The sequence below is a fragment of the Vanellus vanellus genome, assembly GCF_965231255.1.
Source record: "Vanellus vanellus genome assembly, chromosome: 3".
Taxonomy (NCBI): domain Eukaryota; kingdom Metazoa; phylum Chordata; class Aves; order Charadriiformes; family Charadriidae; genus Vanellus; species Vanellus vanellus.
The window spans coordinates 106,182,248-106,758,963 of record NC_138907.1 but is presented as its reverse complement, the minus strand read 5'-3'; the positions used below and the strand labels follow the sequence as shown (position 1 = coordinate 106,758,963).

General features: G+C 39.9%; 2 protein-coding genes across 4 annotated transcripts; one reads left to right on the top strand and one right to left on the bottom strand.

Annotated features, from left to right (window-relative positions):
- Positions 1–15,344: 15,344 nt before the first annotated feature.
- Positions 15,345–93,438, bottom strand: ERICH1 (glutamate rich 1). 3 transcript variants are annotated; one of them, XM_082481456.1, is made up of 7 exons: positions 93,378–93,424; positions 81,878–81,950; positions 75,035–75,229; positions 56,850–56,984; positions 22,612–22,989; positions 19,945–20,139; positions 15,345–15,484 (listed from the first exon to the last, which is right to left on the bottom strand). In XM_082481456.1, the coding sequence occupies exons 2-7, from the start codon at positions 81,882–81,884 to the stop codon at positions 15,411–15,413; spliced, it is 984 nt and encodes a 327-aa protein (XP_082337582.1). In that variant the 5' UTR covers positions 81,885–81,950; positions 93,378–93,424; the 3' UTR covers positions 15,345–15,410. The 3 variants fall into 3 exon arrangements, with proteins under 3 accessions (XP_082337582.1, XP_082337581.1, XP_082337583.1); XM_082481455.1 differs by lacking the exon at positions 81,878–81,950 and having other exon boundaries at positions 93,378–93,438; XM_082481457.1 differs by lacking the exon at positions 81,878–81,950 and having other exon boundaries at positions 19,945–20,049; positions 93,378–93,438.
- An 81,638-nt stretch (positions 93,439–175,076) lies between these two features.
- Positions 175,077–564,453, top strand: DLGAP2 (DLG associated protein 2; the record flags this gene model as incomplete). The annotated part of the gene is made up of 13 exons (XM_082481806.1): positions 175,077–175,125; positions 319,751–319,783; positions 460,812–460,877; positions 475,856–476,925; positions 492,661–492,872; positions 508,789–508,936; positions 512,551–512,770; positions 532,789–533,138; positions 546,762–546,847; positions 548,099–548,514; positions 557,226–557,317; positions 561,749–561,901; positions 564,235–564,453. The coding sequence occupies exons 4-13, from the start codon at positions 475,924–475,926 to the stop codon at positions 564,451–564,453; spliced, it is 2,898 nt and encodes a 965-aa protein (XP_082337932.1). The 5' UTR covers positions 175,077–175,125; positions 319,751–319,783; positions 460,812–460,877; positions 475,856–475,923.
- Between the last annotated feature and the right edge of the window lie 12,263 nt (positions 564,454–576,716).

Below are 576,716 nucleotides of genomic sequence, written 5' to 3'. Positions count from 1 at the left end.
TTTCCAATGCAACAGGCTAATGAATTAGTCCACCCCAAACACAAAAGGTCTGTAAATTCACTTGTAAGACTTTAAACTGCAGTATAAAAAGATACAAATTACTGGAGGCTTCCAAGTATGATAGAAAATGCTCCAAAGCTGTAAGTTAAATTACACAGCTTCGGCGGGAACCTTGATAGTTGAATTTCTGTTCTCACACACCTTCTGACATGTCCCCTTGTTTTGTTTCCTTGTATTTGCCTTCACATTGCCAATTGCATATGGTTCCCGTTCCTTACTATCCGTATTCCTACTTAAATGTTCTAACCCCTTAAAGAAACATCTATTATTTCCAGCACGGCATTGTGCCAGCACAGCTGTGGCTATTTAACATGATTGGTAATCTATTTTTAGGCATAATCCTGCATAAAGGTACATGTCTTCTGTTGCGAACTCTGTAGCTGAACACTGGAAGATTCTTCCATCAACCTAAGAAGAGGCAATAACAATCTATGCAGGAAATAAAGCATGAAAAATACATTAATCGAAAGAGCAGCGTTGATACAACATTTAGTTTATCGTTAGGTAGTCTTTATTCTGATTAAGTGTTGTGGCTGTCTGACTGTGAGGCCAAGCAGAAATGATTGAAAGGGAATTCAAATTACCTAGGAGCGGAAAACAAAACAAGAGGGGAACAGTAGAGAACATTTGCACTGAAGCTTGATGCACTGGACTTAGCACGGAGTTCTCTCTTCAGAGATCATATTTCCCATGGCACAAACCAACAGCTCACTAGGACCAGATGGTATCCACCTAAGAGCTCTAAACCAACCGAAGGATGAAATAACACAACTGCGAGCCGTGGTGTGTAACCTCTCACTGGGAATTGCCTCGGTATCAGGGGCCCGGAAGGTGGCTCAGTTTTACAGAGGATTCCAAGAGTGATCTGAGGAACTACAGACCACCGGACATGATGTCCCTGTTCAGCAAATCAGTAGAGACCATTGCAAGGAACAGAATGAGCAGAAATATGGAAAAATATATTGGGAACCACTCCATTAAGTTTTTGTAACGGGAAGACATAGTTTACAAGCCTATTGGCATTTTTTTTTGAGGAACAGACAAATAAGCGGACAAGGTGTACTAAAGTGCATTTTTAAAATTCATTGGGGGAAAAAAAAAGAGCTCTTAAAAAGCAAGTCTCATGGGCTAAGAAGATCCCCATTTGAATGAATAAGCAATTAAAAGATACGAAAGAAAAAGTAGGAATGCAGAGTTTTCCCACTGGAAGGAAATCACCAACACAATCCTGCAGGACTTTGTGCCAGGATCTGTGCTGCTCAGCAAAGTCCTAAATGACCTGGAAAAGGTGATGAATAATGGGGGAACAGAGACTGCTGATTCCACTATGTTTATCACAGGGACTAAAATTGAAAGCTGACTGTGCAGAGCTGCAGAAGAGCACTACGATCATGAACTACTTGTGATAAAATGGCAGATGAAATTCTGTGTAGGGTATTGCAAAGCGGTGCACGTACATAAACCGATAAGGACTGTTTAGGAACAAAATAAGAGTTCTATGATGATGTCAGCCCAACATCCAGTAAGGGGTCAAAAAAGGAAGTGAATTATTTGGAAAGGACTAAGAATAAATCAAAGCACACTTCAAAAAAATGCATGCTAAACCTGTATTTTTAAGAACATGGGCAGTTTTGGTCCTCCCATCTCTAAAAGGACGAAGCAGACTCAAAAAAGATATAGAAAAGGGCATGAAGGTTATAAAAAAAAAAAAGTAGGAAAAGTTTCTTTATGAAGAATGAGCAAACAGGACTCTTCAAGTTGGATGTCTCCTTTTATTCTTCTTCCCTGCTTCCTTACCTCCCCTACATGTCTTCCTCTCCCTCTCACACTAATGTATTCTTACCAACGCTTTCATAGTCTTCCCAGACCTGCAGACAAATGGAGGTCTGAAATACAAGCTGTTGGGATTTTCTTTCCTCGCTCAGAGTTAGAGGGAGGGCTTCCTCCTATCTTCCCATACTCCTTCTCCAAGACAGGAAATGCACAAGGATTCACTGCCCCCCACCACCCCAAAATACAAAGGAAAAAAATACTTGAGTTTTTTACCTCCTTTCTGCATCATAGACTTGTCAACAAGAATTTTTACTGATTATTACACACCGACTTCTCAATTTTGGAGGCGGACGGACTGCTTTCAGTGCATGGCTTCCCTGTGAATGAGAAGCTGCTGTGACAGATTGTCCCACTTTTTGGAACTATTTCCACTATTTTCCACTATTTGGAAACTGGAGCACAGGTACTACAAAGCCAGTGGGTGCAAACGCCCCGGATGCTTCATCTTAAAATTTAGCTCTAATCAGCTTTTGACTCTAATGGAAAACTAACGCCGACTTGAGAGATGTGTTTACGGATTCCTGCTCATTTGAGCCAAAGAGAGACGTTCAGTTACTGAGAAATGCACTGTTTCAATCCTTGGCTCGTACCACTTCAAAGAGCAGCGCACAGTGCAGCTCAGGGGGAACCAGACTGACGGGCTGCAGGCTGGAAGCTGCCCTGCTTATAGGTTCTACAAAGACTTTCCATGAGGTGCCTATCAATTCATTCCTATCAACTTCTATACAAAAGCCTTTTCCTGACAGAAACAATTTGGTTTTTACACTGGTCTATAGGAAGCGCCCAATTATACAGAATCCTCCTTTGCTTGGTTGCCTACAGTCTGAAGCACTGATCTTCGATAATTTAGTATTTTTGTGAGCATTAAAAACTTGGTGGAAGGCTGAGCGTAGCATTGTGGAAAAAAGATTGCCAGTCACTAAAAAATGCAAAGCACAACCAAGGGAGGGTGCTTTAATTTCTGATAGACAGCTGTAAAATTGCTTAGTAAAGATAGTTGGAAATTTGTTTGTATTTCTTCCCAATTGCAATGCAGAGGTGAATGGCTGTGTACTGATAAACCCATCTGTCTTGTGGGTGCCTGGAGGAGGACTCTGCACCAAAGCAATATTGCCAGTTTTACAGTTAATATCCTGGTGCACAATACCCTTGAGCTGAGAGTTGGACCACAGTCATTTCTGCCACCTTAGGGCATACCATAGAACAGCATGCTCACTTGTAATGACTCTTGCTCACAAGCACAGGCTGCCAGATTGGGAAAGGGAATGAATATCCCCGCAGAGCACAACGGCAATGCAAGCACATCATTCCATGCACTGAGATAATACTGAGGTCCATGGACTTAGATTTGAACCCAGAGAAGAGAAGGAACAGCAACTGTGAGTAGAATGCTTTTACTGGGTAGTTTTTTCAGATGACTTGTTTATCCTGGATAAAGAATAACAACAATTTAGGAATGCAGTTAAAAAAAAAAAAAGGGCGACAAAGACTGGCCTAGTTTGGATTTCTAACAGATAGTTTTGTGGGCTTTGTAGTATTATAGGATTCTTTTCAGACTTCTTTAGTTGGCTTCAAATAAAATACTATGCAAGAGTCTGCTATGCAAAGAATCTATGATTTCTGGATACCAGTAATTCCTATGATTTGGATCAGCCTTAGACAACTGGAGCTGCATTAAGGTTGATAGAGAGGACCCTTAGTTACTATTGAAAAGACTAATTATCCTCTTAGAGATACTTGCTCAATGCCATCTCGTCCTTGTGACTTTTACCTCCCAAGTTTCCCACCACTCTCATTTGAAAGCATAAGTCTCAGGTTATCCTCAAGAATGTTGCCGAGCACAGAGCAGAACGGGTCTGTGAAACACCATCACAACCTACAAGGGAAAAGCTACGGTCACATAGTCCCGTCTCTCCTTCCCTCCTGTTCACATCACCTCCGTAAGTCACTGTCACCATCTGCTTCCTAGGATCTGCCCATGTTTGGATCCTCATCCTATGGTTCTTGCAAGGTAGTTTGAGACTGCTTTTCGCTCTGGGAAACAGGGCAAGGCCTTGCAAATTATGGAGCAAGTAGATGGGCATAGAACTTCTGGAAACAAAATAGTCAGCTAAGTCTTTGTGTCTCGGGCACCCTGACAAGGACACCTGAAATGTTTTTTGGCTTGATATTGAACACTGATGTTTTTTGCTTATGCATAAGGGAATCAGACTGAAAGAGAGGATGCTGTCAGGGGATTTTGGCAGAAACACTTTTTTTTCCCCTACAGCTTTCAGTGTAGGGGAGAGTTAAGGAACCTTTTGGAATCCTACAAAGCATGTTCTGTGTTAGCACACAGCCAGGACCTGGGAGCTGGAGGCTCTACGCTGTTTGTATGCAAGGGGTTTATACAGCCACAGGTCAGATTCTGGCTAGGGTAATTAGACGTTCCTCAAATAGAGCAGCAGAACAGCATTCACCAGCTTTACTCCCATTGAGAAAACAAATCAATGTATCGCTCTGATTATCTCTTATCTTCGGCTCTTTTTCTTTTGCAATTTCTGGTACAAAACACTTGTTTTCTCTCCTGCCTTTGAACTGCGGGCTCCTGCAGTTGGTGCAGGAGTGGTACTTCCAGTTGCAAGCTGTTTTAAAATCATTTTCCTTTCATGTTTAGCCCCTGTACTAACTGGCCCTACTGTGGCTTTGCTGGTTACTGCGCTGCTACGCTGTTATTACTCCTTTGTTTTTCCATTGTGTACTTTTGGGGCCAGCCTGTTAAACAGCCTTGACTAAAGGGAACCATGAGGGTGATGAACCACTGCAATGAAGTGGGAATCCCAGCAGTGGGTCTGTCTCATACAAGGATCCTCCTGAGAATCTGTTCCTGCTTCTCTCTGGACTGTGACAGATCTGGGCAGAGAGTAACAGAAAACATCAACGCTGCCTGCATTTTGATTCATGATACCAACTGCAACTTGGCACTCCATGAGCAGCAGAAGTTGGCAGACTAAGCTGAAGCTCAGTGAATATCTCTGATGAACCCTTACAGTGGTCTCCAACAATAGCTTAGGCTTTAGAAAATGTTTTGATAGCTAACACTGATAGTGAAGTTAACATGTCTGCTGTGGCCCGGAAATCTGCTCAGAGAACTGCTTCTGTAAAAAATTGAAAATTTGCATATCCCACTATAAAGCTGTGAATGAACTTCCTAAGCAAACTTCTAAGTCTCCAACCTGTTTCTTTTCATCAGTAGTTATGAACTTATTGCAAGGATTTTTCTTCAATTACTAGCTGGAAGCAACGCAACACAACAGATAATGCACATACTAGACACCTTTATAACTAAAGTTATGGATCACATCTGCAGGAAAAGAAAGAAATATGACTTTTCCTTTGATGTTTAAAAATAAGGAATCTTTCACAACAATCATTCTTAAGTAATACAAATCATTCGCTGCAGAGAAACAAATTGAAAACACATAAGACAAAACTGAGATGCTATTTACTTTGAATACTTTTCAATTATTCAGTTTCTTCTTAAACATACTATAAAACACAATTCTGTTGTTTTTTGTACTGTGTCTTTAGTTTGGACTCTAATCCTTAACTAAAGAAATTAAAGTTTGTTCTTGTAGAAAACTGAAGAAATACTTGTCAACAGCAGCAGACAACCATTGCACCTTGTGCTATTTAGACTCCTGTGAAGTTACCTAGTGCCACAGGACTTTCTGATCAAAACAAAAAAAGCATACAAGGCAATAAAGTACACATTAAATACCTCAGAAATCCACTAGATTATCTCAGTTTTCTGTTTTCAAAAAGAAGGTATAAATAGGGAATTGTGACTGAATGACTCTTTGGATCTTATAAAGATTAGTACTGGTACTTGACACTCTTCAGCATTTTTATTAATGTTCTGTAAGTAAACATATAATCATTGCTGGTAAAATTTGTAGATGACACCAAGATTAGCAGATAGTTGATACTAATGAAAGCAGTAAAGGCACACAAAATAATCCATTTATATCCTTTATAATCTAGCCACAGTCAAAGAAAATTGAAGTTAATATGGTGAAACAAAAAGTCAGACATCTAAGAACAAAAAGTATGGAACCAGGAACTAGATCCTGGAAAGCAATAAATTTCAAGACTACTTGTCTATAATGACAAACAATTCAACATGGACTCCTTATACAACCCTATGGCAAAAAGTGGACCCACAAACAATGGAGTAGAGAGTATGAAAGTCTGCACTGTTGAGATTTTAAATAAAGTTCTATGTGCAGTTCCAGCACACTTGTTCTCTAAATGTTGGAAAAAAATTGAGAGAATGTACAACACAGCCTCAAAAACAATTTGAAGGCTGTAGAAAATACCTTAAAGCAAATAATTTAAAGAGATAATGTTCAGGGTAGCAAAAAGGAGTTTGCATTGTAGCTTGATTACAGCATTCAAAAACGCTGTCAGACAGAAAATAGTGGCTAGTGAGGGACTACTTAATCTAGTGAAGAAAAGCATACCAAGAACTAATGGCTGAAAATTAAATCTAGACAAATTCAAATTTAAAATATGGCACATGTTTCTAACCATGAGAGTGACTGAGTACTGGACTAAATGACCAGAGAAGAGGCTAAGTCTTCATTTCTTGATGTCTTTAAATCAAGTTTGCCTGTCTCTGCACAAGACTTGCTTTAGCAAAAACCACAAATTGTGCTTTTGCCAGACTCAAGTTACTGGTCTTCACCCTGAAGTAAAAGGAAAATTTATGACCAGGGATCCAAGACGGAGTCAGAGAAGATAATCTCATGTCCTTTTTAGTCCTACTCTCCATCAATCTATCAATTTACTGAGTGAGTACAGACAAAAAACTTTCTGAGTGACTTTTACCATCTGGATAACAATGTGATCTGTAGCAGATTATAAATCATCCAGTAATAAATATATGTCAGAAACTATCAAGATGAATATATTCTTGCAACACCTTCTAATTCAGAAATTTAGAGTTATTTAATATTTTACACATTAATTTTATACTGGGTAATTGAATTAATGTGAAAGGGTTAAGCAGACAGGCTAATGAAACACTGTGCCGTGTACTTAGCTTAATGTGGTTGGAAAAATCGATGCACTTTGGTCTGTCACTTAGCAATCACAGATTTAATTGAATAACATGTCAAGTATTTTAAACTGTTTACCAATGTAAATAGAATCCAGCACTATAGTAATGGTAATAAGCTAAGACGCTGTCCCTGAATTCCAATCAGATTTGAACATGACCTTCATTTTAAGCTCCAACATGCCAGACAGAGAGCAAACAGCTATCATTATGTCTACAGAGTTTCGTGATTACTCCTGTGATTCTGAAAATAATATATTTGCTATTGATTTACTCTCTAGAACACAGGTAACGGGTAATCAGTTTGATATTCCTAGCAATGGTTACTCCTTCTCTGTGCATTTATACTTGTTTCCACTTCATTATTGTTACTGGGAGGAGGAATCAATCACACAGCAATGTTTTACTGAGCCTGTCTGAGAAGTGGTGGAGGGCACTTTATGCATGATCACATGAAGGGAACAAGAGGAAGAGCAGGAGAAGCACCTCCTCAGCTTGTGTTGGGTGAGTTCCAAGCACAGCCATCCATCACCTCCTTATTCTTCTTCTCCTTCCTCCTTCTACCACTCCCATGCAATGGGAACAACAGAAGATAAAAAAGCGGCAAGGAGGAGGGGTCTCAGCCCTGTCCAAGTTGAAGGAGCTTGCCACTGCCAGACCAGCACCTGGAGTAGGCAATATTTTGGTCATGCAACGTATATATCCCTGTCCCCTTCTTGGATGCAGTAAATTAATTTTTTTTACAAGATCTAGATGCTTGCAATGCAGATGTTTCCACCCGACCTACCTGTTTATGCTGACATAACAGTCAACGTAAAGACGTAAGTTCTCCTATTTGCACCATTGTTCTTATCCTAAAATAGATGTCTAGAAGCAATCAGTTATATTGGGCTGTACAAGAATCTATTTCATCTCAGCGATTATAAACTGATAAGGAGAGGCAGCTCAGATGGAAACATCTACACTGTAGACATCTGAAGTTAGGAGAAATGATTCCCACCCTGCATGCCTCCAAGCTCTCCTTAGCCAGCTGCAGGTGAACACTGCCTCCAAAGCACCTACTAGAGAGAACCAGGTCCCTGTTTTACTAGACTCATCATGTGTGCAATGTAAAACTATCATGCCATTTTTAACTATCAGCAGCCTTGCTTGCATGTTCTAGCATATTTGTGATTGTAGTTAAGTCAATTACGTTCCTCTAGCACATTGGCACCTCAGATGTTATACAGATTCACTGTGCTGGGTGCTGGCCAATCCCTGCATCAAATTGCTACTGGTTTAAGAAAGGAAAAAACAGATGAGAAAACAGGCAGATTGATGTGGGAGTACACAGATACAATAAGGCAACATTAGTCAGCACAGTAGGCAGTTGTCTTAGCACACTACTGACCTAGCCGTTGCCAAGCTTTTGGGCAGCATCATAGCAAAGGAGAGTTTTAAAGAAGGGAAGGAAAACGATAGAAAGCCTGCTCTGTAGAGAGCTGTAGAAGGCATTGTGGGGAAAAAGCACAGATGTGTTAATCTGAAAATGTAGCAAGTGGGTGATGTAAGCTAGTACCAGTGGCTGAGAGGATGGAGGAATCATCTGTGCACTAACTGAGGGACTGAGAGGACTGGCAAAGATCTTGAAAATGAAGAAACCAGACTCTAGCAGATGCAACAGAAAAGAAGGTTTTGAACCACGGATTCATTCCTTCTCTATTTTTGTGTAGTCCTCTTCAATCTTAGATAACACTTTTTTTTTGCATTAGGTATCCTAAACCAGGATGTAGCATTGCAGTAATAATGTAAAAGAGAACTACAGCATGCTTATACACTTTACAAACGTATACAGTTCATTAAAATGACTACAGACTATTAATTCTACAAAGTTAAGTACTCAACTTCGAGAATGTCCTTATTAAAGCTATATATTTGACTTTGACTGACTGTGGTGCATATACACTGTTTTCAAATAATCATAGAATACATTTTTTTCCTGGATCATTAGAGATAGGAAACATATACAGCATTTGTAAATTTCTGCTTTTTCTTTATACTTGTGTAGTGTTTTCCCCCCATGGCTTAGTTCAGCATATATCTAGCAGTTTAAAAACACACATTTTTTTCATCTAAACAGCACATATATTAAAAATCGTGAAGTACTCAGACACTATAATTAGCCTATTCAACAAAATTTACTGAGATGCAATGCAGAGGATAAAGTAGTTAACAGTGAAGCTAAATTAGCTGCATAAACATGTGCAATGCAGCCCTCCTTAGGTGCAATCTAGGACTGAAGCAATTAATCACAAAATCTACATAGCTATAACCTGAGGTTGGCCTAAATATTAAATATAATGCCTTTTTCCAATCTTACAGTTTGCTGTTTTTTTCACTACCACTCTTTGTTGTTATTATTCTTAATGTGTAGCATACTGTACAAGTGTAACACACACCACTTTCCACTCTGCATCTGTGGACTGGTTTTATGATATACCAGCTATCACAGTATCACACAGTATCACAGTATGCTAGGGATTGGAAGGGACCTCAAAAGATCATCTAGTCCAATCCCCCTGTCGGAGCAGGAACACCTAGACGAGGTTGCACAGGAAGGCGTCCAGGCGAGTTTTGAATGTCTCCAGAGAAGGAGACTCCACAACCTCCCTGGGCAGCCTGTTCCAGTGCTCTGTCACCCTCACTGAGAAGAAGTTTCTTCTCAAATTTAAGTGGAACCTCTTGTGTTCCAGCTTGAATCCATTACCCCTTGTCCTATCACTGGTCGCCACTGAGAAGAGCCTGGCTCCATCCTCATGACATTCCCCCTTTATATATTTATAAACACTAATAAGATCACCCCTCAGTCTTCTCTTCTCCAAACTAAAGAGACCCAGCTCCCTCAGTCTTTCCTCATAAGGGAGATGCTCCACTCCCTTAATCATCTTAGTTGCCCTACGCTGGACTCTCTCCAGCAGCTCTCTGTCCTTCTTGAACTGAGGGGCCCAGAACTGGACACAATATTCCAGATGCGGTCTCACCAGGGCAGAGTAGAGGGGAAGGAGGACCTCTCTCGATCTGCTAACCACCCCCCTTCTAATACAGCCCAGGATGCCATTGGCCTTCTTGGCCACAAGGGCACAGTGCTGGCTCATGGTCATCCTGCTGTCCACCAGGACCCCCAGGTCCCTTTCCTCTACACTGCTCTCTAACAGGTAGCTCCCCATCCTATACTGGAACCTGGGGTTGTTTCTGCCCAGATGTAGGACCCTACACTTTCCCTTGTTGTATTTCATTAAGTTATTCCCTGCCCAAATCTCCAGCCTGTCCAAGTCTCTCTGGATGGCAGCACAGCCCTCTGGCGTGTCAGCCACTCCTCCTAGCTTAGTGTCATCAGCAAACTTGCTGATAGTACACTCAATTCCCTCATCTAAATCATTAATGAATATATTGAATAATATGGGCCCCAGTACCGACCCTTGAGGCACTCCGCTGGTTACCGGCCTCCAACTGGACTCTGCCCCATTGACTACGACTCTCTGGCTTCTCTCCTTCAGCCAGTTCGCAGTCCACCTAATTATCCGGTCATCCAGTCCACACTTCCTCAGTTTAGCCATGAGGATGCTGTGGGAGACCGTGTCAAATGCTTTACTGAAGTCAAGGTAGACCACATCCACCGCTCTGCCATCATCCATCCACCTCGTTATTTCCTCATAAAAGGCTATGAGGTTGGTCAAGCATGACTTCCCCTTGGAAAAGCCATGCTGACTGCCCCTAATAACCCTCTTATCCTTGATATGCCTTGAGAGGGCACCAAGGATAAGCTGCTCCATCAGTTTCCCAGGGATGGAGGTGAGGCTGACCGGTCTATAGTTACCCGGGTCCTCCTTCTTGCCCTTTTTGAAGACTGGAGTGACATTTGCTTTCCTCCAGTCCTCAGGCACCTCGCCCGTTTCCCAAGACTTGGTAAAGATGGTGGAGAGTGGTCCAGCAATGACTTCAGACAGCTCCTTCAGCACCCGCGGGTGCATCCCATCTGGACCCATGGATTTATGGATGTCCAGGTTGCTTAACTGGTCTCTGACCCAGTCCTCATCAACTAAGGCAAACCCATCCATTGTCTTGACTTCATCTTCACCTGGGGTCTCAGCAGAACAGGACTCCTCAGGACAGCCCCCGACAGAGTAGACAGAGACAAAGAAGGCATTCAATAGTTCTGCCTTCTCTGTATCTTCTGTCACCAGGGCACCCACCCCATTCAGTAGTGGGCCTACATTGCCTCTGGTGTTAGTTTTATCTGCCATGTATTTGAAAAAGCTCTTCCTGTTGTCTTTGACCCCTCTTGCCAGGTTTAACTCTAAGGAGGCCTTAGCTTTCCTAGCTATTACTGGGTGAAATATGTTTTCTTCGGTCAAAGACAGCTTAACAATTGTCTGCCTTCATGCTGCCACTCACCACTTTTTTTTTTTTTCTTTTCCCCAGACGTCATTTCAGAGATTCAGCCTACTGAGTAGTACCCCGCTGCAGTGGTGCAGTAGAGAAAGGCCAGCTGTCATAGAAAACAAATTAAGGAACTTATAATGCTACGTGATTGTAAAGTACTGTATAAAATATTGCACCACATATGAAGCAGTAAAAAATCTGTAATATTAGAGACTGATTCCCACATTACATATCCACAAAAGAGAAGAATTTAGGTCTTACAGGCAATTTTGAGAATAAAGTATGTACCTATATATGGAGATAATGACTTGAACTCTAACCCTTGCGTACAAGCGTAGTGCTCAGCTATTCACCACTACAGATGTCCCAAACTACTTCAGCCGCTGTGGTTTCCCTTGTACACAGAGCCTAGGGAAGGGACCACCACCTACTCAGAGCCCAATTACTCTCCCACTGTGCTGCTGTTCCTTCCTTACTGTGGAATGCTTAATTATGCAAACTACAAAGTTAACTCTTGAAGCCACATGCAGGCTACTTTCCAGTTGATCCTTAAGTTCTTCTTACTGTTGGAGTCCATTTAGGTTTTAAAAACAAAATTTTTAAGTTCTGTCTTCCCAGAAGTTTGAAATATGCTGATAATAGTGTGCGTACAGTTCAGTCTGAAGTTCTCTGATGGAAAGTCCACTAAAAAAACTCTTCCATGCTTCAGAAATTCCACGATACTGCACATTCATTAGACTGAATGATGCGGAAAAAGCAAAAATTCAAGGCCATCTCCTTTGCCATTTATGAGTTTAGCACGAAAATCCACAGGGATAAATGTTTCATTGCTATGTTGAAGGAGCCATGTATAGTGAAATGTAAAACACGCTATGTTCATTGGTGGATACTAATTTCAATTTCTCAGTTTTCACATCCCAGCCTTGTTGGTTATACTGCTCCTCAAATAAACCATAAAAGGTGTAGGGAGATTCAGCACCATTTCTTTTAGAGAAGAAACACAGAAAAGTGATTAGGTATTAAAACTCTGGTGTATCTGTGAGTGCAAATAGGATGTTAAACATGAAATCAAACAATCCTTCTCCCCTGCCATTTTTAGTACATTGCCTAATTGATATTATTATAGGATGAGAAATGTCCATTTCTTTTGCTTTTAAACTAGATTTTTCTGCTGTGTTCTTATTGCTCTTTAGTGTCCTTACACATGTTGCAGCTCAGCACACCACTGTTTGGCACATTTGTTTCAGAAACAAATACACTCTTACGTGATTGCATTTATCTGCAATGACAATCTACAATTTATCTGCTTGTATTTGGTCCAATTTTCTATCCTCTCCAACATCTCAGATTTTACTTTATCCTCAACTCTGTATAATCCCTGTTAGCGTAATAGTGGCAGGTCTGATAAGTGTAAGATTTAGCCCGTATCGCAGGTCATTTACAAAGACATCAGATATCACTGACTCTAACTAGCTAGGTTCTGAAACTATTCCCAGGCTTGCTTTGTTAGGACCAGCTGACTTCTGCACAGAATATAAGGCTCTCACGGTGGTTAAAAAGAAAAAAAAAATGAGACCGAAAGCAATCTTTTTCTCATCATTACCCAGTTCAAGCAAAGTACATTTCTGACCTGAGAAACGTTACTCACATTCTGGGATTAGACTATTGATAACAGAAAATATTTGTGTTTGGCAAAGATACCCAAATCCTCTCCTCTGTATGCAGCTATTTAGAATTCAGCGTAATTTTAAAAATTATGAGAAATGGCCAAGCACTGTAACAGAAATAATAAAGAGGAGAAATTAAAGCAATAAACAAAGCTGTGAGATGAGTGCGTGAGTGTTTGTGAGATGAGTGTGTGCATGCGTGGTTGCGGGTGTCAGGCTGGACTAGCTAGTGAGGAGGAGAACCGCAGAGCAGGTAAGAAGGTCCAGGATCCAGGCAGGGATATGAGGGAGGCTGGGAGCCTGTGCTGGTGTTCGAAGGATCTGCGAATGGGGGTAGGCTTGTGAGTCTAGAAAGTGAAGGGCACGTGTGTTTTCACTCATGAACTTCAATTCCAATCAGCCACAGAAGATGACTGCGCTAATGTTTTATATGAGTCCTGGCAGGGTTACCCATGGGTGTTGTTAAAGGCAGTGCAGCCTGTGTAGTCGGCCATGTGAGTGTCGTGTGTGTGTGTGCGTCTGTCCCCGAGATATGTGTGAAGCATCACTACCGGCTGAACCTGGAAACATGACAGCTGCAGTCGCCTCTGCTGGCGTGGGACAGAGAGATATCCAGGTCTCCGGGTGCACCAGCCTGGGATCCAGAGGACAAGGAGGAGGAATCCCCAGGTCCTGGGGTCCGCCCAAGGGAGAAGCCTTATAACACCCCTCAGCACAGTCCCTCAAGTATCAGGAAATGTAGGCACTAGAGTTGTTTGTACAGTCCTAATTTGATCTGGTTTGTACTTGTGTTTCAAAATACTATCTTTAATTACGTGATCTCATTTATTTTTTCATATTCAGTGTATAGGGCAGATGATGCTTACCTAATGAGTTGCTGCATATCCTTTTTGTGCAGTTCCTAGGCCTCATTTACTGCATGGCATTCAAACCTCAATCTGAGGATGAAGTGATTAATTTCCGGTGGGATCTGTCAATAGAGTATCTAGGTGCTTCACATTCAAGTGATATTTTCTTCACTCTCCAGATGCGGGACTGAGGCACACAGCATCTCAGTGAAAGGTCACAGCTATAGTTCAGTGCCTATGTGTTAGCAAGTCAGGAGCATTAAAACAGGGAACACACTAATAGATTCCACTCTGCAAAGTCTGGTTTAAATATTTCTCCTAGTAGATACAGGCCTAACTCAAGTTCTCCAGAGCTGCACACGGCTGTTTTAGCCATAAGACCATTTCTTCTGCACCTGCAATCCTCTGGCATGTCACTGAACCCCTTTTAACTTCTTCAATTAACGAGAAAGAGGTATGATTGTTTTTTTATTACACATTTTTGAGCATCACTAAAAACAATGCCTTGCAATAGGATATATCAGGCAATATAATAAAAAAACAAAGCCAAAACCCCACATAACATTTATACAGTCCCGTCAGTAACACATTTCCAAGCACATGTTGGAGGAGACAAATATGTTGCCCTTATCCTACTCATGAGGAAGTTAACGCACTAAGAGGAGAAACTGTTTGCTCTGTATCACCTATCAGGTGAATGACTCAGCTGAGAAAAAAGCCTCTCATGAAGCATTTTCTTCTTCAGGATTCCAAAACATTTTTCAACCTTGGATATTATTTACTGTATCATCTACACATGGAAAAATTCAGTTGCAGAAAGACCACACAGTAATCATTGAGAGAACCCAGTCCCATATTTCTGCAGTCGGTGAAGCCCGTTGGATTGTAACAGGTTGGGCCGTGCAATAGTTCTGAAAATGCTATCAAGTTCCTGCACAACTCCCAACAGTACCTACATGACCTACATGTAGAAATTTATCTATTTCCATAATTTAGCCGATTATTCAGCAAAAATACATTCCTCAGACATACTGTTGCTTAGATTTAAATATAAAAACATATTTCTGTTTTTCAGGTAAACAGACACATCAGATAAACAAGAAAAGTCACGAAATAAAACTTCCAGAAAGGAATGATTAATATATAAACAAAAAAAACCCCAAACCTATACTTCTTAAACAAAATACTTGATACAGACTTTATCATTTCTGGTAAGTTCCTTATCCTTAAGTGAAATGTACATACTAATCCAGCTGAAGACTCAGGCCACACAGCATATGCACATTCTTGACCAACCAAACACAAAAATCACATGTAGTTATACCCTGTTTGATGTCTTCTCGAGTTTGTAACACAGAAAAATAATTCATTTACCTGAAGGTGTAGAATGTGTATTGACACTGCTCTTCCTGAATAATTGCTACTTGGTTAAGAGTTTGTATATTAAATTTTAACCCAGCGCATATGGACACAGGTAAGGCTTTATTTCCTATTCTTCACAGGAAGGATATCTGTAATCCAGTAGTGAAACAGCGACGTGACTATCTTGGTATAATCTGAAACAAAGAAAACACATTCCTCCTGAAATACCTCTTTGACATTTCTGAACCTTAATGAAAAATACTTGTGTGAGCATCTGTTTCCATTCGATATTAGCATTTCAATAAAACCAATGCAGATATCGGAGCTTGAAAACTAATACATATGAATTTCTAGATAAACAGGTGCACCTAGAAACCCCAGTTGAGAATGAGTTGTCTTGCACAGACAGCTATATTAAAGCCTCAAAATGCCATGGCTTCTGTCTTAATTCAGAGATTACCTACGTGACTTTATGTATTTTTAACAACAGGACTTTCTACAGTACTTATCACATAATATCACATTTAAGATGATGCTAATATAGCTTCCATGTTTCATTTCCTTTTTTTTTAAATGTTCATTAAAAAAAAAAAAGGTTAAATTTAATCATTTTAGGGCCTCTGTGTATCTAGTGTGTGTACTATTGGAGCACAGCAGTAACTGCATACTTCTGGTCTGCAAAGTGTACCTTCCCCATCCCCCACAACAGAGACATAAATAAAAGACAAATCTCCAAAAAAAGGCAGTTAAAAGAAGTTTCTAGCTTTTCTGCAAGTGATAATTTCCTAGGCAACAAGGGAAGAGTATATTTGAGACTTGATACTAACCAACAAAGGGAAAATGTTAATAGATAATGGAATGAAGTTGATGAGTAGAAGCTGAATGAGTTCATAAATTAGGAGATAATGACTTTTTTTTTTTTTAATTAGGCGATCACCTATGCTTTAATAATTGATGCGAAATGGGAATTGAGTAGCCCTCATTTCAAAAGCTACAGTTTCCAGTCAGCAAATGGAGCTGGAGCTTCCAGTCACAGCTCTTCTCCTTTGCCCACTGCACTGTACAGCATCACGAAGGTGTCTGGCTTCCTTTTGCAAATGGCCACTGACTTTCTGACAGAGATCAGCCAAGCCCCCATCATGAGAAAAGTATGTCTATTTGACTTCCAAACATTCTCTTTCCTGAATTTATAGAAGGCTTTAGGTAGAGGTGAGTACTTTTTGTTAAAGACTACCAAATAAATGGAAATAGTAATTGGATATTGTGTTATTTTTTACAGTCTGAGAACCATGACAGTTTAAATAGTCAGGCTCAAACAAAAACTTGACCAACCTCAACTTCGCATCATTGCTGAAGTACAAAGTCAAAGGTAACTTGAGGGAGTAACTTGAAGCACAAAGTACAAGGTAAGTTGATGGAGGACGACAACCAGATAGAACAACCAGTATCTCTTGACCACAGAGATTTTCTTGTTCAAATATGTTTTCTCATTTAAATGAAGAGTTAAATATAATACCTTAATGTTGATGATTTTTCTGGTTCAATCCTTTAGCAATCCTCTTCCTGCAAAATTTTTCAGACTCTAACACCAACCTTGTTAGACCTTTCTTTGATATGACTGCGAATATTGGGATCTAAGAGCTTAAGATAAAACAGAAGCATTTTTCTTCATTGTTTTTTTTTTCTTTTAGTTGAACCATGATTCCCAATCTGAATAACACGCTAAGAGGTGAGAAGGAAATACCAAAACATGGTCTTGAACCAGTGTTTGTCAATTTGTGGTCTGCAGAACTTGGGCAGTCCATGGCTTTACTCTAAAAGGTTTGTAAAAAGTTACTACAAAAAGCAAATTTATCATCTACTGATGATAAATAAACTTGCCAAATGGGACCTGGTAGCCCCTGGGGAAAATTAGCTTAAACCATAACATATATATCTATGAGGAAATAAAAGATATAATGGTATTTTTACTTTATAAAATTTATTAATGGAAAATGTGCACTTATACGAAAGAGATGGATTGCTTCTCTTTTTTTTTCCTAGTCTTTCCTTCCTTAAGTTAAAGAGAAAACTGAACAAAACATAGCACCCATTATTACTCCTTTGATGCTGGCATCTTAAGTAAAATCATAACCACGGGAAAAAGGGTTAACATATTGCTTCTTGAACTACAGGGAATAAAACAGGTTCATTTTGTAAAAATAATACACTTTGCTAAAATTAAGAAAAATTGTTTTCTTTTCATCATGTTGATAAGAAATGACCTTTTCTTCTAGTACACCACGCCCCAGTAAAAACAAACAAAACAAAAAAGGCAAGATAATCAGACAAACTTGTAATAAAAATGAGATTATTATGATGTACTGTATATTTTTATCTTCATAAACAGCCCTAACCTGTATTTCTATAACAAGAACTTGAATTTGCTGAGACAACAAGTTTTTGTAATAACTCTTAACTTTTATCACCTGTTCATTGGGAATAAAATCTAAAATTAAAAAAAAAACCTGGGCAAGATGACATATTTTTGAGCCAAAAGTAGGAAAAAAGTATAATTAAAAGCCTAATTCAAGGTAAAATTTCAGACCACTGTCTTCTCATTCACTGAAATTCCTGAATTACAAATAGAATGTAATGTTAAACTCTGCTGAGGCAAATTATTATCTAAAAGGTGCTTAATTATCCTTTAATAATTTATAATAATGTATTTTCCTCTTTCTTTTGCTGTTGTACCTCATGAATATTAAATCAACTACTATGGCTGCACCACCGTGAACTTGGAATGAGATTAGAATTGAGCCTAGAGTGACAACAGTTACTAGGAAAAAAAATCAACTGGAAGAGTAAACAATTTCAGGCTGTATCAGCAGAAACATAAATGAATTTTAAAAAACACTCAAAAAACTGTATTCTGCTTTTTCAAGTGACAAAAAAAAAAAAACATCAGAAAATTAGGGTGGTTGCATGGTTTTGTTTCTAATTTATTACTGTTTTCTTTTCTCTCTTCAGTTTGACATTTCTGCTATACAAAAGTAAACAGAGCAGCTTGCCTCAAGCTGAAAAAAACAACAGAATTCCTACTGTATTGAGCAGAATTTGGATAACACCTGTAAGGAATATCTTGAATGTGGTCACTTCAACAGTTCCATTTTGATTTAATTGACAGAAGCTGAATTAGGTCATTTAATAAAGGGCCAATACCATTACCTCTACTCCTTCTGAGTCCTACTTAGTTTGCAAATGTGTATTACATCCAATGAGACTACCTGATTATAATTAAGAACACAGAATCTAGGCTTGAAATTAATTATTGCGTACACACAAGGATTTTGTTCCATGTATATGTGGATACTTCAGAACTATCAGAACCTTAAGGGTTGTCATACTCCATATCTACACTTTAAAGAATACATATCTACTTCTTTAAGAGTGTCCTCTTCAAAATCTATCCACTATGAACTCTACAGGCAGGAATTCTCTCTTTTCTGTGTTTTTACAATGCACTGCATGCAGTAGTCAAGACTGGAACCTTTAGCCACTATCCTGCTGTAAATTATTTAATGATGTTACAAGCAGTAGTCTCTTCTTGGAATGTTATTGTTAAGCCTCTGATGGCTATGATCTTATTTACTATGGTACCACACTACTACCAGCTCAGTTGTTATTCTTCAAAAGACTTTGAACACTATCTAAAATGGTTGAGATTAATCTTGTGCCATAGCGAGTGCTCTCAACTGATTAAATTCTTTGGGAAGCAAGAAAATTCAGCACATCTTGTAGATTTGGCTGATGCTGCAACAAAAGTACTAATGACAAGAAACAATGACTGTTTAAATGAAGACTACTTGGAAAATGAATTATTATACCATCTACTGACTACATGCTGATCCCACATTCACTTGAGGAACCATTAACTGTCCAAGAAGAAATTCTACTAAAATTATAGGGGTCATAATAGAGAACAAAAGGAGCAGGAATTAAATCAGTCTTGTGCCTCAAGGATGATAAGATTTAGTAACATAATAATTTTTCTTGTTATGAATGACTTTATAATATCATTTATTATAAAGACTGACTTTACTTTTTTACATAATTAACAGCAATATTTAGAAAATGAAACCAGACATTTATATTTAAACAAAAACAAAGCTGTAAATCAAACTTTGGCATGCAGAATCTATGTGTTAAAAAAGCCACATAGGTGACCAAGAAGAAATGAAATAATGGGCTTTGTTAATTCTTATGAATGTAAATTTAATCCTTAACTGGATGAGTGAAATCTCCAAGACAAACAAGTTAATTCCCATGATTTAGAAAGTCTACAAAGAGAATGTATTAAAAATATGCTTTAAACATGATTAAATCTTAAAACAGTTAAGATTTAAAAAATATTGTTTTAAGAACCTGAATCATCTTGTACTTGGTAGTTTCTGCAAAGTATGAGAAGTTTCTGTATTGATTGCAACCAAACAATAAACAGGGAAAATCACTGTATTTTTGGTGGGAATTACGCTTTCAAATTTTCTATAAGCTTATCTTTACCACTATATAATTATTTAGAGCTTCCTAATGAAAAAAAAAAAACCACCTGTGACAAACCTGAGTTTTAATCCACACAAAAATCAGTGAATGAACATGAGTGAATGGTACCTACCAGGAGGCATCATGGATTGTTCTTGGAACTGTTTCAAAGCATCCTTCAATCTCTCAATATCCTGTAGCAATACAAGGGATTTCAGCTGATGTAGAAGAGTAACATCTGAGGAAGAGATGGTGCGAGATTCAAGATAATGCAAAAGCTCTTGGGTAGTTGCTGAATTTACAGCAGAATCCGTGCATTCTGATTTCTCTGGAAAAACAATTGGAATACCTCATTAAAAATACTCAGAGAGCATAGAGAATTTTCCTAATTATACTTTTTTTTTTTAAAGACAGCATCTTCCTTTTTAGTACAACTTACAACCAAGTATCAGGTACTAAAAAGCAGCTTGCTCCTCCTATTTTTTTTTGTAAATATTAAAACAATGGTAAGAGGAGAAAGTATCAAATTAAAAAAATAAAAAAGAAAATAAGATTTATAGTGACAGGAATGCAAGAAGTATCTCAATTTTCAAGATTAGCACAAGGAGAAGGTGTGATGAAGGAACTGTACTCTGGCCAAAGCACTGCGTTTTTGCTTCCTACACACTATGTATTACAAAAATACAACACAAGTGGAGATGGGGGAACAACTGTATGGAACTACTGCTGGAACTACTGCAAAGCACTTCTGGAGGCATCCAGTTATCTTGTTATTGTACTTTTACATTTTTATATAAATGGCAGATATTACAGCATGCAAGACAGCAGAGAAGGACATACATCATTTCTACAGTACTAAAGCATAAATTCATTCTTCCATTCCAGTAACAATGTATGGTCCGTCCCTTTAATCAGACTCCCTTTAATTCTTCTGTTTTTTACCAGCAACCCAACTGAGAAGAACAGATTTTTTCCGATTCAGCTTTCTGACATAAGTATAATCCAATGCGACCATTTGAAAATGCTGCTAAAAGCAATGGCTTCCAATTTTATCTGAAAAAATTAGGGAGTGTTAAAGTCACTCAACTAGAAAAGGCAAACAGCATAATGTCAGATCTATATATAAATTGGCATTTGCCTAACAAGAATGTTAGTCACACTCTGATTTATGGATGTGACATCTTATCTGCAGATGAACTTCCTTTTACCTGAGAATTTCTCTCTGTGGATTCTAAGGTGGCTGGGAATCAACTGGCTCAACCCTCTGATCTGCAGGTCAGACACCAGAGCCAATCAGTCTGTCAACCAGTGCTAAAACTTGAACTTGACTTCGGGGAAAGCTGGAAGCTCAGCGCTTTTTCTTAAAATTCAACATGCAACACAGCTGCGGACAGTTGACCAGGTTTCTGTTCTGGGTCATGTACTAACAGCAGCACCGTTAACTGAGTTTGCGATCTTGCTCAGTTACTCTGAAGTTTCACTACAGCAACTGAATGTAGTTTAGCTGGCATTTACTTAGCCATACACTGAAGTAGTAAAATTCTTATTTTTGGTGATGGAAATACTTGAGCCAGAAAGGAGGATGGATTTCGAACGCTAGGTTTAGTGTGAAGACCTGACACAGCAGAAAAATTGTAACAGTAAGCAAAGAAAATTCTATGTATAAATCTTGAAAAAAAAATTAACATGAAATCCCTGATGTCATCTTAACAGGGTTTTTAAAGTAATTCTGTAGTCTAAAGATGAATTTTATGGGACTAGGAGCTGACAGCTCTGACTTAAGATGGACTCACACAGGTAGGTAAGCTGATTAATATTCTTCATTCAGCTCCACAAAGACATTCAAGACTGTGCACTTTGAAAAAATTTCAGTGCTTTTTTCCAGTTTTACAAGACAGTTATCATTTTAAAGCTATGTTCTAAGCTGAGCAACTAATGAACACACCAGCTTGCCTTTAAGAAAACATATTTAATTCTAGATGATACCAACATAACCTGGTGTATGTACACATAAGTACTATAGTACTTACCACTGAAGCTTCATTATTTTTGAAAGACATTTATGACGTAAGCACCATACGAGCAGCTTTTTAGGAAGGCAACAGAGGAAACATACAGTAGGAATTTCACAGATTTTAGTGGCCAGATGAACATTCAATAGGCATTAGGGATAATATCCATGCAATCCTTTTTAAAGTGCTATGGAATGTGCATTGAGCAACAGTTCACATTCACGTTTTTTACAAGTTCTTTATGCCAATTCACTTGCCCAGTGCCAACAATATCTTCCCCTTTCCTCTTGGATGCTGTCTGTCTAGATTTCCTTAAGAGATTACAAATAAATCTCTTCCTGAGAAGGATAACTTTCTGAAACGTAGGTTGGTTCAGAGATAGTAAGCATAAAAGTCATTTAGGATAGCAATTATTGCCGTCATTTGAAGCTCTCTGAAAGCAAGTAATCCTTCTGGATGTTTGCTTGTAGAATAATGAAGAATTTGGTCCATTTTAACCACTACATTTACACCAAGTTCATTGGAATGTTTAAAAAAGGAGCAAGGAATATTATGTATATTTTCAAAGTCACAGAAACAAAGAGATTAAGACCACAATTTTTTATATTGATCTGGATTCATGTACACACCAGAAAATGGGACAAATACTAAGTACCCACATGTCTGACTGAGTTTAAGAGACACACTTCTCTAGTAGTTTTGACCCATTCTACAGCAATAATAAGTGCACATCTATTTTCCCTTATGTGGTAATACTCATGAAATAAAGGAAAAAGCATAGTACATACTGTCAGCGAAATAAATTTGTTGTGTTGCCTGCAGGAAGTCCACAATGCTATCTGCCTTTTCATCTATGTCTTTTAAGCCTGCTGCTTCTTCTCTGTTGTTTTTGTCAGGCTGATATGTAAAATCCACACCGGTATTTTTTGTTACCAAGCCAGCTGCTCTCATTTTTTCTTTCTGTCGCTTCTTTTTCATTTTCCTCTTTTTGTTTTTGCTTATTTTGGGACTGTCTATCTGCTGCAGCTGTAAATTATCTTGAACAAGAGTCTCTTGCATTCCAGATTCTGTTTGTTCTCCATGTAAATTATTAGAGTTTTGCAAACTGCTCTTTTGTTTCTTCCTCCGAATGCGCTTTCTCTTCGTTTGTCCTTGATATTCCTCCTCTGCAGATTCAAAAGAGACATGATAGTTGTAAATACAAAGATCGGTAATAAGCATTTGAGAACTGCATACAATGAAATATTACTCCCTTCAAATTATTGGATGTCTGAGTGGCTCTAACCTTACTTTAATGTTTAGAATGCCTTTCAGTACTACAATGTCAAAGCCAACTTTTCTGAACGCACTGAGTTAGAAGACAAGTTCTTTTCCCTTCTGCTTTCAATAAAAAACTGTACCCTCCTTCGTGCTACATACTTTACATGACGTTTACTTTCTTAATATGGTTCTGCACAGAGAGTGAGGTCAAAAGAATCACCAGGACAAAAAACAGTAAGGGCAGGCTGGGGGACAGGAGATGAGAGAGCTCCCCCAAGAGCCCCACACGACCAGTTGGTAGACTTGACCAAGGACGAAAGAAGAATGCATGTAATTCACAATAAAAGATTATGGTGTTTATATCGATGATATCCATCCACGATAGTGCTGTGCCTTAAAAACACCAGGCATCTGTTTCTGATTCTTCTACCTTCTCCTCCTTAAACATCCTCCTCCTTTGGGATATCTTACTGCTAGCTCAGCTTTGGACATCAACTTTATAGGGAAAGCATGCAAGGCATCAGTGACCTTGGCAAGTAATCTCTGATCTCTTTAACAGCCTGTCTTGGTTCTGTCATTCCCTTGCTGCATTATTATTTCCTTACTAGCTAATTCTTCAAAAGGCTCAAATGTCAAGGGAAAGAAGTCCCTCTTGCTCTCCGAGACAGCTTTCATGCTTCTTTACTCAGATCTTATCCCTGTACATGAATTCAGAGTTCTGAAGTCATCTTTGACCCTGAACTGACTACCTCTCCCACACGCTCACTTCTGAGTGTAATCCCTCCTGGCACTGGCAAGGGAAGACTGCCAGAATCCATCTTCCCTTTGACTGTGCTGCTGCTTAAGTCCATATTCATGCCTGTAACAATTCCTGTCTAATTAACTGAAATTCCCTCTTTCATGGTCTAATAAAATCCTCACATGTTTAAACATCACGCAGTGCAGAACGCCAGTGTTCTTCAAATGTCTTGCTCTAGAAAGTTAAGCCATTTATCCTTCCCTCAACCTCTGCCCGCATTTTTCTAAATTCCTCACAGTGCACGGACAGCAGTGCTCTTATTTACCTGGTTTTACACCATTCCAAGAATCTTTGCTGGTGTAATGCAGGAGAGACACCTGAAGCCCAACACTTGTTTCCAAATTATCTGCACAGTCTCCTGAACTGCCTCTGACTTTCTCAGCTTGTTTGGCTTTCTCATCACTCCTCCCCCTACCAGTCTGCCTCTATTTTCTCCATGGTTGGAGGCCCTCTCTTTCATTTCTGTTTCTTTTTCTGTCGTGAACTCTGTCAGCTCTGAGCCACTTTCTCTCTTTAAATATCACTACAAGACTTTTAGTTCTTTAGCTGACAGATGACTCACTGTGAAGCAATTTTCCATACTTTCTATGAAGAAGGCTGCATAAAAATAAATTTGCTGTATTGTAATTGAACACCACAGCATGTTAAAGACACACCAAACGTCACCTTGTACCCACAGTGTGGAATGTTCTGCACGCATGATATTTGAGCTAAATATCTTTATACATGATTTGGACATATGGGATGTGGGAAAAATAACGTCTGCGTTGTCCTGTAGGAATAAAATACCAGAACTGAAGGCAAATATGAATGGTGAAAGATGCTATAAACAAAACATCAATGTTTCATCTTAAGATCTAATTTGGGTTTTCATGGGAGTATTTGTGTTACCATAGGTGAATTTCACTGTAAACATAGATACATTGTTCCATAAAATTTCTCAGCCCTCTGTTAACCTGAACCACACTGTTTGCTAATAAAGCTACTCTGATCTGTGCTCTCAGCAAAGTGGCCCAACATGCTCTTTAACCACCCAAGAATCACTAAATCTCAGCAAAACTACAGTACGTTATGCAGCCAAGCACCCTCAATTGGTTTGACGCCACTTGAAAAAAATGGTGCAGAAGGCAGAACAGGGCTTCAGATAATTGATGTTTTGAGTCAAATCTAAAAGTTTGCTTATCCTTGGTAGCTCAGGACAGCAGAAAGTCTGAAGAGACCAGGGCGAAGCTGTCAAAATGCAGAATGAATACAGTCTTCCCATGTGTATGTTATTAAGATAAATACCCAACTGAAAGGAAATCAGAACTATGCTGATTTTCCTCCAACACAGAAAAATCAAACACAAGACTTTACCTAATTCTCTTAAACTGGCAGTCCTCTAGCAGTTTTTGTCATTCTTTGCCCTGTATTTTAATATCTCTTTAGTATCTACTGCTCCATGTGTGGGAGCTACTAGTGATTCAACATCAGGAAGAGATGTAATTAGATGTTGAAAAATGCAAAGCAATGCACACAAAAGGGATTAATTTGAACAACTCACTGGTAGGGTTAGAGTGAACTGTTACCAGCTCAGGAAAAACAAAGCAAAAGCCAGACCTGTGCATCAGTATGGAAAGCTCAATGAAAACATTTGCTCAGTGGGTACCAGTGATCAAAACAGCATACACCTTGTTTGCATACATAAGAGAGAGGATGGAAAATAACAGGAAAAATATTCCAAAGCTATTATACAAATCTGTTGTTCTCTTCAAGCTTGTAACGCTATGTTTCCTAGCGTAATCCCAGCACAGTAAGATTTTGGCAAACAAGAGGAGGATGCTCACAGAAGTTACCAGAGAAAGAAACTCCAAAAAGATTTGTATGACTTGACTTGAGAGAAAGAATAATGAAATGGCCTCTGTTTCTGCCTCCTCATGCAAGAAGAAGGTGACATCTAATTAATCTGAGCAGTTTCACAAGCAAATAGCAGAATGTAAATACTTGTTTTACAAATGGTACAGCTTATTGAATTCACATGTGCGTGGTATGCACAGGAGCCAAGAGCTCAATGGGATTCAAGAACTGGTTGTTTATATAGCCGGCAAGGCTACCTGATTATAACAGCTATGCTAAAATATAAATAAGGGTTGTACAAGAAATACAAACCATAATGTTTAGGTCACAGCCCACACAATGATATTAAATAAAATGTTCAGTGGGATTCACCTCCCACAACTTTAGCTGTCTGAAGAGAAAATACTTAGTGCATACTTAGACTTACGCTCCCTCTGATAAACCAAGAGATGGCAGCATCTTCAGAAAGCAATTTACCTTATCCTAAACCAGCTGTGATGGAAATGCACCCTGAAAGTCCTTCTCTCTCTCTCTCCCCATCCATTAATTACAAAGGAAATGTGGACAATGAATTTGGATGGACTAGATGCTTGCAACAACTGAGAAGAATTAGTCTCTTTTACAAAAATTAAAGGTGCCGAGGAAGGAGCTTCTTAATATGAGCCTGTTCATCAGACTGATTTTTACTAATTAACAAACTCCAGTGTTTTATAAAAAAGACCCCTTTTGACTGATACTTCTTTCAGTATATCAATAGAAAAAGGAAGACTAGGGAAAATGTAGGCCCACTGGTGAATGAGACAGGTGCCCTAGTGGTGGAGGACGCAGAGAAGGCAGAGTTACTGAATGCCTTCTTTTCTTCGGTCTTCACTGCTAAAGCTGTCCCTCATGAATCCCATAGTTTGAAGGCAAGGAGGAAGGTCTGGAGAGAGGACGATTTTCCCTCAGTTGAGGAGGACCGACCGTGTCAGAGACCACTTGGCCAAGCTGGACATTCATAAGTCCATGGGCCCTGACGGGATGCACCTGTGAGTGCTGAGAGAGCTGGCGGATGTTATTGCTAGACCACTCTCCATCGTCTTTGAACGGCCATGGAGAACAGGAGAGGTGCCTGAGGACTGGAGGAAGGCTGACATCACTCTGATCTTCAAAAAAGGCAAGAAGGAGGACCCAGGGAACTACAGACCAGTTAGTCTCACCTCTGTCCCTGGGAAGGTAATGGAGCGACTCATTCTGGATGTCATCTCCAAACACGTTGAGGAACAAGAGGTTATTGAAAGTGGTCAACATGGCTTTACCAAGGGTAAATCATGCTTGACCAATCTGATAGCTTTCTATGATATTATAACTGTTTGGTTGGATGAGGGGAGAGCCGTAGATGTCATCTACCTTGACTTTAGCAAGGCTTTTGACACTGTCTTCCATAACATCCTCATTAGGAAGCTGAGGAAGTGTGGGCTAGATGAGGTGACAGTGAGGTGAATTGAGAGTTAGCTGCGGAACAGAACAAAGAGGGTTGTGATCAGCTGCACAGAGTCTAGTTGGAGGCCTGTAACCAGTAGTGTCCCCCAGGGGTCAATACTTGGTCCAATCTTGTTTAATATATTCATTAATGACCTGGATGAGGGGGCAGAGTGTATCCTCAGCAAGTTTGCTGATGATACCAAACTGGGTGGGGTGGCTGACACCCCAGAGGGCCATGCGGCCATCCAGCGTGACCTGGACAGGCTGGAGAGCTGGGCAGAGAACCTAATGAGGTTCAACAAAAGCAAGTGCAAGGTCCTGCACCTGGGGAGGAAGAATGCAAAGCACCAGTATAGGTTGGGGGCGGACCTGCTGGGAAGTAGCTCTGAGGAGAAGGATCTGGGGGTCCTAGTAGACAGTAAATTATCCATGAGCCAGCAATGTGCCCTTGTTGCCAAAAAGGCCAATGGAATCCTGGGCTGCATAGGGAAGAGTGTGGCCAGTAGGTCGAGGGAGGTCATTCTCCCCCTCTACTCTGCACTGGTGAGGCCACAACTGGAATACTGTGTCCAGTTTTGGGCTCCCCAGTTCAAGAGGGACAGGGAACTGCTGGAGCGAGTCCAGCGAAGGGCAACTAAGATGATTAAGGGCTTGGAGCATCTCCCTTATGAGGAAAGGCTGAGAGAGCTGGGACTCTTTAGCCTGGAGAAGAGAAGGCTGAGGGGAGACCTTATTATGGCGTACAAGTATCTCAAGGGTGGGTTGAAGGAGGATGGAGCCAGGCTCTTTCCAATGGTTCCCAGTGACAGGACGAGGGGTAATGGGCACAAGTTAGAACATAGGAAGTTCCGTTCAAATACATGGAAAAACTTCTTTACGGTGAGGGTGACAGAGCACTGGCACAGGCTGCCCAGGGAGGTTGTGGAGTCCCCTTCTCTGGAGATTTTCAAGACCCGCCTGGATGCAGTCCTGAGTAATGTGCTCTGGCAATCCTGCTTTGGCAGGGGAGTTGGACTAGATGATCTTTAGAGGTCCCTTCCAACTCTGAAAATTTGGTGATTCCGTGACTGTCTATATTTCAAACCAGTAGGGAGGCTGATAAAATTTCAATAGATATGAACTTGGTTCCAATAATTTTTCCCACTGACTGAACAGGCTTATGTTAAAGCAGCACAGTTATAACAAATGCAGGGAATATATACTACACAAGCAATCTTAGTAAGGTGTTGAATACATACTTAAGGAACATTGACATGAATATCAATGCAGCTACAGCTTGTCCTAAATTCCACAACAGCTGATGATTCTTCTCTCTCTATTCCATAATGGCCAGCCACCTCTCTCCCTCCTAAAACCCATCTCTGCTCCACAAGTGGCTTAATTTATCACATAATCCAATTATCCAGAAGCAATTGTCTTTAACCTGTTTAGTTTGGACTTGGTGCCCTCTTAGATTGAGAAAGTGACTTCCAGACAGAATACCCATATACATTTTCCAGCCATGGTTGTAATTTCATAAGCATTTCTTTCAGCCTTAATAAGAACACCCTCCTCAGGAACTGTTCAGAGTTAAAAATAACTTTTCTTTGGTGTTTTTAATTTTTTTTTCTGGATTATTTTTAGTCTAGATTACTTTCCTGATGCAGTTTACCATGCAGATGCACAGTCACACTAGCCTGACTGACAGAATAATATGGAAGTGGGAATGAGTAGCCTGAAAAGGAAAGTCAGCACCAAAAGAAAGTCATCTTCTAACAGTCTATCTCACCCAGACTAAAACATTACAAAGTTTTCTCTGTGCAAACTGCTTGTCTACTTAACAGAACAGAGGCAGAAATATGTCAAAAAACAGACTTCAAATGAAATAGAGGACTCATTTTATACATACTGCTTATTGAATTTTGATAATGAAAAGTCAGCACTTCCAGTTTATATCTTCAAGGAAAACCAGGAAATAATAAGAATAATGATTTACATCAAGACTACAAATAAGCTATTTTTTATTTATTAACTTCTGTTATACTAGCAAGTTATTTTGTATTCATCATTAGGGCAGCTGGAGATATAAAGACATTAAATACAAAGCTTAAGACAGGCTAACAGCAACAGCTGACTGTTCCTCCCATCCAGACTAACCATCAGTATGAACACATTGCTGGCAACTCTGTGACTGAAAAGATGAGCTTCCTCAAGTTTATCTGTACTATTTCAGCTCTTTCAGACAATGGCAGATGGAAACATTCAGGGAAAGCATCATATAAGACAATGAAAAATGGGAGGGTATTTATTTAGATGTCTGCAAGTCTAAGGTATACAAAATTCCACAGCATACCACACTGAAGTTTAGCTTTGAGTGTTTGAGAATAAGCTGACAATGCTAGGGATTTTTAAAAATCGTGTCCCTAAATATTACTAGAACAAACCTTTAGAACAGCACATTAAAAAAAAAAAAAAACAAACAACAAAACAGAGATAAAGCAGACTAAGGAAAAGATAGTCAAAGAATATCCTCTGAGCTTTAGAAATCTCCTCTATAACGTGTTCATCGTGACTCAAGTATGGCACCTGGCTCTCCTGCTCAAGGACCAAGTCCCACAGTAGGCTTTCCGGGTGTTGTTCATGGTAATTTTGTTCTTTTGCTCAGATGAAACATACCATGTACCTCTCCTGATATTTCATCCAGTTTAAATTCTTTTCTTCTCCCTGATATACTGGATGGATTTTCCATGGTGTACCAAGCAGTTAATGCAGAGGAATTTAATTTTGGTTTAGGATCTTGCAAGGGAAAAAAACAACATTATTTTTAGTGCCAATTAAGATAGCAGCAGCTACAATTTGGCCAAGAGAGAAAAGCTGTGGCTAACGAATGCAATAAAATGTAATGGTTTATTAGAATAAAAGCAAAACTGAAAAAATCTCAGGAGCACAAGATGATACTAATTTTTTTACACTTTTTTTTTTTAATTGTTTCAAATCTACTTCAAAGGTTTTAGTAAGCTACAACACTTTCAATGTTGGAGAAAATTGCAAAAGATGGTGTTTTGGGTACGGAACATCTTTCGTTTGTTCATTCATACTGTATTTGTATATTCACAAATGAAAAATTCATATAAAACCGGCAAATGTTGCATATACGCTGCCTACCGGAGTGCTACCTCCTGGATTTAAAGCAAATGCTATTAACAGTAATTACAATAATAAGTAAAGGCAGATATCACAGTCTGTAACAGTCTTCAATCCTAAATGTTTGCCTGATTGTATCGATGAATTTTTAAGCTATATTAAACTCCTGACATAAGAAGAACCGTACTTGGTCACAACAACCATCTACTTAGTACTATAACCTGCATTAAACAGTAGCCATACACCACGTTTAAGGTAAGGTGAACTTTGGATTTATACAGTGGTATAATGATGTTTCTTCTTTTGTACCTTTTACCCTAATAATTGCCATTATTTTATTTGCTTTTTGACTGCTGCTGAAAGCTGAAATGTTGCTCTCACAGAGTTATTTACCATACTATAAAATCTTACTCCTGCTTGGTAACAGCCAGCTCCGAGCCCACCATTTTGCAGGTGAACTTTGACTGTTTTTTTTTTTTTCCTAAGTGCATCACTTGACAACTACCTAAAATGTGTTTTATCTGCCATTTTTGACAGTCCGAGATTATGCTGCACCCAGCTCTTGCCTTTAGTGCAATATCTGTGTAGCCATCAGGAAACCTTCTGACTTTACTGTTCACTCCTTCTACTTGACCATCTATCGAACACAGGCCTCCAGTTGTAGCCTCCCCTTTTTTGAGAACTGTTGCATTCTCTTCATCTACTTACCTATTCTGGGACTTTCTGTTCCACGCTATGTCTATGTTCCCCCTTTGGTGAGGGGCTTTATCAAAAACGTTGTGGAAATTCAAGGAAACTACATCAGCTGTAGCACCCGTATCCATATATTTCCTGGCTTTTCAAAGAATTCCAAGATATGTGTAGATTTCCTCTTTGCAAACCTCATGTTGATCTTTCCCATGCAGATCACAGGTTTTCAGACATCCACAAATCTTATTTTGCATTATAATTTCTGCTGAACTGCCTAAGGCAAGCACCAGGATTACAGGCTTGCAGTTCCCTGGATGATTTAAGAACTGTTTTAAAAAACTGTCATCACACTATCCAGCCTCAAAATCTCTGATAACAAGGCAATCTGAAAAGCAACTGGTTATGCATCACTGTCAATAACATAGGCAATGCTTTTCCTTGATTTTTTTCAAAAATTTTAGGTGAATAAAACCTGGTACTGGTGATTTTATTTTATCATTTATTTTGTTGCATGACCATTAAGTTAAATCACCCCAATTTCACATACCCTTTGAAAAAGCCCAAGAAGGACTCTTCCAGCATGGGATTCTCCATAGTTTTTTCTACAGATAACACCAATGCAAAAAATTTATTTAACTTCTCTGAAACAGGCCTCTCTACATATTCGTTCTCACCACAATCATTGGCTCAAAAGACAGACAGGTTCATTGCTCCTGATGCATAATAAGTAAGACCTGTTACAGGTTTTAAATCTTTGTACCATTTGCTCAAATACTCCTTAGCCTGTCTTATCATGTTTTTACATTTAAATATGCTTAAAACATGATTTGGGTATGAATTCAGCTTTTTAAAGGACACCTACTTCTTTCTAACAACTTCCCTTACTCTGTTGTCTAGCTCTGCTGCCTTCCTTTCGCTTATTCTCAAGCCTTTCACGGCAGGTGGTAGGCGCTGGCCTCAAATATCACATACGGTGTCCTTAAGTAGCTTCTATACCACCTGGTGCAACTTCCTTCTCTTAGCTTCTTAGCTGACCTCTTTTAGTTTGTTTTTCTTTTTTTTTAGTAAGTATCTTTATTTTTGTGCAGTGTCCCTTCTTGAAATGGATCACAACTGTTGTGGATTTTTTTGTTTTGTTTTGTTGTTGTTGCTCTTTCAGTAGGATGCTGAACCTAATGGCTTCTGTTGCAATGTGCCTCTTCCGAACCAAACTCCACCCAGGACAAAGTGACATTGCCTCTCACAGCCCCACCAACCAATTCCCTTGGTTGTTGACTGTGTCTAAAAACTGTGACTTTTCACAACATCCTGATGAGACAGTCGCATCATCTGAAGAGGGAGAAACTGAAGATCCCATTACTACTCTCACTGCTGCTTCTCTGATCTTTCAGCATACAGCAAACCCAGCTGGACATATGAAACAGACTCTAAGCTTGCTTTGCTTTTTGATATGCATACTCAGTCCACACACACTTTGATCTAAGGCATCCAGGAGATATACGAAACTATTCCAATGAATAAATTAATTTTGACAATAATGTTTCAGGCTTCCTGTCACTTTATGCAAAAAGCTTGCTTGATGAAGCCCTCAACTTTTCTTAAATAACAATTTTTCTGATACAAGTTTTGTACTGTTCAATGACTTGATTTTTAAATGAAAGCAAATATTTTGACCTTTTATTGATCTTTCTTGTTATTATTTTTTAACTTTCAGGCTCACTGTCTTCAGTTTTCATTCATTTTGGCTTTTTTGGGGTGATGTGCAAATAATCCGAGTCAGTCACCGCTGTACAGATGCACCACACAGCACTTCCTAAATGGGCTCAGTGGTGCTCCCCCAAAACACTGAGAATTATTATGTTGGCTCGGTGAGGAAAATAAAACAAAATCACGGAGCTGAGCACATTGACAGACATGAAAGAAGATATTCAATGAAAATCAGTAGCTGTTTTGAAGGCTATTAAAGCAGAAATGCTTAAGGATTCTAAAGCTGCCTATGGAGTTTCTACAGTTTAGCAGCTGCAAAGACTAATTGCTAGTAAACACAGAAATCTTCTTAGTCTTTGGCTAATAAGATTACGCCTTTGTATTTGAACAGAAAGCATCACCATGAATTGGAGGTGGAGATTTATAACATTTATATTAAAAAAATAGGAACATTACACTGAAGAAATTTGTTCTTTCTTTTAACTTTGCAGGACACAAACACACATTCAGAGTTTTCTTTAAAGTCTTTTTTTTTTTTCCCCAGAGCTGGTTTTCAACCAATGCTTACGGTAAAGAATCCAAAGCTCTCCCTTTGCTCAGAGTAACAACAGAAATGACAAGAAAAGCTGAAATCTGAAAATCCTGTTCAGCCCTTAAAATGTTATTTCCAAATATACCAGCTAAAATAGTTTAAAGCATAAGAAGCTACTTAGACTAAAGGACCACAGACTAATAAATGATAAACAACCAAACAGAAAACTGATACCTAGTTTTGCCTAGTAATAAAACACTACCAAAGAGCAGATCTAAACTGAAAGTGCAATCTTCTGCACAAAAGAGCTATCTAAAAATACAGACACTGACATCGCAAAATGAAGACACTCAGCAACAAAACCCAGCCCCAACTTACCAATTTCAGTTATCAAATATTTAAATATGATACATCAATTCAATTTTTACAATATTTCACAACATTTCTTAACTTTTTACACAGCATCCAATAATCAATCACATTTAACACCACATATGAAAGATCTGCCACAGCTACAACGTTATTACATGGTTCTTTCAGTAAATCCTATTTCAAAACACTTTGGAAAAGAAAAGTCTGAAAGAATGCAAACCTTCCAAGTGTTTTATTTTAAACTATTTCCTTTATCTACTTATCTTTGGATCTCAACTCTGATTTGAATAAAATTTAATTATCGTTTCTAAGCAGCTTTGTAAAAATAGGGATGTTTTAAGTTCTAGGTTCATCCTAAATTAATTACGTTTTGAAGAATAGTTGAAAACGTTAACGTAAGTAATTTCATACATATAAAGATGCAGACAGGTATGCTGTAAAAATGAGAAACACCGTAGGGAAGATCCTGAACAGTTGTGTAGGCTGGTAATCTGCCAATTTGCAATAGATGGGAATCTGGAGCCACAGTCTTCCCAGTGATGCAGGTTTGTTCTCTAGTGCATGCTGAGCTGCAGTGGGGTTCTGCTCTGGCCAGAGCGGTGAGGTCAGACTGCTCAAATTTGTTTTTCCACAGTGGACACTCCAAAACCTTTCACCTCTGTGCTTGGGAAGATCATGGAACACATCCTCCTTGAAGCTACGCTAAGGCACATGGAGGACAGGAAGGTTATTCGAGACAGCCAGCATGGCTTCACCAATGCCAAGTCCTCCCTGACCAACCTGTGACCTTCTATGATGGAATGATTACATCAGTGGACAAGGGAAGAGCTACAGATGTCACCTATCTGGAGTTCTGTAAGACTTTTGACATGGTCCCCCACAACATCCTGCTCTCTAAATTGGAGAGGTATGGATTTGATGGGTAAGCTTTTTGATGGATGAGAAATCGGTTGGATGGTTGCATCCACAGGGTAGTGGTCAATGGCTCATTGTCCAGATGGAGACTGGTGACAAGTGGTGTCCCTCAGGGGTCCATATTGGGACCAGTACTGATCAATCAATGACACAGATAGGGGCATTGGGGGCATTGAGTGCACCCTCAGCAACTTTCTGGAAGACATCAAGCTGAGTGTTGTGCTTGACATGCCTGAGGGAAGGGATGCCATCCAGGGGGACCTGGACAAGCTCAAGAAACAGACTCATGTGAACCTCCTGAGGTTCAACAAGGCCAAGTGCAGGGTCCTGCACATGGGTTGGGGGAACCCCTGCTATCCATACATGCTGGGGGGTGAAGGGATTGAGAGCAGCCCTGCCAAGAAAGACTTGGGTGTGTTGGTGGATGAAAAGCTGGACGTGAGCCAACAATCACAGAATGGTAGGGGGTGGAAGGGACCTTCAGAGATCATCTAGTCCAACCCCCCTGACAAAGCAGGGTCACTTAGAGCAGGTTGCATAGGAATGCATCCAGGCAGATTTTGAGTATCTCCAGAGAAGGAGACTCTACCACCTCTCTGGGCTTCCTGTTCCAGTTCTCTGTCACCCTCAAAGTAGAGAAGTTTTTCCTCATGTTCAGATGGAATTCCCTGTGTTCCAGTGTGTGCCCATTGCCTCTCGTCCTGTCGCTGGGCACCACTGAAAAGAGCCTGGCCCCATCCTTTTGACACCCGCCCTTTAGGTATTTATAAGTATTGATGAGATCCCCTCTCAGTCTTCTCTTCTCCAGGTTAAACAGGCCCAGATCTCTCAGCCCTTCCTCATAAGAGAGGTGCTCCAGTTCCCTGATCATCTTTGTAGCACTCTGCTGGACTCTGTCCAGTAGTTCCTCGTCTTTCTTGAATTGGGGAGCCCAGAACTCCAGCTGTGGTCTCACCAGGGTAGAGTAGAGGGGCACAGCTTTTTCCATCACATGCTGCACCCCCAATCCAGATTAGTGGTGATGCTATTGCTTTTTTTCTTTATTTGGTGCACTGCCTGACTTCTCTACAAACTAAAAGTTTAATTTTTCTTTTCCACTTCATAGAACTTTAGGTATCAATAGCTATAAGTCACAAACTACACACAACACCCTATGGATATGCATAATTTTTCTTTCCCTTTGATATATCTACACATGTACTTAGATGCTCATTACTAACTAAATCTCTTACATGCTTCCGTGAACTAGCTGATGTGTGCTACTACTAATCCCATTGGGAGGAAGGTAATCCCCTCGTTGGCATAAAACGCCATTGCTTTAGGGAAGGAATAAAAAGGTTCTCCCAAAGAGAAGTTATCCTGCCACAAGCATCTAACTATAACTTATACGCTGACTTTTAGGCAGGATGTTCTTGGTAAATGAAGTACCCAGCAGCAGATAAGAAATCTGTAAGAGGAGAGGAAGAATAAATGCAGGTCTAATAAGTCCCTCTCTAGGGCTTAATGATGTTTCCTTTGCCCTTTCCACAATCTAGACAACAGATTTGGGCAAAGAAATCGCAACATAGGTCATTTGGCAGCTCTGAGTTAAGAGGCTATTGTACCACTATGTCACTAAGTATACCTTGGGGTCAGACTACTATTTGTCGTAAGCATCTCAAGCTGTTAGTGGATAATGTAAGTATACAAGACATTGACTAAGCAATTAGTTTTGAAGACTTTTTGGACTCAGAGGACAAAGCTTCAAAGAAAAACACCTTTCCTCTGTCTTAATTTTAAACTCACCACCTCCAATCTGAAAAAAGGAAGCAGAGGTATAACTGAGTGATGGTTTAACCCTGATGGAGCCGGACAGCACGGCACAGTGTATTTCACCTTTCCTTCAATCCCTTCGGGCTTTGTTTTGCTCTTCCTGACCTTTTAGTAGTAATTAACAACACATAATTAATACTCAGAACTTTGTCAAACCTTTAGCACAACTTCAGTAAGATACTCAGCTTGAAGTCAGTCACACTGCTCTTTCAGAGGACTGACAAGGTTACAAAGTCACATTAATTGATATAGTATATCCTCTGCTTCGGATTTTCTGCTGTGCTTTAATATGAAGCTTTTCAAAAGCTAGAAACTAATTAAATGATCTAACTTTTTTTCCTCTCACAAAGACTTTGCTTCTGGTCTCGCTCATCTGACTTATGCTTGTTGTCAAAGGGGTGTTTGGGCTTCCTCAGCTTAAGCTACAGAAATTGCTTCTGCCAATACTCAGGACAGCCAAGTCAGATCTCATTTTTCCCCAAGATAGCTACTACACCATAGAAAGTTTTCTGACACTAAAAGAATATTATATTTTTATATTCAGAGGCCACTAACACGTCCCATACAGAATTTTGTTTAAACAAGAAAATGTAAAAACTGTTTCTTCATTTAACTTGTATAGAACAACAGGAAGCCTGCTTGTAGGCTCCAGTTACAACACTGACCTCTATATTATTAAGCCAATTGCATAAAGTGAAGATGCTGGATTTAGATGCAAGGAACACAGATCTGAGAACAATTTTTCAATTTGTTTAAACAGTAATAGTTTCCTTAACTTTAATTAATTAACAAATGCAAGTCAGGTGAAAAAAGTCTCATTGCAAATGCAAACGTTTTGCTGGAGTCAAAGACTATAGCTTCATTGGCTTTTTCTTCTTCACCTTGAGAAGACACATTTTTACAGCTGATTAGACAATGCAGGCTGTCTAAGTAGGTATCATAAATTTTAAGAGATCTGTGTGCTTCTGTAATGATTATATATCTTAGATGAGTGCTGCTGTTCCTATCTGTACAAACTATCCAAGGGCTTTTACACTATACTACCATTATTCTCATGGCTGTATCACACACTGCTCATGAAGCACATGAAAAATTATTGCATATGTATCAACTTGAATATTTTCTGTGGGTATACAGGAGATCAAAATTGCTTTTTTAGAAAGTACGGTTTTAACTTTTCATATAAAGACTCCTGGATGGCTGTTTACTTTATGGAAAAGTGCTTTTAAAAAAACAGCAAACCAAAATACAACCAACCAACCAAACAAAAAACCACCACCAAAACCAATGTACTGTTTTATACCGGTCCTAAAGATACAGGAGTTTATGCACAGCTCAGCTCCGTTTCAATTCTTTCCAAAGGACAACTAAAAGAGATGCAAAATGAACTGTGAGAAAGTGGGTCATTTTCTTATACACTGATGAACAGCAAAGAGAAAGCAGGACAGAAATCAACAAAATTAACTTATTTAAACCAAAAATAAAGTCCAAGAAAACTGCAGTAAGGTTACAAACTACCTACACATCTTGTTATCAAAACCAAGTTTCTTAACGTTTCACTGGAATGCTGAGTTTGAAATCACCAGAAAGCAATGGTTGTTAAGTCCCCCTCCTCTCCTCTTCATAAAAACTATCTTTAGTCAAGCTGGACAAGAGGCCACACAGTACAGGTTTCTGTCTTCTCAAAGAATTGTTGGGAGTCAGTTCCTGTGTTCACAGGACTTTTTTAATTCCAGAATACTAAATAGTTTGCAAAAATTTTGCAGCAAGTGACACAACCAACATATTGCAGCAATGGCTTTAGGTTCTCTGGAGATGAGGGCCAGAGCACTGACCTCTGTGAGTGCAGGACTGGGAATGGCAGCCATCTGGACGGAGATAGCAGGTGCCTGGCCCTGTGGTGTTGGCTGCTTCTCTGGCTGACCAACATCAAGGGAGACTGCAGCCTAAATTTTACTACTCACTCGTCCTCTGAAGGAGATACACGCTAACCAGAACTTCAGAGATTTGCTCCTGCTGTTTTCTTACACTGTAGCAGGTAGAGAGAACTTCCACTGTGCTAACAAGTACAGTGACACAAAAAGCTGGCAGAAGTTCACCAGAAAATACACTATAAACAGCTCCAAATAGTTTAGGGCTTTCCATTTACTTGGCTTTTAAAATAAGCATTTCACTGCAAGGAAATTTAAGTGTACAGAATTACTGCCATTAAAAGAGAAGGTATAAAAAAAGGGAAGTATAAAAACCTTGTAAATACATTTGAAGTAACGGATTCATAATAAACAATCAAAGTTTAAACAGCCTGTAATATAACTCCCAGAGGCATTTCACTTTAATACACATATTTAACCAAGAATGTATTTAATAAAACAAAAATGCCAGAGTTAGAGTGAAAAGGAGAAGCACTGTAGATGATCACTACAGAACACATTCAAGTAATTTAGGCATTGTATTTTGACTTAGTTATTTTTCTGAATATGTGCAAAAGTTGTTACACCAGCTATATTTTGCTGAAGTTCTCTATGCATATATATATATAGTTTTGCACTAAACAAAGTGTGATGTTTATTTTCAAATGCAAACATTTCTGATTATTACTGGATGCTATATACCGTTACAATTTCTAAATATATGTCAAAGAAAATACCGTAACGGAATTTTTTTTCTTGGGAAAATGTAATTTCTGAGATTACTTAAACATACATCTGAATTCCTTGCAATCGCTAAAATATCTTACAATCTGCTTGAAATTAGAAATACAGATACATACATGTGTGTAATACATATGAATTAAGGAAACAATGCATCTTGTATTTGATAATCTTTCATTCTTCCTTGATATATTCTTCTTCCCTTCCAGAGAAAAAAAATCTCCATCCAAAGCTGTATAATACTTAGAATTAAACAGTCCACCCATTGACAGTATATTCAAGATTATGGTACCAAAGTCCAGCCGAGCAGCATTTCAGAACTAGCTACAAGTACTTACTTCACCGGGCACCTGTATGCCTTAAAACAATCATAGGCAAAGGTAGTTAAAGAATCCCTGAAGAGCAGAAAAACCAAAAGGGGCATAAAAAAATGTGTGTGGGGAAAAAAAAAAAAAAAAAGACCAAAATAAACACAAAAAGCCCAGGACACCGTGAGTTAGTAACGGAGGTAAATGTGAGATTTCCATTGGCAAGTGCTACATAGGAGATGCCAAGAAAATCTGGCATTTTTTGCAGGAGGAGAAAAGCTGGCAAAAAAGGACAAGATTAAGCCTGGATCCTGAGATGAAAGCTGAAGGGCAGTATCAGTTTTATTACTTTGTGTCTTACAGTTTATCCTACGTCTATGTGTTTCCATTTCTTAAGGAGCTGTAAAAAGCACAAATTAACATTTCTCTCCTCTACAGTGTTCACGTATATACTAAATGAAGAACTACTGAACAAAAAATCAATCAATTCTTTTCTCTGACAGAATAACAGAAAGGATGGACACTATGTTCTTTTAAGTAAAAACACTACAGTTCAGTTAAGGTATTTAACTGAGAAGTATAAGCTACCATAACATCCACTCCCCTTTCTGTGGTCACATAAAAAGAGACAGGCTCTTCCACTGTGAGTCTGATCCGAGCTAGACTTTATTATCATCACTTGTTATACTGTCACTAGACGCCTTACTCTTCTAATTATACAAGCAGTTCAGTAGGGTATTCTAATATGCTTCAGCGAAGAGGTGGAATAAAATCAGGTCCTTGCACAAATCTGTTCTATTGCAGCAGTTCAGGGTATGACATATCATAGACCTGCAGACCAGCAGCACTTGCTGCCTCTCTGTACTGGTCTATAAACACTGTCTCAATTTCAACCACATTCTTATACGCATATTTTTACGCACGTCTTTATACATTTGGGCTTCCACAGCAGTCTTTACTATTTTACATAGCTTGTGAAATGAAAAGTACATTGATCTGAGTATTGAGTAAAGTCAAGCTCTCTGGGGAATGACTCTCAATAACGATGCATACTTAATTGTTTATTAAAACAGCACCCAAAGATGTTTGGGCTTACTGTGTCAGCATCAGTACAGATGATGGACAGAAGCATAAAGAGGCAAGGGAATAGCTAAGATTGAAAACGGACAAATAAAGGACTTCAAAGTTAATGGGAAACTAACCTAAATTAGCTAAGTATAAAAGAACTAAGGCTTTTCAGTATACTGAATGAAGGCTGGAAAAGAATAGGTGCTATACTTGAGCACTAAGAACTACTTGAGATGTTTTCACTTTATTTGTGGCTTTCTCAAGAATACTAGCTGAGTAACTACAGATATAATCTCTACATTTAATGACAGTCACTTTTTGTAAAGTTTCACAGCAAGTCATTTTCCTATCAACTAAAGAGCCACATGCCTTTGTCATTTTTGGAAATTCTATCTTACACAACATTTTATAATCAGAAGAACAAAGCATTCTATTAAAAAAAAGACGCATGTAATAAAGAGTATTAGCTTCTAACTCCTAATCTATAGAGACAATGACCAAAAAAATTAGAGCTATTCATTTGTCCAAATTAAGAAAATTTGTAAATACTCAAGAAATGCTGATATACAAATGGACTTGAGTGCATACTAAAAACGTAAACAGAATGGAGAGTTCTGTGAATGCACTGCAAACCCAAGCCATCCAGATGAGAAAGTGTCTAAGTTGCATCTAAGACAGAAGCATGAATGGAGTTAAGCTCACCATGTGTTAAGGATGCTTCCTTTTTATTAAATGTTCTCTTTGAAGTGTTGCAACCATTACACTTCCATTATTAAGATTTTTGCATCTAGTTTGTCTATTATTCAAGCTACCAAAAAAAAAATATTATCTAGTATTATCTCTGGCATTGTGACAATGCAATTGCTATTTGCCAGTGAAATGGAAAGCAACAGAATAAATTTCTTTTTGTGGCTAGCTGTGCAAGGATGCTGATATCCAGTTCAGTCTTCCATGTACATTGTAGTCCTGTTTCAAAAGATCCCACCACCCCATCACCCAAGACTAATGTACTAAACAGATTTGAATTGGCAGAATCTGTTTCTAGCAGTTGGGACTTTAGGTCACATGGCATTTTCATCCTGTTCTGCGCACCCTAAAGTTGGATTTATGAGTAGATTAGGCTTATGTTGCATTCCCTCAATGTTCCTAACATATATGAATGTTTAAATAATCCCTTGTAAAAAAGCAGCTTAAGAAACTTTTCATTCATGCTCATTAAATTAGATTGGTGAAAAGCTGTTATTGCCAGCCTAATGAAGCAAAAATAGTTCCGTAAAACTGGTTCCGAGTTCTCTCCTACTGCCTTGGCAGCAAGGTGCAGAGACATAGTTTGTAGCGTGAACTGTATGGAAGTTCTCGCCAAATATCATCAACCCACCCAGAAATAAATAGCTCTGAGAAAGTAAGGTAACTTGATTCTATGGAAAAGTACAAAAGTGGGCAGAACAGGTATGAATTCACACAAAATTTCACCTGTCATTAGACCAGCTAGGCCAAGACTGAAGGCTCAAGATGATTGTTTAAAACATCTGCATCAAGAAAAGGAGGAAAGTATCAGATGTTGGCAGTGGTCCAGAGGTCAGTGAAGGTCATGTTCCCCACTACAACCCTATAGAGCTAGGTGCTCCGGTACTTTAAACTAGCAGATTCATTCCCATCAGTACAGCTGTGTCAGTTATACCATCTGAGAGTCTGAGAACACTCAAATTTCATGCAGAGGAGTTTGTGAAGTGGAGCATCATCAGCTGGATACAAATAATCTAGTACAGTGAACCAGAGATGCAGCTGTTGAAGTGATTTGCTCTTTATCAGGAGAGACTGCATATTTGCTCTAGTGCCTACTCGTGCAGTTGCATACTGCCAAAGCAGCCAGGAAATGAAGATAACGGCACATTGATGCAGCAAAGAAATACACAACTTTAACAGCAATAAGAAAAACTGCAGTATCCTTGGTCAGCCAGAACATGCTGTTCAAAGCAACTGGGAATCCTTGGAATGCACTTAGATTGCCTGTAGTGCATTTTGGCTAGATTACAGCAATAAATTTGTGTGTGCTGGTATTTCTGTCTTTTGCTATATCAATGTAACTTCCATTTTTTTCAGCCCTCCACAGATTGCTGGAAAGAGAAGGTGAGTGAGGCTCATACGTGGCATGCGCAACACAAATTCTGTAATACTGAGCAATCATGATTCTAGAGTGAAGTAGGTCCATTAGTCTACTATACAGAAGGCTCTGATAGAGTTCAAATTACTAACAGGGCATACTCCAATTATGAACCAATTTCCACTTGCAGGGATAAAATGGAAGGAAGATAGGATGAAACTAGCAAACAAAATTATTTAACAAAAGTATTGGGAAAGGGAGATGGATGAAGGATGATTTTCAAAGCTTCCTGGGCACAGGTTACAGTTGTACAGAGGATTGTTCAGCACTTTAAAAGACTGCTGCCTGTAAATTTCGCAGAGGGCAGTAACCAAAGGCAAAGGATATGAAATCAAGAAATTTCCCAAGTGGAGACTGGAGACAGTCTACTGGAAGCTGTATCAACATGTGGCTGTAAGCCTACAAACTGCCATAAATTAAGACAGCTGCTATAACAGAATAACAATAAAATGAAATCATTGGGTAGGCCTGATTGTGACTTCCAACATGAGACAACAGCGTTTTCCGTATGTTATACAAAACACTTACATAAAACTGTTTAAGGAAAAAAAAAAAAAAGGACATGGTTAATACTACTCACGCTTTGTTTTTCCTGCTGTCTTCATTTCCCTTGTTCACTCAGCCATACTGATTGTAAGCCCTTTCATGTTATAAACGATCTTTCTACTCTTGTTACAGTGTCCAGAGCATTTAAACAGCAGGGTACTGCATAGCAATAGAAATTCTTCATTGAAACAAGTCTTGTTAGAGAGAAAGAGCAACATGAGCCGTAACAGTGAAAGGGTGATTCTGTGATGAGCCAGAGTCATGTTCTCATGCTTAGTATTCACAGGCGTGTAGTCTGTCAGTGGATATTTGGGTCTTGACACGTAGGACAGCAACATGTTGCTTTGGTTCAATACTAACGGGTCCATAGGCAATAGAGCAGTTGGAGGTTATAATTTCACATGCGACCAACTATACAACTGATAGCCAAAACAAAAATATCATGTGTATTAATTGTGATCAGAAACCTCTCCAAGATCTACAAAACAATAGAATCTCCTGCCTTTACAGGTGAGGAACTGAGATACAGAACGATGAAGTGCTTCAGCAACCACAGACCCAGCTGTAAGTTTACTGACATGCCTTTCCCCTTAATCCAGCACCCTACTGACTTTACCCTGCTGCTCCATGATGAATGAAGTACAAAAGCTTAGGTCTTGATTATGTTTTCGTTATGAAATAAGAAGACAAAAGCAGTCAAGCAGTGTCAGGTTTCCAAAGTGCTGGGTGTCTGCTCAAGTGAGGCAGCAATTATAACAGCACTGGCTGCTGCTGGGATCTAAGGTGGTGTTTGGTGCTGTGCTCTATTTCTCTTCCTTTCTGATCAGTGGCATACTATTACTATGACGACGGGAAGCCTGCAACACAGCTGCAAGGAGGGAGAAAGGTGGAGCATCCTCCAGCTGAGAGGGGTGAAGTGACTCAGCGGGTGGGGGGCAAGAATAGAAAAACGATATGGGAAGCTAAGGGAATGCAGTCAGGAAAGAAGAGAAGAGACACAGCCACAGTGCCTCTTCATTCTGGGGGGCTCCTCTAACAGAGGAGAGGATGCTCAACCAAAGTGTTTGTCATCACTGTAATTTAAAATAAAACAAATAAAATAAAATAAAATAAAATAAAACTCTTCAAAAAGGATAGGCAAGGAAGAAGAGGTGGTGGGGTGGCCCTCTATGTTAGGGGCAGTTTTGAATGCCAGGAACTTAACAGTGTGGATGACAACACTGAGTGTGTATGGATAAAAATTAAGGGGAAGGCCAATAAGGCAGACATCGTGATGGGAGTTTGTTATAGACCTCCTAATCAGGATGTAGAAGCCGATGAAGTATTCTACAAGCAGCTGGCAGAGGTCTCACAATCATCTGCCCTTGTTCTTGTGGGGGACTTCAACTTCCCAGACGTCTGCTGGAAATACAATGCAGCAGAGAGGGAACAGTCATGGAGGTTCCTGGAGTGTGTGGAAGACAACTTCCTAACACAGATGGTGAAGGAACCAACTAGGGCAAATGCCCTACTGGACCTACTGTTTGTTAACAGAGAAGGTCTTGTGGAGGATGTAAAGGTTGGAGGTCGCCTTGGGCACAGTGATCACGAAATGATAGAATTTTCAATTCTTGATCACGTAAGGCGGGGAGCCAGCAGAACTGCCACCTTGGATTTCCGAAGGGCAGACTTTAGCCTGTTTAGGAGCATGGTCGAGAGTGTCCCTTGGGAGGCAGTTTTGAAGAGCAAAGGTGCCCAGGAAGGCTGGGCATACTTCAAGCAGGTGCTCTTAAAAGCTCAGGAGAAGGCCATCCCCTTGTCTCGAAAAACGAGCAGACGGGGAAGACGACCAGCCTGGCTAAATAGAGAACTTTGGCTGGACCTCAGGAAAAAAAGAAAAGTTTACATTCTCTGGAAAAGGGGGTTGGCAACTTATGAGGATTATCAAGATATAACAAAGCTATGTAGGGGGAAAATGAGAAGGGCCAAAGCTCAATCAGAACTCAGCTTGGCCACTGCAGTCAAAGACAATAAGAAAAGGTTCTTTGAATATATCAATAGAAAAAGGAAGACTAGGGAAAATGTAGGCCCACTGATGAATGAAACAGGTGCCCTAGTGGTGGAGGACGCAGAGAAGGCAGAGTTACTGAATGCCTTCTTTTCTTCGGTCTTCACTGCTAAAGCTGTCCCTCATGAATCCCACCCTCTGAAGGCAAAAGGGGAGGTCTGGAGAGTGGAAGATTTTCCCTCAGTTGAGGAGGACCGGGTCAGAGACCACTTGGCCAAGCTGGACATTCATAAGTCCATGGGCCCTGATGGCATGCATCCGCGAGTGCTGAGAGAGCTGGCGGATGTTATTGCTAGACCACTCTCCATCATCTTTGAACGGTCATGGAGAACAGGAGAGGTGCCTGAGGACTGGAGGAAGGCCGACATCACTCCAATCTTCAAAAAAGGCAAGAAGGAGGACCCAGGGAACTACAGACCGGTTAGTCTCACCTCTGTCCCTGGGAAGGTATTGGAGCGACTCATTCTGGATGTCATCTCCAATCACGTTGAGGAACAGGAAGTTATTGGAAGTGGTCAACATGGATTTACCAAGGGTAAATCGTGCTTGACCAATCTGATAGCTTTCTATGATGTTATAACTGGTTGGCTGGATGAGGGGAAAGTCGTGGATGTCATCTACCTTGACTTTAGCAAGGCTTTTGACACTGTCTCCCATGACATCCTCATTAGGAAGCTGAGGAAGTATGGGCTAGATGAGGTGACAGTGAGGTGGATTGAGAGTTGGCTGCGGGACAGGACTCAGAGGGTTGTGATCAGCAGCACAGAGTCTAGTTGGAGGCCTGTAACCAGTGGTGTCCCCCAGGGGTCAATACTTGGTCCTATTTTGTTTAATATATTCATTAATGACCTGGATGAGGGGGCAGAGTGTATCCTCAGCAAGTTTGCTGATGATACCAAACTGGGTGGGGTGGCTGACACCCCAGAGGGCTGTGCTGCCATCCAGCGTGACCTGGACAGGCTGGAGAGCTGGGCAGAGAAGAACCTAATGAGGTTCAACAAAACCAAGTGCAAGGTCCTGCACCTGGGGAGGAAGAATGCTAGGCACCAGTACAGGTTAGGGGCTTACCTGCTGGGAGATAGCTTGGAGGAGAAGGATCTGGGGGTTGTGGTGGACAGTAAATTATCCATGGCCCAGCAATGTGCCCTTGTCGCCAAAAAGGCCAATGGAATCCTGGGCTGCATAGGGAAGAGTGTGGCCAGTAGGTCGAGGGAGGTCATTCTCCCCCTCTACTCGGCACTGGTGAGGCCACAACTGGAATACTGTGTCCAGTTTTGGGCTCCCCAGTTCAAGAGGGACAGGGAACTGCTGGAGCGAGTCCAGCGAAGGGCAACTAAGATGATTAAGGGCTTGGAGCACCTCCCTTATGAGGAAAGGCTGAGAGAGCTGGGACTCTTTAGCCTGGAGAAGAGAAGGCTGAGGGGAGACCTGATTATGGCATACAAGTATCTAAAGGGTGGGTTGAAGAAGGATGGAGCCAGGCTCTTTTCATTGGTTCCAAGTGACAGGACGAGGGGCAATGGGCACAAGTTAGAACACAGGAAGTTCCGTTCAAATACACGGAAACAGTTCTTTACGGTTCGGGTGACAGAGCACTGGCACAGGCTGCCCAGGGAGGTTGTGGAGTCCCCTTCCCTGGAGATTTTCAAGACCCGCCTGGATGCAGTCCTGAGTAATGTGCTCTAGGCAATCCTGCTTTAGCAGGAGAGTTGGACTAGATGATCTCTAGAGGTCCCTTCCAACTCTGATAATTCTGTGATTCTGTAAAATGCAAGAAAAAAAATGCCACAGAGATAAAGGCCCTAATTCCCTCTCCTCCTGCTTCACATGCTGCCACCTGACTAGTGGAACCTATTTTAATCGAATTACTTTCAGACTTACAGACCTGTAAACGAGAGGACATTCAGTTTGAGACACTGATTGTATCACCGAGGAATAAGAAACAAAGAAAAGATGAAGGACAAGTACCTCAACATAAAGTGAAGGCAATGGCCAGAGTAAACACGTCTCATTAAAAATGCACTTGTTGGAGAGTTCTTACTCTGCTCTTTTACATTTGCCCTGTAGGTTCCAACCAAGTGCTCCCTCTACTTTGTTAATATGTAAAGACATAAACCATGATTAGGGGTACATTGCTTTCCGCACTACAGAAACACATAAGAATGAGATCTGACTTCAAAGATATATTTGTTATTCAAGTATTCAAAGCTTTCTCAAAAGCATGCAGAAAGTTAACTAATACTTATAGCATCTATAAGTGTATTTCTTTACAGTTATAGAAAAACATCTTTCATAGACCATTAACAAGCAGCCAAGGCTAAAGTAAACCATTACCAGTGTATCACATTACTATAATCTTTACTTTTTCCTCAATACATTTTCAGTATTTACAGCCTTTCCTAACACCACACACAAATTTGGACTAAACATCTGGGGCAGAATTCTTTGCCATTCCACTTCCAAAGACCTTTTCCAGAGTTTTTGTGTGTGTGTGTGCTTTGCTTTTTCTTTTTTTCAAATGGGGTGTCTACCAATGTCTTAATGTTAGAAACCGTCACACAAGAACTACTGAAGACTTCAGTGACATTAAACAACTCCTAATCCATACTGTGATGCGCAAGTTCTGTAATAGTCCCATATGCTTGTGGATATATTGGCATTTAGAAGATGTAAATAGTTACAGACAGTGGTAGTTAGAAATTACTGGTTTCTACATTGTATACAAACCTAAACTAGTGATTCATACTTACAGTTTAAATTGATAGCCCAATCTTGGGTTCAAAAACCTTCAATGGGCAGCAGTGAATTTCTTGGTGAATTTTGCACTTACCTTCAGGATGTTCAGACTTGCTTGTGAAATCAACACATTGTGCGATTCCTCCACTCCAGCTGGCTGCTTGACAGATCACTGAGATTGCTTATAATACTGCTACAGGATGCCATGGTGCAGACCATGTGGTGGCCTTCAGCACAGCCTGGTCCTGCTCCTTGCTGCTCGGAGGGGAGCTTCTGTGCCTCTTACAGAGGATACCGGTAGCCTGGAGATGTTTTCTACAAGTGACTGCCCAAGCTACACCAACCTCAGGTGTTAATAATGTGTATCACAAGTAGTACACTAAAAGATCTCCAAAAACAAGTGATCACACTAGTCAGCTAGCTTTTGCTGCATGGTACATCAGCATCTCATCTCCTTTTAAGCATACATTTAATTCCTTGGAAGTCAATACAATAAAAGTTAAACACACGACTAGAATTCTGGATGACTCAAATCAGGTGTCACTTTAAAAAGGAAACCTTCTCCTGGTTAGATAGAACGGGATTTAAAAGTTTTTCAAAACAATATTAAATTAGAGAAGTTGATTTAGGTCTTTCTTAGCCTTGCAGTTTAATTCCAGTGATGTAACTCAACTGACAACAGTGACAGGGTAAATACAAGCACTACTGGATCTAGATTATTTTTCTTTTAAATTAAGCCTGAGATAACAAGTGATTAAATACTTTATCTGAACTCTGAAAATAAAAATGCTTATTTAATCTTACTCAGTTTCAGGAAGAAACCTGTGGTGATTTTATCTGTTGGAAATGTCATTGCATCAATCAACAAATACAAGGTCTGCAGAAACGACAGTCAAGGAGAAAACATCTGAAGTACAGAATTCTTCAGCTATAGCTGTCCAACATCTCTACTTGTTTGTGGCATCTTTTGCTGTAACTGGTTCCAAAATGTCTAGTACACTTAAGCTGAAGAAGAAACAGGCTGCAGAGGAGAAAGTCGCTTAACCTCACAGACATCTTCCCTTCCAAGTTATTGATTAATCTATAAACACCAGCAACATTATGGAAAGGCTTATATTAACAGCCTTAACAGAGGCGACATTGGTGGTACAGCCTGCTTTCTGAGGATGCCACACATGAGGATGCCTGAGTTGGGAGCGCAGGAAAATCTGCCATTCACAAAGTGGGAGTCATACATTAATTTCTGCAAGGACAGAGCTAAATTACAGAATGCTATCACTTGCAATTTTATCATGCAGAAAGATACTGTTTTAACAATAAACAGTGACATCCAAACTGGCAGAGAATTAAAACCAGAACATCCAAAATTAACTAAGGGAATTCATGAATAGAAATTAGAAAAGACACCCTGACCACTAGAAATACAAAAGAGCCAGAACCATCATATAGTCACTGCCTCTTCCTTGATGAATTATTGAAAACCACTTTTTAAAATAACAACTCTTTTACAAATAAGTTTTCAACCTGCAAGTCCATACTATCCTTTCCAGAAGAGCAAAGACTCATGCTAACAAGTCTGAGGAAAGGAGAAGAGAGAAACAAACCCTACAGCAATAGTCCTAGAATCAGCTGAATGCAGGACAGGAAACATCTCTCCTTTTTTCAGCAAGTTGTTAGAAAAATCCAGACATCTGCACATCAATCATATTCACATACTACCATTTGAAATATGATTTGGTGCATCTGTGTTGCAAAACACTGAGTGTAAGACTAAGTTAAGAGCTGTACTTTAGCATCTCATTCTTTGGAGATGCTTACTTTGCATCTTTCATTATCCGGGTGTACTTAATCAAGTCCTAATTTAGATCAGATTTCTATCTGTAAGCATCCTTTTATAGGTTTGTTGTTTGATTTTTTTTTTAATGGAATAAAACTGGGTGGAAAGAATTTTATTACTTTTTGTTTGCCCATAAATAATCCTCATCCCCAAATTGTCCCAGTTCCCTCAATTTGTCCTGTTAAAAGCTTTAACATTCAGAACACAAGAAGTTGCCAGAAGACTTAAGACAGTCAAGCCAGGAGCAGCTGACAGAACATAGTACAAGACAACATGATTCACAGGTCTTTCTCTCAGACACCAGATTCAGGAAAGCAATGGGATGTGTGCAATATTAATACGTAGGGAAAAATAAAAACACTTACAGCTTTGAATACCCTTTTCTTGCAATACATACAAGCCCACAAACTCATAGCACTGAGATTTTGAGGCACGGTTTGAGAAAACTTAAACCCGACTGTCAATTAAAAAAAGCCCAGTTCTGCAGGGACTGGCAGAAAGCTTGTAGCTACTTGGCTTTTTCATCAGTGATTAACATTAAAATTACTGTTGATATAAAATGAGAACAGGGAAGTTACACATTAGCACTACTTGGTAACCTAGTCGTAAAAAGAAACCAAAAACAACCAAACAAAGACACCCAACCAAAAAAACCATCCAACCAAAAACCAGACCACAAACCACACAAATTTTAAACATGGTCAAATGCAGTTGTTTATCAGAAAACATTTTATAGGACACTGACTTTTGGCAATGGCCAACGTATCAATGTATCAAATCAAAGGAGTTCTTGGTGGAATGCTGTGGCAGAAAAATGTTGATGTAATTTTTTGACACATAAAAACCCCCAGCGTAGTAGGTAGAAATACAAAGCCTATTTTATTTCAGCTCCTGGCCTTGCTGAAACCACAAATACTACATGCAGTACTGGAGTTCATATTCTTAAAAGGATGCTGTGAAAAGGGAGGTGCATAAAAGTGCTACAAAAATGACTTGAGAATTAAAGTAAATACACAAGTGAATCTGTTCATCTAATCAAAAAGAATGATGGTGACTTGATTACTGTGTTTCTTCATGGGAAGAAAATACTGCTTAATAAAGGCTCTTTACTCAAATGGAGGAAGGCAGAAAAAAGCAATTTTCAAACTGTCTTTTTTTTTTTTTTGTAAATAGAGTGAGGCCAATTAATTATTAGAACAAATTACCAGAGAGTAGTGGAACCTCTGTGACATCTCTGAAATGTGTGTGGTGTTTTTTTTTTTTTTTTTTTTAATAAGGACAAACTGCTGGGCTCAATATGGGGTAAGACCTCTCTAGCAGGTACAGAAGATTAAATTACACACTAATGATCCCTCTAGTTTGAAGGCCACAAAAAGGTTCATAACACCCGAGTTTAACAACTGGTGCCACCTACCAGTGAAAAAGATTTGCTGCTGGCCTTAGCTGCTTAAAACATATTGTTCCCTTGGTGTGCTGAGTATACCAGTTCTGGAATGTATCACATTCCCGACCACCCGCCAAGAACGTAAGTAGTCAACACATGATTCATACTAGCATCTCCTTAATAACAAACACAGGCTTAAGCATTATTAACTCTTCCTAAAATGGCTGCCCTATACTTTAAGTGAATCAAGACACTACAGACAGATAAGAGTCTACCTAATTATGCCTTTAGCAAGTTTATCTTTTGCTGATCAGCAAGTCCAAACATTTTTGCCAGCAGAACCAAACTCAAGAAATGCATTAGTTTTAGGAGGTCTGCTAAGCACTCCTCCCCAGTGTCACTATCCTTCACTTACATAGCTAATAATTTCCCGGGATGCATCTCATTTGAATAACTTGATTTACTTGTGCGTAAACGAGAGAGATCTCAAAATTCATTCCCTCAGCTTGAACCTCTTGCTGCAGTACTAGCAATTCTTTTCAGTATTGCCCTTTCTGACAGGAATAAATAAAAAAAAAAAAAAAAAAAAAAGCAAAAGTCCAAAGGCCAGCTACGTTAACAACTAACGTGTCCACATCTATCATGTGCAACAGCATCGCCTCAGGACAAAAAGCAAATTTAACTAGGTGAGGAAGTGTCCCACAGAAGTATCACCTTCCACATTATTTCAGATTTGCCAGCTGCCAAAAGGTAGAAAAAAAAATGGGTTGCTTGCTTCTGTTTCTCTAACTTGACTTCCTCTCAGCACGGGAATGAAGCATCCAGACTGGACTCTTGGTCCTAGCTAAAACTCTGTCTCATAACATACCCATTTGGAGGTAGGATAAAGCCCAGTTAGGTCTTGCTCCTTTTGTCTATATAAAGAGTTTCACCACAACTGGTTAGTTTATAATCAAGATAGTAACAACAGGATATTATCTGATGAATACTGCGGTTCAAAAATACAAAGGAAAAATGAGTGAGACTTGAGAAGAAAAAAAGCAATCGGTTATGAAAGTAAAAATAAAAAAAATGCCCTAAGAACACTTTTCTTTGAATTCTCTTTATCTATTCTTCCAGGTGGCCTCAATTACTGCATACTCCTGAACTCCTATGTGCAGTCTTTTTATTTTCCACAGTCTCTGGGTCAGGAATTTGCTCTGCCATGAGTTTAAGAAACACCAAATACCACTTGGGACTCTACACAGAAATATGGATTTAATATTAAAGCACTTCAGAGAGAAATTATAATCCAGCATACTGTTTTGTGCACAAATAAAAAAAATGTTATATTCTATTACCATAGCTTAAATTAGCATATCCAAGAAGAAACATTGCTGTAGAAATAAAATCAAGCCATTTATCTTTTAGAAGAAATAAGGTTACATTTTTAGCATTCATATTTTAATGCAAGATACAGTATTTTCCGTTTTTTCACCTATCTTATATAAGAAGCAAAAACTCCACAATTTAACTTCATCTTATGAAACTAAAACCCAAAAGAAATCAAAACTAAGCTACCACTTCCTAGTAATAAGGAACACATAACTAAAGTTTCCCGGATTCTCCTTTCATATAGAACACTCTTTTCAACACAATAGTGTATCTCTCAAGTCACTAGTCCTGAAGAAACACTTCTCAATAAATAGATAATAAAAATAAATCGGAGATCAAAATTAAATTAAGAGTTTTATATCCTTTTGAGGATATTGAGTTTACAACCAGATATTGATGGATAACTGTAACTTAAACATTACATATTTTAATACCCTTGCAAAGTCTTTTGCTAAAGCAAAGTTAACGATGCATTAAAATGGACCAAAGTCAATATGAAAATCATGTGACAACCCAAAGAAATCCTCTGCGTTATTTCCTCCCCCGACTGTCAAATTCCTGTTACTCAACTCAGTCAACAGAAGGCTGACATGATCACATCATCATAGTGACTCAATTCCTCCAAAACACTCCATGGAGTTTTTAAAAATTAGACAACTAAGTCTAATTTATTATTCTAAGAATGTTGGATGAATTGAATTTTCATTATTTTCTTCAAAGACAAGGCAGTCGGATTTTATTTTTTTCTCATTACAACAGGTTCATGAATCACCTGCTTATATGAAGAAAAAAAAGCTGAAAGAGCAGTTTATTCCCCCCTCCTCTGGGAAATGTATAAGAGAATTACACAAGGAAGCCAAGCCACTTCACAAAACTTTAAATCCCAATGTCATTAATCATTTATGCATGCATCACAAGGTGACTGTGTAATGTTAAGGGCGTAACTGGTTGCATTTATTTGACACAACAGAGAAAAGTATTTGAAAAACTATTTGAAGTGCTAAAAACAAGATGCAGAGACAGATGGAGAAAGACATACTGAAATATTCACACAGACTTGGTTTGCTTTTTTTTTTTCTCCTGTTCAGAAGCTAGTCTGGACAAGACATGTCACTCTGACATTATCAGCCATAATGTAACTACTAGTTTAAAGAAGAATAATAATGGACAAACCCAAAGATATTTTACAGCTGACAAGAAATTATTTTAATTTATAATTGTAATTAATTTCCACTTAAAAATAACTTCTCAAAAACAGCCGATGTCTTAAATTCATATTTTAGTGACTGAATATTTAATTCTTCCACAGATGAATTTAACACAATGAAATATCAGCCATGGCATATCTATTCCCCTTAATAATCTTGTTATATTAATGCAGATAGATGTGGATTTGGTTTTCTTAATTAATTGAAAAGACATAGCAAATTACATTGATATACAACTAAGTTAAAACTGAAAAATTTTAATCCCCAGGTATGGTTAGATTATTTTCATGAGACAGGTTTGATAAACAACAAAATTATGTTCCGAGTCAGGCTTCTGTTTGTCTGCATTTCCACAAAACTTATTTCCTTTACTTCTAGGTCCAAAGGCTAGAAAAGGCTAGCAAGGCAGCATATATACAACATGCCACATTTTTTCGGAAATGCAGCAGAAGACAGTCTGTTGCCCTTCAGAATTTATCATCTAGACAGTATTAGCAGTAAAACAATGCAAACACTTGATCTGCATTTCCACCTTATGGAGCTGGTTCTTTGGGACTACCTGAGGTATTTCTAACCAGAACAGATTTATATATAAAATCTTGATACATACAGACATGCATGCTCCCTCTTTTTTCTTCAGTGTCAAAGGCTCTCATTGGAGCTTTCCTTTATCCTTTCAAAGAAAGATCTAAACAAGAGATATACAACTAAATCTAAGCTAGCAAACTAAGTAATCCATGATGTGATTGTCTAAACTGTTCCTTTTATGTTTTATGAGCACTGCCTAAAATCAGTCTTCATCCTGCAATAGATTTTATGTATATGCTTAAATTAAATACTGTAAAAGACAGACACACGAGTACAGTTAATCACGTCCCTCAACCTTGCAGGATTAGCACAGATCTATAATTCTGCTATCCATATTTAGACAGAACAAATAATAAGGGCCTTAAGCTGCAGCAAGAAAGATCTAGCATTAAAGGGTAGTGAAACACTAGGGCAAATAGAAAAGGGCTACGGGGAGGTTTTTAAGAACAAATTAGGCAAATACCTGACAAGAATGACATTTATAGTCAAACCTACCTTGCAAAGAGGACATAGATTAAAAACCTCCAAAGATCAATTCAAACTTAATTTTTCTTGATTCCATGCTAAGCTGTAAAGTCAAATAACAATCCAATCCAAAAAAAAGTCTCCCAAAATTCCAGATGCATTTGTTAAGTGTTAAAAAAAGTGTCTGAAGTCTAAAACCTACTCCTCCTGAACACTGAGACTAGGATCAACTAAAAGAGATCACCATCCAAGTCAATACTGTCACTAAGCAACACCAGAACATTACTTACTGGTACTCAACCATGATACATTTGTTTTGAAATACTAGAGGAAAAGATTAAATCTAAAAAATGAGCAAGTAAAGCCATTGTTCAATAATCTATCCATTGTAAAACCAGACAAATATTTCTATGATCCTAAAAAGGGACAATCTAACACAACCCTAAATTCTATTCTACTTTACTGCTATGCAGTATATCAACATCTAATATGCACCATGTATTGATTTATTCATAGATTTTAAACAGAAGCTGAGTAAATTTGCCAAAAAAGTGCTGGACTGATACCTTAATAAGGATATATCTCATTTGCAGTAGTGTTCAGAGGTCTGCATTGTAATGTTTCATTTAGAAGTCACTTCAGTCCCTCTATAAAAGTGAATGTTTAGGTCTATTTACCTACAAAGTATTGTAAGAATTCATTTAGTCTTATTAGAAAAATAAAGAAGGGGAGCATCCCTCCAATATCTGAAAGGGGATAACATCAAAGAATGAACAGAGCTTATATGGTATGGCGGGAGAGTAAGGGTGCTTCAATATCAGAACAAGCAGCTTAAAACTGGCATGTTGTGAAACAGAAACACAACGAACTGTCCAAAGACAGCTATGTAACTGAAATTTAAACACAGTCTAGGAACAGGGTCTGGATTCTGAACATGAGTGCCATCTAACATAAAGAGAAAAGCAACACCTGGAAGCTGTACATTAGAACAGCTGTAATCTGTATACAGCTGTATCTGTAATCCCAACAGTATCAAGATCTACTGCTATGTTAACTCTGATAAAGTTACTTCTTCCCTCATCTGAAAAGTGTCTTTAAACCATTTCACACCAAGAAAGAACATTCTTGATGCACCACCAGTTATGCTGTACTTCGCTTCAGTCACTTGAGGTACTTTGATAGTTTTACTTGTATTCGGATTCTGAATTGAGCTCAAAATAGAGAGCAGACCTAATTTCCAAGCTGAAAATTCACTCTTGTGGGTACTGTTTTCAAAGGCAAGGGGCATTTGCCTTTCTGTATCTGCAGGTTGTTTCTCTCTGTGTTCCTGTGGATGTACGTTTGTCTAGCAGCAAATGACAATGATATAGAGTTTTGGACAAACATACATCCACAGGAACATAGCACTTGAAAAAGCTAAATGAATTTGTCTTATCTAAGCTTAGGACTTCTTTCTAAGACAGAGTCGATTTAATTCTGGCAACTTTATTCAGAAAAACATGTTTTTAACTGAGATTAACTTAGAGCCCACATCTTTACAGATCCTGTGCTGCTTCTCTTGTATCCTTTGACAACACTGAATACTGGTTCTATAGTCACCTGGTCACAGTTTCTCATCAGAAAGCCTCTCAACACTGAAGGATTGGTATCTCCCCCCATTCAACTCCAATCAGGTGAGCATCTGTTCTAAGTGGGAGAGGTAACTTTGAAAGGTCTTTTTTTTTTTTTTTCCAATTCTTCAGAACATCAGGAGTAAGACTTATTAAAACAGCTTTATCTAACATTCTAACATTTAGTCTTAAAAATAATATGACTGTAAGCAAGTATAATATAAATATATATGTGGCACTTGGGTGGGAGGAGCCAAAGTCTTTATCTTCAGTTATACTTTATGTAACTTCAAGATTAGTGACACTGTATGGCTGTAACCAAATGTTGAATATGGTCTTCAAGCTCTAAAAATGGAAATGAACCCATAGGGATGTACATCTTTATTTTGCTTATGTTGCAAAACAGTGACACCCACTGGCAGCAACAGTTTAAATACTTAACTGAGGCATTTTGGATCTACTTGATAAGAGTTGCTAAGATGTTTCTTTTGAGAAAAAATCATCATAGTAACAACCACACACACACTTACCTGTGGAGTCAGCACTACTGTCTGAGTTTTCAGAAACTGAAATACTAATAGCATCTGGAGTAACTGCAATGTAACCCTCTGGAGGAAGATTCACTGTGTACATTCTCCTTGTAGACAGAATTGTATTGTCACTACCTACAAAACAGAAGAAACAGTGTCTGGCTATTGATCTCAGTATAGATTTTCTCAAACATTCCCAACTACAGCAATGACAGAAAGTGGTCTCGAAAATCCTTACAGAGGGAAAAGAAGTGAAAGAAAGTCATTTCTGGAACACTGAAATTATCCCATGACCAACAAAATTGCACCAAATTCTGTAGCAGCTACAAATAAACAAATACTCCAAAGGTTAGTTCTTTCCACCAGAAGCACTTTTTTTCCTTCTGTCAGACAACTCTTCTACCCTAACTTCAGAAGAAGCTTCCACTTACAGTGATACTTTAAGAGGCACTCTATACATTTTTCCCCATTCAGCATGAGCAGATGCTATTTCTTTAAGAACTGTTTCATATAAGTTGGATGGATGAAGAGATACAAGCTGATTATAAAGTGATAGAAGCAATAGAAAAAGAATCACCGAACTGTGGTTTGTCCATTTGCAGACCTTTTAAACACAGCCTATGCTGTTCTGAAGAGCACAAAGATGAAGGGAGTTTGAAAGCCATACTTGACTAACTCTCAGCAGTACCTGCCCAAGAAGGCTCACCTCTTCTTCCTTTCTCTGCTTCTTTCTGGGGGGGGGGTGGGGGGGGGGGGGGGTGGGGAGGGTGGGGGGGTGGTGCCAAGAGCCAGTTTTCCAACTATTTCACTGTATAGGAAACGATTTGTGATGACTGGTTTTGTAGGATTTCTTTCCCCTTTAAAAGGTATTTAAAAATACGTGCAAAAGTAGCAGTGTAAATTTTTCATTTGTTCACAAGACAAGAAGCAACTCTGTAGGAATGACAGAGATGCATCTCTGCTCCAGTTACACAAAACCAGTCCAGATAGCAGACTGTATTTTTTGTTGCTCAGTAGTAACAACAGTAGAGCTCAACCACAGGGAGACAAAAGCCTTTCCAGAAGGCCAGAATGTTCAAGATGTCTCCAGAGGCTGCAACATAATTTTAAATGGTTCAGTGTGTTCTTTTTACACTCAGCCAGGTCCATAAGCCATCAGAGACACAGCATTAGCCTTCCCTTCCTTGGGGGCAATTTGCACCTTTAAAACACATAGGCAGAACTGTTAAAATAATATACAGTAAAAACATCTTTGGCAGCTGGACGCAATTAACCTCCTTACACCACAAACTTGGTACAAGATCCCAGATGATCCCAGTCTATTACCAAGCTGCAGCTATGCTTGGACTTATACCTAAACATTTAAAATGCAGTTGTACCTGACAGAAATAATTCTTGTTAAGGATCTTTGTTTGTAATATGTAATTTAACCATATACATTGTATGCAAATATATAATCTAATATACACTGACATTTTTCAGATAACACACTTTAAAGAGTTCAGCATGACTGATCATCTTACATCTATGATAAAGTAGATTTTGGAACATTCAAGACACTTTTGAAAAGCTGCATCGCGTTTGTTTTCATCATCAGGATCTAATTATTTTGAGAACACATTAGAAAGTTATTGGCTTTTCTTGAACAAGCCACAAAATTTCAAACTGATATTGATGATGCTTATTTTAAAGGATAATAAAGGAAAATAAATAAATAATACAACAAGACGAAGAGCAATTATGTGATTTGGAAAAAGGTCCCCTAAAAAGTAATGTAGAATAATTCTTCAACAGATCCTTTCTATGAAGATGATGCCAAATCACTGAACTGGCAGTACTTGCATTGATCCCCCCCCCAGGTTGATTAATGATGAAGTGCTAATTGGAGATAGTTTTAAATGTATAAATGTTTCTTGAGTTACTCCCTTCTGAACAATTTCAAGTTTTCCCTTTTTTCCCTTTATATTTAGGTTTTGTAAAACAAAGATGACCATGAAAGCATTACACTCAGTTTGCAGCAGTCCTGACTAACTCAAACCCTTTAATCATAAAAGGAGTAGATATATTGGGATATTGACTTCCTAGGAAACAAACAGCTACACATGATAGAATTTGGGGGACTATCTGCAACACCTATCTTACAAAGAAGAACAGTAACAATTTTTACTATGTAAATGAGTCGTGACTCAAAACAATTTTTGAGTCAAACTGTTTAAATGGAGTCCTCAAATTACATAATTATTCACCCCATATGCATCTTCAAGTAGTTTATAAATCACAAATCAAGCTAATTCTGTGCAAGTATGTCAAATCAAGCTGTTACCATATCATAAAAAAACCCAACACAGTATACACAACTGTATAATCTCAGTGTATCAACATATCTCCCATTCTCAAGTTATTAAATCTGGATTTTTCCAACCTGGGGCCATGGTCTCCTTGGGCTAAAAAGAGATGGGTTGGTTATAAAGTCATAAACATTGCTGCAAAACAAATGGTTAAGCTTATAAGAATGTGACATTAAAAGTTTGGGTTTTTTTTGACTAATGAAAGTAATCAGACATTGGAGATATTCAAGAATGCTCTTCTTTCTACTTGCTAGAAGACATAAATCGGATTTCTGAAGTTTTGTTTTATGGAAGAAAACCAACCAACGCATCTAAAGGATGTTTACAAAACCAAAAGAAGAACAAACATTACTCTTAAAGGCAAACTAAGAATCCAGAATAAATATTTTGAATTCAGTTGTCTCCTATTCATGTTCTTCTCCACAACATTCCCCACATGAAGAGCTCCTTTGCATGTAAATCAGCCTTGTGCACAGAGTAGGGAAGTGCATCTAAACTATGCTGTTGCCAAGGTTACATCTGGAAGTATGTCAGTCTCTTGGCTAGCTATGTTATCCCTTGCTGTCCTACTACAAACAAGTATCAGACCTTTTAAAAAGGAGCTGAGGGTAGAGCTTCCATCTCACCTTAGTCATATAAAATTGCCAACTGACCAGTCTGTCATCATCTCAGGTAGACACAGTACATTTTGTTTTAAAGCGATTTTTCAGTATCCTTAAACTTTCCCCTACCTTCAGCTCAGAATGGTGTTACATAATGCTAGCATCAACTGAACACAACGCACACTTGGGCACACCTCAAATACAGACACGGCCAGAACACACGTTCATATAATCTTAGTCCTCTACTTGCTCGCAAGACTGATTAAACTGTGGGCAGAGATTGAATTGCTTCCAGCTTCTGTGCTTGGGTTGACTCTGGCCAGCAGCCAAACTCCCCCCAGATACTCACTGACTGCCCCCTCAGCAGGACAAGGGTGAGGTGGGGAAAATGGGAAAAATGGGAATGAGAGAGCTCATGGGTCAAAGACAATGAGATCATTAACTACTGCTGTGGGCAAAACAGACTCAATTTGGGAAAATCAACTTAGTTTACTGCCCATTACCTAAAATATTTATTTACCGTATTGGGAAACAGAAACAAAATAAAAAGAAGGAAACATTAAAATACTTAGGGAAAACACCTTTCATTCTGAGCTCATATTAGAATCATAGAATGGTTTAGGTTGGAAGGGACCTTAAAGATCATTTAGTTCAAACCCCCCTGCCACAGGCAGGGACACCTCCCACTAGACCAGATTGCTCAAAGCCCCATCCAGCCTGGCCTTGAACGCTTCCAGGGATGGAGCATCCACAACTTCCCTGGGCAATTTGTTCCAGTGCCTCACCACCCTCAGAGTGAAAAATTTCTTTCTGATATCTAATCTAAATTTACCCTCTTCCAGTTTGAAGCCATGGCCCCTTGTCCTGTCACTACATGCCCTTGCAAAAAAGTCCCTCTCCAGCTTTCTTGCAGGCACCTTTCAGATACTGGAAAGCTGCTATATTCACTCCAAACTTCTCTCCTCCCCGCTCACTATTGCCACAAGCTACACTCGGTCCCTTCAGTGAGGCAATGAACAACACAAAGTGGTGGTGGTGGCTGTTCGCAGTCAGTCTGTAATGGTTTCCCTCTGCCACTTCTTCCTTCTCACTCTTCCCCTGCGGCAGTGGGGGTTCTCTATAGCTGCAGTCCCTCAGGAACATCTGCTCAACCACAGAGCACCTCTCCTCCAACCCTGGTGTTCCCCCTGTTGTTTGTCACTCCTCTCTCACAGGAGTGTTCTCTCCTTTCTTAAACACGTTATCACAGAGGTGCCCCATGGTGGCTGCAGGGCTCAGTGCTGCCCTGTGGGGGGTCAGTCGGAGCCAGCTGGAACCAGCTGTGTCTGTTTGGGGCAGCCCCGGCCTCTTCTCACAGAGGCCTGGGCACCAGCAGCCTGTACAGTTTCATAATCTTACACAGCAATTTTGTCTTTCCCATGAAGGGCTTCCCTGCAACTCAGAAAGCCTTAGTCACCTACGTCTGCGTTCCCACAGAGCAGAACTCAGAGCAAATACAATCATAGAACCATAGAATTGTCTAGGTTGGGAGGGACCTTCAAGATCATCGAGTCCAACCATCAACCTAACACTGCCAAGTCCACCACTAAACCATGTCCCTTAGCACCATGTCTACCCATCTTTTAAATACCTCCAGGGATGGTAATCCAACCACTTCCCTGGGCAGCCTGTTCCAATGTTTGATAACCCTTTCGGTGAAGAAATTTTTCCTAATACCCAATCTAGACCTCCCCTGGCACAACTTGAGGCCATTTCCTCTTGTCCTATTGCTCCCCCAAACAACCATCAAGTTAGCCCAATCTGACCAAGACTGTGATCTTTTCCACAAAATTATCGCTTGGAAACACCCAGCTAACACTTCTGCAAATAGAAGAAAAGAGTTCATCCCCCCAAAAATCAATATTCTTAGTAAGCACTTACTGCACAGTGTTACAGTAGATATGATCTGGACAAAAATAGGGCTTGAAAAACGTCTGTTATCTCCTTTAAGAAGTTTGTTATTTGTTTGCTTATTATGTAAGCTAGAATATGACCATGTTCTAGCTATTCATATTTATTACATATGAGACTGAGACTACAACCTGAAGACTATAACAATCCCCAATGCACATATAGAAGTCCTCTTTACCTCTACACAATATAGATACATTATCACTTTCCCTTTCATTGACTAGCAAGACAAGCGTCTTTAAAGACAGCGCATATGCAAATCCTAGGCAAGACAGTTTTGTTTCCTCCAAAAATCCTTCGTGAATTGAAGTATAGCAAAGGTGGTATGAGTGACTAACTGTAGAACATACACACCTTGAGGGTCCTCCTGAGCTGTGGTACTGAAACATAGCTTTTTTTTCCAGTTGATCAATGTGAAGACATCAAATTGCCCTTCATCAGCATGAACATCATAAAACAAATCTGGTGATCTTAAATATGCCCCCATCCCCCAATGTATACACATTTTTGTTCAGATGATATCCAAATTTCTGAACATCAAGCTATAGTTGCTTCAGTCTGTCATGGTAAGGTATGAGAGAGTAACTGTAAAATCATTTTACTCAAAAGAGTAAAATCATCCTTCATTCACAGGTTGACTTTCACAGGATTGTTTTCTAGTCTCAAGTCAACACACACACTAGAATGCTTTCCAGAAAGGGAGAACCTTTTAGCTAAAGTAATCTCCTGTGCAAATGGAAAGTACAATCCTTTTCCTTGGAGTGCTGCAAAATTTCTGCTGCTTGACCTCAGTCTTCAGTAGGATTCTCTCCCTCAATACTAGATAAGTCACATTGGGTAGAGAGAAAAAATGATGATGATAATAAGGAACCTAGCAAAGAATGGACAGTCACTTACTGCTGCTGGTCATTTGTTTTACTCAAATGATAACCATCACACAGTAATGGAAATGTTGTGCTACTCTGCTGGGTGATTGGAGTAGCTGATGAATTACTTCTGTACAAATTCACTACTGCAGGTAGGAACTTGATTCTCACAAAATTATGGAACTCCCTTATGGAAAGCTAATAAATACAGTTCAGTATTACAGTCTAATTCCTTTAGCTTGTTTTAACACCTCCAGTGCCAAAAATCTTACTAAAATCTTACTGCACAGGCAGCAGATGCAGGAACAGGTATCCTGAGAAGAGCATAGGGACGCTGCCTGGTTGTATAAAGATGGGTCAAGAAGGCCAAGTCACAGCTGGAGTTGAACTTGACAAGGGACACAAAGAATAAGAAGGACCTCTACTGGTATGTCAGCCAGACAAAGAAGGTCAAAGAAAGGGTATCCCCCCCGATAAGCAAGACTGGTAAACTGGTAACAATGGATGAGGGAAAGGCTGAGGTACTCAACAACTTTTTCGCCTCAGTGGCAACCTTTCTTCCTACTCCTCTTGATTGCATGGACCGCAAAATGAGGACTGGGGGAGCAAAGTCCCTCCCACTGTAAGAGAAGATCAGGTTTGTGACCATGTGAGGAACCTGAACATACAAACGTCTATGGGACCTGACAAGATGCATCCCAGAGTCCTGAGGGAATTGGCTGATGAAGTTGTCAAGCCACTCTCCATGATATTTGAAAAGTCACGGCAGTCAGGTGAAGTCCCCAGTGACCAGAAAAAAGGAAACATCGAACCCATTTTTAAAAAGGGTAGAAAGTAGGATCCTGGGAACTACAGACCTGTCTTCCTGGGAAGATCATGAAACACATCCTCCTAGAAGATACGCTAAGGCACACGGAGGAGATTCAAGACAGCCAGCATGGCTTCACCAAGGGCAAGTCCTGCCTGACCAACCTATGGCCTCCTGGAGTGGACAAGGGAAGAGCTACGGATGTCATGTATCTGGACTTCTGTAAGGCCTTTGACGTAGCCCCCCCACAATATCCTTCTAAGTTGGAGAGATATGGTTTTCATGGGTGGACTGCACAGTAGATGAGAAATTGGTTAGACAGTTGCATCCAGAGGGTAGACATCAACGACTCAATGTCCAGACAGAGACTGGTGACAAGTGGTGTCCCTCAGGGGTCAGTACTGGGACCAGTACTGTTCAATATCTTCATCAATGACTTGGACAGTGGGACTGAGTGCACCCTCAGCTAGTTTCAGGATGACATCAAGCTGAGTGTTGTGCTTGACATACCTGAGGGATGGGATGCCATCCAGAGGGACTTGGACAGGCTTGAGAGGTGGGCCCACGTGAACCTCCTGAGGTTCAACAAAGCCAAGTGCAGGGTCTTGCACCTGGGTCTGGGCAACCTCTGGTATCAATACAGGCTGAGGGTGAAGGGATTGAGATCAGCCCTGCCAAGAAGGACTTGGTACTGGTGGATGAAAAGCTCAACATGAGCCAACAAAATGCACTCGCAGACCAGAAAATCAACCGTATCCTGGGCTGCATCAAAAGAAGTGTGGCCAGCAGGTCAAGAAAGGCGATTCTGCCCCTCTACTCTGCTCTTGTGAGATCCCACCTGGAGTACTGCATCCAGCTCTGGAGCCCCCAAGGTAGGAAAGACATGGACCTATTAGAGCGGGTCCAGGGGAGGGCCACAAAAACGATCAGATGGAACACCTCTCCTATGAGGACAGGCTGAGAGAGTTGGAGTGGTTTAGCCTGGAGAAGGCTCCTGGGGGATCTTATAGCAGCCTTTCAGTACTTAAAGGGAGCTTATAAGAAACATGAGGACAGACTTTTTATTAAGGCCTGTTGCAATAGGATAAAGGGTTCTCATGACTACCAGGCTTCTTAGGAGCTCAGACAAGTACAAGGTTTCACTAGACAGACCCTTAGGGAGCTAACACTTGCCTATGGCTTAGCACAGATGAAGGTCTGGAACCAACTCCTACAGCAGCTCCCCTCCCAGCTCTCTCCCACGTGGACAGCATGCAAACTGAAGAGAATGGAAAAGGAAAAGGGTAGCTGCTTGCCAGCCTTACAGTTTGTCCTTTCCAACGCACTAAGATAACAACTAGATGGTCAGTGAAACCAGATACGATCATCCAGTGGTACCCACGAGTTTGGTGGGATGGATTCCAAATCAGCTAAGCACATTGTAGCGTTTTTTGAAAGAAGGGTCTACTTAGTAGTTGACAAGCTACATTTCAGCCTTCCTATTCAAGCATAAGTATGGTTAGAAGGGAGGGAGAATGGAAAGACGAATAGTGACAGCATCCAAATGAATGATGATCCACGCATTCACATTGTATTAAATGCCTCAAATACTTTGACAAATATTGCCAACTTAGTTACCTTTTTGTTAAGCACTCTGCACTTTGGAAAAGCCGTCTACTTTGGATTTTATTTATTCTATTTTTAAATTCTGGTTGTGATTTAAATTAACTTCCAATTTTATTAAAGTTTACTGTATGAAGGTTCAAACACCTGTTGCAGGTTATCTTTAACAGTTCCTTACTCAGATTCATCATTCAATTGAGAAGCATGTAACTATAGTGTTGCTACCCAGCAGTGCCAAGATCTTCAACTCCTAAAACTGCTGTTAGGGTTTATTTGCAATGAAAGGCAAAGCCCCCTTCCTGAGGGCTTTAGAATATGGTGGGTTTATTTCTGTGGGAATTATTTGCCCAGAATTATTTCTCAAAGCGGTCTCATTATCTAGTCTGCAAGCTTAGTGAAGTCTCTCTCATACAACAGCATTTTGCCACACTGTATTATGATTTCTCTCATTCCAAAGGCGAGTAGTTTATTTCCACAAAGACATTTGCACTTACAATTTTTGTGGCTATGTATTTATTTCGATGTAGATTGCAGCTTCTTCAGTATAAAATTAACCTTCTCTTCTACTGAATACTAGGCCTTACCATATTCTCGTTATACTACATTTGTACTAACAGCAGGAATCAGATTTCTTTAAGAGATGAAACAGGTATAAGATGGCCTAAAAACAAATAAAAAGGGTTTTTTTTCCTATTTTAAACTATGCCATAGGTCATTATCTATCTATATAAAGGAAAAAAAAAAAAAACCACAAACAAGGCACTGTTTTCTCTTGCTTTTCATTCCTTACAAGCACTTTTTGTGGCTAATAAAGATGACATCACCATCTAAGGTTGGTTTAAAACACATTTTTAAACTATTCTGTTTTCTGTTCATATTTCCAGTGGAATAATTGCAAAAGTTATCTACAAAAATTACATGGTCAAACTTGGAATTTACCGATCTCATTTCATCAAAGTTTTCAGGGAAGAGGTTTGATGCTCAAAGGATGAGAGCAGTAAAAGAAGAAAAACAACTTGAGAAAATCTTCAGAAGTACTTCCCCATTATTGTGTTTTCCTTCAGCTTGATCTAACCCAAAAACTTCAGAAGAAAATTGATGTCAATAAAGATATACCCATTTTCCAAGGCCCAAAGTTGGGATGGGAAATTAGTAAGAAACAAGAGAACTCAAATTTATTTCCTTCACCACCTGCACACGTATACTACTTGTTAGATTTTTTTTTTTTTTTTAAGACACCTGGACAAGCTGTATTATAGCCCATTTTATTGGAGACAGGACTTAACATTATAACTTAGCCACAGTTTCATTACATTTTAAGTGGCAGACATTCGTTGTCACAGAGAAAAAACAGATTAAAAACATAGAAATCCTTCTTCCTCTGGTTCTCACTCATCATCCAAGGAAGAATTTTTACCTATGAACGGTTAAAACATCTAAATTCCCTTGGAAAAACTAGTGAAAACAAAGCACAATACAAAGTGAGAGTGAAATAGGAAAAAAAAAAATCTTGATCAAGGAAACCAAGAAACCGAACACTTTCCAGAGCAGAAGCTGTCTACAGGCAGACAGCAGTTTTAAAATTACGAGACAGCTAATTTACAAAGTGGTATAAGCTATTTTTTGTTTTCTGAAAGTTTAATATGATGAATGATGGTAATGATGAAAAACTCTACAGCTAAGTGTTATTTAACTTAAAAGCTTCAGTCTCATATGCGTCCTGGTATATGATTATAGGCAATATTTTGATTAAACATCTAAGAATTCTAGCTGTATAAAAAGAAGAATAAAGCTATTTACAAAGGTTAAGTTAGTACTCAGCTCAATTATTTCTCCTAGTGCTGCAGATGTTATTTGTTCAACACACTTTTCAAAAGCCAAATAAATCCCTGTCAATCAATATATTTTTTTAAAAAATAAGTGCAACAACACTGAATCTAAAAGGCCATGTCTAAGTTGCAATTAGTTAATTACCCTCACTGATTAAGTGATTATGTCATTACTGGGACTCACCTGAAACTAGACCAGGAAATAAACAGATGTGCCTATCAGAATAAAAGTAAACAAAGTTTAAAGTTCTAATTTTTTTTTTCCTCAACACATTTTTTTATTCCACAATTGAAAGACAGTAGTAAGAGTAAGAGTAAGTTCTTGTTTGTGTACAAAAATAATGCAAACCACAGAAATTCACCAATACATTAAAAATAATTTCAAACAGGGAAACAAGGTGGACAGTGAGAACACAAACACACACAATTACTACACTAGAGCTAGATTCACCTCAGAATTGTCTATCAGCCCTTCTCTAGCTGAAACAAGTCCATTTTACCAAGCTCTTACACAGCCATTTTTCTGTTTACTTCAAAAAAATATATTTTTCCTACAGCCAGCTGCATTTAGGTTTAGAGCTTGTTTACACTTACGGCTAAAGCTGGCATTTTCTACTCCAATTAAGCAACTGCTACATACTACTAGATGAGCTACTTGTTAAAGTGCTTTCAGTCATTTCAGAGGCCAGCAGATTTCTCTATGACAGCTAAGCTGTTTGAGATGAAGAGAATGTATATACATAGGAAAAATGGGAAAGGAAAGAATCTGCCAACCAGTAGCAAAAAAAATAATTAAAAAATCATTGCTAGGGGAACTGGAGACTGAACTACAAAGCTGTTTCTGTCATAACAGAAGTTACAGATATTATACATGCAGCCCACTCAGCGTGAACAGAGACAGTTGGTTTTTTTTTGTTTCTTTGTGTGGTTTCTTCCCACCCCCTCCTCTTCCCCCAAACCCCAGATCTCTACATTACCCCAAAGCATATAGCTACCAGCTTGTAAATCTGGTTGGGCACCATTTCTACCATACCACCGGAGGCTGGTGTCTTCAGTCAAATACTCTACTCACTTCTGGATGTATCTGTCTCATTTTCACAGTTTAATGCCACTGTAATATAGCATGTAATGAGACAATTTTTAAACCCTTGAGAGAACATAACAGTGTATGACAACACTTTGTTGTTTAATAATGATAATCTCCATAGCTCTTCAGCTTATTCACAATAGACACCTATTCAGAGCAATTAACTAAAATGAAGCAGAATTGTTTAACAAGTCTCTAAAGATGTTTACTGCATTGGGTACTGCTAGAGCTTAATTTCTCAAGCATATGCACTTTGTCAATTTGATCAACTAAAAGCCAAGGCTGTCCATGCATATTTTTTAGACAAGTTTTGTCTTCTAGGCACTTCTGTCACAAACTTACGTTTTCTATAATAGAATGGCTGCAGTAAAACAGGATTAGGATGAGAAAGGACGCAGTCCTAGTGCCCCAGTGATGATTTGTTAAGTGGAATATACTGTCAGCATTAATAAATTCAATAAAAAAAGTAAGAAGAACACAAAAATATAATCACACAGCTGTACTGAATTTTGATGGGAATTCCGTATACAGGATAACAATGCTAAAATATTTCACAGGATAGACACATTTTTATTTAATGAATATGGAGTAAATTGTATTTTGTCTATTTACATAGCATAATATGGATTCCCTTTTTTAAAAAGATACTAAAACTTAGGAGTAATAATAACTTAGTATTTTTCTTCATTACCTCTTCCTTAAGTAAATGAAGGAGACAAAAAAGATCAAGTACTTTGTCCCCACAAGATCTGAGACTCTGCCTAAGCTCTCTACATTTCAATTTTCTTTTTCAGAATTATGGAAAGAAAAAAAAACAAAAGTAGACCAGCATGCTTTATACAGAAAAATTAAATACTATACATTTCACTTGTATACAATTATCCTTCTTCAGCAACTCTTAAACTTTATTTTTTATAAGGAAGATGCTCAATATCAGACAGTAAATCCCAAGTTCCTTAAAAAGTGGATATAATCCTGACCAAGAAAAAGGCCTGATACTAACGAGACCATTAAAAAAGCCAGTCTACAATTAGCAAGTCTCTAGTCAGAAGCATGCATGTCTACTTTGAATATATGCTATAAGGTATTAAAAATAACTAGTGAGGTTTTAAAGCATTGACAAAAGTAAAGAATTCACAGAAATGCAGACCTCAAGAGAAGCATTCTCCATGAAATAAGTGCTTGTTGCAAGCAGATCCTGCCCTAAGAAGGGTCAGAAACAAACAAAACCAATCCTCAGAACAAAATTTAGTCAAGAGGCATATCCAAGTGAGTAACTCATACTTCGAAAGGCTTTTCCAGTCTTCTGCCAGGCAGTTTTTTTTTTTTTTTTTTTTTTTTTTTTTTTTTTTGCGGTACAGCAATTTATAATACTGCACTTAGAAGCATATTTGCAAGCTTAGGGAAAAAGAAATGAAGTCCTCTTATTTGTAGGAGCTTTCAGTTTTCCATTTGCTTTCTTTAATACTCTGCCTGCCAAGAAGACTCTGGTTTATTATAGTTATGCATAACTTTTAAATGGTTTAAGGTAATAAAGCTGGTTATCTAGAGCCTCTTTTTTCTTGCTTCAACATAAAATTAAACTCTTTTCTTACATCTTCTGAAATTAAGAACTATAGCTCTTATAATGGAAGAATCAGGTTCCCCAAGGAAGAAGTGTTTAGAACATCTTATCTAATTGTCCTGTGGAGGAGGGAAACCCTATTTCGGTTACATTCATTTTCTCACTAAGTATTGTGGTAGAATAGGGAAAAAAAAAAAAATAATCTGATTTAGGACAACTAGAATCCAAAGGAAAGGTTCATCTTAGAATGCCCTTGAATTAAAATTTTGGCCACAGGCAAGTGGTTGGATTTGTTGGGATTTTTTAAAGTCGATAAAAAAATAATTTGTCTTTTCAAAACATAAGATATAAGCATCTATCCTCCTTCTTTGGGGTTCAGAAGTGTGGCACCTCCATGTATTTTCTCCATCCCTAACAGAATTACCACCTTCCTAAAAAAAATGCAAATACTATTCAGAAGGTCACTCTGTAGTCAAAGGACAGCGTTCCTCAGAATTTTCCTTCAATCTCCAGTTATTCTGGGTCTTTGTAAGCCTTAGTTCTGCAAATATCTGGGAAGTTTTAAGGGACAACCCTTTCTGATACTAAATTATGAATCTTCCAAAATTAAATGAGAATCAGTCATTAACATGGGTCCTGATCTTCTATATATTTAACCATCTCAACTTCAACTTGATCCCAAAAGATGCATATAAATGTAAATATTTACAGGATATAAAAGTATGGCCTTTAAATTTCATGGGCAGAAGTCCCTGTTATGCTTCAAGATGGCAATGCTGCAAATTGCATTCCAATAAATTTAAGAATCTAGGAGGTGTTAGCTTGTGCATATCAGTAATAGTATTTTCACAACTTGAAAATAACTGTTGAAGGCAAGTAGAACATTGTGATGAGTTTTACAGTATAAGATGTTATTTATCCCTAAAAATACTTAGATTTTAAGTCAGCTTCTTTTTAAAGAAGTACTCAATTTATTTTTGACAATAAATTAATTTTTTTCAGTAGATTTTGTAGGACTGAGATAATCACTTTCAAACTGTGATGAAGTTTGTATCTACACACACACACAAAATCCCTCTCATTTTCCATTGTCCGTCTTAGACTACTGCTACTTAAATGATCAGCTGTTTCACAGTTATGCCCATAACTTTTGGTCTACAAGAAGCACATTACTTAAAACAGTACAAGATAAAAAAATTCAATCAATGCCTTTATGTTTATCCTTTTCCAAGGCCACACACTTTATAGCTCCAAATCTTATAGCTTATCACTAAACATGTACTTTCAGTGTTCAATGCCATAAAATCACAACATATAAATGATTATTCATGCAAGAGCTACTTAAATTTAAATGAAATCACAACCAGATAAGAATGCTTAAGCTATCTATTGGTTTCAGAAACAGGTAGCCGACTTCTCTTTTTCCCCATGAGTTTATCATTGCAACCCTCTTTGAGGCTTTTTTATATGTATTTTTTTTAAGTACACATTTCTAGAATATCAATCAAGGCAGAACCCTTTCTGTACTACCATAGCATTTGCTTGCCTCCAACAGAAAATAAGCTAAGTTAGTTTGCTGTTAATTTTAACAACAGCCTTGTTGCTTTGCTGTGAAAATCCTAAATACGGGACTGTTCTTTTTGCTCCATCCTTCGTTTCCCATGAGCTATGTTTCACTTGTATTAGGATTCTGGATCAAAAGCTTTTGTTTCATTACCTTGAAGAACATTCTATTAGGAACTAGGTATAAACAATCAGAGGAGTTATACAAGGTCAACTAAATTCTCCCCCTAACCTCACACTTTAGTGGGAGTTTGGGCAGGCCCTAATTTCACAGAATCATAGAATGGTTTAGAGTTGGAAAGGACCTTGAAGATCATTGAGTTCCAACCCCCCTGCCATAGGCAGGGACACCTCCCACTAGACCAGGTTGCCCAAGGCCACATCCAGCCTGGCCTTGAACACCTCCAGGGATGGAGCCTCCACAACCTCTCTGGGCAACCTGTTCCAGTGCCTCACCACCCTCAAAGTGAAAAACTTCTTCCTAATGTTCAATCTGAACCTGTCCTCTTCCAGTGTAAAACCATTTCCCCTCGTCCTATCACTACATGCCCTAGTAAAATGTCCTTCCCCATCTCTCCTGTAATTTATAGGGAATGGTATAGATTCACTACAAATGAAGGCATTTTATCTTAAGAAATTACTCCATAGTCATACTTATTTAGCACACCTTCACCATAGAGCCAATAGACTGTTGCGTATTTCAAGAGGACAATTAGTTCCCAATGCTATCAGAAATAATTCTATAGAATAAGCTTAATGCTTTATCTGCCTTTTGAAAATGTGTCTCTCATTACTGGCTGCACAAAATAAGTACCAGAAGTAATGCTCTAGAAAAACAAAATGGCAAAATGGGTATCGAACCAATGGAACCGCAACAAGTTGACATTTCCAGACAATCTTCTGTCACAGTAATGGGATGAAATACTGGACAACAGCCACACAATCCTTGAAAAGCAAATTCTGCCACAGACACGTAAGAAAGTCCTATAGCCAACTTGTTACTAGCAATCCTTGTCAAAGATTAGGTGGGGGCCTTTTTTTCACTTAATTGGAAGAAACAAACCAAAAACCAAAGCCAAACAAGAAGCACTAGCAGCACAGATTTCTAGAGTAACATACGTTGGAAAGGATTTTTTGGAGGTCATTAGCCCAAACATCATTAAAATTTGGCCCAATTAGATCAAGTTCTCCAGTATGCTGTTCAGTTTTCAGCTCCTTCAAGTATGGAGATACCAAAATTCTTTCTGGGCAGCTCATTCCCAATTTTGATCATCCCCAAGGTGGAATTCTGCCCCCCCCCCCCCCCCCCCCCCCCCCCCAGATGGAAGTACTCTTGCCACAACTTCTTTGTTGTCCCTTCTCCTCTTGCTGAGCACCTCCAAAAAGTGCTCAGTCTTTTCCATACTCCTCCTTCTGATTTGGAGGTTGAAGTAATGACATTTCCTCTTAACCTTCTTTTCTTATGACTGAACAAACTCAGTTCTCTCACTCTCCTCACACATAACGTCATCTGGCTCTCTGGCAATTACAGTGCCCTCCATTGGACTCACTCTACTTTGTCACTACCTTTATTTTACTAAGGAGTTCATTGGTCACAGTACTTCCACTATGGACTCACAAATGCTGCTCCAGTGTGGTCTCACAAAATGATTGCTTCCTTCAAACTGTTGGCTACATTGCTAATACAGCACACTATGTTGTCAGCCACCTTTGTGGTGCTTTTCTGTAGAGCTGCTTCCAGCCAGGTTACCCTCAGCCTCTATTGTTGGTTGTTCCATGTCACATACTCCAGTATAAATCCCCCCCCCAAGATACACCACTAGCACATGGCCATCTATCAAACTTTGTACTGCTCATCATCATCCTTTGGCCTTGGCAGTCTATCTGACTGACCATTCACTTACGCAGTTGATATCTCACCTTCTCAGCTATAAGAATACTACATGAGACCATGTTGAAGGCCTGGCTAAAAAAAACTGAAGAACATGCACTGCGCTCTCCTTATCTACAAGCCAGTCATGTCATTATAGAAGGCAACTAGGTTGCACAACCTGCCATTAGCAAATCAAAACTTACTGTTCCCAATTCCCTTTTTGTCCTTTACATGGTTGGAAAAAGCTTCCAGAAGGATTTACTCTGGAACATGCTCACAGTTTTCCAGACCCTCCTTCTTGAAAATGGGTACGATGTTTGCTTTTTCCAGTCACTGAGGAACATCCCAATTGCAATGACTTCTCAAAGATGATAGAAACCATCCTCACAATGACCTCAGCCAGCAACCCTGGATCCACACCATCTTGTCCCACTGACATGCAATTACGCAACTGGCTTAACTACGCCCCAGCCCACTACCTACTGTGGGTAATGCTTCACTCCACTGGGACCTGGGAGGCCCAAGAACAAATCTTATAAGTGAAAACAGGCACAAAAAAGGCACTAAGTACCTCAGCTTTTTCCTTGTCCTCTGTCACTAGTCCCTTGCCTGTTAAGCAGTGGGCCCACGTTTTCTTTAGCTTTCCAGTTGTTGTCCCCACCCTTCTTGTTTCTTTCCACATCCCTCATGAGTTTTAACTCCAGCTGAGCTTAGGTCTTTCTAACTCCATACTAGCATACTCAGGCAATATCTCTGTATTTCTTTTCAGTAGCTAATAGCTGCTTTCTCCTTCTCTGTATTTCTTTTTTGTGTTGGAAGGGCCCAGAACTTCCCCTTAGGAGCTTAGCTGCCTGAACTTATGGGTAGTTCTCCGATATCACACAGCTGTTGATCCAGATTGTTGTGAAGAAAGAGCTGCTTATGAAAGACCTGTAAGATGCCACCTCAGCAGGGGCTCCCCTCACATCCCTCAGAGGCTGTTATTAAGCTGAGACTTTTAAGCAGCTCCCAGCCTGAGCTAGACTGCAGCCGTGCCTGTGCCTGAGCACATACCAATTGATGCACCCCCTGCCTCACAGACTACATACTGGCTTGACCTCAGACCTGCCTTGTCTCTATTGACTTGCCTGGTGTCACTGGATTGTTGGCTGAACTTGGTTACTGTTACCAGACATGGCCTGCTCTCCTTTTTCAGGTAACAAGGGACTGCTTCCACAGTGGTGACACAGCTCCTGTGCCTGCCTTGTCCCAGCTAGCCTTCCCTCACCTTCCCCTTGCTGCTCCCAGACACACCTGAGCCCAGTCAGGCATCCTGCCACACTTTCTCAGTTTTCTGCATGTCAAAATGAACATTCTTGTGCTTTGAGAAGGTTATTCTTGAAGATCAACCAGCTCTCCAGAGCTCCTTTGCAATTCAGACCAGTCTTCCATTCAATCCTACCAAGCAGTTCCCTGAACAAGACAAACATCTATTCTTCTGTACTTCTTCTGTAGTACAAGGCTCTAATCCTACTACTCATTTTCTCACTTCTTTCAGGAATTCAGTCTCCTGCCCTGAACCACATCCACAATCACTTCTTCCTTGTTTGTGAGTAGCAGGTCTAGCTAAGCACCTCCCCTAGGGAAAGCTTTTTATAGTTTTGGGAAACATGTCTTCTAATTTCAAGTCAGTTTTATTTCAACCTCTTTCAGTTATGACACAATTTGGTTTTAGACAAGCTACAACACAAAGAAATTCACACTTCTTTTATAATTAGGTACAGAGCCTTTCACCCACAATACCAATCTTTGGGTGTATCTCTAATAGCTGAGCTGTACCAGTGTAAGTAATTTTCTCACTATTCAACAGACATTACACCAAAGACAGTTTAGCTACTGCTAAATGCTGCATTCATACATATACACCAAGGGTATTTCTTGGCTTTCACAGGACTTATGCACTGACCTCAAGTGTTCTACGTATTAAGGACCACTAAAGCTTATATTAAAATTTGTCTGTTGGTATCAACAGATGAAAAAAGTTGATACTATACTGTTCTCAAAGTAACTATATTTAAAAGCATATTATCAGAAAAAGGACTATGCAGTCTCACCTTGAAATGATTCACAGGGTGTATCAGTTGATGTGCTAGCATCTGATGATGATGTCTGAACATTATCCAAATTCTTTTCTTTAGATTTTGAGCCCAGATTTCTGAGAACCTCCTCCTCTTCTCTACTCGAAGTATGTGCAAGAAAAGATGATGAAGTTTCAGCATAGAGTCGTTTCAGTACTTTCCCTATGAACACTGTGGGGTAAGAAAACTTTTTGTAAACAGAAAGAAATGCAATGTTTTCAAGGTATTTCAAGACTTAAAAAAACCCAAACAAACAACTAATTGATACAAGACAGTTTCCCTCATATCCCATGCAAGCCTGTCTTCAGTAGTCCCTACTTTTCACAGGTAAAGCTGAAAACAATATATTAAAGTCCTAAACTTGAGTTAGACAAGCAGCTTTAAAACCCCGAGTTCACTAGCAACGCCACATTTAAAGTCTTCTATTTGACTACATTTTGGCAATAAACTAATACAGTACATTTACAGACTAAATACACATTCATTTTTAAGATTGCTTTTAAAACACGTATCTTCCTACACAAGTTATAATGTTTCTCAAAATGCAGCTCTCTTCTGGCACAGAAGCATTGCAACTGAATCACTCATTAAAATCAGTAAACTACAACTATTTAATCACACAGAAAAACTAGAAGTAGACAGCAGCAGAAACACATGGTAACCCAATTATTTCTACAGAATTAGCAGTATTCTTATACGCCTCTTCCTCTTATGGGCCCCTTTCTGACGACACTGGCAATCTGCTACTAGTTACTCAAATGCAAGCATCATTTGATTAAAGAAAAGAAATATATGCAAATCTACTCATCAACAAAAATATCATCTTTATATGGATGCATGCATATTTCAATCACTTGAAATTACATATTATATAAAAATATAAAGTAATACCAAGAATTTTTTTATCTATTGCAAAACAATATCCCCAGTTTAATAAATTCTACACAGTCAAGCAGATAGTGCAGGATGGGGGGAAGAGGGAAAAAGAGAGATTTGAAGAAAAACACATTATCTAAACTCCAATTTTAAATTTAAAATACAGCTTATGGACACTATATCAGCAACCAACTCTATAAGCAAGATTCTTAAAATAATTCTGCCAAGAGAAAAGGACTTATGCTGTTACAAGAACAGCAGCTCATACTGCAGCTTAACAGAAGAACATACTGTCATCACATAGCTTTCTTCAATAAATTACTTTCCTTCATAACTGAAAAAAATCACCTTCATCAAGCTGGGAAATCCTTGAACCACCAGTCCTTGACAGACAAACTTTATCTCCACATGTACCTTGGCGATATGCTTCAACTGTCATGTAAATGACTAACTACAGGGGACAATGTCTTATTAGACTTTTTTTGAGCTCTTAGTAGTTTGTACATGATCACTATATTCTTCGCTTGTACCCAATCTCTTGAATAACTGGTGACCTTAAAGGTCTATGACAAGATGTAAGCCTGAAATACTTGTGCAGAAAGCTTTGCACATGAAGCCCAAATTTCAGTTTTTCTACACTTATCCATCATTCAGTGACATGAAAAAAAAAACTGATGAGCTGCCAGCGATGTCCCCATCAAGTAAGCACAATCCATTTTGCAAGTTATGGGTTAAGACTACCATCCCCAGAAAGAAAGACATCAACAAGCGACTGTGCATTTTCATAAAGTTCCCTTGCCAAGATATTCTACAGCTAGAAAGACAAAATCCAGAATTACTCTCAGAGGACAACTAGAGAAAGTAGACAAAAATAAGCAGTGTAATACGACAAAGTTAACAGCCCTTTGCAGATCTCTGGCTCTAAAGCAAGTTATCCAAGAGGTTTATCCTGGAACCTTTCCCTGAGTACTGCTACTAACACTGCAGCATTTTAACAAACTCTGATACAGCCATTACTAAATGTCATGGTTTAACCCCAGCTGGCAGCTAAGCCCCACACAGCTGCTTGTTCGCTCCCTCTCAGGTGGGATGGGAAAAGAATCAGTAGGGCAAAAGCTAGAAAACTTGTGGGTTGAGATAAAAGCAGTTTAAGGGGTAAAGCAAAAGCTGCACATGCAAAGCAAAATAAGGGATTCATTCACCACTTCCCATCAGCAGGCAGGTGTTCAGCCATCTCCAGGACAGCAGGGCTCCATCGTGTGTAACCGTGACTTGGGAAGACAAATGCCATGGCTCTGAAGGTCCTCCACTTCCTCCTCCTTTCCCCAGCTTTATATACTGAGCACTACATCACATGGTATGGAACATCCCTTTGGTCAGTTGGGGTCAGCTGTCCCAGCGGTGCCCACTCCCAATTCATTGTGCACCCCCAGCCGACTCGCTGGTGGGGTGGTGTGAGAAACAGAGAAAGCCTTGGTGCTGTGCAAGCACTGCTCAGCAATAATGAAGACATCCCTGTGTTATCAACACTGTTCTCAACACAAATCCAAAAGACATAGCACCACAGGAGCTGTTATAAAGAAAATTAACTGTAGCACAGTCAAAACTAGTACATAAAACTAACATTCAAGCACTTGCATTGAGAAAGGTATTCTTCCAAAGCAAATGATCATCAAGATACTGATGAATTTATATATGCAAACACATTTTATCAAAGTCTGCTGATGAGAGCCCACCTCCTCACAGCTACAGTAGATTTTATGCTCACCATCTTGAAATCCGATTTCTCTAGTCATCTGTTCAGATACCCCCCCAAAAAAAACAACCCACAAAACTTCACTCTTTTTCTTTCCTTTTTAAAATATAGGGACTATACTCATATACACACTAGCTTTGCTTCAGAAAGCAATACGAGACCAGTTTTGCTACATTCATTCCTTCTCATTCACATGGGGCTCTCCCTGTCTTTAATCCGTGTGCTTAAGAAAGCAAGCTAAAACAACGCTTGCCTTAGGAGGGTGGGAATACTGAGGAAAGTATTCTTTCACAAAAATCTCTCTGGCTTAGAAAGAAGTATCTAGATCAGTAGCAGCGCTAGATTTACTTCAGCAAAGATCTTGTTCAGCTGCCAACACCAAAGCAGCATCCAATCCTACAGGCTGGTTTTTCCAACAGACACAGGAAGAAGCAGCCGGGTGCAGAATGGTGGGAGTTCTTTATTGCCTGCAAAGCTTTCACATCTTTATCAGTGCATCTCTGCACTGCAAAGTCATCTCTTCAGATGATTAGTAAGTCCCAATAATCACAACAGAATGGAAACGAGCAGTGGTGACACCTAGGTATGACTAAGCTCCCTGTTTGGAACTAGATGTATTTCAAGCCTTCTGAAGACAGCAGGAAGCAATGTATCCCAGCAGTACACCTTCCTCAAGAGAACGAAGAAGGTGGTATCACTAGAGAGCAGCTGAAAAAAAAAGACTGAAACTGGATTTAGCCTAAACTATTTGGCTATTCTAGCCTGAATAAAATAACCCAAACCACTAAACCAAAGAAACCCCGCTTGTGGCCCCAAACTTTTTGAACAAATTTGTTCTGCATATCAATGCACAAGGAAAGTAGGCTCTGAGGAATATCTATCCTGCCATACTCAGCAGCTTTACATGCTCCAAAGAAGCACTCTGCTTTGCAGAGTCTCAGAGCTGAGCTACCCAAACATTTTTCAGATGACAGAGGATGCTCTTTCCTCAGGGTTTTATTGCTACAATTACTTAAAAAAAGATATCCTGTGATATGCATGAGCACTGGCTTAACCATGGGAGGTTGGTCATGCCTGATGCTACAGAGCAGCTTTTCTCCCCTATTCAAAACTCTCCCTAACCTGTCTTTGGCAGTATGCAGCAGAGAAGTCCATCTGGTAATAACTGCTCAAACACTTAAAAATAACTACCTTTTAACAGGAGATTAGCAATAAAGAAAAATCAAGGAAAAATATCTACTACCAGAGACATACCTAACCTGTCTGAGATCCAAAATGGAATAAGACTTGCTCTCACCATACCCGTAGCATAGCCAAATACCTATGGTTATTTGTTGCCGTTGTTTTCCAGTCAATGTAACTAATGGAGGATCTGTACAGATTCCTGTGGTCTTTCAATAGACCAGTCTAGGAACACTTTTCAACTTTTTGTAGCAGACAGATGTCTCAAAACAAGCAGATACAATTTTGAGATGTGTTTTTAAAAAGACCTCATGAAAAGATGAGGGAGACCACAGAAAGATGAGGGGTACACTATTTGGAATCAGAACCAACAAAAATTGTCACATTTACATACACCGTTAATGCACAAGGTACAAGGGAAGGAATTTAATATATTCTACTGGGTATGTTTTTGAGGACATTCTTGAAAATTGTATTCACATAATACAAAGCCTGGTGTTTGAGTCTGGAAGAGAAAGAATAGTTTGAGGGGAATTATCTCTGGAACTGAGCCTGCAATCGAACAGGAAAGAAATGTGAACAGCAATAAGAAGCCAATTACAAGGAAAAAAAGGGAAGCCTTCTTGCACAGACTACTGCAATATATCTTTCCTCTTAGAACAAAGCAGTCTCTGGAACTAACAGATGAGAAACTGGAAGAGAGAAAGGAAAGCAGATAACCTAAGAGGTTCAGGGGCCAAGAATGGCAGTGATGTGGATGCAGCTGAAAGCAACATAGAATGTTAGCGTTAGCTCTGCGTTGCTTTCAACTGTCCTTACCTCCCTACCAAATCTGGGACAGCAGATAGTAATCCAACAAGTTTTATATGGCATAGACCAGGCAAGATTTAATGAAAGGAAGACTTGAGTTCACCCAATCCATGGTAAGTCTTTAAAAACTACCACAGTAGCTTATCATGGCTCTATTTCTCTGAGGTATAATTGATAGCTCATTACTCCCAAAATACTGAAGACTGAAGATGCTTTCTGAGTTCTATAGGGAATGTATTCTGCAATGTGAAGAAAAAAATTCCCCATAGCTATATGTTACTGAAGAAAAACATGGCTCTGAACACCTGGTCACACACTGACAACTGGAGGAAGCCCTAAGCCTCTAGGTTAGATGAGCATGGCCCAGGGACCACCATATTTTAGAGTTCTGTGTTATCACAGCAGACTTAGTCACCATTTTAGTTCTGAGTAGCATGTGGAAAGACTTTTCCATTGCTGATGTCTCCAGAACCCAAACAGAAGCACAAACAGAACTGTGAAGAAGTGCTTGCCTTATTTTGTGTGTTCTTTCACCTCCAGGAATCTGACAAGACTTTAATACTACAACAGATAGATTCTTTATGCTGCGAGATGTATAGTATTGAAGACAAGATGCTGAAAGTAAATGAAGACAAGAGAAACCTTAGACTTTTTATGATCATCAACTAAAGATGACTTTGTGTTCTGAATCTACCTGGATTTGCTAGACATCATGTGCACACATGTGGTGGTGGGGGCAAGAGTTGTGCATGTCACACCAGTTTTGTAGAACAGATTGAACAGTTCAAGATTATACAAAGGAAACTTCACAATGCTAGAGCTAGGCATATGGCCCAAAGTGGGTACTGCACAGTAATAATAACAGAAATACTTGGCCCAAATCCTAAAGGTTTAAAGACAGTCTTCACTCTTTCGTTGTAGGGGAAGACCAGGCTACATTGACACTGCCTCTGTTAACAGGGTTATAAAGAGAGAAATTAAACCTCACAGACTTTTTCCCCCCACCCCAAGGGGTGCGGGGGGTTACTAAACAGGAGATGACTATGTCAATCATGAGAGAGACTGAGCATTACTGTGGTGGAGGTCATGTACAACGACAATGTGATCCAAGACCTTATCAAGTATTTTTTAACCTAAGACAGGAAAATGAACTATATTTATATATGAATCTAGGGAGACCTCACCAGAAACCTTGTACAACCTTAAGTCTGCTGTGTACAAATCAGCTGAACTCAAACCTGAGCAGACACAGAGAAGAGATTTTACAATAACCAACAAGACATAGAAGAATAAGGAGAGCTTGGGCTGTTTAGCATAAGTAAACAAACACTGGAAGAATTTTAAGCAAGTAGTGAGAAGTGTTATGTTGCTCAAGGATAAGATTGCATAAGATCATGCCACAAAAACATTGGCAATTCTCATTCGTCATTAGCCTCTAATCTCAATGCACTGATGAACATCTAGAAGTATTGCAACATTCTTCTAACAAACTAACAGGAGAAAATAAAGCAATGTAGTTAGAGAAGTCCCTTACATTGAGCTCTAACTCCTATAAACACTACAGGACTGACTGCAAACATAAAGGACTAGAACCAACTGCACTGAGAATTGCTTTTAGTACTATATTCTTCATTGATCACTCCAGGGTTCCTTATGTTTGGTTACTGACATGTACACAAACTAAGCCAGAGATCAGATGCATGTGATCACACTGGGTCCTTTTATTTGTTAAAAGGAATAGACAAAAATTATCTTAGCTAGTACAAAGGTCACCAGGGAAAGAAAAGTTTTCCTAACATTATGGTGGAAAACTTTTCCTAACATAATGGTGGATCTATTACACAAAACAGATTTTTGGGTTCATTATATGTATGAAAGATTTAGACCACTGTTAGATCAACAAGAGGTCAAAACGAGATCTTTCAAGTTAAAGCTAGAAAAAAGGAGTCATCAGATGTCAAACAATACCAGATAAGTTGTACACCATTAGTGTAGCTAATGAAAGTCAAGACAGATATTCATAAAGAAAGAATAAATTACTAGTTATACCCACTGCATGGCTGTTGTTTTTTTAAAGCAGTAAAACCCACAAAACATCTTAGTGCAGTAACCAAGATCCTGAACTTTGCTTACTACTTCAGCAGTACCTAAGATACAGTCACATTTAAAGGCAGTACATAAAAATGGATACTCACAACTCATTTAGAGCGTTAGGATGAGACTTTGCTCAGCTTCCTCACAGCAATCCCACTGGCATGAAGTTTTCCACTTAAAAGAAGTATAATTTGGCTTGTATTAGTGGCAAATAACATGGTTTAAAAAGCCAACACTGGAAGATTTTAATTTGTAGAGCCACTGTACTTTCACTCAAAATATAGCTATATTTAAAATACAGCATTATTAAGAGCCTACACCATTATACTGAAAACACGCAACACTCAAAAGTTTTGCAACACTCAAAATACCCAGCCTGTAATTGAAAGCATTGAATGTTCCTGCTATGCAACAAGCTGAAGCAACACCAGAAGACGTATCTTTCCAGGAATTCCTCAGTGACAAAAAGGAGCCAGTATTTTCAGAAATGAGAGTAAGCTGCAATATGTACCAAACTAGTTCCATGGCTAATTCTTGACAATTCATGGGCAGAAATATTAAAGTACAAATCCATTAGAAAGCTGAAAAAGCACCAGGTCTCCACAGTTCAACATAACATAAACAAAGCAAAGCATAACTCCAGAGTGCAGGACACATGCTGACTAGTGATACAAATTGTGAACATCCAGGATTTTTCTACCACAATTTTGTGATAAGAGTAAAAAGCTTCCTTCAAGTAAATGCAATTTAGCATCTATATATTAAATCAACACCACTTTAAGTTTCTTATGTACAAAAGCAGACTACCCACAAACACACATGTGCCAACACTGGAATAGCACTGCAGATTTATAAAGGTTCTCCCGGGGCTGACAGCATGACTTAAAACTCAGTTAAGGCTACAGATTGTAATAAAAGCATGCTGAATAACTAAACAAAGTTCTGAACAGCATCAGAAGTGTTCCTGTCCAGCCAAGTGTAGGAGGCAACAGTTTCCTCAAAAACATTTCTGTGGAGAATGTTTGCCACGTACTTTTGGCTACTTGCCATACATACTGTAAGCACCCCCACCATGTTTCTCAGTCAGCTGCCTTCTGCCTACTCAAAAGCAACTCGGGCAGCAAGAATAAAACAAGTGGCATCAAGAGCACTGAACACATTAGAATTCTGTGAAGCTTGCAAGTTGCCCTACTTGGTCTCTCTCTCTCTTACAAACAGAAGAGTTTTCCAAAAAGGGAAGAGTCAGGAATTTCTTCTGAAACCATCTCATGTGTAAGATGTGTTAACAAGCTATTTCTGCTAAAGCAGAAGAAAGGATAGCACAGCAGAACAGAAGAGGATGGTAAGAGCAGACAAAAAGATAATCCACATGCAGAACATATGGACAAGGCTTCATTAAAACATTCAGTTCATCTCTGTTAGTGCAGAATTACTCTCTGATACTCAAAAGGATTTAAATCCTTGAAGTCTCTTTTATTATGCAAGTATCACATCTCCTACGAAGGCCATGACAGGACAGTTACTTTACAGAATGGTCATAAAAATCACAGAACTGTTACGGTTCAAAGGGACCTCCGGACATTATCTAGTCTAATCCTAATGCTCACAGTAGGACCAACTAAAGCAGATTATTTCAGGGCCTTACCTAGTTGGGTATAACAACCCTATTAACTGGAGAGTCTCCTCTTCTCTAATTATGACTGGACAGAACTCTTGACTGGAGATGCTCAAGAGGACCACTCTCTTCCAAGTGGCTCTTGAAAAAGATACCTGGATTTCAGTAGGACCCAAAGCAATAGGGTATAAAAGAATTCTAATTTTAAGAAACTGCTACAAACAGAAAATGTTAGCAGACTGCCATTCTTACCAGCTAGCAGATGGAAGAGTGATGATAACTTTTGGCTAGGAGCTATTATCCATTCCCTTTAACCATTCGCCACAAAGCTTACTTGTCCTTTAACCATACAGGACGGAGTTTCATGTTTTAGGTCTTCTGGACTCTTTCTGAAGGAGTAGCTCAACGCCAACTTGTTGAACAAAGGTCTTCACTCTGTATTTGTTTGGCCTGACACACAGTGATTCTTGGGTCATGCCTCAAAAAGACAAAGGCACCTAGTTTGTACTTTGGACACTAGGGCCAAAATTCAGTTTGCAGTTTGTATTGGGTTTGCATGGCAAGGTTTTGGTAGCAGGGGGAGCTACAGAGGTGGCTTCTGTGAGCAGCTGCTAGAAGCTTCACCTATGTCCACCAGAGCCAATGACAATTGGCTCCAAGACGGGACCCGCCCCTGGCCAAGGCCAAACCCAAACCAATCACTGACAGTGGTAGCACCTCTATGGTAACATATTTAGGAAGGGAAAAAAAAAAAAAAAAAAAAAACAGCATTAACACCAGCAGCACTCAGAAGAGAGGAGTTAGAATATCTGAAACAATTCTGCAGACACCAAGGCCAGTGAAGGAGCGAGAGGAGGTGTTCCAGGCACCAGAGATTCCTCTGCACCCCATGGTGAGGCATGGTGCCCCACTGCAGCCCATGGAGGTCAACAGTGGAGCAGATATCCACCTGCAGCCTGTGGACACCACATTAGAGCAGGTGGCTGCCTGAAGGAGGTTGTGACCCCATGGAGAGCCCATGATGGAGCAGACTCCTGGCAGGACCTGTGGAGAGAGGAGCCCGTGCTGGAGCAGGTTTGCTGGCAAGACTTGTGACACCATGAGGGACCTACATTGGAGAAGTCTGTAGGAAGGACTCATGATGGAGCGGTTCATGGAGGTATGGCTCCCATGGGAGGGACACTGCGCTGGAGCAGGGGAAGAGTGTGAGTAGTCCTTCCCCTGAGGAGGAAGGAGCCACAGAAACAATGTGTGATGAACTGACCACAATGCCCATTCCCCATCTCCCTGCACCACTCAGGGGGCAGAGGTAGAGAAAATGGGGAGCGAAGTTGAGCCCAGGAAGAAGGGAGCGGTGGGAAGAAGGTCTTTCAGATTTAGTTTTTATTTCTCTTTACCCTACTCTGATTTGATTGGTAACAAATTAATTTTCCCCAAGTTGAGTCTGTTTTGCCTGTGAGCTTAATTGGCAAGTGATCTCCTGTCCTTAACCCACAAGCCCTTTGTTATATTTTCTCTCCCCTGTCCAGCCAAGGAGGGGGAGTGATACAGCAGATTTGGTGGGCACCCGGTGTTCAGCCAGGGACAATCCACCACACGGTTATGATGTCTAGTAGTAGATACATGCAAGGCATCATACTCAGTTTACACATTAGACATCCCTCCAGAGACTGAGCGTACACAAGACACCAATTCTGCTGACCAGCCACTGGGTGTCCAAGATGTCCTCAGTACAGATGATACTGCACTGAGTACAAGCCCCCATTATAGTCAACGGAAATCAATACACAGGACCCCTAAAGATAATTAAATTTATTAATCTTGACCTGAATTTCACAATACAAGAAGAGCCACACACACATTGCTCCCAGACAACAACAAAACCTCCAATCATCAACCCCAGCAGCCAAAACCCCTCATGCAAAATCATAATGGACACAGCTGAAAGATCAAAGATCCCAGAACCATTGCTCAGATCATCATAAAGGTGTATGTTATATTTAAGAACGGATGCTCTTGTTCAAGTCAGGAAGAGGAAAAGGAAAACGCATTTTCCTGCCACCAACAAGGTCAGCTTCTCCAAGAGTGACATACTTCTATTTCACCAGCGACAGAGTGTGTGCAAACCAAAGCAAAGCACTGTCATGGGAATAACAAAATTGATCTTTCCAAAGGGGAAAAAAGAAAAAAAAAAGTGTGAAATACACAGTAGTCGAAGTTGTAGTCAAAGTACAGTTTCATGCATATAGGAATGGGAAGCCTCCGATTTTGTAGTATTTTGTTTTGTGTTCACGGTCTGCAAGCAGTCCTCATTCTGCAGGTGAAGCTATGGTAACTGGCTCTTACAAGAGTAGCTAAAGGATGAAACAGGATAAAAGTACGGACTGAAAGATCTGCTGCCGAAAATTCAGGCTGAATCTTACTGTCTCTTGAAAAAGGCATTTGTAGACATACATAGAAGCTAACATTTTACAAGATCTTATTTTTGGCCAAAGAGGATGCCATTCTGCAGATCATCTACAACATCTTCAGTTTTCATACTTCTGACTTTACTGCATCTCTCCATAAATTTATAGTTCTTGTTTCTGAACAGCACTGTTATTCTCAGAAATTCTTTCTTGAGGAAGATACCAAGTAATTTTTCAGCTCCAGATTTCAGGGTGGAATTCACTTGCACCTTACAACCAGAAAAAGCACTAGGCTATTTTGTTTGAATGACTGGAAGAAGTAATTTTACACAACTATCCACATTGAGACTGACAACTTGTGTCTGAATACTTTTAATATATTTCAAAATACTCTGGAGGCCCTTCAAGAAGTGGAAGAACTAAATAATTCACATTAGTTTTTTCCAGTGCTTAATCACCTTTGGCATAAAAACCACACACGCCATGTTTGTTACTCACATTTGAAAAGCTCGAGTTGTTTGGCCTTGGTCTTTTTTCTCCCCCTCCTTACTATATTAAGGAATTCTGTATTATGTAGTTGTTTCCTATGAAGATCTCTCAACAGGTTAGAAACCTTGATTCTGAAGAAGAGTCTTTTGGTCTGTAAGGCACTGTCTCTCAGCCTCATATACCTTACTTTTAACTATCTGCCTTGGCAAAGAAAGCACTTTTTTGAACAAAGGCTGTTCACCCCATTGCCCCCCTGAGCAATTATCATCTGGGTCAGCAGATGTCAAGGATGGTGGGTTGCTTGGTTTTGGTTTTTTTTTTTTTTCAACTACAAAACTCTGGAACTAAAACTAAGTAGGAACACCATGATGAAATGCTGGTATCACAAACCAATTATTTTTAACTTGACTAGCTTCTTACACAATCTTTTAGTTCTACTAGTCTCATAAAATGATAGCTTAAAGGGGAAAAAATTGTACTGTTTTTGACAGAATGTAAACTTCCCAGTTCTACAATTGATCTAATTGACATTTCATATAACATAGATCGTTTTACTCTTAACTGCTAAAGCTACTACTACATATTTAGAAGGAAAAAGGAGAACCCACTATTTGGGAATCAAATAACAGAAAGATTTACTTGTATTCAAGGTCACATGAATTCTGTGCTTGAACTACTGGATAGCAGCTGTCTGCATCTCAGTACAGTTGTTAACCGAAAAGTCATGGGGAGCTGCACAAGCAGCCCAGATGCTGCTGTTTTAAATCTAGTGTCTAATACTAACTTCACGATGTCAAGGTTTGTCTCAAGACCTCTGACATTCTCACTGAAACAGTATCTATTAGTGTTCTACATCCTGTCAGACATTAAAACCAGATGCTAGTTGCCTAGATTTTACTCCTGTCTTATTCTTTATTACAGTCCAAGAACTGCATAGTGTAAAAAACCTTCAGCTTTGTGCTCTCATACAGTAGTCCATAAAATGTGGCTCCATTTGTCTTTTCACCTAGCACTAATTTTTTTTACAATATATGGAAAACCATTTTCTTATCTGAAACTCGGTAATATACCATTCTCCTATCTTTGAGGCAATTTTTGAACAAAAGCAACTTATTGAAGTATATAGCACAGGTCAGTAGGGTAGAAAGGACGGAAAGGAAAAGAATATATTGACTACGTACCCCACATTTATGTATTCACCTAAATTAAGGAGTGAGTCACAATAGGAGAGTGATTCAGCACTCGAGATTGGCCTGGATGCGCACAGGTCAACACAGTTCATAGAAATCGCAGATATAAGACAGTAAGTTATTCACTAGGAAAAGCAGACATTTGTTTTCTCTTCTTAACGTAGACAAAACTGATTCAGCTTCATCAAGCACGATCTCTGTGTCACATTGCAGTTTCAAATCAGTAAGACTGGTCTTACATCTGTCAGCAAATTCTGCATGAATGTGTAGTTCAGTAAGAATCCAACTAATAGATCGTGCCCTCCTGTCTCAACAAAGGCTTTAGAGATCTCTCCGTAGGCCACCTTAATTGCAGCCACAAGCTCTTAGACATCTAATAAACTTGACATGACACAGAGAAGAAGCTACATAACCAACACAATGAGAACATCGGGATTTTGTTCCAGTTGTTCACGAGAACGCTGTCTGCCTCGTAGTGAAACCTTGTAAGATGTATACTCCTACTACGGTCCTGGGAAAACAGAGAATCTTCACCATTATTTCAATTTGTGCATGCTATCCCTTTTTCTAAGCATCTTTCACAATACTTAAAAATACATTTCTCATACTGCACCATTATATCTTGTTCTTACCTGGCACAGTCAAACAGATCTCACTCAGAACGTCTAAAGATATCTCAATCACCCTTACTAAAGGAGCTCAACTTTGCTGAATAATAATAATCATTCTGGCTACTCAAAGTTGGGCCAACTGTAAACCATAGCTGTTAAGAGACTTCTCCCACCTCCTTCTGAGACAGATTTTGGGGGAAAGTTAAAAAAAAAAAAAAAAAAAAGGCCTCACTGGTCACCAAGACCAGTCCCCTGCCAGCACAGGTATAAATTTTCTAGATTTCAGGAAGTTTAAACCTTACTTCAACCTAAAGAACTCTTATTCAGATGCAAATAGCATATTGCTTGAAGTGAACATTAAACTATACCACACATGTGGGCTGAATTTAAATATTATAATAGATGCTGGGAGTAACATGGAAAAACAGGAAAAATAGTACTGTAATGGCCTTCAGCACTGCTATAAGAATAATTGAAAACAGTAAAAAATTCATACAGTTCAGATTACTGAAGATAAAAAAAATCTGGAAATTTTAAAGAGACAGCTTGCTCCCTCTTCTCATATGAAACTAAAATGAAGCTAAATATACTAGTATTTACAAAACAAACCATGAAACTGGCAGGGGTAATATCACTGAGCACAGCCAAAAGTTCAACAAGACTGTGGATCATTTAAGTTTTATTTAAAAGAAATTTTCATAAGTTCATATAAAATATAAATACAACAGAATGTCTATATAGCCTTCTTCAGGGACTAAATATATCACACTTTGCTGTGACTTGAATATTTAATTGTAACATAATATCAAGCAATTTCTGAAAGCATCCCCACATATACATATAACAGAAACCAACATTATACAAAATATCCTATCATTACAAAATACTGGAAGTTTCAACGAGACAGAATTATTCTTTTCTTTCTTGTCATATAGAGAGTTTTAATTTAAGCCATTAGACAACTCTTAATAGAAATGCAAATTTCTAGGGAATAGTTTTCAACTTTTGGAACTAAAGACAACTGAAAACACAAGAAACCACATACTGCCTACTGGAAATAACAATCTAAGCTGGTTTCAGTTAATTTTTTTCATAGTAGCTAGTAGAGGGCTATGTTTTGGATTTGTGCTGGAAACACTGTTGATAAGACAGGAGTGCTTTAGTTATTGCTGAGCAGTACTTATACAGCATCAAGGCCTTTTCTCCTTCTCACCCCATCCCACCAGTGAGTAGGCTGGGGGTGCACAGGGAGTTGGGAGGGGACACAGCCGGGACAGCTGACCCCAACTGACCAAAGGGATATTCCTTAACACATGATGTCGTGCTCAGCAATAAAAGCTGGGGGAAGAAGGAGGAAGCAAGGGGGGACATTCAGAGCGATGACATTTGTCTTCCCAAGTCACTGTTATGCGTGACAAAGCCCTGCTGTCCTGGAGATGGCTGAACACCTGCCTGCCGATGGGAAGGAGCAAATGAATCCCTTGTTTTGCTTTGCTTGCATGTGTGGCTTTTGCTTTCCCTATAAGACTGTCTTTATCTCAACCCATGAGTTTTCTCACTTTTACCGCTCCAGTTCTCTCCCCCATCCAACTGTGGGGGAGTGAGCGAGTGGCTGGGTGGTGCTTGGTTGCTGGCTGGGGTTAAACCACAACACAACCTTAGCTTTTTATGGATTGCTCTGAAACAGCCCACATATTCCAGAAATCTACTAATAAGAAGCACAAAACTAGTGTCGAGTGAAAGGCATCACACATTGATGATTTTAAAAGTAAAATAATCCCAAATCAACACACCAAAATGGCACATATCACCTCCTCCCCCACTTACCTCTTTTACTAAATAACACAAATACATACACCTGTCCCTAAAAATATCCTAGTATGTTTAAACAGAGTCCTATCTACCTCTTGTGGACCATCCTATCTCACTGCCAAGTAGACTACAATTGCTCCACAGTGTAATTTCTGAAGAGAAACCAACCCAAAACCAATCCCCCCCCCCAAAAAAAACCCCACCACCTTACCCACACAAAACGCAGAACCCCAAAGATGACATTATGTCAGGCTCTACATATTCAGCTATCTGTGAGCATGAGTTACTCTCATGCATTTTCTAAATATAAAGCCATCAGACCTATCACTTCAGCCTCTTCTTCATTACCGTGTTGGCCATTCTCCTTGGCTAGATTTCTCATCCAGACACAAGGTTGAAGTCAGCAACAAAAAATGACCTAAGGTGTCCCCCCACCCAGGTTTTAATGGCAGAGTCAATTACACCTGTTCTTGTGGAACCTCTACATTTACCAAAAACCTCAGATCTTCATTATTTATTCAACTACAATCCAAATAAAATTTAGATCTTGGTAAGTTGTAATAAATCTTTGCTCACTGAAAGCAACATGCACTGTTAATTGCTTGGGGAGTGGGAGGGCAAGGCAAGATACCTCTCCCAAAGCAAAAGAAAATAGTGTCAGGCAAACTCCATTTCTAATTAATATTTCTCTTATTGATAAACATATATTGATGAAAGAAAAGACCCCCATCCTAAGAAAGTGGGTTTTATCCTTTTTTTTTTCTTCAGAATAAGCCTCAAAGTGTTTTCCAAAAGTTATGTTGAGTTTAAAAAAGCAAAAAAAATAATAATTAGAAAAAAAAAAAAAAGCAAGATCCGTAAGACGGAAGATTGTTCTTAAACAATTAGAAACGGGAAAAAAATGGTGTGTTTCTACACAAGAATTAGGCTATTTAATACTTGGTGTGGCCTTTTAAAAAGAAAAAAAAAAAACCACACAAAAAAGCAACAAAACCGTAAAACTAAGGAACTGCACTCTCATTTCAATCCCTACTACAAGTATGAGCTTCCTCTCCCAAGCCCAAGTCATTTGAGTCATCAGAAAGAGGTGAAAATAGCACTCCTTGATGCAATACTTTCACTGTTTAAAACCTTTTGTTGCTGATGACTATCAAGTGGCCGTATTTGATTTTCAGTTTAATGTATCAAATACATAGTCTCCTGTAGTACCACAAGATCATCCTTTGTATGTCATACTAACTTTTGTATCACTCCTTATTAGCAATTAAGGTTGGTAATATATACTACACCTACACCAATATCTTAACTCTACCCTTCAGTAGCTGGAACTCCACTCTATAAACCTTTATGATAGTTTTCCTTTAGGGCTGCACAAACTTTCAAGAATGTTGACTACAGCTTTAAAGATGCAAATGATGATGTTTCACAGCTATGAATTATGAATCCAGCTGTCCTAGAGAGGATAATCATCCTGTCAGTAATACATATAATGACAACTGCTACTACCTCTAGCGCTGTTACAAATCACTGGTACATGAGCAACTCAAAAAGACCCACAAAAATCAAAAAACTTTGCATTTTCTCCGTTACACCTGCCCAACCCTTTCCTGGTAAAGTGCATTTCACTTAAATGCACTGCTGGATTACTGTTTTTCTGCTGTTTAGAGTCTCTTCATGAACGACTGGACCCATGACCTACAAGCTGTTGACCCTCCCATTTATTCTGCATCATGGTCCAGTTCAATACAAAATAAAACGCTTAATGTTCACTTGTAATGCAGACAAAAGTCTATCTTCAGCATCTTTAACCTACTCCTATACACAGGAAGAAAAAAAACCCTTAAAGAGCAGCATCTAAATCTTTTTCATCTCTTTTTGGAGACACTTGCCTTTCAAAAAATGTATATAGTTTTACACAATAGAAACTCACCAGTTTCCATATATGCTATCAGTGGCAGAAGCTGATCAGATGAGGTTGTAAACTCTTGCAATTTTGTTATTTCATCCCAAGTAACCACATGGCATCCCATCATCCTTTTATTCCTTGATGTATTTTCTTCCCAATCTTAAATCATCGCGCTAAGGAACAGCTGAAGAAAACTTAAGTGATTTCTAAATTTTCACAGTAAAGACAGTCACTCAGCACAATCATTTTAGCTCTCTCTTCCACGCTACAGAATCAAATGCTTCTTTATACGGCCTTTGGTTTTAAACAATTTGAGTGCTTTGGAATTTGTTTCCCCCGCTCTCAGCTCTAGAGGTACGTGTTTATTTACAAGTGAATGAACTCAATCTTCCCAACTCTCTAACTTTCTCCCAGAAGACATCAATTTGTAATTCTCTACCTTTCCTCAAAGGAAGTCACACTAGAAGCAAAACGGTTATTGCATCAGCCTTCTCAACTTCTCACAATGAAGTTGCACCTAAACCACAGAGAATACTACTCCGGTTTTATTCTTCCTTCAAAACTATCACTAGTTGCAGTCAGCCAGTAAATAGCTTAAACACTAACACTTGCTGTTCAGTCTCACTCTCGCATTGTTATCCTCACAGGAAGGATTTGAGTTTCAGGATGCCAGAACTGTTTGAAAATTCGAGAACCAGCCACAAAGTCGCTAGAGTAGGCAAGCACTCAGTGCTCTTACAGCTCAGCCCTACTCAACCTCCCTTAAGAACAAGATACCATATAAAGAACACCTGTGTATTTGTTAATGCGTTCTTTCTGCACAGGGCCATGTCTTGTAAAACATAAAGGCAAGCCAAATGGGCTGAAGTTATGCTTGGAGAGAAGAAAGTATTTTTTGTTGTTGTTCTTTGCAAGCCGAGTACCATAGTTATGTCAGAGCTGTGCTAATCCACTTTAAATTAGCTAAGCTGTGCGGCCACTAACAACGAGTACACACACATACGCACACCGAGTGTTCATCTTAAAACACTCTGTAGTTAAAGAAGCGGTTCTATTCGCTGCCCCCTCCCAGCCCCCAGACAGGAGTACGCAGGAGCTCTCCCCGGCGCCTCCCAGCTGAGGGGACGCGGCACAGGAGCTCCGAGGAGGGCTCGGACCGTGAAGCCGCGCTGCTGCAGCCCGGAGGGCCGCGCCGCGCCCCGGCCCACCCGGCACCCGCCCCCCCCTTCCCTGAGGGCGTCTCCCGCGGGCAGCCAGCCCCCGAGGCCGCCCGCCTCCCCCGCCGCCGGGCTCCGCACCTCCGGCTTCCCACCGCCCTCACCCGCGGGGGAGGGACACGCGAGCCCCGCGGTGCGGCCGCGAGGAACCGCGGCAGCACGGTACGCCCGGACGGAAACGCGCCTCAGCTGAGGGCGGCCGCGCCCGGGGCCGTTAACGGCCGCACCCCCCCGACTCCTTCTGTCCCCAGCTCCAGGGAGCGGGCACAGCGGCAGAGACACCCCTGCTCGATGCCCCCTCACCCGGCCCGGCCCGGCCCGGCCCGGCCCTACCCTACCCTACCTTGCCTTACCTTCCCTCCTGCTCAGGGCCATGGTCCCGGGCGGCCCGACCTGCCCCGCACAACCGGTAGCTCCGCGCTCGCCCTCCTTCCTGCTCGCCGCCGCGCCTGTCCGTCACGGGACCGGAGGCGCGCCATTGGCGAAGGCGGTGGCGGGGGCGTGCCCTCACCTCGCTCACCGCCCCTCGCCCCGCCCCGCCTGCTCGCCCGCTGTGGTCGGCGCTGTTGCACGCGGGCTCCGGTAGGGGGAGCGCGGCTGCGCAAAGCCGGCGGGCGCCGCCGCCGCCGCGCGCGCGGGAGCGAGGGCGGGGGTGCGCGCGGGGCGGGGGGGGGGGGGGGAGCGGGCGGCGGCGGCGCCCCGGCGGGGTGAGCGGCGGCGGGGTGATGCTGGGCGGGCGCCGCGGCTCCCGCTCCCGCTCCCGCTGCCGCTGCCGCTCCCGGCCGGGCGTCTCCTGCACCTGACCGGCAGCCTCGCGCGCAGCCCGCGCCCGCCGCGTTAATAATGCACTAGAATGTCAGCGCTGAAAAAGGTAACGAACGGAGGGGACGGGAGGGAGGGAGCCGCCGTCGGGGCGGCGGGAGCGCCGCTCGCGGGATGCTCCTGCCTCAGGCAGCGGAGGGAACGGGGGTGCCGGTTGCCGCGGGTGCGGGGTGCCGCTGCCTGCGGGGACCGCCGCCGTCGGGGACGGGCGCGCCGGCCACCGCCGCCGTCGGTGGTGGCTGTTGTGTCCTCCCCCGACATCCGCGTGTCCCGGCACCGCGCGGGCCGTGGTGGGGGTCTCCCCACGGCACAGCCCGGGCAGGACGGGTGCGCGTCGGGGGTGCCCTGTGCTGGTGCCGGGCGGCTGCGGGATGGCACCGGCCGCGGAGCGCGGGGAGAGGCGGGGGGGAGGGGGAAAGGGGAGGAACGGTGTGGGGGTCCGGACGGACCCTCCGTGCGGCCGGTTTGGCCGGAGGGAGCGGCGGGGCGGGGGGTGCTGTGCGCGGAGCTGCAGTACCGGCGGCGGTTTAAATTTTGGGAGCGCGTGATTCTCGGGGCTTGGAGGGGGGTGAGCCGGGGCTGCACCCGCGGCCGTGCCGCCGCCTGCACGCTTCTCCCCCCCTTCTCCCCCCTCGTCCTTCCCGGTCGCCGTGCCGTGCCGCGCCACGGGTACGTCGGGGGGGGTGGACCCGCAGCCCCCGGCATCAGCGGAGGGGGCGGGCGCGTCCCGCGCACGGCTCCGCGCATCTGCCCCGCCGCGGGCGCGCAGGGCTCGGCGCAGTCGGAAAAGTCCGCGGGCGCGCAGGCGGAGCGCGGAGGCGGGCGGCGGGGAACCGGCCTCATCTGTCGCGCTGCGCCCGGTCGCCGGGGCGATGGCGGGTGGCTCTCCCCGCGGGGAGGGTGGCGTTTTGCCGCCGGCTCGGCCGAGCGCCTCCGCGGTCCTTTGAAACACCGTCGGCCGGAGAAATAAAATAATTAACCAGCATCATATTAAAACCGTGGCGCGCCCCGGCCCGTCTCGCCTCCCGGAGCGGAGCCGGCGAACCGCCCGGCGGCCGCCACCACCTCGGGGCGGGTTCGAGGGGGCGGCCCCGGTCCGGCGCGGTGCGGTGCAGTGGGGCCGGTGCGGGGGAGGGGAAAGTGCCGGGGGGCCTTTTTTCTCCATCCCCACTTTCTGTCGCCTTCATAACCTAATTGTTACACTGCCGGTGCCCCGGTTGTGCCGCCGGTGCCGGTGCTCGGCGTTCAGCCATAAACGCGCGTATAAGTGCTTCGGCCTCAACTTCCCCGAAACTTCCGAGGGCTCCTCCTCTGCAGCGACGAACCTTTTGCTGTTTGTTTCCGACGGTGCTTCGTGACGGCACAGGCTTACACCGGCTTAACGGGTCTCGGAGAGCCGGTGATGTTTGAATCTCTTCCAAATTAAAGCACTTAGAACGGGATGGGCGGCTCCAGTCACTCGGGGCGGGGGGGTGACCCCGAGTGCAAAGCTGTGAAAGTGAAGTGCCCTTTTCGGTGCTGGAGTGTTCTGTGTTATATTTCTGTGTGCTTCGGAGCAGCATCGCAAGTGTGTGTGGGGGGAGACACTACCGAAATTTGAAATGCCGAATACCCCGAGTCGTTTAGGTAGTAGGTGGCTGTAAGGGGACATCCTGCCGGGAGGAAGGGTCACCTGAGCGTGACCGAGCGCAAAGCCAAGGGCAGATGGCTCAGAAATCTCGAGTGGGGTCTTCAGTAGCTGAACGCTTTGTACCGCAGCTTGGGATGTGTCGCGGGAGCCTGTTAGATGTGCTGGACTTGTTTTAAAAAGCGACTCTGGTCCAGAGCAGGGGGTAATACTATTTGATAATGCAAATGTATTTGAGGTGTCAGCCTTTCGCAGCTGCCATTAGTTTCATTCCCGGCTTTGTGTTTTATCTGGAAAACAGGTAAAAGAGGAAGAGTAGAAGTTTTATGTTGCTGTGCTTTCTGCACCATAGCAATTATACTTTCAAGTCATTTCCAGATGGTTTGCACAAAGCACTTTCTTTCAGGATTGCAAGTTTTAATTTTACTGTGTGTAGCTATTTTTACAGTGCTAACTAGATTTTGTCATTTATATTTGAAAGGTTGTTCCCCCCCCATCATTTTCCATGCTTTTCAAAATGTCTGGTATGTGGTTAAAACAGACTCAGACGATGTTTAATAGTTTTATGAATTACAATGTTGTACATCGGAGATTGAATTCTGAGTGCTGTAGTCAGACCCTGTGTGATCTGACATAATTTTCCTAAGTTAATGCATTTATTATGCCATTGTTCAGTTACACACGGAGTAAAAACTAGGACTGTCAAATAAATTTGTTGATTCTATTTCAGATTATTTTTGGCTTTTCATTTTAGTACTATAAAGTGCTATTTGCATTTAGTTAAACATATATCTAGTTTGCGCTTAGAACGGTGTAGGGCATACCTCTTCCTTAACTTTTTAGAGTTTCTAGTCCCCCTGAAATGAGTTTAAATTTCTGATACAAGTCGAAGTTACACTGAGAGTGAAGTCAGAAATGCTTTAAGCAAGTATTTAACAACCAGCAAACACAGAGGGCTTTTGACAGAGGTGTTGAGGAGAATGTTTTGTCTACGTGGCGCGTAAAGCCGCACAGTCAAATCCAAGTTTCTCTGAATTGGTGGTGATATTCGTAATGACTTAATGGGGTTGGGATTTCACATTTGTGTGGGACAAAGTCACACCTGTATTAATGGTGATATCGTTGGCTATGCCAACCTGTTAAACCAAATCAAGACAAAAACATCAAGGTCCATTATGGCTAACTAAAAGTTATATTCTAATAAACTCCGATATATGAAGCAAGTTACTTTTGGTAGGTGCGATAGGAGAAATGTATCCCTGAATAGGGCATTCATAGCTGATCCTGAGAAAAGCTTGGATATTCCGTTTCCGCTGTGTCTGGACACCAGATAGCACCCTCTGCGTGATTTCCTGAACATGGCCCGTCCTGGGCAAGTTACCGCTTCACACTTACAACAGAGTTTTTCTGACAGCGGATGTTCTAATAGGAAATATTCATAGACGGGATCTGGATGACTACATTTCAGCTTGATTGGGAGCTTTGTCTGGCTAAATTATGGACATCGGAGTAATTCTTGGGATAGTTTTTGTGTGCCTTACCAAAGGTGTTAAATATTATTTTACACCTGCCTTTGGTAGGAATAATTTTTCCTGTTGGCAATTACATGTAGTCAAAGCAATTTCTTTCTATAGCTATGATAATCCTATGAGTAGTTTTGATAATAAAAAGAACATTGAAATAAACCTTTGTTTTTTCTGAGATATACCATCACTGGGCCCTTTCAAACTGCATCAGTCAAACAAAAACAGCTGCTTCAGTTCTACTCCATGAACAAGACAAGTCTTATTTGCTGCTTCAGTTCATCACTTTGGTGATTTTTTTCATCTAACCATGCATGGTGAACGAGAGGATCGCTAATGCAGAAAGTTAGTGCTAGCTCATCAATTGTGATTGCAATTAAGAGGGACGTTCAGTTCTTAGAAATGTATTACATGGGCTAAAACAGCCCCCCTGAATCTGAAATACTCTGTTTGCTAAATGGGTAGTTTTGTTTGAACAACTACAGAAAAAAAATGGTATGTAGTTCAGTTTGCCTTGCGAAAATTCATAGTCATCCACAAACCATATGGCTCTCTTACCTCTAGTAGAGAAATATCTCTCTGCATGGCAGATACAGTATGTCAACAGCTATGATCAAATATAAGTAGAAGTGGGCATGGATGAATCAGAATCTCTTTTAAAGTCGACCTGTTGGAGACCACAACTTCTCATATTTCAGTCCCTATATATCTCCATTATAGAATTATATTTCCCGAAACAGATTATAGTTCACCGCAGCTACTTTCTGTTGTAGCGGCCAAAATGATTCATTAAAGTAAAATAAGTACTCTTCCCATGATATTTATTTAGGAAATGTCAAGTAGCAGTTTATTCATCTAGTACATGCTCGGTTGTGATGAGAGGATGGGAATCACTTCAGTTAGATTTCTCAATCAGTGTTTCTACGCATGCATATATATTTGGTCTCACTTTGCTTTTATCTGTTTCTTACAGTACTTTCTTAAATACTTCTTTTGTGCATAAAATTTCCTTATCTTCCATACATTTTCATTCCGCATTTGTCACATTTCTCGGTCCTTGACAGTTTTGAAAACGAACAACAAATAGCTTCCACTATGGCACTGGCCTTTAGCCCTCTAATTTTTTATTTTTTTTTTCATAGTTTTATAACCATATATTCTTACGACCTAAAAAGACTTTCTTTCCACTTTTGGTAGTAAATGTAGTATACATCTGTAGTTAGTAGGGATGCGTGAGGTATGCCATAGATGAAGGCTTTTATCTCCCAAGGGGAATTATCTTCAGTATATCTGTTATCTTCAGGAGATGCTGCTACCACTGTGTGTAGATAAAGTAGATAAATTGACAGTAATGAAACATGTCAAAAATATGGTCAAATACATACATAAATCCAGTAAGGCAAAAGTCAGTAATTTAGCGATTCAGACTGTACATATGCACAAATAACACAAAGAGAAGTATACACCAGAGCTTTCTATCCATCTATAGCTCCCCATCTTGGGTACTTCATAGCTTCTCCTCCACCCAAAATCCTTCCAGCACTCTCTATCTTCCATCTTAAATACTCTCTTTAAAAAGTAAATTTGTTACGTCAAAGGAGAGAAAAGCATCTTGGGGTTCTCAGATTGAGCTGAGCTCAGTTTGAACACAAATGTTTTTGCAAGCCAAAGTTTATTCTATCAAGTGTAAAGGTTAAGCCGTGATAATGAAGTTGAAAACAGTTAGGAAAGCATAAAACTAAGAAACACAAATTTAGGGAGAAATTGGACACCAGTTTCTTGTGTAATGGTCATCTAAGGTGTCTCTGATACGACGTATTTCATCTTGGAAGCTGAGAGGCTGCTCGAGCGGTGTTCAGCCTCCGGAGCGCTGCCCTTCAGAGGGAACGACTCTCCTGCGTTGTCCTGGAGAGGTAGCAGGTCAGTACTGAGAATAACAATGAAAAACATTTTTTTATACCATGTCCTTATTATCTTTCTTCTTTAATTTAGGTGATACTGTATTTTCAACAATCCCTAAGGTGTAGGGGAGAACGTGAATTAAATGTTTAAGCTTGCCTGGAACCTAATTGCCCTTCGCATGCCAGGGTTTTTTAGTATGTTAGTTTCCTACATGAGATTTATTTTTGTGCATTGGAGGTCAACTGAATTAGTTTCCTGCGATTCTTTACTTCCTGACAGTATGACTCGCATTGTAAAACTTTTTAATGCCTTAATAATGTTATGCAAATTGCATAGCATAAAATAACAGCAAAGTCTCCAGCAATTCTCCTGGTTTCGCAACTGGATAGGCTGGTGACTCCTCATAGAAACCAGATACGGTATTATTAACGATGCCGATAATCAACTTGGCATTTGAGGAAACATCGTCCAAACCATTTCACTCTTGCATGGTCGTTTTTAGAGCTCGAGCAGCTGCAGGGGTACAGAAGTATGTTATTGTATTCTTGTGTGTTTTACTGGCAGTGAGGAGTAGAAAGAACTTCCCAGCTTTCACGCCTGCCTTCTACTTTCACAAGTAGCCTATAAAAATAACGCTGAACAAATAGCTTCAGTCGCCACAAGTGGGAGGTTATTTTTGACCCTCTTTTTTTTTTTTTTCCCCTGAATGGCAGACAGTAGAGAGAGAATCTCAAGTAGTTACTACTCCTTTTATTTCTTATAGAGTAATGTAAAAAACTGGGGGGAAGGAAGAAACGCCAGAGGATCTTCCACATTCGTATTGATTTATGGCTTAATAAGTCATTGGCATATAAAGCTACAAAGCATAAACACTCTTACTTTATTGAATTTGACTAAACAGAGTACGAGTAAGATAAAAGACGATGCTTTTGCTTCATTCATGCAGAGTGAAACTCTTTGCAAAGAGCATCAGTATAAGGCCACCTCTATCCTCTGCGCAACAGCAGATTTCACTTAAATGAACAAATATATTCTTTAGTTTTAGAGATTGATAACAATTATCTTCCCTGATGAGCAGAAAGGAGGGCAAAGCTTGCTTTTCTTCCTTTGATTTAACTTCCCTTGATCTTGCAGCCTTTCAAATCCTGAGTAGTTGAAGCTACAGGAAGAATTTGGGCCTTTTTTTAATGCTAGGAAAGGAAATGAAAAAGCACAATCAAGTTTCTTGAAAAGACTATGGATCTGTCTGAATTCTTTATCATAGCCTTAACCAGGCTTCCTCATGATAACACGATGTAGAGGAAATAATATGTAGACTTAATAATGCCTTTTTTTTTTTTTTTTTTTATAAATTGGGACATGAAGACATCACATAGCAAGATGATGTTGCACATGAGTAGGAAGTATTAATATCCTCTAGCTGGGAAGACTTTGGGCTCCCGTTGGTAAGAGTGACACGAGGTTCACCTTCCCCCTGAAGGAGAATTCAGTCCCCTCTGATGTTCCCAGCCCTTTCTGGCTGCAGGGCACAAAACTGAGCTTTTCTTTGATGGCGACTTGTGGCTTTGTCATCCAGCATCTGGCCTGTTTTTTTTAGCTATTTTGGGGTTATCTTTGCCATAATGTTTTACTTAAAAGTAAGACATTTTTTAAAATGTGATTGTTAAGGGTTCCTGTTATACATTGTATACACTGCAATTTGATTTTTATTTCAGTCTGAGATTTTGATCTCACTCATTTGAGGGTCCGTTTACATATGGTATCATTTAGGAATAGCTACTATGATTTCTGTCCGTACTGCAAATGTCCAAAATTAGTTTTCAGAGCTAGATAAATTATTGGATTTAAGACAGTAACTCCAATTTTAGAGATTAATTTTAAAATAACTAATGTAAGTGATCTTTCCTTAGTAGCTTAACAGAAGTTTAAATTTACTCTTTTCCTTTCTGGAATTTAAATGGATAAGCAGGACTGCTGCTTTTTTCCCCATAAATTTTAGTAGGCTGAGAAATCAAAATGTTACACATAGACTAGGCATGGCTCCTTCACAACACACAGTTTATTTAAACCACAGTATCCTAGGATTTGTAGATCGGAGTGGTTTTTGTCACGAATATCTGCAGTTTATAGCCTTATGTGCAGAAAAGGCAGCAGTACATCTGAAAATGCAGCATTACTTTTGCTGCCAGTCCTGAAATGCATTGGATTCTGTAGCGTCTCCCATCTCCATGCACATCAGCTGTTATTCATTATGCAAGCGGTGAGTGTATCAAGTGAGGTGTTTCAAAAGAAATTATTTTGATGACGTTGAAGAGGGATGCAATTCGTTATGATATCCTGTAATTTTATAATAACACGGATGGTACGTAATTTAATAACCGTTTTCTTAAATGGTAATTTAGAATTTACTACTTCAAAATCTTAACGTATATGACACTTGTAAAAGAGAAAGCTTGGCTCTGTGTTACTTTTCAGCCTCATTCCTCCTTTTGTGAAGTGATGCTTTGTTATATTGCACTGACCTTTCTTAGGAAAACTTGAACTATCTACACTTCAAGATTTCATCTGCAATGAGATTTAGAAAGTTATATATTACTTTATGAATTCAAAGGCACATACAACAGCCTTTGAAAATAATGAAACAGATGACCGAAGCATTATAATAGATCCAAATAGTTAAATTCAATAGTTTGAAGGCCTGTTATCTTTCTTTTCAAATTAAGAAGTGATAATTTTGGATGCTTCCCAAAGTTTTTCTCTCTTTGTCTCCCTAAAAATGTTTCTCTGCAGCTAAAATAAATTGCTAAAGGTTACGCACATCAGTGGAAATATTCTTACATCCACCAATAAAAGATCTCCCATAGTAATGTGTGTTCATTCTTGAGGTCATTTATAGCGTAGCTGATGCTTTTTTATATTGTTTGGGTTTGAGTTTTATTTTTGACATACATTTCACGCTTTTTCTTAATTATTGTGTTTCAAAATAGCATTTTCATTTTACGGTGCTTTTGGAGATTGTATGTTCCTTAGTAAATGTCTCATCTGATACGTTAATATTTGTAACATGTACTGTGCTTATGATTTAGAGCAGGATGGAAGTCACTCTCAAATACTCCTGGGGTAAATTGGATCCATCCTTGTATAGATAAATTATGAAACATACTTCCTTTGCTAACCAGTGTCAGGTCTCTGATCAATTCCCTGTGATTTTCTATTTCTTTTTACTTTCCAAAACTGTCATGAATTGCTGTCCTAAAAATGATCCAGAAAGAGCAAAATACAAAGCTGAGAAGCGCAGTGTATGCCAGGCTGTAGAATACTCCTTTGATCAATAACATAGAAAATTTTCTCCTGTATAACTGTATCACATTCAGACTGCAGTCTTTTTCGGGAGCTTTCCTGACATCTGCTTGTAGGTAACCTTCTATTCAGTTGCATACCCAAGTAATGTAATAGATTTTAATTCTCTTTTCATTTTTTTTAGAAAGAAAACAAAAGCCTTTTTCAAACTTCCTTTAGTAGAATATTTTCTGTGTTTACTAATTTCTTTAAATTATACTATTTTAAAAATTTTTTAAATTTTTAAAATTATACTATTTTAAAAACTTTGTGGTATGCTTCCCAGTTTGATGGAATTTAATTTAACATGTTCTGACAAATGTCCATCTGTTACTCTGCTGCATGTATGTGGACACTGAAACTTAGCAAGCTAAACGGGGTGCCCGGCAACCAAGAGAACATGTGAAGTGTTACATTCTGATTACCGTGTCGAAGTGAAAGATAACTTTTTGCTTCACTGCTTGAAAGATTAATGCTCTAAGTACAGCTTGTCGTGTTAACGTTTGTGTTTTCCTGCACTTCTTAACGTTGCAGTGTATCAGCTGAAGGCTGGACAGATGCAAGAGCAAGCCCAGGTTAATGTTAGAAAAAAGGGAGAGTATTACGGAGGGGTTTAGGGAAGCATCGTGATGCTGCTTGGCACCAGAAGAAAAGGAGACAAATGATCAAGGGTATAGATGAATGTGTCTGAATATAACAGTGAAAAGATCCTAACAGGGCAGTACAGGGGACGACTGTTTTGGTTGTCTTGTTCTGGTTTACTTGTAAAGGGGCAGGAACAAGCTGCCTAACATATCTTTTCTGAGTTGTCATACGTGTTTCACAAACTGTGTCGTGAAAGACTGACAGACTTAAGTATCTTCATGTGTACAAGGTAAACCTGCACAGACTATAGAAGCAGTCATCAGCATCATATAATGCATCCTGATATGTAGAAATGTATAGAAGGGTCTCAGCTGATGTGAGGTAGTTGCCAGGCTGCGTTATAGTGGTCTTTACTTGGAAAACAGATTACCCATAAAATAGGGTAAAATAAAAAAAAAAAATCCCAGGAAGTCTTTTACTGCAAGAAAACATTATACCGCTCTTAATTTCAGTTGCATAATTCCACATAATGATGAATAAAATTCATCTCTCTCTTTCAGCATCTTGCATAGGGCTGGTCCAAGTTACCCTGAAGAAATACCATACTTGTTATTATCACGACTTGCCATGTAAGCTACGTTCCTCTTGACCAATGTAACAATTTTTTCCCATGTTTCTGATTTTGGAGCACAAGGAACAAAGTATTCTTGGCAGCCAGGCTGTTCCCGTGTGAATTCTCTTCTGAAAGACATCAGTGTGATCATTAGTCTTCATTTTTTTTCAGAACAAAACATAAAAATGTCTTCGCCAGACTTATCCTCCCTCTGTAAATATGTCCAGCTCTTGTAATCACTACCACTGGCAAAATCTCATCTGATAGATTTGCAAGAAGTGACAAAATAAACAGCAATGTATGTGTATGCAAGATGTCCCAGTTATGAAAGAATGATGGATACACTGAATTATTACTCAGTAAAAACTTCTTGATGTATCAATGAAAATCTACTTTACACCCAGTACTACTATTTTTTGGCTATAGTTACTAATACTGTGTGGTTCGATCCAGAGGATTTTGTGTTATTCTTCTTAATTGATTGATTTTTTCATATAATGTTTTAACACAAATCTGTGCCAAACCATATACCATACACCCATTAGAAAAATCAACTGTATACATAAGCAATAAATTGTCATTATACCCAAGCATTTATATACCTTCCACAAAGGAGAGTGGAGAAAGACTTAAGATTGCAGACCCAACAGTAACTTAGTAACTTTTCAACATCTTTAGTATCCTTAGATTTCACAGAAATTTTAAGAGTAATTTAAATATTCCCAGAGGAAAAAAAAAAAGATAGAAGAAGTGACTGAAGTATTATAAAATAAAAAAAAGTTGGAAAGTCAGAAGATAATATAGAATTAACAGTGTGAACAATAGCAAATTAGTATTCATATAGTCATGATGAAGATGAAACTAGTAATAATTTCACTTTTTTCTGTATGGAGGCAGTTAATTGTTCCTAGGTATGTGGAAAAGCTCACGAACTGAAAGACTAAAACGGAACAGAGCTGATACCTGTAAAAATTGAAGTATGATATAATGTCATTTAGCAGTTATGTATAGAATTGTTTTCTTCCTCACGTGTAACTTAAAATTTTTATTCAGACATCAATGAAAAGAATTTCCTGGAATGTTGCCTCTTGTCACCAGGAAACAACGGCATTTTTCTGAGTTTCCTTGATAATAACATTTTCATTGTTTTTTCCCCACAGCAGACTACTTGGAAATTTCAGCTGGTGCTGAAGTGATATATTTGTGAACTCACTGAAAAATACCCTCCATTTGTATTTGTGCCTGAACCTGGGCTTTTGCTTAGTTTCTTGATGCAGTAAAAGGGGCTGACTGAAATCTCTGTTTCCATTTGTGGTTTGGCCCCTATGAAAGTTGCGGGCTTTCTCTTGCACACTGGCAGTCTGTCCGCAGTCTGTGCTTGATTCTGTGTCGTTTGAGTGAGTCAGGGGGCTGAAGGAGAAAGCAGCACCCTCATTTTTGACAGGAGGAAACGTTTTGATAGCACTGGCTTGCGCTAGCGACTAAATGCAACTGGGCTCCTATTAGGGCCCAGCATCACTTGAGGTGCCTTAGCATCTCGAAGACACCCATGCGGACCTGGCTGGTACAACAAAGTCCAGCTGGAGTCCAGGTCAGGGGCACCTGACACCTCTTGGGGAGCTCCAGCTGCCCAGGAGAGCCTTCCCCTGCCACTGCTGAAGAGCTCAGGGCCACGTTAGGGACTGGGTAGTCACCCTTCAGCCATTCATTCAGAAGGGTCCCATGTAACCCATGTGCCATACCTGCTGACTTGATACGTATCTGCCAACCTCAGGTATCTCCAGGTTTCCCAAATAACACCAGGCACCCATTTGCAAGCAACCAAATCCTGCCCGAGGCGCGTGTTGCCATCACACCAAGGGGAGCTGTTGAAGAGGCTGTACCTAACTGTAAGCATTCACTTTGACGGAAACAACTTCACAGGGAAAACAAATTTAAAATGAACAGATCCTAGAGATTTAAATGCGTTTGCGTTTGTTATTTGTTATAATAAATGAGCACACATAAAAATGCTTTCCAGATATGCTTGGAGAACTTTGTGCTGCCTGTGTGCAAATTTGAGCTGTCAGGTGTTCAGGCTTCAGCTTATTTGTTTTTAGTTTTCACAAATTAGCCTACTTCCCGCTGAAATCCAGCCATCTCAAATATTTGAAATGTTTGAATTCAGCCGTTTGAGTTATGGGTGAAGAAGGAAGGTTTTGCCACTGAACTCAGACCTGGTTTTTAGGTGTAGGCTGCAGAAGGCATTCTTAAGCACACACCTTGCTGTGAGCAGGGCTTTTGGTTTGAGCATTGTATTTGGGCTGTGTCATACTTTAGTTCTTTTCATTGTGGCCTTACCTGGAAGGAGAGACTTGAATCATAGAATCAAAGAATGGTTTAGGTTGGAAAGGACCTTAAAGATCATCGAGTTCCAACCCCCCTGCCATAGGCAGGGACACCTCCCACTAGATCAGGTTGCCCAAGGCCATGTCCAGCCTGGCCTTGAACACCTCCAGGGATGGGGCCTCAACAACCTCTCTGGGCAACTTGTTCCAGTGCCTTACCACCCTCAGAGTGAAAAACTTCTTCCTAATGTTCAATCTGAACCTGCCCTCTTCCAGTTTAAAGCCATTCCACTTCGTCCTATCGCTACATGCTCTAATAAAAAGTCCTTCCCCAGCTCTCCTGTAGGCCCCCTTTAGCTACTGGAAGGCCGCAATAAGATCTCCCTGGAGCCTTCTCTTCTCCAGGCTGAACAGCCCCAACTCTTTCAGCCTCTCCTCATAGGAGAGGTGCTCCAGCCCTCGGATCATCCTTATGGCTCTCCTGGAAAATATTAACTTGTTGAGCGAAATGTGCTTAAAAACAAACAAATCACCTAATTTGGACAAAGCAAGTATGGGCACTTTCAAGTCATAAAGAGCAAAGACTGCCTACAGGAGAAGCTGTATTTTTGGCTTCCCTATGTTGTATATTAGCAAAAAAATCTATGTTCCTATTTTTATTTTAATGGAAAACTGGGAAACAGCATTTTATTTCTGTTCTTGCTCTTATCAGAAAAGTAGCCAAATACCCCAAAACCACTGGGCTGGGGTATTGGTTTACTGGTGCCTAAAAAGAGAGTGTCACCAAGTTATTCTCCCCAAACTTTGCAGTCCCCTTTGTTTGATAGCTTCCTCTTACATTGATGACCGCTGAAGGTGTGCCAGGTGCCTGAGACTAAGACTTCACCGCACGGCGGTGCCGTAGCAGCGCTTCCGCTGCCTCTGCACTGTTAACGCGTCACCTTTGGGGCTTGTGGCCGACTAGAAATTGCCTGCAAGTGGGCAATTCCATTTTTCTGTGGTGTCAGTGAGTTGCCCATCTCTCCGAACTCGCTGCGAGGTGCCCCAGTCACCGGCACAATGGGAATTACTGGAGTATTTTGGGCCATTCCTGTGCTGGTATCAGAGAGACCTGAAGGCGGTGCCGCCAGGGGGAGAAACCTGAACGTTGGGGCCTTCTCCGTCCAAGATGACATCTTCAGGCCATGATAACTCTGAGCAGTGTATCACGTTTCACTACCAAACCACAACTGCAAGCTCTAAAACTCACCCTGCGGCTCGGACACTGACCTCCCTTCAGGTAGCAGTGTTTGGGAAAACTGCTGTCAGCACTCTTCTCTGCTGATCTCCAATAAGGACCAAGAAAGGTGACAGATTTAGTGTTTATCCTGATGAAGAGGGCTGCGTGTGCTTTTCCATCATTTTTAGAAATTTCCTTTGAAAGAGCTGACGATGCACGATCTATTTTAAATACTGCTTCAGAAGATGAAATTATTTTTGGTCTAAATGAAATCAATAAGCAGTATTAAATATAAGATAAGGTTTAAGTGAGGAAAAAAAAAATATCCAGTGTCCCTCAGTATTTAATATACGTGTCAGGGCTGGTGTGACAACCTTTATTAGCGAATTAATATCCCCCTTCTGAAAGCAGACAGCTTACTAAAACTGACAAAACCTCTCTCTGAAGTCCTTCAAAGGCAGGTTCAGGTGTGGTGTCTCCTCCTTTATTCCAGGTTCCCCTTTCTCCTCTGGGGTCCCTGTTCCTCAGGGTCCTGGACCACCTTCTCCCTGGCTTCCTCGAGTGCGTCAGGAAATCTTCCCAAGCCTGGTCTGTGTAGCCTACCATGAAGTCAGGTGGTGCTAAAATCCTGATTTGCGCGTCCCTCACCTGGGCTGTTATGATCCTACTGGTACTGTGCGGTTGAGCTCAGTGGGCACTGGGGTGTGTAAAGCAATGCTCCCGCCTTGCCTTACGGAGATCACCTTTCCTCTGCCCCTGCTCTCACAGTCAAAGGTCTCGGAGCAGATTGGATTTTCCCAACAGAAGAATTTTTAAAAGTTCTTTATGAAAATTAATGCAGCTCTCCCTTGCTAGCTTCCCCCCCCCTAATTCTCTCTCTTTGCTGTCTTCTTGCCTCACCATTATAATTCTGATGCTGTTTGTTCTTTCATTTGCTGTATTGAATATTTTCTGAAATAAATAAGAACGTTGCTTACATCTGTGGGTAATGCTGGTCCCATATGTACGGTACTAGGAAGTGTTGCCTAGCAAATTCTGTGAATCTTGATGAAATATGTTTGTTCCTTTTCATAACTTACATCTGTTATTTCTCACAGTATTTGATATATTATACATACCTTTGTGATCCTGATTTTAAAAGAAAGAGAAATTGTGGTTAAGTGGACTCATGGACTCAGGTCTTTCTTTGAGACTTTCTTTGCTGGACATAAGATTTCTCTGATTAAATGTGTGTGCTGTAGGTGCCTCCATCTAGGCAGAAACTAGTGGTTGCTGGTACTTCTTGATTGCTTGATTGTCACTGGCGGTGAGTGGGGTGAGATGGGCAGCCCTAAGGGCTTAAGGGAACTAAAGCCGGTCAACACCGGAGCTTGGGATGACTGGCTCAGAGACAGATGTCTATTCTAAAGGATGTTTATATTGGTATGGTGAATTCCATCTGGGAAATTTAGAGGTAGTTTCTTTTTTTTGATACACTCCAGTAGAATTTTGGCCATACAGTTAAACAAATCTTGAAGGAATAAATCTTTTAGTTGTAGTTTCTCACTGTTGCTTGGGGTGCTTTTAAAATCAGCAACTATGCGTAAAGACAACAGACATAAGCGATTTTTCATTAGTGTAAGGCTGCATTTGAGCCCACTGTTCTCAGGCATTGAATTCTACAGAAAGTTGGAAATGGTGTCAGAACACTGCATTAACTCTGAGTTGCCTGTCCTGCCTCATGCACATTTTATTTTCATAGCAGAAGAAGTCTGATTTAGAGTAGTTCCACACAGGAACAGGGTTGGGGTTCATGGCTTGTTTTTTTCCTTCTTTGTTTCTTTTTTTTTTTTTTAAATCAGTAAATACATTTTTGCCTGATATCCTGAGATGCTTAGTGATTCTATTCCTTGCTGAGCAACAGGAGGTTAAGACATAGAAAAAGGCTGGTTTGGATTGGAGCTTATTTGGAACATGCCAATAATAGCAGTTGTTGGTAACGATTCTGTTCCTTATGAGTACATGACATGCTTCTGTTCTCTTGTGCTAGAAGCTTTAAATGTTAGTAGCCAGGAAGTACCAGCGTTCTGATTGCTCCCTGTAGTTAAGTACATAAAAATATCAGAGGCATAAAATATTTTGGCATTAAAAAAAGTAGATGGGTAAAGAAACAGGGTAAAGAAAGAGAGCACAGTTAAGAACTGAGGAATACAAGAGGGAGGCAAAAGTGTCTACTTGGAACGCCTGATACTGCCTTTGCTTCGAGGTTCAAGTGTCGATGAGGGAAGTTTCGCAGTCACGTAAGAAACGTATTTGTGTTCCCTCATCAGCTATGTTTGAACTGGGGATCTTTGATCTTGAAGTCGTTCCTTTTAACATGAAGATTTTTCATTTCTAGGTAGTTGTGGTGCTGCTTTCAAAATGCTAAAAAGTGGACAGGCCTATAGTGACCTGGAACCACCAGCTCCACCCATAGTGCTCTTGGAACGTACATGTCCTGCATTTACTTGGCTGATCTGATTTCAGAAGTGGCAACACAGTACTGTCCCGCCTTTAACTTATCCCAGGGTTAAACCAACAAAATTAATTAACAGAAGAATCTAATTCTTTTAGAATAAGAACAATTCTTGCACATTTTAGTTTCAGCTGAACTTAGTTTCACATTTTTGTGAATTAAATCTGCTGCTGACCATTAGAATGTTAAAGAGAAAATTGCTGTTAAAACTGCATGTGTAGTCAAAAAGTTATACTTCCATAATCCTGCTAATGTAAAAGTGATAAATTGCCAGTACACATTATGCATATCATTATACGCATACCCATTATCTTTGTAAGTAGCAGATATATATGACAATTTTCAAGGTTTTTAAAAATTACTTTAATTAAATTAAGCTCTTATTGTTGGGATTTTAAAGCATGTAAAGTTCTGTTTTACCAGTCTGCATACTGAAAGAAGCAATACAAAGTTACTTTCAAACTGAGTCAATGTTAGAAGGTTTCAACTGGAACGCTTGGAATGGTTCAGAGTAAGACTTGAATTATTTTAGATGTAAAAGTAAAAAATATACAACACATTCCATGTTTAGATACTTGTAATACCTAGGAAAGCCCTAACAGATACCACTGTTGCTCCATATGAAACTTCTGTAAGTCATCCTAGTCCTACTGAGTTCAGCATCCTCAATAAGAACATGTTCATGCATAAATATAAAGCCTCTGTTGTCCTGTAAGCGTGAAATCAAATCACTTTTTGTGGTTCGGTATTCAAAAGGCTTTAGAATAGATCCCTAAACATTTCTATTATTAGCAAGTCCCCCCAGAGAGCCTGTATGCATTGTGTTTAAGCTGCATGGGCAGGTTACATTTTTTTTGTGTCCAACTTGTTTCTAAATGGTTTTCTGTTGCTTTTGATTATTGGCTATTTAGTTGATCAAAGTTCTGCAGGGGACTGAGGAAAAAAGTAATTGTGTAATACAGATAGGTCTATTCTCCCTTCAGTCCTCATCAACACTGTCATGAGCAGTGGTATTCTAATATTGTAGAACTGTAGAATGGGTTGGGTGGGAAGGGACTTTTAAAGATAATGTACTCCAACCCCTCTGCCATGGGCAGGGACGTCTTTCAGTAGATTAGGTTGCTCAAAGCCCCGTCCAACCTGACTTTGAGCACTTCAACAGATGGGGCATCCACAACTTGTAAACTTTTTTCTTCTGCACAAGTGTAGCCTGTATGCATTGTCACCATTCAGGCAGTAAATTCTTCAGTTAAAGATGTTTCACTGCACTTTTGTATAAAGTTAGTGTGCAAGGCACGTTGTTGTTTTCTACTAAGTTATTAAATGTCACGGTTGTGTGCACTGTCTTTGCTTCCATCAGACTCTTTTTCACTTCTCTGTGAGCATAAGTGGTTACTTTTCAAAATTACATTCTTTATGACCTTTGCTCTAATCAGCTGTACAATCTAGCTACAAATTCTTGGGGTACCATTTATGTCAGAATCTAAAGGTAGTTGTCTGCCTGTATATGAGGGGATTCAGCTGCATCAACTCAGACATCCAGTGGCTTTTCTGAAGCCCTGAGAATTCTACGTGGCTCTCAGGTATGAGGCTAAAGGACTCCGGTCTTTCTTAGGCCCTGTGTAATGTCTCTCAGCCTCAGCAGAGCTCTTGAGTAAATAGGCAGCCCCAGAAGTCATTAGACACCTGTGTTTATGCACTGATTCAATCCCTACGTGCCTAAAATCCCACTATAGTGCATGGAGATCTGGTCAATGCAGTGAAGGCAAGAGAGAAGTTCAGCTCGTCAGCTACTGTGTGTGCAGTAAACTTCAGCATCTTGTGGTATTTCAGATGCTTTAGGTTATCTGAGACACCTGCATGAACATGTGTTGTAGGACCTACAGAGGGTGCATGTTCTTTAGAAATGGTAGTGGGAGGTTAGGCATGATATGTAAGAGCACCTGCAGTGACACGAGGCACTGGTATGTGAGCACCTGAGTTGAGGCCTCAATCATAGGCCCCGTTGGCTGTACTAGAGGCATAGGCACTTTGGTAACTGATAACACCTGAATTTGGGCATTGTAGATCTATGAGCTGAATTTGGCCTCACTGAGGACTTGGATATTAATTTAACATAATTTTCTTGTTTGGCTGTTTGCCTGTGGTAACTCAAGGCTTCATTGTCACGCATATGTGAGAAACTACTAGTCCATCAACTGAAGGGTCCCATTCCCATAAACTAACCCTCTATGCTGTTTGCCCTATAAATCTTATTCAAGATTTTCCCTTGAAATCCAAATACTCTGTTTTGTATGTCTTCTGTGCCTGATTAAATCTTTGAAGAAGCATCACTAATTTTAATGAACCAACATCCAAGTACCTAGGACCATGGTTGGCAAGTCATGTCTACAAGCTCTTTATTGAATCCTTTATTGACCGTCTGCTACTGAAACATCACTTCAATTTTATGAAATTCAAATGTTTGGAGTGTGGGAATCTGACGTTTATGGCAACCTTCCCATCAGAGTACGGCCAGGCAGTATGAACAGAAGTCAGGGCCAAAGTCAAACTACGTAATAACCACAATAACAGTATTTCACAATTCTGTTTTGGAAATATTAATTAATGTTGCAACAGAGTGAAGTGTGTATTGTTAGCTTATGCCCATGTCTGTGAGAATGAGTACTGAATAAAAAAGAAGCTATAGACTCTTCCTGACACCTTGGGAAAATCATTCATACTGTTCACTTATACTTTAGCTGGATAGTAGTGTTTCTTCCGTATTCAGTGGGGAGCTGGGAGGCTGTGCTGATGGGAGGGTATTGCTATCTAAAATGGCATGTGCAGGGGTGTTTTTGCAGCCAAAAATAATGCAAATAGGGACTCAGTGTGCACTTCTTATTTGCATTTATCACAGTGCGTGGAATTTATACGATGCAGATGTCTCTATCTGAGCTTGTTGCCTTTGCATTTCCTTACAGTCAATGGAGGTCTAGCCAGTATAAAGTGCAATTAATCTCATTCTAAAGTAGGTGTCTGCATAGATCAGACTGACTGCAAAGGACGCATGGGGGTGACTAGTTCAGATGTAGGAGAACTCAATCTCATCCTACCTGTTCCGTGGGCAAAACTGCTATGATTTTGTCTTTAAAAATATACTTTTAACTTTACTGAGCCACAGTTAGCACACCAGATGTAGAAGTGTCTCAGAATAAGTCTGTTCTAAGCATTTACCACAGATTGTCATATCAGAATTTTCATTTAATTAAAAACATCAAATAATTGTTTCATCATTTTACAGAAACACGAGGTCAATACCCATTATGTCTGTGTGCGTCATCTGGAGCAGCAAGCAAGACAATGAACAATGTTTTGTGGTGGAGGACTGAGGAAAGTTTCTAGGACTTCTTAATTTCTAGTACTTCTACACTTTGCCTTAATCTTTTGGGACTTTTTTCAGGTTCCCCACACATCTAATGCAATACTAGATGCCCTCGTGTATCCGTGCTTATCTCCAGCTGGCACGTAAGGAAGGTGTGGTCTTCAATAGGTTCTGTACCATACCTGCCACTGTGCAGGCGACTTGAGTACTGGTACCTGAGTGTCTTGGAATGGCACTGGACATCATATATGGACAATTCATAAGATGTGCATCAACATTAAGGTCCGTGAATTTACTTGTCTACATGTAAGAGGGTGCCCGTATGCTAAGTGTTTATGTTTTCATGGTCAATTGGTTGATTCAGCTCATCATTTAACGTAGTAAAACATGTATACTGGGGAGATGGAGGAGGGGGTCACCTGCCTTGCACCTGGCTTACTGCTGAGGCATCTGACCTTGGCATCCACAGAGCAAAAAGTTAGTATTCAAAAGTACCTCAGACAGCATTGGACAGATGCGTTTAAGCAACTTTATTAACTCCTAGGTCTCACCTGTGAAGAAAGGCTTTATACCTAGTATGTCTGTAGGGACATATGTGTACACACATATATGTAAAAAAACTATGTTTAGATGTCTTAAACTCAAAGTTATCCTCATCTACAAGAAAATTGTGTTCTAGACAGCAGTTTCCCACACTGAGAATTTCAGAGCAAGCACAGATCATCCACTCTGGAACTGTGCACATTTCCTGACCTGAGCTCTCATTCTCATCCTAATTATCTGTAGTTTCTTTCTGCCCTGTTTCTTTTATAGTCATGCCTGATTTTCCTACTGTGAAAATACATTAGTCTTTTAAAGTAACTGAGTAGGATCTAGGGTATATTTTTTGTTATTCTCCATAGTCAAATGTTTCTTCTACAGCAATGGCTGGATATTGACATTGTACCTCACAAATTAATCCAAGAATTATTTTACTGGATTTTGACAACTTTCAAAAGACTTGGAGATTGTTTCATGTTGGAAGAAAGCAGATCTCTATGGGATCCTGTGAGCGATGGTAGTTTTCGTAGAGTCATAGAATGGTTTAGGTTGGAAGTGCCCTTGAAGATCATCTAGTTCCAACCCCCCTGCCATGGGCAGGGACACCTCCCACTAGACCAGGTTGCTCAAAGCCCCATCCATCCTGGCCTTGAACACCTCCAGGAATGGGGCTTCCACAACTTCTCTGGGCAACCCGTTCCAGTGCCTCACCACCCTCAGAGTGAAAAAATTCTTCCTAATATCTATTCTAAATCTCCCCCTTCCAGTTTGAAGCCATTCCCCCCTCATCCTATCACTACATGCCCTTGTAAAAAGTCCCTCTCCATCTTTCCTGTAGGCCACCTTTAGGCACTGGAAGGCCGCAATAAGGTATCCCCGGAGGCTTCTCTTCCTCAGGCTGAACAACCCCAAGTCTCTCAGCCTGTCTTCATAGGAGAGGTGCTCCAGCCCTCTGATCATCTTCGTGGCCCTCCTCTGGACTCGCTCCAACAGGTCCATCTCCTTCTTATGTTGGGGGCTCCAGAGCTAGGCACAGTACTCCAGATGGGGTTTCATGAGAGTGGAGTACAGAGGCAGAACCTCTTCCCTCGACCTGCTGGCCACACTTCTTTTGATGCAGCCCAGGATGTGGTTGGCTTTCTGGGCTGTGAGTGCACTTTGCCAGCTCATGTTAAGCTTCTCATCAATCCCCAGGTCCTGCTCCTCAGGGCTGCTCTCAATCCATTCTCCAGCTTGTATTTGTGCTTGGGATTGCCCTGACCAGCTTTTACTTGTAGTAGATGTCTCAGTAATCAGCAATACAGCAAAAATCCCTCACTTCCAAACAAACAAATAAAAATGCCTCCCCACCCAAAAAAAAAAAGCGTGAAGCAACTGAAAGCACTAAGAAAATCTCTATGTAAGATTTTAGTAAATTTGTATGTATGGGACCTGCATCACTGTTAATGAAATCAATAGATAATTTGATGCTGAATTTCTTACAGATTTTTTTTTTAAATAATGTTATTCACATGCTGATCACATGACTTACTAGGAAATTCTTTGAAATTCCATTCTGTATTCAAACGCTAGATGATTTAAATATGAAGAAGACACAACATGTTGCTAATTCACATTAAAGTGGATGAATATTTAAGCCCTACGTTTGCTATGAAACCACAAGTGGTGCATTGTTGGGTATCCGTAGCAGTTGCAAAAGAGTATTGAGTGATTCATGTGGTGTTTTTCCTAAGGAATAAATATTCAACGTCAGTGTGGCCAATCAAGCCACAGAACTCAGATATCCTGAAACCTGCTCAAGTACTGCAGCTACAAGGCATGTATTTAATAGCTTATATTTTAAAATCAGTCATAAAATTTTAAGGCTTAAACTTAGGAAAATTCAATTGTGGGCTACCTTAATGGGGAAGGGCAAGTCCATTAGTACCAATGTGGGTCTAGTACCAGCTCCAGAGCCCTTACTCTTGCTAGCGAAAATGCCAGACAAGGAAAAAGGCCAGAAGTGTTAGCAGTCTGCCAGTCAGGGACTCCACAGGAAAGGCAAATTATAAACAGTGGGAGTTGCAGAAAGAATAATGTGAGTCATGTTAAGAAGCTGTGTGTATCTAAGCGAAGCAGTGGACAAGTTTGTATTTGCTTTACCTGTACCTACTGCACAGCAGCCTTATATTCACCATCTCCGTCAGAAGCGGTGTAAATGGCATAACTAAATGGAGGGGTGGGAAAGCAAACTGTAAGGGAGTATCTCCTCTCATCCAAAAGCTGTGAAGCTGCGTGAGGGTGATGCTCTGCACAGTCTAATAAGCCCTGCTGTGTCTGTGAACAAATGCGCTAAACTGCAGTTTGTCATGATTTTTTCTGGCCACTTTTGCTGATGAGCATAAGGGCTTGGCCATGGTGTGTCTTGGGGAAATGGCAACTAATTGTGCGTATTCAGAAATGACATGACTGGCATTAAAGTTAAGAAATTAACAAATATTTCAAATTGAATCTGTAGAAGGGAAGCTTTCTGTTACATTTAACACCACTCTGAAATTTATTCTAAAGCTGTGCCTGTAAACTCATCAAGGCTTATAAAAACTTCATATACAAATATCTTTTTGGATTAACCTATCTTCTCAATTCAGGCACTTTGTTTTACGTACCAGAGGATCATTTTTTTTGGCTTGTATTTGTGAAGAAATTTTTGCTTGGTGAAGAGGGTAAACAGATTGGGATGATGGTATATTATAGTCACCTTGCCCTCGCTTAGAAAAGATGTAAGTAAATAACTAAACACAGGATAAACTGAGTTGTCTGTTGTGTGCAATCTGTAGCGGTTCAGTAGTTTCTCATGCCATCAGTGTGATAACACAATGCTGTGATGGTATTACTCATAAATACAAAGGGGAGTTATGTTCAAAGCCACAATCCTGATATTAATTTCAGTGGGAGTCTTATTAGTCCATATATGAATGTGGTTTGTTATTTCATCTCTTAAAATCTGTCAAGCACTGTTGTCTCTCTTCAATAAACATTTTTAGATCAGTCCAATTAAATGTTTTAGTGTGCCTTTATGTGATTGCTTTTGAATCAAGGCATTCCTGTCCTAAATGGAGAATGAAAAGCAGCCCAGCAGTGCAACCTCTTCACTTGCTATTCAGATTTTCTCTCTAAATTTACATCAGTATAATAAGAATATAAAATGCAGATTTTGAAATCCAGAATGGATATGACTGTGGCAAAAAAAAACAAACTCTAGAAGGGTGAATAGCGATTGTAAAAATCAAGAGCTGACAAAAGAAACCTACATTATATGAGAGATAGAGAAGCAGTTAAAAATATGATCAGATTATTAAAAGAGCTGAATGCAACAATAAGCTTCAACAAATGAGAGCTTATAACGTCTACAAAACCTTTCATTGCATGGCTTGTGGCTCTGTTCCTCTTTCTGCTGTTTTGCATTTTTGCTTGTTTCACTTTATCATACTCCAGTCGCACTCTTAATCATCCATTTGTATTCCCCTGCTCTTATCGCCACTCCCTCGCTTCTCATCATGCCTGAGCCATGCCTTCGCTTCTGGGAATTTCTCTGCAAGCAGTGCTTTTCAAAGAGCCTGTGTGTCCTCCCAGAGTCCCTGCCATTGGAAACACAGCTTTCCCAACCGCTACGGACTTGTATTTCAGTTGTTTATGACCGGCTGTCATCAGCTCAAACTCAAAAGACGGCATGTGAGAAGTTGACTTGAGAAGGGAGTGAGGAGCCAGAAGAGCTGTGGACATGGCTGCATTCAGAACAACGGCTCACTGTACTGGCCTAGATTTTTAAACATGCAAGTAATTTCATTTGTATAATTGTTCTATTGATTTCTATGTGTTTGCTGATCAAAAAGGAGTTACTTTCCTGAACATAAGATAGAAAAAGGAGCTCTTAGCAGCTATTTCACAGAGTGATCAGATGCAACTTCTAGTCAGGAGGATCTCAAACCACTGACTGTTGAAAGCCAGGAGTACGTATCCAGAGAAGGGTCATTCTGTTTCTTCACTTTCCTGAAGTGTTTCCTACTAACCATGAGTGGAAGCAGGGTACTGGTGTTACGTGGGCTGCAGGTCTGAGCTGGTGTAGCCATTCTTGGGTTAATCTCTTAAGGATGTGGACGTTTGGCCAGATCCTGAATTAGTGAAGTTCTTTATATTTGCATTAAAGAAATTAAAGCACTTTACATAAATCAAGTCTCTGTCCTAGCGTCTCAGATTTCTTTGAAAGTGTCAACCATGTGTAGGGACTTACAGAATTGAATTGTAGTCTTCGGGAATGACTTACATAAAAGAGTATCATCTTCCCAGTCAATAGCTTTGAGGACTGCTCATCAGCAAGGAAAGTAAATTATCAAAACGACTTTAATTAACGTATCCCATGTAAGCCTTTGGCTATCAGACTTTGGCTTTCTAAATCTGTAATTACATATTGTTATCCCTTTACAGATTAGAAGGTTATCCTGGCTTTGAGCTTTTCAGGTTGTATTGTTGGAGTGTAGATTTGATTTCCCTGTTAAATTTTAGAGACTGAAGTAATGTCTTTTTTTCTCTCCTTCTGAGAAACATTGAAATATTTCTCGCTTGCAGTTTCAACCCCCTCTTGCACTTTGCACTAAGGACTAGGTGAATCTCTTCTGAACAATTCTCTATGGGACCTAGATGTTGGATGTGCTCCTGTTGTTTCATTTATCTCATTCTCTGAAGTAATTTAATGTCCTCTTGCGTGTGTACTTAGTGAAGTATGGCTGCTATTACCCTTAGCAACACCGGAGTTTCCCTAATCATTAACATGACTTTATGTACAAGGTGACAATTATTTTTTGCACTGAATGGATGAAATGGGAGTCATTCTGGTCATCAGTCAGTCACCGTGTAATTTAAGTTCGTATCCTAATGCATATTCAGAAGTGCCCAAATAAAGGCATTTCACGTTCCCTGACTTTCAAGTTCCTGACTTCATAACCTAAAATTTTTCATTTACTTTTATATATCTTTTTGGATTAAAAAAAAGATTTATTTTTAATAAGCTTTGCATCAGTATCACATTTATTAGCTACCACACGCGTCTGTCACTCATGCTTAAGAGGGACATTTATCCAACAGGAGGAGAAAGCATTTATTCCTGTTAGACCAGCCACAGGGAGAAGATGGGTAACAATCAGGAATGATGGGAAGGGCATTCAGCAGTAGCTGCAGACAGATACTTGGGTGACTTTGAGAGACAGCGTACCTACATGGCATAGTTTTGCTGTATTTCTCTTATCCTTATTTCCGTTGCAGTAGTGCATACATCAAAAGGTCCTGACTGCATTTGTTTTGCACAATCTGCGTAACACTCTCTAAAAGAAAAGCGCTCACAGGGAAGTGTAGTGTCTTGTCTGAGGTTATAAAACAAGTGTCTTCTCCACAAGACGATGCCACAACGATAAGGTTGTGCTGCTCTGCTCCATCGTATGGCCCCAGAAGCGCAAAGGATTCAGAGGTCCCACAGTTCTGAAGTTGGAAGGGATGGTGCTCTGCTTCCAGAGCTATGCAGCTTCCTTGTGGCCAGAGAAATAGCAAATCAACACATAAATAGATAAACAGATAAAGAAATAAAAGATGCAGCAGAAGCATTTGATGATTTTTAATTATTTTCTTCCCTTTTTTTCCCCCCTTGATGTGGCTGTTCGACTGCTATAGTGACATGCTGGAACAGGACTGTTCAACAAACAAGAATATCATTAAAAAATGACTCTTAGCAATACAACATTTAGAACTGAAAAGAATCATTTGGATCAGTGAGATATCATCATATATCAATAAGACTGATTTAAGTTCCATTTTTATTTATTGATGGTTATTTTTGGTTTTGTCCTTATTTCATATTTTAGAAAGCTGTTCTAGATCTTTGCAACTCCAAGTGTTAAAAGCAAACTAAATTTATTTTTGGCTATGTCAGACAGCATTCCCCTTCCCTTCCTCATCCACCTCAATACTGTTAGGATGCTTAAGGTGTTTGTCTAGGAAGTGGAAGACCAATATTCAGTTCTTCCTGTGCATAGATTTAGTGGCTTAACTTAATTTGTCTTTTCCACATCACTGGTCAGCACTCAAGATAAAAGACTATTAGCTGTTTTCCCCACTTTCACTAAAATATCACTCTTAATTTGAGAAGTGTTTTCAGGAACTGAGCATTGTTCCAAGTAAAATATTTATGTTATCAAATTGTTCCTAACCAATATTAATTCCAAAGCAATGTATGCAGAGTAGAAATAAAATCTTGAAGAGTGTTACCACACTGACAACGGTGCCCTGTGCTGTCTTATACATGGACAAGAAATGCCAGCATTCCGTGATCTCCAGATAAAAATGGATTTTTTCCAGGGCAAAGCAAAAAGTACCTCTGTGATTTATGTGCCTGCTAAAGTTTGGAGTCTGCAGAAAATTGTGAAGAGAACATTTCAAAGGAAATGGCAAACATTTTATAGTTGAAATTAATACATGATAGAATTATAAGGATTACTGCTTCTTCCCTGTTCAGTGTGTCTCAGAGTCTACAGAAAGACAGCACCCAGTGTAGACAATACGTCTATTTGTGGAATTACCCACTTAAATGAATTGAGTTAAATCTCATGATTAAAGTTAGTTGCATGTTTGCAGGTTTGGAACCAAATACTCTCAGTGGTGCTTCAGCTTCCTCAACTTCACAGTGCACCTTTTTTCTTAGCTCCCTCCAGGCTTTTCTTGCATCGGAATTCCTCTCCTGGACATCAGGACTGATACCTCAGAGTCCTCTGTCCCTTTTTATATTTTCAAGCGGTTTTGCTCGTAATTTGACAGGTCTAATTCACACTCTCATCTCTCTTGGGCAGGATGCATCACTATCAAGAAATCCCCGTTCCTCACATATTCATCATAGTGTCATGGGAACCTATGACATTTCCATCATCATTTGGCTTTTCCCTTTTGTAGAAATATCCTGTCCTATCTATAAATACTCCATGTCAGATGGCGTTTCTGCTGCCTATCACATTGCATCCACCACCTGTAAAACTGTGGGGATGCCCTAGACACCCTCTTGAGGCACCGCAGTGGGGCAGGTTTAGTCACCTCTTATGCTTATGTTATAGGACATGGTCTAGAAAGAAGATGACACTGTGGGGTATAGAGCTTCACTGATTCACAGGATTTAAGGCTAAAAGTGCTACTGTGGATATCTGAACTTGCCTCCTGAATGTTGGTGGTGAGGGACCAGTGATGCTCCTCTCAAGGCTGCCTGTTGTTGCTCCTGAAAGCTTGAAATTAAGGTCTACAATCGCAGCTGTTTTCCAGAACTAGTTACGAGTGATTGCTGCCCATCAGTCAGCAAAGAGGGGGAGCTTCCTTCCCTAAAATTTTATCCGAGAATTTCTGCCTCATGTCATCAACTTCTTGAAAGAAAAAAGAAGTTATTGTTCTACAGGGAGAATGGGAACGGAAGTGGAGATGAAATGGGGGGAAGTAGGGAAGGGAAATAGAACAGATTATTTGCTTTTTCAAACAAAAGAAATTAAACAAGACAATAGCAGTGAAGTAGTCCTGTGGAGAAGACAATAGTGTTACGAGCAGAATAGTCAGATGGATTTCCATTTCTAAGCTTACTGTGTGGCCGGTGCTGATTAGTCACGTTTAATAACTCAGCAATTGGCACTTTCTCGTCACCTGTTCTACATGCCCCCCTTCTTTCAATACATAAACTATCATTACAGGCGGTGCAACAAGTACAGCTGTGTTCTGCTTACCTTTTCTATACATTAACACACATTAAATAGTACCAGAGAACAGGTCATGAATGTAACATTTTCCATGGCTTTAGCTTGTCCTTGTCCTGCAGCCTAAGAAAAGAGAGAAGAGAGGAGTTTTACAGCACACTGTGAAGGTTAACAAACCTGAGCTTTCCGAAACCCTGGGGGTAAGTGAATCCCAAACTGAGCCCCCATCACAAAAAAAGCCTTCTCATTTATACCATAAAACCACAATTGAGCATCCCTGCGGATCTTGGCTGCAGTAAGATTTCACAGGGACAGAAGCAATTTCTCAGGTAATATGGTCCCAAATCACACAAGGCATTGTAGGTCGCAGCCGGCATTTGGCTCCCACCTAGAAACCTATTGTATTTTCATTATGGTATAGAAGAGATTCAGCTGCTTCCTTTCTCTTTAATAGAAATTTTGAATTTAGGGCACAGGACTCTTGCTGTAAACTCCAAAAGGTGCCTATTTGCTTGTGACATGAGGTGCTTGTGTAAGAGTTTCTTCTGCTGGGGAAGCAGTAAAGCAGGGTATTGGGATGGCATAAAACATTGCCAGGTATTCATCAGCCTTTTCATTCTGGGCTGCCATTTCAAGCGGTGATTTATAGTCCCACTTCTACCTTCCCTCCTCTGCCTTTCCTATTTTATCCTGCTGCTTTGGCTGTGGATCTTGGAGCGGGACAGATGTTGAGCCTCTTCTGCTATAGGGGTGTTTGATCAGACCAGAGGTCTCAGTTTAAGGCGATAGCTTCAGCTTGGTGAACAAGATACTGAATAATGCGTTTTCTGCTGAATTTGAAGTCTCGAGTGTAGTGTATTTTGGACCCAGCCTAAGGCTCTCTGAGGTCAGTGGATGGTCTTCCACTGGTTAGGGTGGCCTTTGGATGGGGCCCAGACCCATCAGCTAGAATGGATGTAGCTATGTTTTAACAAGCAGCTAATTACAGGTTAAGTATTCACAATTAATCGAAAACTAAATAGGCTAAATTATTCTTTGGGATCATTCTGTTGTTTTCAATGGAGTCATACCAATAACTGATTTAACCCAATATTTTGTTTATAGGAGGGCTTATGAAATGCTAATTATATTGGTCAAATTAATGAAAACCAAACAGACTTCATCTTTGTTTGTATGGTTAAGCAATGTAATTATGAATGCTGGAACCGACAGCTAGGCTTAATGTGGAATACTGAGCTCTAACTAAAAATGTATAAGTGAAACACTTTGTTGGGAGTACATACTGTACGGAAACTGGAACATATTTTTGGACAGCATCCCTGGCTTTGCAAATCAGATGCTAAGATTCAGCAAAGATGAGTCTTGAAGGTAAGGAACACATTAGCAGAAGAAAATTGTAATACGGGTGTTAGTCATGGCTTGCATTGCCTTATGAATGAAGGTTCAGCTGGAATAATTCAAAATTAACAAATATGTTTAAACCATCTCTAATTCAGTATATTAAAGCAATCTACCGGTAACTTAATTTACTATATGAATCACACTAATCTGAATAAAATTGCCCATGTTAAATGTGGAGCTGTAACTGTGATTGATTTTCTTTCTATTGCCCAGTTTGGCCAAAGCCAAATCTGGACACCGTGTCCTAATACAAACCTATAGAAGAGGAAATCCCACACAGAAACAGAATTTAACAACATCTTACATAACCAAAGCACATTATCTAAGTTCCTATCTCTTTTAAAGCTGTTTTTTTGAGACTCAGTGGAGAGCATGGTATATAATGCACAATATATGCTAACATTACATGGTAATTTAACAAAATATTTTAAAATAAATTACTATATGCATTTCAAAGAAATTCTCTCAATAGGGCAAAACATATTTTTCAAACTGTCATTGCTTGATTGCAGGTTTGCATTTAGATGCTTTGGAAGTTGTTAGAAAATACTGAGAAGACAGTAATAGTTAGCTACATGAAGATCTAGATAAGAAATATGAAGTGGAATGCCAAAAAATGAAAATGTCTACTCTCTTTTGTGTCTTCTGTGCTTATGAAAATGTGAACAATAGCATTTGCCAGCAGCAGAGGTGCTGCACTAGCTTTTGCCACCCAATAAGTAATTGTGTTTTATGCTGATGTATGACTCTGCTCTAAAAATCCCTACCACATTCACCCAAACTGCTCGCAAACATGATTTGTGTGACTGCTCTTCTGGCTAATGTCCATTAAACGGGGCAACCACACGTTTCTCTTTATAGATTCTAATACACACCTCATAGGTAAGCAGTGATTATATTCACCCACAGAACCTCCTACTCTCTCATAATACACCTTTAGCTCACTGTCAAAAATATCTCTGGAGTTCAAGTGATTTATTTTTGCTCAGAAGGTATTCAGAAACAATCGGGAATCCTTTGTTTTTATTACACAATTTTTCTTAGTAACCAGTCGTGGGGGGGAAGATTAAAATATTAAGCCTTTGTCTCTTGTGTGAACAATTTACAGTTTTAGAGCATCTTTTTCTATAGAGGCTTCTTGGCATTATTATTATTATTATTTATTATTATTATTATTATTTTTATGGAGAGTATTTCAAGGACTGTATTACCAAACTAGAAAATGGTTGGCCGTTTTTCTCAAGATATAGGCGATTATATATATATAAAAAAATATGTTATATAGACAGAGGAGTAGCAATAAGAGACAGGTTGTATAGTTCTATGAAGTTTCTGGCCATGAGTCCTTGCTTAAGATTGGTGACACAGTTATGGAATTAATAGTATCTCTGTCCCATTTCTGGTCCCCCTGGAACGCGTCCTCCAGGTGTCAGGCCTGATGCCTGGTCCTGTGTCTGGATGTAAGCTCAGCCTTTAACCTACATTGCGACCAGAATCTAGGTGCCGTTCCAGCTCTTACTGGAGTTGTTCAGCTTTTATTCAAGTTGTCTGTTTGAAGGCTCCTGCTTCTTCATTTTGCTGTGCTCAAGCTACGATGTGGGCAGTATTTAGCCAGTGAGACAAGGCATTAGAGGAAAGTATTTTAAAGCCACAGCCAATGTACGTGTTGATCTGGTTGTATGCTATCTTACGCTGCACTGTGCAGGCAAGGCAGCAACTTCTTTTTTCAAGGGATAAAGCCAATCCATTTTAAGAAGGTTAAATATTTTTAGTGTAGCCGTTCCAAACGTTTTTAGGCAATTCTCAGTGATTTTGCTTTCCCCTCTCCCCTCACTACCTTGTCTGCTTCTTCCCTCCGGCCACAGGTCCCTTTGGAAACAGCCCAGGAGCTGGCGTTTGGGTCAGCCCCTCTTGGCCCTGCTCCTTCCCCGGCACCTTCTTCCTTCCCAGACCTCGCTGCTGCCTCCCCACCGCCTGTTCCTCCTGGGAAACTCCACGTCCCACTTTTATTCCTGGCACAGTTGGGCCTGAATTCAGTTCAGACAACATTTCTTCAGGCAAAAGCCCTTATTTTGTACCAAACGTCTCTGTGCCTTAGCTGACCAGTTAGCCCAAGAGTGCACTGCTAAGGTGATGGCCCAGCAGTTTGCCTGTTATACCTGTTTAACATCAAAGGCTTTTGATTGCTACTTGATGTCTCTGGGACAATTAACTGGAAGTGTTTATTGCTCTCTGATGGTCCAACTCATCAACCTAGAGCTACGGCTTGGGCAGGGGTCAGCATCCACCTTGGACAGTACCTGCACTGACCACCGATGAGTCCACTGTCATAGCACAGACTGGGACTGTTTGGTTGGGAAGTTTCAATGTTACTTCATTATTGAAACTGGCTGATCCAAAGAAAAGCGATAACTAGCTGTTGCACTTCCGAAAGAGTCCATTTCCAATTGTTTTGACTCATAAATGGATTGATTTTAATATTTCGCTATGGACTGCAGTTTCTTTCCTTCAGCCCAGGAAGGGCTGGAAGGGTTGATGCAGGCTTCGGGTTTTTTTGTTTGTTTGTTTGTTTTGTTTTTTGTTTTGTTTTGTTTTGTTTACCCCCCCCCCCCAGTTTTTATAATTTTGTTAGGCTGTTTCTTAAATTCAACAAGAAAACAATGTGAGTGGCATCTTTCAGTTCTCACTTAAGCCACAGGCTAAGGTGCAGGAGGACCAGCTTCAACTGGTCTAGCAAATAGAGGTTATAATGCGATTTCCAAGCAGTCTGGCACTGCAGTGCAGTGCTTAAAATCCCTTTCAGCAATGATATTAAAGTCTCAGGGGTGCCATCGCATTGCAAAAGTGCTGGTAAATGGATAAAGTTACTTGGTGTTTTGTTCTCTCCTCTTTGTTGCTTGCGGCTCCTGGTAGCTTGTGGAAATTAATAGGCTGGAATTGAGAGTATTGCTCTTTATTCTCTCGGTTCGGAGAGATTCATGTCCTTTCTTTCCCAAATCTCTTTGAAGAAAGAGGAAAGGCAGAAAAAACCCACACTTTAGTGGGCTGGCTAGATTCAAATACCATCCACTGTTGGCCTTTCATTGCTATTCAGCAGTCTTTGCGAGATTGTTTTGGGAGCCCCTCCAACACATGAATTTGCAATCTGCTGATACATATGCCACGGAGTTGAAAGCGTTTTTCGTTTATGAGGAACCTCTCAGAGCATCGTTAGGTTTCCTGCACTGATTCAAGCCTCTGCCAATGTTACCCCTTACATTTCATCAGTCTTCAATAGCGGAGATGAGGCATCGCTGCTGCTAGATACCAAACTCATTCTACAGATGAACTTGCTGTATGCATAGGTGGAACATTTTACTACTTTCGTAACTACAGTCTCAAAAAAATACTGTATAAAAGCTTGCCATTTCATCGAAAATAAGATTCAAATGAAAATACAACGTTACACTATTACTTCTATACTCACACTCCAGTGTTATGAAAACATTGTCTTAAATGAAGCATTTCCAAACCACACCTGGGGCAAGGTCTCCTTAGGGTCCAGAAAATAAAGACTCTAAAGTGCTCACTAAAAACCTAGTTGCTGTAAAAGTTCTAAAACTCTTAAAAGTTGGTTTCCTTTTATTTCTCTGAAGAGAAAAATAAGATGGTGTAAAGAAGTTTATATTTCAAAACCACCTTCCTCAGCTTCACTTCTTGTTCATTGCAAATATGGAGCATCTTTGTATTCTTTTATAGAGTGTGTTAAAATGTGATGGTTTTGGGGTGGAGACCATACCCGTTGCAGCCTGAAATCTACACAAGAAAAGGCCTCTCTTTTCCCCTTTCTCTACTAGTTCAGAAGACTTAAAATCATTTGCTTTTCTGAATAAATGGTGCCAGATATGACTTAGCAATCGGACTGTATCACAGAATCATAGAATCAAAGAATGGTTTAAGTTGGAAGGGACCTTAAAGATCGTCTAGTTCCAACCCCCCTGCCATGGGCAGGGACACCTCCCACCAGACCAGGTTGCTCAAAGCCCCATCCAGCCTGGCCTTCAACACCTCCAGGGATGGGGCCTCCACAACTTCTCTGGGCAACCTGTTCCAGTGTCTCACCACCCTCATAGTGAAAAATTTCTTCCTAATATCTATTCTAAATCTCCCCTCTTCTAGTTTGAAGCCATTCCCCCTCGTCCTATAACTACATGCCCTTGTAAAAAGTCCCTCTCCAGCTTTCCTGTAGTCCCCCTTCAGATACTGGAAGGCTACTAAAAGGTCTCCCCGGAGCCTTCTCTTCCTCGGGCTGAACAACCCCAATTCTCTCAGCTTGTCTTCATAGGAGAGGTGCTCCAGCCCTCTGATCATCTTCTACATATTACTGATGTAATATGTAATTAAAAGTTTCCATAAAATGTTCTACATATGCCTAAACCAGCACTAATTAGTCCTTACAAACTGTTAGCAAATAAGTTAATACTGAACCCTAAACAAAACAGGCATTCTAAAGTTTTGTTCCAGACCTGAGGCACACGTGCTGAGACAATAGATACAGATTTATAGCTTCAAGATGAGCATCTTCACTGATGCGTAGTGATCTTTCACAGTGAAAGAAAATAGTTGCCATAATTATCTTGAACCTTTGTGAAATTCAAATAAGCACGGAAAGCCTAAGCATGTAAATCATTTTATTCTCCAAGCATCTTGTCTGTGGAAAAGATTGTGTATGAAAAGCCTAGTTCTATTAATGGAAAGGCAAGATTGCAATGACCTGACATTGCAGAAATACATTATATTTCTTTTATTATTCATTTTTGCATGTTTATGTAAATCTGTTTTACAGGAAATACGTTTGTTGTAGAGAAACAGTTTTGGACAAAAAATGGTGGCCATCCAGCTTACTCATCTGCAGCAGCGTTGCAAGCTCAAGGGATCTCATTGTGAGCAATAAAAATGTGCCTTAAAGATTCCAAGATGCTTACTAGCTCTTTTTCTAAGTTCTTCATCAATAAATCAATTGAAGTGTAAGATGGTTACTTGAGCAAATGAGAAGGTAATGACTCAGTTTCACTGTATTCCTAAGAAAAAGATTATTTTTTCAACAATTAGCAGTTTATAGCCAATTTGTTTCTCACTCCAGTGTGCTCCTTCTCTCGAGTTTGGATAACCTTTGCTACCCGATACTTCTTTAGCCTTTGGTAGATACACATGGATAAATAGACAAACTGCTCTGTAAAAAGAATTGAGAAATATCTTCTGCCTTCCCTACAAGCAGTAAGGGCATATATTTCCAACCCTTATGTTACCGCAAGTAATCAAATGGAAGGACAAAACTTTAATTCACAAAGGTAAATATGGCTGTTGCCTATTTATACTTGTCCTTTCTGACACATATTACCAAAACCCCCCAGAAATCACCCTTGACTTGTAGTTACACTTCTGCTTGGGCCAAAGTCTAAAATAATGCCCAAATGCACTATGTAGTTTGAAAACAAGGCCCCAGACTGCCGTGTAAAAAATGAGCTTATAAATGTCAATAATCTTTACATTACATGTGATAGTTGTAAAACCCCATCTGAGGATGAGATGCTTTGCTTTCCCTTTTATCTCCTGTATTTCCTACTTCAAATTTTCCCAAGTTTTGTGTTAGTTGAAAGAATAGTAAACAATTAAGTAATGCATTACCTTAAAGTAACATGAAAACATCAAGTTGGTGCGTGTTTTAGTCTTTTCGTTCTTAGATGCATTGGTTGTACTTGTCTAAGTTACTACATATCCTTTGTCTTCAAAGGAAACTTAAACCAAATGACCCTCTGAAATTACATCTATGTTTTTCTGAATCAGAAGGGGGTCTAGCAGCAAGAGAATAATATACACAGGACTGAATGCATTCTTTGATTCATAGGTTCATGCAAAAGCTTTGATATAACAACCGTTTGGAGGAATTCAGTTAGACTTGGCAGTTTGGAGGAACAAGAAAGTTCAGGATTAAGAATTGTAGAATCATAGAATGGTTTAGGTTGGAAAGGACCTTAAAGATCATCGAGTTCCAACCCCCCTGCCATGGGCAGGGACACCTCCCACTAGACCAGGTTGCCCAAGGCCACATCCAGCCTGGCCTTGAACACCTCCAGGGATGGGGCCTCCACAACCTCTCTGGGCAACCTGTTCCAGTGCCTTACCACCCTCAAAGTGAAAAACTTCTTCCTAATGTTCAATCTGAACCTGCCCTCTTCTAGTTTGAAGCCATTAGCCCTCATCCCATCACTAGATGCCTTTTTACAAAGTCCTTCCCCATCTTTCCTGTAGACCCGTTTTAGGTACTGGAAAGCTGCTATAAGGTTTCCCTTGAGCCTTCTCTTTTCCAGGCTGAACAACCCTAACTCTCTCAGCTTCTCCTCAAAGGAGAGGTGCTCCAGCTCTCTCATCATCTTTGTGACCCTCCTCTGGACCTGCTCCAACAGGTCCATGTCCTTCTTATGTTGGGGACTCCAGAGCTGGATGCAGTACTCCAGGTGGGGTCTCTTGAGAGCAGAGCAGAGGGGAAGAATCACATCCCTTGACCTGCTGGCCACACTTCTGATGCAGCCCAGGGTACGGTTGGCTTTCTGGTCTGCGATCGCACATTGCTGGCTTATGTTGAGCTTCTCATCAATCAGCACATCTAGGTCCTTCTCCTCAGGGCTGCTCTCAATCTATTCTCCACCCAGCCTGTATTTGTGCTTGGGATTGCCCCAACCCAGGTGTAGGACCTTGCACTTGGCTTTGTTGAAGTTCATGAGGTTGGCATGGGCCCACCTCTCCAGCCTGTCCAGGTCCCTCTGGATGGCATCCCTTCCCTCCAGTGTGTCTACTTCACCACACAGCTCGGTATCATCAGCAGACTTGCTGAGGGTGCACTCGATCCCACTGTCCATGTCACCAACAAAGATGTTGAACAGCACTGGTCCCAGTACCGACTCTGGCCATGCATATGCCTATGTGAAATCATTCCTTATAATACTGTTGAATTTGCCTCATTTTTGACCCAATTATTAGTAAATTAATAGTCAAGGTACAATTGGCCAGATTCTTTGTTACACAAAGGAACTGTGTGCTAGTCAGATGACTTAAATTAGCACGCTCACTTTAAGGCACTTTTACCAATGAAGCACTTTGAGAGAGATCTCAGGGAAGCACCTGTGAAAGACGTGTGCGTTCCCGTCCTCAGCACTGCAGTGCCTGTTTTGTGGTCCTGTCTGCCGAAAGCAGAGTCCTCTCAGTTCTGAGATGAAGCCCAAAGAAACTTTATACATCACCTGGGGTGAGAGAAGAGTGTTTCAGAATTGGATGTTAAGTGGCTATCATGTTGAACCAGGCAGCTCCTCAAGTAGCTCGATGTGAAGCCATGTAGAACTAGCCAAAAGGGATGCTCGGTGTCCTAAATAGACGTGACCTACATTTTAGGCCTTTGCAAGATTTAGATACATATGGCAGGGACCTCCCTCTGCTCCGGATTTCAAAATATTAACTTCTCATAAACACGTCTGATTGCACCCTTTCTTACCTTATTCTATTCTGAGTTTTTATTTTGAAGCAAAACCATCATCCTGGTGTGTTTTGGGGGCCTGTTGTGCATCCTGGAGCATTCACAAAAGGCGTCACCTTGTCTTTAGTTTCCCCCTTCTGCCTGAAAGCGGTGATTGGTCTCAGCTGCGTTCTGTGCTGAGGGTCAGGTGAGGAGTTGGGGAGCAGTACTGAATAAATCCAGTTTAAATAAGCTAACCCAGTTAATGCAATCCTATGCAAATAAATGCAATTTATTATTTAAAACAATAAGTAAGAATATAAACAATAATAAATATAAATAGTAAAATTTTTAAATATTAACGAGAAATTACTGGTTTTGCTAACTTTGCTCCAAGCATGTCTCCAGAGGTGTGGGGGAGACAGAGGTGAAAGAAAAGAATTTCACAGGGTGGGAGAACTTCCCGCTGGGACATTGGGAGGAGGAAAGGATGTTCTCGTCCTGCACCCCATTTTCTGTATGAGGCTGCCCGGGGAAGCGGCGTGGCCGCGGCGGTGTCGAACTGCAGCAGCCTGGGGATGGGTTTCCTCCCTGCTTTGGGCAGAAGCAGCTTGGAGGGGGCGGGAAATGCTGGCTCTGGGGCGGGAGGAGGAATGAGATGCTGCAGCCCTGGGGCAACCGGGTGCTAGAAGAGCTGTCATGCCTCTGACCTCCTCTCCACCACCCTTTCTGCCTGTCAGCCCCTCTTTCTCTGCACTTCCTGCAGTAATTTGACCTAAACCCCAGCATTTGGGCCCAGAAGAGTGGACACGCAGGGCCTAGAAGGGGAAGCCAGGTGAGGGGCTGGTGGCTGCCACCCTGCCAGAGGAATCGAGCCCACCCTGTCCTCAAGTCTGTGGGTCGTTCCGTTCAGTGTTGCGAGTGTAGGGACAGGCAGTGCTCACCCTACTCCTGGCTCGTCCTCCAATTTCGAGGCTCTTGTTTCTGAGTTTGCCTGGTGAGCTTCCTCCCTCACTGCTGGTAGACGTGGCTCTGTTGACAGCACAGTTGGTTAATGCTGGTTTTTTTATTATCTGCCTAGGTCTATCTAGGTCATTCTCCTCCTCTGCTCTGCACTGGTGAGGCCACAACTGGAATACTGTGTCCAGTTCTGGGTGCCTCAGTTCAAGAGAGACAGGGAACTACGAGAGAGAGTCCAGCGTAGGGCAGCAAAGGGATTGAAGCATCTGCCTTATGAGGAAAGGCTGAGAGAGCTGGGACTCTTTAGCCTGGAGAAGAGAAGGCTGAGGGGAGACCTTATTATGGCGTACAAGTATCTAAAGGGTGGGTTGATGGAGGATGGAGCCAGGCTCTTTTCAATGGTTCCCAGTGACAGGACGAGGGGTAATGGGCACAAGTTAGAACATAGGAAGTTCCATTCAAATACACGGAAAAACTTCTTTACTTTGAGGGTGACAGAGCACTGGCACAGGCTGCCCAGGGAGGTTGTGGAATCCCCTTCTCTGGGGATTTTCAAGACCCACCTGGATGCAGTCCTGAGTAATGTGCTCTGGCAATCCTGCTTTAGCAGGGGAGTTGGACTAGATGATCTCTAGAGGTCCCTTCCAACTCTGAAAATTCTGTGATTTGGTGATGCCGTGATTTAGGAGGATGCACTCTGCTGTGAGGCATCAGCACCTATGGTATGTGTTAGCATGTTTTTTGGCACTTTGACTGAGTTTGAGGTAAAATTCTGAGAAAGCCAAATTGTCACTTTATCCTGTAATGCTGAACACTGTTTCCCATGTAAGACCATCCTGGTAGCTCAGGTAAGCCAGTGCCTTTTCTCAGTGAACCAACATAGAGCGAAGCAGCAGGGAAATAAATGTCAAGAAAGAATGTAGACCATACGGGATAGAGTAAAGCTGGTGGGAAGCAAGGATGAATTCTCCAATACCATACAAGCTGACTTGGGATCTACAAACAGTGTTTATTAGGCTGAGAGAAGATGAGCTGTAATTCGGTGTTCAGTGCTGACAGGCAAGTCAGACTAACATTTCATTTCTAAAGGGTATGGAAAAAAATATTTTACTGGTTTCTGAATAGGAATTAACTTGCTTTGATTTGATCTGATTTTGCTAAAGTAAAAATGCCCTATTTCTACTGTACATCAAACCAAAGATCTTAGTCCAGATTTAAATGCCAATACATCTAACACAGATGTTTTTGGCTTTGTCTACGCTGCTGTGTGCAGCTCCCAGGAGTAGATCAAGACTATCTCTGCTGCACATCCACAGTGCTTCCCTGTAGCAGCATCCTCTGGAACCTGCTCTGATGCAGCCCTGTATTTTTTTGAGGGACGGACACTTTAGATGCCCCTTTTATTAAGAGGTGACCCTGTCCTTTGGGGTGTTCTTACCTCAGGAGTGAATGGCTCCAGGTCTTCAGCTGCTGTATTTGCCTTTGGGGTGGTGTGGTCGAGAAGATGACTCGGTTTACTTTCTTGCAGGGGTTTCTGGGCTTTTCTGTACTTTCTTGAGGGGTTTTCAGGTGATATCTGAACATCATCCAGCCCTCACAGTACCAATCATCACACCAGCACAGCGAACTGGGGGAATGTTATTGTGGGGAAATCGAGGCATGGAAGACTGGGAAGGGTTTTGGGCTTGCTAAGATGCTAATAGCAATTAAATACCAGTGCACTTGCAGTTTAGCACTGCAGTGTGTTTGGAGTGTTTTGAGGTGCTCCCAGTAAATGGAATTACACATTTGTAAGGCAACTCTTTCTTTAGTGTAGCCCTGTCTACAAAGAGCTAAATCTTCAAACAACTGTAGGCAGGAGATAGGTGTACAATCCGAAAAAGTCCTAAAAGATAAAGAGTTTCTGTTGGTAAGGCTCCACCTGCTCCTAAGTGTTGAAGTGGCCGTATTTAGCGGGAGAATTCATGGGAGTATTTTCTGGAATCCATATCTTGCCACTACCAAGTGGGATTTCTCTGGGCATCTTCTGAAAGAAGAAGTAGAAAACTGCTTCTGCAGTTTTTGAAAGAAAAGAAATATTTCCTAATGCAGCTCCAGGGCTCGCAGATTAGAGCTTCAGTCCCTAAAGAGAAAGACGTTCCTTCCCACTGTTTGCTGGAAATCTTGTGAATTCCACTTAAAAATAAGTAGTAAAATTCAACCATCTCCATAATCTCCAGTAGGTTGCTTTAATGTGCTGGCTTATGTGGGACCCATCCTTAGGTACCTCAGATGTCTTTGGATATGGTGTAGGAAGCCTAAATGCCGAATCTTGGATGTTGTTGATTTGTCTGGACCATCACTTGGAGAGAGGTGCTGCACGGCTTGGCATTGTGGAATAAAGCCAAAACCTGAATTCCTTGAATGCTGTACAAATAATGGCAGCTTATTTCCCAGCCAGCTTTCTGTGCTATGTAAGGCCTTGTCTGCGTCCAGGTTATTAGCTTTTTCTTCCTGTCTCCTTATTTTTTTATTTCCTTTCACAGACAGTTGGACAAATAGCTGCCAATACGTCAACCTCCTATTCCTTGTGTCTGCCCAGGGAAACCCTCAGGGCCACCTTGGTAAAGCTTCTGCTGGGGATAATCAAATTTTGCCATGAAATTCAGCTTCTGTTGTTTCATCTATTAGTACAGCAAGGACAGGCTGTGAGTACATAATGCAATGAGCCTGAATTATGGCAGATTAACAAGTTCCTGCTTGTCAGCTGAGTTGCCATGTTGTTCAAAGTGTCCCTTGGATACCTCTAAAGCTTTGACACACATTAATTTAGCAACAGCACTGTTCTCCAGATGTGATCCCTGCTCACGCACAGGTCAGCTCTGTGGGGTGCACACGTACCAGGTCTAATGCATTTCAGATATCTCAGATTCACTGTTAATGTACTATATAGTTTTACCATGTGGGTTTCTGTTTCCAAATTTCCAAACAATAGTTAAACAACCTTCCCAAAAGATGCACCTTTATGCTTTATTTATGTTTTACGCAAATACAGAACTTCTCTGACTGCACTGCTGATTTATTTTTTTTTTTTATTTGAGCCAGGAGGTACTAGATATTAATTAGGTTCATCATTTTAACTCAGTTTTCTTAGCTATGTGACATTTCCTTTTTTCCGTTGTGGTATCACATTTCTTAGGCTGTGTAAAGGAGGGTTCAGCATAGTAGTACATGGCATTTTCCACTCAGTGGACTTCTGATTACCTATATTGCTACACTGATTATCCTCAACATGCTCAGTTCTTTCTTTAATGGAATCGCTTTTATGTGTTTCCAATAGATAATGCCCATCTTACTTGGTGACTGAATGACTAGGTGATTCAATTACAGATTGCCTCTCTTTTCCTGTATCTCGCCTGTAAGGAGCAACAGGATTGTTACAAACATTTGCAGTGTATGATGGCGAGGTTGAACACATCAAAAAGGTTTTCCACAGTATGGTTGTCAACATGCAGCGTGTATCCCTGTACGTGCTTGTTTCATGCTACGTTGCTATGCTTAATTAACTTAAAAGCTTCTTGGGACCATGGTTTTATTTTTGCTTTATGTGCACACCATAAGAACTTAAAACTTGTTCCCTTTTTCCTCTCTTTCTTTCTTTTACGGTGGGGGTCTTCTGCATTTTTGTCACATTTTCCCCATTGCTATTCATTCCTCACCTGAGGGTTTCTCAGCTTCTGAAGCGCAAGGATGAGAACCACAAGTTCACCCACCGCTGCCCCATGAGCGCTGCGTGAGGCTCAGACGTGATGGGGCCAGCTCGGGGACTGCTCTCGGCTCCTAGGACAACAGCCTGTATTTCTGGAGAAGGCAGTGGGCTGATGATGCAGGTTGATATTTAGGCATCAGCACGATGGTGTGGTCCATGCGCGATACCGCCTCTGGGGTGGGGAGACCAACAAGAGGTTCTTCCTCCCGGGCGATGCTTGTCGCTCCCCTCGACAGCGGCACTCCCGAAACCTCCCCAGACTCCCCTTCCTCGCCCATCTGCCGCGCAGCGACAGCCGCAAGGGCCCCACGCTTGTGTCCCCGTGGCCACGGCCGCCGTGGGTCGCTGCTGCGGGGCGGCTGAGGCGGGGGGGACTCTCTCCGGCTGAGCCCAAACTGCGGGTCGCGACCCAAAGGGGACTTATTTGTGCCTGAACCGGACAGCTGGCAGAAAACCCTGCGCGTTAACGTGTTTTCCAGAAAGCTCTTTTGGCTGCTGGAATGCAGTGAATATCTTTTTTTTCTTTTTTTTTTTTTTTTTTTTTTTTTTTTATGGCTGACACTTGGCTTTCACAACGCGCTCCGGCAGCAGCGCAGCGCAGCGCCGGTGGAGCGGGAGGCGGCGGAGCTCCGCGGGCGGAGCGGCGCTGCAGCGGTGCCCTCTAGTGTCCCCGGCCCGCCAGCGCCGCCGCCGCCGCCCGCCTCCCTTCCTGCAGGAGGAGGCTTCCCCCCCACTCCAGGCTCCGCTGGCATGAGGGAGCCCTTCACACAGACCGTGTCAGGGACAGACCAGGTTTCGCCTGTTTGACTTTTTCCTCGTAGGAAATTATTTGCCTTAAAAAAAAGAAAAAAAAAGTAAGAGTCTGTGAGAGTATGCTTAATTATTTATATTTCTTTTCTTTTCAATGGACTGACTAATTTTCCAAAATGATAATAATTCTCTACTGTAATACACCCCCCCACCCCCCCACCCCCCCCCCCCCGAACTTACAACTCAATAAAGAGAAAAACCTCTAAGCCTTCAGTCCGTTTTGGGTGTTCATGCATTGTTGGGATTTGATTTGGTTTTATCACATTGAAAGAATCAATATGTTACTGTAATTCAGAAAATGCTTGCACTGAATGAAGTGTAGTTTTTTTTTTTTTTATTTGTTAATAGTTAATGAAGTTACAGTGCTGTAAGTAGGAGAGCAGGACCTGAAGTACAATTTTGGGTTTTGGTATCTGATGATAAAGTGGATTATAAACTATATTAGCTGTAAATAAAATTAAGTATTATACAATATACATACAGTAGATCTTGTGAAGTTGTATAGGTTCTGTTTTCTCCATGTGGTCATTCTTGGTTAATATTTCTGTAGTCTTGTATTATTATTAAAGATATATCTAAAAATGTGGATGAAAAGTTCATCCGCAAACTCTCAGCATAGCATCATTTACAAACCCTGTTAAAGCTGTCTGCTTTCTAGGTGTTGAGTTTCTTTTCTAATTACACACAGTAATCATATGATGGTGAAAAATGAACAGTGAAAGTGAAGAGGTGATGGATGCAGTACAAAATGCAATTTAAGTTATTTATCATCTCATATGTTTTAAGAGTATATTTCAACATCAAAAGTGTTTCTGGAGGAATTAAGGCCACAATACAGGAATTTTGTGGAGTATACAAGCTTGAATATACCAAAGGAAATTAATCCAAGCCCGTCTTTTCCAGGTACATGCTTCAGATTGGGTGAAGCTTATTCTTTTCTTTATATTATAGATTCACTAACTTTGAAATACTGAGGGGTGTTAGTTTTAATGGCTCTCAGGTCCTTATCTGCTTTGCAAGTAAACTCTTGGCCTCTAGTATGAGCGGGCTACTTCTCTTTGCTGTGATATAAGCAATGCTGTTACCAGAGTGCCTTCCATTTACAGGCTGTGCCTGAGATGTAAATACGTGTCCTTAGAAGGAGGAAGATACATGTCATCATATATAAAGTAACCCAGTAAGAAATGCATTATGAATGATTCATAAAGACCTTGACCTTTTCCAAGCCTAGCAATTTAAATATATTTGGTTGAATATGAGGTAGCTATAATCTTGAAAGCTATATCTTCTTTATTCCATTGTTTTCTTTTCTAATATTTCTTTTGTAGCCACTCTTGCTGACTTAGATGAAAATCTCAATATTTTCAATGTTCTCTTTTTAGATGCTTACCTACATAACTGCCAAATGCTGTGGTTTCTCTGGAGTAGACCAGCTGCAAACATATAATAACCTCTAAAACCATGCTTTCAATTCACTGTCGGTGTTATACATGGCACCAGTGTACAGCAGCCTTTGAACTGCATCAGCGTGTAATTATTCTCAGCATCAGATACTTTCTAACCACAACTCTAGCAACTTACTTGACAAAATATTTAGCATCTTCTACATCTGCATGCAGTTATCCCGCACCCGCTATGCCCAGAACCCACCGCTAACCCAGCAAAGTAAGAAACCTGTGTCTTCGTAGACTTGGGATCCAACCTGTGCTTTCTGAGGGCTTGAGCAGAACTTAAGCAACTCACGGGTCTTCTGTTGTCCCCTTGCCCCAAAAGCAATTTGCACCAAAGCCAGTGATTCTGAACCTTCCCTGTATGGGACTGCACATAACGGCAGAGCAAGGCTGGGGAAATCTCCCCAAAAATGTTAGTGCCTTTGCTAAGATACTGCTAAAGACAAGGAAGGGCAATTGATGTGGGGGAAGAGAGGTATAAATTGCTGTAGGAATAACTCCAGCTTCAGATATAATTAAAAAGAAAAGCAATGAAAACCAGGAAAACATTGTAACATAGTGCTTCTTTAGAAAGAAAGGTACCTACTAAAACTCGAGCCAGGGAAAGTGTATTATATTTGCTTTTGGTGAGGGTGGTGCTGAACCTTCATATTGTTACCAAATGAATTTGTTTCGCAAGAGTAATTTTTTGTTGCAGGGGAAGGGTAGGCACATAACAGATTTAGTGGAATCTGTGTTTTCTATTTAAATATATAAATTGAAGCGGAGTGCAAAGTGCTGTTTGCCCATCAATAATTGCCTTGTGTCCAATTGCCAGCCAGGCTCAACCGCTCAGCAAACACCGAAGAGGGGGGTGATTGCTATCTTCATCTCCGCTCTTTGACCTTGACTACAGCATGTTGTTTTGGCTTGAAAAACGTGTTTTTGCTGCAGCGTAACTAATTGGCACCAACCATCCTGAGATAAAGTCGCTGTAGGAAAACATTATGGGTTTTTCTCAAAAGGGGAAACATCTTGGGGATCGAGTGACATCGCTGGTGTGGTTGACCTCACCTAGTTTACCTCATGATGCAGCTAAAGTGTTTTTTTTTCCAACGTAGCTTCATGCAGATACAGCTTACGTGTTAGTTACCTTCCAAGGTCAAATTACACCTTTTCTGACCAGGGGAGTAAAAGTTTACAGAAACTGTTCCACAAGAGCTGATAACTCCGCTGTCATTTGAAGTGGAGCATGGATGCATGTCTCATTTTGGTAAGGCTGCTAAACTGTGATAGTCTAAATTTCAGGCAGAAGCAACCGGTTTCCAAGACTATGGACATGGATGTTATTTATCCTCATGGCCGATACAAAGAACCTTTTCCCTCTGGTGTGCGTGCCGTAAACTTTGACTACAGATCTGTTTATTTACTCCTCCTGATGTATTCAAATCCAGTCAGACAGAAAGTCACCACAGATCCAAATTATAGACAAAACTAAGCCCATTAGTCACCCGTTCCTTTTAAAAATAAAAATAAATAGTAATCAAGCTTAGAATTACTCAAACAAAGGCTGCAGATAATGTATCACTGGTAAAAAACAAGCAGACATTTGGATTTTCCTAAAGCTGGTCATCTGAAAAAGCTTCATCAGAAGTAGAAAAAACACAGCAAAGAGGAACAAGGATAGAGAAGGATCTGGAATAGGTTCTGAATGGGCCAGGCTGGGAAAGAAACAGCTGGGAGAGGTCTAAAGGTCATGAGTGATAGGAAGAATGGGAGCAAGGAAAACCTCTTTGTTCCCATGTGGGAACAAGGGAGGTAAAACTTGCAGGTGGGAAGCTCGAGAGATGGGAAAGATGAGAGCTCTGCCTACAGTGCGCGGATAAATTGTGATACTCCTTCAGGTGTCAGGAGTTTCAGAGCTTTCAAACGGGTGGATTCGGGGCAGGGTTGTGTGTGAAGGGCTCAGTCCAACTGCTGGCATCTTCTGGCTCCTCTTGAGATGCTCGAGGGTGCCCAGGACATCTCTCCAGGGCTAGTGTGGGGTCTGCGGTGGAGCCGTGTGTATCTGGGGAGGGAGCTGGAGGTCCAGTGGGGTGTCACTGGGCACCCAGCATCAGGACCCCCGGGGGCACGGACACGGGCAAGGGGTGAGCTGAGTGCCGGGGTTTGGGTGGCTCTGATGAGACGTGACAGGTCAGCTTAGCTGGTGCCTTGCTCACCAGAAAGGTGGAACGCTCATTGCCCAGGATCACGTGTAGCGTGTAGAGGAGGAGAATTTAAATGGCCTTAAATTGAAGCCAGAGCTGCCTTGTGACACGAACCAAAGAAAAGCTATTGAGTTTTCTATCTGAGCCGTGAAACGAGGAGAAACACTGAAGCCACAGGTTTTGATTTCCAAAATATCTGTTGGGTTGCCAGGATGTGTCAAATCTCTGAAACGTTTTACTTAGGATTAGCTAGCTTTGGGGACTTGGGGCAGATTTTTTTCTGATTTTTCATGGCAATTTCAGGACTATTACGGGCCTTTTCTAGCGGGTGGCACCCGTGGTGGCTTGTGGCTGGCTCTGCCGCTGTGCAGCTCACCCTGCGCCAAACTCCGCGGCTTCGCTTGTGCTGAGGAGCTGCTTCAGGGCACCCCAGGGGAACGGGAAACCCATTTTTTTTTTGGCAGCGAGCGCAGGGCAAACCAGCGCGGGCATCCGGCCTCTCTGCCAGCACAGCAGGACGCGCGGCGAGGGAGTAGGAAGGACCCCGGGCAAGGCGAGGGAGAGCAGGTCTGGTTGTCTGTAGCTCACTTCAGATGCAGGGAACCAGGCCCTGATTTGCTTCCTGGCTCTTAATATACAGCACTTTGGCTTCCACAAATATTCCCGGAGCTGTATGAGTGCTCTGCTGTACTCTTTGCTATTTATTCTCTCTTTCAGCGTGGAGGAGAGTGTGGATGGCTTCCACGTCATCCCCCTACCTCAGCTGTAGCCCTGTGCCCTGGAAGAAGAGAAGTTATGGATGGATGGCATGTAAAAGCAGACAAGCAATGCCACTTCAGGCTTGCCTTGCTGTTACTTATCTGTTGCAGTTAGCATGTTTTCTGTCCAGGTGGCCAAATCAGAACTTTTCCATCACAAAAGCAGAAGTGCATCTATCTTTAATGGCTGGCTACAGCCTGTCTTACTCCTTCTGAGTCCTAAATCCTCTCTTATTGCTATTACTTTCTGTTTACTGGGGATTTCATGAAGTGCAGTCTGAGGGCTGCACAGGCTGTGAACTCCCTCGGAGAGCCACGTGCTTTGACTGTCGCAACACTTTTTGAAATAAAGCTCTGCACAGGCTGTAACTAGTGCACGCTGATACGAGCATTATTTTAATGGAGTTGAAATAGATTGAAATTAATAACTCCAGCAATACGGGAGTTTGACTGACTCTCGTTTGAGTCTGCCTGATGCTTTATAAAGCAGTGCATAATTTGGATCGTATGTACAATGACCCTGCTTTGCAATCTGTGTCATGCTCCAAAGTTTTGCTAAACTGTCTTGCTATGATCTTACATTTTCTGCTGCAAGTAACCAGTCCCGTATACTATGCAAAGCTACTGTGATACACTTTTGTTTGTTCTAAATAAACATGAAAGACACGTTTCTAAACAAATGCTGAAGACAGAAAATCCCTGAAAGACTGGAGTTTTCAAACGAAAGTTTATTTTTAAACACTTAAAAGAAGCATAGTCTTTTTTTTTTGGTAAATGTCCAGCAAGTTGTAAAGTTGTAATAGAAAAGTGAGCTGCTGAATTTGTTGTAAATGGTCAGGCTGCACCATGTGCTCAAATGATGTAATCTAACTCAAATATTGTGGTTCCTGGTTGCTTACCTGACAGAATCTGACGGTGTGTTTACAGAGCTAGAATCATAGAATCGTTTAGGTCGGAAAAGACCTTTAAGATCATCGAGTCCAACCGTTAATCAAGCACTGCCAAGTCCACCACTCAACCATGTCCCTAGAGGCCAGCTTTGCCTCATTAAACTCCAGCTAGATAGCCTGGAGCTTTTGCAGGGTAATTTAGTTAGTCCAGTTAGCTACAGCTGCTAGACTGTAAGTGCGTATATACATATAAATGTATATATATGCACGCTAAGGTACCTGTCGCTGAATTCACCACTACTTCTCATCTGTTTCTGTGTGAGCTGTCTTCCCCCCAGCTATTATCCAGTCAATGAATGTACGATATAATGTGGATCGTGTGCTATTTTCTTAAGCTTCAAATAGGGAAATTAGTTCTGAGTGGGATTTACCACTGTAGATTTAACCTAGAGTATGCGTAAATATACTTCTCAGCCCGTTTTTTCTGACCTATGTTTGCTATATATGCTGGAAGATTTGTAAAGTACAGTTTGATTGCCATTGGTGCCACTTACTCTTCCTTTAGAGAGTACTGCATTGTACCACACTAGAAATGCTGTCTCGTTTGTGTGTAGACAAAGGCTCAGCAGACGATGAGACTAGGCTGTTTCATCACAGTCTAGATGAAGTTAAGCAAGGAGTGCGCTTACCCTAACCACTGACTAAGCAAAAACTCTCATGGGGATTTAAAAAAAAACAAACCCTTCCAACAATAACAGAAAACCCCCAACCCGCTGAGCAAGTTCAATGGGAATCAGAAGGTCCTGGCTCCTTTCGTTCGTTTGCTGAAGGGACCCTCAGCCTTGTGCTGATGGAGGCGGTCTCTCAGGGGAAGGGAGAACAACTGCTACGTCGTTTTGATTCCTGGGGTTGCGGGGTTTGATTTCTGCACTACCCTCTTCCTTCCCCTGTTTGTATTGCGAGCAGTAATCTCCACAAAACTACGCTCCAGCTGTGCTCTTCAAAGACAGTGCCTTTCTATCAAAGCCCAAATTGCTCCGTACCTCAAGGAAATGTGATAGAAATAGGAAGTTATTTAGCAGCAGCTGAGGTCTCCCACTTAAATCCTAGAAATTAAAAATAAAATACACACTCGCTTACCTGTAGGGCTCATTCCGCGAAACTGCTTTCCCACTGGTACTCTGCACAAAGAAAGCATCCCAGGGTGCGGACTCCTTTTCTAGCAATGAAACAGCTGCAGCATTCCCAGCTAGATGGAACCGTGTTTAGTTCCCTCTCCTCTCTGAAGGGGCTCAGCCTCCCGTCTTCCAGTTTACCGGCAATTGGTCTGAGTGTCTTAGTTCGTCCTCTCAGAGGAAGACCTTTGGAGTTTCTCCTTTTGCAAAAAATAATTAAATCTTAATAGGGCAAGAGAAAGAAAAAATAGATGCTAAAGCTTGTTGTTGGGGGTACTTGTCTGTGCAAGGGAATGGCTGTGGTGTGTCTGTGACTGGGAACGCTTAGTGCTCCGTACTCACTGAAATAACCCCATACGCACTACAATTTTCAGCTATCCTATTCTGTGTATGTGTCCTTTTCTGGACCAAAAAAAGGTATTTTAAGCAAAAGAATAATTGGCCATGCAAGATGGAAGAGCTGTATTAAGACGGATCAAGCAGTTAACAGTAAGAGCACTCGCCTCAGTGACAGAAGATGCTGGTTGTTTGAATCTAGTCAGCTATGGCAACAACTTAAATACCATTTTCTCACCTCCTGTCAGAGTCGGAAGCATTCCAGCTTTATTTTGTGGGAAAAAAACTGCCATAGGCACCCATGTATGGAAGAAAATTCCAGCTGGGAAAGTCCAGCAGCCTGAAATTGAGTGCCTAAGAGACCCAGGCTTCAGGTCCCGCTGCTGTCTCAATTATTTCCACAGGCTGGCCAAGGCAATGCCCCCGCACGCTGCAGCGGTCTCGTGATTCCCATTTTATGGGCCTGTTTTCGTAAGTTTTATAGAGAAGATGTGCTATTAAGTCCCTAACGGAGTTTTCCTGGTTGCAGTAGGCACCAAGCGGAGCGTTGAGTCATGCAGCATCTGAGCCCCTAAGTCTCCCATTTTGCCTCCTTCTCTGTCAGTAAAACACATAGCACTCAGTGGGCAGTATACAATATCACAGTTATGCAAAATACAGAGTTGCTTATTAGGGAAGTTATTCTAAACATCTGCTTGATCCATGTCCGCTGAGGGGAGACAGGGCAGAGAGGCAGCAGATGGCTGCCTGGCACCGCTCCCTGGAGGCGCAGGCATGGTGGTGGCTCGGACCAGGAATCTGGAAGCCACACCAGGGAAGAGAGGAGAAGGAGCATCTTTTGTTATCCAAAGGGCTGGCAGCAAGCGGCTGAGCTTGAGCGTATTGACCTTACGGTAGTGCCTTTCTAATGGCGGTGATCAAAGCTGTACACAATAATAGTCCTGCTCTTCAACTTGCGCTTCCGAGCAGACTGCCTGAGAAGTCATGTGGTTGTTACGAATATCAGTCTCTGCCAGATTCTTTTGCATAAATAATCTGTTTTGCATCTTGCAGGGGTTGCTGGGTACGTGTCGCTCCTTCTCATCAGATACTCCCACATCAAGTAGGCTTGAGAGTGTCTTCATTATTCTGTAGAGTTCGTTACAATTAATGCTCTTTGATTATTGCTTACGTGCTACACTTTATTTTGGACATATTTCCCCCCATAAAATACTATCCACTGAGGACCTTCTGGAAAATATTTCATTAGTTAGAAGTTGAGGTTTATTATTAAGAAAGCACAGTTCACATAGGTGGTTTGACACATCTCTCATTGCTGACTAAGATTTGACATTTCTTCTGTATGCACACCATTCAGCTGTTCTGTCAATAGACTGAATGATTATGGTTGGGGTTTTTTTTGGTGATAGTTCCTTTTAAAAATAAAACCCTGGACACACTGAATGAATGTACCTCATATTTTCCATGCTCTCAAAGCAAAATTTTGTCCAGGTTAGGAACTTACCTATTGGTGCTTCACACTTTCAAAATATCTTTTGCCCTCCCGCATGGAGGCTCGCTTTCCCAGTAGCTTGCAGCTGTCCTTCCATTCCGGACTTGTCTAAGAGCTGTCACGAGCATGATTTAATGGGAATAGATCTGTTCAGAGTGCATGAGTGAAATGTTGAATAGACTGGTCACGGTCTTGCCAGCGAGAGCGCTCTTGGAATACAACATGATCACAGCTCGGATAGTCAAGAAAAAGCTCAAATTCAACTGCTTGAAATGCCTCATGCTAAAAAAAAAAAAAAGTGAAAGCGTGCTGTTTCTGAAAGAATCTTCTTGGAAATGGAAATGAACTGATTAGGGATCATCTTTTCCTTTGAAAATGGGCTAAGCATTGTCAACCCTGCAAATTTTCCAGCAAATTCTGCTGTACCTTTGTGAGTTCTGCCAAAACTTGGCAAATGAAGATAATCTGAAGTGTGATATATTATTTTTAGCTTTTACAAAAATAGGTTGCTTAAAACTTGGAATACCATGATAACAAAATAGTCTTTAACACGTACAGAAACATTTTAATGGAATACAGAAACAAGAGTTATTTCCCTATTTTTTTTCATAATGGAGATAAATTAAGAAACTAATTAAACTGTGGCTAACTTGGCCACAGTTTGGGAGTTTTGAGGAACAAAGCCTTTTTTCACTCATTTAAAAAACGGACATAAAATATAGGAGGGTATTTTAAGCAAAAGTGCTCTGAGGTAATGAATTGAATCGAACGAGTCTCTTAATTTGCTCCTTTATTTTCATTATATTTCAAAATTCATATTCTGGTTCAAGCAGAGATGGCCTTTGCAATTTTATACTCTCTGAGAATACTGAAAAAACTGACCATAAATTGGAATTTGTACAATGAACTGTCAGTGAAATTTAGCTTTGTTCAAAGATCTGGAATAAGAATTATGCTACGTGTAAGTCATATTAAGGCCTCTGTGGAGAATGAGATTTTACAACTCTAAGATAATGCATAATTGATTTTATCTTGGAAATATATACTATTACTCTTCTTTGTATAAGATGAATGAATCTGACAGACAAAATACTGCATTTAAAAGACAAAAGACAAATCATCGCCCTTTGATTTCCTCCCTGTCGTTATGATAAAATCTGTGTTCTTCTTATTTTTTCCTACTGGACCTCTAGTTAGCTTTCCACATTTTCTCCCATTGAATTTACGGTTATTTTGTAGGTGTAGTAGCAGTTGTATTAGCAGCAGCACTTCACCTTGAGAAACCCATCTGGAAGCGTGGACGTTCTGCTCGACCTGGGCAGGCGGGTAACGATGAAGCAGTGGCAAATTCTTGGCTCTCTTTCAATAATAAGTACACTAATTTTTACACGGTTTTATTGAGAAGGAAATGCAAAAAATGGTAATAAAGGTGGGCACTGCCTGTTGAGGAGAGATGCACAGGAACAGCAGCGATGGGAACAACCTTGACTCTTCAGGGCATTCCCTGTTTTTCCAGCCCCAGCTCTCCCTTTCTGTGGCAGAAGTGGCCGAGCTCTCCTTGCTATCTCAGCAAAAGGCAGACAGCTCTCCAGGAAAGCTGCGAACCTGCCTTGGATGATGGAAATCTTCCAAGCTTTTCCAGGTTGTCAGTTCTGGGTAATTTCTTCCCCCTCCCCCCCCCGCCCCAAGAGTTATGGAGAAAATAGCTGAGGCGACTTCTGAACCACTTAGTGTGAATCCTGGAGAGCTAAGAAAATTTCGCAGGCTGGGAAAAGTGCTAATGCAGTTCAAATGTCAAAAAAGGGTAGAAAATGGGACCTAGAACCCCCCCCTCTCCCCTCCCCCCCCCCCCCCCCCTGCCTTGCATGAATCCAGATTCCAGTATAATACTGGAATAGTTGGCTTGGAAGAGCCAATAGAAAGGATAGTTTAACAAATATAAATAATGCCGGTCAGTATGGTTTGATGGCAAGGAAGACTTTTCAAATGACTCTGTTATCTCTCTTTGGCAGATTGGTTGATGGAAACAACTGTGGAATTTCATTTCTGCAAAGAATTTGGCTTGGTATCACAGGGTATTTTGATTAAAACCTACAGCTGTGTTAGAAGGAATAAACAACTGTCTCATTTACAGGTTTGACCGTGTCTTTTCCTAGGGAGGATCTGCAGAGACTGGTTATTGACTGCTCAGTACTTTTGGCAGTGGTCTATATGAAAACATGGCCAGTAAAGTGTGAGGAAGGCCCATAGATGCTATGCAGTGATGTGACTTCTTCTCTAAAGAGTTTCTGTTCAAACTGTTGGTTTAATTAAAGTGCAATATAAAAAACTGAGAACAAAGAATGAAGGCGTATGAGGGAGGAGTATCGGGCAGAAGCTGGAGTGAAACGCTGTCCCAAGCGGGTAGGGCTGCGGTCACTGCTGCGGTCTGCTGGTGGCATTTCCCAGCAGACGTGGAGGTGCTGGAGGGACATCTCAGGGGGTCCCTCTGCAGCAGCAGAGGCGCAGAGCTCTGTGAAGGACATGCCAGGAGCAACGTCTGTTCCTGTGGAAGGGGAGGTGGAGAGGTCCCCAGGTCGCTGAACGCAAGTCCTTGAGCAGAGTGAAGGGGTCTGACAGGAGCGCGCTTTCCTGCCTTGCAGGCAAAGGCACAGCAAGGAGTTATGGCTGGAAATTCAGTTAAATTAACATGAGCTTTGGTGTGGGACTTGGGGATTTAGCCACCACGCTCCACGTAGAACTTGCAATGTGAACATCAGCCTGGGTAAAAATGGATGATACAGCGGGATGAAGCCGATAATAAGGCTGAGGTTAGCCACCACATTCGCTACTCTTCGCTTCCAACCTCACAGTACCTGTGACAGCTTTCTTTCCAAATGTGCATGTTACTCACTAAACACGTCCGTCCATGAGGTGTGTTTTGCCTCTGAGGTGAGGTGCATGGCATATCTCAGCGTGACAGTGTTACTGCTCTAGCTCCCAACCTAGGGAGAATTTTAAAAAAGAAGTAAACCTGGCTACCTCTCTTAACAGGATAATACAAAGTCCGATCCAAAGCCCCTTGAAATCACTGCAAATTGATTGCTGTTTCAAAGGCTGCAGAAGAGCCTAGCAAAATCTAAAATGGATTATGCTGAAGTCTATTGAAAAAAACAATAATGAGATGTATACGATTATATGCATTTGAGATACAGCATGTTAAAAGCATACTGTAAATCTCTAGTAGCACATTTTCAAATGTAAATGTTCATATGAATGCTTTTTTAAAAAAACAATTATACTTGACAGTGAAGACTGGCAATGGAATTTTAAAATATTTCACATTCGTGTGTGCATGTGTAGGCTAAATGAATGTGTGTAAATATATTTATAAATATAAATATTATAATAAAAAGTCTTCCATGCCCTCCATCATGTAATATAAAAGAAGCAGAATACAAAACTGACTGGCAGGTGACTGTGGTATTTAAACCAGCAGAAATACACAATTTGTTTTCAAAATTCAGGAGGCATAGAAGTCCGACATTAAGTGTATATTTAAAAAATAGACTTCATCTAACTTTGGTGGAACCATTTTCATTTATTTTGAGACACAGAGTACACTGCTGTGGATCCTGCGTAGTCAGCCTTTGCAGTCAATGGAGAGAACAGGCTTTCAGAGATGGCTCATCTGTCTGCCATAGAAACCCATCTGGATCGCTCTCTTAGGGTGCCTGCTTCTTTCTGTTGCCTACGGAAAGCATGAATATGAATCATATGAATCCCATCCGCTATATCTACAGCACCTATACGGTTGTGGTGGTTTGGCTTTTTGCTACTCCCAGCCTCTTTGGCAGCTTTCTGTGGCTGCTGGTGGTCCCTGCTGTCTGCCCGGTGGGCTCCCGCCTACAGCCCGGTCTCATCCCCAGGTCCACCGCTGCTGTGAGACGAGCTCACCTATTGCAGACCTTGGCCCAGAGCTGTTGTGTTGTGGCAGTGCTGGTTGTCTGCTTTTAGGTTTTCCTTGGGGGCACGGTCACTTGTTTCTAAACAATCTGTTGGTTGTGCGTCAGGGGATCTAACAGCATCGTCATCAGTGGAGGAGTTCAGGGTTATATCCTGGCAGTTTGCAGTGATCAAATGTACCCTACCGGTACTGTGCGATGGCTGCCTGTGATTTCTTTCTGTAGCAAAAATCACAGATCTGTAGAAGGCTAACAGGTCTTCAGCAAAGGGCTGTACTTATGGAGGCTTCTGTGGTCGTTTGAGAGGCTGCATAGCGTGCGGAGAAGTGAGCATGGGGAGTGAAACGAGGAGGAGGTGTGGGTGGACATCGGGCAGCTTTTTGTTGGGTGTCACAGAGACTGAAATACAAGAATTCATGTTCGTGCATAAAGCACCGCCAGTTTTTGGATTTTATTGTCATTCTGCATCCACGTTTTACGGTTTTTGAGGGAAGAAAGAAATCGATCAGGTAGAGAGATGCAGAGCTACAGCGAGCTAATCATCGTAAGGGCAGAGCATCTAGCTGGGATAAAGGAGGCTCTGGTAAGGTTTCAGAGCATTAGTGAGAGCCTCTCCTCTGCGGGATGACTCCAGAGCTTGCTGCATCGGGCAGTGCTGTGGGACTACTGTTACGGTAGTGGTGGCATCCACTGCCGTCCTGATCTCCCTTCATAATCATCCTCCTAGTATTGAGAAGATCTTGGTCTTCCGGGACTCCTTGACTTCTGTCCAAACCCGTGGATGCCCTGGGCTGACCCTTAGTATCAACCAGGGAAGTGGATGAGTCACCATCCATGGAGGTGTTTAAAAGATGCGTGGATGTGGTGTGGAGGGACATGGTTTAGTGGTGGACTTGGCAGTGTTAGGTTAATGGTTCGACTCGATGATCTGAAGGGTCTTTTCCAACCTAAATGATTCTATGATTCCATGATCACTGAAAGACTCCTGAGGGTGCAAGTGCCAAGGCTGAGGCTGAGCTCCATGGTGCAGTGCCTCTTGCCCTCCAGAGCCGTGTTGAGACACTCTTCTCCCAACAGCTTGCACGCAATTCCTTCATATATCCCCCATGCTGCCTAGTCTGGACTGCCTTTTCATTCTTCAGGGACTGTGACTCTTAGGGACAGGCAGGCTCCTGGCAAAGGCATTATTACTTTCATCAGACTTTTTTCTTAAGCAAAGTACAAGAGAGAAGCACGTGCAAAGCACCCCTCATATATCAATATCTCCTTTCCTTGAAACAAAACAAACGATGCCAGGGTGCAGTAAAAAAACGTAAACAAGGGCACAAGCTTGCAAAATGTTCATGAAATAAAATAGAAATGTATGAGTTCCCCTAGACAGATCCCCAAACTGTCATATTTAATGTCTACCATTAGATCAGTGTGTTAGTTTACAGGCAGCTAGGGAGACGCGAGCTAGGTGGAACAATGTTATACAGCATCACATAAACACGTATTAAACGGTGCGAATAGTAAGAGCAGGTAGAATATGCAGGATGTGCTGTTCAAAGTCTATATGCCAAGGCAGAATAAGGAAGATTGATTTCACTTTAATTTTTATATGTTTTGCATCAATGTTACGAATGGTTTGTTTCAGCGAAATAAAGGCATTGAAATGTTCTGGATGTTAAAAGCACCCCTTGAAAACACATCGGCTGTTTTGTCGGTACTTTGGCAGTGTATTGCACGGTGAGTTGCTCTTTGTGAATGTTTACAGCAACTTCTGTCCACCTAATGTACATATGACAGAGCTCTCTGGTTTTTTTTGCATGACACATTGTTAGGGCTTTTAGTCATTGACTCCTCTGTTGTCCCCCCCGACATACTTATTGAAATATTTTTTTCATTTGTGTGCTTGCATGCCTTCCTATAAAAATATTTATATTTTTTGAGTAAACACCACATTTGCAGTTAATTAAGAAATAACGTCAACAGAGGTAGAAGGTTGTCACCAGACAATGGTCTCCTGCAGCTGAAGTGCCATAGTTAATATTGAGGGCAGGCAGGTATCCTGCAACAGCGTTCGGTTTCAGTGACCCCTATGTCTGCTACACTAAGGGATTAATTATGCTGATCCCCCACCGCACACACCTTTTTCTGTATGTTACTACAGCATTTATCAAAAAACTGCGCTGTACATGCAGCTCATGAATGAATCTGTGCATTTCAGTCACCCCCTCACTCACTGCATCAAAATGTGAGCCGCTCTCCATCTGGAGGAAGGAGTGGAATATCTTTCCTATCTGGCTGACAGCTGTGAAATACATCCCTCCGTCTTTCCCGTTTAGTCTGCAATCTCCCCTCAAATTTTGGTATCCACTCCAATTACGCAGCACTTTACACACTACAGTGATGGCTGTCGGTGACAGCTGCTATAGAAAGCCCTAATACAGATGGATCATTCTGCCCAATTCGCTCCAATTTCTTGGTTTTGCTTGCTTTGATTTGACCTTCATTTTCAAACAGCGTGTGGCTTCTTTTTTCTCTTCCCAGGGATACAGGAGCTTCCGTACAGGATCAGACTAAAGATCCTACTAATGTAATATCCTGTCTATATCAGGTTCTTCAAAAGAAAATGAAACTCCCATTTGGCAGACTTGTAATTAAATATGCCTTTGCAGGAGAATTTTCTGAAACTACTAACAGCTCTATTTAATTTTAGATAAAGAGAATATAAATTTTATATAAAGAAGATAGAAAATTTATATAAAGAGGATACAAACTTGTAGGCCAATGCCGCTTATTCTTTATATTTTGCAATGAAGTAGCTACAAAAATACTTATTCAGATAAATGCGTAGTTTCTTTTCAAAATAGTTTAGTTTTCTGCCTTTGCACGTCAATAAATGAAGTCCCACTCTATTCACTATAATTCTTCAATTCCTCTTTAACTACTGAAAATGAGAAATCATCCTTCCTTGCCATTTTTATTTTGATGCTTGAGCAGCATCAATACATGTAGATGGTTTGTCTTCTATCAACGTCATTCTGCTATAAGCAGAGTTTCAGAAAAGAATCCATCTTCTTGTTAGGAACCATAGTTGGTGCCAAGCACGTGCTACATACACCTCCTTCTGCCGTCTGCTTAATATCAGATAAGATAAAAGATTGGAAAGAGCCCAGCTGAGAACTACTGTGCATAAACAAACGATCTAATCAGAAAACCCACTGAGAAACCAGAATTCGCCCCTGTTGCCTCCACCTGTCTTCGAAAGACGTTTCCTCTGCGGCTTTGATTCTCCTTGTTCCTTCCCATAATCATCCTCCGTGGCCTGCACATTGCACCTAGATTTAACTCTTTGTAGCCAGCCCACCACTTCTCTCCTGGCTTTCTTTTGTGCTTGCTTGCCTCCTTCCCCCAGGTATTTTCCTGCCTGGCGTGCGGAGTAGCTGCAGCCTTCCTTCAGTCAATTTTTACTCCTGCATTTTGCTCTCTCTGAACTCCGTCCGCGCTGCCCTGTTCCCTGTGAACGCATCGCTGAATTCTCTACCCTGTTATTCTCTCTATTCCATGCTCTTCCCTCTTCACGCTCACTACTGCAGCTGGTAGCATTATGTGATACAAATAAAATAACTGATTAACTGATTAGCTCTTTTCTCTCTTTGTGAAGCAGTTATATAAACTGATTCTATTTGTTGTCAATTTATGCATAAGCCTTTGCTGAGTAGTTGAGATACATATTTTCTAGTCTGTGGGTACTTCACAAACTGCTTACTTTGATTATTAGCTTTTCAGCGTGTGATTAGTCATCTAAATCACAGGGTATCAGTACTGCCAACTTTAAACATTACAAAATCATGAGTCAGCCTCAAAAAATCATGAGATTGTTTAAAAATTATGTGGGTTTTTTCCTATTAAAAATACTTTTGCTGTTTGGTTTTTACTTGGCTTCTGAGCCTCTAGGTTTCATTTGCTTCACATTTCCAAGCTTTTCTTTGTAAATGTGGATCAGAACACTTTTTAGTAAGGGAACTTATGTTTATTTGGCAGTCTCCCGATTTAATGATCTGGATCCTCAAGAAGAAATTGGGGAAAGTAAAATAAAAACACAATAGCTGACAGTGCTGTATTGTACTTTCTATTATCTTACTGAATGACTGAAAATTTTGACACAGAAAATAAGGAATACCAAAAAAAGATGAATAGAGATAGCAATTGTCTGTATTTATTTAAATTCAAACAATTTAAAGCCTTCGCACTAACAAGTGTTAAGCTCCAGTTTTGTAATGAAGTCCCTGCAGCCTTTGTGGGGGAAAAAAAAAGTGCATACAGGAGCCTAACTAACACATATGGGAAATAAATCAAGCCACAGAAAAATCTGTGCTGCTCGTAAAAAAACGGCCATTAGTTTTTCATATGAATGCAGCTGTTTATGTACAAATATAATCTTTGCAGTGATGGGCTGCCATCCTTGAACGGTTAAATCACTCAAGAATCTTTGTGCTTTAATGTACCCAAAGAATCATCCTAGATCATTTGTCACCCACCCGTGATCCATGCGTTACCTGCCAGGACAGCTCGCACCACCCTCTCCCCGTGGCCTCCTTTCGGTGGTGATGTGGGATTCAGCTGTGTACCAGACGTCCAGCTTTCTCCCAACCACGTCTCTCACACCTGTGGTCCTCAAGGCAGAAATGACCTTTTCTGCCACCAGGACTAGCTGTCCGGCTCATGGCCCACCTTGGTGTGAAGGCACCAGACAGAGAGTTTCTGGGTTTCTAGGTCTGAGGGCAGATGGTGTTTAGGTTTCAGGTGTTGAAGGCACCAGACAGAGGGCTTATGGATATGTAGCCACTTTTTTTTTTTTTTTTTCTCGTGCTCTCCACCACTTCTCCAAGCTGCTGGTGCTGCTTCCATCACGAGCACCCCACCTGGGTAATAGTGGAGGAGCACAAAAGGGCAAAGTCTGCTCTGAACAAACCTGCTAAATATGACTGCGAGGCAGCTGTCAGTTCTGAACTCCGTTAACCTTTTGGTGTTGCTCATTACAAACCATAAGGGTCTCTTGTCTAGGAGAAGGTATGTCGGTACGAAGTCACCATTACAGCAAGTAATCTTAGTAGAAGTAATAGAAATTTGCATGAAAGCAAAGTAAATGTCATGTTTAACTTACGTTACATTCCTTATAAGCAATGACAGGTGCAGCTTAGTTAAAGGCACAAAACCTGAGATGAACACCTTAAATCCCATGGAAGACTTCATCTCCTTATTGCTGGTTACTCCGCACCAAATCCTTTGGTTTATGCAGACATCTTCCTTATCAAATTCCCCTAATCCTAAGCCAGTGTTTGCTGTCAAATGTAGTTTTCCATTCACGTTATCTGTGCAGCTTTCTTCAGAAGATGGACCACTGAAGAATTTTAAAGAACGATTAATAGTCAACTTTGAAGTACCTTCCTTGAGTCTACCTGGGAAATGATCTGAACCTAGATTTTGAGTCAGGCTTCTTGCTTCATCCCTCTAAGGTTTGGATTTTTTCACCTTTTGTTTAGAAACAGGAATTATAAGCAGGTCCTCAGATAATTGTGAAGATATTGCAGCACAGGATACTCAGCCAGCTACCAAACCCAAAGTGGTCTATCCTAATAATGGACAAGACTTCATGATACTTATATCTAAAGGTGTTCCAATAAAATCAGGCCGATTTAAGTCATATTATGATAGATATAAGGAAACATGATGGTAGTATCTTTTGAACCATTTAGCATATCGGTGTCACAGATCGTTAAAATCTCAACCTTTTTTTTTTGGTCAAAACTGAAAATTCTGAAGATTTGTTCTTAGCCTGAGTGATAGCCAGTGGAGTCTTCAGCAGCTTCTGAATAGTCCCTCTCCTCTATTCTCCACCAGGTCTTTTCTCTCCACCCCATTGACTTTTCCTTAGCAGAGACGTCAGTAGTCCCTGTAGGTAATTCTAGCTAGAACTCACCTCCCGAGACCTTGCTTTTAACGCCTGCTACTGCAAGTCTCGTCTATACTTGGCAATAGCAACCTTTTGAAAGACTTGTATGTCCCTCCATTTCTGGCATTTGTGTTAGAACAAACTGTGGTCTCATCCCAGTGCCGGTGCCCATCACCATCAAGACATGCAGCTCAACATTTCCACAAGTTAAGCACTCATTAAAGTGGCTGCAGTCATAAACAAGCTTTTTTGAACTTTGGACAACTTTGAAGCTACTTTTCCTTTGGGCAAAAGCTGATGATTGAAGTATTACAGGCAGGGAGATACTTCCAGGTGTATCAGGTCTTGGTAGTGGTGTTTAGAGGGTGGCAGACGATACGTACACCCCTTTTGCACCTTTCCTTTCTTGTAAGTCATCTGGCTTTAAGGAAAGACAAAAGCTAGTATCAGAACTTGGGGCTGTGCTTATGTGGCAAAGACAGCCCTGTTTTGGGACTGTGGTCCCCTGACAGGCTCCAGAATTTGGCTTCCCAGCCTTGTCCATGCTCTGTGTCTGTCCTCAGACCTTGCTTTGTTGCTTGATCTGCTCATCCTCCAGCAACCACTGCCTGTGTTACAGTACTCTGGGCAAACCCGTGCTGCATTTTCAACCCCCTCTGAGGTGCTCCTGGTGGCTTTGATGGAGAGCAGTCCCTCCCAGCACACCTTGCCCAGTTCTTGCTTGGCGTGAAAGTCAGGGATTCCCCATGCTGCAACAGATCTTCTCACCACGTCATGGGGAGAAGGGGGAGGCTGTGCCCCTCCAAAGCTACCCTCAGGGTAGTGGCTAGAGCCAAAGCACCGCTGGAGCCCTGTATTCCACCTACCTCTAGCAAGGCGGCACTGTACCTGAGCTAGCTCTGAATGAGCTACAGCAACTGCTCTACGGGCACCTCCAAAGTGGTTTCTCTCCCTCTCACGTCAGCTTTGGATTTTACTTTGCATCACAATTTATTCCCCTGTTACTCTGCGTAGACCAGATACCTCCTCCAGGCTCCTTGATCGCAGTTGCAAATGCTGTTGTACAGTAGTGTCCTACCCACTTCTCCGTGTTTTATCTCAGCAGCCTTGCCATATGACTTGCATGAGTAACTTATTGAGTTGAGTTCAAGCAGCAGCCACTATCAAAAAAAAAAAAAGTCGCCAAAGTACCCGTTTCTAGCCAATATGCTGGAGTGGAAGGGCTAAAGATGCTACATTTTTAAAAGCGTAAGGTCAGTGTGTTGGAAGTGTCAGTGCTGGAAGTGTCAGTATGGATTCATATAATTTCCCTTTGAAATCAGTGTGAAGTGTGTGTCAGTAGGGACTGCAAAGGATGCTAAAAGTAAATACAGGCATAAGAGCTTGTTCGGGCACATCTGAACTGGGGGCTTTTGGAGCATTTCCCAGTCCCTTCAACTGAGTACTCAGGCCAGACCGTCACTGTTTGTTGGACAGAAACCCAAACACATAAGTAGAGAGTGAGCCATCATGTGTTCCTCTTTGCTCTCCCATCTGGAGCATGGGATCAGGACTTCTGTAATAGCTTCAGAGCATTTTAGAGAGGAAAGAAAAAAGAAAAAAGGAGTAGCGAAGGAGAGGTCCACTCTGTTCTTCTCTCTGGATAATGCACATTAATAGTGCGGCTGCCAGCAGTGCTTTGGATCAGACTAGATCTGAACTACAAAGAACTGTTAAAGATGCTTTAAAGAACTGTTGCTCATTTCCTCTTCCAGACAACTATCTGACTAATATAAGAAAAAAAAAAAAAAAAGATTTTTAAAAGTGAGTCTGTGTATTTCTGGTTTTAATGATGTGTTTTTGCTGTCCTCTGCCATCTTACATGGGATGTTGCAGAGAAATAGGCACCAGGTACATTAGGTTTTTGTAAGTACAGCCCCAGGTTTCTGGAAAACAAAGAAACCTCGGGAAAGAACAGAGATGCAGCAATACATGATTAGACTGAGAATGGAGAGCTATAGTGCTTTTGTTGTATATGTAACGGTTTGTTTCAAGGCATGAGGGAGTCTTGTAAATCACGGGACATGTGGAAAATAGCACATTAGCGTAAGGTCATAATGATAATCTCTAATGACAGAATGAGAGAATGAGTATATTCATTTTAACATTATAATACTTACACTGAGTGAACAAGAAGATTTCTTGAGGCCAAAGTACAGGCAGCAGAATGTTATTCCATTGCCAGAATTTCATAAGACATTGTGAATTTATCTGCAAATGAGTCCATATGCTACAACATCTAACATTAAATTCAAGAGCGAACTGCCTAAAGAAAAATGATCTTTGTGTGCGGTACAAGAACAAGACCGGCTTTGGAGCAGCTGACTTAGGAGAAATCTTAGATAAGCGCAGCCAGGGAAATGCAGTTAAGACTCTTGGGTCCAGACCCAAAAGGATCTTAAGTCAGGTGCCTGTCTCTGGGAGCTGAACTCACAGGCTGTGTCTAAGCCCTGGCTTATTACGGAGTAGCTTCCGTCCCTGGCAGCGGAGGAAGTCTAATTTTCAGCCCTTGGAGGTATAAACGTGAGTCATAATAAGCCTTGTAAGTGCTGTGGGTCATTTTAGAAAAGAAAAACTCTGCACTGCGTTTCTTTTGAAATTCAGCTACTCTCCAGGAGGAGATAAGGAAGATTTTGCTGCCTGTTCAGGGCTCTCTGCCGGGAGCCAAGGCATGTGTTTCTGATCCCTGCTTCCAGGACTGCCTCGTGTGTTTTTATTTAGATAGTCACCGAACAAAGTCTGGAAGCCATCCAGGGAAATTTGACTGCCTCAAATATTCTCTCTGAAGAAAAAGGTAGGGAACCGCTTTTCCAAGTCATGCCTGGTCCTTGGGCTGCCTCGTGCTTCAGGACTGTCTCACTTACGTGGATGACTTCTACATGTAATAATCATTAACTGTCTCTGGCCTGGGAGATACATGACAGAAATGCTACCAGGAATAGCAGATTTCACATATATGAAGGCTTTCAGTGGTACGGCAGTTTTATAACATCACCCACATTTCATAAACTGCACATATATTCTTTTGGTAGTCTCGTAAGAGATACCCGCTTTCCCAGACATAATTTCTGGGCTCCTTTTATGCTTACAGAGCATAAGAGAGTTTCTCACATGAAAGAATCATTCACACAGAGTAGTTGCACTGTCCTGGCGGGTTGAAAAAATTCAGGTATGTTTTAAGGAAAAATGACAGCCTTAGTACTGGGCAAAGATAATTCACTGGAAATTTGATCTTTAGTTTGAATTTTTAAAAATACATTGTTATTGGCTATATCAGTACTCTGAGAAATGACCTTTCTACCCATCAAAGTGTAGCTGACTGCATGAGGACTCTGACGTGGGTTCCTCCCAGGAGTGTTTGATGCCGTCGGATCCAGTTCCTGCTTTTCGTGGCACTAAGCTGAAAACTCTCCTGACTCCGCTCGTCTCCAATTCTTGCAAAGTAACTATTTTCCTTTCCTGTTAGGTTTTGATGTTTTAAGTTTAAAGCTTATGATTGTGAATGCCTTAGCTCAGCTGGGCAAGGGAGTCCCTGCCCTGGCCTGCCTCTGCCTGCGCATTGCCCTCACCCTTCCACCGAGGCTGTTGTCCCCTCAGCTCTAGGGCTGTCCTGTCTAAAGGACTCGGTTTAAGTTTAAACACCTAACAAAAGGATTTACTGTTAAAATCGGTGCTCGTTTAACTTGGGGTAAAGTGACAGGAGAACACCAACCTCATCTCTCTCAAGCCACTGGTCCTGCTGACGTAAACCGAGGTGGTTCTGCTCTGTCTCACCTCCCCCTCATCCCTGGCCGTGTGGTCCTGCTCTCTCTCTAAGGGCAGGATCTACCTCAGTGAGCCACCAGAAATGAGCTTGCTTATTTTTTCATTTATTTCTGGATTTGTTTTCTGCCAGCTCAGTGAACTGAATGGGCTGAGCATCGGGCTGGATAAGAGAGAAGGTGTCTGGGCAGAGGGTGGAAGGAGCAGGACAGCCTCTTCTGCTAGCAGCAGTGTTGGCTCGTCTCATCTCCTTTAGTCACCTCCCAGTGCTCTGTGCTGCAGGCAGGGGCAGCTCAGCATCTACTGGTTGATGGTCCGATAGCTGAGCTACCTCCCATGGAGATGTAACTTCTGGGACAAGGACAACGTGGGTAGCGAGGGGCAGGGACCACAACGGCCTTCCCAAAGCAGACCGACCCCAGAGCTGCACGTGAACCCCTCTTTGTTTTCATTCATCCCGTACAGCCAATTCACAGGGATGGCCAGGTTTTTTATGGACTTTCAAAAAACAGCATTCCCAATAAGCCCCGAATTATAATCATGCATCTCACATGCTATTTTGGATGAAACCAGCTATAGAAGGGTAATTTTGGAGAAGGAGAATGAGCAGGTGAAAACAGGGAAGTTGTAATGAAATTGATAGACTTAATTATAGTATTTGCTGCTGTGAAAGCTATAATGTACTCTAATCATTGAAAAAATGTGGGAAGACTAAGGAGTCACTGTCTTACCTATTTACACTACTATTTTTAGGGTTTATTGAATAACATATTCAGGATACCACGTAGAATGTCAAGGTGTATATGGAAATATATAAGCTAATTACGTGTTTGGAAAAAACACAAACTGATAATGCTTTTCTGAAGTACCAGAAAGCATGAAAAATTCTGGCATTTTAGGCTGCGCATTCACATTTTCTGTGATCTTCTTGTTTACTTGATCACCCCTCCTTGAAACAAACACCACGAGTCTGTTGTAGTATCCTTCACCATAGCAAATTAGAAATTTTCGGTGTAAACTAGAAGAACAACAGGTTATTATTCCTAGCTGTTACTATAACAAATGTCATCAGTAATGTACTGATACTGTGAAAGACTATGGGGTTAATTTGAACCATAGCCATATTAATTGTTATGGTCTAGCTGTTTGCTAATGATTGTTTTGCATCACTCGGTAGAGCCAAGTTGGACCACTGAGTTATTTGAGCATCGTCGTTTTTTGCTTCTTTGCACTTGTGGTGCTGGGCAAAGCAGCAGGGAGCAAAAAGTTATATCCCCCAGATCCCAGGAACGGTGCTGCATGTTTTGTTTTTCATTCTGCGTTCCCTACATTGTTGTCGCTCTTTACAGAGTAGGGACAAATTCTCATCTAATTTTCATTAGCGGGTGTCGTGGACCACCACCAGGACAGTGGGCATCAAAAAATATAATAAATATAGCCAGCATTAGTTTAGAAATGGTTTATTATGGTTAATAATGGTTAGAAATATTTAGAAATAAATAAGCCAATTACAACCTCTCTGCCCTCCCCAAACTCATTCAGAGAAAATGCATACACCTAGATTTTACTCACATAGTATAGGCCAAAAACTATAAACGTATGTATGGGAACATACATTAAATATTTCTGTTTTCCTTTATACCTTGGGCAAAGCCTATCCTCTTACTCCAAACCCACCTGCTCCAGCGTAACTGAGTCAGCAGAAGTGGTGTTGCTGTTGGTACGGTTCTGGGGTTGCAAGGTGTCCTCGAGGGACTGCTTCTGTGAGTGTTAATCCTCAGCCTTTTCTCAAAGCAGTGTCTGAAGGGTGAATTTTACCCTTAGACACTAAAACATAAAAATATTGACCAAATATTTCGGAACTTTAATTTACTTGTACAAGCAAAGCACCGATAAATAAAGGGTGGTCATAATTTATAATACTGCTGTGTGTATATAGATATATATAGGGCGCCAATAATTAGAGATCAGCAGTATAGTCTCCGAATTTGCTTCTGCAAAGGCATGTTGAAATTTGTTGAGTATTCAAAGTAGCAGTACTCAAAGCCCTGTTTATGGATTCCGTAAGCCAATCAGTAGACAATTAGTTGTAATCTTCTGTTGTCCAGTCTGGTATCTCTCTTTCTCAGCAAAAGTCTCCAAAAGTCTCAAAGATGTAATAAACCGTGCTTAGGGCCACCACACAGTAGGCTGCACCTCCAGTGTGATGCAGGGAATGCCAGACGTAGAAACTGCATGGGTACTGATGACAGCATCACAGCTATATATCCCTATGAAACGGCAGCAAATGGGGACAATTGTTTACTTTTTTCATTACGTACTCGTGTGTGAAATTTCTCAGGTGAAATATTTATACGCATTGGCTTTGAAGTTGTACGTCGTGAATGTTAGTAGATCCACCAATTTAAATATTTAGTAATGTAATAATAGATTTATTGGTGAAAACGTCTATGTTGTAACCCAACAAAACGCTAAAGTATATATTTTAAAGTTAAGCATGTGATTAAATGTGGACAGACGGCTGAATCGGGGCTCGAGTCAGTGACTTGTGTATCGGTATTAAGCACAACAAAATACTAAACTGTAATGAGCATCTGTGCTCCAGCAGGACTTCGTTGTGCTGAGCCAAAGAGCAAACGCACGCGGCCCCTGGCATATTTCTTGTATTATTCTGAGGCTAATTAATGCTATTCTGTTACATGCTTCCTCCAGTTATATGTCACTTTTTGTGAATCTTACTCTGTGCTGACTTTATTGTGCAAACACCTTAAACAAAGGCTTATTACATTGTTTCACCCCCGATGCCAGTTGTTAAATCTGTAACCACGTTCAGACTTTCAGTTTTCCATGTTTTTGAATGTCTGATTTCCAGCAAAGAATGCCAAGTGTCTGCTTCCCATTTCCAGTTGTTCGAATTCGTTGTTAGGCGGGATGACAAGCGCACAATACGTGTCGGTGAGGAATCCAGCACTGCGGAGTGGACCAGCGTTTGTGCTATTTTCTTTACGATCAAGAACAGACCATGCCAGATCCATGAATCTGAATAGGCTACAGCATGAATTAATTCTTGGGTTTATGTAAGTGAATAGGAGGAAGGTCTTCAAACATACTTTCATCAGTAACGCAATGTAGAAAAAATTAAATATTGCCTTGTGTGATCATATAAATAATTCTGATATTCCTCCTGGTCTCATTATTTTAGATATGAAAAAATACGGACGGCAAATAGCAGGTCACCTTTGAAAGACAGGAAACATTTACATACATGCCACAAAAATCAGTATGGCATTAAAGGAACATCCTTTCCTGAAGATGGGTCAAAGGGAAATACCCATAGGTATTGAAACAGTAGTGAAATAGTAGTTTATTTTATTTAACACTTTTTTTTTTCACATTTGCATTAATAAATTTCCACTTTACGTCACATAACAATAACGTTTCTGTTCTAGCTCATAGATCACAGCATCTCCTGTTGGTGTTGTAATAAGATCGATCAACAAAATGAATTGCTCTTTCTGCCGTGAGATAGTATAAAATAATCACAGGAAAATGAAAAAGGATTTAAAAATGGCAAGACTCTATGGTGATATTTTGAAACATCCGAAGACTCCTAGCATTTGATGGCATACTACTTTTCCTGCTATCTGTATTGATTGCAACAAACACTCAACTTTTCATAACATCTACCCCAAGCAATCCGAACAGCAAGTTAGCTGCAGTTACCTCGTGGCTTTTTATGTGTTTGAATAATAAAAGCTGATCTAAGGCAGCCTGAAATGCAGTGGGGTGTTGCAGTAGTGCCACAGAGTATTTGTGTAAATAAACAGGGCCCTTCCTTACTTACACTTTGGAATCTTGGCTGGTATCGAAACAATATTTTTGGTAGCTTTCTGAATAGCTTTTTTGGCTAAAGTAAGCAATCTGAACGGTGAGTGGCGGAGCCCCTTAGTCGCTTCTCAGGACAGTGCAGTTGGGACAGGCTCAAGCGACTCCACTGCTAATTCCAGATTCTGGTTTGAAGCGGCAGAGCTCAGTCCTCGGAAAAAAAAATAAAAATTGCTGGTATTTACCAGGGATGAGGTAACATCAGTGCTGACGTGTCTGAAGATGGGATGAGCCATGAGAATAATTACAATGCTGAAACAGGAACTTATGTCAATGGAGATGGCTTGTCTACTAGTCAGGTGCTCATTCTTTAATATTTTGAGCAGACTGGGCTTGTCAAGCGGACTGATTATATAGTTCAGCATTGCGTGACTTAACCTTTTGTTCTTGGGAGGTGACATTTCCTTGAAAGCAACATGAAAGGAAGAATTAAAAATAAACAGGCTGAAAACAACCTATTTTCAACTGGATAGCCAAGACAGCAAGGAAAAAAAATCCCTCTAAAACTACATTTATTTTAGCTTGTAGTTAAAAAAACGCATACATAAAAGCTCTGTCATCCCACATATACATTTACCAACAAAAAATGTTCTGCTGCCCTTCCACCAGTTCTTGTACGTATTTCTCAGATGGCACATGAAGGCTCTAGAAGCATCACAAAAGAACAGTAACATATTTGTCCAGGTCAGAAAACTAATTAACTCTGTGCAGCCCCATTGCCCCTTGCAAGCCTTATAAAACCCTCAAAACATACAGAGCTGAAGAAAAGGGTAATTGTTTCTTTTTAGGGGGGTACACAGCCTGCTGTTCTGGGATGTAGCTGGCACGGGTCCATAAACTCCTCTGATTAATTCCAAGTGAGGTGTCTGCCTTTGGTCTTCCTCGTTCTCAGGAGAGTGCTGTAGCCCTCTCTGGTGCTCTGACATTGGGGACATTTTGCTGGGCTCAGTGAAAGTAATTCTGTATTGCACAAAATACTTGAACGAGTGAACGAGTGTTAGCATAGAGGCAGGAACTTGCCTTTTTTTTTTTTTCCTTTTTTTTTTTTTTGGCAAGTCCTCTGACGGCTAAATTATAGCGCTCTTTGTGATCTGAGTAACATTCTGCTAATTGTGCAAAATTGAGAAAATCTTCATCGGAGAAGATGAATGTTATCTCACAATAACTGATCGTGGCAGCCCGTTGAAAGATAAGAGTCCAGCATCTCTATTTGGCAGATGATTGACTTGCAGCTCGATCTCCCACACTGTAGGTAAGTCATGCGTCTCTTGCCAGTTTCTCAAGAGGTGAAGCAGTGCTGTTGTCTCCAGTGCTCAGTTGAAGACTTTTCCCGAGAGCATACCAGGTCTCTGACTGCCGCTTTGTAACGCTCTTGAGGATTCCTCAGGCTCCCCCTGGTGCCTTCCACAGCACCGGAGGAACATCAGCTGCAGAGGAATAGGCACCTTTGTGCATGTTTTACATCTATCTTTTCACCTCTATAGGCATCAAAAATACCCTTTCTGTGTATGCACCTTTGGGTCATCTAGCGGTGTGTAGACCCTAAGCTAATTAAAGATTAGAGCAACCTATGGAAGCTGCAGTTTTAAGAGTGTGGTATCATCAGCTCACAGATTCAAACTGCCCTGCTGCTCTTCCCATTTTGTATTCTCAAGAACTGACTGCACAAATTATGCAGTCTCCTTCCTCAGAAATCCTTTCCAGAAGCTTAACTGTTCAACTGGAATTGAAAAAATGATAACCTGCTTACTGAGACCCGTCCTTGTTTTATTACACCTTCAGCGAAATCTCCCCAAATGACTGGAGCCCGCAATAAGCTATCCTATTGTTCAATATTGAATGAAACATGGGTAATAAAGACAAATTTCTGTCTTAAAGAGAAAGCTATTATTTCCATAAGAATGCCTGCCCGTTGGGGAAGGAGATGTGGGTAGTTGCTTTGTGTTCTGAAATCTGTATCCCCCTGTGCTATCAAACATTGCCAAGGGCACAGGCAAGGCAGAGGCATCCCTCTCTGTTTGTTCTCTTTGCATGAAAGATTTGTGTAACCTAAATCTATGAAATAAGTATTCCTAAAAATAACCCTTCCCTCTCTGTTTTTCCGCCGTCGCTTGCAGTTGTCCATCAGGAGTGAAATGTCCCAGTTCTGTGTAGGCATCGATTCTGTAGCACGCTGCTACTTCAGTTTGCCTGTTGGGTCAAAAGATGACAAAGTGGACTTGACTCACATGGAACAGCAAAGCAGTCTTTGGAAAAACTATGCCCGGTTCCCCGTTTTCAAGGCACCTTTCACCTGGCCAGGGGAAACGGCTAGATGAAATTGCAGACATCAGATTCATCCCTGCAGTTGTCCCGTCGAGGATGGAGAGCGCTACTTATGTCTAGAGTCTCAACTTCGGCAAAGTGACAAACGCATAAAAGCTACCTTAGAAGTGTAATGCCAGATAGTTTTAACAGATGGACTCTGTTCCTAATGCAGCGGGGACTTTAGTTCCCCCGCTTACATAGATGACTTCTATTTCTTAGCTCTTAATAAACTTGAAATTGGATATAGCAAATAGCTTTTATAAGCAACCATATGTCATAGTTAAACTACTAATAAATCATAAAGTAGTAAGTAACCTCCTTGCTAGTTCATGTCACCACTTCCGATACACGAGTTATTCTTTGATTGACAGGGAGAAAGGTCTGTGATACCAGGACCATAAATGTAGGTAAACGGTTAGGATATTCCTTTTTTTTTATTATTTTTATTTTTTGTTTGGTGGTAACTTTTATACTTAAAACTTCCTCTATCACCTTACTCATAATTTTTGAACTGAATTTCATTGTATATCTGTGACTCCTACACAGCAGAATAAAGCAGGCCATTGGGAGAGTTTTTGTTGCCAAGTCCTAGTACAAAACCATAAACTTTAATTTTTAATGAAGATTAGTTTCTTTCTAACAAAGATGCAGGGAAGGACTATTATTCTGTTTTACGTGTTTAATGGATCTGTTTCTGCAGTGCAAATACAGGTATAAAAATCTTTAAGATCCCTGTGCTTCACACATAAATCTTAAATGGAACTCCAGAGCAGCAAGGAGAAATAACACTCGGGATTCCCTGGCATTTACCTTGTGTATATTATTATTATCTGAATAATCTGTGCTTTTGAATCACATAGTTTATTGACATTGTGCATTAAAGAGACTTGTGACAAGCCACAATAAAAACATATTCCACAAGACTCTCCCAGAGTAACACGGAGGGACCAAGCCGCGGCTGGCTTTGTTCAGCGGTGTGTGGGTGAGATGGAAGCAAGGAGACATCTCACCTCTCCTCCAACAAAACCTTTCAGGGGTCACGTACTGCCCAGTGAGGCACCAGGGGCACGGTGCAGGTTGATGCCACCAGGTCCAGCCCTCTCCCCCATGGCCAGGCACCTCCACTTCTCCAGCACTGGGGTTGGTGGGGTCGCTGGAGGCTGTTCCTGAGTCAGGAGGATATTTTTCCTCTGTGTAGGTCTGCTGAATCCCCATCTGCCTGGCAGGGATTCAGCCCCGAGCCCTGTGGAAATAGCAGCTTGGCATGTAGGATCCAAGCTGACCCTTGAGGAGGACTATGACTTCTACTCGGGACAAATAACTGAGGAGGCAAGAAACCTCTGCAGCAGGCATGGCAGGAGCAGTATCTGCAGTGCATACGCATGCGGGCGTGTTGACAGTCTCTCAGCCGACTCCGGCAAGTGACGAGTGCAGGGAGGTAGCCAGGACCTATCTACTAGAGGGCTTAAAATTCCCTAGCCTGAAAACGTTCCTTGGGATTTGCTGTAGCCTTGCTCTGTACTCACTGTTATTCGCACAAACTGTGCTCCTGTTGCTATGTGGACCCTCATGATACCGCAGTGACAAGAATAATACCAGGGCATCCTTCTTCCCAGGAGGACTGCTTTCTCCTCTTCGTCTGTACCACTGTAGTACCATGATCTCCAACTAGGAGACCTCACAGTCTAGGCATTGCAAGGTACATACATACTTAGTATCTAAATAGATTAACGCAGGGCGAAAAAGGAACTATTATTATCATGTTTCGTGTTTTAGAGAAGGAAAACGAAGATATTTGTTCTGCTCCAATATATATAGCAAGCTCTAGAATTTTTATTTGCTCATGACACAATCAGATGCTTAAAGATAAATAAATCATAACAACTAACAACTCAGTCAATTTTTTTTTAATAAGCAACTTCTTGTGCCAAATCACTCTCCATGGTTTACTCCTAAATTAATTAAACAGTCGCAGCCCTAGGGTGACTTCTTTGTAACTTCTGAGGGAATAGCTGTCTTTTGCTGACTCCTAAAGCTGCTATGCTTCTATACGGCTTTTGGGTTTTGCAGATGGATGTAAATGTGCTCATTATTCAAAGTTAAGATTCATTAATAGAAATAGAAATTACATATGTCTGTTACAAATACATTTGAGGGAGGATGGAGGGACGGCTGCATTTTCGTGTTATATCTCGGTGTGATATTTGACTGTATTAGTACATTAAATCTAATATATTAAAACTGTGTATGACAGAGCGAGGACTCACAGTCATCACTCTTGGATCCCTTGGATGCGCCCCACCCAGCCCTATGGACTTGCTATATCCATATAGCTTAAGTGATCCCTTCCTTGATCCTCATGGATGCTCAGCTCAGGGGTGTAGCCCAGGAGCTGGCTGAACCTCTGCAATTGCTGTGGGATGTTCAGGAGCTGGGCTACGGACAAGCAGCAAACTCCTGAGACAGCTGGTCGGGTCAGCAGATAGGTGTCTCTGGCCCCGCAGAAGGGAATATCCAACCACTATTACCCATTACTTCATTTTGGTGACCTGTGGACCAGGCTCAGTCACCGTGCAGCCCCTAGAAATCACTAGCTACCACGCTTTGCCACTATGGGGCTCTTTGTCAGCCCCCCCCTTCAAGGGTTGTCTCTGGCCATTCCTCCTTCAGCCCAAGATACAGCTTGGGCTCTTGCCCTTGCAGAGTCTCTGCGGAGAATTGTGACCAACCTTTGAAGTAGTAGTGGTCTGCTACAGTTATTTCTGACCCCTGATCCCCATGATCCACACCGGCGATAGGATATCTCACATCTAGGTATTGCCATCAGGTAGGAGATGCTACTGCTGCTCATGGTGGTAACGAGCAGAAGAAATGTTTGTGATTTCTCGTTTACACCAAAACATGTTTCTCAGGTCCAATTGCAAGAGCAAGTGAATTTTTTTCATGTTGGTTGCTATATGTGTAGCGCAATGACTGAACATCTGTTGAGTTGGTTAGGAATACTTCATCTGAAGGAAAGTTGAAAATACAGTTGTTTTTTTCCTGAAGTTTATCCTTCTATTCATTTGCTTTTGGAAAAAGAAATTACAGCATCAATTGAAAAGTCATGGCCTCTTCCTCCCAGCAGTGTTGCCCTGGGAGGGGCAACAGCATCATCTCCCAGATTCAGAGCACTTTGAGGGCATCATCATCTCTCAGATTCAAAGAACTTTGACACTGCCTGTTCCAGATTTTTGAAGGCCTAGTTTTGGACGGTGGTGCAATGCCGCAATTGTTTGAACAACAAACAGATGCGTTCCCAGTAGACACGTATTTATCATGCTGTGTTTAGTCTGAGGCATCTTAAATAATTTGTGGATTCTCTTGTAAGTGCAGCCAATTACGGTAATTGGACCTGGAGGTCACAAATATGTGGATCACTATAGCAAAGTCTTGTTCTGTCAGTAAGGAGTGTACTCTTCTGAAAAGTGAAAGACATAAAGGAGTTTTTGTTGTTGCTGATGTATAGTTCTCAAAGGGCCTAAATACTAACGAGGAAGTCAGAAAGAAATAGGTTTTGTGGCTGTTGCTAGTACCCCCACTTATTTTCATATGCTATTAAATAGGGAAAAGACTGTCTTTAGGTATTATTTTGGATCACTTCAGAGCTCGATGCGCTGCTAACTTTTGCAGTACATCTTTTTTTTCCCCCACAGGCTTGCCTAGTTACTCTATTTAGTCTGCATTTTATATTCTTAGGAAAGCTATGTGGAGGGATTATACTTTAGGTGACATCTTTTAAAGGATTCAAGTATATAAGTACTTGTTTTCTTTCCTGGGCCATCAAAAAAAAATAAAAATGCTCAAACCTGTGTTTCAGTTTAACTTGGCATGGAGACTTGTATTAAAGGAGTAATGAAGCCAGACGGCGCGTGGAGCTGAGCTATGCTATCCGGGTCCGTGTAACACTATACCTTTTCTTCTAGGGTTGCTGCCCCTTATTTAGTTTTGATTCAGATATACAAAATAGATTATGCAGTCAGTGAGTTCCTCATTACTTAAATGTCTGTCACTTTTAGTTGAAAACTCTGCTAAAGAAACGTTGCTTCTCTTGTTGGTGTCAATACTTCCTTTAATCATGGAAAGGGTTTTAGAAAATTTCTATTTTTTGAGATGTAATACAATCTGAAGGAACACATATTGGTATTGGTGTTGTAATGTTTTCAGAATATTCCTGAGATTTATCTTCCTTAACCCAGCATTTCCTTTTATTCAAAAAGAAAGAAGACAATATACATATTTAAATGTGATTTGATATGCTATGATAAATACATTGCTACAATATCAAAGTATTTGATATATGGTAAATACGATTTATCTTTTTTCAGTGTTACTTGTCCTTTCAACAAAATCTTCATGTTTTATTTATGTTCTCCATATCTAATTGGGAATGGTGGACTAAAGTAGAGGATGATAAAAGAAGAAAATACTTTTACTAAAAACCCCCACAAAGCAGATGAATCATTAGCAAGTTCTGTTTTGACATTAAATTAGCATGAAGGTTCACCGGTGTATATGTGAAATTGGATATTGGACAACAGCAATCTAGTAGAATCTTGAAGAGACATAATTGGACAAGCCTGGGCCATCTCATCAGAATACAATGAAATAAACTGACAAGACGGGCTTCTTACTCGACTCGCCGTGGGTGGGAGACATTTTGGCACAGGCTGCCTTTGCAGCGGGGTGCAGCTCATCAGGAGCGCCGGTGAAAGGTTGTTTCCTTGGGAGGGCAGAGGAACTGACAGCTAGCAGGGAATGATTGAAAGGTCTTGCAAGATCTCTACTATGCACAAAAAAGCCCAGTCTTAATATTTTCTGCTTGCGCTAGGGTTGCCGTTACAAGCAGGGTCCGCGTTGCTCTGGCAGCGAACGCACGCGGGTTTGGGTAGGCCCTGGGAGGGCAGGTCCCTCTGGTCCTGCTGCTCTCTTCCTCCGGCGCCAGATATTTCAAGGGCTGATTTTACGAGTCACTTGGAACTGTTGCTGATGCCGGTGTGGGCTCTATCAATAAGAGCTTCAAGTGAGACACGGAAGAGACCCACTGGTAATCTTAGGTGGCTTTTGAGTTCTTACAGGAACTGAAATGATAGCAGATATTTGTTGCTACACTCCCTAGATACCCCTTAAAAAGCATAACCAAATATAATATGCTTGTGAGAGTGGATTGAAGTTCAGATTTAGCTTCTTGTAGGTTGAACCAACTGCGTATTGTTAGGAAGCTGAAGGCAATAGCTTCATGTAGCAGTTCAGCACCTGTAGCATGAGCCTGTCTGCTCTGAAAGAAGAAATATGGTAATGCCATAACGATAAACCTTTGATTTATGATGGTTTGTATCACCCAACAGCTTGTGAACGGGAAACCTTGCCTACGTTTCACGCCCTGTCTGAAGGCAGATACCTTTACGGACTTGTTAGATAGTTGGCTGTTGCGAACAGCCAAATCCCGAGTGTCCTTCCTTTCTGCTTAAGGAGAAGCAGGGAATTCACCTGCTGTAGGTGCCCCTGCTCTGGCAGGGGGGTTGGACTAGATGATGTGCAGAGGTCCCTTCCAACCCTGACCATTCTGTGAGTCTGTAATTGATTCCAGAGCAGTAGGACGTTCTCCTTTTAACAGTGTTGCCGGGACAGAGAGATCTAAAATCCTCATATATGAAGTCCAAAGTGGAACGAAACTATTAAAAGGGAAACCCAAAATATAATATGCCCCTGTAATGACAAGAGGCAACAAGAGACATTCAAGAGACATTCAGAGAAGCGCGAGTGCAGGATTCCCAGTGTTTTTAAGGTCTCGTTGTTACAAACATTGTCTCAAAACATCTCTGTAGTAGCTGACAAAGAAATCTTGCCTAAAACAAAAGCCCTGAGACAAATATAAGGAAAAGCAAATACTGTGATAGAATGAGTATGACCCTTAGAGTGAAAACAATTAAAATTCCTTCCACGAGATTTGCGTGGACGGTAGGAAAGCAGCAGTGCTCAGCATGGAGCAGCGGAGGTAGCAAGGTCTAGGAGGTGCCCCTACCTTTTTCCAAGAGAAGCGACACAACATTTGAAAGACAAAAAGGTAGGAACTCACTCACTGAATCCCACCAAAATATCTAACCTCACTTCTCTCCATACAATACTGCTTCCACAGAACATGCAGGGCACACTTGATGGGATCACTCTGCCCAAGGACCATTTCTTTGTAACCGTTGGTGCACAAGTAAAGCTCAAATTCCGGAATATGTTTCCTCTGAAATTTTATAAAGCAATGTACATTGGCTCACTATGTGTTTGACACATTTTCTTCTGAATATCACCATATTCTTGCAATCACAATGTTTCGCATGCTAGTTGTAATCATTTCCTGGGGGAGGGAGGTTAGGAGGATAGGGGGCTATCGCAGAGGCAGTCCTTGGAGGTGGCTGAACATGAGCACAAGGGCCACGAACACGGCCTGTGTGGTTGGCATGGCCAAAAGGGTATATTCCGAGTCTGCAGTCTTTGGGATCACTGGATTTCTAGGATGTGAAAGGCAGAGATGAGTATCATCTGTCAGCTTGGGACCTGAAATTCAAGTTGAGGTTCCTTCCTTCTGGCAAGTTGTAAACCGCGGTACAAATCCTTGTTAACTTCTGCCTTGAGTTTCACCTGTGGAGCACTCAGACTCCTGAGTTGGGTGTTCTGTAATTTTGGACCTGTGAAACATTCATTTTCAGTTGACTTACTTTTCCGCAGAAAAAAAAAATGTAAATGGACAAGGGAAAATAGTATCCAGCTCATTTTTCTATGGCCATCTTAGCAGTCCAATTATAAGTGGAGTAGAAAGCAGAAAATCTTTATCATTCAGTACCATAGAGACCTGAACATCTTCATGCAGCAGATCCTTTTAAGTGAGTAGATATCCATTTCACAGAGGCATTTTCCATACTGAAATTATTTTGCTTCACGTGTTTCTGCTTCTCTGTAAGATTTTTTTTTTTTAAATTGTGTTAGAGGTTAGTACTTCCCAAACAAAATTATTTTCTAGGAATTAATTCTAGTTCTTGTTAAACCACTCTAAAAAAGTATTGCATGCTGAAAACTCAGAGGACTCAGATGTTTTATTTTTTATAAAATGAAGGAAAGTTTCCAAGCAGACGTATAAAAATATGAGCTTTACGAAATTGTAAACAACTATGTAACTACCCTGTGCTGCTCTGAGCAGCTTTCTGCATACCTATCTTACATAGAGCTACAACTAAAAATTTAAATACTAATTATGGCAGCTGTATATTTATACATCTCTAAACACAACAACCTGTAGTGAAAACAAATGTAAGTAGGTCCTTATCAATGTCCACCACCATGAATTAGAATTTTTGACTGAATTTGAGGAAGCTTTCGGCTCAGCACTGTGGGCAAAGACTATGTTCCTGCTATATGTGACTGCCTAAGTGTATACTGCGGGCCAGAGCTAATTTGCTACTGCTAGGGAAGCACCTTGATATTAAGGACGTACCACCTGCTGTATTATTTATTCTGTTTCTGCATCTATGCGTCCAGTTTTAATTTAGTATTGCAATGCCTTAGCTCCCAGCTGAGAGCTTATAAAACAACTGAAGGTTAAATCATCAGTTTAATATAATTGAAACCTGTTTCTCTTTTGCTGAGGAAAAAGAAGTATGTTCTAAAACAATATTCTATTCTGTCTGTGGTTTTGGGTTTTGGTTTTGGGTTTTGGTTTTGGGTTTTGTTTGTTTTTTTTTCTTTTTTTTTTTTCCCTGCATGTGAATCCCTCCAGTTGCTCCCACGTTTTGATTTCTACAACAGAAATCACTCTGGGTCTGGTCTGGGTGAAGATTCTCACTCAAATTGCCTCTGTAGGTAAAGTTTCAAACCACAAATAGTAAAAAAAATAATCTAGGGTTTATCTGTGAACTTAAAGAAAAAGCTCTGAGACATAAAGCATTTTAAGGAATAAACTGGGAATTACAACATGCAAATGAATGAAAGGAAAGCAGCAGGGGAAAGGAAAGAGGGAAAGGTGACAGTTTTGCTGAGGAATTCTCCTGTCATTCTCCCTAAGGAGGAGAGAAACTGAGTGGGGAGAAAGTGGGAGGAGAGCAGTGTGAAGAGGCTCTTGGATACCATGGAGATGGGTACAGTGTAAAAATCTGTGTGCTGTAGATAAGTAAGTAGGAGGTTGATATCAAACTCCTACCAGCCAGAAAGCGGCTTTGCGCAGGGTAAACATGGTAAAGGGCTGGGGAGAAGGAAGCATTGTTTCAGCCTCTGCCATGCTGTTTGCCTACTTAGCACTTAAGAGAGCAAAGGGAAGGGACAAATAAATGTTTTTCCAGCTTGTGCTTTTCAGTATCACTATGCTCTTATCTATATCCAGTCTACCAGGAAGGAAAAAATTATGTTCTAGAGCTTTTTTTTATTTTTTTCCCCCATTGAAATTGTCTTGCTACTCCAGACTTGCTTTTTTCTGTCTCTTCTTTTAATTTCAGTCTTAATTTGATTAACTGGGTGCTCATAATAAATTCATAATGCTTCTCCATGGTTCGTGAATCTGGGGAAGGAAATGTGACAGATTCACTAGGAACTAACTGTTACTTTATGTCTGAGTAAGACAGTGTTTTTTAAAAAAATCAGTCTTTGTATTACACTGCTTTGAAAGGCTGTCTCCGTTCATTTTAGGATTTCTTTGTTCTCTGCTTCTGATTTTTATGCTTTTGATGCCTATAACTGTACTGTTATTTATATCCGTGGCCATAAAGAAAATGCTATAGTTTGTACGTATGACGTTGTACTCCTAAGAATTACTGGATTTTTTTTTTATTTTAAAATTTAAGAAACTCTGTGGAGCGACAAGTGTGGTTTTCAGAAGGTTATTATTCATGCTATTGATTCTTCTTAAAATACAAGCTGCCTGCTGTCTGTGAATCGGGGTAAGGCAAGCTTAGACTTTGGTTCAAGTCCTACTTTTTTGCCCTCAGATAGTCCTCCCTGAAGCAAATCATCTAGTTTTGAGACTACTCCAAGGGAGAAGGATTTCTCCTTAAGGAAGCCATTTACTCATTGAAAAGTTTCCTGTAGACCAAAAGAGATAAGAAATGATGGTACTTAGCTGGTATAGCTGAGCATGCAGAGATTTGGAAGTATGAGATGTCCACGTACGTACCCAGCGTGGTGTGCCTCCTGGTGAGGGTGCTTCTGTAGGCTGGGAGCCCTAAGGTCAAGTACCTCAACTTCGGGGTGGTGGGAGCTGCTTGAATGGGGTTGCAACAGAGTGAAGTAAAAGACCGGCGCACATCTTGGAAGCAGGTTGTTGTGAATCTAATGCGGGTTTTCCTTCTTCCCTCTAATTTTGTGGTCTTTCAAGGGTGGCCGTGGGTGACCTGTGAGGTCTTGTGCCATGTCTAGGGACAGAAGTGCTGGCCTTCAGAGGCACCAGCAGTTACAGACCTACATCAGGACAAAAGTCCCCGTGCATGTGTGTGTGAAAGCGTGAGCTAGAAGGAATTTGAGAAGAAATAAGCTACTTAGCAAGTCAAACACATTTACAAGATGTATGTACAGTAATGCGATAAAGCCCCAAATGTGACCATAAATTGTATTTCCAACAAAGCAGTTCCTTGATAAGCTCTTGGGGGGATCTGCTGAGACACATCTCTGGGGATCTGACTCGGTTACCCTGTGCCTAACATCTGCCGCTTAAACCCAATTTGTTTTCCCTTTTATCCACGAGCTTAACTTTAGGATTATGCCAGAATAAGTGATTTTTTTTTTTTTAAATTATTTTTTGTAAGAGCTTATATTTAAATGCTTTGCCTACAGTAGAGTTTAGAGGAGTTGAGGGAGAAACTGTTCTTAGCCCTGACGGTTCCGGCTACTGCTTTTTGTCCAGGGCAGCTTTCTGACCACAAACTGACTTCGCAACTTATAATGGCAATAAAAGCAGAGTTTTGCAATGGCTCTGTCTCTGCATGGGTGAATTCAAGAAGAAGCATGGTGCAGCAAGTTTCTTAAGATGTTAATTTGTTGTGCTGGAGGACACACAAGCCGAGGTGCTCATCCCCCTGGGGTTACTGGAGCACGTATTGGAAAAGTCCCGCAGGGAGGGATGGGGACGTACGGTGCAGCTGCAGGAGCAGTACGTGTCTGACTTAGCGCTCTCATCCCTAGCTATTAACCTTGGCCAAACAGCAAGAGCAGTCTTTGTGGGGAAAATAAATAAATAAATAAATAAATATGTCTCTAGTCCCTAAAGTATTTTCTTTACGGAATTTCCAAAACTTAAAGCAAACTGTGGCAGTGCTTGGGGTCTTCTTAGGAACCAGAAGCCCAGCATTTCCTGACAGTGGTTATGCTGGTCTTCTGTCTGTAGAAACTAACTGTTTGGGGGTTTTTTTGTTGTTGTTTTGTTGTTGTTGTTGTTGTTTTTCTTAATTTTCAGGCTTTAAATGTGCATGTTGACCTCCAAAAGAAAATTTAAAGAAGCCAGCTCAGAGCATGATTCTTAATTGGCTTTTTCTCAGAAATAGCAATGGGTAAAGTCATTAAACTTTAAGCTAGTTTTACTGATGCTGATAGCATTGTAGAGGCTATAAATTATAGATTTATAAATCAGCTTAAACCAACATCTTGGGTGCTTCAACTACAGGTTGCTGCTGGTAGGAGCACCAAAGCTGCTGCCTGTTTTGTCTGCACCAAAACAGGTGATGTCAATGCGTAAATCTGTGAAGAAGGGGGAGGTGCTGCCTGTAGGAAAGGGCCGGTGGTGGTGGGAGGTTTCTGCAGCATTTCTTCTTGGCTGCCAGTGGCATCTCAGCATAGTGGACGTGGTGAACCACAAACTTGAGATCTCTGTCTGCGTTCCCTTGAGTTTCCTACTCAAGCTTGGGGGGTTTTGTGTCATCTGCTGGAACTGGGTGCGCGAGGAGGGAAATGCTGTGCTTTGGAATTCGGTTGTGAGCGGTTTATGAAAAGCTAGATCCCATCGCCCCAGGACTGCACGTGCACAATCAGGAACAGCAGCGTCATTGACTGGTAGCATAGCGTCTTCCTAAGTTGAGCGCGTTTAATTATGGTTTTCCATTCTTTTACTCAGCGTCTTAATATTGTAGTCTATGGGAGAGGGTGAAACTAACTTTACAGGCGGGTAGTAAGCAGCTAATTTTGTAAGATTCTTCTGCGTATGCCATTCCTAATGAGCGGGCTTCACATTTGCCTTGCATGATAGCTAATTTGTATGCAGTATGAGAGCACAAAGCTTGATCAGATGTGCACTCCAGCAATCATTGGCTCTTCTTCGTGTATCTACATTAATGTCTCTTTCTTTGTTGCAACAGGTTCTGCCTGGCATACTGCAGAAGCATTGCTGTATTTTACCTGACAGGAACACAGGTAAACTTTTTTCTAATGAGTTAATATTGTAATACGGTTTGGAGAAATGTAAACATACATGGGATTGTATAGAGAAGTCTTGTTTGCTACTTACCATCATTGAAGTTCTCTTCTAGCGACTGGCAACTTCAATACTTCGTTTAAATGATCTGCTTTCGTGTGAAGATTTTGTATGTTCTGTTAGCTTTCTGGAGCTAATGCTATCGCAGAGACAAGTCTTTATAGTATTGTATCGGGTCTTGCTTATAAAGATATTTGTATGAACTTCTGAAGCATCTGTTGTAACTTTATAATTATCAATTTTGGTAAGAAAAAGGGTTCAGTACTGGAGTCGGCAGCCTGGTTGTCTTGATTCACAAAGGTGCTAAGCAGTCAGTCTGGTACGTGGCTCTGACTGCAGATAAATGCTTGGGGTTTGCTTATTTGTCAGAGACTAGAGGAGTAGACTGAAGCAGCAGACAGAAGGAGTATCGCTAATGATGCCTCGCTATTGTGCAGGAGGACACTTAAAGTAATGTGTTTGTGACCAGAACAAATCAATTGATGAGAACGATAACATGGATGAGAAGAAAGTGATGATTTAATTTTACATTCTTTAATTACAGGGAAAAACAATTTCTTTTAAAATATATTTTAAAATCCTTTTTATAATTTTACAAATGAGGTGCAAGTGACTGCATGTGCAATTGTGAGTTTGACTTTGACTAATTTCCGAGAAGCAGAAGGAAAAATATAGCTTATTTTTGATGTCTGATTAATAGAACATCTGTGAATGCTTGCAGCTCTTAAGGCTCCATTGCCCCTTCCCCCATTACCTGCCATTAAAATAAACCAGTTTGTTCTTTGGCTTGCTATTGTTTTTCAGGCAGAGTTTGCACTAAGGGTAATTGCATGGAGAACTTGACAACTGTGTTGAACTAAAGTGTGACTTGTGGTTACCTGCAGCTGCTCAAATGGAAGTTAAAATCTCATTTCCATTTTCATCTGTGAACACGGGAGCAGTACATTATCGTAAGATAGTTAATAACACACCTCTTCTAGCAAGAATTTGAAAGTTTATAATTAGTGAACAGATTGCAGACAGACGTTGGCCTTTACAGTTATTTCAAGTATTCCTGAAAACTGGACTAAGGAAACAGTGTATGATGACCAGAGCCCAGTCTGTGTGCTCCTGCGCTAAGATTCTCTGCCTATTATCTTTTTAAAAATTTTATTTCCAATGTAAGAATTTGATCCAGATTCCTTTGATGACCAAACTCTTCTTGACTTGTACAGAAGTGTATCAAGCAGATATCAAAGCCAGTGTTACCTGAAGTGGAGGCTTGGCGTTGGGCAGTAAGACTCTGACCATTTGTCTACAGAGGGTGAAATATGACTTTATAAATAATATCAACAAAGCCATTTATCTAAAATACCAGTCGCTTTCAAAACTGCTTTCATTTGGACATAAGAGAAAGGAGGAGCCTGCTAGCGTAAAATTTGGTTTTGAAAATTTTGAACTAAGCTCTTTAAAGAGGAATCCTATCAGGTTTTGGTACGTAACAACTGCTGTACAACTCCAACACACTTAGGTATGACTGCTACAGCAGGTATTTTTATGCCTACCTGTTGTATAGTTGGGAGTTGCCAGCAGGTGCAAAGTAAATGGCATCTTAATTCAATTTTCCCTGTTTCTCCCGTTTATGGTGTTTAAATACTGGGCAGAGAGGAGGAGAAGAGTTCAGACAGGGGAGAGAGCATCTCTCTTATGAGCATCTCTCCAGGACTGGAGCATCTCTCTTATGAGGAAAGGCTGAGAGACCTGGGCCTGTTTAGCCTGGAGAAGGGAAGGCTGAGAGGGGATCTCATCAATGCTTATAAATATCTAAAGGGCGGGTGTCAAGAGGATGGGGCCAGATGCTTTTCAGTGGTGCCCAGTGACAGAACAAGGGGCAACGGGCACACACTGGAACACAGGGAATTCCATCTGAACATGAGGAAAAACTTCTTTATGGTGAGGGTGACAGAGCACTGGAAGAGGCTGCCCAGAGAGGTTGTGGAATCTCCCTCTCTGGAGATATTCAAAGCCAGGATGTGTTCCTGGGCAACCTGTTGTAGGTGAACCTGCTCTGGTGGGGGGGTTTGCACTAGATGATCTCCAAAGGTCCCTTCCGACCCTGACCATTCTGTGATTCTGTGTTCCAAATAAAAAGGAGAGAGGGATAAAGAGCGGTGAACTTGAGGGGAGGGATGGGAGAAGAAAGAGGGAAAAAAGCAAAAATGAGACCTGCTAAACCATTAGGGAAGAACACAGATGCTGTAGGGAGTAGGGATGGGTGAAAGGGAGGGACACAGTAGTAGTTTTCCCGCTTGTTTATATCCATTCAGCAGTTCAAGAGTGGCCAGCCTGGGGGTCCTGGGCTCCTTCTTCAAGAGTGCCCCCGTGACCAGTCATCCCCTTTTGTGCTGTTAGCACAGGAGGTGAACCCCAGGGAAAGAAACGAGCCCTTGGGAACGATGGAGCCAGTGCTGCCAGGCCATCCTTTCATCTGGCTGCCCTTCCAACCTAGCTTAACCTCGATTCTTGCAGAATATATGCAATTAACCTTAAAAGTAGTGTGGCCCTGGATTGCCCCTACCCTAGAAAATTGCACGTCCCACTGTCCCTTCATACACTGTCTAAGAATTTGATGGGGCATCACTTAGCTCTGTATTTGTAAACTGGAGCAGAGAGCTATGCATGGAAAGAAGGGTAGAAGGGAGCGCTGATCACCTTCCCCTAGTGATGCTGCTTTAGTATTTCTACCATGAACTTTTATTTTCGGCGCTTATAACTTGGCTATAAAAACATCTCCTGCAGAGCCTTTCAAAAGGGAGGATAAAAAAAGTAATTCAGCCCTTCCACAGCAATGCAGTTTGGAAGACGACATGTATTTAACAAGATTAGGCTTTTCAAAGGTTAAAGAGTGATTCATTTTTCAAACGTGTAAAACACAAAATCTCAGTCTCTAAATAAAACACTGAATGCTGCAAGTTGGTTGCTTGCATTAAGCTTTTCTAATAGATGGTGATGTTTCCTTTCTTAAGTCTTAATTTATTTGTGGCTTTCCGTTAATCATAAATATATTTTGATTACTAAATTAAAAGTTTGTATGTCGTGCACTGGCATAATGTATGTTCGTTATCATGTCAGCTGGTATCCAGAACCTGTGTTTGTCACATACCCTGAGCTTCAGGAAGGAGAAGATCCCAGACAGGTGCCTTTATTCTGCACTTCCTTCTTATACGCCATGAGCACGCTGTAAGAGCTGTATTGATGTCCCTTCTCAGTTTCCTTCCATCTCCTGTAACTTAACCAGCCGGCAACAACTGGGATGCATTAGCAGTTATAAAGTTAATTGGAAGAAAAGCGGTTACACGCTCTGTACAGGTGTTACTAACAAGATCATAAGGGGAAACTGTGAAGGTGCTAATGACCTGGTGGGGAGCAGCTCGCTTATTGTCTTGAATTATGACCTTCCCTCTCTCCGGCTCCAGCTGGGAGAAATAGCCCACCCCTTTCGATGGACATCCACCACCTTCTGTGTGCACGTGCAGCCAGCTCTAATTCTCTCTATAAATATTTCCCAGCCATGATCCATGCCCTGCCGAGGGGAACTCTTCAGCCACGTCAGAAGTGCCCCTCTCGTTACTGCGCGATCACTTCTGTAAACCTTAGGCAGATGCTGAGACTGTCCTTCCCCCCCTCCCTTCCTCCCACCCTTAGCAAGGGTCTTAGTTGCGATAGTGGTTTAGAGAGCTCTTCGCACAGCGTGAGCAGTACACTCGGTTTCTGCCCTCGAAATGAAGATAGCCATTAAATACCTGTTTTGACATTCCTAAAAAATAAATAAATTTAAGGGGTAGGAATGCAGCTTTGAAACGGAGAAGTCAGTGTTCCCTGATGTGGGTTGCTTTTTATTTAAATTGATGTATTTTTAAAATTTATTATTTAAAATTTTATTTCCAGTCTTGCTTGAAATAGAGCTCTTCGGTCATTAGATGTGGGTAGTTTAGCTATAGATAATTGCACGCAAATAAAAAAGAGGAAATATATCAGAAGCCTTATGCTTTTGTGTATGTTGTGTTTAAGCGGTCTTAGACCAGATAAGTGAATTATTTGGAGTTTGATTTTTGTTTATCTCAGAGCTCCCTGTATCATGATCTAGCACAGTAAATGACCCTCAAGGTGAACACAAATATACTCGGCGCAGTAAAACGTGCGTTATCAATGGGACTCATTAACAGAAGACGCGCTATGTGATTTTTACCATTGCTGCAGCTGTTAAATGGACATTCTTGCACTGCAGAGATGCTGATAGCTGTGTGCTTTGTGTGCCGCTGTTGTGCTCTTGATACACAATTATTAGTTTCCTGTCATGCAAGGAAATTGCACAAACAGCTTCTGTGCTGTTCTTTTCCGTCATAGCCGTGAGTTTAATAGGTTGTGGACTGCAAATTTGGGCTCATTTTTTTCCACTGAAGATCCCAAAAGAAGGAACAAATCAATAGTCGCTCACAGCTTCTTGGGTTGATTCGTTCTCTGGTGCTTTAAGCTTGCATTTCCTCTCTGATAGTGAAGAACATAGGTACAGTAAAGAGCATCCGCACCTATCTGGCTGACTTGATTCTGATAAATAGCTCTTTTAAACTTTAAACAACACTCTTAAAAAAAAAAAAGTAAAAAATTTATGCTGTCTCAAGTTTCTTCATCATCCATTTTCAGGTCAGCTTTTGTGTGCTGATATTGAACTTGCACAAGACGTTAAATCCTTCGTTATAATCGTTCTCTTTTGTCCAGTGCATTGGCTAAAAATTACACTGAAAAAAAGTGTGACCAATGTTCTGCTCTCTGCAAAGAATGAATAATATCTGCTTGAGAGAGTGGTAATTGCTTTCGATACAAATGCAGGAGCTTAATAATAACCAATCTCTTCATTGGATAAAGTATAGCCCAAGACAGTCATGTTTCATCCCTTGCTTGTTTGCTTTTCTTCCTGTTGCGTGAAGAGCAAATATTGAACAGGAGAAAAATCTAAGATGCTATTAAAAAGAACTCCTGCGTTAAACTTTACTAAATTGGATAAAGAAGTTAACATTGCTTTTTCTTTTTTTTCTTAAGTATATCTACAACTGTGCTGCTTTAGTAACTTTTAAAATAAAAGCAGTGGGGATTGGTGCTCAAAACCAATGAGTTTTATAACTAGCAAATATGTTACTAACTGCTAGTTAATTTTTTTCCTATATATATATATATATATGTTTATTCAAGTGCAATGGATGTTTGTTAGAAAAGCCATCCAAATGGCTGGGCTCACAGTGGGTATGTGTGAACTGTAGAGCAGCCAGTTTGATTTACAGAAGGAATTACAGGACAATGTTCAGAAGCCAAAGTCTTGTTACAAAAATAACTTATCGTATTCACTCGCTTATCATCTTCCATCTGAACATTTTGAAGTACTTAATTAATTAATATGAATTTTTGTCTTGTTCTGTTGAGACAAAGAAATTTTATTCCTATGTTTTATAGAAGAGAAAGTGTCCTGGTTTGAGGTAAAACAGAACCAATCTTCTGAGTCCAGTCTGGGACTTGCCCAGTGACAGCCGGTGACGTGATTGTCATCCTGGGAGCTGGATACAGTTTTGTATCTATTTCATTATTTCCTTTTTATTAATTTTTTATTAATATTTTGGTACAGTAGTTTAGTTCCTTCTAAACTCATAAGTCTCTTTCTCTCTCTCTCCCTGGAGAGGGAGGTGGGGGAGAGCATCTGTCATTCACCTCAGTGGCCAGTCCGGACCAGACCACGACAGAAAGTCAGATTTTCAGCTGATGCAACGCAAGAATATTCACCGGGGTTATGTGTCATCCTCTTTAGAAGTTCTTTGCTTGAACTGAGATTGTTCTTTTACTTTCAAGACGTAGCTATAGATTTTTAGACAGTTCCTGCAGACCTCACCTGCTGTCTGCTTGCTGAGTTCAACACGAGCGTTCTCATTCAGATGTTCAGCTGCAGGCTGCCTGCTGGTACTTTCCAGCCTGGTTTCCATGGAAATGGGTATTAGAAGGGGGAAAATAAAGCAAGTATTTTCTTAATCTTCTAGTTAATCCGGAAGTTCTAATACCTTGGTATCAAGGTTGTTTGGCTTTTAGTTGGCTAGGCGTATGATGCCAACTTTTGCAAAATAAAAGAGCTGTTATACCTCTTACTGTAACTCTGTAAAGGTGTCGGGGATCGCCGGTAAAGGATGAAGAATTGTCCTGGTTTGAGGTAAAACAGAACCCGTTTTCTGTTTTACCATTTTACTTTGCAGCTAAGCCTCTTCTAACTAACTGAACTCTCTGCAATTAACAGCATATTGTGCAGAAACTCTTCGTTCTGAGTGATAAGACTTGATTAGTTGTAATTTATGCCAAGGAATGGTACGCCCAGAGGTTCCTGCATATACTCATTGCTATAACACCCGAGGGCAGCTCACTTTGGTATTTGCCCCGTTGAAGGGTCGGAAGCGGAAAAGCATAGTGGGGTCCCACCTGCAGGGAGGAGCGGACAGGACAGGTGACCCAAAACTGACCAACAGGGTATTCCATCCCATCTGCCTCATGCTCAGTATAAAAGCTGAGGGATCAAAGTGGTTGGCCGCTTTCTTCAGTGACCGGTGTCCGAGGAGGACTCTGTTTGTCTGCCTTTGATCCTGATCCGTGCGTTCCTGAATCTAAATCTGGAATCCAGCTCCTGTCCATCGCTGAGTCCAGTCTGGGACTTTCCCTGTGCCTGTCAGTGATGTGATCGTCATCCAGGGAGGTTGATGCTGGTTTTGTGTATATTGTATATTGTTCTTTTTTTTTTAAGAATTATTAATATTTTCATTAAAGTACTTTAGTTTTTTCTAAACTCATAAGTCTCTTTCTCTCTGTCCCACCTCTCCTTGGAGACGTGGGGGAGAGGATCTGTCATTTGTTTTTGTTGGCCAGTACGGCCCAAAGGGAGACAAGAAGGAAGAACTGAACTGGACTACGCAAGGATAGACTGATGAGAGGGTGTGAAGCAATACCCAGTGTCAGAGGTGATAAGCTGTGACAGAACTTCTGGTCAGACATAGAGCTTGCATTGTGAAAAACATTGACATTTTTGAAAATGTTGAAAAATGTTCGCTAAACATGGCATGTTCCCTAAAGATGGCATCATCTTTGGTTAGCTGATGTCTAATGTCTCATTTTTACACTACGGAAACTCTTATATGCTTTAGCTTGCGACCTTTCTTCTTCCAGAAGACACGGTTGACCTGGATGGGTATGTTAACACTGGCTATAGACTTGAAAAAGAAGGCCTTTTTTTATTTACTTGTTTTCTTTAGTACTAGTTCAGTTCTGGAAAGGTGATCTGATAGTAGGAATGAACGTAATTTAAATAGTCAAAAGCCAGGAGGTTTGAGTAAAGATACCAAAACCTTTCATTTTAATATTCCCGAGCGGGTGGGGTTTCACTGCATGATTTCCTGATTCTCTTCCCTTTGCCGCAGCCTACAGGGTGAATATAAGCCTGGTACCTAAACTTGAGTTTTCATCAGTATTTTTCTCTAACTTTTCTCATATCTAGAGAAGATAGCAACACAGGGAGCATAGCCATAAGGGACTGGGGCATTGGTTCCACTTCTCCCAGGGATTCGGAATCTGGATAAGGCACAACTGGCACTGAAAAGCAGGTAGTTTGCAGTGATGTTAACTTCTGCCACAGCTTGCAGGTTTCCTCTTATCTTCTAAAGTTAGTTCGCATCCTTTGGGTCATTTTAGACGACTTAGCGGTGCTAGATGTCTAGCTAGAATAAGGAACTGTAACTTTCAGTCTCAAACTAGCCAGAAGACTGCCTTGTCTTACTGGGTTTTTATCTACCTAGGACTGTCCAGCTTAATTCACTAAAATCTCGTCTCTATGTGGGGCAAAAATACAGTCATTTTGCAGTAGACTCAGACTTCAAAGCGGTCAGGTCTATTATCTCAAGATCAGTAGGTTCTCAGACTTCAGTATCAAGACTTCCAGGTATAGAGCTAATTAACACATATCAGTCCACTTAAAATAATTGGACAGGCCAGGAGACTATGGATATGTGTGAACATAAAACTGTTTTTTAGACTCAAGCTGGTGCAGGTCTCGGTGCCATTCTGCTGATGGAGTAAAAAGCATGGTCACAGCACAGTGCTTCAGTCTTTCCACAGTGTCCAGGCCGGCTGCTAGCGTAGTACAAAGTCCTTTTTGGAGTTTAAGGACCTCCACTACAACTAGTGCTTCCCAAGAGATGTTTTTTCCCCTCTTATTACTGTTACGAGAAGTCACGGTTGTGCTTCGCCCAAAACTATGTAGTCTTAAAACCAAAAACACTGAACAAGAGATTTCACAGATGTTCGGCTGTCACGTTAAATGTTCCAAGAGCGATAAAGCGTGCTCCCCCGAAAGGCAAATGCCGACTAGCCCCTCTGCTCTTGGGACTGCGTGTAAACCTTTAGCTGTAAAATAGCATTTTCACAACAGTCTCGCCCTCGTGTGTGTGTGTGTGTGTGTGTGTGTGTGAGGGGGAGCAGGGGTTGAAGAAGGACTCCGACTCCGCGAAGCTTAATTCCAGAGGCAGAAAGGTGAGTATGTGTGTTTGCAGCCTCTTTGTCTAACGTCGTAAGAGCCCCGGTGGCTGAAGGTGTGTAGGAAGGAAATTCTTTCCAGAAAAAAAGCAACTCTTGCAAGAAAGCGTACTTGACCTTTATTTCTGAAATGTTTTGTAAAGCATTCCCAATGAGTACAGCTCAGCTACTGAAGGAAGAGAGGAGCGTACACCAGCAGAAACTGCAGGCAGCTCTGGTAGCCGGTCATGTTAGTAATGTGACTAAGTATCGCTAAATGAAAGCAGTATGTAAAGTGATTGAATTCTATATGCCAGAGTTTGGGATTTTTATTTTTTAGTGCTTTCATCTATTTGTGAAACAGTTGCCCAGGCAGTATATAAATCACGTGGACTGAGGGGGCGTGTATGTGTGTGTGAGTGTACTATACACAGGCACTCTCTTGCGGAGGAACATCGTTTTGAAGTCCACTGCCAAAATGTACAACTTGGCCAACAGAGTGCAGTGTGTGGGTAGAGTTAAAGAGCGTGTAATTGAGCAGAGAAATCGAAAGATAAGACACTTCTACTTATACAGTGAGTAAGGTAAAATGTTAGTACTGTTTTCTAGAACAACTACCGGTCAATAGTGAGGAGCACGGGGAATTCACATAGGTCTCGGAGGAACGTAGCTGTAATGCTGGAGGAGTCTTTTGTTCGCTGGTTTCGCATGGGTACAGTAGAACACACTGGTATTTCATTACCACCGGAGGAATTTGATTGTCGGCCAAAAGAAGCTATTCCCTCACCTTTTAAAGGCCCTAAAAATACATCCTTTCCTGATCTGGGAAGACTCCCAGTCCTGAGAGGAGGAAGCAGTGGCAACAGCATCAGAAATGACCGTCAGTCTTTTCTCCCAGATTCATTTGAGTTTTATCATAATCCCCAATTTTGTGGAAGCTCTTCAAGGTTTTGAAGAGCAAAACATTTTTTTTGGGGGTGCGTGGGAATAATGGATTTTGTTAAAAAAGTTTTCTTGCAAAAATAATGTAAGTTAGAAAAAATAAGGGCTAGAATTCACATTCACTATTTCAAGAAACTCGTTTGCTTTATTTTGTCCTTCGCCACCCCTCCGTTCCTCCACCGCTCCTTTTTAGTAGAAGAGTGGGAGAGTATGGGGAATGGTCTTCGGTATCTGAGATGCTCACAGTGTTAGCTGACTTCTGTATTCATAAGATGCCCAAATAATGTTTGTCTGCTCTAAGGTTTGCTGCTTCATTTGGAGTCCACATGTTTTGGACTTGTATTTAACTCCCTAGGATTGAATAACCGATTTAAAAAGATGTGGCATACAAGCCTCTCCACAATTAAAACCATGAGAGCTCTCTCTTCTTCCAGCTGTGCATTTTCCAGACAAGAACATCCCACTTCCACTGATTGCTGGTGGAGACTTCTTCCAGACGTACCTTTTTTCCTTCAGCTGACTTTATTAATGTACAATTTTTCCCGTCCTTCCTATTTCTTCTTGTATTAGCTGGTGGGGTGGGAGTAATAAAACGTACGTTTGGCTATCAAAACATCTGAGCTGTTCATGCTTTCCGTTTAAAGATAAACTACAGCGATATCCTCTATGTTTAAAATGATTTTTCTGTGCTAGAATGATTTTATTTGTAGTAATGCTGTATGACGTGGTTCTCCTGTCTTTTGGGATACTATAGCATAATAGGCACTATAAATAACAGCTGCTAATGTCTACAATCATGCACAACAGGCAGTAATTTAACCACTTGTCTCCTTTCTGTCACGATGGGAAATATCAAATGCTTCTGCACCGATAATGCATATGATCCCCAAAGCCGTTAGTGGTGCTTATTGTAGAAGTATATTACCAGAGGCAGAGCTGCACCCTCTGCACTTAAGATTAAACCGTAGGAAATGCTTCCACACGTGTGGTTTAGTCGTCTCAGTATGACTCTGCGTTGGGTAAGACATCAGCTGCATCCCCAGAGAGCCTCTCCCAAACTGGCAGCCGAGAGGAGTGATGTTGCTAAGCAGGGAAAAGGAGAGGAAGGGCTGAGGAGCAGCAAAACCTGTCCTGTCCTGTTAGCTTATCCTTCTTGGGGCAAAGATCGTTGGGGCAGAGAAGGTGAAGATGTTTCACCATAAAGGGAGGTGGTCTTTCAGTATACCGCTGTAAAAGTAGTTCTACAAGATTAGATGAATGTTGTCGCTTGTAGATTGTATTAATTTTAATAAAATATGTCGGTTTGTTAGACTTAGGTAGTTAAATGCTTAAGTGAGGAAGTATGAATTTGTAGTTGATGAAGGCTGCTGTCCCAGGCCCCCCTGGTCTTACCTGGACACAGCTTAAAACCAGGGAAGAAGCGAGGGATAAGAGTACAGTACCAGAGAAACTACGAGAAGCATAACTCACAACTGTGCTCCTCTGACAGCAAACCCTGGGGATGAATCATCTGAAGATTTTTCCAGTGGTATATATAGGAAAGCTAAACTTACCAAAGAGTAATGATGGCAAGTCAAAAAGCCATGGGGGCATTTGCAGTCTTTCTTACCTTATATAATGGCTTCTTGAATGTCCTTTATAAACTGAGCGCTGATCCTCTGTACTGTACCATTAAAACTTCTTGTGAGCCCGGAGCCTCCATACCGAACATGGGCAGAACAATGCTGGAGGCTTCAGCTGACAGAAGTTTAATTCATGAACCACCTTCACAAATATATTTGGAAATTGTGAGTCACAGAAATCAGCCCACAAGGCATAAGAAATTACATCATGGTTAAGCTGGAGGTGATTGTAAATGTAAGGGACAAGATAAGCACATAAGCTTCAGGGAAGGGGAAGTATATTTTCAAAATGCTTCGGTACTTTTTGCTCCCGTGCTTGTTTGGAGGAAGCGATACGAAACGGAAAAGCCTGGAGAGGAAGGTCCAGCATGGTGTGGACTGTTATTGATGTGTGTTAAAGGAAGCGTCCTTTCTCTTGATGCCATAAAGCCATAGAACCCAGGGTGCAGTCGTGAGCACCTCTGCATGAGGACTAGTGATCCAGGTTTCATATACCTGAGTATAGTCTTGCTGATGTATTTTATTTGCACTAAATATATAACGATTCTTTAAAAAAGATCATTAGAATTTGTTGCCCAGCGCTGAAATTCTCTAACTCTCTCCTGTTTCTATGGAAACTGTAATAGTAAGAAGACACAGTAAACAAATGCACTGTATTATAAGGCTCCTCTTTAGCAGGACATTCGTTTTATTAGTATCTGTCCAAATTAGTCTGGTGACAGGTATTGTGCATTTGACCATCTGAACAGTAAAGTATCTATTTCAATTTCACTGAAGACTTATCTTCTAGCTTGAAGGGCTTTTACTTTGGTCTTTAATCATTTTCCTAACCCAGTGGTGGGGTGGTGTGTGCCAGTGGTTAGTACGTTACTGCTGGTAATACTTGCTTAGCTCGGAGGAGAGTAGCGAGTGATTAATAATGTTTATAAAGTGCTTCAGAAATCGGAAAATCTTAAACTGCAGAAGCACACTTGTTGCTAGCTAACGCAGAAAATAAAAACTTCTTTTGAACGTGCTTACACGATGCGGTCTTCCAAGGGCATAGCTGGAAAGGCATAGCCTGCTGTCTAAGAATAAAGAACATGTCTTTCATGGAACAAATTATATCTCGCAAGGTGGAGTGTCATCTTCTGGAGCAGCGCACAATTGCGGTCCTTAGAGTATTTTGCGGAGCAATGAGAGCTCTGAATGTTCCGGACTGCCAAGTGCTGCGAAGGCGGCGAGGAGACTGACCTCCATCCGGCCCTGCTGTGCCTGGCAGGACTGGCAGGTTGCAGGCAGGAGCACGCTGCGCATCCCCTGCAGCGCTGAGGACCCTGTGTCTTGCAGGCACGTGCGCCGAACCGGGGAGCTTGAGTCGAGGAGGCAAACTTCGCACTCACCGGTGATACAATGAAATTCCCGCGCGGTTACTGATCTCGCCTTCTGTTTTAGACATGAACCTTCCTTCTGTGAAACCCGTTTTGAGATGACTTACTGCTGCTGAAAGGGGTAGTCAGATTTTCAAAGATGAAAACTGTGGATAAATTGTTCACGTGGCTCAGAGAATAATATGCCTATGCTGCACTGCTGGAGTGGTTTATGGGGAGTGAAAAAGTCAAAGCTGAGTCAAGTTAGGATGGGGGGAAGCCTGTTTGGTTTGGGTGTGGTGAAGAGATTGCTGGCACTCAGGTTACTGGGAATCTCCTCCGAACTCTTCCTCTGGGCTGCAGGATGGCAATGAGGCAGTCACCTCTACTTCAGTTTGTAACATTACACTTCAGCAACTTAGAAAGAATGGCAATACAATAATCAAGAAATTTTTTACAATGAGAATAGTGAGACACTGGAAGAAGAGAAGTTGGGATGCCCCATCGTTGGAAGTGTTCGAATTCAGGTTGGATGGGGCTCTGAGCAACGTGATCTAATGAAAGGTGTCCCTGCCCTTGGCAGGGGGGTTGGACCAGATGATCGTTGAAGGTCCCTTCCAACCCAAACCATTCTATGGTTCTATGATTTTTTTGGTTTTGGTTGGAATTCATGTTAATGGAATTAAAATTCAAGGCAGGGTAAACTCTGAGATAGGTTTGATTGCTTGTCCTTTTAATTGGCCTGAGATTCATCTTCATGGTGAAATGCAGGTTTTGGCCTTAAGGTGGATATCTTCAAAATCTCAACCTTTTAGCTGTGAAGGTACTATTCTGTTGGAAACCATTACAAGTCGCTGGGCTGCATTCATTGTTTTCTGCTAGAGCTGGTCTCTGACTTGTTTACTCAAGTAATTTATGTGTGGGGAGGCTGTAGTCATCTTTCTTCTTTTGAAACTCTACCGTTTAAGTCCTTGTGGAAGACATCCTATGCCATTTCATTATTTTTATTTTGTTGAGTCGTAACTCAAGAGCATCACAGATATATTCTCTGATGTTCTGTGTTTTCCTTTTCCTTGGGGCCTTTCATAACTCAGCGTAGTCAATAACTCCAATCTTCTCCCTTGTTGGTAGTTCTTTTCATCCTTTTTTTTTTTTTTTTTTTTTATTTGGCAGCTTTATCACTTTATTAGATATTTTGCTGATTTTCATGCCTAATGTTTTGCAGTTCCCTATAGGATTTTATGTGCTTATTATTGTCTCTCTAGTTTTGCTGCCTTTCTTTTTGATCTTCTAATTTTGTTCTTTATGACTTACCTGAATTTTTCTTTCTCTCTTTTTTAAAATAATGTAAGAAACACTTCCTAGGTTGATATTAACTAAACTTACACTTGAATAATGTAGGGGCTTGGGGGTAGCAGATTCTTAGCTATTTGACATTGTGTAATGCTTGGTTGATTCCTCTGAAAAAATCTTTTAGCGTATCATCATGCAAGTTATTGACAAGTTACTCTCAATGGTAAACTGCAGAGCATCCTTCACTGTCACTGACATCTTTGCTTGGCATTTTAGAAGACATATGGCTTCCTACAAAACTGTGTAGTTATTTAACTTGAATTTTGTTGCCTTCCTGTTGGATCTTTTGACTAAGGTATAAATACTGTACCATAAATATTTCTTTTCCCGTTCAAGAAATCTGGTGTTAGCCAAGGCTTAATCTTGAGCATTCTAGGAGAACCTGGGAGGTTCAGCTTGCAGTACAAATATTTTGGTGTTTCGTTTCTCTCTGCTTCCTCCTGGCATTGGGCACATGTGCACAGCACATTAATTCTTGAATTTTGTCTCTCAAGGCAGATGAGTAGGATGGGATGCGAGTTCAGAGTCAGCTCATTTTGCAACAGAAACAAAAATATGGGGTTTTTTGTTGTTGGGTTTGTTTTTTTTGGGGGGGTATGTGTTGTTTTTTTTGCGGGTGGGCAATAAAGTTAAGGATGGAATTTACATCCATTCTTTTAACTTCGCTGTCTTTTCTATTTGCACCCCGGGCAGCCAGGGTGAAGGCAGGGCAGTTGGACCGTACTGCTGTTGCTCTTTAGACTGCTTCCAGACTCCCACAAGCAGCACATCTTCTCTAACACAATTGATTCCTATTGCCAGGGATTTGTTTTTTTTTTCAGAAATATTCCTCCTTTCCAAGTATCCTTGATTGGCATTTCCTAAGTTCTTAGATGATGATGAGGCTGTCTAATACGGTTGAGTAGTATCTCCCGTGGTGTCTTCACGAGCATGTTCTGTACTGTAACGTTTAATGTCTTTGTTGTGGACAGTAACTGTTAACTTATAACACAATCTGCCTATATGCACAATTTCTCATGGAATTGCAAACTCATTCTGTATATAGTTTAACGAAATAATTTTGAAAATAATTTCAACTTTTTGGAGAATGTGATATGCAAGAGTTCTGCCTAAATGCGTGTTTTTTAGTCCAGTACAAAACTGCCTTTTTCATTGTAATTTTGTCTACCCGATTTGATGGCCACAAGTTTTTCGAGTACTTTTCCATTTTACCTCATTCAAATAGTCAAAGAAGACCTCTGGGTCTGGAGAAGGATTTGAACGGATCATATAGTCTCTTCTCACTGTCTAATGCAAGCTCTGTTCGTGCCTGCCTGGAGGTCATTCCTGATGGTTGTACAGCCTGTGACAGGTTCCACAACCTTCTGAAGCAATGTAGGTCTGTGTTTGATTAGTCTTACTGCTAGATATTGTGCAAAATATTTCAAACTGAATGTACCCCGTTGCAACATTAAATATAATGTTATTGTTCAGTCCACAATGGACGTGGAGAATAGGTGATTGTTATCTCTTTTTGCGATGGCATTTTATGTATCTGGAAACTAATGCCCTTGATTTGAGATTTCTCTTTACAAGAAAAAAATCTTGAAATAGTATCTTGGCCCTTGACCATTTTTTCTAAACCTCTTGGGAAAAGGTAAATCTTGCCTTGTACGCTTTCTTTCAAAGTCCTTTCCTCAAGTGTGAAGTATTCTCTTCACATTGAAGTGCAAAGTATTCATTTTGCATTGAAATTTCCTCTTTCAGAGGTAAGAAGATGTTACCAGAGTTCACAGATCACAAGAATGTTTGTCCTGTAGTTATGTTTTAACCCAAAATTAATTTTTTTTTTTAATTATTTTCATGAGTTGAAAAGCAAATGACATAGGCCAACACAGCAGCCCCAAGGAATTAATCCTTCTTAAGCTATGTGGATTAGAAGCACAAGAAGGACGTCTTAGTTTAAAAACTCAGTTTTAGGAAGTCGGTTACATATTCAGTTATGGATTGTGTTCTTCATTATCAAATATATTTTTTCTTTACTCTTTCCTTCTCAATCTGTGGTAAAACGAGCACTTTAAAAAAGGTATTCTTGTTTCTATATATCTCCTCATCCACAATATCTAGTTTATTCCATTGAATTAATTTAGAAGCGATCTTTGCAGAAAGGCACGGAAAACATTTAGCCTGTTCTCATTAATTTCAACCTTGGAATTTTTAACATGAAAGCTTCATTTATGTTATAGTGATTGACTTTGGGGTACTGGAAGTTCAGCAGTCAATGAGTAAATCATAGTAAAAAATCAGTTAACTTACCATAGTGACCCTTGACTATTTCTGCGTTTCATATTGGCATATTTTTATAAAACAACTACCATCCCAGTGATAATCCTTGTTTTCATTATTTAGATGTTTTTAATTGAATATGTTCGCATTCAAATCACACACTGAGAAGTAAATCTGTAGGAGTTTAATGACTCTGTTTTCTTATGTTATACAAAATATACAAATCCAGTTAGGCATGTTGCTGCAATGATGATTTTGAACATTAAGTATTTTATGCAAATGAATTAAAGGGCATATATGCATATAGTAAAGGCTGCATAATCCCCTTCCATCTAGCTTTTTTTTTCTCCTGCAGATTTCTTCATATTAAATCCTAATCAACTTTTTTTCAGCCTGTGTGTGCTAATTAGGTTTTTGAAATGAAAGGGCCTGAAGAAACTATAGCCGAATTCTAAATTCTTGAGGTTAGCAGCATTTGGAAGCATTTACTTCAAGTTGTGTTTTTTGTTTGTGTGGGTTTTGAGTTTTTTCTTTTTTTTTTTTTTAATTCTCTATTGAGTTAAAGGTCTGACTATTGGTTTGCAATCCAAAAGTAGCTTTATCTTCTGTCTGGGATGTTCATTAATGCTTCTGGGGAATCTATTAATGTAATATTTTAGAGTTCAATGAGTTTGCCTTTGCTCAGGATGACCTCGGGTTGTTTAACAAATGCAAAGATTATTTCCAAATATGACCATGTAGATTAAAATGATATGGAACTGGCTCCTGGGGTTTCTGTCATCACAGACAGGAAAGTTTCTGTAGGTCTGACTCCCTTCTTGATGAGCACCTGATACAGCAAAGCACTTAAAAGTGTGTTTCCTCAAGGGCATTAGTGAAAAAAATAGTTGACAGAACAAAGTATAATGGAGCATTTTAAAGAAATGAAGAATGAAAACATTTTAGCAGAGGAGTAAACCCATTGTAGCTGAAGAAAGTTACAGTGTTGATGACAAAAGAAATTAGAGGGTTTCAATAAATATTTCTATTCTGTATTTGCCTTTTCAGGTTGAAGTCCTTGTCTTATGCACGTCAGTAGACTTTCTGTGACAGTGGTATCTGGGAATAGTGTTAGTATCGGTAGAGTCGGGTCACTTACATCCAAGAGTCTGAAACAGTTGTTTGAGAAAGTTTTCTGGTTCATTGTTAATAATAGAATAATTCAAGGATAGCTGAGAAAACTCTGTAAGTGTAAGTGTCAGTATTATACAAGTATTCGAAGTAACAGTCAGGATGACTCCAGAAACAAATTTCATTTGACATAAAAACTGGGTCCTGTCTCATCTTTCTTGTTAGTAAGCAGTCACGGGTTTAGACTGTAATGGGTTCACATCGCTTTTATGAGAGTGGGTCTTGCCAACAGACATTTTCTTCAAGGTTTCAGTTAATTTCAGCCAAATGTGTATAGAGTGCTGTAAGCTGTTTGACCTGATGCAGATGATTTTAAAACCATCGCTCCACTATAGCAGAACACAGACTTAATGGGCTGGACACTGGTCGAAAGACAGGTCTCAAAAGGTGGTTGTGATGGCAGTGAAACGGGGCTGTTTCTGGAATGGCTGTGCAGCAAGTGGAACCAGGTTAAACCCTATTCAGCACTAAACTGGAAGTACTTATGAAAAAAAACCCCACAATATTCTAAAACTTGTACCTGAAACGAACAATTGGAGCACCATGAATACAGTGGACTGTTGTATAAATCAATCTCATTTGTGTCTAGTAAGCTGGACAACTTCCAATAAAATTATTTTGGTTTAAGGGAAGATGAAATGGCCCATTGGGACCAAGAAAAAAAGGTCACTAGAATAGCAAAGGATATGTTCTTGGAGGTTTCAGCTTTTTCTGTTCTGTGGTGCTGCACAAGGGACGCAGCACAGTGGTTTAAGGTCATGCTGGGAGTCGAAGGGATAACTTACTAATAGGACATTTAAATAGAGGACTAGTGAACAGGAAGAGGGTTTCTGCATTATAATCTGTGTTCTTGAAATTGATATTACTACATTATGGTTTTCTTGCTTGCCTTATTTAAGTCATCATGGAAGAACGAATGGATGGGCAGACAGAAAAGAGAAAAAAAAAAAACGTAAGATCTGGGTAAAATGCCTCACAGTCAGACTTAGAGCTTGAGCTTTGTTTCTGAAAAGCCAAAGGTGTATTTTGGTTGAACCAGATGAGCATCACTCCAGAGTGAAAGCATCATCTAATACAAGCCTCTTCAATTTATCTGAGAAAAGTAGAACAAGACAGACAGCTTATAAAGCAATATTTTTTCCATGGTGATGGAGGATGGTGATGGAAACAGCCAGCGGAACGCCCATTTCCCATGGCAAATTCTTCATCTCTGAACAGCTCCCGCTCAGATCTGTTTTGTCTCATACCTCTCATACATGAGGAATTTGGGGTTGACCCTTTCAGCTCAGAAAAGCCCGGCCTGTCAAATGAGAGGTGTATTTCTAGAATGTGCGTGGACGTACACTATGGTACCTAGCCAAATGATAACCCTTTTGAACACCAGGCTCCTTAGCCTTTCTGATTTTGGTTTATGGGAATTTGCAGGGTGCTTGTCATTCAAATACCTTGCTAATGCACTCCAGCTAAATCTAAAAGTCTTCATCTGTGCCGCTTTACTTATTTACTTGCGTAGCTGGGTGCATGCACTGATTGCCTTTAAGACTGTAATTGCTGTTTGCCAATTTTGCTAAATATAAAACTAGATATTAGCTGTAGTGAGGTAAGCACTAAATTTTAAAAATACTGAATTCCCTATCCCCTCTCTTTGTATTCCACCTACACCTTTTTTTTTTTTCATTTTTATTGTGTGTAATTTTTCTGCGAATGCTTTGGGCATTGGTGTTTCAATGGCCAAGATGCAGATGCTGCTGCCAATAAGACTACTACAATAGACATGATTTGTCCCTCTTTAAAAGGTTATGATTTAGACAACCAAGTTGACTGGATTTTTTTATGTAAAATGTAGATGTCTGGGGAGAAACAGAGAGAAAACTCAATGATTTAATGAGCCTTTCCAGCTCTTTGTGAAACAGTGAACTGTATGTGAGTTGCTTTTCTGGTAATTAAGGGCTTCAGGAGAGGCCAAAATGCTTTTCTTCATCACACCCTGTTACCTGTACAATGCAGCCTGCATATTCTCACGAAAATTACACTTCAATTGCTATCTTCTTCTCAGCTGTCTGTAACTTCAGAGCTTTTAACTTTTATCTTGATGTTATCATGGATGGATCTTTCGGTCTCTAAAGTGATCATTAGTTATGCAGATGAACAAGCCGAAGAACAATTTCATAGCAGTACCTCTGAATGAATTTGGATGTTAAGTGCAATACGGAATAAGAGGATGTCAAGCTGTGCCTTGCTGAGAAGCGCACCCATCCACTAGAGCCGTCTTCCCCCCTCCTCCTGTGATCCGGTATCAAAAAATACTCAAAAACTCTTCCCATCTAGTTTTGCACACAAGTGCATGTGCTGTGTCCTAAAGCATCTAATTGCTGAATTCAAAGTCAAATTTTAAAAGTATGCAAAAATTACGCGCTTATGATGTGCGTGATGAATGCGACTTGCATGGGATTAAGTGCCAAGGTAAAATGAAAATTCTGTCATCGTTACAGTGGGACTTGTGCAGATCTTTAAATAATGTTCCTAGGTAAAGAAGGGCTCAGGTTGTTGCCAAATTGTTGATGAATTCAGGTCCAAAGCTATTTTAAAAAAGGAACCACTGATTTTTTAAAAGTGTTTTTATTACATAAGTGCCTTGCCTGCACAAGACAGTAATTAAGTCGGTTTGGGGGTTTTTTTTTTGAAACACAATCTTTATTACAATATCAATGCACTTTAGTTGTATTTAGTTCTATTGCTAGGAAAACATCAATCCTGGTAAATCAGAAACATGAAAATTAATTTAATCAGATGCGATACCTAAATTATCGCTGTTAACTAAATAACTGCATCATTAGAATTTGAAGCAATGCTTCTGCAAATATTTCTCAGGGGTAATCCATGCAACTGAGTAAAGCTGTACTGCTTTTAAGTGGGTTACTGTCAGGTTACAGGATTCCTGTAGGGAAACATTTCAGGATTGATTTTTAGATCTTATTTACTTAATTTTTCTTTGGAGTGTGTGATTGGTGGATATACACTTAATCTCATATTTGAGAGAAATAATTGGGAAATTCGGAGAATGTCTTCTTATTTTCTGTCAGAGGGGAGTTACTTTATTACACTTTATTGATGGGATTATGTTCTGTAAGCTTAATGGTCACTCAGTCACAAAAGTTGAGAGTCTTGTCATAGAATTGTAGTTTTACCAAGCACACCCAGAGTAGAAAACCAGTAACTCCCACAGTTGGATGGACTGGAAAATAAGTTCATAATGCTCCTAGGATTTAAGGATTTTATAAAATATTTCTCTTCCATACAGATATGAAGACCTGTTCTCCTATGAGTTCTGATTATGCTAATGAGCCTGTTGTTTAAAAGTGAATCCACCTTTGTAGGCTGGAGGCATTGGCAAGGCGGGCTCCATGTATCATGCACTGCAAAAAGATCAATCCAAGACTAGCGCAAACCAAGATTGTTGACAACCTCTTAACTGAATTTTATAATGGGAATGATAATGCGTGCTTCAGAGAGTGGAAACTTTAAACATTATTAAAAACTAAAAGCAATTACAGTGACTCAGAAAAAAATAAATACAATAATGGAAACTAGGAAAGACTATAATGAGATTATAATGGTACAATAATAATAAAAACAAATAATAAGCAAAAGAAGATTACGCTATCAAATATGTAAAGCTCCTGACAGTAGCTGGTGAAAAGAATGGGTAAGATGGATGGGGAATATTTTGGAAACCTGATGAGGCACTAATTATCTGTAAGCTGTGCTGCAGAGGCACTACAGGTAGTGAGAAACTGCCCTCTTGGAGAATAGGGCCAAACCTTGCCAAACCTGAGCCGTCTGTGTACATATGCCGGGATTGTGGCAAGGGGAGGGAAATCCACTTTTTGGGGGGAAGCTGAAAGCACGAAACATCTTGAATTACTCATGTTCAGTCATAAATTAATTTCCCAATGTCCTGGTTTGAGGTAAAACAGAACCAATTTTGTTCAGTAACTTCGCTTCTTAGCTGGGCCTCTTCTAACAACTGACATTAACTGCGTATTGTGCAGACAGTGTTCACTCTCTCAGAGTGATAAGACCAATTGTTTATAGCTGATGCCCAGGCGTGGTGTGCAGAGAGGCTCCTGCTTACACTTATTGTCATAACAGCCAAGGCCAACCAACTTTGTTATTTGCCACGTTGGAGGGTCGGAAGCGGAAAAGCATAGTGGGGTCCCACCTGGAGGGAGGAGCAGACAGGACAGGTGACCCAAAACTGACCAACAGGGTATTCCATCCCATCTGCCTCATGCTCAGTATAAAAGCTGAGGGACCAAAGGGTCACGGGCTCTTCCTTCAATGGCCGACGTCTGAGGAGGACTCTCTCTGCCTGTGATCCCAATCCTGACTCCAGATCCGGAATCCAGTTCCCGTCCGTTACTGAGTCCAGCCTGGGACTGCCCCAGTGCCAGCCGGTGACGTGATTGTCATCTCGGGAGCTTGATACGGTATTGTATATATTTTTCATTATTTCTTTTTATTTTATTATTAATATTTCATTAAAGTAGTTTAGTTTCTTCTAAACTCGTAAGTCTCTTTTTCCTCCTCTGCCTCTCTCTTTGTAGAGGGGTAGAGGGGAGCATCTGTCGGTCCCGTCTGGGGTCCCTCGGGTCCCCAGTGGTGGATTTGGCCTAAACCACGACACCCATAGTACCAATTCTGGCCTGTGATACTATCGTATTTCAGCAGTGATATTAGAATCCCAAAGTGAGAAATTAAGTAAGAGAAAGATCAATTTTTTTTTTTTTCTTTGTGCTGTGGTAGCTCCCAAAGGTCTTCTGGAACTTCTGGTTACTCTTATTAATGTTTCTACAAATTTACCGGTGATGGCACCACGAACTTGGGCTCGTGTTACTGGAGTTATAAGTGCAGCTGTGTCCGCACGGGCACTGATGAGAGGGGTTTGGCTGCCTGTCCTTGCCCTGGGGTCCCAAAAGTGGTTCATGTTGATGGCGACATGAAAAAAGCCAGTCCTGACCTGGGCTGACAGATCCTATGCTCCCCCACCACTAAGCTCATGGAAACCTCTGCGCGAGCACGTGGTGAAGGGGAGCAAAGAACCAAGCGAGACTGAAACTCACTCTTGTAACCTCTATTAATTCGCAGTTGCGCAGCTGCAAGTGCTGTTGTGAAGGCACAAGAACCAAGTGGCCAGATGTTGGGGCGGCAGAGCTGCCTCTCGGCAGTACTGCGTCAGGTTCCAGCTTCCAGCGCTCCGAGATCTGCAGTGTTAGGTATCGACAGAGATTTATTGCAAAGTAAATCATAGAATCGTAGAATGGTTTAGGTTGGAAAGGACCTTGAAGATCATCGAGCTCCAACCCCCCTGCCATAGAGTAAATATCTTTTCAATAGCTATTCATGAGACTCTCCTCGTGTCACGTCTCCCAGATTTAAGTCCAAATAAAAGTGTCATTAACACTGAAATAAGAAGTATTTTGTTTCTATCCAGGATTGCAAAACTTCAGGATTTCTGTTTTTACAGGGCCGGTAGCTAGATATTTGTGTCCCTCACAGCAGTTTGAGATGAGCTCTTCTTCACCTGTGAGTACACACAGGTTCCACTGCCTTTGTATGTTTTTAACACAGGTTTTGCATTGATTTGGTTTTCAGATTGCTTCTTTGAGGTCTTTTTTGTGCTGCCTTGTTCTTCTCTTTTCTCCCTTTGCCGTTCTCTTTTCCTTTTTTCTTTTCAATTAGAAATGACAGATATGTTTTCAACTAGACTGTAAATAAGAACCTAGGCTACATCTATACTAGTAAATGAAATCATGCGGTGCACAGATCTTAATGTTGTCCGCAGATCCAGAGGTATTTTTATTTTCCAATCCACACATTTTATTATTTTCCGTATTGTGAAATTGTTAGCGTAGGAGTTTTTGTTACTGCTTTTTTTGCTTGAGGCCAAAATTATCTCTGTCTCGGGCAGTTCTGAGGCACAGACAGGTGGTGGCTGAGACTGTGGACAAAACCGATCGGCAGCTTCTTGGATGTAGCCAACGTATTTTGGAGGAGACAGTTGTCCAGGGAGTTGTCGGGACAGGCTGTGCGCGTTGGCCTCACAGTAAGAGAATCTTCTATGGTGAATTTTATTTCCTGGTGTTGATGTGGCACACACCTTTGTGAACAGAACAGGCGATACTGGGGTTGGTTGGTTATAGGCTGTGGCCCAGGACTGAATAGGAACGGGTCTGTCTGTGAGCCGGATTCACAGGTTCTTGCTGTGATGCTGGAAGAGTAATGCCGAGTATCTGGAATTCCTGGTGATGATCAGGATTATCCTTTCTGTCTCGTTTCCAACCTGTCCCACCTTTGGTTCTTCATCTCGGTGCTGTTTACTTCCTCAGTTAGTCTCTGTCCTTCCCCCTCAGGTTGCCCACTCCTGGTTTGCTCCTTGCTGAGCAAGTCTGAGTCTCCACCTCTGAAAATCCCGTTGGAGTCAATACTGGTGTTCCCTGGAAACCAGAAGTAATTTGAACCCAGTTCCTTAATTTGGCTGTTCTTAGTAAGCATATACTTTTTTTTTTTTTTTTTTGAGAAAGATTTCTAACTAGTGATCCAAGCCAACCAAAGAACGTATGGCTTCAAAGGTTTGGATCAAGACAGTAAGTGATATATAGTCTTCTTGCGCTAGAAAAGCTGTTTGACAAGTTGTATATCTGTGTAGAAAACTTAGTGCCTGGAAGAAAAGGTCACAACCCCTTAGTAATTATATACACACATAATAATAATAACGGGCATCGCTCATAGGTGGGCACTCCGGTTTCTCAAGAAAGCTCTTAAAACATAAACAAGATGCGCATATGCATTCTTTTTTTCACAGTGGTCACACACACCTCTGAGGTCCTCACGTTTACCCCAGTAAAAAGGCAAATGAAGCTGACAGTGACTTACTCTCTTTAAGAATAAAGGCTATATTAGTCTAACGGCTCTTTTCAATTAGTAACTTTGTTAATGCCATATTTTCTGTACTGATCTTTGGCCATTTTCTTGGCTCAACCACTTTTTGGGTGTTCTTAGCAGAAGTAGTTCAAGTGCTTTCATCCTTCTTCCTAATACTTGATCTCTTACAGCAAACACTCTGCAGTGCCATTTTGGCACCGCGGTAGTGCCTCTGCTGGAACTGGTGGGAACTTGGGATTTGCAAAGGGCACGGATGCTGAATCACCCACATCTTGTATTCTGATGAAAAATAGTTACAGTGGCTTACATCTTGCTCTCATTTAGAAGAATTTTGCTTAAATGTTAGAATGACAGTAGTAATGCGCTGGCAGCATCCGTGAGAATAGCTGAGGATGGGCTAGCAGGACTGGGAAAGGGCAAGGTTAGATCCTGCTACTGCTCTGCCAAGGCAGGGGTCTCCCGTGCCTCAGTGGTCACTGCTGGGTGTCCTCCAGAGGTTCCCAATTCTGCCAGCTAGATACTCAGCTTCTGTCAAGTGAGCTTGGTTAAAGCAGGGATACACATTTTATAGTGGGGTGATATGTAGCTCCCTCTGTGCTCTAAGGAAAATGGCAAAATCGCATGTAGACAGAATCTGGAGAAACTGAGGAGGCAGTAATTTGTCAACTAGTAGATTTGTTGCTGCGAGGGGGAAGATGTTAACCATGTCACCTAGGCCAGTGCCATCTGGGTAAGTTGAACTGTTTCTGTATGATCACTGAGCAGCTTAGTGTCGATCTTTTTGACATGGAGGATACTGTAGCACACCTCCAAGATCGCCTATGACCAATATTTTTGACCTGAAATACAAAACTATAGAGTTAGGGCAAGAGACCTCTGTGCGCGGGAGGGATTTGTCTACAGCCTTTTAACTTTTTAGTGTATGAACTTTTTTCTCTTGATTGCAATTTACAGAAACGTAGACTAGCGTTTACAGAAATTTAATTAGGTTATTATTTTGGATTAAGAAACAAACAGGAAATAAGTTTTTCAAATTTCTATTGAATGTACAAAATCTTTCAATGAAATGTTAAGATAAGTGTTTTTCTTATCTCTAGTGTTATTTCTCTGCTACCTGGGAATAGAAGGAAAAGGGCTTATTATTGTTATTCCAGTCAAGGTCCCATACACATTCTTCGTGACAGCGCCTTATATTTTGAATATCACAAGGTGAATGGAAATAATTAACTTTTAATCTGTCCTGTTGGATCTATGCCCAAAAGCCCAATCCATGTACAGAAAATACCAAATGCAAATTTCTTTCAGTAAAACCTTGAGGTCTGAGGAAGAAGGCATTTTCCTATTCTTACTTTAGTTTTGTCAATTAATAAAAGTATTTCTCATCACCTGAATTTTGTGGAGACTTCTGGAGAAGTCTCAGTGTTATTACTGCATGATTCTAGAAAAAAGAAGAGGCAGCAAACATTATTAATTCCAGCGTTCACAATGCTTTGAAAGTTGAAGTAAAAAAAAAGGAGGCAGCCTGTGAGCAAGAGAGGCTGAAGTTTTATTTTCAATCACATTAGAGCTGCAGCTGCTTTACCCCTTTGCACCCATTTGTTATGTATGTGCACAGTTGGACCAGAGGAAACCTCTTCAAGGAGGTCTGGATGGGTATCAGTGGCACAGAAGAAAACATTCTCTTTAATTAAAATGTGGCCCTATGCAAAGTAGGAGCCCCGTGGAGAGTGAGAGTACAGTGAGGTTATAATTAGCATAGCTATACTCAGTTAAAGTGAACATCAAGTATAGGAAAATTATGTATAACTGACTGAACTCAGCATCTTGAAAATCAGGTTGTTAAATCAACTTTAGTGTCTGGGAATCTGATGTTTAGCTGTAGTTCAGTTTCTCCCCCTACCCCCACCAGAGGTCAATAATCTCTATTTTTTACCTAAAACATCTATTCTGACTGCTGTTTCTGAAAGCAAAAAAACTGCCCTTTTATGATATTTGGTGAGCATGTTTGCAAACTTTAATCCCGAAACATGACAAAATTCCCTTCCAGGTGGACTAGTTCAAGCAGTGCTTCCCCTACAGTATGTGGAAAGCCTGTGTGGAGAAACCCACAGCTTCATTTCAGGATTTGTTCTCCTCTCGGGTTTTCCACTCGCCCATGCAAATGTCACAGGAACAAGTATCTCCAACAGGCTCTCCTTTCTTTCTCCATCTGGCGTTCTGCACGACCCTGTGTGTGTTTGCTGGCCAGCAGCAGAGCAGCTCTGGCACGTTTGCGTCCAGTCCGTAGGGAGCATGCTGTCTCTTTTCCTTAAAAATAATTGACGGATTCTCTCTACCCCTCTCCTTTTCTTCTCTCTGCCTCTTGCTGTCGCCGTATGTTAGTGTCAGGCTCAAGCTCCGACTTGACCTACCTCCTGTGCCATCTTGAGCCGTGCTTGGTAGGAGATCCTAACTGCTGTCTGCGTGGAATGGAGAAGTTTGGGTCCTCAGGAATCACACTGCTGAAGTATGGCGATTTCAGCCTGGTGGTCCAAACAGAAGTTACTTAACTCTGTCATTGCCCAATGAAAGAAGAGCTTTAGCGGCCAATATGCTGCTTTCAGCCACTCTTCAAGTAAAGCTTTGGGAACAAATACTTTTTCAAATTAGTAATAGAAGCATCCTTTTGTTTTCTTTAGTTTTGTACAGACAAATAATGATTGTCTTGGATTTAAAGCCTCAGCGCAACGCCGTTATATTCAGGGGTGTTAGCCACAGCTCCGTTGTCCTTCTGTTAGGAGATGGCTTCTTCAGCTCTCTGCTGGAAACATAAATCAGTGCTAAATGCGTTAGCGGTATGATCATTATCAGGGCGCTTCATAACAAACAGGCAAATTAGTCAAGATAAGGCCCAGTGCACAATCTAAAGGAAGCTGTTGATCAGCAAGAATATTTTATTACGAAAAAAGATCAAACTTGTGAGAATGCCACTGGTCACCGCGCATGTCACTTCCTACAGTATAAAAGAAAACAGGTGTTGGTTCTACGTACCTGGTCACTGCATGTCCTTCCAGGCTGGAAGCTCTTCAGTGCATCACCGAGCAGTTGCAGTTTGCACTGGATAAAAAAAAAGGGTCCTGAAATAAATCAACCCAGAACCACCCTTTGTGACATTCAAACTACCCTGAATTCGCTACTGTTATTTTGCACAAACTGCAATGAATCAAGACATTAGCATGAGCTTGTAGATTTAACACATCCACACAAGAGGTGTCACCATCATGTAAATTTTCTCAATAACAGAACTATCAAAAGCCTTCCATTTCAGACCGTGCCCTTGCGCATAACGAGGTATAACACACTTTATTTGGTGCACCAATTAGCCACAAGATAAATACCGTAAGCTCTTGTTCTTGGCTCATATATCTATTTTGAGATTTCCTGTACCTGTTTTGGACCCGAAGTGGACTTCTCAACGTGGCTCTGCTCCCATCACACATGAATAGTTGGCTAATAGCAGGTTTTCATGTCTACCCGTAATGCTTATTTTCCTAGTGAGACCTCTTTTGTTGCCTCTTTCTAGTTCACCAATAGATGGTGTAGAAAGTGCCGATAAGTCTTTAAAGATTCATTCAGATCTTGGCTTTATTGTAGATTAATTCTGGCCTGGAATAAGTTACGTAATACGATAGCAGCTTTATAATTGGTAAATAAAATAAAAATACATTCAAGTGCCTTCACTGAACAAGGCTTTTGACAAAAAGACTTCCTTTTACCTCAGCCATTCCTCGGTGCTCTAGCATTAAAGAAATGTTTTTGGAATATACTATTGTACACAGCTGTTTGGTAGGAGGAAGTGGGGGTGTCTTCAGTGAAACACATAAGTTTTGCATGCAAAGACTACTATTTTTGTTGTGCATTAATATTCAGTTCTGTTAAAGTTAAAGTGAATCAAGAAGAAACAAGTGTTGTGATGAACAGATTCTTGACAGTTACCAATTCACTGACAGTGATTTCATGACTAAAATGTCCTTGTCTTCCTATATAGCCTGCAGAATTAATGGCAATGTGTACCTCTCAGAAAGTAAAATGAAACCCAGTATGATGCAGGGATTTATTTTTTCCCTTTCTGCTATTATATTGTTATGCTTTATTATTGCTGAATCTCTCTATCATGAAATGTGAAATTAGATTTGTTTGGATTTATCTACTTGGCATTCTTAAGCTTTGTGACATAGGAAGTACAAGTTGAATGTAAATGTTATTTGTGTTCATTTAGTACTTCAGTAATGTAGTCTACAGTGTATAAAAGAACGAGGCTTACAGAATAGAGTTCCGATGGAGTGAATAATAAAGTATGCTTTCTCTTTAGAGGTGAAATGAATAACCACTGTGTAGTTTCGTAATTGGAACTGTCTTGCCTTTACCTGCTTCTCTCCTCTCTGTATGCTGTCAAGGATTGTCTTTCTCTAAGGCGGCGATTGGCACAGTTCATCACTGAATGGCGATCTCATAATGCCACTGGAATCTGGGCATTATGGAAACAGTCCTAGAAATATGATAGTTCGAGCATTTAAGCTAGCTTTTAGTGTCTCTCTTCTTTCTGTCTCTTTTTTGAGTTTTTCCCCCCCCTTTCCTCCCAGAATTACAAACCATTTGCTAAACATAGGCTTGAAAGCTCAATCAGAGCAGAAAGTTTGTTAGGTTCTTATTTTTCCTCCACGACTAAAAAGCGAGGGAGACTCAAAGAGGAAAAGCGGGCTCTGCCATGGGTGCTCCTCGCTGTCCTGTGCTTAAGGGGGAGGGAGGAGGAACCTCTGCAAACTTCCTCTACATCCGAACGGAGTTCAGTCATAACCCCGTTCAACCAGGTCCAGAAAAACCCCACCTGGTAAGGGCATACCGTGAGGTGGAGGGATGTTTAATGTAGCATGCTTCCTTTTTGTTGGAGCGAGGTTATGACATGTTCCAAGCATCAGTATAAGCCCGGAGCTGGTGCCACCCGTCTTCCTGACCTCAAGTCGTGGGCGCATGAGGTTGAAAAGGGAATAAGTGTTACGTGACCCTTCCTGAAGTTCGAAGAGCTGAATGGTTGACTTGAGATATTGATGGATAAGGTTCCCATACAGCTTATGCCAACTCCATGAACCCCTCACCTACGCAGACACCTTGTTCTGCTGTGTCCCTGTGTCCCCGGGGGTAGGGGGGGTAAAGAGCTGGTGCAAGGGGAGCTTTCCTGTGAGCAGAGGGGTCTCCAGAGATTTCTTGCTTGTTCTTTCACAATCAAAGGTCTTAACAAATTGCTCAGTCTGAGGGCAGAGAAGACCTCTTTCCAGGGAGTGGGATATTTGCTCCAAGCCTGCAGAGGTAGACCAATACCATTTGGGTTGAAGAAGGTAATTCTGATTCATGGTATAGGCAAAAGGATTTCAGTCTCTTCAGGGAAAGATAAGGCAGAAGATTTTCAAATCAAAGATGTACGTTCTAACTTGAACCCCTTCCATAGACAATCTGAAAGTGCTACTGTGCCTGGACATTTTTTAAATTTTGTTTGTTCTTTGATTATTTATGATAATTTATAATGTAATAGCACTAATAAGCCATAATTAGCAATGCAGTCCCTTTTCATTTGCACACAAGAATGACTGTGCTGTGAAGACTTAAGTCTCTCCAACTGAAAGTTGTTCTACCTCTCCCCCTCCCCCAGTTCTCCTTGAGCAGGACACCAAGAGTGATGTTTGCCTCCATTGTAAATAATAATAGACCTGGCGGGAATTGCCTGAACCTGCCTTTGCTTTCTCTTCAGAAAGGAAATAACATTTTACTGAAGTCCATTTCTCCTGGCTGCTTGGAAGAGAGGCCAGGCTGCTCGTGCTTCAATCTCTTCTGCTGCTTACAGCTTGAGCTTGCTGTTTGTTTGGCACATTTTGCCACTCTCCCAGTGCCTTGTTGAACATTTTATACCAGACGAATGAATAAGCAGTTGGTGTCTGTCCTTTTCACCCAGCCAGATATGACTCTAAATAAAATACCTGCTCTGAAATAAAAGAAAATTGGGAACTAGAAAACAAGCCAGTCTTTCAACTGAGCAACAAACCGTGGTCGTATGCTTGAGGACAGATTTAACCCCAGTCTTGAACCACAATTCATCTGTATTTTGACATGCTCCTGGCACGGAAAGGACAAGGAATATCAAATACAGCTTCTGAAAGAGCGCTTTTCTGCTGGGGCACCTGTACAGCGCTCCCGGCTGTGACCTGAGGACCCGTCACAGCTCCTGATTGCTGGACTACTCCTTTCACGGAACTAGAGCAGACTTAAAGATTTTCCTTACGCTACTTTTTCCTTTGATACAGAACCACCAAATTACCATTTTTCAGTGATATTTTTAAAATAGGGTCTTGAGCTTTTTTTTCTTTTTAATAAACTAAAATTTTGCTTTTATGACATATTTTAACTTCAAATAAGTCAGTCTTGATATGCATTTTGCAGTCAGAGTAAAATATGGATATCAAGATGGAGTTGCAGGCTTAAAGACATAAAAATATCAGTAATTCTGTTGATTATGAACCAAGAAGGTCTGTTGCAATTTCCTCACTTGATCCTTTATATAATGCAGTTCATGGGATTTTCTTTAAATAATACTTATTTGAAATAGACTCTGTCTTTTAGGGGGGAATAAAATCTCATTAGGATTTAAAAAATGCCATCATTTTAATAAAAACTGTCCCTTTATCATTGTGTTCCTAGTTCACATCTGAGCCACACACTTAGTAGTTTCCTGCAGTGCCATTTCAATCCCCAGTAAAACTTTTGATAATCTTATTGCAAGAGCATAAATAATACCTAGTGTCTTTATGGGACGTTATATTAATTAAACTGAAATTATTTCTTATTTCCTAATGTAGTGGTCCATTAGTGTGCAATCAAATAGTCATTACTGTCTTTGTATCTTTCTGTGTATTTGAATTTCCTGAGAATGACTTTGTTTGGAGTAACAAACTTTTTACTTTTAAGAAAAACAGAGCAAAACACAAATCGCTTAGAGAGTTCCTGACAATACTTGCAGATCTCTTATGCAGACAAATGTGAAATCATTAAATTTACCGTACAGTGTGCAATTGTAGGCAGGAGAGAGAGGGCTAGCTTATTGGTTGCTGCATTTTTTTTTTCTTTTTTTTCCCCACCCTTTATGGAATTGATACTGTATTCAGGACTCCAGTGAAGTAGCACAAATAAAAATTCAATGTTTTCCAAATAAAATAGTCTTTAATTGTTTCCCTCAGTGAGGACTTCTTCCACCTCCACACTAATAAGCATTCTTCTGTGCTTCAACCAGCTACCCACTCACTTTCTCTCTTTAAAGACATCGACTGTCCCAATTACCATTGAGAATTTTCAGTCTCTCATTAAATTTGGAGCAGTAGGCAATTTAATCACGCAGTGATCAGTGTAACATTACAGAAAATGACCTTTAGAAAGTGTATCTTACAAATTTGGATACTCTGTTTTATCAAACATACTCTTAGTGTTGAGTTAGTTCACAGTTCTCTGAAAAAAAAAAAAAAGTGACTTGTAGACAGCAGTGGAATATGCTAAAAAGTAAAAAAATATATTTCTCTTTAGATTATTTCTCTTTAATCTGATGTGTCATGTCTTGCATATCAAGCAGATATGAAATTTTGTTCCTGCCCGCAAAAGCCCTGCTTGTACGGGTCTAAATCAAACGGGGAGCTGACTGAGGGTGCGGGACATTGGCTACAGCGTCAGAGTGTCATCTCCCATTGCTTGCAAAGAAGGAACCCTTTTGCAGATGGAGGTTTGACATTACGAGTTGTGACTCAGAGCGTCCCCGTGGGCTGTGGGAGCGGAGCTGGGGCGCTCGTGGGAGCTGCCGAGAGCAGAAGGTGGTGCTGCAGCTGTGGGGCTCTGCCCCACGGCCGGGGACACGGTGGCTTGAGCAGCTTCTAGAGAGCCCTTTCCCAGAAATCCCTGGAGACCGAAGGCATCACTCTGTCAAAAAGCGTGCTTAAACTAGTGCCAATATATGGAGTAGGAAAGCTGCCAGTCCAAAATGAGTTTTATGCTGGCGTAGTGCGGTTTGGCATGGCATAATTGTAATGATGCACGCCAAGCCATGATCGCTGCCTGTGTTCACCTGGAGTTGGTAAATTACAACTACCCTGATGGAAATGAGCCATTGCAAATTTAGTTGCATAGTGCAACCGAGATCCAAAGCAACTGTCTTTCCCTTGTTGTGTTCAGATCACAAATCTGATTTTTTTTCTCCCCGTTCATGAGCGTACGAGCGTACGAGCATTCAGCATTTGCAGGCTGAATCCTAGACTCAAAACCCCAAACCAGCTGAGACATGAGGTTTTTGATGTGTAGTCCAGACCAGTTGCAGCTGTGCACTGATACGCTCTCTTGAGGCTCTGCGTCTATTGTGTGCATCACACAAAGTCAATAGCAAGTTGGATAGGTAGGATTTGGCTTCTGAGAGAGCGCCTACGTTGCCTCTTCTCTACCACTGATGTGTATTGTGTGTATGCCATGGGTTGTAAGATCCAGTGTATTTTGTATTTCTTAGGCACGAGCATTCACTGAGGAACGAAATATCTTTTTCGTATTGCATTACACTGACTTACGTCATACAGCGTTATTTAGCACTGCCAGCCAGAGAGGAGGAGATGACATCCTCTTCTGTGAATGCTGAGCTCTGAATTCCTTTAAACATCATCATCATCATCATCATCTGTTTCGTCAGATAGGCCCCTCTCACATATGTGTATCAGAAATACGAATGTATTTATGTCAAGGAGGCAGGACTATGAGTACATCATAAGAGAGGTAACTTCAAGATGTTATTGTTATAGCAGTTCCGCTTCAATTTTGATGATGAAATCTGAATCAATTCCTTGCAGGAAAAAAATACCAGTTTCATGAGATCAGAATTGACGAAGATGCACCAATTTCTTCCCTCTGTGGATTAAGGAAATTAATAAAACCCATCATGCCAAAATTTAGCCTCCTAGTTCTACCTTTATGAATTTCCCAAATACGCATCCAGGAAGAAAATTTGACAGTGAACCAGTATTTAATACTCTTTCTTTCACAGTTATTGAATAACAAAAAAATTCAGCAAATGAACCTCAGGAGAGAGGCCAAACTTGAGAGCAACTATGTGGAAATTAAAAACCAAAAGAGAGACCTTTCAATGGCTATTTACCTAAAGAGAAGTGGGTTCCCCGTGCTGTCTTCTGGATTGAAAATAACTTTTACAAAACATGAAAGCAGAACACTAAAATACTAGCCACTGATGCTCACACAATACTGTAATTTCTTGAATATTTTAGGACTCTGCTTTGAGCTGTTGTCTCTAAGCAACACACCAGTCAGCGTTGCACTGTTTCATATGACTATAAAATATATACATTTTTTTCACCTAAATAGCGAAGTTGCTAAAACCTCGGAAGACACCGATGTTAAACAGTGGATTAGTTGGTAAAAGCCAGAAGATCGATATCCGATTGTTTTGGCTCCTCACTATGAGACTCAGCTGGGAACGCTGCTCATCAAAAACTCACACTGAAATGGGACAAAAGGTAAGACTAAGAAACAGTGTGCTTCTAATATCTTACAGCACCTAAAATTACCAATAAGCTTTTTACCAAAGATACTGTGTTGAGTAGAGCATGGTGTTAAGGGCGTATGTTTGTCCTTATTCAGAGATGTGAATTACTGAGTGCATAACGAGAGATGAATTGAAGAAAGATCTGGAGGGAATTTTACAGATGTCCTAGTCATGAGAAACTTTGCAAAAACCTTGTGAAGCTGCCCACAGATTTGAAGCCGTGAGAAATCTGAAATGCCATGGATGACTATGACGCTACTTAAAATTGCTGAGGTTAATGGACTGCATGGTAGGTATTATGAATGTCACTTAACTGCACTGCTTTTACAGAACAGACTTTTCCTCTTCTAATAATGTTAATTATGAAGCATATGTATTCTGAGACAACATAATGGATGCTATTGTTCCGTTTGTGAAAACACTTGATGTTTATCAGTGCTGGTGAGGGACAGCATACTGCATAATGCTGCTGTACTTAATTTTATATTGTACATAATACGGTGCTACTTCAGATACACTTTTTTGCATGCCAGTAGAACATCACAGTTTTCTTCTTCACATTAGAACATACGGTAAAAAACTGTTCCAACCTTTACTATAGTCAAGAATGCAAAGTACACCTCATCCAATACCTTCATTATTTTAAAAAAACAAGTGAAGGCTTTCTTCAGCCTAGTGAGTATTCTTTCTCAAGAAAATCAGTCTGATCTTCAATATCTGGAAGTTTCTAATTGCTTTTTTTTCCCCAGCAGGTCTTCTGTCTTCCATCTACTGCAGAACTAATTCGGACTGAATCAAGACGTAAGCAAACTTACCAAATGTCATGAAACGAGTGGCACGGGCATAAGAGCTGGTAGATGGCAACATCGATGGAGAGTAGAGTTCTACATTCAAAACACTCTTAATTCCTGCCTCTTCCCTTCTTTTTCCTCTGGGAAATGCAGATGAGAGCGTTTCAGTTTTGTCCTGGATACACAAATATGTATGTCTTAATAAAGACCACTGAAAATTTATTCTTGTGATGCTTTGTTCTTCTTGTCACGAGCAAATGGAGACAGCAAAGACATCTTTCACTTACGTATATCAAAAAGTGCTTTCTACAGAAAATTGTTTTCACCAAATTGTTGTTGCCTCTACACAGAGAGATATTACTCTAAGATTTGAGTTATCCTTAGAATTTTTCCCCCTTACCCCCGTACAATTGATGCTGATTGCGTGGGATGTCCCTCAACCTCCCCATCCCCCATGACCCACTTGTAACTGACTGAAATGTTTGGGTTTGGGAAGGATTTTTCTTTTACTGTTATGACAGCAAAATTTAGAATATAATAGAGATTGACTACATCTCACTATTTAAGGAGCTGAAGATCCATTTTTCTGCAATGTGTAAATCCTACCAGATTCTAGCAGATTCAAACCTTAAGTAATGTACGAATTATAAAAGTTTTGTTATTGGAGCTACATTTAGCCATTTCTGAAATATTGCTGATAAAACATTCTCTGCTTCTACCTTACAAGCAAGAAGCATTGATTTGGAGACAAGTGCTTGAAGATAAGTTCTACTGTTGATTGCTCTGAGGTACTAAATTACAGAAATTCCTATAACGTTCTGCTCCCTCATGCCCATCCCTAACAAACTCTTTTATAGAAGGCTTAAATTAATAATATTACAACAGTAAAATTCACATCTACTCTTCAGCTCTTTATTCAATTGTTGTCTGGTCTGTGAGTACTTTCAGCCTGGATAAAGGATAAAATTCTCTCCCCACACTGGCGTGACAAAAAGGGCACACTAATTACATATGTTAACAAATTGGTTTAAAGATATACCTCACCAAAATGGTGGATATAGAAAAAATGAAAATAATGGTTCAGGAAAAAAAGGTGGAAGCTGTTGATGTTAAGTACGCCTAAAGCACTGCAACTGGGGAAGAACCCTAATGGGTGCTCCATGTGCTTGTTCTCGGTGGACGTGTGGTTTTGGCTTCCTCTGAATGATCTGTCTGCAAAGGAAAAAAGCAACCAAAATGCAAGTTTTGTTTCCTGAGCTGAGAAATATCTTTGAGCCTTTTACAGACCCACCTTTTGAAAATGTCTTTTTAATCCACAGTTCTAATTTAGCTTGGACTCAGTCTTCTGTGACACATCTTTGAAGTTGTTTTGAGTTAGAAATATATATATATATCTTTAGCAAAGTACTGGCTGCAAATTATCTTATTGCTGATGGTCTATGTAAGGTGAATCCAGTCCCTGAAAAATGCCATTGTAATAGAGAGAAATCTATTCAATTTTATTCTTTTCAGAAAACGATCATTTTCTGAGCCCAGTAAGGCTTGTCTTGCCACCTCATTTGGAAGGGTGGCCCCATTAACCTTCATGATGTGGGAAGTATGAGTGAAGGCTACTGCTGCTGTGAGTGCTCTTTTGGATAAAAGAGGGGTAAGAGTCTGGAAAGCGGAGGCTTAGTTTCCCTTTCATTATTATTGTAAGTGGGCATGCTCTGTAATGGGGCTCTATAGGGAAAAAAGAGTTTCCTTCCCAAATCCCCTTAGCCCAGAGCTCTTGCATTGCTGCTGCAGATCCCCAGTCCTCCAGCTGGACCGGGGCACCACTCTGCCTGCCCTGGGGTCTGCGGCTGATGTGACCAACACTTTAGAATAGAATTCAATTAGATTAGGTTAGGTTAGGTTAGGTTAGGTTAGGTTAGGTTAGGTTAGGTTAGAATAGAATAGAATAGAATAGAATAGAATAGAATAGAATAGAATAGAATAGAATAGAATAGAATAGAGCAGAGCAGAGCGGAGCAGAGCGGAGCAGAGTAGAACATTTCAGTTGGAAGGGACCTATAATGATTGTCTAATCCAACTGTCTGACCAATTCAGGGCTGACCAAAAGCAAAAGCATGTTATTAAGGGCCTGTATACTTACATACACTTAAACTGTATGCTTTCCTCTTGAACTCCTTGAAGCCAACCAGATTATGACTACAAGTCTTCATTGGATGAAAGGGCAATTATAAAAATGTGGGAAAAACAAAGCATTTATCAGAACCCTGTGCTGTAAAGTGTGTGATTGAAATGGTCATACGTACCCTTTCTTTTCCCTCCCTGTTGGCTGTATTGCACGCGTTGTCACTGCAACTCCGATTCGGAGACTATGTTGCACGCCGAATGCTTCACAGTCACGCTGGAGTCATCGCTAAGAGTTGAACCCTGAAAGTTTTACGAGATTGCCTGTATCGCCTAATTCAAGAAGGCTACGCTGGGCCCAGATGTGTTTGGTGTTTAGACTGATGCTTAGGGAAAATCCCATCAAACAAGGTAATCCTGCTGTCTTGAGCTAAGTAGGAGAAACCGTTAATGCTCAATGTGAGAATTCGGAAATGAGCTATGTGTTATCAAGTGTAGAAGCACACCTATTCATTCAGTAGTTTTTGAATGCTAGGAAGTTAAATGGTAGGAAAAAGATTAAGTTCTTACTGTTATCAGGACACAAAGTATAATGTAATACGCCATTAATTTACCTCATTCGGTGGGTTTTAAAGTTTTCTATCTTAAAAGCCAGTGACGCGAGACTTGTTTTCTGTGCTACCTTTTGCAGAACCCTTAGTCCAAGGAGCCGTAGGACTCTGGATCATAAGAAAATCAGTGAGCTCCTTCTAGTAGCTGGAAAGCCTGTCATTTTCTTCTGTATTTATCTCACAAATCTCTGTCTCAGTTCTGTACTGAATTCTTCTACAGTCACCCAGGAGGAAGGAATGGGTCTCCCAATTGGCAGCTGGTTTCCTGGCATCTGTTTTGGATCAGGAGGCTATGGGATTTGACTCCATAGTTCTTGGAAATATGTGGCCTCTCCAAGCATCTATCTCCCCTCTTATGAAATATAAATAAAAAGAATATATTCAAAAAGATATTTTAGGGGTTAAGTAATTAATGTTTTGAGTAGCTTAATGCAGAAACACTTTGTATGATTAAGTACTGCTTTAAGTAATTAGTTTAGGAATGTGATTTGTGGGCTCCTGCTGTGGTTCATTTAGAAGAACGCTCTTTGGTCTTCCCATGGGAGTATGAAGGACGGTGTGCCCAGAACACAGCCACAACCCTCGTCTCAGTCCCTCCCAATGAGACAGGACTCATTAGCTCTAAGAGAAGTTCAGTTTCTTTGTATGTAAAAATGTTGGAATCCAGAGGAAATATTGGTGCTTTTCGGCAGTACTGTGTACATGACTGTCCGTGGTTTAATAGCAACTACCTGTTTCCTAGCACTCCTCTTGATCCTTGGGACTAATAGACCAGATACCTGTCTTAAATATCAGATACCTGGCTGTGGACGTTGTCTATCTAGACTTTAGTAAAGCGCTTGACACCATTTCCCACAGCATTCTCCTGGAAAAACCGGCCGCTCGTGGCCTGGATGGGTATACTCTTCGCTAGGTAAAAACCTGGCTGGATGGCTGGGACCACAGAGTTGTGGTGAACAAAGTTAAATCCAGTTGGTGGCTGGTTGCAAATGGTATCCCCCAGGGCTCAATACTGGTCCCAGTTCTGTTTAGTACCTTTATCAATGATCTAGACGAGGTGATTGAGTGCACCCTCAGTAAGTTTGCAGACGACGCCAATTTAGGCAGCAGCATCGACCTGCTTGAGGGTAGGAAGGCTCTACAGAGGGATCTGGACAGGCTGGATCCATGGGCCGAGGCCAATGGTATGAGGTTCAACAAGGCCAAGTGCTGGGTCACAACAACTCCATGCAGCGCTACAGGCTTGGGGAAGAGTGGTTGGAAAGCTGCCCGGCAGAAAAGGATCTGGGGGTGTTGGTTGACAGCCGGCTGAATATGAGCCAGTAGTGTGCCCAGGTGCCAAGAAGGCCAAGAGCATCCTGGCTTGTATTAGAAGGAGTTCGGCCAGCAGGACTAGGGAAGTGATTGTACTTCTGTACTCAGCACTGGTGAGGCCCCACCTCAAACACTGTGTTCAGTTTTGGGTCCCTCACTACAGCAAAGGTATTGAGATTCTGGAGTGTGTCCAGAGAAGGGCAACGAAGCTGGTGAAGGGTCTGGAGCACATCTTATGAGGAGCAGCTGAGGGAACTGGGGTTGTTTAGCCTGGAGAAAAGGAGGCTGAGGAGAGACCTTATCGCTCTCTACAACTGTCTGAAAGGAGGTTGTAGAGAGGTGGGGGTCGGTCTCTTCTCCCAAGTAACAGGCAATAGGACAAGACGAAATGGCCTCAAGTTGCGCCAGGGGATGTTTAGATTGGATATGAGGAAAAATTTCTTCACTGAGAGGGTTGTCAACATTGGAAGAGGCTGCCCAGGGAAGTGGTTGAGTCACCATCCCTGGAGGTGTTTGAAAGGCGGATAGGCATGGTGCTTAGGGACCTGGTTTAGTGGTGGTTTTGGCAGTGTTAGGTTAACAGTTGAACTTTATGATCTTAAAGGTCGTTTCCAACCTAAACAATTCTATGATTCTATGATAAATGTATATCTGCTATAATTCTTGGTATATAGCATGCTGAAATAAAGTTTGGGGGGATTCTACCAGGTCTTCCCAACTTATTCATTGTAGCCAGCTTGCATCCCATTGGGATGCTGCTTGGGAGATGTCAAAAGGACACAGCAAGAATCAGGCCCAATACCTAAATCCCCATCTAACTGCAGAAATAAAAATAGTTGTACGTGGTTGTGCAAGTTTGTACACCTACACAATAATGTTTTCGTTTTCCAAGCATCTCTTCCTGATGAATATTGCAGATAAGACACTACTTAGAAATGCAGTGCTGACTGTGATGGGTGTAACGGCAAGTAATCATGAGAAGAGCAAGTATGGATGACCGTCATTTTACATTTCAGGAGTAAAGAGAACTCTTCGATAAACATATCTGTTTTTCAATAAATGAAAGATAGAATTGCAGTCCCTTTCATGATAAATTCAAATAATATGTGTTCATGCCAAGCTCAGATTTCGGAGGCAGCGCCCTCCAATTACAGGGACAAATTTACATTTGGATAGGAAAGGTAGACAATGAAGTGTGTTTTTTTGTGAGAAAATACTGCCTGCCCTTTTTTTGTCTATACCTTAAATAGAAGAGGGAAGAGCAATTATTTCTTGATACAGTGCAGATGTATCTCTTCTTCCAAACTGAAGAAGAGATGCACATTTTGCAATGTGTTACTGCTTTGCGCCTTGAGGCCACCATGGTTACAAATGCCTCAAGTATTTGAGGATTTTTAGCCACAGGGATAGTTCCTTCATGTCTGAAAATCACTACTGTCTAGCTGTAGGTGGGTAGTCACCTCTGAGCCTTGAATTTAGCCTATTGGTCTGTGCAAATGCTGAAACTCAACTCTACTTTTAACTTTTCTCCACTTCGCACCGGTTCACCCGCGCTCATCTTCATTTCTTAGCTCTCTGCCTGGTGGCTAGCATGATGGAGCCCGATTCCAGATTGTGGCTTCTAGATGCTATGGAAACAGAAATAAATATTTTTACCATTTTTTGTATTTCATATTATGTAAGTGCACTAGTAACAATGCATGGCACCGGGAATGCAGTGCTTGAATGTGCTGTGCAGAGCTTACTCTTTGTTGCTTAGCAATTAAATGTATGCACGTAGCAGCAGCACTGACAAAAATGCTAATAAAAGGTGACAAGTTATATCTCCAGAAAAAAATTACACAATTAAGAAAAAAAATCTCTGACAAGATACAGGAGCAGCAGCAAATGGTACATACGGATAGATCTTGTCCCTCCTGAAGGCAAGATCTTCAGGTACTGGCCACTAGAGGGGCTGAGATGATGGGAATAGAAGGTATCCACATTTATAGCATGGGCTACAGACACACAGTTGTGCAAACATCATGGTAAGGCTTTTTGTTGTTGTTGTTGTTGTTGTTCCTTTATTATTTGTACATATTTTTCTCTGTAAAACGTCTAGAAACCTGTTCTGTTTTCTTTGTTTCATTTTTCTCCTTGGTGTTCAGGTTTGCAGATTTTTCACAGCATCTCTTTCAATCAAATTTCTGACTTTCCTAGCAGATCCTTGTTTCACAGTATAAGGTTTTATTTATATAACATAATGCAACCTATTGTGTTAACGTAAATAGATTTCTCTATAAAATTGCTTCTTTAGGAATACCAAACTGCTTCTTTTTGGGGGGGGTTGTTTTTTTTTTATGTGGTTGGTTTTAATTCAGAGCAAACATGAAGCAGAGGAACTGCATTGTAGGCTGCAATTCTCAAAAAAGCCCAGCATTTAAAGACTCCTTTCTTTCTGGGATTTGTATGTTTAACCTTTCTCTCCTTCTCTCTCATCTTTAGTCTTCTAAAATCTCTGTCACTTGCGTTGTGCTGAGGAAGCGCACCTCTTCTTGGACTAGTTAATACCTATTAAAACACTCGCCTTGCTGTGGGTAAACATAGATCGTCAGGCTTATTTTAGAGCTTTTTCTGAACCAGCTTGGCACATTGTTGCATGAAATTCTTTTCTCTACATTCAGAGAATCATTTACAGGCTGGAAGTAATTACTCTTAAGTCGTCTATTAACGTCTGCGGTATTTAGCAAATATTTCTAGTTACGTGCAGGGTTTCAATACTTTTTCTTCTAGCAATTCTTTTCATTTTTTTAGAGCTTTCCCTCATTAGATTTCTGCTCACCAAAGTGCTGATTCTGCACTTGACAGTCTGCCTGCATAGTGAATTGCAGGATCCGGGCCCAATTTTGATCTATTTATATTACAGTCCATTTCATTTTAACTGAATGCAAGTACTAATTTGGCCGTACTTGCTTTCAGCATTATCTCAGGTTGTGCCAAATCATCAGACAGTCCATTTGGAGTTTGGCGGGCTTTGCTGAAACTCCTGCATTTTTGGTCAAGCGCTATTGAAAAATGCTGCTATTTATCAAACAAAAGTAGCCTAACTCTTGGCTTAGTTCGACAATCCCAATTCCCTATCCCGTGCCTCAGTGAATAAGACGGACCCTGAATCGGTGCAGATCAGATTGTATTCTGTGTAAAGGAAATTAATCAAACTTCTTTTAATTCATGTACTATACCTCTTAAGAAATAAAAATGAAAACATACAGTAAAAATAATGATGACAAATTGGAATATTACTTGTCTTCTCTTCCCTGGATTCTTTATGAGTGTATTGATAGAACAAGAATTGAGATAACTCTGCACGCAGAGCAATGCTGTCATATGATGCAAGCAGCAAAAGGCAATCCAGAGAGATTTTCCGAGCTAGTCCACTTTATGTTCACTTCACTTGTTACGTTTTTTTCCAAAAAGGAGTTTTTAGCATGAGGTAAGCAGGCAGAAATTGTACCGTGCAGATGAAACTGTATCTCAAAGCCAAGGCAGCGAGGGTAAGGAAAGGATAGTGCAAGATAGAAAGGGAGTAGGAGAGCAAAAGATCGTCGTGTTAAAATATCTTGTGTGCATTTGGTTATAATCTTTTTAATGAGATTGTTTACAACTTATTCAGGACATTGAAGCAAACATCTGCAAAACGAAAGATCTGAATCCATTGAGATGATACAAACCCAAATTTCCCTGATTTCTCTTTTCCCTCTTCCTCCTACTCCAGTAAATGTTATCATGGCAAAATAAGCTTTGGGAGAATCAGTTTGGTTTGTGAAATACTTTTCTCCAAGGGCTGCATTTTCAAAGCTATTTCCAAATAAGCCTGTGCTATCCAGAAGTAACAGAAATTTTTCGTGCCCTAGAAAGATTTTTTTAGACATATTTATGTATTTCTTCCTTCCCACGTTACCTGCAGTGACATGCAAACATGATGTGTGCATGTCTGTATATACGTACGTGTGTGCGTGTATATGATGGAATGTGAAAAAGCAAATTCTTCATAGAAATGTCTACTTAAATGTCTGCCTGGAAATGCATGCGGTATGTTCTTTTTTAAGTAGCCTCCTCCTGGTAGTACCTTCACTCAGATTCTCACCATTCCCATGTAGTGTTCTGTAAATACCCTGTGAGAATGACTAGCAGGGAGGATGATCTTGCATAACAGGCAGCTGACTAATTTAGACCAGGAACATTGATCTACAATGACTGAAATAGTCTCAGTCTTTTTCCGATTTCGACATTTGAAGTTTTGGGATTACGCTCGTGGATACTTCTGTAGTCCAGTCTCCGGAAGTCACTGTTCATATATTGTACCATTTTCAGCTCGAGCAGGAAAAGGATAAACCATTCCAAATAGCAGAGAAAGGGTAGGATTTTGTGTGTCATGTGTGTTCCTGACACATAGAGGGCTGTGTTAAATTTTTGTAAATGATCTCTATCCTATACCGCTTCCTTAGCTATACAGAATCATAGAATCATTATGGCTGGAAAAGACCTTTAAGATCATCAACCATAATAGACCGTCTTCTACATCTTTCTGAGCATGCTACCTTGTCCTCCATGCTTTATTCACCTTTCTGAGCACTGTACCTTGACCTAAGCTGCTGTTCTTTTTTATCCAATTAGATTAATTCAGGTTTTCATAAAAAGACTGCCTCCAAAAAACTTACTGAAACCCTGAAGGTCTGTTGTCCGTCTCTCACCTTTATCTTCTTCAGTTGTGGACCACCCAAATAAAGACTGGGACTGCGGGGTATGTTTCAGGGGTACATTAATGGTGCCACTTCTGTGGCCACCTAAGCTCACTGGGCTTTGAGACATTGATTTAAAACAGGACCGGACACTGCAAAGAGGCAGGACTTGCTCGAGGACTGGTCTGTTCTGGGTCTGAAGCCAAGGGATGAAGCTGAGCTTGCAAGGTGGGAATGTCTTTGAGCATAAGTGATTGCAAATCAGTAGAGCCGCTTGGAGGTCGCCTCTGGCATTTTCATCTGATTGATACCCAACTCTTACCACAGGTGTTTATACAGATTCAGTGCTGTTGAGTAATATGTGTCTGTATTTGCAAACACAGGTGAGAGTCCACTGGGCTCTTTCTTTGCCACCCTTGAGCTTGCTCTTCATCCTTGCTCTTGCACTTCTGTTAGAAGAGACATCAAAAAATTTCAAATGCATTATTATACATGTGCTGCATAAACAGACACACATCTTACATTCTTTGCTACCATAAAAATATGACTCATCACTGCAACTAATTTTGTTTTGAATAACAGCAAATTGGATATGAAATCCTAAAGTAGAAAGAAGTTGGGGAAGAAATGACCATGTAGTTTGCTAGTTTTGTTTTAAGCAATGAATCCCGTAAAAAAACCCCAATGCTTTATGAAATATATGTCCATTAAAAAAAAAAAAAAACACACCAAACTTAGAACTGTAAAATTTGTTGCCTCTGCTTCTGTTTATTTGGGTTTGTATTCTTACTGCAAAAATACATACCAAATGAGAAAAACACAGAAAAAGAATAGGTTAAGAAATGAGTAGCCAGTTGTGCAATGAAATTTTATAGGAAAAGAACCATTATTTTTTTTTTCTTTTTTTTCCCCCAAATATGTCTTGCTTACAGTAAACAGCTTAGCAGGTTTAGTCTCAAATTGGTTCACATTAACTGCTTATACCTAACTTGCAGAATGCATCATTATGAAAAAGGTACACTTGTTTGAGTCAAAATTTTCTTCCTTACTGACACCAGAAGAAAGTGATGGGTAAAATTTAGAACACTATTGTATAATAAATGAGTAATCTGAGAAAATTTAAGGCATAGACAACAGTCTCTCCTTGCTGTGCTGTTGCTCAGAAACACAGCTTGTCTGAATCTAAATAGATTGATTTATAAAAAGTGCATATTTGGTGATACATACCCCGCAAGCCTGAGAAACAGTGAACAGGAAGAATAATATTGATATAACCGGTTGCCTATTTGAATAAGCCCTTGCAGGAGTACAGTAAGCTACAGTGGGGTTAAGTTTTTAAAATTACATTGTGATACATGTTTTGGTCTGTGACTGGGAGAAAAGGGAGTTCAGAGACATCTACTCAAAGGCTTTTTTTCATTCCTGTTCAGTGCAGAAGAGGAGCTCTTCTGTGAGAATAGTTTGGCACAGAGCCCACATCCCAGCAACAGAGAGGATGAAGTTAGACTTGCATATCATTTTTAAAGTGCGTGATTCGGTGCTCTCAGCATTGTTAAGCTCTTTAACAGTGTTAGTATGTTGCTGGAGAGATTTGTTAATCAATTGATAGAAAAGAATAGCTTGTTCTTTGTCCAGTAGAGTAAGCCTTTGCAACAGAAAGGATTATAAACGTCCCCTTTGATAATCTCAGCGTTTTAAACCATTTCTTAAACTTCATATTAACTACCGCTGCTCTGTTTGCTGCTGAATATAGATGTGTTTATCAAGATATTAGTGGGAAATACTTTGGCTGTCTGTTTCTTACGAGATGCTAGTGGTAAGGAGTTCACGAACCCTTTGCCTTTGGGACCCATTCTCTTCACCAGAATGAGAGTAGCCTTCAATCTGTGGCATTTTATGGATGCCGCAAAATCGGTCTGGCAGGCTCGCTGTTGGAGACCGTTCAAACGAAGAAGCAGGTTTCGGGGAAAGCTTGGTTTTATTTTCAGCTGCTCAGGCTTTGCAGGAGGTGAGGTGGCTGAGCCTTGAAGTTGGCCTCCCTGCTCCCGCTGGAAATCCCTGCTAAGGGGACAGCGGCTTGGAGCGCTATTTTGAGTAGGTGCTGACCTGTGGATAAATAAAAGAAATTCGAGTCGCAATTAGGCCATTTTAACAGCTGAGGGAATATTTGCCCTCTAGATGGAGCTGTCCACTTGTGTTACAACAGAGTTGACGACAAGCATAAAGACCAAAGATGAAATCTTTCTCCTGGAAGGCTGTTCGGCACAGCCCCGCGGCTCAAGCATGGCAGTGGGTAACAGTCGCAGACTCTCCTCTGCCCGCCTTACACGTGTGGGGATGGTAGAATAGGCTGCAGAGCAGATTTCCCTCTTTATAGCAAAGGTTTTTATGCCTGCTTCCATCCCCGGCTATTTTCTCGCAGGCTTTCTCCTCCACTCCCTCTTCTTGTACGCCACTTGCAGCTCACTTTGTCTCTCAGCATCTTCCAGGCCCACAAAAGTTGCCATTTTCTTAGTAGCTTCATTTTCTCCTCAAATCTCTCTGCCAGCTGTGTTCTATATGATAATGGCTTTTTTATAGCTGTGTTTTCTTTATACTGTGTAGTCGATTGCAATGATTGTGAATCTGCGCTATATTTGTCTGTACTTTAGGTAAAGTGGGGGCATGTCTTCTATGCGCTTGTAGCTTTACTTGGAATGATTTCTAAGGCATAATTCATAGCTTTACAGGTCATTTGATCCCTAACTTGGATTGATTTAATCTAAACGAGGTCTGTATTTGTCTTAAATATTGCCCCATTATAAATTACCTTGTTCGTGGGTTAGGATACTCTGCCATATCTTGTAATGCTGCAGCTGAACCCCTATATACAGCCATATTTAGGGCTGACCGCTCGGTTCCCAAGAAGCTGGGGCTGTGAATTTTCATTGTACTGAGTATATGTGTTCCCAAACAGAAGCAAATGTGTTTCTGTGCCAACCAGCTTGTAACATATTTTAAGTAGCATGATGTGACATACTTAATAGTTGGGATACAGAGGTCACTTTATTTTTTTGGCATTTCTCCCAGGAAGGAAGACGGGAGCACAAGTAAGTAGGCAAGAGTAACAGAAAACAGCTTAAAAGTCAGAGTAGCGCTCTACCAATAAATGTCAGCCTTTTGGTGTACTCTCCTTGCACAGTTACCCGGCTTTCATAAGCTCCCACTGAACTGCTATTCTATTTTTGCTGAACCCTGGACACACATGCATTTAGTAAGACTTCATCGGAAGGAAGACCTTTTTCACAGTCTCATCTATATTGAAAAAATTGAGCAGTGAATTGTTCAATACTATTCGTACCACTTTCTATGACTTACATAGATATTGAATGACTTACATAGATATTGATGACTTCGGTTGAAGGCATAAAGTAGTTGCCTTGTGACATGTTTGTCCTTGAAGACTGGAGATTTCAGGCAGTGGATTAAACTATTTTAAACCAACAGCTGAGTCCTTTGAACTGCTAGGAAGTACTTTCCTCCCTCTTTAATGTACCTAGCTGCCGTAAAGGGAAATTGTGCATGAAAAAGTGACCACTGCTGATGCGTTGTTTCCTGTGACACGTAATGCATTGGCCCAAGTCTGTTATCGTGAAAATGTGGGATTACAGGCAAAGCTCTGTTTTGCAGTTGCGTTAAGAAAGTAATGGTATGACAGAGAGTATTCTTAGTTCTTACAGGTTGAAAATCTGATGGGAATATAACCTACCAACTCAAAACTCGATATCAAATGAAATTTGCTTATCTGTCTTTTAAGAAAGTGTTTATTATTTTGGGAAAGCTCCATTTGTGACTTTTGGGGGTTGTTTGAGTACTTGCAGCTGGCAATGCGAGAAGAGATTATGTTCAATTGGGTGTCGAGGGGATTATATATCCTGCCTCAGAGGCAGGAATAAGCCTCCGATGGCATTGCTTCTTTACAAACTATAGCTATAGTTAAGTGTAATTCCTGCTAGAGGGTTTCAAGTATTCGCTCTGTGTGTCCTGTTCCCAGTGAGCGCTCTGCCCTTCCTTAAAAAGGAGGAAAAGGTTCTCAGTGAAACCTCCTCAAAGGACCTCATTGAGGGTACGGGGAGTAATATTAAGAACTTTCCCCTAAAGGGATCATCAGCAAAACCGGGTACAGGGAAAATGGAGGGAAATAGCTGAACTGATAAAGACTGCATTGATCTCCCTCTGTCGGATCTGTCACCTGGTGACTAAAGGCTGTAAGGAGGTATTGAGGTGAAGAGTGGAAGAATAGGTCACTCTTACGTAGGAGGAGTGGCGGTGGTGGGTCAGGCAGGTTTTCAAAATAACGGACAACAGCAGGGAACAAACACCTCCTCGCGTGCTGGGGGAGGAACTTAAGTAGAAACCTACCTGCAGTAAAAGAATAAAAGTAAGAAATGGTTTTTAGTGACTGTCGAGGACACAGCCACTGGACACGGTTTTAAAGAACAGTTTTATGGTATACTAAATGACAGTGAATTCAGGAAATAATGTAAGGTCTAGCCAGTTTGACATTTATGTAGGAATACTGAAAGGAAGAATCATGCTGATTACAGTAAGATAAAGCAAACAAAAAAAATTAGTTCTACTTATAGCTAATTCTTATTACAACAGACAGGGAATCTAATCAGGGAAGACCAACTTTTAATTTCCTTAGAAGTGGGAAGATTTACAATAATACTAAGTGTATTTCATCTGAATTGGGCTTGCTAAATCCCCAGCTAGTGCTTCTCGTCTGGCATCCGGCACAGCGTTTTCTGGGTTTCAGCTTTGCACTGGCCCACAGCAGAGAGCTGTTTCACACCCGCTGCTGAAGCTGGGGTCTAACAAAGCATTCCCACCGCAAGGTTTCTACTGCAATAATTGTCCGTATACACAGATGTGTAATAATATGCCTCAGCTAAGAGTCTAAACTTAAAGATAAAAGCAACACAGCTAAAAGGCTCATAAACCAAAGAGATTTTTTTTTTTTTGTCTGAATAATTTTGGTGCATTTGGTGAATTTTAATGCTTATGGAGATGAAAGATTTTATTGGAGGCAAAGCAAGTGTAGGCAGTAACCATAGTGACTTCTACACATATCAGCTTTGCCAGTGTGCTTCAGTTCTAGTCCGCAAAATCCTAGTTGTCAAACATTTGTAGGCTCTTATTGGGTGATCACGATGAAGGGTTGATGCAGGGGGGTTATTGTCCTTTCATAAGAGACGAGACTCACAGGAACACGACAGTCTTTTGCCAAGTTTCTCGCTGAATTCAAGTCTAAATTATGAAAGCATCAAAGGTTGCCATTGTGACTACTAATGTTATTGCTGATGCTTTTCCTTTGCGCGCTGGCAGGGTTAAATAATCTATCAGTGATACCTGCATTTTTGTCGCATCATTCTCTGGCCCTTAGCCACACTTAAAGAAGAGCCGGTTGACAGATGTACTGTAATAGGCTTTTCTGAGCTATTGCTAGAGGATTTTACTTCTTCTTCCTTACCACTGTTAATAACTAGTCTTGCGCACGTTGTCTTTCTGCAAGAAACATGGAATTTAATAGAAATGATCAACTGAAAGAATATTTCTACTATTTTGTTTGCTATGTCAGGAATAACTTCACTATTTTTAGTAGTCATGCTAAACAGTCCTTTCACTGCACTTTTTAACTGCCACAGCTTATGCTAGAAGCCTCTGGATTTCATAGAATCATAGAATGGTTTAGGTTGGAAAGGACCTTGAAGACCATCGAGTTCCAACCCCCCTGCCATAAGCAGGGACACCTCCTACCAGACCAGGTTGCCGAAGGCCACGTCCAGCCTGGCCTCGAACACCTCCAGGGATGGGGCCTCCACAACCTCTCTGGGCAACCTGTTCCAGTGCCTCACCACCCTCAGAGTGAAAAACTTCTTCCTAATGTTCAATCTGAACCTGCCCTCTTCCAGTTTAAAGCCATTCCCCCTCGTCCTATCGCTACATGCCCTTGTAAAAAGTCCTTCCCCAGCTCTCCTGTAGGCCCCCTTTAGGTACTGGAAGGCTGCGATAAGATCTCCCCGGAGCCTTCTCTTCTCCAGGCTGAACAGCCCCAACTCTTTCAGCCTCTCCTCATAGGAGAGGTGCTCCAGCCCTCGGATCATCCTTGTGGCTCTCCTCTGGACACGCTCCAGCAGGTCCATTTATTCAAGCTAAAAAAATGAATTAAAAGTTGTAGTACATGTCGGCTTGGGAACTTTCTTTTGGGATTGGAGCAAGGTTCTCTGAAATTAAAATGTAGGCGGATAGAGGAGGCAGAAGATCTAATTGCTATTATATGGAATTATTGTATATTTGAGTATTGAATATTGCCATTTGAGTATTGTATATAATTTCATGAAAGTATTCTGGGGTTTCTTTCATTACAAAAATGTGGTTTCCCTACTCTGTGTTGTGAATATTTTTTTCTCTGAAAAAGGAAACATTAAATATAATTCAATTAGTTTCTAAAATAAAAGGCAGAGTTGCTGATAAAACAGACCTCATAAAGATTGTGATAAGTCAACATACATTATTGATTATTTTGATGTGTGTAAATACATGCAGCTGTTTACCTTTATTATTTATTAAGTTAACATGTAAGATTGAAGAGAATTTGCATCAAAATGTATTTTTAATGCATAGTGTGGCATCCAGTCTACCACATTTCCTCCCATTACCACTATACCATGTTTTTATATTTAGCTCAGATTTGGCACTAGGGAAAAGTCAATTTAGTACTATAGGTTTTTCCACCTTTGAAAAACTCACCAGTGATACACTGATACTTTAGAGTTTGACTTTTCAAATTTATAGGGGACGAAACAAGTATATTGTCAAGCTGTTGCACGTATTCTGTATGAAGTAGGGTCTCAGAAGAAAAGCCCTTCAAGAGGGCTTCGTAAAAAAGATAGTACGAAGCAGTTCTTGCTTTGAAGGCCTCTCAATTTATTTAAACAAAACAGAGAGTCTTTGTTTTTCTGATTGTCTTTAAAATGAATGTGCCAAAGCATGGGTGTCTGTATGAGCTTAGTTTTCTTGAGATTTGTTATTCTGAGATGCTCAAAAACAGCAACAAAAAATACTGAGCCCTATATTTTTTTTCCATAAGAGCTAAATCATTCCATCTCACTTAACTAATGTATTGATTGACTTTATCGAGTCCATAATAGTTCTGAGTTTATGAGCTGTGATGCCTGGAAATGGATTAGTGCCAGTGCCTATGATGAGATATGGCCAGAAGACAACTGTTTAGTCTCACGGCAACATTTGAGGTTACAGAACCTGACTTTGTTTCACCTTCAGAACAAAGTTTGTCATCTCAGATCACCGTGTATCAGCCAGAACAAGGACCTGAACATGATATCAAACCCCACAGCATGTTTCAGCTTGAAAAGGTCTAAACTCTGATACTCCAGCTGATGCAGCACAACACATGTTTTATATTGGGCTTACACAGTAGTCATATTTGCATACTGGAGGTGCAAACCATAGATTATGTGAAGCAGAATTTTCTTTACACACTAAACAATCAAGATGACATTGTTATTATTAGCAAATATCCAAGAAATGTTAATGAGAACTTGTAAGCTGTCTACTTCTCCTGGCTGTGTCTTGCTTCCACTTGGAGCCTCACATGTGTGAGGTTCCTCCTTTGGGCTCACGAGCCCCTGAGGAAGCCTTCAAGCCGTCTGCAGCTGCTGACGCACATCTATTTTCCCCCTTCCCCAAAATCCTGTTTATCTGCTTTTGCTTTTCCCTGATGCGTTCTCCTTGATTTCTTACACAAAGCCAAATCTCAAAATCATAGTTGTCTTATTCCCTGGGCTAAAACCTCAGATCCTTCATTCCTCTACCTAATATTTTCCCATGGTTTCTAGAATGATTTCTTTGAGCAGCATCTTCATTTCTGTCATAAACTCTACTGGCCATCTTTCAAAGACACCAGGAACATGTAAAATCACAGAATCACAGAATGGTCAGGGTTGGAAGGGACCTCTGGAGACCATCTAGTCCAACCCCCCTGCCAGAGCAGTGTCACCTACTGCAGGTTGCACAGGACGGCGTCCAGGCGGGTTTTGAATGTCTCCAGAGTGGGAGACTCCACAGCCTCTCTGGGCAGCCTGTGCCAGTGTTCTGCCACCCTCAAAGTAAAGAAGTTCCTCCTCATGTTAAGATGGAACTTCCTATACTCAAGTTTGTGCCCGTTACCTCTTGTCCTATCACTGGGCACCACTGAAAAAAGCCTGTTCCCACCCCCCTGGCACCCTCCCTTTAAGTACTTATAAGCATTAATAAGATCCCCCCTCAGTCTTCTTTTCTCTAGACTAAAATAGAAAACAGATAGGTAAAGATTGTCTCACATCACTTCTACATCTATTTGAACTTAGAAAATTGGGAAGGAGAAGGGGAAGGGAAAGGGGAAATCAAAGCAAGGAACACAGGATTGCAAGTGAAAGACCTGTGTTTGTTATGGGATATAGATCAGAAAACAGAAAGAAAGGTAAAAGCCTGTCGTTTATCGCAAGTCACTGGTAACTATTTTTACTCAAAACAAGAAAGGCTCAGAAATTCTACACTGACATTCTCAGACCAGTGGTTTATGAGGCAGTGTTACCTGAGAAAAATATTTGCAGATTTGGTAAAATCATGCCCCTGTTACAAAGTTTGCTGAAATTTAACAGTGCAAAGTTGAGACACTTCTTAGCTGCTGTAAGCTTACACACCTCCACAGGGACAGCAGGTGTTTACTGTTTATTTTTCTGTTCTGGTAATCATTTTGAGATACCAAGTTCTTGGGTACACGCTGAAAATGCTACCGCAAAGAAAAGGCGAGAAGCTCTGAAAAGAAAGAAAGGGTGGGCTCTTAAGAGCCTCTTAAGTTAAGCCCTCTGGAGTTGTTGGCAAGAAGAAAAAAGTGCACTTTTTGAAGCAATCTCATTGTCTTTAAAAGAAGGCATCGATGGTGCATTTTTTTTGTGTTATTATTGGTACGTGGTCTTTCAGGATTGTCTTTCTCTTTGTTGTTATTATTGCCATTCTTCGACATTTGCATTGAAGGGCAACCAGAAGTTTTTGCAGTCTTGTCTCCACATGACCAAGGGATTGTTGCTCACAAAGCTGTCCTGCTCACACATACATCTTCCACCTTGGTAATATCAGAATATGAAGAATTTCTGACATCCTAACCTGTAAGAACCCTCTTTTTTGTGCCACAGGTTTATGACTATACCATAGCTTTGCTGGTCAATGTTGGGACCGTTTTGTAGCTTTGATCTTCAACGAAGAAAACTATCTCTATAAATCGCCTGTCTGCCAATGGGAATGTTGTGTCACAATATCTATAATTTATAGAGAACCTGATCTGAAATGCTCTGAGAATTAGATTTAGAGGCTACGAGGATGAAGCCTGTCAACCATCTGACCTTTCGCTCATTCTACCACGCATCCTACAGTATCGAGGTCTATGGTAGAAGACAGTATTTAGTTACTGCTTATATTAAACAGTATTTTGCACAAACTTTTGGGCCATGAATGTTTCAACGCAGCTCCCTTTCAAAGCAGTGCGCAGTTCCACTGAAAAGGGAATGACTTAGTAAAATGCACTGTTCCAAAGGCAGAATGACAACAGACAGAACTTTTTATCCATTTCTTCCAATTTTCCAAACAGTGGTGATGTATTCAGGAGGGTCACTAGATGCAAACCATGGTCATCCCTTATCAATCAACAAATGGGCTAACCAGGCTTTGAAAAACAAGGCAAAGCCTCCCTTAAGAATTTTAAACATTTCTGCTCTCAATTATTTTAATATTGATATGAAAATGGAAATTATGTGTTTTTCCATCAGAACATGTCACTTTTTATTTGGTAGAGTCTTTTTTACACCTGTATTCCTAATGGAGTGTGAAATCAAAATGAACATTCGTGTTTTCTTTGGAATACCAGGATTGCAGCTGGTGGTATAGAAATGAGTTTATGAACAGAGCTTGTTCCTGATTGTTTTAGCGATTAAGTAATAATTTATTGTGATTATTATTCTTAAGAATGTATTTAGGCATGATATTGGCAACAGATACTTCTAACTTTTTGTTGGGTAATAGGATTTTGGCAAGTAATTAAAAATGGCAGATTATTCTTCATCATCATTATGATATTATGACAAATTACATTTGGCCTTATGAGGCTGAAATCCCCCTTCGGAGTTTTCCGTGGTCTTGTTGAAGAGCAGTAGTGATGAATCTCAGAGGGATTTAAGGAAGAATCTTCGCCTCAGTACAGCAATGTGATGCATCTTGTAGTGATGTCTGTGCAATGATGTCTGTGCAATGTGTCCTATCAGGTTCAGCTCCTCAAGAGATTTTAGACACAACTAGGCCTGGCTAACAGAAGAGGGATGCACTTTTTAGCCCTTAGCATTTCTGATCCTGGATGCAATCATTAGAAAGGATAGCGGACTGAAATTTCCTTGTCCAAGACCCTTGCTTGATTTTCCTGTTTGCTGTAGAAATGAGTGGAGGTGCATGTTCTTATAAGGCTTTTCGTTGTCTTAGTGTGCATGTTGCTTGTTAATCGACACACACGAGGGGTGACCTGAGTAACACGGTTAAAGGAAGCATCACGCAATGTGCAGTAACTGTTTTCCTACTCTGTTTCTGGAAAAGGATGACATGTAAGAATTCACTTTCTATTTGTACTGATTGATGGTTGTTTGCAGTTTGAAAGGAAAGCATTGGATTTTTTTTAGTATATTTTTTTGTTGGTTTTGTGTTTCCCCACTGATTACTATAAGTTTCAGTGACACTTACTGGGGATGGCAGGGTTTCCTGCTACTCGAATCAGCAGACAAGCTCATTTAACTGAAGCAGTTCCTTCCATCTCTAAAGAGACTACCACTGGTGTTTTATGAGTTAGGTTTCAATTCTAATTAGTGGAAAGTCTAGACATTTTAAAGAAGATCCAGTCTGCTTATTCTCTGCCCAGGAAAGTGCAGGTTTATAGACTGGCCTTAATGCCTGGAGAGATTTTGTTTCCAAGTAAGCTAGAAAGAATAAGCGCCCAATAAAAGGAAGACTAGTAGGAATTTCAAAGGTGGTCTAAGGACGTTTAGACTTATTGTTAGGATATTAGGGTTTGGGTTTTTTTATGATCCCAATGTAAAGCAAAGACATTAAGAGGGGTAGAATATTCTGTTGTGTGGTCTGCAGTTTTGTCAGAGGTCCACTGTTGGCTTAACATTAGATGTGGTGGCTTATGGCAGTCTCCCCTGGGCCAAATACAACAGATTTCCTCATTTCCTTTCACTGGAGTGACTTGTCCTTTTGGTATAATCCTTCAGGCCGTTCCTGAGACAGTAACATGTTTGGGGTATTTTCTCACAGTATAGCCCTACGCAAATGGGAACCGTTTGGGAATGAGGGGCCATTCTCTTGAGCACTATCTCTTATAAAGCCTAGAGGCCTTTAAGCAAAGATCAGAACCATCAAGGCATCTTCCACTGGACCATGTTTAACATTCACCTCTGCATGGGAAAGCTGTGCTCTAAGCTCATCGCTGTGTGCTTGGTAAGCTGAAAACTAGGTTAAAGAAGAGTGGTGACATTCTTTGGCTCAGATGCTGAAAAAGGTGTTGTGGTAAGAAAATGCACTCTTTCCTACTATGTCCTGGAACAGCCTTAAAAGTCTTTGTACATTACCAAGAAAATCTGACATTTGGCGTTCCCCAAGGCAAGACTGAATTTGATGGAGCAGTGATGAATATTCTTTTTAGCTATTTTCTGCCTCCCCTCCCCCCCATTCCCATTTCATCATCTTTTATCTAGCCAAGAGAGAAACTTCTGGACCATCAATCTCAGTTACACTCACACATGCTTCCACTTTCTAACTGTTTCTTGTGTTATCTTTATCTTTTGTCATGGAAACACATGGAAAATATTTATGCCATCTGGACAGACAGAGTATATGCTTTTCTACTTCCACCTAGTACTGAAATGAAGGGGTTATGATCCCCGGAGTCAAAGCTGTGCTTATGTCTTTGCCTAGGGAGCATATCTAGGGTGATCAGCTAGTGTTGAAGATGAGCACAGGAGGGAGGGAGGAAGAAGGAAAGCACCTGCTCATGTCTAAATGGCTATTCAGTGCTCTGAAATGGTTTTCTCCATCGTTTTCAATCTCCGAGGAAGAAGTTGTTCTCTTTTAGAAAACCCCTTGGCTCTTCTGCTTTGACAGCATATCTGTGTCTTGGAACCATGGATGCTGTGCTCAAATTTTGCTTGCACCCCATCTAGACGTCATGTGAATTGTTGTGGTAGCAGTCAACTCTAAAAGAGCTGCTTTTATTATTAACGTTTGCACTGCTTGTCTTTGGGACCCTCCCTGTGTGGGAGAGATTTAGTAAAGGGTGGTCCCTGCCCCAAAGATACTGTGAAGTAAATGCAAGAAACAACAAGGGCAGTCTACAATGGAGGGGCTGGATTTTGAGCAGGCGGCTCTGTTGTGATGGAACTACATCAGTGCAAATGGATATGAAGTCCTCTCGGGCTTTGTGCTTTTAAAATTTAAAGTTTTCTACCTCAAAACCCCAGGCTGACTGGCATTCTGGTGAGCATTGTCCAAACACTCATGGGTTACGCCTTTCTGTGTATTAAGAAGTTGTTTAGAGGCAGCTCAGTCTGTTCAAAGCAAGACTATGTAAACCAAGTTTTGTGGAGATCCTGTTGAAAAATGTCCTCAGGTCATTTTTTGAAACTGGGGACTTTCTTTTGAAGTCTTTACCAACTTCTGCCAGGAAAAATATTAAATACAAAGTTCTTAAGCAATTTGCTTTAGCCGCTAGGCACAACCGAGTCCCTTGGGGAAAGGGTGGGGAAGCAAGTGAACCCTGTATCACCTTTAACTCTCCTCAAATCTGTGTTAAAGCAGGCAGATGGAAACTAATTTCAGCTAACTGCGAGCATCATAACATTTCCCAAATATGTATATTTAATGGAATGATTTTCGTAAGAAAACACTGATCTGAGAAATGAAATCCATGCAGCTACAGCGTGAAGCAAACCAGTCTAGCAGACTGGATTTCAAACAGTCTAAGGAGATTTTGTTACAGAGTTCATATTCCAAGCTACTGTGACAAGCAGTTGCTAATTCTAAAAATATTCAGTAAGAGTGGGCTAATTTGTGCATCATTGAAGCACTGGTCCTTTTTGCTGTCAATGTATATTTTGCATTTGCAGGGAAAGAGGATATACAGTCTTTATTATTTGTTAAAAGGAAACTGGCAGCTACACTTCTTAACTGAGACTGATTTTGTTCATACCTTCCAGTATCCTTGTGAGTGCAGAAAGCATTTGAAAAGGTGCCACTGCTATGTAGATATGTTTTATTTGCCTGTACTACCTATCAAGGGTTTTTTTTTTTTTCCTTTTCAGTTCTAGGTGTGATTTCTTTTCTTTTTTTTTTTTTTTTTTTTTGAGCTCCACCAGACAGGTTTAATGCTTCTCTTAATTTTCAGCCTTTTAGATGATTATGCAGGATTCAGGATATCACATCAGCAGAAGCTGCTGTAGATTGATGGGACCCCATCAACCACCCTGCCCACTCAATATTATAAAGATTTGTGTCGTCAGTGGTCATGACGTTTGGTAGGAAGTTGCCCATTTATGGATACTAGAGCAAATGATATCATCACAATAGGTGGCTCCTGTCTAAATAGGATCATTTGTGAAATGAGATTACAGGCATTTATCTGGGAAACAGGAGACAGAGGCACCTGCTTTATGTAATTGATATCCTGGGGAATTATTGTGTACAATAATCAAGAAAAATCTTCATTCCTAATTCTATTATGTGGGAAAAAAAACCCCTCTTTTTTCTGCCTGCATAAAACAAACCCCACTTCCACATGGAATAAGCTCCAGACCATGTTTTCTATTATGCTTGAATATATGGGACATGCATTGCAATCCTATGCTTGCCACACTGCTGCAGTATACTTGTTTTGCAGAGCTCTGTAGCAGGCTAGTCAAAGCTGTGACTAACCAGACCCTTGGATACATACTCTAATCTCTGGCCTTTATTTTTACAATGAATTTGATTTGTTCATTGATGGTATATTTTTTCTGATCTCTGAGAAGCTTCATGCTCTGTGTTTGGATGCTGACTGCAATACAGCAATAGTCTTTGATACGGTAAGTCAAAGATGACTCATTTCTTACTCTCGTGCCTTCAATTTATACTTTCTACAACACCATCTCATCAGGTAGAAAATTATGTGTTAATTAAGGTTGAAGTAGTTAATTTTCAACAGATGCTCTTCCCTTCCCTCCCCCCAGTACTTTGCACCATGGTTTTTTTCCTCCTCATGAAAGCAATAGGTTTGAACTGTCTTTAAGTAAAATGCTTTTGCTTTGCTATTTTTAATAATAATGCCAATATTTTGTCCTATTCCTTAATTTCAACAATAAAAAAGAAAATAGATCACACACACAGATTTGGAACTTAACATGTGATGCTAGAATACGATAAGTTCAGTTCAATATTAACCTTTATTGCAACGCACATAATTGGAAAGGCAAGAATCTTTCGGGGATTTATACTTCAGATAAAGTAGAAGGTTTCAGTTTTCATTTGAGTATTAATACAGGCAGATACATCCAGTTACAAGAGCCTTTATTTTGTGTGAAAGCAGCGGAGAGAAAATGCCTTACAAAAAGACAGTTTTCTTTGTAATGCAGCGTGCAGAAGAAGATTCAGTAGTACCCCTTATCAAGTGCACGACACGAGATAAGAGCGAAAAACCCCCACATATTTGCAGCACAGTGATAGGAGCCTTTACATTATAGAAATGTTGCTAACAAAAATGCTATTGAACAGAAATATTATTTAAAGGGCTTTAAGCAAGTGCTGTGATCACACACATAGTATCCAGTCTTTCAGATAGCTAACAGTAATTGTACAGTAAGGGTTAAGATTTGATATAAGAATTTTTTAGAGAAACCTACCTTTAAGCAGAGGTCTGGAGGATCACTGGGTTACTGGGTCTCCTTTAGTAAGATTCATTCAATCCTGGTTGTACAATTGCCAACTTTGCAGCAAGTGAACAGTGTTCAGATTGCTTGAAACGTTTGGATATGATAAGTATTCTCTGTATGTATTTTTTTTCCCTCCCATGTCTTTAACTTTTCAACAGTAGAGTTTTGAGGTTTTTTTTTTCCCCGTGAGTATTTGACCTTCTAGTTTGGGATATGCCTATGCAAAAAATCAGTAAATTTGTATTTGCCAGTATAGGTTTCTGATGTTCAAGTGAAATAGCTCACTCTTTAAAAGTTAATGCAGGAACAAAGCCAAAAAAAGGGAAAAAAAGTGAGGTCTGTATGAAATAAGAACAAAGGTACAGGCTGGCTGTCATCAATTCACAAGTTGTAATTACTGTTGCGTTTTCCCTTCTGCGGAGAAGTTTGAAGGTTTGATTTCTGTAGTACCAATGTGATTATTTTACAGGCGTGCATTAATATCAGCTCTTGCATTTGCTCATAATTAGTTCATGGATCCATATCTGTCATGTTTCCTTGTCATTTGAGACAGCCTACATCCTTTTTATTTAGCAACAAGTGATCAACATGACATGTAGTGCCCAGTGCAGTGCGTTTTAAAAGGTATCTTCTGAAATGTGAAAACAGTTAAACAATATTTACTAGGTGTTCAAAATCTGTGCGTTTAGCAAAGTTGGTGATGACTGGCATCCTTTGTCGAATGAAACACGCTATTTTGAAATGCTAGAAGGCAGGTGAAGGTACTTCAGCACATGAGCATATTAAACAGCAGCACTCTGCTTGACATCCTCTGCTTTTGAAAAAAAAACACGGAATAAAGGCTATTTTGTTCTAATAATTGCATAATTAGGTCTGCGTAATATGTTTCATGGAAGTTATTTCACTGTAAATGTCTCTTAAAGGGATCTAGAAAAATGAAGACATTTCCACAGATTTCATTTATGCATGTTAAGCAAAAGCTGAAGGAAAGTGGCGTATACTGGGTGTAGAGGCCAAATTACATGCTCTATAATTCAGGGATACAACTGTTATGTAGCTTAGCTGATCAAATTTCAAATATTGAGTGGTTTGCAGGGTTCATCTTTTAGAGAATAAGCAGAAACAAATGACTGTGTAGCCACTGCTTTTTTCACCTACTATTCCGAAATTTTATTTTTAAAAAAATTGCATTAGTGATTTTCTACTAGTTTTGCATCTTTCATAATTTCCCACTAAAGGAAAGCAGATTTGGCAGCAGCTTTTCAAAAATAATAAAATAATTTGAAATTAATAGGAAATATAATCAACATAATTGGAGTAATAAGCATGCTGAAGGGCATATAAATAAAAGCCTTCCAGTCATTATGTTTAAAACAGTATATACAGTTCTTGAATTCAAAAAACATAGAGAAGGAGGAATGCCCATAGCACAGTGCATACAATGTTCCACTTTTGCTTTATCTAATAAGTTTTAAACTATATATCGGGGAGTCATACAACTCTGTAACATAGATTACGTCATATTAGTTATGCTCCATAATTTTTCCTTATTATTTGCTGCATTCTATTATTGCCAATACGTTAGAAATCTCAGCCATATTTTTCTGAAAACTTTTTGATCTATATGCTTGGAATTTTTGTTCTTAAGTACTTAATTTTATGCTCTTAGCTTTGTCACTGCAATAAGTTTATATAGTTATTAATTTGGTTCTGTTTTTGCGGAGAAAGGCTTGAATTTGAGCTGGATTACATCAGGGAAAATCACGAATAACTGGACTTCTGTACATTCAAGTTTCACGAGTGTAGTATACATGAGACCGGATAGTCTCTGATGTGAATATAAAGGGAGTTAAGTGTGCACACGGAGGAAAGAATATGGGATACACATTTCCATGTTTCCTAGCTGCTATCAAATATAAAATCCTAATAAATTATTCTAGAGGAGTAAGGAAAATTAGCTGGCTTTTTACACTCATTTTAAAAGAAAGCTCTGTACGCTGATAAGAGTTTAGTATAGCACAGGGTCTGTGAGTGTCAGCTTCATTTTCTTTGAATACCACAGGCAATACATTTTATCTTTTTATATATACTTCAAAAATTCTGCCCAAGGTCAGTGCAAAGGGCTGGAGTATGTACGAACGCACACATCCTTGACTGGAGACCCCACGGCTGAATCAAATTGAATTGCTTTTAGTTTCTCATTGTGTAATATAAAATATTCATACCTGCAACAATGCAAGATTTGCATGGATTGGTCCAATACAAATTATATCTATCGTATAATTTAATTGTCTTTGCCACATGCACTTACAATGTTGATATTAAAGCCTGAAAATCATACAGGACGGTGTGAATGCCAGCAAAGCATACAGAAAGCAGCAAAGTAGTTCTGCTTAGCAAGCTATTAATTCCTCTTAGCAGTACCTTACCAAGTTACAAATAGGCTAACAAGTCTGTTACTGTCAGATGACCCGCACAGTACAGCATTTAGTGATGTATAGAGAAAAGCACATAGTAGTTCAGACATTTCTTTTATTGAAGGAAAGTGAAACTGCCATCATAGTCACCATTAACATCTGACGAGAAGCAGTGTGCAATTAATAAACGTTACTGCAGCGTTTGTGGTGGCAATAATTACTTGCGGTATCAAAGTCAAAGATTTAAAGGTGACCACTGCCCATCAAAAGAAAGTGAGAAAGAGTTCCAAAGAAGAAAATCACTTTGGGATCGTGTACGTCCATGCAATTTCTGAGAAAGACATTCTTTGTTATGAGGTTCAAGTTTTAGCTGATCTGTATGGTAATGTGCTGTGAAAACAGTCATGTGTTGTCTGTCCTCCCAGGTCTTACCACTCTATCTGTCTTTTGATGCGAGAGCAACAACATCCTTTATAAATTTCAGTTCATTTTCTAGGTGACCTGCCATCATCAAATCCTTGGTACCGAGGGCTTGAACACGCTTCTGCTGAAGCTGATGGCAAAACACTTACTGGCTTAACTGGGATCATGATAAGGGCAACCCACCATTTAATAATGAAGGCCGGAAAATATCAGGCTGCTTTTTCACTTGTCAGACCCAGGTACTGTTCCTGCAGGCAAGAAATCTCACAGCGGTTCGCGAAGAGGAAGAGCTCTTCCAGACCTCGTGCGCTTTGCCCGCCGAGAGAGGAGGGGCAAAGGGCAGGCCGGGCATGGCATGTCCAGATAAATATTCCGGTACCGCAGAGCAGACGATGGTGAGCGTGTGGCTCAGGGGAGCCGGCGTGCGGCGCTCCCCGGGCTGTGCCGCCGTGGAGCAGCGTGCCGGTCTGTAGCACCATGCCCCCGCTGCCGGGACCCCACTGCCGGGACCCCGCTGGAGTCCTGCGCTTTGAATGCAGAGGATCAAAAAGGAAACAGGTGTCGGTGATCCGACGTTAACTCAGCACACAGCCCCCGTGGCTCCCTCGCTGTGGCTTCTCCTTCTGCCTGATGACAAGGAAACCCGAACGGAGGCAGTTCATCTCCTATAGAAATGTTGCTGCAGGGTTGGAGGGGACAGCGAGCTCAACGTTGCTGTGAGGAGCAGGCCCAGTTCAGGTGTTCTCGTTTTTGAGGGAATCAGGCTTTTCGTGGGAGGTGCTTGTTCTTAGAAAGCCCTTCTTTGTGCTGGCTCTCTCCTTTTAGAGATGAGGCCTGGGTTAAACACCCCCAAGCCTCACATCCCTCACCGTCCACGTCAGCTGCACGGCTAGGAGAGGGCACAGAATTTGGGGGCTATTCTAGACATTTCTCCGGAGGTGATTTTTTGATCCCAGTTTCCTTCATGAATTTTCAGTGCTATAAATTTTATCAATATCTCTTTAAGTGGGGTATTGTCGTTGCGGCAATGATTCTCGCATCTGATTTATTTTCCTTCCCCCTGCCCAACTGCTGGTAGAAGTAACAGGAAAGAACTAAAAGAAATTAAAGGCATATTTTTTCTGTTCACTCGGTGTGTTTGACAGCATTTTGTATCTATTGAGCCTCGCTGTTTCCTCAGTGCAATCATTTGGCTTCTTCCCATTTGTGCAGCTGAAAGGAGAAAACATCTTAAACCAAGAGGAATAATATTGTAATGTTATAAAGATTGGCAGGCTAAGTAGCTGAATCTCATAGGGACTCTCAATTTTATTGATTATGTGCAGTCAATGTTATTTTTCGTATAAATATGTGGTCTGTATACATCTTGATAGACTTAGTAAAAGCTTAAATTATACCTTACAATTAGACAATTAATGTGTGCTATTGCTCTGAACTGCCTTCTAAGCATTTATCTCCCCCATATTTTAACAGAAATTGTGGCACCGTTTCATTATTTCTTTAGTAGATCCATCTGAAGAGGTTCACATCCTGCCCACAGACACTTGTTCTTCCCCACTCCCTGCCCGATGTGCGCCCAGTTTTGCTGACTCGGCTCTTTCTGTGGCCACACTCCAAACCACAGCTTTGACGAGACTGACTTTTTCAAAACCATGCAGAGACAAGCTAAACAGGCCCTTTTTTTTTTTTTTTTTTTTTTTTTTTTTATGTTCATGCGTAGTTCAATTTTCTCTGAATGTACTATTTCACAGTTCCATTTTAAAGCACACCAGCTAACTTGTTCGTTAGCACGACTTGGGGCTTTTGAGATTGATACGGGAAAGATCTGGAACTAGGAGCAAGACTAACTTCCGGTAAGAGCCTCTTAAATCACATCTACATCCAAAGAAATATTAACAAGCGTGATAAGTTTACCTGACCTAAATGTTGGATTCCTGAAATAGATCTAATTATTAACAAATTAATAACCTCTTGTGAGGGGACAAGTATCTGCAAGATTTTTGCAACCAGTTTTGAACAGTGTTTCTCTCCAATATTAGTGCAGAACAGGATGGCTCAGTTATCAGTACAATTTCTATTCTGGCAGCGCCTATAAAGCAAGTGAAGGGTGAGGACTTCATGGAATTAAGCACTGTCTGAGTAAGACCTTGTTTTTATAGCAGGAAGCAAAGGTGAACCCCTGTCCTTAACATCCACAGTGCAGCTGTCAAAATTGGTTCAGCATGATGATGAAACAGATAAAATCCAAATTTGGGATGGTGAGCGAACAATACCAGCAAACCTACTTAAATACAATTTATTTTTTTTTGATGTAATGAGTGGTAGAGAAGTCGTATGGCATAGGACACTTTTCAGCGATAGGATGTAGTAGCATTTTGCAGTCTTCTGGGTCTTCTCCAGGTTCCATGGGACGGCAATTCCATGGCCATGCTCTAAAATCCTATAGATTTGGGGGCAGTTCAGACCTTCATGGAGCTTCACGGAAGGCAGTTTGCATGGTTCTTACTATACACATGTCAATATTAGCATTGTGTCTTATAATGCAACATTGCCTTATAAAGAAAGCAGTAGTAGTGACAGTTTGGGCGCACTCTAGATGAAAATGAGTATGAGCTTCCCCTTGGTTTTAGCGGCCTTTGGGTTAAGGCTCTGTGGGAAAAGGGAAATGCTTTGTAACATGGGAAACTCTGTTTCCCGGGACGGAGCATGTCATCTCAGCCTTTTGTGTTTGGTCTCCCTTAAAGCTGGTTGTAGCACTACTTCCATGGATCCCTCATGTGCCTGTTGTGCGGTGAGTGCCTGCTTCTTGTCATTCTCATGATATTCCCAGATAGGTCAAAGCTGTCTAGACACTTAACTGCTTTGTATTAAACCCCTCAGTGTCTGATCTGAGCATGCGGGTTTATGGATATGTCTGTGCTTCAGTAAGCGAGAACACATATATATTTATTATCATGTAATCTTCAGGTTCACTTCCGATTTCTCTTGTTCTCCTAGGATCTCATGTCTCCTCTACCTGGTCTCATACAGCAATGCTGTTATGTGTGAGCAGAGGCAAGCACTTGTTCATACACACGCACTCACACACTTTCAGTTAGAGAGGCAGAAAGAGCAGCGTATGCCTCCTCCGAGACGCTGCCAGATAGCATGGGCCACTAAAGCCAGGGAGGGTGCTAAAAACCACCCGGTGCCTTCCCTCACTCAGCTCATTGCCCCGCTCTGCGGCTGCACACACAGTGCAATCACCAAAGTGTCTCCAAGCCTGACACTGGAGCTCTAGCGATGGACTCGAATTCTGGTCCTAACTCTTTTAAATGCAGGTACACAGTTCTCAGATAAGCCCCCTCAGTAACCGTATACATTTTAAATAACCAAATCAGTAAAAGGTGGATTTTTGGACACATAATTGTTGTACAGTGATGGCATTCTGAAGTTAATAAGATAAGTTGATAAGTAAATTTAAAATTTCGACTCTTAATTTATATGTGAATAATTAACAGTCTCCCCCAAACTCTCACACAGATCTGCAATTTAACCAGTTCATAAATACGTCGGTCTTCCCTGTTTCATGCAATGATACTGTTTATTCTGATCTTTGCAAGCCAAGCCCTTGTGGGACCAATATGTGATTTTTCAGGAAAGTAACAAAACAGTCAGACTGGCTTTTTACCAGATTAATCCCTCTGATTCAGTTATTTTTATTTCACTTATATGTTCATGCCATGAACAGCAGATAATAGAATGATAAATCGCTACTTGGATATTTGGGAAAAAATTCTGGGATTTATACATTATTCCTGATAAAAAAAAGAGCAGGATGAGTTTGTCAGGCACCGTGGTGGAGGGTGGAGATGTGACTGTGCTGAAAACATTTTTGGTTGTTAACAAGTCACGCAGTTTCTTTGCAAGTCATTCCTCTGTAAAGTAGGGATGATAATACTTTACCAGGTAGCAGAAGGCTGTCTTATTTGAGATAAAAGTGCAGGAGTTGCCCACTTGATATATTTGGGAAGCACTACTGACATAAATGGATAGAAATTACAGCTGATGGTGTCCATAAATGTTTCTGTCTGTGCTGGGGAAGGGGAAATTATCCTCACAGAAGGGCAGACATTTCCATTGATTCTCTTCTGTCAATTTGCTGGGACTCTGAAGTCCACTGAAAGAGACTCTGCATGCAAAAATCAGTGAAGGCACCTAGGGAACCTGGCCACTAATGTGCTCGCTTTCAAATCTCTTCTTCAACCATCTTTTCCATTTCTTTAGATGTAAAACCTAAAATTATAGCAGTAGTCAAGCAAAGGCAAACTTAAAGACCTAATAAAGAATGCAGATTTGCATTAGCTTCCAAAAATTAAGGTTTTTGAAATGGAAAATATATGGAAGACACTGCCGGTGGTGAGATTTGGTTTAAGACCATCATAAAGAAGTACTTGGAAGTGCAACTCTTTAACAATTCTACGCTTACTTGTATTTTAGTTCTGAAGCGCTGAGAAAACCAGTTAGCCTGAAAAGCACCATGTGTGCCCTACTGCATTGCGCATGAGAATGGAAGAGGAGAAACCGTAACCACAAGTAGCACAGAGACCTGGAAATCAACTCAGATATTTAAAATTGTATTTCAAAAGAGTATTCCTATAATGTTAATTTAACGACACAATTTCTATTTTATTGATTTCAGTTCAAAATTCTATTAGCAGTTAGATATCGAGAGATTAACCATTATCATTTTTTTCTTTAGCACTGCCAGTTTTCTGAATACAATATGAACATTTTTACCCTGTTGCCCAAGGGTGAAATAATATATTTTTTGCTTTCTAGAATTTTCACTCATGTTAAGTGGTCATAACAAGTAAGTTTAAGTGTCTGTCTTCAAATGGGTTACTTTGAAAATAAAAGAGGCTGCACTTGAATTTCCAGGTAGCGTGCCATTAAGAATCCAATTTCAGGTAGTCAGTTGGTTATGAAAAGACAAGATTTCCATGGAATTGCAGGCTGGGGGACTGCATCGCTCCTGGTCACATGGATATGGCACCTGCGCCCCTGCTCCAAGGGAATTCAGACAAAGCTGATGTGCTTGAAATTTTTTCAGAGACATTGAAATCTTTGAACAGATCAAAACAATATTGGATATTGAATAATAGAGATTCCTCCAAACAAAACGTTTTAAATTAATGTTTTCATGCTTAAATTTAAGTGGTCTTATTCATGCAGATGTGATGTGTCATGAACAGAAAAATAACAATTGAGAACAGGATTCCTAGCTACTGTTTCCGACACAGAAGGGGACACTGCGATTACCGTGCTAGCAGCTGTTCTCTTCAAATGAAGAACACTCTTACGGAGAAGTTGTATAGAATATAAGAGGAATAAAATAAAGATGTGCCCAAGTAAAGGGAAGAAGGGATCTACCAAACTTTCCCTAAACCTACAAAATCAATAGATACAGACACCTGACTGAGTATTCAATGGGTTGGTTTCAAAATGATCTTTGTGTGATTTTCATTTGCTTTTTAGCAGAAGTGTATAGATCCTCTCAGTAAAATCATTGGGGTATTTACTAGTAAGAGTAATGTAAGAGTACAATGATGTCCAACTAGAAGACATAAACGTGGTTCTTTCTGTGCAACACATTGCTGACTAAAGCTACGGCCTTGGCCCTTACTGACTTGTGAAAAGCATTTCTTAAAAATCATACTCGTAGGGTTAGGGGATAAACTAAGAAGCCAGGAGAATGTGTTAGCTGTTCTTCATACATTCAAAACCAGGTTAGATATAATATTAATGAAAATGCTTGTGGAATGTTTTAAAATACACACTTTAAAACTCAGCTGGTTTTCCTCACATATTTTATGCATCAAAAAGGACCTGGACAAATCAGAATTATAACAATCTTGCAACAGCTGGAGACTTTCTCTGGACACTTTTTTATAGCTTTCTTTTCTCTCTATTAAAACAAGAATAAAACAAAAAGCGGTGTTGCACTCATAATGGCAACATTAAACGAAGAAAAGAGCTTCATATATTGCAAGAATAAGAGATATTGGACAGATGTATTGTGGTAATAAGATATGAGTAGCATATGCTGTTGAGGGAGGAAAAAAAAGTAAGCTCTTTGCCCAAGAAGTAAGCATAAATCTGAACTGGGAGCTGAAAGATCCTTATTTTCAGGAAGACGACATTGATTCATGTAGATTAATAAGAACATGTTTATATATCATCTTCTTGTAAAACCTGAGATCTGGTTTGGTGGAAGGGTTAGTGATTTAGCATTTATATAAAGCAGATTATCTTTTGAATCGCTAAGGCATTAGTTTAAATTATTCCAAGTTTACATCGCTGTAACTAAGGCTTAGCCTGGAGAGTTGATTTGATTTCCCTATGCGTTAGCTTGGACTAGATTGCTTATTCACACAAAATGGCCTATTCCCCACATACTCTGTTCATGGTGTTCTTCTTTCACTTGCCACTGATGTACTACAGGGGTTAAACGTGACTCTTCCAATACCAAAATTCATTGTCTTGTCAGAATGTTGGAATCCGTTTCCCTATGCTGCTATCAAATCTTGCTAGATAACCTCGAGCCGGCGAAGGCTTTCACTGTTTTCAGTCTGCAGAAATAACAAGCAGCAATGTATTTTCCAGCGAGCTATTTAACAATTTTATGAAATGTTGTTGTTATAAAAGACAGATAAACATTCAGCTGTTAACCTCTCCTGTAGTTCTTAGCTGTTATTACAAATCTCTACAATTGTGATATATTTTTGTATTGATGATTTAAAGCAGTGCTTTTTATTCAATTAACAAAATATCCGATGTGATGCTGTACTTAATTTCTAGAAGAATGTATATTGCTAATTTCAGTGCTTGTGGTGGGTTGACCTTGGCCAGCTACCAGATGCCCACCCAGCCGCTCTCTCACTCCCCCTCCTCAGCAGGATGGGGTAGAGAATAAGGTGAAGGTGAAGAAGCTCATGGGATGAGATAAAGACAGGGACGTCACTTACCAGTCGCCATCACAGGCAAGACGGACTCACCTTGGGGAAAATTCATTTAAATTATTGCCAATTAAAAATAGGTTTGGGTAGTGAGAAACAAAGATAAATGAAAACAACACCTTCCCCCTGGCCTCCTCCTTCTTTGCAGGCTCAGCTTCACTCCTTCATACCCAACTCCTCTGCCTCCCCCACCCCAGGTGGTGCAGAGGGATGGGGAAGATGGGGGTTGTGATCAGTCTCCTCTCTGCCACTCCTTCCTCTTCACATGTCTCCCCTGCCTGTCTGGGACCTTCCATGGGCTGCAGTCCTTCAGGATAAACTTGCTTTTGTGTGGGACCTTCACAGGCTGCTCCATGGATGGATATCTGCTCCACGTTGGTCCTCTCCATGGGCTGCAGGGGAATCTCTGTTCCTGTGCCTGGAGCACCTCCTCCCCCTCCTTCTGCTCTCACTTTGGTGCTCTCAGGGCAGTTTCTCTCACCTTTTTTTTTCCCTCACACCTTACTTTTGTGCAACGGATTTTGCCCTTTCTTAAATACACTTTCCCCGAGGTGCCCCCACAGTGGCTGCGGGGCCCAGTCCTGCCCTGCGGTGGGTCAGTCAGAACCGTCTGGAACCGGCTGTGTCCGGCGCGGGGCAGCCCCGGCCTCTCCTCACAGAGGCCGCCATGCAGCCCTCTCCTCCAGCTCCTGGGCACCGGCAGCAGGTACAGAGCTCTTTTGATTAATAATGTTTAAAATAATGATTATCACAGTATGGAGCAGCAATTTAAAGAGCCTTAGGTAATATGGATGCTGTGTAGGTAATGATGTGCAGGCAAAAACCAAATAGAAAATTCGTAATGTAAGCTTTTTCTGTAGTTGCATCCTGCCTTTTTCTCATGAGAGGCAAAGAGTGTAGGGCCGACCTGGATGAAAAATGAAACCCTGATCTGAAGTTTCAAAGTTGTCCTGAATTTCTTTTGTTTAAAGCCTAATCTATTTTATTTTGATGTCTTTGGAGATTTGGTTGCACAGATCTTTAAATGTGTCATAGAAAAGTTCCAGGTGGGGAAACCCAGTTTGTAGTGAAGTATTCCAAAATAGCTATGTTTTGATAAATTTCATAGTGTTTCAGTTCATAAAAATGTTCTTTTAAGTATTATTCTCCTGTAGTTTTCTTAGAGAAAAATCCTCAAGTTTGACAGTGTGGATCAACTATTTCCAAAACATTTCAATATGAAGAAAAATGTATTTGTAGGAGCAATAAGATTCATGCCTTTTTTTGGTCCATCTTTGATATGGTCCAGACCACGAGAGGTTGTGTGGCATCCAACACAGTAAAAATCAGAGCAAATGGGCATCAGAGCAGCCTGTGTGGCTCTGTGTCCTCACCTCAGCCCACAAGGAGGGCATGAGAATCCTTCCTTATTGCTAGAGAGAGGACCAGTCCCGGTTGCTCACAGGGAACGTCTTCCAGTTTGAGGAGAAATCACCAGCAGGCAGCTAGTCCAATTGCTTTCAGGACACTGCATGGCATCTTGTCCTCCAAGAGCTTCCCTTGAAGAGAGCACCAGGCAGTACATCTCCTTCACAAGGGGAGGTTTGACCATGTCGTCGGATGTGAGTTTCTCTGCAATGTATTGGTGAAGATTATCTTCCAGATCACTTTGATTGCAACTTGATAGCAGTGCTGAGTTCCTTCCTGTACTGCAGAAGTGCACATGAAGAGAACAAAATGGTTCACGTCTTCAAAGAGGTCTCACAGCAACGGCAGAACTATGCAGTTGCACGTTTTTCAGATTTCTGCTGGCAGTGACACCTGTCTAAGTCCACAGAAGCCTACACGTACCCTCATGCAGCCTACAGATACATGAGAATGAACATTGTGCCTATTTAAACTATGATTTCTATGAGACCAAGCCCAAAGCAAATGTCCTAGGAAACAGTATAATTCCAAAAGAAGGTTAGACATCAAGAAAAAAGTGTGATTGTGGTATCTTGGGACTATCCCCATGGCAATAATGTAGACAACAAATGCAAGTGATATGTATAGACTATAGTCTGTTCAGTTTGTTATGCAACTAAACTATCTGAATAGACTTACACAGGACATAATACAGTGTGCTCATCCGTTTTAGCAGAGATAGACATGCCTTCTAAGGAAGCCGTCACTATGCTATTCACAGTGATTCATTGTGCTGTGGCACTGAAATGCAAGGTGGAGAAGTGAAATGTACTGTGCCTTTTTTTTGTGGGTGTCTTGATTTATCTATATAGCATTCTTTTGATTAATGCTACTAACTAGGTAATCAGCATACAACTTCTTTTAAGAAATCTCTGATTTTGCTGTCATGCAGTTTCAGTGGGATTGCCCACTGTTTCTTAGTGCAACTTTTTATTATATGGGGTTTTTTATATCTCTTTTCATAAACCATAGATCCGTTATTTACTACATTGAGGAGGTAATAATGAGGAATACAAGAGATGGAGGTCTGCACTATGGTGCAATGATGGCAGGAGATCAACACGTTAGCTTTGGAGAGCTTTGGTCCACACTAAAGGAACCTCTGCTTTGAGTAATTCAGCCTGTGGAATAGCAGTACTGATTTAGAGCCAAACACTTATTTATTTATTTATTTAGCTATCTTATTCATCAGCTCTGGCTTCAGGCTTGGTCAAAAGTCTCAAATTACCATGGATTGCCTTTCATTTATTTGTCTTAATCATATTATATTAGTCCGAATGCTGCAAAAGAAAGAGGAAAATGTTAAGAACAGTAACTCCTGAAGGTAGACTAATAGCTTGTGTACAGACAATTAAGCTTACAAGGAGATGCACATGGTGCAGACTTACTCTTGCCAAAGTTTCACAAGCAGACATTTCCAGATTCTGGACAAAAATGTTGCACCACGCTGTGTCAATCTGTCTGCGTCTCAGGCTGGCTGTCTCTTGAATGCATGGTTATTCTTTAATATCAGGAGCTTTACTCAGGCAGAATTGCTATGCAACATATTGTGCATCGCTCTGCCTTGCTCAAAGTGCTCAGGGCTAAATGCAACTCTGGCATGAAAATTAATGTGTCCCTTTTCTGCTTTATTTTATTTTAATTAAGGAAAGTAGTAAAGTTGTTCAAAGCGGCTTGGATTAAATATACAAATTACACAAAAACCCAAACAAACTCACTTAAATATGCTGACAATCAAGATGTTATATGCCGAAGTGGTAAAATAACTAAATGAAGAATATTGCACTATGTTGTCCTGGATGTGTTTAAGAAATATATTACAAAGATGTTAGTATTTACAAAAGCGTCTGTCCTTCTAAGTAAGATGTGCTGCCTGCAAATTTTAGGAAAGCACACGAACTTGGGATGTTTATCAAAACTCACTGTGTGAAGTCCTTGACGTTGGTCCATTGCTGAGAATCTATGTACACAGGTATTTATGTGTATGTATATGTATACATACATGTCTATATAGGAACAAACTAATGCGAACGTGTTGCACACTGGAGCAACCTGCCTCAGTCTTCAGCCGAGCACACCTCTGAAGTGAGGAAAGATCATTATCCTTATTTTAAGAATTAAACAGCGGCTCTGTAACTTCCCTCATGTCTCTTGGGAAGACTTTGGCAAAGCGTGAAATTAAACCCATTATTCACCAGTCTCACACTACAGCCATAACCACTGACCTGAATGATGGACACACTGCAGTAGTAGGACAGACACTGAAGAGAGGTAGGAGGGAGCATCTGTCGGTCACCCGGTGGCCGGTTCCACCCATACCATGACAAGTCTTTCATAAAAGTTATACATGATTCTTTCCCCACATCTGATAACTGTGTGTCACAAAATTTTATGACAGCTAGCACAGCCAATGTGTTTTTGCCAGTAATTGTGCTAAAACTTCATGTATCCTATGCTGACTCAGCCAGCCTTGGCTAGCCAGATAATTTGAATCTCTGGAAAATTGAGTCTGTGTGCATCTGCAGGGATAGAAGATCTGGCAGAGATCTTTGATCTCACTGTTCCCAGAACTGAGATTAGGAAAATTCAGCTGTGATCCCTCTGCAATATGTCTAACATAGCTCTGGGACCAAACAACTTCTTAGGATCACTGATGTTTGCTACATACACCTGAACCATTTAGGTCTGGGGATAGATTTGCCTCTTAGCTGAACTAGTGAGAGTGTATGGAAGGGTCTTTTCTGGTTTGTCCAGTGTGCAAGTCATCTTCATACCTGCATGTAAGCATCACACTTTAATTCATTACTGGGAACTCAATGTGTATTACTAATGTCAAAATCACACTGAAGTTCCATCACTGCACAGTGCAGATATGTGCTTTAGATGCAATAGGTCTAATATCAAAGAACGCACCTATAAACTGTGATAGAATAAAGCATTTAGTCAGAGTGTTGGATAGCCTCCTATAAAGTATCATACTTTGTAAAAATAAGTGTCAAGCATGCTTCACAGATAATAAAGACTTTATTGGGTAAGCTATAGCTAATTTTCTCCTGTGATATGTCAACACCATTCCATTAAGAATTGCAGTAATATATGATCATGGTGTACACATCAGCAACTGTGTATCAGGTGTTGTGGTGCACTCTTCCTTTCTGAGTGTTACTTCTTACTGTCCCTTCAATCTGACTTTTATTTATAAGTAGCACGACCAGTGAAAAATGTTAATCATTTCCCATTCTCATTGCCTCATTTGGGAAATGGGTAAGGGGTACAGGAATGGGGAAAAGAAACTTCAAATGACTGTAGCCTTTCCTCATTTTACATCAGTGTCTATAAGTAATCAGGAGATGTAAAGTTGTGATCACAGTGAAGGATGTGAAGCTAGAATATTTGAGATCACACAGCTCTTTTGTCTTTTCCTTTTGATCTAACAAAGAGTTTAAGAGATTCCCTAAAGGAGCAGCCTAGCATTATGTCCTCCAGAAAAGCATGCTTTTGTTGGTATCTCTTATTCCTTGAGTGAATTTTACATGCGTGAGAAATGGCCTTATACATCAGTAAGACTGATTATGTGGGCAAAGAATGGCACATATAAGCAATGGTATAGGATGATATCAGTGATTATCCGAAGCCCAAAAGTCAATTACAGGGCCATTGCATTAGTCCTCATAAAGCAAAAATAAATCCCAGGAGTTTTTATTTCTTATCCTTCTTAGAAAAAAATTAGCCATGTTAACTATTTCTCATCATCTTCTGCATCTCTTTTAGAATATTTTTCTTTTGCATGTGTACCCATCAATTTTAGCTTTTTCTGGAGACCCTGTGCAGGCAGCAACGTATTTGTCATCCTGTCTGTGAAAGACAAGTGACTGCAAGCAAGTTCCCTGCTTTCAGCTCTGGTGCACAGATTGGAGAACCTGTAGTGTAAATGAGCGTCTATCCATTCACTTCTCTGAATTCCCGTCTTTTCATAAATGCTAAAAAGCACAGCTGGACACAAATGAGCCATAATCACTCGTACTCTCATTTTTGTCTTTTGTATCAATTTTGGCAACTGACTGGAAGAAGCTATGCTTTATTAATTCAAGGATTGTCTCTGCTCTTAGATGTACACTGATGCAAGCCTGTAGAGAGCTAGAGAATCAGTCTGCACCCTCTGGCAGAGATCTAATACTTGTGCATTTGTTATGATGATCAGAACTGATAAAAATATGCATAGTACTTAGTCTCCAGTATGTCCTCTGAATATTTTTACTAACATGGGTATTCTGTACAGAACTTGGTTCTAAGTGACATGCACGCCAAAATTCCCAAAATAACTCTTTTTGCTTTAACTTAAACCTTTTTTTCCTTCTCACGCACTGATACGTCTTTTTAGAGCCCTTAATTGTTGTTTGCAGCTGGGAATTCTCATAGTCTTCATCCATTTCCTTAATGCTCATCTTTCTGACTAAGCAGCCTTAAAGTGGCTAGTTGCTGTGGAGGGGTTAGACATCGCCACGGCATCGTGGCACACAATGCCACCAGGAAAAGGCCTGATTATTCTGAAGGACCTTTTTCTCTTTTGGTGTCTGACATGCACTCTTTTAATGCAGCCCTCAGAGAGGCTCCTAAAACTGCGGTGACCTCCAGCCAAAAGTTAACGGCTGTTGTCAACTTCAGTTTGCTTTCCATAGCACAGGCAGGACTGTATATACCTCATCTGTACCCCAAGCGATGGAGGCAGTGTGACAGTCTTTCTGCTCTTTTGTGGAAATGGAGCAGAAATGACTTGATGGGGAAACGGCTAACTGATAATTTCCCCAGCATTTTTGTTTCGGTAGAAAAGGAGACAGAGTTATGCACAGCACTGGGGAGCTCCAAGGATAAGGAGTATCTTTAGGAGAGAAGCTGAGGGTGATGAGGTTGGTTCAGCTGTCAGACTGTCCTTGAGGCTGCAGTAGCCAGGTCTGGGCAGAAAATCAGGGAACAGCAACCCAGCTTGTGAAGCTACCAGCTGGCACAGTTCTCTTGGTCACATATGAAAAAAACTCTGCCTATAGCTTCGGGTCTGGCATAAGGAGATGAGCCTTTTTTAATCCTTCCTGTGTGTGTGGGTTCAACTTCTTAAAAATAGTCTCTGCAGCTGCACGCGGTGAGTCTCTGTTCATTTGAAATAGGAGGGATGCTGAGCCGGTTTAAAGCGTAGTGTCTTATTGAAGCAACCTCTCCCCACTGCCTTTAATTTTCCTGGGAACACCTTTTGCACAGGCCAAGACAGGGTTCTGCATATGGGGCAATATTCATATGAATGCATAAGCATTGTGTCTAAAGCAAGTGTGAAAATGCTACCAAGAATTACCAGCACGTTGAATAGAGCTTTCAATTATTCATTGAGAGCCTACTTATATTCCTCTTTGGTGTTATACTTAGAAGTGTAACCATGCATTTTCTACAGATTTTATGGATTAGAAAATCATAGGATTAGCCAGTCCATAAGGTAATCCTGATGTATGTTAAGTAACTCATCTAAAAAACGGATGCTTCCTATATGGGAAATGAATAATTAATTTTGTTTTCCTGGTTAAAAAAATCCCTCAGGTGCTTTTCTGTTTTCTGCTGAAGCTGAAATTTTTTAGTCCTCTGACAATGTCTTACACCCTCCAATATGTCTTGTTTCTATGGAGACACCAATGAACTGCAGCTTGCATTCTTCTGCATATCACAATACAAGGTTGCTTCAGAATTTTCCCAGTGCTTCACTCTCTTCTCTTTTAATTAGAAATTAATCAATAGGTTCAGTAGTCTTGTCTCATATATGCAGACACGCATGATCCCTGTGACTGTGAGGCAGCCTATAAACACAGTGTATGCTTTAAAAGTTTTATTTTAGGGAACAGCACGTTTTATCTTGAGGCTTATAAGACCATAATTCTCAGCTGTATTGGATGGCAGGGTGGGAAGATGGATATCTTGTACGCAGTAGATGAGATGGGAGGATTTTATGATACTTCATGCTTTTTAATAATAGGAAGGACATGTGGAGTTCTGTCATGGCCTTAAAGCAGATTGTTGGGATCTTTGAATTCTATTCTCTTTCTCCGAGTTATTGATTGGTGCCATTGTCTGGCCCCCCTCGTAACTGTTACATGAAATTTCCCCCTTTATCCCTCCCACCCCGAGTGGTGAAGTATTGCATGACAGTTCTGTAGATTTGCTTCTCCAAGCCGTATTCTTCCTTCCCTGAGTGCGCAAGGCTTCCTCTTTGGGACAGTGGGAAGTAAACACTTGTGTGTCAGAACACAATGTGTTTGCAAGGAGCATAAGAAAGAAACCGTGGAAATTATTTTTTTTTTCAATTAAAAATGTACTATGAAGCAAACTGTGTTTTTAATTATCAAGAAACAGTGAGACTGAAATGAGGCCAGACTGGAAGTTGTATGCTACTGTTAGGGAGCCCTTTGAAGTCAATAACAAGCCTTTTCTTCCTGCAAGGTAGTCTGAATTATTTTTCCCCAGTTAAATTCAACAGGTAAAATAGCACCAGGCTATGCTGGTGCCCTGAGCCTTTTTTGTTATTAGCTCATATAATATTGGAATAAATTTCCAGTAACAATTCAAAATAGCATTTGCAGAGGCCTCATAACTGATAAACGTTTACGTAAACCACCTGGTGATGGCAACAGATTACATCTAATGTAATGCTCAGTTTATGTACTCATGTGCTGAGATGTATGCTGAGCAACTTTTTCCTCATTTTTTCTTTGTGCTACACAGCTTTCTGTCTCCTCCTGCTGTCTCATACATTGATTTTGGTCTCCTCTAGACACAGTATATTTTTGTCTTCCATTTTTTTTCAACTTCTTATGGACTTCTGAAGTTGAATTGTAGTTCTTTAATGCTAGAGCAACTAGTAATCCAATGAAAAACAGAGTTTTGATGATACACTGCTGACTAGTATTTCTAGCCAATATGTTTGCTACAGATATATGTGTATATTTGCCTTTTGTTACCCTTTTTGTTGTCAAACTGAAAAGCAAAAAATACAATTAAGCCTTTTTTAGATGAGATTTCAGAAAGACTGCTTTGTTTGAACTCAATGAACATTTATTGCACTCTCAATTTATTTTAACTATTCGGTATTTTTGTTAACAGACAGAAAGCAAGGTTTAACCTCCAAATGGACCGGAGCATTACTGCTTTCTCAAGGATAATTGTAGCTATACAAGCTAGAACATAATGGTTAAATATATCCTTGCTTTTGACGGAAGCTAGTGGAGTTGGAACAGAGATGAACATAGCTTATTAAATATAGCTCTTATGAAGACTGCTCTGTAATTACTGTGATTTTTCTTTGTATCATTATGAACATAGGCTGATGAAAACAATGAATCGTGTGCTTTCAAGAGGCCAAGAACTATTCAGCCATAGAAAGAGATCATACCTAGAGTAACAGCTTTCTTTGACTAGTCTATGTAAATAACACACTATAAAGGTTAAATAGGTCCTTTCACCAAAGCTCCTTCTTCCACCAATGAGTTAAAAACTTAGAGAATGCTCCAAGGAGGACCAAGAACACTTCATTCCACAAAATCTCATACATATCCATGAGCAAATCTTTTGATACTCTTTTTAACTGAGACTAGTTTTTAATTTATAAAAAGTGATCTGCTGAATTTTTGCATGTCTGGAAGTGTTTTCTGAGATTAAAACCTCAGAGTGAAATGACCTATATACCCAAAATGTTGTGGTTACAAAAATGCCCAGTTGTCCTTTGCTGTCAGCTCTGACACTCCACAGATCCAAAATAGATCTGGGGACCTGGATTCAAATATTTTCCATCTTTTCTAACCCATGAGAGATTTCCATGCTTTTTGGCACCGAAAGGAGAACAAATGGCAAGGGGGTGTTCTTGTGGTCTAGATTATTTCCTTTCTCCCCAGGTCTATGCTGATATGACTGGGAAGGCAGCAGAACCCGACATAGCTGCTCTATGTCAGGAGTAGTGAACTTGAGCTTTGCAGAAAAGACCTTGGCCAGTGCTTAAGTCCATTGTTTTCAGGAGTGCCCTTGGTTGTGAAGCTTTCCCCCTTGTGTATTTACTGATAATTAATTTTAGAGGCCAGAATTTTGGTAGTTAAAATTTTAGCTGCTAGTGTCTACTTAGTAATGCGGAATAATAATTTCATTTTCCTATTTTTAGATTTCATGAGGCAATTTAGGTGCATCAAAACCAAGCGGTATTAATTTTAGACTTTCAGGATGAAGAAAAATGTAGTTGAGAACAATCAGTAATTTCAAAGACAAAGTTAGGGTTTAAGATTTGTTGATATTTACTGTTGTGCTTGTAGAGCTGGAAGGAAGATAGGGATGGGCATGTCTGAGATCAGGGCTGGGTACACTGCCTTTTCAAGCAGCCACTTGACAACTCCTTCAGTGAACCAAGCCAGCTTTGTATTAAAGACATTAGTTTCGTTGCCTTGGCTACGTGTACTGGAAGACTTATCTGAAGCCTCACGTTCCTGATGGTTGTTATATACCTTCTGATTTCTAGCCTAATTTATTCTCAGTTAGTCTGTTTGCAGGTCAGCAGTAACTATTAGGTAAAATAGGTCTTTTCCTTCTCTGTGTTTATCTGTTTTTGATGTTTTACAGAGAGACACCTCTCGTGCTTCCCTTAGATATGCTGGAAATGTATTTGGAACTGTTTGTGTCTGTTGTACATTCATATATATTCACACTATGTGTGTCTATTTAAACAAATACTATTTTCTTCTATTTAATATTATTTAATTGTTATCATGTACCCTTCTGCACAGCTTTTAAGCAACTTAATTGTTTTATCAATTGCATGGAGTTAATTCAGCTATCTCAAATCTGTAAGGGTAAACTATGGTATGAAACAGTGAGCATGAAGAGGTAAATAGAAAGGAAAACTAAAGTAAATAGTTTAAAACCCATTCTGAAGCAAATCCAAGCTTTCCTATAGGTTTGGTTCAAACAAGAACACATACATGAGCAGTCAGCTTTACTATACCAAGATTTCCCAGACAGCTTTCTGGTAATGCCACAATAAAACATCAGTCAATTCAACAAACAAAAACTTATTGAAACCAATTAAAAGGAATGATTTTGACAGACAGGCTTTTAGGTGCTGCAGAAGACCTGGCTGATGACACATTCTGCATATCCTATGTACGACTGTAGTGATGGGCCTCTCTTTCAGCCTTATTTAACAGTTTCATTAATAGTATTAAAGAAAGCAAGTGAACAGCATGTTAATGAAGTCAGCAGATGATGTAAACAGCAGGAAACAGAAAATAGAAGACACTTAGAGATTAGAAAGATGAGCAAGAGGAGTTATTAATGTATTATATTAAGGTTGAGACAAAAAGAAAAACTAATGCATCTGGGATACATTTGTTCAAAACTCATTTTATATGGCCAATACATATTAAGTATACAGAAATATACACACTAAAGTACAGTAAAACATTTTTTTTTTCTGTTTGAGAAAGGTCCAGTTTGTGATCAGTGTAGTACCTAAAAGGGCAATACTGTCTTTGGAAGAATGTGCAGATAGATTGGGTAAAAGAGCAGGTGGACTGTAGGAGCAATTTGCTGTTGTTCAAGCAAATAGCAAATAAAAATGAGAGGTTAAGTAGACTGATTTAAGAGGAAGGACTGAAAGGTAACGACTGAGCAAACAAGGAATGGAGAGGAAGACTACTATAATCTGCATGCCTGAAATATCTTTAAGCATTTAGAGAAAATGTGACTTATTTAGCATTGCCACAAACTTGGTATCATATCAGGAAAATGGTTTTTATTAGGTGAAAGCAACTTTTTTCCATATTATGTCAAGAATTAAAAAGTAAATGCATAGAGGCTGTAAAGCACAGCCTAGTGTCAATTAATAGAAACCTAAACCAGGCTGTAGGCTGCCGCTCACTAGCATATGGACATGCCGAGTCTCTTCAACACCCCTCAGTGTGAATGCACGTTGCAGAGTCTTTAAATTGTTAGATCTAACCTATTCTTTTTTTTATTTCCCCTCCCCAACAATATCCAAATTATAGGAGAGGAGACTTCCCAAGTGCTCCATTCAGCAAGCCCAATCCCACACAAGCTCTAAAATATTTCCCCTTCCCCAGTGTGGTGACACGCACGCTGCAGGCAGACTGACAACTACCTCCTCCAGTTAGAACATATAATCATCAATACCCTTCTGAGCTCATTGAAAATGTGACTAACTCGAGCCTCAGCTCATACATTGTCAAATCCCACTTGGTGAGTCTTGTTCCTGTTCCAGCTGGAGATGGGCCCACGCTGGAATTTGGGAATCTAATTTTCACGTTCCAAAAACTGAACAAAGAGACTCGGACTCATTTCTAGCCTTAGTCTCCTAAACTGCAGTCATGTCTGTAAGTAAAATGCTGAAACACTAGTTGACTGGGAAAAATAAATGAGTGATGATTTTAAGAGAGATGCTGTGGCTACTCAGTGCAGTAGCTTCCAGCTTTTTGGTGCTGTTCCCAGAAATGCTTCAACCATGGTGAGGAGCTCAATTCTCTAATTAAAAAAAAAAATTGTATCAAATATTTTTCAGCTTTACACTCTCAAATTAAAGCTTAAAAACCTCCAAGGAAGGAAAGGAGGCCAGATTGGAGGGGGAGGAGGTGAGAGGAAGGAAGCGGGTGGAGAAAACCACTATATTCCCAAGATGCAAGGAAAGTTGAAAATTAGAAGAAAAAATATATTAAATCAGTGTAAACTAAGAGGTAAGTTTAAGGCATTTTTTTACATTGATTGTATGTTTTCTTGGGGTATTTTTAGCAGTAAAATTCTGTATACTTTAAAAACATTTAAAATACATTAAAGTGAGGTAATTGCTTTTTTTTTCAATTTCTTCTGCTATAAACTTGATTTTTATTAAGACCTGTCAAAGGATGTGTTGTGCTGGGATTTTGCTACTTTTCTGCTGTTGCTGGTTAAAACTGTCTATTACCTCACCAATGACCTACATGGAGTGAAGCAACATCCCATGGCAGCAGACAGGGTGTTTTGTTGTAGAGCTCAGCTGCGAAAGTTAATTGTTTATGGAGATTTAATGGGCATCGTGCTCCTACTTACCTACCTCACTGTAATTCAGTAGTGTATTGGTGTAGCTTAGGAAAACAGCCTGTGAAGTAATAGATTTTGGTATAGTTAGGAAGATAGTTGACCTGTGTTCTTAACTTGAGGTCAGAGCAGTGTCTTACATTGTTTATTAGTGGTGTTGCTGTTATTGCTACTTGGTGTGCTGCCTATATAGGGGTTGTATAAGTTAAGTTTTGATCAGAGACCACATGCCAGCAGCTGAATAGTAAAGTCTGGTGCACTTAAAAGCTCATTTATTACTGGGATGTTTGTTGCTATACTGCCAGGAGGCTGCCAGAGATGCAATAGAGTAAAAATTGCTGATTAATATGACTGTGCTTGTGTTGTAACACCATGTGATACTAAAGACTTTGCCACAGATGAGTTTAGAAAGGAAGGGAACGGAAATCTGGAAAAAGTAGAGGCAGGTATAAGAAGGTTCTGCATAGCTGTATCAGCTGAGCAGGGTGGGGAGGCAGAGATGTTCTGCAGCCCTCAGTACTTACTGCATATATAGACCAGGTTATTTGCAGCATTTTTATCTCTGAAGGTTGGGAACAGGGTAGGGCAAATGTGCGACAGCTGCCGTAGTGGGAGAGACCAGAGCTCTCAGTAGTCGATGGCGAAGAACAACAGTAAAGGAGAGGGGGTTTGTAGAGAGTGATGCCACCTTCCTCTCTGATCCTTATCCAGCTTCCGCTGTGTCTGCTCGTCTCAGGCTGGAGGTCATACTGTGTTTAAAAGCTTTTGATGTCTCAATTGTTCATGAATTTATCGAATCTTGGTTTTTAACCTGTTTACATTATTGATTTGAAAAACATGTTATGGAAATGGGTTCTATAAATTAATCACATTGTCTTTGTTTTAAGCCTCCTGTTTGAGGATTTTACGGATTGCCTCAAGTGTTTTTACTGTGAAAAGTGAATAGTATATCTCACAGAGGTGCTTATCATTGCCACCTTAAGCTGTCTAATTATAAGGCTGAAAAGTTGTGGTCTACTTAGATTCCCCTCTATTGCATATGTCTGGTTATCCTTGTCCCTCTCTGTACATTTTCTAGCTATGCTATATTTCTTCAGTGATTCAGATGAAAATGTTAGTGATTTGCTGCCTTCTGAAGACATGTATGTCTAATGACTATCTCCCCTTGCTTACTTCCACTATTTAGCCTTCCTTAACTTTTCTAAATATTTTTTTCAGAATGGAACTGAATGCTTAAATATTTCTACAGATAGCAGTTACATAAATATATGCATGGCAGCTGTGCACTTCAAGATGAATATATTATGGATGAAGAGCTTGAATTCCACAGTATTTTTACTATTTTTATTCAGGCACATCCTGAGAATTTAGTATCAAATGGCCTAATTCTGCTCTAACTGATGCTAAAGCCAGTGAATTAAACCAGAAACTCCTACCAGACTCCATAGGATCAGAATTGGTCCTACCTGCTAGAGAACATAGCTGGACAACACTTTCAGTAATTTTCTGAAGTGTGCATGAAGCTAGATATGAAGCAGCGCAATCTTTTATCTTTTGTAGGAGGGGCAGCTTGTGAGAGAGGGGTAACCACAATTGTTTAGCGGGTGCAATTGTAGGACTGAGGAGAGCTAGAAGATGGTGATGGCTGAGCAACAAGAGCTGTGAGGAGTAGGCAGGGAGAGTTGACTGGCAGCTGAAGAGCGAGGGGGGTGAGAAGAGAGCCTGGCAGGCTGGCAGGAGCTGCAGTTGTGGACCCCCAAGGGCAGCAGAGGTGGATACTCTGATACCAGAATTTCTTCAGACATCCAAAAGGCCTTGGACACCTATGAAGGTGAATGGGAATTGGGCTTCCCAAGGCACCTGTGCAATTTTCAGGCTTGAGGTGACTCAACAGAAATAAAGGGCAAAGGTAGAAATTATGCTTGAGGACAGACTAGACAGCTGATGTCTCTAGCGGTCTTTATTTTGTTCTGTACAGATTAATGGAAAGCATTTTCCTCAGACTTTTGGAAACATGACCTATATTTTAAACAGTCTTAAATAAAAAATTAATATGGCTATTTAATCACAACTCCATCACCAGACAAAATAATCCAACCAAGGAATTAATCATAATTATATTCTTCCTGGTACCAGTTCTTGTTCTTTCCCTTCTGTGGAGGTTTTGAACAGTAAGGGATCCCTTTTAAGTTGATACAATTTAGTGTGGGACCAAAAAAAAAAAATGTTTAAAAGAGGTTCTGTATAGAAATATAGACAATTACATGGTTTGGGCATTTTCTTAAAGTCAGGTGCCTTTGCTCATTGCTAATGCAACAGAATAGAAGTAGGAGCACAATCCAGGTTGCTGAAGACTCCATAGGTAAAAAATGAACCGTTGACTTGGAAACTCGCAGCAGCCCATACAAGTGAATGTGTTAGTATTAATCTATCATTTACCAGGTGTGTTGCATCAGCTTCACTTCACAACAGATATAAGACGTAGACTGCCATGAAGAAATTCAGGCTGGCATTAATAAAGCTATGCATGGCAGCACTTCAGAAAGAAAAGATGCCTCGTATACTGCTTATTTGAGGTTTATCCAAATGTGCAAACAGAGTGAATCTAGCCAGCTAATAGCAAACTGGAATAACAAACAACAAATGCACTCTTCTATCATGTGTCATGATGAGCCTTGCTATATCTCCTGACTGCCCTCTCTCAACAGGCAATACCTCTCTGATTTACATGGGGCAAGTCTTAGTAATGCTTCAACACTTTGTTCCCTACAGTATACACCCAGCCCCAGCTGGATCAGGTTGAATGGAAACAAAATGTTGTCAGCAATTTAAGGACTCTGACGTGAGTTTTGCCAACAGTTCTGCTGGTAACTGGAAATACTAAAGGCTTTCTCACTGCACAGTATCTATCTTTGCCAAATTCTGTCCCTTTCCCTTCTCCCAGGTCATGCCAGCAGTGCACCTTCTCCCTCTTACTATGTGCGACATATCCCTTGCATTAAGCATCCCCAGATGCCTAATTTTTTTCACTTTCCACACAGTCTGTAATCCCCCATGGTCACTAAGGTTAGAAGATAGATAAATGTGCATGATGGTAGAGGAAAGGACAGAAGGCAAATCTATTTCCTTTTAGAAAGTGATCCAGACTGGCAAAGGATGGCTCCAGTATTTGCTCCCTGTCTCTGCCCTGCAGAAGTTGTAATAGATAACACTTCACCCAAGGTAGAAAGGTTCAAATGCTGACTAGACTGGAGAAAGCAAAACATCATTTCTTGCTATCTTCTTCCTTCTGAGGTGGTTCAGCTAAATACAAGGAAAGATGCTTTATCCTCCACAATCATTTATATCCCTGCGGGGAATGCATCCCTCTCCTGAGGCTGCCCTTCCCCTTTCCCCAGTAGTGCCTTTCAGATCAAGGATACTACGTGAGTGCAGATCTGCAGTCACAGCAGCTGTCAGAAGCCCACAAAGTTCCCAATATGAACTTTATCCACCATGCTTTTCATCACTTCGATGAACACAGACAGAAGTAAACCCAGGTCCCTTTAATGTGTTCATTTTCATTTCTGAAGACATTATTTTAATATGACTGTATAAAGAAGTGTATTAGAAGTGTCCAGTCTTCGCTAGATTTTTATTTTCTTGCCCTTGCATATTCAGAGGCATTGTTCAATGCAAATATCACATGGGTCCCTGTTCTGGCAGTGCTCAGGCACAACACGTTCCACTGTTGGGTCTGCTTTGCTTCCTGGCTGTAGAACTTTTTCTTTTTACTTGAAAGAGTGTAAAGTTAGAGAGTAGAAGGGGAAGCAAGAAGTACTCAAAACTGCTTAATACCTCTTACAAGGCTACTAGTAATTTTTATTTTTACAGAATAAATGTTTCTGACATCAAAGAAGACGACTTAGGACAAAATTTGAGATCAGCTTTACTGAATTTCTCAGCAGATGAAATCACATGTGTTTTAAATAATGGCTTTCATGTATCCAAGAGGGGTTAAACATTTAGGTATACACTGACTTCCAGCTTTTGGGGAAATGTACTGTTATTTTATGTATTTTGGACACTCTTACTCACCGATCGGTATTAAATGAGTAATGACAAACATTTATCATGACTTTTATGGCAATTCAAGATGTAAGGAAAGAGAATCTTCCTCACACCCAGTGCTCCCGTGAGCTCTCATGAGCTCTACGTGGGCAGGAAAGTGATTGGCACTGTAAGCTGAACTAGTGGGCAAGGAAGGGATGGATCTGGAAGAAGTTCTGCTGCTTAATTCTCTTACGACATCTCTGCTCAGATATGGAGAGAAGAAGGAATGTACTCTTGGTTTGAATCAGTGAAGCAGTTTTGGTTGCCTGGAATAAGGAAGGAGCTGGTTTGGGGGATAGTTTTCTTCCCCTTCAGCTAAACATGCTGAAGCTAAGCTAATGCTATGCTATGCTAATTTCTTCCCCTGAGCTAAGCATGCTCAGGTAGGCCAAAAGAAACCACAAAACTGACCTGCCCTAAACTGTGTAGTGAAACAGGAGAAAAATATTTTGATGGAAAAACAGCTTATGCACTGTTGTTTTAGGCTTCTATAAGTGGAATAATAACGCAGTCCTGAAATACCTTTCTGACCATGCAGTGACCTCTAATCTCTATGTACAAAACTGGGTTATTTCAAACACTGGCCAATTACCTCACTCCAGAGTGGCCTTCAGTAAGAGAAGGATTAGCCAAAAATAGAAGGTAGACTGAGTCTTCGGTTAATAACCTTCTTTAAAAGAGAGCCCCAGAAAGCTGCCATGCGAATGCAGTGGTGGCACCAACTTCAGCACAGAGTAAAGTCTGAGGTTATTGGGCAAGAAATACTGTACTGACTTCCAGTGTCAAAGGTGACTTTTTACTCCTAGCTGTTCAGTTCTCTTCTGGGAACACAGTCATGATTTGAGCTTTTGTGCTGGGAGTGCATGTTCAGCAGATGCTTTAAAGTGGAATTATTTCATAAAATCACGGAAATAATTGAGTTTGAATGGCATGCCTGGAGATTTTCCAGTCAAAGCCCACTTGCTGGAAGCAGGGGGGTGAGTGGGTTGCCCATGACACTTTCCATGTCAGTTGGGTTTTGTGTATCTCCAAGGATGGGTACTCCAGAACCTCTTTGGGCAACATACCTCAGTGTTTGACCAGCCTCACAGTGAAGAATTTTTTTCTAATTTTTAAGTAGAATTTCCTGTATTTATATTTCTGCCTATTGCCTCTTATTCTGTTACTTGGTACCACTGAAAAGAGTATGACAGGGGGACAGTTACTAATTTTTAATCTGTAGAAAACTGTATTACTTATGAAACAAGTAGAGGAACATATATAAGAAATTAAATTATCATTATTGTCATTACTCTATTCTTTAAATCTGGATCAACAGTCTCCAAAAAAAAAAAAAAGGCGAAAAAAAAAAAGCAGACTGGAATTAGTAGAAAGTAGATGTGAGAAAAAATCTGAACTTGATAATTTGCTTACCTCTCTGTGCCTTTGCAAAGAGAGGTCAAATAAATCGTTCACTTTCAAAGTGCTCTCTGAACAACGTCAATGGGTCCAGGTCCCTCAATTGAATTCAGTGCCATTCTGAACCAACTAACAAGACTGAAAATCAGGTACAGTGTCATTTTGGACTGCAGCAGTATTTGTCCTTTGTTTCAGAATAATTTAGGAGCTGGATTGTCCTGGTAGCTTTGTTACAGTAGTAGCAATTGCCTATATCACCATGCTTTGGTCAGTAATGTATCTTGCAGCAAGAGGGTTAAGTGCTCATTCTGCCTTGGAAGCAAGTGTGGAAGACGAAGACTAGGGCAAAAGCCTTCAGCTGTGGCTGAGGACTCGGGAAGTTATCCCCAATATGATCCAGGCTGATATTTAGAGCAACGGATGAAGGCAACCACAGTGCATTATTTACACAATATTAATGCCTATAAATGAGTGAAGATTTTGACTGTCCTCTGGTGCCCATTCGTAATGTGTGTTTTACTGGGGACATCTATTCAGAATCACATTTATTATTCTCAACAATAACCTCTTTCTCCAGCATCTATTATGAAAAACAGCCAGCAGTTTTTATTACTGTAACTTACAAGCTTAGGTCATTCTACAGGGCTATATATAGTCCAAAGGATAAATATCCAGCATGTTTTCTTTCATTGCTGTGAGCATTTTAGCAGCTGCCAGTGTTTTCATCAGAGCAGTGCTGAATAATACTTCACATATGTGGATGGCTTGCAGCCATTATATCATAATCCAGTGATCTGTGAGTATAAAAGTGCATATATCAGTGGGTTTGATTGCTGTCTATAAGAAACTCCTTTATTTAACAGATTAATAATTTCTTATTATTTGAAGAAGAGTTTAAGATAATCCCATGCTCACACAATGGGGTGAAGATAGAGAACAGCTAATATTTATTCCATGTAACTATCAAAGCTTTGCTTAAGGTGCAGAGGTAATAGCTAGTTTCTGTTGTCTCCCTTTACTGTCTGGGAGAAGTTTGCCTCTTTCTCTTCCCAATGACTGAAGAGGGAGGGAATATTTCCAGCTTCCATCTTATGGAAATGCTCAAGGTTAGGTGGAAATAATTGAAATTCTGCATGAAACCAAGATTCTTGATAACAGAAATACTCATGTCACTCTACAAAACTTTCTGAATGGAGAGGTAAAGGATGAGTTGTGCAATTTTAACTACAAAAAAATCTGTTCATGTGGCTGTAATTCCATGGAATGTTAACGCTGTCCTGATCTCGGGTGTAAGGAAAGTTAGTGTTCTGCTCTGCTTGACAGCAATTTACAGTGGCAAAGATATGTAAGGCTATTTCCAGAAATCTCTGGAAACTAAAATGGTTTAAGGTTTTAAGATTTATCTGTTGCTGCAATACCACCACTACCACAAAAATTGATAAAATTTATTTTTCTATTGTAACTACTAATACTTTATAAAACAAGTAAGGGATGATGAGGCACTCTTCCTCTACAAGTATTGTTTTAGCTTGATTTTTGGGGACATGATTCTTTTTTGATCTTGAATTTCTCTTTCACTAAACTGCACAAGTTATTCTTCATAATTGCGTTCATCCTGTTTTCCTGAACATATTTTTTTCTGTCACTGTGCTACTGCCAGTGAGTATAATAGAAGTCCTTTTCATGTATGTCTTTGTTTGACTGATAAATTATTTGGATAATATAAATGAGATCACAAGGAATTTTTTTTATATTTTTGTGTATTTATCTTTGCAGGTGTACACGTATTCATGTCAGATGTATTCTGACTCATTCACATCCATTCTGAAAAGCTTGTTTCCTGATTCAAATCCATATTGATATATATCAATCCTGCAAAATGGCAGCAAAATGTATTTTGAGCAGTTTGAGCACAAATCCAAGGATCTAAAATGATTGAATTAGATCAAATTATGAGAAATTAATTATATGAATACATCTACTGAAATGTAACATTGACTTGCATGTTTCTGTATGAGAATAGGTTTTTGTGAGTCTGTCTGTCATATGGAATCGCTGAGCAACAATTTATGATGGCTACATCCTATAAGCTATTGCATACTCATATGGAAGCCCTGACTCCAAATATGAATGAAGGGCATGATGGCAAGGACTGACATATCATACGAAGGCTTCTTTCTGCAGACTATATATTCTCTTGTTCATTCTGGGGTAACTTGCATCTTACTGAAACTTTTGAACTTTGGTAAAGTAGGTGGGTTAAGAGGACAAACTAAAAATAAGACCATCTTACTTTCCTGATTTTCTGAGGAGTATCTTTACGTGACTTTTTAGTTATGGTTGTCACTACTAGACAGACCTTTTTAATTTGTTATACAATGTGTTTCAAGTATGTAATAGTAAACAACATTTTGTTTCCCCCACCTCCCATTAATATCTTTCCTTTTTTTTTCCTAAACAGCAATGCTAATTTTCTCTCTGTTGAACATTTCCCACTGGTTCCTTTATAGGTGGACTTTTGCTAGATAAAAATGTCTGTGGAAACAAAAGATGAGCTTATTTTAGCTGTAAAAGAATAGGAATTATCTGTGAGAGAGGGAAGCTTGGACATGTTTGGGTTTTTTTGCAATGCAAAATATGCTAAAAAGCAAATGCCTCAGATGTGAGAGTGCAAAACCAGTCATGTAGCAGAAACCTGAAAGAACAGTAAAAGCTGTGAAACCTACCAAAACTGTATGAAGTATAATTTTAAGCATAAGATGAAGAGTTAATTCTTTTCATCCTTTCTCAACAGTTTAGGCATGTTCTTGCTGGTTTACTCTTTAGAATTTTTACTCCGTATTGGTGCAAAAATGGCAGTAGAAGACCACTGGAACATAATGGTTAGTCAACACTTTTAATCCTGACATTAGTCATCTTTTCTTCCAATCTTATCAGCATTTGACTGGAGCAATTGGCCTAACCAGGGTATAACTTTAAAATAACATCATTGTAAAATATTATTTAAATCAACTCCAAATAAAGATGTCTGTGGCAGACATAAACCAAGTATATTCAAGAGAGATTGCAAGCACATAGCAGAGGGCTGATTAATAGGATTGGTAGGTAAAATAAGCACTTAGGTTCAATGCTTCCAGATTTCTTGTAAAGATACAGACATATGGAAAGTAGGCAAAAGAATTCAGAATAAAGTTTTAAATAAAATCAAACCAAAGATGTATTACTGCATGTGCTGTATAAGCATAGATGCTACTGGGAAAACAATTGCTTCAGCGTCATGAGTTCAGTCAGTCAATGGATATTCTAGACAGTAAATCAGTGGAGTCTGTCATTATTGAGAGCTCATTATGAAACAATTTCAGAGGTTAGATGTAAAAGCTTGTCATATGAGTTTAAGTGAAGAATAACTATTAACTTTTCAACACTTATGAAAAGCACAAAGGCTGTTTTGGTTTTCTAATGTTTATGAATAAATGGCTTTGTTATTAGTTATCATTCCTAAACAGCAGTATAACAATTCAAGCAATAATTACAAAATGTCGATGACACTTTCTGAATACTGAACTGACCCTGCAGGATTGCATGTATTTGCTCTGAAAGATAGATTCATCAGTCTCGAAGGAAAGTGTATGCTGAGAATATGAAGATATGAGCTGACCAGTGGTGGAGCTTCAGAGGTTAGGGAGAGTTGATTTCAAAGAAGATAGACTAGCTGTGAATCTCGTCATTCACAGCTCAGAAAACACTTAAAGCATCTAATCGCTTGCACTGCACTGCAGGAATTGTCATCCTGGTGTTTTCATAATGCTTTATACAGTTTATGCAGATGCATTTAAAGACTTCTATAATTTTATATAGAGATTATTCTAAAGTTCAATAAATTTCACTGCTAGCTATGGCTTCCTAATAATTTTAAATTAATCTTAGCTCAGCTTCTCCAAAAGGGGGCAAACAAACAAACAAACAAGAGCAAATAAAAAGTATCAGTAGCCATGTGACCTCTTACCTCCCGTTAAAAAAAAAATGGAGGAAAAAATTTGTTGTTACACCTCCATATACATTATTTTTCTTAGAAGCACTGGCATAAAGATGAAAAGATTGATTCATTTTTATTCACAATAATGATCCAGAAAAGGATGCCTTTCTTGACTAAAATTTTGGAAAATATAGAATCATGGAATCATAGAATAGACTAGGTTGGAAGAGACCCTTAAGATCATTGAGTCCAACCGTCGACGTAACACTGCCAAAACCACCACTAAATCATGTCCCTCAGTGCCACATCTACCCGCCTTTTAAATACCTCCAGGGATGGCGATTGCACCACTTCCCTGGGCAGCTTCTTCCAATACTTGACAACCCTTTTGGTGAAGAAATTTTTCCTAATGTCCAATCTAAACCTCCCCTGGTGCAACTTGAGTCCATTTCCTCTTGTCCTATAGCTTGTTACTTGGGAGAAGAGACCAAGCCCTGCCTTGCTACAACCTCCTTTCAGGCAGCTGTAGAGAACGGTAAGGTCTCTTCCCCTCAGCCTCCTTTTCTCCAGGCTAAACAACCTGAGTTCCCTCAGCAGCTCCTCGTAAGACATGTGTTCCAGACCCCTCACCAGCTTCATTGCCCTTCTCTGGACACACTCCAGCACCTCAATGTCTTTCTTGTAGTGCAGGGCCCAAAACTGAACACAGTATTCGAGTTGGGGCCTCTCCAGTGCCGAGTACAGGGGGACAATCACTTCCCTAGTCTTTCTGGCCACACTATTCCTGATACAAGCCAAGATGCTCTTGGCCTTCTTGGCCACCTGGGCACACTGCTGTTGACAACACCCTCGGGTCCTTTTCTGCCGGGCAGCTTTTCAGCCACTCTTCCCCAAGCCTGTAGTGCCGCATGGGGTTGTTGTAACCCAAGTGCAGGAGCTGGCACTTGGCCTTGTTAAACCTCATACCATGGGCCTCAGCTCATGGATCCAGCCTGTGCAGATCTCTCTGTAGAGCCATCCTACCCTCAAGCAGGTCAATGCTGCCACCTAAATTGGTGTCGTCTGCAAACTTACTGAGGGTGAGCTCAATCCCCTCATCTGGGTCGTTGATAAAGATATCAAAGAGAACCAGCCCCATTACCAAGCCCCAGGGAACGCCACTTGTGACAAGCTGCCAAGTGGATTTAACTTCATTCACCACAACTCTTTGGGCCTGGCCATCCACCCAGCAAAGATTAAACCCATCCAAGCCATAAGCAGCCAGTTTCTCCAGAAGAATGCTGTGGGAAACAGTGTTGAAGGCTTACTGAAGTCCAGTCCAACATCTACAGCCTTTCCCTCATCCCTCCTCTCCTTGTTATAAAAGGAGATCAGGTTTGTCATGGAGGACCTGCCTTTCATGAACCCGTGCTGACTGGGCCTGATTATCTAGTTCTCCTGCATGTGCCACGTAATGGCACTCAGGATGTACCTGTATCTTTCGGTGTAGCAGAATGTCACTGTACTCATTTCCATGAGTTGGTGCTCTTGTGTTCTCATGTGTCCAGTGTGGTGTCTGTACTACTAATGGGCTTATGTTTGTCTTATGGTTTACAGTTACCAAGATCAAAATTTTTGTGTATTCATGCAATATGCACTTTCCAGTGCTCTAAAATTTGTTATATGCTGTGTCAGGTTTCCTTACAATAACCAATTATCTTTGACGTGTAGCCTTATCAAATGCTTCTTGCATACTGTCCATGTCACTCTCTTATCTATCACAGCAGCATTATCTTCAAAGAGTTCTATCAACTTAGTTATGCAAGTCATTCCTATTATACATTCATATTGGCTGACTCTAATGGAATTAAGCTTTACTTAGTGCTCCCTTGCCAGTTGCAACAAAAATGTTTTCAATATGTATTAAAAATGTTAAGCTAGCTAGTGGTTATGTATTTTACCCCATCTCATGACTTATTTGAATAGTGGGCTCTGGTCTCAACTTTTTAGTTCTTCTGGAGCTGGTTCTGCCATCACAGAATATTGACTGTGAAAGCTCAGTAAATGCTTTGCTAATTGGAAAGCATTAGTAAGCAAATCACACTCATATACTTAAATGAGAGAAACACAGAAGGAAAATAGCACATTTCAGAGAGTGCAAGAGAAGAGTCTAAAATTCAGAAGAAAATTGCCAGTGTTAATAATCAGAAAACTACAAGAATGTTAAAGAAAATTGACTTTATGATGCTGTAAATATCACACCTTCAGAAACAAGGTCCTGGAGTCTTGGAGGACTTAAAAAAAAATACTGCTTCTTTTTTTTTTTTTTTTTTTCAAGTGGGAGGGTTATGTTTGTTTTGTTCATCATTTTGGTGCCATAGGCATAATTGCATTTTAATACTTGAATTGCATTTGTTAGTAGATTATCAACTTAAGTACTTGTTTTGGAATGAAATGCAATATATAGATATAAAGTCAGATATATTAACTGTTTATTAATGGTGTATCATCACGGCTATTTCCAGACTAACAAATATGTAATAGTAAATTATAGAGTATAAGAAAAAATAATACTAAATGGGAAGTGAAAAGAGGCTTAAAGACACAGTAAAGATAGGAATAGTCTTTCATATCTGTATGAAGGCAGTTTACAGCCAATACAGGTATTATATGGCAGAGTAAAAAGGTGTAAATGGCAGAGATATCCTGTACAGCCTGGAAATGGGACCATACTTTTGCATTTATGTTCATCTTGGAGGGAAGAAAACGGTCAGAAAAAAATGCATATTTTGTTAGGAGATAAAATAGAACGTTATGCTAAAGACCTTCTCCCAAACAATCTAAACATTCTGAAAAAAAGCATGTTTGTAGAGATGGAATTGTATTTTATTCTTTTTAAATATTGAAGAAATGTTTTAGTTCCCAATGGCAACTGGATCTATCATGATATGTGTGAATTTAATCTCAAAGAAAAGTAAGCAAGACTTTAGGAAGCAATAAATCACCCACATTATGAAGTACTGGGAAATAATCCATTGATTATGTTGTGGGAGTACAGTTAGATGCTAGAAACTTAATTAATAATTTGGTGAAAAGTGGATATTGTTGTCTTGCAGAACTTTCTCAGTAGACAAATAACCAGTTTGTCTCCTGAACTGAGAACAAAATCATTATCAGTAAGTTGAGTGCTGTAACTTTAGCAAATTATAGATCTTTTTTCCTTCCCACTTAAATCAATGGGAATTCTGATGTGCCGAAGTACAGTTAGTGTAGTGCACAGAAACAAGTTATACTTAGATTACGTAGGAAGTGCAATTAACACAAACCTAAATTAGCCACATATACCATTTACTTGTTACTTTATAATTGAAGACTTATTCTGACAACAGTATTTCCAACTGAAGGGCTCACTAAAATAATGCAACGTGATGCTTTGTTAGCTTTTTTCTTAGTGAAAGAGGGTATGTGTTGGTCTCTTTTCCCAGGTAACAAGTAATAGGACAAGAGATAATAGCCTCAAGTTGCACCAGGGGAGGTTTCGATTGGATATTAGGAAAAATATCTTCTTCGAAAGGGTTGTCAAGCAATGGAACAGGCTGCCCAGGGAAGTGGTGGAGTCACCATCCCTGGAGGTATTTAAAAGACACATAGACGTGGTGCTGAGGGACACAGTTTAGTGGTGGTTTTGGCAGTGTTAGACTGATGGTTGGACTCGATGATCTTAAGGGTCCCTTCCAACCTAGTCGATTCTGATTCTATATACCAGTAAGTTCAGGAGATAAATAATTTCAGTAGAAATGTCATCAGTTGCGTAGAAGTGACATGTCACCTGAGTTTTTTTCTCAGACAATTATTTTTCTTGCATTACGTTGACCTCTTATTGTTTTTGAGAGAGGCTGGGAAAAAAAGGCAAAAGGAAAGATAAAAAAATATTTTCCTTTACTAAATATTTGACAAATTTGAGCATATAGAAACATGAATTCTGATTGAGTCAACCGTATGCTTTCAGGTCCATGTCATGTATTACCCAGACAGTGTCATGTATTACCCAGACAGTGGAAAACTGTTAGAACTGGATGGATCCACTTTTTCTAAAAGGTATTGAGAAACAGCTTCAGAGAATTGCCAGTCTTTAGAGATGTCTTTTTTTTTTTTTTTCCTGTTAAGGATGCATGCTATGTAGGCACCCAAACCATTATGTTGGTGATGACATAAAAGCAATTCATTAAGTCCAGATAATGTGAGGAAAATTGAAGCCGATTTCTTCCTTTTATTTCTTACAAGTTTGGCTTACATAAAAATATATATATTCATGCATTGTCAAAATACTTTCCAGTGAAATATTTCATTTACTGTAAAAATCAACCTTTTCATTGTGTCTACCACCTGTAAAAGGAATGGAGAAGATCAGCTGATAATAATACCATCAGATCTTACACTGGCAGGGAAAAAATGATTCTTGTTAGCACATTATGCAGTCTCAGGAGTCATCTTCTGTGTAAATGAATGTAGTGCCCCTGAAGGAAGACAGACTGACAGGGCTCTTTACTCAAGTCTTCCATTCAGGCTATATTCAGCACAGAGAGCACCTTCACAACTACCCTTCCTTCGTCCTGCAGTGAAGCAGTGAAAGGCAAATCCTTGTGTCCATGTTGTCTTTCTCCTGCTCCATGGATTTTTTTTTCCAGGGGTATCATTAGAGTCCATTTGTCAAATTACAGCTCTTTGTAACAGGAGGGAATCTTACCCATTCTTTTTCTTGTGAAAGCAGTTTTTCTAGTGGTTTGTTTTATTAAATTTAAGGTGTCACGTAGCAGGAAATTTCATCATTCTAAATAAAGACTCCAAACACCAGCGGGTTAGACGAGCTTCTAAGGAAATTCATACTTTACAGATTTTCTTTGTTTAGGGAATGGATCTTCCAATGACTGATAATTTTCAAAAAGGGAGATTCTGGTTTGGATCTATGTGCATACCATACATTCAGGAAGCCCAGACTCTGGCTTCACAATAAATTTATGGGGGAAACTTTGGTAACTTGTTTTTAAATGTTCTTTTCCTAATAACTTTATAGAGTTCCCTTCTGCATTGTTATTATTATTACATGCATACTTATGCAGACAGAATGATTTTGCCTACCAACTGAGTTAATTTTGGAAACAGAATGGGCCTCCAGCACCTAGCTGGATAGGAACAATAATTATGCTGCTTTAATGCCATGAAAAGCATACATTTCTAAGGCCTAATAAAACATCAGGATAAAGTATCTAAAAATTGGAGTGGTGATATAGCCTTCTGCAATATTTTAATTCAGAAAATTTGTTTGGTTCTTGTGGAAGCCTTTGTTTACATTGTCACAGTTTATTTGGATATTAAGTTGCAAAACATTGTTCTGCTTAGTAAGTAAAAAGCAAAAAAATGCTGTCATGGTTTATATTATTAGAGTTTATTTATTTATTTACCACAGTTTCATTACTTATTTTTTGAGAGGAAGGCAGAAGTTCCCCAAATTCGTCAAGAACATAGTAAAAGGAAAGGGTACAAGACAGTGAAAACATTTGCATCAATGCTTTCATTTATTGCTCACTCTTTTTCTGGTAGCCAGCCATTCCTGTAGCTGTTGACAAATGGTAGAGTCCATTTAGTTCTTCCAATAACTATTCTTTAGACTTAGTGTTAGGAAAAAAATCTTTAATATTTAAATAGCTCCATAGCTATTAACATAGGGGAGGCCTTTCAGTTAAAACCTTATCTTGACAGTGATTCAGATTGTTTCGGGTTTCTTCATGAGAGACACATATAATCAGGTTAAAGAGCAGCCTGCACACTCCTTGCTTAGTCAGAATACTCCCTTTTCTCCCTTATTTGACTTTTATAGCAAGTCTACAATAAAACAAGCTATTCACACAGGTTGCACTATTTAGCTATAAACTTTGTTCAGTTATATCAGCTCTTCTTACCTGGCTGTTTGGTCTCTTTCTACCTCTTTTTTCCCAGGAATGACAATTACTTTTTTTTTTTTTTTTTTTTTTTTTATCCTGTTCTAGCTGTGGCTTCCACCAGGTTCATCAAGAACATTGTAAAAGTTTATGTCTTTAACATAAATAGTGAGAAAAGTTCAAAAGTTTCATTGATTAGGTAATAAATGCATGGGAAAAAACAGAAAGTAAAAACTAATAAATTGAAGATCTAATCAATTACTTTGAGTTTTTCCTGTGTGGAAACTAAAGAGTCTCCACATGTATTTAATATAACTTTTTTGATGACTGGCAATGCCATTGTATGGATGGCATCATAACGAACAGGAAAGGATACTCCAGCTTTGGAAATGAGAAACTGTGGTCTTGCTTGCAGTAGTGATGAGGAACATATAATCTCATTAGAAACTAAGAAGTTTTTATTTTTAACATTACGTTGATAATTTTAGAAGTAAGAAAAAGGTAAAATTAGCTAGAAATACTGTTTGATCAGTTTTCACACCTTTCCATTAATTTTAATGGAATTGAATTTACTTGCTATCACCTTCAGTGCCAGTGTGAATGTTCAAAAACAGACACCATTAGAAATAATTTTTTGGCATAATGTATTAAATTATGAAAACATAATGGCAGCAAAAGGCAGGATAAGTGTGATTTATAATATGAGCTGCACAGAATATTTTTTCCTAGGAAGACTTCAGTAAATACGTTGACATGGACTGCATAGCATTTTAAGTTACGGTATGAAAACCACAGCATATTTTGAGAATGCAGCTTCAAAAATAATGCAGATACAGTTTAGGAGAAATGGAATTTACACATGCTTTTGAAGCAAAAGCACTTCAATATGAAACTGTTCATGTATTATCCTCACTTCCCTTCAAATTTTTCTCAGGATTTCTGTTGTTCACACCTGTCTCTCTTACTCTTTTAAATTGTCCTTATAAGAACAAGCCACACACTTCAGGCAATTAACATAATCAGTAGCACTTACCACACCGCACTGTCCATTTTATCTAGAAGACTCAGCCACTTGTAAACAGAATTTTGAATAGCTGTGCATTTGCACTCTAAACATGATTCTCCAGAAGACTTCATCTGGTCTCTAAGGCTCTGTGCAGAAGCACTGGCTTGCCATCAGACAGTCATTTGCAGGATTTAGACCAGAAAATGAAGCTGATTCTAACTAAATGCAATGACCCTTGTGAGCATCAGCACCTTTGATGATCAATAGAATAGCCCTTAGAAAATGAGGCCCTGAGTTTGACCCTGAGTGCCATGGTGTGTGTGACGCTGGACTTAGTCTCTCTATACTTTTCTCCCACCTGTAAATGAGACTGAGAAGAACCCAGATAATATAGTTGCAGGTGCTGGGTAAGTATATAAAATAGAAAGTAAGTACCATCTGTAATTTCTAAAGACACTTGCTGACATCAAGGACTGTATTATTTTTGAACCTGCTATTCTGCATCACAGATTTTCACTGAAGAGTTGAAGAATTCAATACCCAGCTGAAAATAATCTCCCTTCAGTACAGCATTATTTAATTTTTTTTTGCTTGGTATGCTTGAAGCATTTGTAATTGTTTTAAAATACGTTATACATTACTTTGACATATTCACCTATTAAAGGAGCTTTGTAAAAACTGTATGGTATTACAACATAGTTTTCTTATGATAGCAATCAATAACCACACAACTGCTTGAGGACATTGCATTTCTCAAAAAGACATTCCTGAAATATTCTGAAATACCTCAAGTTTTCCATTCAGAATTTTGCTAAGCTGTATTTTCTGAAGAACCATATATCCACAATTCTTTATATGTGGTGTACATCATTGGTAGTGATGTTTAGAGAGTTTATAATGAACAAGCAGAATATTTTCTCTATTTGTAAAGTTTTGGACAAACAGGCAAAATTTTAAAGCCTTATGCTGTCTCTTATATTGAAAGCTTATAAATTTGAGAACTGGGTATTTCAACTTATGGTTTCCCTGTCTAATAAAATGTTACATATTTCATGATTTGGAAATTGAAAGATGTGGTATAGGGACAAAACCTTCGTTGTTGTTAATATAGTGTGGGTAGACTGGTATGAGGAAATCTAGACAGATTATTAAAGAAAAATGGGAAGAAATAGCCACATATCTTCCATTAATTTAACTTTATATTTTGGTTGATCAATTGCTTTATACAACCACTGTCAACTCAGGGAAACAGCTTGTCATCCATTTTGCAAATTTACCAATTCAGATCACATTCACAGCCAACAGAACCACAAACAATAAATGAAAACTTTGCCATCTTTGCTGTCATCTGTTGAAGCAATATTTATTCTTTAAGGAAAAAAAGTATTACAGGAGTAGAAAACTTAATCACAGAAGGCCTTCTACCTCTTTATGGTCCTTTAACAGTATAGAATACTGGGCTTTCATGGAAATGTGGAAGTGCACTTGTTTTTGTCATATGGTTGGGGATCTCAACAGCTACTACCACTGCTGTTGCTGTTGTTGTGAAACAATACTAATAGCACCAGAAGGTGTGAACAAATCTGTCTTCTTGCAGGTGAATGAAATCGAATACCACTTTGTACCTTACTCTAAATGACTCTGTACATTTGGAGGCAGAGTAAATTCACATTTATTCCACAATGTATCACCTTTCAATACCTTTTCAGTTTTCCTGAGAGAATTCCAGAAATCTGTAAAAGGCTTTGAGTCAGTTTTCATCAATTTCATTCCCAAACTGCACAGCCACTGGTGAAGAATAAACCCTGAATATTTTTGCAAACTCTCCAAAGCTTTGAACTCAAATGGGAAGTTTCTTATCAGTAAAGTCAGAATACTGATTAATCCAGACTGATATTTTATTTGCTCTACTAATATGTCAGTTACCAATTCATAGTATCATACAATTTGAATGCTTTTTAATATTCATTAACCCAAATACCCTATTTAGTTTTCACAGAGAATCTTTCCTTAGTCAAATGATTTGATTTTTCTTTGAGCAGGGGGACTTATCTGCATATCTTGCTTTACAAAAGAAGTATAACTATATCTGCTTTGAAAATCTCAAACCCCAATACTACGAAATGGCTTTATTTCCCTTTTTTAAAATAAGTTATCTTTAAAAAATTGGACCAATTTTTCTGTTTTCTACAGCATTAATCTGACAGGGAATGTTCATGACTGAGATCCAGAGAATTTGTCTCTGAAAAAATATTTTCCCTCTCTATTTGCTGTTATCTCTGGTAGCATGTTAGTGTTAAACTGACAGCTTCCAACATTATGGAATTGCACATGTGCAGCATTCTTCTCAGATAGTGCTTTATATTTGCAGGACATTTTACACTGGCAGATAGTAAGAAGAGATGTCAAGTCAGAGTCACAGTAATTCGATTCTCTAAGACTTGTTGCGATAATCCATAACATCTAGAGCTGATGAGGAACCTGAACTCTTTGATCATAGTAATATTCTTTAGAAAATTGATTTTTTTTTTTAAAGTATATGTTTGGAAATTAATGCTAGCTATGACAGCCTTTATTGGGTACACTTCAAATGGTTTCAGGCTGACTTGCCTCCAAATGAAAAGTGCGTATGTAAAGGCCAAATACTGTAAATGACAATTTATACCAGAAAGCCACATCTAAGGCACTAAAGTACAGTTCTTGCTGTGCAACTGCACAGAGTGCTGGCACAGTTACAGGTGTCTGTATTTTAAGGTAGTGTGTTATTAGTTATCCCAGCTTGGACTCCAGCTTCTGTGCTTCACAGTCGGTTTACTGCTGACATTTGCTATGCTTTCTTTTGCCTGGACTTTTTGTATCACAGATACTACTGCATCTCTTCCCTGTTTGAGAGTAGCAACATGAATGGAGAATCACATGGCTGAGAAAATCAAATCTGTAGGAGATATAGGACATACTCAAGCAAGCCCTTTATGTTGTACTTGTCAATGGTTCTATTCTATAGTTTGTAAAAGACATTATGTTCCTCATGGTAAAGTGTACTTTCTATTAAGCTTTCATTGAGAACTGAGAGCTGTGAGGGAGCCCAAAACTGCCAGAGCTTTGAGGTAGAGCTGCCTGAACCTTTCCTTATAAAGAGCTTTCCAAAGAGGATCCTAATGGCTTTGAAGTTCAAAAAGCCAGGTTCTCTTAGGCTATGAACTAGAATAATTAATAAAAGCTATAGAAAACTCCAAGTGGCCAGATGAAGCAGAATAGAAATACAACAAGGTTTATAAATCAGTGACCTCCTTCTCCCTGTGACCTTGCAGGATCATCTTTCCTTTCAGTCATTTCCTGGCTGCTGTGTTCCTACAAACTCTGACAGTGCTTATTGGTCCTTGGCAGTATCTCCTCTTGGTCTGCTCGTAGCCCTTTGTTGCTCTTAGCAATCATTCAGGCTCTCTTTGAGCTGCAGGATCCGTGTGTGCTCACTCTCTTTGCCTTTTCCTGGCTCTGACCCGCAGTATCTGAGGCTGCTGCGTTTCCTAAAGAAACGTGCAGCTTCTGCCGCCTCCTAGGATATGCCACCAGACTGTCACTCCTTTTAAAGACATGAGAACAGACAAATTTAATAGGTTGATCAAAGGGAAAGAAGCAGGTTTGCACATCAAACGCTACACATGTACATTGTCAGAGTGATGATGAAGATTCCCCTCGTGTGATCACACAGTATAGCAGGTGTGCTGTATATGTGCATAAATAGTGTATGAAGTTTGCTGTGTATGACTGTATGTATCCCAGAGTGATGCTAATCCATTAATGTGTATATTTTTTTACAGATGTTACATAATATATTCTGTTAGGAGATAACTCTGAATCACTTAAAATGTATAAAAACATTTTAAAGGACAGGAGAGGTTCAGAAGACACACAATATTCTAACAGTTAAAACATTAGTCCTTTAAAATGGTGATGCGTCCTGGAAAAGCATTCTTGACTCAAGGAGTTTAACTTAATTTCTTGCCAACTAACATAATTACTGACTTGGGCATTGAGAAATGAAGAAGACAATTAAACCAGCACTTGGGGAAGACACCATTCCTCCCCGTTTCTCAGGCCCGGCTCCAGCCTGGACACCTCTCCTGGTGCCCTGGCCTCCACTCCCCTTGCCACCGCCGCAGGGCACGCTCAGGCCTTGCGGGCGCACAGGACGGGGGGCTCAGGGCCTCGTCATTTCTTTCTGCCGCTCTGTTATGGTTTGAGAAACCCACAACAATTTATTGACATTTAGACAATAATTCTATCACCCGATGAACCCTCCCCACCCAGGATGGGGAATTGGGAAGAAACAAGGAAACCCAAGGGTTGAAATATAAACAGATTTAATAGAATAAGATTAGATAATTATCTTTAATAACACTAAAGAAACAATACTGATCCCAATACCAATATAAAATATACAGGGATTATACTCAGCCGACTATATCAGCTGTGCACTCCCAGCAGTGGACAGCAAATGTTGGACACTGCGAGCGCTACGGCTTCGGGCAGAAGGGGAGGCCTCAGGGCTCCGGCACTGGGATAAGAAGTTCTCACGATGGCAGCCATCAAGGGAGAGACAGAACTTCTCAGCAAACTTTCTAATTCATAATGAATGTGATGCTGATGGTATGAAATAATCCTGTTGGCCAGCTTGGGTCAAGTGTCTGGGTTTCGCTCTTCCTCATCCCTGCACCTGGCTAACTCAATAACACTGAGACCTTGAAACCCGCACACCATAGCTGGCTATAAAGTAAGTATTTTCACAAATTCAGGCACTAGAGTCTTCTAAAAGTGCAATTTCTCCAAGCATGAGAAGATAATTTAGTCCTGCGTTGCTCAAACCAGGACATACACGTTCCTTCTTACTCGTCTCCTCTGCTCTGGTAGGAACCCTCCATTGGGACCTTTCCTCACAACATCTGAGCAGAGACACCATCGTCCCCTCTGACTGGTTGACTCTTTGGGCAGGATGTGGCAGATTGTAGAGCTTGCTGGGACTGGTTAGGACTGACTGAAACTGGCTGGGACCGGCTAGGACTGGTTAGGACTGGCTGGGACCAGTGCAGGGCAGTGCACGGCCTCCTCTCACACAAGGTGCCCAGCAGCCCTTCCTGCCAAACCCTGCTGCTTGCACCCAGTGCGTGCTGCAAAGTCATTGTTTCTTGTATATTAATTGCTGTAGGGACCGTTTAGTGGTAGCCTGTCAGCTCGTTAAGACGTCATCTCTCAAAGGAGCCTGTGTGGAAGTGGAGGTGGAGTGGATGGAATTGAAACTGAAACCCAAGTTGTAGGAAACTTGCTTAGACTGACTTCTTTTAAAGTTATGTTCCTTTTTTATACTGAAAATTTGCCTTGCTCACCGAAGGACTTCTCTGTTATTCAAAAAATACTGAAGGCAGCATGACCTGTGAAATGTTCTCAGAGTTCTGAGTCCTGGAAAAGCCAGCAGGTGGTGAGCCACCACTTACTGCACACGAAATTCACGTTTCCTTGATTTTCACTGGAACTAAAATATGAAATTACTGTTATGGTAAGGGCTCATTCAGGTAGGATAGAGATACATGAGGATACAAGAATAGAGATACATGAGGATACAATGTCTGGAATCAATTACTATTCATTTAGATTTTGTTGTTCTTTGAGGCTGCCCTTGGGGCATATATCCCTTTTAAAAATGAGCATATCTAATAAAATTAGAGTAGGTATAAAATAAGTAGAAATGTTCTTTCAAGGGTCCAGGTGTCGTTAGTGCCCTCTTCCATAGGCATAGTTTGAGGGATGTCTCTGCCGTTGGTCTTCCAGGCCAGCTGCCTACTGCTCCTTGCCCCTGTGTGCTGTCCCGAGTAATACTGCTGTCTTTGTTTCTCCTGTCTGAATATTTGAATTGCACAATCCATGTATCAAATCAATAAGCTAAGCTATGTTGCAGAAACATAACAGGATGTTTTGTCTCAGTATAGTAATCGAGTCATATATCCACCCAGCTGGCCAGGTTTTCCATTTGTGTGACTCAGCAGAACTCTACTGAAATTTATGAACTAAATGAATAATAATAGCTTAGAATTGCCACAATTGTTTAATCAATATAAGTGATTTTTAAATCCTCACTACTATATTTTACTTTGTCAGTTAAAAAAAAAAAAAAAAAAGGAGTAGGCATTGCTTTATTTGAGGCATAGCCTTACATTCCTATTTCAGTGTAAGGACCAGTTGCCCTAGTGCTTTGTAGCCAACTGCTGTTTTTTTGTAGGTCTTGTATATTGGCTTATGTAAACCTCTTCTGCGGCAGGTTTCTCACTTCTAGCATGCTAATTTCTCTTAGGAATCCTTATTGACTGAATCAGAGCTGAATTCTCAGGTGCATATGAGTTGTCCCATTAAATTCAATTGAACCAGGTAAGGCAGGTCCTAATGCTTATCTTTCATTGATATGCATGAGCTCTTTCATGGCGATGGCAGGGCAGTTCCTCCGGGTGCTGAGAGCCTCCTATTCACAGGGAAGTCAACAGAAGTATGAAAGGACTCACCACATTTGGTGAGTGAGTCTGCAGACTTTATGCACATGCACATACACAATTATGAGGTTTCCATTTTTTTGCCCAGCATTACACGTGGTAAGTACTTTAAGCTGTTTCCTGGCTGTACTTTCTACAGTAATTCAGACATGAAGAGTTCTCTCCAATGTTCTTTGCCATTTGGTAATACTTACCATGGCAACATTTCTGCCTATTGCAAATTTTGTCACTTTGTGGCATTATATTTATACTGTGCAAAACGCTGTAAACTTGTTAGCATTATAAGATGCTAAAAAATTATTTTTGTGTTGCCTGTAATTGTCAGTAGTAGTAGGCTGGCTGTTCACACTTTAAATCTTGTGTTCAGTAATAGCGCAGCTTTTGGTAGTTTCTTCAATATTTTATGCTAGCCCTATGCTTAACCCTTTTGTACAGCAAGCGCATTTAGCTTCTGCAAGGAACCAGTCTCAAGATCAGATCTAGAAGTCTTTCATCCTTAACTGTGTTTATTAATATCCGTACAAAGACTTCATAAATGTATACATGAATTTAAATTAGAAATAATAAGCAAACAAAAGAAAAACAACAAATCTTTCCAATGTGTGCTCCTAACTGGAGTGGTTACTTCTGCAGTGCTCATTTCTGTGCTCTCCAACCACTTTATGCGTTGGCAGCCACCATCTGTTGTGTGGCAGCAGAAATTGTGCTGGGAATCGCTCTGCATGGGGCTTGACTTTTCCCAGTCTTTTGTGGAACAGCAAATCTACATTTCTAAGTACTGTAAAATACGTATGATGCTCATTTATTTCAAAAAAGCAGCAAAATAGTATTCTTAGACTGTGAAGATAGGATTCAAGTTGATTAATTCCAAAAATTTGAGTATTGTCTGCAAAGAGAAAGCTATAACAAGTTTATGTTACATTACGTTAAATGATTTAATAATTGGATAATAGGAAGCAGTGATGAGGGACCATTTAGGAGAGGTGAAGTTGAATAAAAAAGTGGTTAGTATGACACCAGCAGAGGGGGAGAACACAAACAAAATCCAGTTTGAGAAATAAAATATTTACCAAATAATTGGTTGTGGCTGACAGTGCTTGCTTTGGGCATGTTGCACTCTTACCAGATGTTACTCTTGGGAAAGGTTTAACATGTTTCAAAATATTCAGATGAGCAACTTGTCACACTCTCCATATGTGAAAATATAGGAGCTGTGGCTGGAGGTCAAGGTTCAGCTTCTTAGTTCCAATCTTAAACAATGTAAATTAATCTGGTTTAAGTTATATTCACCCTTATTTTAAAGCTTTTGTGCTGCCAGGATTGTACAGCGGACCCCAGTGGATCTGAGAATTCCGGAATGAGCTTATCCCGTATGGGCTAAGGCATTCTGAGCTTGAAACTGAACCTGGAAGTGCACAAACTAAAAGAAAAGTCTTGTTATCTCACTGTCAACAAAAGCAAATATTTTATTCATTTTTCAGGCTGCTGTATGTTACTCATCCATTGTATAGAGATGCACTAGGAGTCTGCAAAGTATCTGTTTTCATCAAAAGTACAAATCAGGTTTTAGAGTAAAGTTTTTTCCAGGAAAGATAGCATGCCTGTTACCACTTTTTTTTTTGTTCTTTGAAGAATGAATTTATGTGACTTAAAAGGAGAAAGATTTAGTGTAAACTCAATATTTTGAAGCAGAGAAAACAGACATTAAGAGAGGACGCATTTGAGAGAAGTGTCCTCAGGAGAAAACATACTAATAGATGTTCCAATAAGATAGTGAAGTTGGGCAGCAATGAGAGAGATCATAAATAACATAATATTTCTTTTTTGTCTTCCACACAACCTTCTGCTATATTACTTCAATATCTGTTGTGCAAATCCAAAACATAATTTCTCTGTTGTTCATAATCAACTAAGAGAAGTTTCTGTTACGAGAGAACATATAACAAGATCATCAAGGCTAAAGGTGAAGACAAGTGTACTGTGATTTCATCTAACCCCATCAGGGTGAGATTGCGTTCTTGCAAATAGGCAATACAATGGAGACTAATAATTGTACTCTTTGTTTAACTATCCTTTCTCTGCGGTCTTTAAAGCTTGTGCTTCATTTTACAAGCATGAAAAAGGCAACGAATTAATAGTGCAAAATGTTTTAAACTATAGATTGTGAAGTGCCTGCCAGGAACATGTGGGCATCTGTTAAAACCTTATTTCTAATTAACGAGAGGAAAAGATTTGTTTCCAGATGCTTAAGGCGCAGTGTCTCTTTCATAATGGTTGCTTCAATGGAAGAACAGTGGGAGCATATTCTGAATATATTCAGTTGCATTCTCACCTGGTAAAGTATTTAGCTACTTATATGGTACTTAAAATTTTACCCCTGATGTTTTGAGATGGAAAGCTAGTACTTATTTCTGAAGCAAACATCTTACAATGCTTAAGCTATAGTTGCTCTTTCAATGACAAGTGTCCTGTAAGTAATTACAAAGAAGTCAGAAAGAAAAGCTGTTTTAAAGTTAGTTTTAAATGTCTCTTATAAAATAATACGCATTTACCAGTAGGAGTATCTTCAAGCATGTGGGAATTTTCATTTCTGTTGTGAACTGATATCCCAGGATACCACAAAAATCAAAGTCAGACCATTCTGACAGGTCTCCTTAATATGACCTTGTGGCATAGGGGCACACTGATCTCAGAGGGGACTCAAGATCTAACCTTCACTTTTTAGCTAAATGCTATTTTCAAAAGTGACGTAAAGTTACCCAAATTTGTATTTCTAAAGTCCTAAAAGAAGGCTGTATAATCTGCCGCAGCACTATTCTGAAAGGATGGTATTCCAGATCCTAAATGTCTGTGCTATGCTTTGTTGAAGGAAACTAGTCTTAGCTAGAATTAAGAACTTTGTAGTATAATTCCTTGATTTAAACTTGAGTTCTATGTAGGAAGAAGTGATCAAGTCTGAGGACATAAAGTTTGTTCTTTGTTTATCAAAGTGTTCTTATTATTCTGATCACTAACTCCATAATATAGCTGTATGAACAAATGACTAGCTTGAACTCAGACCACCCTTTATATTTTTAAGCAGCATGCACAGGTATAAGTGTGTAGAACTTAACTGAACAGCCTTAAGAGTGCATCTGAAGAATAATAAACCAGTTTCTGTTTGCACACTCCAAATACATATGTGTAAGTAAAAAGACACTATTTTTACACTGGTCCTTTTCAGAATATGCAAAATGGTCCTCATATATTTTGTACTTCAAGTATAAAACAGTTCAGATGTTTGTGATGAGTAAGAAGAAAATCAGCTTGTGCAGCATCCATTATTGACTGGTTGTAACAATGAACAGAGTAGTTTTTTCTGTCTCTGTTATCTGCTGTATGAAGTAAATTCTGGTAAAGAAAGCATAAAATATCTATATAGTAGAAACCGAAATGGTAATTTTCAATTCAAAACATAATGGTTTTAGACATTTTGGAATTTCTGAGACTAAAGGCACCCCCCAGAGGAAAGTGTTTGTTTCTCCAAGTCTTTAAGTTGGCCTTATTTAGTGTTTTACATGTAATTTTAAGCTAGGTATACATAGATCAGAGCGGAAAGTATCACGTTTACTCTGCCCACATCATGAGCCAGCAATGTGTGAGGTAGTTCTGGTCCCATTTTAGTGAGTGTGTCCAGCCTGATAGTCTGCACTGCATGGAAGGATGTATTTACTGTGTTGTAGCATCATTCCTTACTCTTTCAGACATGTCTACCTGTCTCTGTTAATCCAGGACAATGCGATGGTCTGTACTGGATTGCAGAGGTTTATATAGACTCACGCTGGAAAAAAAGAGATGCCAATACCACACACTTCAGAAATATTAGCGAAGTTCACAGGCAGAAAAGAGCCAACGGAAAACATATCCAGTATTGATGGAGGGCCTCATACTCTGTCTGAATCTCTCTGTCCAAGGTTTCCTCCTTGTAGCTCCGGGTATCAATATAGGCAGAGACTAGCTAATATAAAACCAGAGAGCAATGCCAATTGCAATTCTAGAGTGAAGTATGGGAAAATTTGTGCCAGTGCTATATAATGTTTTTGATATGAACGTGTTAACAGAGCAGAGATGATACAGAGATGATAAATAAAGTTGTAAATAGGGATCAAACCCTTTACGCTGAATGGCATACTTCCTATGTTGTGTGAGGGAAGTGAGTTCAAAGCTGACATTTCAACTTGAGATGTAGCATAGGTGGGGTAATGGAAACAGAAACACCTGTGTCTTCGCAAAATTTGAGATACGAAGGTGGGTAAGCAAATGAGCTGATCTAGTCCAATCAGCAACATCTCATAATATACTCGAATCCATCATAAGATAACTGTGCAAAGCACCAGCGTAACAGGAACATGCGTGAGAGAAAGCCTGTGTCTCCTTGGATTAGCAGGCTAAATGAGTCACAAGCATAGCCGAGTTAGATCGGGTGGGAGGCATCACAACGAACTGCCAAATGCTTTTGAAACAGCCTGCTCATGGGACTGCATGGGCTCCTGACTCACAGCGTGTGTTGAGGCACTTGTAGCATAAGGACAGTGCAAATCCTGCTGTTGCTCAGAGAGAAGTGTGAGACCAATCTCATCCACCGGAGGTACCAGACGGTCAGCCAGCCTCCCGTTCCCATTCACACATTCCAAGTCATCTCTGTCCTGACTGGTTACCTGGTAAATATTTTTTTATGCAGTGAATAGTTCCAGCTCTTACATTCCTGCTCCTGGGTGATACGAGTTGCGGTTCTGATGAGTTGTGCTCTACCTGTCCTTGGCAGGCACTGTTAATGAGGATGGCTTAATGACATCTCCCTTTGATACGGTCACACTGTGCTCTGTGTAACAGTAGCTAGTTGTGAATCTGTCTTCAGAGTAAATTTATATTGATGATGCAGTTGCCTTGAATTATGTTCTTCAGCTTCACGTGTTCTGTTTGTCCTCCCCTTTTTTGTTTTGCAGCCTTGGTTTTCTTGCCTTATTTCCTAAGCAGGCTGGCTTTATGTGATCACTCTGTATAACAATCCCTTCCCTCATCATTATGGATCCACAGCTAAAGTTGACAGAGGAATACCTCACTCACGATGGCTAAAGGTGGAGAGAGTGCAAGACGGGAGGCAAGGAATAGAATCATTTCTATATGGTAGCACTTAATAACCAGCACGTGTGTAATGATAAATACAGTGCATGGAGTATCTTGACCTGATGTCAAGGTTAAAAGTGCTGATGGAAAATCTTGGAAGTATTGCAAAAGATCCATTGGGGAGGAACAGGCAGACCACAGGAATGAAATAGAGGGACTGCAGTGTGACATGTGGAATGTGAACAGTGTACAAGGTGCTGCAGAGGGTGCTGTGAGATGGAGGTGTAACTAAGAAGGCATGGAAGCATGGTGTGCATCTTAGATGACACATGTAAGGGATCATGGTGACAGGAGGCAAGCTGTGGGGAAGGTAGCATGTTGAACCTTAGAATGAGGGCCAAATTGCATAGGTAGATAATTGATTAGGCTTCAGATTTTTAAACAAACAAACAACATGGATCTAATTTCTGATTTTGAAATTAGAAGATCTTTCTTCAGGTAGCTACAACTGAAAGACATTAAAAAATTCAAGGAGTGAGTAAATAAATTAAACAAAATGTTTGAGTTTAGTGGTCAAATGAATAGAATGATAAAATCAATAGAAATCTCGTTTTGTGTCCCTCAGTCTTCTCAGTATTAAACACAAAACTATTACTGATAAACATATATAGAATTTTAGTAAGGCTAGTATTGTGATCTAAGTGAACCGTTAAATAAACGGGATGAGGATTACTACTTCTTCCAGGAAATTTTATTTTTAGTTTGGAATCGGACATATATTATTGCTTTTGTCATGTACATGTACATTTTGAATACACAGACACACATGTTGTTCCAGTTGCTACTTCAGTGGTATCAAATAAACCTTTTGAGTTTTTCATACGTTATGTTCATCTTTTACAAAATGCCCCTTACTCTTCCCTGTAATCATTTTTGAAATTCAGACAACTTGATGATTTACTTTGCAATGATAGAGTGCATGGCAACCTGGGTTGTTTCCTAATCCTCACTGTCATCAGTATGAGTTCAAGGATTCACTGACATGCAAATTTTTAGTCAGCATTTTCACTGATCAAAATGACTTTCCCATCTCCTGTCCCTGACAAGGAGGAGTCATATCTCAGATAATCTCAAAAATTCCTTTATTCTTTCCTGGACCCTCACCCCATGCCAGCAGCTCATTTGAGAAAGGGAGGAATCAATACCTATTCAATGTGACTGACATGAATGCTGAAAAATCAGAATTTGAGTTCATTTCTGTCAATTCAGCCTGCCTTGAGTGGGAGAAGTTACATTGAAAAGTAGCTAAGAAAGTGCACCAAAGCGATTGGATTAACAGCATGATATAGCTGAATCAGGCTGGGTGGGTTGGTTTTGTTTGGTTTTGTTGTTTTTTTTTTTTTTCTGGAATATCACGGAATCACAAAATTTTCAGAGTTGGAAGGGACCTCTAGAGATCGTCTAGTCCAACTCCCTTTCTGTTTGCCGGAAAAAACAGTTTCACAGGATTCAAAACAAACCACTTGTTTGAGTAGAATGTATTTTCTGGCAAATCTCTTTGCTTCGCTTGGTCCCGAAAACTGCTGGTGGGGGTGAGGATGATGGGGCCAGCAATCTGATTAAGCCACCTGCCCTTCTTTTAGGACAGTGGTCCAGGGTAGGAGTTTCCTCACCAGCCTGAAAGATTTAAGGTCAATTCTCATGTGCCTTAATGCACCAGCCATCGAGCCATGGTGTTTCTCCAGTCCTGCCATGCCAGCAGGTGATTTCCTTTGGGACAAGAAAACACTGACCCCGGCATCTCCTCTTCTGCGTGGTAGTCTAAAGAGGCATTCTTCATTTTTCTGAAGCTCAGAGCCTTGAGGAGCAACAGGGAGAATCAGTTTACCCACTTATTAGACTGGTTCCTCACTGCTTTACTATCAAGAGTACCACTAGTATTTGAGCTTCAACTCTCGTATCCAGGTAGGACAGCTCACTAGAGTTTAAAACATTGCTTCATTGTGAGACTTGTGTGGTGGAGAATGACAACGAGGTGTTGTTATACCTCCAGCTAATGCTGCGTGTTATTGATTGTGAGCTAGGATGGGGCATGAAATAAAAAAAATCACACAATTTCTTTCCTTTTTTTTCTCTGATTTTTCATCTGAGCTAAAAGGAAGGTTACAGGGATTTGTCTTGTTCTTAGGAAAGTGAAGGTTAATTAGTGAACACTTTTCAGAGCACTAAGTATAAAACATTTATTATTCATTTATTTTCAGCTGCTTCAGGACATATGTAAAACTCATTTCTAATCTAAAAAACAATTAATTGTAATTTGGAACCCAATTTTTGCATCTGATTTTTTTTTTTGGGGGGGGTGATGTCATCTTTGGAGTGAAAAACCATCCACAAAAATTACAATGGAAATTAATGAGCAGAGTTTTATTGATGTTCAGGACTTCTACAGGAAAAAAAGTATAAACATTGAAAACAATGCTCTCTTACACACTCAAAATTATAAATAAATGCAGCCTCAAATTTTCTTCCTCTTTTTAAGTCATCTCTCTTTATCTGGCCCCTGTGGTCTTTTCTCTGGTTGAGTTATCAAAGCTGGATACTGAGGAGAAGATTGGCAGCAATGCATCATGCTTGCTTTGTCTGGAGGTCTTGAAGAGCTGTAGGAGTATTTCCAACAGTTGCCTGGTCTGAGCCGGCAGTGGCCTGGCTTAGTGAGGAACTAGCCAGTTGATCTTTTTTTGGACAGTGTCTCTTTGCCCTTGGGCAGGGGAAGCCCAGAGCTGAATTCTTTGTCTTGGGTGACTGCTTTCTGTTGAAAGATGGCAGCAGGGGACAAGTTCTGGACCATGTTATTATATATTAGCAAGGTTTTGAAGTGAGGTTTATGGGTCTAATATTTATTTTATTGAAGTTTTACAGCTCATTTTTAAACATCATTATAGAATGTCAGTGTTTATTAGAGATCTGTGTGTGTTTCCAGAGTGCTCATGGCTGTGGTTTCTGAGTACTTGAGGTGCTGAAGTTATCAATTTGACTGTGAAGCTAAATTAGGCTGTAATGCCCTTGAGTATGTTTTCTCCAGATCAGGCAATAATCTCCATGATTATGGGCTCTGTTGTGTATTAATTGACCATGACTTGTTACGCATCCTAAACTGAAGATGCATAATCTATGTCAAGGTCAGTTATCTTCTATCCAAATGTCTCAAAAGGGTGAATATTGATGAATTCCAGCATTAAAGGCAGCTTTCCCTTTAAAAATGTAACACTGCTCTTACATGCTTTTGTATAATGCATCCAAATCTTGTCTTCCTTAGACCTTCTTAACACAGACATTTGTAGCAAAATTTTCAGCTTTTTATAATTAATGAAGAGAGACAATAAATTATTAACTTTAGAACTACGACTAAATGCCGTTTGCAAATGGTTGTTTGCTGGAAATGTGCAATTTTAATTGTGCTCCGTTGAAGTTATCTGTGAAGCTGTGGAATATTAGTAGTGGTGCCTGCACGAGAAAAGAAATCGTACTGTATGAGGAAAAAAGAAAATTCAGAATACTTAAGAGGATTTGAATTAGTGGGCACTGGAAATCAAGCAAGCTGTTTGCATTAAAGTCTAGCGTTTCGGTCTGTGTTAAGGACCCAGATGTTGTAGATTTCCCTACGCTAAACTCACTGACTGAATGGGACTACTGTGTAACAAAAGGCTAGACAGCTGGACCCAAGGTCATGTGTAGTGATTGTGAATCTCAAGGGGGAAGGGGAGGGAAGAAGAAAAGAAAAAAAAAAGGTGAATGGAAGAATAAGAGAAGAAGAAGAAGAAGTTGCTTTGTTGAACTTCACTGCAGTAGATGTAGCCATTGAAGGCATTTTCAAAATGGCCCCTAAGCTGGTGATTTTATAGCAGCAAATGTCTTACTTTTCCTATTTCAGTGAAAAATGTTATAGAAATTTAATTTTTCTGTCATCACAGATTTTTTAGCAGATATGGTGACTATGAAGCTTATAGTATTCTAGATATGCGCAAGTACTTCTGTGTTACTAAAATGACCTGCAGTTCCCTAAAGCTTGCTGGCTGTATATCTCAGTGGTCTTTATTAAGGTGACCTAATGACCATTATTATCTCAAAGCCTTCAAAATGGAAAACTCAGAATAAAATATTCTCTTGATGGAGACTGAAGAGAAAACCAACAAGGAACGCTGTCCTAAGAACTCAATAGTCCTGTCCTCAGCCTACTCTCTTTTTAATACCACTGTGTCTTGGCAGCAACTTGAAGCTTGTGTAGCATTTTGTCACTAGTTCTCAGCACTTACTCAGATGTTTCATAGCCGGTTTAGTACAGTTATATTGATAAGCACAAGAACAGTCAGTGGAATCAAACTTAATATAAAAAAATCATATAATTAAATAATTATGCATATTTCTTGGATAGGACAGGAGCCAATAAGCTTAATTAAAATAATTATGAATAGGACATAAAATAGTATGCCAAAATTATTCTTTTTCTTCATTTACAGAAAATTACTTTTAAATCATATATTATTCAAATTTTTTCTGTCATTGTAGCTGAAGTAGAGCAAATACTGCACTGTATCTTATACTTTGTGGGTAACATAGCACTTCTTGCTTGGAAGAAAAGGATGAATAAGAAGCTTCTTCTATCCTTTTGATAGATGAATAATATCTTACATTCTGAAAGCTTCATTTTTCATAGTTTCAGTGCTTATTTGGTATTTGTTGTTTAAAAACAGTGCCTCATGCATTTTTAAGTCATTTTGTAGCAACAACACAAAAAAAAAAAACAAAAAACCAACCCACAACACAGGGTCACAGCTGGATACCTGTGTTTACTAACTGTATTCAGCTACTCCAAGCCTTGCTGGTTTCTAAAATACAAACCAAAGTGAGCAGTACTAGAAAACTGTGTGTCTATATAGAGATGTGCTGTCCAATTCCCAAGCACTGCATACCTGATACTGAGACTGTGTTTACATCCCTAAATGCACTTTATGTTGCCAGCACAAGTAAGTTTAGCCAGATGCCAAATGAGATTGCAGTTGAGAATAAGGTTCTAAGGCAAAAAGTGGACAAAGGAGTGTTCTCTACTGTTATTCTAATATTTTCTTGAAAGAAAAAAATTGTAACAACATACAGCTTCACAGATTTTCCTTGAATTCTACTGAAGAAGATTTTGCAAGATGGATAAGAATGTTTTTCATGATTAAAAAGAATAAAAATCCCTAAACGAAGAGATTCCTGAGAAGAACTATTTCCCTTAAATGATTCAGTAGTCTGCTCATTTTGAAGTATATTGCAACTGGGAGATAAACTGTATATTTTTAGAGAAGGAGGTAGGAGGTAATCCTTGTTATTATATCTGGTATGTTCCTCATCCCCCAGTTCTAAAATTAAATCCCTGGCTGGAATTTAAGCTCGATGCCTGAAGCTGGCTGCAAAGACCAGAATTTCTTAGTCCTTCTGGATGGAATTCATTTCAGGTAACACTGGTATAATAGAGATGTCTGTATATTGGACTGATCACCTCTGCCTTCTTTTATAATGAATGCTGAGAAATAGGTGTTCTTAGGTCTACCTTCTTTCAGGTCTGTACATCAGATGAGATGAATTGTGCCCTTAAAGTGACCATTTTTCTCTCTTCGCTGTGAGGCAACTAGCTTATATGTAATTCAGTATAGTCATCTACATTTGATCGTATGAATCCCACTCTATAGTGTTTGTTGCATAATAAAAAAAGACCCCTCCCCAAAGTAAATTGAAAATCCCGTAGACCAGCTCAGAAAAGCTTCTCAGTCCAAGGTCATTGCCGCTTTTAGCTTCTTGTTCTATACACTGCCCGTCTCACCTAATGAATTATGTTTAGCTGTCCATTAGTCTTGCAGAATACATTGCTCCTCTCCTTTTTCCCTTTTTACATAAAACATCACATTCATAGATAATAAAGATGTCCACAAAATATATAGCCATAGAAAAATGTTGCATTCTTAACGGGGCCAGATATTTTGAGCCTAAATTTTCACAGCAGGATTTCAAAATGGATGTGATATCTTTTTGTCAAAAAAGTCACATACATACAGCCATAGCACTCGTATTTGTGGTTGGGGGAACTTTTATCTCTCATCTCACTGAGCGTCATTTATCTAGAAGCATGAGGAAGACTGTGCATATAAAAGCGTGGCTCATCCAGGAAGATCCCACACGTGGATGTTTAAAGAAGAGATTTAGTAGATGGGTGACTTTTGTATTGTAACTGAAGGGCAGTTTTAAATTAATTCTGTGATAATGGGGATTGTGTGGCTTTTAAAACATTCAGCTCTATGATGGGATGGTTCTAGCTGCGTGGAGAACGGAGACATTTGGCTCAGTTTTTCCATGGGAAAAACCAGCAGGCCAGATGGTTTCTTAGGGGAATACTCTGAGAGAAATGTCTTCCTCATGTTTCTGCAGCTTCTCAACAGGCACCTTCGAGCTTTTGGGTAAGGGTCTCAGATCCAGTGCCCTCTGCCATTTGATGAGTAGATCCGCTTCCTAGATAGAGGGATGGATGATTGCCTTGCCCCATCACTACTGTAAAGTTAAAATTGTTTTGGTAAGGAAATAATGGAGGATTGCTCAGGAGCAAAGTGAGTCCACAAGAAGACTCAAGTAAGGTGTATCAATAAGAAGGACACTGGAAGCCAAGCTTACAGAGAAAGTGAAACTCATAGGTGGCCTTATTAGAAAATCGGTGTTTTCAGACAGATGCTTTTTCCTGCAACAAAGATAAGCTTGCTGTTTCCTGTTGTGACTGTAGGAATACACTGGGATATTTCAGAGATCAGTGAAATAACTTAGCAAGTGCCATTGTTTCTACAGTGACTGATACACATAACAACTGCTGAGGCTGTACCTATGGTTGTGGACAGTGGACTCCTGTGATATCCTCCCTACTTTTTTTCTGTAATGTACTGTGGTAAGATGGATTCTCCAAATCCCACAGCAATGTTTGCATTTTCATTACTCAGAGGATAATATACATAAACAAGGTTGACTGCAGGGACAGGAAAGTAGATATTTCTGTCCCTCTAACAGAGATGCAGAATCATATTGCCTCCTGTGTTTTAGCTACATACCCCTATGAATTTTTTCATTCTTTACAATCCAATGTGACAACTCCAATGGGACCATTATTCCCACTCCGTCCTTTCCTCCAGCCTGATAACTGGGTTACATTCCTGGGAAAGGAGAGGCGTGATAACAAAATCCCTGGAGGAGGCTTTGGAAGAGACCTCTTTTCCTGCTTCTTTGATAAAGGCAACCCTAGGCTGGTATAGAAAAGATGGAAACAGCTCCCTTTCTTCATACTCATCAACCTTGTGTTATCAATGGCAGTTGCCACTGATGCTGAGATCTTATTGATGAATTAAAGGATTTTAGTGTCTTACATGGATTCTGAGCATGGCTAGCTGGGCATGTCTACTTCTGAGCCATTGAAGGGAATGTAGGTGAAGATATACTGGTTTAGAAACTCAAAAATTGCAGCAATTTTAAGTATGTGCACAATAAAGGCTCTTATGCGAAGAGTTGACTCTTCCCGTAATAGTTTTATGACACTGCTAGTACAATGACGACCAATGTTCATAGTAGGATTTTTCACTTGTTGACTACTGGTTGTATTTCCCTCTCTATGTTTATTCAGTTTTTTCTAACAGAAAACCTGATAAAGTAGGACCACTCTTATTTTCTAGTGTATGGCAAGAGAATTCTTTATACTTACAAATCCTAAGCTCAAAAAAGGATAAACTTCTTTTTAAGTATAGTGTGTTTATTGTTAGAAGCCAAACAGATCTCGTTCACAAGTAGTTAGTAACTTCCTTTTACTTCTGATAATAAAGAACATGAATACCTCAATAATGTTAATCACACTTAGATGGTGAATATCAATATTCAAAACTGGCCCTGACTTCAGCCAAGGTGGTTGTAACACATGACTCCAGAGGTCTTTGCAGTCTAAATGATGATAGTCTATAACCACTACAGAATATTTTGACAAGATTTCTAAATCACTTCCCTTTTCTGAATTTTTGTGTATTTTTTTTTTCATTGAACACATGCTTCCCATCCCTTTCCTATAAAGTAGCTCTTTAAACTTAGTAGTGATTGCTTTTATTTCCAAGGCAAATCGCTGGCAGCTGTTGCAGAGTGATTCATGGTGTCTACATTTAAACAGTGATGCCTAATCATTATAAAATGATCCATCTGGGTTTTTATTCTACAGAGGGGACTTTCTGTGCTATGAAAAGCACAAAGCATGTGACACAGGGATATTTTAATATGAGAGCATAGCAAACGCTCTGTCTCATAGCTTTCTAGATTCTTGATCGTCCCCTAAACCTTAAACAGCAGCATATAGAGCTTACTTATGGAAACTGTAAGTTGCTGACACAACTGTCCTGTTCTTTATTTAGGGTAAGATTGTGCCTATTGGCATAGCCTTGAGCAAGAGGTGGGGTGTGAACTGCATCATTGTAATGCCAGCCTGGGGAAGTATGGTGACTCAGATATTCCTCTGAATCACTTTTTCTCTTCTGCTTCTTCCTTGCTCTGAGGGAATAGTAATTTACTTCTGGAAATTAGTATCTCTCTGCAGTGGCGCAGCTGTTCTAGCCGGCAAGTCTGGAAAAAGACTTCAATCTCCACCCATTTCTCCCTATGTTCCTTCTACTCACCTGTTTCAAAGGTAAATAGTCTGGTTTACTCCTACACACTAAGGCCTAAAATTTGGGTAGTTTGCGTAGGGCTCTAATTGCAGGGTTCTTCCGTTCTTTCTTGTGTAGGTGCATACTTGCAGACTAAACCTTACAGAGAAGACTCCAGATGTGATATGGCAGCCGAGAGAAAATAAATAGCATTTTATTTTGGCTCAATCATTCAAGTAAAAGAAGACTGATAATTTGGAAATTTTGCACCACTCCATGACTTTAACTTTTCTTTATTAAACAGCTTATAGTTTTGTACAGCAAACAGGTTCAGTCCTAATGCAGTCTGAAACAGAATCTATCAACCTCTAGAACTGATTCTTACCAGTTTGAGTGAAAGTTTCTTGAGATTTTACTTAGTGACATCAACCCATGGAGTTTTATTCTGCCATTGCTGCACGTAACTAGCACATTATATATGGAACTGAACAGGCTTCTTAGAACGTACACGATTGTAGGAAGGATGGCAGGATAACTGAATACCAGTTATCAGCACTAATCATGCTACAGGTGAACTAAGAATGAATAATCTTTTCTTATTTTAACACATCTATGCAAAACTTCTCCATCTCAGGTCTAAATATGATGTACTGTTGCATCTGTATTTATTCTGATTTGGTGCTGCAGTATCAATCACCGTGCCATGTAGGAGAGCGTTGGTGAATAAAACACACACACACACATGCCGCTCTTTAAAATTCTGATTTATTTAACCCAAGTATATAGTAACAGATAACACTTCATATATGATAGCAGAAGAAAAATGTGGTGAAGAGCAAACCAAAAAAGCACTTCTCCTCTTCTGAAGGGCTGCGGGGCATTGATCGGGTGCAGCACCATTAACCAGGGGAGATACTGCTGGAGCAATGCTCTCCCTGCTTTTCCTTTGTGCTCATTCTCGTAGGGGCTGTGATCTTATATACCTTCTTGTTTTCTCCGTTGAATTTTCATTGTATGTAGCCGGTTTTGTGTTTGTTGTGTGGTTTTTATTTGCTTTATTGTGCTCTAAAAGCAATTTTGCCGAACTCTCCAAGTTGCACTCCTTTAGTGGCCAGGAACTGACCATTTGCGGTATGTGATTCCTCTCCTGCGGCCTCATGTTATACCTCGCCTGTTTTCTCAAGACACCTATTATCATCCTATGCTTTTACTCTCAAGGACCTCTTCTAGAATGCAGACTTTATTATAACCATACTGAGCAGTTACTCTAACATTGTCATCATTGCCAAGATCCAACTTGTACTCCTGTCCTAACAGGGGAGGCTGCTACATTCACACGTACCTCAGTCTAGACCTCGTTTTATCTTACAGTGAAGTGACCATTAACATTTTTACATTTTGTACTGATGAGGAAGCACAATTTTTGTTTTACTACAGTAAGAGAAGGAAACATAGAATATGCCTTTTGTTACGCTTACAGTAGACCTGGAGGGATAAAAAGCCTCTATAATACAACGCCCTGCTTAGGGGCTCCAGTATATATAAATGTTGATAATCATTCAAAGGATAAACAGAACGCTACAATAAATTGCAATATACTTTCTGCCTTGTTTGCCAAATAGACCTGATCCAAACTGAATTTCAGTGGTGCTACATTTTTCTGTTAACTGTGTTACGCATCTTTTTTTCAGTTTGAGGTCATTACCCTAATGGGGAATCAGAAAAAACAGAGGATGTTCTGTATTGTATTAAGAGAGTTGTTTTGAAAATCTGTGTGCTGATTACAGATTTTTTTTATAGAATATGCCATGGTGCAGTTACCCATAAAAGGTTTGCATGAAACATCATGCCATATAATATGAGTGCGCTGGTGGTAAGACATCTCCTTCATCTTGCATCATTAAACCACTTTAAATGTGCTGGGTTTGGTTGTTGTTTTTTTTTGTTGGTGGTGGTTTTTGTTTTGTTTTGTTTTGTTTTTTTTTCATTACTTGCTCTAGTTTATAGGTTTCTTAAAGGCAGCTGCTTTTTAAGGTATAATAGTCTTTGGAGGGATTTACCAGCTTAGGAAGCCAAATGATTGACACCCTGTCTCAAGCCATCACCTTCTAACACAATCCAGAAAGAGGTACATCCTTTTTCTAAAATGCTATTGGCATTGCCGTTTACTTTGTGATCACTGTTAGCACCTAGATTTCTATCAGCCGGTTCTTGCCTAGCCTTTTATTCCCCCTTTTGTATTAGTGTGTGTGATTGCTCCTGTCTAATATCAGTACTTTGCCTGGTCTCTGTTGAATTTTATCTTCTGAATTTTGAACACACTGAACTTTGTCAAGATCATTTTGAATTCTGATGCTGTCTTGCAAAATGCTTTTTATCCCTAGAGTGGTATGAATGCGGTTTCTCTGCAATTGTGTAAATCACTGTTGAAAATATATTATAGTCCCACATTTGGGCCTGTATTGAAGATGTCCTCCAAGTTTGGTGACTCCAAGTTTGACAACTGACAGCTGATAATGGCAGGAATGTTTTGTTTTTTTTTTTTCCCACAATTGTGTTTGTGTGTATTAGTGATTATATTCATGTTATAATTAACAGATTTTTTTATTAAAATTTGCAGCAGTATCACCAACCTATATTAAAGTAACTCTTCTATTTACTGATCAACAGGCAATTGCATTGGCTTTAGTATGCTTGTCAATACTTACTGGCTGTTTATAGATTGTTTTATATTCTTTTTATGGGGTTTTGATAGCTTATTTTGCCAAATTTTGACTTTCAAAGCTAGATTAATATGTTTCTAATTTCCTTAGTCTTTCCCAGTAGATAGAGGTGTTTTGTTTGCTGTTGTGCTACTTCGTCCTTGTGTTCTTGAAGGTGATCTCTCTATTAACACTGCTTTGGCTAGTTAGAAAAGTTCTGTACAGTGATTCATTCTCTGAAGCATTTTCTAAATATTCTTCAGCTTCTTTTCTTTTGCTGGTCTGCTGTTTAAAATGTATTTTCTTTGTAAGCTGTTTAATTAATTTTTCTGTGTATGAGAACTGAAGCAAAGTGTTGAACACTTTAGCCATCTCTGTGTATCATCCATATTTTTGTTTTCTGTCCAATTAAATAATGGTCTTTTGTTTTCTTTTGTCTTCCCATTACTGCTTAATGTATTTATGGAGTTTTTCCTCATTGCCTTTTATGTCTCGAGCTAATTGAAACATATTTTGCACCCCAACCTTTTGATTTTTATCCATATGGGGCATGTGAGCTATCCATTATGCTTATCATTAATCATGTGCTCTTGTTTCCACTTTTATAATGATTCTTTTTCTAGTTTCAGGTCATTAAAAAACTACTGATGCAGGTAGAATGGTCTCTTCATATTTTTCCTACCTACACTTCAAAAGGGGTTTGCTTTTGTGTATTCAGTATAGTTTCTCTCAGTAGGTAGTGGCTCTCATGTACTCATTTATCCTTTAGATTATCTTCTTTAGAGATCTTACTGTGGCTTTTTTTCCTCTTTTAATCTATTTTTTAACTTGGAACAAGGACTTCAAATCTTTTTTTCATATAGTAAATTTCATCATTTCATGATGACCCCATATTAGCTCTGCACTGCCAGTTGATTCCCCTATTACTTTAAACCAAACCTAAAAAACAAATAATAAGTCCCCCAAACCCCTACCTACTCCTTGGCAACGACTGTTTTCTCGTGCTAGATCCACCCAGAGACATTCAATATGTTATTAGTTCTTCCTGAATTTCAGAATAAGCGTTCTAGATGTGCAGTTCAACACCTCCTTGCCTGTGCTTGTTAAAAAGTAATTTCTTTCCCTGTGTCTCTGTGATATTTATGATGTGAATAGATGCTTTTATGTTTTCCTTACTAGTACCCTAATATCTGGAATTTACCAGAAGATTGAGATAAAATTCCATTATTCTCGCTCTTCTTTCTCTTACAGCCTTAGTGCAATGTCTAATTTCTAGATTAGTATTTTATGAGTAAATCCATGTTTTGTAAGTACCTGTGGGCTTCTTGTAACCGCTTACTCTTACTCTACTGCAATAGCAAGACCTCACTCAACTTCCTTATATTCTAACTAAAAACTCTTTTTGCTTCCTGTCAGGTATGATCAGTTATCTCCATGGTCTTTAGGGAGATTCTTAAGATTCAGTTTCCCTTGAGACTGAGATGAGTTTTTCCTGGCTGTTGAATTTTACCAGGGCAATGTGCCATTGTTCTTAGGTTTTAGGCTTCAGATGCATGCACAATCATCTTGTGTGTCTGTAAATCTGCCCCTCAAAAGATTAAGGTATGTGTGGAGATGGCCAATCCCGCACTGTTGCACATCTGACAAGATAACAACATGAGGAATTGCCGGACACTACAGAGTGTGGGAGTGGGAGTAATGTACATGTAGATGGCCTGTCCTGTCCTTTGGTGACATTCATAAGATGGCCACATGAGAGACAGCCGTACATTATAGATAATGAAAGGAACCACTAATTGAACAAACTGAGGACCGAGGCAGGAAGTATCAGGGCAACCATAGAAGAATCACCAAATGAGGGTGTAAAGTCAGCAACACCAGAGCCAGTGATGAAAGGGAAAATAGAATGGGCTGTTTATTTGGTAGGGGATGAGGCTGGTAAAAAAGAAGTGCTTGGGAAGGGGGGAAAAGGGAGCATAAGGTGAAGCAAGTCATGTGCTTGGAGCTGTTTGGAGGTATGTGTTGGGCAGCCTGTTCATGACCAGTCCAATCTGTGGCAGACAGCATATCTGTTGCTGCTGTGGCCATGCTGGCGTCTGACTGACTTTGGTGGTTGAAGCAACTAGGATGCTCTCCCTAATGCCAGTGAGGGATCTCCCAGAAGAACGGACTGGACTGTCTTAACAAAACCCTTGTAAACTCACTGATCTCAAAGTTGCGAAGGTTTGTAGTGTTGGTAAGTACAGCTAGGCAGCTAGGGAAGGGAAAGACCCAAATTTGATCGGATTGACAGAAGGACTTCAGTCTAGACTCCACGGTCAGCTGCGTGAGCAATAGGTGTGTACCCACAGGCCAGTCGGTGCACAGTACTGGCACACACCTGAACAGCAGTTACTAAGAAGCATGGGAAAACGACTGGGCTTTTTCCCTAAGATTTTCCATACAGGGAAAAGGGGAATGGAATGAAACTGGAATTACTACACGAGGGACTGGGTGCACAGGGAGAATGTAGACTACAGTAATAAGTATGTAAGGAGTCAGGACATAATTGGAAACAAAGAACAAAAGAAAAATGCTTTTGTAGCCGCTGCTTATGGAACAATGTGTTTCAAATCCCCATGGATTTCCTCCGACACGTTTTTGGATGAAGGGGAATTATTTATTTAGCTTTCTTTTTCCGCAGTGAATCATCCTAATCTTTCAGGAAAGTAATCATCACAAACTTTAGACTTTAACTGTGATAAAAATACCGTTTTTTTCCTTGCTTTTCTTTCAAACTTTATCTGCAAATTATTTCTATTGTTCTGACTCGGCACTGATAAAATATCACTCTTATTCTCACAGAACTAACATCATCTGCAAATTATCTCCTTTGTTCTGATGTCTTTTCCATATAATGTTCACTGACTTCACTTATGACAAGCAATCTTTGTGTCATTCATTTGGGTAAAGAATGTAGTATGTGTATATCACAGCTCTAGAGCTGTTATTGTGCAAAACCCAGATGAAATTTTCTACTGTCCTCTAGTGTGCTGTGTTCACAAAAATAAAAACAATTAGCCAAATAAGATTTTCTTGTCTAATCAAACATATTTGACTTAAAATTCAAATCATCTTATAAATGTAGATAATTTGGGAAAAAATCAGCACTTTCTAGTCATGGAAAACTCAGTTTTGGTCTTCATAATGACTTGCTGCCATAAGATAAAATACTACCGACCCCATCTAAACCAGACAAATAAGGGGGTAGGAGCCAGCGGCTTTGATTTGCAAGGTTTTGACACTGCTGTGGTTATGAATGATACCTTTGGTCCTGCCGTCGTACCTGCTGGCCTTGGTAGCCTTCCATCTGCATCTCTTCTCTCTTGTGACCTCAGGTGCTGCAAAAGCCTGTCTGTTTTCACTCTACGTGTCCATCAGTTCAGAAAGACTAGAATTAGAAGACTGAAAAAGACCAAAACCTAAATGTACCATCCAAGCAACTTGACACAGTAGGGGACGTCAGTCTGATTTCAAATCATTCTCTTTTAGCTCTTAAAGTAAGGAAAAATATACTCAGCAGCCCTACTCATACACCACTGCAGTTGCTTTTCTCTCAATGCCTTAAAGACTGACTTATCTGTTTGTCTGAAAACATGAATCAGCATGGTTAAATCACCATTAATGTTCTGACAAGCTGTAGATATTCAAGTAATTCTCCTTGTTTGCTTTGCATTCCGATAGAGCAAATCCTGCTGTTATAGGTGAAAATTACTGAAATTTATTAGCGAAGTAGAAAAATAAAAGATAGGACATTTTATCTTAAACAAAGTTGCTTTTTTAATCTTTAAGTTTATACAGTAACTGTTTTTTACTTTTTCTTTGCTATCTCAGTGTGTTACAGTTGAGCACAATAGCTCCATATACTATTGCTTTTTCAATGTACAAAAATGGGTTTGATATCTTTACAGATATATATTATAATCTCATTTTTGCCTGGTAACTTCCTATGATATAGGGTAGAAGCTACAAGAAAAATTAGGTATTATATTGTGAATAAAATATCTAAATATTCATGTCAGCCGTTATGTGGAAAGGTTAATACATATTTGCATAGAACACTTATACCATAAACATCATGCTACATTCCTTTGTAGACTATATATGCCAAAAACCCTCTGCTTTGAAATTCTCTGTAATATATTGATTAAACTTATTAGGCTTTTTTTTTTTTTTTAATATTCCTTTGTCTTTATAACTGAAATTACTAAGATCTGACTTAAAATGATCTAAGGTAGCTTTCTTTACAGCAGCAACAAAAGTCTCAATTTTAAGTGTGGTTTGTAGACATATGCCGGGATCCTCTGAGGAATGTTCACTTTCCAGTAACATGAAGTGCCATTTGCTATCTCGGTGGGAATTGCCAGATATTGAATGTCAAGCCTGTCACTGGTTCATTTGTACATTTTGGACCTCAGGATAGTGTCATATGGGGGAGGAATGAAAGAGAGAGAATGGCAGAAAAATGCACTCGTGTGAAGGAAAAGACATTTCTCTAGAGACGCTGGTATATTTTTAATTGCAGCTGTTAAAAGCACTTGTCCAACATGATAGGTTTGGCATGACGCCTTGCATCAAAGAAGGCTGGTTAAACTGCATCTTCTGCAACCCGAGAGAGGGAGTGGTGGCTGCTGTCATAGTCTTTGCAGTCTTCATGCCCTCCATGCTTGGGTGACTTGATTGCTTTGCCTAGCTCCTTGCCACCTCTATCATTTTTTGTGTGTACACTGCCCACACTGGGCAGCGTAACTGCCTCGCCTATGCCGTCACCTATAGGCATATTAACAACTACCATCTTACTCTAGATAGCATGAGCAGTGAAGGGAAGATCATTACATGTATGCTTTACTTCAGATGAGGGGGAAGAGAGCAGGTTATATTAGAGTTAGAATATTTTAAATGGATAGATTTTTTTTCTCCAATATTGCTCTGGTAACTGGCAGGAATCCAAGGGAGGTGTTATGAAATTTAAACAATAGTGCCTATCTATTTTCCTACGAGCCTAATATAATTTAATGACCTTTCTGTATGCCGTTTTAACAAAACTCAAATATCGTGATTCCTGTTTTATAAACGCCTATTTTATTCCTCAGCCACTGCAATCTAATATATTAATATGGTCTCAGTTGATTTGTAACAGTATTGTTTTAGCTTTATAATGACAGATTAAACAAATAAATTTAATAAGATACTCTCATAGAAGGGTGTGATTTTCCAGCAAATAGGATTGTGGAGCTAATTTTCTGGAACCTACCCCCCCCCCCCCCGCCGACCCCAAACCACCTTACCTAAAGCATATGCTGCTAGGCAGCACATCAGCTTTCTTCATGCCCCTTCAGAAAAGCAAACATGGCACTAAAGACAGAGGCAAGGCAGACAGAGACCATGCCTGTACTCAGGGAGCAAGAGGCACTTCTGTAGCTTTAATAATGATCGTTAGTATAATTATTAATCTTTATTATTTTCCTTCCCTGGGCAAAGTTGCCTGCAGGAAGTATTTATTTCTTATGCCTTTGGCTGTGTTCTTGACCTTATTCAGTCCATGAAATTCGAAACGGGTGACCACCACTGATATGAAAAAGCTAAGAGAGGAATTTTGCTTTCGAATAGTCCCCTGAAGACATTGTCATGCCCTAGCTTATGTACAGGCTTTTAGTATCAGTTACTGAAAGATTTTTGATTTTTTAATTTTTTTTTAGTTCTCTATGAAAATATATGTTAGGGCATTCTGACCCATACCCAGATGACCATAACATTGTATCCCCCAATGTCCGCTTATTCACATTCAGAAAATTCACAGTCCTTTCTCTAACTACTTGTTGAACAGTAAACTGTCAACGTAAAAAAATAAAGTCACTTGATGGTACCCACTGGAGACAACACGGTGGGAGCACTTATAAGAACCTTTGAGCACAAGGCATTATTTTATGATTAGATTTTAAATGCACCAGAGTTCTGTAAAATATACCTAACTCGTTCAAACACAGTGCTCTTTTCTCCAACTTCATCGAGAAAGGAAAATGCATTTGCTTTTTGGGGTAACCTTTATATTAAGCCAGCCTGGCTGGCTGCTGGGTTGGTAGGGAAAGAGTGACAGCTTTGAATGAGTAGCAGAAAAGTAGCCAACACTGATTATCTAGACTAAGGGCCAAAGGAAGAGACATAACAGATTGCAGCAGCCTTTTGCAGTTTATTTTTTTTTAATAAAGTGGCACAAGTCTTTCTTGGTTCCTCTCATTTTCCACCTGAGAAAATTCTTTACCAAATTAACAGAACAAAGTTGCAACAGAAACAGGAATAAAAATATCAATAGTATTTAGGAACCTTCTTGTTCGATGGTGAAAGCATGAATTCGCTTTAATAATATATAACATATTGCAAGTTTCATCATGCCTGTGACAGACACTTTTACTAAGAGTTGATTTCTGTGAAGAAGAGCTGTGATGTTTATTACATATTCCATGATTGGGGAAAGAATGTCCTGCAAAATCAAAAAATGCCAGATTTTGAATTTGTTGAACATTACATAATGAAAAGGAATGATTTCTGTATCACGTTGGATCAGCCATGTTTCAGGGTTGTGCTGTGTTGGAATGCTTTTCTTCGTGATAGACACTGCACTGCATGAATGGATGTGGTTTGAATGCCTTTTAGAGAGTCCTTCCTTGTATCCATGCTCTTTTTATGGGACAAGTTTCCTGGACTTGGCTTTTTCCCGTGATATACATGGTCATATGTTTTTGATAGGTGCTGTGTGGCATCACAGAAGTGGCTAGGAAGCTTCCTTGTTGGGGAGAGAGGGGGTCTGAGAAACAGGAGCAGTGAAACGGACTTAGACCAAACTAAATCAAACAATACAAAGAATGGTTCTTTTCTCTCCATAAACTAAAGTTAAACATTTCAGCTTAGTCCAAGTTCGGTGTAATTTAACCTACAAAATTGATGGATGTTTTCGTTTTACTCCAGTTGTGGGTAAAAGCAATTGCTGAAACGTTGAACTTTACCATTGGTTAGAAATTCTGAGTTGTGTTAACTAACCTACCTTGTAAGTGATGCTAAATACATAGGGTATCAACTAATTAGAATGTTGCTTTAAAACTAGTCTTAATTTGTATGATAAAAGTGTTATTCCCAAAGAAAAATGGCAATGTAATTCTATGCAAGTATATGAACCTGCAAGCATCCTGGGGATGAAACCTGTCTCAGAGGCAGTTTCATTCCCATTGCTCCAGTGAAGTACTAATCAGATGCCTGACAATAACAGAAGCAGAGTACCACTTTACTCAGTACAGGTAAATTTATGGTTGTATTGTTATATGAAGATAAGACTGCAAGTTTCCCACCTACCAGGTAGAAAAGAGGAAGCAGGTAAAAGAACAAGAAAGAAATAGTTGGCATACAAAAATGTACGGTAAAGGTCTTCTTCTTTCTTGTAGATGTGGGTCGAAAGTACTCCAAAGGACAGTCAAGCTCTATGGAAATGTTCTGAAAAACAGCAATTTAGAGAATCTCTGTTCTGTTAAAAAAAAGTTACTGTGATTTTTCAATATTGATTAAAAAGTACTTTGAGATCAGTAATTCTCTGCAAACTTAAGGGATGCAATGAAAGAAAACATTTACAAATGTGTTCTGTTCTTTGATCAAACTTTAATTAATACCTGGTATATATCAGTCATTAGAATTCTTCTGCTGACTATATTGGCTCTGATGACTTGTAGTAATTTATTAATTCAAAATTAGGTTTATGCTGAACACTCCAATGCCACACTATTTGGAAAGCAAGCAAGTTGTTTGATTAATGCTGGAACTAATGAAAGTATCTTATAGATTCGTGCCCTGTGTTCCTGTGTTCCAGTAGCCTGGTCCTCTCTTCTCCTGTTCCGTATAAATAACCTTCCTCCCACCCCAAGTAATGTCTTCACATCCTCTGTAACATCTGCTAAGCCTCCCTATTCACAGTACACTTGGCTCTCTCCCATGTCCCCTAAATCCCAGCTGCTGGGGAAGGAGCAGCTTGTATAATTGTTGATTTCAACATAATACTTGTGCTGATTGGGCGACCGAACAAATCTAGTAGTTGCTGAGTTTGTACGGCTGCCTTTCCAAGGGGGGTCTTAATTTGGGTTTCTGTTTCCTCTGCCCAGATGCCAGTATTCTCGGAACTTTTAGCAACTTGTCCTCTAGGTGTCGAGCTCCCTGTTGAAATGCAGGACAGGGGGCAAAGGTGGTGGAAATAGTGCGTAGGAGAGAACTGCAAAATGGCCAGACAGTTCAGTCACATATATTTAATCTCCTCATCGAAGTAAAATTTAAAAGTGGGAGCAAGGGAACAGCTTGCCTGTGCGGCTGTCCTGGTCCACAAATGGACTCCAGATTAACGGCACCGACACTGTTCTAGAGCCTCCCCAGTATTTCTGAATTTACCCTAAAGCAACCCCATTCCTCCCCGCCCATCTGGAGCTACCTACAATACACCCCTCACTCACACTGCAAATGACTCCCCCTACCCATGCTATGTATCTCCTCTCCCACAGTGCCCCTGCTCCGTCAAAGCCCTGCCCCCAACCTTGGTCCAAGCTCCTACACCAGACTCCCAGTTCAACCCGGAGCCTCCCAGTCCTGCGGTCCCAACCCTTTCCACCTCCACTTCTCCTGCGGGACACTCTGAGCTCAGTACCCCATACTCATCTGCCTCTTCCCCCAGGTAGGTCCAGGTACTGTGATTTACACCGATATGTCTGAGCCCTTATGTTCCGGATTTGTTCCCAATATTCACTTGGACTGACTTGTTGCTGCTGACAGCTAAGCATGTCCCTTTCCTTGGGCTCCTTGCTTGCTAACAAAGGTATCGATGTCGTAAGTGATTCTTGCTAGCAGAGAGACCTGTTCACAGAGCAGAAATCTGCGCTGAGATAGAAGTGAGCACTTGAGCTTATAGGGCTACTGTGGTGATCAAGAAAGAGGAGTGCTTACTTTACAAGAGAATATATAATGGGTTGACAAGTTTTACACAGCAAGGGGAAGGCCAAGAAGGGATATGATTGCTCTCTATAAATATATCAAGGAGGTAAACAGCAGGAAAAAAGAGCGATACGGTCTAAATGATATTGCTGGCATAAGAATAAACTGGCCATGAATAAAAGTGGGTTGCAATTTAGTAGTATGGTTTTAATCATCCAAGTCTGAGTGTCTGAAACAGTATTATAAGAGCAGTGGAATCAAAAATAACCTACCTAGGTCTGGGTGGAATTTGTCACTTCGTGAATAACACTGGGAGAGGCTCAGTCTCAATAGCACTTAGAAGCCTGGTACTCGGGGAGTACCACTAGCACACCAAATTTTCATCTGTGATGCACTGCCTCGCCACACACTCCCACGCCTGCCAGAGCCAGGTGGAGTGTTCTAGATGTTTCTTAATAAATGCCTTGAACACTAATAATATCACTTTACTTTGTGGTGTGTCTATCCATTAATGTAACCTGCTATCATCTTTGCCTTCTTTTTTCCAGCAGCTGTGAAATGATTTGATGGTTTTAATTATTTTTCATAATAACCCCCAAATTCCTCTCTTGATTAGCTTGCTAGATGAGATTTCCATTTAGTACATATTCTCTAACTTGGTGTTTGGTTTCCCTGCTAATTATCTCACATTTTTTCTGTGTTAAGCTGCATTTGCCATCTGCTCATCCAGTCACAAAAAAATAATGGAAAACCTTTTGAATCCGATTGCATCCTCATAATTACTGGCTCTGTCTCCAGTTGTGTTATTACCCACAGATTGGAAGATCTTGGGCCAAATAATTGATAAAAAACAGTGAGATTTCTTTAATTTTGGCTGAGCCATGGTGACACATACCGAGATCCTGATCTTTCACTTCCTACTGTTGTATATTTTAAGTTCCCTGTCTTTCAAAAAAAAAAAAAAAAAAAGTCTGAGTCATGCTTCTCTCAATTTTCATATACAGTATCGGTGCTGTGTTTCCCACACTTAGACCAAGCTCCTACTGTGAATGAGTATTTCATTTAGCTATACTCTGAGTGTACTCTCTCCAGGGAATTTATATGAAGATAGTAGTGCTTCTGAAGAGCTTCAGTGTTTCAGTAAACATGAACTGAGCATTCATTTGTGGCTATGCATATGTGAACCTCTGCAGATGTTTTGCAATGCTAATTCTTACAGCATTAAAAACCCCCAAACCTTTAAATTCTCATATGTATCTTTTCTTCTTGCTCTGTGTCTATTTTTTTTCAGCTTCTCAGTGTTTCTGTATACCATATTGGTGTAATTATTTTAAACTTGGCCTTTGATTCTGTGGTGCTCGTTACCTCCTGGTACTTGTTACCTTAGGTGGTGAAAAATACGTTGCTTGTGAGTTGGTCTCTTGAGTCCTAGATTCCTGTTGCCAAGCTCTTTCTCACAAAGCCCATTCTTATCCTTTGTATATTGTCTATATATTTGCAGATATTTTGCTAGATTTTAAGGAGGAAAGTCTCGTTCTTTCATGATAATCTCTCTTATTTCCAAATCATCTGAATTGGATTTTGAAGCTATTACATTAAGACTTACCACACAAACTATACAGAACCATCTCTTTCCAGTGTGAAAAAAAATGTCATATGTGCATAACCCTTGTAAGTTGTTGGTTTGAGCAGTGTGACTACAATGTCGTGGCAAGGACATGAAGTTGTAGGGAACGCAGGTTTATTGCAACATTTGATATTGTGCATCAGCAATAGTAATATTCTTTTCAAAGGCCTTTTTAAAAGCAGAGTTTGGGCTTCTAGTTAGCTGGACAAGCAAGCCAAAGAACTGCCTAAAAACCAGCTGGATTTCCTCAGGGCTACCAGTTCTTTTGTATTCCTAATTATTGTTTCAACAGCAAAATGCCATTGATCTTGATTTTTCCGCTTAACAAAAAGAATTATCAGTTGAATGGTAATTGTAAGCATCGCATTCAATGCCTGCAACATGAGGCCATGCTAATTTGGGGCTTTACCTGAAGCTGTGTTTGAGAGATTATTTCTTCTCCCTTCTCAAATGCAATTTAACTTTTTCACATGAATAGTTCTCTTCTCCAATTTTCTTAATTTATTTATGCTGAAACTTATTAGTACATTAGCATAATCAGAATATGTGTATTGTGATCTCTCTGTCAAAAAATAAGGTAAAGAGGAGGGAATACATATTCTTAAATTTCCTTTATTTTTGCTGTACGGATCTCCTAATCTGGACCGATTTCAAAGCAGACACATTTCAGAAAGTATATAAAATAGTACTTAGTTCTGCTGAAATCAGTGTCAATATTTAGCTGTTTGCTTTTGTAGGTTTTGCATCCTGCGTAATTATGTGAAAACATGTAATTTCACATCCAGATTTTTATTTTATTGTTATGTAAAATCATTCAATTAATTATTTATTTTAATGCTATGGGACCAGATGGAACTAAAATTACAACCCCAGAGAAAATCTTCTGTACCTTTAGAACATGGTAAAATAAAAAATATGTGTAGAAGCGTTTTATGAGTATTCTCAAAGTATTCCGATTCCTCCAGGTAGTTTAAATGTTAAATGAATTTTTGTTGGATTTTTATTGACATCATAAAACTCAGCCGGACAATTTATACCATAAAACTTCATGTAAGCCAAAGCATTTCTAAGTCTAATAGACAGATTCATGTTACTACTAGTACATTGTACCGTTAGTTCATGAGACTGTATGGTTATTAAAAGAGCCTGAAATATTAATGAAGAATTATATATATTGGGAAAATTGTTTATGTTTAGACTCCATCTCAGCCAACATTATGCTTTACTGCTTTTCAACCACATCTGAGGTGCGGTATTTTTTTTACATCATCCAATAACTGAAATATTTTAAATAGGAGAACTTAGATAAATAGTGTGAAAAGTAGCTATGGTAAATCATGTTGTTCTGTTCGGGTTTTTTTTTAAGGATGAAGTATTTAATCTGACAGACAGCTAATTTCACACCTGTGTATGTCTGTTTTCTGTTGATTAGTAATTCAGTGGTGTTTCTATGATTAAGAGAATTTAGCATTATAAACTAGTTGTTGACATTTATTTATGAGTAACTTTTGTATAATTATTTATCATTTTACTGTTGAAAGCTGGATCATAACTTTTTCAATACTTGTATCTCACAAGTAATTCAATATTATCTCCTTGTTAATAATAATCAACTTAGTTTCAAATGTTCAGAATTTACACCTTAGTTACATCTTGTAAATAATTGGATGGAGGCCGGTAAAACTGTGGAAACCACGCAATCTGCATGTTTATAATCTCTAAATTCACGCCCAGTCCTGCAGATAACCTCACTGAGGTGACTATTTAGGGGTCAGTCTGCAGAGTTTAGTACGGTTATGTAAAAGAAAAGGCTGCATTAACAACAAACTTTGCAGTATTGAAGCAAATTTTCTCCCATTTAAATATTCAGGCAGAAAAACAAACTGAGGGTTACAGTTTCTTGGCATAGACATTGACCACTGGATCATAAAGAAAAACTGCTCAATTAATCCGTGATTTTTCATTTTTTTAATGTAACCTTTTTTCCACTATCTTGTTAGGAAGTAGAGAAAAGTTCTTATTATTCTAAGATTGAAAGAGACAGTTACAGTAGATATTTTATTTAATGGATTTGGAACCACAAAAAAAAAAAAGAGGTAGTTCTGAAGAACAGAGAGAAACTGATTTTCCTTTAAACTCAGTTGACTAATCTGAGAAATTTCAGGCACTTAATATGGACTAGTGTCTTTTCTGGACTCTTGCTTTTTTACTGTCTTGAAAGTGATGTGTAATTATACAACTTCATCTTATGTTTGACACAAAACAAAACATTTAATTTCCAAAAGGCAGTAACATTCAGATGGGGCTAGCAACAGTATCCTGCCCTTAGGCTAAACTGGTCAATGAAAGTTTGCTCCAATGATGATAATGCCAATGATTTCAACTTAATTAGCTGACTATATTATACATTAATTTAATCTTGAGAGCTTTATGAGGGTTTTAGTATATTAATAACAAGATCTAAAATACTTGCAAGGCTGGTTCTGAGATTCCAATTTCAGCGATGTTTAAGACCCAGACAGAAGCATCCCATCTGAGTTTTGGGTGTTTGCGCTGCAGGTTCCCCAAAGTTTCTAAGCAATACATAGAGGTCCGTGATACTTAGCAGTTACAACTCTGGCATAGTGTGTGTTAACAATTTCTATTTTGACCTTAGGGCTCCTTCTGACAATTGTGCTCTGTACATAGACTCCTAAAACTGCAGATCTGGACTTCCTTGTAGCTAACTATTAAAGAAATCACCCAACCATTGCAAAAGTGTAAAGGAAGTGAAGGTCAAATCAGTGACAGGGAATGTTAGCTTGCTACAGTAATCTGAAAGGCGAGGTTGGCCGAAAGAGGTATATGTTCCTGTGTACACGATGTACTGAAGAAAGAAAAAGGACTCATACAGTTGAAAAGAAATAGTAAATTTAGATCTGTTTCAACTTTGCTTTTGGCTATTTAAGGTTGAATTTATGAATATTTCTGCAAAAAGATCAGACTATTTTTTGGTTATTTAATTCCATCTCTCAATTTTAGCTTCATGAAATATTTTTGGACTCTCAACTCCTGTTTCTTTATTGCAATTTTACCTCTTTTTGTCAAAGGATGTATCTCTAGTTCTGATTATTGTTCTTTTACTTGCAACTGCAATTTTCGTTTGTTTTTTTTATGAATGTTGATGAGGAATGTTCACTATGGAAAACTTCATGCATAAAAAGTTTCCAGATGTGTCCAATTTTGCACCTTGTTCCAGTGTAGCGCCTTTCTACAGGTGTGGATGTTCATTTCACCAGAACAAGTTAGGAGCTTGGAGTTGAAGTTAGTAGTTGTTTTACTCACTGGAGTAAAATAAATCTTTATTTTCTATTGTAAAAGCTAAAATTAAGTACTTCTGTTATTTTCAGCTTAGGTCTGAGTCCTGCATTGAACTCTTAGTGCCTTTGTAATGGTTATGACAGAGATCATGTTTGTATATCCAGTGAGATGGGAATGTTTAAACTCATAAACAGAGCAGACTTTTTTCTTTTTCTGAGAATGTTCAAAATGGAAAGGGAAGCATACTTCTTGCCAGTTTACTTTTAAATTTTTCCGGACTGGGTTTATTAACACTAATTTGTTTGGTAGCAAAGGCTATATAGCATAAACAGATTTTTCTTTCATTTTATTTAAATCAAGTTTGATGTTTCACACTAATTTTGCGTTTCCTGTGTATTTGCTCACTCCCACCTGGAGACAGCATTTCTGAAGGAGAGCAGAGACTATACAGAAGCTCTTATGCTGAGCTATGCAGATATATTTAGAAATGTCATTAGATCAAAAAGTTGTTATAGACTGGTCAAGACAGAAAGTTGTTACAGATTGGTCAAGACAGAAATCCTTACAGTCGATAGCTCAGTGCTCTTGTAAACAAGCCTTGTTCCCCCAGCCTGTGTTTAAGAAGGAATCCATAGTGGTTTCCCTCTCAGGACAGTAGAAAAGGCTTATACCACAGATGAGCCCCTGAGCTATGGTCTCTAGTTGTTGGGAGACGTTGCCTGGCACATCAGAATTTGCTTCTGTAACCTCCTCGAGCAGTCACTTAGCACGTGAGGCCCCTAAATATTTGGGACTGCACCAGTTCAAAGCTTTTGTTGTATATCACGATCCTTTTGTGTTTGAGTGCCCTTTCCTTAGGATTTCAGAAGTGTATCTGCAGCAATGAATGCTGGCTGTGCACTGGGCTGCATCAGTACAGCTAGTAGGTTAAAGGGAGTGATTATTCCCCTCTTTTTGGCACTTTGGATGATGCAATTGGAGTAGTGCCCAGTTCTAGCCCCTGCCCTACCCCCACGCCAGTATAAGAAAGACATAGACAAGTTGGAGCTTGTCCAGAGGATGCCCACCAAGATGGGCATATGATGCGCAAAGAGACCTGGATTTGTTCAGCCTGAAGAAGAGGAAGCTAAGAGGAGAACAGAGCTAATTGCTGTCCCCAGCTGCTTAATGGGTCATTACAGCCAGATGGAGCCAGACTCTTAATGGACGTGACAGTGCGAGGACGAGAGAGAATGGATAGATGTTGCAGCAAGGGAAATTTTAATTAGACACAAGGAAAAAACTCTTCATGGCGAAGGTGGTCAAACACTGAAACAGTTGCCTAGAGCAATTGTTGATTCTCCTTCCTGGTGGATTTTCAAAACTTGAGTGGGCAAGGCCCTGAGAAACCCAATGTTGTTTTGAAGTTGGCAGTGCTCTGAATTGTGGGATAAACTCTAATGACCTCGGGAGGTCTCTTCCAACCTGTACTGTTCTAAGTGGATATACATTACTAACTTTACATGAAGGACATCATTCAACAGTCTTGCCCAGATGTGGATACATCCGGGACTTGATCTCTTACCTCTTCCAGTGGTTACATAATAATTTGGCACACCCTTTGTATTTCAATTTACCATCTTAAATCTGTTGGTCAGTCAACTCTCAACTCCATTTAAATGCCTTTGAAATTTGATTCCTATATGAGAGGAAAGGAGGAGAAAGGTGTGACAAAAACAATTTAACCTTCAGAGTATCAGAGTACGTGATCAACTCTAACTGTGCTGTCCCGTTCTATATTTTTTGCCATCTATCTATTTGGTTCTTTGTTCATGCTCAACTTGGATTTGTACCATTTTTACTTGTTCTCATGAGGCTCTGACAGTATAGGTGAAATCTCTTAAAATGAGGAAAGTGAAAGAGAGAGCAAAAAAGACAGAAAGTAGAGGAATGGTGATAGATAGCCTGGCTAGTTTTGCATTTGCTGTTGAGATTTGACCCTGAGTCTGCTGAACTCCAGTGACACTTTCATTGACTCCAGAGGGCTTTCGGAGCAAGCCTCTGGTGCAGACTCTCTTCAGTTTTGTATTTCACAGCACTCTCGTGGGTCCCCGCTCTCACAATTTTTTATCACCAGTCTTACTCTCCTTGGTGTTTTTCATACAGATGCAACAATGTGATTGGGGGGGGGTGTTTCTTTCCCTCGGCTGTGAGGAATATGACTCACTTTAACCTTTGAACGTCAAATACTAGAAAACAAGTGTAAAAATAAGGAGAAAAACATGTAGATTTGTTCTTTGTAAACACATCTTCTGGTCTTTTTTGGATTCATCCAGTGTATTTGGACTCTCCACTTTGATACTGTGCATTTGAAATGCGTATCAGAAGTGTGCTAAAGCACATCCATTTTATTACTGTGTTTATGACTTCTTCTCTGAAAAGAAAGTATTTGTGTTCAGATCACCAAGAGAAACATTAGCTTTTTTTTTTCTTTCTTGAGTGGTTTATATTTTGCTTTTTATTGCTTCAGTTACTATTTTTTGTTTTCCTATGAAAATATTTGATTGTCTGGTCTCATAATTCTTTTCTGAAATCTCTTTTGGCTTGGTTAATGCACGTGTAATGTGTAAACTCCATATGGAGAAGGACCTGATGTGCAAGTACTGTGAATAGGTTCTGGCATTGCTTTCAGCATGAACCTCATATTTTTATCTGGGGAAAATAATGGGCTCTTAGTGGTTGCTTTATGCATTTGGTTGGATGTCAGTTCATTTGCTCAAAAGGATACAACATTCGCTGCCAGGTTGTTCGATTTTCTTCTGCTTTAGGCTCATTCTATTTTAATAATGGCTATTCTGTATTCTGTTTTTATTTAAAGTTCTTTCGGTATCTGCCCTTCTCAGGGCTACTCATTCCCATTGCTCTGTCTTTCCCAATATAGCTCAGCTGCTAGTATCTCACAGGCAGCTGTTTTTTCTATTGTATTTTTCATATTCTCCAAAACTCTAGTAGGCATTTGTTTTTCCTAACCTCAAGGCCTGATCCTGGGCAGTAAAAGGCCCTTTGTTATGAATACCCCAGTTAAAAGGAAAGATTCAAGAAAGCTGAAATTGCCAGGGAAGCGCATCTTGAGAGTGGTCATACTGTAAGCGATCAGCAGTGAGAGGCAGGCAGGCAGGAAAGGAAGCTCTTACACTCAGCAAAAAGTGCTTGTAGAAATAGTTTCAGAGGGAGGAAATACATTTATTGGCTATATCCACAGCGGTTCTAAGCAACTGTTGTTATTACGTTTTTCAGCACATTCTGCATGATGAACTGACTGCTGGTAGTTATTTTTATGTGTATATACTATAGTTCGGAAGAAGAAAAAAGGTTTCAAGATAGACAGATATATGTATATATACACGTAAATGTGTGTGTATGTATATATGCATAATAGCATGCTTTTCTTTTGATTGCATAACTTGAAATTGCTTTTGTTTCTTTCTTTTATGACTGTTCATGGAAATGGGACAAAACAATATCCAAGTCCAGATATAGTTGCTTTCTCTTCCTGTTGTACTATTTGTCAGCACTCAAAATACTGTAAGAAAAACGGTGTTTTGGTGCAGTGTCATTCTGATTATTTTTTCCACTTCATAGTTTCAAACTAAAAGTTCTAAGGAGCACCTGGAATGCTTTGTGGATTTCACTTGATTTACATGGATTATATGAATAGGGCTCTTACTGCAAAGGCAGACCGACAAAGTTTCCCTGACTTATTTCATTCTTATGATGCTGACTGCTCAAGGTACCTCTACTCAAATTCCTGTCTGTAAGGATGAGATGAGTTCTCAGTTGAGTCAAGAAAATGCTTGAGTCAAGAAGTCCTGACCAAAATTAGGCCAATGGCATTCTTAGAAATATAAAAAATATGTAAGAGTGTAAATATCCTGCTCTACCTGGCAGTCAAAGGGTTCCAGTCATCTACTGTATTCAGTGTGGGGCACTTAAAACTTTAAGATATGGCTTATATAGAAAGACTCCAGGGGAGGGCAGCAAAGATGAAATGAGTATTAGCAACCGTGACTGTGAGGAAAAATTGAAGGGTCAGAATAAAAAAAAAAAAAACAAGACCTGAAGAAAGAATATCTGAATTAGATACTACTATTTTTTCCTAAGTGCATTAAAAATTTTATTCCCCATCTGCGCAGTGGAAAGCAATGCCCGTTTGGGTTATATAGGAAAGATCTCTCCAACTGCAAAGATAGTTTATCAGCAGAGATAACTTACTTGAAGAGGGCTGTATTCCCTGTGACCAAAGGTTTTAGAGAACGTTTTAGAAAAAATATATGTAGGAAAATCTCAAATGTGCTTTGCAGAAGAAAAGGCTATTTGGTTTTTGCAGGTGTCTCTCAAAGCCTTACCTACAGGGGTGACAAGACGGAGCGGGAGATATCCACAGGATTTACTCTAGCATCAATGTGGAGCAAAGAGGATGATTGTGAATGGAAGAATCTTGGCGGACATGATAAAACCTTCCAGTTCATCCTATAGGTCTGTCATGTTGAAGTTTCAGCTGATGGTATTGTGCAACAGTGAGATATCAACAGGAGGACAAAGCTAGAGATAAAGACAAAAAGGTGTAGGAGAAAAAATAGACATGAAAAGAGAGAATGGAAAATGAAGTTCTTAATACAGTCAGCTTTTATTGGCACTGTTATAGCCACGTTTAGATACAAATATTGGATTAAAATCCTGAAAATGATTCGAAGTCTCACAGTTTAGCCTTAAATTATATCTTGCTTTTCAACTGCACTAAATCTCAATATAATGCATGGCTACTCTGTCTCTTTAAGTGTCGCAGAGTTCTGTTTCACTGACATCAGTAAGATGATGTAAAGAGACATTGATGAAATAGCGTCAGGAAGAGTTGCATTTCTTGCCTTTAGAACCAAAACCTAAAGCACTACCTCTCAAATTTCCTCACTGGAACTTGATCTATTTTTTCATAGCTTTTAAAATTATTATTTTGCATAAAGGAAAAAAAAAGCAAACCGAGAATTGTTTTTTGTAAGGCCAACTGTATTGCTCTGTGAAACAAAAATAATTTCTGGTTTTCCTCTGATGCATTGAATTCTGCATTCAAATAGGCAGTGATATTCAGTAACTATATAACAGGGGTATATTTTTTTGGCCACTCAGTAAATAGATTTAGACAGTAGTAGAAAACTAAAAGAGAAATATAAGCAATAAAGAACAGACATGTCTGTAATTAAAATTTAAAATAATATAGAGAAGGATGGCAGCAGGGAGGAGCTACAAAGGGTCTCCAGTGGTATCGGATGAAAAGAGAAATGTCTGTTACACAAATGAAGCGGGGATACAAAATGGGGTGTGTGGTGTTATTCAAGGGGTAGTCAAAAGAGCTGACTGCCTCCATTTACTGAATGCGGTGCTGAGGTGACAAGTTATCTCCAGCACTGCTTCTCACCTCTGCCTATTATTTATTGTCGTACTGTCACTTCCATATATCTCGGTCAAAGCTCATCCAGGTTGGACTCCATAATCTGGGTAAACCCTTGCTGAGAGCATCGGGTACTTCAAAGTGCAGTTAACTATTAAATACCATCCCGTATTTTCTTTAAACTGATTTTTAATCCTACGAATATTGTGTTGTCTTAGTCTTATTACATGGCATAGCTTACATGGGTATTTTGAATTGTAATTTACTCATAATAGCTATTTTGTATCTTTCATGCGGCCCATATATTGTTTTCTTTATTGTATTGTATATTGTAAAATCTACTCTTTATAGTAGATGTTATTGTGCTTTCACCGGCCATACAAGGAAAGTATATACAAAGCAAGGAAAGGTGAACATGTTTATCAGAATAATCTATCTTCACTCTAATTTAAAATTGAATGTTGAACTCAGCTTTTTGGAGAAAGAATGTTGGCATTTACATGTCTGGGTTTATTATTTTTAGCTTTACATATCATTTAGGTTAGAAAAGAGAAACTATAAAAATAAAATGAATTTATTATTATTTCTGGGGGAAAAAAGAGCTTGTGTCTTCATGATAAATTTGTTTCTTCAAAAGATCTTTCTTATGACCTATTTTGTCAGTAAGTTCTTGTATCCAGGAAGATTATTTCTGTCGGTTAGACAATTTCAAAATGATAGAGTGAGATTAATAATATACAGTTTTTCCATGTTCTATTGATTTATTGGGTCCCAAATCTCTGAACACTCACCCATCTTAGTCACTTTACTTTTGAGAGCAATGACAGTTGCTCACATGTATGAGTGTTTTCAAGAATGAACATCTTTATTTAAAGTCCAGCTGATTAGCAACATATTAAAAGGAAAGAATACTGCCTGAAAGTAGCATTATAATACTTCAGATGAATCACATACATAGAAGCATAATCCATTACTGGTGGAGAGGCTTAAGAAGTATCTTTATCTGAAATGTGGTAATGTCCTTGCTCCTGTTCTATCACAATGGGCAGTAGCTTAAGTACTTTCACTTTAGATGTCATTTCAACCAGCATGGGCCTACAAAAGGTACTTGCTTGAGGCTGAGATTTCATGATTCCCTTAAGCCGATCTATGGGCCGGCCAGTCCTGAAAAGAGCAGTCTTGGTCTGCCTGCATTTGGCCACACGTGCTCTCTTCCCGTGTGCCATACGTTAGCAGTGTTATAATTGGTGGGAGACTTGATTGGGGGACTAATCTTACTAAGGCTTGATTTTATTCATTGTTGGTTTTTTTTCTGAAGGAACATGACTACCAGGTTGCGTATGAGTCAACAGACCCATTCTCATTGCAAATAGGCAAACTGCATACTGAGCTATGCCAGGATGAGTACCATCAGCAAATTGAGGAGGGTTTTATTTCCCTCTGGTGCTGGTGAGGCTGCACCTGGAATACTGTGCTCAGTGGCTGGGGCTCCCTGCTTCCAGAAGCATAGGGAGATATTGGAGGGAGTCTAGCAGAGGGCCCTCTGGTCGGAGTGGTTGAAGGAGCTGGGCTTATTTAGTCTGTTGAGGTGAAGATCCATAGCAGACTACAGCTATTTGAAGGAGAGTTATAGACAGGATGGACCTAGTGTCTTTTTGGCAGTGCTGGGTGATACAGCAAGGAAGACTGGCCACAAACTGCAGGCCGAGAGATTCAAGTAGTACCCCATAAGGCTGATGCAGCAACTGAGGCTGTGGAATCTCCATCCTTGGTGGCTTTCAGGACTTGGCTATTAAAGCCCCAGATGAACTGAACTTGTGTTGGCGACAGCCCTGCTCTCAGTGGGAGGCTGAACAGATGACCTCCAGAGATGACTTACAATGAACACTTCTCTCTTGCTGTGAACATTACTGTGAAGATGTAGCCTAAGTCTAAGACGCAACACAAGTCTTACGACACAAAAAAAGGAATGGGTACTTACAAAAAGTGATGTATTGATGTATCTCATGCTAACATAGGTTTCTGAGGCAGGTTAGGTGGCTGTTTCTTTCCACTAACTGGTAAATCTTTTAAGACTAGTTTAGATTTTGAACATTAATGCTGAGACACGCAACCTTAGGCGAGGTGCATCTCAGCCTAAACAATGTCATTTCACCTGGTGGAGTGGTAACTTTTTACACTGTTTTCACATCCTTCATTGCTGTCATCTGACTCCAGAACAGAAATTTAAATTAGAAAATTTCCAAATTAGTACAGGTGTTTAGTATTGAGCTATCTTCCAGAAAGATCTTTTCCACCAAGATACAGCAACTTCCTTACAGAGAAAAGAAGTTCAAATAAGTTTCAAGACATAGCTTCTTTACGGGTTTTTAAGATTTCTGTATTTCTGTAGAATGTAAAGCTACAAATATTTGAGTGTGATGTGTATGTTTTACATGATTTTAATCCGGGAAACTTAGGACATGCAATCTCTCAACAATTACCGTAGAATGTACAGATCTAAATAGACTTAATAATTTCTCTCTCTCTCTCTCACATGCACACAGAGGCTCTGTAGAAAACAGTGCTTCACGTGTCTAGTAAAAGTGGTTGTGTTTTTATTTGTCACTTGATCTGTATGTGTCAAGCACAACAAAAAGGGTATCTAGTCCTCCCCCACGGCAGCAAACTACAGTGGGGAAATTCGTAAACAGAGGCTTACTGGTGAATCATCCGCATCCACAAAGTCTGCTTCGTACCAGTGTAAAAAGAGAGGCGCTGCTGTCAGTTTGAAATGATTCCCGGCCTCTGGAAGGCAAACACTGTTGAATTAAAACAAAATTCTCCCCCCTTCCCCCTCCCCCTCCCAAAACTCTCCCCAGGGATGCTCAGGTAGGGGAAGAAACCCTTGGCTTGCCCATAAACACGGGACCTTAAACAAACACCTGAAAGAAGACCAAAAAAGCAGCGGTCTGGCAGAGATGGTGCTGACACCTAGCTCGCTTTTGGACAAATTTCTGGCACTAGTCGTGGCTGCAAGCCTTGTTTTGCAGTTCAACTATCTACCCTGTTGCAGATTTGCAATATTGGCACTAATTTATGTTAGCGAGGAAAAGAGGGAAGCTAATAATTTGTACTGTAGAGCGGGGACCTTTGGAAGACGGTGTTCAGAGCTGCAAAAGATGTCAGGCAGACTCTTTGGATTGTCCAAACCAGTGAAGCAGTCGTTAGCAGGACATAGAGGATCAGCAAAAAGTCAGAAGTTCAGAAAGCAAGTCTCAGCTTGTTCTTCCTTATCAATCAGGATAATAAACTGCACGCAGGCAGGCAGCCCCTCGCAATAAAACCTCGGAAAGTCTTTGAATTAAAAGTGGAAAAAAAGATCTTCTGAGCTGCTTCCTCTGCATCACTTCAGATTGCGGCGAGTGCGTTTTTCATCCGGCAGTGAAAGAAACGGGCCTGTGTTATGTGAGACCAGGCTTTTCCTGCTGTTCACTGGCGGGTTTTCTCAAGCTTGCTGTTGAGGTGGTGTTTTCAGTTTGTCAGATCTGCTGGGGACACTAGAAAGTCGATCAGTAGAAGGTTCAGCTGCCCGTTTCATGGTGCTGAACCGCATCAAAATGAATTCCTCTCTATCGTGCAACTTTTTCCCGTTTTAAAAGTTGCGATCCCCCTATCAGCAGCAGAGCTGCCTGGATAAACATAATTTTTGTGGTTCCTTTCCCTCATGCACGCTACAACCACTGGCAGTGGTAAAAAATGATGATTAACGTTTTTAGAATATATGAAAGGTGTAGGGTCAAGTACCATTACAACAGCAGGTTACTGTGAAACAGCCTCTTATCTGTATGGAGAAAGTACTTTTAAATAACCGGCAATGGCACAGGGGTGCTGCAAAGGTCAGTCTACTCAGTGTATGTGTTTCCTGTTCTCTGTTTCTGGGGCTTTTTGCCTTTGAGTCAAGATCACAGCCGAAGTCCAATCTCCTATTTGTCATTCAAGGCCAGAGATCATTTCAGCAAGATTGTGACTTGTATTTGTATATACCAGGCATGTTAAACTGCTTTTTGTACTGAATTTATACAAAAAAGCGTACACCACACGAATATGCATATATTTGCTTCAGCATACTTGTTTTTGTTAGAGATGTAATTTTTCAGCTGTTAAAATGGAGATTTCAGAGATTTGTGATTTAAAATATACCGTGCTGTCTTGTTCTAGTAGGAGTTTTTCCAGTATATCAGAATTATCTGCCGACTTGATTACATTCCCTGTGATTTCAATTGTTTCTGGTATTTGGATTCTAAACAGTTTTGTTCTACGGCTTGATGCTAACAAACAGCTGAAGCAGCTCAATCTCAAGGGATACTTTAAAATATTCCCTCCATGTATGTGTACATTTGTACACTATGCAAAATAATTTTTAAGACAGTCAACTTCCAAATAGTGCGTGAATAAAATAGTACTTGTACATTTGGAGACTGTCTGTTTTTTATGATGGAGTTTTATTTCCCTCATTTCTATACTTTAATATTTTGCGGAGTGTTACTGCACATTTACATTGACTGTTTGACTTACTCCTTTTGCCTGGGAGGACTTGGAAGTCTTTTATGAGAAAGGAATATAATAACTCTGTCACCATTACTGTTTGCTACCTCCAATAATAAAATATAAGGAGGCTTACGCTTTTTATTTGAGTGACTGTTGTCACTGAAGTATTGTGCATCTACAAATACATAAAAGTCATGTGGAAGCACAAATTCCTGCTACAAACTTGCATTCAATTAGAGACCATGCAGGTGATAGTTGTATAAATGTAACTAGATATTTATATAGTTTATTTTGCAGCTGTTAAAAACGGATGATGAAAATAGAATTGCATTTTTCATGCTAACTTTGAGTTCTCTAAGTCTTGTTATATTTGGGTGTAATCATGACAGATCTAAAAATCAAGAAATTATATTTTTTCTCTTTTTCTTTGCAGAGTCACAGTGTACACTCTGTGGAGAGCCTGAAGGTGAGCGCATTTTCCTACTAATATTTTTCAAAGCAGCTAGAGGTGAACACAACTCGCATAATACGCATATACTGTAGTTTGTAAATGGTATCGCAATGATGCGAACCAATGAAAGACATCCTTCCCGATGCTAGATACCAAAAATGAATTGAATTAAGCTGAGTAAAGCACAGTACATGCTCCAGGCAGGAAATAATCTCAAAGGACAAATATTCCACTAAGGCAAAAATTGATATATTTACTACTTATTCTTTTGTGTGTTTGTCAAACTAATTTGGGGTAAGAGAGAGTGTGAAGAGACCTTTAAGGACATCACTTTGAGAATGCATAACAAAGGGACGGGACATAAAAGGGAAATGAGAAATTTTTTTAAATTTGATATTACATTTACAGAGAACTGTGAGAGGCTAACACGTTTTAGCAGGTGAAGTGAATAAATATTGCTTCTGAAATAAAGATAATTAAGCAATAACTGTTATGCAGTGCAAATACATGCCTACATGAAGGTGTTTGGTGGTTTGTTTGTTTTGTTTTTTTTCCAAGTGACTAATTAAATGCCAAGGTGAGACCCACAATTTACCTAAATGAACACTGAAGCAATGAGATTATGGTTTTTAAAGTAGGCCATTATTGAGGAAAATCTCTCTAATTCATTTACTTATTAACATTGGTGCTGTTATAAAGAAAATGTCAAAAAGCTGACTTTAGTTTCAAATCAACCATCTGGAATTAAATGCTGGAGTAAGATATATGAATTAAAAAATAAAGTTATAGATTCTAGGCTTTTCCCAAAGACATTCAGCTTTGTGTCTTGAGTAGTTTCTGGAAAAAAAAAAAAAATCTGATATTTTATAAATTTAGGAGGGAGAAGTTATTAAGAAATGAAGTGAAAGGCTTTGAGACCTTGCAACTAATGAAATAACACAGTAAATTCAACATTAATTATCTGCTTCTCCTTTGTTAGCTACTGACAAATAATTGTTTTAGAGATTTGTTTTGACTTTACATTCCTTTAATAAACAGTCAGTTATTGATTTGTTAATTTTCTTTGTCCTTTATTTGATAAATTTATAATAGCACAGATACACGTATGAAAAGGAAAAATAAGACAGGTGCTTGTTTGCCTTTCCTGAGATACTCTTTTCATGATAAGGTTGTCCAAATTTAAAGTTATGCATTGGGTTAGTTCTGTTTTATTGCATGCTATGCCTGCTTTGTAACAATAATTCTCCTTTCTTTTCATTACTGCTCTTTACCTGTTCAGCTTTGCGAATTTTAATAAATGTACACGGGCTTTGTAAAAAGGGAATTCTAAAAAAATAAGTAATAAAAATGTTTAACATTTATATGACTAAAAGCCCACAATCAAAAGGTAGTTATATATACAGGTGTAGGAACAGTCCTCAAGAACATAATGTTCACTTTTTAGCTGAGTAAAAATGAACTTTCCCAGAAGTGAATGTCTCCTGGATCACCATACTCTCCCCTCAAACACAGTATTACTGGAATGCTAATTATTAATTATCTGCCTCATTTTTAAAAATATTGACATTAATGTCATCTTAGATTGGTGACAAAACTTAGACTCTTAAGTTTTTTCCTTGCCAGATCATCGCAATTTCTGATTTAAGACTGAACATTCACTGAAGTTTTAAATCTGATTTTGTGATGAAGAAATAGTTGCTCAATAGATATGACTTTACTTTTAAGGAGGCCATTATAAAAGAAACTGTCCATCTTTTTCATGTAAATCAAAACTAAAAAACCAACAACTTAAACCTCAAAAAATAGAGTTTTCCTCTGGAACATTCTATACATTTTGCTATGGTTTCACAGTAAACTCATTGAGTTACATACAAAACTAGATCTAAAATATCAACTTTTTTCAATGGTTTATTTGGGATTTCTGACTTTTCTTTCTAGCCTTCTTCAGAAATTTGAGACACACTGTGGCTTATAGTTTGCATTTTTGGAATCTGAGGAAAATTCAAAGAATATCAGTTAACAGTAGATACCATTTACCTCACAGTTCCTTTTTCCTCATCCTTTTCAGAAAAAAAATCAAAGTTCACTAAGTACGTTAATGTACTTCAGTATATTAAGATGAATTTGCAAAATTGTAGGACAGATACGCCATGGTGTAGGCCTCGTATATTAATTTCCAAAGTGGTAAGCAGAGAATCATTCATTAAATAGATCCGGAGAAATCTCCCTGACTTGGGAGGGAGGAAGACAAGTCTTCATGTCTTACCACTTCTGAGTTCCCCTGAAGCTGTTTATGCCATTTATTGCAAAACCTACAGGCAGCCAGTGGTGAGTTTCTGAATAACGCCTTCTGCCTTCTGTAAGAAAGGTGGCAGAATGGAAGCATATTGCAGACGATAAATGCTGATTGTCAGATTGGTCAACTGCAGCCCTCACTGTTCTTGTGATGGTTCATCCTTCCTCTAACCATCATTCCCCTTTCAAAACCAGCAGTTTGGTCCTGGGTTGCCATTATATCCGAGTGTAATAGGAAACGGCTGTGTAAAACAGAGCGATTTGCTGGGGGCACTTTGCAAAGATTTTAGCAGTTAGTGTTGCACTTCAGGAAGCAAGTACATTTATCGGCCTACTTGTGGCTGCACAGGTGTGGGACAATATGGGTGCATGTTTTATAGAGTGAAAAAATATCAGATATGGGAGGGAGATATAAATTATCAGAATACAGATCTCGTGTTTCAATGTTTCGTCTGTGGAATTTGTTTATTCGTAGATAAATGTGTGTCATTTGTCCTCCTTTGCAGCCCATCTAAAGAGAATGAGTTGGACAACGCTGAGGTTTCTGAGAATCAGTCTTTTGTATGAGCTGCAAAGGCTTATGTGTTCTGGTTCAGAAATCATGGCTTTGTTCCCTGTCATTGACAAGCATGTCAGCTGCCATTCCTGTCAGTGCGAGATGTTTGAAGACCAGGAGGCCTATTTTATCCCGGGAGGAAACTAAAGTTGCAGAAGGCAGAGCTAGTGGTCTAATAAATCCCATTAGTGTAGCTACTTTGAGCTGCTTCATCTTCTGGATATGCAAGAGCAGCAATGACGTGTTTTCAGACAGATGACAACAGTCATCTTTGCAGAAGTAATCTGCAGTTGACAGATTATGGAACATTAGGATGGAATGTTATACACACGTGTCTAGCTCAGTCTTTGTGACAGCCCTGTGACGTACCCTGTTAGAAAGACCGGTATAGTCAGGAGAAGTTTCAGGCACAGTTATGCCCAGTAACCCTTAAGCAAGTGTTTCTGTTATTTCTAACTCCTGGTATTTATTCACAGAAGTTTTTGAAAGGACTATATTAACAAATATATTTTTCTATATTACCAAAGCAGCAAACAAGTAAGTTTGGTGGCAGCTAAGATTTCAGTAGACCACTCTGTCTTCTCAAAGCCTATGCAAATGGAAGCTTTTCTTCCAGGCTTTTTTAATATCCTTCACAACTCCAGTAGTGACCTACTGTTTCTATTAATGGCTTTTGCCTCTGTATTTTATGATTATTCTTAAAGATAAATGGACAGTCCTGTACAATACCAGCACTTTTCAACTTTGTAAGAATAGACACCTCTACACGTTCTTTGACAGCACAAGATTTATCTGAACGCACGGATCTGGAAAACGTGGTGTTAAAAAGCAATACCACTGAATGGGGATGTCTGTAATGAAGTTTGAGAAGAATTAATACAAGGTCTGGCTCTGTCCAGCATTTCAGTCTGTCCCTTGTTTCAACAGAAGAAAATAATGATAAAGATAGAACTTGTTTCATGTAGTCCTTTAGCCACTAGAAGCTATATATTACTGGATCCAGGTAAAGCAGCATTGTATTCTCTGCTTCTCCTCAGACACTTCTCTCTTAAAACTAGAGAGAGCATAGAAAAATGCATTTTTCCAGGTATCTGCTATCCCTGTTATGAGGGACAAAACACGGGGAACACTGGCCTTTGATCTGACCCTCTGTTGATGGTCTTAAGAGCTTGTTGGGTTCTTACCAGTTTGAGATAAAAACCAGTGGCTATGTGTAGAATTTTGTTTATATATCCATGAGAGAGAAAACCCAGGTAAACTTTGCTGTAGGTGTTAAGCTTTCTCTCCTGTTACTGTGATGCTGATAGCAATTTCCAATTTATTTAGAAGTATTCTGTGATGAAAATAAGCTTCTCTGTGTAGAAGCTCCTGATGCGTTATGGGAGTGGTAGAATATGCTGAGCAATTATGCAAAGACTGTGGAGTAGGTAGTAGGCAGTCCTACCTATTGTTCACCCTCTTATCGGCTAGGTCTTGATCTCGCAGTCTACGTACAGACTGTAGTATTCATATCTTTTCTAGTAGAGATATTATGTGGCAAATGTCCCTTCAATTCCACAGCATTTAGTAACCAAGTCTGGCTCACCATGGATTGTAAAAGATACCGATACACACAAAGTCGGTGAGTAACAATACTTCCCTACTTTCCTGGGCTCTATATTAACTTTAACATGATAGAAAGAAGACTCAAGTTTCATTATGAACAGTTCAGTGAAGACCTCTAGTTAGGATGATAGTTAGAGAAAACAAGCCAAATAGGGATATTTGTACGGAATGAGATGGAGAGTACAATGCAGTACATTAAAATACCACTTGTGCGTACTAGAACTACTCTAGCCTCAAATACTGAGTTGAATCTTTTCTTCCCACCATCACCAGCAAGCATTATAGTGAAGAGTTTAGGAATCTAGAGATATATGGTAAACTTGCCAAGATACATAAGGAGCAATCCCACATGATTGAATATTGAGATGGTTTGCTCCATGTAATTTAGAAAACGTACCAATAAAAAAAAAGGGGGCAAAACACAACACAAACCCCAGAATACATCTACTGCACTTTCCTAGTACTGTAGTAAATGTTGCATCCCATTTTCCATGGTATCCAGAAAGATTATGATATTCTTCTTATTTTTACCCTTATGGCCAGTGGCAGCCAGAATTGGTGTCTTATAGATTGTCCTAGTTTTGAGGGCTTCCATAACTTCTCTGGGCAACCTGTTCCAGTGCCTCACGACCCTCAGAGTGAAAAATTTCTTCCTAATATTGAATATAAGGTCTACCTTCTTCCAGGTTGATGCCATTCCCTCTCATCATATCACTACATGCCGTTGTAAAAAGTCCTTCCCCATCTCTCCTGTAGGCCCCTTTTAGGTACTGGAATGCCTTTATAAGGTCTCCCCGGAGCCTTCTCTTCTCCAGGCTGAACAACCCCAACTCTCTCAGCCTGTCCTTGTAGGAGAGGTGCTCCAGCCCTCGGATCATCTTTGTGGCCCACTTCTGGTCCTGCTCCAACAAGTCCATGTCTTTCTTGTGCTGAGGCAAAGTCTGCCTATACTGGCAAAGTCTGCCATGCCCTTTCTGGTGCTTTTGCTACTTTATTTTTCCTGTATGCACTTTCCTTCAACAGTTTTTCCTTAGAATTTGTCCAGGTATTTCAGATTCTTCCTCACTATCTCAGAACTCTTTTGGGCTGTGGTATGCACCTACATTTTGAATTAAGTTCGCCCAGTTGCAAGTAACTGCTACAAGAAATGGTTGGTGTTTGTTAAACTTCCTGAGTATAAGCTTGTGATAAAAACCTTAGAACAGTGACTTTCTGTTAATTAGTAAAATAAATGTTCCATTGAAAAGGAGAGTTTAAGAGAGACCTATTTCTTAATGTCTCTCAGAGTGAACATTGTTTTTTTTTTTCCTAAACTTGTTCTTTGGTTAAGTTAAACAGTTAATAGTTCAAACAGCAAATGCATAGTTACTGCATGACTTCAAGTGTCAGAAGATTGAGAATCTTCTGACAATTCTATGTTGTCTGACAATAAATCCAAGTGTCAGAAGATTAAGATTGTTTTTTACTGTTGATTTGCATTTTCAGGCTAAAATGCCAACATGATTTTGTGTTTCTCTGAGAGGAAATGAGTTTGTGTAAATTTTTTCACAAAGTTACAAGAATACTAGAGTATGTCACTCATTTACCCATACAGAAGTTTATGTCACTTAAAAATAGAAGGGTTTTTAATATGATTAAAAGTTCAGGATGGATTTAATTGATTTTTTTTTTGGTTTTGCATAAAATATTCAGTAGAATTTGAGAACTACAAGAACTATAAATAAATAATTGACAGTAACAACAAAAAAATCTTACTTTCCTTGAGGAAAAAAATGGCTTTTTCGATTATGTCAATATTAGAGTGGTGGATTTATTTCAGGTACTACCAGCTTTGGTGCCCTTTGTGCTCTGGTTAATAGTAGTGTATTGGGGTCTGGGGGAGAAATAAGTCTGGTTTAGGTTTTTTTTTGGTTGGTTTGTATTGTTTTTTTTGTTAAAATAAAGAATGTGGAACAGTAAGCAGTTCAGAAAAATACCTTAAATTTGGCAATATGTCTTAATATTGATGGTGTTCCATCTGGATAGCTCTGGCTCTGGATGTAAACATTTCCCTTGGTATCCAGTGGAAAACTATTACAGGCATATTAATAACTCCAGAGAATTTTGCTAATCTTCATTTCACTAATCTTAACATTTAGTAATCCACACTGAAAACTGGCAGCTTTACCACTGTTAGCAATGACTTTCAAGAGTCCTGTAGTCTTAACTTTTTTATACTTTTGCTGTATTTACTAGATCAACCGTTACCAGTAACACAAAAATCGAAGTTGTCTAACGAAGCAAAATACATTTCACAACACATAATCCTGACATTTTTAAGGAAACAATAACTCATAATGAAATATACTTTGCCTAATTTTAATATTGCTTCTTTTCCTGTTACTTATAAAAATTTCACAGTTATTTGTTCAAATTAAAAAGTTTCTTATTCTGTATATGTAGCACTGAAACAGTTAATACAATATTGCTCTGCTATCAACATAATAATAATAATAATTCATAATTATTAGCTTAAGTGATGGACATAATGCTGACTTTATTCAGTCATGTATGAAAAATTTTATGTAAATACAAGGTCAAGGTCTTTGACTATTCTGCTTTGATCCATTTGTATGCCAGCACCTTAGTTTTCAGGAATAGTCACATTTGTATCACTGTGTGAACTTCTTTGCTAACTTTTAAATAACAGGTTCTGGTAAAATCACTGGTAGTGTGAAACTTCCTCCTGATCTGAGTATTGCTAATATACCTTCCTTTTTTTTTTTTTTTTTTTTTTAACACTTTGACTACTACTCTCAAAGTGATTTAATTTTTCATCTTCATGGTAACTTTTTCAAGTTGCATAGAAATGTATTGCTATCATTTTCCATTGTGTAGTCTGTAAATATTGAACCTTTTTTCACTCTTAGATCAAAAGGAAATACACAAATTAGTTTACATTAGATATTTTTTTAAATAAAATAACCTGCAAAATTTGGAGGTTGTATGAACCTAAAATATTTTTAAATCTCTCTCTCACTGGGCTAATGTGTCTGATCTTACTCCTTAATTTCTTTAGGATAACAAGTTATAGTATATTCACAATGTGCAGTATTCTTGAACGGTACTAGGTTTTATATAAAGTGAAAAGATGAGATGTGTGTTATGATTTTTAGCAAAGAGTTTCGGTATGTTTTTATTCAAACAATATTGAACAACATGTTGCTACTGTATTTTCATGTTGCCTGCATTTGGGCAGACAGCATAATTGTCTAGGGTATGCCTGCTGAAGATTTAGTTGCAGAGAAAGCTCTCAGCATCTAGTTATACTTGAAATATTTGAAGATTTAATTTTGAACTCTTCTAAATTCTATAGTTTATATTTGTATAGTTTGCAAGTTTATATAAGGCATTAGTAAAATTAATACTTTTGTCTAAAGTAAGGAATAAAGTTGCCCATTTTATTTAGTTGTATTGAAATCAGGAGTGGAATATCTAAAGGACTAGGAGCTGCGTAAGCTGTGTGAGATATGGTGATCACAATTTTGGTACACTTCTTTTACAGAGTATCTTGTGGTAACTTAAGATAAAAGTCTTAAAATAAAAGAAAAAATTCTCAAGTGTATTTTAAGGAAAAACATTATTTACTTCAAAAAATTGTTTTCCAGGCCTTCACCTGTCATTTATATTTAGAATAAATTAAATTCCTCGTTCAGATTTTTCTATTTCTTGTATGTAGAGGAAACAGCTGTACTCAGAACTGCATTGTTGTCCTTGTTTGTTTGGTTTTTTTTTTTTCCATCTACTTCACTCTCCTGGCTTGTGCAAACAAAAAAGAAAAAAACTAACCTGATTTAATTTGGACAAATAGGATGTAATCCCAAATGCAGAAGGTATTATTTGTACATTCATTTTACATTGTTATGATTAGAAAAACAAACCAAAAAAAACCCAAACACAAGGACCATCTCATCTTTCCTGCTGCAATATGAATGAATAAATGCAAAGCTGATTTGATTTCTAGGGGGGAAGAGTTGGCCTCAAAGGTTAAACTCAGCATAAACTTAAGGTTGCATGCAGTGTTAGTAATGGGAATATTTCCTCTGCCAGCAGTGAATGAAGTTACAGGTTATTTAGTCCTACAGAGGTCAGGACTTCAGCGTTTGCTGGAGTAGGGACCAATGTAAGTAAGGTCAGTGCAGCCTAGAAGATGCTGATATTTTAAATTAACCTTTGAATAGAAGTATGTATTTATATATATACACACATCTTTTTTCCATTTTTTTATTTTGCTAACTATTTAGTATGATTTTATATTACATGAAATGTCCTGTTTTGAGCAGTCATTTGTATATGTCGGACTTGTTCACTGTATGTTAATTTCTGCAGCAGCATGTTTCTCTTAACGATGTTATTTTAGAAGTATGTATAATAAATAAGAACATTTCTTTTATAGTGTCTGTGTTTTCCTTTATCTTCTAATTTTCATGCTCTGCAATGCTCAGGGTTTGTGTATTCATTCAACTGTGATATTCCTTTGTACATATACATAGCAAATCTCTTTAAGTTGAACAGTAATGTCTCCTGAATATTGCCTTCAGCTTCTAGGTTACTTTATATTTTAGAAAGATACTTTTGTGCCTTTGTAGGATAAGAAACATGATGGATTTCTACCAAAACATGCGGGTTATTTTTATAAAAGGGAGCACATTTCAATATTCATTCCTTATTTAAGTTACTAAGGATTTGACTGAGTAAAGTTGAAGTGGCAGATTGAATGGGTCAGCTTTTCGTTCTGGAGTGTATATTTTGGGGTGGACAGTTTGCGAGCTTGTCTTGAATTTCACCATATCACTCCCTGGATCTGCCCCTTAGTCCCAGGCTGAGGGTGTGCTCAGGTGGTCAGGTTGGCCTCTGCAGACAACTGGTTTATGAGGAAAGCTACACCTGCCTTAGCTTGCAGCTCAAAATCTAACAATAGTTTTGTGCTACAGGGGAATTGCCAATATCTTTGCTTTCTTCTAGGAAAAGGTGAAGCTAATTCTTCATGTAAACTTGAACACCAGTGACATGCAAAATCGGCCCCCCCTCAAGTACTGTGTTCAGTTTTGGGCCCTGCACTACAAGAAAGACATTGAGGTGCGGGAGCGTGAACAGAGAAGGGCAATGAAGCTGGTGAGGGGTCTGGAGCACAAGTCTTATGAGGAGCTGCTGAGGGAACTGGGGTTGTTTAGCCTGGAGAAATGGAGGCTGAGGGGAGACCTTATCGCTCCCTACAACTACCTGAAAGGAGGTTGTAGCGAGGTGGGGGTCAGTCTCTTCTCCCAAGTAACAAGCAGTAGGACACGAGTAAATGGCCTCAAGTTGTGCCAGGGGAGGTTTAGATTGGACATTAGGAAAAATTTCTTCACCAAAAGGGTTGTCAAGTATTGGAACAGGTTGCCTAGGGAAGTGGTGGAATCGCCGTCCCTGGAGGTATTTACAAGATGGGTAAATGTGGTGCTGAGGGACATGGTTTAGTGGTGGTTTTGGCAGTATTAGGTTGATGGTTGGACTTGATGATCTTAAAGATCCCTTCCAACCTAGACAAATCAATGATTCTATGATTCTTTGATTCTATAAAAACGCTGTACAGTATCATGGGATCTTCTGCATGCAAGATTAAGTTACTGTTTCTCAATCAGTGTTTAATTCTTCTAGGTAGGGGGAAAGTCTTAAAAACAACGATTGTAAGGTTTGAGACCCACAGCTGTAACAGAAAGCAAAGAAAAACTTCGTTTGCTGTCACCCCACACCGTGACCTTCAAGATTGAATATTTCCAATCCATCTTTTGAAACCCATGCACAAATAAATTGCATGATTGTTATTGCACACGTGTACACATTTCATTCTGACTGAGCAGATCGTGAACGATTTCTACTTTGATTCTGGATCCTCAGTCTGAAAAGGTTACAAAAGAGTGTACTAGGAAAAGAAACCCTTTTCTGAAGCCAAAAACTGCATTAATTTAAAAGAGATTTCCACACAGAAGGAACGCTAACTTCTCCTAGAGTGTACATTTGCATAAATCTTAGATAACTTCTGGCAACGTTCACCTCAACGATGTTTGAAAATCCTGAGCTCTTACCTTGTGCAGAGCTACAACTGATAATAGTGGAAATACTATGTAGAAAAAGAGCAAGGACTTTCACAGCAAAGAACTTCAAGCAGAATGAGTTATACTTCTGCACCTGCTGATTATTTTCCATCAGCTTTCATCACAATTTTAGTCACTGGAATCGTCACACACCTTATAAAATATTAAAGCCAACATTTGTCTCTAATAATACGTGACAAAGAAATAGCTTTGAATATGTGGTTGGAAATACTTTTTCATATTGCTGACTGACTGCCCATGGCAATGGATAATATGATGGCAGCAACTGTGTTAAGAGCAATTAGCTTGTGCAGCTGAATGTTAAGCAAGCTCGTCAGCGCTTGTCTCTGAAAAAGATGTCTGAAAAATCTTGACAGTGTATAGTTCCAGTTACTTGAAAACTTGATTTCCAGGTGCATCAAAAGGCAGCATGTCCTCCATAGTGCGATTCCTACCCCAGTGCTGGTTTTACAGGTTTTAACCCCATACAATATAACTGAAACTTGAGTCAGTGGGTTCTTTTCCCATAGCTTATTTTTCTCAGTGGTACAAACCGGCTACCACTGTATGCCTCAGCATGTTTAGTAAAAAGGATATAGTAAACTGTTATGTTAATGCCACAGACACATCATGGCTCATTCTGTCTTTATTTGTTTTACTTAACGTAACCCTTGAAAAGGTAATGGGATGAATGTATAGTCAGATGTAGGGCTTTGGCCATGGTGCAGTGAGTTACTTGGAAGAAAAAGAGAGAATAATTTTTTCCACTTTTTAGAATTAACTTGTTTTTTAATTAGAAACTTCGAATGTTGAACTCAGTTTCGCTAATGTCCATTATAAGCCTTCTTTATGAGATGGACTAATTATTAAAACATGGACATAATTTCTCTTTCGGCATATGTGGAGACAGTAACCTCTTGGAGTTTTTATTTCGTGTGGAATTTTCATTATGCCATTACAATTTTTGTTTGTCAAGTATATCATGACAGCGTCCTTTTTACAAACTGAATGCCAGTGTTTGCAAATCAGACTGTATTCTGAAAAGAAACTTCTTAAAGTGCTTCTCAGCCAACATGAAATAGTTACAGTGTTGAGATAATTCCATCTCAACAGTCTTTATGCTTTAACACCCATGATCTTTGTGCTTTAGCGACGGAACCACATTCCTGATGTAGATTATTGTAAATTACGGATTTCATGAACTAAAATAAGGCTCTAAGTTAATGTAATGAACGGCACCATGGAGATTTTGTTTTCCCCTTTTCCTCAGTAATCTTCAGTTCATCATATTGATATAGAAGAAAGTAAATTCCCTTACTGATGAAGAACATGCGGGTGTTTTCTTTTTGCCTTTGTTTTCTTTTGTATTTACTGTATATAAACTACTTAAAAAATAATTTTGTGCTAGACATAGTGATTTTCACTTTTCTGGCAGTGGTAAAGCATCTGATTAAGTGACTGTTTAACCACTTCAATATTTGCCTTGTCTCACAGGAACAGCACAGAGGAGCTGGAGGATATTCCTGAAGCTAAGCCAAAATAGTCTCCCTTTTTTGGTCTATGCTAGCATGCTAGACACTTTAAGATCAAGAAAAGTTCGCGCAGTTCAAATTCTGGCCTTTTCTTCTGTTAGCTAAATCTGATTCTTGATACCATAAGGTTGATGCGTGTGTTATGTTTTCTGGCTAGTCAGCTGCTGAGAGTTTAAACCCAGCTTGGGAGAGGGTTTCTTGGAATTATTTATTTCATGTTGTAAAAATGATCATAGAAAAGAGCGTGCTAGGACTGTGTCTGCCATGAGAAATTCTTTGAAGGCATCAATATGTAATTTAGGAATTCTCCTTGATATCAGAGGTTTTCTGCATGTAAAAGTTGTGCCTGAGTGCACTCGGTTTTAAACATGGGGCTTGTTTATACTTATTACTGTATTACATTTATATGTATTACTGAATGTCTTCATATTGATCTAAAACCTAAAAAAAATAATAGAAATTATTGCTTTAGACACAAGACTAACAATGGAGGGCTGTTAAACTTCAACAACCATAGATTTAATTGTAGCACCCACAGACCAAGAGATATTGCCAAGGGCAAACTCGGCTTTCAAGTCTGAATTCCAGTTGTTTAGTAAATAAGCAACAGATTCACTGACTGATGGAGGACTTCAGGTAGCAAAGGAGTCAAATTCCACTTAACAAAGGAGAAGCCAGAGCTGTGGAATAGAAGTGAGGTTTTAGACTTTCAGAAGAGCAGAACTGTGAAAACTTCTGGACTACCACCAAAGGATATTCAAGAGCACCAAAGAATGAAAGAAGGGAGATGTCTATATCGGTTTTATTTTTATCACACAGTGTCAGCTGTTTTTCTTATGCTTCTTTTCTTATGTCACAAGCAGCTAAATGTGATTTATGTGCAGAATCTTTATAAATTTTATTTGTCTGTTAGCATTCAATGTCTTTAACCTCGAGAGACAAACAGGTTCATGATCCCCCAAAACAACATAGCTGAGCTTCAAGTTCTCATTCTGTGAGGTGATAGCAGAGAGACCACGGAAGGAATTAAACACACACATTTCTCTTAATGAGGAAACCAAATACAGCAACAGCATCTAGCAGAAAAGATCAGCTGTGGATGTGATAGATCTAACAAAAGAGGGACCAAGTCAAACATCATCATTGGAATCCTTGCTCTATTCCAGTCATGCAGTTTTTTCCAGCCTCACGGCCTCCAAAAGATGGTGAGTTTACCACCTACAGTGAATTTGTTCCCATTTTAGCATTTTAATATTTCTATGGAAAATGCTTGTACTCTGCTAAATCACAGAGTGCCTTTCTGCCATAATTACTTCACCGTAGCAGTCTCAGGCTGATGTATCTGAATGACTAGGCATCCCAAACTGAAATGATTAATTTGTTTGAAATGGGTGGGTTAAGGAAATTTTTCACTAATTTCTTTTACAAGACAGGTGAGTGCCTGCATCTGTGCTCTATTCCTAACGTCTTTTAGAAAGAACAGCCTCTGAATATGAAGACATATAAAGACTTGTGCAAGATCTTGCATACTTTATAATAAGTTTTAACTAGACATTGACAAATCAATCATTCCGACTCACAGGGGAAAGAAATAGGCAATTTGTTACTGTCTCCAAGAATGATGGAGATAACAGGCAGAAGAGTTGGAGGAGGATCCTAAGTGGAACATTGACAGAAGCAGAAACAAAATACAGCCCTAGCTGACTGTGTAGTCGGCTGCTATCCCTGCTGACTGATCACAAGGTGTTGCAATCAAAATACGCTTACTACTTGGGTCTAAATAACTAGCATTCTGTAGCAAACCTAAGTTATCCTCACAACTGAGATTACCCATTAACATGTGACAAGTTATATTTTCAGTTGAGTCTTCAGAAACAACAAACTCTAGAGACATAAATCCAGTACTTATAATTAAAAAGAGATAGTCATGTTCCATATTATATTTTGGGACACTGCTATAGATTATTAAATATTATATCATATTAAATAATATGTTATTGTAGCTAAAAAAAAAGAAACTATTGCAGTCACTGTATATGGCTTTCAGTATATCTTTTTTGTCAGAGAGTATTTTCTCCAGAAAAACCTTCTGCCAGAGAATTAAGTGGTTTCAACTGGGAATTAAAAAAAAAAAAAAACAACCCAAAACCAAAACAAATCAACATTTGGATGACTTTTAAGGTTTAAAAGCTGTGGTAGTAAACAGTGCAATTAAACACTGCAATTTATTTCTGAAAGCTTTGAAGGAATCCCAAATAAGAACATTTTTGTGGTTTTATGGCCTGGTTTATTAACAAGGGTTCTTTCAGATTTTTTTTTTTTTTTTAATGTGGTAAAAGGTCAATGTCACATTTTAAGCTCTTGCAAATCAACTATGATCACCTCACACAATTCTGTGCAGCAATGTGACCACAGTAATAGAAGGCTCTGAGGCAGAACATAACACGTATACCTAGTTTTAAATACCTAATGTGTACGCTCTTGTCAGGATGTTTATGCTTGTTTTGTAGTGATCGGTTGATTACTAAATTCTAAATTTCAGGTAAGGTCTAGTATGTTTTGGCTGAGTTTATAGAGACCTGCTTAATAAGCTGTATGATCTAAAAATGGATCAAATGTACAGTGAAGCCCAAAGAAATTTATGAAGTGAAAGTGACACTATTTAGCAGAAGCAACACTTCAATGTAATTTGAAGAAATGAATGATAATTGTTTTCACACTAAAATGTGGGAACACAGCAGGGCAATTCCGAGAAGTGCCAGGATCTTCCTCTCTTACTGGCTTAGAAAGAGATAAATGCATTGTAAATATTCGCAGCTTTGATGTTCTCTTCAACTCACCAGTTCCTCTTAGAACATCTTTCACTCTGTGGTAAACATCTCTCCTGTCTCACCCTGAATTTAGAACCCTAAATCCCCACACCATTCTTCTTTCTCTTTCCTTGCAGCATGATGTATTGTACTCTATCTACTGTTAATATATGCACAGTGGAAGATTTTGTTTCTTGTTTGAACAGATAATACATTGATTAATAAATGCTGCAAAATTTATTGAAGACGTAATTGCTCATACAGTGATAAGTTAAGCTTCCTAGCAGTACTGAACTTTTGGCAACCTTCTTTCTGGCCATAATTTCTGGTAGAATAACATTGATACAGCATCTCTCCTAAGGAGAAGTGACTATAATTAATACTAATTTTAAAGAGGTGAGCTGAAATTTTAGGTTGAGGTTCATTTTTAAAGAAAAGGTCAGATGTTGAAAAGAAAGCTTCTCATGGAAATGTAGGGATTCAGATGACAATGTTTTGTAAAATAAATATACTCAGTGGCTGATTGACAAGTTTGCCTTCAGAAGATGTGAGATGATATGAAAAGATGTGAGGGACCCTTCAGTCCCTACTCCACCTAGTTCAGAAGAGGGACACTGAAGCTAAGAGTCCGTTTTCTAGGTGAATGCCCTGGGCTGGATTATAGGCTAACGTAGAACAGGCCTCCAGTGGCCTATGTAATCATTCTTTCTTTGAGACAGTAGATGGTTCTTTATCCATAATGGTACAAGAGAAATAGATAACACAACCAAAAATGGAAGCAAAATTCAGTCACCTCTTGTTGTTCTGTTTATAAAGAATAAAAATGAAACAAAGGAAGTGCATTGGAACAACAGCCACTTATACCATTTTCATAGCTTCAATTTGTTTAGTATTTCCTATGATTTACATTTTTCCAGTTTAAGAAACTTTAATGTGGATAATCAGATCTAAAGCATGGCTTCTTGGTATATATCCCAACATGTTTAAGAGACATTTGTAGAAACATCACATTTTGGAGAGACCATGCACTGGATTACTAGGTGTAAAGTCTCACTATTTACAAAGGCAATTTTACTGAATATTATTTGGAACAATAAAAGGAGAAGCTTACTATGCTAGTTGCCAGTAGGTTTCTGGATGAAGTTTATGGTGCTGGTGTCAACCTGTCTGGTTTGGATTCTTTTTGTTGACAGACAGCTTCCTTTTGAGCGTGACACTGAATCCACTGTGCACACCGAGGTGCTTGAATTTACAGCCCTGGCTGAAGCAACGGGGCTGCTGGCTCCTGGACAACTGCTGCGCTAGCCTTGCTCTGTCCTATCTTCATCAGCTCCCAAGGGTTAATTTCAAACCTAGTCTAAACCAAGTGGCTTCCTACAATAACTGACTAAACCAAGTCTGGCCACTTAATGTGTGATTTTTGTGTTTTTCAGTGTATATGAGAAACAAAAAGACAAAGTAATACTCTGTTCTTCAACACGTTTTGTTTACCCTCAAGTCAATTTGTGTCTCTTACCATTTTACCACATTGAGTAGTGAAACAGCCTTGATCCTCAAAACACATCTGGATGTTTACATCAAGTAACAAAGGCGAGCTCAAGGGCTGCTGTCTGAGTGCAGATCAAAGCTTCACCGAGTCGATTGGTTTTCAGTTTTTGGTTGGGTTGTTTGGTTTTTTTTTATGAGGATAAAAAAAAGTGTTAATGCAAAGTAAACAAATTTGTAATTAAGCGTATAGCAGGAATTAAACATAATCCTGAAACAGAACATCTCAGTTTCTTAGGTAAGCTTGATATCCAAATCCATTCTGTCCTTTGTCTCTTTTCTCAAACTGATGCCCAAAAGAAGGCTGACTGAACTTATGTGCAGATTATTTCCCTCTCTTCCCCCTGTGCTTGCCTGTTCGTCTTATTTCTACCAAGTAGACTTCATAAAAGTCTCAATCAAATAATTGAGTGTTAGCACATATGATTGTTTTGATTACTGATTTTTTTTTTCCAGAGCTATATACTTAAGGGATAAGATAGCTGGATGGGTGGACAGAGAGGAAACTCAAGAGAACACTTGCAACAAGGGCAATAATAAATTAAGACCAATATTTAGTTCCTATTTCTTGCACAGGAAACTATTAAATATTTTGAAAAGTTCTTCAAATCATTCTCTACTTCCACAGCCTCTTCTCCCTAAATGTCCGTGAACTGCACTCATAACACCACCACAAGTGTCATACGCTAGTAAGTGCGATGCTTGACAGAATTGCCCTGGAGGTTCAATTACTTGGGTGTGTGATGATGAATGAAAACTGCCGCAGCTCTCAGGAGATCTGCAACAGACTGGCAATTGTTTGATCAACTGTGGCATCCCTATTAAAGCTCTGGTGAGAGTGGAGCCTCTCAGTAGTTACAGAATACAGTCATGTCAGAGCTTCGGCTGTTCCCAAAGCACAGTAATACTATGAAGGTGGAAGAAAGCTCACTTGCAGAATTGCAGTTGCTATGCTTTGTGTCTGGAATGCATATGACGCTAAGATAAATATATCAGTAGCTGAGGATGAGCAAACTACCTATTGACACCTTTACTAGAAGAAGGTGAAATAATCTATTCTTGGAGAAAATCCAGAACTGGGGAGGTTATAAAAAAAAGCACAAAACCAAAAGCAAAACAAGATAAAGAGTGCCATGGGAGCAGCAAAATTGCTGATGCGGAACTATATAGAAGCTAGGTTTGTGAGTTAGCCAAAGGATTATTATCACAAGACACTCACGCATTCTACTGTTGACCTACTGGGCCATGAGGACAATGACAGCAATCCTCCACAGGATCTCAGGAGACGTTCTGAAGTACATGGTTGTCAGGCCTTGGACCAAGAAGAGCATATGCAATTTTACATATAAAATTCAACTATGATATTGCTCGTCAACCAGCAACCTAAGAAACGTTAGTACATTACTTGTTTAGGCATCTGCTCAGCTGGGCAATAATCATAGAATCATAGAATGGTTTAGGTTGGAAAGGACCTTGAAGATCATTGAGTTCCAACCCCCCTGCCATAGGCAGGGACACCTCCCACCAGACCAGGTTGCCCATGGCCATGTCCAGCCTGGCCTTGAACACCTCCAGGGATGGGGCCTCAAGAACCTCTCTGGGCAACCTGTTCCAGTGCCATAATAATCAGCTTAAGCCTGTGCTGACATTTTTTGTTGAATTAGGTATATTTGTTTGACAGCTGTGGAAAAAGGAAAGGTTATTTGTTTCATCAATCAATAGGACTGCCTCGCCTACCATTGAATTCCCATTGAAAAGTACGTATTGGCTAGGCCCCTAATTGTCCAGTCAGCCTTAATTGTCAAGAATGTAATACTGACTATTACAGTGAAGTAAAGTGAAGTGGAATGGAAAAAGTAGGGGTTTGGGGCTGTATATTGGGAATTTCAAGGGTGCATGTATGCTCCTCTGCTGTGCTGTATTTGCATTGTCAAGTTACTAATAATAAATAATAAACGGGTTCAAGTTATGTCAGGGCAGGTTTAGATTGGATATTAGGAAGCATTTTTTCACTGAAAGGGTTATTAAACATTGGAATAGGCTGCCCAGAGAGGTGGTGGATTCACCATCCCTGGAGGTGTTTAAGAAAAGGGTAGATGAGGTGCTTAGGGACATGGTTTAGAAGTGGTGGTGTTTTTATCAGGGTAGGTTAATGGTTGGACTTGATGATCTTAAAGGTCCCTTCCAACCTCACTAATTCTATGATTCTATGATTCTATGATTCTATGATTCTATGATTCTATGATTCTATATAGAGCTGAAATAAAGAATGACTTAAAATGATAAAAACCTGAGATATCCGAAATGGGACCTATTTATGAAATGCTTTCCGTGTGAAAACCCATATTTTAAAAGCCTACTTTCCATAAGAACATTGCTGCTGTTATTAACTGACAGTCAGGATGCTTACATCTATGTTATCAAACTAGTGCATTTTCTATATACAGATATCCCATGACACCTCCAGCAGTTAACTCATCCACTGTAAACACAGAGAATGAAGTTTAATTTGCTGTTGAACAAAGTCTCCTTTCAGGTGTCTTTGCTGTTACAAAAACAGCCCAAGCCTGTTTTTCTTGCAAGAGACATTCAGACAAAAGCATATATGTATTCAAAATGAGCACTTTTATGATTGTAATCAATTTTGAGCTTGATATGTTTCATGCTATTTATTTACTATTTAATGTAAGTCCTCTTTGGTAAGAAGTATGAACAGTTAAAGACCTGCAAACCTCTTCTATGTAACGGTAAATTCTAAAGGCGTTTTACAATTAATTGAATTCATTATGTCTTGAACCCTGGCATGCTGGGAATATTCTAGCAACTCAGTCTGCTTTCCATACATACACCAAATTTTTCTGTTCCTACAGCTGCGTCTATATTTTTCACTGTGAATCAGTGTACTGTATGTGTAAGCGGTCATAAGATAAATGGCCTTAGATTCCATAGAAAGTTGAGACAAGTTAATTGAGCCATGATAATCTTAGAATCATAGAATCATAGAATTGTCTAGGTTGGAAGACACCCTTGGGATCATCGAGTCCAACCATCTACCCTACTCTACAAAGTTCTCCCCTACACCATATCCCCCAACACCACATCTAAACGTCTCTTAAACACATCCAGGGATGGTTACTCAACCACCTCCCGTGTTTATTTTTAATTTTTATATTTTTTATAGATATAAATTTATATATTTTTATATATTTTTTTTATTTTTATATAATTTATATTCTCATTTAAATCAAAATCACATCACAACTGTAACTATTAGATCACCTGAACATTTAAGCAAATATTTACTTTTTTCCTGTAAAACGTTGCTGAAATATCTGGAGAAAAATATTTTCACCAGTTGTCCTACCACTTGCTCACAAGTGCTATTTGTTATTCCTTAGGTTTTTAGCAAGGTTTTTATTTATTTTTTGTTCAATCCAAGGAAAACATCAGGGGATAATGTGCACTGCGAGGGGAACAGCTCAGGATGATCACTTCTGTAATGTTAGTCATGGATGAAGATTTTTGATTTCGTTTTCCATTTTGCATACGTTTTGGACACCTATCCATCGTGTTGTCCTCCTTGTCCCTTCAGTCACATAAAGCGGTTCCTGAAGAACATGCTGCCTCACACAAAGGAGGTAAATGCTCCTTTTTTTTTTTTTTCTTTTTTAAATAAAATCCAAGTCCCAACCTGTAGGATCCCTGGGGAGCAAGGCTGAGGAACTTTTTTTGTGTGTGTTATTAATCTCTACAGCCATTTGTAAACTTAATCCTAAATTTGTTTCCAAAAATTAGAATATCCGTTGATTACTCAGCTGCTGCACAATTCACCAGTGACAAAACTAAGAAATAAACGTACCAACTTGCTTTAAAATGCAAAATATGGTCAGTGACCCATAAATGAACCTTAAAAATATGATTCAAAAGGGTATTTTGTTTTGAATGTCTGGGGTAAAGCTAAGGACTGAAAAAACATGTAAACCATGAACACCATTCCTACTAAGTCCTGGGTGGGTTATATATCTCAGCCGCACACTGACAAGTAATACCATCTCTCCTCCAGCCCATACACCCTTCATCTCTCACTGCTGTAGGCTATTCATCATTTTGCAGATACAGTTACCGTCCTTCTTTCTCCCCCAAGCATATTACCCAGCTCTTCTCTCTTTGTTATTGTCTTTTCTCATTCCTCAGCAACTTCAGACTTCCTCAGACTCACCTTCAAACCTCGTATATCAAGCCTGCCTACAGCTTGGCTCACACTTGGCCCTGCTGTGACTTGTTTACTTTGATTTAATTAAAATGCACCCATCCAGAACTCTGGGCACATTACTGACTGCCCGCCTTGCAGAACCTTTAATTTCTGCAGTATTTTCACATTGCTTTCTCTCTATGCCTGGAACAACCACCTTCTTCAGTTACAACAAGCAACCTAAAATTTCTCCTTCAAAACCACCTTTTGAATCCTTACTAGGACTTAGCCACCGAACCCCTATTTTTACCTTCTTTAGCCAGGCAGGCATTTAATTTATTTCAGTCACCAAAGAAATAAACAACTGCGGTTAGGAAGGTTTATGCCCAGCTCAACCTTTAAGTCATTGTTTATCTGTGGATTCTTTTTTTCCTGGTGGTGTTAAGATTGTTATGTTAGTGTCAGGAGAGTAGCTTCATCGTATGAACACTAATTCCTGTGCTGTGGCTGAAAAAAAAATCCCAGTGTGTTGTCCTCTGTTATCTAAGTACCTTTCTGATGGAAAGATGTAGCAGATGGAAAAGTGTGTCTTCCTAAGTAAGCCAGTGGTTAATCATGTTCACCGATTTAAAAAAAATAAAAAAGAGAGAAAAAAAAGACAAAGTTGTGACTTTCTCATATACAGAGTCTCAGCTTTATTCTTAAGTGCCAAGAACATCAATAGCACTCTGTAAAAAATGAATAATTCAAGCAATTAGGAAGCTGAATAAATAGAGTTTATTAACCTTTTGGATGTGTTTGCTTTTCAAGCAAGGGAGCATTCTTCTCCCTCTTCTTTCATTCTTTCCTTATTTCTCTCTCATTTCCAGTTCTGTCCTTCAAAGCTCTTTCTCATCCTTTCTTCCCACTTCATCCTGGTACTCTTCCTTCTGCCTGCATACTGCTTACGTTTGGTGTTTTGCTTTTTCATACTCTATAGCCATAGTATAACATCCTGCACCTTATCCCCCCACTACAAGCAACAAAGAGAAATAATGTGCTTCAAGTCTGCTCGTCTGATCTTTTTTTTAAAGTCCTCTATGAGGTGAGCTGAATCTTCACTGACTGTAAAAGCAGTGACAGAAGCAGACGTCACAGAAAACTGCAGATATCAGCTCTTGGTCAGATAAATCCCACCCTTTGTAACCGCTCCAGTTTTCTTTGAAATGTGCTCTTGGAAGGCCTGGATCATTTGATCCAGCAGTCAGCCAAGACCTGATACTGTCTGGGTTGCCTGGTTCTGCCTCTGGAGCCTACCCAGAGACTCCTAATGCTCTCATTTTTGTGCCTAAAAGGAGGAAATGTCTCTTGCTTATACATTGCTGGGTGAAAGAGAGTCATCGCTGCTACTGGAAGCAGAACTAGGTGGGTTAGTACTGACGGGCGTACTAAGAACGGGATATAATAACATGTCCATGGGAGGAGAGCAGAAGAAAAGCAGAGGTACTGTGTTTGCTGCTTTGCTGCCTCTGCTGCATATTTGTTTGCTAGGCTTGTTACAAAACTGTTTTTTTTTTTTTTCTGGAAACACCCACGTTGGGGTTGGTGCACTGCTGTGCTCAAGACTTTCACAAAAAGTGGGAAGAAAATGGCAAACCTTGAGTTTCTTCAACTGTAGGTGCACTTGCTTGGAAAAAATTTGGCGGGGAAAAAGGGAGTTCAGGCCAGCAAAACCCTCAAGGAACTCGGTGACTGTTGGAAGATTCCCAGTTACAAAGCTGTTCTAGAAATTCACCTTTAGAATGTTTGGGGGGGAGTAAGGTTATGTGTCCGTTTCTAAAACTCTTACCTTCCTGCAGAACCATTTTTGAGAAATACCTTTTTTATCTTTGCCATTGGGATGTAAAAACATAGGTGCTCTGGTATTCAGAGCAAGGTGTTTATCAGAAAGCATTATACAGGTAACAAAGATCTTGAGAGATCTGAAGTCCATATCTGCATTTTCAAATCAAAAGGGTATTTTGGCTAAACATCTTCATTTCTTTCATTAATCTAATTTTGGGCTGGGTTTCCATTTTTTTTTATTTTCTTTTTCCCAATGATGGCTACGAAAGATAAGTCAAAATGCCAGCTCAACTATAAAACACGTATTTTTTTCTGTAACTGGAGTATTGTTTTAATGTTTTAATGGTTGTTAGTATACAAAGTATTGTTCTGTCAGCTTCAAATTACAATTCTGTGCTTTTCTCTCTGTTCTAATAGTAATTTCAGTCCCAGAAAATCAAGCATTACCAAACTTTGCTCTAACTCTAAAGGTGGTTAAAACTGCTATAGTACTCTGTTAGAAAAGATGATGCTTTACAAATACACGTTTTCATTAATGTTTCTTTTGTCGTTGAAGACTTTGGAGTATGCTTCTAGGCTCTCTAATCAGAAATGATAAAAAGTATTTAATGGTTTTAATTTTCATTTCTTAATTTAGGAAGACTTCAGTTCATGATCAAAATACTTGGTTATCCTCATTATGCTTGGTTCAATATTTTTCTAATGGGTTTTCTATTTATTCAAGTATGACCTTATTTTTTATGTTTTTGAAATGAATTTTTGTTGTGTGTTGTTTGGTTTTTTTTAAAAAATGTTTTTATTATATTTTTGAAACCTGAGTGACTGAAGAAGAAATTTTACTTTCCTATAAGTTAGAGTATATTATGTAACTCATTCCGGTGATACATACATAGCCTATAGAAAGCCAGCTAATGCGATTAGGTATGTAGACCAAACAAGGGAGGTTGTTCTTAGCTGCAGAGGTTGTGCTCTCGTGAAAGCTCAAATTTTCATCAATTCTACCCTATTTGGATTCTATTTTTTCTTGTGTTGTAAGTGAGCACAATTTCATTAAAAAGATATCAGTCCTTTTTAGTGCACATACTTTCATTTTGAGACTCTAAAACTTTGGCTTGATTTGTTCTTGAGCTTCAAGAAAATAACAACTTTTTTTCAAGTGTTTTCTAATTATTTTGGTATTTGTGTACAAGGGCTAATTAAAGCAATTCTAGAGAACCTGAAAGAATTTATTTCAGAAGCAAGAGATTCATGTTGCTAAGCTGCACTGTCCATTCAGTCTCTGACTGGAGCAGTCTGTTCCCCAATATGCAATCCTAGCTGCTTCCAACTCCGCTACAGCAGTAGATTCTGACATTTGAAAACACAGGAGCAAATTCAGAGTACAAAAAAAATTTGAATTTTTGAAATTGCACAGTATTTCATATACTTTGATATGCGTTTGCTCTATCAGCTTAGATTACATTTACTTTCACAAAGGCTTTATTACATAAACACAGTATTTCATTCCACTAAGTTACTCATGTCCATTATCTTTTCATCTGCAAATTCAGCTGAAAGTTTGACCAAGGTAACAAAGCGAAAATTTAAAAGAAGGGTAAGTAGCTTCCATTTAAGTGTCTTAAGATCTTAAAACAATGGATTGGGCCAAGTAAATAGAATATGTTCTGAAAGTCTTTCTTGGTATGTAATTTAGAGTTTACATTAAGATGATCCATCATAAATTTAGTTATTTCTGGCTCTATGAGATCAGTCGAGGTTTTTTCATTTTAATGCCTTCTAGCTGGATAAAGCTCACTGGCGGTGTTTACACTGATGTGCCTTTGAACATGAGTAAGATTCAAAATCTAATAGACAGGATCTGCAGCGTGGCTTGGATTAATTGTATCTGTTGGTCTAGATGCGGTCCTCTGTTAACTACTAACTCTCATTGCACCAGCGCTCTCAGTGCTCGTGACAGTGACAGCCCTCTCGCTCTACAGCCTGGACGTATGATTGAATTAATTTACCTTTTATGTTTCTCAGTCTACCTGAGTAGTCTAGAAACTATATTTGTGCCAAAAGCGCATTCAAGATCCTAATCCTTTATTTTTCTCAGAAATCCCAATGCAATATTCAGCCTCGTGTGAGACTCTGGTAATTAAACTCTATACTGAAAACTATGTGCTTCCTGGATCATTGGATATGCTAATTACCTTTTACTAGGACTGCCACCTGTATTTATGTTGTAGTAAGCAATGGAATACTTTCATGTACTTGGGAAAATCAGTAGTTACAAAGGTATTTTAATTGTAGTTTATATTTTTTTAAATAAAACATAAAAATCTGGTGCATTTTTTTTCTCCGTACTCCAGATAAATGAAACCAAACGTCTTAGTCTAAGTAGGTCTGTTGAGTCTTCTGTTCACTTAATAAAGTGTATTTGCAATGTATGATGTGTTTTCTATTGCAGTTGGTTTTACGTGTCCTTTTACCTTTCTCTAAATTGGAACAAACTGTTCAAAGCTTGACTTGGATAAACAGATCTATTTTGTGTAATTCAATAACTGCTGATAGATGGTTCATATTGCACAACCTGGGATGTTATCAATACTTTTTCTTTTTTCTGCCATGGTACAAGAGTACTAATTCAGTACCATGAAAAAAGAGAGTATCAGTTGGGTTGTAGTAGCTTTCTCATTTACAGGAGCGGTGTTCAGGAACTTCTTTATTTTTATATTAAATTTTACTTTAAATTTTTATTTAGCTATTATATGTAATCAGGTAAAACGGACAATGGAATAAGTATATGTGAACATACACTTCAAATGTAGCCAAATTCTTGTTTATGTTTTATCTGACAATGGCATAATGACACATGTTAATTCCTTGTCTCATCTTCTTTAAAAAATAGAGGTAGAGTTAGGCTTTTTGCAAAATTAATACAGGAAATCCACCATGAGATGTGGAAGGTGTCTTGTAAAGCAAGAGGCTACAGCTGTCTGACCTCTTTATGGAAATAAACCAAAGTTTTATAAACAATGAAAATATTAGGTCAAACAGAAACTAACACTATTGTATTTTTCCCCTTAAAAGACTTTGCGATTTCAACATAAAGAATCAAGTTTCCAAGTAAAAAAATGTTATTTATTGTAGATGACATTTTCACATTTTATCACACATTCATGTGAGAAATAATTGTTTCTATAGAAGTTTCTGGTGATGTACAAACTATACCCAGACGGATGGGTTTTGTGGTTCTCTGTTGGGTTGCCAAAGACTCAACTCCCCAAAACTGCCTAACAAAATCTGTTCCCAAATTCTGAGTGAGCTCAGTGAGGATGCAGATAACAAAGTTCTTCAGCTCTTAGAGGTGTGCGGCTTGTTTACCTGTTCAAATGCAGGGCTATGATTGCGGTAACAATGCAAATTTTGAACCAGAGTAAAACTCTTTATGGATGCACCTCCCCAAGAGTTGCAATATATCTTCAGAAGGACGTAATATAAAAATGAAATCCCACTTTATTTATATTAAAATAAATGTCTCTGGTGATTTCCCTGGGAGCAATGATGACCTTTTGGTTGTAGCTGCACTAAATCCACTTCTACAGAAATTTGAGTACTTTGAGTGTTTTTCAGATTTTATATCTTTTGATGATCTTTTAAAGTCGTTTCCTGTTGCATCATGTATTTACCAGTATGCCCTGTTTTGTTTAAGCTTCATTGTTCTTGCAGAAATGTTACATATGTAGTGAAACTCATGGGAGTCCCAGTTTTTTAGCTTGAGATGGTTCTGGATCAACAGGAATTTTTCCCCTATTAAGGTACAGTGTGTGCTTATGTGAAAAAATTTTAAAGCCTCATTCTTGGGCTGGATGTCCATATAACAGTTAAGAGTAATCAGTATCATGCTGAAGGTCTCAGCTTCTGGATATCAAAGCACAACTTATTATTCAGAAGTGGTGTGGAAGCATATGGGGCAGGCTGATTCAACTTTGTAACAGAACTTCTTCATGATAAAAATTGTGTCCCAATAATCTCAGGAATTTAGGTAATGTCAAAGATGAAATCTGCAACCTCTTCATAGTTTAATGTGATGGGTTTAACGGTTCATTCAAATTTGTAATGGTTCCTCCAATATCAGCCATGTCAGTAGAGGTTTTCAAAGACAGTTACCACCATTTTCCTCCCACTCATTAATTTTCCAGTTGTTTAAATATATATTGTTACTTAAACATTTGAAAATCTGCAGCTACTAAGTTGGCATGGCCAGCTATAATGGATTCATCCGATGATTCAAATAAATTAAAAACTTGAGGTGGCTTCATCAGTAGTTATTAGTTTAGAAATCTCTGACATTAGAAGTGACGTATATTGCTTGCTCATACTTGATTAGTCTGTAGCAGTCAATATCAAGTGACAGATTCAAATATCGTCGAATCATAGAATACCAGGTTGGAGAATACTCAGGGATCATCTGGTCCAACCTTTCTTGGCAAAAGCATGGTCTAGACAAGATGACCCAGCACCCTGTGCAGCTGAATCTTAAAAGTGAATCCACCGCTTCCCTGTATGACATCCAAATAGATGACATCAAGAACAAAAGTCAAATAATTTAGTCTAGTCTCTCAGCTCTGGCAGGATCAAATACAGCTAAACAAGCTGGACCAGATATATATCTGTACTTAAATACTTCCGAATAAATGATTCAGTAATATTCCTTATTTCTTTCACCCTAACAATTGTAAAGTTTCTGGCTATGCAGCTTTGATATTACTTTTTGCAAATTTACATTGGTTTCTTCTCTACCCTACAGTGGCCACTGAGCAAAGCAGATCACCCTTTTGTTTATAACATATTTGTGCATGTTGGAAGAATATTACTGTGTCACTACTCAGTCTTTTCATCTTTAAACTAAACAAATTCTATTTGCTTGAACCTTTGCTCGCAGGTTATATTTTCTCCTCTTTTTCTAATCCCTTTTATTGTTCCCTGCAATTTTCTTCATTTTATCTCCATCTTCCTTAAAGTGTTGTGAAAAGAGGACACTGCATTACTTGGTGCTCACTGGTGCTGAATTGAGCACAATTATTGCATCTTTATCTGCTCGGCTGCTGCTTACCCCTGTGCTCCGTGTGTTATGACTGCGTGTTTGATCGCTGTTTTCCGGTATAAAACTCTGCTCTTGCCTCTACTGAATTTCAGCCAGCTGCTGAATTTTCAACCCCTAGTCTAAAAATATTTTTTTATTCCAGCCTCCAATGTGCTTAGAACCCCTCCGCGCTTAGTCTAACTATCAAATTTGGTCTTGTCTTTGCCATTAGTAGTGGAACTGATGAAAATGCTTGGTAGATCTCAGCCGTTAACAGTCCTCGATCTACTTCCACTTGAAATCCTCTTCCAGTTTGACAGCAAATCATTGATAATTGTTCGCTGAGAGCAACTTCTCAACTGGTTGTCCACCCACTTGATAGTGATTACGTCTCCTGCCTTAGCTTATTTATGAGAATATTATATGGAATAGTGGCAGAAGCTTTAATTAAAAGTCAGGATATATCATATCTACAACTTCCCCTTTATCCAGTTAGCTTGTCAAAGAAGGAAAGTAGACTGGCTTGACATGATTTCTTTTTGACACGTGCATATAGGTTGTTTTACTGTCTTCTAGGAACTCACAGGTGTAATGTTTAATACTTAACTCTAAAGTTATTAATTTGGCTAGGTGGTTCTCTGTTAGCCCTGAGAATTTTTTGTTGTGTTTTGTTTATTTCTTTTACAGGTCCTTGATAAATAATTACTAATATTCAGAATTCCAATGGCTAATTTCCTAAAAACTCCAAAGTGAACATTTTCAATCTCTGCTCCAATGCTCACATTTGACAGATCTGCATCTTCTTTCAGCATGTTTTCTTCAGCAGTGCATTTGAATATCCTTGTTAAATTAATTTCGTTAAGTGGGTCTTCAAAATTTGTCTTTTGTGTGATGATTGAGGAAAAAGGCAATGAATAGGTTACCCTTCTTTATAATCTGTAATTTGGTCTCTGTTCGCTTTTCCATTCTCTGGTTTTCATCATTCAAGTATAGTTATGGAGCCTTTCTGTTGCCTTCTCTTCCTTGTTCTAGCAAGTCTCTTTGATCCCTTTTCATATGAACATAAACTACTCCTTTATCCTCAGTGATATGTGCTCATTATCATATGTTTCTATGATTCCTTTTCTGCTTTCAGATCATTAAAGAGCTCCTGGCTCAGCCAGAAAGATCTCTAACTTTGCTTTCTCTATTTCCTTCTTATACATATAGTATGTCTTTGTGCATTTGATAAAAAAAGTACAGTCTTGCTAATGGGAATATTTTCAAACTATATGACACTCAGATTACTGGAAATGTGGCTTAGTGTGTTTCTGTATTTACTAGGATGTATTTTTTGAATAAGCTACTAAGTATACTACTATGTTTTTTTGGACTAAGAAAAGGCAAGGCAGATTTTGAAGTGTACACACAAAGATGAAAAACATCTTATGGCATTGATGATAGCGGAAACAGCAAAAGATTCTGCTTTCAGAAAACCAAGTTACTTAGATTAGCAAGTTCTTAATTGTTTGAGCTTTTCTGTAGCTGTTCACTCTGCACTTCTGCTGAGCTCTTCTGCACTTGATGTTTTGGTCACGACAATATCAAGAGTGGTGTAGCCGATTGGATTGCGTTTTGTTTTCCCAAAGGTTAAGGCTAAGTCTCAGCAGGAATTGGAAGATACTGCCTCCCAAAGAGACAGATGCTGTCAATCACATTATTAGTTATAACTTTCTTTTATGCAAGATAGCAGCTCTTGGCAATCACAGAACCTGGAATTCAGTAGGAACCAGCAGCTGGGAGGTTTTGCCTTCATCAGTGCCTCTGATGATGCTGTCACTACTAGTTCTTGGTCCTACGTTAGCCCTGCTTCATAGCACTACCTGTCTACCTCTACTGTCTCCAGCATCTCTATCTTACCTTGTTTACTGCGACTTAGATTTTCTTTTCAAAATACGCTTGAGGGTTTTGAAGTCCCTTATCCTTATTTAATTTACTCAACCTTCCAATTGATTCAAATATTAACTGTAATAGCTGTTTTCCCAATTAATTTTCTCCCTCTAGATTCTCAATCAATCCCGCACTATTAATTAAACTTAAATCTGACATAGCTGCTCACTGCATCAATAAAAGGAACACCTTGTTCATCTTCATTTTCTTCTCAGACCTCCTATTATGTCACTGAATAAACTGGACTGTTCCTTCTTCCCGAATTCAGAGGAATGTTGGATTATAACACTTGCGTTTTTTGCCTGCCCTTACAAAAGTAATCATACCACTCCGGACAATATTGCAATTCTGTGATTTGTCTCACAAAGAAATGGTCTAGTAGAGCTTTAAAATACAAGCAGCAACTTGCTTGAGTCAGGAAATAATTTGAGATCTGCAGAGTGTGGGCAGCAGTTATTTTTTAGTGAGCTGAAACAGTTTCTTCTCTATAGGAAAAATGTTATCATTCAGCAGCAGACACCAATACACTTTACTTGAGAATTTTTGCCTGATAGTGTTATATGGATTTCCAAAGCTTTATATAGTATCTCCCCATTTATCATGAGGCTGTTTGCAAATGCAGTAAAGTCAGAAAGCATCGCTACTGTATTTTGTGTGAATTTATTGTTATTCTTTCATACTGTTTTTTTGAGAGCTAATCAGGAAGAAGTGTGACTATCCCTACTCTGATTATGTAGTTTTGTTACGTTCAGTCTACTCATTTCCACAAGTGACAATGTTTACCCTGGACATGACAGAGAACACACATATGTTTCTTCATAACAAATTCTCAATAGATTTTGATTCCGCTAGCCTTAATCCTTTACATACTCATTTACATAGATTAGGAACCTCTCTGGCTCTACTCATGTGAATTATATATACATATATATACGCACACACATATATGTACATATACACATACACTAGTTGACACCTAACCTTACCAAAGAAAAGCAAGATGTGTAATCTAAATAATTTTCAAAAGAGGGAATAAAGTTAGTGATTTCAATGCTTGAAGAAGGAAAACTAGTCTAACCATTAGGGGAAAAATACTGGGAAAACCCCAAATTCTGAGAAAATTGCCTGCATCTTGCAGTTCCTAGATGATGCGTTTTTACCACCCTTTCTACAAAGGTTCACAAATGCAGTGTTTCTTCTTTTCTGAGACCTGACTTGAGGAGATGGGGTCTGCTGTGGAGGAACGCTGAGTCTCCTCAGCTGGGACAGAGGGCACTAGGAAGACTGCTCTGAGTATCAGATGGGATACATAAAACAAAATTATCTGAAAGATTGGCTCCTAGGCAGTTCAGAATGGACATGCAATGTTAGTTGAAGCTTCTGACTTTTTTTTCAGTATTCCTCAGTTCTTCATGCATTAAAAGGGACATAAAGAAAAGAAATCAGTTTGTGAAATGCTCTTAAACTCTGGAGTTGAATAATCTGTGAGACTAATAATAACTACAGATGTTGTTTGACTGCTCACTGAGACAACAGAATATTGTATAGATGCATGTTAAGTGAGCACCCACCATCGTGAGTTCTGAGTGAAGCCAGAATCCTATGGAAAATAGAAGCAGATCATGTAACTAAAGTCAGTAAAGCTAGGGTGGCAAATTAAAGTGCCCCAGGAAACTTTCATTCTTGCACTTCCTAACTATGAAAGGCTCACTTACGAAAATAATGCTCTATAATGCATTTTGTGTGTGTGTATGGATAATACATGTTTGCAGTCGGTTGGTTGTTGTTTGTGATTGGAAGTCTAATTAATTGTTGTGTTGCCTACTGCTTTTCAATGGAAATAATTTTTTTATTTTTATTTTTACTTGTTATATGGAATGGTATCTTTTAGTACCTTTCCAGAATATCAAGCAGCTTGTCCTAATTTTCACTGTGAGCAATAGATTCTGTCCAAAGGGAAAAAAAAAAAAACACAACACAGCTGATATTTGAGTAGGAGCTGCAAGCAGCAGCTACAGGCTATGGACACATACTTGAGCCTGAACACTCCAATTTATTAACCAAGGCATACATATAAAATTTCTTCTAAAGAAAATGCTGCATATGGAAAGGCATGTATTCCCTCATTGCCCTCTGCAAGGAGAGCTTTTGGCAGTGCTTGTGCCCGCTTAGGAAGTTTGGCGGTTGGTTGACAATGTACAGTTGCCTGGATCACAAGGTTGTGTAGAGGAAGATGAGATTCTCTCTACCAGTTCGGTTTGGAGCATAGGCAGTTTCCTTGGCATCTATTTACCCTGTGGGGAAACCATCCACAACATAATCAAAAATAGAGAAAGCTGGAAGCCGAGCACTACAGAAAACCTACCAAAATGAGATAGTGGGACCGAGGAAGGTTCTCGTAGGAACCTCACCATGATATGTAGGACTAACCTAAACCCAAGTAGGTAGTTGTGCATAAAATAGCAAAGAAACTCAGAACAGAGCATGTGGGAAAGTATCAAGGTCGTGCTTCAGAGAGCACAGATCATTGCATCTCTTGTCTCTGACAGACTGAACTTCCCTCTCGTCATAGCCATGTCTGAAATACTCTGCAAGACTGAAACACAGATCAGAAGTTAGGTCTAGCGAAACCACCTGCTCCCTCCACCAAAGCCATGCAAGAGCCATCAACAAGTTCTTATGAAACTTCATGTTAGAAATACATTTCCTGCTGGACTGTGTGGGAGGGATGAGTAATAGGCTTTCATTGTGTTCCACTTGTATACTCTTTTCCCCCAGAATGGATACATGGTAATTCTCTGGAATCTCAGCAGTAGACCACTTGCTGTGCAATTCATCAAAATTAGCTATTCTTTATTTAAATAACTGTTAACATTTATTTATGGTACTTCAGATTTGAAGTGTTGGCATACCTGTGTTTAAATATTTATTAGAATTTCATATATGTTTTAAAATATTTAAGATGTGTCAAATGGGGAGAAGCTAGAAATTGTGGCTTCAGAAGCTGTGAATACTATGTACTATGTTGGAAAAGCATAATTTACCAAAAACTTTGGTGCACAGTAGTTCTTGTGCTAAGATTATCTGCCTTTGTTACTATAACTCTGATAATTTGAAATACAAAGTGAAGAATTGTTGAAAAGGGGACCTACATAGTTATAATCTCTCTGAAATGAATTAGCTATGAAGGTCATATTCCCTGAGGGAATCCCATTTGTCTCTCATGATTGATGGTTTCAGATATTTTTTGCTTTCTCCTATCTCATCACAGTAGGTAATTCCACACTGTTCTCATCATGCCTGATTATTTCCACCTTTGCATTGGCCTTTCTAGATAGGTAAGGTATTAACTCTCCCATATACCAAATGTGTTGCATCTAGTCTTAAATTTCTGTTCCCCCAGACCTATCAGAAAACTCTTCATCTGTTAGATTCTTCTCATTCTTTTTTTCCCTTCATCAGTCCTTTCACAGTTCTGCTTCTGCCTAAATCTTTTTGCCTTTTTTCCTCCCTCCTCTTCTGTGAGTAGCCCATAAACACTAAGGTGCTCCTTTCACTGCTTTCCGTTTTTGCTTTCTCACCACAGCACTGTGACCTCTCCAGTTACTAAAATGATTCCTTTTTCAAAGCCATCTACTTTTGGATATCTTTCTTTTTTCCAACTGATGCTGAACACATGTATGTTAATGTCTGTCAATGTAGACATTTTTAGGTTCAGAACCTTTGATTATTTCTTTTTCATGCTGCCTGAGGCTGCAGAATCTGGTAGCCCAATGCAGTATGGCTGCTATGGCTCTGCATCCCCAGGCTCAGCAAGGCTGAGCACTTATTTCTGGTAGGCATACATACATATGTGAATATATACACACACACATGTATATCACTACTCATATGCATGCATATCTATCTATATATTGAATATATATATATTCAATATATATATATACACTCAAGGGAGTTGGACTAGATGATCTCTAGAGGTCCCTTCCAACTCTGAAACTCCATGATTCCATGATTCTGTGATATTCATATATAGATATATATGTATATGTACACCCATGCACTATAGATCACTTTAGTAGCTGCCCTTAGACTCTCGGTCTGCTTACAAGTTGGCCATTGGATCTCAGGTCTCCCCAATTGCTGGTGCAAGGACATAGGAGCCTCAGAGGTCCACAGCCCTGCTCTCATTGCTGGTATTCAGACCTCTCATCCTATTTGCGACGTCATCCAGCTTAACATTCACTAGCATTCACCCATGTCCACTCAGAATAGAGGTGCATCCCCACAGAAGTTAGATAAAAACAGGATTAAATGTGTATACAGAATAGATTGTGGTGACCCAGCACAAGGCATAGGGAGACAGGTGTACAGTACCATTGCCTATTTCCAGTTGTTTCACCCCTTTTATCCCATCTACCTGCCATGTTCCCACTCCTCTTCCTCCCTGAGCCACCTAGATACCTCCCTTTCTCCACCTGTAGTCCTTCCATTAAACATCCCATAATAAATTTCACACATTCCCACAACCTTTTCAAAACATGCCCCCAGCAAGTTTTACACAGCCTCCAAATGTTCTTCCACCTGCATCCCACAGTGAGTCTCAAACCCTCCTAGACAGCCACCCCCTTCAGCGTGGAAGGTGGTCTTCCAAAGGTGTGTCTTTCATTGGGTCACCCTGGGGGGTTTCACACCGGTGTCATGGCCTATCCACTCCCCTCGGTGGTCTTAGGGAGCAGCTGGTTCAGTGAGCCACTTTTCACTGATTAGGTTACTTGGGTTCCTCTGCCTCGCATTGCTCCCCCAATTTGGAGGTTTTGTCCTCCAAGGTTTGTTTTTTTTTTTCCTTTGTGCATTCTGTGGATGAATTTCTGTCAAAAGCTTTAGTGCTTACTATAAATTATTCCTGAGTATTCAGCACTCACACCTGACTTGTGAACCAATGCAAAAAGTGGCAGTGTCTTTCAAACATTTCTTTAGTTTGTAGGAGAGGAATAACTACTCTAGAAAGCAATGCTATTACTTTAAAAACCATCCTTCACAGGGAAAGTTATCATAAGAGATACACAGAGATCACTGAGATTCATAAACTGAAGCAGATGAAGACAAATTTTGCTCTGGTTTATAGAAAAACATGAACTTATATCAATTTTAGAGGATGGGGAAAGCATAAATCTGCGGCAAAGAAAGGATAGTAAAAAGACCAAGTGTAGTAAACAGGTAGGATTTATCTTTAGATGTGATTATGAGGTAGGGGTAGACAAGAAGTCAGTAAAGTCAGAGGTGATAAACTTTTGTTTTTAGGAGTAAGCAATTTCTGAGCATTCCGGAAGTTGGGAGGGAGGGGTTCTGGAAAATTATGGTGGGTTAAAGAGATAAAGAGTGAATGTGTAAGGATGAGGTCTGTGATGCTTTGGAGCCATTTAGTAGGTTTGTGTATGAGTCACATGAAAGGAGAAAATTCAAAAAAATCAAAATGACTCTAGAAATTCTGGTCTGAGGCAATGGGTAGGTATGTGTGCTGCTGTTCAGTGGGGAAGCAGGTGGAAGGAATTGATGACATTTAACATGAGGTTTTGCAATTTGGATTTTTGTATGAGAATGAGCTGTACAAGGCAATCTTCATAATCAAGGGAGGGAAGTAACAGTGTAACTCATCTGACCTCAGCTTTAAGATACAGTAAAATTGTGCCTTAGAATTGCCCGTTTGTCTTCACTGACTTTAAAGGGAAGCTGGATGATGAAGGCAGATATAATGTCTGTGTTAGATATCTATATTTGGTCAGTGAAATACTATTCCTCTCTGCCCTGTCCATCCTATGCTAATTTGCATTTATCTAGTTCACCTTTGTAACCTAAGGAGAAAAAGCGTATTAGGCTAAAAGAATGGGTGACGAAATTCTCCTGTCATTTCAGCTCTTTAATGAGGGTAGTCTGTATCAAAACTGAATCCGGTGTCCAAATTTCATATCTTCAGGCAAAAAAAAAAAAAAAAAGGGAAGGGAGGAAAGCAAAACCATAATCTACTCATAAATGCATGACTGGAATCCCGTGTGAGAAGGGAACGCTTGCTGGGACACCTGCACCACAACTGCTTCCCATTTTCCTTTCCATTTCTCAAGCAGGGAGCACTGAGACAGTGACATGAATAATTAGGGCTCCAGTCATCTGCTTTGTTTTGCTTGGGGAAGTTAGGACTAACCTAAACAGATCAAGAGACCAGATATGGATTGTGGATCCTTCTCCACTGTACTAAACAAAAAGTCTAATTGTGTCTTTGCCAAACTAGAAGAGGATGTAGTGTCTATAGATGAATATGTGTTCAACCACACGTACAGCTTGCTGAAGACCTTTACATGTTGTGTTATTCATATGTAATTAAACAACAAGTGTGTACAGACAGACTGAAATTTGAGATGGGCTGTTGAAAATTTTGGTAGTAGTTTTCATTAGCTTTCCTTCTGGAACAGATGTCAGAGCTTCTCGAGCAGAATAGTCCCAGTCTTTTTCCACTTCCAAATTTTCTGTTTCCACTCTGTCACGGCTTCCTCCTGCTGTTCTTTCTTATTACTTCTTTTCTCACACATTAGTTTAAGAGTATGTGACACCACTGTCAGTGAAACGTGTGGAGAATTAAGAGTGGCTGTGCTTGATAAGCCCAGATGCTAAAAATATTACCCACTTATGCACCCACACTGCTACTTTTTCGTCTTACTAGCTTAAGGATATGTGGCTTTGCTGTCACTGTGGTGCAGTGTAATGGAGACAAAAGCTGGTCCACCAGCCCCAGTTAAACAAAAGATATTTACACATCATCACTTTGGGGTGATGTTATTGGGATGGTCAGTGTGGGATTCAGCAGAGATGCTGGGGACAGTGTGGGTGGAAATGGCTCCACCTGCCAAACTTCTCCCCTCTCTCTTGCACCATGTGCTGTGCAGCACGATGTGGGGACGAGGACTGGAAAGGACCTCGGAATCATGGAATCATGGAATTTTCAGAGTTGGAAGGGACCTCTAGAGATCATCTAGTCCAACTCCCCTGCCAAAGCAGGATTGCCAGAGCACATTACTCAGGACTGCATCCAGGCGCGTCTTGAAAATCTCCAGAGAAGGGGACTCCACAACCTCCCTGGGCAGCCTGTGCCAGTGCTCTGTCACCCTCACCGTAAAGACGTTTTTCCGTGTATTTGAACGGAACTTCCTGTGTTCTAACTTGTGCCCATTACCCCTCGTCCTGTCGCTTGGAACCATTGAAAAGAGCCTGGCTCCATCCTCCTTCAACCCACCCTTTAGATACTTGTATGCCATCATAAGGTCTCCCCTCAGCCTTCTCTTCTCCAGGCTAAAGAGTCCCAGCTCTCTCAGCCTTTCCTCATAAGGCAGATGCTCCAAGCCCTTAATCATCCTTAGTTGCCCTTCGCTGGACTTGCTCCAGCAGTTCCCTGTCCCTCTTGAACTGGGGAGCCCAAAACTGGACACAGTATTCCAGTTGTGGCCTCACCAGTGCAGAGTAGAGGGGGAGAATGACCTCCCTCGACCTACTGGCCACACTCTTCCCTATGCAGCCCAGGATTCCATTGGCCTTTTTGGCGACAAGGGCACATTGCTGGGCCATGGATAATTTACTGTCTGCCACGACCCCCAGATCCTTCTCCTCAGAGCTACTTCCCAGCAGGTCCGCCCCTAACCTATACTGGTGCTTTACGTTCTTCCTCCCCAGGTGCAGGACCTTGCACTTGCTGTTGTTGAACCTCATTAGGTTCTTCTCTGCCCAGCTCTCCAGCCTGTCCAGGTCACGCTGGATGGCAGCACGGCCCTCTGGGGTGTCAGCCACCTCACCCAGTTTGGTATCATCAGCAAACTTGCTGAGGATACACTCTGTCCCCTCATCCAGGTCATTAATGAATATATTAAACAAAATTGGACCAAGTATTGACCCCTGGGGGACACCACTGGTTACAGGCCTCCAACTAGACTTCCCGACTGTGAAGCCCAGTACCCTGCTGTCGCAGGCAACCATGTCCCATAAACCAATAAAGGTGTGCAGTTACGCTGCTAGACTGTGGTAGAGTCTGTCGCAAACCTGTTTAGTGAGATGTTCAGTGCTGTTCAGGTGCTGACTGGAGGGAATAATGAGTAAGAGGCTAGAAAGGTGATAAATTTATTACTAGAGTAAGTAGAAATAAGAAAGTAAGAGGCTGGGGTGAATGAATTTTGTGAAAAGCAATGAAAGCAGAAGAGCAATGTACTGGAAAGGTTTGTCTAGACAAAGAGCAGGCAGGGTGAATGTATATGCAAACCTTGAATGCTCTGAACAGATTCACCTTTGATCACTGTGGTAAACTGAAAGTTTGTAAATATATTCAATTACTGACAGTTTATATCTGATTATTCACCACTTGCAGTGAATTGGGAAATAGCAGCATATTTATCAATTTTTTTTTTGCACATGAAGTCACTATGATAGTTCTGTATTACAGGGAAGCTTTTAGTAATGTGAAATCTGAGGACAGAAATAAGAATTGTACCTTTCAAACACAGGAATAATTTGTTCATTATTTAGCTCAGGTTCATCGGCCCTTCTACCTCCCTCAATGTAAAGATCTCCACTATAGATAAAAAGAAAATTTCTGTTATCCTAGCATTTCACCTAGTTAAATTATCTTTACTTTAATAAGGTGTTTAGTATGGAGGTATACTTTCCATATGTTGTGTACACAAACAATAACACAAATTAATATTTAGCATCAACCTCACCACCTGATTCTAGCTGTATATTGTCAAGTGTAGGGTTATTGGTTTCTCATCCATCTTTTAAAAAGGCTTAGTGAGATGTTCAACTTATCCTGTGCCTCAAACTCTAACTTGTTCGCTGATTCCAGGTAAAAAGATAGCTTGCAACTTCATCTTGTGAATTTTTTTTTTATCTGTAATGAGTGAAAACTTACTTTTATTTCCAATCAGCCACTTAGTTTTCAGAGGGTTAAAGCAAAAAACCCTCATAAGTGTGAAGAAGATTTCTTGGTAACAGGATTGTACTTTGTGTGTAACAAGTGCTGACCAATGCAAGGCCTTTTTTGACTGACCTTTCTCAGTCTAATAATGTAGTTCTGCTGTTGGAGTTTATTTCATTCCCATTGACCACGAACTTAGGCAGAATACAAATACATGTTATGGGAAAAAAGCCAAAAATGAGTTTCTGAGTGGTTCATTGTTAATGTTGCAATCTCACCATCCTCTCTGCCCATGTTCTCTCTAGATCACAAACATTAAGTTCACTTGATACCATCCTTGAACCATCTGTTCAGTCTTTCAGCTGTAAAACCAATGCAAAGTTACATTTTATCATTTGCTTGAGTACTCTTAAAATTGATAACACCTGTGTCTCTGAAATTATGGATTTCCATTTAAAAAAAATAATTGTTTCATTGATTTTTCCTTTTTTTGCCTCCTGCCTTGCAAAGAGGTTTGAAATGTAGCACTGTTCCTGTAAGACTATTTTTAAACATGCCGGTGTGAGCCTACTGGGAATAACTAGGTATAAATATCACTAATGAGTAAACAAGTGTTTAATCCAGGTTGGAGCATATCAGTGTAGGAGATGTCTGAAAAACAGGAACTGGAAAAAACAAACATGAAGTGTGATACTACAAATATTTTTTTCTTCTATGCGGGCTATTTACTTTGAAATCGCTTGTCACTGAGCTCATTATGAATTCGCCTTTTCCACAATGCCAGAAAGTTGAAAGGATACCAAAGGTGATGGTGTAAGAGCAAATACTTGAAGTCAAGGAGGCAGTAGTCTTCATAGTAGCTTGCTTTTATTTATAGCATGAACATATGAATTTGGACTTAGTTTTTCTATTTGTATGTCTGCTGCTTAAATCTGCATAGGAAAAGATCAATACCGTTTATTGGTGTAACAAGTCTGTCAAAATACAAAATACAGTGTGAGGTACAGGATTTGGGCTGGTTCCCTGCTTGTGGGTGACCTTATCCAAGTTTTTCATCCTGTACACTACTATGTCTCTTTGTCTTTACATTAACGGCAGTTGTCCGCAGCCATGTACATTGTGAACCGTTCATCTGGATTCCCTGTGGTCTGCAAATCCCGAGACTGGAAGTTGTATCAGATGCTCTAAGTTTGACCCCTCCCTATTCACTTTACACCTCTCCTCTCTGAAATGCTTGTGGTCATTGCAGGGTCTGAAGAAAGACAACAGCCTGAAACAACCGCATGATTTTTGGGCCCCGTCTTCTAATTATTCTCTATTTTTTTTCCATAGAGATGTACGATTGATTCTTAGAAGACCCCATAACTTGCGTAAACAGAACAAAGAGGTCAAATGCTATGACAACGTGCTGTAGCAACAGCGAAAAATGTAAATGACCAGTTCAGCTTTAAACTTGCACAAACATTTCCATAAAAGAACTTGTTTGAAGTTTGTCACGTTCTTGTCAGCTAGCTCTGCCTCCTACGGAAAAATCTTAAAGTAGCAATATTTTATTTCCAAAACCCCAGGTTTAGAAACAAAATTATCATGGAAAATAAGTGAGCTGTGCAAAGGAGCCTGTAGACTGTGAACCAAATATGCTGAGCTTGTGTGACTGTTCACCTGCCCAACGAAAAGGACCCCATTACTGTCATAGGTAAATACCTCCTAGCATTCCCAAGGGAAATTTTCCAAAGGGAAAATGTAGGGACAATAAGAAAACATCTCCCATAGCTACCTCTAAACTTTCAAGCTCAGAGTTCGGATGCAGTCATGCCTTTTTCTCCCTCCTTTTTCTAGCCCTTTGGGTGCCCTCATTTCCCGGGCAAGGACACCCAGGTTTGTGACATGGTAAAAAGCCACGGGATGCTTCGGCCAAGTCTCTGTTCTGGATGACTTTAGGGATCAGGAGCTCAGAAGGTATTATGTAGTGTGGTCATGATTCAGTTTACATGCAGCCAAAGTCACTTTCCCTAATATTTATTAATTAGTCTTAAAGAAATTCTTAAAACTTATTAAGATTTGAAAATTGAAGAGTCCGGATTTCGGACTATTATCCTGTCTCGTGGTATATAACCTTAAATACAAGATATTAATAAATTATGCTAACTCTCTCTTGGCTACTTAGCTACCAAATTTGTGTTGCTTTTATTTATTTATTTTTAAACTAATGTAAGGCAGGCTAATATTTCAGATAATGTAAAATGTATGAGGCTTTAGAGAGGTTAAGTTTTTAAGCAGCGTTCAAGGCCTTAGATCATTTTAATGCTGCCTCATTTAAAGAAAGAAAGAAAGAAATCCTGGAAAGAGTTTGAACCAATTCATAAGAGACCGAAGGTAAGACCATAAAAGAAAAATATTATGGAGACCGGTACCTGCTGTGGTTAATGTGCTCTGCCTGAGTGACACTTACCTCTTCTTTTGAGCGTGTATTTCATATGCCCAACACAGCACTAAGACACTCCCAGTTTTTACTGAAAAAACCTTCTGTTACAAACTTGATGAAGGATGTACTACCCTCTGAAGACCACCTGGGTATCACTCTTAAGCTTCTAAAGTTTGAGTGAAGTTCTGGTCTTGCTGAAGGCAATAGGACTTTTGCTGTTGGCTCAAATAGCTATATTGAAAAATTCTTTACTTTTTACACAGGTGATCAAGGTTGTGCAGCAGTGAGACTGACAAGGTGACAGCATTGCTGGGGCACTTGTACTATAGCCCTTAGAAGAAGAAAGACTTTAAATTGTTTCTTTTAGAATTCAAAACAGTAGAAAGTGTATTTGCAAATATATATTATCAACAAATATGTTTTTCACCAGAGAAGTCTGGAAAATGTCAAGCCCAGAGGGTGAATATTTTAAACTGAGGATGTGAAAATGGGAAGTGGATTGGAAAGTATGTTACAACCTCAATTACAGCAGCTTCTACCATTGCAAGCGCTGTAACATTTTACAGAAATTTAATTCTGAAGAGATTTCAAGAACAGTGTGGCTAGTTTGGGGTGGGTTGTTTTGTTTTGTTTGTTTTTTCTCTTGTGCTACAGGAGTGGTGCACTAGACAAGGCTCTTATCACTGAACTGACCATTCATCAAGACCATGACTTAACTGTGCACATTCCACAAGTGTCTGTGCAGTTTATGGCGCATTATAGATTGATCTTGCAATTGACCATTAGTTGCTTGTCATGACAGACTGGAGAAGTACCCCAGAAAACCGCGGTACAAAAAGCAAAAAAAAACCCAACAGGATAACATTTAATTTATGTAACAAATGAGCCATTAATGAATTGTTAAAAGATTCTACTTACAGCAAGAATGTGTGGCCTGTAATAACTTTTTCACATATCCTACCTAAAACAGACTCTGCAGGCTCAAAACCGAATTAGGCAATCACTCATGATCACCTTTCTCTTATCTTTGTTCATTGTTTTATGATCACAATTGTAATCCAACCAACAGGAGGCAATAAATTCCAAATTCTAAATTGTCTTTTAATTTCTGCTTGTGCAGTGCCCAACACAGAAGGACATCAAATAAAAATCAAACAGTTGATGTTAGTAAAGACTGATAAAACATCCCAGCCTTCCATCAGCAACATCCTGCGCTGGTATATATTTTCAAAGTTTTCTCTTTGTGTTCTTTTTTCCAATTATAAAGCAAAAGATAAAAGGCATGATAGTGAAATATGGTAGGAACTAGGAAGTTGCTGGAAAAAATTACTGCTTATTTCTAAAATGAACTGTGAAACCTTTAATAAACAGGAAATGGTATTGTGGGGTACATTTCAAGAACTGGAGAGATGCAGATAAAAAACGAATATCTGAGAGACTGAAAAGAAAACAAATACTTTTGAATATAGTTTTCCTACATGTTTGTAAGGCACTATGTGTATACTGAATAGCTAAAAACTCTTATTTCTTAACGCCTCTTTCACCAAGGTCACATTTCTGTGCTGTTTGCATAGCATTCAGATGTAAGTGTTGGGGGAATACACTATGTTACAGTACCTGATGCATAAACTTTTGCTTTTGACACCATTTATCATTCCACTAGTGGTATTGACATAGTAAAACTCGGGTTAGTTACCTTTGTAAGGAATTTTAAAAGTATATTTTAAAAAAGTTTGATGGAGAGCTTTAAACTAGACTTGAAGGGGGGATGGGCGTGTAACTGGGCTTGCTAGAGAGGCGCCTGGGCATAGTAGCTCAGGAACTGTGGGGCTGAGTGCTAGTACTTTTGAGAATCAGAAGGCCCACCACTCCTCAAGGGCAAAAACTACACACTCATTGGCTTTTCTGAAATGCCTGTACACCAACGCGTGTAGCATGGGGAATAAACAGGAGTTAGAGATCTGTGTGCAGTCACAGGACCATGATCTCATTGCAATTACTGAGACGTGGTGGGATGGCTCACATGACTGGAACACTGTCATGGAGGGCTATGTTCTCTTTAGGAAAGATAGGCCGGCGAGGCGAGGCGGTGGAGTTGCTCTTTATGTGAGAGAGCAACTGGAATGTATTGAGCTCTCCCTGGGAGAAGATGAAGAGCAAGTTGAGAGCTTGTGGGTAAGGATCAAGGGGCAGGGTAATATGAGAGACACTGTTGTGGGTGTCTATTACAGGCCACCTGATCAGGATGGGGTAGTTGATGAGGCCTTCTACAGACAGGTGAAAATCGCCTCACAATCACAGGCCTTGATTCTCATGGGGGACTTCAACTACCCTGATATCTGCTGGGAAGGCCACGCAGCTAGGCGTGTACAGTCCAGGAGGTTCCTCCAGTGCATTGATGACAACTTTTTGACTCAGGTGGTGGAGGAGCCTACAAAGAAAGGTGCTCTACTGGACCTGGTACTGACAAACAAAGAGGGACTGGTGGAGGATGTAAAGGTTGGGGGCAGACTGGGCTGCAGCGATCATGAGAAGATAGAATTCAGGATTAAGTGTAGTATAGACAAAATGACAAGTAGAGTTGAAACCTTAAACTTCAGGAGGGCTAACTTTGATTGTTTCAAGGAGTTGCTTGGAGAAATCCAATGGGAGAGGGCTCTAGAGGGTAAGGGGGCTCAAGAGAGCTGGCTGCTATTTAAGCGTCACTTCCTCCAAGCTCAGGATCAGTGCATCCCAAAGAGAAAGAAATCAGGCAAGGGAAGAAGGAGACCTGCATGGCTGAGCAGGGACCTTCTGAAAAAGCTCAGGTGGAAGAAGGGAGTTTACAATAGCTGGAAGAAGGGGCTGACTGCTTGGGAGGAATACAAGAATGCTGTCAGGATATGCAGGGAGGAAACAAGGAAAGCCAAGGCAGCCTTGGAATTGAATCTGGCGAGGGATGTCAAGGCTAACAGGAAGGGTTTCTTTAAGTATATAGGAGACAAAAGAAAAACTAGGGAAAATGTGGGCCCGCTGTTGAACGAGGCAGGTACCGTGGTGACAGATGATGCAGAGAAGGCAGAGTTGCTAAATGCGTTCTTCGCTTCTGTCTTCACTGTTCAGACCAGTCCTCAGGAAACCCAGACTTTGCAGGTAACAGAGAAAGTCTGGAGGGAGCAGGACTTTCCTTTGGTTGACGGAGGAGCAAGTTAGAGATCAGTTAGATAAACTGCATATCCACAAATCCATGGAGCCTGATGGGATGCACCCTCGAGTGCTGAGGGAGCTGGGGGAAGTCATTGCTGGGCCGCTCTCCATCATCTTTGAAAGGTCCTGGAGGACAGGTGAGGTGCCTGAGGACTGGAGGATAGCTAATGTCACTCCAGTCTTCAAAAAGGGCAAGACGGATGACTCGGGAAACTACAGGCCGGTCAGCCTCACCTCCATACCTGGAAAGATGATGGAACAGCTTGTGCTGGGTATCATCTCAAAGCACCTGGATGAAAAGAAGGTTATCAGAAGTAGTCAACATGGATTCACTAAGGGGAAGTCATGTCTGACTAATCTGATAGCATTCTATGATGAAGTGACTAGATGGGTGGATGAGGGGAGGGCAGTGGATGTTGTCTACCTTGACTTTGGCAAGGCTTTCGACACTGTCTCCCACATCATCCTCACATGCAAGCTTAGGAAGTGTCGGTTAGATGAATGGGCAGTGGGGTGGATTGAGAACTGGCTGACAGATAGAGCTCAGAGGGTTGTGGTTAGTGGTGCAGAGTCTAGTTGGAGGTCAGTAACAAGCGGTGTCCCTCAAGGGTCAGTACTGGGTCCAGTCCTGTTCAATATATTCATCGATGATCTGGATGAAGGGATAGAGTGTACCATCAGCAAGTTTGCTGATGACACTAAACTGCAAGGAGTGGCTGACACGCCAGAAGGCTGTGCTGCTTTACAGCGTGACCTGGACAGGCTGGAGAGTTGGGCAGGGAGGAACCTAATGAAATTCAACAAGGGTAAATGTAGGGTACTGCATCTGGGGAGGAATAACCCCATGCATCAGTACAGGTTGGGGGCTGACCTCCTGGAGAGCAGCTCTGTGGAAAGGGACCTGGGAGTCCTGGTGGACAACAGGATGACCATGAGCCAGCAATGTGCCCTGGCAGCCAAGAGGGCCAATGGCATCCTGGGGTGCATCAAGAAGAGTGTGGCCAGCAGGTCGAGGGAGGTCATCCTCCCCCTCTACTCTGCCCTGGTGAGGCCGCATCTGGAGTACTGAGTCCAGTTCTGGGCTCCCCAGTTCAAGAAAGACAGGGATCTGCTGGAGAGGGTCCAGCAAAGGGCTACGAAGATGATTAGGGGATTAGAACATCTTTCATATGAGGAAAGACTGAGGAACTTGGGTCTCTTTAGTCTAGAGAAAAGAAGAATGAAGGGGGATCTTATTAATGCTTTCAAATACTTAAAGGGAGGATGCCAGAGGGATGGGAGGAGTCTTTTTCAGTGGTGCCCAGTGATAGGACGAGGGGTAATGGGCACAAGCTTGAACATAGGAAGTTCCATCTTAACATGAGGAGGAACTTCTTCACTTTGAGGGTAGTGGAGCACTGGAACAGGCTGCCCAGAGAGGTTGTGGAGTCTCCTACACTGGAGACATCAAAAACCCACCTGGACGCTGTCCTGTGCAACCTGTTGTAGGTGACCCTGCTCTGGCAGGGAGGTTGGGCTAGATGATCTCCAGAGGTCCCTTCCAACCCTGACTATTCTGTGATTCTGTGATTCTGTAAGAATGATAAGAGCTAAGCGAAACCTGGCTGGAGTTGCAATCATTACATGTTTTGTCAGGGATGTAAGTGGATGAAGAACTTCACACCAAATTTTAGCTGTCATGCTAAATGCATTCGGTTTTGGGCCAGAGAGAAGAAGGGGCTTCACTGATCTATCCAAATTGCTCTTAGGTGCTTTGCTGCTAATGAGGATGCCTCTGATTCATATCGGTGGGAAGTATGTGTGATATGATAGATAGATTTTTTTTTAAAAATATAGATATAGACCCAAACAAAATCCTGTGAGTCAGATGAAATCTAGATTTTTTTTCCTTGAACAGTCAAGACTCTTTCTGTCCAGGATACAATGAATAATTTCCAGATTCTGCCAGTTTCTTTTAAAATTAGAGATACATTTTGGTATAATATCATTAAGCAGAACGAAAAGTTAATTAGCATTATTGGATTAAATTTGTATGTATTCATTAAATACCAGTTTTCAGCATAGATTTTGCAAATTAATGTATGTAGCTCTGAAGTCCGATCATAGTTCTCTTACCAGCTCTTTCTAGTTCACTAGAAGCAGAGCTAATAAGTTACTGTCAGGATTTGAGCCCAGTTCTGAAACATACTGATTGTGAATTGTCTTCTAATTACAAATACTAATATTGCTGGTAGGAATCACATCTAGCTGTGTGGCAATTCCCTGGTTCATTGTTCTGACATTTCTAGACCTAGTATTTCTTCGTACACCTGTGCTGTGTCCCTGGTGAGTTTATGAGCTGCACAGCTGCTCTTGTGTGCTGTTAACAAGTCTCTTGCAGAGTTTTCTGTTGTGTGGGAGATTGCTAGATTTTGATCAGTGAATTTTTCTCATCTCAGTGTTGAGGACTAATTGGCTATTTTTTCTGCTAGCTGTATCCAGCTCATATCTCAAAATCCAACATCGTTCCTTGGTTTATTTTGTTTATTTTTTAATTATTTTTTAAAAGTCTATCCTTATTTTTGTTCTAAACAATCGATATTGTTAGGTGACTAATAATGTTATGTTTAGTAAATATGATTCTTTATCATCGTTGCTCAGTCCGTGTTTTGTGGTAGATGATGTTCCAATCACAGCATGTGCCCTGTGTCCTGTGTGGCTGCCAGCTGCAATACATATTTTCCCCCTTTTATTTAAACAATTTTGATCTTCCCCGGTGATTAGTTTTGCAACAAATGCATGGCATTATGCCACTTTGGCATGGCCCAGGATATCTCATGATTCACGTTTAGAGCAGAGAACTCCAGTGTCTTCCGCTGTGTAAGCAGTACAACTCCTCTATGCAGTTTCATGACATGAACTTTGTTGCCACCCTATATATGTCTGCATCCAGAACTCTTTGCACTTATGTTTGAGATCTTGCAGAAGGAGACAAGACATCAAGAGAATTGGAAAAAGGCAATCTTAGTGCTTGACTATAAACAGAACAAAGAGAACAATATGGCAATTGCTGTCAGTTAACATCAATCCTCCGAAAAATTCTAGAGCAGAAAGTCAAATAGAGTAGAGGAGTAAAGCACTAGCTGTCATGTATCTTATATTTGATGCAGTACACTGTCTAGGATACTTTTATTAACAACCTAGATGATGAAATAGAGAGTGAGTTTATTGTATCTTCATATCATCCAAAACTGGGAAAGACAACTCATACACTGGAGGATGGCATCAGAATTCAAAATGATAATGACAAAGTGCCAAAGCACGTGAAGATATAAAGCAGGAATTATTTACTGCAGTGACAGAAAATAAGGACAGCTGCTTTGGTAGCAGTTTTTCAGAAAAAGCTGAGCATGAGCCCACAGTGCTGTGAAAAAAGCAAGCACAAAGCTGAAGTACGGCCAGCAAGATGTGTGAGGTAATCATGTACTCGGGAATAAATGAGACCTCTGATAGACTAGCCAGCTAGAAAACTGCAGTTTGGGGCACTGTACCTCAAGAGCTACATGGTCCAGTGGAGACAGTCCAGAAGAAATGAATGAGATGAATTACAGTTCTGGAAAATTTGACCTATTTCGCTATTGGAAAACACTTTAAAATGGCAAAGTCAATGAAGAGCTGTCATAGATTTCTTGGTAAGTGATGAAACTCCTCTAGTGGAGGTTTTTAAGAACTGATCAGACAAACAGCTCTTGGAACAATGTAGATATCAGTTATCTTACCTGGGAGCTAAGTAGATAAACTAGATGACCTCCCATGGTTCCTTCAAGCCCCATTTTTCTGTTACTCTGTGATTGTTAAAACATGCGTGCATGTGTTCAAAGTTTTGAGAACAGCTGAATTAGACACCAAATAAGTGGTTAACATTTCTTCATGGATCATTACGTATATAGAGGTTGACAAAAATGTCAGGGAGCAGGGGGCTGGCTGCTTCTTCAGGGCCAGGGAGCCAGGGTGACCCAGTACGGGTTGTCCCCTTGTCTATGGGGCACAGATGCAGGGAGGCTGAACGCAGACAAAGCAAGCAATGAACCAGGTCCAGGGTCTGCCCGGTGGGTCCAGCCCTGAGCAAAAGGAGATGTGGCCAGAAACAGAGCTAGAGACAAAGCTATAACACGGGTCCCAAGTCCATCCGGGAGCCAGGTCCAAAGACAGGACTGCAGACAATCTGCAGCCTTGTCCAAGGGGCCCATCGAGGAGATGTGCTACCAACAGCACAGGTCTCAGGATCATCAAGGAGGCAGGATTGGAGACATCCACACAGCTACAGCATTGCTCAGACAGGGACTAGGGGCTCTGAAGTGGGCAGAAATGGGGCTCCTTCTAGGCAGCGGATGGGGTGAGGCCCCATGGGATACTGAGCAGGTCATTGAGGGCTGCTAGTGCCCTCAGGAGCCTGACAGAAATGGTCTTAAAGGAGTGCATGTGTTTTCCCTTTGTTCTTCGTGAGGAACCTTGGCTTGCTAGACACTGTGGTGTGTTGTAATTATCATATGACCTCTTTTCTTCAGAAACAGTGGGTTTGGATTCCAAGTATGCAACTCTGCATTGTGTTCATAGGTCATTTATATTTCTGTAAGTTAAGTTATGAAGTTAGGAATATTTTGCTAAAACTAAATAAGCAATAATGAATGTTGAGAACTTCTGTTTGTCTTGGACAGTTTTGGCAATGCTACTAATACAGATGGAGTTGTCAATGTTGCTGATGTTGAGAAATTCACTAGTATCTGTGGTAGAAACTGATAGAAAAATTAAAATTCTTCCTTTGCCTTCTAAGCAAGTCACTCATATCTTCCTGTTACCACCTGTCCTTGTTCATACTTATACCTCTATCAAGGATCATGCTCCTGTCTGATTTTATTACTTATTTTAAAGATAGGTTCTACCATTTTCCCCATGTTAACAAATAAGTTTGAGGAATAAAGGAAAAACTAATTTAAGAGCAGTAGAATTAGGACTTTGGAATAATTTAACTAACAGAATCCCATATCAGCTGGAATTGAATCTATTCTTGGGTTTGAGCCCTGAAAACCAGGATATTATATTATTTTTCGCCTTACTACTGAACCCAAGCCTTCCATGCACTACAGTGGTGGTCTCTGAATTTTCTTCTTCTACATTTAGACTAAATATTTAAGCAGAATATAAAAGTTCTCTGTTGGATGGTTTGTATTCAGCTTGAACTACTTGGTGTCACCTTAACGATAAAACTGGGATAGTGTAACAGGTGCTTATTGTCTTGTTCTTCCTCATTGTTTTTCGGATGTTATGTTTTGGCATATGTTAGTGACTGTCAAGGGGATATTATTGATCTGCTGAGACATCTGCTCCACTCACATTAATTTGACTATTCTGTCATGAAAGATGAGTTCCTTATGACTTCCATTCCTAGCACAGTAATACTGACCAGGTCTTTGCCGCTGGAAATTAACATTATTTAAACCGAACCTCTAGATTATACAGGTTTTGTTTGCTTCTAAAAGCCTGCCATTCTTTTTGTCGGAATAATCATATCATGAACTATCTAAGGAATAAAAAAAATCTAAAGATTGAAATAGCTAGTTTTACTTTTAAAATGCATTTTAACTCATTATTTTTGATGTAGCAGAAAAAAGGGGAAACTTTTTGTCATAAAAGAAGCTTTAGAATATTTTAGGGAATAACCATAAGCTAGAAAAAAAAAACTATTGGCCTTCTTAAAAGAGGAAATGAATTAGCAGATTGAGGCAATACTAGACTTTCAGTTATATTTCTGAAAGAAAAATCTGATCATTATATTAAGTTGGGGAAGAAAGGGAGTGAAACTCAATAGGAAAGTGACATGGTAAATGCAAGAATGGAAAATGGGCAGCCATCAGTTAAACCAGTATTCAGAACAGTACCTCCAGTTTCCTTCCTTTAATTTAATGGGATTGAAAAAATCCTTTCATATCATCCAACTTGGAAAATGCACTTTTATCTTGATTTAAAATTTTAAAAGATTTAAAAACTGTTGAAGATAGCCCTACAATCCAAGCAACCTAACTTCCCTCTTGCTTGAGCTACCAACTGCTGTGGCTGGTTTAACTAAAGTATTATTCCTAAAAAGTATTTAAATTTGTGTCTACAAATACATTTTACTTCAAGAAATGAGTGGAGCTCTGCTTTGAATATCCGTTCTTCATTTCCCTGTAGTTCTCCTTATTCATGTTCCTTTGCATCTTTGAAGTAGTAAGCACATTAGTGAATAAACTGGTTTGCAAGCTGTGCTCTAATCTATGTGGGACTCAAAAAAGAGGAGACAAAACTTGATGGAATTTTCCACTCCTCTTATCTCACCTATCTTACGAGGTGGCTGGGGACTACCTTATCTCTTGCCTGTTGTGGAGAAAGACATTTCTCCTAGAAACTTGCACTACTCCGGTGATTACTTAGCAGCGGTTAGCTACTATACTGACCCATATATAGGACCTAAAACGTATCGAAAAAATTGTGCCTTCTGGATTCACAGGAACAACTGAGTGTGAAACAGGAATGAAGAGGGTGTGCGTGGAGGAACGCAGGTGAAAGGGAGAGTGAGGTTAGCATTTGGGTGATGTGAAAAAAGAGATTGATAATAGTGAAGGGTCTAAGATTTTGGAGCCAGAGAAACAGCGGCCAAACAGACATCCATGACTGAGTGACCACTGTAAACAGTTTATGTAACTCTGATTTTAATCCTTAAGAGAAAATAAAGTCAGACTTTGTAAAGAAATAGCACTGAATTCTGGAAGGGTAAAAGCATTTTCTATCTGAAGGCAGTGATATCATCTCTCTGGAAAAGAGTATGTTACTATGGACTTTGACAGAGTATAAAAAATTAAAATTTTGAATGTTCATGTATCTACTATTACACCTCAGGTGATACTGTCCTGAAAAAAAAAAATTCTTTGGAAGGCTCTGGAATATAATATATAAATACACAAATTTTATTTATGCATCGTTAGATAGGTAGGTACCGATATATTTCATTAGCAGAAGTTCTAGGAGCCCAAGAGAAGGGACATCATGTTTCTATCTATGCTAAACAAATTTGACTGTGCTATTCTCTTTGCTATCACTGAAAGTTCAAATTATATTAGTATAATTATGAGTGCAGTGTATAGGATCTGGTCTTGCTTTCATTGAACTTAATGGCAAAATTCCCATTAATTTAAATAGCGGCAAGAATGATCCCCAAATGTTCCTATTAAGCTGTTCACAAGCTGTGCTTTCTTCATGTTAACCAGCAATGAATTTTGTTTGTCAGTGCAGCTGATCATTTCGCATTAAAATAATAATAAACAGATGTGATAACAGCCTGCCATTTTTCATTCCTTCAGTCAAACGCTTGATGTGATGGACTATGTGATTTCCTCATTTAATGAACTGCCAGCTGAAGATGCAAAAGCTGCAACTGACACAAATCAAAAATGTTGACAAAAAAATCTTTAATATGATTTAAGAAAGGTTTTTTAGTGAAAGATGATTTGTTCATTGGTTTCCCTTTTCAGACAAAATAGCGTGTTGATTTCTTTATTCTTAAATTTAACCCTGTACCTTTGAGAGAAGGAAACAGAAGAAGGAGGAACAATGCATTCGGTTGTTCTTTTGGGTAATGCAACCACATGTCCTACATAAATAAATCAGTACAAAAATTCAGATTAGTAGAGTGGCAGGCTTCCTTTAATATAGATTAATCAAAAAATCCTAGGCATCATTCTACTCTCCTTCCTAATTTTCATGTATACAAGAGATCTTTTCACTTTTGTAGAATATGAATTCCATTATGTCCAAGTTATTGTCTTCTCACATGCATAACTGTAACCCATGGAACCCTTTATATATTTGTGGGGGGAAAAGAGCAAATCTTCCTTATCTTCCTTTTCTTCCATGGTGAATACACCTAAGCCTTTTCCTCCTTCTCTTTTGACCCCTTTTACTCACCTTGTTGCTTTTGAGGACACTTAGCAAGCTGCATTAATTTCCATTAACCAGCTGTTTGGGATGAAACAACAAGGAAAATTGTAATATTAACATGTCATGACAGAAGAATTCTTAAAATGGTTCTGCTGACAACTAATACTTTTTTTTCAAATGGCTTACAATATTCATTGTAATTTTATTTTACTTTTTTCACCATAAAATACTGGTGACTTGGTATATTACTAACGACATGATGTTCTTCATGGATTCTTTCCTGTAATGCCGTCACTTAGAATAAAGCATTCCCTGTTGCTGCAGAAAACAGGCTAAGAATCTGTGTTACATGGAAAAATGTCTTGAAAACAGCCATGTAGTTGAAAAAAGCGATGCCTGGAAGCATCCACCTATGTGCCCTTTGCCACTAGAGCCAATGCACGGTTTTAGACACCGTGGATTTTGAAACATCAAGATGACAAAAAAAATCACTGTCTTTCCAAAAGACAGACCCACTGGTGCAGATCTCTGAATCCTACCAGCTTTGTCTAAGGCCCTCAAGTCTTGAAAGAGAGTCCTATGTGAAAGACATGAAACAAGAGTCTGTTCTGCACCAGTGCCCTGGACAAGGACAGAGGGAACTCAAATACAAGTGCTGAGGGTCATTTCTTTAACTTGGCACAACAGATGTTTCTCAGAGAGATAAATGTAAGTGGAAAAGGAGGCACGCTACCGATGCCTGATACAGTGTTTTTGAGGAATTGTACTGTACTGCTTTAAAAGAGGGATGTAGCAAAATTTGTTTATATATGATCAGGTTAATCACTTGTGGTTTGCTGAACAGTACCAATGAAACATGCTCACTGGAAACAAAAAGCCTATGTTTATAATAATTTGAAAAGTCAATATTAATAAAAGTACCTGGCCCAGTTATTTGTCCCTGTCATATCTCATGACCTTAGCATTTTTTTTGAGATGTAGGTATTGTTGTGATAGCTCTTAATTGTTAAAAAAATATACCATGACCACATTTGTAATACAAAAATTATGCACATAGATTTTTTGAGGAACAGTCATAGCTGAGCCGTGGCTTATAGCAATGTACTTTTAAAGAGATGTTTTAGTACCATTTTTCAACGCAACGTTATTCATTTTCAGACACCCATCCTTTTACAAAAGAGATTTCAATACAATTTTTCACTCGTAAGTAGCAATTATTTTCTTACTAATTCCTGGAAAGTTCTCTGTGTAAATTAGAATTAAAAACTTACGAAACAAGACCTCTAAAACTTAGATCCTTAAAAGTCTTCCTAAGTTTTGGTGGTTTTTTTTCTCCCATATATCACTGCTCAGCGCTCAGCTGGTTGAGCCAGAAACCCTCATTTGCTCAGGTAACAAAAACCGACCCTGAAACAGTATGTCGTAATTGACTGCGAGTAGAATGGCAGCCTCTTGTTTGCTGACATGCTATAGATAGATTTATCGTTTCAGGAATAAATACATGCTAAAATGCCATCTTTGCTGTTGTGACTCGACGCGTTTATTTTGTAAAGGATGTGGGAGAAATCTGCTCATTAAACTTGCTTTTCATTTTCTACTCACGTTTGCTTTGAGATTATTTTCAGAAAAGCCAGCAACACTGACCCGTAGCTATTTGACAGTACAGATTGGCACCAAAGAATATTGCTGATATACCACAACAAATGCTACTATGTTGTATACGTTGAATTAATAATAACTCTAGCCTGAAAAGTATTCCCAGGACCTAACATTAAACTTCTAAGTGCCTAACTTGGACAGCGAATTTAACTGTCGTTCAGGTATCATCAAAAAACAGCGATGTTCCCCCCCCAAGCCTAGGAGTAGGAGTGTAATTTAGGTACCTTTACTTTTTGTTGACCGGTTTAGGATGCCTAAAGGCAAGCATTGTGAATACTCCGCAAAGGCCCAGTTGCAAACTTAACATTTGACAAAAACAAGTGAATTAGTTGGGCAGGGTAAAATAATCCCCTTCTAGCTAGTGATGTGATTTCTGAGAAGTTTTTGAAAAGGATCTTTCTGGCTCAGATGTTGTTCTGATGCTCATTTGCAGTTATTAACATCTCCATACCTTTTCACTGAGGACGTAGGTGTCCCTCAGGTATGATTTAATAATTATGATGCAAATGTCATGATTTAGAGCGGTAGGAGGGTCGCGTACATGATAACATTATTCACTTGTTGCATCCACTTTACTGTGTGTCAGTGCCACAGTATCAATCACTTTGTCACGTGGGAAAGCTGAACCAGAAAACACTCAGAGACGCATGCTGCTCTTCCAAATTCTGATTTGCTTAACCCAGCTGCATAGTAAGAGATAACACTTTAGGTACAATTGCAGAGTTGGAGTGGTGAAATGTGGCGAATGGCAGCGGTGCCTTCTCTTCCCTCTTCTTCCTCTGCTCCCATTTTTGCACAGGCTGTTCTCAACTCTTCTTGTTACATCCATTGTATTTTCAGTATATTTAGCTTGTTTGTGTGTTGAATGTATATTCCTTGTCCTCTCTTATGACCTAAAATGGGTTCAGCCCAGTTCTCAGAGCTGTATTCCTTTGATGACCATTAATTGACCATTTGTGGTTTGTGTTCATATCCTTGGGCTCTCTCATACCGAACCATGCTTGCCTTTTAAGGCTTTTGTTAGCACATCCCACTTTAACTCTCATAGGCACCTGCTATAATCCTGTGTTTGCGCAATCAGGAAGGCACCCCCAGTAGGTATAGCTCTATTGTGAAAATAGATTTTTTTATTTTTCTCCATCTCTGACACAAACCAGGAAATTTATAACAAAGCTAATAATAATTGCTGATGCAGAGAAAGTACCAAAGATAGCCTCCAATCATCAATTGATACTTTTTCTTGACAATTCCCTAATCTCCTTGTATTACTCATAAAACCATGTACCCAGACTGCACTCAATCTTAAGAAGTGTTTTCACACCACAAACAGGGCATTACCTTTGATTATCACATAAAATCATTCTGATTTTCTACATTTAAAATTGGTAATAGACATCAATAATCCTATCAGTAATCCAAGCAATAATATGCAGCAGAGGTATGGCAGGTTTTATTGTGTCCTTAAAAATGTGGCCATGTTTCTGTCATCATTATAGTAACAACTGGTACTATATTGACTGTATTGTTACCATATATATTGCATTCAGAGGACTATTTTTTTAGAGATGGATATATAAGATAACATATAGCTTTTCAAAACCTCCATGTTCTCACATTTTTTTGGATATTCTTACTCCAAGTGTTGTTCAGCCTAACAAGCTCTTTTTAGGTGAAGGGAGGCTGCTTCTGCATGGTATGGCAGAGTAACGTTAGACACAACTCTGCTTTGTTTTTCCTCTGGTACAGTATATACTGGATTAACCATACCCAGATTTTTAAATGATACCTCTGTCCTTATTATACTTTCAGTGTCCATCTTTGAAGAGTTCTGTTATGTGAGACATTACTGACTCCCTGTACTTTCTACTGCTTTGATACATGAAACATTCTAAAATACCGGGATTTTTCCTCCAACATTTTTTTCAGTTTGACAAAAACTAATGGAATATATTGGCAGGACAGAACTTGTGCAATTAGTCGAGCATAGTGTTCGAGTTATTGATAAGAACCCAATATGCTGTTTTGTAACTTTTAGTGTTCATTTGTCAGAGGTGATTTTGTTTTTTTAATAGTATAGTCCTATGATTAATAAAATATTGCAAAATATTCAGTTAGCAGTTATTATTACTCCTCAGTGTTTAGCCTCACAGAAAGATTAAATTCTTTGAGTCCCACAAATACGTACTCATAGCAAGCTGAAATATTAATAATTTCATACCAGGGAAGAGAGTGAAATAAAGCAAGCAAGTTACATAGAGTATTTTTAGGTTTTATCTTTTACTAGTATCTATTAAAAATTCCAGAAAACCAAATTGTCACTGGTAGTAGCTCTCCTAGCATAGTTACTCAGCTGTTTTGTTTGCCTAATCCTTCTTTCTGTAAAGTATATTTAGGGAACATGTGGGAGAGTTAAAAAAGGACCACCACATGCTTAGCTTGTTTACAAGATGTGAAAATCCCACATCAGTCTCATTTTAGGCTTCTTCAGGCTTTCAGGATGATGGAGAAGAAAAAAAAGAATAATAATAATAAAAAAAAAAGAATAAAAAAACACACACAAAAAAGGTTTTCCAGGATATATAAACCAAAAGGTGACAAACCAGAAAAGAGTACCTTACGCAAACACATTTCTAGGTACGATAAAAGAGCAGGGTGCAGCAAGAAAAAGATTTTATTGCTCTATGACTTTTATGATCAAATGCATGTGAATGCAGTAGCTCTACATCTTCAGCACAAATGAATGCCATACCCACAATTCCAGCAACCTTTATTCTATTGAATTACTTCTCAAAGCTTCCACCTCTCTCTTTTCACAGAGTCTTGCTGATTTTATTTCCAAGAGAAAATAAACAGAATATGACATGACCTTCCTTCTTTCCTTCGCTGACTTGTTCTTCTCCCTTTCCCCTTTTCATCATGTTCAGAGAAGTTTCTCCTTCTCTTTTCTTCTCTCACCTCTCCAGTGCTTGAATTCCTGTATCATTCATCTCTTCTCTGTGAGCTCGTACCCATTTTACACCTCACTTTTCGTTACCTTAGCAGAGGTTTCCGCTAGATAATGGAAACTTCTAACTCTTTGCTAATTATTCTTGATTTTTCCCTCTGATGTCTTGTAAAGAGTAATACTTGTAAGAGTGACTTTTTCTTAGACTACACCCGCACAGTGCTGGGTATAAAGAACTTCTCACCTAGCAGAAAGATATTATTTACAATAAGCAGAGCAGTCCTGATTCAACCAACCTAAGGTGTAGCTACACCTCAGAGTCTGCTCTTTCTTCTTAGCTATAGTTCCCTCACGTGGGAAGCTATTTACTCGGAGTTAGTTAATAGGAAAAACAAGCACAGGAGCATTGATTGACTTCAGGCAGCAAGTAACTGGAGCAATGTGTGTAAATAGGATCTATTTATTACTGTCCTCTGCTGATATTTTCGGACTAATGCATCTTTACTTCTACAAAAATACAATCCCTTTTAGAAGCCTAATGAGTTTTTTCTACTGCAGTGTGTGATTCACAGATAAACTCTGTTTTTCATGTGGGCGTTTAAATCTGGCAGTCTGCATGCAAAACATCCCTGAGCCACGAGACATCTCTAAAAGCACATAAAAGACACTGCTGAAGTCTGAACATTTAATTTCTTGTGGTGAGTTACTGCTACAACAGTTTATAAAGAAAATACCCGTGCATACATCCATTTAATGCGTAAAGAGAGCGCTGCCATAGAGCAGTGTCATGCCAGTTCTTGCGTGAAGAGTAAAGAGCATCCTCGCTGGTATGTGGGTTAACTGATTTAAGCAAGGGAAATATGGCTGTGGTAGTGGGGCTCACACCCTCATAACATGTCTCAAGTGCTCACACCGTCAAACTAATGTTGTTAGATTTATTCTGAGCTAAACCAGAATATGCCAGAGCTCCTCTTTTGCCCTGTTTGAAGATCAAGCTGTGATGAACAGGATGACAAATGAATACTGTCTTTTCTATTACATCATGTTTCAACACTGTGGATATCTAAAGATGTGGTGCTGAGCAGGCATTTTAAACGAACCTCTCAGTTTAATTTATCAGTGTGATATTTTTCACAGTGTCGCAAAGAAAATTGAAGGACTTTCCTTCAAATGTTTTAAAGTTGTGATAAATAAGACATAAATCTATCCTAAAAATGCTTGTCATAAGCAACAGCACTGTAATTCAACAAACTTGATTTTCGCTTCTGTGTTTTAAGAACGGGAAATTTTCTGAATGGTTTCAAGGGTATGAGAATGACTGTTCAACTTACAGAATACTAGGCAACTACAAATGCTAATGATAATTCAGGCCACGGAATTAATTAATATATTTTGTAAATATTCCAGAAATTTAGCAAAAGTATTTCTATTATTTCTACCCTAAAAATGAATGTCTAAGAAAAACCTCGGGGAATAAAAACTGTAGTCATTACTTCAGTAGGGGTAGAATCGTCTTTCCTCTTTCTCTCCTTTCCTTCTTCCCATGAAAAATATGTGCTGGACTTTGCTATCATACTATTTATATAGAGATTTTGATTGTCTTCCTGTTCCAGCACCTTGATAGTGTGGTTATATTTGATCTGTGTTATTGAGAGCTTCTCCAGTTGCTTTAGCCTTTGCCATTGACTGGGTTTCTATAGAGAACAAAATAACACGGGAGAACTTGTAGTACTGCTTTTGTCACTAATTTCTGAGGAAGTTCTGAGTAGAGAGTGTTTTCTACCTTCTTTTGAATCTTCATTTCCCCTTTCTGCCAGTATTAGCTGTAGTTCTTTCCTAAGGGGGTAGGAAAATCTCCCAGAAGATCAGTGACTGGAAAGGGTTCACTGAGGCAGCTGCAGGCAAATATTTGTAGGTATGACCCTTTCCCGATTTCACATCTATTACAAGACAGTTAACATGAGGATGGTAGTTTATACATAGCAGAAGAATCTGATCCAAATAAAATCCAAGATTTGTTTTGAGAGCAAAACTTTAGTCTGAAAATATGGGGGTTTTTAAGTCAAACAATGGAATATTTTTACAAAACGCAATTCAAAAAATATTTTTTTAAACATGTTATAATTAGGGGATTTCTGTGGTTGCAATAAGGCTGTTATAGATTGCAATAAGCTTTCAGTTTTTCCATTTGTTCTTCTAGTTACAGGAACTTGTCTTTTTCTGGGAAATCAATGCTTAAATTGTAAGAAACTCACAGGCAGCGGTACAGGATGCAAACTAGAACAGAATAAGTGGATGACATTTTGTTCTAGGGTTCATGAGTCTGTCTTACCCCCTCTGGGTACAGATTATGTTTCAGGACATTTGAATAACAGCATAAAAAAAATCAGTTCCCTTTATAGCTAAATGAACTATGAATTAAATTTGTTATCAGATGACCAGTAGCTGCTAAGCATTTTCCAGCTGAGTAAGCTAATAAACCTATTTACTCTTTCTGCACGAGCAAGCACAGGCCCATTAGCTGCAGATGCCTTCAGCAATATTCTTTGACATATAGAAGGTCATTCTGCTTTCATTGTCTTCATATCTTTATAGTTTAATGGTTAGCAAAAAGAACAGCTGCAATAGTTCTATTGAGTAGCTAATTAGTCATTTAAAATTGCAATTGTAGGATTTTTATCTCCTTTAACCTCATTCTGATGGATTAGTGCTTTATATGCGTTTACTTTGAAAACTCTTGATTTAGACTGAAACCACCTGTAGTAATTTAAATTGTCAGAGGCTTTATTAGGATTTGGTAGCAAAAATACCTTGCACATCAAAAGACCTCTTCTCACTCTTGTTCTTTGTTATTCAACATTTGAGTGTTTGCTTGCAAGAACCCTGTCAAGTGGTGGTTCGGGCAGAAGCTAATGGATGATTTTATTTGCCGTGGCTTCTGACAGATACTGCCTACTTTCCCCTTTTGTGACAAGATAGCAGGACGGGTTCAGTTTTCTAATACATTTCTCAGGAACTGTTGCACCCTTTCAAGCTCCTGCAGTAGGGTCACTAGAATGAAAACGCATTATTGCTTTTATTGTCGGTATGGCCATGTTTTCTTCAGCAATTTCAGTTATGGCTGCCACGCTTGCTTCCTGTGCTGTCTTGCAAATATTTCCCAGAAGGACGCAGCCTGTTCACAGTGCAAGTTCAGGACACAAAAAAACATCAGTAGGAGGCAAAAGAACAGATTTCATTTTTTCTTTACGAGAACGATAAACTTCATGATGTTTCTTGTTGAATCTACGGAGTGTTGCTTCTGGACTTATGAGATGTTCTACTTGATCAGAGCAACAGTTGTTTTAAATTCGTATCCTACTGCAAGGAGTAAGATACCTGAAGGAGAAGAATACATTCCCACCCACTCCATCTAGAAAAAGCTCTATTGCGTGCTCTTTTCCCTTCTAGGGAGTTTATATCCTGTATAGTAATATCCAATTGTTCCTATCATTGCCTCAATTTTCATTTTTATTTCTTTTTTTTCTTTTATTACTATGCTATGTAAGCTTCTCGAGCTTATAAGAGGGATTTACATGTCTGCTTACATTTCCTTGGGATTCTCAGTTTTCATTTCACACCTCGATTTGCTTAGAATGATTTCCAAGTTTCTACAGTTCTACCACAACCGGGTAGAACCCTTCTGTAATTTCATGTATCAGGCTGAGGACAAATATTCATAAAATGTTATTTTTACTTTTACTAATGGGCTAAGAAAATGAATTACATTAATAACTATTGATATTTTTACTATTATTATTGTGAAAAGATACTAGAAATACCCTCAAGTTAAGTGACAATAAAATCCAGTTTTAAATCAGTCATTTTTCTGTGGTCATCAGAGATACCCAACTGTTCAGATTTTTGCCAGGGAAAAAAAAAAAAAGTGTAAAGTTACTTAAGTCCTAAATTAAAATTAATATTGACAGTAAACCTTGACCCTGACTGCTAGAGACTTTATGTCGTCAGGTGAACCTTCCTGCCTTAAAGTGATTTATACTGGAAGAAATATGGCTAGTTATAGTCTTTCTTATTGCTGGATCAGTACTGGGCCTTGCTATATATTAAGAAATCTTTACCTTGCTTAGCTTCTGTTTCTATGTGTTCTTTGAGGTCTGCTGGCATTGACTTGTTTGAATGGAAAGGCTCTCCTTTCCTTCGGTTGCCTCACAGCTTTTGGCATACATGCTTTGGTTGCGGCAGAATGTAATCCAGACTTTGCTTCTGCTTTTGCTTATGGCCTCTTCCTGGTGTTAGTAGGATTCAAGTGGTTGGTCTTGCTGAGGGCCTTAAGCTGGTCTTTCTCAATTCTCTGGTTAACGCATGTGCGAGGAAATTGCAAGTCCCTGTTGTGTGAGAAGTTTATAACTGTATGGCATGGTAAAGTGTTTCTCAATGCCTTTGAAATTCTTATCTCAAAACTTCTCAAGTATCATTTCCTTTCCACAAATTTTGAGAGTTTGAAGAGCTCTTATATATGAACAGTCTTATGTGTAAACGCATAGGACCAGATTATTTTAAGAGCTCTACTGACTTCCAAAGTCTCCATCAATTTATTCTCTGCAAACCTGACCTCTAGACCCAGTATTTGAAAACTTGTATTATTAGAGTTTTTGTTCCATACCATACTTTATTCTGTTAAACGGCTATCTAGGAATATTATTTTATTTTCTGAATGTGGTGATGAAGCTGCCAGTAAATAATTCTTCAGTAAGTACATCTAGGGTGAGTACACAATCGCCGAACTTCCATAAAGAATATACCAAATAACTGATAACATAAAATCTTTGTATTTGCGCTGAGGGAGCATAGTTACAGTAGGAACAAAACATTTGAGATCAAAAATATACATGTACCACAAAACCTGAAACAAAATGTGGTTTCAGAATAAGAACAGAGTTTTAAATAGGGGGACACTGACTGCAGTATTTTTTTTGAAGAACATACACTTTCATGTATAGAACATACACTTTTTTTTTACACTTTCATGTAGAGAAACTTAGTGGTGCGAAACAGTTTTACCTAAGTGAGCATAGTCTTGTAATTCTTTAAGCAATTTTTAATAAAAAAGTTATGCCAAAATCTGCTGGAAATGGGGGGAAATTCTGGGCCTTGAATCAATGAAACCTTTTGCTGTGTACCTCGTGGCTTGTGCTGCGCATCTAATGGCACCTCAGAAATGGTGTCAAGGGTCTTCACATTCTAAAGCCAGCCTTCTTTGAGCAGGAAAACGCGTGAAAACAGAAAAACGTCGAAATGACTGGGCTAAAATAAATGGTGTTTGTTCACTGATTTCCCTCCGTCCCCCGTGTCCTCGCAGGTAGCAGGAGTCCTTTCTTCCCATCCTGCTCCCAGCCCAGGAAGCTTTCAGTTGACACTAGGAGAAGTCTCTCTTTCCGTGGAGCCTGGCTGGGTGCCCGTGCTGTGAGAGGCATACCCACCTCCGCCATCGGCTCTGTTTGCCACCCTCACCCCACCTGTCCCTCTTCTTCTGGCCCCGTGCTTGAGACCTCTCTCCTAGAGTGCATTTCTGCACTTCCCTGGGGAGGATCAGCCCTGCCATCCCTCCGCACGCTTCACCAGATGGATGGTGCAGCCACCAGGAGAAGGCAAACATGACCTTTCTCTCAGCTCTTCAGCCATAGCCCATTTAAAGAATGTAGCATCATATGAAATAAATAAAATAGACATGGTCTGTCACAGTCAAACTGATTTTTCTCTTTTAGGAAAGTTCAGAAGACAGTTTGGGGACCAGACGCTGTAACTGGAAATCATACTATGCTTCCCTTTCTGTAATCCATACAGTGACATTTCTAGGACAATCCTAGGTTGTCTTATTATGAATATATTATAATATTCACAACTTCTGATTCAAATTTAGCTTTTCAAAGTGTCTGAGTCCCATATATAGGCAACAGAGAGAAGCATGTGTCATTGAAGACAATCAGAAGGATTTTTTCTCTCTGTTGACACGATGGTGCTTACTTCCAGAGAAGTGATTCACTAGGTATAAATTAGGGAGCTATTCAGTGTTTGGTTTTCTCTGGGGACCAATTTGAATTAAAGCTAGCCCTCCTTACATGAATGCTTATTCTTGTCACGGTACTGCCATTCACTCTCTCCTCAGTCTTTCTCCTGCAGCTCTTAGGCTGCGGTCTGAAAGCTGATGTTAAGCTGATTACCAAGGTGATCCCTCCCCAAATAATTTCTTTTTAACTTTAAAAATTTCCGTAGCATGATTTACCACACAGCCCCACAGATTGCTGCACACGCAATAATTCATCCATTATAGTGCAAGATCATAAATCTAACATATTTACTCGCTGGTCCTGCCAGCCCTGTGCTAGGTTTCAAAACAAAGCTAAAGCCCCACAGCCTCAGTTACCATGTCCTACCAGTGTTGTTCTGTTTTAGCTACAAAACATTGAATTTCTGTACTTTTGACACACTTGAGCACAGGTTTTGTGTGAGCTCTTCACACCGTTTCTCTTCTTGCTAGAGGCAGTTTCACAGTCCTTCCCAGTCAGAAGTATCATCGCAATTTTCATACGCTTTCACAGCGGCAGTAAAAGGCTGGTGAAATACAGCTAACTGGAAATGTAAGCTTTATGAGCAGTGTCTGAATTCTGAGCTCGGTGTCATTAACTGAGACAAGAACGGAAAATAGGGTTATTATATTTAACAGAAAATAGACCTCTGGAGTGTGTCCTTCATTCTCCTTCTTATTTTTGTATGACTTGTATTTAATGCACTTTAAGAAAATAAATGCTAGTATCATCCATGGGTTTGCATCCCTGAATGCAGTGATAAGGGATGTTCCAGCCCCCTGCCACACCAGAATTCCGGGGCAAGGGGGAAATTTATACCCCTGATTTCCTCAAATCCTCCCCCCTCCCATCAGTCCTGCTAACATTCCTTAGACTTTTGTTTGGTATTTTTTCTCGTTTTTCAGATTAAGGGCTCCAAGGAATAATACCCAGAGAGAACTCCCAAGCAGACAAAAAAAAGCCCTCACATTGTATCTAAGTGCTTACTCCAGCTTTTGTCCTGCTGATCTTTGCAGTGCCTTCCTTTGTTTCTGATATACCAAAGAAAGGACTACTTATTAACTGTTTTTTCTGATGATCTTAGTGAAGACTACCTGTAGCATTCCCAAGCTTCACTGAGACTTGAAATTTCTAATAAATCAAAGTTACATTCCTTGGGAAGAGTGAAGCTTTCAGAATAAAAATGACAATAGCAATGTGCTTAGAAATAACAGCAGTGATATGCTTAGAAACAAAATGATTGTGTTAGTAGATGCTTATTACTTAAGGACAATGAAAGAGCAAATCAGGGCTTTATTTCTATGGCTTGTCTATAAGCAAGGGATAAATTGCATTTCTATTGTATCTTATAAGGCAGGTATAAACTTATAAAACAAAATGCAAAACTGCATATATGTAAAGCCCTTTTCATGTCCATTACTTTCCTATGTTATTAAGGTTTCTGTCCAACACGGCTCCTTTCAGTCTCAAGTTGCTCTGACTTTAATGAGGAGCTTCATCACACAGTAGTCTGTAAAAGATGGGGTTTGGGTTGTTTTGGTTTTTTTTACTATGTGAGTGCTTCATTTAGGTTTTAGTATTTGCCACAGTGCTCCCCACAATTCTTTATTGCTCTTAAATGTGATATTCAATTTTCCTTTTTTTACTCATTTCTTTCAGTTTGGTCTAAGCTGAATCAGCACAGGAACCGTGTGAATATGTATTCCATTAAGTAACATGAAGTATTATGTCATGTGAGCTTTAAGGAACCTTTTAAACTTACTTTTCTTTTTATTTTTAAGCTATTTGTATTGCATTGACATTCCTCTTATGTTGACAGATCTACCGTTGACTGACTGGCAAGGACCAATCTAATATTCATTCACAATATTACTAGTAGATCCCTGTAAGAAACAGAACGTACAGTTTCAGAAAAATAGGGCAAGAAAAGAACTGTAAAGAACAGCTGGTCTATCCCCTGCCCCCACAGGATCGGTGATGCTGAACAGATGTTTGGTCTAACCTGGTTTTCGGCGCTTCCAACAATGGAAAGGCCATAATATCCCCAGCAGGTCTGTTCCTCTGCTTCGCTGTCCTTGCTATTAGAAAGTTCAGCTAATGTTTGACCCGAGTCTTACCTGTTTCACAATAAGCTCATTATTTTTTTGCATATGAAAGTTGTAATAGATTATTCCTTCCCTTCAGCAACAACCTTTCATGCAATTGAAGGCTGATACTGTACGCAGTCGGTCTTATCTCTGTTAGACTTAAAAGCAAATACTCTTTCCGTCTTTTCTTATAGGTCATGTTTTCCAGAGTTCTGATCAGTCTCTCCTCTGTACTCTCTCTCCCCTGTCAAATCTGCACATGGCTGAGGCCCTAACCTGTGCTGGATGTGGAAAGAGAACAACTTCCATGTCTTGTGGCTTATGCTCTTTTTTTTATCTCCCACTATGATGCTTATTTTTTTCCAGAAATGGCATGATATTGTCCACTTGTATTTAACTTGTGCTGAACTGTAATAGCAGACACTTCTGTGTAGAACAGGCACATGACTTGTCCTCTATCCAGTGTCTTGCAATTAATTATTCCCTGCTGAGTTCAGCATCTTGTGCTTGTCCTTACTGAATCCAATGCTATTTTATTTATTTTTTCCTGAAGAAATTTCTTTAGTTTTTCGAGATAATTGTAAGCCTGTCCTCATGCTGTCGCAGTGATGTGCTGTCACATCTGACCAAATTGCCATCACCAGTATTGAATGGGGACGCCCCATTTCAACTCTGAACCACTGACTGTGATGCAACATTTTGGCTTTCCATCAATTCAATCCAAAGTAATTTCCTGACCTGTCTTCAGATGGAAGAAGTCAACCCTGGTCTAGGGGAGGTGTCCCTGCCCATGGCAGGGGGGTTGGAACTAGGTGATCTTTAAAGTCCTTTCCAACCCAAACCATTCTATGATTCTAACCCCTGGAAATGTGTCTTTCTCTGTTTTGGTTATAGGAGACTGAACATACAGCATATACAAAATAGCTAAATTTTCATAAACTACATGCAGATATGATTAAAAAGGGAATTTGCTGAAGTGACTCAGCAGACCAGTATATAGAGCTGGGAATGGGCCAGCTCTGGCCAGCTTCTGAATTCCTTGATCTGGCCATTCTGCATCTTTTATTCTTGCCTTTTTATACTGTATTACAAAGGAGGACTTTAACGTGCAGCTGAAATCTAGAAAGGGCAACCTTTGCTATGTGTTTTTATAGAAAATTATTTCTTTTTTTTCCTTGAGACTCTGAGAACTTTCAGAATATAAGTATTGCTGAATGTAATGCAATATTTTAATTTTATTTTTTAAAGCTATTTTTAATTCCAGCACCTACTTTAAGTAAAATACTATGCACCAAATTACCAGGTATCATTTTGAAAACTGCCCTCACAGTTAGGGTTTGAGATAGTATATATTAATTATACTAATGGTGATCGATGTGATTCCAGCTTTTTGAAGTATTTTATATGTTACTGATTATACAGTTTTTCCTTTGGCCTATGTGGGACAAGGTTATTGAAGAGAAAATTTAAAGGAAAGCTGAAGTATATTATTCTCCCTTGTTTTTTCTTTTTCTTTTTTTTTTCTTGAAGCATTTTGTTTCCTGGGCTTTATCAGGGATAAAGTTTGGCAGAATATTTGCACAACCTCTCAGCATTTTCAAGTTCTTGATAGGAATTTTTCAGATCTTGTGTCTAAAGGAAACTGTAATAAAATAATTACTTAAATGAAGGTAATCCCTCTGCCAGTAATCAGAAAGGTTGAAGACTCTCTCATTTTATCTGGTTTTTATCTTACTTTATCTGTCCTCTGAGGAGACAGCACATCAGATGTAGAAAATGCACCAACCCAGACGCAAACATCATTCGTATACTTTACCTCTGTATATAATCAGCAGCAGTAGTTCTTTCACTACGGGTGGCTGGTCTTTGTGTGTGAGCATCTGAGGTTTAACTGTTAGTTCAAACCCATCCAGCTGGCTCATTGGCAAAAGGGCGGTGTGATCCTACTTCAACAGCCTTGTCAATAAAATGATATTGATAATGGAGTCTCTTCCACCTGAAGATACATGCACAATATTGAAGACATTGTTAAAAATTAGGAAACCTTATGAGGAAGACAATTATGGCACCTGCATATCCTGCAGCTGAATCTAGGGGAACTGAGACAGAACCAGGAGTAGTTTTCTGGTGAAGTGCTCAGAGCTGTCTCTCAGGAGGCATTGCTCCATCGCTTTGACTAGCCTGCCACTCACGGTGCCGTAACAACCTGCTGTTCTCTCAGGACCCAGGGTGGCTGCCTGCAGAGCAAAGACGTGAAGAGGAGAAAGCTGATGAGTTGTCAATGTCCTAGTATTTCTCTGATGAGAAAAGAAGTATATTTTATATTTATAATGTGTGAGGAAGAGAGGAAGAGGCCAAGGACCAGGCAAGACCTCGTAGGGAAGAGGAGCGTTAGAATTGAGAAGTGAAGAGAAGCATGTGGGGCCAGACACTGCATGTCCTCGGGACCTCTAGGGACAGGAGCAAACAATAGTTCACCATTGCCACTCTGGTGGCTTAGAACCCATTTTGTTTGTTTGTTTTAGTACAGAGCTGAATCTACTGAAGAAACGTAGGGCAGATATGATAGGGATACCGTTGATCGTAGTTAAAAACTTATCAATATGTTAGCAAATTCTTGCCTCTACATAGTAAGCTTGGGTGAAATGCTGTTTGAATTTATTTAAGAATTAGAAAGCTGTACATTTTCTTCAGAATACATAAGGACTTGAAAACCAAGTCTTGTAGTGCTGTATCAGAAAAGAAAGACAAAGGTAAGAAATTCAAATTCATTTAAGGTTAATCGTGTCTCTTCTGAGATTCTAAGGCCCGTTCTGAGAAACTATCTTGCCTGAGGCTGCTGACTTCAGTTTTCTCTCATCATTAATCTTTCTTACATTGTGTGTCATATTCAGTTGCAGTAAGACAATTAAACTAAGAAATGTGAAAGATAGATATTATCCTCTCCACTTTATGTCAGTGCAATAGTTTTTCTAACAACTAAATCACTGCAAGTTTTGTAGGACACAAAAAACATAGCTCCCTTTCCTGAAAGTAATTTTATTGATAATAAGTGCCTGAAAACAATCAGATCTTCTGGAATCTTTTTGACCAAGGGTAGTACAAATTACATGTCTTATTATTTTAACAACAGGTCCTCTCATAAAATTCAGTTGTATCTGGTTAAATGCTACGATTAACGACAGGACAAGAATCAAAAGTTGTTTGGACTGTTTTTCTTGTGTTTTTTTTTTCCCTTTTTACATTATAACCAAAGTTCCTGACAGGCACGCTATAAAATACAATGACAAAGCACTTTTACCAAAGGAAATTGACATTGCCAATAGGAACAAGTGTTATCGGAGTTTTTTTAAGTTTTCTAAATTGCAGGATTTCTTTTATTTTGTTTATGGTAGATCTCCAGAGTTGTGAGGTTGGGTTTTGGGGGGTTTTTGAGGGGTTTGTTTTTATGGTTCTCATGATATCAAAATTAATGTTGCATGGAATTTCACATTCATAATATACCCAGATGAGAAGATATTGTTTCTACAATGGTTAACCTGTTCATTTTGGAGGCAGATCTATTTCCATATTAAAGTTGGTTTAAAAAGAAATAAAATGCAGCCTTCCTATTGTTAGGTGTTTTGTTCAAGTAAACTCCAGAATATAATATGTAGATATGCTAAAATATGAGAGGAAGTCTTTGTCATTTAGACAAGATGAGCTCAAATTACACACTGCAGACCAGACTTGGCCTTCAAATACCGTTATTTTTAGGATATTCTGATAAGTCTTTCCCTTCCATTTGAAACTGCTGATTTTTAAAAGACTGAGTCTGTCCCAGAGAACAAAGCAGTTTCAGTGCATGTTCTTTGGAAAAGCTTTTCAAAGCCTAAGTTGGTGAAAGTGAAAGAAGCCCATGACAATTTGGCTGCTTGCTTATTTGCATGTCAGGGCCCAGAATTAACTCGTAGGTTATGGATATCTATCCTGGATTTAGAGATGGTAGCTGAACTGTTTGCTCCGTTTTACCTGTGCGTTCATGCATTTTACAATACTGTTCTGAAGAGTCATACCTAGGATTTAGCTTTTGATTAAATAGTTGTTATTTCGTCTTATAGTTGAGTATTTAAAATCTACGAAACCACTTTTGATGGTGAACCATATTCCGTACTGGAGTAATTCCACTGACTCCAATGCGTTACCTCATGAAGTAACTTTTCTCCTCTGGTTATATTCTGCATGAAAAATGTTGAAAGCACAAAACTGTGCTGAAAGAATGCTAAACCAACCGAGTGAAGCAATCAAATCTGGAAATGCCTGTGGGCAAAAGCCAATTCAGCCTTTACTTCAGTCCCTTGTGCATAGAGATTTTAATTACATTATCACAAACTTTTCCCCATGAAATCCCTTCTCCTGTTTCATGGTCTTTTCTTTCTGAATTCAGTGCAATTCTTACGGCTATGAAATCAAAGGGAGTCTTGCCGTCATTTCTGATAGAACTCTGGGGTTTATCGCTGAAAACATTGACAACTTTCTTAAATCACCAGTTCAGAAGCTGACTATTCAGTGAATGAGACATGAACAACACATCATCACGGCAATTCTTATTGGGTGCTGCCTTGCGTTATAGGCTGTTGACCCGTTCCTATAGTCTTTTTTTAGATGGTGGAGGTTCCTTTGTCCCTCTGTCTCCATGATCGCGGTGGGAAGAGGTCAGTTAGTTAAGGCGGCAAGCTCTGTGAGTTATATTTATTTGTTTTGATAAAGGCTTTCTCTCAGGAAAAGAAATTCAAAGAAAACAGCAGCTTGGCGTGATGTGGACTTGTCAACTTGGGCCCTGAAGCATAGTAGCTACGTTCAAATGGCTTTGGACTACAGCTATTAATCTTGAAATGGCTTATTAGCTCAGAGGCAATGTGTCGTGAATGTGCCTCTGCTACTTCATGATCCAAGTCGCTACGCGTGGAGTCAACGGGGGCCTCTGCAACACGCTCTCCTTTGCTCCTCTTTCTGGCCTGCATAAACAGGGCCACAGCCGTGCTTCTTGGGCAAAGTCACGCAAATTGCCTGGAATTGATAAACTTTCCTAACTTCCATTGCTTCCTCTAACAGCCTGGCTAGTTCATACTTCTCTCCATTGCATGCAGTGTGGAAACCCGTGAAATGGAGTAGCCTATTTCATATTTTGAACTTTTGTGGTATGTAGCTTTAACACGGTTCTCACCTCCTTCCAGGCCCTTTATGCTACCAGCAGAGAAAAATATATTTTCTGTCTTTCCCCCCCCCCCCCCGCAAGAAAATCATGTCGATTTTAAAAATAAAAGTTTCTTTGGCATTTCCCCCCTTGAAGTTGTCTTTCACAAGCCTTTAACAGACCCATCTGTATTGCAAGTACTGCGATATGACAGGACAGAAGGAAAACCTGCACCTGCTGCTCTTCTCATTGACGTCACTCTCGAGAAAACTCAATAAGAGCAGGACTGTGGCTAAACGTTTTCAAAGATGTAATTAATTTTAACACAGTCTCTTCACATATTGCCACAGGCTTGAAAAGGTTTAACTAAACTTAAAGTTTGAAGAGGCAGTGAGCAGTAATGAGAAAGTAAAAACAAAATAGCAGTCACCATTTTATGGTAGCATAATGTTTTAACATCTATGTCAACTGATTATCTTCAAAATATTAAGAAAATGCTGTCTTAATTTCCAGAGTACACAAAGCAGTTGTCAGCGCACACCGGTTTTCTGAACTCAGATCCAGATGAGAGCTAAGGAAGCCTTTTGCAATGGAAGCTGTTTTCTTCCATGTGTACATAATACAGCTGCTCCCCAGAAAGGATATTTTTCTCAAACAAATAGAGTCCAAGTATTTGTTGACCTGACATAAACTTTAAACCTCCTACACAGTACTCATGTTATAAGTGACAAAATTATCCATTTTAGCTTTGATGATTTAAAAGCCCTGAGAGATCTGTGCAATTATTCTTTGAAATATCTTGGAAGCAGAATTAATACCAAATAACATTGCTTATGTTTGTGTTGTTCCACTAGTGCGGTTCTTGAATGCTGTTTGAAGTTCAGTGCCATTTAGAACAAATTTCTCATGCTTTCACTTTCAGCCCTTCTTAAGTTTTGTGGTCCTTATATAGGAAATGCATTTGCATTTCATGTAGAAAGTCAGTTTGCAGGTGTTTTGGGTGGTTTGTTTTTTCTAAGTTAATATTTAACAACTTTTTTTTCCCTTTTTTCCCTTTGTATATCTTCTGGGATGTAGAAGTGCTACATTCCTGTAGCCCTAATCAGCCTCTCTTGTATTTCAGTTTTAGAGATTACAAAATGTATGCATAGACTTTGCCAAAGCTCTTCTAACTTTTCCTTCTGGAAAGGCATTATCTGTTAGCAAACTTCTGGGCTTGCCTCATGGAAATGCTTCATTGCCTGCACTTTTAATGATTTTTTTTTTCCCTTTAAGTATTTAAGTAGGTGCTTCCCCCCCACACTAGCTTTTGCAAATCTAATGTGCTTAGAAGACTCAGCTTGTTTAGTATAAGGGGAATCGTCCTAATATTTATCGAGTCACTGAGTCCGCTTTGTCATATAAAGCTCAACTTGGTACTTTACATGTCAATGTATAAACATAGTTATTTAGTCTCTCTGAAACCGGGCAGGGCATCAAAGGCTTGAAAGATTGCTTAATAATAAGTACTCGGTTTTATCTGATAAAAGGAAAAAAAGACAGGAGAATGAATATGAAAAAATACAGTGGCTTGGCCAGCAGAAGGTAATGAATGATATATGAAAACCAGATCAAGCTGAGCACAAACCTGAAAGCAATCTGACAGGAGTTAGAGGAAGGAAGTTGATGCTGAGGTGAAAATGAGAGAAAATTATCTTTTGTTTAGAAACGCCTGCTGATTCAAGATCTTATATTTATATAAATTTCAAGGAAAAAGCAAAGTTACTAAAAACAGCAGAAGTATGAGAGAAGAGGCATTTCCAGAACAAGAGAAAGAATGAGATATACTGAAAGAATCTGACAACACGAAGAAGCAGCTTTCGAAAGACATGTCATAGTGTTTGACATGAATAGCGGTGTAAAGTGGAACAGTTGGATTTCACAGGATTTCGTGCCTTTCTCATGCAGAAAGCAGATTTCAAAAGGGACTGCAATAAAACTGAGCAGATCTATTATTTTGCAGTTCACTTTTCAGGAGACTGATTTTTTTTTAAACATTTAATTTTATTTTTTGGTATAGTATTATTAAACCTCTGTTTGAGACTCCTCACTTGCTCAGTGCCTACCTCCAGAATTTCATCAGATTTCACAAATGTATCAACATTACATAAATAGGTTGATTTTTATTTAGCATATTTTTTTTTCATCTATTGTATGGTTTTCTGGTCTGGAAAAATTGATAGCTTGATATTTCTGGGAGTCGTGATATCATCATATCATGATGTGGTTTATGTCATTGCTTCTCCTGAGTCATGGAATGTGTATGCTCCACATTAATGCAAAATAAATTTATGTTTTAACTTTACATATGGGAAGAGAGTGTGATTGAATGCATAGGTCAGATTCAACTAGACTCTCAAAAACCAACCAGTTATTTGCTGTCAGATATTGAAACTCCACCAACAAATAGCAACTTCTCAGAAGTTAAATAAGTATAAAGAGCTCGTGGCTGTCTGTGTTAGCCATCTCCTTAGTTTGGCAACTGTGTTGTTTCTGTATGGTCTTTTTCAGACAGATAGGACAGAGTTATACTTGCCTTTTGAGCCAGCAGGATAAAAATCAGCTCTGACCCACAGTTAAGGCTTTAGGTTAGCAGCTCAAGAATAATACTGTACTAACCACGGCTCCACAGATCCTGGATATGTGCAGGCTTTAGTTCTGACAGGACTGGAATAAATTTACAAGTGTCCTTAAAAAAAATCAGTTAAAATTAAAACTTTCTAGAAAGTTTAAAATGTGAGGTGTTGGCTGTTCAACGGCCAGCCATACATCATTTCAAAAGCGCTCCTGAGTTTAAAACTGTTTGTAGACGTACTAAGAAGTTGAAGTACATTAGGCAATTAGTTCTTTCACCTCTTTCATGGCTAAACCAGCTGTACAAGTGGAATCCACTGAGGTGAAAGTATGAATAGTGTTTGTACTGATGTTTCTGAGAAACTTTTTCATTTCTATGCAGGAGTTTGTTTTACATATGTACACTCTGAACTTGAGTGGGATTTAGGAGCTGCAGAGCTCCCAGTTACAGCGTGCCTGTAGGTACCGTGTACCTTCCGCAAAGGGTTGGGGTTATTACATGTGGTGAGGGCAGCACGCCTGTGGTAGTCCTCTGGGAAATCCTGGCTCAATGCAGGGCAGTAAGGATGTGGTGAAGTGCAGGGGGTTCCAAATTACAGTACACCTACCACTGATGATAGGTGTCCTCCATCACTGCTATCAAAGTGCCAGTGAATGCTGCCTAAATAAAGTCTCTCTGCACTCGAGTGGAGTGGGTGCTGCTGCTGCTGTCAGCGCAGTATCCATCACTGCAGGAAGCCAGGGCTAGGATTTCAGCCGTCGTGTACTTTAAGTTTCCTGATGAGAGCTCCTTTGGAAAGCATTAACGTTCCGATCTTGAGATGGCTGTATGCAGCTGTAGGTTCTACAACATCTTTTAAGATGTTATTTAAAAACCCTGTATGGAGTTTGGATAAACCAGTCCTGAGGCTATGATTATACCAGGAAGCGTGAAGCAGGCAGCTTGCTTGAGATCAGCAGAAGGAGAAAATGGATTAATGATGGCTTTCAAAATGTAGGGAAACTGGTTTGGTTTTTTTTTATTTTTAATTGGTGGTTGTTTTTCTTTAGTTTTTTAAAGTGGGATAGAGTAAACAAATGAGGAAAACATAAGTTGTGGAGGAAGAGGAGCAGACCACGATCCCATTAAGCTGGCCGGGTTCAGTAGATCCCAGTTTTTTCTTCTCTGAAGTATGTTACCCACTCTGGATGTACTAAAGGAGCTCAGTCAAGTCAAACTAGGCATGGAGGATACATTTACAATCAACTCAGTCCATATCCCAAATATTTTTTTATGTAATCTAAAGGTTTTTTTTAAATTTTTTTGGAATGTAATATGAAATTTTATTCTGTATAAAGGGTGGTGACATTTTAATCCCCAAACCCCTAATAAATACAGCTTCGGGAACACAGAAATGAAATTATTCTAAGGAAACTAGGGACAATACATTTAATTAATATTTTCTATCCAAGGGAAAGGGGTGCCAAAAAGTTAGCTGTATCTTAAGAGAGTTTTTTTGTTTTAATAAGATGCTTTAATAAATCTGGAAGTGTATTTTCTTCCTTTATCATGTTATTTTGAATAGAATCTTTTAAGGATAATGTACATTTGTATTACCAGCTCTTGTGATTATCACAACGACTATATAAGGATAAATATGCATCTGGAATAACAGGATTTTAGGTCTCCTACTAGTTGCTTCTGCTAAAGCATATCGCGTAGCAGGGGACAGGCTGCATTGCATAAAGTGCCTTTTGTGTGAGCTTGCGTGAGTGATTTCTATGGGTGCCTCGGTGTATGGATGGAGAAAGTGATGAGGATACAGCAGGCTGCAGAGAGCAGCGTGCAGCAGTCTCCCAGGCACTGATAAGCTCCTGAGATTGGCAGTCTGGCTGGATCTGCAAGAACTGATAAACTTGGGGCACCAAAAGTTGGCCACACCTGGGCACCTGCCCACACCGGCATCGACGGCCAGTTGTGTAAATGGGCCCACGTTCAAGAGGGCGCTGCTGCTACGTGCGGCCAGGCTGCAGGATTACATACGCACCTGATGAAATGAAGGACCCTTTGAGGGACTTTCTGGACACCCACCTAAGAGCCCCTGTGGGCTGTTACGACCCTGCACCTCTGCGCCAAGAGCTGGGGTTGGCCTCCCCGCCATGCAGGAGTGAGGAACCGTGAGTGCGTGTGCAAGCGCAAGAGTGAGCTGTGTGAACAGACCTGCACGGGCAGTGTGAATGGTTACCAGCTATTAATAATAACGGATGGATTCCGTTAATAAGAGCAGCCTTATTACTAAAAGCTCTCCTAATCAATATAGTTCGGCGATCTTTCTCCCTCGATTCAATCCCTTCATCAAGGAAAAATGCATTTCTTTCTCCTGGTCTGTCAACACTGCAGCCATGTGCAGCCCATGGGTTGTTTCAACAATTGGTACTATCTCACAGAATCACAGAATGGCTGAGGTTGAAAGGGACCTCTGGAAGTCATCTGGTCCAACCCCCTCTGCAGGATGCTCCAGGAGCATGTCCAGATGGCTTTTGAATAACTCCAGGGAGGGAAACTCCACAGCCACTGCTCAGTCACTCTCACAGGAAAAAAAGTGTTTCCTGGTGTTCAGATGGAGCCTTCTGTGTTTCAGTTGGTGCCCATTGTCCAAGCTCTTGCTGGAATAACATTAAATCAGAAGGCAAATACAAGGCTGCAAGCATCATCCTGTGGAAGTGTACTATGATTTTAAGAGAGTGGAGAAAACGACCAGCGAGTTTTTGCACTAGAGGCAAAAGGACAAAGTTTATTTTTGTCTAGGACCTATTTGAACCAACCATTTCAGAGATCAGAGGCTATCAGATTTACAAACCGCAAAACCGCTAATATTCCATGCCTAAATCATTCGCATACCATCCTTGTGGCTGTCTCAGATCCACATCCATAGATGTAGATTATTTTCCTCAAAATTTTCCTTTCGTGGTGAGATTCAGCTCCGAACACCTACACTATAGGTTATGTAGGTAGCTGTCTGAGCTCCCGCTATGGTTATTAAAGGTCTTGTCCATGGAAAGAGCCATTCTAACTATTCATCTGACCAAGTTTTGTTTCTGCTTTTTGGTGTCAGTAATTAACTCAGTTTCAGCTGCTTTTTCATCAGAGCTAATGGAAGCTCACACACCTTGCTTAGATGTAGACACCTCTACTGAAGAAAAGTAAATTTGAATCCCAGTCTTAATGGTACCACAGAAAAGAAAACTGGCAGAATGAAACCCTGGTTAACACCGTAGGTGTGATCTACCTGTCCCAATATGATGCAGGGGTTTTTTTTCAATAGATTTATGGTATCAGGTTGACTCAGAGAAATAAACAGGCTTTGTAATGTCTTATGGTTAAGTCTTCATAACTAACTGTTCAGCTCTTTTTTCCTTTCTTTGAATTATCTCCAAGAGTAAAAATAAGTTCCAACAACCAGTGCAAGTGAGCGGCAGGTTTGTATGATTGTGATTGTACTACTATGAATTCCCGAGTGCAACTTTTATGCTAACTCTTTTTTTCTTCTCATCGGGGAAATTCTCACAGAAAAGGTTTACATTCCCATTAAAATGGTAATTGTGCTGTTAACAGGATTGGTGGCAAATGAATGCAATAATATATCAATGGAAATAAGAAAGAGCCTGAAAACAGTTTTATTGCAGTAGGTTAGGGGCACAGCAGCAGGATAATGATAAATAGTGCAGACCCAAGTCTAGGCAACAGGACTGTTTAAGAGTCATCTCTACCGCAAAAACAGCTTTTTAGTGAATAATGCACATCATTTCCAAAGCTGAAGGAAACTTTCCCCCTCTAGAGGCTAATGCAAAGAACTGCTTACCTACTTCTAGTTTAGCCTCTGGCTTTAGTTTTGGGTAGTACCAAATTAACCCCCAAATCTGAGTGTGGCCAAACTCACAATGCAAATCCAGTTCTAGGAGTTATATGCCAATAGTTTTCACTGACCTGATTGTCAAAGCTACATTTGTAACTTCTGGTTAACGAAAGCCATCTCACAGCTTCAGCCACTGCAGGTACACGTCAGTTCTTTACTTTCTTCTTTGTGACCAGCCTTTTTTATTTCTCTCCCTTCATACTCCCAATTTTATAAGAGTCTGGAGATCACTCCTCTCTTTAAAGAAGACATGAGCTTTGCAGAATTCGTGGTCGACGTGCTGTGCACATCCACAATGGTGCCAAATGCTGTGCACATCCCACAACTGCTACCCAGTTATGGGCTTTTAGTGAAATACCATTGAGTCTAACTGTGGAAGTTTAGCAAAGCGGAGACACTCATTTCCTGCTGGCAATATCTATTGAACACTTAGAAGCAGGAAGAAATCTTGTCTTTTCAAAAGACCGTGATTTAGCATTCATTTAGCTTCTCCTAACCTTTCTAAGCAGGTATCAGCTCCCAGAGATGGTTTGGTATTTCATCATCTCACTGTCAATGCCATGGAAAGCCCTTAATGTTAAATGACTTCAATGTGCTCTGCATCTTAAATATGTTTTCCCGTGCACTGTAAAAATCATCCCTTCCATTCAGTTGGGGCTGATACTCTGCCAGCGCGTGTCAGTGGCAGCTATACCGTGGTACCATTTGATATTTTACTGTAAGCACAGCACTAGGAGTACCATGCGAGCGGAAGTCAAAGGTTGTGTACTGGATTGTGCAGTGTACGCTGTTTTTGAAAGATGAGGAACAGAGCCCTGGAGGCAAAATATAGACAGGACTCCATCTTTGCTAATCAGCGCTAGGAAAAAACAATTGGCTTACTGGCATGAAAAGCTTGTACCATCTCCAACATCTGTTTTGCACGGAGCTAATGAAATGAATGTGGCACACCAAAGACACTGCCTGTTGAGAAGTACATCCTTTTTCCCTTTTTAAAAATCATGCTGTGCAATATAACTGGAAGTCAGCTTTTGTCATCAAGTCACTGTTTTTTCTACTTAAATCAATGACTTCTAGTATGAATCAGGTATGGATTGCATGAGTATAACTCGTTGCTAATTCCTGCTGTGGATGTGCTAGCCATTTTGCCTTAAAAAGGGGATGGAAAGATGTGTTTCATCTGTGTGTACTCCACTTTCATCTCATATTCTTGTTTTTTGGTTAGAAAGTCTTATGTATGAAAATAAAAGTGAATGGTGCCAAATCAGGCCAATTCATTAACTAAATGTAACGGAGGAAAATTGGATTCCACCTTGACCAGGCTTACTTAGTTGAAAATCAGTCCAAGAAACCGTGAAGTCTTCTGAACAATAACAGGAAGTGTTGATTTTTTCCTGCCCTTGGAGTCCACAGAAGAGTAGAAGAAATCTTATGGCAGAGGCTGAACACCCTGGGTGTTTCAGTCACAGCAAAGGTTTCATTCCATTATAACTCCAGTAATTGCATGTATTGAAGTCTAGCAGGGAAATGCCGCACACTGTATTTATCTTTATATGGGAAACTTTACATTGCCTGCCTATGCGGTGTCAGCTTATATCATTCTTTGTGAAATGTAATGATGGAATTGGGGCATGTGGATCATGATTTGTGGGTTCAATATACCATAAACTCTTCTGGTTTCAGCTGGCAAAGTAGGTCTGATTTTATTTAACGGTTCACACAGAACATGCGCTCAGGTGACAAACGGCCTTGTTTTCAGTTAGTGTAGGTCGACTTGTAAGAAAACAAACACATCCACAATTTACATCATTAGCTTAACACAGAGTGGCACAAAGTAGTGCTGGTTTATGCTGGGACAAGTTCCTAATTAATTTGCATTAAGTTATCTGCATCAGTTTCAGAATAGCATTTCTGAATAGTGATTTCTGCTGCAAGCCGCAGTACGTACATGCACTTCTCAGAACCAACTCCCACTTTTTTGCTTTAGGTCGTTGGTTTCTTTCTGTTAAATCCCAGTGTCAGAGTAGATATTGTTCCATTGCTATAGGAAGAAGACTTTTACCCCCCTCCCTGTTCTTTTTCTTGGATTTTAAGGTTTTGCATCAGGATACTTTAATCAATAAAATGAGATAGAACAGGTGTTTTCTAACATGTTATTGCTGTGGGAAGATGTGCAGCCACAGCATGTGCACAGTGACAGCAGTTTGGGCAATTCAAGTATTACACTTTTTTGGGGGATGATCCAGATTTGCATGGTGGCTGCATCCAGTCTCTGTGCTTTCAGAGAGCGGTCACTGCATAGCTAGGTACTCCATTTATGTATAATCTATTTTTGGTGGGGTTTTTATGGGCTTCTAGGGGGCAACAACATTCTCATGTCTCTCAGGCTCTGGAAGGAAAAATGCTGAGATTAGTTTTTCTTTCTGCTGTAGTTCATGATAAAGTTTAGTATGATTAAGCTTGAGAGCCTGCAAGTGGTAGGTAATGCATTGTGTACGCTATCTCGGATTTCGGAAAGCAATTCTCTCTAGTACATTTATCACATTTTGGGTTGGTTTTCTCCCATGTTCACTTGCAATGTTAAGCATGTTCTCAGACCTCAGGAAATTTGTCTCATTTAAACAGTTATAAATTATTAAAGCCAAGCACGCTTTCCTCCTGTCTTCCAGTAGGAGAAGTTGTGTATCCAGGAGTTCATTGGTAAATATTTTCCCAGCGATTTTTAGAATCAGTTACTGTATTAGAAGAAGTTCAGGATTTCTGTGGCTTAAACCTTTAACCTATAATCTTGTACCTGTTGATTGGTGCAATGAGGAAACAAAATCATTTTTTAAGATGAAGTAGTTTAAAAATGCTACGATAAGTTTCTAATGAAGTGCCTAGATGGCCTAACTACTTTTTTTCCAGGCACTGCTAATAAATATATTCCATTCCTATAAATGCCAAAGGAGCTCATGTGTACACATAGCAAGGGAAATTGGTCAGCCACCATCTGCCTGTTGTGCTTTTCCATGAGAACGTAGCTACTGCATCCCTCTGCCATCCCACTTGTGAGATGATGGGAAGGAGGACAGTCTGAGGGTCGCCCATACTATCTTGGTGAGCTAATTGGGAACTGGTGGACTGCTCCTAGAAACAGGGCTTGTTTTCCAATTGTGCTCACATCACTGTCTTGCATGAGGGAACACTACCTACGAAAGGGGTTTTTTTTGGACAGGTATGTCTGAGAATTAGCCTTACACCTTGGTAATGCAATAGCAATACTAGCTGGTACTGTGACTATATTTTATCAGAGCTAACTACTCTTTTAGTTCTGGCCATAGTTTTACAAGTGAATCTTTAAGTGTAACTCCTCGAAGTTACTAAATGTGTTTCTCTTAAGAAAATGGAATTTCCAAAGGTGAGGCAAAGCCCTGCAAAGATGACATTCTGAATTCTGGTCCCAGTCCAAGCTGGGAGTCAGACAAGGAGTCATTCTGGTGCCACCAGTGCCACTCGTGTGCCTTCCTGCTCTCTATTCAGATGGGAGTCGACTAGTGAAGCCCTAATTTATGCTTTCCGGTGTCAGCCAGAATACTTCCAGCTCGATTTCTTTTTTAAAACAGTCATTTTTTGAAAAAGATATGAAAAAATGAACACTAGGATAGGCCAAATTAATTGTGTTATTTGTTCTGATCAGGAAAGAAAATCTTATTTTTAAAATGGCATAATCTAAGAAACATTCTGCAGATTTCTAATTATTGTTTTATGTACAATCTCAGAACAAATGCTTATACACTAGATATAAGCTTGAAAGCAGACGTTCATTAAAAAATATTGTAAAATTCTTATCTAATTGTGGAATGTGTGTCTTAAAAAGTAAAGTAAATTAGTTTCTCATAGTGTTCAAGACTTTCATATTTAGATCCTATTTTACGTCTTAACTATGGAGAGGAAAAATCCATAATGTAATGCTGAGTGTTCTATTTTTGCTTTTCATTTTTATATATATATATGTATGTTTAAAATTTGATGTTGGTGATAATGTGATATTTTGTGCCAGGTTTGTTTTTTATTTTTTCTGGTTGTTTTTTTTTTTAATATTAAATTAGTGTTAAAGACTATTTTTTCACTGTTTTAATTTCAGATTTGGATTCTCTAACAGGGCATGCATTTCCAGGTAAAGTGAACAGTTAGATTAGATTATGTTATTTGTGTGTTTTATATTGAGTTTATTGAGTTTTCTTTTGGGAGGGAGGGGGTATAAAATTGAATTGGTGGGCTCCTGACTGCATTTTGTTACATGTCAAAATTGTACCGTTAGGGTGTTTTTTAGTTTCAAAAAAATTTAGAAGAGGTAGCTATTACATGCACTAGTTTGAATAATAGAATTGAAAATCTGCTTTAAATGTTCACTGTAGCATCTTCAACACTAAACAAACCAACGGGGAGAAACATTAATCCAAAATACCAGATCCTTAATTAAGTTAATTCAAACTTGCACATGATTCCGAAAGGAGGAAAAAACCTACCTGGAAGTGTTTAGGGAAGGTAAAACTCAAGAAATAGAAGAGTGAGTTTCTAGTTCTCTTATTAGAAATGTATAGGAAACAGGTTTTGAACAGTAAGGACATCATTTTCAGTAGAGAATCAGGAAAGGATGAGAAGACAATTCTGTTAATTCTCTGAATTCTCCTGTACACATCTATTTTTTATGCTGTGTGGAAATTAAAAATAGTCCACTCAATTAAATATTTTAGTATCTTACAACTGTAATTAGTTATAAATTCAAACATTTTGAGTTGGGAATTTTTTAGCAGAAATACAAGAGCAGAGAATTTGATACTCAGTGATCACATGAACTTCTGTGTTACTCGGATAAAAATTTTGGCACGGGAGGCATATAAACGAGCACTCTGTCTGATAAGGTAAATCTCTGCTGCAAATATGTAGACACTACCTGTACTCAAAATTCTCTTGAATAATCCTTCAAATGAATAGGTTGTGAAAACTAAGGCATGATTTTTGTATCCCAAAGAGATTTAGTCAAAATTGTGATGATATTTATCATTAGAACAATATTAGCCTTTATTATGTAATTGGCTTCTAATGTGTCTATTGCGTAATGTAATATTCCTCCTTCAGTTTTTGTTTAAAAGAGTATTGTTTAAAAAATCCTGGGACAGTAGGTTTATGTGAGGTTTTCCAAGCATTCCTGCATAGTGGGCATTAGGTATGCTGTAAGAATCTCAGTAGAACAAACGATCAAAAAAAGATTGGACGTTCATTATCATGAAATTTGTGTGCAGTGTGGAGCAGATCCGGGTACAGAGTCTGTCAGAGCTGTCTGTACTCGAATACAGCAGCAGACCAAGTGGTATCTCTTTGAGAAGTCAGAAGACTGGAAGCGCAGATTTTGCCATTTTCATCCCAGATGAGGAGACTCTTATTCTGAGTAGCCTGGTTTGGTTTGAGTAAGGATACTCATGGAATAACATACTGCTTAATAGGGCCATCTTGTAAATACGATCTTCACAGTTGCTGTCAAACATATGCATGTATCACCAAGATAGACATTGAGACAAGCAGTATTGGTGTATTTTTTTTTCCTCCTTTTTAAAAATTGAGTCTGCTTTTGTTTCTACATGACTAGTGTTACTAGATAGTGCTATCATGGTGTGTCCCATCCTTACTTTGAAATATGACAACCTTAACATAATGATAATGACTGATACTGAGAACAGAGCCTTCTATTAATAGGTGTGCTTCAGCATTATGGTAAAGAGAAGTCATCCTTATTCTGCATGGAAAAAGTCCTGAATTGCAGGACAGGTGAATTATATGCCTCCATTACATTCCAGGTGTAGCTGTGCACAACTCCATCAAATGGCCCGTTATTTAGCACAGACGGAAATATCTTTGAATCTAACTCACTGTCAAAGGGATGCAGGAGAATAGTATAGGTAGCTGAGAAGAATAAAAGCCTGGAGACGTGGACTTGACTTACGTAGATCTCTATTTGGAGACTGACCGTATGGACATGCCCCTGTGCAGCTCACAGAAATCACTAGAGGAACTATTTCTCATTTTATGCTTTATTTGACAGAGTTGAGACATACTCTTTTCATACAAAACTGTAAAAGCAGCAGAATGTCCTGTCTTGTCTTCAGCGTTATTTACGTTTCATAATTAAGTCATGACAGTATTCTGCTAAAATAGTGCAGATTGTAATGGTATAGATGTAGCTAAATTAGACACCAAAAGGGATGCTTATGTATCTAGTTATATCGGAAAACACAGAACACTAAATCCATCTTGATACCTGTGTGTAAATGAGATAACTCTAGTTAGGCTAAAGCATGTTAATTTTCAGGAGACAGAAAAGATCAAGGTGTTACTTATGCGTCTTCAATAGCAATTAGTTAATTAGATGAGCTATGTCCAGATGATCTTAGTGTATTAACAGGTGATTTGGATCTCACACTGAACAAACTCAGAACCAACTCAATTGAGATTTCTATTTATCTCACCTTGGGAAAAGCGCTCCCTTTGAGCTAATCCAGCAAGATTCATTAACAAGACCTCTAAGCGTATGGCGATCCAATAGTTCTTCATTTGACCCTTGGCCGGTGCTCGGCAGCTGCAGAGCATGAATCGGCTCTTTTCCAAAAGTCCCGTAGCTGTGTTAGAGCAATGCTGAGCGGGTGCTGATGCCAGGCCCTTAGCTGGGCACACAGATCAAACCTGGTTCCGCACTGACCTATTCACACAGTTCCCAGGTCAGATGCGGTTTGCATCCAAATTCAAATCGAGCTCACGTTAGGATATGACCGCTTGATGGATTTCAGGCTGAGAAAAAGTGCTTTCCCCATCACCGCCAACCACTGCACCAGCTCCCCCTGTGTATTCTGTACTCTCTGTAATCTCTGCTCCTTCAGAGACAGATCAGAATGTAAACCACACCAAAGCATCTGTCTGGTTTTTATGTGAAAGGGAAAAGAAATTCTTTATAACCCTTGCAGTTGATCAGCTGAAACCCTAAAGTATGAGATTTGATTATAGTCATTGTCTTAATGCAGAGCTGCAAGTGTTATGGGCATGTTGAGAACTTCCAGAAGCTGGATTAAAGCATCTCTTTTACAATGATATCTAATCTCGTCCTAAAGCTCCAAGCAATGGCGAGTCCACCAGCTCCCCTGGTAAGCCATTCCAATGTTTAATTACCCTTAGTGCTAGGAAATTGCGATGTTGTGGAAAGGTTGAATTTGTCTCATTTCAGCTGCCAGTCTTCCTTTTGCTATGCCTTTGACAGTAAGACTGAAAAGTCTCCCTTTTTCAGCTGTTTTCTGAACAAGTGCCAATGAAAAACTGATTATTTGCAGTGACCTGTTGGAAAGCCCATGCACGCAGAAGCTTGTGCACCTTTTCTGGCTGTGCCACCTGGCCTAATGAAGTAATGCCTTGACCTGCAAACCTTGCACCCTCCATATCTTTAGACTACGACAATTTTAACACCCCTATGACTACTAAAAATTTATATATAGCAGTCAAGGCACCTTTCAACTTTTGTTCTGGCAAACTGGCTATGTTGTACTCTTTAAGGCTCACACTGTAAGACTGGTGTTCTGACAGCTGTCCTAGGAAATCTCTCAACTTTTTCAAAACCTATATTCATGTAGAAATTTTGTAAATGCTGTATATAGAAGCAAAGTAATTTCTTATTTGTACATAACACCTCCTTTCTCACTCCCCCTTTTAGGCATTTAGCTGCAGTTCAGAACTGCCAGCTCAGGTTGCAGTGATTGTCTGTGTTAAGCAATCCAAGTGGTAATCCCAAAATTTAGCTGATAGAATAGGAATGAATGGTTTTCCCCTAGACTGATGTGGCTAACATGAGATTTAGAGGTGGAAGGGAACGCCTCTTATGACAGCACATGAAATCTAGCTTCTTCCAATGTGCTTGGACCTGGGTGGGCACCTGGTTTTGGGTGATCGTTATTCCAAAAAGGAAGAAGGATTAGCCCGCATGTGTCTCTGGGGAGTGGGATGAAAAAAAGGGCAGAGACTTTAAAGCGTGTAAGGATACAAAATTTCCTCCTAACTTTCAGGAACTTGCTAAACAGAAAACGTGGTGCTGCCAGTCCCTGTAACCAAAGGCTTTTTCTCAGTGTTCATATAATTACATTCTTTTGTAATCCCACCTGTGCCTTCATGGCAAAACCTTGAGAAATTTTGATTCCAGGATTATGTTTTCTCTCTGACTGATAAGTGTGCCACAAAACTGGCCAGATCAGAATGAATTTAAACCCTTCCTTGGGTCTTTGTTTCATAGAGCAGAATCTCCCATGCTGTAGGTTTAAGTCCTTTGTTCCCAGATGTTCCCAGTTTTCTATTTGTTTGCTTTAAAACACATTTTGGTGACAGCAGCTTGTCCAAACTGTTGCAGTAGGGCGTCCAAAGCAATTATTTGCTTTCTTTATAGCATTTGTTTCCTGGGTAGTGAGGAAGAGATGGAGTTTTGGACTCTGCTTCTTACTTGAAGTATGTTATTTATTTTGTATTACAGTCTTTGGATAAATGCATAAAACTGCAGTGACTATAAAGGTCAAACTGAGGGAACCCTGACTCCCAGGAGAGCATCCTTAGGAGTGGACTGCTCGCTCAAGCATAGCTCTTGCATTCCTTGCCTTCCTTTTCTGTGCAATAGCCCAGAGATGGAGAATGGCTCTATCCCAGGTCCCCTTATAGACAGAGGCAGTAATAATTGTTATTAAAAAAAAGGGGGGGTTGTTTCAGTTCTGTTACGTTTGCATACTCAGATGTGAACTCATGCCCTTGGAATTGCAAAGGCACCGCTGAGTTATGCCCCATTCAAATGCATCTCAAACCACATCCCTATACCTAATATCTTGCATTAACTCACTTAGAAGATAAGATTGTACCTGTAACACATAGGAGCTCCATGGAGAGGGTAGTTAATAGCAGTTATCTGGTTTGCTTTCCAATGGCTGTGAAGCGTGCCTGTGAACTCCTGTTCTGGATCACATACGTATTAATTAGGTGCCACCTGAGTTAGGAGTCTACAGTAGATAATCCAAATGCACATTCTGCCTTTCTGTGGAATTTTCTTTTAATTCTGCTTGAGCATGGAGTGTTTTCTCTTTTCCTTACTAGTACCCCAAAGTATCCAAACTCTTTGGTAAGATTCACAGACTTTGTTTTTCATTGTGTTAATGATGAATACTGTTTTGTTGCAATTCATATAAATAGGCTTGAGGTTTTATGAAATACCTCAGAGACAAAGCCGTGGCTGGTTATTTATTCTAAGTTCTTCATTGTGAGAGATGTAATGCTAGATTTCGACTTCAAAATGTTTCTTTTTTTTGTTTCTGAAAGTCATTTAATAGTCTAGGGAAAAGGCTGTTGTCTTCAGCACTGTCAGTAGACCTAAGATAGAGCAAAGTGAAATGAGCATTCTCAGGTCTTTGTATAATAGCTTATGCTATGGTAGGAATTTGGCACGTGCGGTCCTGTGGGAAATATTTAGAGAAAGAGGGTCTCAAATGCTAGTCAAATGGGAATGCAAAATATCCATTTTAATCTCTGGGTGTATATGATCAAGGTAGTTGGTTGGTGAGCTGCTCATTTTCCAGAAGAAATAACACTTTTTCTGTATAATGAGCATCATTTCACAGGTTAGTTAATAGCCTACTGAACTCTGCACTTTCCTGACCACAGATCTGCTAGGTCTAGAAGTTAAATGGACATTTCATTCACGACACTGGTACTGGGGCTTTGTGGCTGAAATCAAAGTTGATCTGGAAGTGTCTGCTCAGCCATATTATTTGCAGTTACTGTAACATTGAGTCAGAAGCACAGAAAGTCTCATCTTTATCCTTTTTCTCTGCCTTTGCCCAAAGGATGTTTAAGGTTGGGTAGAATATTAATGAAAAATGGATGTTTTAGAACAAGTAACGTTGTGTGAAATTTAGTCCAAGAGTATCAACAACAGAATATCAAAGTTCAATGTTATTTGATTAGAGTTGACAGGTCTTTAAAGAACAAATTTGGAGAAATTATTATTTCACAGATGCTTTTGGCTAGCTATCCTCTTGATTTTATCCAGGGAAATGCCTGCCCAGTGAATTGAAGTCTGACTAAATGATTTTTTTTTCCTAACCTTTCTACTGAACTTTAGTGACATTATTTTTGATTTACACCAAGTTCAAAAAGAGCAAGATATTTCAGCTTAGGCTGAGTACAAGCTTGATTAAAAAAAAAAAAACAAAAAAAACACAACACCAAAACAACATAAAATGAAAGCCATCAAACCATAGGAGGTGGAGTATGATGAGCTAGCTAGTAAACAAAAAAGAAAAGAAAAGAAAACAAAAAAGTCACTCACAGTTGAGCTCGCTTTGTGCTTCCTGTTCTGTAAAATTCAATGGACAGAATCACAAAGAAGAAATAAGCCTTCTTTCATCTATTATATTTCATCTGTTATAGGTCTTATCTGGCTTCATAACTTTTTAGCTCTGTTAATTTCTTACAGTTCTGGGTTTGCCCTTTCACTTTTTTTGTCTCAAGTGAAAACTGTGAGGAGAAGGATTGTGTGGACACTATACTTCTCTTACCTTCGGAGTCTTGATTAGGATTTAACTGTGCATAGTCCTGCTGTTCAAAATAGGCTGCCAGACGAACCTGCAGACAGAAAACCAAACATTACGTATCAAAGTGAAAAGTCTAATATGTGAATTTGCACTGGGAGAGAAGATTAAAAAATTATTTCAAATTGATTGAAATTTATTTTATGAATTCTTTTATTTCCAAGCTCTTTCGGGCTCCTGGTCCAAAACAGCTCGTGAGTTTCCCATCTGGGCTGCTCTGGAGCCTGCCTCTTATGGCTGAGTGAGCAATGAGGATCGCGAGTCCCTGAGCAAACCTTTCCTGGGGTCAGGATGCAGATGGCATGTGCCTGGGGAAGCTGAGCCGCGGCGTGCACAGCGTGGTGGTCTATCTCTGCTCCAGAGTGCAGACTTAGTCATGGAGTAACAAAGATGGGAAAACAGACAAAAATGTCTAGTTGACAGTCGTGTGAATTTCATTCCTGTATTCAAATATTTATTTCTTTATCCTCAATTTCACTTGTTTATTTTCCACTTAAATATACGCCAAAAGGAAAAAGGAAAAGGATATGAACTTTTGTTCAGAATTAGGAGGATCGATATACTCATTTGAAATTAGGAGTTTCACAGAGACATATGATGCTGATGCTTTGCCTCATGGGTTTATTTTACTCTTCAGAATTAATTGGTCTCATTTCTTTGGTTCTTCACTATGATTTATAGTTGTTCAACAAGAACTCTGTAAATTGCTGTTGGTATAGAGGTACAGGTACTACCAGTCATTTGGTAGCCATTTGTATAACGTGAGTTATACAAAGTCTCGATGAGTTCTGCACAATTCTTGATCATGTTTAATATCAAGTTAAGGATTTAATTTTTAGTTGTGCATTTATTTCATTCTTTTCTTGTTATTTTATTAATTATTGTTTTTAAGTGCTCTGGGGTACTTCATGTTAAGAGTACAGGATGAATCAGAGTAATTATATACCTCATTCATTACCACCAAACAGAATTAAAAGGAAATAAAATATAAAAAAAAAAGGATTTGGACTCTACTAGTTACTGCAGAACTACATGATGTATCCCTGATTTGCAAATACATGAATTCATGGCTTGATTCTTCTTTAATTAAACATTTCTTTTTAGAAAAATCTGAAACATAATTATTTGAGAGCTGCAAGGGCAACAGTAATTATGATATTGGGTTTGTCAAATTATCCTGAACATTCTATTAAGGCAGCGATTTTTCTAAACTGCCATTCAACTATTCTTGCTCTACGTTTAGCCTGTGATGCTGCTGGAAATAGTTTTGAACCTATTATGCTGCAGAACATCTTAAATAGCCCCAGCACTTCATAATGTTAAGAGAAACAGGTCAAATGAAGACTCTGAAATGTTAAAGTCTCCTAAAAGGAATACATTCAGATGTTTTAAACTAATTCTATAGACCACAAGAGCTCATATGAAGGAAGATATTAAATTGGAATTATAGCCAACGGCATATCCTTAAGGAGGATAATTTAGATTTTGAATTGAGGAGGGGACAACCATGTTGGCTCAAGGCATAAATTTGACATTAGTCTGTCAAAGCGTGGAGTTTTTATAGACTCTGACATATCTATGAAATATTGTGTATAGCTATTGAGCCTTCCATTGTATTTACTATTGAAAGCCGTCTTGTTTAATTTCGCACGAGATCCTACATTTCTTTGGAAAGAAGCTGACTGTTTTCTTTATAATGCTGTCAGGAGGTAAAAGGAATTAAGGCAGGAGTCTGGCAATCACAAGTTAAAGCTTGACTTCTTGCAAACTTTGCCTCCTCACTTAAAACCTGGCTCCTTCAATTTCCTCATTTTCGTAACACGGATTAAATGTAACATTTTTCACAGCTAAATATCAAAAATGCTTTTAAATTTTCAGGTGGTAGCTGCTTAAACTAGACTGCCTTGATGACGTTTCTATTTACTGTGATTACGTACTGTCCAGTGCTACTCCTTAGTTATATGTTTAGGCCAGCTTGTAGCAGCTGAAGGTTATACCCGGAATATTTTACAAAATAAGTAGTTCGTATTAGTACATGTTTTTCTATGATATAGATAACTGTTTTCCAGGGCACAATATGAATCATGACCATTATGATCCTCAATGACCAATTAAGTGATCAAGCAGCACTTCTTTATGAATTTTACTTTTTTGTGTATGCAACAAGGAAGATTTTAAAAGAACAGTTCTGTATTGTAGTTCTAAATGATTTTTTAAATATTGCTGTCTCAAAGATTATTTTCCCTAAAACAATATTGCCTCAGAATATTTTTAAATTTGTAATTATATTTTTGAAATGTGTATTTATTTCAGACCTTAAGGTTTTTACTTCTCTTGAAATGAACAGTCTCAGTTGTGAATTACAAAAGCTATGCAAAGGAGAATAAGCGTTCAGATAACTCTCTACAAGCCAACAAAATCTGCACAGAAGTTTAATGTATTGCATAGATCACGAGTCAGGTATTTCATTGCTATTACAAGATTTTTAACAAGAATAAATCATACTGCTATATAAACATATTCTTCTGAAAATATTAAACGACACGACTCAAAAGTTAAAATGCCACACACAGTCTTTACTATTTCAAAATAAACTTTATGATAGAATTCAATTTGGAGGGGGCATGGTTCTAGAACTGTTTCCTGATTCGATCTCGGGCCAGGAAGTGATCGTAAGGATCAGAGACGATAGCAGCTAATGTCTTCCATAGCTCTATCTACCTCTGATGTGGCTATGATTCCTGTAACCAGAAATTTTGGATGTGGTAGTGTGAGACTTATCTGTCAAGATTGGTGACTTGCGTATGTGTGTTTGAGTTTAATGCAAGACTAGGCACTGTTGGTTAATATGGAGATGACTTTTTACAGTCCTGGTGGTTAACACTCACTCAGTTCTTGCAGAAACAGGATATTTGCTATTCTTTCTAGTCTGGCAGGCAGACTCAGCCTGCCTCGCAGGTCAAGAACTTGAAATTGCTATGATGAAGTCTGTGAGAGGATATTGCAGAACTTGTCCTGTAGGACAATAAAGGCTAATGCGCTATTCAAGTAGCATAACCCAATGCTCATTTATTGTGTATGTTCAACTGCAGGAGAAAAATACTATTCTAATAATTACAGTGGTAGGTGAAATGCTTTTTTATTTTTATATCAGCTGAACACTTAAGCCTTCATCAAAGTGCTAGATCATACATACTGAGTTGGTATGAATGAAATAATAGGCAGGTTCTGTATATTTGTTCGGATGGATGTAGCAGTAGAGGATTATTCCTCTGTGTCATACCATCTTTGTCTGGAAAAAGGCACGTGTTGCATTGCAGTTGGAAAAAAAAACAGCTAGCTGCCATGGTTACTTTTTGCATGTTTTTTAGGTGAAGTTCATGAGTGGCATATATTGGATCTGACACATTGATCCCTGAATTGCCGCTGACAAATTTTCATGTTACCTACCCGCAGGACAGGGGATTGAACTCCAGCACCACAGCTGCTTTTCCAACCACCTGTGTCAGTCCCCGTCTTGGGTGCGCTGTTCAACTCACCAAAATTAGAAAATACCTTCGAAGGCAGATAATTTATCTACACTCTAATATAATGAATAATTAATTCTCAGCTGTGAAGTTAACAGCTTAGTGGTTTTACCTTCCATGTATTTGTTCGGGAAGGAAGATCTGTGAAGAGGTGAGTGCCTTAGGGTCGCTGTCAGGGGCTCAGTACAGGAGAACTTCAGAGACAGAGCCAGCACTTCATTACAGAGTCTATCAAATGCAGCGGCCAATACAGCTTGCTTTCAAAAGCATCCGTTACCCATAGACAGGTGGTGATTCGCTTGCTAACATCAATTAGATCTCTCCTCCAGAAGGAAATCTTCCAGCCTCGCTGAGAAAATGGTGTGAAACCTTATTCTTTGCAAGGCAGGGATTACGGGCTGGCAATCCTCAACTTCCAGTAGATAGACATTAATGGCCTTCCTCCAGTCTTTCCATTTAGACCACAGCTACTCAAGCGTGAAATTTCAGAGTACCTTCAGTGAGAACATTACTTCTGGTGTCTCTTTATGTTCTGATTTTAAAACTTTTTCACAGACATTTTTTTCTAAATTGAAAACTATGGAGCCAGATGTTTTTAAAAAGCACTTTAAAGTGATTCAGATTAATAACAAGATTCACAGAACCGTTGGGGAAGCAAAAGACTTACGGCTATGGGAGTGTGTCAGCAGTGTGTTAAATTAGTAACTGTGTGTAGGCTCAATATGAGATTTAACAGGTGCCCCAGATATGTTGTGCTGACTCTCCGCATTGAAGTGAATCTCAGTCTGGTAACTGAGGGGAGGAAGGAGAGAAAAAGGGAATCTGCCAGGAAAGAAGCTGCTTCTGCACATTCCAGAAAGAATCAGGCTGACATAGGGGCAGGCCAGCCTCAGGTGCCTTTCACTGGCTCTCCTGCACTGTAAGAACTAAATTAGTACGTGGTGGGTTGAGGATGGGAGAGAATCCCATGAAATGCAGGTGAGCAGAGAAAGAAGCATTTTATTAGCCTGCATCTGAAATGAAAGCTATACCTCCCTCAACGTGCTTTCAATGTTTTGTCTGTTTACCATGTCAGAGTCTTAGAAGAAGTACTTTTGTATTTTGTAAACTGCAATGACAATGAATCCCTAGAATGGGAAGCGGCTATGTTAGCTAAATTATGTTGCCTGTTGCTATGGGAACAGTAGCTCACAAATTTTTATGTAAGCGCTTGAGCTACAATTCTTATGACATCTTATTCTAATAGAGCAATGTTTATACTTCATCCACCATCAGGTTTTTGCTTTGTTTTAATGACAGTATTGGGCAGTAATCCCCGGGAGCCAATGCTGAAATATTACACCATTCCATAGAAATATGTTTCATAATTATTAACTGAGCAATGTTCAAATTGCAACATAATCAGGAAGATATCAACCTTTAAATCTGATTTATATCCCCACTGCCGATGGTTTATGACATATAGTTAGAGGAAAATGCAAATTAGTATAAGCAAACATTGCTTATTCTGAGTGTTGCAGTTCAGACTCTACCTGCCTCCTTTCAGTATCCCCTTTATGTCATTTTTTGTTGTAAGTTGAGATGCAGCCAAAAATGATCAATATTAAAATAGGCTTCAGAAGTGTAGCCCAGGCCCTCATGAGTTTTAACCAAAACCTGAATTCCTGTCTTATCTTATAAAACATTCTCACTGAATCCAGCCAAACATTCTGTGCAGGGAATTACCTGCATTCTCATAACGCACTTTCCACACCATGCAAGACGCACACACTGTGACTGTTCATTTCTTACTCAATAAAAAAAATGCTATATTTGTCTCAAAATTACAAATTGGAATTTGAAACTCATATTTTCCCCGTGATATTATTTTATCAACTTATGTAGTTGCTAAATAAACAGAGCATTATCTATCTGCAAGAGACCAGAAACAAGCCAAGCAAAAGATATTTTCCCTGGAACACTGTATTTATGTTAAGCATGTGATGCAAGTAAAATAGATAAATATTATGAGAAGAAAGCAATTCCTTATGAATATGGAGATGCACTCAGTAACACATTTAAGATATAAATATAGGAATCATTTTCCCCTTAAAAAGGATACTATTTTTAAGTCATTTTATAATGTGGAATAGCGCCATTAAACAGTGTTTATCTTCTTTAAACTCTTCAGCTTCCATTTGCCTTGATAATGTGTCTTCTAGGTTCACTTGTATTGTCTTCATCTCAAAGAAATCCCAGAAAAAGAGCATTTCTTGGGCAAGCGAGGCATCCTCTGACACAAGACTTGTACAGTGTGCCATCAAGGGGTCATTGCTAGGATCTTTGTTACTGTGCCAGCAGGAAAGATAAATAGTAATAAAAGCGGGGTTTCCTCTCTCATTTCTTTGATCAAACTTTCCTTTTCTCCTTGTAGGTGTAATTATCCAACCTCTCCTATTGTAGGACTGGGTCATCCCTTTTGTACACACCTGATCTGAATCCCATATGTAGCAGTTCAGTGAACCATACCGTCCAGTGCCTGTGACTGCATCTGCCACAGTAAACTGAAGTGGGCTGAGGTCTGAGTCCCCTCACAGGCGTGCGGCCATCCGCACAGTTAAGCGCCAGCGCACTCCTTGTGCGTGTGCCTGGGTATGTTTCAAGAACTAGGGTTGGCCGTGCATCTTTCCCAAAAGGCAGTTTGATGTAGGCATCTTTTTTTGTGGAAGAGGGGGTGAAATGATTTCTGCCATGCAAGCAAGAGCTGTGTGGTGGCAGCCTGCCTCAAGGCCAGTGTGATGGCCCAGGCCCATTTTGTTTGTGTGTGTCGTGGTTTAACCCCAGCTGGCAACCAAGCACCACGCAGCCGCGCACTCACTCCCCCACAGTTGGATGGGGGAGAGGATTGGAAGAGTGAAAGTGAGAAAACTCATGGGTTGAGATAAAGACAGTTTAATTGGTAAAGCAAAAGCTGTGCACGTAAGCAAAGCAAAATAAGGAATTAATTCGCTACTTCCCATCGGCAAACAGGTGTTCAGCCATTCCAAGGAAAGCAGGGCTCCATCACACATTAACAGTTACTTGGGAAGACAAACACCATCACTCCGAACATCCTCCCCTTCTTTCTTCTTCCCCCAGCTTTTATTGCTGAGCACGACATCATATGGTATGGAATATCCCTTTGGTCAGTTGGGGTCAGCTGTCCCGGCTGTGTCCCCTCCCAGCTCCCTGTGCACCCCCAGCCTACTCACTGGTGGGGTGGGGTGAGGAGCAGAAAAGGCTTTGACTCCATGTAAGCACTGCTCAGCAATAACGAAAACATCCCCGTGTTATCAACACTGTTTTCAGCACAAATGCAAAATACAGCCTCATACTCACTACTTTGAAGACAATGAACTCTACCTCAGCCGAAACCAGCACAATATGTAAACAGAGCCCACACAGATAATACTGAGCAACAGCGTGTACTTGTACAGAGGCATTCTCTTATTCTGACTACTGCATTTGTTTCTGGTGCGGTCATCTGAGTTTTTCCTGCAGGCTCTAAACTGTGGGGCAGTTCTTCCCCTGCTATACATTCTTGGAGTGCCTTTGAAGTTAATTGAGCCACAACACTTTACACCGACTGAGACTGAGAAATGGATACACGGCTCTGCTATTTCTCTCCCCTGTGCACCAGGAGGATAACCCTGTTCATCCTCACTCTTAATACCTATGGAGTTTTCTGGAGATGTATTCGAGATCTAACTCAAAATACCCTGATGTATTTTTTAAAGAAAAGCTGTATAGCCCTTCCTGCATGGTCTCATAAGCAACTTTCCTTGCATGATGTGATTCCTTTCCATTAAATAAGTTTTGTCACCAGGAACTCTACTGCAGCTGCATCTATTTTCCAGTCATCTCTGCAGTCTTTCTGCTCTGTCTGACTTTTCTGTTATCCACTGGTATCACTTAAGACGAGAAATAAATTTCATTCTTTAAATAAACCCAGTTATTGTTCCAATTAAGAAAGTGGCAGGACTCCCAGGTCAGGATTTGCTTCATGCACTAATTTCTGGCAAGGTGGATTATAGCTGTGTTTGTTGATTGTCACACATTTTAATGATATTAGTGAACTTAATGCTTTGAATAAATGTTACACTATTCACTCCTCATAAACTCTAAAAAGTTACATAAAGTGTGTTCTTATTTTACTGTTTAAGTTCATAGCTTGTCTGTGTTTTCTTGACCTCTTCTTCTGTATTTTAGTGCTTAGTCTTTAAAATATTGCATACAGTTTGCATACCTTTTGCAAACCTCCCCAACACAATACGTTATGCAATAGGAGGCATATCTGCAACAAGGATTAGGGAGATGATGATGTGACTATTTCAAGCTTTTTATGTCTTCGAAGGCATCTTTTTTATTTATTGAGATGAAAATACATTTTGTAAAAAGGAACGTTCTCAAATGGATATCAAAATCTTAGTCGATTTGCACAAGACAGCAAATGATTTTTTCTTGAAATAGACATATGCTAAAGGATTTGAGGTATTTTTTTATAGTTACGTAGCTGAAGTTTAATCTGTTTTCCTATCGGGGCTGGATATGCAAAGAATGCTAGATAAGGTTTTGGGTATGTTAGGACAAGATAGAAGTATAAGCTATGGCTGTCTTAAAGTGTTTTCACGGTAGGCTGTATATTCTTAGTATTTCTTAAAAGTATGAAAAATAGAAGTTTTATGACTCTGTAGAGACTCCAGACCAGCCTTGGCACAACTTTGTTCTGGACTGTAATAGCAACTCTCACTGTTCTCAAACCCTGATACAAAGTTCAAGATCCATAAAAATGACATTGCTGCTTTGCCTATGTTTTCACTACCAGACCTTGGCATGGAAGTAAGTACGAGCATAGCTGGGGGACTTCACATGGCCTCCCTTGGAGCAAGTAGGTCAGCTCTGGAAGCTGATTTCCATACATTAGGCAGTGGAGAAGTATAGCCTGCGGCAGGACTGTGGCTGCTGGAAGCTCTCGCTTCTGAGTTTGCAGATCTGGAGGTGAGCCTCACCACAATCTGCACGTGTGGGGGTGTGAGAAAAGGGAGGGCAGTGCCCTTCCCACCTTTCGTTCCCTGGCCTCCAAGCTTTGAGTTATTCAGCCGTACGGGAGGCTCAGCCCACACTGAGCAGCTGCTGCTCCGGATGATCTGTGGGCCAGGTCTCAGGGGCGTGCAGTGGCCGGGGTCCATAGACTCATTAAGCGTTGCGGTGTAAGGCTTCCAGGTGTGAGTTGTGTCCCTACATGTATGATTCACTTCCTGGAAGGCTTCAGGGTCAGAAATAGCCAGCACAGGTACTAAAGATTATTGTTAGTAACTAACTACAGTCATATTTGTTTTGCTTACAGCTTGACTTCTTTTATCCCTAAAAGATAATTTTAAGTCTCGCTAAATAATCCTGGACAGCTATTCAGTTTATTCAGTTGGGGCAAAATGAACTGGGTTAAAACTGATAAGGTTCAGGTACAGGAAATGCAAAGGACTGGGGAAGATAGGGGCTGTGGGTATTTCTCTCCAGTATGCCACAGACCAGCCTGGAAGTTTGAGCTGTCAGCTGCCAAATCTGGGGCTCACGGAAGAACTCAGTTTGGAAGAGGAGACAGCAGGGAAGACCTCTGCTTCCAAGTAGTGACTAGTGTGTCTGCCTCTCATGTTAGCCTAACTGTTCGGGGGGGGGGGTTCTGTATTGGAGATAAAGAACAAGAAGTTTTGAAAAATGTATTTAATCTTTGGCTTTACTTCTGGGGGTGGGGGGGAGAAAAAGAAACAGTTCAGCTGGGGATTAATGACATTTGCCACATTTTTTTTTCTTTTTAAGGAATTCCACCATAGGAACTTTGACATGGTTTAGTTGTACATTAAGTATCTGATTCTACATTTGAATTTCTAAGGTGACATTGATTTCACCTAACTCTTAAGTATTTACACTTTAGGTGTCTATGTTAAAGCTAGTTACCCCAGCCTCACTTTACAGTAAATGGAGAGAAGCACGTACTTTCAGGATATGATTCATCTGACCTATTTAAGATGTCTCTTTTAGGATTAGATGAATAGCACCCTATTCACCCAATAGCACTTTATCTCCACATTGACTATATATGGACTCAACACTGTTTGCTAAGATTCATTTAGGCAGTTGAATCTTGTTCCTGTTGAGTCAAATAAGCACGCAAGAAAAGTTGAGGAAGTAGTGTTTCTAAAGTTCTTGGAAGTATGTTGGTATTTTGGTAGAATTCTCATCGCGTAATGGAAATCTCTTTTTGAGGGTTTTAGTGAACAGTAAGTAAAATGATTTTCCCATCAGCTACTCTTCATGAGAATTGGTAATGTATTAAGTACACAGGCAAGTCTTAATTAATCAGGATAACTGATGAGCAGGATATCATGCACAAAATGAGTTCCTGTTTAGGCAAATGGAAATAGTGAACTCTAATTTCCTATGAATTGCGTTCATTGTCTGACTTTTCATTCCCCCCTTCCCAGCGTTCCTTTACTGGCCCACTTAACAGCCCATACAGCAGCAATGCTGTTGTTACTCTGCAACTGTGTGAGCATTGCCCGGCTAATGCCCGCGTGCCAGTTGGGCATGTGGCTCCTGCCAGCTCCAGAGTCATGGCTGGCTTCTGGCTCAGGGAAGACACTATTGTACATGTCTCTACTCATTTTCTCATTTTCACAAATTATCTCTAGGCATTCTTTTCCTCTTTTAAATTGGCCCTTGAGTTCAGAGTTAGTCAGTGAGGAAGCTGCCAACTGCAGACAAACGGACAGCTTGACTGCACAAGTCAGATCTTCTTAACAGTCTATGCTAAGAGTACAAATAAGACATATATAAATAAGACTACCAGAACATGTAGTGAAATTGCAGTTGCAGACAACTAATATCAATAGTGCTGTGGAATATGGAGTGGAGATATCCCCAAATTAGTATTTATTTGAGTGGTGAATCTTAGTAACACAGTGCCAGGGGTGTGCATCTGTACTATTTAAAGACGGGGATCAGTCTGTACAGAACTTCCTCGGGTGGGCCTGCAGCCTAGCAAATCCTCAGCTGGACTGAGGCAGCCTTTGCTAAGTGAGAATCCGGTGTCTGAAGTGTTATTACGGACACTCATTACCGGTAGAGGAGGCTGAGACACACGCGGTGTTGGTACGGGGGAAACACAACTGAAGCAGACTCTCGGGAGGAACAGTTCACGTCGGCTCAGAGCCGCGCGAGAGCAGCAGCCCAGGCTGGGAGTGAGCGGGGACGGACCTCACGGGCTGCCCACAGCAGGCGTGAGGGACCTTGCCGCTCTTGTCCTCCGCTTGGGAACACTGGGATCCTCTGGGATTAGTTAGTTCCGCAGGCAACGGGACTTTAGTCCATCGGACAGCTTTACCCTGCTGTTTCATGCTGTTTGGGATCTTTGTGCATAATAAATTTCAGCTGAGCACGTGCATGGTCCTTTCTAACACAAAAAGTTTGGCAGATCCTTGGGTGGATAAATAGGCTTAACGGTATTAAAATCAAGTAAGTTAGGTCAATGTAAGGTGGCCGAGTCTGGCTCCCACACTGTAATTCGTTTCTTCTATGTGTCTGTATTTTTAGACACAGATGAATTCATTCTGCTCAGGCTCTGAGCTGGTCATTCATGAGCAAGTTTCAGGCCAAAACCCGTGTAGCCGTAATTAGTGTGATATAGTATGGAGCTAATAAAGCCCTGCCGGGAACTGAGATGAAGCCCAGTGCTGTGCTAGTGACAACTTAAATGGCTATTGCGTAGAAGTTGGCTCAAACATAATCATCGGCGCCTGCATTTTTGCAAAAAGCTTTATAGAGACACAGTACTGGTAATCTCCTGTTGAAGTTTACCTGCAGTTTGTGTGAAGGAAGAGCTGACTGAGCCATTAGGCTAACTAATAAGCCTTGCAGAAGCACAGGATTCAGAAAACACCATTAAAGCTGATGATAATTGTGAGCAGCACCTCTTCAAATATGATCTTTAAGACTGACTAGAGTGCCACTTAAAATGCACTTTTAAAAAGTGGGCTCTGTATCCAGCTGCCTGAGAGAAGTCTCACGAGTCCTTTCACAGCTCTAATCATGATGCTGTGCTTTTCAGGCCTTTTTTTTGCTGATCCTAGCTTAAAAGGTCAGACAGTTCATGTAACATTCATTACGTTGACCTAGCGGCATCAGGCATGTGTAACAGTTAACTCCGTAGCTATTATTCTCTAAACCCTTGGAGTGAGGGCTAGAAGCCTCGAAGTCCTGAGCTTTGAGTTTTCCCATGTTTCAACAGAAAGATTTTGCTATTGAAAATGACACAAACTGTACCGCAAGCTTATCAATAAGGCCGTAATGTGGGGTGGGAATAGAAGAACAGGAACCGACTGCCAGCGGTAATTCTTACACAGCTAGAATACACAAGTGCATATTAGAAACACAGGATTTGGGGGTTTGGGTGGTTCTTTTTTATTATTTTATTTATTTATTTATGGAGTAATATATATCCCTAAGGCTTGGTGAAGTGCTTCTAATCTGTAAGGCATCAGGCTGAATAAGAACTCGCATTAGACATTTTACTTTTATTTGTCTCCATAGAAACTGAATGTTCAAATGTGTTAAGTTATTTTTGTCTTTGGAGTCTTTACATGCCTCAGAATTTGGACATGTGCTCAGAGGGAAAAGCTGTGATCTCAATTAAATTATGTTGCCTTGTGTACCATCAGCAGGTGAATGCCAGGTTTTTGAATGACTGGTGTAGCAAAAATAAACCCTGGAAAGAGAGAAATTCAGAATTCTCTATAGCAAATAAACTAACCCTAATGTTCCATCAACTTGCAAAATCTGTACAGTGAAACATATCCTACTTCGAATATCCAGAGCCAGCACTTCGTTGCTGTTGCACCTTAGAAATCTAATTGAAATAAGAAAGGCCATTGAAGGATGGCTATCAATATGGCTGTGTGAAATTTAATCTCAGTTGGTACTTTGTTTCTCAGCAGAGGTATTATAATTCCTCAGAATCAAGAAAAAACACCACTGCAGCTGAATTAAAGCTCACTTTATTTGGCTTTTTAATATAGAGCTTTATTAAAGAAAAACTGTCGTCCAAAGTAAGAGCGCTCAGAGAATGAAGATCTTCAGAGAATGGCTGCTTTCAATCCTATAACTTAGGAAAAAAGATGGTATTTATTTTTATTGGTTTTATTTGGATACAGGTAGTATCTGAAATTCAGTTGCTGGATGGTGGTACTGTACTGAATTGGTAGATAGTGGTATTAAAGAATCATCCCTTCCTAGTAGGTATCAAGACTCACTCTCTTTTTAAATAAATATATTTTTATTGCATGAAGGACAATTAGAATGAGTGATGGCAAAACAACAGGAACAACTATAAACAAAAATGAAGACGATACGAAGCCACGTTCATTGTGTCACAAAATAGTTTACATTCATTTGTTGTTTTCTGTTGCAAGTCAGAAAGACAAAAGGAGATAAAGTAAAGGGAAACCATAGGAAGTGCAGGGAAGATGACACCCAGAACATAGTGACAGACAGAAGGAATACCATTCAGAGCCAGAAAATTGTCAACATACAGCGGAGAACAAGCTTGATATTTATACAGATGCTGTGACACAAACACGAGCACACATTATATCTCCATAGCAAAGAACTTTGCTGCCTCCAAGCTACCGCACAGTAGTCTCTAATTTCTCTTCAAAGGCTTCAGGTTAACTAAAGCTCAGGCACACGTTTAGTCTGCAAGTAATAAAAATCCGTGGGGTGCTAAAAAGCCATTTTAAGGAAAACACGGTAAGCAGAGTTTCATGGAGAGGTACACTGGAAAACAGGTCAGTTAACAGACGAAAGGAGTACAGTAAACTTTTATGTTCCAGGTAGCCGTGCACGCTCGGAGGTATACCCTTCAGTTGCATGATACTGTCAAAATATGCCATGTTTTACAGACTAAATCCAGTTCTACAAGGTTATATTTTCTTAGGGTACACAAAGTCATTTTTTAAGACAAGTAAATTTGTGTTATCAAATGAACAGAAGGCAATCTATTTATTAAACATACTGAGCAAAAAGCATATGCTACAAATGGTGTGCTATCTCTATGCAGAGGGTAGTCACTAAATCATATAAAACAGACGCTAGCAAGTATCTTGTTAGCTAGAAAATATCTGGCTTATGAGCATGCTCTACTTTCGTTGTTGCAGTGTCAGACTTGCAAAATTATTTCTTGCCTTAAGAATGACAAATACGCCGTCTTATTTTTCTGAAGTGAAAATTGAAGTGGAGATGATGCTATGCAAGAATATTCTATTCACTCGTAAAAGATGGAAAAAGGTTGATGTAGTACGAAACAGAGCTAATACTTTTGTCATCTTCGGTATAAATGTGTAGTATTCCATATTTTTATGAGCAAGTGGTTAAAATCTAGAATCACAAAATAGTACAAACTGTAAGGGACATCTGCATAACACCTGGTCCAGGTCCCGCTTAAAGTAATGCCAACCTGGAGTTCTCAGGGCTTTGTAGAGTCAAGTTCTGAACATCTCCAAGGATGGAGATAGCTGCAGCCTTTCTAGAAAAATCTGCTCCTATGTTTGACAGCCCTTAAGCGTGGCCTGTTAAGTCACATTCAACTTGGTATCCACCAGGAACCCCAAGTCCTTTTCTGCAAATCTGCCTTGTAATCCGTTGGCCACCAACCTCAGCTGTGGCAAGAGGTTATTACCCGCCAACTGCAGGACTTAGGTTTTGTCTTGAACGTCATGAGTTTATTACCAGCCTGTTTCTCCAGCCTGTCAGGTCCTTCTGAATAGCAGTACTAATCTCCAACATACTGACCTTTCCCCCTAAACTGATACTATTGCTGATGATGGACTCTGTCCCCTTATCCAGACATTAATGAAGGTGTTAAACCATACTGACCCTGGTTTTAACCGCTGGAGATGCCACCAGTATCCAGCCACTGAACTTTTTATTAGTCATCACAACACTGCAAACCCAGCTGTCCAGCTGATTTTCCATCCACCGTAAGAATGGGTAGTCCACCTATACAAACCCATGACTATGGATATATGAATAGGGGTTAATTATACTAATAATACATGTGATATTCATGAATATTAATGCATTGCATTTGTGTTATTCTCACTGAAAACAGTATGTTTCTAGTACATGATTAGTATTTATTCAGTATACTAGGATGTTTCTGGCTATGCAGCTGTTTCCACTTCAATTCAAAGTGTCTTTGGAATTGGATATTTCAGATACAGATATTATCTTATTCTGCATTTGAGTACTGTTCCAGATGGACTGATAAGCGATTATTTCTAGAAGCAGTATTATATGGCTAAATTTCTACAGGCCTGATCCCGTGTATGCTGAAATCAATGAAAATAGTCCCATTGATGTTTCCAGGTTTTAAATGAGACTCAGTGAACTCCCAAGTTGATGATAAACAAATATACTTACATTACTGAGGCACTGGTGAGAACAGCAGCAGAGTACTAGGGAAGCACCTTAAGAAAGAGTAACTGTAGTTTAAACCTTAACCTGTAACATTTTATTAAATTTACAAGATTTCACTACAAATATTTATGATACTGCTCATCACGTAGAGAATTCAGATGGGGGAAAGGCATTAATGCTTTAGGCCAGGATCCCAAGCGAGATACTCAAAAGAATTTTGGAAACACATGGGATATTTAAAATATGCATTATGAAAAGTATCAAGGTAGATTTTGCTCCCCGACCTGAAACATCCACCCATCTCTTAGTTCAGACAGAGTAGATTTTGTATTAGTATTCAGATATTATAGTGAAAAACACCAAAGAAATATAAATACATGCACACTGAGATAAGCTCTGGTGCTTTAAGAAATATTCAGGAACAATAGTTTTGCCCTGTGGCTACCTTAGCTGTTTTGGAGAATGACTTTTCCTTTTCACATCAAGTTGGAAACTCGCTCACAGCAAATTTCGGTCCTATAGGATAATCTCTTTCATAAAGCATCTATAAAAACATTGTTACCTGAATTTTAAAAAACATGTGCTTGTATACATTCACCTAGAAATTTGAAGCTTTTCAAGTAATATAGGATTAGAGATGGTTCAGAAAGTTTTGAGTCACATATGATCACTTACCTTTATGTGTTAAGGCCAATATAATTCTGTTCCTAGAGCCCTGCTGTATTTTGGAGAAGGATTTGTATTCATTCTTTTAGGGTTAGCATTCAAATTTCAGAAGAGATGTTCTAGCTGGAATCACCCTAAAATGTATATAAACCCAAAACAGAACTAAGGATGGAATGACTTGGTTAAAAAAAAAATAATATTATTTTTAAAAAATAAATTAAAGGGCCGTGGGAGTAAAATGATTCAGCCACCTTTTTGTAAAAATGATGCACGTTATTTAAAATAAAAGTACCTCAAAGTTTTTTGTCAGATCTAATGTTTTCTTAGGCTTTTTTTACATTGTTACTTTTAATTGTCTTTCATAAAACCTTTCATTAACAATGAGAGTTCTAGTGCACTTGGTACAAGAAGGTGAAGCACCCGAATGAAAAGTCAGAAGAGTAATTTCTCTGAAAGAGCTTTTGTAATAATTGGAGCTGAATTCTTGTATTCATTTGATCAACTCCGTCCAGCTTTCTGCACCAGAAAGCAAACCGAATAACTCCGATCTGTGTCATGTTATTATTACGTACAAGCTGCTTGTTTACATGCTTTGAAATTCTTATCCTAAAGTATCATAAGCACACACTGAAAGATCAGGCCAATAATATAATCTACTTTATTTCTGGTATTACCTTGATTTTTCAAAAGTTGCAGTTGTTCTTTCTTCATTGTTTGAAATTGTTCCCACTAAGAAGCGCTGTCACGGCCGAGGGGTGATGGAAGGTACTGCTTTCTTGGAGAAATTCTGCATTAGATGTAGGTCATTGTAACTGCACTGAGTTGAGGGAATTTAGGATCGTGTACGTGCAGCAGCTTGGCTAACAGTCAGGTCCCTCACGACCTGGTGATGAGGGCACTATATGGGCATGAGGAAGAGCTGCCTCTCTCCTTCCTCCCTGCTGCCGGTCAGAAGAGGCAAGCTGAATAACAGTAGTACAAAACACACAAGGAATATAATCAGGACCATTACCTGCCCAACGTTACCAATTTTACTATGGGAGAGTCATCACATTTTTTTCTTTTGGGTTTTTTTTTTTTTTAATAGAAATAGCATTTGTGTTGCTGCTGATAATACCTGTTTAGATTGCAGTAGCTCCACATGACTCTGGTAGAGAACCATTCCTCATATTCAGTGGGGGAAAAAGTAAGGCAGGGGAAAAAAATCATATTTTCCATAGTCTAATGTCTTCTGTATATTGAGCTAGACCAAATATGGAAATTTCTGTATCATGAACATGAAGTTTCACATCCACCATCTTTTCAATTGTACAAAAGTACATTTAAAAATTACGTTATACATGGGTCTTTTAGGCTATTGATCAGATTTTTCTGTTTAAGTAATACCTCTGTAAATGTATCATCTTGATACTAGATTAAAGCTGTTTGTATTCCTGAGGTAGTGGGAAGTGTATCTTCACACAGCTTTTGAAGCTGTTATTCATGAGCCATCAGTTGCTTCGAACACTGCAGTAGAGAAAGTAGTGTGACATGTTTCTGTTTTGTAGTTCTTAATATGCTTTATACATGTATTATTAATAATAAGAGAGGAAAAAGTGAAGATATTTGTTTTAGGCGAGTGCACTTCTTTGCTTTAGTCTGTCACAATTGCTTTAATCTTTTTAGACTTCCCATTTTACTTGAAGTCTGAACGTAAACTGAAGATATGTTATTAAAAAACTGACAGGTCATACAAGATCCGATCCTGGATTATGAACATCTCTTAGAAACTGAAATGCTGCAATTGCACAGAATTAAATGGAGAATCATATACAAAGAGGTTGAAGCAAAAGAGATTTTGTGGAAACATGTCCTTTAGTTTGAATCTCAACAGAGTCTCAGGCTTCTTCACTTAATTTTCTTGTGTTTTAAGTTGGAGCAAATCCCAAGTTTGTCCTGAATTTTTTACATTTGTCTTCACATTGTGCTTTGGATTTCAGCAGGCTCTCCAGATGTGCCAGAGGTTCCCCCAGTACCTGGGCTTTAGTTTAGGATGTCTTTGAGTAGGGAGCAAGAATAAAATCTGTTTGTGTGTGTTTTATTAAGACCGATGTGTGGGTTTTCCATTTACTTCAGTGAAAGAGAGTTTACTGTTTGTCTTCCTGAGTGTTTTGTGCAGCATGTACAGCATGGTCCTGATCCTAAGTCATGAAAATAATTTTCAATAATCTGGTTTTTATTTTTGCTGAATTCAAAAGATAGATAGAAATTTTTTTTCTCTTTTTTTAGTCTCTTTGTACAGTCTTCAGAGAGAATTACTTCTGCAGTGTGAGGAAGAATAATGCTTTTAAATAAAAATACAAGGAGAAAATAAATACGTGTGGAGTCTAGATGCTTTTCTCGATTGCAGTAGCAGTCATAGAAGTTACAAGTCCTCATTTCTAAGGTTTCCCTACACCTATTTTTTTTATTCGTTTGAAATAAATCCAAAGAAATCATATGTAAAGTAAAGTAAAAAAATCTCAGGATGAACCCAGACGTTGGGACATGCTAGTGTCAAGACTTCTGCCCCTCCACCTTGCAACTAGTTACCTTAAATACTTAACATTTTCTGGTTTGGGCTGACAGCCAGCTTTTAATCAGTGATGTCAATATAGTACTTGTTCCTGTCTTCTCGTTTCCCCACCAATTTCTGATGTGACAGCTTATCAAATGCCTGGGTGAAATACAGACAGATTGCTTTCATCACCTTTCTATCATCTATTTCCTTGGTCACCCTTTCAAAGAACTCACTTGGATTTGTTTGGCAAATAAATATTTGTTGGAGTTTGGGATTTTTTTTCCTGTCTGTCATCCTCTAAGAAGTAGACCCTGTTTTCCTTAATGATTGATATGAGTGTTTTGCCCGGAGGATAGGTTGGTCTAAGGAGGTGCATTTTTCACTCCTGTTCCTTTCTTGAATAAAGTGGATAGTCTAATTAACCCCTTTCAAGTTGCTGGTCTGTAACAGCACAGACTTCAGCAAGACAGTCTACTTCTGAAGGCCCAGGTGGATGCCACTCTGCTATCAAAAGTCAAAGTCAAAAAAAAAAAACAAAACCCTGAAAAAATATATCTGTTCAAGTCTACTGATGTTCTTTAAAACTGACATGTGACCTGCTGTAGCAACTTGTACAGGGAAAGCCGAGAAACCTCCTGTTTGCAATTTCAACCAGTTAACTGTGTTTTGCAGCTGGTTGCACACAGCTGGGCATTGTAAGCATAGCGTAGAGAAATCAAATGTTAGGCTCTACTTTGAAAGGTTAAAGTAAATAATGAAAACGGAAGCTAGGGCTGTTTCATGGGGTGGTGGGTTTTACCTGCACGCCACTAAATGTAGGGGCAGACTCTCAAATGGCAGTGCCTGGCAGGCGACTGGCCAGCTCCGCTCCGCAGGTGATGGGTGTCACCTTCCAGTTCTCTGTGGCTGCCTCCGGAGCAGAAGGCGATCATGGAAGGACATGTGTTGGGGGATTCAGAACGAGAATGGAAAGAGCATGTGATACTGCCAACCAGCTCCCAGCTGCTGAGGATTAGGATTCCCACCTGTTGCATGACAGGGTTTTGTGCTGCACCCCATGCTGTCAATGTATGTTATCATGAGTGTCTCTAAAAGATCAAGCCCTAGTGGAAAGTCAAAAAGAAATCAGCTGCCTGGCCTGATTGGTGGTAGAGCTCAGGAAGGGTTCAGAAGTCTAGTTCTCCAGCAGTAACTTTTCAAAAACATTACCATGTTACCGTGAAGCTGGTCAACAGCTTGATGTCCAAGTGGAACCAGTAAAAAGTGGTGTTACTCAGGGGTCAGTATCGGGACCGGTGCTGTTCAACATCTTTATTGGCAACATGGACAGTGGGATTGAGTGCACCCTCAGCAAGGTTGCCGACAACACCAAGCTGTGTGGTGCGGTCGATATGATGGAGGGAAGGGATGCCATCCAGAGGGACCTGGACAGGCTTAAGAAGTGGGCCTGTGCCAACCTCATGAAGTTCAGCCAGGCCAAGTGCAAGGTCCTGAACGTGGGTCAGGGCAATCCCAATCACAAATACAAGCTGGAGAATGGATTGAGGAGAGCCCTGAGGAGAAGGACTTGGGTGTGTTGGTTGATGAGAAGCTCAACATGAGCCGGTAATATGTGCTCATAGCCCAGAAGGCCAACCGTATCCTGGGCTGCATTAAAAGGACCATAGCCAGCAGGTCGAGGGAGGTGATTCTGCCCCTCTGCTCCGCTCTGGTGAGACCCCACCTGAAGTACTGCATCCAGCTTTGGAGTCCTCAGCACAGGAAAGACATGGACCTGTTGGAGCAGGTCCAGAGGAGGACCACAAAGATGATGAGAGAGCTGGAGCACCTCTCCCTGTGAGGAGAGGCTGAGAGAGTTGGGGTTGTTCAGCCTGGAGAAGAGAAGGCTCCGGGGAGACCTTTTAGCAGCCTTCCAGTACCTAAAGGGGGCCTACAGGAAAGATGGGGAGGGACTTTTTACAAAGGCATCTAATGATAGGACGAGGGGGAATGGCTTCAAACTGGAAGAGAGGAGATTTAGATTAGATATTAGGAAGAAATTTTTCACTGTGAGGGTGGTGAGGCACTGGAACAGATTGCCTGGGGAAGTTGTTGAGGCCCCATCCCTGGAGGTGTTCAAGGCCAGGCTGGACGTGGTCTTGGGCAACTTGGTCTAGTGGGAGGTGTCCCTGCCTATGGCAGGGGGGTTGGAACTCGATGATCTTCAAGGTCCCTTCCAACCTAAACTGTCCTATGATTCGATGAATTTTCTATCCAGCCAAGAAGGTACCAGTGAAGAGCAAAAGATGCTGCATAATTTCTAGACCCCTCTTAGCAGCTGATTCTACTGATGTCCATATTTAATGCTGCCTGAATCTCGTATCTAATTTCTAGAATCTAGGTCATACCAAGTGATACACAGCATAATAGAACATTCATATGCATTAAGTTGGTTTCCTTCCTTTTGCAGTCTCCAGTATCGTTGCAACTGACATTTTGTTGTCTAACTATTTCAGGGACTTTTCTCAGATATAGTCTTACATCAGTCGTGTAAGACTCCTATGCAAATTTCTGGAAAGTTCAATGTTAACTTTCGTAGTGCTGAATTATTGGCCTACTCTCCCATGCAAGGACAACAGGCCATATGACCTTCTTAGGTAAGGATCTCATAACAATAAAAGCTTGATATTACTTCTTTGACATAATGCAAATACATACGTTGTGCTAATGAAAGGAATTACTTCAAAATTAATTCTATAATACAGTTCAAGTGTGTGGATCATTAAATAACTCAGTGCAGAGTCGCCAGTCAGGGCCAATCTATTAATTTCCATCCCTTTATAACTAAGAAAAGGATCTTTTCCCATTATTTTATCCTTTGATTATCCCTCTATTTCATCTTGTAGAGAAGGACAAAATTTAATATTGTTCCTTAGATTTGAATTTAAATACAGATATGAGCTGGCTTAATTAATCATCAGTGCCTATGACTAAACTGTATAATACCTAGCAAACCAATTAAAAGATAGCTAGCACTGTCAAAGCAACTCGGCAGTATATAATGGGTGGAAAATAAGAATAAAGACATAGTGCTCGGCCCGCGGAGTTCTATGGCTGGTTTGTGTGCCTGTTTTCCCAGGCAGCAGGGAATGCACAAAGCACTGGGTAAGGTACAATAGTTGAGTCTGCCAAATGACAGCAGCAGAGTTTTAAGATCTCTACTTACACCCAGTGTACTATATTCCTGTAAATGTTTTAGTTTAACTTATTTGTATGAAGGAATAGATACAGAAAAGATATATTTGTTTTCTATATAAAAGAGTGCGAATGATGATATCCAGACAGATCAAAGTCTTCCTCCCATGTCAACATCCTCAGCTCGCTCACAAGCCTTAGAATTAAAAAAATACTTTGTCTTTCTACCCTTTTTGTTTAATGACAGTGGTACAAATAAAGACTCTCTTTTCCTGTGGGTTTTAGTTTCAAACAATGACCATTTTAAAGCTTCAAAAACTTGGAGGGAGGGGTTGAAAGAGGGAAAAAGAGATTCATTATCCCACACATGGTTTTTTAACTAACAATTGCACACTGCTTTGGTGCCATTAGATTTAGTGAGTCTAAAAAGAAAGTGACCTTCACATATTTGTACGCTTCTCCTGTGTCACTTTAACACAACAAGATTTATTGTAATGCTGAAAGATAAAATTCAGTGGCATCTTTCATTGCTAATTAATAGTAAATGTTGCTCTGCAAATTCTATCCTTTTCATGGAGGCAGGAAGGATTCTACGTGGTTCTAGTTGCTATGTAAATAAATAAACCAGGGATGAAAAGACCATGCTCTGCTCACTCCTGAAAGTCTCATTGAAATTGCATATTTAACAGCACTGACATAAGGTGTCTTTGTATCAGGTAAAATAATTGTGATTTAATTGAGGTAACTGTTAATTCTGCTTCAGTGGACATCGCAACCATGAGTCTCCTGGGAAATCCAATCCCCCAAAAGAAATAGAATCAGCTGCAAATGAGGCTCAGATTTTTATGGTAGTCTTCAAAAGACAGGCTACGCGTAAATACAGCCCCAGGTTCGTGGTATCTGATGTGCTAGCAAGTCATGCAGATTTTACATACTGCAGCACAGTGCCATTCAGAAATAAATTAAATAAATAAAGTGAAAACTTGAGCTTCTCTCCATGGCAACCGCTGCATCGCTTGAGCCTCGTGCCACTTCCCGAACAACTGCACATAGGAAAATAAGCCAGCAGCCAGCACGGGGAAAAAAAATAGGGAGAGGTTTATAAAATCTGCCCAGGCTGCCAGGCGTGGACTTTGTAGAGACTTTTTAGAGCTACATTTTTTAACTTTGTGTCAGTATGTTCTGTAGTATGTTCTAGTTTGTCCTCACTGTAGCATGAGAGGCAGGAGATGGGTGACTACTGGAAGAACTAAAGCCTGGATGATGCAGCCCCTTCTTCCCAGCAGTGGTTTCATGCGACAGCCTTGCCCCATGGCAGGTCTCATGTGCAGGAAGGCAGGAGGAAGGGCAGGCTGCCCCTGGGTCTTTCCAAAGCTGTCAGCACCAGGTCACTGCAGTGGTTCTTCCCAAAGGCATATGTAGCTGCACTTGAAACTGAGCTACAATGGCCAGGTAATAAAGCAGGCTGTTGGCAGCAGGTAACATGAATCCCTGAACAGTATTCAGCTCCGCAAAAGTTGTCAGTTGTACCTGCTAAACCTCTTTCACTGAATCCATTTTAGTAAGTAAAATGGGCCAAAGTGGCTAAAATCTCTCCTCTCAGGACAGCATTATCTCATCCAAAATGCCCTGGAGAAAGGGCCCCAAAACACAGAATCATAGAACCATAGAATCGTCTAGGTTGGAAGGGACGTTTCAGATGATCGAGTCCAACCATCACCCTACCACTGCCAAAACCACCACTAAACCATGTCCCTCAGCTCCATGTCTACCGATCTTCTAAATACCTCCAGGGATGCTGATTCAACCACTTCCCTGGGCTGCCTGTTCCAATGTTTGGTAACCCTTTCAGTGAAGAAATTTCTCCTAATATCCAATCTAAACCTCTCCTGGCACAACTTGAGGCCATTTCCTCTTGTCCTGTCACTTGTTCCTTGGGAGAAGAGAATGGCCAGGTGCTGCCTGCTGAGAGACCTCTTGGGAAGGCTTAAGCCCATCCCAACAAGCATCCTAACAGCTAAATCCTGTGGAGGAAACTGGAACAATATTTACATGCTTGCCCCAATCCTCTTTATGAGTTTGTAGATAAATATGTTGGAAACAGGTAGACATAATGATGGCATAAATATGGGCTACGCTTGTTTTTACTTTTTTGCACTTTAAGCAGAGAGATTGGAGCAGGGCTGGCAGAGTGGGCAGCTTTAAGGGTCAGGTTTGCTTTTCATTCAGCACATTGTTTCGGCTCAGAATAGGTTGGCAGCCCTCTAGCAAACTTTTTGTCTGGCTGCAGAGATCTGATTCTTATAGTATTTCTGATATTTTTCTGGCTTAATAAAGTTCATAAAGGGCTTAAATATGGTGGTGCCTCCTGCAGAGGCAGAGAACAAATTTTGTGACCCACAACTCCACCCTATGGAGGCCCTCTGGGTCTAATGGATTTCTCTGCTAAAGCATTCTGCATACTCCTCGAGAATAGGTTTTTGGTACTTGGTGAGAGATGGAAACTCTATATACAGCCTTTGTAAGTGTACACTGAGTGAGTGTACATAAGTATATAAAGTGTTCACTTTGCAACTGTATATATATGCACTCTTCCTTAGCCCATTTCCAAAACCAATCATAACAAGATTTTCAGAAGTAATTGCTTTAAATCCATTTTACATTATATATAAAATGTTAAACCCGTTTTGTATTCGGCAAATATTTTGTTACACTTTGCAAAACTGATATGTGGAGAATTGCTAACTTACCAGCACTGTGGTAGCCAGCAACCGGCGCTGGATCAGGAGAGAGAGGTGTCTGTTGAGAGAACTAACCCAAGGATGAGAAAAAAACCCAACCCAGACCAACTTTCACCTTTTTTTTTGTTAGGGATGAAGTGACTATAAATGTCTTCACAGAGTGCTTTCTTAACAGATCAACAGGTCAATTTGCCAGGCAAATGCCCTAGGCGCTGGATTAGAGAAACACACTCTTCATGGGTCACTGGATACTTAATTATTTAAACAAGATGGAACAGCTCCAACTGGAGAGAAAATAACATTAGCCTGGTGGTTAGGGTACTCAGCTGTCACTGAGCGATGTAGAGTCAAATCCCTGCATCAAAGCAAGCAGTGTATAGGCACCAAGCAGCACATCTGACCATTTGCCTTTAGCTGTTCTTTAATAGCAGTGTTTACATCTCATCTTCCTCATGAAAGATTTTGAAATGTCTTGATTTTGCTCCAGTGAAGATCAAAATGAAGACCCAAGCCTCATTTAAAAAATATTATTTATGAGGAAGAGAGGCTAGCTAGCTAGACTTCCTGATTAGTTGTTCAGAAACAGCTTTACGTCATTTTTTTTCTACTGAATATGCAAAATTTGGTGGATTTAGTCAATTGAATTTATTAAGGGAGTGTAAGTATGTGCATGTACGATTAGGAGAATAGGGGGAGAAAAAGGAAAAAAGGAGAGAAGTCAGAAACATCACTTTACTGATGCCATCGTCCAGCAGCTGCTTTGGATTTTTTTCTTTTTTCAATTTAGAGGAACATCCTCATAGCTGCACGTTCTCTATAGCCCATTTCCTATTGGCAAACCTTGAACACCTTTGCTGTTCTGCGATGCCTTGTGTGGGAGATGCTCTCTGCTAGATAATCTGCTGCACTTAGAGTCAGTCAAGGTCTTTTCTTCCTTTCTGGGATTCCTGCAGACTCAGGTAAAGTGGCAGCCTGCTTGGAAAAGCAGAGGAAACAGCTGAAGGCAGAACTTGAATATCTTCCCATTATCGCTGAGGGTTATTCAAACATATGTCTTTATAGTTTCAGGTCATAGCTGTATGGTACTTTTCTACATGTAATCAGGTACATATGTCATTCTTAATACAGACATTTTAGAAAGCTCTGCTCTTTCAGGCTTATTTAGGCTGTATATTTTACAGGCTGGCTATGACAGCTCTGTGCTCTAGCATAATTCTTGGAAGTTTTTCTAACATAATTTCTTGGGGGAACAGAAAATAGATAACACATAATCAGGGTAAAGCTTTAGAGATGTGTGTAATAGCAGGCTCGAAGTGTGTAATCTTTTCCTTTGATTAGTGTGAGGACCACATGCAACTCATTGACTTCAGCAAGAGCTGTATTTTTATGTCCAAAGGTGGATTTGAGCCTTCAAGACATAGTTTATGTGTGCTATCCTCATATGGTTTCTGGAAAGGGCTGTAATGGGTGTTTTAGAGAGATGTGTGCAAAAGCTCAAAATCACTTCAAAGGACAGTTACTCTTTGAAGTAGTCAGCCAAGACTAATCACCTTGTCAAAATTCTTAGTGACATATTGAAGTAGTCATTTGGATGCTGTATCCAGATAATAAATGTTCGGAATGAGACTTACTTTGTATGTCTATACCGTTCTAATGTCTCTGCAAATCACGTACACATCCTGAGCCACGTTTGAACTAGTTTTGTAAGTGCTGGTTGCAGAGCAGCCATTGTAGACTACAGCTTTGTGTGGCTTACTCAATACACCTGCTTATTTCTACCCTGTGTTCAGTGTTTTGCAGCAGCAGCAGCAATACATCTGGAAACACCAGCCTGGAGGAGCCGTTGCTCACTGCAATATAATCAGAAACTCTGAGTGAAGCTGAGGGAGCCAGTTGTTGGTTCTGGGTCCAAAAGACTGTTTTCTAGATTAGACAGAAGATTGCTCTGGCCTGCTCCAGGACAAATGCAGTGCTACAGACTGGGGGCGGAGTGGCTCGAAAGCTGCCTGGCAGAAAAGGACCTGGGGGTGTTGGTGGACAGCCGGCTGAGCATGAGCCAGCAGTGTGCCCAGGCAGCCAAGAAGGCCAACACCATCCTGGCCTGCATCAGGAATAGTGTGGTGAGTCGGACTAGGGAAGTAATCATCCCCCTGTACTCAGCACTGGTGAGGCCTCACCTCGAGTACTGCGTTCAGTTTTGGGCCCCTCACTACAAGAAGGACATTGAGGTGTTGGAGCGTGTCCAGAGAAGGGCTACAAAGCTGGTGAAGGGTCTGGAGGACAAACCTTATGAGGAACGACTGAGGGATCTGGGGTTGTTTAGCCTGGAGAAGAGGAGGCTGAGGGGAGACCTTATCACCCTCTACAACTACCTGAAAGGAGGTTTTAGAGAGGTGGGAGCTGACCTCTTCTCCCTGGAGACAAGTGATAGGACAAGAGGAAACGGGTTCAAGTTATGTCAGGGCAGGTTTAGATTGGATATTAGGAAACATTTTTTCACTGAAAGGGTTATTAAACATTGGAATAAGCTGCCCAGAGAGGTGGTGGATTCACCATCCCTGGAGGTGTTTAAGAAAAGGGTAGATGAGGTGCTTAGGGACATGGTTTAGAAGTGGTGGTGTTTTTATCAGGGTAGGTTAATGGTTGGACTTGATGATCTTAAAGGTCCCTTCCAACCTCACTGATTCTATGATTCTATGATTCTATGAAATGAAAGCTGATTGATTGTGGCTAACAACGTGCTGACCCTAAGCTAATATACCCTCCCTCTCAGTAGACTTATTAGCTCAGACTCATCACCATGCTGATTGCTTTTCATATTTTACAAACATAAGCTATGCAGGGTGGACAAGTGAACATATGTCTGCTTATAAATAACTATTCAGACATTGAATGAGCGAAATTGTTGTGGTGGAAATGCGAATGAGACACAGCCACTGCTTGAGCCCAACTGCCTCCTGTGGTTTTCCTATAAAAGCCTGAATACCGTGTGCCTCAGATGGGATGTGATTTGGGATACCGAATTACCTTAACTGAGTTTCCCTCCGCTTCTTTTTCATCTCACTGGAAAGCATGCCAAATCTCAGGTTTCCACTTGGCATAAAAGAGCAAGTGTAAATCCCTTTGTGTGATTTCTCTGTTGAAACAGAGAAATAACTAGAGACTGTTTATTAGTCCATGAAGAGCAACTGGCTCATTGCTTCTGTCTTTAACAGTTCTTTTGTGTTCATAGCTTATCTGAATAGTGCATTAACCAGGGATTCAGGAGAGCTAGTTATTAAAGTAGAATGTTGCATGACTTCCGGCAAAAAAAAAACCACCTTACTTTACTGTTTCCCAATTCATAAATTGTGAATAATGACACTGACTATTCCATCAACAAATCTGAGATGTACTGATATACTGATGAAGAGAGAGGTACATATTAAGAGAGAGGTATTATTATAATCATTATTTATTTCTTGGTTCACTGAACAATAATTGTTGGATAATATTTAATGCATTTACATATTAAGACTGGAAATTCTATAGATATCTTGAAAGGGCTGCTCACTGCAGAACATTAGAAATAGTGTTTGAGGGAGTAGATTAAATAGGTGAAAAAATGCCTATCTTGTATCTCCTGAGGGGGTTTAGGTGCTTCCTACTCACTGCCTGGTACAGTATGTTCAAGATGAACAAAATTAGTGAAAAAAAAATTGGTTCTGAGGGAACATTAGAGATAGAAAAATAGTGCAAATCTGCAATCTAAATCTTTGAACTCTTACTTAGGTAGATAAATGGATAGATCCTGCTTAGATAGGTGGCATTTATATTATATATGTATGTAGTCAGACTGGATTTGAGAATCTAGATCCCTTTGTAAATCTAGCCCTGAAAGTGAGTTCTCTAAGTCTGAAATTGGAAGGCTTTGTCAAAATGTTTGCTTAAGTTCTGGTATCTCACGCTATACTAGTGCCAGAACAAGGGTACGAACCGTGTTTCTTTTCTGAACATCATCAATTATGAACTTCATGAGCATAATACAAGTGTATACACAGTTATGCACAGAGTTGATGCAGGCAGTAATTAATGCCTGTAGAAAAGGAGACTATCACACAGAAAGTTTCTGAGACCCTTTTCATCTCCACAGCTTTCAGTCTTATCTTTCTACTAAAGAAGAAAAGGCAAGAAGGAAAACCAAAGGAAAGAAGTAGAGGTTGCATTTTGGAACAGTATGTAATTTAGCACAGATTGCCCTTATCTCCACGTTAATAATGTTTTTCACATGCCAAACCATTATTTTTTGGTGAAAAGTAAAAAGAAAATCTAATAAATGAAGGTTGGGAGGCAGAGGGAGAACTGCTTGATTTCTATAACAATAGTTTGGTAACAGCTGTGGCACAGCTGGGTTCTTAGAGGTGTAGTGGGGAAAAGCTACGCCATTAATGGTAGAGTATTTATCTTATGTAGTTCTTCAGGCTCTGAATATTATCTAGGTTGCTTTGTGCCAAAAGTAATAAAATGGCCAGAATTCTCTTTATAGGAAACATAAATTGTTGAAGACAAATATAGTATGAAGGAGACTGTCAATGCGATAATTGTGCACTCCTGTCACTAAATTGCATATGTATTTATGAATATTCTAGCCCTCTATACCATTTACTGGTAGAGTAACTGGAATAGCGTGCACTGGGAATATTTTATTCTTTTTGTCACTTTTTTTTTATTGCTACACATTGCAATATATTTGAAAACTATTATAAATAGGTCAGGATGCCACTATTTGCCCAGTCGCAGTCAGACACTTGTAATAATATCATTTTAGGAATTACAAAATCATTTAAGCAATAAATTAACTTGCAATTCAAGGGAAATGAAAATCAGTCGATGTAAGTTTGGCCTTTGTTAAAAATATGAAGTCAGCTGGTTTTACTGATTAAACTCATGCTTCTCATATATAAATCTTTTAAATGCTTCTGGTGATAGTCATCAAGGAAATACTGACTAAGATAATTTTAGCATTTTAATAGTAAAAAGTAGCTAGCTTTCACACATTGAATTTGAAAAATTATTTATGATGAAAATCATTACACTTAGGTATTTTAAAAAGCAGCACTTGTATACTGTGTATAACCTGGGCTTTGGTGTCTCCAGCAGGAATAGTTCCTAACCAAAAGAATTAAGACATAGTCAACCAATCTACTGTTTCTCAATTTTCGGGTTGTTTACAAAAAAAGTGATGCAATTATCATGTATTAAATAAAACGATGCATCAGAAATAAATTTCCCCACATAGGAAGTGTGGGGAAGATGTGGATAGGGTGGGAGGGAGGACAGAGGAAACAGAAGAGGAAAGGAAAGAACTCCAAATTCTTCTTGGCTGCTGTCAGTGAATGTGTTCTGTGTTACTCAAGTTACCTTCTTAGTGACAAGGAAGGAATTTGAAATGAAAGGGGTGAAAAAGAGAAACAACAGTTTCCATCCTCGCCAAAAGGTAGAGAGGAGAGTTAGACACATGGAGGGTATCCACAGAATATTTTGAGTACTTCCCAGTGCTCTGTTGTGGATGCTCCATCCATCTGCAGGCTAGAAGGACCTGATTTCCCCATGCTCTTGTTCCTATACATTGATAGGAGCTGGAATATGCTCCAGTCCTAGTTTTAAATCAGAGACATGCCTCAGCTGAGCTAGCTATGGACCCCAAGCTGCCTGGCCTTAAAGTTAATCAAGGTGCTAGAAAAGAGAAGGAATGAGATTCCATGTGTAAATTAAAACTGTGCTTTCTCGATTTATCATTCGGTTCTTTAGCTTCACTTATAATTTTGAAATCAAGAAAATTACTCTGTTTTTCTATTGTCTGTATGTTAGCATGACCTTAGGTAATTTTGGTAAGGACAAATGTGTTGGGTAGAACTCAGTTCAGGATTAAAATAACAAATATAGGTGTCTACAGGTGAACTAGATGTCTAGGTTCTCATCATAATCAGTGAAGGTCTCATCAGTGGAGCCTCAGCTCACAATACAGACTGGGTTGAGTGTATTGAATAAATCTTTGAGTGTATGGCAGCTTAGATACCTAACGCACATGAAGACACCTTCATTAAGTGTGTAGTTAGTAAGGAATTGAATCTTACCCATAATATCTTACAAAAGAATAACAAGTTATAGCCAGATGTTTAGAAGTTGTATGCCTTTATATAACATGAACGGATGGCTGTAAGAGCCATTTGCTGCCCTTAACATTCCAGCACGGGGTGGATATTGTAGCTACGCCTATGTAAGTAAACTAAACGTGCCCAGGAATGGTGCTGGGCAGTGAAACCAGCTGGCATGGTCTGACCTACCTTTTGTTAGTAAATCTGTCAGCCTCCAAAACTTGTCTGTGCACATGGCTGCTTGCATGCCAAGTGTCCATTGGGAATGGCGGAGATCTGCTCATCTCCCTGCAAGATTCTGATCCCACACCACCACTGCAAACACTTTTATGACTTTTTTTTTTTTTTGGTAGGTGGCACAGGCAAAAAGCATGTCACAGACCAATCTAACAATTTATTCATATATCTGACTACACATCAGAGCCTGGGAATGTTCCTGGGCATTGCTTAATTTATTAGTGTACTTCTAGCTTGTAGAGAGTACTTCTCATCTATAAACCTTACACGCTTTGCCTTTGAATCCAGCATGATACAACTGGACTGGAAGAGTGTTATGGTAGTGATTTGGTTACAGATGAAGAAAAAACCCACAAACAAACACTGATCCAAGAAATCAAGAAATAAGGTTCGTGTCGCCTTGTTTCCACCTTCCCACAGCTTATGATGATAACTCAGTATTGGTACAATGATGCAACATTTCTCAGGACTTTCTAGTAATGCACACAGAACAAGTGGCATGGGAAGGTAAATGGTGCCATGGAAACAGAGTTTAGATATTGCCTTGAGCAGGATGGTACCATAGTGTAGGACTAACAAAAGCATATATAATAATTACATTAAATATAGTCTAAATGTGAGTGATTCTGAAATGGAAATAGAAGCTATTTCAATAAATTTATGTTTGCCTATTTTCCAATGCCCCCTCCCAAAAAAAAAGATTTATCTCACAGGACAGTGAAATATGAGATTGCTATTCTATAGCGTCATGCCTACTGACTTTTAGAGGTAACACATGTATTTTTGTACTGTATTTGAATACTTTCTCAAGTTAGGTTCCTTCCCATTATTTTTGCTGTAGGAATAATACAGTCAGCTTTAAGTGTGCTGAAAATCTCTCTCATCATCAACTTCAGTGCAAACTGAAATTATGACAGCAGATAAAAGAAAAAAAATAAATTCAAATGATCCTATGCAGATGGGGTAGTCAAAGAAAAACAACTAGCTTTTGTAGTAAAATATGCATTTGGTGAATAGCAACATTTTTTATATATACTTGTGTTACAGCCTTCTCTTAAAATTACTTTGATTTAAATGAAAAGAAGATTGTTTCCCTAATTTCATTCTTTTGCTTGTTTTACACACGACTTTTTTTTCATAGAATCATAGAATGGTTTAGGTTGGAAGGGACCTTGAAGATCATCGAGTTCCAGCTCCTCTGCCACGGGCAGGGACACCTCCCACTAGACCAGGTTGCTCAAAGCCCCATCCAGCCTGGCCTTGAACACCTCCAGGGATGGGGCTTCTACAACTTTTCTGGGCAACCTGTTCCAGTGCCTCACCACTCTCAGAATGAAAAATTTCTTCCTGATATTTATTCTAAATCTCCCCTCTTCCAGTTTGAAGCCATTCCCCCTCGTCCTATCACTACGTGCCCTTGTAAAAAGTCCCTCTCCAGCTTTCCTGTAGGCCCCCTTCAGATACTGGAAGGCTACTAAAACATCTCCCTGGAGCCTTCTCTTCCCCAGGCTGAACAACCCCAACTCTCTTAGCCTGTCCTCATAGGAGAGGTGCTCCAGAGAACACTTTTTCCAAGTGTTGCTGAAGTGTTGCAACTACCAACATATTTTGGTGTCTGCCTACTGAATCTAGTCTTTACATTGCAGTGTCTCTATTACTGGGAGTACCTCTTCCTATATGTTTGAAATTCTCCGTCTAGCTATTCTGATCTATAAATAGCATCATATGGATGAAATAAAATTCTGTATCTGAAATAATTTAACAGGATTTAGGTTTCTGCCCCTACTGGTTTAGAATGAGGTGTCAGAGTATGCCAGGATGTCTAGAATGTGTATTTTAGGGTCTAGGACATGAAAATGAAACCAGTTCATAACTAGTAGTTGCTTTGTATTATATTTTATAACCACCATATTTGCAATCGTTACATTTATGAGCATGCAAGCTGGAGAGGGGCAGGCAGAGATGAGGGGAGGTGGAAGGGCATGGGCTGTCCCAGTCTGGGGGAGCAGCTGCTGCCCTGGTTTCAGTGGAGGTGGTGAGCAGCGGTAGGAGAACAAGGGGGACGGACACACAGCCCTTCCACGAGCATTGCCCACTCCGCTCCATCTCACAGCTGCTTTCAGTGGGCCCATCAGAGCCGCTTTGGCAAGGAAGGACTGAATAAACTCAGAAATAGAAACTCACAAGCTGTCTTTGAAGAGTACAGCTGTATTTCACATTACAGAGACTGAGTAGCTGAGGCAGAAAGGCTGTCACTTGCCCAAGGTTTCAAATCAAACCCACAGCAAAACCAATAATTAGGACCCACGAGTTCCTGATTCACAGCCTTCCCTCATTTGCCCAGATGCTGCCACTTCACCATCCTTTTTTCTTTTTTTCTTTCTTTTTTCCAGAAAGTTAACTGCAATGGTGAATTTTAATTCATCTCCCTTTGAAAGAGCAGGGCATGAGAGCCTGGACATATGCTGGAAAGCATGGCCAGTGGTACTATCCTATCTCTTGAAAATTGAGAATAGGATATTGAACTCAGGGTTTTTTTGTATTAAAATGAAATATTTATCACAACAAATTTAGGGAAAAGGATGCTGAAAGGTCAAATTTTCCATTATGGTCTAGCAGCAGAAAGGACAGCACGGATCTTCAGAGAATAGCTGAGGTAAAAATATTATTTTATTCTTAACCATGCCGTGCGGACTCTTCGTTTATTTCAGCAAACAGTGTCCTATTGCTATTTGACTCCTTGGCCCCATTGACATTCCACTTATTGTTTGTCCTTTCATTAATTCTTCCACAATTGTAGGTGTGCTTTTTTTGCACGCTCAAAAGCAGTTCTGTGGAAGTAAAATTTTTGCAAAGGGAATTGTTATGTAGCTTTTTTCACTCTTTGTGTCATTGTAAACAGGTGATCTCACTTTAAAAATTGTGTGAATCTTCCACACATTCCTATCTGATAAAAGTTAAAACTTTTCTGCAACTTCCAAGTGCTCTATCTGCAGCCTATGGTCTGGATAAAACCTGGAAAATATTTTGTGCAGCTTTCCGGTTGCTAAGACAGTATACATAACTTAAGCCTTCATATTTTTTAATAATTTCAACTTTCAGTCAATGGTGTGTTTGAATCCTGTCCGTCCTTTCTTTGCATTTTGGTCATTGTCATCAACTTACATTTGTTTTAGGAAAGAAGGAATCCCTCACCATGAAGGAAGAGGTCTTTTATCATGAACGTCTCTTCTAGTAACGAAAGCAATGCTCTCCTTTCCCTTCACGTATTTCTGTACTTTACAGAGCACGATTAGCCTTTTTTTTATTTTGCCTTTAAGGCTTTGTAGTTCGCCTTGTCCTTGTTGCTGTTATCTGCAGAGAGGTAACACCGCGAGTCTGGCATATTGTCCCTTCTGCACTAAACACTCTACAAATGCAGAAAATCAGCTCCCTGTTACAAACGTATCGCTCTCCAAATAGAAGACCCAGAGAGAGAGGGGAGGTGGTGTGCACTGCAAACCGAGTGATGTTCAGAAAGCAAAAAACAAGTTCCATTTTTTTTTAGCATGGTGCAGCCTGGATGAATCATGAAAAGGAGTTGTCGATAGGGGTACCAGAATAGTAAGGAAAAGAGAGTACTAAAATGAAGAAATGAAAAAGGGAGATGAACAAAAAAGGTTTGTGAATTGACCCCATTTCATCTCATTTAGGTTTTAATTTTGATGCACAGTGACGGAAAGTTGGACGTAAACATTTTGTTATAGCAGAAATAGGCCCCGAATAAGTAGTGACTCAAATTAAGGGACACTGAAAAATACCCTGAGATATACGAAAGCAGCAATAGAAAAGGCCTATTGTTTGTCTGGTGAGTCATTTCTAATGCAGAATATTATCTCCATAGTATATTTTTCCATTGACTGACTTACTTGGAAAACAATTTAAGCAAATTTTTAAGGTTTGAAAAGCTGTCTTCTGGGGTTTGTTTTGTTTTGTTTATCTGATAAAGTTGGCTTTGCCTAGACAAAACAAGACAGTTGGCATATATGAAGACAGAAGTCTCAGGACTCCAGCCATGTAGTAAACTAAATTCTATTTTTATTGCTAATGATTAAAAGCAGAAAAACAAAAAGCAGGTGGTAGCACCACCTACTGCAACTTTGTAACCAACACAGAGCCACCAAAATTCACATTAATTCAGCAAGCAGAAGTCGTTGCCAATTGAAAAAAATGACAGGTTCATTTTTGCCAAAAATGTTATTTTGTGTGCCAGGTAGAATACTGAAACTGAAAGATACCAGAAACTTAAAAATAATGGGGAAAAAACCCTGACTTTTCTATAAGTTTTTAATAAGTTACTTTTTTACCTTCAGATTTTTAACTTCTTGTTGAGTTGGAAAGTCTTTCCACTTATCTTCAGTTAGGCTTTTAATAGTTAAGGGGGAAGGATAATACCTAGGCTTTAAGCAGTCATCTAGACAAATAAAATGGAACACAAAAATAAGACTCTTTTCCTTAGATCAGATTAGGTTCAGTTACACATACCTCTTTCATGTCCTAGTTACCTGATTGTCCTTTTGCGTTTAGTTCTGGGCTCTGGGGAAGGAGATGGAGACCACTGCATTCTTCTGTGGTGCAGGGATATTATTGTTTAGAGTAAGGAGGTAAACTGATGTCTCACTCAAGCACTGAGTTATCAGCCAACAGATTCTGTTGATTAACATCTAAGGAATGGTTTAAACCTTCTTTGGTTCTTACACTTACACCACTTCCTTTTGAAAGACATCTTCACTTGTATTTGGTGTCATTCTCCACCTTCTTTTTCTAGGAATATATTTTTCTGTTTCCTTTCAGAAAAACTCCACTATTTTTTTTCCAGAAGGGGCTTTTTTGTCCCTTTTTTTTCCCAACATAATACATTTCTTAGATAAGTAAAAGGTGTAACTGGACCTGGGTATTAAAAGTCACTTCATGAAGGATATTTAAAATCTATTTAATTCTAATTCAACATTAAACCCCCAAATTCTTAAATTCTTCAGCCCAAAGAATTCCACCAGATTGGTAGTTCCCATAGCGAGCCTGTCTCAGAGCTGCAAATGCTGGCTGGGTCTCCGGACTGCAGCCGCGCTCCTGAGGAATAGAGGGAGGGATCCAAGGGAAAAGGAATTTGTTTCCCCTGCTGAGTGCTGGTGAAGCTTCGTTGGGATCAAAACATCTTCATAAAACATCTTGACTCCAGTGAACAGGAGCCAGAAAATGCTGGATATTTTTCTGAACAGCATTGATGCTAGCAAGATTTCTTTTCAGTTTTGCCATGAAGGCTTGGCTTTATGCAAGTGCTTGATTGGTGTGAACTATTTCTTTTTCATCTGCTCATGAACTGTCTTTTACCTCATGTGCTATGCTTTTTAAATACTTTTCAAACAAATGTTGGCCTTTCACCTGTTTCAACAAATCCAGACTAAATAATATTCCATTTAATTTTGCTGGTTTTAACATTTTTCTCACCAATGGTATATGCATAAGCAACTGTTGTAATAAACATATTGAATTTTGGGGTATGTTCATACATAGGAGACTCAGGATGATGAAATAGATGTAAGATTAATGGAGAGAAACAACACAGTGTTGATAGCTGTTGAGAAAATCTTGAACGTGTTTAGATAAATAATCCCTGATATAAAAAATGCAGTTTAAATGACAGGGATTGTTAATTACTTACAGTTTAATGAGGAAATTAATTAAGGCACAGCACAAGTACAAAGTAAGAATGCCTGTTGCTTTTCTCAGTACATAATTGGTAGCTTTGAAATACTGAGAAAAGACAAACTTGAGATATACGAGGCTATTACACGGCCTATTATTTCATGGAGAGGTGAGTTGTGGGCATGTATTGAAAAGAAAGTTAACTTCGTAAAGGAACCACCAAGAAGAGTCTGGAGCCATAAGAAAAATCCTAGAATCACAGAATACCAGCTTGGAAGGGACTTCTGGGATCGTCTGGTCCAACCTTTCTTAGCAAAAGCACAGCGTAGACAAGATGGCCCAGCACCCTGTCCGGCTGAATCTTAAAACTTCAATGTTGGGGAATCCACCACTTCCCCAGGGAGATTATTCCAATGGCTGATTGTTCTCATTGTGAAATTTTCCTCTTGTGTCCAATCAGAATGTCCCCAGGAGTAACTTGTACCCATTACCCATCGTCTTCTCCATGTGGCTCCTTGTAAAAAGGAAGTCTCCGTCTTCTTTGCAGCCACCCTTTAGATACTAGAACATGGTGATAGGGTCTCCCCTAAGCCTTCTTTTCTCAAGGCTGAACAAACCCAGTTGTCTCAGCCTGATACATGTTTAAAGAAAAAAATACGTTTAAACAACAACAAAAAAATATAATCTAAGAAGGAAGTCAGTGAAGTCATACACACAGTGAAATCCCAGCAATGACAGTAGGCCAGATATGTAATTAGGATGATGAAAGATCCTTCCAGTTATCTTCTGAGAGGTTTCCGCCCTATTTTTTTACTTCATGGGCATGGAAAATGGAGATTGAGCAAAATATATAATTTTTTAAATGTGACTTATCAACAGTAAGAGAAATATATTCTTGGCTAGTTGTGGGAAGGCGAAGAAAAAGTTTTGGTAGTTGTGGGAAAGGCTTCTAGGATCAGGGAGACTGTAACAGTGTCACATATGTACTCCTACAGTGGGCTATCTTACACATTTCAGACAGGAAAGGTTCTAGTAATCTGTCATAAATGTGATGCTCCTGCTTAGTAGGCTGGCTGGAGAGTTTTCCAGTTCACACTTGGCGAGTGGGCAGTAGGTTTCTACCACTATACCTGTGAAATTTATGTCTGATAATCTGATGAATCATGATGTAAGGACGTTTTATTTTTCAGCCAGATGTTTTTCTTTCTATAGATGCATCATATTCCTCCTAATTATAATCAAATGGGTAGAGGAAAGGCGAGAAGAGTAGAAACAACCAAGGGAAGCATCAGTGGCTACTTGCGAAAGAGTCCCAGAGACTCTTTCAGAGAGTTTATAACTCACTACATAATATAAACAGCAAAATATAAAATCTACAGCACTTTTCATAAACTGCAGACTGAAACATTGAAATTACTTTTATTCATACTTCACATGTTCTGTTTAGTCTTAGATGCATCCCCAGGGGCATTCTGATTCCTGTAAATGCAAATAAATATATGTGCCAATTAATGATGGCTTTTGGATTCAATACATATTGACTGCAGCCTTACATTGCCACTTCATTTACATGTCCATTTATTTACGATTAATGGTAGGTTAGTGAGTTCATTTCCAGAAGTTTTATGTTATTATTGTTACAATATTTACTTGGCAGTTACATGAATCGAGTCATTATCTCTGCAAGAGATATCTGTATCTTCCTTCTTATGGCACCTACATATTTGTTTCTTTGTTGTTTTTATTAACTCTTCTAATGCTGTTGCTCATCCTTGAAGTTATTATTTTTCATTAAAATAGACCAGGATGAAAAAGTCTATGGCTGTAGCATTTCCAGGCTACATCAGTCTGTCCTAACTCTCATTTGAGGGCCTTGCTGTCCCAGGTGGTGCACTTTCTTCATGAACTGTTTTCAGTAATAATAATTCTTCTACAAAGTATTAGAAACACTAATATTGTCATACTACTAGGAGTTGCTAGTAGAATAAATCTAGTATTAATTAGTTCTTTCATTACTTATATAGTAAGTCCAGCATTGCAGCATCAGGAAACCATGAGCTGATCCATGCAGAAACCATGAGCTGATCCATGCACACATATAGAGATGCTGTAAACTTAGAAGACTAGTATTTATAATCCTTAATCCCAAGATTGAGCAAATAGCAGGAGAAATCACTACGACGTGCAGACTGAGCAGCGATTTACAGATATCACGTTAGTTCTGTGTTTGGGAGTTCTTTTAATGGAGTTTTGCACATTATTTATATCTTTTAATTGGAGTTTTGATAAGAAGAGAGTTGTTGCCAAGTAAGAAGGCAAACAAAGGAAAACAGCTGGGTATGTTTTAGAGGCTCCTGGGTCTGCCCGAGGCTGGTTCCATGTGTCCAGAACACCAGTAGCATAACTTAGCGAATGGCAAAGCAAGCCCCGTCATGCTGTCCTGCACAACATTATCCATGGATATATTTATACTGCCATCAGGTGTGATTTCCATTACTAGTCCTGCCGATTAGTTGATGTAGTTAGCTCCAGTACTGATGGCAACAAAAGCTGCTGCTGTTTAGGCTTCCATGAAGGTTTTGCCAGGACCCTGTGTACATTTTTGGTAGCTAAAGCCGGAGTTGCTATTGCTTAGCAACTGTTGATTTCTAACCAGGTTAAAGTTACACATGCTGTAATCATTCTTGATAGAAAGGCATATGATATCGAGTAACTCTGTGTGTGTGTGTGTGTGAGAACAGAGAGCTTGAAGGTGGAAGTAAGCAGTTAAGCAGCATGTGGGAGATGGAAAACTACAGAAATGAGCTTAATGCCATAGAAGGCCCTGCATTCACTACCTATATGATGCAGTAAACTTCTGGGGGGGAGGGAAAAGTTAATTTGAGTATAAAATTTAGTGTCTTTCTGTGAAAGCATTCCATATGTTCAGTTCTATTTCTTTAAAAGGTGGCATGTTTTAGTCACTGGTAGTTCCCCTTTTATCCATAAACATTAAAACTTCAAATAAATGTCCTTGGAGTAAAGACCTGTTCTCTATGGCTATGTCCAGACACTCCCTGGAAAGCAGGGACTCGGCGCTCATAAAGTGTGCTTGAGAAGATAAATGCCATAACCATAAACATTCCTCCTTCCTCCATCCTTCCCTGAGCTTTTATTGTTGAGCATGACATCACGTGGTATGGAATATCCCTTTGGTCAGTTTGGGTCTGCTGTCCCAGCTGCATCCCCTTCTGTAAGAGGGGGGTGAAAGAGAAAGCCTGGAGACTGGGCAACCACTGCTCAGCAGTAGCCACCACACTGGTGTGTCATCAACACTGTTCCAGCCACAAATGCAAAGCACAGCACCGTATGGACGGGCATGAAGAAAATTAGCTCCATCCCAGCCAAACCCAGCAGAAACTGAAACTTTTCATCTTTTTTTTTACTTTTTTTTAATGAAAAGCTGAAGAGGGTTATAGCCACTGATGTCAATATGAGAAACCCAAACACATTCTTGTGCTTTTTATATTTTACTTGACATTACTTGACTTTTGGCATGCTGAATCAGCTGCCCTCTGTCTTAGCTAATATTTATTCATTTTAATTAATTTAAATAGTTCCAACAGAAGAAACTTGGAAAGATGAAGGCCAGAACAACAAGATACTTTAAGCACTCGATCAGAGTGTGAGGGACTTGCTTTCTAACCCCAAACCTAACCCAGATAAAGTAACAGCTGACAGCTGCTTCTCCTAGGCTGAAGCAATGTCAAAATTAGCAAGTTCTTCTAAGACAGATTTCCTTCTCTCTCTGTCTGGAAGAGGAAGCCTTCATCAACACTGATATGTTCCTGCAAAAAAAACCTGAGGTCTCAATGCGTTGGTATTTTCTAAGATTAACGAAAAGAAAAAAAAAAAAAAAAAACACACCACCAACAAAAAATCCCAGCTTTATTTACCCATCAAGGAGTAAGTCATGAAAATTCCTCAGAAAATCCAAGAAGTTGGGATGCATACAATAAGGCGTGATCAGAAGTTATGTTTTGGATAAGAAACTACAGCTATGTGTAGAGGACAGAGTATAGGCATCAGTGCTCCAACAGGTCATCATCAGCACTGATGTCCCACGGGGGATGATTCCCCATATAAGAACTGAGGGTGCAAGAGTCAACTTAACCCATTAAGTGCTTTCGATGCTAGAAACTGATGGCTGGACAGGCATTGATATATGCTGCTTATCAGGGTGATGTCTTTGTGCTGTATTTACTTTTAGCTGCCACTTTCACACAGTCAAGTTCTTCCTGCTATGTGTAAATACATGGTGTGTTTTCAGTGCCTTTGCCATTTCCCTTTGGTCTGACTGAAAATAAAGTTTAACCAACTGAAGGTCTTGTATGAACAGACTGCATAATTCAACTCAAATTAACTTTTTGCTGAGAGTCCGGAGAATGAATACAAAAAGTTATATTACTTTCAAAATAAAGTCATTAGTAATCATTAAAGCAGCAGTCAAATGCAGACGGCATTACAGCTGCATAAAAAAAATGGAACTGGAAGTCAAACATTACTACTAATCACTGCCATTGTCCTGAAAGAGCAGAAATTAAGTGCTGATTTAAACTCATTTTAAATCCCATTACTGGGAGACCAAATTGCTAAAAATGTGGAGGCCTTACTCATGGATTTCTATAGAACAAAACCAGCTTTGCATTCTGAAACACTCACAAATGTCCTTAAGAGATATAAGAATGACAGCCTAGGATCCATATCCAATTGCATGGGTGAATGATGGGTACATGGAGGCAAGATTCCCAGTACTGTCTTGCTGATGTGACTTGACTCTGATGGGGTGAGAACCTGAGAAGCAGGCAGGTCATTTTATTCCCCTTGCCCTTTGATTCTGAGACAACAAAAGAGAGGTGAAAGTTTTGTAGTGAGGGACACTACTCCCGTGGGAATTGACAGAATTCACTAATTCATTTTCTGCCCATGAGTTTGTCACTACCAGCCGGGGCTTGATTTGAGCAGTGCAACAGAAATGAAAATCTCAGTGTTCCATTTGCAGCTCCCTGACCTTCTGGTGGCCCTGTTTATGGCTTTGAATAAACAAAGATATGGAGAAACAAAATGGGCCCAACAGTAATCATTTGTTTTCCATTTGTAATGTGAGCTTGAAGACTCTCACACAAGCCTTTCTCCTCCTTCCCATGGAAAGGAGGAAAGGAGTCCTTTAAATGCAGTGGTGGCTGAAATACTGCGTGACTGTATGTAACATCCCAGCAAACAGCAAATGTTTATGGATGTCCTAAACAGTTATTAAAGTGAAATTGCGCAAAAAACAGATTGCAATTGAAAGATACTGCGTTCAAGGTAATGATACAGCCCAAAATGTAACTGTAAATTCAATGATGTGTTCGTTCCCTGTATATTTTGTGTCCGTGATTACCAGGTCAAAGTGAGGGCCCTGCCACACCATTGGGTTGCTGTGGCTTAGCAAGTGATCGTGTGTCTGCTGAGCCTTGGTAACTGAACTTGTTTACACCGTTATACTATTAGCAAATACGAGCTAATTCCAGGTACTTTTCCCCGTAGGCTGCGGCTTAACTAATTTGACTTACCTTACAGGCAGGTGGATAGTTACACCAGCAGAGCTGATATGCTTAATCACATTAAACCATCAACACTGGATCAGGTATCTAAGCTGTTATTGTTAAAGAGGTTTTTTGCTGAATTTTTCAGCTGTGTGAGTTCCTCCAAAGAACAAGCTGGATGTATTCCTGACTGTGCATTGTTGCCAGGGCAGGAAAAGGGCGGGCTGACATCTGTCCAAAGTACCTTTAGCGTATTGCAGATACAGGAGTAGAAAGAGCTCACATGCATAATGTCAGTGACTTTGGCTCTGCACGGGTATTTGCTCACGTACAGACCTCAATGAGAAATTCTTCAAGTGAACAAGGTCTGGAAACTATTTTACCTGTGTAGCTCAAGTAGGATTAGCAACACCTAAATGTGGAAGAAATTTAGGTCATCCCCCTCCCAATGTAGCAGCTACAAACATAAATGCAGATAGCGAGGTGGCCTGAATAAATAGCATCTTTGCTGAGAGAGCAAATATTTGTGTTCAGTTTCTCAATTCCTTTTTAACTAATCACGACGATCTGGCTTAATGTCATTTTGCATTAAACCCTCGACAGAGGAACGGAGGTGAAGAGCCCAGCCACCCAGCACTGCCCTCACTCCCGGGAGAGCTGGGCTGGACAGTAATCACTGCAGAGCTGCCCACTCCTCTCCATTAACAGTAGAAGACAAGGGTGCCCAGGCTCCAAGGTGCTTCAGTGAAAAGCCTATGCTTGGGAAATGAAATGAAAAATTCATCTCTTTTGGTGAGATCAGTCCAGCGAACTTCAGGATGAGGAACTGGCCAAGCACCTGCACACATTTTTGCATCATCCTAAATATTGATTCTGCCCACCCCGCAATACACAGCTTATCATTTTGCTTTCCAATTTCACTGGCCACACACAGAATTGATTCTCCTTCACCTTCATTTCTGTTTGTGTCATAGGGAAAGTCCAAATAACCCAGCAGCTGCACAGGTTGTAGTCGAATGTCACAACCAACAAACAGAAAGGTCCACCTCAGCCCCGATGTAATTGGTTTTAAAATGTAACCTGTCAGTGTGTCTGTGTATCCTAAGCAATCACAGAAATACGTGCTATATATTACCCGGTTTCTAGAGCAACCAGAGAGGACCCGAGGAGGGTTGCACCCACTGTGCAGAGTGCTAAACAAATGCATTAGTGAGAAAGCTCTCTGCGGTGAGGTAGCTGACAGAAGCCTTTTCTTTGTGAAGCACAACCTTCCTGAAGCTGAAACTGTTTATGGGTCAGTTCCAAACAAATTCCTTCCTAAAGTAAGAATGGGGGGGGAGAAAACGAGATTTTCAGTCGTTGAAGAACCCCGTTTTGACATGTTTCAAAGTTTCATTTTACCAGCTTCAACTTGTGTTGCTTCAGATCTCTTTTAAGTTGTGGAAAAGGTCAGAACTGTATGGAATTATTTTCAAAATACAGACATTTCTTTCATTTTAGACTCTCACTTTGATTAATTTTAAGTCAATTTTAAGTGGGGATTTTTTAATTTGTAGTTGAAAATTGCTATGGCGAGGGAAAACAGTTTCTTTGCTGTTTCTAATTACTTGCAGTTCTTCATTAAAGACCTTGTGGTATAAATAACTCAGTAGAGCAAGTAGTTGGGAGTACACACCCATGCACAAAATCTTCACGTGAGCTTTAACCTGCGGTGTATTACTGGCACCTAAGTAGTATTATGGCTGAGGTTGGAAGAAGAGGAGGAAGACAAGAAAAACTGGGGGGGGGGGGGGATGTTAAAAGGAAAAAGAAGAAAAAATAAATCAGAGCTCTGAAGAAGGTGGAAAAAAAGGCAATATGGGACAAGGGAACTGGTTAAAGATGAGAGATTAAAGGAAGCAGATACGAGAGCAAGACTTGCATTGCAAGTGCATTGTGAGAGTTGGGGGGAGGGGAGGGGGCGGCCACTAATGACCAATCCCTGGAAAATACATTAAGTCTGAGGGATGGATCTGAGCCACTGAGCATAACTGCAGTAGTATCCACAGGACGATGAAAACATAGGACAAAGAAATGAGGCATCCTGATCCATCAGTCTTTGCCTGCAACAGCTGCTCCAGATCCATGATTCTTTCTAGGCAGAAACCTTGTTGTGATTATTGCTATTTTTGAGAGGGAAAAATGGCTCATTTAAAAGTTACTGGCATTCCATATCTGCTCAAATTGCCAAAAGGAAGATAGCATTATATTTTATGTAATCTTATTTATTAAATTAAAAAAAAAAAAAATCAGCTGTCAATCATACCACCCAAGCATTTAAGTGTTCACAGAAATACTAACCAAAATTAGCTTGTGTAGGAATAAGTATATTTGAGCACTCCATCTGCTCTCCTTTCAACCTTTCACATACAGAAAAAAACATATACATCCCATCTCTGTTAATCTAGACCTTCATCATCTAATGTCAACAGGCATTATTCAGGGTTTTCACAGTTGCAGTCACTAATAACTAATTTCAGTTTTCAGTGGAACTGCTGACTTTGCCCTCACATCCCAGTGGGGTCAAAGGTTTTTCATAGAATCATAGAATCATTTAGGTTGAAAAAGATCTTTAAGATCATGAAGTCTGGCCATTAACCTAGCACTGCCAAGTCCACCACTAGACCATGTCCCTAAGTGCCACATCTACACGTCTTTTAAATACCTCCAGGGATGGTGACTCAACCCCTTCCCTGGGCAGCCTGTTCCAATGCTTGATAACCCTTTCAGTGAAGAAATTTTCCCTAATATCCAATCTAAACCTCTCCTGGGACAACTTGAGGCCATTTTCTCTTGTCCTATCACTTGTTACTTGGGAAAAGAAACACCCACCTTGGTACAATCTCCTTTCAGGTATCTGTAGAGAGCAATAAGGTCTCTTGTAGAGAGCAATAAAGTCTCCTTTCAGGTAGCTGTAGAGAGCAATAAGCCAGGATTCTGGTGTGCTTCTTGGCCACCTGGGCACACTGCTGGCTCATATTCAGCCGGCTGTCAACCAACACCAACACAGTCCTTTTCTTCTGGGCAGCTTTCCAGCCACTCCGCCCCAAGCCTGTAGCGCCGCATGGGATTGTTGTGACCCAAGTACAGGACCCGGCACTTGGCCTTGTTGAACCTCATACCATTGGCCTCGGCCCATCGATCCAGCCTGTCCAGATCTCTCTGTAGAGCCATCCTACCTTCAGGCAGATCAACACTCCAGCCCAACTTGGTGTCATCTGCGACATTTTTCTTTCTAAATGTCTCCTCCTGTGGTAAACCAGTGACCACTATGACTCATCATATATCCCAGATCAGTGTAAAAAATGCAGTTGTTCTCTAATGCTAGAAGATCTTATTTATTGAACATTTGAAAGATGGGGGCAGTGCTCAGACCTTTACCCCTACTGTAAAAGAAAGATGTAAAAACAGAATACCATGACCCGCTAGTAATAATTGTTGTAGATCTGGTTGTGGTTTTTGCCCAACGGTAAAGTAAATATAGTGTGAGCATATCTAGTTTTAACCTGAAAATGGAAAGGTTACAAAACCCATGTTCTGTCAAACATAGTTTAACATTAGAGATCTCAGTCATTTTTAAGGAGAGTCTTAAAGAAATGCTTTTCCTCAAAGTGCATTTGAAATATATTTGTCCTGGTTTGAGGTAAACCAAAACCAATTTACTGTTCGGTAATTTTACCCTTTGGCTAAGGCTCTTCTAATTACTGAAATTAACAGCATATTGTGCAGGCACTGTTCGCTCTCAGAATAAGACCTATGTTTATAGGTGATGCCAAGGCTATATGGTAGCAGAGAGGTTCTTGCTTATACTTACTGCTGTAACACCCGAGGGCAGCTCACTTTGTTATTTGCCGCGTTGGAGGGTCGGAAGCGGAAAAGCGTAGAGGGGTCGTACCTGTGGGGAGGAGCGGACAGGAGAGGTGACCTAAAACTGACCGACAGGGTATTCCATCCCATCTGCCTCATGCTCAGTATAAGAGCTGAGGCATCAAAGGGTCAGCTCTTTTTTTATTCAATGGCTGGTGTCCAAGGAGGACTCTTGTCTGTTCATCTGCCTTTGATCCTAATCCATGCATTCCTGAATCTAGATCTGGAATCCAGTTTCTGTATGTCACTGAGTCCAGTCTGGGACTTCCCCAGTGCCAGCCGGTGACATGATCATCACTGGGAGCTTGATACGGTTTTGTATATATTTCATTATTTCCTTTTTATTATTTTATTATTAATATTTTCATTAAAGTAGCTTAGTTCCTTCTAAACTCATAAGTCTCTCTCCGTCCTCTCCTTGGAGAGGGAGGTGGGGGAGACCGTCTGTCATTCACCTCGGTGACATCTACAGTTTATTTTTTCTAAATGTCTGTTCCATTTTCCATGCATATGCAGAAGATAGAAGATCATTAAATATCCACACCCATCCAGTAAGACAAAGATACTGTGCTGTGTTTTCTCTTCACAAACCAGGGAAATACAGGGAAATTTTTTATGTATTTCTAGGAGAGGTGTAAGCTAAGTTTTCTGACTTGTATACTCCTCTCCCGCTACTGGACTTTGTCCTATGCTTTATCCTGGCATTCTTCCTCCCTTTGGTCTCCTTTAAGTATGTTTCCGTATAATTTCTTCAGGTATTTTAATAGACTCAGTAAGCATTTTACTTCTCTGACACCACAGTTAAGCCTTTGCGGCTGTGCAAAATCGTTCTGTGTTCCTGACCTGCATTTTCTATTTACTCTCTGCCAAGGCCTAAGACAGATTTCTTGGACCTCCTTATGCGTCCACTGTGGAGGCAGCTCCAAGTCCTTCCAAGAGCTGTCACAGCAGGTGGAAGATAAATGCCTACAAAAGGCAGTCGTTGCATTTTACCTGGGGGGAGGAAAAAAGATGGGTTCTGAAGAGCTGTAGGAGTGAAGAGCTAAAGGTTTTTCTGGGGTATCCAGAAGTCTTGGGCTCACAGAATAAGGGTCATTATTCACAATAATTAGCTAATATCGTTTTTAATATTCTTACTTTTTAATATTGAAGATTTGGGATTCCTCTCACAGATCCTGAAAAGCAATAAAAGGTAAATGGCTCATTCAGGAGCTTGACACAATCATCCAGCTCTGAAAACACAAGGAAAAAAGGGCTTTTAGGAATTTCCTAGGCTGTTTGAAACACACGATCACACAGAGCCATGCCTGAACACAATGTGTTATCACTGGCTCGCTGGTTTTGCTTGCAGTCGTTTGTTAATTTTGATAAGGAGAGAGAGAGTTATTTAGCTGAATTCGTCATTTAAATTCTAGAATGACTGAAAAGTGAATCTGCTTTAACACTCCACAGCATTATCCAGCACCTTTTTGCATTTATTGCTTGAAGAGGGGCAGGGAAGAGGAACTTGAAGATCTCTGGGGTAAAATGGATAAGGCAGCTCAGAAAGGCTTCCAAGGAGCAAAGTGACCCTGGCTGGTTCAGAAAAGGCTGCTGTGGGAAACCAAAGCCTTTCAGGGTGACCACCACAATATTGCTAAGGCAACCCGTGTTTTGTGGATGATTTTCATCTGCCAAAAGCTGGGAGGCGGGAGTTGGTGCTGCCAAGACCAAGATGACCCCTGACAGCTTCTGTGATCCCCTGCAATATATTTCATTTTACGCTTTTTCCAAGATAGGACCTGAGGGATGCAGCCAGCTTCCTCTCCTTGATTTAATAGGCTGTGTGCCTGGCTCCTCTCTCTGACAGCTGAAGCCTAGTTTCACAGTCCTGCTATCTGGAACTATGCTATAAAAAAGTGGAAAGACTCGATGAAAGCAAGAGACTAGGACTTCCTCCGTCCTGCTCTTCAGAGGGTAGGGAGAGTGTTTGTTTGGTTTTAGCAGTCTTGGTAGTAACCCGAGCTAAGTAAAATGCTGGGATTCTTCAATATTTATTACAGTAATATATGAGAAATGTGTTTGTGTTTGGAAAGCCAAACAAATTGTCTCTCTTGGGCACAACTTAATATGAATAATGAATTCTCTGAGTTATGAAATGGGCAGATGAAAATTTTAAAAAAATAGAAAATAAAAGCAGAGAACCACATCATGACACTGGAAAAACCTATACTGTAAAGCCGTTTGAATTTCTGGCTGCTGTGTCTGAAAATGGCATATCAGAGTAACAAAAATGTACAGAGAAGAGAAGGATGATGAAAGATTTAGAATGGCTTTGCCATGATAAAGTACTAAAAAGATTGATTCCTCATTTTGGAAAAGAAAGGACTGAGGCAGGGATATGGTAAATGTCTACACAATTATAAATGATATAGGCATAGTGAATAGGGATCGATGATCCATTATTTTTCACAACCAAAGAACTAGGGGCACCTAATTAAATTATCAGGCATCCTGATAAACAAACAAAAGGAAATTCTTTTTCAAATAAAGAATAATTAAATTGTGAGGTGCATTGGCACAGGATGCAGTAGAGGCTATCAGTATAAATGGGCTCAGAGAAGATTAGATGAATCCTTAGAGGACAGATCCATTGGTGGCTATTAAAAACGATGGTCTAGATTAAACTTCCATCTCAGGAAGTCCCTTAAGTGCTGATTGCGGGAAGTTGGAAAGGTATTCTAGGCAATCTACGTATTTACCCTGTTTCCAGAGGCATCCACTTTGGGCCAGTGCTGGAGCCAGCATACTGAGATGAACAGATCTTTGCCAGATCCATCAGGAACACTTTTATGTGTGTGCGTGTGAGAAAAATAAGAACCAAAAAAGAGATGGCATGATGAGAAAAACAAAAGCAACTTGATTAAACAATGACTTCCTCTTACTGTTAATATTTTTCACACGGGCCTCTTGCAAAGGAAACCTCAATAAGCTTAAGTCTCCTACTGTCTTTAGGTTTTGCTTCAATCATAATTTTCCCAGCCCTGCTGAGCTTCTGTGTTCTTTGTTGCTTGCCAGCATGCTATCAAAACAATGCACAAGAATATTGTATTTGACAATACTGCCACCTGAGCTAAGTCTGTAGTAGTAAATTAAACAGCGCCAGGACAAAGACCCAACAAATATGAATTTGATTATTTATAATGTTGGTTAGAGAGGTCTCTGTCTTAGTTTTAAGCTTGGCCAACTAATTTTCACTGTCCCAAATAATTCCCAGGCTTGACTAGGGAGTTAGCACAGTCAAGGAGCCATTCCCAACAACAGTTTGGATGGAGCCAGCCTGTTCTTGAAGATATGGCTAGACCATGCCAGTTGGCCTCATGGCCAGAGAATGGATCTTCACCATCCTGAATTTCCTATATAGATGTTGTAGAAAGGATTGGATGTAACCTCTTGGAGATCGGTTGAGAAAAGGAGTAGGTTTGCCACAAGTGATTTTGGCTACTTGGGGAAGGTCCAAACCAAGCGGTGTCCCAGGAGGGGGGAGGGGGTCGTAACGGCACCCAGGTGTGCATGCGTTTGGTCATGTCTCTTAGGATCAGTTCTCAGTATCATACACCTTATAGCAGACTGGGGATATCTATGGCTAGGGTCAAAGGCCACGTGCAAGAAATGCTTTAATTGGATAGCAAACTAGTAGACTCTGAGGTATAGGAGATATCTCTTCCAGATCTCTAAGCATCTCTAGTCTGAAAGAGGCGATTTGGTTTTCTCAGATCATAGAGTGATACGGTGAGAGTCCTATATTCATACTCTGGACACATTTTATGTTCTGTAATTATGTGATCAAATGAAGTTGCACCTGCTGTTTAATCCAGACATTTTAGGGCCTGTGTTCTCTTTCATCTATTGTCAGAGTTAATATGCCAGGTGCTATGTAAGACAGAACTAAAAGAACAGCAGCTACCATAGGGAGCTTACAGGCTCAAAGAAAAGCACACATAGAAAAAAAATCAGTGGGAGGTCCAGAGCAGGCCAATAATAAATAAATTAAAATCCAATAAACTGCGAAGTTCAATATCAGTTGTAGTTCAGTCTTACTCTCGTATTGTGATGGAGAAGGCAGTTAATTGACTATTAGTCTTGCTGATGTGAGCCTTTTAAAGTATGCGAGCTACCAGTCCTCTGAGGCTGGGGCCTATTTTGTGGATAGATGGGTTATGGAAGAAGTAGGATTAGGAGATGGAAACAGCATGCCTGGTTATCCAGGGCAGAATGAATGCATAAAAAAAGAAGGCCAACATAGAGGCCTATCTTGGTGCAAGACTTTTCAGGTGAAGAAAAAGAATTTCAACTGATAGGTCGGGCTCAGAGAGCAGATTGAGAGAACGGCTTCCCTAGATCACGTCTCCTTAGCAAGGTAAGGAACAGCACAAGCCAGGGCGCAGTCCTGACAGACATCCAGCTTGTTCTGAGGACAAAAGCTGTGCCATGCCAGCTCGATCTCGGGCGCTGACCCATGTCATTTCCCACTGTACACGTAGTAGCCTCAGGGTTGAATGAGCCGTCTTGATATGTCAAGCTGGTTCCAGCTCAGCAATGTCTCCTGATGTTTCCAAGCTTAAGTCTGGAGAACTTCAGCTGTGAAAGGTTCCTATCACGGTCTTGAGTGTCGTGTGTGTGGCGTTGCACTGGAATGCATGACAAGATCCATCACATTTTTAAAAAAGAAAATGAGATCCTAGATGTAAATGACAGTTTGTGCTCTCCTATTTATGCAGATCACAGCATCATTTTACTATACAATCAACTTTCACAGAAGCAGACATCTCTGCGCTTTTAAAGCCTATCATTTTTTGTCACTATTTTGAGCCCTGTTGAAAGTGAAGACTTCTCCCATTTATTTTTTTTTTCAGTTTCAGTTTCAGAGGCAGGTTTTTGCTTTTTATTCAGACCAGTCTGTGAGGCAGTAGTTTGTATATTGAGAAGGGATTTTAACTAGTAATTGTGTCCCTTGTCTGTGAACTGTGTGTTCCATACGTTGTTTAAAATTGTAAATCATCCAATTTTCATGATCTCATCTTTCTTTGCACTTCATTGCCCATCAAAATATTCCATGCTAAAACTACTATTTTCCTCTGTGTTCACTGGTGTAGAACGTTCTACCAGTAGGCCCACCTCAAGCAAAGAGCAAGTTGAAATACTATGGATCTATGAGATAGAGGAGGTCAGTGACATAAAATGAATGCAGGCATTTTATGACACTTGAATTTCAGCCTGAGCAAGAATTCTGTGATAATCTGCTGACTTCATTACCATGAGATATAAAGGTTGCTGCCGTGCTCATGAATGAAGGATATGCTTTTCATTTCTGTGGTCAATAATAAAAATGGTAATTTCTAGGAAAAATATAAACTGAATAAACAAAGACAATGTATGTCTGTTATTGAAGGAAAATACGACTATGAAGTACAGTTCAACCTCACACAAAGATCGTCTTTGTAATACTGCAAAAGCCACTGAGACTTTAGATTAATTTATGCTTCATAAGTGCAGAATACAAAACCTGAATCTCTCAAAGGGCTGAAGGAACTGATAGTAGCCTTTGGAAAAGACGGTCTAAACAATGAATCAGTGATGTGAATAGGTATAGTCATAAAATACAAAGAAATAAGAAGTCCTCATGCTTAGGAAGTAAACTAATCACTAAGAGCTACTCATATCCCTCATGCAGATTCATAAACCTAAGGGAATCACAAAGGAATTCTAAGTTCCTTTGAAACATTTGCAATTGATCCTATTCAAAACAGAATACAACTTTTTTGCAGGATGGAAATTCTAACTTTTTTGTGCTCTCTATAGGCTCTTCTAGACTACAGGCTCGCTGACATTAAAAAATCTATTCATATAGGATAGCTATGGGAATGTCCTGAATTCTGATCTTAATTCTACTGGATAATTGAGACAGAAAGAGATTAACTGAATTGTTGAAATTTACACAGGAATTCCTACAGCAAAGTCAGAATCCGACTTATGGATCCTGTTGCATGACCTTTTCCTTTCATTTTGGAAAAAAAAAAAAAAAATCATCTTTTTTTTCTCAAACACACCAAACCCACAAACATTTAGTCAAGTTTAGCCTAACCCACACATTTTAGTCTCGTTTCCAGCAGAGCTTGTGAGAATAATGCGGGCTTCTTGCAAGGGAGAAATAATGTTATGCATTTTATTTTCTTCGGGTCATTCTGTAAGTGTTCCTGAATATGTATGTACATGATATAACTTTGGAATAAATCAACAACTTCTTTTACAAAAATACTAAACTACTGTTGCAATGTAAAGCTTCTTTATTATGAAGCTAAATGTAAGATCTCCTAGTTACTTACAGGAATGTAAAGGATCCTTCAGAATATTTTTGTTATAATTTCCATTTGATTTGTTACTCCTGTGCAGCCAAATTAGAGGACAGGCATATGAGTTATACAATATAGGCAGATCATGTGAGCAAAGTCTCCATGGAAACTGCCTAATTTGTGCTTTTATTTAATTAGAGTTGTCCATTACCTCTCCAAATGAAATTTAATTTAAATTCATATGCCAGTCATTTTTTAAATTGTGTATGACTTTTTATCCGTCACTTAACGAGATCTCTAGTAGGCTGTATTTCAGCAGAGTGAGTTTATTTAACAATTGAGTTTATAAACAAGATGTTTATTTGACAGCTCAGCTTATCCAACATTCTTAACATCCTCAGGACTGATTTTTAGGCAGTATCTGTGCCATACTACCCATTGTTATCAATTGTATATTCTTAACCTCACAAATTGTCAAAATCAGGAGCAGTTGTTTGAGAGTATCCACGTGAGTATATTCACTCACTTTGCTTGCTGTGAGATAATTGGGAAAAGATCACGGTACAAATGAAAAGTGCAGCCACGACCAAGAAATACACAAAATGCACGTATTTGTTAAATGGAGCATTGAAAAGGGGAAAACTGTGTGCCTATGGTAAACTGAACCACAAAAACCAGCTTGTCTGATACAGGATTTGAGGTACTCTTAAGAAAAGTCTGAGATGATTCAAACTTACGGGAATGTCTGCCTGAGGATATGGGGAACTTTAACTGATGTGAATTATTTAGAAGTCATCAGTCCTCAGTCATGCACTACAGAAACATGGTCTGCAATAGGTGATTTCGTCTTTCTCTGAAGAATTGCTGGTTGACCGTACAGTGAGAGGCTGTGGAGTACTCCATTCTTTCGCTGTTCTTTTGAGGTATTTGTGCGTGTAACACAGATGGTAAGAAAGAGCACAGCAGAAGGCTCTATATACTCAAACAACTTCCACTCAGCTGAGGCACTAGCAAATATGTATAATAAGGCAAAAAAAAATAAAAATAAAAGCATTAAAAAGATAATACTGTGTGGTTACATGGAGCACGTTACTGTGATATTTTGTATCCTAATCTAAGTATTTTCAAGCCAATCTTGTACCTTAAGGAAGCGTTCCTGACCCAATTTTCCAAATGCAGCTCCGTGTTAGAAATATCTGAGCTAGGTGCCAGGTCCAAATTAATTGGTATGCCAGCATGACAGGAGCGCAATGCAGAGGCGACAAGCTGCAATTCGGAAAGCGATACAGGCAGGGTAGGCGAGAGCTGCGCTCAGGCCATTCAGCAGGTTTCTGCGTACCTCGCTGCGTTCATACAGCAGAGACGTATCATCTGAGCTTAAGTACTCTTCCAGAATTACAGAAGTTGTCTCTGGCACAAAAGCAAATTATATTGATAGGAGAAAGTCACTGTCACATCATTATCAGAGTTCAGAATTGCAGAATGGAAATGGTTGTGAATAAAAGGTAAAGAAAATGGCCTGAGAATCATGAGTGGCATTATTATCATCAGAGGTGGGAAGTGCTAACGGTACAACTGGAGGACTGACAATAACGATTCTTCCTGGAATAAATACATTAAGGCTAAAAGGCAGTAGAATTCAATGTGACTAAGCAAAGCTGAAAAGAACAATGTAAAAGCTGTTAAAAAAAAAAAGGCATTTATGAATATTATGATATTAGTGATGTGAAAACGTCTGGCACAATTAAAAAAAAGTAAAATAGATGAACACTAGAGCGACTGGCAAAGAGGAATAGATAACGCAGCTAATAGCACCTCAACAGCTTCACAGTATCAGAATGCTAATAGGTATCACTCGGTGGATTTAAAAACTAGTGGAGAGTTTATGTCTGGATGTACAAAAATATCAGAGTTATTAAATAGCTACTTTGTTTCTGTCTTTTCAGAAGAAGAGGGTGGCGATCTGCTCAAGTCGGGCTTCAGTTTTCCAGGGACGCCAGAGGAGGAGCTAGGTACAGACACCATCTCACAGATCCCTTGTACTGCTTATACATGCAGAGGCTGGGGGTGCAGCCTGGGGGGTGACGAGGCAGGAGGCTGCTCGGTGGCACAGCCCTTCTCCGGCCACAAAGCCCACACCAGGCATGGTACCAGGCGGTGTTCATGAGAGTGGCCAAAAACCTCTCAGTCCAGCCCTTCCGGGAGTTTCTCACCTGCTATATAAGGTTAGAGAATTGAAAGCAGAAAAACATCAGGTTTGGGTACCATCCAGGCAACCAAGAATTCAAAAGAAGGTGTTCAAGGAATTTATCAACTTTCCTTCTTTTGTCTTTTTCTTTTTGTCTTATCCCTTAGAAAACATAATAATTGCAGAAAGAGTTTCCAATGTTACCTTTTAAATTAAAAAAAAAAAAAAAAAAAAAAAACAGAAGCAAGAAGAAACCAGAAACTCATAGAGCCCATGAGTGAAATCTCGATACCTCTGTCTCACAAAGCTAGTAGTAAAATGTCCCGCTGGTCTCGGTGTAGCCAGATTTATTCCTTTTAGATTGTGCAAAATTGAGTGCCTGTTCCCGGAATTTCATATTCAGATTGTCACTGGTTTATATGAACTCCATCAAAATTTTGATTTATATGCAATTACGTTATGTGGTTATTTTTGGAAGACAAATATAGAAAGTGGTTTCTGTGTGCTTGTTAGTTAAAGCTCCCTTTATTCAAAGTGAGTGTACCTACATTTCAGAAGTTAGGATAACAGTAATTTTTCTCCTTTTATGCATATGTTCATGTTAATATGTTGCAACAGTTTATTTTGTTTTATTAGGATATTTCTGTGTTTGACGAGAATATTATAAACTCTCACCCCGACCTTATTGTTGCACATTGATAGGAAGATAAATCATGGTTGCTGTATTAAGGAAAAAAAAAAAAAACCAGTTTGAACAAGGAGCATAAATTTGGGCAGGGCATGTTTAAATAATTTCTTAGAACAGGATTTTCTAAAGCAAGTAGTGTTGCCATTCAGTTACACTCAAGTCAAGGAGTTCCATAAAAGTTCAGTGTAAAAATATCTGTATTGGACTTGTTTGTCTACTTAATATTTAAAAAAAAGAAAAAGAAAAAAAGCTGCAGGCTAAGTTCCAAAGATCGGGCAGAAGGATGTGTTAAGGAAGAGACTGGGGAACTTTCAGGCAGTTTCTTCCTTAATTAAACTAGTGTAAGAGGGAAGACACGGTTAAACATGAGGGCCCCTAGGAATCTCACAAGCGAATCCCATGGAGGAATCATAGACTGAGCACGTTTCTCAGTCTTCTTGGACATTTGGGGTTTTCTTGCCCTGCTGCCCTATTTCACAGCACACAGGAAGGAGTTCAGCTGCGCCGGGGTAGAATTAATCTGATCTAACAGCTGGAAAGTAATTCAGATGTGGACGTCTAAACTGTAGATATCTGGACTTCCTTTAGAGTCAATGAAGAGTGATAGACTTTTCTAGGACATGGCAGATTTGGCCTACTTTAGAAGCTTAACTTAGGGTGAGATGAATCATGCCCTAGAAGTATGTCAAAATTGTTCTCCTTCCCATTTGGTTGAGAAATAACTGCAGAATTTCTGAAGCCAGAGTAAATGATGTATAAGTCACTAGTGTTAAATGTCAGGTGTTTACCAGAGTAAGGACCCTCATATGAAATAGGTAATCAAAGACTAACACAAAGATATGCGCTAAACTGATCAATCATCCCTGATTAGGAAGAAGATGGGGGGTTAGTCAACAGATATGAGCAACAGGAAAGTGAAAAACAAGAAGAAAATGGCAACCAGACTGCAAAGAAACTCAGCTGCTTTCAAAAGCTTCAGCTATTTATGGCCAGAGGACTGAGAAAAAAATATGCTAAAAGCAAGGAAAGATCTGTCCTTGCTCCTAAATTTTGGGTCCCTATTGGAGTCCTCTGAAAGTAAGTACCAAATATTGCTAGGTAATGAATGGAGAGAGGTGGATGGCTTTAATATTTTCAGAAGGAAGTCTTGTCCTCCTGACTTAGCTGCAAAAATAAGTGCACTGAATACCATCAGTAATGTAAAAACATATGATGTCCCATTCTCCCTTAGAAACAATCACCGTAAAACAAAAAGGAGCATACTATGGAAGATGGAAGTTGGGAAGACTTTTATAAAAGTTTTGGGATAGTCAGTTAAGTGAAGTGTAGACAAGTTCTGTACTTACAGCTGTGCTAGTGATTAACTCCTCTACAGACAGCTGGAACATATCTGTCTGTCTGTCCCCCGGTGTTGTATTCTGTTACTTAAAGATTTGAGTTCAAATCCATGAAATAAACATAACATTGGTGCAAAAGCTACAAACTATTAGATCTTTCTCAGTCTCCACTTTTTTTTTTTTTTTTTTTTTTTTTTTTTTTGCTGTTGCACGTGTATAAAGTTAAATATTCATTGGAGAGAAATCTGAGTCTGGGTAGATACTCGAATCACCGAGCAATGGAAATGGTCTCTCTCTCTCTCTCCTTCTCTAACCCAGTGACTATGTAATTATTTTGTATGAACAGCCTCAGTCTGAAGGACTGCTAGAGACATTCATTCCTGAAAAAAAAAACACAGAAAGGACTTTCCTTGAGAAGTAAAATAATTGCCCCAAGTCAAGGCAGAGTAGAGATGATATTCTTTAAAGTAGCTATAAGTGCAGGGCCATTCATTATTCTAGACTCCCGTACCTGGTCACAGTCCCAGGGAGCTTCAAGTTACAATCTCTCTGGTACTGAAAAATCTCTGGCTCCAGGCCCTTATTTGTAAAACAGGTTTAATATTTCCTAGCGAGGTTTCAGGGCTTTGGTGGGGATTAATTAATGTTTTCACACTATCTCACCAGAGTGAAAATGCTGAATAGTCACTAAATAATATTATTAATACAATGATCCACTGCCTTAATTGGGAAAAGGTATCAAGGGATGGGACTGATCTCAACTCTTTTACATTATTGATTCTATAAAAGACCTCATTAGTTAAAACAGGCAGAAATGCAATGGATTCCTTCAAAAAAAAAGCTTACCCAAGCATTCATAGTCTGTTCTCAAGAGCAATATTTCAAAGCTTTTCCATTACCATTTATTTGTTAACGGAGTTCAGGGTGCTAAGTAATGTCATGGTTACAAGACTCACACTGACACCAAAAATTCCTATTCTTTTCACTTCTCAAATAAGCAGCCTGATAAAGGTAGCAGGGCATGGTGGTAGGAGCAAGAGATCTGACATGTGTGATCTCAAGCAGCTCATGCTAAGTCTCATGGAAACTGGAGTTCTTCCAATTCCAAGCTTTCTTCTAGCCGGTGGTTATGAAATCCGAACAATGTAATTTATTAGCAAATAAACATTTTGTGAAACTACTCTTTTCTGTGCAAAATGGAAACTTCTCACAATCTTATTTACTTTAGGCGTGTATAGGGTAAAGCAACAATTTGCTCTGGTTATCAAAAGCAAATAGTGCAATCTCAGCAAGACACATATGGAAAACGTGCCATGTTTAAATGGCATTCAAATAGTAAAAGAAACATATCTACAGGGAAGATGAGTAGTACATGCACTGAGTAAAGAGGGAAAAACAGATTAATGGAAATTTATCTTAACTCCTTTTTATAGGTAAGGAAAACATTTATTTTACACAAGTTTAACACTTAGTAGCTTCAAATGTTGAGCAAAGAAAGATAACCGTCACTAAAGACTTTTTGTTTCAGTAAATTATTGTTTTCTCTTCAGGAAAGGATATCGAGTTGGTGTTATGAAAAAGGTTAAAACCTATAAAACAGGTTGCAGTTACTAATCATGCTCTTAACCTGCCCCAATTGCAAAGTAAACTGTAAGGGAGTTTAAGGGCAGGTTACGAGAATGTATTTTTATTTCACAGTTGATGCAGTCGTGCTTTTGATTAATTGGTATGGTTCAAGTGTCAGACAGTAACTCATGGTTATTCAATCACTGTTGATTGCATGATCGTGCCTTTATGACCTTATGTGTTGAAAGGAAGAAAGGATATAGCCATTCTTGAAATAAAAAAATAAAGAAAGGCCTGACTTTCCAGTCTGTCTGTCTTTCTACCTAATTACCCAGCCTCCCTCGGTGCAGTCAGTGTCTGAACACTTGGCACTTGTCATGGGTTTTAGCTTCATATAACAGGCACGACAGGAAATTTTCCCAAGGACAGGCAGGGGGTTGGCAGTGGGTGTTTGGCTCTCCTCTATGCCAGATCCACACCTCGGTCCACCTTCCCCTGGAGCACCCAGGGATGGTTAAACAGCTGTAGGCTTTGACTGGAGCTGGTGGGACTTCAGTCAGACACAGGGCTTGGCCGCACAGAAGAAACTGCTACAGTGACACACTTCCCTGTAATTAGCAGGCACAGTAACAAATACTTTATTTTAAATTCTTTCTTATATGAGCATTATCCCAGAGGCTGAATGTTTCCCTGCTTTCTGATACAAAGCCTCACAGATACAGAAGTTACTCTTATTCTTGTGCTATGGAGAGCTGAGGCAGGGAGTCTACCAGGGATCTCCTCAAAGGTTAACTTTAACCCAGTGAGGCAAGGTCAAGCCTCTCCATCGCCACTGTCATCACTCCCCATGGCCTTATCCTGGACCATACAAAAAAATTCATGGCTGGACACGAAATCTTGACTGCAGTTTCCCAAGTTAATCCTCTAACCACGGGACTATCTTTCTTCCATATAATAAAAATAAGTAGACAGGTGGTTTGGTATGGAGATATAAAAGTCTTTTAAACTTACAAGAGGTTTTAAATATGACATGCCCCGATATGTCTATCTGTCACCATCTTATTTGCTAATTGGGACTAGCTGAAGAGATACTGCCAAAAAAAGTCTTTTTTAATTATTATTATTCCATCATGCCTCTAAATAATTCCACTTCAAATCCTTCCTTTTTCTGTACCCAGAAACTGTAGTGTAGAAGTTTACTGATGTGAAGATCAAGACCACAGAAAATGTTAATGAAATAACAGGGAATGTTTTTCAGAAAATAAATTTGAACTTTAAATTCCTTTTAGTTATGTGTGAGAGCTTATTCTGTGAATTACTTTCAGTCACAGAACAAAATCATATCATATGGCCTGAGGATCATATAAAAACATGCTAGCTACCCTGCATGTTATTTATAGGCTGTTGGCAACAAATGCTTACTAACAATCTGCAGACCAGAAGCTATTTGTAAAAATTAAACACCTCATAATGTCAGATAACTCTGCAAAAATCCCATTAGGCCCAAGGTCAATTCACAAACAAGAGAAGATATTTGTAAGGATGTAAGATTAATCAAATAGGTTATTTGTTATGAATTATTCATCCATTTCTACTACGGAATGCAAAAGGGTTTACACATTCGTTACTTTGCCAAGAAGCAAATATTTTTTTTTGTTCTAAATGATTTGCGCATTCTGACAGGGCGGTCCAGCTGAGGAGGCTCCTGAGTTCAGTTGTAGAGGAAATGTTTTTTTTCCATATTGGGAAGCTGTATCCCATTGTTAGACCACATCCAGACTACTAATTCCAGTGTCTGCACAGGAAAGAACGAAAGGCCTTTCCAGGGAAAAGAGAGAAGAAGTGGGGAGACGGTGAAACAGCTTGAGTTTCACACTTGGGATGTGGGATGTTAGCAAAGGAGGGACGTTTTTCTCTCCCTCATGCCTCGCTGGCCTCCGTAACACCTGGGTGCACGGTGGATCCGAAACATTTCCTTTCCCATAGAGCGTGCAACGGCTGCAACGGAGATGAGAGACTGACTCATCTGGCTGCTTCGCCGTGCCTGCCTTCTTCACTGAGTGCCTTCACTGTATTCTCTCCTTTCAAAAGGATAAAATGTGCAGCCTTGTAAATGTATTTCCATGACGGGCAGGTTAAATGATGCTCCATTTGCCCAGAAAAAAGTTACCATGCTCTACCTCCATGTTCGTTATAGGCTCTGTCAAGGGTGGGACGGTTTGTATTGGCACAACCAGGGTGATGGGGGGTACTTCTAGCACGGAGCTACCTGACCACACGGCTGTCTCTGACATAGGTCCCTAATTCAGTCTGTCTTGCTAAGGGGATTTGCAGTAGTGTAACTAGTGCAGCAGGATAAAGACCAGCAAATAGTGCTCCTACAGCCCAGGCTTTCACTGGTGAGTTCAGCTGTCGCCTTTCATTGCAAATTTCTTGTGCAACTCCGTTTGGTTTTTTTCCATCTTTTTACAAAGTCATTTCTCTTCATAAGTAATCGGACAGCAGCATATTAAGATGCCGGGTCTCAAACTTGCCAAGGGTTTGGGTGCTTACACCACCGCCTCGTCCCAGGAGCACGGTTGACAGTTTGACCCTTCACTGCCACATGGAAAATCTGGGTGCTAATGGTTGTGGTAAAAAGCAGTTAATATTTGCAATGTTTCTCACAGACCCAAACCAGAGCTCAGCCAGGCAGAAAAGAGACAGCACCCTGATTTGAAAAATTCCCAGTCTGAAGGTTACGGAAAGAGTTTTCTGCCTGTTACTATGGCAACAGGTTTAAAAGGGAACTTGTCACGGGGCTGCTGTTTCTTCCTGCACCCCATAGGAAAATCAGGATGAGACCTCCTCCATCTCAGTGGGTTGAGCTGAGTAGAAAAGTTCACAATACAATGACAAAGCAGCAAGAGGCAGTGCCGAGGGTGTACAGCTGAGCAGATAATGATGAACTCCAAAAAGTAAAAGAAATAATTGTTTTGGGTCAGACCAAGGCTGAAACTCTGAAATTTTTGGTGAATCAAAAGGCTGCAAAGAACTGGTGCTGAAGCAAACAGAAAATCATTTTCTTCAGTTCTGACAATTTAAAAGCTGTATTGCACGTTTATTAAAAAAGTAAAGGGGATTTTGAAATAGAAAGGTATTTTAAATTAAACAGTCATATGTTCTGTGGCAATAATCAATACTTTTGAGAATTAATGCTTGGAATATTTCTTTCGCAGAAGAGCACTCTATAAAATAAGCAAAATCTTTAAATCTTTTGAAATAATCATAAAAGGCAATTTAGAAGGAATGTATGATAAATATTTTTGCTTGGATATAGAAACATTAGTTCTTGTGTCCCCTCAGTATTACGGAGAATGGTAAACTTCCTCCGTGATATATCATAAACAAAGGACGAATTCGGAAGAGTTCCAGAAACGCTAAGCAAAAAAAAAATTAGTTCAAGGAAGAAGTTCATAAATATCAGCATTATTTCTTTTGTTTGATTTTCATTCAAGAATCCACTATAAGTATTTCTTATTAGGAAAGAAATCTTGAAGATTTGGTAGTTCCATTCAGCTGAATAGTTGGTCCCAGTGGTTTGGATCCTGGGGATTAAATCTTGGCCCCCACGCTATCAATGGTAGTATTTCAGCAGAACCAGTTTCACCCTTTCATGTCACCGTCTTCCTGACAGGGGATGCTTCCAAGGCTTCTGAGACATTTATTCCAGTCCACCATGAATTGTGCTTTCTGTAAAATACAGCCCTGATTATTGGAGGCGATCCTCCTGAAGTGACGCCACGATTCATAGGTAAACTGACCAAGAACTTTTCTCAGCAAATGTTTAGAACTAACCCCGACCCCAGTGCAGTTAATGGGAGATTTATCATTGCCATCTTTGTGACAAGGATTTCCCATTTACTTCTGGAGTCGTGTATAGATTTCTGTGTATATCTTTGAGCTGTACTACCCAATTCCTTTGCCTTTTTTTAATTGCTGAGGAAACGGTTGCAGTTTTAATGACACCAAGGGAAACCGTCTCCTGTATTTGACTAGTAACTGCTATGAGCAAAATTTTCTCCTTTAGGAAAAAAAGTCTATAAAGCCAGGCGCAACAAGGTACAAAAGAAGCTGGGCTAGCTTTTCTGGTCTATATTTGGAAGCATTATAACCAATTTTCTTATAACTAATGGTTCAATGATATTCACATAATGAAGCCCTCGTTAACTCCATACAGCTGTATTTCCCCAGAAGAAGCTTACATGTTAGTTAGTTTAGGTCAATCTAATCCTGATACTTTAAATTTTTTTTCAAAGGCTTCACTGATCATACAGATTCTGTGAAAAAATGTTAGCCATAAATCATTTTGTGGACTTACCTCTGTCACAGCACTGTTGAAAAGGTGAATAGTAGCAATGTACTTCAAACTTGATAAGCACTGTGAAGGTCTGTGTGCTACATACCAGTCAGTACTAGGACATCATACACTTCAAGCCAATGGAAATTAATTTTGCACCATCCTGAGGACTCCCTGCATCCCTCCGCTCCAAACCCTGGAGCTTCTCGCAAATCCCATATTGCCTCTCATGGATATCTGTCTTGTCCTTTGTGATGGCATGGGTACAATATTGTGCCTCTCATCCTCCCCACACAGTCCAAGTGCCCATTCTTCCAACCATAAGATGTGGGATGTCATCATTCCACAAATACCGTTTCTACATTTCTCCTTTTTCACAGGAGCCAGTGTTGTGACTCTGCTTTAACATGTCCCCTGTCACAGCTTTCCCCAGTGATCACAGTTCTCTGTGCTTTTCTTCCTCCCAGTATATTGTACTGTGTCCCCTGAAATTCAGTACCTCCACCTCCACCTCCACCCTGCCACCTCAAAGATCCCATTCTCGCTCATCAACAATTATTCTCCACTGCTTTTAATACATGCCCTTTTCTCGGGTCACACTTATTTATCTCAGCCATAAACCCCTTGGGATGTTGGATTGCCAATCTACTAATCTCTGTTTGAAAGATGGATGGAGAATTGTTGTGCTGAACAGTATGATTGGGTGCCATCAAATATTTGTTCCACCTGCAGACATCTGCGTCAGTGCTCGAAACCGTGACTGTACTGAATCAGTGGCAGCACTCCAAGTGCTCCTTACTTCTCCCTTTGGGTTTTCTGACTTGACTCCAAATTGATATGTTCTGGTCACTGATGCTGTTTTAGGAATAGAATTTGCATGTCCATTTTTATCTAACACGGGAGTTATAAAAACCATCTTGCCCTTGGTCATTATTCGTCATGTGGTTCAACTGAATTAGCTTGGGCTGTCAAATCATTTCCCATGTTTTAGCATTAGATGTGTGCCTCAGATCACCTAAATTTATATACTTATGATGTAGTTTTCTGCATCGGAACTTGTCATCTGCAGTTTTCACTGTAGTCAGCAGAGATAAATAAGTAGACGAAGGGTGGTATTCATCTGACATATTTTAGATATGTACTTCAGGCTGAGGTGAATCATGCCAGTTTCTCATATTTCAAAATAAAAACACATCCAGATGGCACATTTGTAACAATCTTTGGCCCATGTTACTCTTGAAATCATATCTATATATTGGTTGGAAGAGTCCTGTTTACATAGTATGAAACTATGACAGCAACAGTTTGACTGCATGGACTGATCACGTCCTCCGGCTCTGTTTAGTCTATTAGCATAAACACAGCCCTGTGTGCCCACCACAGGGACCACTCAGGATCCTGAATAGAGAGATATTTCATTTTCAGGCTTGTCAGAACAAGAGGGGGATCCACAGGCAGCCAATGGCTAGTGTTCGCTTGACAGCCCCGGGCATTTTTGTGTTTGGTCTTCGGTCCTCAGAACTGCCTACTTCTCTCCTTTGACTGTGCAGGGGGACTGGGTGCATAAAGTACCTTGTTGCAATAGTCCTGAGAGAGCCGATATTACTTGTTTTTGAGGGGATGCTACCACTCAAAGTTCAGTATTTCAAGTAAGCAGCCTGAGCTGTTGGATAGGAATTCACAGATAGGCGGATGCGCTGTAGGCAGTGCAAATGCAAGTCAGTGTAACGGAAAATACAAGTCATCTTCCAAAGCGGGAGGTTGAAGTCAGGTTGTCACCCAATCTTTGCAGTTTTATGTAAATTTTATACAAGGCGGTGTGCTACATAAATAGGTTGGAAATCTCATGAGACCGGAACAGCAGCTTAAGGCATTTCCAGAATTTCTTCCTTGCACTCGGCAGGTTATTCCCTCTTCTCAATCCCTGGAAATACTAATTTTCAAGGCTAGAATAAAACAGAGAAAAATACTGTAACAGGTTAATGAGGAAAGAGCATGCATCTAATGCTACTTACTGCAGTCCTTGGGCAGACAAATCTCCGGCTAAAGCATTTTATTTATGCATTTTAATGTTTAATAGGTACTTATTTGATTAATATACTTGTTTTTACACTATGTAATATTGGTATTAGTTATAGGTTAGGATATGAGTATATTTTGTTCATAATACATTGCAGCACTAATTGAACAGAGTGAAACAGCACAATGTATCAGTCTGGTTTTCTATACCACATCTTTTTGACAGCGGGATCAGGTATCTGTTTTCAGCGATGCATTTTACTGCTTACACTATGCAAAAGAGCTGTTTCTTCTCCAATGAAAAGAGCGCAAGTGTTTCAGATGGGTAGGCAGTTTACCAAGGGGCTTATAAGGTTAAAGCAATTTAAATTAATTTCTCAATAGAAAAAGAAGTACTTTGCAATAAATAAATAAATAAATAAATTAAAGCAAAAATCGGGCACCCTTCAGTAGTTCCAGGAATTATTATTATGCTCCAAAAGCTTCCATTCAATATATAACACACAAAAAGATTTGTGGAGAACTGCACTTCTTTTGAATGTCAGAGAGGTTTCCAGTGTTTTTACATTGATTCTCTTTAGCAAAGAGCAGTGTTCCAGGAACTCTAGAGATGCACAGCCCTTATTTTTCATTGCTTAGAGTCTTTTGCCCAAGAACATTAATATTCATTCTAATTAATTATTTTTAAAAAAATATTCTTGGTTCTTGAACCTCTCTTTCTTCCCTTTATACTGACTGGCACAAGGAAGAAGCTTGAGTGCTCTAAAAATTGTGACCAGTCCCTGAAGACAGGCAGACTAACATGTGCTTGGAATAAGAGCAACTCTTTTAGCATCAGAAAGTCCAGAAGAAAAACCGAGGAAAAAAGCAGAAAGGGACATGGCATAACAGGGGAAGAGTTGAAATGGATAGGAGGGGATGCAGAAATCCTTCCATCTGTCAAGGTTAAAGGTTGACTTATATCTGTACAGTAGTCTCTTAAAAGAAGACCGTCAAGGGGTTTGGGGGATTCTGGAATTACTGGATTCTTTCTGAAATAACAGCCTGTGTCTTGGTGTAGGTGCCCCCCACAGTCTTTATGTATTATCTGACTATCCATTGAAGTCAATGGAAAGATTCCATTTTGCTCTGATGAAACCTAAAAAACAAGCCATTCCTGTGCTCACATATAATATACTTTTTCTCTGTTCCTATTCCTCTATCTGCTTTGGGTTCCATTTATTTGTTTTCCTGTTTCCCTTCAGTTCCTTGCTTCTGATGGTGTCACTTTCTTTAAGGGACTAGACATTAGTATCCTCAATTACTTTTATATTTTTAGAGTGATTACCCTAAGACAAACTAAAAGTAAAAGCTTATGTTTTATTCTAGATACCATTATCTTCAAGAAATAGACTAAAATTACAGTCCAATCTGTCATTATTGCATAAATCTGGCATTAATTTGTTATGCCAAAATCTTAAACTTCTTTTTCAAGGACTGAGAAAAACACATTCATACTGTAACTTTACAAATTTTTATGAATCAGCTGAGCTGTGGACATTGACCACAGACACACTTCTAGCCCCTTGCAAATGCTAGAAAAGCATGTTAGCTTAATTGAATTTTAAGCTAGCACATTTTTCTTTGGGTTTCTGGCAGGCTAAGAGCTAGCACATGGGCAATTACGCTGGTCTGGTATCATAGGGTAATCCATTCAGCCAAAGCTCGACTGTTTCTTCAAGCCCTGAAACAGGCCTCCTGAGCAAAGTTGACTGAATACTACAAAGCACAGATGACTCGATACATTTATATATTATAAAGCAAAATCTTGAAGATTTTCAGATGATTTGTAAGAAGAAGTAATGGAGCCTAGGACACAGAACAGGTTTGATGTCCCAAGCAAAGCCCAAACCCAATTGGAGTGATAAATTTAGATTATGCGCATGTAAGTAATTTGGGACTATATCTACTATCAGTTACTCTCTATGGCAGATTTAAAAGGGGAAAATTACTTTTGGAAAATGCCGCCTTCTTAATTCAGTTTTTAATTATTTTGATTATGCTTATTAAATGCCTATGGTAGTTTGTAACCACTGTGTTTCAAACAAAGAAAAAAAAATCAGAAATTCCATGAGGCACATAAAATGCTATAAGACTGTGAAAGCAACGTATGGAAAATTGCATTTTTCTACAGTTGCACTGAGCTAGGATCATAGGGAGTCATGAGGGATGGAAAAGCTGTTGTTAGAATATCCATTGCTGTGCAATCATATCATGCTGTCTCATATACCTAGGGATGCAACGGGATAAACATGTTTGAAGCCTTCTGGGCTATGTTTGATGCTGCATGAGGCCTAAAGAAATCACCAGGGATTAGCAATTCTGTGCTAGGGAACTTGTTTAAATGGACATCTTATTCCTGGTTAACTCTTTCTTTCCTTCTGGATCTCTGCCGTGCCTTTCTGTTGGCGGGGTTTTTTTTTGAAATGCATCAGTGATTCAGTAACGTAGTGCAAGAGTTGCCTTCATTCATAGATGTGCAAGATTGTGACGAAAAGGCTCGGGGTTGACTCTCATCGTGCTGTCAGTTTGACTGAAGAGCCTCTTTCCACCTCTCTCTGGCACACACCACTGTGAAAACGAAAATCAGCAAATCCACAAGCACTTTGGAAAATGTTGCCTGTATTCCAGTTTCCTTTTCTGTAAAAGGAGAACGGTGCCTTCCACATCTCATGGGATTGTAGGAACTAACGCAGTAATCTCTGTCAGGTGCTTTGGGAAACCTTTATGGGAAGCGCAGTCTAAATTCAACACATGGACCATTATTATTCCCCTGATAATGTTTGGTAATATACTGGGTTAAGTACCATTAATTACAGTGCTACTTATGTGGCTGAATCCCAATGCACTGTTATAATTTACTACTTTGTCTATATATAGCTCTACTTTTAATTGGATAATCAAAATTATGTTATTTCAGAGAAACAGTTCTATTTCCTTTTTGTAACTACATTTATGCAGGTTATTATAACCTAAATAGTACAACAGACTGAGTAATGAACAGTAATAAGTTTTTACTTTAATCTGAAACTAGCCAAGGATTAAGTCGAACAAACTAGTATAAAAACAAAATAGAATCAGAAAAGGATATAGTCACACACACCCCCGTTTCACACCATGATAAAGTCTGGAGGTGAAATTTGGACCCTTGAATCCATCTTTGACTTTAGCGTGGTAGGATTGCACCTAAGATGAAGAATAATTTATTTTTTATTAGTTTAATGCTACATTCGTTTTAAAACATTATGTGGAGCTCTGTTGAAATTAGGATCGAATAAAATTATGTAAACATCTTCCACTATAGGAAATTTAGAGCATTTAGGTTGTGAGATTGCTGATGCTACAGACAAATTGCATTCTGAACTGAAGGTATCACAACATAACACTTGTTAATTGAATGAAATTAAAGCGATATGGGTATTGATTTGTTCCATGAACATATGCAGGCATTGAGCTTTCAGCAGCAGTGGGAATATGATTTAGGAGAGTTTTGACATATGTTTAGAAACCCCTCAAAGGTGGCTGCTGTGTTATCTCTAGGGGCTGGTCACCAGTGTCCGGTTATGCTGTTGTATGTAATGAGTCCTATTCTCTGGCTTCCATTCTGCTGGAGGCCTTCAACTTCCTTGTCTCGGGCACCTGTGCAAGATTATTTAGACCCTTTAGAGCCAATTTGCAGAAAGACTGTGCTAAGTGCGCTGTATAAACACTTACGCATCTGTCTGAGCCTCTGAACGATTGTCTCACACCCTCTATCTTTGTCCGCTTTTGAAATGTTGCTTAAATAAGCTGAAATTGAAGAGGGAAAGTGAATGCAAAAATCAAATTGAAGCATTTCTGGTTTGTTTTTTTTTTAATCTTCTGTTTGGAGCATTTGACAGCTGCAAAAAATTGCATGAGAGAAAAAAACCCAAAGGCTTGAGTATCAAAATCTTTACTTACAAGTTACTCTTATTTAGTAATCATGCTTGTTTAATAACCGCAACTTGGAGCAAATGATCCATAGGAACAAATAATTGAGTATATAAAAACCTGTAGCTTGAACCTAAAGATATTTGCTTTATCAGGAATAACAGAGAGTCAGTAAATAAATATTTTGTAATTTGGACATAAAAAGGGAAAAAAACGTACCTATTAGAGAAGACTGTACATATATGGGAATAGAGATGATGCTTCTGGACTAAACATAACAGATGTTTGAATAGTATGAAATGCTTATTCATGAACTGTTTAGTGATATAAAAATTAAGCTTAATTTCAGTATGTTTATATTCTTTTTCTCTTTGCTGCATATTATTTATGTTTATGAACCGTAAACTTGGTATCCTGAAGCTGCGATTTATTTAAGAAAATGAAGTTTAATTTGTGATACAAAAGTGGCTCCATGGAGAAAGACTACATTTAAGGCAAGATATCCAACTGGGAAACCTCAGAAATAGACAGGAAACCCGTGTAACTTAAATGACTTAAATGACAAAGATTGACGTGTGAATTCCAAATATCAAATAATAAACTGAATACTTGGATGTATCCATTAAATCTATTCAAGTGAATTTGCATAACAAATAGCTTCATAAAGTTTAGAACTGCTAGCAGACAACTTTGCAAACAGGAAGGAGGCTGCATTCACCCCATAAATTGCTGGCAGTGAGCAATTTTTACCAGTTTTAAAATGGTGAATGAAATTCCATGAGTGGTGAGACTTTCCATCAAGTCCATAGAGAAAAAACTTTCAGCTTTGCTATATACTTGGATTTTGCAAGTTAATCTTTTAATCGGACACATAACATAGGTTTTCTGTGTTCTCCTGACAGACCAGCAGTACTCATGGTCGCCTTCTCAGCACTTCAATGAAGAAAGATACTCTCCTGCTCCGAGGAATATGAAAGGATTATCTGGTAGTCGCAACCAACCACAGTTATGTTCAGCTCATACTTGTGGCTTAGCATCCCCTGAAGATTGTGAACACACCCACGACCATATCCACCATGGGCAGGAGCCAAGGCAATCGTATCTTCTCAGCCCCACGGAGAGTTGCCCGATGGACCACCATCGTTGCTCGCCACGCAGCTCCATTCATTCTGAATGCATGATGATGCCCATGGTAATGGGCGATCACATGTCAAGTAGCACTTTCCCCAGAATGCACTACAGCTCACATTACGACTCAAGAGACGACTGCACCATGTCTCACGGTAACCCTAAGATTAACCGTATTCCTGCAAATCTTTTGGACCAATTTGAGAAACAACTTCCTCTTCACCGGGATGGGTTTCACACTTTACAGTACCAGAGGACCTCAACAGCTGCGGAACAACGCAGTGAGAGCCCAGGAAGAATACGCCATCTCGTTCATTCAGTCCAGAAACTTTTTACTAAATCTCATTCTCTGGAAGGATCATCCAAGGGCAACGTTAACGGAACAAAGGGAGACAGTCGAGGGGACGACCATCATCACGGGCACCATTCCAAGCACAGCAAAAGGAGTAAAAGTAAGGAGCGAAAACCAGAAAGCAAGCATAAATCTGGAATGAGCAGCTGGTGGAGCTCTGATGATAATTTGGACAGTGATAGCACTTACCGAACCCCTAGTGTGGTAAATAGGCACCATACAGATCATATATCCCACTGCTACCCTGAGGCGCTCCAGGGGCATTTTGGGGATCTCTCATTGAAGACTTCCAAAAGTAACAATGACGTGAAATGTTCGGCTTGTGAAGGGCTAGCAATGACCCCGGATGGTAAATATATGAAAAGGAGTTCTTGGTCCACGCTTACAGTAAGTCAGGCTAAAGAAGCTTATCGCAAATCATCATTGAACTTAGATAAGCCTCTGGTTCATCAGGAAATCAAACCTTCCTTGAGGCCGTGCCATTACCTTCAGGTAAGAGGAAGATTTTCTTAATACTTGTAATGAAAAAAGCATCACAGTTTATGCCATGAAGTCATCGTAAAAATACAAGGCTAATCTGTGTATCTCTCTTAAAGAATATCTGTACAGCTCACCGAAGGCAGATATTCCACGAAAGTGAGACAACTCTAGCTTTTGTCTTGGTTTATAGAGCATAGATTAAAAATTAAATAAAACTGCTGTGATATAAATTAGTTTAAGGTCAATGGATGTGTTTTCATCTTTGGAGTTCACACTGAACACCTCAATAAAATCCATACATCAGACTAAAAAAGGGGCTCTTCTTCCAGAAGTCTAGGGGCTAGAAGTGGTGTGTCAAATACATCTGTAAATGGGTAATTTTAAAAACAGGCTGTGTAAATTTCTATTGTTGTGTTATTTTATTCTTTTTCTCCAGGTTGTTCTGAGTAACAGGAAAATAGATTTACTGGTGTACTCAATTGCTTTGTCATAATGATGGTTACTCACACACTTCCTTTTTGTGACTGGGTCAACCAAAATCGTAATGAACTGAACCTCCTGAGACCATACTATAAGCTGTCCTTGTTAAAAGTTATATGGATACCTCAGGGAGAGAACTATTTCAGATCTGGTACTCAGACTGTTCATGGTGGTGGTCTGCATACTCATTTTCTTTAGCAGGAACCAAGAAGTTTCCACCTTCTCCTACATTTAAACTTTTATACTGCTGCTTGCTGCCATTTGCCACCCCAAAGTCAAGCTCGTGTAGCCATTTATGATGCTGCATGATGATCTGGATGTTAAAGTGAGATGGGTTTGAAAATTAGCTTCCGAAATACTGTTTTAGACACTGACATCATTTACATGGCCTTGGTCCAGCACAGGCCCATGAGAAGTGTCATTAGCACATCAGGGTGTACAGAGAATTGCAGTGGGAGTACAGCAGAAAGGAAGGAGTGGTTGGGAGGATAACTTCTTCAGCTAGCTTTGTCACTGGAAAAAAACGTAGTATGCAAATATTCCCTGAGGTACTTTTACCAAGTAGAGCCTGCGAAGCCCACATTGTTCTGAGCAACCTTCTCTTTTATTTCTTTTTAAGGAACTTCTCTTTCTCCAGAACTTAACTGATTCTCATATTAATATGGGCAAATCTCCACTCCATATATATGCATTTAGAGATTTTCAGTTCCTGTGGACTCTGCAGAAGCCAACAAACACGGACTAGCAAGCGTTGTACTTCTGTGCAGAGCGCTCTCCCCTCTAAGCAATAAGGGACCAATAGTAATGACACACTTGAAGAGCCAGACTTTTTCAAGTGCAGATGCAGACATCCAGGATCAATCTTCCCTACCGAAACAGGGAAAGTTCCTCGTTGCAGAGAAAGGAAAATAACAAAATTGCAACCCTCATAGCATTACCATGCAAATTGATTCCAATTTAGACTGACAGCTGTGGTATTTCATCATATCCAAGTACAGTTCTCATGTATGTAAAACAGTCTGCACTTCCCTGGAAGTTTTTAATCTAACTCAACGAGCCAGAACTGGAAGCGTGTCCTGTGCAGAGACTTCCATTTGTTTCTGTGTTATAAAACCACGTGTGCAGCTCCGACATTACAGGGAAGTTTAGGTATGCCTAGCTTTTTCCTTACCGTGACATACTCCTAATTCTACACGGGCAACTATGTTTCTTCTACGTCTCTGCATCCCTGCTTTCCTTCTCATCGTGTTTCATAGTTTCTTCTCCCGGCCTCTTTACATCTCATTTTTCTTTGCAGAAGCCTTCTCCTTACTCCCAACTTATATCAGCATCCTCAAGCGAACGTGAAACACTGAGTTCACAAACTTACTCGCTAAGCTTTAGATCAAGCCCAGCGGCAAGCCTAGGGAGCAGCAAAGAACAGTTTTTGCAGAGTCGTTGTTTTATGCTTTTTGTGAATTCGGGGTGACTACAGAAAGGAATTTTCATCCAGTAATTAGGAAGGTCCACTCACTGGTAGGTTCATCCAGCTTAAAGAGATGTGAATTTGAATTTCTGCTGTACGAGAGACTTTCTCTGCGATCCTTGTTTTTAAGCCCATTTAAAGATGGGATAGGAGCCATTCCCTATTCACCGAGATGGAAATTTGGAAATAATGGAAATTTGTTAAGACTTGAGTGTCGGTTGCTACAATAAAGAATCTATAGTTGTGTCCAAAGCAATAATACCAGGAACTCTACAACAGGAATATTCTCATTACGAAATATTAAAATAAAATATATGTTCTGTAGAATCGGAATATGCCATTCAGAGCATAGATATCCTTCAGGTGGAGTGGCTGGTGTGTTCACTAGCCCAAGGTCAGCAAACAAGTTGAAGGGACCCCATTCTGTCAATGTCGTAACTAAATGCTTAGTTTTGAAACTTCTGCTTTGAGGGATGCTGCGCCATCACTGTAATCATTAAGAGCAGAGATTTAAGTCCCATTATTAGATCTGCCATGACCTTTCTGTCTGACCCAGGAAGTGTAATTTGTTAAATTACTGCACACTTCAATTACTCTGTCTGCAAAACTGAGGAAGGATATTTAACTTTTCTTACGGCAGTGTAAGAAGCATCACTAAATAATGCTTGGATAAAAATAATCATTAGGTTCAGAAACGGAGAAAGGTAGAGAAACGTGTCAGGATGCCTAGCCAGGAGAGTTTGCTGCCTTGCTCCAGAATATCTGGAAATGAGAATTCAAGGGATTATGAAGCTGATTATGCAGCAGCAGATTTCCCTGTGGCGCACAAGTGAACAGATTAGCGAAAAACCCCAGGCCCTTCACAGGATCTCTGTGTTTATAGTATTATAGCACATAAGATTAAAAGACATTTCTCCTGAGTGATGTCAGCTATATATTTTTAAGTTCTTTTTAAAGCAAAGCTGTGAAATTATATTCCTTCAGCAGTCTTCTGTATGAATACATAAACATACCCCAGAATAATAAAAAAAGTCTATGTTTATATTTTAATATTATAATTTTTATATATATATATGGCTTTTACTCTGCTACCTACTTATGTGAGGATTCACTGTACCTGTCACTCTTCTATCTACTAGTCTCCTTCGTGTTATTTTTTCTTTCAACACTCATATAAATATTGTTACTTCTGTTTTCCACTGAAGAGTTTTGATATACAGCGTCCCAAAAGAGAAAACCATGGCAGTGTCTTAGGCCTGTGCTTGAGACCATGTTTTCTGTGTTGTGTTTCTGGGCTTCCATTTTGTCTTCCACAGTAATTACTGAGCTGCTTTCTCCTTAAGACTGAAACTCTGAAGAGTGAACAAAGGAAATTTCTTTCTAAGAAGTGAGTCTCTATCAAATTCAAAGGTGGCTGAAAACAGGAAATGAGAAAAGAGGTTTTGAAGGCATCTGCACATTATGTGCTTAAGTCACGTCCTAGGGTTGAAAGCAGGTATTTCTTTAACCTGGTAAATCTCCAAGCTTAGACTTTGGCTCCCTTCTTAGTGTTTCACATTCCCTGCTCCTCTATAGACAGTCCTTACAGCTGGGGATCTCCTTGCATGTTGTGAGCTAAAGGTGATTCGGTCAACGTGCCTTGTTCCAGCATGGGTGGTCATCTAGTCCTAAAGCGGACAACTTCAGAGAACTAAATTAGTAGAAATAAAGCTGTATAAAACAGTCATTATTTTTCTCATCTGAAGCTCGGATCAGATTTACATCACTCCTGCTGTAGTGGACGTGGTGGGAACACACAGAGAGAAGGGAGAGGGGGAGAGTGGGAAGCCCCTTTGGGCTCCAGTTTGTTGTTAAATCAGCTTAGTGGTAACGTGAACCCGGTGGTCAACTAGCACCACAGGAGCAAAGAGCAGCCGTTTGTAACTGTACACTAACAGCGTTTGTCAGATTCTTGTGAATGATTAGCAACAGGTTTTACTATGGGCCTTTAATTTCTGTTTTGAATGAAGGCACATCGAGCTACAAATGCATTTCTGAGCACAAAAGACTTCTGTCATCTCACTCTGCAGGCAGAAAAGCCCAAGCAGATCACACATGCAGTAAAGCGCACTTTTTTATAGGTTTGGCTCTAGCGGCTGCTACTGCTCTCCATGTCATTTTAATTTTAATACAAAATATGTTAAGAAAAAGATAAATGAGTTGTGACATCTCTTCTGTCCTCATCGGCTGTTTTGGCTAATTAGGCTCAACGCATATACAGTGCAATGACTTTGATTAATTTTACTCTGATATAAGTACTAGTGAGGAGCAAAGATTTTCAACAGAAAAAAAAGGATATAAACTAGATAGCTGTGCTAAAATGATGGATACAAAAGTGTCGCTTACAGATTCTGAGACTGAAATACCTGTGAATGCTATTTAAAGAAAAGCAATTCCTACAATAAAGCCAAAAGACAGGCAAGAGCATAACGTTCACCGTCACTGAAGTTCTGGAGCACAGTGCTACGTGTCACTGATTAATATTCCTCCCTCAGCCATTCACCAGCCCGCGAAGCAGCAAGCAATCAAGGTAAACATACCACAAGGTACAGTGAATGAGTCAGCACTAAAAGAGAAAATAGCATGTTGTTCTAAAAATGGCTTCAGCCCACTCCCGTCTTCCTAGCGCATTTAATTGCTAGCGTCATGCGTTACAGCACTGGCATTGCTAAGCACGGGGGTAATAATGTCAGCTGTGTTCTCTACAGAACGAAAGAAAAGCACAAGAGCTGGTGTCTTACAAAAAGAAAAGGAAAAAAGCAGCAGTTTCAACAAGGCTCTTTGCTGGTTTAAGTTATGCCTACATGGAGAAGAGCTTTGAGGACAAGCAAATGGATAAATAGGCATTAAGCCCTCAGTTACATTTTTCCAGGAACTCTTCTGGGGACAGGACGTATTCCCACAAACGAGACCGTTACCCTCGAGAGGCATGCTGCTGCTTTGCTCTCTCCCTCTGGTTTGCAAGGATGGATATGAACTCAAGGCACCTTTCCCAGCACTTCATCTTTGTGAAACTAGATTGTGTCTATTTGCTTGACATAAATACATATATGAACGAAAGAAACTACATCCAATACTATACCAACTGATGCATATGGTGGAGTTAGCCAGAGCTAGTGGAGTTTTGATCCTAGTGTCCAAATCCCTGTCACCCACGCTGCCTTCACAATGATTTATGACCAGCCACTAGTCCAGAATTAACTGGGTTATTTCCACAGCAGGAAAAGCTTGTGTAGCTATAGGGTATCAGCATGGACACGTGCTGTACCATTTTGATTTCTACAGCCCATTACAGTCCCACAAGGATGTCTCAGCTAGCCCCGTGCCCTCCCAGTCAGGAGTGGAGATGCGCAAGAGAGACCTGTAATGCCCAGACAGTAAGGACCATTACAGATGGGACAGTTAAAGCCCCACAGGCTGTTTGCAGTGTTAATGTCAGCCTGCAGCACCTGGTGCAGCACCTGGGGCCACTCTGTGGAGTTATTGCCCAGGTCAGCAAGGCTGTGGTCCCTTACAGAGCAGCAAGCTCAACCACTCATGCTTGTTCCTTATAATGTTCTCGCTACCCATCATCTCTCTGAAGTATTGCACTTACAATTTTAAGAACATTAAGTAAACAGGATTTGATAAAGCTGACACTTCCCAGTATTTACAGAATGCCGATGGTTTCGCATGTCACAAAAACCAGAATACTTCTTAAATATCCCTTCGGGGCAGGGGGGGTGGAGCAAAGAGAAAATAAATACATTCAATCAATGATGGTACAAAGCTCTGACCAAACTGTTGTCTCAGATGACTGGTGTATTGGATTGTTATGTTCATTGACGATACAACAGCACACTGCTTCCCTGCCCATGTGCTAGGACGCTCATATTGGCTGACATGAATTGCTGAAGCTTTTTTCCAAACAAGAGTGGAAAGATTTCAGAGTTAGTATTTTCTTAAAGCTGCCAAAACAAGTCCCTATTACTGCAGAAATGTCAAAGCTGGGAGTAGAAAAGAGAGGCCGTGATCCCGCTGCCCTTTAATCAGGGGGAATTGTCCTCCTTTATAACATCAGTACAGTGTGTTGCCAAATTGTTTTTCAACCTTCACCTCACCAAATCTGAAGGCTGACCTTTGCAGTACTTACCCAAAAGTGTCACTGGGTCTGAAGAAGTTTTCAGCAAGGAGTAACTTATTATTTTATACACTCAGGCCAGTTGCATCTGTCAAAAGAGACCACCAGGAACGCACACTTGGGGCTGTAATGACTGCACGCCCTCCTCTGCTGCCAAGGGCGGACGTGGCACTCTATACCATTATTCCTGCTAGGAGATGACTGTAAAAAATGGTGAAGCATTCATAAATGTTGCTTTGATTTTTAAAAACGGTGAAGCATTCATAAATGTTGCTTTGATTTTTTTTTTTTTTTTCCCCAACTGGGTTTGACCATCTTACGGTGCTGTGCTGAAAGCTTGTTTTTTTAAAGCAGAATTGCACATGTGTTTAAATGGTTGAACGTCTATATGGATAAGGTCCCTGGTCCTTCTGGTGGGGGAACTGATCTTTCCAAAAGTGTGCAGATAGTTAAGCGTTACCTAGTAGCTTGACAGGAAAAAACTATTCATTTCACTCTGTAAGCTAAATAATTGGAGTCATCTGAAGTTAGCTGTTCAAAAAGCGTCAATCATTAGTTGAAATGAGAAAAATGGATGAGCAGCAAATATATCTATTTTATATAGCCTTTAAAATTATTTATGTTTTAAAACCATGCACTCTTTTGGTTTTTTTTAGTAGGAGCCCTATAACAAATAGAAAAAAAAAAAAAAAAAAAAGAGATACAATTTCCTGCTTAGATTAAATAAGACACTGGACTTCTTTTCGATCAGCTCAGGGTATGCTGCCTTTTAGGTTCTTCTTCCCTCTCTAGCCTTGTAACAGCTCTGCAGCACTGGAGTCCTTGCTAAATCTGCAGTCTCTGGTTTTGGAGGTGCTGGCCATTGTAGGTATGTTGGGAACACCTCTCCTTTTCTTCCTTTTAGGGCATTTTTATCTCTTACTCCATACATCTGTGACCACGAATGGACTGTGAGGTCTTGCCCCACTCACACAGGTAATGACAAGGTGACAACTCTGACTTTCCCTTAGTGTCTGCAGTGGTAAAGCAAAGATATTTCCAGAGGGACCTACAGGTGATTTTGGCTGATAGGTCACACGATGTTGATAGTCTGGGCTGAAGGGGATGATGATACTTAATTTTCTGATTCCTGAAAGTGGCTAAAAAGGGCAGAATTGTGGGTCACTGCAACGCCTGCGCTGTGCGCCACGGGGCCCCAGCTGCCTGTGGGAGCATTGGACATGAGCAGCGAGACCATGGGGATGCAGGTGACCCCCATGAGCAGGAGCACATGCCTCGCGCTCAGGGAGTCCGGTCTCCCACAACTTCATCAGTCAAAAAAACAGGCTGTTTTTCTTCACTGTTCTGTGCAGATAGCTGGGCTCCATCCACCCTGCAAATGTGGTTCAGGAAATTCAGTCTACCTCTCCCAAAAATATCTGCCAGGAAAACTTGTAGTTAGCTTCAAGTTGCTGATATTGTGGTCCCCTGGGCCTCGTCTGCTGCCCTGTCAGTCAGGCAGCCCAGCTGGCAGGGATATTCCTGGCTCTCCTTCACCTGTAGTGAGTGACACACTGCAATCCAGTTTAGGTCTTTAGCCTTTTGATGTTTGGTTTTAGCAAAATTTGCATTGTAATTAAATTAATTCTATTTATAGAGAAAGATGTAAAGGAAAACACAGCTATGAGCTGGCCCAAAAAGGCAAAGAGACAGAAAAACAAGCTCTGGGTGCATGACTATGGCAAATTAATTGGCAGAAATGCTGCATTTTGTGGCAAGCCCAAGAAGTTTCAAGTTATGCTCTTTGATGCTTCTGTGGACCTCCATTATTTAAATAATCGCTACCTTATGCTACATCTCTGCTACGAAACTGCGTAATGTCAGGAAAGGTTCCTTGGTGCTGCATCCTCATCCTCTGTATCGTTACGTGGCTCAGCCCGTCTTGGGCATTGTTTTCATCCAAGCCAGCCAGCATTGCCCTGAACAGATCCTGGGTACAGTTCAGCTCTTAGCACAGGCCAGGGACCGTTCTTGGTAGTCACGCTGGTTTGGAGGCAAAAATTGCTCAACAGCATGGGTGTGGAGTGCTGCAGGCCAGCTGACCTCCAGGTTAGACAGCGGGTCTTCGTTTACTAATGTATGCATAGCCCTAAGGTAATCCCCACGCCATTTTCATCCTTCTCTCTCGCTAGCACTGATGGCTGCGCAGCAGCGTGGCGAGCTCGAGTACTCACCAGTTCAGCTGAAAACTTATCTTTACTTATCTTTATTATTGTTGTTAGGGCAGTTTTCCAGGCTGCACTCTAAGTCACTTTACCATTACTAGCATTTCTTGAAAAGCTGAGTAGTGCTGAAGGAAAACCTGCCCCACTGAAGTTGATGGTAGTATAATTTTAAAGCCGCTTAAGCTGACCACAAAGCAGCACCTTGGGTCACTTACCAAAGGGAGTATGCAGCCAGCTGAACCCCGGGGTTCTTGGTTGAATCCCCACAGGTTTTGTGTCTTAGATTGACAGGCTTTGTCTATCTTTGTTCTCGTTTAAGTACAGGCCAAGCCCTCCCTCCCATCCAAGCTCATAATTTCCAACCAAAGTTCTGGCCCAAGATCTCAGTGAGCTCCAGGATTAGCGAGCAAAAATCAGTTATAGCGTGGACAATCCCACCACTGCCATCTGACTGCACCCCGCTCCACCATGTCACAACGGCACAGAGTCCAGAGGGGCCCAGCAACGTAGCAGAGGATTTGCAGGTGGCTGAACTGCAAGGGTCTTCGCCAGCAGTATGAGCACAGCAGGTCTGAGGTGGGCGTTTGGCCCACATTCATCCAAACAGTATAAACCAAGTCATGGACTCCTCACAACACTACTTAAAGTATTTAGCCATCCTCAGATTACAATTCACTTTGTTGCCGGAGAACCAGTTAGGAAACACAGTGCTGGTTCTGGTTTGTTTGGTTTTTTTTTTTAGTTCTTCACTGTTGAGATAAGAGTTATAAAGTATTGTTTAGATGAAAAGAACGCTGTTCTGTAGAAAATACAGAAGTGGTGACTAAGCAATCCTGAGTACACCAGATGGAAGTCTTCTTTCCATCAAGGATCAGTTCGTGCAGCTTTGCTTGGAACTATATATGAAAATATCAAATCAGGCGGTAAATAATGCTGGTACTGGTTTGCCTATTTGAACATCTCTCAGCTGGAATATTATGTTTGTGTTCTGCGATCTGCACGGCTGTCCAGTCCGCTCCCAACTCCCAAATTCCTGAATGCAAGTTGTTTTCAACCCAGTGTAAAGCATATATTGTTCGGAATCTATGTGATTTTCTTCCTCTTCCTGTGATACTATGGCTGTTCATAGCAAAGCCTGGAGACAATGGCTGGCAAGATAAAGATGCCTCTTCCTTTCTCAGATTAGATCCTGCCTTGAGCTCAAACCAGGATACTTGATACAGCATCAGTGGACTTCCAGGAAATGCTGCAAGAACTCTCTGTGCTTCTGAGCTGTCAAGGAGTTCAGGGAGTAGGGGGTGGCATGTGAAAATTAAAGCTAATTACAAGGATTGGCACTGTTAGTGGGGAGGAGGAGTCCCTGGCATATTTTGTAGAGATTTTTGAATGGTTTCATTGCATAATTCATATTCTTTGAACAATGAATCAGCACATTAAAAAAAAAAAAAAAAAACCACAGAAAAAAATAGTTAAAAATGTGTACTGACAATGGTGTTGGGGTGTAGACACAAGGTTAGCTACTGAGGAAATAAAGTTTTATTTTCAGACACTGCACTCTTCTCTCTGTCAAAAAGCTACACCAACAGGGTCTAGATCCCGCAACCAGTAGATAGGAGAATGTCATTAGTTTCATGAACTTCAGAAGAAAATTCTAGTAATTGGTCAATGTTCCTTCTTCAACAAAATTTTTGGAAACACAGGAAGTCCAGCTCCAACCTCCCACTACAGTATCAAGGAAACTTTCTACAATGCTAAAAATCATTTCTGCCTGCATTGCAAGATTATCATCTACTTTCATCTACTTGCAGCTATGCACGGAAGCTGTTTTCCTGGGGCTCTTTGAAGAAGGCGTGATTTAAGAGGAAATCTCTTACCTACATTTCAGATTGTGTCCTTTTTTTTTGAGAAGGGGGGATCATCTTCTTGACCAGGCTGAGAAAGCATAAAATTACAAAAATTACATATCTGCTACATAGTGTTTCATATCTTATCCTTCTTCATATCATCTATAGTCTAATTTCATGCACAGACAGCTTCTTCTTCTAGTAAAACGTGAAATTTATATTACTGAAATAAGATTTAGGTCATAATGACTATTTCAGTGCATTTTACATCTGCATGCTAATTAAATTCCACAGGACTCCTATGAGGTAGGTAATCCTCATTTTAACCTTTGAGAATGAGAAATACGAAGAAGTGACAGTCAGCTCTCTCAGCTGAAGCCATATATTTAGAAGTGTTTCATTTTAGATAAAGTGATATGCCAGATTTTAAGCAGATCAGCAGTTTAGTGGTGGAACACCTTTAAAATTCTAGGAGCTGGGAGTAAATGCCGTAGAAGTGGGTGGAACAAGAGCAGATCTGGTTTGAAATGCCAGTGGCTGTTGCCTGTTTGACTTCTTTAGCTAAATCCTAAACTGAAATAAAAAAACCCTTGAAGTAATAGTGGTCAAAGTCCAGAAGAATTAATATTTCATTGGTTCTTCTAGTTTGACATCAGTATTTTTTAGATAAAAGGTTGGGTATTCTCACTGCTAGCACTAGTTCCTGAATGGGAGCCTAGATTACTTATCTCAGATTAGATATAGGGTAAAAGTTTTTCCCTCTGAGTGTGGTCGATCGTTGGAACAGGTTGCCTAGAGAAGTTGTGGGGTCTCTATCTTTGGAGACATTCAAAACCCCGCTGTGGACAGTCCTGGGCAACCCGTTATACCTGACCATGGTTTGAGCAGGAGGCTGGACTAGAGACCTCCAGAGCTCCTTCCAACCTCCGCAATTCTGTGATTCCTAGTTTGTTCTGGAGGTTTGGTGAATTCACCTGTTTTCTGTGACAACATGCTGTTGCTTAAATGCAGAATCTGTGCAATCTGAGAATCACAGGACAGACTTACTGCCAAAGTCCAGACGGGCCCAAAATCCTTTTCTTCTGACAGGTCTAATCTGAGCACAACCAAGACACCCAACAGGAAGGACTTCTAACAAAACACAAAGATGGTGACTTTTCTTCTAAAACAAGGAAATTGGTTTTCATAATAACAAAGTTTCTAGAATACCCACTCCGAGTTCAGTTTTTTCCTTAGCCTGTACAAAGTCAACCCCTCACCTTCTCAATTCCCCAAATTGCGTTCTGAGCAGCAGGCTGTAAGGCAGTTTGGAGCAAAGGCACTTCTTTCTTTGCTAAGATGGCCCACAAGTTTTATCCAAACACATAAAATCCATGTGAGTGTTTGGCCCAGGGACTATAACTAAGCTCCCGCGTTCCGTGTAAGTGCCCGGATCACAAGACTGCAACACACCCTTTCTTGTACATGAAGTGCTTCTCTTCTAACCAGCTTCCCCCAGGCAATCTGGAGTGTTCCATGAAAAGGCCATGAGTTACAAAAAGAGGAGGAGAGCATGCCGGTTTATTTATCAGTACTAAGTCTTCCCCTTCCAAAGCACTCCAACTGTTATTGATTGGAATGCGAGCACTAATGTCTCCCACTTCCACAGCCATTGCATCATGGAAGGGAAGAATAAGGCTGCTCAGTTCTTTGAAAAAAACATTTGAATTTGTTCTGCAGAAGATGGCTTTATGCTGTGAATGGAAAATGCCAGAAGGGTCTTTCTGCTGCCTGTAATCAGATACAATAAACCCAAGGAAGGAGAAGCATTTGAGATTTTTCTTCATGCTTTGAATTTTGGTTGCTAACTAAAGGAACATTTTGGGTCCTTTTGAATACTACTTTGAAGGAGCTAACTCTCCTAAATGCCTTTTTTGGGGGAATTTAAGGTCCTACCTAAGGTTCTGGAGTTCACTCTGAGGATCAGCTCCATAAGAAGTTTTAGGTACCAGGTGCTTCAATAAAATTGGCCCTAGGTGACTAAGGTAAGATATCACACTGAATCAGTAGCAGAACAATTAAAAGATACCAAATTATCTGAATCTGGTTGTGCTCCTCACAGCAACAGTGCATGAAATTTATGAAAGAGACTCATCGTTTTCCGTAATAGCTATAACCAAATCCACAGCCAGTGACAAAATTAAATGAAAAGATCCAGACCTTGTCAGCTCGTTGTTCTTACAAAAGGAAATTCATATGGTAATATGCAGTCTAACTCCTCTGTGGATAGAAACTGCATATACAAAGACTCATGTTAACATCTAGAACAGGAGGAAGGCCTTTTTAGGCATTATAAATATCAGCACTCATCACTATATGCAAGTAGATAATTAGGGTAATTATTCCCAATTAGCAGCTGCAAGCCCTGCAGATGGGAATTTCAGGGGCTGGTAACTATTGTAAGAAAGAATTTCTGCAAGCTGCAAAGCCCTTTCATGTTTTGGAAAATATACATTTAATGACCCTTACACATGCTGTTAAATATTTTTGTTAATATTTCAAAATAAAAATCTTTCCTGCACTAGCATAATACTTCTGCTTTTCTTTAAAGCTATGTTGGGGTCTGAGATGGCCTGGGTTTGGAAAGATTTTTTCAAGTATTTAACCTATCAGCTAAAGTAAATGATGAACGAGGCCAAACCAGGACTCAAATTTTGCTTCTATTCTCAGTCCACGAGGAAAAACAGTATCAAGAGCCCTTTTATTGCCTTTGAAGACAGCAAAAGGACTCCAGCTGTTTTCCTGGGCTCTGAGAGAACACATTGTCAAACTTGCTTGCCAGGCTCCAGAAGCATTTTCCCCGTGTTCATTGTATTCTGCTCCTTTGAATGGCTCAAGGGTAAAAAAATACGCATATTTTAATTGTGAATAATGTTTTTTTCAATCATAAATGCTTCTGTGATAATCACAAGTTACTGTGATTAGAAAGGGATTTTTGATGCATTTGTGCGTACCTTGAGTACATCACAAGCACAAATGGAACGGGGCTTCTTCATTTTATAGCTTTTACGTGAATTCATTTAACTTATGAATTCAGAAAGCGAAATTAATGTAATCAACAAAAATAGTAAGACACGTAGTTGTAAGATTTGTCCTCATAAGCTCCTTATCACGGTGAAGAAAATTTTCTAGAAACTTTAATGTAAAAAATCAGTCATTCCTATCTTTTAAAGTAAGATTTCAACTTCAATCAAAAAATAAGCTTGTGTTTACTCATTTAAGTCCAGTCCTTATCTAGTTATTTGAACACAGAATTTCAGACAAAAGAAAGTTGAGCAACTAATAATTTTTTGCATTTGAGTAAGAAAAGGTTATTGATCAATGTCTTTTTAAACTTTCTATTTAATTATCTTCAAGCTAAAATGAAGGAAAGACATTTCAAGCCAAAATAATTATTCTATGAAAAGGTTATGAGTTTTTTGAAAAAAGAATATTAAGACTGAACATAATTCAGCTTTAGTACAGAAAATTGAACAGTAGAGGTTGCAATGAGCCCATGTAGATGCCAATATATGCCTTTTCAGCATTTGGATTTTGTTTTTAACTATGCTGACATACAAGTAATAAAGAAAATTTAAAAGTGAGAGTATGTCTGTATGATATCAATTATTTTTTCTTAATAACGTTCTCTAATTCAGATTTTTACAGTTAATACTATTTCCAGCTGCAGAGAAAAAAAAAAAAAGCTTAAGAAAATATATTTATTTTGTATATTTTAGGAGTCTGGCTATTACAACTATTACTACCTCTAAATACCTTTTAGGTCTCCTAGAATCTCAAAAAACGTTCCTCCAACTTCAGTCTCATACATGCTAGGTCTTAGAAAAAAAATGAGGATGATATATCACATTTACAGGCTTCAAGTTCGAGAATATTTTTCATGCTCCCTTTCCAATCACCATTCATAGCTGAATAATATGAAACGTTTGTTTCTTTGCATGATCTAACCCATATTTCATTTAGATTCATGCTCTGTCCTGTTACTTCATATAAGAATATAACTCATAGCTTTTTTTCTCTGGTATTTGTCTCTAACATTTTTCTGATCTGTGCAATGTGTTTCATCTCTTCTTATCTGACTTCATCGTCAGTCTCTTTTTTTTCTCTCCTGAGCTTGTTTCTTTAATTTAAGACCTCTATCTTTACTTGCTCACCCCCCTTTTAAAACTTCATTTCCCCTTTAATCCCTTTTTGGCACTCAGAGCACCAGGTCTGTTCACCTGGTGTGCGGCTAATTCGTATATCTTGAAAGGGCAGTAAAGATGACAGGCAGACCGTGTTAGTTATTTAAATCCCATCTCCAAGACTGCTGAAACCAATGGGAGCGTTTGCTTCAGCTTCACAGTGAACTCTGTCTGTAGGAGGTCTCGAATATGTTTGACTTGAAAGTCTTTATTAGACATTCTGCTTTGCAGAAAGTCCTTAATATATGTTTAACTGGAAGTTCAGATTTATAGTATATTGGTAAATAATGCCATTGTACTGCTTAATATATGTGAAGTCATTATGCTTATAAAGGATTTGATGCTGCCAAGTGCATCAGCCCTGGTCCACTGATGTATTCTGTCACATCCTTCTTTTCAAGCATGAGTCATTATAACGGATTGCAGAGAGCTGCTTATATCCTTTAAGTTAAGTAAATGCTTAAGTGTGTTTCTGGATTAGGACCAGAGGACTCAGCATTGTGGAAGATTAAACAAAAAGCAAAGAATCAGCAATCCTGGCAGAGACAGGATTGCTGAGTTTATCCATAAGTCTTAAAACAAGGCTGATTTCACTTTGGATTGGAAAATCTACTCCTGCTCAATTCTCTGCCCATTTGTGGTGCAGAGAGTTACCCATCCACCAGCTGTGAACCATCTGACTACCCGTCTTGCTATTTGAACCCCCCCCTCAACGGCATGAAAACAGCCTCAAACAAATGTATTAATAATTAACTGCCTATGTTCCCGATATGTTACAACCTCAATGAACTATTTTTCAGTTTCTAAATAAGAAAAAAGACAAATTGCCACATTTGTGCTTTTTTCACAGAAGTTTGCCCTAAATCAGAATCCTATCCAGTTCTGCCAAAATCACAGCTTAGGTTAACTTAAATACTTCATTCACCTTCCTGAAGAGCAGCCAAAGCCCCATATAAGGAGAGTTGGTAAAATACTCTGAAGTGCTCAGTTTTCAATTTTTTTAGTTCTGAGGCACCTGATCAGCTTACTGTTTATCAGCTGAAAATCTCTGCACACACTTCTAAGAGGTTAAGCCAAGCTACTTCCTGCAATTTAGAGGACGGCTACAAATAGACATTGAAGCTCAACTCACAAACCATGGCTTGATTGTTCCTTAGGTTCCAACATCTATAAAATGAAGCTTTCCAATATTGAAGTTGGAATTAAATTGCCATATCATTTGGCGACCTTAGAACATTCTTTCTAAATTATCCGTTTCTGAAGAATTAAAAATTTATGACTTGTCTTTGTAAAATGAAAAATGGAAGGAAATATTTAAATATATGAAAAGAATAATGCTTCTTTTGCATGTGTGTTTTATGGTCTCCATTAGGTACCTCAGGATGAATGGGGAGGATACCCAGCTGGTGGGAAAGACGAAGAGATCCCCTGCAGAAGAATGAGAAGTGGGAGCTATATTAAGGCAATGGGAGATGAAGAAAGTGGTGACTCTGATACTAGCCCCAAGACATCACCAAAATTAACGGTTCGACCAGAGTCATTATTAAAATCCATTGGACAAAGACCACTGGGAGATCATCCAAAGTAAGTTTCACTATACCATGTTATACACCTTTCTGAAAGTTGCCATGACTTGGGTAATTTTTCTTTATGTCTTACTGGTGGTCGTCAGTATCCATGAGAAAATATGGTACTGTAGTTAAAAGGCTAACTTTTGTGTCTTCGTTTTAAATTAGCTACAGTTGCTTGTGATTACTGGATGAAAAACTGCCATCTTCTTCCTTCCATGTAACAAACCTGCTACTTCAGAAAGAGTTTGTGTTTACTAAAGGAAATATATCCATAGTTTTATCAAAAGTTTCAAATTCTAATATTTCTTCTCTAGAAGAATTGTTTTATGTTAGTATTCCTTGTTATTTCATCACTTTCTCTGAAATAGAAAATACACTCTATACTAGGCCTAATAACCAATATATAATTGTATAGTATATTTAACATCTTACACCTTTTTTATTGGTACCATGCTTTATGTATTAGCTATACAGTATCATACTCGTTTAAATGCATTGTCAAGGTTTTTGCTTGACTGTTTGTTTTTTTCAATCATACGACATATGATGTGGCCTGTTAAATAACTAAAGCAAATTTTAAAACTGTAGGAAAATATGTAGTTATATAAGTTTTCCAATAGATCTTTCTTTTTCTCTCCTTTTTGTCCTTTCAATATATCATTTTATAACTAAACTGTAAGTATACTTCTGAAGAAAGTTTCAAAGTGGTAGCCTGATTTCAAATCTACAGCTTCTATTAATGTGACTGGGTGTTTCTCATGGCTTTGAAAATTGATCTTTTTGCCTGGGAGAAATACATAAAATGAAGAAATTAAGAGTGAAGCCTTTGATCAAAGGTTGTTTATTGTTCTGTAGGTAATACCATGTATAGTATATCATAGTGACTCACCTTTCCATAAAATAAAATAAACCAAAGCAAAAACCTTAGGCAAAAATCCTTTTGGCTTAATTAAATTGAATTAGTTAGCTTGCAGTCTGGAAGAAAACCATCAACTTTCACTACTACTGAAGAGAAGAGTTTAAAACTATATTGTTTCATATAGCTTGCTCACGCATCTCCGTAGGCTCAATTCAGATGCACAAAGAAAGGCATCTGTACCACGAGCTGCTGTAAGATTTCTGAGGTACCATGAAACAAGGCTGGCAGGTCACTACTCTCGATTGGCAACTAAAATCCAGGCAGGATACCTTATGGTATCTCAAAGGGTGCCAGAAACCAGTGTTTAGGCATCTCAGCCAAATTTTGAACGTGAATCTGAAGGATTTCCTAGAATATTAGTTCCAACGATGAAAACATGGCCTACAACATAAGTATTGCTGGCAGGCCTGTATCTGGCTCATTTCCAAAGATGAAAAGATTAGCTCTTAATGACAGTGGTTGGAAGCAACATTTGGATGTTTTGTATCCTCAGTCATTGTATCTGGGCTGAATTTGGGGTTTGAGGCCTGCTGGCTACATCGACTGGTTCAGTCCAAATTTGAGAAGTTCCCAGGAAACAGAAAAGGTGGTTCATTTTCTGCTTGTGAATACGTATCAGTGGGAGTAGAGGTCTTTCAGGATGAGGTGCCCGTAATTTCTCAGCCATGGTGGAGATATATGGGAAACTACAGGCCGGTCAGCCTCACCTCCGTCCCTGGAAAGATGATGGAACAGCTTGTTCTGGGTGTCATCTCAAAGCACCTGGAAGAAAAGAAGGTTAGCAGAAGTAGTCAACACGGATTCACCAAGGGAAAGTAATGTCTGACAAATCTGATAGGCTTCTATGATGGTGTGACTGGATGGGTGGATGAGGGGAGGGCAGTGGATGTTGTCTAACTTGACTTCAGCAAGGCTTTCGACACTGTCTCCCACATCATCTTCACAGGCAAGCTTAGGAAGTGTGGGTTAGATGAATGGACAGTGGGGTGGATTGAGAACTGGCTGACAAATAGAGCTCAGAGGGTTGTGGTTAGTGGTGCAGAGTCTAGTTGGAGGTCAGTAACAAGCGGTGTCCCTCAAGGGTCAGTACTGAGTCCAGTCCTGTTCAATATATTCATCAATGACATGTATAAAGGGATAGAGTGTACCATCAGCAAGTTTGCTGATGACACAAAACTGGGAGGAGTGGCTGACACGCCAGAAGGCTGTGCTGCCATACAGAGAGACCTGGACAGGCTGGAGAGTTGGGCGGAGAGAAATCTTATGAAATTCAACAAAGGCAAGTGTAGGGTGCTGCACCTGGGGAGGAATAACCCCATGCATCAGTACAGGTTGGGGGCTGACCTCCTGGAGAGCAGCTCTGTGGAAAAGGACCTGAGAGTGAAATGAGCCAGCAATGACCATGAGCCAGCAATGTGCCCTGGTGGCCAAGAAGGCAAATGGCATCCTGGAGTGCATCAAGAAGAGTGTGGCCAGCAGGTCGAGGGAGGTCATTCTCCCCCTCTACTCTGCCCTGGTGAGGCCGCATCTGGAGTGCTGTGTCCAGTTCTGGACTCCCCAGCTCAAGAAAGACAGGGATCTGCTGGAGAGAGTCCATCAAAGTGCTACCAAAATGATTAGGGGATTAGAACATCTTTCATATGAGGAGAGGCTGAAGGACTTGGGTCTTTTTAGTCTAGAGAAAAGAAGACTGAGGGGGGATCTTATTAATGCTGGAGTCTCCCACTCTGGAGACATTCAAAACCCACCTGGACGCCATCCTGTGCAACCTGCTGTAGGTGACCCTGCTCTGTCCAGGGGGTTGAACTAGATGATCTCCAGAGGTCCCTTCCAACCCTGACGATTCTGTGATTCGGTGATTCTGTTGTGAATTCGTCAGTCCTGGATTTTCTTGTAAATGGCTCTGAAAGCTGTGGGTCCTGCAAAAGGGCAATTGTCCTCTTGGGATAAGATGTGCTAAGGGAGAATGATCTAGTGTCTGTGGCTTGTTAAGAGCGACCCTTCTGAAGGCAACAGGGAAAGAGGAGATAGTCAACTTTCTCAGACTTCCACACATCAACCAGCTGTCTTCCTGCTCATAAAGTAAACATTTCCATAACATAGACCTCAGTACAGAAACCTGACCTTGTACACCGAGAATTTTTTTGAGTGGTCCCTGGCAGACTTGTCGCCTGGGTCTATTAGCACTGTCCTGGCTGTGTTCTGGGCATTGGTGTAGCCCAGGAATTATTCCCAGAAGGCAGTTTGGATGCCGCCTCCTGTTTTGGAGGGTATGTCATATCCATACTAGCACCACAAACTAAAATCTTTTCTCAGAGACAGTTCTAACTTTCCAAATACTTAGACCAAATAAAACATATTCTATTCTGTTCTTTCGTTTCGGCTATGGTTGGGCCTTCCCCAAGTGAATGTAGATAACAGCACAAATTTTCCAGTGAGTGGCAGGTCTCGGTGCCTGCCCCAGACCCCCACGGCCTGTGAATAGATCCAGAGAGCATCTCGACATACGTATTCAAACAAAGAACGTGTTTCAAGAAAAAGTCTTTCTGATCTGGTTAATGCTGAAGGCAGGTGGTTACTAGCGGGTCAATACCAAGTGGTGTGTCTTCGGTCAGTTTTCCATGTATTGCAAATACACCGCTCAAAGTATAATTGATTAAAACCCGGGTGCGATGCTGATGCAGTGTGCTGGCGTTGACAGCTGTGCCTGTTCATGGTCCCAAAGGATTTAATGGCATAGTTACCACTAACTGCAGCCGGAAAAGGAGGAAGCTTTTTGAAATACTGTGAAATATTATTAGGGGCTCTGCTGAGAATTTGTTGCAAACACTGCACTAGGAATAATTGAGCAGCGAGGCTGCTGCTGACAGATGTCTTTTAAATCCTCGGTTTTCCCCTTAAACTGAGGGGCAGCGCCTTGAATCTGCCAGCCTAACATACGCGGGTTTTTTCCAGTGAACTTCAGGCAGAAATGCGACAACTATTTCGGTTGTTGTATGTCTGTCTTGCAAAACTCTGCGAATTTCGGCAGCCCTTGAGCAGACAGAAAGTTTCTTGTCTCACAGGAATACAAAGTGCTGATCCTAAACCTGGGTTTTCACCACAAGCCATCTCCTCCCAGTACGTCTCTGTCTCCCTGTCACTGCGGTTACCTTTTACGTCTGGCGGATTTCTATGAAGGATGTAGCAAGGGATGATGGTTATGGAGCCTTCCTTCCTCCTGCGGCACGGCTCAGTAATCCCTGTTGCATGCCGAGTACCCTTTGTACTGCTGATCACGCCGCTGAGCCAGAAGCCAAGGTTTTGAACAGCATTCCTGCATGTATAGCGGAGCCGAATAGCATTTCTGGCATGTATTATGAGAAATTACATAATTCAAGATGTCAGCTGCATTAGCTGGCTTTTTAGCTTGTTTACCAGGACGGAGGGAGCTAATGCACAGAAATAAATGGGGCTTATACTCTCTTAGTCCTCGGCTGGGGTGGACAGGATAGCTCAGAACTGGGGTCTGACAGAGCACCAGTAAACCTGCGATAAAACCTGAATATCAATAGTTTTGGCAGTATAAAACCACGCATTGGCTGCAAAATGTGTGTAGATGGGTTTCATAAGAATAAGCCTCTGTCACTATCCTGAATAGGATAAAATTAAAATTAGAAAAGCCTTCACTTAACCTACCGCAAACCTTTGACATGCGTGCGTGTTTCTCCTCTGAGACGCTCTCAGGCATCTTTGCAAGGACTTTTTTCCCATTTAAATTCTGTTTCTACTTTGGCAAAAGTAAGCCCCTATTTTGTTGGGTTTTGTTGCTCAAAGATTCATAAAATTGAACATTAAAAATTCATAAACAATAAAAATGCATATTTGTATCTGAATAAATAATTTTATTTAACGACATACAAATAGGTGAAAGTAACTGATTTAACAGAAGCATTAAAATTCTGAAATCATTTCTTTTAAGTTACTCCTGGACTTTTACTCCAAGTGGGAATAAAGAAGTAGCGCAGGGTCTGACCACTGCTGTTTTACGCAGATGGCAGAACCTGGGCATATGCCCCACCACTGCCATCGGATCACCACCTCAGTCAAACTGCTAACACAGCCAGCAGGATCCCCAGCCCGCCTTCAGCCTGGGACACCTGGCTCTCTTCTAGGTAGTGTCCAGGCATGTCTTACCTATAGGATAAGAATTTAAGCATTCAGGTCAGTTGGCCGAAGGGTCAGGTAACGGACCTAGCTTATTTCAGAATATAGCTGTAGCCTAAGCGACTCAAATTTTGCTGGATTTTTCAAAAATTAAATGCACCCAAATATCTAGATTACTCACTGAAGATAAATGCATTTCAATTCTTTCTTTGTGAATGCTGTTTCAAAAGACTAAATAGTATGTTGCACTACTTAGTCCTATAACATTAAGTCGAAGGCCAGTGTAATTTATTATTATTATTATTAAATTGCATTTGAGTGAAATATAATGCAATAAGGCTTGCTGTGGTGGAGACAGGACACACACTCGAATCTGCTTCCTTTCTTTTTTCTTGGAATGGTGCCAGCAATCCCATTTATTTTGACTTCCAGCAGTCCCACGAGAAAATAATAAACTTTTTAAATTTTTTTTTTTTATTTTGCATTATGATGAGACGTACAAAATATTTTGGATGTCACTTTTAGTACCTTATGAAAAAATATAGGTCTCTGGAGGTGAAATAGAAGCCCTTTCCATTCAGTCCATTGTTTTCTGCTGTGCTGTGATGCCACTGGGGCTGGAGTTAAACTGTGTTGGGAGGTAGTTGGCAGAAGGTAGCTTGTAGAAGGTAGGTAGTATTTTCATTATAGTAAAGGTCAGAACAGCTGAACAGTTTAAGGAACTGGTAACTGAAACAAAGGGAATGTTTGTCCTAAATAAGTTTTGTGCAAGCCTGGAAGAGAGAGTGACCCACATGATTTGTAAGGGTATCCTTCCAACCTAGTAAATGTCATTTCTCTCTATTTGTGACAAAAACAAGCGAAGCTGAAAGATGGAAGCATGAGAGACACTGGGATCCAGAAAGGAAAGCTGAAAAGAAAACAAGAATTTTGGACTATGTGATGGAAGAACTATTCTATGACTGAAGATAATGTTCTGGTTGTTTGATACTTCTCGTTTTCAGGAAGAGAGTACTTAATATACTGATTATGTAAATGAACAGGATAGCTCTGTAGAAATAGCAAGTTCCATTTTCAGTATCTCCTTTTTGAAGTGTTGTGAAAGACTCTGAAAGCTGTCTAACCATTTAGTCAAAAGGGATAACAATAGCATTTAGCCCAAAGTTAACACACTCGATTCGAAGATCATAGTGGTATCACTCACACAAATGAACAGTCGTGCTTTGCTGGAGTTTTCCATTCTGCCCTGAAGTGACTCATGGGAAACTAGATGCTGCAAACGTGAGGCTGAAATAGGTTAAGCTACCATAAAATACAATCAATGACAGCAATGTGTCCTTTTGTTTTGTGATCCTCTAATGGCAGACCTTACTGTGGCAGCTGGTAGTCCAGATACCTTAAGATGATGGGTGAGCAGGCAGAACGGCACGAGAGCAGACAGGTAGTACAAAAATACGGGGCTTCAATCAAGAAGGAAATCTGCCATGGCACAAATTATTTGGTGGACTGCCACAGTATAGTACCAGTGGTGCTTTGCTTTGTCTTGCCAAATCCATCTAAATGTCCATCTAAACTTCTGCTAGGTTTTGGCCCCTCTATGGAAGTATCTCAAACTCCGAACCATATTCACGGAGAAAGCTGCCGTAACGCCCTCAAATGTTTATCACCTTTGCATTGGATGCTATTAAAGGCCACAGCACGCTTGAAGAGCGCAATGCACATCAATATTTCAGCCACTCTACTTCACAGTCTGGTATCTCAACGGAAAACCACTTTTTTAGTAGTTTTAGCTAATATGCCTAAAGATGACCTGAAATGGTTGCAACACAAGTGGTTTTTTGGGCTTATGGTAAACCCGATCAAAGCAGTGATCTGAATTAAAAATAACGTTTCCCTGCCCTTCCCCTTTTCAGAGTGAGAGATCGCATCTCTCTGTGGCCATGGTAACTTATGCTGACTTGAAGAATATCTGGACTATGACCCAAGGCATGTCCACATGTTCTGTTCTCTAGACTCTATTACGGCAACAAAAACGTTGCCAAAGCGCACAGTAAGGGGGTTAAACTGCAACAAGATCTGACAACACTTGACTGCCAGAGCCCTTGGCTCAGCAGAAATCATGAAATAGCACAGGCTCCTCTAAGACATGTAGAAAATCTCCATTAAAAAAAAATAAAAATCCTGCCATTTGTAACCATTTGTGCTAACCATAGCACACTTCCAGCATGAGAAAGTGAAAACCAAATGAGAAGTTTGGAAGCACTGCATGAGACCAAACCTCTGTCTTGTCATCCATCTTTGCTCAATGACAGTGCCAACCCCATATCACTTAGTCACGGACAAATTTGTGGGTATTTCTCCTAGAGAAATACCGCTTGGTAAGCGAACAGAGCGGAGTCGTGATGTTGCAGGCTGTAGGTAAGTGTGCACACGTGGAGGGGTGGGTGTGCTGCAAAAATGTCACAGATTGAGAGTTTAAGCACAGCTTCCTTGCTAAAGAAATTAATGTCCTATTTCAATGCTGTCCATTGCTGCACACGGGTGATACAAGCCTTTTTTAATTCTTAAGGGTGAACTTCAATTTACCATGAACCCTTCTTCTGCATTTTAAATTAGGTATGGGTTTGAAGGCATTCCTGAGAAATATTTTCAATAGAAGAGATGGGAAAAATCACTAGAAAAGTAACCCTCATCTTTCGTATGCTTTTTATTTATCTTTGTTTTTTCCTCAATCTTGTGACTCTAAAAAGCCTCATTACACACTTCATTAGTAGCTTTCTGAGGCCCCTTAGTGTAGTAGCATCTACTCAGAGTCTCTGAGGGGTGAAATTGGAGATTTACCGAGGAGAGTTTGAGGGCTAATTACAAAGCCTTATCAACTAATAATGCAATCAGTGGGCCACTGGCGCAGTGATAGTGTTCTCTGCTGCAGTCAATAAGACCTGGGTTAGATTAGTCCACAGGGTTAAGAGGGAACGCTGATGAAGGGCAGCTAGTCATCTGGCGACCTAGGAATTACCTTTCACAGGGTCAGAAGGAGGTCCCCATCCTTTCTTCCTCTGCAGAATAATAGGAAATGCTCTTAAGCAGTGTTAGGCACCTTGTTCTCTGAGAAGTCGCCTAGTGTGAAACCCAGGGAGTAATTGAGCCCGGGTCTCCTGCCTCATTGTAGCCAATACCAGCTTGACGTTGTAGGGCTGAAATGTATTGCCCTGGATTAGGGAGGGAAAGGGGATCCTAAGGCGCTGAACAGAGTGCAGAGTCTTCTCAGGAATAAAAGAGGCTTTTGTCAGTAAGATGCAATTGTGTGATGGATTGCGTTGAAAACGCAGTGAGATTCAGGCCAGCCTCACAAGTGAAAATACTGAGATCCAGGAGAAAATACGGTTCTGGTTTCTGGTGCTTATTCATCTCTGCTTTCAACAAATACTTTTACTTTTCATTTGAAAAGCATCAAGAGCTGCTTTTCTCATTTGCTTAGTTTTTTAATAAAACCTAAATGAGACTATGAAGTATGTGTGTAGAAACACTTCTTTAGGCAAGGATTTGAAAATTAAAGTGTTTTTGGTTAAAAAGCAGAAATCATGTATAAATTTTCACTTCTCCCAATTCGACTCTGTTTTTTCTCCAGAAATTACATAGTCTCATTAATGTCGTCAACTTCAGCATGAGAAGTTCACTTGTTTGCTTAAGACCTATTGGCTTACATGTATGTTTAAATTAAGCTCATGTTCAGATGCTTAATTGAGTCCTGATGGTCTGTAGTCTGCATTTGTTCTGCCTAATTATGATTTTTTTTGCATGTGTGCATGTATATGCGCCAAAAGCAAATAAAAGAAAAAAAAAAAAAAGTGAGAGTGTCCTGAAAAAAATTATGACTGTTTCAATTCCATGAAGGGATTTAGGAACATACATCCAATATTCGAGTTCTGCCTGGATCTGCCTCAGATCTATTTACTGAACTGCTACATGATGCTTTAAATGCCTCTAAGTTTTTGCCATAACATCTGCCTGAGTTTTGTTGTTGCTGACCAGTTCGCTGCCTACTCTCCAGGGCAAGCTCAAAATAGCATATCGGAACAAGACTTTTAGGATTAGCTATATGTGCACATCTGTCACCTCTTACAAACAATAGCTCTGAGTTTAGATTTCCCCCATCAGACTTGTATTACATTCACATTCTGCATGATTTGGGGTACTGGCTTGATTGAGCCTACATCCTCTGTATCTTTTCAAGGGGTGATGAAACCATCAGACTGTTTAACTATTCCGGGTGATTTCCTCTCATTCTCTTCTGGTTCATGTTGCACAAAATCCCTAAATACTTACTGATGAGAAAGGTTCTCTCTTACCCGCGATTAGTAGGCATTTCATAAGGATGGAAACATCGGTCTCCACCTCTTTCCTAACATATTCCTGTAATAAATCAAACATTCAATATCTTTCAGGCACCTTTCTAAAAAAAAAAAAGGTGATGGGTCAGTGATGAAAAATAAAGGTGTCTTAAAAATTTAATTTGGCCCAAATTCTCATATCTATCACTGATCAAAGAGAAGCTCCAGTCTGGCAAAGACAGGAAAAGAAATTCTTTGCTACAGATAAATTCACCAGATTTATGTGTACTTTCAGGTTTTTTCGAAGAACCAGACTAACTGTGCTATTCCGAAGGGAGAATCAGACTTAATGTCTATACTCTAAGTTCTCCAATGGGCTGCACGCAGGCACATCTGTGCCCCTTTGCAGAGCTCTATTGACTTCAGCAGGGATCCACAGAGGCACAGTATGACTTGCAGCTGCTATACAATGGCACTGCCGGCTAAGCTTAATCATTAGATTCTGGTCGATGAGTTATTTCATGTACCTACAAAGACGTAGTTAAGATAGATCCAGATAGAGAAATGAATATCCATTGAAATGCAAATCCCTCAATAAAATAGGGTTTGATAACTTACGCTACCTTGCTAATCCTAATGCACCTCCCTCTTAGGTGCCCAAGATGAATTCTTTTACAATTTTTATCTTTTTGTCCCAGAATGATACTTCTGAATTGCATATACTGATTTAAACAGAAGTGATTATACTTTCTTTAATGTTCCCATTCATTCTCAGATTTTTGGACAAATGCAGGCATGATCATGAAAATAAAATGTATGATTTTAGACTACTACAATCCCCAAAATTAATTTGATGGAAAATGAACTTGCTTTATATCTGATGCTCCCTTAATAAACCCGATAGACACATTCAGAGTCAGAAGGTGACTTTCTTGCTGCAACTTTTAGAGGCCTAGGAAGATTTCAATTCACTTTTGATACCTTCTTCACCCAGGGTGCACTGGTGGCTGAACATTTGACAGAGAACAGGTACTCTGGGGAGCGGTCACTATTTTGAATGTGAGTAGATCAAGGAATGACCTTGGCAAGAGTATGACATTTGCTGCATTGTTGGCATCACATTCATACTTTTTTAAGCCAAGGTTTTAGTTTTATGACAAAGTATATGACATCAATCACTTCTTAGAAAATAAAATAGAGTTAAAATGAAAAGTAGTATGGCAGAGATCCCTTTCTCAGGAGTCATACACCCCACTTTTCCAGTAGGGTTGTCTTGACTGTCAAGTACTGGTGCTCAGGAACCTGAAATTGTAGGGAGAATTTAGGGAGTGAGTTTCGGGTTTTTTGACCATGGTTTAGCTATAAAGTTTAAAACCATGTCACCCTTAAAATCTCACATTTCAAGTCGTCCTAACAGTGAAACCATGTTGTTTCACTATCATATACACTGTTTCATCAAATGACAAAAAGATTTATCTTCTGCAAAAGATGCAATGGTTGCATAAGTCACAGTACAGTACTGCGTGTTGTAATTCCAGCTTACAGTAATACTCATCATACAGCAATGACAAGAGGCTCCAGGAAACACGCCACAACTGTCCTGGGTGTTCATCAGCATCTGAACTCATGACAAAGCATGGGCTGAGTGCTGCGCAAAGTGATAGACTTCAAGTGAGTGGTGCAGGGTGCTGTGGTACATATCGCAGAGGGCATACCTCAAATCCCCCAGCACTCTGTACTGAAGTCTTTGGGCTGTTTCAGACACTCTCCATGGTCATATAAACTTTCCAAAATTTAAATCAAACAATGGAATGCAGGGGAAAAAAAAAAAAAACAAAAACAAAGTTAGCTATTTACTGCCTATAATGTAAGCATCTTACTCCTTTTAAAAATATACAGTTAATAGAGGAGGAAATAGATGGCTAAATCGTAGATGGCTAAAGATGAGGAAATAAGAGTCCTTCCCTTACCACTAGTTAATGCTTCATTGCAGCTATTGGGTTAGCTTATGTGATTGTTCCTTTCATTAAAACATGTTCTAAATAGCTGTCTAGTTTTACAAGTCTTCTGTTACAATGGTGTAAGTGGGGAAAAGATAAGGAGATGTAGATGTGCTCTTCCAGCTCCTGAAATCTCTTGCGAAACGTTATCTAATGCTTTTTGTTTACAATATAAGTAAACTTCTTCCTACATTTTTACTATACTGAGTCTCATTAGGTACAGCTACAAGACATGGCAAACCAGAAAGAAATTTGTTTTCTGAAGTCAAAAGAGTTGAAAAATCATCATTTTTTGTTTACTTAGCACATCTTGTTGCTTGTAGGGCTAAAGTTACATGTATTTTCCAGCAGTTATTTTCCCCCATTCTGTTCTTAAATGTCATTCTTGGTGAGGTGTGGGCAAGAACAGTTAGTTTGTACACAAAGAAGAGTGTGCTTTTGAGAAAGCCAGTGTCCTCAGTGAGGAAGTAGGATTAGATGGTTGTAGCAGGGGTGAGCTGGACTCTGCTGATGGATAGTAGGTGTCAAGGGTACTTTTGAAATCTGCAGAGGACAGAAATAGGATAAGTGGCCCAATGCTGGCTTCTCTCATGGTGTTTTGGAAGATCTTGAGCAGGACAACTGTGATCTGGGAATTAAAGAGGATTCTAGGGAGCAGTAAGGTTTAGGATCCGGGTTAGTGAAGAATGAAGGAGAGCTGTACTTTGGGATTTTGGTAAATGCGAATTCTGGGGCTGGAGGAAGGGGCAGCTTTCAGAGAGGAGCAGCAGGGAATATGAGATTCGGGTACGGAGGCTTGAGTTTTTGCAGACTAGAGCAATGCAAGAAAAGGGAGGCTGTGATGCAGGACTCTTAGCAACTGCTAAGCAGGAACTGTGCTGCCTCTTCTTTTATTCTGTATCTAATTTTTGCTGTTGCAATATGCAGCCTAACCTCTTTCCCATTCACCCTATATGAGGGTGACATGCTATCAGATATGCTATCAGGTATACTGTCCCAGATAAGCATGCCATGCTATAGCTCAATTGATGTGGTTATAGCACAGTATTTTGTCTTCCCTGAATAGACTTGGGCAATCTGCTGAGCACTGAAAGTACTGTTGCAAATTTAGCCAGCTTCACTGAAGTCTTAAAGCTTCACTTTTAGAGTAGACGTTCTCAAGAGCTACAAGGTCATTACATGGGACTACCTTATTCCTAAAATTTTCTCTAGGCTTTGAGTCTTGCTTGCAGCTAAGACACTTCTCGTTAAATTTAAGACCTCTTCCTAGCTGCCCTGGGCTTCCTCTGAAGCCAACAGAAAAGGGAAAGCAACCTTTGAGAGAAAAAAAGCTTTTAAAGAGGAATCCATTCCTAAGGTCTCGTCTCTTTGGAAAAGCAAATGGAAAGAGAACTGACATACCAATTTAACTTTTTCTTGTAGTCTCATTCTATTCCTCCTTTTCCATAGTACCAAACTTTAGAGTCGCCTCCTTGATGTTAATGTGTGCATTTGTTTTGTTTTGAGGTCCTGGAGATGAGCTGTCAAACCATCTCATGTGCTCATGCTTGTCATGCCCTTCCTCAGCTGAGATATAAGATCATCTACTACAGACCATAAAAGAAAATTATTTTCTTTTATCAAAGTGATAGAGCTGTGGTGTTTTGGAAATGAAGGTCAAGAATTTTGTTCCTAAGTTTATAGATAGAGTGGATGTCATTAAAAAGCCAACATTTACCACTGTCACATGTGGTGTGTGTTTTGTAGCGTTGTTGACAAGCATGAAAGTTCCTTGAACAACAGATAATGACATGTGAGAGGAACTTCCCCATGTAACTTTTGGATCTATGGTGTTTTGGTCTGGATCATGTTTATGGCAAGGTCATCATTTTTGCCATGCATTGACACATTTATCCTAGAGGATAACTTCTGAGTGTATATCTTAGAAGTGAAAACCAATCATTTCTTTTTATAAGAAAAATTTCAAAGTATTAATCAAACGGATGTGAAATTGCTTTTACAGCCTAATATATGTAACATTTCCTTTGCTACAGTCCTATGAATCTCATAAATGAAAAATTATTTAACTATCAGGTAATGTCCAAGCTCATCCATCAGAATTCAGCTGCTTAACAGTGCCATGGAATACCGGGCTTCTTTCCCTAATAAGTCATTGCTGTAGAAATTGTTGATTGTATTTAATGATAGCATTACCTCACAAGGAACCGGTATGTGCATAATGAAATACTAGGTTGTTGAGCATTACCTTAGTGAAGGAGCTCCTTATTAGGAGCCAGTTTTAATTAATTAATTTTAAGTAGTTTATAAAATAATTAATAATTTATAATTTAATTTTATTGCTTCTATCTTTTCTTAATGTGGCCTGTGTTTTAATGAAAAAACCTCAAACATCTCTTTCACAAACTCTCTCAGAATCCCAGACTTTGGCACCTGATGACAAGGAGAAGGTCTAGAGGGAACTCCTCTCACTGTTTTGAAAAACTCTAGATTAACAATACCAGGCAGATTTAGTAAACCATGTGCAAAGAATCAGAATGACACGAAGCAGGTGCCTGTAGAGGAAAGGAGATTTAGTTACATCCAGCAACTGAATATAGATAGGGAGGGTCTATACCACTTCGCCTAATCTATTATATTGTCTTCACACCTATGGGAACAAAAAAATACTGCTACAGTTGTTTTCATCGTCTAAAACCAAATTAGACTCACTATCAGACAGCTATCATAATCTGCAAATCACTTGGATAGTAATGACTTAATTAACCTCTGATCACATGCCTGCATCAATCTCATACATTTTCATTTTGGTTTTAGCAGTTATAGCAGTTTCTACATAGTTTACCTCTGCTGTGAGGTTACAGAGGTATTCCGTAGAAGGCACTGAATAAAGAAAGGAAGGAAAAAAATGGTTTTCCTCCAGGGAAATTTCTTAAGAACTCAGAAAAATGCCTGCCTTGCACCAAGATGAAAACAAAACCTGTCCTTTTTTACTGAAGAAGGCAGCAGCCTGTCTTAGAGGAGCAGATAGCCCAGCCATTGGCAGATGCACTGAGGAAGCAAGGCTATGTCTGTGTTGACCCTGAGATGGCTAAGTCAGGGAGAACACGTGGAAGTGCTTGAGAACAGATCTCCCAATGTCGGGAGGGTCTATAAATCCCATCTGCTCTTGCAGCTGGTGATGTGAGGGCACCCTGGGTCATCACATGTCCAACATCAAAGGACATGGCCACACAGGGAGATGGAGCTCCACACTATTTGCTGCTGTAGTCAGAGACAAGATAAAAGCTCTGAGATTCCTCCCTGAGTGCTCCTTGGGGATTGCATCCAGCCCAAAATCAGGTTGTGTCCACTTAGTGAGGAAGGCTGAGTCCTTCCTCAAGCACCAGCCTGTGGTCACACTCAATGTTTGATAAGTATGGACTAAGAAACAAGGTCCTGGTTTGTGCCTCAATTTGCACCAGGAGTTGAACCTGTGGCTTTCTCATTCACTGAGTGGTCTGGTCCTTCCAGAGAGGAAGCTTCCTCCTTCACAGGCAAATTCCTGACAGCTCGGGCATGTGTCACAGCCACTGCTGGACTGAGTCACTCTGACAGCTCAGCTTGAGATAACTGTATTGCCAATATTGACAGGCGTTCCACTAGCACAAATCTATTATTCCCAGAAACTGTATTTTTGTAAAGCTACCTTTAAGGAATAAATATAAAACCTGAAACATTAATGAATTTATGCACTGATGTCTAGGGTTGAGTGTCACATGACTTCTAAAATCTGATTTTCAGAGGTTCTGAGAACTCTGGTAAACCTTGCTTGCAACTTTCATTTTTTTTTAATTTTGTATTCAAAGCATAGTACCGTTCTTTAATTAGGCTTATTTATTTTCCTGGAATGATAGATAATCAATATATTTAACATAAAGCATGAAGACTAACATACCCTTGTAGTGAAAGGGGCTCAGTGTGGTGTTAAGGTCCCAGTCCTCCAAACTGGGAGATGTGTTTCAAGCAAAGCACTTCTAGAGCTTCGTGCAGTTGTTCCAAGTACCTTATTAATCTATTTTTTTAGCTGAACATGGAATATTTTGATCTTTTGTAAAAATATGTCAATCCTTTGAAGATAACAGGTCTCGATGCCTAACACCCTGATGAAAACCAGATGACAAGTAGCAGATTTTATCTATGAAGGAAGATTTTTAGTTACTTTGGTTTGTGCTTTAGCTCTGGTTCTTGTTCCTATTGGCCTAGACATTCTCTTTTGGTAGAATTCAACATTAATAGCCAGGAGGATTGATGATGTTTAAATACAGCAAAGACTTAAAATTTTATATCACCCGGGTAGCAAAACTGCAGACGGATTCTCTGCTTGTGCTAAGGCATTTGACTACAACAGATCTATGATGCTTTATATAGAGAGAGATTTGGACCCTGGGGAATGGATTTGCGAGTCTCATACAAATTACTGTCTTTAGTGTCCTAATTGATTCCATCCGTAGTTTTACACCCTTTCCTTTTTTCTTCCTCTTTCCTTTGTAGTCAGAGCTACCTTCAAACTGCAAGTGACGTGCCTGGGGGTCACAACCTGGATCCCTCTGCAAACTACAATTCCCCAAAGTTTCGCTCAAGGAATCAGAGCTATATGAGAGCAGTGAGCACGCTCAGTCAGGCCAGCTGTGTTAGTCAGGTGGGAAATTCTTGTTATAACTTCTCTTATGGGTAAATCACAGATGCCAGAGTTGTTACTAGTGGATGATTTTAGTTTGGGGTTTGGTTTGGTTTTGTTTTTTTAATTAATATCAAACTGAGGATGTGAATTGTCAAAGTAATTCTGTTCTAAGGAATGTAACCCTTGTTCAAAATTTCAAGAAAAATACTGAATGCTAGAAGCAAAGGGACACTACCATGCATAATATTTTCCATTTATTTTTCATTAGAAATCTAAATACTAGTACTTTCATTTTCAGTCTATGTTAAATATTTTAATGTTAAGAAGATGCAGACTGAGCATAAGGGGCACACTCCTACAATACACATCCTCTGAAAATATCTACTCTGATTTCAGTAAATGTGGGTTGCCAGATTACGGTATAGATTGAAATAATTATGCTCCAAAGGAGCAGTGATTCATCTCTAAACTCAATCCCTCACTCTTCTTGGGTGATAGAATAAGTCCCATCAATTATTCTATGTATGGGGACTTCTGAAAAGAGACATTTTTCCACACTGCTGGTTTTATGTTGGCTAGTTAGTACTAATTCATGTTGAAGTGAGATCTGAATCAGGCCTGAAGTGCAAGCAGCCTTATGAAGTACGTGCATGTTCTGTTTAGCAGAGGACTTTACATAAAATTCCCAATGTTTCTAATGTTTATTGGTCCTGACATTTCTTCACTGTGTTGCTTCATGACAGGTGGGCCCTGCCCTTCTCTCAGACATGTGCTACTTTATTTTTCTTTGACCATTTAGTGGGGCACCTAAGGGTATAGTAGCTAATTATACACAATGGGCACGCTAAAGAAAGATCTTTTTAAAGCAATTTTGTATTCGCTCCCATTCAATTTCTGTTGCATGGCTATTCAGGCCTGGATTCAACTCATCTAACTCGAGGGTTTTAACTGAGGCAAAAACTGAAGCTTCCTCTGCAGTTAATGGAGTGAAAGAGTTTCTTCCAGGACAATGCACATCCCAAGTGGGCTGAGAGCCCTCTGGAAACGCTTGTCAGTCTCCACTGACTATAGAGGGTCGGGCAGCACTAGTCACCTGACTAATGCCCTTCAGTCAAATTCCTTAATTTATGTGGGATAAATCTAAGCATAATCTTCTACAGCAGACATCAGGATTAGAAAGTCAGTCACTTTCCAAGCCTTTCATTATTTTTCATCGCTCCCTCGTGAAACCTGTCCCCATCACTCTCGTGCCTTGATTTGGCATTACCCTGGTTTGGTTATTTTCTATTTTTAATTACACTCTGCTTTTGAGCAAGCTTCACAAGAATTACATCCTGCATTCAAAGCAAGGGCTGTTTGCTGTCACCTAACAATGCTGTAATATAGAACTATTCTAACATCTTCTGCCTCTTTGACCATGTCTGTTCATGGAGATGTTCACTGAGCTGTCCATAATGACTAATTGGTTTCAGCAACGGTTAAAATTCTTCATTCCAATGTGCATTACCTGGAACGATGTCCACAATAGATTTCATTTGCAGGTAGATTGCTCAATTGGCCAGATTAACTAAACCTGCTGGATATAGTTCCTTTCTTTTTCAGTCTTCACTAACCTACGTAATCTTGTGTCAACCACATACTTCCTACCTCACAGTCCCGCTGTTTCCAGACCAATAACAAATGCATTTAATAGATACTAAAAAAAGTTAATGTATTAAAGTAACAAGTTCTGAACTTTGCTGTTTCCTCTTCCTTTTCCATGACACCATCATCTTCTTATCCCATCTACATAATAGCAGTTTGTATGATTTGTGGTATTTTTAATGCCTTTTTTTTTTTTTTTTTTTTGAGATCTTTCATTTTTCACTCTTGACCAAGGGTAGAGTCAAGAAAGATGCTGGGTTCCATGGTTTATATTTTTAATTGAAGTTTTAAAACTTATTTTTCTATTGTCAATGAACTTAGTTTGAAAGAAGTGGTTAGGACTTCAAGTGTTTATGGACTACATTACCATGAATTTCCTGATCAATGATGTATGCAAAATATTTCAGAGTAAGGGTTTTTTTTTTAATCTTTTCAAGATTGCATTAGTCTACTTAACTTTATTAGAAGCAAATTTTATGAAGGGTAATGTAATTCCTTTCAGATGAGATTTAGTAGCCAAAATGTCTTACATGAAATTAAAATATCAGTTATTCATTATCATCTGAAGTTCCGTATGAAATTTCCATTTACTTAATCAAAATCCTAAAACATTTGAAACATTTGCACTCACTCTGTTTCCATGATGAATAATGCACTAGGAACAGTAATAATGAAAAATGCACTTAGCAGCCGTATAGAAAAAGTAATACCAATTGGATGTGCTGTTCAGTGACGCTACGAATTTAACTTGGTATTTATACCGATTCTGATTTCTAGCACTCTCTTTTTAAAAAAATATCAGGAGGACATATCCAGGGGTCATGCGTTTGCCCATCCAGTGTTAACTTCCTATCTGATTTTGGATAAACGTAATTTTGAATTATTCAGGTACATTTAAAGGTAGTTAGGGCTGACTTCAAAGAAACTGCTAAAAATGAGCTAGGTAGAATTCAGGCACTCGTCTTCAAAACTGCAATACACAGTTTCCTACCGAGAGCTTCCCTAAGCTTGGCCAGCCTGCCTCAACCCTGTTCATCATGAAAGCAACCTAAAAATCTACAGTTTTGAATCATGCCCAACCTTCAGGGCAGGGTCGGCAGGTAGATGCAGGCTCCTGGCCAAGCCCTGCGGGGGGCTGGAGGGCAGTGCTGAAATCCCCAAAGGGGCCGACTTGGTAGGTGATGCAGGTGAGCACATCTAGGGTGCTCTGACAGGCAGGGTTCCTCAGCTCGCCTGGTGGCAGAAGTATCCGACTTAAAATAATGCTGCTGAGGAAAAGGCAGCATCTCGTTTTTCCATGGTAGTGGAATGGCTAACCCAGTTAACCAGGGAATGAGTTTGGTTTAGGCCCCTTCTCAGCTAAAGGTGGTCCAAGCATTACTTTCTCATCTGACCACTTTTGACTCTATTTAAGACAATGGTTAATCTTTCACACGCTTCACTGGACACAACTCTAGACACAATATTTCTCAAACCTTTCAGAAGCATCACCTCCTCTGAACTTACACATCTTCGAGTATGACATACTTCCTTGAGCACCTTTATAGTGAGAAGAAGATAACCTACCACACAGGCTAAAGTAGTAACTTTGCTGCTAAGTGAGGAACCCTGGCAATCCACCCTCACCTTTTGAGGATTAATATTAGTATAGCTGATTTCTGTTCTCCTATCCTGGCAGAACATGGATTTCTATCGGGGCAGAGTGAGCCTGTTGGTTACCATTAAATCATGTATTTACAATCCTCTGAATGTACCCAAAGATATTAAATGTAAAATTAATTGTATGGCATGTGTGATGTACTTATTATATACATAGACAGCTGATGTAAGTTAAAAAAATGTGAATGTGATCAGAAGGGATTACTACATTTTAACTATTTGCTAAAACAGTTCTTCATCAATGTACAGGTGTCCATTTGAGATGTTGAGGCCGTGATGATCACAAAAAAGCAAGTCAAAAATCAAATGCATTGTTGTTGTTTATTCAGATGAGTGAAGCAGAGGTTAATGGGCAATTTGAATCGGTGTGTGAATCAGTGTTTAGTGAAGTTGAAGCTCAGGCAATGGATGCCCTTGACCTCCCTGGATGTTTCCGAACAAGAAGCCACAGTTACTTGCGTGCCATTCAGGCAGGCTATTCCCAAGATGATGAATGTATACCTGCGATGGCATCTTCCAACATCACCTCAACTATCAGGTCAACCACAGGTAAGCAAATCTACACTGACCCTTCCAATGTTCTGCATGTAAAAATATGTCGTCTTGTTTTGTAAAAGGGTGTTTGACACTGGAAACAATTTCCCTGTGTTGTGATAATATTTGATACCAGTATTCTTAGTTTTGTAATACCATACCATTGTGGTTACAGCTTGGAATAAGCTCCTTCTGGGGACAATCCCGCAACCATAATATAATGGACCTGGACTTTTGACCTCTATTTCCCATATATACAGTCATCCAGGTGCAAATATAAAAATGTGAGTGCAAATGGTATCATTTAGATATTGTTGGACATTTAGGTATTTTTATCTATCAAGTAATTGATCTTCTAAATGATATCAGTTGCACTGCTTTTAATTTAGGTCTTTAACGTACCAAAAGAAAAAGAGAAGCAAGATTTTACATATTTGTTCTGAACATTTACAGGCCATTAACTTAGCAGGGAATTAGTTACTTTTAGAAAAGGTGTAACCAGTTGTATCAATACACTGAATCATAAACATTATGGCAAGCTTCACACATCTGCTGTTACTCATCAGTAGCCATTAGCATTCATTGTTACACCATTCGCTGTTAGGATCTTTTAACGTTCTTCTGGAAACTTTCTTTTCTCTTACTACTTGCTTAGCAAAGATGATAGCTTGATTCATTTTAGAATATTAGTGTCTAGTATTGGTAGAGAAAAGATTGCGCAGATGGTAGTTAAATAATTAAAATGAAATCTATAACAAATACATTTTCTTTGTTAAGTGATCCAAATTCACTTTTATGTTTCCAAATATGTTAATGTCAGTTCCTAATTATGATATTGTCGTTGCCACATACTATTAAATTGCAGTGCAGGCTTCCTATCTACAAAAGGTAAAAATAGAGCTCAAAATGTATCATGCAAAAATACTTTTTAAATTATTTGCTTGACACATCTGTTGTATAACAGAACAGTGGGAACTTAGGAAGTAAGCTGAGGCTGAATAACATACATTTGCATTCCAGAAGTAGCATAAAATGTTATTTTATCTTAAGCATAGTATTTTAATTGCTATATATAACTTTGTATAAAACCAGAATTTGTGGCTTACAGTGCCACCTCTAGGGATGTTTCTGTCCTTTGTTTAATAGAGATGCTATCATGATATGAAATGAGATGTTATTGCTACCCCAGAGACTAATTTTCATCTTTGTCATATAGTACTGTGTGATTATTATGAAGAAACCTTCCATGGCAAAAGGCACAACTAAATATCTATTTTGTTGTCTGACTCCAGGTACCGAATTGGAATACTTTCAGAATTACTTTGGTTACCAAGTCGATTGGTTTTAACCTAAGCTGTCTTGAGTTTATATGCTAGATAAGCCCGACGTTCTCACTGAAGGGAATTTATTTTATATTCTCTAGAGGAACAAAGCTGAATAATAGAATATGTTTGGGAAAATAACCAGATTAGGCAGTAAATATGTTTGCATCCCAGTGTTTTCCTACTTATGAAAAATGTTTTGCATTGATTAGCAGTCTGATGGTTAAATACTGTGGGTTTGAAAACTTTAACCTTCATTTCACGCATGGCTTCTCCCTCATCTCAGAAATGATTTATCAGATAGATTTTCTTGGCCAAATATGCAATCTTTCTGCTTTGTTGTGGTGAGGTGATATTGACGTTGTGGAGAAAAAAGATTATCTGAGATGTTTTCCTGAGCCAAAACTGTTTCTAAGCCTATGGACTGTATACAGTTCTGAGTGTGTTTCTGTAGTCAAAATATTAACTCTGTACCACTGAGCAAGTTTGTCCTCAACTTCTAGGTAACATAAATATTCAGATTAGAAATATTTATCTGATTTACAAGAAAAGTGAGGATTATGTGATTCACTATTAATTGAAAATTTCAGTTGCCAAATAAATTCCCATTTTTTAAAACCCTAGGGGTAACCCTTCCATATTTCTCTCTTCAGCCCCTGTGACTTTGGAGGGACATGCTTCATTTCCTATCATTACTACAATTAAAAAAAAAAATAAAAATCTTACTTCTTCAGTCCTCTCTGAAAATTGTAAAAGAAGCAGTTGCCTGAGATGTGAAAATGGTGTTGGCAGAGATTTGACATTTACACAGGCTTCATTCAAATAAATGTCAAAAAGGTCGAAGTTTCACATCAGTCTTCAGTTCCAATTCTGTCTTTTGAATTCTTACGAAAATTGCATTACATTAAGTCCTTCTTTCTTCTGATGTAACAAACTCTTCTTCGCAAAGAAACTAAAGCAATTTCATAGAAAATTAACAGCCATTGCAATTTAATTATTACTTGAAATTTTACTGATATAGGTCATGACTGCCTCTTATCGATGTTGTAAAGCAATTAAATCATAACACAGAGGCTTAGCTAAAAATTAATTCATGTAACTAAAAATGTAAATCTAAAATAAAAATTGTAGTATTTGATCTACAAATTCAATTACAGAAGTATGGAATATATATTTACAGCATGCAGTTTCCTAAAATGGTCCTAGGTGCATTAACAGCTTTCAGAAGGTAGGAAGGTTGCAACGATAATGAATGTTATGTGGGACATCATTAATGGACTCTGTTAACAGGGTTTTCTAATAGATGGAAAATGAACTACCAGTAACTCGCTCTTCTTAGACGTATACAACTTTACAGAGAAAGCCCGATGGTTCATTGGTAATATCTATGGTACTAACAACATAATAATAATAACATAATAACCTTTGCACAGACCCACGTAGTTTAATTATTTGTGGAACCGGGCTTCTCCACCTCTGATGGAGACTGTGTGACAAGACATAGGGCACTACCTGTGCCCCAGGTGCAAACGAATGAGACAAGAGACGATGCAGAGGAGGCAGCCAGCATTGCTGGCACACTGTAAGCTAGACCTGGACTCTGTGTGACCCCTGCTAAAACTCATATTTCATTATATTTAGGGCATTTCTAGCCATCCCGTTTCATTTTGTAAAGAGATAATGAACCCAGTACAAAATACTTCATGCTAAAAGCCCTGAATGACAGCGTATGCTTTCTGACTCTGAACTGTATCCAGTTGCAGCTGTCAGATGCACAGCTGAGAAAATACAGCTCCAGCTGCTGCTGCCTCCCACCTCGTCCCTCCATCCCAGACAACATGTAATTTCCTGAATGGGAAGCCACGGAGTGCAGTAGTCATCCTAACTACTGCTGTCGTACATCTTTGCTACTCTTGTGAGCAATGCTTCATTTTTCAGGAAAGAGTCCATGAAATCTGGGTCACTATTCCAGGTAGCACCAGCTCGGTTCCCTATTGTATATCTGCACATATATAGGCTCCGCTGTCCGCTTGGAAGTCTTCGTCCTGGTAGCATCTGGGTAGTGTAGCAGAGTGCTGTGGGGAGGTCCACAAGCTACCAAAGGTATCGGAGCTGTGCCACCAGCAGCTCGGTGCGTGGTGAGCAGTAGGCTGGGAGCAGTGCCGCCGTAACACACTATCCCACCTGCAGTACCTACCTTGTCTTACTGAAAAATAATTCACAGACACTGGATTGTGCAATGAAAACATAACCAACGAGCAGGTCGGGGAGGTCTTAACCGCTCTCTGGTTGTTTCCCCTTTGCCTGAGAAGGTCAACTTATTTTTCTTACATGTCCTGTATGTGGAGACAGTCCTGTATATGACTGACTTCATACATTATAGAGTATTTCCGGATGGTTCCTCACAGTTTTTCCTCCTGATGTTGTTTTACTTTGCTGTTAATGCAGAAATACTTACGGAGTCGCAATCATGCTGGAGGTAGCAGGTAGGACGGACTGCTGTGAAGCAGAAGAATGTGTTAAAATCCCTCCTCTGAGGCAGAGGGCAATTTGGTATTTGCATCTTTGGCCATCCAGGATATCCTGAACACCAGGTTATTTACTATGTGTTCAAATGTGGGGCGCACAGTCAGTTTCTCCTGATGGCATTATTATACATTCTATAAAACATTTTAATCTTTACTGAGGAAGACACTGCCGCTCTAGCCCACTGCTCAGGACACTCACCCATCAGGTGGGATATCTGCTCGTGAATATTGCTTCTATATGCAAATTGAAACATCCAAAACAGAAAAGACTAAATATCCTATAAGGAGGAACCAAAACACTCCAGTCAGAGGTACAAAACCCTTCTCCAGCAACAAGCGCTGACGGAGTGGCTTCAGTTAAGTTCTTCAGCTTTTAGGCTGATGAATACAAGGGAGCATCATCTTCACTTTCTTAAAACTACTTCACATTTTCCTCTAACCCAAGTTACTTGGCTACAACTGTATTTTTTGATGAGTGGATTAATGAGAAAAAAAAAAATCCACCTAGCTATGGACTTCAGCACAACAGGAATTGGGTCACAGGACATAAAGACATCCTGGATTTCTGTCCTGTGTTAAGTGTCGGTCCAAGATCACTTGTCCCACTTCAGGGATTTCCAGCTGATCTTGAGAGAAACTTGGTGTGAAGCACTACTGATTGCAGGGGGTATAGTTACTAGCCTTAAGTGGCCAGTCCACTGCATTACAATAACTTCATTTTTCTAGAAAACGTAGCATACTGCAAACCTGTCAGATCAATTGTATATGCACCTCTTTTTATCTGCTTCATAGTAGGTAGCTCTACTAAGCTGGTGCTTACTAAAGGGTCTACTGAAAAAGATGAGAAGTAAGGAACTGTCTTTTGTCCATTTTACTTTTCTCAGCCAGTAGGACTCTGCTTGGCAATGAGTAAACTTCAGAGAATTCCACGTTTACTGAACTATTGAGCGCTAATTCCAAAACCAATTAATTCAAACAAGGTCACATTGCATGAGGGAGTTTTCAGTTACAGCTCATATGATTACTCAGAATGCCTGAGGAATTGCAGGTTTCCTTTCTCCTGACTTAAAGCTATTTTCAGCTTTCCATTTTTGAAATAAAGGGCTGCATAGGGTGAATTTTTAAAGCACGTGTTTGATACTCATCCACAAAACTCTGATTGCCAGGAAATAGATTGCATGGTCATGTACCTACAAACATAAAGGCATAAGAATGTGCTATTTCATTGAGAAGTTGTACTGTTCCATAGCACCCCTGCTATCCCTGCAGACCCAAAAAGGACTGATTCTCTAGTTGCTATCTGAACACTAGTAATGGTAGTTATTCTTCTGTGGGTTGTTTTTATTTTTTGAAAGATATGAGGATACCAAGGGAAGGCAAAAGTTTTATTCATGGTGCTACTACATATGGAGCTAGTGGAGTTCAGTGAAAGGTCACTAAGAAGACAAAGGGTCTCGAGCATGTCTCCCATGAGGAAAGGATAACAAAGCTGGGACTGTTCAGCCTGGAGAAGAGAAGGCTCAGAGGGGATTTTATAAATGTATATAAATTTAAAAATTGGAAAAACACATTCCTTAGTTCCTAAAAGAAAAACATTTTATGATCAATAAATGTGTAATTTTCTTTATTTTCTCAAGAATGAGATGATTCATCCAGGTGGCTGCTTGGACGTTCTTAATCCAATGCACTATGGCTAGGAAAACCAGCCAAATGGAGGAAAACATATGCATGAAGTAACATCTCCACAATTTCTGTTTTCTCTGTAGAAATAAATGCTGAGTCTTAGAGGTCTTTACTGGTATCCATTGCTAAGTAATAGGTAGAGGCAGTATCCACAACAGGTATGTTTAAAACCACAAAACCTGAAGTCCAAATAAGATATAGAAGGCTGTTTTCTCAATTATAATTTGCCTGTTGACTTTGTTTAATTGCTGCTGGGGCTCCATGGAATTATCTGGCACTCTAATTCTCTGCAGGAAACATACCATATATCTGAGGCAGCACTTGGGGATCCTGAGTTAATACTTTGATGCTATGCCAACTTGTGTGCCTATACTGAGAGAATAAATCTTAGCCTAACAAACGGTGAGCCCAGTTCTGCACTTGGATAAGCACACATCACACTCATTGCTCTGGGTATATGTGGGGGGAATAGTCTTTAATTCTTTTAAATATATTGAAGTTCTGCTGCTATGCTGACACTGCTGTTTCATAGCAGCTCTACATGATGGAAGTGGCCCAGGCAGTCGCTGGGATGAAGGTGACATAAGCCATTTGGTTTGAGGAGTTCAACAGAGGATGGCCGAGGGGCCATTGCAACTGGTCATAACTGGGATTCCCTGAGATGGAGTAAGGCTGTGCCGATGAGGGCTGCCTGGCCGTGCGGCCTCTTCAGGCTGATGAGGCATGACAACGGTTGGAGCAGTAGCCAGGAGCTTTTCATAATTCTCATTCTCCTTGGTACAGATGATCTGCAGAGGCAAAGATAAAAAATTAAGTAGCTGCCTTCCATCTATGGTTAATTTTAAAAATGTGTAATGAGTGTTTCTCCCTTGCTCCTGCTGGTCTGTGCTTGACATAATTCCTCCGTAACCTATTAGATTTGCCAGACAGCTGGTTCCTTTTTTTTATTAAAATGTACACCCGTGCTCCCTTCCCTGGCAGAATTTGGCTTCAAAGGTTTTCCGCAGGATCAATTTTCGCAGAACTTTCTAAGCTTCACTTTCTCTATAATATTATAGGGAAGAAAAAAAAAAAAAAAGAATGGATAAGAAAAAAAAAAAATCATGCAAGGAAGGTGATTCACTGCTCAGGTGTTCGAAGCCTTCCTGACATGATAGAAGCTAACAGTGGCAGAGGTAAATCTCAGCCCAGCTATTTAGCTTGAGGTTGCCAGAGGGTTTTGTCCTCGGTGGGTCTGTGCAGCTGTGGGAAGCTCACAGGACAGGGGAGCCTGGAAGCACCAGTTCGCAATGTTTCCTTATGCTTGTAGGACCCCTCTCCTGCCAGTGCTTCTCCTTCTGTGTTCCTCAGTGAATTAAAAAAAAAAAAACACTGAGGAGTCTTCTCAGAAGCTCTGCATGTATCCAGTCCTGGTTTTTGTTGAAGGCATGTATGTCAGGAGCCATAATGATGCTGTGTGCACTGGAATAGAAATGATTGCTGTGCTGGGTATAGAGATATCCTTTTCTTTGCATTCTGGCGCTAATTTTTACCAGCTCGTGTAATATTTCATCCATCAGGGCCTCCGCCCATCAATTAGTAACTGTCTTGAAACTGACCCAGTTTTGCTTGCTGACAAACTGGCCCTTAGGTTTGTTGCACTTCCAGGACAGCAGGGGCGTAAGCTGTGTTCTGCTCTAGCTTCTTTACAATTAAAAAAAAATCTTCCAAAAGATTTGTGTGCAGCCATAGAAGAATTCCTCTCCTGTGGGTCCTAGCAAAGGCACAAGGGCCAATAGAGGGTATGTGTAAAGAAAGAGAGCTGCGTTCCAAATTAACAATAAACTACTTTATGGCAGGTCAAGTCTTGCTTCCTTAGGGACCCTCTCACTTCTAGAATGTACATTGGATAGTAAAGCTATTTCCAAAAATGTATTATCAGGCATTTAGGGAGGCAAGTTCACTACCCTTTCACTACCCTTCTGCCTCATGATGAGGACATTTTGCTTCATGCTCACCATTTACAAATGTACTTCTCCCGAGGGACATTATTTCTACCTTGCAAAATTGCCTTTTCCAGGAGAACAGAATACTAGTGGGCAGCTGGCACCCAAATCCTTCCCAATAACAGAGGCATCTGAAGGTAGAGACAGAGCAAGTTCTTCACTATTTAAATAAAGCCATATCTATGCTTCAGTGGAGCAGCACAGAAGTAAGAGAAAAGCTTTTATAGTTACCTTTAGTTTACTTCCAGCAACTTCTCAGTTTTGTTAATATAAAAATCCTCTTGGAATGCTTGCACATCTCTGCCAGCCTCTCAGCAACTCCCATCCTCTATTTTCACTTCCCTGAAATGGAGTTTCATCAAGAAAAGTTTATACTTAAGTCTCCATTTCTGTGTCAGGAATTTTATTCAGGCTCAGATCTACCCTAGAAGGGCAATTGGTAAACCTGATACTTAAAGCATCCTTGAAAGTTTTTTTCCAGAGGGCCAGAGAGGACCAGGCAATAAAATTGGTGACATTCCTAACCTTTGGCCAGACAAGTTAGTTAAATAGCGTGGAGGTTACCTCCAGATCAGGTCATCTAAACGTAGCTGCTTTCATGCAAAGCAGTTGTCTAAGTTCCCATGACAATAAATTCAGTTTACTTCAAAGATAATTTGCTGGTACCATTTGAGATATCATAGAATCATAGAATGGTTAGAGTCGGAAGGCACCCTAAAGATCATCTAGCTCCAACCCCCCTGCCATGAGCAGGGACCCGTCCCACCAGACCAGGTTGCTCAAAGCCCCATCCAGCCTGACCTTAAACACCTCCAGGGATGGGACATCTACAACTTTTCTGGACAACCTGTTCCAGTGTCTCATCACCCTCTAAGTAAAGGATTTCTTCCTAATATTTATTCTAAATCTACCCTATTCCAGTTTAAAACCATTGCCCCTCATCCACATGGGATCTACGAGGTAATTGCAGATGTAGGCTAGGCAGGGGCACCTAGGACCTCTAAAAAGATATTAGGTACCTATGTTTAGGTGAGTTTGACTCAGACTGAATACAGTGTATGGATCCTATTGTGCACCAACAGAGAGTCAACAAACCCCTACCTACACTGAGGTGTCTTACAGTCACCTGTAAGTCACCCCGATACTTACCAACAAACTCTGTACTCACTGTAAGGCCAAGGTTTAGTCTCAGTATATAGGCCATTAAAATACACACACTGGAAACACAGAGCAATCCAAGTAGCTCATTACTACTCCACAAGGGCAACTAGAGGACATCCAAACAGGGTTAAGGAAGATATTGAAGGGAGTAACCTATCACTTGGCTTTCTGAGGCTGAGGACAGAATATCAAGGACACATCAATGAGTCATGATTTTTATATGCATTTCTTCACCTTTTGGGATAGTTCTGTGTCCAGAAAAATACATATATTTCCTTTCTTTTTCTCCTTCCCCCAATGGAAAAAACCGTAAAAATTTCAGTCATAAAAATTCATCTCACCTAATACGTATATCTAAAATATAGCTGTCAAAGGCAGTCACATTAATGTCCTATAATAGTCAATGAAATGTGATTTATCTCCTTTAGGATTGGTATCTGTTATGAAAGAACTTGTCCTCTGGACGTCCCTATTTCTCTCTGTTGCCTATAAAAATAGTCTACAAAGATAGCATAGTATAGCTAGCTAACTTATAAATCTGAGGTAAAAGTCAGGCCTATTCAAATTGCATTATAGGATGAAAGCGAAGATTAAATCCTGGTCCCACTGAAAACAAGGATGACTGAGAGAGCCATGGTCTGACTTACGGGGTTGAGAGCTCAAAACCCAGACGCGTCATTTGCTGTGCCTAAATACAGGGCTGGCAGCCTGCAAGTACCTTCCTGAGCACAGGTTTGGACACTGATACTGATTCCATCTGCATCTTGGGTAAAAAAATTTCTTGATTTGACTGTTGCCTATATTGTTACCAATCTCAGAAGTGCACTCTGAGATTACGTCCAGCTCTCTGTGGATTAGAACAATGATTTAAAGGTATTAGATTATCTTTAATTAAAATGTTTTGTAATCACTTAAATTCTTTAATGTGGGACCATTATCGTAATGCACTGTTAAAATTATTCTACTGTGCGACACTTCCTTAAGATTAAGTGATCAAATTGTTTTTCTCATCCTATTCAGTTTAGAATTCCTTACTGTAAGTTAAAGAAAATCACAAGTTGCACATAGTTACTGTAAGAATGAGAAGAGAAAATATACAAACAAAACCAACAATAAGCATACATAATATGTCTGTGAGTGGGTTTAGGAAGCTGATGGAAATTATTTGACTTGAGTGATAAGGGTACCTGGGAGTTCAAAATGAGATCTATTATTTTTTTTTTAGGTACAGATTTACAGCAATATTGGTTTGATTCTACTGAAAAACATTTTCAGATTTTCTGTTTTATTTCAGTGTGAAAAGACTAGCCCAGTAAGAGTGACTCTTAGCTTTTGGAGCTCTTTTGCTCTTTGTCACTTGCTGCTTTGATGATGTGACAAATGCAATCTGTATCCCTGAAAAGCTGCACATATAATCTGTAAATGGAGTATAGTTAAAGGTATATTTTTCCTTCCTGCAACTGAAAAACAGAGTTGTTTTTTTTTACTGCAACTTCAGTATTTTGGAGGCACATAGGAACTGTTGAGAAGAGCAAAACAGCTGTCAGCACTTTGCTTTGCCGTCTACAGGATGCTGGTTAGGCTATAATTTCTTGCTAATGAACAGATCTAAAATAGAACCCTTTGTAACTAGTCCATCAGCAATCCATGAGGTTTGTGTTGCCCACATCTCTTTTAACTTTGGCAAAGGCTTACAGCTTCTGACCTTGATGTCTTGTTTGATTTGCATTTCTGTTTTGAGACTAACATTAATTACACTGTCAAAACAGATTTTATCGTTTACGTAACATGGGCTGCCTACAGACCTAAGTTTCCTCAATATGGAGGTAACAACTTACGCACTGAATGACTTGATTACAGTAATTCCTTTTATACTGTTCTCCTCCTGGGAGATTGTAGTGTGTACTTAGACTCCAGCTTTTTTCCAAATTTAGCGGTCATTTCCACTTAATTGTTAGTTTCCTGTACAAAATCAGATAGATGTACAAAACTCAAGCCTAAAAGGATCTACTCTGAATATTGAGTCTAACCTGATGCGCACACAGGTTTAAAAAAAAAATAAATAAAATCAACTCATCCAGTAATTTTGCCTTAACCCAGTAAATTCTGATTGAGGTTACGTGTCATGCTAATGATTTCAGTCTTTTTTCTCAAGTGCTATATAGGTCCTGTTTAGCAGAGGCATGTCAAAACCAGATGCTGCTTAACAAATAGCATTTTGTATGGGATTCATATGACAGCTGTGTCTCAGTGACATGTTATTTTGAAAAGCTCTTTAAAAAAGTCATATATAAGAAGCACAAATCTTGCCTATGTGAATAATATGTTATGATAATGGTCCAGATCCTGAGTTTACATGAATTGGTCTGATTCCACTGACTTCAGCATCAACAACTCGAGTGGGATTAACAGCATGGTCTAGCCCAGTGCCTAAAACTGTGCAATCAATTTAAAACTACAGAAATAGAGGTTTGCTTTTAATACATCTGTGGAGCTACAAAGGAACCTGGGGCCAAACTATTACTAGCTGCTATGCAGTAGCTCCAGCAGAAGAGATCAAGGATCAGGAAATTAGGATTCAGTCATTAATGCAGGCAAATTCCACACAGGTTTGCTTTAAGAGCCAGCTCATGGGGGATGTGGAGCAGAGGAGATGAAGCTCCCACCTTTCCAATGAATGCAGGTAACAGAAGACGGGAGAGGTCATGTCCCAACACATACCAAAGTCCTACCAGTGCTGTCACAGGGACAGAGCACTTGGCTGGAGTTTATCTCACCCCTTTAGGCGTTTTAAAATTATATGTCCTGATCTGAGTTGGTTGTCCTTGATTCCCTTTATGGTTGATGGATAAAAGTAGGCACCTGCACAGGATGATTCATTTCCTGGTAAAATAAGCATCTAAGATGGGTGAGAATTGCCCCCAGAATTGCTTATTTTTCTCCCAGTAATTCTAAAAGAGATCAGACAACTAAATTAGACTTGGATGACTGTTTTTTAAGTGACTAATGTGAGGTGAGATGGATTCCCATTTATAGTTCTCAAATTCTGACTATGTCTTGAAGATATGGCATAATTCATTGTTACTAAAAGACCCTACTTAAGAAACTAGCACAGGATAAATGCAGCATTTTGCCCCCATGGACTATGGCAACATCAGACCATCAAGTAACATCTGACTGTAGGGTGTGACAAATACCCAGGTTTACCTAAACTTAATACATGCAAAATGACCCATCAAGAAAAAAGGTTAGAAAGTTATAGATACCTACCACTCAGACAATGTTTTGGGTTATGTAGTCCAAATAAAATGCAGACCGACATATAAAACTCATCTGGGTGTAAGCAGTCTTTCCAAGAAAATATCACAAAAATATCACTGAATATATCAGCTATTTTGTTCTGCATAATCTGGAAAGCCAGAGACAGGGTTTAGCGGTGGTTTTGGTAGTGTTACATTGACGGTTGGACTCGATGATCTTAAAGGTCCCTTCCAACCTAGACGATTCTATGATTCTTTTCATGGATATCCAAGCTCAAAGAGACTCTCTGTCTACTGAGAAACTGCTAGGTCCCTTGACTGGCTTGGATTCACTGGGCGGGGGGCTGAATGAGAAAAGGGAAGAAGCAGGAAGCTAGGTTAATAACTAAAGTAGCTCGCTGATTATGTTTGAGGGAAATTTATCTGAGATTCAATTAAAAGAATTAATTTATTTAAAAACAAAATTCTCTCTTGAAGTTCAAGCACAGTATGGCATTGGTAAGTTTTAATGACTATTTTTGCAAGGTTTGAATATCCTTACAGTTCAAAAAAACACTTTCATTGCCTTACAATGGAGAAACTCTTGAACATGGAAAGCCCTCAGAAATGACAGGGCCTTTCACTAGTGGAGCAGCAAGCAAAAGTGTGGACCTATACAGGGAGCAGCAAAGAAAAGGGCTGGAGGAATCTGGATTGTATGAGAATGTGATGTGTCTTCCTCACCTGCCCTACACTCATATACAGCTGACGTTTCAATTTAAGAGCAAAGTGGGTGTACTGAGAAATATTTTGAAGGCCTCTGTGTCAGAAATAGTGTGGCCAGCAGGCCTAGGGAAGTGATCATCCCCCTGTACTCAGCACTGGTGAGGCCCCATCTTGAGTACTGTGTTCAGTTTCGGGCCCCTCACTGCAAGAAAGACATTGAGGTGTTGGAGCATGTCCAGAGGCTGGTGAAGGGTCTGGAGCACAAATCTTATGAGGAGTGGCTGAGGGAACTGGGGTGGTTTAGCCTGGAGAAAAGGAGGCCCAGGGGAGACCTTATTGCTCTCTACAACTACCCGAAAGGAGGTTGTAGAGAGGTGGGGGTCAATATCTTCTGCCAAGTAACAGGCAATAGGACAAGAGGAAATGGCCTCAGTTGCACCTGGGGAGTTTAGACTGGATATTAGGAAAAATTTCTTCACACAAAGGGTTGTCAAGCATTGGAAGAGGCTGTCCAGGGAAATGGTTGAGTCACCATCCCTGGAGGTATTTAAAAGACATGTAGATGTGGTGCTGAGGGACATAGTTTCTTAGTGGACTTGGCAGTGTTAGGTTAATGGTTGGACTCAATGATCTTAAAGGTCTTTTCCAACATAATCGATTCTATGACTTGCATTTACATTCAGTTAGCACTGCCTGGAGTCAGGTAATGGAGAAAAACATTTTTTTTTCTCTGCAGAATCTGAGCACATAGTGCTCCAGCATTGAGAAGAGAAAGCAGGCCCCAAGTCACCAGTGTAGGCCCTTGAGGTGGCCACTGATGCACACATCGAAACAGCAGACTTGGATCCAAACAGGCTAATTTACCTTAACCTTTTCCCCTCATTCTACCTGATCACTTTTTCTTAATTGAGTAGCCAGAGGCTACAGATGTCCAAACTAAGCATTTCTAAATCGTCTTGTTATGACTGAACTTTAAAGGTATTACTGATCCGAGAAGGAACCCCCTTTCTAACATTTTAAAATTTGACTTTATGAAAAGCCAGATTTCCTTTGTAAAAATTAAACTGTCCTGTTTTGACATGACAGTCTTTGTTTAATGGTCTTTTTAGAGTCTGTGTTTGGCATTGGAGACTAGTGTATAAAGGAAGTTGACAATAGGCATATACAAAAAGATATATCCCAACTTCCTCTCTTAAACAGGGACTTGTATTCTAATTTTTGACATCCATGGCTTCATAGAAAGATCGTCAGAGTTCATTATTCTTGTAGGAAATAAACTCTTCTAGTGGCTGAGATTTTTTTTCTCAAAAGTCCTTTTTGAATTCTTAGTGGTCTTTTAATGTTCACCATTCTTTGTTTTAAGAAGTTACTGTTATGCATCCATACGTACATTTTTATTTTAAGAGTAGCTCAGAGGTCCTGATGACCATAATGGAGCATAGCGAAGAGATTTCAGGGCATTTCAAGGACAGCCATTTTAGCTGGGACTGTAAAAACCTTTGGCTAGAACAGTATTCATGATGGTCAAAAGACTATACCAGTAACTGAGTACTCTTTTCGTATAGGTTTAGATTTAACTGTGGCCTTTTATTATGAAAAGATCTCTTTTTCGTCTTCTGAAATGGTGTCAGGTAGCATTCACCTTCCCTGTGCAAAACACAGGATCTAGCGTCAGCCTGGGAGTCTGCACAGTGTTTCTCTTGGTGCTGTGGTTCCTCAGAGAAGCCCTGTCTGCCTGCAGCAACATGCCCCAGGGGGCTCTGCCTCCAGGGCAACCCCATACTCCCTGAAGAGTAATTATCCTCCTTCTGAATAAACCTCCTTGCAAAACAGCAAATCTAGTTTACTCCTGCCATGTGTCATAAGGGACAACCGTTTCCTTTAATTGATGGTGCTTTCATGTAAATTCATCATCCAGTTAACTTTGTGATCTCAGCCTAAATAATGTTATTTTGACTAAGTGCTTAGTGGTTATATTGATTTGTAAAAACCCCTCAGGTGACTCTATCTTGCAAATGGACCAACAGCAGTGATTTATTAAAAGGCTGTCTTTTGAAAGGTGTTCTGAATGTCACCTACGGCCACTGATATTTCATCAAATATATCACGTCTCTCCTTCTGCCTTTTGTCTGTGAATCTCTACAGATAACCTGAAGGTATATCTAAATTGAATTATCTTAGTCATTTTATTTCTAGTATGAACTATGTTGGCACTGAAATATGGGTAGAGTTAACTGACTTATTTCTATGGCTGTAGCAACAGTAACCTTAAGCAAGTTGCGTCAAATGCAGTGTAGATTAAGAGGGATATTCTGCTTTCAGAGATATCAATTAAATAAATAAAAAATATCCCGTTACTTATGAATTATCAAGAAACTTTCCTTGGATTTCTATTGTATGTGTCCAAACCATCAAATTGCCAGTTCTCCCATGCTGGGCCTCTCTTCTTGGTTACACTGCAGTATTGCCATAATGCCTGGTACTCTGGTTCTTACTGGTGCTTCCTGGCTGGGATCACAAAGCACGTAAGAGAAATTAATGCGATTTACAGAACAGGTCGCTTGTAGCCATCTCTGTGCCAAATTCAACACTGATAGACAATCTTGTATATGTGAGGGTCATCTGCCAGTTAAGGTATGAAATGTAAGTCATGTGCTAGGAGAAGATAACTGGAGCTGGCATAAATGGGCGCTGCAGTCTTTACATGAAGGCATTGCCAAACAAAAATAAATTGACTTGTTACACTTTTTCCTGCCTGAGTGACAAATTAATGCATGTTATGCTGCCTTGCTACCTGCTCCTTTCTCCTAAACAATTTATACCTGGTTTTCATCATCGTTTAGTCTAGCCCGCTATGAAGCATCACAGAACTGTTTTGTTTTCTCTCCATGACTCTAACAACATCCTTCCTTAAAGGAAAATCCAGTGGAGCTGATTGCACGTGTTTGAGTTGAAGTGGGGCAAGTACCTGAACAGTTAATGCTTTGATTCAGATGGAAGTCTGAAATACCCGTATAGTTTAGAATTAGAACAGTTTTTTACCATTTTTATCCTTTTTGGTTGACGATCATAAGCTAACAGATGGAGATAGACTGTATCTTATGAGCTCCAAAAAATATTTTTCCTTCTTTATTAAAAAAAGGCAAAAAATAAATTCAGCTTTCTATATTAAGATAGCCTTGAATACAACTGGAAGGAGAAAATCAGTTTCTTTTTCATAATTCTTTCTGTGTTTAGTTTAAACATTAAAAAGATGTATTTACCTCTTGTGCCATCTACTTTCTTTTTCTTTGCATTTCAGAGCAGCTATAGATTTTGCAAATTGATTAACAGCGTGGCAGAAGACTCTTGCTTTTCCTTTGCTTGAGCCTCATTGCTCAGCAGCAGGATTGGTGAGAGAAGTATCAGGAGCGCCCAGCATACGCGTGCCAAAACTACTCAGAAAACAAAAGAAATCAGAAATCTGTGGTCATCTTCTGTGAGCCACAGAAACAACAGAAGATTACGCAGGATCTATGTTTTATATGTCGCAACATGAAGCGTGTCTCTGCTTCAACTGAAGTCCACAATTTAAGTCAGTCTAAAGTCGCACTGCAACAGCTCTGCCTTCCTGGTGCTCTGCTTTCGCGTGCCCCAATCCTCCCGCTCTGTTTCATCCCCGGCCACTGTGCCAGCTCTGACACCCGGCTTGTCCTGCTGTCACTGAAGACAAGGATCCTCCCTCCCAGTCTTCTTTTTCCCAGTTCAGGTCCAGTGCCCTGGATGGAGTTACTTGGGCAGTCCTTGGGCAGTGCTCGGTTCCCCGGGGCTGCGTTGCCCAGCACCAGCCCTCCCTGCGGGGACAGCAAAACCTGCCACAGCTCTGGAGTTTGTAGAATGATGGACCAAAAAGTGGGGAACACATGAAGCAGCGCTGAGGAGGTTTTATGTGCTTACTTTGAACTAATTACCACTAAGGCAAAGAAAATTTGCAAAGTAGCGAACGATGCAAAGCTGACAGGAGTTCCTGTCCATCAGCTTAAGAAGGGGATGATAAACGAAAAGGAAGTTCATTTTCCGTTAGGGAAAGGAAATGTTTCTTCCCATGTATAATACGTGGTATGCACGACTGCTAGGGTCAAGAATTGGACATGGTAGAAAAAGACATTATTGTTGATAACAGGATGTAATAATTAATGGAAAAAAATTTTGAAAGTGACATAAAATTTCATGTCTCAGACCTTAAGCCAATACTTAGAGACCTAAGACTAAGCACGAACAGTAAACTGTAGATTACAGGGTTACTTTTCTCCTTTAACAAGCCCTAATCTATTATGTAGTCATCTCTTAAGTTATCAAGCCATACTAAGTTTGTCTAAGACAAGTCTTGGTCACATTATTCATCTAAGTTATCCCATTTACTTCACTAGAACCACTTGAGTGATTAAAGCAAATAGAATTTGGTGGCAAGATTTGCCTCGCAAATTCACGCCTCCATCCTCTTGCCTGATTTTGTTAGTCTCCAATTAGTCCCAGATTTCTGCAGCTCTGAAACTGTTGTTCCAGATATGAACTCATTAACTGTGTAGAGGTGGATTTTTTTATTCCCTGCTCAACATTTGATCTCTGTGACTGTAGCTTAGAAATTAATCGGATTTCTTCCTGCCATATTTCACTGCAATTATGTAGCCAGTTTCTCATAAACTTTCAGTCTTTCTTCTGGTTTCTTCTCCTTCTTGAACATCTGTGTTTTTTTTAATTCCCATTTAGTGCTCATGATCTAATGCTTGCCAGAATACTGCAGTAACTGGTGATAAGTTGGTGGCTTTACGACATGTCACTCCACTAAAATAATCAGAAATTTCATAAAATATTCAATCCTAGGGAAAAAAGGAAAAAAAAAAAAAAAAAAAAAGACAAGTGACTGGTTGAGTTTTGAGTTTTGCCACAAGGAGAATTTTTCTTTTTCAGAAATGTAAATGAAGATTGAGTTAGCTATGAAGAGTTCCAACAGAAGTTTAACATTTATATTCATTAGACAGAGAAGTGATCTGCTGCCCAAGTAGTAGGGATATACTCACTTGTGATGTTTCATTATCACATTTACCATATGTTTCATTATTCACTGCTATTCTTTTGCATGAAGACAGACGGTAAAAAACAGTAAATTAGTTATAACAGTGATAATCTGTCTTAAGTTATAGGTAAAAATAGCTTCCTGTTCTGGATCTCACTCACCCTGTTTCACCCCATTGTCTCTATTTCTAATGTTTCCCAGCACTTTTGCTTGCATCTGCCTTTGCAGGGGGAAGGCGGGGGAGCAGTGTTATGGCAACTGTCTTAGTGGAAACATTCCTTAGAGCCACTGCTTGAGCTCATAAGACACCATCTTAATTTCCAAGCTTTACAGCTCTCCCTTCTTTCGTGAACTTTCTGTATTCCCTAAAGCATCTGAAAAATATTGGGTTTTTCTTTCTTCTTAACTGCCGGTTACAAAACTGACAGGAGATAAGATTGGTGATAGAACAACAAAACGGCACTTCAGAAAAAGCACACAGTCGCAGAATCTGAAGAGCGTGTTTTCACGTGTTTCACTCTGTTAGAGCAATTTAGCTCAGAGCAAGACTCTCTTTAAATCTCTACCAGAATTGAGCGGCATCGCTCAATTCAAAACATGCTTCAAATGAAGGTTTTTACTTCCTAGCTCTGCCTCGCTGTCTTTTTTTTTATGATCACCCCTTTATTTATGATTATCAAGAATCAAAATTTAAGAGTAGTTTTCTCTAGGCTCCCTTTTCCCACTGGCTAGCGTGGTGATACAGGCTCAGCAGTCCCAGGTGTTAACAAGTTCCTAAACTGGTCGCTTCTCTCCAGAGAGCTGCAATATGGCTTCATATCAAAAAGCACAACTGGAGAGGCGCTCCTCCTGACCTCATTGCTCGTTAGCCCATATTTGTATAATGGGAAGAGGAATTGTAGAATCCTTTTTGGACTCGAGTAACCCCAATTCCAAGGTTACCTGAGTCACTGTTGCAATGGCCCATGCATTTAACAACAGCAGAAAAAGGCAAACCTTTTGCTTAAGTCATTCATTATGTCGGTCTCTGCATGTATACGCTATGGTATTTCAGCATTAGTGATACAGGAAAACATAATAATTTTCTTTATCTTCCTGCAATTATACAAGAAATGAATTGGACCTGATTTTCCTGCTCAGGAATACAGAAAGCTGTATCACAATGCATTTTTGTACCAGTTGCTAATTTTATGAATTATGATTAATGTGCTTTGGGGAAAAAACACTTCCATAACAAAAATGCTCTTATTAGTACCAAAAATGTATAGTGGGCTTAGGCAATTGGAAAATTTAGCTGTATGATATTAATGACTAAGTATCTATCTCTATGAAATCTCTAAAATTTTATAAGGAAGCAGTATTTGCACAATTCTGCATCTGTAGAGCTTTCTTGGATGTTTTATTGAGCCTTTTGCTGCAAGACAGAATCTATGTTAAAACCAGCCTCAGACCTGCTCTGCACATCAGACTGAAAGTCTTAGTTCTGCTCACGTGCATCCGGTACTCCCAGTGTTTCAGACCCATTTTTATATCTATATTTCCATATTCTCTGCATTTAAGTATATCCCCCTTCAGTGTATGGTCTAAGGATTTAAGGCTTACTGCAGGATAATAGATAAGAAGTCACTACTTTCGGTATTACTTGTAGTTTTGATTGGTGTCCAAGTATCTAGTACCTTTGCATATATTATAACATTTTTTTGCATGCCTGGAATTTCCTTTTATTAATGGTATTGTGGATATTTTTAAAACATACGCTTCTTGTGTAAGTAGCCAGTCTTGCCTAATTCCAGCTGGTACACCTGGAAATATTTTTAAAGATGAAAGTGTGGCATACCATAAAGTAGAAGTTTCTGATTAATAGAATAATATTTTGTTCCAGTATATCGATGCTACTTTCTTAACACACTGTGTCAATACAGAGCCCACAGTTCAGGTGATAATGAGAGGAAAAAAGAAATATTCCTTTATTTCTCTTATCAGCTTTACCCGATATGGGAACAATCTCAGAAGCCCCAGTGTGTACCTACCCAGCACAAGTCTTAACACACACAAATCCTCACTAACTCTCTTTCATCTTCACCGTAATCTGGGACTCGCATTTCCTCCCCTTCCTTCCTGGTTGAAATAAAATGTTCTGTGGATACCCATCTGACTCTGAGAGACACTTTCAACTAATACTGAGGTTCACCAAAAGCACTATGTTGCACCTTTTTTAAGTAGCATAATCTTAATGATAAGGTGATTCCTGTTGTGAAGTTTCTATCAGATTAATCTTGCTTTCCCTTTTCTTTTTTTTTCTTTTCTTTTTTTTTTTTTAATTCTTTCCGTAGCTGTAACTTACACAAGTTACAAAAAAACACCGCCACCGGTACCCCCTCGTACCACTTCCAAGCCACTGATCTCAGTCACGGCACAGAGCAGCACAGAATCCACCCAGGACGCATATCACGACAGCCGGACTCAGAGGATTTCCCCGTGGCCGCAGGACGGGCGAGGGATGTACAACTCCACCGACAGTTTGGACAGTAACAAGGCCATGAATCTCGCCTTGGAAACTGCGGCTGCGCAGCGCCACGCCTCCGAGAGCCAGAGCACCTCGATACGAACCAGTGACAAGGCCATTTTAGTGTCAAAAGCAGAGGAGTTTCTTAAGAGTCGACGTTCCTCTATAGGGATCCAGGTAGCCTATCATTAACATCTATCTGTGATGAATTGCTTGCCTTCTTTCTGTAAATAGCATAGAATGAGTCATTCAGCTTCACCGGCTCTAATAATCTAACAAACAACCCCTGGCTGCTTAGCGTTAATTGTAATTCACATCATGGCAACGTGGCTCTGCAGAAAAGTCTTCGGCTAATATGCTGTACCTGGAAGGAAATGAATGAATAAATCTCTAGGGAGGTTACCTGTCATTAACACTTGATATGAAAATTATACTGCAGAGCTACAGGTGAACAGCATGTTCATCTCCTTCCCTCCATGAATTCACAGTCCTTTTTATAGAATTATGCCAGCTTTAAAATACTTGACTATTTTTTTCCATTATCTTTCTCTTTTGACCTTGGAAAATGTGCAATGCTGCTGGATCTTCAAGTTATTCTACCTAAAAAGAGTCCCCGTCCTTACTTTTAGTTGTGCTGGGAAGAAGGTACCAAGGAAGAGAAAGAAATATGCTGGTGCAGGTACAGCATAATTACAGATGGCGAGTAACGAAATAACATGAATAAACACAATCTTTGATCATTCCTTCATTTTTCCATCAAAAAACACAATATTTATTTTGCCTGACAAAACGTGTGTTGGACTGTGGAAAGCTCAGTCATGTTGTGTTGTTTCAGGCAAATGAAATAAGACGATTCCAAATGCAAATTTTGGTTGCTATTCCTTCTACTAAATGGAAAGCACTAGATGTATAGCAATGGTCATTTGTTCAAATCTCTAGGACATACCAAGTAGTAATAAAAATCAAAAAGTTGAACTTGCAAAGAATGCGAAGTCCTTTGAGACGCCGGAGTAGAGGAAAATTTAGGCTTATGTTCTGCTGAATATTTAATTTCAACAATGTGAATATCCCCTTTTACATCACTGGGTTCGCTTCTATGCTTAAAAATCTCTGCTTTTGCCAGATCAGCTACAGAGGAAATGTCATGTATTTTGACATAGTTAAAGGTATTGTGGAGACAGCGGCATAGATCTTGAGAATGTAATAGTCCGTGTAACAAAGCGCAGTGAGTGACTGTTCATCTACTAGGAAGTATATTATTTTCTTTAAAAACTAGTAATTCCATTTCCATTAATTTCAAAACACAGTCAGAGGAAAGTATTTGGGTTAAGCATGTCACAGCTACTGATTGAACATCACTGTTTAACATCTTAGCGTCGTATAATTTTGCTGTTCCACCACGTATTAGACTAATAGGAAGGCAAAGGCCTTGCCAGCAAGCTGCTTGTCCATTTCCCAGCATAAAAGTGTTTGCTTCTGCTTCTTTAGATGCAGAAGACTAGAACGCAATTTAACAGCAATGGTGAAATATTCAGATGGCTACTTTTCAAATGTTTGACAAAGTAATTAGTCTATCCTAAATTGTTCAGAGAAGAGGCTTAGCAGATAACAGTGAAAAGCTCGAAGGAGCAGCAAGTAATTCTTGGTACCTTTTAGCCCCTAACCTGAAACTTACTCTTCAGAAAGGAATAGTATCTAGTGCTGTTCTTATCTCTTCTTTACAGCAGCTGTGCACAGTGGTATTTAACAATGTTGGTGTCTCGCTTCAGTCAGTCCTGATATCTCAGCAATTAATTCTGAAACTTTGATTACATCACTTGATCCTGTTTCTGACTGCAGGTGATGACCAGTGCTTTTCACTGGGCTCTGACCCTTCTTGGTGTGTGGTGTGTTTAATAATATGTGGTTGTAATCCACAAAAACATCTGTGCAATGATTTCCATGGAGGCAGCGGATCCTCTGTAGCAACTTGTCATCTGATGCTTGGCCCGTAACACTGGTCCTCAGGTGCACACACTGAAAAAGGCAAATATTGTTTGCAACAGCAGGTTTTAGAAGGATGAGCTGTTTGTTATCTTTTGAGCAGTACAAACTGCTTGGTTGTATCATTTGGCGTTAGATAAGGTTAAAATTGCAAAATTACCCTCAACACAGTATCCTGCGAGCACGTTTTAGTTGTTTGGGGTTTTTTCTGCAGTAAGTTTCAAACTTCACATTAGCGTGAAGAATACCTTTCTGCAGCATTTCTAAGCAGAAAAGGCATTTTGTTGTATTTCTGTTGCCAGGTTTGTAAGGAATAAAAACACAGGGTAGAATATTCTTATTGCAAACTACATAAATAGTAATTTATGCCCCCAAAATACAGTTGAAGTATTTAATGTCTTTTAGACTTCTGCATCAAAGATCCTTAGAAAAGGATATTTTTTATTTGCACTTTTCCTTGATTGACTAAATGACTTGTTTTCTCATTAGCATGCCATGCCAGGCTAATGCATTGAATTTGCATTTATTTGCATTAATTTGCTATCAGGAGGGTTAATTTGTGCATTTTTTAATGTTTCATTCCTTTAACACATTGGTTTGAGAACGCTTGCCAGTGGAGCTTCATACAGGAGCAGGGAGGCACAAAGATAAAGAATGACCAGTGATGCCGTTTCATGTGGAACTACTCTGGACCCAGCTTAGGGCTCCCATGTCTTAGAATCATAGAATCGTCGTCTAGGTTGGAAGGGGCCTTTAAGATCATCGAGTCCAACCGTTAACCTAACACTGCCAAAACCACCACTAAACCATGTCCCTCAGCACCACATCTACACGTCTTTTAAATACCTCCAGGGTTACGACTCCACCACTTCCCTGGGCAGCCTGTTCCAGTGCTTGACAGACCTTTCGGTGAAGAACTTTTTCCTAATGTCCAATCTACGCCTCCCCTGGTGTAACTTGAGGCCATTTCCTCTTGTCCTATCGCTTGTTAGTTGGGAGAAGAGACTGACCCCCACCTCTCTACACCCTCCTTTCAGATAGTTGTAGAGAGCCATAAGGTCTCCCCTCAGCCTCTTCTTCTCCTGACTAAACCACCCCAGTACCCTCAGCTGCTCCTCATAAGACTTGTGCTCCAGACCCCTCACCAGCTTCATTGACCTTCTCTGGACAAACTCCAGCACCTCAATGTCTTTCTTGTAGTGAGGGGCCCAAAACTGGACACAGTACTCGAGGTGGGGCTTCACCAGTGCTGAGTACAGTGGGACAATCACTTCCCTAGTCCTGCTGGCCACACTGTTCCTGATACAGGCCAGGATGCCATTGGCCTTTGTTATATATTATTTGTGTAGTGTACATGTAATGAATAGAAGTCCTTTTAAAAAGTCCTGGCATACTAGACGTGCTCCATAGGATTGGTATTCGCATGCACAGGTAGCCCACGTTCCTTGGGGAGCATTGGACTCACTATGAAGATCAGCAGCACCCCATCTGCAGAGGCAGAGAACAGCACAGATATGGTAACCCACCTCATGGTATGTTAGCCCTATCCCAGGTTGGAATTTTGAACAAAAAAAAGCTTCAGAAACAAAGCTTTTCCAGAAAACAGCTGTTAGGTTGTAGGTTTTTCTTTCATTGCTGTATTTAAATCAAGAGGAATATTGTCAGACGTGTCAGTAGGCACTGGAAGAATGTTGATTCCTAAATTCAATTGAATTGCAAAATACTGATTCTGGGCTTAAAAATTTAGTCATCATTCTTAAGAATATATATATGGAAAAAAGAATAAAACTCTAGTAATACTAGTAGCTGTAGTCCTCGTATCTGTCTTCTATCATGACAGCAGAAGACTAATCACAGTGTTTGAATTAAAATGGAGGGTAGAGATTGTTTAGAGTAAAATAACCAGAGTCAAGAACAAGGTTATTGCTAATATATTTTCAGGGATTTTCCTTGCACCTTTGCACACACTTGTATATATGCTAATGATTAACATTCAAAAACTGCTCTAGTTATAAACCATTTCATATTAAAAACATTTGGATTGTAAAATATATGAGAAAACATGTCAAGAAATTGCTCCTTATTTATTTCAAGTATTTCAAAACATGCAGTCCTTTGTTTCTTCTCTATTTAAAAGACAGCAAGGCTTCTCAAAATTAACAGAAACCCCGGAAGTAGATGAGATGGAAACAAAAGTTTTAAGTGTGGAGGCTGATTCATGATGGCATTTTTGGAGATGAGTACTAATTGTAGCATAGAGAATGGACTCTGTCATCTTCATTTATCATCAGGAGATCATACTTCAAAATGTCAGGGTTTTTTTTAAGCTCCAGAATCTTCATTAAAGAAATTGTTCTTATAAATCAAAAGCTGTATTAAGGAGGATTAGTGCAATAAATTGCCTGCCGAATTTTTTGTGTCAAAAGGGGATCTTCATAATATTTATACATATATTTAATGAAGTTATTAACATCATATGGTAAAAACGTTGTTCAAGAAACTCTGCAGTGTCAAACTGGAATTTTCCTCTAAGGCAAAGCATTTTGTACCCACATGGCATACTTACTTGGATGAGCATCTACATTTTCTTTGTACTGTTTAGGTTATACCATCCTTGTCAGTGCTCTACTTCAGTGCACACATAGCAATCAAAAGAAATGCTCGCATTGGTTACACTGGTCTTTGGATCATAAATGATCCAAAGATTTAGAGGTAAGCGTTGTTCATTCTCCTCTTAAAATCACTGTCAGACTGTGCTTTTGTGAGTGAAGTGCGTGAGGTCCTTGGCCTGCAGAAGCCACTGAAAGTTTTGATAACACCTCTGTGGTACAGAGCCTATAACCTGGCCTATAGAGTTAACACTGACCTATACATACACACACACACACATATATATACGAGAGTCAGAATTCCCAGGCTTAGCCAGTTAGCAGAATTCCCAGCCGGTAGTTGCATTTCAGCCTCTTCATTTGTCAAAAAGCTTAGCAGCTGGAATTGTAGTTAAAACAAAGCTATGGTTATTTTAAAGCCATCTAATTTTTTACTCTTTTCATAAATTACTGTTGCTCGTTTTCTTAACTGCCATCTAATATAACAAAACATTCCAAGTGGAGAAGACACAGATTGCTGCCTAGCGGAATATTTGTTGGTTCAGAACAATTTGCTGCTTAGCATTAAATGCACCAAAAAAGTTATGAGCAGCCACTGCTGTGTGCGTTATTTTGTTGTTACCACCTCATATTAGCTTGACATGAATCCCGTTTCTAAACACTGGCCTGCATTTTTAGCAAAAAGTGCTTTCTTAAAAGACCAGCGGAAGTTTTGAACTGGTTGTAGGATATTCTGTGGTAATTAGCACTTACTGTGCCATGCACCGTATTTGAGTAGTCCAGATGTTCTGCTGGGAAGTAGTGGAGTAACAAACTGGAGCCCTGTGGTGAGGCACAAAAAAATCATTAAAGTATGAAAGTGTAGGCTTATTTTGGTGTGTTTCTAAAAGTTATTTTGAAAGAGTATATGTTTTTTGGCTGATAAAAGTATTCCATCAGTTAAGGAAAGCAGTAGCTGTTAGTACTGTAGTTTTATTTGAAGTATTTTTCCTACTTTGAAGTCACTGCATACAAATGAGATCTCCCTGTACCTAAGAATGGTTATCTGCATTCAGAATTACATGTACTTGATCTAGTGTCAAATATAGTGTTTTCTTCCTTTTTTTACTCTTGTTATCAGTGAGAAGCCTATGCAAGAGAGGAAAGGTGAATTATTTCCCTTCCTGTGCATCGTCGGAGAGATTGTTTATTAAATTCTAATTATAGAACAAATCGGTTACAGCAGCAAAAACCCATTGAGGGCAGTGAAGTTGCATGGGGAGAGATAATGTGGCCTGAAGGACTCTTATTACTGATGCTTATGAGAGAGAACCAAAAGGCACCAGGTTAAAATCTGTTTTCTTATGCACTGAATATATTAACTTCAAGCCTCCCTTAGCAACAGTATGTATGGAAGCTTAAACTGGAATTTTTAGGGCATTGCAATGTTATGTTGCAGTGCTCATGTTTAAGAGCAGAATAATACTTTAATACAGAAATAAAGGTTGCTTTTCAGTAGTTAAAATTATCAGAGAAAAAAAGCTCAGTAAATACTTTGAAGGAATAATTTAGTCAGTTCATGCATCCTTTTCTAGAATGAGTGCCTATAAACAAACCAAGATTGGTTATAACAAGCATGTTATTTGCAATAGTGATTTGCATTTATTCAAATAATTTTGTGTTAATAAAATTTACTTGTGGATCATTTATTACCAAGTGAGTGCCAGTATCTGATAATTAGGTTTCAAATTTTCAGCTAGATCGGTCAGTAGTGACTGATCACAAAGGATTCATAGTATTGTCTGCTCCTTGTATTGGCAGCAAAAAACATGAAGGGGAGTGTTTTGCCTTTGTGAAATTTTGCCTTTGCTCCATTACCTTTACTGTTAATATTATAAGCCTTATGGGCATATTATAAGCCCATAAACCAACATTTTTCACGGCGTAAAGTGACAAATTTTAAAGAAGTTTCAGTTCTTTGTTTGCAAGGAGAGAGGAAGATGACCTGCTATATTAGATCTATTCCTCTTCTTTCTTCTGCTTTTGGTCAGTGTCTGGCTATTTTTCTGTTTCCTCTTCTCTATGAGTCTCCCTCATAACCAGATAGATATATAATATGTCACATTATTTTGCTTTATTGAGATTGTGGGCAGATTTGCAAATATTAAGGCTTTTAGAACCCATGCAAGTATTAAAGAAATAATGAATCACGGAGAATAACAACAGATTTATTAAGACTTATTTGAGTTTCCAGAGCCACACAATCAAACCAAATGTATTACTTTTTCTTCTCTGCTCATTTGAATCTAGCCTGGCCAATCTGATTAAATCTAAAGAGTTTCCTGCTGTCTTCTAGCAGGAGTCTTTATAATATCTGTCATTCAGAAATGCAATTTATTTGTCCATTTGTTTCTTTGTGAGTGCAAATTATTTTGTTATTTCCCACTTTTACTTGTGTTGGCATTTGCCTCCATTTTCCAGATCTATTTTTTTTTGTTGGTTGTTACAATATTTGCAGTCCTAGATTGCACACACACACAAAAAAATTGGCATTCTCCTACTGTTACAAGGCACAGTGAGGAAATGAAAGCATTAAAATATGAAGGCAATCGCGGGGTCATTTAGTCAATGTCAGCCTTGGCAAGCTGGAGGGAAGGATAATTTGAAAGAGTTTATATTTAGAGATAACTAATGTCATTTTTATTTTGATACCTGGGCCATCATTTTCCTGATAATTTTGTTTTGAATAAAATTTTAGAGCAGATTACTTCATTTATGCCTCTAAATTCTAGGTGTCAATTGCATATTGGGCAAATTATTCAGGATATACTTCTAGGTGAAATACCAATAAGAAAGCATTTGAAAACGGGTAGATGAAAAAGGCTTTTCCTCGCTGTGTTGCATCAGTGGAAAGATACCAGCCCATCCAAAATATAAAAGGGAAATCTGCCTCCACACATCAGTAGCAGAGCTCGAAAGGAGACCTGCTATCTGTTACTAAACCAAACAATGTAGGTGGCAAAAGCAGATACGCTTTTGATATGCAATACGGAAGAAAAGTGTGTGTTGCCAGTCTGCCCGCTTTGTTCTACCAACATCAATTGGCCAAATCGATGTTATCCTTAGGGACCTTTCCTTGTTTATATCTTTAGACCATCATGTTTCCAACAGCACTATGTCTGAGATGCTGAGGTATCCTTGTGGAAGGCAAAAGTCTCTTCTCTGTCCAGGCTCACCTGTCCTGGTTTGAGGACGTGCCACGACATCACCTCCACAGTGTTACTAGCTGTATGTTAGTCCTGCAAGTATGATACCATTGACCATCCTTAGCCTATTTCCGTGGCCAGCAATCTGGCCTCCACATTGTCTCCTGGGACTCGTTCAGTAGGTCCCAAGGAACACAGGATGTAGAAACGGTCATCCTAAGGATATCACTCTGTGAAGGAAGTGCAGGGCTTTAGAAGGAACTGAAAGCAAAGACTGACACATGGGGAGATGTCAGCTTGGTTTCTTTTGTCTGACGTCAGCTCAGGTCTGGTCTGACACACAATGTCCTGTTGCTCCATGCTGAGCCAGGTGAGAAAGCAGGAGGCCCTGATGAATCCTGTGTCCCCATCTGCTCAGCTTCTTCAGCCTGGACACCTGCAAAACTCTTTTGCCTTGTCAAACCTTCAGGCTTATCAAACCTGGAGCCTGTGCCCGCATCACTGACACCATCATCTGGAGCTGCAGTTCATCCAAACAAGGTCAAAGATCTTGGTCAACAATCTCACAAGCAGAAGTAATGATGTTGATCCTTTCCTGGGACCCAGTGCAATAGAATCATAGAATAGAATAGAATCATAGAATGGTTTGGTTTGGAAGAGATCTTAAAGATCATCTAGTTCCAACCCCCCCTGCCATGGGCAGGGACACCCTGCACTAGACCAAGTTGCTCGAAGCCCCATCCAGCCTGGCCTTGAACACTTCCAGGGATGGGGCATCCACAACTTCCCCTGTTCCAGTGTCTCACCACCCTCACAGTAAAGAATTTCTTCCTAATAGCTAATCTAAATCTACTCTCTTTCAATTTAAAACTGTTACCCCTCATCGTGTCACTATACTCCCTGATAGGATCCCTTCCCATCTTTCTTGTAGGCCCCCTTTAAGTACTGGAAGGCCACTGTAAGGTCTCCCCAGAGCCTTCTTTTCTCCAGGCTGAACAACCCCAACTCTCTCAGCCGCTCTTCATAGGAGAGGTCCTCCAGCCCTCTGATCATCTTTGCAGCCCTCCTCTGGACCCGCTCAGCACGGCCCAGAGCTGAACACAGTACTCCAGGTGGGGTCTCTCTCCAAGTGGGAGAGCAGAGCAGATGGGGAGAATCACCTCCCTCAACCTGCTGGCCACGCTTCTTTTGATGCAGCCCAGGATATGGTTGGCTTTCTGGGGTGCGAGTGCATGTTGTCGGCTCATATTCAATTTTTCATCCACCAGTATCCCCAAGTCCTTCTCGGCAGGGCTGCTCTCAATCCCTTCATCCCCCTGCCTGTATCCATGTTTGGGATTGCCCTGACACAGGTGCAGGACCTTGCATTTGGCCCTGTTGAACTTTATGAGCTTCACACAGGCACACCTCTCTAGTCTGTCAAGGTTCCTCTGAATGGCATCCTTTTCCTCTGCAGTAGCAGCCACACCACTCAGCTTGGTGTTATCCACAACCTTGCTGAGGTTGCACTCAATCCCACTGTTCATGTCCCTGACAAAGATTTTAAATAATACTGGTTCCAATAGGGACTCCTAAGAGAGACCACTCAACACTGGTCTACACCCAGACATTGAGCCACACTCTTTGAGTGTGACCGTCCAGCCAATTCCTTATCCACCGAGTTCACTCATCAAATCCATGTCTCTCGATTTTAGAAACAAGGGTGTTGTATGGGACAGTATCAAATGCTTTCCACAAGTCCAGGTAGATGATGTCAATCACTCTTCCCTTCTCTACCAGCACTGTAACTCTGTCATAGACGGCCACCGAATTTGTCAGGCAAAATTTTCCCCTAGTGAAGCCATGTTGGCTGTCCAAAACAATCCTAGCTGTGATGCAGAGAAATCCACGTGTACTGACTTCATCATGCCATCAGCATCAGCATCTTACCTGGTGTGAAGAAGCCTCAAGAACCCCAACTGAGTTAATGACTCTTTCCATGCCTGAGGATTGCCATTCGTGATCAGTTAAGCCGTGACTCTCCTTTATACTGTCATTAGACCTTGTCAGAAGCACTGCCATGTAAGGCTGTGCACAAAGACCCGGTCTCTTCTCCAGCCTTTGACTAACTGGTCATGGCACCGTGACATTTTCTCCTGCTTCTATAAGGAGAGAGATGCAGCCTCAAAATCACCCTGACTACCTACTTTTCATAATGTCCAGGTTGGCAGTTTTGTCCATTATACTTCAAACTTCTAAGGCAGGAGATATAAAAGGAAAACCCCGTTCCCTGTGTCACTGCCCTGAGAGGTATTACCCTCATCACTGGGACACTGTGCCTGGTCATAGAGTTATCTTCCACTATGTTTACTTTGAATGCATACTCTGCAGAAGATTCTTCCTCTACCTTCTTTCACAGCCAGTACTTTGTTTCCATGACTTAGGAAACAAAGTGCTCAGACCTTCATGCATCCTTCTGGAGAATGAATGAAACTGAAAGTTCTCGTAACCTGACATCAACACTACCAGGTATCTGACTATCTTTGCTAAGTCTGTAAGGCCATGGTGAAATCCACTAATATTCCCTGGTAATGGCCTGTCTCCTGCCTGCTCACTACCAAGACAATAGACAGGAACTGCTCAGGAGATCAGATTTCCTCTATCACTATCCATTACTGCCATCCCTTACTTTGATAACCACTGCATCTTCTGAGCATAGGAAGAAATCCTGATTTTGAGAGTATGGTCTTAAGTATCCCTCCAGTGTCACTCTGCAAACTGCCAAGTGTGTTCTGTTCTTTAATAACAGAAATTAGTCTCCTTTGCCAATCTTCTCCAATAAATGCTTTATAGTGACTCTATCTGAGATCAAAATAACTTCTCTGGATTTTTCAAAGGTGTTACATGATGCATCAGATACAGCTTGGAAGACCATGCATGGTCTCTGCAACTTTAACGAGATCTTCTAGTCTTCTTGTCTCCAGAAGGAGATGAAATCCCTTGTTGAAGACATGCCCTTTGATGGCATTATTTATTGTAGTATAAACTCAGCAGTTCCTAAATTATGTGGTTTAACTCAGAGTGGCTCTGGTTGCTTTGGGGTTGAAGCCAAATACCATAGCTCTTAGCAACACTTTAGACTTCCTGACCGCTCCAGATGTTGCTATGGATTTCAACATCAAAAGGCTTCCTCCAGAAAATATTTCCCCACCTTGGACATCATCTTCCTACTAGCACTCATACAGGTGCAGCCAAGAGCCACAGTCTAAGCATTTTGTGTTATCTGCTCTTATTCATAGAATCGTAGAAGTATCTAGGTTGGAAGGGGCCTTTAAGATCATCGAGTCCAACCATCAATCTAACACTGCCAAAACCACCACTAAACCATGTCCCTCAGCACCACGTCTACCTATCTTTTAAGTATCTTCAGGGATGCAACTCCACCACAGAATCACAGAATTATCAGAGTTGGAAGGGACCTCTAGAGATCATCTAGTCCAACTCCCCTGCTAAAGCAGGATTGCCAGAGCACATTACTCAGGACTGCATCCAGGCGGGTCTTGAAAATCTCCAGGGAAGAGGACTCCACAGCCTCCCTGGGCAGCCTGTGCCAGTGCTCTGTCACCCTCACCGTAAAGAACTGTTTCCGTGTATTTGAACGGAACTTCCTGTGTTCTAACTTGTGCCCATTGCCCCTCGTCCTGTTACTTGGAACCATTGAAAAGAGCCTGGCTCCATCCTCCTTCAACCCACCCTTTAGATACTTGTACGCCATAATAAGGTCTCCCCTCAGCCTTCTCTTCTCCAGGCTAAAGAGTCCCAGCTCTCTCAGCCTTTCCTCATAAGGCAGATGCTCCAAGCCCTTAATCATCTTAGTTGCCTTTCGCTGGACTCGCTCCAGCAGTTCCCTGTCCCTCTTGAACTGGGGAGCCACTTCCCTGGGCAGCCTGTTCCAATGCTTGACAACCTTTTGTGTGAAGAAATTTTTCCTAATATCCATCCTAAACCTCCTCTGGTATAACTTGAGGCCATTTCCTCTTGTCCTATCGCTTGTTAGTTGGGAGAAGTGACCGAACCCCACCTCTCTACAACCTCTTTTCAGGTGGTTGTAGAAAGCGATAAGGTCTCCCCTCAGCCTGCTTTTCTCCTTCACTACCTACCATCTCCTCTCCCTTTGATAATAAGTTGACTTGACTCTTCAAAACATGTCTATGCTTCTTTGGCTGAGTTCTCATCCCTGTAGTCAAGGCTGCAAGTGTACCTTGTGTCTCTGCTCCTCCCAACAGACTAGATGAGTATCTCATTCTTGGCCTAGTTAATTCATTTCTGCTCACCTGTCCCTAATGAAGATCTTTCATATGCAGCTTTTCTCACATCCCTAAAAGGGCTAGGTGAGTGCCTAGTCCCTCACTTAGACTTGAACTTATTATTCAAGCCTCTCTTGGACCATTCTATGCTGTAAATAAAGGTGTCTTTCCTGATAGATATCTCTTGCGCTAAGAATCTGGACCTTATGGCTGTTCCACTTATAGCAATGCTCTTTCAGAAGAGGGTGACCCTTCCTGACAACACCAAATCCTGGAGACTGTTACCAAGTCTGATATCTTAGTTCTCTCAATACGCTGCCCGTCCAAGTGAATACAGCCAGTTTCCATGCAACTGCTGAGGTGGAAACAAACAGCAGTGCACGCTTTCCCCTGGGAAACGTGTCTCTCCCTGACAGTTACCACACTGATATCCAGAGCTTTTGGCAAATCTGCGCCTGATGCTACACTGTACAGTTCAAGCACGTCATTACCATTTACTAAAGCGTTTCTGCACTAGCTGTTTTCATTAACATGTCCAAGACCTACACCCAGCTAAATATGAACGTATACTGATTACTGTCTGGAATTCTCTTTCATGCGAATGTCCATGGAGCTACTGACAGAAGATGGAGATAAGTTACCAGCAACTGGCTCCTTCAAGAAGTATAGTCCACATGTACATTCGCTTCCTAGTCTCCTTCCCACTTCTGTCTGCATCCTTCCAGAAACCTGGTGGGATTGGGATTGTGCAGCTGAGAAACAGCTGCAAAGGCCATCAGGCTCCTTCCAGAGGTGCCTGTGACCGCTGCAAGGGGAAGTTACCATCTCGTCATAATAGGATATACTCTTTGAATACACACACAGAGTGTGCATATTGAAAAACTGGTTGCTGATATTATTTTTTATTTATTTAAAAGGGGAAAATATCATTCAAAAGGGAAGTTCGGTTCTACTCTTTTTCTTTTTTCCTGACTCTGCCTTGATTCAGTGTAATTTGCATACTGCAGCACTCGTCATGTCTGTGTCAAAGACTTGGGGGCGGTGTGGTGGTGGGGAGTGTTATATAAAATCCCACAGAAACTTGAAAAAGCAATGTGGTCTCAGTTATGAAGAAAACTCTACTGTGAATATGTTTCGGTAAGTGTATTTCAGATGGGAATACTATAAAAAGTGCATAAATTACTTGCTTGATATATCATTTTCAGGACCGTGTTATTAAAAAAGGTGAGATATGGCATTCTGCTGTATCCCTCACGTCATTTAAATGGTTCTATATTTGTCAACGCAGTTGTCGATAAAATTTCATTGCAGCATTTCTTTTTATCACTTGCAAGTTTATGGGGCTACTTGAGATTTTATTTTATTTTGTAAATCAAGGACTATAATGAGACTGTTTTATAATAATATAAAAAGGGGCTATCCTGTGGATTCCTCGTTCTAAGAACATCTCTTCTAGACCAAGCCTACTCCCTGCTTCCATTGAACTGTATAATTGCATCTGCTTAGGTTTGAAATAGGGAATTACACAGCAGAACAGAAGTACTTGTGCGAAGCTTTATAAAACACAGCACCAAAACAATGATACCAGGCTGAATACCTATTCCGTTTATTTTACTGTGCTAGGTGTTTCTTAGCAGTAAGAGAGGAAATATGTAATTAATTTTGAATGAGTGCAGGTAGAAATAGTGCTGAGTTGTCGATGCTCACTCTGCAGATGTATCTTTTGTGTTGAATTAGGTGGAAACAGCAACTGATTCAGATACTGAAAGCAGAGGCCTACGGGAATATCACTCTGTTGGAGTACAAGTGGAAGATGAAAAACGGTAATTCAAGCATGTGCAACAATCTGTAGTCTTTCATAACACAACGCACATTGGCAAACAGAGTTAATAACAAACATCTGGCAAGTGCTGCCCCTAAATAGTTCACAAAGCCAAATTTCTTATATGCATGCTGGTCATCTGGTAAAATTTGTAGAGATTACTTAGCAGTTGCTTAGTATTTAGTTAACTTTCCAGTTTTTAATTGGAGGGAAGGAAGTGAAAGTTTTAAATTGAAGTAGTGGACTAATATAATTTCATTATTGGCAGAACAAATACAAAGAGCTGTATATTGGAATACTCTTCCTTCATCTCAGTGGCCAGTCCGGCCCAAACTGCAGCAGACCCCTCATGCTGATCCAGGCTTTCCCAGTCCACGCAAGGGGATATAATCCTTAGGACATAACCCACGGTGCCTTTATCCTAAACTAGATTCAGCTTTTACGCTTGTTCAGCCCTTCTCTAGCTTTGTAAAACTGCTGGCCAGTGTACTAACCCACAGGTTATCCCTGGCAGGCACCGGCTGTTAAGTACTGGACTGGGACCATTATCTCATTTCACGGCAGCTGTCAGGCAGTGTCTGGCTGCTAATTGCCTTTTACCATTGTTGACTAGAAGTAATTTGAAACAATAGGCTCAGATGTGAAAAGATTTCACAAGTAATCTTTACTTCTCTATCTAACTCTTCACCGTAGAGCTTTTGTAAAATGTCATTATTTGGTGGCATATCACAGTAGAAAATCAACATTTAATGGCCATCCTGTGAGGCAAGTAAAAGATACCACAGTCTTAAACCTGCTGCTACTAAGGATTCTCAATAGTCCTAATTTAGCAGATTATGAGATTTTATCTAATTACAATTCTTAATATTTGACATTTTTTTATACATATACTTTACAGACTTCTATCAGGAGATGTAACCCTGCCGTTCTGCTAATTATTTCCAGTTCATTTAGTAATGATACATGGTATTTTGTAGTATGAGAATAAATCAATATCTGCTTCCAGAGATAATTTAAATGATTTTCTTTTGTATCTTTGGTCAGATCAATGATGCCACTATGCATTTTGGTTTTCCTCTCTGTTGTTACTCTCTGTCTTATTTTAGTGAGATATGCACAAAGAAAAAATATTTAGCATAAAGTCCAAGGAGAAAAACAGAATCTGCTCACTGAAACATTATTCTGTGCCTCTGTATAATCACATCTGTATTTATATGTCTTAATCTCTTTTCTTTCTTCCCTCTTCACCAAGACACGGACGATTCAAGCGCTCAAACAGCGTAACAGCAGCTGTCCAGGCTGACCTGGAACTGGAGGGCTTTCCAGGACACATTACCATGGAGGACAAGGGACTTCAGTTTGGGTCATCGTTCCAGCAGCACTCAGAGCCCAGCACACCCACCCAATACAGCGCAGTGAGAACTGTACGGACACAGGGACTGTTCAGTTACAGAGAAGATTATAGGACCCCAGTTGACACCTCAAACCTTCCACCACCAGAACCCTGGCTAGAACCGGCCATTGAGACAGTAGAGACTGGTCGAATGTCTCCTTGTCGACGGGACGGATCTTGGTTTATGAAGTTGCTACATACTGAAACTAAGAGAATGGAAGGATGGTGTAAAGAAATGGAAAGAGAAGCAGAAGAAAATGATCTTTCTGAAGAAAGTAAGAACATTTTGGTATCTTTTCTTATAGATGTCTGCTAAAATAAGAAATCTGTTAGGATAAAGTTGTGACCTGTAGTTTTTCCTTACTCATTTTGTCGTACCAAAGACACTCTACAGAACAATTAAATATAAGACCCCTGTCCTGCAAGCTGGCGTTTCCCAGAGTACGCTTTTGTGGAAGTAGTTGAGGAGCCAAAGTCTGGTATTAGATATGGCTCAAATGGTGCAATAGCTCCATCCCCAGCTCCAACTCTGACACATTCTTCCCACTCCTATGGCTCCAGTGCCTGACCCTTTGCCAGAGCACACAAGGTGGCTCTACATGAACATTGTTTTTGCCATTTTCCTGAAACCTCAGAATTTGCCTCTTATTAATGAACAGTCATGCTTAAAATGTTTTCATTCCATTACAGGCACTTCTGCCTGTCATGAATGGTCTGTTGGAAGAACAGAAAGGAGTAGGCAAGAACAATAGTTAAAGCATTTCTGCAGTCACACAGGCATATGCACTATTAGATAGTCCAGCTGCATTTTCGTATTACAATTTTGTCAAGAATCATTATTATTCTCTCACGTCCAGTGGACACCTTGAAAGGAGTGATGGGATAAAGTGAAAAATAATGTAGACTATTTTGGAACAAGATCCAAGCCAGCACTAATGATAGTAATATATCAAAGTGGTCCTAGCACTCAGTAGCCAGCTCCCTGTGATTCCCTCTGAGGTCAATTATCCTTGTTCTTCAGGCTCAGTTTTATAAATATTTCAATCCCTGCCAATCTGAATTATTGTCTCAGACGAGATTTTCTCAGATAGCAAATTAGTTCATATTAAGTTTTCTTACTAGCATCTTTTCTTGCACTCTCACGAATCTCACCATCGCCTCCAAATACTCTTTCCTGATTGTCTTCTTTCCTCCTCAATGAGTTCTTGCTATGATCTGCCCTCAGGTCTTGGGCCAGGCCTGCACGGTGACTAAAAGGCCGATTTCTATTTCTTGCACTGACCTTTTCAAAAGATAGAATGTCTACATTTTTACCTCATCATTTTTTATTTTACAAGTCAGATTTCTCCACTATATTGTGCACAAGTCTGCCAAGTTACAACATGGGATTTGGGGTAGGAGAGAGCATAAGGCTGTTTTTCTCTGTTTTCAGCCTCCAGTGCTTTCTGGAGTGTAGGATTTGGTCCTTATTTTCATCATGGCAGAGCTGAGCTGAGATTTTTCCCTTTGCGTTGACACTGTGAAGACTTATAATACCCTCCTAGGGGCTGTTAAAGTACGAATAACAAAATATTTTGCTTTGCTTAGCCTGTGTCAGGATTTCCAAGCCTTCTTTCATAACAGTTATTTTTTAGTACTTCTTTTTACCGTATACCTCTTAGTTTTCAAATCCCCAAATCTTCGCACTGCTGAACACTGCCATGTCTCTGCTATCATTAAGTATCCCGAAGCATCCGCTTCTCAGGTTGCCTGTTCCTGATGTGGGGACATCAGTGCTCACTATCTGAAGCAGAAGTTCAAAGAGCAAGACTTTAATCTCCTTGGAAAGAGTGAAATTATTAGGGAGCAAAGGGGAGAAGCACGCAGGCTGTTAGCCCCTGTCTTTCCCCAGGAGGCCAGTGAGGGATCTGCAGGTAAGGGGTGGACTTTTCCTACCTCCTCTCCCTGCAAGCTCTTCCTCGTGCGCAGCCCTAAGCAAATCTGCAGCCACACGAAATGAGCGGTGGAAACGCTCTCACGTCAGTTCTCCTTCTTCACATGGAGACACAGGTAGGGAGTTAGCTGCGTTATTCTCTGGGATATGAAGCTCTGTACTATGTTAGGAAAACTTGGAGGAGCAGATTTTAGCTGACTACCCATTCCCAGGTGCAGAACCACCCCCCCTCTAAATACTAAATACTAATAAAATAATGCTAAATACTCTGAAACACCTTGCTGCAAGGGGGAAACGGTCATTCAGAAGATAGTTTTCAGTAAATTGTACAGAGAACACGAAGACAAATTGGACTTCAGTAATTTTTATTAATATTCAGAGTTAGTGACCCCCTTTTAACCTAGAACATTTCAGTCAGAAAAAAACAAAAAAGAGTATTGGGATTTTGCTTCCCCATTTGCAGAGTGACTCTATAAGAAAAAAAGAAAGAACAATTCCCTGATATAGAGTTACTAAAACACAAGTGAAGTGGACCTTTGAAATCCCTTTTTAAACTAATAAAAATGGGTTAATTACTTGTGTTTGGGGGAACATTGTGACCTCCCTAATAGGTTAGAGAAATTATGTTAGAATAGGTCTATATAGCATACGCAAAATCAGGTGTTTGTCTTCCGCTTATTTTCAAAAGTGACACCCAGACTTCCGCTTTTCCATTTTATGGGACTCATTTCAAGAGATCTTCCTCAAATAATTTCCAGATTAATTATCTTTGAAATGGTCTCCCTTCACCTAATATAGCTTACATCAAATAAAAGGAAGTTATCAAAGAATTATTTTCACCGAGGGAATGAGCTTCACAGCTTTTTAAAATTTCAGTGTGAATAATTTTTTTCCTGTTGAGCCTGTGACACATTTTGTATCCCCAGTTTGAGCTATGCAGGTTGAAAGGTATGTATCCACAAGAACTGAAGTTTAATGATATCCCAGCATGAAATGTATCTTGACATATTTAAGCATTTGGCAGTTCCCTGAAGAAAATACACACAAATGGGGGAGCCAGAAGCAACTAAATCTGTTTTTCCATCTTCCAGCAGGAGCTACTATTCCCAAAACACTTCACAGCAAAGTTTGCACATTCAAACTGTCATTGTTAATGCTGAATGATTTATTTTTGGCCCGGGTATATTAATTGTACCTGAAGACCAAATATAGCTTCGTATCTCATAGGACAAGTCTGTCTTTATGATACCATTTCTATTTTGTTTTAATCACGGGAGGAGTTAAAATAGAACTGCATTTTAGAAAACAATTTCATTTTCTGCGTTAACACGGTAGCCCTGAGATCACAGAAAGCTGTCTGATTGCTGTATTGATTTTTTTCTTTCACTGTAGCTTTTCTTCCATAATGTTGTTTTAAGAACTTCACTCATCGGGTCTTACAAAAGGAGAAGATAATCATTGCAGCAAAAATAACCTCTCTCTCTTACTTTTCACAGAATTTGTTTATTCAGTCAGTTGCCATGAATTGTATTTTGGAGTCTCTGCAAAGTTCTTATATTGTTTGTGGGGGCAGTTATTTGTGTTCTCAGTGTTTATTATAACACATATATAGAGAGATATATAAAATATATATGTGGCTGTAACTGTTCCCAGGGTAAGTCACCTGATCGTTTGCACTAGCAGGGTGCCTTCAAGCGAAGATATGTGTTTCTCAAGGGTGCTGACTGGAGTTTCAGTTTTACACCCTGAAAATTGTGTTTGGCTATTACTGGCGTGTAGGTGATGACAAGAAAAACACTCTCAATTGTCACAAAGCTATTGAAGACCAAGAGGGCCAGGACTCTGCCGCCCACGAGCTCTGCGATGGGAGCAGGGGGTCCAGCGCGGGGAGGAGGGGAGCAGGCGAGCCCGGCGGGGAGCCGCGGTCCCTGCCCGCAGCTTGCAGGCGAGGTCTGGCGGAGGGAAGCAGGAGACATCCTGGGCTTCTGAATGCCACACGCTTGGCCACTGAAATACGTCAGTACCCGAATCAAACGGACAACAGCCGCACGTACGAGTTGACTCTCATATCAAAATCTGAAGATGGGTGCAAAAAAATTACCTATAGTATAAACTATGCCAACAGAAAGGTTGTTCTGCTGGTATCCTCTGCATCGTGGTTAGGAGATTTGCTGGCATAGCTACATAGTAAAGTGATCTCTAGTATAAAAAGGGCATGAAAGTGAGTGAGCCCTTCTCTCCCCTTACCCCTTCATTCCATGGATGCTGGATTTTTCCTTGCTAGTCCTCTGGCCGGTATTTCCACAGTACTGCAAGGGCTTTTCTAACATGCCTGAAGGGTAACAGAAAACATAGAGTTAAATCTCCCATACTTTGGGAAAAAGACCAAAAAAAACCCTCACAACCAATTTATTTTAGTATATTCATCAATTAATCATCCATAAAAGCTTTCTTAGGTGCTTGACCAAATATGGGTTATCCTTTAACCAAAGAGAAATTACTAACATAATTTCCTAATGCTTTTCACAAACTTATCCTTCAGGAACTATTGAAATTTACATTTGGAGTGTTGCGAATGACTACAGAATGTCTTAATTGCCCTGAAACAGTCTTTAAAGTCAATAAAAGACAGTCCCATAGTGGGGAATCCGAGAATTCCTCCTCGCAATTGTATTGTTCTGCTAAAATTTTCTCCTCTCTGAACTCAGCTCCATTGAGCAATGTAAAAAGCAAATTTGCACCACGTCCCACTTGGTGCACAAGGATCCCATTGCCCTACCTACCCTCCAGGGCACTGTCAACTGGTAGCTGTGCTGTCCTAAAATGTCATCTCACTCCGAACATTATACATTTGTTATTACTCCTACCTGCTGGGTTGATGGTGAAAGAGACACATATTTCTGAAGATTACTAATTTAGGTTTAGAGATTAGACAAATATTATGCCCTGCTTTGAGCTTGAACTAAACGCCAGTTTGAATATTTCTTCCAGGCGTATTTTCTCATATTGTGTGTGGAGCAATTTATTTACGAGTATGGAAAAAAAAAAGGAACAATCAAGTAGAATGAAAATTTAAATTAAAACATGTCAGTTAAATAAACAGTAATGAATGCCAGAAGTAGATTGATTGTTAGTAGTTTCTCATTGCTGGTGCAGCAGTGGCACAATTGAGTAAAGCTTTTAACCTGTCAAGAATAGAGTTACAGCATCAGACTATAATCTTGGTTCCATCAATATAGATCTAACTTTTCCCCCTCTATCTTTGTGATATGAGAGCATTTTCAATTACAAGACTTTGTAGCATTTCTCAAGCAATACAACACATATATATTACTTGCAATTTTGTAATATACTTATTGCAAGGGAAAAGACACTATTGTGTTAATTGTGCATGTTGTATGCAGGCAACTTACACAACCTTTATGCAGAGTATAAAGCCTGAGTCTGCTTCTACTGAAGTCATGGTCAGGGTTTTTTATGTCTGCAGAGCAGAAGACATACAGGACCACACAACAAAAATGGAGTGCTTCATGCGCTTCAGGGAGCAGAATTAAGGTTGTGTGACTCTTTCCTGACATTCAAGTAAATATAACATTATCTTAATGGAGGGAGGTATATAGATTATGTGAAAATTACATGTATTTAAGTGTTTTGGTAGATTTTATCGTCATTTATTTACAAGCAAAATCTTCTAGGCATCACCAAACATCTCAATCTCTCCAGTCTCTCACATTCATCATTCTTTCATGGAGATAATCAATCTGCACTCATCAGAATAATTCCCCAATGCATGAAATTAATAACAAGACTTTGGCTGTCTATTAATATTGTGCTAAAGATTATGAATTGAAGTGTTTTAATACTTTAATTTAATTACAGCAAAGCAGAGTAGCATGAACATGAGAGATTCTAACTTCTATATTTTATTACGTTTGATTTACTTATTGAAATGGAAATAGAGATAGATCTTTAGTAAATGCTCGGGCTGTAATTATACGTGTGTTTTCACCACTGTGACTCGGTGACACATGCATGTAGCCCAGAACCACTGTCTTATGTCCCTGACGGGTGTGCGTCACGCCAAAATGCTGCGTTGCCAGTGCCTAAGTCCTGTCTGGTCTGGCTGGACTTTAAATCACCAATGCTTTTTGACATAATCCTTCAGAATAATGAGGACAAAATAAGGATTTATTTCATATGGGGGTTGGGGTAACTGTGAGATTCACTAGAAAATACCAGTCATATCTAGATTCTACCAAGATCTACATCTCTGCAGTAGGGCTAAAACCAATGCCCTTTACTCAGTCTATGCATTTGAGCTGTGTACTATAAAATTCAACGGAGGAAACTAAAACTGAACTTTATTCACTATGAGACAAGCACAACCATCAGCCTATAGGATCATCCTCACTCTCTTTCCGCCCAGTAAATTGTAGAACATAGCACAGAACCGGCAATGTCAGGGACCTGCTACAACACAATTCCCCATCCTGGGAAAGCGGGGACTCTGACCCCACACTGGGAGTTTGTCTTAGGTCCTGAGCTACAGAGCACCAAGGGAAAAGGAGGATACAAGGCTGTTTGTCACTTGAGTCTTTGCCTTTATTAAAAATGAGTGGAAACAAAATCAAAGCAATTTGTTTCAGATCAAATGAAACATTTCTTTTTTATTTAGATTTTTGTATGTTTGTTCAGGTTTTAACACCCAAAACATTGCTTCCCATATGCCAATAACTCCACAGAGGAAAGTGAGGCGTTTGGTGATCAAAAACCCCAAACCAATTAAAATGCTTTATTTCATTTGGCCAACAAAACGAAAACAAAACCCCAGTGAATTACTCATGCAGCCCTGAACCACTTAACCCTTTCACAAATGGGTGCCACACGGGACTGATGAATTATGCATATTGCTGTTTAATTTAGTGTTGTGGCGCAGCTGTACTGTTTGTCTAACAGAAAATGGAATAGAGTTTGAGAACCACAGCTCTACAAATTAACACATGCTTTTAAAGTTACAGAGTTTGTATGTTTCCACAGAACTGGAGCCTAAAACTTCCAAATTATCTCTTTCTGCTTCTTGTGAGTAAGCAGATGTTTCCCTGGTCTAGAGAAAGCAGAATCAAAATGTAATAATACCTGTTCTCAAAATATTTTTTCTACGTGCCACTCAGTCCCCTCCTATACTTATTCTAAAAAACAACAAAATGTTAAGCCCTGCCAGAGTTTAATGGTTTCGATATCACAGGCTGCAGATCAGTTCTGCTGTACTATTGTAGCTTCATTCCACCCTCTACATCTTGTTTGAATTATCAATTTGATTTCCTCAAATTGAATTAACAGGTGTCAGAGAAATTCCTGTCTCACCCCTACCTCTCTCTGTCCTTCCCCTAAGCATTATTTAAAGATCTGGAAATTCTCTGGATAAACTCAATCTTCCATTGAAACCCCAGCTTATAATACTCTTTAAAGTGTTGCTTTTTCAGCATAGAGAAGGATGTGGAGGAAAGGAAGTGTAGGAAAGGAGGTGTAGGAAGGAGGAGCAGGGAAGTATATTGCTACCTATCAAAGTAGGGCTACCAAGATGATTAAGGGACTGGAACGCCTCTCTTATGAAGAAAGACTGAGGGAATTGGGTCTCTTTAGTCGGTTGAGGGTGGACCTGATCCATGCTTATAAATACTTAAAGGTGGGTGCCAGGAGGATGAGGCCAGGCTCTTTTCGGTGGTGCCCAGTGACAAGACAAGAGGTAACGGGCACAAACTTGAGTATAGGAAGTTCCACCTAAACATGAGGAGGAACTTCTTTACCTTGAGGGTGGCAGAGCACTGGCACAGGCTGCCCAGGGAGGTGGTGGAGTCTCCATCTCTGGAGACATTCAAAACCCGCCTGGACGCGTTCCTGTGCAACCTGCTCTAAGGTGTCCCTGCTCTGGCAGGGGGGTTGGACTAGATGATCTCCAGAGGTCCCTTCCAACCCTATGATTCTATGATTCTATGATTCTGTGATTCTGTGAAGTATGGTATTTATCCCAGCAAATGTGGGAGTCCAGGAGGAGTTATTTTCTAGGAATAAGCAAGTCAACAGAAAGAAGGTATCTCCGGGAAGAGATTCAGCTCATCTAAAAATAAGTGCATAACATGGCTGAGCTGATGAGCTCAGATTACTGATTATAGAGCATCCAGAAATTTTGATTTAGACAGATGACTGTTGGAAGCAAAGTCAGGTAAAATGAATTTGGTCCCTTCCCTCGGTGCTTATGCGCACTGTGAATGGCAAGGACGCTGACAGTGGGGACTATGGGGCTGATCATGGTTCGGCAAAGTCCTGGAGCACCCAACTGTGTCCCACTTTGTCTGAAGCTCCTGTGCTTAATTCTTTGCATATTTTCCTGGATAGGCAACCTGTAACTCCTAACAGAGGTACCAAGACATGTCTTAGAGACATGGTTCCTCTGAGGATCTCATCCTTATGAGTTTAATGTTTTCTCCTTACCCTGAGAACAGACAGGGTAAAGAGAGCTCACCCAGGGATCATCCACACAACTGAGTGAAGTTGTTTGTAATTGCAGAACCAGAAGATATTATCTAAGGTACATGTAAATCTCCCTTTAACATCAGAGGGAACAGGCATCTAACTGGTTCTTGAGGCAAGACTATTTCAACAGATTTTAATTGACATGAGCAGATGTAAATGGGGTGGGGGGTTGTCATTTACTTTGAAATTTAAGATTGTTCTCAAAAACATGTGTATGTATGCCCAGTCCAGGAAGCTATTTGCCCTTTTTTTTTTTACTTCCTTAATCAAATACAGTCTTAGCTGTTCTGAGTTATTAATATATCATTTGTTATTGCCAAAGAGTAAGGTGCCACAGGGCTTTTCTATATCTCCATCTTTTTCCAAAATATTTTATGTATATAATCACAAATAGCAAAATCAAATATTTACTTCCCTTATAAAATAAACAGTAATTTCAGTTTCATGGGTTTTTTTGAGCTGGATTTTGCATTTGCTGCCAAAAGACATCTATTGGTAATAACCTGTCTGTATGCTTAGTCCTAGGTAAGATCCGAAGTGCTGTTGGAAGTGCTCAGCTCCTCATGTCTCAGAAATTCCAGCAATTTTATTGGCTTTGTCAGCAGAATCTGGTAAGTCACCATGTCTGACCACTCTTGAAGAGTTTAAGGCTATTCAGACAAAACATACATTAAAATTTTAGAATTTAATATTTTTACTTCAAAGGCAACAAGAAAAACAAGTGTAGCATACCCAGACAGCAGCATTCTGAAATATCATTTTCATGTCTCACATTTTTTCTTACTGCTCTTATTTTTCTTTTTTTTTTTTTTAAACTTAATCCTTAAGTATGGTGCTAGTACAGTTTTTTGTCAAAGCAAACATGTAATTTCAGTCTGGCTGCATTTTGTCTTTTCTTTTTTTTTTTTGCTGTCTGTATTAAATGAAAAAAATGAGAACAGAACAAATGCAAGTTTTCTGAAACATAATATTATGGCTTATTTTTGTAATACTCTAAAATAGTAACTATATTTCTGGTAAGAAAGGAGAAATTTTTCACATTGCGGTAAGTGGAGAATAGTAAAATTGCAGAATAGCGAAGAGTACATGATCCAGCTTTCTACCTACCTGAAAATAGGACTGATCTTGGAAATGGAAATATACATAATGTTCATAAAATTTGGTTTCATAATTTGCATTGCCAATTATATATAAGATGTCCTAGGGCTAAAGGAACAGATGCAGTATATTACTTGTGAGAGTTTCTGCTATTGTTCTGGAAGTTCATTAGAGACTAATTCAATTCTAAATGTTATCTTCATTAATATGACAGCCACCATCAGTGATAAAAACATTGTGGCAAGACAATACTAATCAATAGAAGAATGTAATTCTTCTAGATATGGCTGGTGGTAGAGCACCTACTTTCTTTGGCTCACTTAAAAATCAAGTGTGACTTTCACCTTTTGACTGCTCCTACACCTCATATATTAAAAGTGCTGAATTCTGTTGCGTGCATGACAGCAGACATGACCTTTATGTCTGGTTAGATACCTTTCTCTACTTGTTAGTATTTGCCACATAACTTCTTTAAGGCTAAACATTCATTCTGCAGAGACCTACTTGCTACTTTCCACCCATAAAGTTGAAGATCCAGAATTCCTGAAACTGCAATCAAATCTTACTGAGAAAGTCATGCCAAAAATGTCCTACCTCGTGATAGAAAATGATCAGATATATGGTCCTCATTAGGAAAGAATCCAATTATCCACTTCAAAGACTCTGTCAAAACAAGAATTTTAATAGCTGTTACAGAATGACAGAGGAAATACGCAAAGTCAGGCAAGCAGGAGATGACCACGTCTGTAATATCAAATACCTCATGTGTGCTCCCTATCCAGCCATTTGTTTCATAGCAAAAGAAGGAAATCTTCATCAATGTCTAAAAGTTTCTCACTGCAAATTTCAAAGTGCCCTCCATTACCTGATTGATTAAGCTATGCGAACTGAGATTTGGAGAGCCTAACCTCCACCCCACTTCATTTATCTTGAAGTGGGTCCAGCACTTGTGCTTGAGAGCATTACTGTAATAACAAGCGCAGCTCCTGCTCAGCACAGCCGTCAGCTGTTTGGAGGTGCAAACAGTTCTTTACTGCAAAAGCAATAGAGCACAAGGAGAAATCTACAGCTTTGCAGACAACATGACCCCAAAACTGGCAAGATTTTATTTCTCTCCTTATTTGGGTAATAAACCTTTGAACTCCATAACCGCAGCTTTATCCCACTCTGAAGATTTAGGCTCTGAATATTCTTCAGCTTCATTAAATCAGCAATGGGCTCTGCAGAAAGCGGCAACTGCAGAACCAGACTTTTAGCTCATTCATGTTTTGAGGCTTTTCTTCCTATGCCTAATGACAGAGTTTGTTGTTAAATAGTCACTTAGTGCGTATCCACAGCAGGCTTTCCATATGCTCCGAAGGCAGCATCTCAGTGCCCCACGGGAACGCTGCCAGATAGCAGCCGGTTAGTGCATTCCCCCACTCGGAAACATCTAGCACTTACAGGGCCACCACACAGCAGTTTCTCTCACAGCGCTCAACGACAATGAGCATAAGTGTAGGGCAAAGAACAGCCAATTCAAAACGCAGCAAGGGGTTAGGAAGAGGAATATACTTACTCAAACTGAAATTGAACCAGGAAACTCACCCATCGCCTATGGGCTTTTCTAAAGGGTCATGGGAACTTCTAGGGACACATTCGATTATGTTCTGGGTTATGATCTCTTTCCAAAGACCTTCACTTAGGGTAAATTCATGAAAATGTAAGCTTCAGTGAAGTTTTTTTTAAGAAGCCGGCTGGCTGTCTCCTACAGTGTACTGTTCCTGCTAACTGCTAGGAAAAAAAAAAAAGCATCACTGATTAATCACTACTCCCTTCTGCATTATTCACATTATCTCTTGTAACACCCTGTTTTTTCTTTGAAGTGTCCTCCTCCATACTCTAGTCAGCACCGATCCTGCTCAGCTCATGAGATCATCGCTCAATATGTCATGGTTGCAGGCAAAACCAGAGCAGCTCAAGCACGGGCTAGGTACTTCTTCCTTGCTTTAGGCTTCCTTCAGAAGGAGGGCTGCAAAGCTGAGTTCCAAATGAGATACAAATAGACGAGCAGCTGCTGAGAAGAAATACGTTTAAGCCAATCTTTTCAAAACTTGGTTAGCTGTAATAGTAATCGTTTGTGCTAGCATTTATCCGTGTACTGCGGATCCATACGCCATAGCAGCAGGAGGCAGCCCTCTTGTGTCCAGACAACGCACCGCACACTCCTGCTCAAGCAGCGGCGCTGGGGACCGCGATCTTCCCAAACGCGATGAGCAGTGGGGCATGCAAAGGTACAGAAGAGCAATGAGCCTTGATTCAGAAGGCAAAGGCATTTCAATGAGTGGCATCATTTCATGGCCGTTTAGAGGAAACTGGGGAGAGGGACTGAGGGGACCAGGCTGGGGAGAACAGAGTGCGATATAATATATATTGCTGTGGGACTGTCCTGACAATTTTCACACAGGGAGTTGGTTCCTGAAGCCTGACATATTGACCTCTGTAGACTAACTAATACCACTGACAGAAATTTTAAATGGCTTTGGAGTAAATCGGGATCTACCCAATTAAGTTGTTTGCAGTGACCGCTAGTCTGGAGTTGTATCCTGTTTGCCAGAAGTCTGTTATAATCTATTTGGCCAGTTGTGCTAAGTCTCTGAAGCTGCCTATGAAAAGGAGACTTTCTTCTAGTGAAGGTGATTTCTAAGTGTGTAGGCTTTGAGGCTGGTTCTTGGCCCAGATTTCCAAAAGGGTTTAGATGTGGGTAACACTGCACGTTGCCATGCCAGCTCCAGACACTCAGTTCCCACAGCGGCATCTGCAAATCCCAGTTTGAGTAGCAATGCCTAGTGTAAGACCACTAGAAATGTGCAATTCAAGGCAAAAATTCAATAGAAATGCTGACTTATGTCCCATGTTTTAGGCAACTATGTGAGGTTGCGTTCAATATCTGAAATGTCTTTGTCCACTAGATTTGTAAAATTGCTTCAGCAATAACGCCAGTGTTTCTAACATAGTAAACTAGTTCCTGCAGCTTTTGTCCTGGAAGGGGGAGATCCAGAATTCCTTTGCCCTGGTTTCAACTCCATCTCTCCCGGCTCCATTGTGTAGACCATCTTAACTGCTTCCTCCTGCCCTGGAATGGAACAAATCTCTCTCCATCATCTTCACAGAGAAGTTTACAAATTAAACCCTATTTCATTAAAGTGTCAAGCCTGTCTTCTTGAACTAGTACTGATGTTCACAGAACATAGGGTAAAGAGTCTGTATACTATCTTTTGATGGAATTTTTATCCAGCGTTGACTCCAGGTTGATAGTCAAATGAAGGGTCGCCTTGCTAAATTGTTACCATCAATGTTTGCCCCATTAAGTCTTGTGCATATAGTGCCACTTAATGGGTGGTACCTGGGGGCAGTGCCTTCCCAGTTCCTGAGCTTGATTCGACTCCCTGCAAAACAAAACCCTACCATCGCCATCAAAATTTTATACCTTATGTATACATTTGAAAGCACAAGACAATGTAAACGTCGAATTCAGCATAACCTGACAACTTCTTTGTGGTGGTGTTTTACCTTCTAATCAGCTATTTTGAATGTAATTTTTAACCAGAAAGAGTTCAGGCTGGCTAGAATACGAACCACATTGCCCTTCCCTTTAATAATCAGCAGGCAGAGGCTGTCAGCTCATTACGTTTTCAAAATGCAGGTCAGCACAGCATATGGTTCTGAGGAACTTCCCTTTCCGCACGGATTGAGGAAGGCTCAAATGTGACATCCAACTTGTTCATGTTTGGGTTGCGTAGGAGGCACAACTTCCCAGTCGCAGCTCCCAGCTGTAAAGCATGTGTAGCCTTAGCGCTGAGCAGCGCTGTGGCAACGTGATCTGGTGCGACGCTTTTCCTGCCTCAAAGCATGTTGTTTAAAGCCTCCTGGACTGTTCATATTCTCTCCTTTGTGCATGACAGGACCCGAGTGCCATGCCGAGACCAACTTCCCAGGACCTAGCAGGTTTCTGGGACTTATTGCAGCTCTCAATTGAAGACGTCAGCATGAAGTTTGATGAACTGCACCAGCTGAAACTCAATGAATGGAAAATAATAGAATCACCTGAAAGGAAGGTAAGCAGACCATGGACAATACCATTTACTCCCCATTTGTAGTCCTGCGGTCTCCTTATGTTAAATCCAATAGTGAAACACAATAGGTTTCTGACCCTACAAAACATCTAATTGGCATGGTCCGATTTATATACGGAAGCCTTCATCAGATGTGAGGGGTTTTTTTCTTTTTAACAATGTTGAACTGAACTGTATAACAAATAAAATGGATTTTGCTAGGTCAGTCCACTCCGTAACACTTTTATTCGAATTATTTGGGTTCACATTATAAAGGCGAGAACTGAAATATGTTCTGATTAATTCAGACTGAGGACAACAGTCCCAAAACTCAATCATGGTAAATTCAGCACTCTGCTACATTTGGGGCAGCTCAAAACTGAGCACTGCAGTGTTTAATCCCACCTGCACGACACAACTGAGAGTAGAACAGGAGTGAGCTAAAAGCACGTGGCAAAACAGAGCCATTGGCCAAACTAAAGCTTGGCCCGCAAAAGTCTGGGGGACAAAGAGTACTCCTGGCAAAATGCCTGCACCTCTGTGCGGCACCTCCGCCGCCTGGGAGACACCCCAGCCACGATGCTTAAGAACCAAAGGTGGCAAATTGCCCACGAAAGCAATGTAATTCTGAAACTGCCTTTCCGTTTTCTAGAGCTCCATCCCTCACCTTGATTATCCCACTATCCTTGCTGATTATTGTAGCAGTCAGATGGAGACAGCATTTGGTTTGAGTCAGTACTGTTGGCCTCAGGTGAATACTTGTTTGGTTTGGGAGGCATTAGGAGGCATTTTGACAACTCTTTCATTTCTTCATGCTCCTCTTGGATTTTAATTTTCAGCCAACTGGTTGGTGGATGGTGAGTTTGCAACTCTTGCTTACTAGTGACAACTGGAAGTAAGAAATTATTATAGTGACAGCAACAGTGATGGTCCTAAGAGGGAAATAACTAAAAGTAAAAAAAAAAAAAAAAAAAATTAAGATGGGACAACAGGAATGGAGCCCTTATGTTCCTGGCTGAACACAGGAAATAGAGAAAATAAAGACTGGAAGAGCTGGCTCTCATGGGGAATAGCATCTTAGGCTGCTGCACTGTTCCTGTTGAGTTGGGAATGTAGAACTATGTTCTTAGTTATTTAGTCTTGGCTAATGCATTGTGGTAGTAGGCTCAGAATTAGTTTTTTTAAAAAAAGACCAAACAATGAAGTCTGAAAACCATAGGTGCATCAGTTCAATTTTTGTATTATTTGAATCCTGCTGCGCATCAAATTAACTGTGTTCTCCATAAGGAACAGCCCATACTCTGGACTACTACTGTTACTTTAAGAAGTGATAGAGCAGAACGATCAATCATTATAACCATTCTATACGTATGAAGTTGTGGATTCTCCGTCTTTGGGGCTATTCAGTCCAGTATTAAAAATGATGTTGAAAAACCTGCTTTAACTTCAAAGTTGCATCTAATTTCAAGTGGGCTTTGAATGGGGGTTGTACGAGATCACCTCCAGAGGCCCTTTCCAACCTAAACTATTGTATGATTCTGTGATTCTACATTATCTATTTCAGGCCCTTATATGCTATGTCTCAGTCTCTAAATGGAGTAAAATATCAATTTCATACTTCAAAACAATTCTTGATTTAAAACCTGCAGAGCAATTTACAGCTACTTCGGTACCAAAATCTACTGACTCTCACTTTATAATTTGATAATTCTTCAATATAATTTCCTTTAAAATGGTCCAGGCTGGCAAGCAGAACAATTAGCCCTATGTTCTCTCTCTGGTTGGTGCTTGCATGTTTCCATTTAGCAATTCATGGAGGAGACTAAACTAATAGACATGTGTACACAGCTGCTATCTCATATCCAGCTGAGGCGAAACTCAGTATGATTAATTTAATTAAAAATCCTGTCCTGCTAATATCAGGCAGTCTTTCCACTTGATCAGACCACACAGATGCGCTGAATTCTTATTGGAGAGCCAGTGTGTGTTTCTGTTTATAATGAATGTAATAATGTGTCAGCTAAAATTAAACAAAATTCGTATGTGAGTGAGGTGTGCAGGTTGCATGTGCAGGATACCTGCGAGGACGGTAGAAGGAGGCATAGTCTTTTTTAAGGCGCAGGAGCGCAGAATTTGGAACGGGTGCTGGAAGAGCAGGGTTTTGTCAGTGTCCCTAGCGTGGCTCGCTGTTCCGTTAGTCAGCTGATCGGAGAGCACCAACCGAGCATGCTTGATGTACGTAACCAGTATTTTGCATTCCATGTCTTCCATTTGCATGCTCTGCTGACGGTACCTTCCACACGCAGTTCACCCTCGGTTTTAATACCCTATTGCAGGAAGAAAGAAAGGTTCCTCCTCCTGTACCAAAGAAGCCCCCAAAAGGAAAATTCCCTATCACGAGAGAAAAATCTCTGGACCTACCCGACAGACAGCGACAAGAAGCTAGAAGACGGCTAATGGCTGCTAAGAGAGCAGCCTCTTTCCGGCAGAATTCAGCCACAGAGCGCGCAGACAGCATCGAGATATATATCCCAGAGGCTCAAACCCGGCTTTAAAGACAGAATGCTGCAGAGTTCCTTTTTTAAACAAAATGCTTGTACAGTTTGTCACTTACCTGGTAATTTTTGTCTCATTCTCTCCACTAAATATGCCCTTGCTGTTGTGTTCTTTGTGCCATAAGCACAGTGGAATGCTTTTGATTTCCTCAGAATTTGCTGAGCTCACCGCAAGAACGACTTCTTTTTGTATTTATTGTCTGACTTACAATCAGCTACAATGGATAGGGCTTGTCAAGACCTGACTTATCCAATATATTCTCAGAGGACAACAAGAAACACCTCTTGAGATGGAACCCAGCTTACTTTTTTGTTATTTATATTTTTATAAAATGTGTGATAATTAGGGATAAGAATAACAAACTATAAATGGGTGCATCTCACCATTCACTAGAGGCATTAGCTAATCCAAGTAGAAGGTGCTACAAATGTAAAGAGCAGGAAAGAAAGAACCCATTTATCTCTCTGACCTCCAGTTTCTTTTCCTAGAACCCAGCTAACATACTTACCCACGTGCTCTGCCACTCTTCTCATCTTTGTTACTGCAAAATAACATTAGGCCTCTCATGTCACGTCAAGTTTCTGGAGATGAACAGGGATATCCAGCCACTAAAACTCCAAAGTTCATCAGAAACCAAGAAGCGTACAAGTCTGGTGGTGGTGGGAATGCCCACTGAGAAACGTTTGCCGTTAGCAGTATAACGACACTCTGAAACCTAAGCAAAATTATAATGCAAGAGGACTTGAGTGATGGGTGAAAGGAAAACGGAAGCCTTAAAAAGTTAGATCTTCTGTAGCAAGATGTGTAAAGAAAAAGTTATACTCGCTCCTTTGGAACACTCATTGCTTTTTTAACAGTTCTTTTACCTGTTAACATTTATTTTATAAACCTTCTCTCTTTCATTTCAAGAGCTGCGCTACGTGTAATATTTCAAACTCTCAAAATGTTATATCAATTGAGTTTCCAGGGTATCCTTGAGAAAAAAAAAAAAAATCTTGCTTGTTTAAAATGCCAGTTGTGATGTTGTAAACAGTTTAAGAAATATGAATGTGAGTGGTAAGTATATCTAAGTTTAAATGGTTATGTTAAGGTAAAGGTGAACTGTGGTTTACAGTTGTATTTTTTTTTTAGAACTATTTTTCTATGCAGTATCATTTATGGCAAGAATAAGCTTCTTGCTTGCTTCAGACGTAAAAAAAATACACAACTCAAGAGATAAGTGATTTCCAACCATGGAATATAAGGAAAATAATATATTTTCAAGCCTCGCGTTGTCAGAAGAGAGAAGTGGCAACTACCACAGTCAAGAGGCTTTAATTTAAAACAAATTAAGACAGAATTATTCCACTTCACCTACCTTCCAGAGCCAACTGAGCACTTAGAAGTCTTCAGGTGAAAACGCAATAAGATGTGTAACCCGCAGCCCCTGATTCCAAGGTTTGAATCCTACCGCACACCACTTTAGGTCAAAACGGTCTGAACCCAGTGAGACAGACAGCCCCAACCACCGCAGCCCCTGTTTACCTGCTTTAACAAATGCAATGTATTTAGCCATAGGCAGAACAGCTATTTAATTATACTCGAGCACTTTGGTTCTTCACCTGATGAGCACTTTAAGTCCGAATCCCACACACCCTGCAGCCTGATGGATGACTGAAAACATGAAGTATTGTAGGTTATGCAGATCTGACGTTGCTTCACATCTGTTTTCTTTTGGTTTGTTTTGGTTTTCTTTTTCCTTCTCTTTTTCCTACAGTGTGTAGTGCTAAGCATGAGTTCTGTCTTTGGAGCACAGCTGATAAAGCATGTTTAGCTTCAAGATATGAATCTTTGGAGATGAAGTTTTGAGAAGTTTCTGTGAGGAGAAAACCCTGTAAATTGAGCCTGATATCTGGTATATACTTTACCAAATAGCCTTAAAATATATTTGGAAGCAAAAACCAAGACGAATGTATATCCTTCAAAAAAGTAAAAAAAAAAAAAAAAAAAAAAAAGATAGTAAATCCCTGAAACCCTGAAATATTCTTCTATAGATGAAAACATTATATTTCCCATCCCTTATGTTTTCAAGGCATTTTCTATCAAGGAAAGAGCTGAATCCTGAGTAGCGTACAATGTTGATGCTACTTCCTATATTTGTTGTACACTTTTAAATACAAATATACTTGGCAGACGTTGGCATCTTTAGTCTTGAAAACTGATATCTTATTTAAAGTGGAGCTGCTAATTCAAAATATCCACACAAAACTAAAGCCAGTGTCTTTCCTAGATTTAAGAAAGTTAAAGTAAACACACACACCCCTATCCACATAATATATAAACGGCAGCTGATACATTTTATCTAATTTTCCTGTACACTTCAAGGAGAAATCACGCTTGTCTTACTCGCTTGAAAACCCCCACCTGCAGCAACAGATCATGCGATTAAGACAAGTGGTATTTGATCCTGCCAGTAATCAGCGTTTATAAAGACAGATTGTAAAAACAATAGATTACAGATAAGCTTAGATCCCAGCTGACCTAATAATGCTGACTTGGAGCAGTCCGGATTAGTCTTTCATTTTAGAATCACATTTTGATATGTTAAAATTTTATTACATGTTCTCAGGCAAACAAAGGCCTGCGTGACTAACGCCAACCCTGTATTTTACATTTCCCATGCCATTATGAGAAAATATTCAATATAAGCTTTGGATATTTATGATTTCTGTTTGTTCCACCTTTGTTCAAAAAAAAAAAAAAACAAAACAAAACAGAAAGAATCAAAAGTAAATGAGATGCCTACTGAGAAATCTGATAATATGTTATCTGTGCATGTTACATTTCAAAGTGCAATATATTAAATTCTTGTACAGGTAACATTCTATCATTTAAAGGCAAATAAGCCATTTCTATTTACATATTGTACATCTGGTTAGTTTAGAAAAATAACATTATGCTTATCATACTTGTGTTGCAAATGAATCAAAATCAAATTGCTTCAGTCCCTGACATGAGAAAGACAGCATGTGGTATCTTAATAAACATGTAAACAGATCAATTTTAATCTGACCCCCCCATCATAAAAAAAAAAAAATCAGTTACAAAACCAACATAGGAGAAACATAAATAAACATAAAGATAGGAATTGGAACGCTTTCTTCTTAGAGACTTCATGGTGCAGACCCACACAGAACAGCTGGATATAGCAAAATAGTCTACTGTTTAATTGAATGCTAATCAGACTAGTATTTATTTTAGCAGATGAAAATTATAGAAAGTCTCTGTTCATTTCTTCATTGCCTGTAAAACACAAGTATAATAAACAGAACTCTGAAAAAATAAATAAAGAAAAAGATCTGACTGGTAAAATTGTTGATATTTGCCATACTTATTTTTGCTTTGTATATTTTTTTAGATTTGAAATTATCTGTAAATTGGTGAAGTACATTATGGAGTGGTTTATTATTTCATGTCGACCTGATTAGAATGGCCTTTGGCAGCGTGCAAAGACTGGTAATGTTGTACAGTTTAATACCAAAAAATGGCATTTTAATTCATGTTTAAGCTTTGTCACAATGTTAGATTTCAGATCAATCTGGAAGGAATTAAAGCGTGCATAGGAAGGTGTGTGGATTTCATATATATATATATATAAAATACATTTCATATAGTGGAAATTATTTGTTTTAAAATAAGCCCATGTCCTGCTGTATCAGTAAACTAGTAGTCTAGTTTCATCTTCTTCAGCACCGCATCTCGTATAAAGTGAGGGAATGTTCGGTCATTGGTTGGTTTTGTCAGGAAAAGAAGTAACTGCTCCGTGATGACGTGCCATATGTGACCCGCAGTCTCCTCAGGCCCTGCTGGAGCGATGCCCTTGAGAGGCTCCTGGCCCCGTGGCACCCTTGGGCAGTGCCACCACTCCGCGCCAGGTCCTCCCCATGCGGGTCCACCTTGGTTCCCCTGCGCCCGCAGCAGCGAGCCTCCAGGTCAGCCCATCTCAGCCTTGAACCTGCTCTGCACGGTCGGTCAGTGGGTTCGATGTCCTCCTTGGTGCCGGTGGCAGGGGCCACACTGGAGGCTGACCCATCAAGTGCTGGTTTGTGCGTGTTAATTTGAGATCTGAAGTTGATCTGGCAGCTGCAGGTGTCAAGCTGTGCCTGCTGAAAAGCTGCAAACTCCTGCGTAGCAGGAGCCTCGGTATTAGACAGAGAGCTTGAATGAGACACGAAGCAGCGTTACGCCCATTACTGTTGCCAGGGCATCTTACGATGTGGTGATACCACTGGCAAACCGCGTTCGAGGTGAGGAATAGCAGCAAACCCCTTAATGTCTAGAGAGGTTTATATAGTGCCTTTCATCCAGAAGGATCTCCAAGCACTTTATTAGCCGACACACAAACTCCAGGCTGGGCTGCAGCTGGGGCAGGTCACCCTGCCCATAGCCTGGTGAGCCGGCACGGCGGGATGCTGGGGGCTCTCCCGCCTCTCCCCACGCTGCCGAGGAGTTTCCTTCCACGCCACCCTCCCAGCGCCCAGGACAGCCCTTAAGGTCCGAGCCTGTGCCGAAGGAGAAGCAAAGACTCACTGAACCAAGAGGAAGAACTGAGCAAAGCAGAGGTGAGGGCAATGCTCATACCGTCCCTCTGGGGTGTAGGCAGGGAAAGAAAAGCATCAAATTAAGTTTCCAGAACAACCTCTGCTTTTTCTGTTCACAACGATGGCAGTGAGTGTCCCTGTGGTTGAGGAGCTCCTCTGGGAGGAAAGCCCTGGCCAGTGCCAGGTGCAGGACCTGACGGCACCTGCGGCTGAGCCCTCTCAGTCGGGGATCTTGGCAAGTCTCTCCTTCACAAGTGCATTCCCCCGTGGCCTTCTTAACAGGAGAGATTCATCCGGGGCACGTGCTGCAAAAGCTGCCTTCCCCGGTGGCGTAACTGCCGAGCGCCCTGTTCTCTCTCCCCGTCTGCCCTCCAGCCAAGCTAACGCGGGGGATAACGCGGGGCACGGGACTTAGGCATGAGGGCGATGCCTCGGTTCGGGCAGCTGCTCTTTACTGAGACTCGGCTGTAACCCTAAGGGTTCTTTGTATGGCAGAGCGATGGGGACGCCTCCCTCTGCGTTGGCAGGATCGGCAGACTAGAGGCAGCCAGTTCATACTGCAGATAAGAGAAAGAGGATATACACATACATATACACATATATATCTCTCTCACCATTTTTTGGTGTCATGGTCCTGGACAATTGGAGCCAGGAACCACAGTCGACACTGCCGTTCCTGCAGACCCTGCCGCTTTCTGGCGGCTCAGCCTCAGCACCGACGGCCGTGGCAGGTTCGCTGCCTAGTGCAGCCCCATCTGCAACTGGTCACTGTGTTCACCTCCAGGGACCATCTTTTGGGAACAGCTGTTTTATGGCATGCTCATATGCATACACAGACTCCTGGCAGGAATTAAGCCCTCTGTATACACAGAAATTGCTTAATTTATCTCTGAAATGCAGCTACCTCTATGGTGTAATGCTGCAGCTGTTTAACTACATAATAGGCTGTTCAGGACAGCAACTATAAAACCAAAATTGAAATGGAAACTTGCCCAAAAGAGAATTTGGCCAGCATATTCAGGCTGATTCAGCTCCTCTTAACGAAATAAAATTCTAATAGCTGCAAGAGGCCGTGTCGCCCGTTATAGCTAAAAACGGTATTCCAGATCCCTTCTCATTAAATGTGTGTCGCATTTCATAAATGATGATCACAGAAGACGACTGCATGTTCACGGTCCCACCTTTCCACACATGGGTGTTTCTCCCATTACCCTTCATTGCTAAACCAGAACTGGGCTTTTGAAGTCAGATCGTAGATAATGTAAATGAGTATGTCTACACGAATTGCTCTTTAACTGAGCAAACAGAACAGTTTTCATCAGCTGGCAATTTAATTCTCTATTTTATTAAGGCCAAATTGTTATTTTTCTAAATTGGTTCTGTTGGACTGGATTTTTTACTTCTCTAGTACAAAACCATGAATATTTTCACCTAAGCTTAAACGAGGGGGAGGTTTATTTGAAGATGTGGTCATTATTCACCAACACGGCCCGTTAGTGAGGATTTTTCTTCTCTTCCCCTTCCTCTTCTTCCATTCGACACAGCATTTCCCATTCCTAAAGCTGAACTGTCATACAAGTTTCTTATTTGTGAGGTGAATTATTGCAAAGCGTCGGGCTAAGTTCTGGTCTCGGTTGTATTAGAATCAGTGCAAAGAAACTGAAATCAGAAAGAAATGTCAGATTCGGATCAGTATAATTCAGATCAATATCGGACTCAGCAAGTCCTGGTGAGGCAAGACGGACTCGCCGTTTGAGTTAGCGAGCGCGTAATTACTTTGTAGGATGTAGGTCTTTCTTTCAGGTAGGTCACCATCAAGCAGAGGCCTTAGTAGTAGGTTCAAATCTCTGACGATAGTCCTCACAAAGAAATACCAGCTTTCTTTATAATTACCCGTGGAATCCACATGCTCATATCCATGCTTTGATTTACCCTTGGGAGATTTAATAGTATGGCCATCTTGTTTTAAAAGGGCTCAGCACGTATGTATTCTTTAGTTCAATTTATATATTAATTTCCTGAATTAATAAAATTTCCCTTTCAAGTAGCCTGACTTATACTGCTCTAGAACTGTTCTTTCCTGAAGAAAAGCCACTATGACTGTGCAGGATTTTCTGTACAGAGACGAAACTCATACTTTCATTTACCACGTGACATGCCAAAATAATCAAGTGTGGCCTAAGGACTAAATTAAATGCCTCCTATAGAATTTCAAGGAATGTTAGAACCAGGAAACTAGCTGTTTAGTTATCATTAAAAGTATATATAAATATATATAAATATATATATACATAAGAAATCATATCAACAATGAGGATGAACTGAGTGCCAAATATTCACCATCTGTATAAAGCTACACTTCACTAGAATTAAACTATTTTATGTAATTCTCTTTCTCATGCTTTTATGGTTCTTTTGATAAATTCTATTTAGTAGCATGCAGGATACCTAAATTGAATGTACAGTATGTTGTTTCATTGCTACAATAATTTCTTGCTTCTCAGTAATATCTTCTTTACCAGAATGTTATTTGTTACTTTGAAGACATATTTGAGAATTGTTTTATTATTGAGTTATTCTTTTTTCATGATTCTCTACTCACCTCCAGCTGATTGTAAGAAAATGTGCTTCACTATTTTGCCCCATGGCTCTTTTATGAAGCTGCCTCTTTCAAATGGTTTATGTATTGTTTATGTTCATCTCCTGTAAATAATTCTGCAATTAAATTTTTTGAGAAAAATAGAGTACACTCTTTATTACATTTTAAATTTTGCATTAGTTAAAATATGCCGTTTCCAATCAGACAATTTGTAGACCACACTAAATTATTACTTTAGACATATAGCCTTTTGAGTGCCAGGAGATTAATTTTCAATAACATAATTTTGATAGGGTTTTATCTGAATTCAAAGGAAGACATGTTTAAAATCTGGAGGACTTCGGCAAATAACGGAATCAGCTTCGCAATGCTATCGATGTGTTTTGATTTATAGTCATTAATACTATAGGTATAGAATATCATGCACTGATTTTGATTCAGACCATTGTGTGTCATTAACAGAAGAAATAATAGCCTCTTTTCATGTAAAACATCTGAAATTGAATTATTTGTAAGCAGCTGTTATCGGGCAGAAGTAACTGAAAGAATTTGTTTCAGAAAGGTGAATCCTGGAGGATCTCTGCATGTCTTTTTTGCTGTTTGCAACAGAACAGCCAAAAAGAACTTTTAGCCCACTTTACGTTTCTCAGTTCCTTCCAGGGCAGACAAGTCTCCTTCTGGGAATGGCTTTAGCATCTCAGCAGAAAATGTGATCAATACTTTGCATTGGCCACGCTTCTCAATAAGACAGAAGCCACGGTAGGCATGAAACAAAGATGATTGGAGTCTCCGAGTCTAAATAAAGGAGGTACCAGAAATACTATGACAAATATAAATTCATGTGGCATAGAAAAGTGCTTAGTTGCTTGAATCATTGGATTTTTATTGCTCATTTTTTATATATACTATCAAAACACTTCGGAGCCCTAGCTATAGACCAAGACAACATTGCACATTTACAAAATGAAAACATTTCCCGTAATGCAAAGAGTTTACAACTCAACCATTAGGCGAGAAACAACAGATAGGCAGATGCAAGACAGAAACCGAAGGAAAAAGCGAGATGCTATTAATTGAAATGAAGAGTGGTGGTTGCAGCATTCCGGCAGCCCATCAGCTGTCAATTGTTTCATAGCCATCAGAGAAACACAGGATAATGAAGTGGGTTGGAAGATACCCTCAGGGATCTCTTCCCAAGCAGGGAGTCCAAGAAAGATGTTTGTCTGAAAATTTAACAGAGATGATGAATTTTGGCATCATGAGTCAACTGGAGGTGGAAGCTGACATCTCCGTAATTAATGAACGATGCTAGGTACACCATGGACAGGTGGTATACAAAGAACCTGTGAAAGGTCTTGGCAGTAAGACCAATAAAATTAAAGATTCAGTACACCGCTGGCTCAATATTTGCATAAAGGAGTTTCCATCTTTAACTTCTGTTGGGGAAGGCTCAAACTTTTCCTGCTAGATGTCAGCAGTTCTAATGAAAATGAAATTTAGAGAGAGGGGTCATTAGAGCAGCTTAGTGCTGCTTTTTGTCTGTCTCCTAACAGCAGATGTTATGACCTAGAGCATCACTCATAGCAGTCCTGTACTGATATTTTACAACTAAGAAAGGCCTTGATCACTTCTAGCTGAAATTCCAATAACCATTTAGCTTGTCTTAGCCTTCGTGAGTTCCCTAAAATAGGGTGATCCTTCCTGCAATCTGGAAAGGCTCTCAGGACTAACAAGCAAGCTGTTTCGTGTACAATAGCATTACAGACGGCTGCATGTCCGCCTTAGTAGTATAGGCATACCCACATAAATGAGGACAGTCATTGCTGATGAACTAGTAAGGTCAGTAAAGCCGGAGCATAGATGTGGCATATTTTATTTCAATTGCTGAACCAAATAATCAGGTGCAGAGTACATGTTCTGGAATTAGCATATTTATTCCAGTTGAACTGCACTGACACTGTCAGTGGGTTTGTGGAAGGCTGTTATTGTTTTAACCGTAGCAGCACAGCTGAAGTGTGAAAATTTTGAAATGTAGACAAGTGCCTTACATAACCTATTGCGTCCCTAACACAATCCCTGGACAGATTCTGCTGTGAATTTTTAAACAATCAATTTATAAGTAGCTAGAGGATAATACAGTGATCAACACTAGGCAACGCTGATTTGCCAACATCCTATCATGTCAACCGATTTTAATTTTCTTCTTTGACGGGATGAATGGCCTAATGGCTTAGGTAAAAACAGTAGGGTGTGATAGATCTTCATTGAGGCTTTTGATACAGTTTCAGTGTAACACTTTTTACATAAAACTAGGAAAATATGGTCTAAATAATATTGTTGTAAAACAAAATCTGATGCAGCTGAAAATATTATTTTAAATATATATATATCCTTAACCCATTGTGAAATAAGAAGGGCTTTTGAAGTGGGAGAGAAAGGGAGAATCTTACAAAAATCTAACCTGCCCTTTGTACTAGTCAGTAATTTCATTGATAACTTTGATGATTTATTACAAAATATACCACTCATTGATGACATGATACAGACCTGGGAGCAGTTACAGGTTCTACAGAGGATATGATCAAAATTCACAGTGATCCCAAAAAAATGGACACACTTTCTAAATTCAGTGCAATGAAATTCAGTGAAGAAAAAATACAAAATGCTATACTGAGAAAGATACGATTGAGCTCCGATGTGACAGAATATCCATTTCAGGAAAAGCAGAGCAAAGAAGATGTGGGCCACAGTGGATCATAAGCTAAATGAGAGTCAACCTGATGCTAAATCACACAAGCTAAATCACATGCTCATGAGGAAAAGGGGAATCTAATAGTGAATGTATTAGCATATCATTAAATTAGTGTGGCTTTACAAATTATCATGCTGCGTAATCATCCATGTATACACAACCTTAAATTGTGGTGCACACACATTATTGGACTCGACATTGCAAGCCAAGCTGAAACAAATTACCCACAGAAGGAAGAAGTCTTCAGATCCATAAAAAATCAAACCCAGGTATCAGAGGCATGGCTAGTCCTCCTCCATCCAGGCTGCTCTCCAGCAATCTCCATGGCCGCTGCACGTTGCTGCATATCAGGTGTCTAAGGACTTCCAACAGGCTGAGCCCCTTCTAGGACTTGGATGGAGATTGTACCCATCTCTGTCCTAGGCTGGAACCCCAGCGGGGCTGGGGCAGAGGGCAGGATGCTTTTTGCGTGCTTGGCTGCCTGCGTTTAGGAACCAGACTGTCACGTCTGGGCAACGGTGGGATGCAGACTCTCTGAATCTTGCTACCTTCAGCTTAGCCACTTCCACCCAAGTCCTCTCTGAGATGGCAGAAATTGCCCTCTGAATCTCGGGGAAATGCTCAAACACACAATGTTAAGTGAGAGAGGCAGAAGCGTTTCAGAATATGTAAAAGTGACACTGAATGACTGAGTCCTCAGTCATCCCATTGAGAAAGTGGTGAGGCAGATTCTGGGGATGTATGGACGTGTCCTGTGTGCTAGAGAGAGGTTCTTGCTTCACATTGTTCAGTACTGGTAAGATTTTGGTTAGAGTATTAAATCCCGTTTTGGAGGCATTGAAAAGTACGTGGAGAAAATTCAGAGGAAAGTTACAAGGACTGTAAGAGATTTAGAAAGTAGGACCTAAGTGAACAGGGTTCAGAAAATGCATCAAGAAAAGACTGACTTGTTTCAACACTGTCGTGGTTTGGTAAAACAGAAAATTGGTTCTGTTTTACCTCAAACCAGGACAAACACAAAGAGGGTGTTGTAAACAGTAATTGCAATTGTTTCCCCGTTCCCTGGAAGGAGGTTATTATCAAAATTACCATAAAAGTCTAGTGGCTTTGTTGTGTGTTTGGATAAGGGCAGTAATACAAGGTAGCGAGCATACCCTACACAACCTTGCAGATGTCATCCAGGTGTCAGAATCCCCTGGAGAGCCACAGGAACCACCACCCAGCATCCGGGCTGCACTCACGCTCCGAAAGGGATGTGCCCAGATCACCGGTCCCCTCCTCTAACTTGACACACAACCCTATTTATAATCAATTGGCCATTTGCAGGTGCAAAAGAAGTATTCACCTGCCAAACCTGCATGTGCCCCTCAGACAGCTGTCCTCTAGCTCTTCCCAGAAGGAGAAGGTGACCAGGAGGGTGGATGCGAGAAGCCAGCCTGGCCCGTGGCCACAGCTGGTCCCCGGCATCGCCCTGCTCCCATGGACCTGGGTTGGCCTCAGCACTCCAGGAGGCGAGTGCTCAGGGTCACAGCTGGACCTCTGCTTCTTCTGTGTATGTCAGGTCACAAAGGAATGAAGCGGGGACGTTCTTGGAAAAAAAGGCCTTAATACTACATAAAGGAGTTGTAGAAAATTGGTGATAGCGGTTGAGTCAGCAATGTTCTCTCTTCAGTACGAGGTGCATATCCCTTTTTCTTATTAGCAGGCTCTGGGCTGCTTGAGATATTGCAATTAAGGGAAAAATCAAAAGATGGTTTCTGCTCCACACAAGGAGTAACATCACCGCTGAATGGAAGCTCAGATCCTGACCAGGCGTAGAAGTAATTAACATGCTCAACCAAAACCTCCTAGACAGTCCTTGTAGCTGTTGTGTGGTTATTGTATCCTTCACGACCCACACTAACTCGTCTGCATAGACGTGAGCTATTTAGACGATACGTAAAAACACAGCAGGGCTTGTTTTTCGGAAGGGCCGTGCAGCCATCGCTGCCTGACTTGGCTCACCTCCTCGCTGCTGAACATCACCATACCCGCTGCAGAGCTTGGCACTCAAATCGTTGAGGAGGACACGGCTTCGGTCAATGGAATGGAAAATAATGACAAATCAATTAAAATGCAGATCCTTCAGAAGTATATGATGATAGACTGTTTCAAACAAATTTAAAAAAAAAAAAAAAAAGGAAATTAGCTTTAGTAAAAATCAAGGATTCTAAGTATTAAAAAGTGACATAAAACCAATCATAATAGAGGCGGTAAATCAGTTTTGCCAGATAGGAAATAAATCATGAGTGAACAGTAAGGGAAGCAGATGAATGTTATGCTTCGGCGTTT

What these genes read in the sequence shown, in the direction of transcription:
- ERICH1 (XM_082481455.1), bottom strand. Translation starts at nt 93,399, where the DNA reads ATGGCCCTGAGCAGGAGGGAAG. An exon ending in CAGTAGTGCTGACTCCACAG is followed by an intron (nt 22,990 to 56,849) that starts GTAAGTGTGTGT and finishes TTGAATCTGCAG; the next exon opens with AGGAGGAATATCAAGGACAA. An exon ending in ACAATCCATGATGCCTCCTG is followed by an intron (nt 15,485 to 19,944) that starts GTAGGTACCATT and finishes TCTTTGTTTCAG; the next exon opens with ATTATACCAAGATAGTCACG.